This window comes from Phocoena sinus, chromosome 1 (genome assembly GCF_008692025.1).
Source record: "Phocoena sinus isolate mPhoSin1 chromosome 1, mPhoSin1.pri, whole genome shotgun sequence".
NCBI classification, from domain to species: domain Eukaryota; kingdom Metazoa; phylum Chordata; class Mammalia; order Artiodactyla; family Phocoenidae; genus Phocoena; species Phocoena sinus.
The window spans coordinates 181181826-181758541 of record NC_045763.1 but is presented as its reverse complement, the minus strand read 5'-3'; the positions used below and the strand labels follow the sequence as shown (position 1 = coordinate 181758541).

The 576716-nt window shown below is 39.5% G+C and overlaps 3 protein-coding genes and 1 non-coding gene across 5 annotated transcripts; 2 read left to right on the top strand and 2 right to left on the bottom strand.

Moving 5' to 3' along the window:
- The first annotated feature begins 30647 nt into the window (after positions 1-30647).
- LOC116745208 lies at positions 30648-30751 on the top strand. Its single transcript, XR_004347321.1, has one exon. It is a non-coding gene; the product is annotated as a U6 spliceosomal RNA (small nuclear RNA).
- Positions 30752-184291: 153540 nt separating this feature from the next.
- Positions 184292-200800, bottom strand: LHX9 (LIM homeobox 9). Its single transcript, XM_032648031.1, is given in 8 exon segments — positions 184292-184549; positions 185828-186030; positions 191871-192226; positions 193392-193597; positions 195522-195572; positions 195574-195620; positions 195623-195637; positions 200773-200800. Coding segments are annotated over 8 exon segments (1164 nt in total).
- A 5717-nt stretch (positions 200801-206517) lies between these two features.
- On the bottom strand, positions 206518-211534 carry C1H1orf53 (chromosome 1 C1orf53 homolog). The gene is given in 4 exon segments (XM_032613123.1): positions 206518-206763; positions 208053-208099; positions 208102-208153; positions 211158-211534. Coding segments are annotated over 4 exon segments (435 nt in total). The 5' UTR covers positions 211422-211534; the 3' UTR covers positions 206518-206691.
- Positions 211535-320460: 108926 nt separating this feature from the next.
- On the top strand, positions 320461-575583 carry DENND1B (DENN domain containing 1B). Of its 2 annotated transcripts, XM_032650575.1 has the most exons (23): positions 320461-320569; positions 322570-322634; positions 386123-386166; positions 415990-416039; positions 418022-418141; positions 431682-431751; positions 437538-437618; positions 441521-441580; positions 442787-442840; positions 445585-445695; positions 462201-462301; positions 468155-468200; positions 473179-473280; positions 484813-484938; positions 497426-497527; positions 521143-521233; positions 527787-527827; positions 528540-528608; positions 533529-533585; positions 534435-534542; positions 566404-566483; positions 567443-567659; positions 569253-575583. In XM_032650575.1, the coding sequence occupies exons 1-23, from the start codon at positions 320553-320555 to the stop codon at positions 569769-569771; spliced, it is 2331 nt and encodes a 776-aa protein (XP_032506466.1). In that variant the 5' UTR covers positions 320461-320552; the 3' UTR covers positions 569772-575583. The 2 variants fall into 2 exon arrangements, with proteins under 2 accessions (XP_032506466.1, XP_032506467.1); XM_032650576.1 differs by lacking the exon at positions 441521-441580.
- The last annotated feature ends 1133 nt before the right edge of the window (positions 575584-576716 follow it).

The window sequence follows — 576716 nt, the reverse complement described above, 5'->3', positions numbered from 1 at the left end:
AAGTTTGTACGTCTCACTTTCTTTAGCCATTTCTCTGTTGATGGGCACTTGGGTTGCTTCCATATCTTGGCAATTGTAAATAATGCTGCCATGAACCCTGGGATGCATGTATCTTTGAAAAGTGTTTTTGTTTTCTCCGACATAAATACCCAAAAGTGGAATTGCTGGATCATACGGTAGTTCTATTTTTTTTTTTTCGGTAGTCCTATTTTTAATTTTTTGGAGGAAACTCCATATTTTCCATACTAGCTGCACCAATTTACATTCCCACCAATAGTGTATGAGGGTTCCCTTTTCTTTACATCCTCGCCAGCACTTGTTATTTGCTGTCTTTTTTGATGATAGCCATTCTGACAGGTGTGAAATGATATCTCACTGTGCTTTCAATTGCATTATCCTGATGATTAGTGATGTTGAGCATTTTTTCATGTGTCTGCTGGATATCTGCATATCTTGAAAATATGTCTATTGAGATCCCCTGCCCATTTTTCAATCAGATTTTTTTTTCTTCGGTACGCGGGCCTCTCACTGTTGTGGTCCCTCCCGCTGCGGAGCACAGGCTCCAGACGCGCAGGCTCAGCGGCCATGGCTCATGGGCCCAGCCGCTCCGCGGCATGTGGGATCTTCCCGGACCGGGGCACGAACCCGCGTGCCGTGAATCGGCAGGTGGACTCCCAACCACTGCGCCACCAGGGAAACCCCAGATTGTTTTTTGATACTGAGTTCTGTGAGTTCTTTGTATATTTTCAATATTAACCCTTTATTGGATATATCATTTGCAAATGTCTTCTCTCATTCAGTAGGCAGATTTTTAGTTTTGTTGATGGTTTTCTTCTCTGTGCAAAACATTTTTAGTTTGAAGTAGTCTTGTTTGTTTATTTTTGCTTTTGTTTCCCTTGCCTGAGGAGAAAGATCCTGGACTTGGATGTATGTTTCCTTCACTCAGTTAGGGAAGTTTTTAGTTAAAAGCCCCCTATTTTGATTGTATTACTGTCAATTTCTCCCTTTATGTCTGTTAATATTTGCTTTATGTATTTACGTGATCCTATGTTGGGTGCATATACATTTATAAATGTTACATCCCCTTGCTGGATTGATCCCTTTATCATTATGTAATACCCTTTTGTGTCTTTTGTTACAGTCTTTGTTTTAAAGTCTATTTTGTCTGATATAAGTATTTCAAACCCAGCTTTCTTCTCATTTCCTTTTCATGGAACATCTTTTTCCATCCTATCCCTTTCAGTCTGTGTCTTTAGATCTAAAATGAGTCTCTTGTAGGCAGATTATAGACGGCTCTTGTTTTTTATCCACTCAGGCACCCATTATCTTTTGATTAGAGCATTTAGTCCACTTACATTTAAAGTTATTTTTGATAGGTATACATTTATTGCCATTTTGTTGTTTTCTGGTTGTTTTTGTAGCTCTTCTCCATTCTTCTCTGTTCCCTTCTCTTGTTCCTTTCCCTTGTGATTTGACAACTTTAGTGTTATGTTTGCTTTCCTTTCTCTTTATTTTTCGTGTATCTTATAGGTTTTTGGTCTGTGGTTACTATGAGATTCATATATGACAACCCTCATATATATGTCTACCGTAAGTTGATGATTGCTAAAAGTTCAAGCACATTCTCAAAGCACTACATTTTTGTTCCCCCCTTTCACATTTTATGTTATTGAAATCATACTTTACATCTTTTTATTTTGTGTATTGCTTAACTATTTCAGACATAGATGATTTTACTACTTTTATCTTTTAACCTTTATTCTAGCTTTATAGGTGATTCATCCACTGCCTTCACTACATTTTTGCCTTTACCAGTGAGATTTTTTTCTTTCATAATTTTCTTGTTTCTAGTTATGGTCTTTCCTTTTTCATGAAAAGAAGTCCCTTTAACATTTCTTATAAGGCCAATTTCACAGTGATGAGCTCCTTTTCATCAAGCTTTTCCTTGTCCGGGAAACCCTTTTTCTCTCTTTCAAATCTGAATGATAACCTTACCAGGTAGAATATCCTTGGTTGTAAGATTTTTTCCTTTCAGCATTTTGAAAATATCATGCCAGATCCTTCTGTCCTTTCCGTTAAAAAAATCAGTTGATAATCTTATGGGGGCTCCCTTGTATGTAACTTGTAGTTATTTTTCTCTTGCTGCTTTTAAGATTCTCTCTTTAACTTCTGACATTGTAATTATAATGTCTCTTGGTGTGGGTCTCTTTGAGTTCATCTTGTTTAGGACTCTGTGTGCTTCCTGGACACAGGTTTCAGGAAAACTGAAAACTTAAGAAAGTTTTCATCCATTATTTCTTCAAATAGGTTTCTCTATCTTTCTCTCTTTCTCTCTTTCTTCTACTTCTGGGACTCCTATAACATGAATGTAAGTATGCTTGATTTTGTCCCAGAGGACCCTTAAACTACCCTCATTTTTATTTATTTATTTATTTATTTATTTATTTATTTTAACATCTTTATTGGAGTATAATTGCTTTACAATGGTGTGTTAGTTTCTGCTTTATAACAAAGTGAATCAGTTATACATATACATATGTTCCCATATCTCTTCCCTCTTGCGTCTCCCTCCCTCCCATCCTCCCTTTCCCACCCTTCTAGCTGGTCACAAAGCACCGAGCTGATCTCCCTGTGCTATGCGGCTGCTTCCCACTAGCTATCTATTTTACATTTGGTAGTGTATATATGTCCATGCCACTCTCTCACTTCGTTCCAGCTTACCCTTCCCCCTCCCTGTGACCTCAAGTCCATTCTCTAGTAGGTCTGTGTCTTTATTCCTGTTTGCCCCTAGTTCTTCATGACCTTTTTTTTTTTTTAGATTCCATATATGTGTTAGCATACGGTATTTGTTTTTCTATCTCTGACTTACTTCACTCTGTATGACAGACTCTAGGTCCATCCACCTCACTACAAATAACTCAGCTTTGTTTCTTTTTAAGACTGAATAATATTCCATTGTATATATGTGCCACATCTTCTTTATCCATTCATCTGTCGATGGACACTTAGGTTGCTTCCATGTCTTGGCTGTTGTAAATAGAGCTGCGATGATCATTGTGGTACATGACTCTTTTGGAATTATGGTTTTCTCAGGGTATATGCCCAGTAGTGGGATTGCTGCGTCGTATGGTAGTTCTATTTTTAGTTTTCTAAGGAACCTCCATACTGTTCTCCATAGTGACTGTATCAATTTACATTCCCACCAACAGTGCAAGAGGGTTCCCTTTTCTCCACACCCTCTCCAGCCTTTATTGTTTGTAGATTTTTTGATGATGGCCATTCTGACCGGTGTGAGATGATATCTCATTGTAGTTTTGATTTGCATTTCTCTAATGATTAATGATGTTGAGCATTCTTTCATGTGTTTGTTGGCAATCTGTATATCTTCTTTGGAGAAATGTCTATTTAGGTCTTCTGCCCATTTTCAGATTGGGTTGTGGGTTTTTTTGATATTGAGCTGGATGAGCTGCTTGTAAATTTTGGAGATTAATCCTTTGTCAGTTGCTTCATTTGCAAATATTTTCTCCCATTCTGAGGGGTTGTCTTTTCGTCTTGTTTATGGTTTCCTTTGCTGTGCAAAAGCTTTTAAGTTTCACTAGGTCCCATTTGTTTCTTTTTGTTTTTATTTCCATTTCTCTAGGAGGTGGATCAAAAAGGATCTTGCTGTCTCATTTTTAAATATTTTTTTCTTTTTGCTGTTCTGATTGGGTGATTTCCACTACCATGTCTTATAGATCACTGATCTGTTCTTCTACGTCCTCTAATCTGCTGTTGATTCCCTCTAGTGTATTTTTCATTTTAGATATTGTATTCTTTAATTTTGATTTTTTAAAATATTATCTGTCTCTTTGTTGACGTTCTCACTGAGTACATCTATTCTTCTATCAGGAGTATCTTTATGACAATTACTTTGAACTGTTTATCTGATAAGTTGCTTATCTCTGTTTCATTCAGTTCTCTTCCTGAGGTTTTACTTGTTCTTTCATTTGGAAGGTATTCCTTGGTCTCCTCATTTTGCCTAATTTTCTGTGTTTGTTTCTATGTATTAGGCAGATAAACTGCATCTCCCAGTCTTGAAAGAGTGACTCATGTAGAAGGTGTCCTGTGGAGCCCAGTGTCACAATCCCTCCTGGGTCACCAGAGCCAGGTGCTCCATGGGTGTCCCCTGTGTGGGCTGCATGCACCTTCCTGTTGGGGTTGGGCCATGATATCCATGGGCACATTGGTGGGGGGCAGGGGGGACACTGGATCCTGGCCCAGCTAGCTGAGATGTCCAGCTGTGACTGTTATGGGCACAGTGATATGCACGGCTGGCCTCCAGCATGGCTGGCTGAGGCCCAGACACAACTGTTGAATGCTGGTGTGCGGGGCTGGCCCCCTGGAGTGGAAGCCACTTTGGAGGGGACCAGTGCTGGCCAAGGCCACCCACTGGGTGGGGCGGGACAAGAGCTGCTTTGGAGAGCCAGCCAGGGTGGGTGGGTCCTCACAGCAGTGTTAGGTTGACAAAGAGTGACAGATATAGCACCCACCCCACCCAACTGGCTGGGTGGAAGGAGAATAAAAAAATAAATGGTGCCCAATAGAGCGGCCATCCCCAGAGGAAGTTCCACGGTCTCCCTGCGCCTCTGGCACATGCCCTAAAACTAGTCAGTGAACCTCCTTCTCCTACAATCCAGGTGCTTTTTGAGCTGCTGCCTCTGTACTGGGACTCAGAGCAAGTGAGTCTGAGCATGAGCCCTTCAGGAGCAGAGCCTTGGTTTCCCACAGCACTCTGTCTCTCCCAGACATGAGCCCTGCTGGTTTTCAAAGCCAAACGTTATGGGAGCTCCTCTTCCAGTGCAGACCTCCAGGCTGGGGAGTCCAACGTGGGGCTCTGACCACTTACTCCTCAGGTGACCCCTGCGCTTGTGACATCCCTCCTGCTGTGAGTTGCTGCACTGGGGTGGGTTCTGACCAGACTACATCTCTGCCTCTCCTACCCCTCTCAGTGTGACCTTTTCTTTGTGTCCTCAGCTGTAGACAATCTGTTCTGGGAGGCTTCAGGTCCTTCTCAGAAATAGCTGTTCTACATACACTTGTGGTTTGGTGTGTCCATCAGAGGAGGGGAGCTCAGGGTCTTCTTACTCCACCATCTTTATCCAGAACCTCAGTCTTAAACTAGTTTTAAAAGTTGGGCTTCCCTGGTGGTGCAGTGGTTGAGAGTCTGCCTGCCGATGCAGGGGACACGGGTTCGTGCCCTGGTCACTTGCCGCGGAGCGGCTGGGCCCGTGAGCCATGGCTGCTGAGCCTGCACATCCGGAGCCTGTGCTTCGCAACGGAAGAGGCCACCACAGTGAGCACCCACGTACCGCAAAGTAACAAGTACTCTAAATACCTAAAAGAATGCGGACCCCCAATTTTTCTTGAATTGCTGAGTAATGAACCCTTCATTCATGTAGTTTCTCTCTCTGACAAAACTTTCGTTGCCAGAAGTCTCAATGGGAATTACAGGGCTCTCTCCAGTTCTCCAAAACTTTAGTTCACTGTATCTGAGATGCATATAGCTGGGCTGTACTGCAGTTGTTGAAAAGACTAAAACTCTTGCCTTTACCTCTTTATGTTTATATATTTAGTTCATATAGCTACAGTTATATAGTTTATATAACTACAGTTATAGCTTAAAAAATGTTTCACACACATTATCTCTAACTGTATCAAATATTGCTCCAAAACGATCTGAGCAATTTACTGAAAACTTATGCCAAAATTAAAACATCTGGACGAACGGTGAAAACAAGGGCACGGGTGGTTAAGGGCAAAGAGAAAAGAACACAACTAGATAAGCCGCAGGTCCTCCCTGAGTTGGAATTTGGCCCTAAGCTTCTGAGATGACAAAGCGAAATTTACCACGATCAATTATGTGGTTCTCAATGTCCAGAGGAGAAAACACACAGATTCTCCAGCGATAACAAAGCTGTTCCTAACCTCCAGGCTTTGCTTTAGAAGAAATAGGTGAGTGTAGCTGTTCTCATTGAACCAGGGCCCTTGGCAGTTCTCACTCTTGGCCACAGGACTCCTGGGGCACTGAGGGGGCAGTGGTGCCATCTGCCAGTTAGGAGCTCGGACCCTGAGTCTGGTGAGTTCATCCACCACTGGCGAGATCTGGCATCAGGCAAGCTTCTTGACCTCTCTCGGTGTTAGTTTTCACATTATAACATAAGAAGAGGCATACAACCTGTCTCTTCCTGAAAACAGTGTAGCACAGAACCTGCCACATGGTAATACCCAATAAATTTCTGTCAAATATGTGAGTAAATGAAAGAAAAAGGATACAAATGAACTTATTTACAAAACAGAAACAGGGCTTCCCTGGTGGCACAGTGGTTAAGAATCTGCCTACCAATGCAGGGGACACGGGTTCAAGCCCTGGCCCGGGAAGATCCCACATGTCGTGGAGCAACTAAGCCCGTGTGCCACAACTACTGAGCCTGTGCTCTAGAGCCCACAAGCCACAACTTCTGAGCCCATGTGCCACAACTACTGAAGCCCGTGTGCCTAGAGCCTGTGCTCTGCAACAAAAGAAGCCACGACAATGAGAAGTCTGCACACCACAACGAAGAGTAGCCCCCACTCGCTGCAACTAGAGAAAGCCCATGCACAGCAACGAAGACCCAACACAGCCAAAAATAAAAATAAATAAATTTATTTAAAAAAAACAAAACAAAACAGAAACAGACTCACAGATCTCGAAAATCAAACTTATGGATACCAGAGGGGAAATGTAGGGGGAAGTGATCAACTAGGAGACTAGGATTAACAGACACACACTACTATATATAAAATAGATAAATAAGGACCTACTGCAGAGCACAGGGAACTCTACTCAGTATTCTGTAATAACCTGTATGAAAAACAATCTGAAAAAGAATGGATATATGTATTATATATGTATAACTGAATCACTTTGCTGTACACCTGAAACTAACACAACATTGCTGTACACCTGAAACTAACACAGCATTGTAAACCAACTATACCCCAATAAATTTTTTTTTAATATAAAAGAGAACCAAAAAAAAAAAGGAAAGAAAGAAACATGAGTGCTAATGTAGATGTTTTAGTAGACTGGATGGCAAGCAGTTTTGTTTGTATTTGTCTGAGAGTTTCCATTTTGTGAAGTAGTAGTCACAGTTTTCTGCTGAAAAGAAGGGAGATTTTGAGGCGGGAGGCATGATATAGCCCACTAGAGGGGGAGAGACCATGCCAACCCCCAACACTTGGTGTTCAGGGCCCATTAGGGCAGGTGACCAAGAACTCGTACTGTCCCAGGTCTTCCTGCTGTGCTCAGCGGCCAGGAGCCAAGCACAGGAGGGTGGATCAGGGCTGGGGCACTGCTGGATGGAAGCTCAGAAGGCATATACAGGCAAGGGAATCCAAAATCTCTGGGCAAGAAAAAAATGAGGACTAAAATGAGCACTTACCTCATCAAGTTGTGAGGGTCAAATGCATTAATACGATAAAGGACTTAGTGTCTGCCATATAGTAAATGCTCAGGAAAAGTTTGCTATCATTATTATTAATAAAAATCTAAGCTAAAGAGAGAGGGAAGGGAGACCAGGAAACAGCACATAATGAGAAAAAAAGCTAAGGGGGAGGCCTCATTATATAAGGAGCAGTTGTAGTGGGAATAATTGAGAAAATTTTCTGGAAAGATAGGAGATTCTGGTTAAAGAATGTGATTTTTGAGTCATTAAATTAAACTGTGGGATAGTTTTGATGAGAACCAAGTTTAACACAGTGGATTTCAAAGTCACTTTGCCTAAGAATCACCTGGGAAGAGTGTTAAAATGCAGATTTGCTGGACTTTTCCTCCAAAAATGTGATTCTGTAGAACTGGACAGTTGGCCTATTTTATCAAGCCTCCTAAACCATCTTGGTACAGCCAGTCCCTGGACCACACTTTGAGAAGTCTGGGCTAGACCACGACATGGAGCAGAAGAGAAGGTGGTTGGAAATGAGGAGACTGAGGACCGAAAAGCCTGGGTGTGGGATGACACATTCAGATGGTTGCTGACGTCACTCAGGATGGAGACCAGACAGGGTGGAGAAAAGGACGGTGAGCCAGAGGACAGAGTCATCACTGGATGGGGGAACGTACAGTGAGAGGTGGGGAACAAAACGCTCTTGGGGATGGAGAGGAGCTGGGTGAGGACAGGGGGATTAACCTGATGGCAAGAGTCTTATAGGAGCAGGAGTGTTTTGAAAAGATGAGAAAGTCAGAGTCTGCTGTTAGCTTTCCAAAGCAAGTTAGTCACTAAGAGAATGCGTAAGGGAATATTCCTAACATAAGAGAATGAAAGGTTTCCATTGAAGAAGGCTGCTGGGAAAGCCACGTACCAGGGGAGGAATTGGTTTTGATTAAAGAGTAGGATATAGGCTGTGAAGAAATTCAGGATACGGGAGAGTCATTAAATCATGGAGAAAGTTCCAGAGGATACCACGAAAAGAGGTGGGGAGTACAAACCTAGATTAGAGAACAGGAAGCACAGAGACTGGAAATCTGGAAGAAGGAAGTTGGCCAGAGGGGTTGACATTTGGGCAAACATAGAGGAAATATCACATGAGGCACAGAGTAATATACTCCCAACAAACTCAAGGAAACAAGTGTCTTTCCTCCTGACTAAGTACCTTGGTGGCTGGGGGAGAGATTTTAAAAAGGAAAGATGGCCAATAGTATTTTAAACCTTTTTTTCTCAGATGTCTGTCTCACACCTGATGTGTGAAGTTCCCAGATTTTCTCAGTTCATGGTGTCCTCAGTGACTCAGAATTTTTCATGGCAGTCTGAGCACAAACAAAGTACTTAACAGTTCTGTTTATTAAGTAATCAGGTCCAAACCATTTACCAAGTAATTGTGTCCCAACAACTTAACAGCTGTTTGGAAAAACAATGCATGTAAATTGAAATAAAAAGTAATTTTTAGGGCTTCCCTGGTGGTGCAGTGGTTGAGAGTCCGCCTGCTGATGCAGGGGACGCGGGTTCGTGCCCCGGTCTGGGAAGATCCCACATGCCGCGGAGTGGCTGGGCCTGTGAGCCATGGTCGCTGAGCCTGCGCGTCCGGAGCCTGTGCTCCGCAACGGGAGAGGCCACAACAGTGAGAGGCCCGCGTACCGCAAAAAAAAAAAAAAAAAAGTAATCTTTATATCATTCTTTAATAATAATTTACTGATGGGATGTGCATGTCTATTGGTCACAGAGAACATCTCAGATTTTATTAACTCTCAGGTTGGACACCACCACCTTCATTTCCTGTTCCACACTGATTTTCACATAGTACTTTTTTTTTGTTAATCAGAGAAAACACCCAAAACCAAACTTTGTGTACGTAAGACGTCATCAAAAGAAAGGTAGCTCGATCCAGAAACTGGTAAAGACCTTAAGCTATGATATTGTGCAGGAGCTGATAGATGTCTCTGTGTTTGCCTTGAAAGTTTTAAATATCCCACTGTACCACTGTGAGTTTGATGTGATGTCCCAGGGTAACTTGGTGCACAGTTTGGGAACTACAGTTTTATGCTAAAGAATTGGAATTATTCATATTATGGGGAGTGATCCAGGATTTAAAGGCGGTGAGTAATGTAGTCTTAGAAATATCAGCGTGGGAGGAGACTGGAGAAAAGCACGAATAGAGGAGACAAGTTCATAGGTGGTGGCAGCAGTGCAGGAAATGTACTAAAAGCTAAAGCAAAGCCCTGGCAGAGGCTGTGGAGAGGAGGACAGTGGTGGAGTGGAGAGAAAGAGCCGCGGTGGCTTTGTAACTTGGCTTCTCCATCCTCTGACAGTCTGCCCGTCTAAAACTGTCATGGCCCCTCTCCTTGAACCCGGGTTCTGTGGCTACTTGAACAATAGAATATGGCGGCAGTGCCAGTGCCAGGTTCTGCACGCGGGCCTTCAGATCCTGTCCATGGGGTGCTTGTTCTCAGGACTCACTTCCTTTCTCATGGGTGTTCATTCCTCCTACGATGAAGAAGCTAACGGGCAGGGGGGCCCACATGGAGAACGTGGCTCTCTGGCCCCAGGCCCAGCTGAGCTCAGCCACAGCCAACACCCACTTGTCAACCACCTGAGCGGTCGAGCCATCCTGAAGTCTACCCTCCGGCCCCTGGTCCAGCCGCCCCAGCTGATGCCCTCTGAGCCCTCACTTCTCTGCAGATTCATGAGCAAAAGAAATTCATGAGTGGCTTGTTTTAAGCCACTGGGTTATGGGGTGTCCTGTTACATATCATGAGAAAACTGACATATAAGCTAATATCTATTTCAGATGTTTTATGAGCCCAATACCGTTTGAAGTGCTTTTTTTCCCCCCGTGGTTACATTTACTTTTCTTCTCTCTTCTTTTTTTTTATTGGAGTATAGTTGCTTCATGCTGCTGTCTCAGTTTCTGCTGTACAGCAAAGTGAATCAGCCACATGTATACATATATTCCCTATTTTACGGATTTCCTTCCCGTTTAGGTCACCACAGAGCACCGAGTAGAATTCCCTGTGCTGTACAGTAGATTCTCATTAGTTATCTATTTTATACATGGTATTGTATATATGTCAATCCCAATCTCCCAATTCATCCCACAAACCCCCTGCCCTGCCTTTCCCCCTTGGTATCCATATGTTTGTTCACTACATCTATGTCTCTATTTCTTCTTTGCAAATAAGATCATCTATACCATTTTTCTAGATTCCACATATATGCATTAATATGCGATATTTGTTTTTCTCTTTCTGACTTACATACGTCACTCTATATAAGTCTCTAGGTCCACCCACGTCTCTGCAAATGGCACAATTTCATTCCTTTTTACAGCTGAGTAATATTCCATTGCATATATGTACCACATCTTCCTTATCCATTCCTCTGTTGATGGACATTTAGGTTGCTTCCATGACCTGGCTATTGTAAATAGTGCTGCAGTGAACATTGGGGTGCATGGATCTTTTTGAATTATGGCTTTCTCTGGGTATATGCCCAGGAGTGGGATTGCTTATGTGAAGGTTTCACTTCATCTTCTTAATCAATATTATGGATACCTCTGTTTGATTTATGAGGAAACTGAAGCCTAGGACATTTTTCCAAGGTCATGCAACTAATTAGTGATGAATAGGAGACAGGAAGGCTGGAGGTGAGATTTCCAAAGACGGGGACTCCCTGGCAAGTGCAGGGTGTCCATGGTGTCGTTGCCTGATGTAATAAATATAAGAACACAGGAATGTGTAGGAAATATAGAAAAAGGGTAAAGCAGGTTTGGAAGGAAAATGGTATTTGTAGGTTTGGACATTTAGGTGAGGACGCCTAAGATCATTTGACTGTGTGAGTCTAGGATTCAAAGGAGAGCTCAGAGCAGGAGACAGAAACTTGCAAACTACTAAAAGATAAGTGATCATACAACCCTAACAGCTGATGAAATCACACAGGAAAAGAATGCAGATTTAGAGACTAAGAAGAGTATGACACTCTGATTGTGATAAGATTTATGATTTGAAGAAAGAAGGAGAAAAGAAAATGCAGAGAGGCAAGAGGAAAACAATAAAAAGTGGAGAAATTCAAGGGAGAAGATAGTTTCAACAAAAGGAGAGATTGGCCAATATTTTCAAGCTCTACAGGAAGGACAAGTGAACAAATGCCTGGCAAAGAAGTGAACTTTGCGACGGAGCTTTGAGTGTCACGGCGGGGCTGGAAGATGGACCCCAGCGGACGAGAGATGAATGAGAAGGGGAAAATTGCAAATGGTGAGGAATGTCTTGTGAGACATTTCTTTGCTTGAAAAGGACGGAAAATAATACAACTGAAATGACTTATGTAAAAAGCTATCTATGGGCTCATGTAACTAAAACATCCAGGAATATTTCTGGCTTCAGCCACTGCTGGACTCAGCCACACTGGTGACATCACCAGGATCCAGTTTCTTTCCATTTCCAGGCCCGTCTTCCATGTTTGCTCCCTTCTCAGCTGGCCTCTCCTTTTGTTGGCAGACAGCCTGTTGCAGCTCCAGGACTATCTGTTTCCAGGGTTCAAGCCCTTGGGGAAAAAAATCTACTTTCTCAATAACTCAAACAAAATTCCTTGGGTCTAATTTATTCTTATTGGCCCAACTTGGGTCATGTGTCCATCTCTGAATCCATCAGTATTGCCTGTGAGATTGGTTAGATAAGGTTGAGATCACAAAGAGGCAGGAGGTCCTGGTTCCTCAGAGGGCAGTCAGGTACTAGTTACCCAAAGCAGCAAGAAGGGATGCTAGCAGCAAAAACAAGTCAGTCAACACAGCAACTATGAACTGTCATTGTAGGAAGCTTGGCTGCAGAGGCAAGAAAAAAGAGAGCATGGAGGTTCCTCAGAAAACTAAAAATAGAATTACCATATGATCCAGCAATCCTACTCCTGGGCATGTACCTGGACAAAACTATAATTCAAAAAGATACACACACCCCTATGTTCATAGCAGCACTATTCACAGTATCCAAGACATGGAAACAACCTAAATGTCCATCGACAGATGGATGAAGAAGATGTGGTACATATATACAATGGAATACTACTCAGCCATAAAAAAGAATGAAATAATGCCATTTGCAACAACATGGATGCAAATAGAGATTATCATACTAAGTGAAGTAAGTCAGAAAGAGAAAGACAAACACCATATGATACCACTTATATGTGGAATCTAAAATATGACACAAATGAACCCCACCTACAAACAGAAACAGAATCAGGGACACAGAGAACAGACTGGTGGTTGCCAAGGGGGAGGGGCTTGGGGGGAGGGATGGAGTGGGAGTTTGGGATTAGCAGATGCAAACTATTACGTATAGAATGGATAAATAACAAGGTCTTACTGCACAGCACAGAGAACTATACTCAATATCCTATGATAAACCATAATGGAACAGAACATATTAAAAAAGAATGCATACATATGTATAACTGAATCACTTTGCTGTACAGCAGAAATTAACACAACATTGTAAATCAACTATACTTCAGTTAAAATAATACTGATCAGGGCTTCCCTGACAGCATAGTGTTTAAGAATCCATCTGCCGGGGCTTCCCTGGTGGCGCAGTGGTTGAGAGTCTGCCTGCCGATACAGGGGACATGGGTTCGTGGCCCAGTCCGGGAAGATCCCACATGCCGCGGAGCAGCTGGGCCCATGAGCCATGGCCGCTGAGCCTGCGCATCCAGAGCCTGTGCTCCACAAGGGGAGAGGCCACAACAGTGAGAGGCCCGCATACCGCAAAAAAAAAAAAAAAAAAAGAATCCATCTGCCAATGCAGGGGACATGGGTTCCAGCCCTGGTCCGGGAAGATCCCACATGCCGCAGAGCAACTAAGCCCATGCCCCACAACTACTGAGCCTGAGCCTGTGCTCTAGAGCCCACGGGCCACAACCACTGAGCCCACGTGCCACAACTACTGAAGCCCACGTGCCTAGAGCCTATGCTCTGCAACAAGAGAAGCCACGGCAATGAGAAGCCCGTGCACCGCAACGAAGAGTAGCCGCCTCTAGCCACAACTAGAGAAAGCCTGTGCGCAGCACCAAAGACCCAATGCAGCCAAAAATTAAAATAAACTAATTATATATGTATGACTGAATCACTTTGCTGTACAGCAGAAATTAACACAACACTGTAAATCAACTGTACTTCAGGTAAAAAAATATTGATTAAAAAAAGAGAGAACTGTAGTTAGAGTGGGGTCCAATGAGAGTTTTAGGAGGAAGAAACAGCTGAAACAGAGAGGCTGACGACATCAGGAGGGAAATGGATGAAATAAACCACTGAGGAGCGAGGGAGTTGGTGGGATCAAGAGAACAGGTGGCAGGATTCGCTTTGAGCTAGAGAAGGGATGTCTCTTCCCCTAAGACCAGACAGAGGGTGGGTACCGACAACAAAGAGGTCTTTAGATGGAGGAGAAACAAGTTTAGGAATTGATGCCTCCTGACTTCTGTCTTAGCTGTGATTTAGGAAGGAAGCATTTGTGCAGAGAATGAGAAGGAAGGGTTAGCGGGGGAGGAATGGGACAGTTTCTGTGGGACAACAGGAGAGTTTAGACATGCAGATAAGTTGCTGGATGACAGTATTACATTTTAAAACAACATCATCCCCAACTTAATTTTCTGTACTATTAATGTCACCAGGAATATCAGTGAATAAAACAGAACATAAACATCAGCTCGTAGAGTGGAAACTTGGGAAGTTATGCTAAAACGTGGAGATATTTTTATTCACTTATTGGTTAGCACAGGGATTATCATAGTGAGAAATCTTTGTTGGGAAAATTGATTACAAAATTCCCTTGGGATCCTGAGACCTCGAGTGTCCTCCATGTGGGTGGAGCTGATCTACTGAATACAAGGACAGGAGCACTTCTTTGTTTCTTGAAGAGTGAGAAGAAAATGACAAGGAAAAAAAAAAAACGCAAAGAAGACAGCAAACTAAGAAAAGACTGCATTCTTTTTTATGTGACCTTCAAACCTTTAGTGGAATTTCTAAACTTTTTAAATGATTGGTAAAAGCAGTTTTTGTTTTGTTTTCATGTATGTTCATGAAGGACTGTGTTTCCAAGCTGGGGTGATGCGAGCAGAATGGGGGCAGGGCTGTGAACGTGAAAGGAGGGATCCTGGAGATGCCCCGCTGGATCCCTGTGAGTGCCAGGAAGGCTCTGGAATTGCTTGGCCTGTTAAATTGAACTTCTCTCAGAGGGAATATTCACCAGTGAACATATGTATTTTTCTGGTCATCCTCTTACATTTATTTAAGTAATAGCAGAAAAGAGAAGTCATATGGGTAAAATAAAAGGTAAACCAGATTTTATTTACCATGACACATAACCATTTAGTTCATAGAAACTATTATTGGGACTCGACTCTATTGGCAAAATGTCTCTATAACATTCAGCTCTGTGTTTTTTCATTCAAATCTCTGTGGCTTTTTCTTTCAGGGACTGGCTGCACACTATCCAACAAGAGAATATTGGCTGTAATCGTTGAACATCAGTCTACTACATCAGGCACTCCTTTCAGATGTGCATTGCTTTGAGGTTATGTACAACAGAATAGTAAATATATTGGTGTAAGATGGGGAGATTGTGATGAGCATTCCATGAACAATTTCGTTCATTTGAGAAAAAAATAATGCTGTTTCACTGGTGCTATTTCCAGCTTTGGACTCTGGGAGGTCTAGGATATTACCATCCAAATTCACTAGTGTAATTTCGTCCTCACCTGAGAGGTAGCAGGGAAGGGTGTTGGCCTTATTCTTATACTTCCAGAGATAGAATAAGGGTCCAGGACCAGGGTCATGTGTCCAGTCATTTAGAGCTTCTCAAGCTTCTATTCTGCAAATAGAAGTGTGCCAAGAAATCTGGATCCCTGCAGCCTTCAGGCAACAGGAAATACTCACTACAACTCCACTCCTTATTACAGATGCACACGCAGACACATACACACACATGCACACAAGCAGGGAGCAGCTACTACTATGTACCCAAAATTACCATTTTTTACTGTGCTTTGACAGGAAAATATGATAGAGGGCATTAGAATCTGACTCTGAGCGTAGAACTGTTCACCCCACGCCTCTTCAAGAAAACCATGAGATTCTTTTCCTATAAGTTCATTTCTTATGAAAGGAGTGAAGCTTTATCCACATGTGTTTTCTTCATTCAATGCCTTCAGTATTTATTTAGCTATTTAGCTGTACAATGTGCTAGCCACTTTTCTGGGCCAAGGTGATACTTCAAATCTTGATGGTGACAAACCATCAGTGGTCACTGGTGGGAAGATGAGTGAATCTGTTTCCAAGTCCATTAGCATCTGTCGAGTCAAAGAAAGAGTCCCACTTATCATTCCTGACCTGACACCAAATCTTACAAATCACCTATGGCAGATGGTGGCTATAGACTGAATGTCTGTGTCCCCCCAAAAGTCGTATGTTGAAAACTTAATGCCCAGTGTGATTTTAGTAATAAGGTTTTGGGGAGATAATGGTAGGGGATGGAGCCTTTGGGGAATGACTAGGTCATTAGGGCAGAGCCCTTATCAAAGAGGCCTGAGAAAGGTCCCTTGTCCCTTCTTCCATGTGAGGTTACAGACCAAAGATGAGCATCTAGGCAGTGGGCCTTCACCAGACACTGAATCTGCTAGCACCTTGATCTTGGACTTCTCAGCCTCCAGAACTGTGAGAAATACTTTCTGTTGATTATAAGCCACCCAGTCTGTGGGGTTTTTATTAGAGCAGTCTGAGTTAGTGAACACAAATTCTTCCATTCCAGTATATCAGACCCTCACATGTGTCTTTGTCACTTCTCTTATGCAGAGATGGTGTCTGTTTCTCTACCCCCTTGAATCCGGGCTCTATTTGTGACTTGCTAAGACCAATAGAAGGTGGCAGAAGTGATGCAGCCAGATTCCAGAGCCCAGATCTTCAAAGGCCTCATCATCTCTATCTCGAGCCTCTTGGAGTGCTCCCCTAGGCTACCGTGGCATAGAGAATTAATTCCAGGACAGGAAACTACTTGGAGGAAGGGGTCCAACGGTCCTAGCTGAGAACAGAAAATGGAAGGAGTAGCGTGAAGGATCCCAGGTGAAGCCAGCTAACCCATAGAATTGTGAGAAATTATTGTCACTGCTTTAAGTCACTGTCTTTGGGGGTGTTTGTTACGCAGCAGTAGGTAACTGAGAACTCAAGGGAGATGCCGGGGTATGTGTAGAGCTGCCAATCATTTTCTCAGTCAGATACTTGGAAGACATAAATAAGACAACGACATTTTTAGATTCTTTCTACATTGCAATGGGGTCTTAGATTTACTGGTCTTTTCTGAAAGCCACTTTCAAATGTGCAATCAAATATTTTGCTTTTGGCAACAGTTCAATTATACAATTTTTTTCCAAATGGGAAAAATGTAGATGACTTAGTATTGTGCTTTTTGGCAATGAAAAAGCTATTGGAAAAATGCACATAATTTCTGAAGACCCAAGGAATGAATTCATCCCACTACCTTTTCCGTTTTTATGTTACCTTTTCCCTCCTTCCAAGGGAAAGGGTGCAAATAACGATGGATTCATTTTGCTTTAGATAAATTTGAGCTCGTTTAAGAATCATTTTACTTCACATGTCTTTAATGCAGAATAATATTTAAAGAATTTTCACGAATAGAATACAAGAAAGCACGCTTTTATGGAAATTTTTTTTCTAAGAATATAGCTGAAGGCAACCTCACTCCTGGGCTTTGTTAAGTTACGTACATTTAGTTGCCTGGAGCAGGTCTTCTAAAGTCAAGTTTACTAAAATATAGGCCTATGGGAACATATTTTTTGGAAACAAATTCTTTGCAAACATCTCATTTTATAATTTAATTGTATCCGGACTCCGCAGAATGTGAATATTTTACGAATGAAACCACTGATCTGAAAATAAATTGATATCAAATATACAATTCCTGCAAGTCCCCCAAATTAAGGTAATTTTTTGCACATTTAAATGTTATGACCATTCCTAACTCCCCCCAACCCCTACCTCATGAGCCTTTTAGCTCTTAAAACTGTCTGGAAACCGAACCATACTTTAAATATTATTCTTATGGGAGAAAAATGAAAACACATTTCCCTTTTCTTTATGTGAGATGGGGCACCTTCACATGACCCCTGCAGTTTGCCAGGGACCAGGAGTGGGCAGCTCAACTTCTGCGTGGTCCCCTACATACACGAAGTGACAACAGTCAGTCAACCTTACTTTCTAACCCCAGAACTCCTCTTCAAAATGATCAATACTCCTGCCCTGGTGGCAACTCCAGCTTAACTTTGCTCTCATCAACAGACTCTGCTGCTCTTTTTTTTTTTTTTTTTACATCCCACATGAGCTTAAGTAGCTTCATTTTAACTCTTTCAGAGCAAGCCCAGACCTGTTTCTCTCATCAAGAACAGGGTGGGAGCAGGGGCAGAGGATACTTGTCAGAATAAATTACAATTTTTGGCAAAAGCATCCATGTCTCTTACCCACTTAGGAACTAGAATATTGCCTTGTAAAAGCAGTGCAGACTTCTGTTATGACTTAATTATGAGGCCAAAATAAGGACACCGTTTTATAGGCTCTTTTAAGGTATATACGTAAGATTTCCATCTTGGAACATATCAAAAGAGATTACATTTTTCCTAGCTGCCCGTGGGCTTGTTCTGATAACACTAGCTCAGCAGATTGGTCCAGGACCCCAATCTCAAGGTCCCGGGGGGAAGTTACACTGTGCATTTTCTTTGTCTACTTTCTCCTCCCCATCAGTGAAAGGATCATACGCCTCAAGCCCGAGGTAGGAAATCACAGTTCCCACTCTTACCACACAACTGCATCAGGGTCCCAAGAGAGGGGTAACGACGATTAATCCCTGATGCTGGAGGAACTACAAGGCTGTCCAGCTATGAGAGACGCTTCTCGTACCCCATCCAAGTCATTCTCACGTGACTCACATGTAGGCTCTGTCTCACCTGGTCCCAGTGTCATTTGGAATTCCTGACCCCTACCACAGCCTCTTACCCGACCTGTGCTGTATTGAGCTGGAAAATGGAGCAGATTGTATAATCATGAAGAAGGGACATTTGGGCGAGAACATGGGCTGGTTGACACATTTCTGTAGGTCAACACTGAATTCTTCACTCCATTTTAGACCTCAGTGATTAATTTCTTTAGGATCAATAAACCCCTGGGAGAACTGGCTCATGCCGTCAAACCTTAAGTGAGAGGGTTGTGAACCAGAAAACATATTTCGTATTTTAAAATAATAAACATTAGTTGGCATGCCCATAGGTGTTCAGTACATTGTTTTCCCCTTAAAGACGTTTACTGAGGAGACAAAACACCTAAGTGGCTTTGTACGTATATGGGGTTCCTGGATGAGGGTGTATCCATAGAATAAGCCTCTTTAAACCGATCAGCTTCTCCATTTCTCAGGTCCTGCCACCAGGACCCATAGTCAGTCCTGGCAATTTACTGCCCTGGATTTTACCTAAGCTGCCTTACCAATTTTAGGATCACACCAAGAATTAATTTATTTAATATGCTCTGAACAAGAGGATGTATAGTGATCTACTACAGTTGCCAATAACATTTTTTTTTCACTTACATTTGCACTGGATCTCAAGCTATTTGGATTTTGGAGGAAGGGGCAGGGTGAAGTTAAAACTGAATCTAGGCCTTCAGGTAAGAATTTTACATTTCATTTTATAATTAATCCTATTCTTTTATCAGAGTGCTAAGAAAATCTGTGAGGAATATAGCAAACGGACAAAAACAAAATAAAATATATAACTATCATGTATTAATTACATGTTGCAGTCTAAAAATATGCTAAACAATTTATATGCATTGTTTATATACATTGCTTTACTTAATCCTTATAACAACCTGCAAAGTAGGTTTCATAAGTGTTATTTTACAGCCAAGGAAACCAAGGCTCAGTGACGTCAGTGTTTATCCAGGGCCAGTCCACTCAAAGGCATGAGGTGGTAGAAGATTCAAGCCCACATCTTCCACCACACTGTACACTTTCAAGTTTCTGTGTTGTGAAATGACATCATTATTCTCTTTCTGTCCCTCTGAAGTTTGGTCTTGGAATCACCAAGGGCATGACTTCTCATATTGATATATCACGGTCTACACACTGGAGTAGCACAGAGTCAAGTGGTTCTTGAATGCAGAGGGGACCATATGCCTGGTTTCCCAAGGCATTTCATCAAGGTCTTTGGTTAAATTAGTGTCTCTGTTGTACCAGCTGGGAAATGAGTGAGACACTGATAAGAAGCAGATATAATATTTATGTAAATGTTACTTTGTGCCAGTCACTGAGTACTTTTCTGGCATTATCTTTTATTCATTCCAAGTATCCTATCCAAGGAGGTTTACTATCCATTTTACAGATAAAAACTGGGGCTCAGAGAGGCACAGTCATTTGCCCAAGGTCACACAAAGGGGGAGCTGGTGTTAGGTAGATTGGTACCTATAGATGTGGTCTGGCCGACCGACAGTGTTCTTAAATCTTAGGTTCTACTTGGTGGACTTTTGAGTATCAAATTTTGTGACATGGGCACGGAAAGGTCAAACTTCACAGGGCAGAGGAGACTTACTGTGACCCAGACTTACCAACAGACACAGTCATTTCAATAATAGCAACAAAGAAAACAGATTCGGCAATGGAGCTGCTTCACTAGGGGTTAAACACAAATAAGAGAGATGGGAGGATGTGCAGGATGTATTAGTTTTCCACTGCTGCTCTAACAAATTCCTGCAAATTTGGTGGCTTGGAGCAATACAAATTTATCATCTTAAGTTCTGGAGGTCAAAAGTCAGAAATGGGTCTCACTGAACCAAAACAAGATGTGTGTGTTTCTCCCAGAGGCTCCAGGGAAGAATCTGTCTCCTGTCTTCTTCCAAATTTAGAGGTGGCTTTCATGCCCTGGCTCATGACCTCGGTCTTCCCTCTTCAAAGTCAGCAGTGATCAGTCGAGTCTCTCACTCCACCTCAGTCTGACACTGATATTTCTGCTTCCTTCTTCCATGTTTCAGGACTCTTGTGTTTACGTTGGGTTCATCTGCATAATCCAGGATAACCCCCCTATTTTAAGGTCAGCTGATCGGCAACACGGATTCCATCTGCAACCTTAGTTCCCCTTTGTTCTGTAACCTAACATATTCCCAGGTTCCAGGGATTAGGATCTTTGGGGCACCATCGTTCTGTCTACCACCCAGGAGCACCATAGCAACACACGGTCCAGGGGCAGGACACAAGGAGGTGTGGCATCGGGGAACTTTGTCAAGAGGCTGCAGGGCTTCAGGATCTACCGGAACTTTAGGGGCAGAGAATGTAAAACTGACAAGCACAAAGCAGGGGGTCAGGTTTAGAGGCTTGCATCAGAGATAGGCGCTCGGCTTCCAAAATACTTGATCCCAGAATTAGAGCCACACCAACAGCAAGGTTGATGATGCTGAGCTGCCTCCATTTTCAGTGGGAAGGATGTAAATGTCTCCTGAAGATGTTTTGTCCCAGGGCCTGAAGTGAAACAGATCTCACAAGTGCAGGTCAAGTAGCGAGCATTTTGTCTCCTCATTTGGGGACTTTCAACTCTGTAGTAGAGTCACAATGACAGGTTGTAGAAGATTCCAGAGGCTGATGGGGGATGACTGGAGGGTAGGCACATTTCTAAATATATACACCGCTGGTCTCTACTTCCTTAATTTCCTCCAATGCCATTCAAATTACATCATGGGTTGTTTGTCAGCTAGCTTTTATTTTTTTAATTTTAATTGAAGTATAGTTGATTTACGATGTTTCAGGTGTACAGCAAAGTGATTCAGTTAAACATATATACATATATATGTCTGTGTGTGTATACATATATATATATATATTCCTTTTCAGATTCTTTTCCATTATAGGTTATTACAAGATATTGAATATAGTTCCCAGTAGTAGACAGTAGGTCCTTGTTGTTTACCTATTTTATATATAGTAATGCACACACCTGTTAATCCCAAATCCCTAATTTATCCTCCCCTTTCCATTTTGATAACCATAAGTTTGTTTCCTATGTATGTGAGTCTATTTTTGTTTTGTAAATAAGTTCATTTATACCATTTTTTTAGATGCCACATATAAGTGATATCATATGATACTTTGTCCACTCATTGGGGTCACTTAGTATGATAATCTTTAGGTCCATCCATGTTACTGTAAATAGCATTGTTTCATTCTTTTTTATGGCTAATATTCCATTGTGTGTGTGTGTGTGTGTGTGTGTGTGTGTGTGTGTGTGTGTATACATACATCTTCTTTACCCATTCATCAGTCAATGGACATCTTTTTAAAGTTGTAGTGGGCACCAAGGACTAAAAGGGAAGTGTGGCTCACTGAAACCAAACACAGAGGTGTATCCTAATGGAAGTGAAAACCAAACCCTAGTGGAATGAATGATAATTGAGACCCGCGGGAGCGGACAGCTGTGGGATCTTCTGTGCTATGTGAGTCACTTTCTCGGGCTCTCGGAATCCCAGTCCGATGGGGTGACTGGCTGACCAAAAAGCTCTATCAGAAGTCTCCAGCAAATCTCAGCCAGAGATGATGATGGCCCCAGAACATCCAAGGAGAGACGAAGTCAAAAGAGCTACAATCTAAAAACAATTCCATAGCTTTCCCATCTCTAATATCATCTCTATCTTTGAAAAGGAAGGACAAGGAGAAAAGAAGGAGCTGAGAGTTTGGTGAGAGAAGAGATGGGAAAAAGAGGAATCATAAGAATTCAGTTCTTGGTGAATTATTCTCTTAAATTTAGTTTTACTCCTTTTGATATTTTACAAAGAGGGAAAAAAATCGTATCAAAGACCGTCTACTTACATAATATATATAACTTTCTATACTCTATAGACCCACTGGTGATTTTCCAAACCATTCAATGGGACAGCTACTTTCAATGAATGCGTACCCTCTATGGGCCTCCATTCTCATGTGACGATAACAGCAACACAAATAACAAATATTTGTGTGGTATTACATTTTACAGAGACCTATACCCTAAATTCTGTTCTAAAAATCTGTCTACCCTGAGCTAAAACCATAGTTTAATACATTAGTTTCTGACCTGGTGACCTCACAGAAGTCTTTTCCTTTTTCTCACATTTCCCAATCATAAAATGGGAAGAATTTTAACACAACACATTTACATATTTGAAGACTACCATAAAAATACCTTAGCGTGTTCTATTTGAGATTGCAAAGTAAAATACTAATATTGAATGTGAAGTGTTGTTTTGGACCTTCTTCAAGGTTTATTGTCTCTAATAATTGTATCTATAAAATTTTAGCTTTTTTTCTTTTCATTATACAAAATAAAAATAATTTCTCTTGCCTTAATGGGTACTTTGCAAACAGATTCTAACTGAAAACTGAAAGAATTATCATTACTATTTTCCTTAGTGGATAGTACATGATCTTATCCTTCAGACTTCTAAAATCCAGTCTATTTGCATGCAGTAATAAAATTATGAACTACCTTACAGTAGTTTTCATTTCAATATGCTATACAATGCAGTGTACTAGAATCGGGGTGGCGCTGTATAACAGAGTGAAAAGAGACTTGATTTTGGAGACCAAACAGACATGGTTTGAGTTCTGTCTTTACTATTAGCAAGTTACTTTACCCCTCTGTGTTTTAATTTCTTTTTTTTTAACATCTTTATTGGAGTATAATTGCTTTACAATGGTGTGTTAGTTTCTGCTTTATAACAAAGTGAATTAGCTATACATATACACATATCCCCATATCTCCTCCCTCTTGCATCTCCCTCCCTCCCACCCTCCCTATCCCACCCCTCTAGGTGGTCACAAAGCACCGAGCTGATCTCCCTGTGCTATGCGACTGCTTCCCACTAGCTATCTATTTTACATTTGGTAGTGTATATATGTCCATGCCACTCTCTCACTTTGTCCCAGCTTTCCCTTCCCCTTCCCCGTGTCCTCAAGTCCACTCCCTATGTCTGCGTCTTAATTCCTATCCTGCCCCTAGGTTCTTCATGACCTTTTTTTTTTTTTTTTTTTGAGATTCCATCTATATGTGTTAGCATATGGTACTTTCTTTACTCTTTCTGACTTACTTCACTCTGTATTACAGATTCTAGGTCCACCCACCCCACTACAAATAACTCAAGGTTGTTCCTTTGTATAGCTGAGTAATATTCCATTGTATATATATGCCACATCTTCTTTATCCACTCATCTGTCAATGTGTTTTAATTTCCGCATCAGTACAATAGATAAAATGATTCTGAACTCTAAGAATTTTTGTGAAGCTTAAATAAGAAAATAATAAAAATTTTAAATGCCTGAAAAAACTTAGTCATTCTATAAATTGTTAGACCACTTCCTCTTACCCTCCCTTTAATTAGGCTTCACTGCTTGGGGTTGTCACAGGTGGGTGTGTTTCTAGAAAAATTTTACAGGAGAAAATGAAGCACAGTAATCAAAGTCTCCTGGATATTTCTATACACACATATGTCTACATATATGTGTATGTTGTATGTATATGTATAAACATTCAGCAAAATGTCTGGAAGATACACATCAATTGATAACGGGGGTTATTCTGGAAAGGATTTGGGATTAGAACAGCAGTCAAGAAAGACTAGCTTTTTCAGAACTCTACTCAATACCTTATAATAACCTATAACGGAAAAGAATCTGAAAAAGAATATATATATATATATATATATATATATATGAATCACTTTGCTGTATACCTGAAACTAACACAACATTACAATATTGTATATCAACTCTATTTCAATAAAAAAATTTTTTAAAAGTATCTTAGAACCTCATGGCCAGAAACAGGGGCCACATTGTTTTAAAGAACCCTGCCTATTCCTGGTTTGAAACCCACTCAGAATGCCCGAGAGCCCTGGTTTTCAAAGGTACTTTAGCAAGAACATATTTGTTGCTCTACACCTTAGCCCCAGGCGAGGACTCTGATTGACAAGAAGAAACAGTATCTGATCGGGGGTGCTCACCGATAGTTTCTTCAATGTCACTGCATCTGACTCAGTCTATCCAGGCTACTCCAGTGCTGGCCTCGTGAGAAATGGCACAGCCAGGCTGGAACCCAGTAATATAACTCCATGCTCTGTGTTGCCTCTTCCATGATTGCATTTTTGTTAGAGGTTTTTATATTCACCCAGCATTTATGCCATTCTTTGGAAACCAAGGTTAGGCTTGCCTTCTCTCTTCTGAAAAATGTAATCTCATTTCTCTGTGCGTGCCAGAACCTGAGAGCACTTTGAAAGTCTCCATATTCAGCTCTCATTATTTACAGAGTAATGGTACTTAGCAATAAATGACACACAGAGGGAATTCTCCATACGGTGGCCATATAAAACCCACACTGATGTGGCACAAGAATTAAAAAAAAGCTCAAGGAGACAGCAAGGAAAGCAAGGTTGTATCTAGTTTTGCCTCTGTTACTATCTCTCTGATTCTGGGCTGGTTATTTAACTTCTCTGGATCTGTTTCGTAATCTTTACATTGTTCAGGTGGTTATCAAAAAGATACAATTTACAGCTCACACGCCAATGCCATAGACTTCTGTTTGACAGACAGCATTGCATCAAAATGCATCAGAAGCAAAAACTCTTTAACTATGGGAGAAATGGACAAAGACATAATTTTAATCGAAAAGCCACCCCTAATTGAGTGGGAGCTGCTCAACTGCAGGGTGGGGGGTTGGCTTTAGATGTTCTCCAAGGTTCCTCCCATCGGGGGAGCCGTCATTCTGGTGATGAGGTCAGCATTTCTGTGTCTTCACATGACAACCCCAGTCACCTCTGCAAGTCCAGTGCCACAGAATGCACAAGGCAGAACTTCCAGACTCCTTTTGGTTCAAGCACTACTTGTAGACAAAGCCGTGCCCTCAGCTGCAGAATTTGGAACTTCAGACCATGTCATGGATTAGATCGCTGATGAGCAGAGCTCATGGCTTTGAAGCACCGAACACATTTTTTTTTTTTATCTTTCCAGAGATGGTGTTTGTATGCTTGACTTAGCCGAAATGCATCACGGGTGTTTTCTTTATTATCTCTCTTTTAGTATCTAGTTCCTTGCCACTTTCAGGGTCCCGGATTGGCTCGTACTTCCTCGCATCCCTGAGCTTAAGCCTAGGTTGAAAGTTAGAGCAAAAGTGAAACAGTTTGGAAATGTGGTATGACTGCTTTCGGCTGAAGTGTTAAAATTGCCAGCAAATCAGAAAACAAAGAGAAGACAGAGCATTTGCCCAAAGCAGAATTTCACCAGCATGAATAATTTTCAGGGCTTAGGAGGCTATTAAACTTTTTCTTTACACATATTTCTAAGCTCCATTGAGATCGCTCCCTGAATTCCCAGATGTTTATAATATCTTGATGAGTCAAGCCATGTTCGGTTTCAGAGTCAAGTTGTAAGTCCCCTCCAGCTCAGATTGTTTTAAATTTTATTATCTTTACTAACATTTCTGGCATGCAGCTTTGAGACCATAACGTGAAACTGGGTCAGACAGATGGCTGGACTAGTGGCTTATGACCTAAGTCTCAAAATGTGGGCATGTGCTAAATATAATTACCAAAAGAATACATTCACAATTTTTTATTTAAGTTTTTAGTTAAACAGTGATTGAGTCACCACTCTCCACCAAAGCCTCAAGTGGAAAAGTCTTAAACAGTCTCCACGTATATGCTGCTTGTTTAGTTTATAGTTTTCGTATCTTAAAATTTCTTATTTCATCTTTCACGGACGAGTGCCACTGTTCTTAAACTTCAGAATCCTAGGTACAAGCAGCAGGTGATGCATTCAGGATTACTTCAATGTGGTCAGGAAACTCAAGGCTTTTCTGTTGTTCTCATCCTCATCACCTCCTCTGAAGAAGAAGAATCAGGACCAACTCCTCCCCACACCTACCCAAGGGTACAAAGAGACCCCAGCCCCCTTTGTAATCCAAAGGACCACTATTTGGATGGGTCCACCACATTTGAGAAAGAAAAGAGAGGATTGTCTCTCGCTTTGTGTAATCCTGAGTCATTTAGGTGGTTATCTTAGAAAAGATGCCAGATACTGTCTTACGACCAGAAAGGATACAGTGCAGAAAATAGAGACATTGTAGAGAGACGTGATATCACTGGTTACATTGACAAGAGCTAGAATTAGTTGGTAATGTCATTTCCAAATGGTTATTTTCAGGCACCTTTTGTTTCTTGAAGTTTTGTAGGGACCATTGGAGCAGAAATTATACCTAGTACCCATTTGACTATTTTTTTTTAACTCTGTGATTTTTTTTAAAGCCCTTTATGGAGCTTAAAAAAAGAAAGAAAGAAAGAAAGAATACAACAAAAAGCTGGCGGGTGGTCTTGAAATGATGGAATCACATCTTTATTTGAACTACGCTTAGGTTTCTTGGCACGTTTAGGGCTGAACAGGTTGGAGAAATTCAGTACAAATAATCTGGGCTGGAAGAGGATGTGAACCTCAACCAAATGCTGGGAGGGACCTGAACATTTTTTTTTTCATCAGATCCTGAACCCATTTCAGCAGCCCTAGCTATACCTCTGAGGTTACACTTCCATGCTGTATAGAGAAAACATACCAGAATTTTCTAGTATAACTACAACCAAATCTGCAGTGTCCACTGGTCCCTACCAAAGAGTTACAGCTAAACATTTCTTACTGTAAAGAGTCAGAAAACAGAGGAACATACAAAAACATCACAATCCGTTCCTTCCTTGTGCCTTATGATATAAACACAGGCCCCAGCAGTTTGTGTCCAAAATACTCAGGGCAGAAACAGTCAATGAGTCCGATTAGAATTGCTCAGCAGATTTAATACACACTTTATTCTACATGCGTCTCCATTTTATTTTCTGTCTTTTATTAATCTTTTAAATATATCAGTGGAAGAAAATTCTTGAGTAACTTTTTTTCTGGAAGCAGAAAACAGGTCAGTTTAGGTAAGATTAATGCACATGTACTGAATTTCTATGGGGGAAAAACAGAAATTAGGACATGAATGAAAAGGAAGGCACACCGTTATTACTGCTGCATGCCAGGTTGATTTGACCCACTAGTAAACGTGCTATTCAGTGTATCTATCGATGTAACGGAAAACAGCACAGCTACTTTTTACCTTAAACATTTTTAAGTGGAAAGACTACTAAAAGGTGGTAACCTGGGCTAACCCAACTGTCTTTATTTCTGCTCCCAGTGCTAAGCAGCTGAGAGTTTGGGGTCCAGCCCCAGGACCCAGCTGATTTCACTTCCATGATGGATTATACTACTCAAGTACACAGGACTCCTTGGCCAGCCCTCAGCTCATCTCCTGCATAATTCACCAGGTCACCTCTTTCAAACTGTTTCCCTTGTTAAACCCACAAACTCACGCTTTCAAGATATTACTTTGTAAACTAACACATTGATAAAGAGATTAACTACTCCCTTCCTAATATTCCCCTTTCCCTTTGGTTTTGGGGGTTGAAATGTTCTTTCCAAGCCAAAGCTTCCACCTTTGCTTTTGTATCTTTTTTTTTAGATTCCACATATAAGTGATATCATATGATATTTGTCTTTCTCTGGCTGGCTTACTTCACCCTGATATCTAAAGCAGACAAAGAATGCACACAAAAAAGAAACTTATAGGCCAATATCACTGATGAACATATATGCAAAAATGCTCAACAAAATACTAGCAAACCGAATCCAACAATATATTAAAAGGATCATACACTTCTGCTTTTAAACCAGTTTGTTAGAATCCCCATCAGGTCCTTGACTGGGCACTACTTACCTACAAATTTATGTTCAGGTCCTAAATCTTACCTAGAAATCTACTCACATCTCTCTCATCTAAAGATATCCTCCATTCTCTTTAAACCACTGCAACCAGGAGTTTGTACTTGCCGCCCACTAGGACTGACCCCTGACCTTGACAATGACAAACCCAAGTCGGTTCTCAGCCCCCATCACGCTTGCCCTGTCAGCAGCACTTCACACAATCACCCTTAGTCTGTTCAACCCAAGAGGCCAAATCCAATTAACCAATTGCCAAATCTCAACCTGTTGACCCTTACAGAGCGTTTGAAACCGTTAACTAACCTGTCATTACTGAAACCACCCGCCTCCAGTTTTTCTTGATATTTAATTCTCTTGGTTTGTCTAATAATTCTCCAAATATTTCTTTTCAGTCCTCTTGGTGGAGTCCCCTTCCTCTATCCATCCCCGAAATGTAGACTTTCGATCAAATATACAAAAAACTATATGTAGAAAAAATAGCTTGAAGTGAGTCACTAAAACGTTTTCTCAGGTTAGTTAGAGTGAGTTATTTACTTCCATTTTACTACTGTATATGTTCTATTTTTCTCTAATTATCTTAACGAACTTTCATTTTATTTCCATCAAAATAATGCATACACATGCTTAAAAATTAAATGGCATAGAAATAGTTACAAGGAAAAACAATGCTTGTCTTCGATTCAACCACCACACACTGAATCCTGCTTTCCAGAAAACAACTTTTAATCATTGCTGTTTTAAGACTTACATGCTTTATGTCTTGAAACAATTATTCATAGGAATAGGATACAAGTCAGACTGCTTTAACAAGGAACTCCAAAACACAGTGATATAAGGCACTGCTCTGGCCTCCCTGGGGAGGACATGGCCCTTTTCCACAAGCTTCATAGACATTCTGCCTCACCTGCACTCCAGCCTAGGGAAGGCAGGGAGAGAGAGGAGGGGCGGCCAGGCTCCTTCTATTTCAAGAAACTGACCTAAAGGCTGCACACTACATTCCAGCATGGCTCCTTGTTGGCCATACCTAGCTTCAGGGAAAATGTAGTTGTTAGCTGGGTGTTCATGTACCCAGATTCATTTTTATTGTATAAAAGAAAGGGAGAATGAACATTAAAAGATCCACTAGAAGCCCCTGCCACATGTATGCAGATCCTTCTGAACAATCAGCTTCAGATGTCACCTGTTGGCTTCTGCAATGTTGGATGAAGATCTAGTTCATCTATAACCCCTTCCCTTCTTCCTTCCCCTCCCTAATAGAGTTAGTTCACTAATATTGGTCCCTCTCTATGTTATCTTTATGCCCTCTTTGTAAAATGACCATGTTATCACCTGTATCCTTCCCTCCACTTCTCAATGTTGTAAACAAATCTTACTCTTATACCATCAAGGTTCATAACATTTACATTTTTTTGATGTACCCACATAAAGTCTTTGGTGTTTGTCCCTGGGTTGCTTCTACAAGATGAAAAAACAGTTAATAGCAGTGACAACATTTGATGGTGTAAACATTAATCACTTGTGCTGAGTAGTGCACTTTAACTCCACTCTCGTCTCTGAGACACCAAGATCGTGAACACTCTCTAAAGAGGATCTTCCTAGAATCAATTCAAGTTGATTCTCCCTTCTAATGTCCTCACCATTTATTCAAACTCGTGTCATAGTTTACTTTGCTCTATTTCTGAACTATGAATTTATTGCATAGTTTATCCTTCTGCTTCTGAATGGTTTTTCTTTGTCATCTTTCCTCCATCCCTAATATCTTCAGCTTCCCACTCCTTCTATCAATTGCTTGAACCTCACTTCATTCATCTTCGTTCATTCAGCCTCATTCATCATCCTGAGATGTACCCGAGCTCATTTGCTTCATATCCAGACTATGATTTTCTTTTAAAAGATTTTTTTGATATGGACCATTTTTAAAGTCTTTATTGATTTTCCTACAATATTGCTTCTGTTTTATGTTTTGGCTTTTTGGCCCCAAGGCATGTGGGATCTTAGCTTGCCGACCAGGGATCGAACCTGCACCCCCTGCATTGGAAGGCGAAGTCTTAACCACTGGACCACCAGGGAAGTCCCTTGTCAGCACTTTAAAAAATCAGTTTTCCTTCTACTTCCTCTGATATCTGCCATGCTTTCTTTTCACTGTATGTTTAAACCTTTTTTTCTTTTACTATAATTTTAATGAGGCTTCAACTGAGAGATTAAATAGAGTGTGCTCAGTCTGGCGTTTTCTACTGGAAGTACACATTTTATGTTGAAAAATTTCAGCAGTTTGGTGCTCACTTTGGCAGCACATATGGTAAAATTGGAACGATACAGAGGTTACCGTGGCCCCTGCACAAGGATGAGACACAAATTCGTGAAGTGTTCCATATTTTTTGCACCCCAATGTTCATGGCAGCACTATTTACAATAGCCAAGACATGGAAGCAAACTAAGTGTCCATCAACAGATGAGTGGGTAAAGAAGATGTGGCACATATATACAATGGAATATTACTCAGCCACAAAAAAGAATGAAATAATGCCATTTTCAGCAACATGGATGGACCTAGAGATTATACTTAGTGAAGTAAGTCAGAAAGAGAAAGACAAATATTATATGATATCACTTATACATGGAATCTAAAAAATAATACAAATGAATTTATTTATAAAACTAGAAACAGACTCACAGACAAGAAAACAAACTTATGGTTACCAAAGGGGAAAGGCTGGGGGGAGGACAAATTAGGAGTATTGTATTAGCATATACACACTATTATATTTAAAATAGATAAACAACAGGCCCCTACCATATAGCACAGGGAACCATATTCAATATCTTGTAATAACCTATAATGGAAAATAATCTGAAAAATATACATAAATACGTGTAATTGGATCACTTTGCTGTACACCTGAAACTAAAACAATATTGTAAATCAACTATATGTCAATAAAAAAAAATTTTTTAAGAAAAAAATTTTTAACAATTTGTACTCTTTAGAGGTTTCCCTGAGCCTTTTCTCCTCCATCTGCCTGCTCAGCCTGGCTCTTCACCATCACAATTGAGATTTCTTCAATTTCTCCATACATATGGTCCCTAAATTGCTGTATGTGGCCTTATTTAATACTTACCACACTCCTGTGCTATAAGTACTATTATTATCCCTACTTTATAAATGGGGAAGCTTAGGGACAGAGGAGTTAAATTACTTGCCCAATAACTCATAGCTAGGAAGCTACGGAGGCAGAATTTAAACATGCTCTTAACCATCACCCTGTACGGCTTCATCCTTTCAACTCAAACAATCTAATTGCTATGGTCAGTAAAGGTGAGTAATTCATCTTAAATACCTCAAATATAAAAATTAGTTAACATATCACCATCTCCTCTGATTATGCATTCTTCTAGGACTACCAGTAATTTTGATTTACTGACAACGTATGTTTTGTTTTCGTGACATTTAGCAGGAATATGCCATTACTCAGCCTTTTGTTTTTCCCAAATCTGAAAATTCATTCCAAAAGAGTTTCATAGAAACTCTTAATGACTGAAAATCATGGTTCTGCTACTATATAATGTTGAGAATAATAAATACTATACTTATGGGATTAATTATTAAATCCAGCTAGGAATCACAGCCTTCCTAAGGCAAATAATTATAATGACACACAATAATGTTTAACATCTACGATGGGTACTGAAGTTGGGAGTGCGTAATGCATGTCAAAACAGTAACAGAGATTCTATACATCATAAGAAAATAATTCTGAGAATTTCTCTAAGAGAAGTAACTGTTGGTCAAACTAATAAGCAGGAAATATTTACTACCAGAAATCTATGTATCCTTCCTGATCTATCTTTTAGGACCCTGCATAGAAAGTCTCTTCCAACCCTAAAATTTTATATTCCTATCCACCCATATGCTGGTGGGTATGGCCAGGATGGGATGAGATAAAACAGTAAGACTGGCTTTGAGGTCAGACGATGCTGAGCTTAAATTCCAGTTCAAGGTTCAGCTACCTATGAGCTGTGTGATCTTGGGCCAGTTATTTCCTCTCTCTTAGTTTCCTTATTGACATAATGAGGGAAATACAACCTATTTTAGGTAGGCGATTAGGAAAAGCCTCACAGGAGGTGATAATTTTTGCAGAGTCCTGCATGACATAAAGGGTTGACATTTCTAAGAGGTACACAAAATCTCAAGCTCATAAAGGGAAAAATATATATAATTTCTTTATACACTCTGGGTAACCATAATCTGTTTTGCAAGGAAAACAGCAGACCTAGAGGTAGTTTCCATAACTAATAAAGAGCTCACACAAACCAGTAAGAAAGGGAGCAATCAAATACATTTAAAATGAGGTATAGAAAAGCAAGTTAGGAAAAAATACCTATGGTCAATGAGAAGAAGAAAAAAAAAATGTCCAACTTCTCTCTTAAAATCAAATAATATCGGGGCTTCCCTGGTCGTGCAGTGGTTGAGAGTTCGCCTGCCAATGCAGGGGACGTGGTTTCGTGTCCCGGTCCAGGAGGATCGCACATGCCACGGAGCGGCTGGGCCCGTGAGCCATGGCCGCTGAGCCTGCGCGTCAGGAGCCTGTGCTCCGCAACGGGCGAGGCCACAACAATGAGAGGCCCACGTACGGCAAAAAAAAAAAAATCAAATAATATCAATTAAAAATCTAGGAGATATGATTTTTCACATATCAGAAATTGTTTAAAATAACAAAAAACTGATGCTGCCCAGTTCTAGAGAAGATGTAAAGATCACTCTCATGCAGGTTGTTACAGTCTCATCAACATTTAAAATGACATATTTTTTGACCCAGTAACCCCACTTCTGGCAATTTGGCCTGTGGATTTACTTTCACAGCTTTCCAGCATGTACGAGGATATTTATTATAGAAATTATCTGTGATAGCAAAAAAAAAAAGTAGCAACAATCAAAGCTTTATCAATAGAAATGGCTAAAGTATAGTATATACATATGATATAAAAGTCTACAAGAATTAAAAAAAATAAGAGATATTTTTTAGATCATCTAAATACTTAAAACAGGGACTCCCTTAAATCTATAATTAATTTAGGGGAATTTGACCCTTTTACAAAGCAGAGTCTTTCTATTCAAAGCAGAGTTTTATTCTCTTTCACTTGAAATTTCTTTAATGTCTTTCAGAAAATTTCTTCTCTATGTCTTGTACATTTTTTAATCAAGTGTATAATGTTTCAATCATTTTGTTGGCTATTGGGAATGAGATTTCTTCTTCCATTATAATTTCTCAATGATTTTTTTCATGACTATAGCAGGGGTCAGCAAACAACCAATGTGGGCCAAGTCTGGGCTGCTGCCTGTTTTTAAAATAAAGTTCCACTGGGACACGGCCATGCCTGTGTTTATTTTTTGTCTACAGCTGCTTTTGCCCTACAACAGCAGAGGTGTGTAGTTGCAATACAGACGGTATGACCACAAGCCTAAAATATTTACTAGCTAGGCTCTTTACAGAAAAACATTTGCCAACCCCTGATGTACAGGAAAGTTATTTGATTTTATATGTTAATTGATAAGCAACTTCCCTACTGAATTTTCTTAATGTTTTTAATGATTTTCACTTTTCTTGGGTTTTCTAGGTTAAAAAGTCACATGTGCAAGGAATGATACTACTGCCTCTTCTTTCCTTTACTTAATGTTTTTATTCTTTCTCTGTTGTAACTGCTTTGGAGTGACTTTCCAGAGAACTGCCAAATAATTCTGGTGGTAGCAGGCATCCTGGCTTTAATAGCAATGGCTTCTAATGTTTCATTGAAAACTGTCATCCTGCATTTTAGCTTGAGATAGGTATTTTTATCACGGTGAGGAAATATCAAGCCATTCTTATTTTACTAGGGTTTTATACCAATCAGGCTTGATCATTTACCTTTATGAAAGAACCTTTCAATAGTTATGATCATTTAGAAAAAGTGTAAACCATTCCTATAGCGCATTAGCAAATGTCCTAATGTGCTTGCCCCCGAGACCAGCTATCAGCTCCTTCATGTTCAGCTGTAGACAGCGGCCTCCCTGTAGCCACACCCTCCCCGGGCATCCACAGATCTGCTGATTGCACAGGACAAGGCATCAGCTCCTTGAGATTTATGAGGCCTCCTTCTGCGTTCTCCTTCCTACAGAGATATTGATCTCTAATAAATACTTTACACCAAACCCCCTCTCCACATATGCCGCCAGAGTCCCCAACCTGCCCATCTAGGGAGTTACTGAAGGGCTGAGTCTGAACTCCTTATCGTGCCCTACCTACACCCCTACCTACACACCACGTTACTTTGTCTCTGGATTCCTCTCTGCTTCCCTGAGCTCAGCCCACACGCTGGCTTCCTCCTCTCCCTGCGCCGCCGTGTCATGTCCTGCAGGCTCCCCAGGCCTGAGGACCACGCCCTCGCGTTCCCCTCTGTCTGGACGGACTCACACCCTCCGCTCGCTCACGTCCCTGCTCGGCGGCCTCCTCTTCATGCCTCTAGATGTCAAATGGTCCACACTCACGCCTCCCACCTCATCCCAGCTCACCATTCTCACCCCCTTTACCCTGCTTACTTTCTTCAGAGCGGATCACAACCTGACATGCACATATCTGTTGATTTACTTATTGTGCCTCTCCCCAACTTTAATGGAAGCAGGCCTGTTCTATTTTACTCACTAAAACAGTCCCTGGGACAGAGTAGGTGCTCAATATACATCTGTTGAAGGCACAAGCAATTACCTAAAAATAAAATGATCTTACCCTACAGGCTCAATGAGATCTTAACACAACTTATTATAAAAATTGAATGTAAAAGAGTGTTGCAAACAATCCTATTTTGCCCTTGACATAGCGTATTCGTCTGGAAGTGTTTTCTTCATACATTTTACTGACTTCAATTTTCAGAGACCTAAAGTTTGGGGTTTAAATTTTTCCACTATCACCTTTTTTCTATAACCAATGAGGAGCTAGTAAACTCCAAAGCATTCAAATATGATTGTAAAGCTCAATAATAAAAAGAATCCCCTTGTCATATAGTTATATTTTTTAATTAATTTTAATTAAATAAGTAGTATATGATTACATTCTTTTGGGAAAAAAACTAAACATCAATGATAAGGCTAAGGTCTACTTTGACTTTTACCACCAAGATCAATCCCCTTTCTCTCTCTCAAGAAATAAACATAATAGCAGTTTAGTACAGATTCATCCAGACCTTTTTCTATATACTACTTGTATATATAGTTAAGTGATATTTATGTGTATGGAAGTGTTCATTTCATAAGTGTAGTAGCTCATTTAATCCTGATGGAAGTCATATCCACGAGGCATTATTTATTAAATAATAATGATATTCTATATCTCATAGGGTTATTTTGATGATTAAGAGTTCATGTGAGTGAGAACACTTAGCGGTGTGCTTCCTACAATGTAAACACTTCTTAAGTGAGATGAACAAGTCTACATTACATATTCTGTAATATGCAGGCACTCATAATCACTGAGGTGCTAGGATCTGGGGAGACATCTAACACCCATATTCAATTCCTGAGATGAAAAGGGGTTTTTAAATATCCTAAGGAATTATCATATGTCACAGAAACTCATATACTTCTATTAGTTCTACTATTAGTGGTTTATAGTTTTATTTAACAATATAATCATCTTATCTCACTATAGTTAAAAATAGCTTTTTGGTTTCAATGCAAATGATCCTTATTAAATACAGTAAAACACTGCTAAAATTTTATGAACAGAAACCTTCATTACAGGATTAGTTACTGGAAATAACTAAATATCTAACAATAGGAATCTGTAGAATAAATTATGATATACGCATGGGATGAAATATCTTGTCACCATTACAATGATATTTACAAAGACTTTTAATGATAAGGGAAAAGGCTGAATAACTATATAGTTTAAAAAACAACATATAATGATTTTGTACTTAAAAACAGAGCAAGAAATGTGCTCCATTTGTAGATGGCAATGAGTATAGAAACCACAAGCCTTGTGCTCTGGGGAAAAGAAATTATCAGAATACAAAATCGTACATTCGGCATGATTTCAACTTTGTAAAAAATGTTATGGAATTAGAGCTAAAAAGAACTAACCCGACATGTCAACAGTGCTTATTACTCTGTGAAAAAAATTACAGATGATTTTAAATTTCTTTACCATGTATTTGTTCTGATAATCAGAAAAAAATACTCTTTTAAGATACTTCCATTAGTTTTCTAGAGATCCCTAATTCAACCATATACAATATAATTTGAATATTCTGAACTTTATACCAATGGAACTCATGGACTTAGGATGCTCAGCAAGGCAAATGCCAAGTTGTTAAATATAAATTATCACTTGAGTAAGAGGTTTAGAATTTGATATTTATAAACTGTACAATTGGAAGCATTTAATACACACTACATAGTTGAAATTATTTTTTAAACCAGCCTCATAACCAATTATGTTTCATGTTTATATTCTTCATTTTCTTAAATAAAAGTCTGCTGCTTTATTCCAAGTATCTATAAATTAGTTGCACTGATAGATTGAAGAGAACTGAGAAGATAAAAAGGTTTGCCATTCACTAAGTTCTGAGCCTGGATCTCTCTTCTTTAAAGAAATATCATTAACCGGATGGAATTCTACCGCCTGGGTTGCTGCACCCTTTTGTGAGTTGGCTCCCCAGAGAATTAGTCCGCGAACGTTACCTGTGAGAGGCATTTCCCCTCCTAGCACCCCTTGGCCTTTTCCTTCCACAGAACGGTCAAGATATCCCTGCCCCACTTCTTCAGAAGTGCTTATGATTCAAGATGAGTAGGGAAATGTAATTAACAGAAAAAGATATAATAGAAAAAAGTGTATAAATATGCACACATGCAGACTGTCTATGGTCACTGAAAATTCCAGTGAGAAATCTTGGTGTTTATTAAATGTCCCTACTCTCTCAGAAGGCTCCCGCGAAAGGATGCAACTTCCCTTTGCTTGGTGCCCCCTGAAGTCTTGGCTTCACCTGATGCTTCTAGGCTGTCTCAGCATCTGTATCCCCTAAGGTTTATTCCCATCTACATAGAAAACACTAAGTTAAGAGCCACTGAAAGAAAAAGAAACTCTCTCCAATCCTCCTGTTGGGACTGCCAGTTTTGTCAATGCCTTTTCCTACATTATCACTTCTCTTATCTCCTGAGAACGCCCAGGAAAGAAAAAGATTCTGTCCTCTCAAAGTTGGGGCAAGTTTCAAAACCTGGCTAGGTCTCCCCCTAGTGACAAAGTCAATTCATTTCTTCTGAGAGACATTATATTTGTTTTCGGATTTAGTTATTTCATAAAATGCTGGAGGTAAATATTTTCCAGAATGGGAAACCTAGACCAAATTCTTTATAAAAATGCTATGGGATGCATATGGACACTATTAATGGGAATCCTGATAACACAGCAGGTTAATGTCACAATTTTAACATTGGGATATAAGTCATAACAAATTCCAAAAATATAACTCAAAGGAGCTCCGAATTACTGGAAGGTAGTTATGTGCATGAAGTCATAAATTCCATAATAGCAAAATTCTAAAATTAGTTCTCCCAACCCCATTGTTAGGTAGATAGTATTACCCATTATTTATTTATTTTACTATGCATCATTTATTAATGACAGTTAAAAAACCTGAGGCTCAAAGAGGTTGATGTGTTGAAGACAACATAGCTAGGAAAAGGTGAACCTGGGATTTGAATTTTGTCTGACTTCCCAGCCGTTGGGCTTCACGCTGCACTGTGTTAACCTAACATTCCACATCTCCTCCTAATACCTGGCCTCCCGTCGTACCTGTACTGGCTCCAGTTTGGATGTTAGACCCAGATCTCAGGCATTTTTCTGTTCTGATTTATCCTTTAAGCTCATATCTGTCTTTGTTTCTTGGAGCCCATGTTCCCTTAGCACTAAAGTTCTCATTTTCTAGAGCACCACAGACTACCTAGGACTCCTGTCAAAATCTAATCAAGTTAAAAAGTGGTTGGGCATTGCCTGCCTCGAACCCCACCTCCTACACTCCTCACTTTAAGTTCCATACAGGGAAGGATCACGCACAGAATAGGTGATCACAGATGTCTGCTGAAGGAATGAATGAGTGAATGAGAGAATGAATAGCAAGCATCATTCAAACAAGTTAAGTTTCTAACGTCGATTTTTCTTTCGCTTCTGTCTAGCCTAAAATTCTGACCCCCATGTTTCTGATACTGATCTGATTACTTTGATCCTGATTTCTGACTACATCCTTGCTCTAGCCTTGGCACTTTGGGACCTGGGGTTTATCCTGAGTATCATATATGTCCCTCTTCCCTCTTATCTGTAAGACAAAACACTCTTTCCCAGATTATAGTCAGGACCATGAATGGGGGAAAAAAAGGATTTGAGGGGCCCCAGTCTCTGGGATTACTCCCTAGATACAACTTTCCCAAAGAAAGGTAAGAAAATACATTTACTCTGTAACCCACCTCCTTTTGAGAAATCCATCTGTTCTACAAATGCAGAGAAATGCAGCTGGAGGGAAGACAGTTCACTTAAAATCTTTCAAGTGTGGCTCTTGTCACAGGTTAACATCTAGTGGGTTACTTGACCTTAGGCCAGATGAAATTTTCTACTAAGAAGTAATATGTGGACAGATCATCCAAAATGAAAATAAATAAGGAAACACAAACTTTAAATGATACATTAAACAAGATGGACTTAATTGATATTTATAGGACATTCCAACCAAAACAAAAGAATACACATTTTTCTCAAGTGCTAATGGAACATTCTCCAGGATAGATCATATCTTGGGTCACAAATCAAGCCTTGGTAAATTTAAGAAAATTGAAATTGTATCAAGTATCTTTTCCAACCACCACGCTATGAGACTAGATATCAATTACAGGAAAAGATCTGTAAAAAATACAAACACATGGAGGCTAAACAATACACTACTTAATAACGAAGTGATCACTGAAGAAATCAAAGAGGAAATCGAAAAATAACTAGAGACAAATGACAATGGAGACATGACGACCCAAAACCTATGGGATGCAGCAAAAGCAGTTCTAAGAGGGAAGTTTATAGAAATACAATCCTACCTTAAGAAACAGGAAACATCTCGAATAAACAACCTAACCTTTCACCTAAAGCAATTAGACAAAGAAGAACAAAAAATACCCTCCAAAGTTAGCAGAAGGAGAGAAATCATAAAAATCAGATCAGAAATAAATGAAAAAGAAATGAAGGAATCGGTAGCAAAGATCTATAAAACTAAAAGCTGGATCTTTAAGAAGATAAAAGAAATTGATAAACCATTAGCCAGATTCATCAAGAGAAAAAGGGAGAAGACTCAAATCAATAGAATTAGAAATGAAAAAGGAGAAGTAACAACTGACACTGCAGAAATACAAAAGATCATGAGAGATTACTACAAGCAACTATATGCCAATAAAATGGACAACCTGGAAGAAATGGACAAATTCTTAGAAATGCACAATCTGCCAAGACTGAATCAGGAATAAATAGAAAACATGAACAGAGCAATCACAAGCACTGAAATTGAAACTGTGATTTAAAATCTTCCAACAAACAAAAGGCCAGGACCAGATGGCTTCACAGGAGAATTCTATCAAACATTTAGAGAAGAGCTAACACCTATCCTTTTCAAACTCTTCCAAAATATAGCAGAGGGAGGAACACTCCCAAACTCATTCTACAAGGCCACCGTCACCCTGATACCAAAATCAGACAAGGATGTCACAAAGAAAGAAAACTATAGGCCGATATCACTGATGAACATAGATGCAAAAATCCTTAACAAAATACTAGCAAACAGAATCCAACAGCACATTAAAAGGATCATACACCATGATCAAGTGGGGGTTATTCCAGGAATGCAAATATACGCAAATCAATCAATGTGAGAAACCATATTAACAAAGTGAAGGAGAAAACCATATGGTCATCTCAATAGACGCAGAGAAAGCTTTCAACAAAATTCAACACCCATTTATGATAAAAACCCTGCAGAAAGTAGGCATAGAGGGAACTTTCCTCAACATAATAAAGGCCATATATGACAAACCCACAGCCAACATCATCCTCACTGGTGAAAAACTGAAAGCATTTCCACTAAGATCAGGAATAAGACAAGGTTGCCCACTCTCACCACTCTCATTCAACATAGTTTTGGAAGTTTTAGCCACAGCAATCAGAGAAGAAAAGGAAATAAAAGGAATCCAAATTGGAAAAGAAGAAGTAAAGATGTCACTGTTTGCAGATGACATGGTAGTACACATAGAGAATCCTAAAGATGCTACCAGAAAACTACTAGAGCTAATCAATGAATTTGGTAAAGTAGCAGGATACAAAACGCACAGAAATCTCTTGCATTCCTATACACTAATGATGAAAAATCTGAAAGTGAAATCAAGAAAAGACTTCCATTTACCATTGCAACAAAAAGACTAAAATATCTAGGAATAAACCTACCTAAGGAAACAAAAGACCTGTATGCAAAAAATTATAAGACACTGATGAAAGAAATTAAAGATGATACAAATAGATGGAGAGATATACCATGTTCTTGGATTGGAAGAATCAACAGTGTGAAAATAACTCTACTACTCAAAGCAATCTACAGATTCAATGCAATCCCTATCAAACTACCACTGGCATTTTACACAGAATTAGAACAAAAAATTTCACAATTTGTTTGGAAACACAAAAGACCCCAAATAGCCAAAGCAATCTTGAGAACGAAAAACAGAGCTGGAGGAATCAGGCTCCCTGGCTTCAGACTATACTACAAAGCTACAGTAATCAAGACAGTATGGTACAGGCACAAAAACAGAAAGATAGATCAATGGAACAGGATAGAAAGCCCAGAGATAAACCCATGCACATATGGTCACCTTATCTTTGATAAAGGAGGCAGGAATGTACAGTGGAGAAAGGACAGCCTCTTCAATAAGTGGTGCTGGGAAAACTGGACAGGCACATTTCAAAGTATGAGATTAGATCACTCCCTAACACCATACACAAAAATAAACTCAAAATGGATTAAAGACCTAAATGTAAGGCCACAAACTATCAAACCCTTAGAGGAAAACATAGGCAGAACACTCTGTGACATAAATCACAGCAAGATCCTTTTTGACCCATCTCCTAGAGAAATGGAAACAAAAATAAACACATGGGACCTAATGAAACATCAAAGCTTTTGCACAGCGAAGCAAATCATAAACAAGACCAAAAGACAACCCTCAGAATGGGAGAAAATATTTGCAAATGAAGCAACTGACAAAGGATTAATCTCCAAAATTTATGAGCAGTTCATGCAGCTCAATATCAAAAAAACAAACAATCCAATCCAAAAATGGGCAGAAGACCTAAATAGATATTTCTCCAAAGAAGATATACAGACTGCCAACAAACACATGAAAGAATGCTCAACATCATTAATCATTAGAGAAATGCAAATCAAAACTACAATGAGATATCATCTCACACCAGTCAGAATGGCCATCATCAAAAAATCTAGAAACAATAAATGCTGGAGAGGGTGTGGAGAAAAGGCAACACTCTTGCACTGCTGGTGGGAATGGGAATTGATACAGCCACTATGGAGAACAGTATGGAGCTTCCTTAAAAAACTACAAATAGAACTGCCATATGACCCAGCAATCCCACTACTGGGCATATAACCTGAGAAAACCATAATTCAAAAAGAGTCATGTACCAAAATGTTCATTGCAGCTCTATTTACAATAGCCCGGAGATGGGAACAACCTAAGTGCCCATCATCGGATGAATGGATAAAGAAGATGTGGCACATATATACAATGGAATATTACTCAGCCATAAAAAGAAACGAAATTGAGCTATTTGTAATTTGGTGGATAGACCTAGAGTCTGTCATACAGAGTGAAGTAAGTCAGAAAGAGAAAGACAAATACCGTATGCTAACACATATATATGGAATTTAAGAAAAAAATGTCATGAAGAACCTATGGGTAAGACAGGAATAAAGACACAGACCTACTAGAGAATGGACTTGAGGATATGAGGAGGGGGAAGGGTAAGCTGTGACAAAGCGAGAGAGAGGGATGGACATATATACACTACCAAACGTAAGGTAGATAGCTAGTGGGAAGCAGCCGCATAGCACAGGGAGATCAGCTCGCTGCTTTGTGACCACCTAGAGGGGTGGGATAGGGAGGGTGGGAGGGAGGGAGACGCAAGAGGGAAGAGATATGGGAACATATGTATATATATATAACTGATTCACTTTGTTATAAAGCAGAAACTAACACACCACTGTAAAGCAATTATACTCCAATAAAAAAAAAAAGAAGTAATATGCTACCCCTTTCTTTATTTGGAGAAAAAGGGCACAAGGTGAGTCCCATCTTTCCTCCAATTTTGTTATAAAACTATTTTATAAATATTTAAAAGCTATGGAAACACTAGTATTTATTAAACATAACACAGAATGGTTACTTTGGATTCTATTAACACATGCATTATTTGAAAAGATTTCCTATATTTTCACCTGAAGCAAAATATCTTGCAAATCTTTGTTTACCTTACACATTTTACTAACTACCTTGTAGCCATAGGCTGTGATTTGCAACAATCCTTAGAATATGCTGTTTTATTAGTTCAGTGACCCAGAAAGAGTATATATGTATAAAGCATATACATGAGAATATTTGTGATGGTGATTAATTATACTGCCTGGCATCTCAGAAGCATGTAAATGAAAAGCTGAATAACATATCCTATTATTAACACTCCTCTGTGAAATGAGGGGTGTGGAGAGCGTGGAACAATGGTGTGCCGAGAAGTTGGGTCAGACAAGTGATAAATCAGTTGTGGAGAAATAGGGAAGGAATTACCATAAGCATTAAGCTACCATTCTCACGCGATGAATGCAGAATAATAATACCATCTTTGTAAGTATAATGATGTTCCTTATAAATTATAGATCAATTCAGAAAAATAGCACTTTTATATTTTAAAATAAACGTAGACAGTATATCCACAACAATAATGGAAAGGTCCTGTAGTAAGCCTCAATGAAATCTTAAATCCCAAAATAGAGCTCTCTATTCATATTAATTCAAGGTAGGAATTATTCCTACCTTTTTCTTACAACAAAGAATCATTGTGTTCAATTGCCTTAACCTGCACATAATAATTCACTTGCTCCTTTATCTCTGAATGTCAGCTAGGAAGCACTGCCAATGACACTGTACAGAGAATAAAACAACCAGGACTTGGAGAAGAACCTTGGATTTCTTGGGTGGGAACGGAACAGGGAGGGTGATGCTTTTGCCTGTAGACTTACTGTTTTCAGGTTTTTATCTCCCCTACTAGATTCTAACCTCCCTCAAAACTGGATCTTATTTGTATTTCCTATAACACTGCTCACGATATGTACATGGTAGACATTTGGTAATTAAATGACTGCTTTTAGGGGCAGCCTGTTCTGTGACACAGACAAAGGAGAGCTGGAGGAAGCAGATGGGAAAAAGGAAGATCCAGTCTCCTGGATGGATATCAGTAACACCTCTGTAGTTCTAAAAATATACAGATTCCTGTGCACAACACCAGACCTATTGACTCTATCTCTCTGGAGGAAGGCTTAGGAAGACCTAGCTTTAATGTGGATCCCAGGGGGTTTTGATTGCAGCTGAAAACGAGAGCCATCGTTCAGGTACTTAATCTCTCTTTTCCTAGCCTGGTGTGCTATACATTCATGCAGTAAATAGCACCTTCTTGCTGTATATTTCTCAAACTGTATACATATCATTTATATGTATATTAATATATATACATTTTTTTACATTACCATCTCATTTGAACAATATCTACTGAACAAATTGTATTCAACAACCATGATTTTGACAAATTGTTACATTCATAGGAAACTGACTTGGCAGCTCTCCTCACAGTGGGATTTTCCCTCCTAAGTAGGACCTTCGCCCACCCTGACCTCACATGAAGACGAGTGAACTATACCCAATAGTCATGTGCAGAAGGGCCAGTGCTTGAATCTTGGACTCTAGGACACACCCAAGCAAAGAGCAGACATTTCCTCTACTCTAAGCCACCTCTAATTTGTTCACAAATGGAAAAAAGGAAGGAAGGCGTTTCCCTCAAAACAGATTTTAAAAATTCAAACTTTGTCAGCTTAAAATGATTAAAGTAAAGCTTGTCAGCTTATGGACTTCGTGTTTCCAAAGCAGTACTGCATAGACACAACTTCCATTGCTTAACACTGCCAAGAATTCTTTTTTAGTCCTACAAAATTGTGCCACAATGAAGATGTCAAATGTATCTCACCTGTCATGAATGCTGGAAAAGCTCACGTGCTAACAGATTTGTTTTCTCCATGCGGTTGGGACAAGGATGTCAGGTATGGTTGTTCAGGTTTTGCACTGCACAAGGGCACTTATCTAAGGGGATATTAGTTACCTCATGGACTCTTTATTTCTATGATTACAGTTTTATTGACTCTAAGGATGGGCAGTTTCTATATTTATTGTGACAATTCTTTGGCAGATGGCAGTAAAGCATCTTGTTCCAATATGGTCAATGAATGTCATTTTACTTTGACTTACAAAACTGGAATTAACCATCGGAAACCTAGTTGATCTAACAACATCTAAAATTACCTGTGCTTCTGAACAAAGTGCAGCTTTTTTTTTTTTAGACTGATGTATTGCTTGGCAAATATCTCAATTTTTAAAAAAATCTCTTGCTGGAGTATGAATACACTGGGTAAATTGATTTTTCAAATTGTAGTTTATATCATCCATCTGTTGTTTACAATGTTAGAATAATATTTATGAGTTCTCAGTTTACATATCCATTTAAATTAGTCGTTATGCTCAAAATTATATAATAATAATAATCACCAATAATAACTCACAAAGTATTATTTGGACATAAGTTGGTCATTATTACATAATGATCTAATATTACAGCAGTTGTTATTTGTTATTAGAGAAAAGTCACCAATACAAAATTTAACTGCTGCTAGAATTTAACAGCTTATATATAATTATTTCAAAATATTACAAATTCTTAAATAAAATACTAATCATTACATTATTTTTCTCCAGATACCAGAAAAAGTATATTTTTTAATTTCTCAAGATCAGAACATGGAAAGCCCTTAGAGAAGCAAAACTTTGAAATATTTGGAATATTGAATATATATATGGCAAATCCATAATAAAAGGAAAAGTCTTCATAATTACTGCTTTGAACAAAATGTAGCATAGACACATGCTATCTACAGAAAGCAGAAGATATGAATTTCACTTCTGCTTCCATGTCAACCAAAACCTATGATTTAAAAAACAAAACAAAACAAAAAATTTTTAAAGCAAAAAAAATTCTTAAACAAAATATATTTTCTGCTAACCAGGTACAGGACATACAATTTGACTATTATATAATACTAAAATTCTGTTGATAATTATCAACCTCAAGTAAGAAATTTAACATCTATAAAATAACACCACATTACAAGTAGGAAGTTTAGGAGAACCTATTACACACAAAAACCATCCAAGTGGTTACAAATAATCCTATCTCTTAGTTACTTTATTCTATCTCCAAAGACTCTGCATTACATTTATGTTAAAAAAAAAAAAAAAAAAAAAACTCTTTGGGGCTTCCCTGGTGGCACAGTGGTTGAGAATCTGGCTGCTAATGCAGGGGACACGGGTTCATGCCCTGGTCTGGGAGGATCCCACATGCTGCGGAGCAACTAGGCCTGTGAGCCACAGCTACTGAGCCTGCATGTCTGGAGCCTGTGCTCCGCAACGAGAGGCCACGATAGTGAGAGGTCCGCACACTGTGATGAAGAGTGGCCCCCGCTTGCCACAACTAGAGAAAGGCCTCACACAGAAATGAAGACCCAACACAGCAAAAATAAATTAATTAATTAATAAACTCCTACCCCCAACATCTTCAAAAAAAAAAAAAAACTCTTTGGGAATAAAAACAATAATAATTTGAAGAACAAGAATGGGTGCAGTGGTGGATAGCATTTATTACAGATTTTAGTAAACATAAAGAAATGGAAATGCATGTCCATACCAACACTGCAAAGGATTCCAAACTGATGTCTGGTCTGAACAATATGTAATTAATCATGCTGCGTGTGGGCAATGAGGGAAACTGCAAACTGTCAAGTGCACAATATACAGGATTCCATTTTTGGCAAGGCAATCATGGTGTTCAGAGAACCACCCCGGAGACTTTTTTTTTTTTTTTTTTTTTTTTTTGCGGTACGTGGGCCTCTCACTGCTGTGGCCTCTCCCGTTGAGGAGCACAGGCTCCAGACGCACAGGCTCAGCGGCCATGGCTCATGGGCCCAGCCGCTCCGCGGCATATGGGATCTTCCCAGACCGGGACACGAACCTGTGTCCCCTGCATCGGCAGGCAGACTCTCAACCACTGCGCCACCAGGGAAGCCCAGCCCCCAGGAGACTTTATAAGCCTAATAATGAGAATGTTCCTCATTTGACAGAAACCATAGCAATGACTGATAATAATATTGTAGAATATTTACATAGAATACAAATATTAACATCAAATAATATACCTCTTAGGGGATGGAATACAAAACCAAATGATTAAAATTATAGTAGATGCAATGATCATGAATATTTTGTTGGATCCAAAACAATGTTAATTATTTCTCAGTTACTACAGATCCAATCTTCATGTAAACCACATAGAATTTAAACATTTATTGTTAGATCTTTGCAGATTTTCAAAATACAAATATTTAGTCCAGTAGACACATGGATCCAAAAGAGTTATATACATTTTAGTAGACTTTTCTTTTTTTTTTTTTTAAGTTTTGGCTGCATTGGGTCTTCGTTGCTATGCATGGGCTTCTAGTTGTGGCGAGCGGGAGCTACTCTTCGTTGCAGTGCACAGGCTTCTCACTGTGGTGGCTTCTATTGTTGCGGAGCATGGGCTCTAGGTGTGCAGGCTTCAGTAGTTGCAGCACGTGGGCTCAGCAGTTGCGGCATGCAGGCCCTAGAGCATGCGGGCTCAGTAGTTATGGCTCGTGTGCTCTAGAGCTCAGGCTTGGTAGTTGTGGCACATGGGCTTCGTTGCTCCGTGGCATGTGGGATCTTCCCAGACTAGGGATTGAACCAGTGTCCCCTGTATTGGCAGGAAGATTCTTTAACCACTGTGCCACCAGGGAAGCCCCAGTAGACTATTTTTAAAAACTTCATCTAGATAAAACTATTTTGAAAAGCCAAGCATAAATAATAGTGTCACAACTATGCATAGAAAACATAATGGATCGTAAAAGAGGGTCTTCAAAAAAGAATATTTAGGCATTCTTAGTTACTTAAGAGTGTGCATTATGTCAGTCTGATAATGAAAAATTCAGGTAAGTTCTTTTTTGATACCACCATATTTTATATTATCCAAGAGCTAACAACTATTTTTCAGCTTCAGTGAAACACTAAAGTGTAAACACAAGTTGACATGTTTATTAACTATGCTACACGATAGTCAACTTGACACTATCATGTCACCAGAAACACAGCTGGAGGTAGGAGGCTCTACTCTTAGAAACCATGGGTAATATCAATGAAGGCATCTATTCTAGAGACAAGTCAGAGTTGCACTTTCAAATATTTCCTATGTAGAGTCACGTACCACAATGTTCATTGCAGCTCTATTTACAACAGCCAGGACATGGAAGCAACCTAAGTGTCCATCGACAGATGAATGGATAAAGAAGATGTGGCACATATATACAATGGAATATTACTCAGCCATAAAAAGGAACGAAATTGGGTCATTTGTAGTGAGGTGGATAGACCTAGAGTCTGTCATACAGAGTGAAGTAAGTCATAAAGAGAAAGACAAATACCATATGCTAACACATATATATGGAATCTAAAAGAAAAAAAAATGGTCCTGAAGGACCTAGAGGCAGGGCAGGATAATGACGCAGACATAGAGAATGGACTTGAGGACACGGGGAGGGGGAAGGGTAAACTGAGACGAAGTGGGAGAGTGGCATGGACATATATACACTACCAAACTAAGGTAGATAGCTAGTGGGAAGCAGCCGCATAGCACAGGGAGATCAGCTCGGTGCTTTGTGACCACCTAGAGGGCTGGGATAGGGAGGGTGGGTGGGAGATGCAAGAGGGAGGAGATATGGGTTGTATGTATATGTATAGCTGATTCACTTTGTTATAAAGCAGAAACTAACACACCATTGTAAAGCAATTATACTCTAATACAGATGTTTAAAAAAATATTGCCTTTGTAAATTCATTGCTCAGAATGAATCAGGCATGATATATGAAGTAAAATTAATGTTATGAGCAAAATTATGCAAGCATCAAATTCAACGTATATAATTTTCTTGAAAATATCAAAGGGATTAATACATTTTGGAAGAAAAATTAAACAATGGTGTTTATAAAAAATTGCTGATGATAAATTGCAGCCGCTTGACATTGATACCAACTTATCCAATGTGAATACTAGTGGAAAAGAGTAAAAAGACCAATTTCGGCTACAAACTCCCTGATCAAGTGGGTCTACATTTCCAAATTAAATCTCAAAATCAATATATTTTTTCTATATTATATATAATAATATCACCATTACAAAGAAAGATTTATCATACTGAAGAAAATCATGGCTTGAACTATTGCAACTATATAAACATTTTCCCTTGAAATCAATTAATGGCCCAGTACAGACCTGACATTGAAAGAAGGACCTTAAATTGTTTTCTCACATCAGACACCAGTGGAGAATATCGTTTTTTAAGGTTAAAATATATTAAAAACTACTTAATGCCTACAACATCTCAAGAAAAAACAGATATTGGAGAAAATAAACAGCCAAAGAATTTTACTTCCAAAAGAACAAAATGTATAACTGTATTACATCTGTTCTAGTTCCTATTGCTAAGAAATGAATAATATATTAGCCATATAAAGCCTTTCTAAGAGAAAGGGTACTTTGTTCAAATCTATACAAAGGCACCTTAATAATTAGTGGCCACCCTGGAGTTAGGAAGATGGATGCACACAGGTCCAAGTTCACATTTTCTTTTTACATGATCCCCAAAGCAGGACAGTCCACCACTGTACTTTAGCTAAAAAGACCTGAGCAGAGCTCTTGTTCCAACCTGGCTCACATGCCCTTTTCTGAACAAATGGTCAGTGAGAGGAGATATTTGCTTCCCCAGATCCAACTCACATGTCCAGTCTATGGCCAGGATTGGGAAGTAGGGGTCAAGTAAGACAGTGACAGCCCTACTCGAGCTACATGGAGTTAGGAGAGGGAGGGGATTCTCAAAACGAAAGCTGAAGGTGCTGACACCGAAAGGAAGAAGGAAAATCATTCAGCAGACTAAACCACAACCACTGCTATCCACCACCACTGCTTACCACTTTGTAACGGAAGTCTGGACTGAGAAATTGCTAACATAGGCTGAGAACAGCCAGCAGTGAACATTTTCTCAGCCCTTCTCCAGAGAAATGACCAACGTGTTGTAGATCAACATAAGACAGGAGTCAATGAAGAATGCAGAATGACATCATAAATACAGAAAAGTCTCCAAATTAACCTGGGAGAGGAACAATTTTCTTAACCATATCAGGTTAAGTGCTTTGCCTGATTCACATAAATAAAAAAGACTGAAAATTTACCCTAGAATCCCATTGTCTTCATTTCTGTATATTATTTGAAATTTGTGGCATAACATTGGAATCTTTAGTGAACATTTTATCATTCATCCTATATGTGGTTTCAGTCATTCTTAATGAAAACTCTTTGTCATACTGATAAAGTCCTAGAAACTTTTTAAGTAGATTCACATGAATTTGGCAGATTCTACCAGGAATTACATTTGGATTATGGTGCCAGAACAAGGTAATCAAGACCTTTAGGAACAGAACATTTCCTAAATAATGTTCGTTCTTTTCTGGTTGTGTCATATTCCTCAGTGAGAACTAACGTGCAGTATTCTGTTGCTGTTTTGTCTCTAGCTCATTAGAAGTTCTAGCCTTGAAAATATTCTTTTGAATCTAAATTTTCAATTGTGTGACAGGTTCAGCGATAGCGTAGGAAAAGAAAATGAACTCAGATTCAAGTTTCCAGTCCAGGTTTTACCATTAACTTATGAAATCTCATGTATGTCACCACCTTCTCTATGCCTTTGGGTTTTGCCCAAATTTTAAAAAAGAATAATAGCATGATGTAGCAAATATTTATTAACTGCCCTGTATCAAATGTGCAACATACAAAATGCACTCTCTCTGCTAATAACTGGTGTTACAAGCTTGGGCAATTCTATTTCTCCTTTGGGTCTCAGTGGAACCACAAAACGTGGATTTTAAGTAGAGAGTCTCTAGGACTCTCTGATCATTACAAAGCATGGTAAAGTAGGGGTCAAAAGAAACAGACAATGGATGTGAAAATTATTTGAAAAGCAGAAAATCTTTCATAACTCTTTTTCAGTGATGATACAAGAGCACTGGAGAAACTTACATATACCATCATTTATGGCTGTCAGTTTCTTTTAATAAGCATATCTTATCAAAAGCCCACTGACATTTAGACCTAGTAGGAACTATCCAGTTCGAAGTGGTGCAAAGACAGAGTTATTTATATTAGCCAGGCTAAAATTGGACATTTTAGATAATCAACATTAGATTGGGGATTGTACTGCCTTCCACCCTTCCCTTTCAAACTACAGTCCTCCCTCAGAATCTGCAGGGTATTGGTTCCACGAGCCCCCGCAGACACCAAAGTTCACAGATGCTCAAGTCCTTTATGTGCAAAGCAGAAATAGAGTCACCGATGTAGAGAACAAACTTAAGATTACCAAGCGGGGAAGGGGGAGTGAAACGAATTGGGAGATTGGGAATGACATATATACACTACTGTGTATAAAATAGCTAACTAATGAGAACCTACTGTATAGCACAGGGAACTCTACTCAATGCTCTGTGGTGACCTAAATGGGAAGGAAATCTAAAGAAGAGGGGATATAAGTATACATAGAGCTGATTCACTTTGCTGTACAGAAGAAACTAACACAATACTGTAAAACAACTGTACTCCAATAAAAAATTAATAAAATTAAGTAAATAAAATAAATAAATAATGAGGTATTTTATAAAATGGCTTAGAACAGTGAATACACTTGGCCCTCCATATCCATGAGTTTCACATCCATGGATTCAACCAACCGCAGATTGAAATTTCAAAATTTCAGTTGGTTGGATGCGAAAGCTACAGATATGGAGGTCTGACACTCCTCAGTTACCATTATTAGCATGCACTTGCCTGAGCAAGTAGACCCTCCCATAAGGCTGTTCTCTCTTATCCCCATGAATCAATCTGAACTAACTCAAGCTAGTAGTTTATAATCAGGCCAATGTGTTTCTCTTTCAAGTTTAGAGGTTGGTTTGAAAACACTTAGAAAGAAAGAGGCAAGGTTACTGGCACTGAAAATAAGAAAACATAAAAAACAGTTTTTACACTTGTATGCATCCTCAGAACTATAAAGGGAAATTATAATTCATGGAAAGCATCTTCCTTCTGACGGGTAATAATAATAGCTAATGAGACTGACATTTACACTGTTCAACAAAAAAGTATTTTTCTAAACATTATGTATAATTAACACAACTTGCACACAAATCACACACACAAAATCATCAAATTATCAAGACTTATGATCAATAGTGTCCTCCAAAGGATTCTGTTCAACTCCCCTTGTGTCCTATGAGGAATTTAAAGGCTATTTTAACATTTCTTCTTCATTCTGCTAAGTAAAGATAAATCAGATCACATTGATGAAAACTATCAATTCTTTCATCCTGGAAGGAAGGAAAGACAGAAGGAAAAGGGAAGAAAGGAAGCAGGAAGGGAGGTAGAATAAAAAGAAAGTGTAACATGAGATTTTGGATAAAAACCATTAAAAAATGTATGTTACACTCCGTAGAGTATAAATAATGTCTCATTTATGTTTTGATCCTTTTTGGCTTTCTTTATATAAGTTGTATTTTTTGTCATTACGTGGTATTCCCTTTATTTCTAGTAACATTTATTTGTTTGTTTTTCAAATAACTTTGGATCCTTTTTATGTTAGCAGCAGAGAGAAATAATGCTAGAGTAATAATGGACTTTTATATATGGTGAAGGCTAAGGCTTTCACAAGTCCATTTGGAATTATAAACGTCAAGTGTGACTGTACACGTAAATATAGTAAAACTGTTAATTTTTTGTTCTGCTTTGAACTTTATTATTTTATAACTTTAGCAAAGCTTTTAGCAAAGACTTTAAAATGGACATTGATGCAGGGGAATAATAAGGCTGAGAAAATAAAAAGGAACCGTGATTTACATTGTTGAACGTGTTAGGGAAGGTTCTAGTCAAACCTGTGGTTGGGTTGGGTTCTGTATACTTTTTTATTCCCTCCTCACTAATTTCCCAGACTTCTCATACCAGGAGTCAGCTTTGCCATCAGCCCTGCCTTTCCTGCAGCTTATCAACCCCAAATCCGTCACAATCCTCCATCCTGACTCTCCCTTTCTAAGAACGCTACATTTTAATGAACATATTCAACATTTCAACTTAATGTGCACTTGTTAGAATACAGCCTGCTAAGAGGGGCTGTTTCTTTTTCGGAAACATTTCTTTAAGTCTTTCTTGGACCTCACCAGATTTTGAAACAAAATTATATTCTAAAAACTTCCCTGAAGTGTCATTTGTGTTCAGGAATCTGCACTCAGATCAAGTGTTTCGTCAGCTGATCCTCTACCAATTCCATCCAGCTCCAGATTTTGACTGGATCAATTCCAGCTACTCACATCAGGTTTTTTCACTGTTCCTCACATACGGGATTCTCATGCTCACCCTTGTGCCTGTGTAATTCCCCCATCCAGTCACCTCAATCTTTGTTCAACACATAATCAACCAAAATTTATATATAAATATATACACATGTATCTGCTGAAGTATAACTCTCAAGTTATAATACATCTCCTTAATGAAGCCTCATGCCCTTAATCATCTAGTTCTTGTCATATCTGCTTTACCAGCTTGTAATGGCACTTGTTCATTTGATGTTTTATTCATGATTTGCTACTGTTAAAACATTTTAATGTGAATTGCAGCTATCTGGACCCTCACCTGAAAGCATTCAAAGTTTTTGAACTAAAGGGTAATATGACGGGAGCTGCATTTTCTCCTCTCATAGGATGGATAAGAATTGGGCTGCCATGCCATTCCCCTGCTTAAAATCCTTCAGGGGTGTCCTATAGCTTTCAGTGAGTGATGATCAGGCATTGGCCTGCCTTTACAATCTTTTCTACTGGAAATTCCTGCTACCCTTCCCCTCTGCTCTATGGAAATATTTCTAAATCCATGAACTCATCAGGCCTCCAGGATAAAAGGTGGAGGAACAACAGAAAAGAAGGGAAACCCAGAGCAGGCAATTACCTTAGAAAAAGACAAAATGTTCTCTGTATAAGCCATATGCTCTGAAAGATGATAAATAACCTGAAATGAACCTGAAAGCCATTGGTAAGTCATTGATCTACTGAACAATAAAAAGGAGTTTGTGTGCATTTAGTAGTTCAACTTCTGAAGACACTTGGGGTTAGATGATAAAAGCCTGAAGAAACGTCTAGCTAACAGAATTTACCATTTCATTTGGAAATGAGACCTGAAAGAAAAATTCCCACACGTATCAGCAACTACATGTTTGCAGCTTTCTACTTAAGAGGGAATTTAAATTTTCACTGTACTACCACTCAACATACTCCTTTCTATAAAACACTAGTACATCTCTACATTTCTCAAATTTTTATTCTGGAAAGCTGAAACTACTATACCTTCTGAGCTACCTGAAAGCGAGAGTCAGACTCATTCTGGTGGCGATGGCCAGTGTAAGAACAACACACTATAAAAAACAAAAGAGCCTCCATAGGAAATAGTTAGAAAGCTCCCAGGCAAGTGTGGCTCAGTGGCTTAAGGGAAGGAATGGCCTGTGACAACCTACAGCCATGCCCAATCCTAGTCTCAATAAAACCAAAAAGTTGAGGAAGAACATCAACTTTTGGAAGTTGGACACCCCAACTGGACACTGGAAAAAGACACCCCAAATGGCCAAAGGCCAAGAAACAGCTGGGAGAGATCCTGCTCAGCTTGCATCCACTCTGATCTTTTTCGAAGACAAATTTTGTCATGTTTCTCCTTTACAAAAAATTCTTCCCGTTGTTCTTAGGATAGGACAAAATTTGTTATATGAATCCCAAAGCCCTATGTCATCTCGCCCTGAATTGTCCAATATAGTTGCTACTAACCCCATGTGATTATTATTTTAAAATAATTAAAATCAAATAAAACGTAAAATTCTGTGCTTCACTTGTATTAGCCACATTTTAAGTGATCTGTAGCTGGGAGCCTGGTAGTGCTCTGCTTCTTGATCTAGTCACATGGGTGTGTATTCACTTAGTAAAAATTCATGGAGCTGTACATTTATCTTTGTGCACTTTTATATTTGTATGCCCTACTCACATTATTATAAAAACTTAAAAATGCATTTGTTTCTTTATTTCATTTAAATGCTTGGCTTATAAACTAATGGTAAGGCTTTCCTTCTATTTTAAGATGGTAGACTAAACACATGAGTTCACCTCTCCTTTTTAAGGATGTTCCATTGAAAGGACACAAAAGGTGTTTTTTAAGGAATAAACCATAGGAGGGCTGAAAAACTAGAAATAGGGCTGGTAATGGACAAGAAGATTTCAGATTGGTAGAGAAAACAAGTCAGGAAAAGTTTTATCCCCCAAACCAGAAGTAAGACTGGCCCTTTCCAAAGAGGTCCTTAAGAGCTGGTAGGTCAAAATCAGTGACCACAAAGAGTGGACCATAGTGACAATTGAATAGATAATTGCTTTTGGCATAGTTGAATCATTTAGGCAACTTTCCCTCCCTTCCAGCCTCCTTCTATTCAAAGTTTATGAAGCAGAGTTTTTAAGTCCTCAAGGATAAAACTCAAACTTGTTTTTCTACCTGGGAGAAGATTCAATGTGTTGCTGAAGGCTATAAGAAAAGCAGAGATGAGCCAAGGCCAAAGTGAGCAAAGCCGAACTGTTACAAGTGTGGTGGTAATACTGGCCCATCACATAATCACTAAAGAAATTATAGGAAGAGAAGGCAGCTCCATCCAGTGGTGAAACACACCAAACCACTCCACCCCAGAGTAAAGCTCTCCTTGGTAAAGTAATGATGAAACTTCTAACAGGCATGGAAAATTTATAGCATCTAGAACTAGCCCTCCCATTTACAAGGGTGACATGTCAGGAAAACGGAACTACACAACTTCAGAAGAAATGCACACTAAATGCCTTCAATTTTTATTCAAAAATATGAACAAAAACAAGTCTTCCAGCTACTTAAGGGAAACTAATAGCACAGAAAGGGGAGAAAATGCCATCATAGAAAACAGAAATAATTTAAAGAAAAGAATAAACTTTAAAATATACAAATGACAAGAATTTCTGTTGGGGAAAATAGATAGCCAGTGCTAATGAGGAGCTAAAATAACTAAGAATGAAACAAAACAACAACAACAAAAGAAATTAATTCAGAATTGGACTTGGAAGAAAAGAGAGGGAAATTTCCAAGAAATGAAAATAGGAACTAAAAAACAGAACAATAAATAAAGATAGTGCTGTGGATCTAGGGGGTTATTACATCAAGAAATAGATTTTCACAAATCACTTGGGTTCTAACATCCATGCAGGAATAGAAAAAATCTTTGATGCACAAAAGTGTAGTAATTGGAACTCAGTCACCTGTATAAAACCAGGATTTTCAGAAGGCTGTTTTCTCAGAAAAAGAGAGACCAGAAAAATATTGCTCAGTAGTATGTAACAAGAAAATTTATCTTTGTCCAAAGCTTAGGGATAGGGGAAAAAAATGTGTTAGAGCCATATGGGAATTTGGAGTCAGAATTTAATCTGTATGGTGAAAGACTCTCAATGCCAAAAAATAATAAAATCTGTCCCCAGTCTGATCCCACCTCATCTGGGTGTCTGGCAGAAGAAAACCTAAAACTTTTCTGTATCACCCCTTCTATAAACAGGACCTAAGAACTGTCACAGGAAAACCAAAATCCACTGAAGATGAGCTCATGATCAAAAATTACAAAACATGCAAAAATGATTGAGCATGAGTAAGAGTCAGGAAATACAACAAACAAAAGGATTCACATCTCAAGAACTGAAGATAATACTCTTAAACAGATCAAAATAATTATTTTAAAAATAATGTTAATGACAAAAGGAGGCAGAAACTATGAGAAAGATATGACACTATAAAAGTGAATGATCAGATTCTAAAATGAACCACATGTAACAGCTAGAAATGAAAAATATAGTCATTGAAACTTAAAACTAAATGGATGGATTAAAGATTAGATTTGGTACAGTTGAAGAGGTAATTAGTAAAATGGAAGCTGGATCTGAGGAAAATACCCAAATACAGCACAGAGATACAAAAGAACAGAGGATAGTAAAGAGAGGTTATGAGGCAAGGAAGGTAAAATGTGAAGACCCAATGCATATCTAAGAAGAATTTCAGGAGAATGCAAAAAAAAATTTTTTTTAATTTTAAAACAATTTTTTAAAAAAGGAGATGCAACGTTCAAAGAGATCATGGCTGAGGATTTTTGAAAATTGATGAATATACAAATGCTAAAATCAGAACAAGTATTAAAGAAAAAATTTTAAAAAGGAAACTCACAACTTGACCAACTGTACATAAACTGCAGGACATCAAAGCAAAGAAAATCTTGAAACCAACCAAGGACATAGGACAAATTACCTCTAAAATTAGATGGGCAACAAGGAGAGCTCCCCCAAACAGTGAACTGACATCTCCAAAGTGCTAAATTGTATTTCAAGAGAAAGAGCTGAATAGGCATTTTTAGGCCTTCAAAGACTGAACTTAGCAAAATATTCTTACTGAAAGAATTTGTAAACAACAGACTTTGAGAAGAAAGAAACTGGACTCAAAAGAAATGGGTATTTACAGAAGCAATAGGAAGCAAAGAAATTAATAAACATGTGGGCAATTTAAAAATAAAACATTGTAATTTATTTTAATAGTATTACAATTATGCCTATTATTAAAGCACATTAAAGTCATCTATATCAGGTATCACAATAAATATAAATTAAATACATCTGTGTGTGGGAAGGGTGTGACCCATAGAGATTAAAGGGCTTATAAACCATTTTAATAAAAGAAGGTGCTACAAAAAAAGCAATCAAAGAATGAGGAATAGACTTGGGAATCTAAGAATGGTGATTGTTGAAATAAAAATTCCATGAATAGTGTGAATAATAGAACAGACAACTCTCAGACCCAAGCTAGTAACTGAGAAATAAAATCAAGGAAATATCCCATAACATAGATTTATTTGTAGACCTGATATATGCCACAGAGTACATATTTGCTCCTACTATGCACCAGGCACTGTTTTAAGCACTTGAAATTACCAAACAATCTAATAAGATGTTATTAGTCCCATTTTACAGATGAGAAAACTGAAACACAGAACAGCAAAGTAATTTTCCGAAAGAGTGAAGGAAAATAATAAAGAAAATTTCAGAAACATAGAACATAGATCCCCAAATTCTAATATGTAGGAATAAGAGTTCCAGAAGCCAAAATTAGAGACAACAGAAGGTAAGACATGATTAAATAATAGATATTATCCTTTTTAACTCAAAAAACTTATCTGCATTAAAAAAATTGGTGTGTATTTTGATTAAAAGAGCCTATCACATATATTCACAGTAAATGGAGAAAGTATCTATGCCAGTAAATGGTCTAAATTCTAATAACAAAGAGATAAATCAAGAAAGTTTCCAGAGTGGAAAATGTGGTATCTTACAAAGAAATGGATATCAGACTTCTCTTTAGCAGCAATGAGTGATAGAACAATATGAAATAATTTCCTCTCCCCATTCTGAGAGGACAGTATTAGAAACTATCAATTGTAAGAGAAGAAATAAAGAGAGGAAAATAAAAAGATATTTTGGGATTGGCAAAGCAAACTAAAAGAAAATTACCTTTTATGCACCCATATAAAAAAGTGCACGAGTAGATACTCCAGGAAAACATAAAAGAATACCCACTAAGGATGACTGAGATACCAGGAGAAATAACAGCAAGAAAAGCTGATAAAAATAAAGGATTCCTTTGGACTGTGAGATTGGGTTATCCACCTTAAATAGTAGAGGACTGGTAATATAAAATTGCATTCCCTTTCTTTATGTGTCCATTCACATCAGTTATTTCTCCAGTGTATAATATTTACATCATAATGTAAATGCACTTCAAATGATTTTAAGAATAAGCCTACAGAAAAAAAGCATAGAAGACACACAATACAGAATACCTATTATAAACTTTGTTAATGTAAAAATAATAACTACCAAAATAGAAGATGGGGGAGAGGAAAAGAACGTAGAGGTAAAGACACTAATAAATATTGCCTGAGGTTCATGTACCAAGAAATATCAGTCTAAATTTCAGCTTAGCCAAGTGTAGTTTATGTTGAATCATAATTATAAAAAGACCTAAAAAGCAGAAATTGTTCAAAAAGAGTTACCTTTAGGAGTGGGGCTAAGGGTAGCTGTAGGAGAAGTGAGATTTTAGTTTTCCATTTTAGATCTTATGTTTAGAATTTTTTTAACCATTTGCCAGCAAAAATACCACAATGGCAACTACTGTGCTCTCTACTGAAAATCACTATTTATTTTTATTTTTTATTTTTTTTACCGGTACACGGGCCTCTCACTGTTGTGGCCTCTCCCGTTGTGGAGCACAGGCTCTGGATGCGCAGGCTCAGTGGCCATGGCTCACGGGCCCAGCCGCTCCGCGGCATGTGGGATCTTCTCGGACCGGGGTACGAACCCGTGTCCCCTGCATCGGCAGGCGGACTCTCAACCACTGCGCCACCAGGGAAGCCCAGTCAAATGTTTTAGTGCCTTGAAATACTCAAAAAATACCTCATTCTAAAGAATAACAGAATTTGTATTATTAGGGATGGATACATATATATCTATATACACATGTTTGTATGTATTATACATATATATTTCAGGAGAAGAAATACAAATAAATTACAGAATAAGATGAGCAGAGCTTTTAAATGTTTTACATTGTCCTGTAAAAAAAGTTTATGAGTGTAGTTGGAATTGAGTTCTATGCACAATCCTGCAAATCCCTGAGCACTTTTGAAATAGGGGGAGAAAAATACCATAAGCGTTAAAAGGTGTCACTAAGGCTAATGTAACATGAGTCTCAGCTCTGGGAGGGTTCACCTTGAAGTTATTCTCGCTGAGCCAATTAAGCACCTGCAGTGCAGGGACTGAGGGCAAAGGGCTCCCACAAGCCACCCCAAAGCCTCGAGACACGTCCCCTGCCACTCGTGGCCAGAGGAGGAAGATACGTGTGATTAGGGGAGACAAAGAGGGGGCGAGTCTAACTGGGAAAGTAAGAGCAGCTTCCACAGAAGTGCTAAAAATAATGTTTTTAGTGTTTAATTTACTTTTATTTTCAGAAAATTTCCCTAGAGCTGCAAATTGTTCTCCTTTATTTGTAGTACAAAAGATTGAAAAAAGAAAAACCTATCTTTGTGGTGCTCTGAGTTTAATGGACCTCTCATTTTACCTTTTTACTCTATTTTATTTATATTAATTTTCTTTATATTAATTAAATTTCTTTATAATTTCTTATATATTTTCTTATATATATTATATATATATTTATATATTATTTATATAATTATATTATATATATTTTCTTATATAATTTCTTATACATTTCTTTATATTAATTAAAATTAATTAAAGAATAAATTCATAAATAGCAAGCTGGTTTCTGAAGGAAAAATATATATATTGCCCTTAAAGTTTATTTCCACAAACCGCTTAAAATTCAAAACTAAAACTGTATTATATTATACCTTTCAGTGTAACCAGAGAGTGTGATTCATTTCAATGAAACAAACTAAACATTTAAATGATCCACTTACTCAAAAATCACTCGTTGTTCTTTTTTTTAAAAATCTTTAAAATTTTGATTTTATAATCACCTTGAACTTAAATCCTTTCTAAAAGTCTTGCATAGCCAACAAGCTAATGCAAGAAAATTCTGGTGGATGAGCAAGAGGAATCTTTCCTGCCAAAGCCTAGCGGAAGGCATAGTGGATCCAGTAAATGCCTCACTTACGAGACAAATGTTATTGGTCTTGCTTGATATTGTATTTCTTTTGTGTGACCTTTTTTTTTCTTTTCAGAGCTTTAATATAAACTAAATTTTCCAGAAATGCTATTATTGTAATTATACTGAAGAAATATTGTATTATAGTCTTATTTTTAACTTTATAAAGATGTGATTTCCACTTTGGTAAATCATGCCATCAGTGGGTCCACCTGCTGTTTGTAGTAGACAAATTTGAACAGAACACAAGCTCATCAAGACACATTTGCTGCTGCTGTCCCATGTGTGGTGTTTCTACACACAGGTGCCAGAATCGGGCTTCTTCCTATGTCTTCCACAGAAGTTTCAGTACTGCAGTGTAGCTGTGCCTGAGAATTTATATCACTAAATGCCAATTTGTTTATTATACGTTGTTTTCTTTAGATATAGATATAGATTATACATTATTTTCTTAGATATAGATATAAATATTTAGTAATTATGGGTACAGACAGGTTATGTTACCTATGACAGTGTTCATTACAAAAATATATGTTAGGTCTTATAGAGTTAATTGAGTTTGAACATCACACAAGCACATATGTGAATTATATCCATTTAAAAATGTCAGTAAGAAACATTTGAATTCATTGCATTTCAGAGATTAGGTTATGGAGATATATATATATATGGATGTGTATATATATATATATATATATATATATATATATATATATATACATCCATATATATATATATCTCCATATATATATATATATATCTTCTTTATCCATTCATCTGTTGATGGACCCTTAGTTTGCTTCCATATCTTGGCTACTGTAAATAATGCTGCTATGAACATTGTGGGTACATATATCATTTTTAATTCATGTTTTCATTTTCTTTGGGAAAATATCAAGAAATGGAATTGCTGGATCATGTGATCATCCTATTTTTAGTTTTTTGAGGAATCTCCGTACTTTTTTCCATAGTGGTTATTCCAACTTACAATCCCACCAACAGTGCATGAGGGTTCCATTTTCTCCACATCCTCACCAACACTTGTTTTTTCTTGTCTTCTTATAATAACCATTCTAACAAGTGTGAGGTGATGTCTCATTGTAGTTTTGATTTGCATTTTCCTGATGATTAGTGATGTTGAGCATCTTTTCATGTGCCTACTGGCCATCTGTATATCTTCTTTGGAAAAATGTCTATTCAGATCCTTTGCCCTTTTTTTATATTGAGTTGTATGAATTCTTTATGTATTTTGGATATCTGTGTGTCTTTATTTTTTATGCCACTACCATACTATTATGATTACTGTAGCTTTGTAGTATAGTTTGAAATCAGGACATGTGATACTCCCTGCTTTTTTCTTTATTAAGTTTGCTTTGGCTTTCCAAGATCTTTTGCAGTTCCATATTATTTTAGGATTATTTGTTCTAGTTCTGTGAAAAATGCCATCAGTATTTTGATAGGGATCTGTGTGAGCTTTTTAATTAACTGCTTAGAGCACACTGAAGTCATAATGTGAGCACTCATTGAGCAAGACAGAGGTATAAACAGAAAAGATCCATGACCATAAATTGCACCCAAATCCTACTCAGCCATCTTGTAAAACAATATTGCTGATTATAAGAAAACCAGGTAGGAGGACACAAATGTCTCAGGGGAAACCATAATTATGAACAGAAAAGGAACTCCATTCCCAATCCTGCTATCTGTGAGTTTGCAGCATTGCTACATTACAAAGAATAGCAACCATTTTATGATAATTGGTACTATTTCCTAAATAATTTGTAATATTCTGTTCTATGCTATCCCCTTATGTTTTAATGGAAATACACCACCATAATAATTATTATTTTATTAAAAATATTTACACATATCTATCTGCAACCTATACTCTTTGATCTCAGGAGAGAAAAAAATAGGCTTTTAAAATATTCCTTGACTTTTGCTACCTTTTTGGCCCTTCAAAAATATTTCTTATTTTAATTCCCTGTGCTGATCCTGACATTCAGTGTGCACTTTCAATCAGAAGCACAGTCAGAAGCACAAGACATCTAATTGGTAGATAATGTTTGATGAATTTAGCTGTCACACTGAGACACAGGCAAGCCTTAGAAGCATGTACTCTGTTCAAATATAGGTTTAACACTACGAATAGAATTTTATATTTTTAATAAACAATTAGAGATTATATTTGGTTATAGTTTTAATGCAAATTTTCCTATATTGAAATCCTATTCTAGATCCTCTGAGAAGCAATATAAAGAGGAGATTGACAGTGCAAGAGTTTTATTAGGGGAAAAAGGAGGAGCTAAAAGAGCTGTCAGACAATGACACAAGTCTGTCCCCAGAAGCAAAGGAGAGAAGGAAGGAAGGCTGAGTGGAAGGAATCATCCAGACAGCCATGCAGTCCAATCAAGGCTTGGCAAGAACGTTTGGAAGTCTCGAGCCAAAATAGGCCATCGGGGGGCCCCATGGGTTCAGTAATAGGTCTGCCCTAACACCCCGGTCACATGCAATCACTGGCTGGAGCAGCACAAACATGGGAGTGGGTTTCAGAGGATAGCCACTGGGGCTCTTGGTCAGTTATAATCCCCATAGCTGGAGGTCAGCAAGGCCCACTCTCATTGCTATCATGGTTGTCTGCCACTGAACCTTTGGAAAACTATTTTTCCATAGTTTTGAGATACATGATTTTGACAAAACTGTCATTACATCAGCCTTTCAAAGTGACATATTTTTAAATTTTTTTGTTTTATATTGGAGTATAGTTGATTAAACAATGTTGCGTTAGTTTGAGGTGTACAGCAGAGTGATTCAGGTATACATATACATGTATCTATTCTTTTCAAATTCTTTTCCCATTTAGGTCATTAGAGAGTATTAAGCAGAGTTCCCTGTGCTATACAGTAGGTCTTTGCTGGTTATCTATTTTAAATATTGTGATGCCAGATTTTGTTAAATCTCACAAAGATTCTAACAGAAGCCATTGTTAATCCATGAAAGTTATATTGAATTAATTGTGATATCAGGTACCACAATAACAAAGTGTTTTACTTCAGATATTTTCATGGTGATTTAAATCAAGAAAACTGTCTCGATTTAAAACAAATGGTGGAGATATATAAATTTAAAGAATTATTGAATGTGGTTTTATAAAAGCAGATAAGAAAATAAATGATGCAATGGGATCAAACTTACATATTCTTTTCTTTAAAATCTATTATTTTACCCAGATACCTTCATATTTCATTTGCTTTTCCAGAAAGCACATGAATCTTGTTATATCTAAAAGCATGATAAACATTCTCAAATGCCATAGAAATTTGTGACATCCCTAGAAAACATCTTAAGAGAAAAGAAGTAATAGTACTAAAAGAACTCAACCACCTCCTTAATAATGGCTAATCTATTTTCATTTCTTCAAGTAGCTAGAGAATAATAAAAAGACTTTTTAGCAAAGGACTTTTTAGCAGGTCATCTGTATGTAACAGAAGAAAGCTTGCCATACTTTCCTGACACACTTAGTAATATACACCTACTGATTTATGTTCACCAGTCCTAACCATTACTGTCTGGGGTATTTTGCCTTCAGAAGTGCCCTTGTACTTTTCAAAATTGTAAATGATAAGTGATTTGTTGTATTTTTAAAAAATATATTAACTCGGAATTAGTTTTTCTGAGTCTCTCCCATGTACAGATGTTGTTAAACTTCTGTTTGATTTTCTACTGTTAATCTGTCCCTTGTCAATTTAATTCTTAGACCAGCCAGAAGAACCTAGAAGGGTAGAGGGCAGTTTCTTCCTACCCAACAGCGGGGATGAGAATGTTGTACAACTTTACTGGCTGGACACTACTTGCCCCAAAGCTGTTGCAGTAAGAGAAGCTGGGCAAGTGACTGAAGCCAGCAGAAGGTGAGAATTCCTACCACATAAGTCAGTCTCCTGGATCTCTGCCTGCAGGGTGTGTTGGAAACAAGAGTGGGCCTTGGTGCTCTGGCCGGGTGTCAGGTCTGAGCCGCTGAGGTGGGAGAGCCGAGCCCTGGACATTGGACCACCAGAGACCTCCTGGCCCTATGTAATATCAATTGGCGAGAGCTCTCTCAGAGATCTCCATCTCAACACTGAGGCCCAGCTCCACCCAACGGCCAGCAAGCTCCAATGCTGCATGCTCCATGCCAAACAACTAGCAAGACAGGAACACAACCCCACCCATTAGCAGAGAGGCTGCCTAAAATCATACTAACTTCACAGACACCCCAAAACACACCACCAGACGTGGCCCTGCCCGCCAGAAAGATAATATCCAGTCTCACCCACCAGAACACAGGCGCTAGTCCCCTCCACCAGGAAGCCTATACAAGCCACTGAACCAACCTCACCCACTGCGGGCAGACACCAAAAACAACGGGAACTATGAACATGCAGCCTGTGAAAAGGAGACCCCAAACACAATAAGTTAAACAAAATGAGAAGACAGAGAAATATGCAGCAGATGAAGGAGCAAGGTAAAAACCCACCAGACCAAAGAAATGAAGAGGAAATAGGCAGTCTACCTGAAAAAGAATTCAGATTAATGACAGCAAATACGATCCAAAAACTTGGAAATAGAATGGAGAAAACACAAGAAACATTTAACAAGGACCTAGAAGAACTAAAGAGCAAACAAACAGTGATGAACAACACAATAAATGAAATTTAAAATTCTCTAGAAGAAATCAATAGCAGAATAACTGAGGCAGAAGAACGGATAAGTGATGTGGAAGATAAAATAATGGAAATAAGTGCTGCAGAGCAGAATAAAGAAAAAAGAATGATGAGGACACTCTCAGAGACCTCTGGAAAAACATTAAATGCACCAACATTTGAATTATAGGGGTCTCAGAAGAAGAAGAGAAAAAGAGTGAGAAAATATTTGATGAGATTATAGTTGAAAACTTCCCTAATATGGGAAAGGAAATAGTTAATCAAGTCCAGGAAGCACACAGAGTCCCATACAGGATAAATCCAAGGAGGAACACATCAAGACACATATTAATCAAAGTATCAAAAATACAAAGAAAAATTATTAAAAGCAGCAAGGGAAAAGCAACAAATAACATACAAGGGAATACCCATAAGGTTAACAGCTGATCTTTCAGCAGAAATTCTGCAAGCCAGAGGGAGTAGAAGGACATATTTAAAGTGAGGAAAGTGAACAACCTACAACCAAGATTAATCTGCCCAGCAAGGATCTCATTCAGATTTGACTGGAGAAATTAAAACCTTTACAGACAAGTAAAAGTTAAGAGAATTCAGCACCACCAAAACAGCTTTACAACAAATGCTAAAGGAACTTCTCTAGGCAGGAAACACAAGAGAAGGAAAAGACCTATAAAAGCAAACCCAAAACAATTAAGAAAATGGGAATAGGAACATACATATTGATAATTAAATTCAATGTAAATGAATTGAATTCTCCTACAAAAAGACATAGACTGGCTGAATGGATACAAAAATAAGACCTGTATATATGCTGTCTACACAAGACAATACACACTTCAGACCTAGGGACACATACTGAAAGTTAGGGGATGGAATTCCTCACCTTCCATGCAAATGGAAATCAAAAGAAAGCTGGAGTAGCAATTCTCATATCAGACAAAATAGACTTTAAAATAAAGACTATTACAAGAGACAAAGAAGGACACTACATAATGATCAAGGGGTCAATCCAAGAAGAAGAATTGTAAATATTTAAGCACCCAACATAGGAGCACCTCAATACATAAGGCAAATGCTAACAGCCATAAAAGGGGAAATCAACAGTAACACAATAATAGTAGGGGACTTTAATACCCTACTTTCACCAATGGACAGATCACCCAAAATGAAAATAAATAAGGAAACAAAAGCTTTAACTGACACATTAGACAAGATGGACTTAATTGATAATTATAAGACATTCCATCCAAAACCAACAGAATACACTTTCTTCTCAAAGGCTCATGGAACCTTCTCCAGGATAGATCATATCTTGGGTTACAGATCAAGTCTTGGTAAATTTAAGAAAATTGAAATTGTATCAAGGGTCTTTGCTGACCACAACACTATGAGACTAGATATCAACTACAGGAAATAAAACTGTTAAAAATACAAATACATGGAGGCTAAATCATATGCTACTAAATAACCAAGAGATCACTGAAGAAATCAAAGAGGAAATCAAAAAATACCTAGAAACAAATGACAATAAAAACATGATGACCCAAAACCTATGGGATGCAGCAAAAGCATTTCTAAAAGGGAAGTTTATAGCAATACAACCCTACCTCAAGAAACAAGAAAAACCTCAAATAAACAACCTAAACTTACACCTAAAGCAATTAGAGAAAGAAAAACAAAAAAATCCCAAAGTTAGCAGAAGGAAAGAAATCATAAAGATCAGATCAGAAATAAATGAAAAAGAAATAAAGGAAACAATGATGAAGATCAGTAAAACTAAAAGCTGGTTCTTTGAGAAGATAAAAAAAATTGACAAACCATTAGCCAGACTCATCAAGAAAAAAAGGGAGAAGACTCAAATCAATAGAATTACAAATGAAAAAGGAAAAGTAACAACTGAAACTGAAGAAATATAAAGGATCCTGACAGATTACTACAAGCAACTATATGCCAATAAAATGGACAACCAGGAAGAAATGGACAAATTCTTAGAATAGCACAACCTTCCAAGACTGAACCAGGAAGAAATAGAAAATATGAACAGAGCAATCACAAGCACTGAAATTGAACCTGTGATTAAAAATCTTCCAACAAACAAAAGCCCAGGACCAGATGGCTTCACAGGCGAATTATATCAAACATTTAGGAAAGAGATAACATCTATCCTTCTCAAACTCTTCTAAAATATAGCAGAGGGAGGAACACTCCCAAACTCATTCTGCAAGGCCACCATCACCCTGATACCAAAACCAGACAAAGATGTCACAAAAAAAGAAAACTACAGGCCAATATCACTGATGAACATAGATGCAAAAATCCTCAACAAAATACTAGGAAACAGAGTCCAACAGCACATTAAAAGGATCATACACCATGATCAAATGGGGTTTATCCGAGGAATGCAATGATTCTACAATATACGCAAATCAATTAATGTGATACACCATATTAACAAATTGAAGGAGAAAAACCATATGATCATCTCAATAGATGCAGAAAAAGCTTTTGACAAAATTCAACACCCATTTATGATAAAAAAAAACTTTCCAGAAAGTAGGCATAGAGGGAACCTGTCTCAACATAATAAAGGTCATATATGACAAACCCACAGCCAACATGGTTCTCAATGGTGAAAAACTGAAACCATTTCCTCTAAGATCAGGAACAAGACAGGTTGCTCACTGTCACCACTATCACTCAGCATAGTTTTGGAAGTTTTAGCCATGGCATTCGGAGAAGAAAAAGAAATAACAGGAGTCCAAGTTGGAAAAGAAGTAAAACGGTCACTGTTTGCAGATGACATGATACTGTACATAGAGAATCCTAAAGATGCTACCAGAAAACTACTAGAGCTAATCAATGAATTTGGTAAAGTATCAGGATAGAAAATTAATGCACAGAAATCTCTTGCATTCCTATACAACAACAACAAAATTTCTGAAAGAGAAATTAAGGAAACACTCCCACTGCGACAAAAAGAATAAAATACCTAGGAATAAACCTACCTAAGGAGACAAAAGACCCGTATGCAGAAAACTATAAGACACTGATGAAAGAAATTAAAGACGATACAAACAGATGGAGACATATACCATGTTCTTGGATTGGAAGAATCAACATTGTGAAAATGACTATACTATCCAAAGCAAACTACAGATTCAGTGCAATCTTTATCAAACTACCAATGGCATTTTTCACAGAACTAGAACCAAAAATTTCACAATTTGTATGGAACACAAAAGACCCCGAAGAGCCAAAACAATCTTTAGAAAGAAAAACAGAGCTGGAGGATTCAGGCTCCCTGACTTCAGACTATACTACAAAGCTACAGTAATCAAGACAGTACTGTACTGGCACAAAAACAGAAATATAGATCAATGGAACAGGATAGAAAGTCCAGAGATAAACCCATGCACATAAGGTCACCTTATCTTTGATCAAGGAGGCAAGAATATACAATGGAGAAAAGAAAGCCCTTCAATGAGTGGTGCTGGGAAAACTGGACAGCTACATGTAAAAGAATGAAATTACAACACTCCCTAACAGCATACACAAAAATAAACTCATAATGGATTAAAGACCTAAATGTAAGGCCAGACACTATAAAACCCTTAGAAGAAAACATAGGCAGAACACTCTATGACATAGATCACAGCAAGATCCTTTTTGACCCACCTCCTAGAGAAATGGAAATAACAACAAAAATAAACACATGGGACCTAATGAAACTTCAAAGCTTTTGCACAGCAAAGGAAACCATAAACAAGACAAAAAGACAGCCCTCAGAATGGGAGAAAATATTTGCAAATGAAGCAACTGACAAAGGATTAATTTCCAAAATATAGAAGCAGCTCATGAAGCTCAATATCGAAAAAACAAATAACCAAATCCAAAAATGGGCAGAAGACCTAAGTAGACGTTTTTCCACAGAAGGTATACAGATTGGTGGGAATTTAAATTAGTACAGCTACTATAGAGAACAGTATGGAGGTTCCTTAAAAAACTAAAAATAGGGGCTTCCCTGGTGGTGCAGTGGTTGAGAGTCCACCTGCCGATGCAGGGGACGGGGTTCGTGCCCCGGTCCAGGAGGATCCCACATGCCACGGAGCAGCTGGGCCCGTGAGCCATGGCCACTGAGCCTGCACGTCCAGAGCCTGTGCTCCACAACGGGAGAGGCCACAACAGCGAGAGGACCGCGTACCGGAAAAAAAAAAAAAAAGAAAAAACTAAAAATAGAACTACCATATGACCCAGCAATCCCACTACTGGGCATATTCCCTGAGAAAAGCATAATTTAAAGAGAGTCATGTACCAAAACGTTCATTGCAGCTCTATTTACAATAGCCAGGACATAGAAGCAAGTGTCCATCAAGAGATGAATGGATAAAGAAGGTGTGGCACATATATACAATGGAATACTACTCAGTCATAAAAAGAAACGAAATTGAGTTATTTGTCATGAGGTGGATGGACTCAGAGTCTGTCATACAGAATTAAGTAAGTCAGAAAGAGAAAAGCAAGTACCATATGCTAACACATGTATATGAAATCTAAAAAAAAAAAAAAGGTTCTGATGAACTTAAGGGCAGGACAGGAATAAAGACACAGATGTAGGTAATGGACTTGAGGACACAGGGAGGGGGAAGGGTAAGCTGGGACAAAGTGAGACAGTAGCATTGACATATACACTACCAAATGTAAAATAAATAGCTAGTGGGAAGCAGCCACATAGCACAGGGAGATCAGCTCGGTGCTTTGTGACCACCTAGAGGGGTGGAATAGTGATGGAGGGAGGGAGATGCAAGAGGGAGGGGATATGGGGATATATGTATACATAGAGCTGCTTCATTTTTTTATACAGCAGAAAAAAACACGACATTGTAAAGCAATTATACTCCAATAAAGATGTTAAAAAGTTTTTAATTAAAAATAAAAATAAATAAAAATTGAAAAATAAAATTAACAACGAGGACCTACTGTGTAGAACAGGGAACTTATATTCAATATCTTGTAGTAAACCATAATGGAAAAAATCTGTAAAAGAGTATATACATATGTATGTATAATGAATCACTTTGCTATATAACAGAAAGTAACACAACATTGTAAATCAACTATATATCAATAAAATAATTTTTTTAATTAAAAAAGAATCTAGAAATAGACCCACATATATAAGGACAACTGATTTTCAACAAAGAAGCGAAGAAAATTCAGTGTGAAAATGAGTCTTTTCAACAAATGATGCTGGATATACACATGCAAAAAAAGAGAAACTTCAATCTATACCTGCACCTCATACAAAATTTAACTGAAATGGATCATATATCTAAATGTAAATTCTAAAACTACAATATTGTAGAAGATAATATAGGAGAAAACCTTTGTGACCTATGGTTCAGCAAATATTTCTTAAACTATGACAACAGAAGCACATTCCATAAAAGAAAAAAACTGATAAATTATACTTCATCAAAATTGAAACCTTTCACTGTTTTAAAGACAGTGTTAAGAGAATGAAAAGACAAGGCACAGCTTATGAAAAATATTTTCAAAATATTTATCTGATAAAGGACTTATACCCAGAATATATAAAGAGCCCTCAAAAGTTAATAGTAAGAAAGTATACACCCCAATTTCAAAAGATGCAAAAAACTTGAACACACAGTTTACCAAAGAAGATACACTGATGGCAAATAAGCACATGAAAAGTTACTCACCATCAACAGTTATTAGAGAAATTCAAATGAAAACCACAATGAAATACCATTACACACTACATCAGACTATTGAAAATTACAAAAACTGGTTACACCAAATGATGATGTGGAGAACTGGAAATTCTGTAAACTGATAATGGGAATAGAAAATGGTACAACCACTCTGGAAAACAGTTCGGCAGTTTCTTAGAAAAGTGAACATACATGGACCGTATGACCCACCCATTCCACTCCTAGGTATTTACCCAATAGAAATAAAAACAAATGTCCCGGCAAAGACTCACACGTCAAAGTTCATAGTGAACTTTGTTATAGCCCAAAACTGGAAACAACACAAAGGTCAACAGATAATGGATAGACAAATTGCAGTATGTTCATCTAATCCATACTACTGAGGCAAAAAAAATTTAAAAAGGAATGAACTAATGACACACTCAACGTGAAAGACACTCAAGATAATCGAATTGTGCAAAAGAAGCAAAACGCTGGGCCTTAAAAGTATATTTACTATATTATTTCATTTTTTTTGAAGTACCAAATAATCTCTAGTGAAGAAAGTACATCAGTGGCTGCACGGGAACAGGTTAAGGAGGGAAAAGCAGTGGCAGGAGGGAGGGACTGTGGAGGAGCCTTTTGGGAACAATGGAATGTCCGTTATACTGACTGTGAAGATGGTTCACAGATGTGCATCACAGATGTCCATCAATGGATGAATGGATAAAGATGTGGAATGTGTATACAATGGAATATTATTCAGCCATGAGAAAGAAGGAAATCCTGTCATTTACAACAACATGGATGGACCTTGAAGGCATGATGCTAAGTGAAATAAGTCAGAGAAGGACAATTACTGTATGGTATCACTTATGTGTAAAATCTAAAAGAAAAAAGCCAAACTCACGGAAGCAGAGAGTAGAAAAGTGGTTGCCAGGGGCCAGAAAGGCAGGGATGGGGGAGAATAGGGAGAGGTTGGTAAAAAGGGTATAAATTCTCAGCTATAAGATGAATAAGGTCTGAAGATCTGATGTAAAACATGGTGATCTGATGTTGTACATGGTGATGTAAAACATAGTGACACTGTATTATGTAATTGAAATTTGCTAAGAGAATGTAAATGTTCACACACACAAAAAAAGGTAAACATGTGAGGTGAGCAGTGTGTTCATTAACTAGATGGTAGGAATCCTTTCACAATGTACGTGTATATCGAATCACCACAATGTAGACTTTAAATATCTTATCATTTTATTGGTCAATTATACTTCAATAAAGCTGACCAAAACAGGGGAGCTGGAAAATGGACTCCTCCTTTTATACTTCTTTTTTTTTTTTTTTTTCTATTTTTGGCTACACCGCCGGGCAGATGCAGGATCTCCCCCACCCGGGGATCAAATCCTAGCCTCTTGCAATGGAAGTGTATTGTCTTAACCATTGGACCGCCACGAATCCTCCTCTTGATGTGGGGAGAGGCCTGGATCTAAGGAGGAATAGAAAATTAGGGCCACTTTTTAAAAAATTTATTTATTTATTTATTTATTTTTGGCTGCATTGGGTCTTCGTTGCCGTGTGTGGGCTTTCTCTCGTTGCGGCGAGCGAGGGCTACTCTTTGTTGCGGTGCGCGGGCTTCTCACGGCGGTGGCTTCTCTTGTTGCGGAGCACCGGCTCTAGGCGTGCGGGCTTCAGTAGTTGTGGCGTGTGGGCTCAGTACTCGTGGCTCGCGGGCTCTAGAGAGAACGCTCAGTAGTTGTAGGTCATGGGCTTAGTTGCTCCGCGGTATGTGGGATCTTCCCGGACCAGGGCTTGAACCTGTGTCCCCTGCACTGGCAGGAGGGTTCTTAACCACTGCAGCACCAGTAAGTCCCTAGGGCCACTTTTTGCAATCAGTCTACCGCCTCCCTCTACAACTCTGATTTTACATCCTTCCACAGCACCACTACAATCCATGAAGCCCACTCTTCCAATGTAACCTCTCCCTCTCGTGTCCTTACTCCCCTCCATGGTCAATCATTAGCATCATTTCCTTGCATTCACCCTCAACTCTGTGCTATTCTCTTAAGTTATATGATGGGCTTGTCGAAATCACAGCTCTGGTTCTGTCCATCTTTCCACTGACCCCACACCTGTATCTTTGTTGCTGAAAGTAGTGGGAGACCAACCACAAAGGGACACTGACTTGTCTGACTTTAAATCAAGACCATGAACCTCATGGAGGTCCATATGCTGCTGGCATCATTCCCACATCCCTAGTGCATTCACTTTGATTTCCCAGATAATTATTTCATACCTTCTCTCTCCTCAAACCTCCAACACCGGCTCTCTATGCTCACTCTCAGCTGGTGACTTCCTATTTCAGAGAAACAACGGAAGCAGTGAGAAGAGAATTTCCATACCTCATCTGCCACCTACCAGCATCTCTGCTTCCTCGTACTATTACCTGCCTAGGGCCGTGCAATCCACTTCCACGTTGGATTCCATTCCCTCTTTCTCCTCTCCTGCGTCATCTATTTGTCCTCCTATATTCGGTCATTCTTATCATCAATAAAGATTTTTAGAAAAAAAAAACTTCAAAGAATCCCACTTCTCTCTCCAATGACCCCATTGTGTCTCCTCTCCTCTTTATAGCAATTTCTCAAAAGTTTTGTTGGGTCTCCCCATCTCTCCAATCCTGTCCTCTTCTTCTCTTTTATAATTGTTCCATCTTAATATCACCTCTAAGAAGCATGCGGCACAGTCATCACTTTCCCCTTGAAAGCACCTGTTCACCTGTTGCCTGGACACCACTCTTTTTCTTCCAATCGCATCAGGGGCTTCTCAGTCTCACTTGCTGGTTCCCCCTCAAGCTCTCAACCACAGGATGCCCCAGGGCTCAGTTTTTGCATCACATTTCTTCACTCATCGACTTGGGAAACTCATCAGTTTCCTACTCTTTAACACCGTACACGTGCTGATAATTCCCAAATTCATATCTTTTTTTTTGCTTTGCCAGAAATATATTTTATCAGTATTTTAACCGGATTCGGCAGTTGCACTGTCTAGACAGTCTTGATTTTCCTTTGCACAATGACAAACACCTTTATTCAACTTTGGAGAAAACACGTGAGCATAAAGCATTCTATCACTGCACGAGCATCTCTCATGGGTGTTAATATCCTTGTCCAGTGATGTCGCAAAGACCATCTCTGCTACTTTATACACTTGAGATCAAAATTTTGTGGACTTAGTAACTGGGAGGCCCGAAGAAAGAGAATAGCTATGACCCCAAATTGATATCTTTAGCTTGCACTTCTCCCCTAGACTTCCTCTTAGAACTATAATAGGCCTTTCAAATGGAACTCGTCCGGAACCCAGCTCCTGGTCTCCTCCAATCTAGCTCTCCCCCCTCAGTTAATGGCAATTCCGACCTTGAAGTTTCTCAGGTCAAAAATCGATTTAAGTGATGCAGCCATAAGCCAGAGAAGGCGAGCACCACCTGAAGCTTGAAAAGGCAAGAAACAGATTCTCCCCTGGAGCCTCCTGAGGGAGCACAGCCCTGCCGATCCCTGGATTTCAGCCCATTGATACCAATTTTGGACATCAGGCCTCCAGAATGGTGAGAATACATGTCTGTTGTTTTAGCCAACAAGTTTGTGGTCCTTTGTTATCGCAGTCACAGGAAACAAGTGGGCTCATCTCTAGACCTTTGCACTGGCTGTTTCCTCTGCCTATAATGTCCTTCCACTAAGTATCAGCTCTGCTAGTTCCTCCACCTCCTTTAAGACTTCACTCAAATATAATCTCAGGGAGGCATTCCCTAACTACCCTATTTAAAGTCCACATTGCATACTCAGACACACACACACACACACACACACACACACACACACACACACACACACACACATATTCTGGACTTGCCATCTCCCTGAACATTTTTCATATCATTATTTCTCTACATCCTATGTATTTAATTTTCTCTTGTCTCCCTGTACTAAAATGTCAGCTTTGGAAGACCAGGGATGTTTTTCTACTGCATTCTCTGCGTATCATGAGCACATAGAACAGTGTCTGACGTAGAGGAAGTGCTCAGTAAATATTTATTGAGTGAACCTGAGGAACTTCAATTATTCCACACCAACTGAGGAGAAAAACAGGTCTTCCACAGTCATCATAACCATGTTCTGACTCTGAGACCTCAGTCATCACTCGTTCTGATGACACACACAAGTCTGGACTCACAGCTTGGTTTAAGACCCCATGAAGTAGCTCCAATAAAGACAGAAGACCTATGAAGCAAAGCAGAGTGAGCCAGTCCTGGGAGTGGCCCCTAAGCGGGTCATCCTGGACTTCTCTTTAGAGTTGCTGAATCACAACCTTCAGGGGGCAGTGCCAGGGAGTCAGCATTTTCTAGGAGAGCCCTTACATAATGCTGATGATTAGGTAGATTTGGGAGCCACCTCAGTTTTTCTTGGCCCACATATTTTAAAACTTGAGGGAGAATGTTATTGTACTTTTTGTGATTAACTGCAAATGTTTTCAGCACAGCACATTATACATGGATCATTTTTCCGCCCCCTAAAACAACCACAGCTGTTGTTTGCCGCACAGCACGTGTCACTAGATATGATCAATTTTTGTGCCGGCAGACCTTATGCTAGCCATCGAAATGTGTCACCATTCAACATCACCGAAGTGGGAGATTCCGCCTTCCTACACTGAAAACATCTCCAGTTTCCTCCTGAGCTTTCCCAAAAGCAATTACACTGATACATTACATTTAAGGAGAGTTCCACTTTCTTTGGTGGGGGAAGCTTGTTCTAAAAGTAGTTGAGTTTTGTGATTTACATTCATCATTTACATTCATCATTATGCATAAACTAATTCTGACCCATGACCCTAAGTGTCAGCACCACTTTTTGCCTTCACTTCACCCTTCTTACCAATAGGGAGAGTTTAGGGTCTTCCTTCCATTTTCCAAGTCATCCTCTTAATGAAGAATGGATGAGGCAGATCCTGGGTCAGATGGAGGCATCTGGCTCCTGATGTGGGCAGGTGTATGCACCTGCCGTGGGACAGCTATGCATTCTCAGGTGCAGTCTTAGCGCTGAGATACATACGACGCACATATGTGTTCTTCAGATCTCAAAAGTAGAGCTGCATCGTCTTTTGAAGTCAATATTAAAAGGCATAGTCACCAATAAACTGATACAAAATTAACCTACCTTTTTCTTCTTTGGCTTGGAAGATTTGGTCTGGGGAACAAATAGGAAGTAGTGGTCTCAGGAATAAAATAGATTCTACAATAAAAATAACAACTAATATTTACTGAGACTTACTATGTACCAAGTATAATGGCTAATGTGTTTTTTTTAATATTTATTTATTTTTGGCTGCGTCAGGTCTTCATTGCGGCGGGTGGGCTCCAGAGCACACAGGCTCTCTAGTTGTGGCTGGTGTGCTCAGTAGTTGTGGCAAGTGGGCTTAGTTGCCCAACCAGGGATCAAACCCATGTCCCTTGCATTGGAAGGCGGATTCTTAACCACTGGACCACCGGGGAAGTCCCCTAATCTTTTAAATATATAATTTAATCCTATGTGATAGGTATTACTACTACTACTACTACTATTATTATCTCCATTTTACTGTGGAAGAAACTATGGCAGAGACAGATTAAATCTCTTGCCTGAGCACTACCCATAAGTGACTGATCCAGATTCTGTTCCAGGCCTGTTTGACTCCAAGGCCATCAATCACTTGGCTGAATTTCCTTGCTGTGATGTAAATTCAGTCAAGGACTTTGTAGGTTTCAAAATACGTCTCCTGAAGAGCTGTTGTCCTGAAAATTGAGAAGACTAATTCTTCTGTATGCAGCTTGAGCTGTGCTTCAAGAGAAATGCCAAGTGTCTGGGAACACAGAGAGGAAAGGGGTGTTTCAAGGAAAAACAGACCACAGCTATAAAGAGTCAGATGGCCAACATCTCACCAGCTTGTGGTCAGGCTGCATGGGCTGTTGTGTGAATTACAAAGGTATGACAAATTTTCTACTCTGTTCTAATTTGTCTCAGTCTGACTGCTTTCAGCTTTTTTGGCAACGCTTCCCACATTTGAACTAAAATGCCCTTTCATGATACAGTATACAGCTGAGGGTTATCATGCAAACTTTCTGTTTTGTTTTCCACCTCACTTTGTTTATGTACTGCAGGGTGCGGGTCTCATAATGTTTGATGGCTCTTTACATCATATTCTCTACCCGGTGCACGGAACGCCACTTTGTAGAAACCCGCACAGTTATACGGGGATTTATGATTTGAGTCTGGTTCTGCAGGATACCTACAGCTCACCTAGCTTGCCTCTTTGGGACCCTCTAAAGGCTCGAGGACCCTCTGTGAGGTTTCTGACCCATGTTGCCTCCTCTGCAGTGGCTTAGATTCACACACAGGACAGACTTCCTTTGGCAATTTAAGATTTCAAGGCAGATTTTAAAATCTTGATCACACTTTAAAAAAATTATTACTCTTGTCTTAAATTCCTACATAAGAAATAATTCACGTAGTCACGTGGCATGAAACATAACTGCAGTGACAAGAGTGCTGAGTCACATAGTAAGGCCACGTGATGTACCGAGCATAGGTACCATAACGTGTGGCACATACAGCTGTGAGGCAACCCTATAGATGATCTACATCTTACAGATGTGGGAAGTGTAGCACAGAGAGGTAAACTGACTCAATCAGGGCCACATAACTGTGAGGAGGTATAGACAGCACTACGACTCAAGTCTGTCTTACTTGAAAACCATCATGTTTAACCACTATATTATGTAGACAACTAAAGAGATCAGTTTGGACTACGTTGGATCAGCAGTGGGTTAGCTCTTTGGAAATTTGGATGAATGTAATAAGGGAAAACAGGAAGAAAAGTAATAAATAGCACATTCCTTCCTAGATGAATAAAAAAATAATATTGAAGGCAAAACACTAATAAACAGAAGACATGGGTTCTAATCCCAACACGACCATACAAAGCTTCTCCTGACATGAACTGGGAAAACTGCTTCAGTTCTGACAGACCTGGGTGATCAAATGAGCTTTGAGTCTCCTCCACACTTAAGATCATGACAAATCTTATAGCTACGGTGATAGTGTTCTGTTTACAAAGAAGGGACCCCAAATCCATTTTATGCGAACATTCAGTTAGACACTTCTCAGATGACCTCCAGATCTCCCACTTCCTAAATATATTTGTAACATCATTTCCACGTTTGTACTTCAGACTTTCTTCTGAACAGCATACTCTGAGTCACCATCACTGCTCCATATCAGGCTGGAAATTTTGTCTCATACACACTTTGCTCTCAGAGATAGTTTGCAACTTCCTTCCCCAAAGATTACTATATTTTCTCTCGAGAAAAGAAACTCTGAAGCAAAAAGAAATGGCATATATGGTTTTGTCATCTCCCAGTATCTAAGCACCCCCTGCGCTTGAGTATCATTATTCACCAAACACCAGCCCCCAGTTAACCCACTACTGGGTATTTAACGACCAGAGTGGTTTGGAAAGGTGGCCAGATGAGGGTATGACACAGGCTGTTCTCAGTCTAACCTTGCCATGGGATCCTAGAAGCCTCTTCAGGGACCTCCAAAATCAGCCTATTTCTTAATTGTTCTTCAGCAAAGATGTATAGAAGAGAGCTGGGGAAATAGCAGGGGAAGAGGATGGAAAAGCAAGCTGGATACTCATCTGGGAAACCAACAGAAAAGATCACGGTTTCCTCACGCTGAGAGGAAGGCAAAATGTAACCTGTGGGGTGTCTAACTATTGATGTATAGGGTTATAAAGATAATGAAATCATTCTCTAAAGCAGCAGTCCCCAACCTTTTCGGCACCGGGGAACGGTTTCATGCAAGACAATTTTTCCACCACAGCGGTGGGAGGCCGGGGGGAAGGGGGGCGGGGATGGCTCAGGCGGTAATGCGAGCTATGGGGAGGGGCAGGTGAAGCCTGGCTCACTCGCCAGCCACTCACCTCCTGCTGCGCAGCCCGGTTCCCAACAGGTCCCCAGGGCTTGGGGACCCTTGCTCTAAAGATGATAGAAATTTTTAAGTAAAGTGAAATTACAGGCAGTTCTCACTTTCAAAGCTCTTCTAATATCTTAGCACCAAAAATAGAATGTGATTGTCCAAGTCATGTGGGGAAAAAGCCTATCTCAAATGTTTCAGGAGACTTTATTTTTAATGAAAAAAAAATGGTAATGAGAAAACTAAGTGAGTAAAATCAACTTACATGAAGATTTTTATTAAAAATAACAAATGACCCTAAATCTCTAAAGCCTAGGAAATCTTTCTAAAATCTAAAGGATGTTTCTTGAATGCTATATTCTTTTTTTTTTTTTTTTGGCTGCATTGGGTCTTTGTTGCGGTGTGTGGGTTTCTCATTGTGGTGGCTTCTCTTGTTGAGGAGCACAGGATCTAAGCGTGCAGGCTTCAGTAGCTGCAGCACGTGGGCTCAGTAGCTGTGGCACGTGGGCTTAGTTGCCTCACAGTATGTGGGATCTTCCTGGACCAGGGATCAAACCCGTGTCCCCTGCACTGGCAGGTGGATTCTTAACCACTGCACCACCAGGAAGTCCAAATGCTTTATTCTTAATGAAGGTATTCAACTTCACTTTACCCACTCATTTGTGGCTATTAAAAAAATTACATAAATAAGAACTTTATCTAGTCACTTAATGTATTATTAAGCAAAATCAATCTACAATGTCTCCTTACATTAAACATAGATGCACCAGAAAATTCTATGGTAACCAGTGTATGGATACATTTTTTTCTAGTTGGTTTTAACACAATGCTTGCAATTATTTATACAACAAAACAGACATCTGGCCCTTAGTCAAGAATTTAATTCCCTATTATAATAGGGAAAATTCAGGTCTGATCTCCATTATTTAGATTTAGATGCTAGTATCTAAAAGCACAGTCCACTGTAACTCAAAAAAAAGTGTTTCTTAATAATTCAAGATGCACATGTATCAACTTTTTAATGTTGGAAGCATTTTTAATGTGTGCATGAGTGCACAAAATACTGGACAAATATATTTCTATATAGCCATATATATGTGTAAATTATATATGTGTGTGTATATATATATATATATATATATATATATATATATACACACACACACATATATACATCAAGCTATTAAAGTATTACTTTTTTTAAGATAGAATTATTCTTGGAAATTTATTTTCTTCTCTGTGCATTATGCTAACTTCCCAAAATGAATAAATATTACTTTTATAATAAGAAAAGGGCTATTTTTAAAACATTTTAAATTATGTTTCATTTCTCATCTCTAAGCTATCTTGATATCTGTTACTTACATTATATTTTACTTGAATAGCTGTGTAAATACTGGTGAAAGTGATTGACATCTGCGGTGAGAATATCTAAATATCAGACACAGTAAACAGAGAAAATGTACCTGACAATTCAAAACATGAAACAAAGCAAAGAAAGTGACAATTTGGGGATATCCAAAAACTGTTATAACTCTCTCGATAGGGAATTACTGTTAATAGCTAGGCTGAATAAGATACCTGTAAACAGTGAGGCTTAAAAAAAATATGTCAAAATAAATAAATAAATAAATGGCCAAAATGGTACGCTGGCATTTTAAAACCATTTTTCCTATAAAAATAGGGCTCAGATGACTGTTAATGTCTTTTTCAACTCTAATATTCTGACTGTATGCATTTACATTCACTTTCACAGGCTGAATATTTTTCTAAGAAAGCAAGTTCTGAAAATACACAATCAAATGCCATGAATTCATTTTTGGTATTTATATTTTAACCTGTGAAATAAATACGATTAGTGTTTTTCAACATTTAAGAAGTAATATGTCAGGTAAAGATTTTGTCAAAATGCACGGAAAAGCAAAATGAAGGTATCACATTCTATCACTTTACTTTTTAAAAATCATAATTTAAATAGTCCAGGAAACTAAACAAAATGACCCAAGGGATTCAGTGGCTTCCTATGAAGATTACTGCCCCTCAGCCTGAGATGACTAATGCTGAAGCTCAAGACAAAATAAAGAAAAATGACACATATATGAAACTGGAAGGATATAATAAGAGACACAAAATAAAATGCTACTTTACCTGACAGAAAATTAAAATGTAGTTTGCTCTTCAAGGGACTGCATAAGCTACAAAATTAAATATAGTTATGCCATGTTTTGGAAAAGCAATGTCCGTGGGAATATGTTACAAATTGAATTTGGGGAAACACTGTCATATTAAATGTACTATGACAATTGGCTATTTGAAGTTAAACTGGTCTTATTTTTCTAAAGAATCTCAATCTCTTTTAAGTTACCAGTTTCCCAAGTGTTTTGTTTCATATAGTAGCATCCCATCATGAGGCATTATTGTAGATTTAAAGGCTCATATAAAGTCATGTAACGGTTGGGTCCTAATAGGTTATAAGGAAGCTGAGTGGTTTGGGATAGCTTTTTTCACTTTGGGATTTAGCTTTCTTAGAAGACTTCTGTGCTCTTCCAGAATACCCCCTTAGTTCTACTTTATTAAAGAAACCCCTGTCCAGAACCAATGTGTTGTTGAGCATTTTTACTGTCGAGTTTGAAACTAATTCTCAGCTCTATTATTTCCATGAAGGGGAAGAAGAAGAAGAAAAACAAGTGAATGGAGATGCTTACAATAAGCAGATTATCTTCTCCCCCATCTCCCAGTGAATGTTGTAACGAGGGATGCTTTTGCCTCACCACAAACACAAAAATGAAAGAACAGACGTTTGGACCTTTACTGTACACATGGGTCTGTGTGAAAGAGATCCTGCCAACTCATCCCACTTCAAATGGAGGATTATTTCAGATACATCCATATATTACCTTTACTAAAATGTTACAACTGTAAATATTTCCAAAGACACCTGTGCCTGACACCATGTGGGACACAGTGCTTTAAACTTCCTAACATCCGCGTGGTCATCCCCGTGAGGTGCGTTGATATTATTTCCCTTTGATGGAAAACTGAGGCTCTGCGTAATTAAGTCTGTGCTGCTACAAGGTGACTAAACTGGGTTTATCTGCCTCAAAAGTCATGCTGTTTCTTAAAATGTGGTCTTCAGACCCTCTGGATAAAAAGCTCCTGAATTTTCTTAAAAATGTAGAATGTGGATTCCCACTGTCTCTTCCGCCCCTTGATCCCTTCCCACATATTCTTATATGATGGGTCTGGGTTGAGGCTTGGGAATCTTTTTTCATACACTCCTGTCGACTGGAAAAAAGTGCACAATCTAAAAGTTGAGAATTATGTTTTATTTAGAGGACAACACTGAGGACTTAAGCCCAGGACACAGCATCTTAGATAGGGACTGCTCTCTGAGGGACTGCTCCAAAGGGCTAAGGGAAGAGCTAGGATACATAGGAGGTTTTGCAACAAAGACCAGGTAGTTGGAACTTCAAAAGATTACTGTTAATTAAAGAAAACCAGACATCTCAAGTTAAGGAATTTAGCACTTTTCTATATATGGGAAGATACTAGCATCTGGGCTTATTGAAATCCTTCCTTTGATGTACACCTCAGCTGTCTGGGGCCAGTATCCTGTATTTTCTCATCCTGAGTTTCCTCAGGGTGAACTGCTGGGGGGCTGATGGGGTGGGGTGGCTACAGTGGCTGATAGCTTGATGGCGGGCACCCCGTTTCCACTCTGAGTTCCCACAGGGCTCACCACAGAGGTGGCTGTAATGGGATGGCTTGATGGCTGCAAAATTTTTTGCTTATTGATACGGCAGGCAGTATTTTTTTCATTGATACTCCATAAACGATCCTTCTGTACCTCAAGTTGGAGAGCTACAGCTTGACAACGAACTCTCTCCCTTGATCTCTTGCCTTGAGAAACAAATGTATTTTGATCTCTCCTCCTCTCTGGCATCTTCTCTCCATGACACTCATACCGGCTCATGGTCATGTATCTCTCTCCCTTTGCCTTACAGGCAGTGCCGGTGGGAGCGTTCCTTTTTTGAGAAGATATGAACATTGCTCCAGAAAAAAAGCTATGGCAGTTCATTGTCCTAGTGGACAGTACCACCCTAAAAGAGGTGGCATTGACCCAGCGCCAAAAGCTCAACTACAAAAAAATGAAAAAAATGGAATTAATGTTTCCTAAGAATATTTCAAAGAAACTGCGTTTCAGTCTTCGTTTCCACTCCCATCGGCATCAAACCTCCCGGCTGTTGGCAGATTGCAGTGGAGCATGACTCATACAAAGGTGAGAATCTGTTCAGCTGCTCTGTTGATCTCAGAGGGATGACTGGGCTTTTTTTTTTTTTTTTGCTTTTGTGCTCACCTCCTGGCTCTTGGTAGACTTAAAAGGCATTCATTTCGCAAGAAAAAGATTTTTAAATGTTAAGTGCGTAGCGTGATAATAGACACAGAGGCTTTGTCGTGGGCGAGAGAGATAACAGATAGAAGTGCCAACAGCAGCAACAGAGAAATGTGAGCTGATAGTGTAGTAAATTGTAACCACGATGCTGAGGAAGACACAGTAAGGAATATCTCGGAGGTAGGAAGGAGAGGCTGAGATTTGTGCAAATAGTAGGCTTCTGCCCGTGGAAAGAAGATAGCAGAGTGGTCCAAGCAGGGGAAAACCGGCAGAAGCAGAGGCGTGGGGTGGAAAGTGAGGTGTGTGGTGCAGAGAGAGGACAGTAAGGAAATGGACGTGGCTGCAAAGAGTAATATTCAAGGTCAGATCCGTCAGCAGGCTTAGGGAAGCCTTCATCTAGATGGCGGTTCGGAGTAAGGCTCTTGACCTCTTAGTGTGGAAAAGCTACCTGTGAAGCCCTGGACATCCGGGGTCACAGCGGGAATCTATTCATGAAGTGATGGAAGAGGTGCCCCTCTCCTCCCAGGCACGAGTCCCGACAAATCCTAGGGGCTGGACGCAGGCGTGCAGATCCAGTTTTTTGTTAAGGCCTTGCAGTTGACCATGAATCATGATTGACTGGTTGGTGGCTCCCACTAAATGCTCACTCCTCCACAATGTCACAGAGCCTGTCCTGATCTCAATATGCTTGGCTTTCCTAGTACCCCTTAACTTCTGGCACTATTGAATTTTCTAGTGGAAGCCCTTTAGGCACCTTTTTTGTATATGCTTCATAAAATCTTAAAGGTCTTCTCTCTATAGTTTAATCTGTATGATCTTCTTTGTATCTTAATGATAACTAGATAGTTTTCTTTTCCCACAGGTGTTATCATTAACAAAGAATTTGGCCTGTACCTGTGATGAAATGAAGTCAATTTAGCTTTTTGAAACCTATTTCCAGCCTTCAGGGAAAAAAAAAATCCTATCCAGCTGGTAGCGTACGATGCCTTCAACAGAAATCCAACATCATTATTAGTCAATGGGCAGCTATACCGCTTAGCCGAAGGTGACCTGCTGTGAAGCTTTTATAATCAGATTCATCCAGAACCCATTTAAGTCAAGCCTGCATTGCCTGCCCCCAAACCACGCATTGTCTTTTTACAGAATTGGTGGATTCTCACCCCTCAATGGTCAGAAGACCTCATCAGCACCTCACTCATTATCTATAGTGTAATTTTTATACTCTTTGCTCAGGTTGGAACCTTTTGTCTTTCACTCAGATAACCTATTCAGTACACAAATTTGAAAGTAATGCCTTTCTTGGTGCTAGTGAAAGTGCCTATGAGCATGGTGAGGGCCAGGGAGCAGGGTGCTTGGAAGGATGGGGAAGGAAGAAGGGGGTGGGCACAGGAGCATATGGCCATCCTGGGGTGCAGTAAAATAAGAATGAGCGAGCTTCCCACAGACATAGGAAACAAACTTATTGCTACCAAAGGGGAAGAGTGGCGGGGCGGGGAGAACAAATTGGGAGTTTGGGATTGACATATGTGCACTACTATATATAAAATAGATAACCAACAAGGACCTACTGTATAGCACAGGGAACTCTGCTCAATAATCTGTAATAACCTAAATGGGAACATAATTCAGAAAAGAATAGATACATGTATATGTATAACCTGAATCACTTTGCTGTACACCTGAAACTAACACAACACTGTAAATCAACTACAGTCCTATATAAAATAAAAATTTAGAAAAAAAGAAAGAATTAGAGAGTTTCCAAAACTGATATGCCTTCTGCAAGCCAATTCTGTTGATTCTTGAAATAGCAGTGGTACAGGTCAGTTAGAGCAGGGTGAGCACACTAGGGTGTATGTGATGGACTCGAGTCTGGTGACAATTTTCCTTTAGTTTCTTATATTTCCACATGTCTTGAAAACACAGGCCCTGACTGCTTTTGTTTCAGACTGTCATTTCAACGATGCTTCCTAGCAAACATCTTTGGAAGGCAGAAACAATGCTTTCCACCAGGGCAAAGGGCAGGCATATTCACTCTGCAGTATAGAAGGTTCTGGTTCCATAAACTCCTATTCCAACCCAGTGAGTGTTCAGGTGTCATCTGACTTTCTTCACATCACCCAGTGGGAATTGGGGCTCAGGGAACTGAAGCAGGAATGTGGCTGCTGCCATGAGTAAGTAAGAAAGTCCTTTGTCTCTGACCCAGAAGTCTCGTGTCTTCTGCCAGCATCCAGTGAGTGGCAGGCTTACTTGATTTTCTGCAAGTAGGGTCAAATCTCAGCCCATTCCCAGTTCTTGACATAGAGTGTTCCTTCACTCTATGAGCAGGAGAAGCCCTTTGATGTGATAATTTTGTCATTTTCACCATAGAGAGGAGGTCTTCTGGCAGGCATCTCAAGTGATGAAGGCGAAACTCGAACATTTACAAGGGTTCTCTGTGGTCAATACTTACATGAAACTGAAAATGTGGGACCAGTCCTATCCTTGATATATAGGTCTCAGGATGCTAATTCTATAACAAGAAGCTCAGTTTTAACTCTAAGGCAGAATCTAGTTTTAGGCTCTTCTAGTAAGACATTCTGAACCTCCTCCTACTTTGCCACTATAGGGGAGGAAAAATAATTTTCCCTCTACCCTTGTATGTTCTTGGTTGAGACCCTCCTATAATAAAAAATGGATTAACAGGAGAAAAACAAAAGTTTAATAACATGGATACTTCCTGTATATGTGGGAGAGGCCCAGGAAAACTGAGTAACTCTCACAAATGGCCCAAGCCATCACCTTAAATACCATCTCCAGCTAAAGACAAAGAAGGGTGTTAGTGGCTGGGGGGTGGGGGAGGAGGCCTGTTCCTGGGAGATGACCAAGGAGAGCACAGTAAGCAAGGGTATGGTCGTTATGCAAGTTTAAGTCAGTGCCTTCTCCATTGATAAGAGTTTCCAAAGTTCTATTCTCTTCCTCTTCCTGGTACAGAGAATAAGGCACAGTTACAAATGGATATTTAACCCCTTATAAATGTAAATTTCTCTTTCAAAAGGGTAACTTCTGCTCAGTTTTCAGAGCTTCTTCTGTGTCTGCTACTTCTCAAAAATAACCAGCTCAAGATCATCCTTATGCCAAAGAGGCATATTTTGGGGTAGTAGATGCTGCTTTCCCTCACACCTGCACTATTACAAGATAAATACCAGTTTCCCTACTCTCCTTAAAACTAGGAGACATTCCGGCCATTAAGATATAACTGCAATTCTGCTGGGGACTTTAGAAAAGCATTTGTTTTCTATTCTTATACACAGAAGCAAACGTGACTAGTGTGCACTCCCTTCCTGCCTTGAACATAGATAGGATGCTGGGAGCTGTTGGGGAAATCATCTCTTGACTCTGAGGAAAATCCAAGAGAATATAAGGAATACATAACTGACATCTCAGTGATTGGCCACCAACAAAACTCTTTGTAAAAACAAGCAATTCCCATCTATTTAGGCCACTGTAAGTTGGTTTTATGTTACTTGCAGACGGGAGATTTCTAACCACTCTTCTAGTTCTTTTCACTTGCCAAAGAGCTACCGGGTTTGCTCTGTGAAGTTTATGTTTTGATTGGAAATCCGAAAGCTAATTTAGCAGGCACCATACTGCAACTAAATTTCTTTTGTTACATTTGTTCATGAAAGCCAGGAAAAGACCAATGAGATACAGATACATACATATATATGTGTATATATATTCATATGCATATGTAGTGGCAGTGATATATATATCACTGCCACTAAAATACGCCACACAATGGATATCAGTTCTTAAAACTTCAACATGGAAAGAGTTGGCAGGAGATTTAAGGTGAAAAGCAACCTTGAAAAAGAACCTGCAAATGTTTACTATTCAATAAGAATTCCAAGGAAAGAGAAAAAAAACTCACAAGAGGAGGAAAAGGGATGTAAAGAGAGCAAATCTCAGTAGCTTTAAGGAGTGTTGTAGGTCAAAGAATGGCAAATACCTAGAACCTGTGAATATTAATTTCTATTATAAAAGATATGATTAGGTTAAAGATCTTAAGAAATGTCCTCAAAAAATAAGAGGCAGGAACTCTGTCACAGACACAGAGGAGAATACTCTGAAGACAGAAGCAGACTGAAGTGATGTGGCCACAAGCCAAGGAGCACCAAGGAAAGCTGGGCAGCCACCAGGAGCTAGAAGTGGCAGAGAACAGACTCCCCCCTTGAACCTCTGAGGAATTACAGCCTCCAGACTTTTGGCCTCCAGAACTGGGAGAGACTGTCTGCTGTTTCAAGCTACCAAGTTTGTGGCCATTTGTTATGGCACCTCTGGGAAACTAATACAAGGAGTTGAAGCAATGCGTGATAAACGAATTTCCTGACAATGGATAAAACAAATTAAAAAAACCCCACAAAATTCCATTCATTTTAGCAAATGTTTATTGAGTAAGGCCTATGTGCTTCCCCAGGTCAGAAGTCTTAAGATGAATAAGAGATAATTCCTGCCTTTAGAAGATCACAGTATTGTAATAAGGAAGAGCAAATCTGACTCCACATTAGATCCGTTCTGTCAGCTGTGCTTACGTCATGCTGACTCTGCACGTTTTATAAAAGAGTGTTGGCTATAGGCTGAAATATACAGGGTAGGGAGGAGCATCAAGATGGCTGAAGAGTAGATGCGGAGATCACCTTCCTCCCCACAGATACATAAGAAATACATCTACACGTGGAACAACTCCTACAGAACACCTACTGAACGCTGGCAAAAGACCTCAGACCTCCCAAAAGGCAAGAAACTCCCCACATACCTGAGTAGGGCAAAAGAAAAAAGAATAAAGAGAGACAAAAGAATAGGGACGGGACCTGCACCAGTGGGAGGGAGCCGTGAAGGAGGAAAGGTTTCCACACACTAGGAGCCCCTTCGCGGGCGGAGACTGTGGGTGGCGGAGGTGGGGAAGTTTCGGAGCCGCGGGAGAGAGCGCAGCAACAGGGGTGCGGAGGGAAAAGCGGGGAGATTCCCGCACAGAGGATCAGGGCCGACCGGCACTCACCAGCCGAGAGGCTTGTCTGCTCACCCGCCGGGGTGGGTGGGGCTACGAGCTGAGGCTCGGGCTTTGGTCGGAGCACCGGGAGAGAACTAGGGTTGGCGGCGTGAACACAGCCTGCAGGGGGTTGGTGCGCCACGGCTGGCCAGGAAGGAGTCCGGGGAAAAGTCTGGACCTGCCGAAGAGGCAAGAGATTTTCTTCCCTTTTTGTTTCCTGGTGCGCGAGGAGGGGGGATTCAGAGCGCTGCTTAAAAGAGCTCCAGAGACGGGCGCGAACCACGGCTAACAGCGCGGACCCCAGAGACGGGCATGAGACGCTAAGGCTGCTGCTGCCGCCACCAAGGGGCCTGTGTGCGACCACAGGTCACTATCCACACCCCCCTTAAGGGGAGCCTGTGCAGCCCGCCACTGCCAGGGTTCCGGCATCCAGGGACAACTTCCCCGGGAGAACGCACAGCGCGCCTCAAGCTGCTGCAACGTCACGCTGGCCTCTGCCACTGCAAGCTCGCCCTGCATCCACACCCCTCCCTCCCCCGGGCCTGACTGAGCCAGAGCCCCCGAATCAGCGGCTCCTTTAACCCCGTCCTGTCTGAGAGAAGAACAGATGCCCTCCAGCGACCTACATGCAGAGGCGGGGCCAAATCCAAAGCTGAACCCCGGGAGCTGTGCGAACAAAGAGAAAGGGAAATCTCTCCCAGCAGCCTCAGGAGCAGTGGATTAAATCTCCACAATCAACTTGATGTACCCTGCATCTGTGGAATACCTGAATAGACAACGAACCATCCCAAAGTGAGGAGGTGGACTTTGGGAGCAACGATATATATATATTTTTCCCTTTTTCTCTTTTTGTGACTGTGTATGCGTATGCTTCTGTGTGGGTATTTGTATGTATAACTTTGCTTTTACCATTTGTCCTAGGGTTCTGTCTGTCTGGTTTCTTTTTCTTTCCTTTTTTTTTTTAGTATAGTTTTCAGCGGTTGTTATCATTGGTGGATTTGTTTTTTGGTTTTGTTGTTCGTTCTTTCTTTTTAATTTAAAAAGTTTTTTAATAATTATTTTTTGTTTTTTATATTAACAACTTTTTTATTTTATTGTATTTTATTTTATCTTTTTCTTTATTTCTTTCTCCGTTTTATTCTGAGCCATGTGGATGACAGGCTCTTGGTGCTCCAGCCAGGCATCAGGCCTGTGCCTCTGAGGTGGGAGAGCCAAGGTCAGGACATTGTTCCACTAGAGACCTCCCAGCTCCATGTAATATCAAATGGCAAAAAACTCCCAGAGATCTCCATCTCAATGCCAAGACCCAGCTTCACTCAATGACCAGCAAGCTACAGTGCTGGACACCCCAGGTGAAACAACTAGCAAAACAGGAACACCACCCCACCCATTAGCAGAGAGGCTGCCTAAAATCATAATGAGGTCACAGACACCCCAAAACACACCACCAGACGTGGACCTTCCCACCAGAAAGACAACATCCAGCCTCATCCACCAGAACACAGGCACTAGTCCCCTCCACCAGGAAGCCTACACAACCCACTGAACCAACATTAGCCACTGGGGACAGAAACCAAAAACAATGGAAACAACGAACCTGCAGCCTGCTAAAAGGAGACCCCAAACACAGTAAGTTAAGGAAAGTGAGAAGAGAGAGAAACACACAGCAGATGAAGGAGCAAGATAAAAACCCACGAGACCTAACAATGAAGAGGAAACAGGCAGCCTACCTGAAAAAGAATTCAGAATAATGATAGTAAAGATGATCCAAAATCTTGGAAATAGAATGGAGAAAATACAAGAAATGTTTCACAAGGACCTAGAAGAACTGAAGACCAAGCAAACAGTGGTGAACCACACAATAAATGAAATTAAAAATTCTCTAGAAGGGATCAATAGCAGAATAACTGAGGCAGAAGAACAGATAAGTGAACTGGAAGTTAAAATAGTGGAAATAACTACTGCAGAGCAGAATAAAGAAAAAAGAATGAAAAGAATAGAAGACAGTCTCAGAGACCTCTGGGACAATATTAAATGCACCAACATTCGAATTACAGGGTTCCCAAAAGAAGAAGAGGAAAAGGAAGAGATTGAGAAAATATCTGAAGAGACTATAGTTGAAAACTTCCCTGATATGGGAAAGGAAATAGTTAATCAAGTCCAGGAAACACAGAGAGCCCCATACAGGATAAATCCAAGGAGAAACACGCCAGGACACATATTAATCAAAGTATCAAAAATTAAATACAAAGAAAAAATATTAACAGCAGCAAGGGAAAAACAACAAATAACATACAAGGGGATCCACATAAGGTTAACAGCTGATCTTTCAGCAGAAACTCTGCAAACCAGAAGGGAGTGGAAGAACATATTCAAAGTGATGACAGGGAAAAAGCTTCAACTAAGATTACTCTATCCAGCAGGGATCTCATTCAGATTTGACGGAGAAATTAAAAACTTTACAAACAAGCAAAGCTAAAAGAATTCAGCACCACCAAAGCAGCTTTACAACAAATGCTAAAGGAACTTCTCTAGGCAGGAAACACAAGAGAAGGAAAAGACTTACAAAAACAAACCCAAAATAATTAAGAAAATGGGAATAGGAACATACATATCAATAATTACCTTCAATGTAAATGGATTAAATGCTCCAACCAAAAGACATAGACTGGCTGAATGGATACAAAAACAAGACCCATATATATGCTGTCTACAAGAGACTCATTTCAGACTTAGGGACTCATACACACTGAAAGTGAGGGGATGGAAAAAGATAATCCATGCAAATGGAAATCAAAAGAAAGCTGGAGTAGCAATTGTCATATCAGACAAAGTAGACTTGAAAACAAAGTCTATTACAAGAGACAAAGGAGGACACTACATAATGATCAAGGGATCAATCCAAGAAGAAGATAGCACAATTGTAAATATTTATGTACCCAGCATAGGACAACCTCAATACATAAGGCAAATGCTAACAGCCATAAAAAGGGAAATTGACAGTAACACAATCATACTAGGGGACTTTCACACCCCACTTTCACCAATGGACAGATCATCCAAAATGAAAATAAATAAGGAAACACAAGCTTTAAATGATACATTAAACAAGATGGATTTAATTGACATTCAGAGGACATTCCATCCAAAAACAACAGAATACACTTTCTTCTCAAGTGCTCATGGAACATTCTCCAGGATAGATCATATCTTGGGTCACAAGTCAAGCCATAGTAAATTTAAGAAAATTGAAATTGTATCAAGTATCTTTTCCAACCACAATGCTATGAGACTAGATATCAATTACAGGAAAAAACCCGTAAAAAATACAAACACACGGAGGCTAAACAATACACTATGTAATAACCATGAGATCACTGAAGAAATGAAAGAGGAAATCAAAAAATACCTAGAAACAAATGACAATGAAAACATGACGACCCAAAACCTATGGGATGCAGCAAAAGCAGTTCTAAGAGGGAAGTTTATAGCAATACAATCCTACCTTAAGAAACAAGAAACATCTCAAATAAACAACCTAAACTTACACCTAAAGCAATTGGACAAAGAAGTACAAAAAACCCACAAAGTTAGCAGATGGAAAGAAATCATAAAGATCAGATCAGAAATAAATGAAAAAGAAATGAATGAAATGATAGCAAACATCAATCAAACTAAAAGCTGGTTCTTTGAGAAGATAAACAAAATTGATAGACCATTAGCCAGACTCATCAAGAAAGAAAGGGAGAAGACTCAAATCAATAGAATTAGAAATGAAAAAGAAGGGACAACTGACACTGCAGAAATACAAAGGATCATGAGAGATTACTACAAGCAACTATATGCCAATAAAATGGACAACCTGGAAGAAATGGACAAATTCTTAGAAAGACACAGCCTTCCGAGACTGAACCAGGAAGAAATAGAAAATATGAACAGAGCAATCACAAGCACTGAAATTGAAACTGTGATTAAAAATCTTCCAACAAACAACAGCCCAGGACCAGATGGCTTCACAGGTGAATTCTATCAAACATTTAGAGAAGAGCTAACACCTATCCTTCTCAAACTCTTCCAAAATATAGCAGAGGGAGGAACTCTCCCCAACTCATTCTACGAGGCCAACGTCACCCTGATACCAAAACCAGACAAAGATATCACAAAAAAACAAAACTACAGGCCAATATCACTGATGAACACAGATACAAAAATCCCCAACAAAATACCAGCAAATAGAATCCAACAGCACATTAAAGGATCATACACCATGATCAAGTGAGGTTTATCCCAGCAATGCAAGGATTCTTCAATATATACAAATCAATCAATGTGATAAAGCATATTAACAAACTGAAGGAGAAAAACCATATGATCATCTTAATAGATGCACAGAAAGCTTTCGACAAAATTCAACACCCATTTGTGATAAAAACCCTCCAGAAAGTAGGCACAGAGAGAACTTAACTCAACATAATAAAGGACATATATGATAAACCCACAGCCAACCTCGCCATCAATGGTGAAAAACTGAAACCATTTCCACTAGGATCAGGAACAAGACAAGGTTGCCCACTCTCACCACTCATTCAACATAGTTTTGGAAGTTTTAGCCACAGCAATCAGAGAAGAAAAAGAAATGAAAGGAATCCAAATCGGAAAAGAAGAAATAAAGCTGTCAGTGTTTGCAGATGACATGATACTATACACAGAGAATCCTAAAGATGCTACCAGAAAACTACTAGAGTTAATCAATGAATTTGGTAAAGTAGCAGGACACAAAATTAATGCACAGAAATCTCTTGCATTCCTATACAATAATGATGAAAAATCTGAAAGTGAAATCAAGAAAACACACATTTACCATTGCAACAAAAAGAATAAAATACCTAGGAATAAACCTACCTAAGGAGACAAAAGACCTATATACAGAAAACTATAAGACACTGATGAAAGAAATTAAAGGTGATACCAAGAGATGGAGAGATATATCATGTTCTTGGATTGGATGAATCAACAATGTGAAAATGACTGTACTACCCAAAGCAATATACAGATTCAATGCAACCCCTATCAAACTACCACTGGCATTTTTCACAAAACTAGAACAAAAAATTTCACAATTTGTATGGAAACACAAAAGATCCAAAATAGCCAAAGCAATCTTGAGAAAGAGAAATGGAGCTGGAGGAATCAGGCTCCTGGACTTCAGACTATACTACAAATCTACAGTAGTCAAGACAGTATGGTACTGGCACAAAAACAGAAATATAGATCAATGGAACAGGATAGAAAGCCCAGAGATAAACCCATGCACATATGGTCACCTTATCTTTGATAAAGGAGGCAGGAATATACAATGGAGAAAAGACAGCCTCTTCAATAAGTGGTGCTGGGAAAACTGGACAGCTACATGTAAAAGAATGAAATTACAACACTTTCTAACACTATACACAAAAATAAACTCAAAATGGATTAAAAACCTAAATGTAAGGCCAGACACTATACAACTCTTAGAGGAAAACATAGGCAGAACACTCCATGACATAAATTACAGCAATATCTTTTTTGCCTCACCTCCTAGAGAAGTGGAAATAAAAGCAAAAATAAACAAATAGGACCTAATGAAACTTAAAAGCTTTTGCACAGCAAAGGAAACTATATACAAGACGAAAAGACAACCCTCAGAATGGGAGAAAATATTTGCAAAGGAAGCAACTGACAAAGGATAAATCTCCAAAATTTATAAGCAGCTCATGCAGCTCAATATCAAAAAAACAAACAACCCAATCCGAAAATGGGCAGAAGACCTAAATAGACATTTCTCTAAAGAAGATATACAGATTGCCAACAAACACATGAAAGAATGCTCAACATCATTAATCATTAGAGAAGTGCAAATCAAAACTACAATGCGATATCATCTCACACCAGTCAAAATGGCCATTATCAAAAAATCAACAAACAATAAATGTTGGAGAGGGTGTGGAGAAAAGGGAACCCTCTTGCACTGTTGGTGGGAATGTAAATTGATACAGTCACTATGGAGAACAGTATGGAGGTTCCTTAGAAAACTAAAAATAGGACTACCATACGACGCAGCAATCCCACTACTGGGCATATACCCTGAGAAAACCATAATTCAAAAAGAGGCATGTACCACAATGCTCACTGCAGCTCTATTTACAGTAGCCAGGACATGGAAGCTACCTAAGTGTCCATCGACAGATGAATGGATAAAGAAGATGTGGTACATATATACTGTGGAATATTTCTCAGCCATAAAAAGAAACAGAGCTGAGTTATTTGTAGTGAGGTGGATGGACCTAGAATCTGTCATAGAGAGTGAAGTAAGTCAGAGATAGAAAAATAAATACCATATACTAACACATGAATATGGAATCTACAAAAAAAAATGGTCATGAAGAACCTAGGGACAAGACAGGAATAAAGATGCAGACCTACTAGAGAATGGACTTGAGGTCACTGGGAGGGGGAAGGGTAGGGTAAGCTGGGACAAAGTGAGAGAGTGGCATGGGCATATATACACTACCAAATGTAAAATAGACAGCTAGTGGGAAGCAGTTGCATAGCACAGGGAGATCAGCTCGGTGCTTTGTGACCACCTAGAGGGGTGGGAAAGGGAGGGTGGTAGGGAGGGAGATGTAAGAGGGAAGAGATATGGGGATATATGTATATGTATAGCTGATTCACTTTGTTATAAAGCAGAAATTAACACACCATTGCAAAGCAATTATACTCCAATAAAAACGGTAAAAAAAATGTTAGCTGGATAACGTTAGGAATAACGTTGTATTCCTTTGGAGCTAATGGATGTTAACAAAAAAAAAAATATATATATATATATATATATGTATACGGGATAGCCTATTCTCAGGGCTCAGACCTTTTACAGTCCATTCATACAGAGATAAAAAGTTGCTGAACAGAATAACATTTGTTTTATTGCAGGTTTACAGGAACATCACAAGCGACCTGACCTATGTGGACAGCAACAAGAACAAAGGATTCTGACACCAAGAACTTTGCAACAGCTAACCCTCCCTCACCTTGCCTTTAAAATTGCTTTGCTGAAAACCCTTCAAGGAGATTGGGGGTTTTTTGAGCATGGCCCTGCAATAAACCTTTCTCTGCTCCACACTCTGACATTTCTGTTTGGTTGGCCTCATTGTACATGGGGCACGTGAGCTTGCGTTCGGTAACACGGTGAGTGATGGCAGAACATTTACAGAGACAATTGTAAAATTAGGCAGTTGTGACAAAGCCTTTATTAGTAGTAAAATGAAGTCCTCTAAGGACATGAGGCAATTTCTGTCCACAGCAGATCCAGGAAGTCTTACTGACCGTATTGGAAGGTAGCAGGGTTTGAACTGGAGGAGGGGACACTGGAGAGAAAGGGTGCTGATGCAAAAGACATTTCTGCAATAAAACCAAGACTGGAGCATGTAGCAAAGAGCTACAATCCTGTGGCCAGAGCGTAGACTCATGGGGAGTTCTGAACGCTGTATGAGGAAGTTAGACTTGGTTCTGTGAGCCACGGGGAGTCATGGCCAGTGTCTGAGCAGGTGTACAGAGTGACCCTTCAGCTCTCTGTTTACTGTGACAACCCGGGGGCCATGAGTGGGAGAGTTCAGGTAGAGGAGACTGAGAAACAGTAGGTAGGAAAGTGGGGAACAGGGAGATTAGTTAAGGGATTATTGCAACGATCTAGAGAAAGGTGGAAATGCTTGAACATAGCAGTGGCAGTGGGAATGAAAAGAAGAGGATAAATTCAAGGGATGTGACAAAAGTAGAATTCATGGAAAAAGAATTCTGAATGAATATGAGACAAAAGAAAAGAAAGAGTGAAACATTTTCAAACCTGAGTAGCTGGGGGTTCTGTTATCTATCACCACATAACAAACCATCCCAAACCTTAGTGGTTTAAAACAATAACCAACTAACTACGCTACTATTGTGGATATCCACTGCTGCATCACCAACCACCCCAAACTTGATGTCACAAAACAACAGTCACTCTGTTATACTACTGGATTCTGTGGGTCAGGAATTTAGAGAGAATACAGTGGGAATGGCTGGACTCCATTCCACAGTGTCTGGTGTCCCAGCTGGGAGGTCTCTGCTGTCTGGGAATGACTAGACACAGAGCCATTGGTAAGGCGATTTACCCATATATCTGCCTCCTGGGCTGGGATGACTCAAAGGCTGGATCAGCCGGGATGGTGGACCGCAGCACCCACATGTGGGCTCTCCATGTGGCTGAGGCTCCTCTCAGCATGAAGGCTGGGCTGTGAGAGGATAAAGCTGAACAGGAGCGGCTGGAGAGGGAGAGACCAATAGACCAAGGCAGAAGCTGAAAGGTGCTTTACAGCCCAGCCTCAGAAGCCACCTGGATCACTTCTGTGCTCTGGGGGTTACAGCAGTCAAAGGGCTGCCCAGGTTCAAGGGGAGAGGACACAGATCCCACCGCAGTGTAGGAGGAGACCCAGTACAGAAGCGCAACTGGAACGGGATTTTGTTGCAGTCATCTTTGGAAGACACGATCTTCCCATTCAAGAATCCTGTGGGTCAAGAATTCAGACAGGGCAGAGAAGGGAAGGCCCGGTCCTGCCCACAACATCTGGAGCTTCAGCCAAGAAGAGCTGAATGAATAACTGGGACTGACCTGATGGCTGGGAGCTGGAATCATATGGAAGCTTCTCACTCACAAGTCTTGCACCTAGGCTAGGCTGACTCGTGAATGTCTGGAGCTCACTGGGCCCCTTCTCTCCCTCCCCCTCCCCCTCCCTCTCTCTCTCCATGGCTACCTCTGTGAAGTCAGGCTTCCTACATAGTGCCTCAGGGCTCCAACAGCAAGTGTCCCAGTACAATAAGGAAGAGGTCCCAGGCTTTTTATGATCTAGCCTCAAAAGTAGCATAGCATCACCTTCATGGTACTCTCTTGGTCAAAGCAGGCATAAGCCCAGATTCAAGGGGCAGGAATATAAACCCCACCCCTCAATGGGAGGAGTGTCAAAGAATTCATGGCTATGTTTTTAAATGGCCACACTGTGAAAATGGTGACATTAGTAAACAATGTCAAGGATACCCAGGCTTAAGGGTTTCGATGATGAGATTTGTTTTGTAAATATCACATTTGCGATATCTAGCAGAATCTTGGCAACGTGAATCTGAGATTTAAGAAAGAGTCATTCCCAGAGAAATAATAAACTCATGCGTTAATTCAAACAATGAGGAAAGTAACTGGGAGTCAATTAAAATTTAGTGAGAAGGGGCCTAAGACCACGGAACCACGTACTGTGGGTTCTGTTGGTTAGTTACCCAGTGTTCATTCCCCACCCCTTCCTTTCTGACAGAATCCCCACTCCATTCATGGACCCTGACCCACATCCAGGGTTGGAGCCGGTTTGTCTAAGCCTGTCACGGAGTCCTCTTCCCATAGGCACTGAATGGGTGTGTGACAGCATTGTTAAAGTCAGGAGACAAGATGTGAAGTCTGTCAGGGCTTCTAGGAAAGACTTCCTCGCTCCTTGTAAATAGGCAGAAAGACATCATGCCTTTTTTCCCTTTGCATGTGGGACAGGCTGGGACCTGGGACACTTTGCTGGGACCTGGGACCCTTTGCCTCAAGCAACAAAATACAACGAAACTATAAGGGACTAAAAATAACTGCGTGCATACACATTTGGGGCAAATTTTGGACCAAAAAGATACAAAGAGACCAAAAACCCAACTGCCACTTTTGAAGAGCCTGGAGCAAAAACAAGGTGTCGGGAGCAAAAGGAGGGTATTGCACTTGCCCCCTGCACACAGCACCACCTAAGGGGTGGGCAAACCACCTAAGCTACCCCTCTGGCCTGACCCCTGGACACACCCCTCACCCCATATAAGAAAGAAGGTTACCCGCCCTCGGGGAGCGAGCCAGCAAGGGAAACTTGTCTGTTCTCGCCCCCCTTGCTACAGCAGGGGCCCCAGTAAAGCCTTGCCTGAACTTCTTGTCTGGCCTCTAGACAATTTCTATTGATTGGGGAAGGCCAAGAACCCTGGTCGGTAACACATGTCATCACCTCTGAGGATCTGAGGATGGGCAGAAAAAATGAATGGCAAAGAAGATCCTGGACCATCCTGCAGTAACTCTGGGCCATTTGTTTTGTAAAATAACAAATAGCTTGTTGTTTTAGTCATACTGACTTGAGAGTTTCTGATATTTTGAGCTAAAATCATCCAACCTAAATACAGTCCCAGCTGATACCCCAAAACTCCAAAATTCCCAGCACACACCTAAACTTTGGTCCTGGACCCGAGGAGTTAAAATGATACCATTAAAAAGACTTTTAAAGACATTTTGCGTTATTTATTTAGTATTATTTAATTACAGATATAACAATATCCGGCATTTGTGTAGTACTTGACACATATGTCATTTGATCCTTACATCTTTTGGAAATAAGCAATGTGGGCATTATTTCTTCCGTTTTCAAGTGACGTAAGTGAACACTCTGCTTTAAATCCTCTTGTGAATTTAGAAATGATTCAGGCAATAAATCTTATTCCACTTGTCAGGCTCCACTTTGCTTTGCAGATAGTACCTGTTCTCTGTAGATCTGCATATCTTAAATTTATAGCACTCACTAAGATAATTTTGAAGGCGGAAAATAATGATCACCTTCAAACACGAGCCAATATAAAACACTCTGGCAAGGTTTCACCCATAGACTGGCAAAGAATTGCAAGGTTTGTTTATATTAAATGCTCCGTCGGCTTGAAAAATGGTGTTAGACTTTCTGGGTGCTTAGTCACCCTTATGCTTTATGGGAAGAGGTCAAAGAAAGAGGAGGAAGTTCAAGACATTATTCTTTGAGTCTAGCATAGTACCAGGAGCACAAGTGAGCCCGATCTTATGATTTCACTGACAATAAATTTAAGTGCGGGGCCATTTCACATGAAATGAGCATTTAGGAACGTGTTCTCCATTTTAAATCATCTGTTTATGATGGCTCTTTCCTTTCCTGTTACAGAGAGTCATTGTAAAGGTAAACATTAGTTTTAATGGCTAGATCTTCCTTGACCATTTTTCTTAGTCAAACTCCATCAAATTTGACAAGCAAACTTTTATACAAATGTATTGTTTTAACATGTCTGCTAAATCACCTTGTTGCTAGGCATTAACTTAAAAGATTACTTTCACTGTTACATCAACAGTCAAAAACAGATGGGATTCCTGCAAGATGGTGCAGAGAGAGAAGCTCTTGGGACATAAGCTGATTTTGTTGTCTTAATGAGACCTATCTGGGAATAATTCTTTTTTCAAGTCCCTGCCACAAAGGAGAATCATTTTTTTCTATTTACAGAAAATGTGAAAATTCTCAAACCAAAACAATATTCTCTAGTGGAAAAGTGTTACACTCATCTAAAAAAAAAAAAAATTAATTATTCAAAGTGCATGTTCATACTACCAGAAATCTACATGGATTCTTGAAAGGAAATTTGCTCTCCTTTAAGCAATACTTTTGCAAGCATTTGCAAACACCTTTTATGTAAAAAAGGAATAAGAGGGTTGAGGAGGTGGAAAAAAGAATGCAAGTGAGAAGAACGCTGAAAAGGACAGGAATACAAAAAAGTAACACGTTTCCTCCCAACACTTAGCTGCTGTGGAGGCTTCCCTGTCTCCACGCTCTTCATAACTCATTATCCAGGCGAAGCAGAGTTTGAGACTACAGTTTTTGAGTCTACAAATCGTTTATTCATTCATCCCAGGTGTGGGCGTAGATCCTGGGTGAAATACCGTGAGCAAATACGGGCACTGCCCCAACCTCACTGAGCTTACAGTCGAGAAACCAAAAACTCTTTGTTATACAACCCCGATTGGCAAGATACTACTGTGTGACTTTTTGCTACAAATACTGTGACACTTTGGTTTTGGCTTTGGTTTTGGTCTTTCCTCACTGGGCCAGAATATCTACCATCTGGATGGTTTTAATGGGTGTCCATCCATTTCATTTTCCTTGCCTATTTTCTACCCAACATCAAGGCTCCTAAATACATTCTTGGTATTCTTCTCTTTGCGATATTCATTTCCTACCTAGATATTGTTCTAAGAGAGTTATTCCCAACTTGCAGCCAGTAAACATTAGCGTAAAGATCATTCCCAAATAAAGCCACTGAAAAACACCAGGGAGTATTTCAAGTTGGGATCCCATGCCTCCCTAGTTCACAGCTTTATCCCATCCTTCATTTTATCTTAAATGTTGAGAAGGAAAGACCAGCTATGGGTACCATCTGCTTCAATCCCTCTACCCTGTCCAGATCATTAATGAAGACAATAAAAAAAATAGTCCCCATGAGAACATAAGTCATTATTAAGGGGAAATCAGAATATACAGAAATCATTATACAGACACATTTTTGACTTTCTGTGGGTAAAATATTTTTGATGTAATAAATGTCATATTTTTGCTTTAAAATGGATATTCCATGCATACTAGACATGAAAGGCACTAGACTATGGCCGCTAATACATGCTGCTTTCAAGGACCATGGCTTTTAGTGTAGTAAAGTATGTGTAAAACTCTAACAGTAAGATGTGAGTTGACGCCTGCGTGGAGAGATATAGTTACATGTATTCATTTTTTTTAATTTTTTAAATTGAATTATAGTTGATTTATAATACTGTGTTAGTTTCAGGTATATAGCACAGTGATTCAGGTTCATATATATATGAACCTGATTCTTTTCCATTACAGGTTATTCCAAAATATTGAGTGTAGTTCCCCGGGCTATACAGTAGGTCCTTGTTGTTTATTTTATATATAGTAGTGTGTATCTGTTAACCCCAAACTCCTAATTTATCCCTCCCCCCATCCCCCTTCCCACTTTGGCAACCAAAGTGAGCTTATTCACAGACATAGAACACACATATTCCCTTATGGGGCTCTTGCGCCAGGCACTCTGCTAGGCACTAGGTATACAAAGGTGGATGAGACACTGTCCCTTCAAGGTCTAGGCTTGCTGAAGTTTATGGGAGTTCCTTTACACAAAGCTTACACATGGCGCCTGGCTGTGCAACTCTGAATTTCATTTTCTTTGATTACTCTAAATGGCTCTTGTGTCATTATTTCATTAAAGCATGAAGCATTTCCAGTGTGACGTCCTACCAGACTTCCTGTGTGGTGTGTTGGCCTGTGGGCTTCATGGGATGGTAACTCTACTTCTCACAACTCATTCAAAGGCGATTGGTGGGGGACGGGAGGGCAGACCTATCACAGACCAGGAAAAACTCCTATTTTAATTTACTGTTACAAAACGTTGACTTTAGTGTTGATAGGAAACATGAACTGTAATAGGATAGTACAAGCCCCCAGTATTTACTCCACTTGAACAACGAGAGGTGCTTAACAAATACCCGAACTCTGGCACATGCCATGTCAAAAAGCCAGCTTTTCTGTTCACTCGCTAACCAGATGAGGGATGACAACCCTGAGAGCCTAGCTAGCACTTCACATAAAACTGATGCTTTGTTAATGGGGGAGCTAATTACTATGCCACTTCTTGGCTTAAATGTCTTGAATTTTTCTACTTGCTTATGCCTGGGGCACAAAGAACAACAAAACCAAAGACAAGCCTTCCTAGGAGTTCCATTAATGAAATAACCCAGCCGTGTTTTAGTGGGATTGTTTGTCATCAAATATGTATGAAGAACCCAGTGCCCCACCTGACTAGACGCGACCATTTACCTCGGTGTTTTCCTATTGTGGCGACATGATCATAAACATATTAACAAGTCCCACAGTGTGATCAACAACAGATGTAGAATTAAAGTGTTGACAAGTTTCATCAGGTATCTGGACCTCATGCCCTTTCCACCACATCTAAATCCCATTGCTCCAAAAAACTGCCCAAGCAACTGTTCTCTCTGAAAAGCTGTTTGCTGTGAAAACATTCCCTTTTGTTTTATGCTTTGACTGGAGAAACACAGATTCCCTTGAACCAGCTTTTTTGAAAGAAAGAAATACTTTCAAAAACAAATTTATGAAATGAAATCAGTGATTTGATTAATATCTATTAAAACAGAATAAAATAGTATTTTAAATAATTTAAAGGGGGGGTTAGTAATCATCTGATGCTTTTTGTCTTCCAGCCTCTTCCCCTTTTGGGAATTTCCCAATGCCCTTCTCGGGGTTATATGCATCCTCTGGCCTCAGGATCTCAGATGCAAGGTTGAGCACATCACCCAGGCTGGCTGGTTGGAATCCTTACCTCTCCAGGCCTAGAGATTCATGCCATCAGTGAGCTGTAATTCCACGGGTAGAGGGAGCAGAATTTTCCTCTGTGCTTTTGGAAAAGCCCTTGGGAAATACATGCCTTCTGGGTTCATGAGCTGTGAGAACAATGTAAGTCTAATGGTATATTTGCTACCACTTGGGAAGAGCATCCCTGACCACAAACCTAACGTAGAAAAAAGCAGAGCTGAGGATGGAAAAAGAGAGTGCAAGAGGAAGGATGGTGAGAATAACAATGAGACCATGTTTGAGGCTCCTGGTTCCAGCCAGACCTGAAAACATGTCCACCCTTGAAATTTTCAGTCATGTTAGCCACCAACTCCTTGTTTTTCTTTTTCTTTTTTTTTTTTTTTTTTTTGCTTAATCTAATTTAGATGGTCTGGTACCGCAGGCTGCAAACTTTATTCTAAAGAGCCAGATAGTGAACAGGCTTTACTTAAGCTTTGCATGTCGCATGCTTTCTGTTGCAACTACTCTCGCTGTAACATGAAAGCAGCTACAGACAGCACGTAAACAAACAAGCATAACTTGTTACAATAACTTGTCCCCAATAACACTCTCACTGGGGACACCAAAATTTGAATTTTATATAGTTTCCATGTGTCTCAAAATATTATTTTTCTTTTTTTTTTCAACCATTTTGGCTCAAGGGCTGTGCTCAACGGGTTATAGCTTGTCTAAGATTCCATCCTTCCTTTCTGCCAACACACTCAGACTTTCCTCCAGCGAGTCACCCCTTTCTCCACCCTATGTTGTTCAGTTTGGGTGGATGGACACTACCTTAGCTCTAGGAATAGATATGATTGGTTTAAGCCAATAAGAAAATTCCATCTCCCTGGCCACAGAGTTGATTCAGGAGTGGACCCATGATGGAATTCAACCCAGGGATACTTGAAGGACTACTGGCTAGGACTTCTGAGGAAGACGTTTCCTCTCTTCTCTCCCTTCCTGCTCTGCCTCCCATGCCATCTGTCAAAGGAGATGCTCTCTTTTTAGCTGGTATTGCAAGGAATGAGGATTTGAGACTCAGAATCACTGCAGCCATGAAACTCCAGCTTCTAGGAAGCAAGGTTATGCAGACTGGGAATGAAGCTGAAGCAGAGCTGGGATCACATGATGCAGTCACTGAGCTGGATGAAGCCACATCTGAAGCCCAACTACCTATGGGCCCTTCAGTTATGAGCTGATAAATCTCTTTCTTTGCTTAGCTTCTTCAGGACAAATTTTTTGATAGATTTGTATGTCTTAAAATGAAAAGAATACTGATGAATTTTTTAAAAACCTAAGAGGGCAACTACCTGGCTGACTCAGGAAGGGTCACATCACTGAGCAGCATCACGGCCAGTTTAGTCAAGTTTAGGGTCAAGGCCTCAGCTTTTCAGGTTCAAGTGCTCAATTTTTTTTTTTAATCAAAAGTCGCCTAGACTCTTCAGGAAGTAATTCACATCAGACAAATGCACAAAAGGCAGTATATTTATTTATAAACAGAAATCCCCACCCCAACTTCACAGTTAGGAAGAACTCCAAACTCCTTACTGCTGCTGTGAGATGCCCCCCATGGCCAGTGCCCTCTGCCCTCCTCCCCCACCCCTGCTGCTCCCTCCACTCTGACCAGTAACCATATCCCTGCTCATCCCCAAACACCGTGAGTGAGGAGCATGTTACAATTGCTTTTGCCTCCATCCAAATTCCTCTTCACTCAGAGCTTATTCTGGCTCCCTCATTTTATTCAAGCCTCTGGTGGAAAATCACTCCCAGAGAGGCCTGCCCTGGCCACCTGGTCTACAGTAGCCCTTCCTCCTATGCATATATGCCTCCATCACTCTCTATGCCCTGACTCTGCTTTACTTTAACCATATAATTTTAATCCAGCTGAAATTATGTTCTCATTGTTTTTAGTCATCTGTTCCCCTCACTAGAATACAAGTTCCATGAGAACAAGAACCTTGACCACACTGTTCACCATTATATTCCCAGTGAGGTGCATGGCAATAAATAATTGCTGAATGAAATGAAATGACATGAAATCAAATCAAATCAAATCAAATCAAATGAAGGAGGGAGGGAGGAAGAATGAAAAAGAAAAAAGGAGAGAGAGACAGAAGGAGGAAGGAAGGAAGGAAGGAGGGAGAGAGAGAGAAAGAAAGAAGGAAAGAAGGAAGGAAGGAAGGAAGGAAGGAAAGAAAAAGAAAGAAAGAAGGAAGGAAAGAAAGCAGGGAGGGAAGAAAGAGAGGGAGGGAGGGAGGAAGGAAGGAAATTAGTCCATGCAGTCTTATTTCTGTAAGAAAATCTACAGAAGGAAACAACTAGTTTTTAGAAAATATCTGGAAAATGTAATTCATACTAAAATTTTCTCACCTTAAGACCACAGACAGATAATTTAAAAACAGACCATTATCATCAACATAACTGTAAACCATCTCCATGGTAAATTACTTGCCAAATAACATGATTTAACAGATTTACATGTGTATAAGAATTTATAGCTTGCAAAGCACTTTTCCCCTAGATTTGCATTTAACTCTTATAAGACCTTCCTTGAGGAGACATTGTTATTTCTCTTGTATTGAGATAAGACTGGAGCTCAAAATTTTAGTAAGGAATAACTCAAGGTTAGAGATGGTAAACGGCAAAAACAGAACTTGACGTCTGAATCCTCTGATTTTGCTTTTTTCTACTATGCTACCTCCCTCCAGCAATGACAAATCCCACCTATGATGTGGTGATTTACTTGCTTCAGTTTCCAAGTGTGGGATACTTCCCTGGTGGTCCAGTGGTTAAGACTTGGCCTTCCAATGCAGAGAATGTGGGTTCAATCCCTGGTTGGGGAGCTAAGATCCCACATGCCTCATGGCCAAAATACCAAAACATAAAACAGGAGCAATATTGTAACAAATGCAATAAAGACTTAAAAAAAAGTTTCCAAAGGTGACCTAAACGTATCCCCATTTTCTGGGACTTTCCACACAGAAATTCTAGTACAACCTGTCCCAGGAGGGCTTGACTATTTAAGTTCCTCACCTCCATTTGAAATCTACTGCTCAAACTTTAATGTGCATTTGAGTCAGCCTGGGGCTCTTGTCAAAATGCAGACTGTGATTCAGCACTTTTTGAGTACGTACTGAGTTGCTGAATTTCTAACAGGCTCCCAGGTGATCGTGGTGCTACAGTCATCCACAAACATCCATACTTTGAAGAGCAAGTCTAGAGCATACTTACGTGGAATTTTTAATTGCAAGGTAAGTGTTATGGACTGAATGCTTGTGTTCTTCCAAAATTCATATATTGAAATATAATCCTCAATGTGATGAGATTTGGAGATGGGGCCTCTGGGAGGTACTTGTGTCATCATGATGGACCCCTCATGAATGGAATTAGTGCCCTTAGAAAAGAAGCCACAGAGCTAGCTAGCCCTCTTCTTTTGCCATGTGAGGATACAAGAAGTTGGCTGCAACCTGGAACAGAACTCTCACCAGAACTTGACCGTGCTGGCACCCTGGCCTGGCCTTCCAGCCTCCTGAACTGAGAAATAAATGTTTGTCGTTTAAGACCCCTAGTTCATAGGAATTTGTTTTAGCAGCCTGGACAGAGACAATAAGTAAATAGCATTGCAATCAAGGTCAAAGATTTATTTTTAACATAATTGATGTTTGTCATCACTTCCTCGGCCCGCCCCCACCTCTAACTACGCCCACCTGTTAGATTCCTTGGTTTTCTTTGGTCCTTGGTTCTCTTTGGGTGAAGGTACATGGATGGCTCAAATTCACCATTTGTCACTCTACCTCGACAATCCCTCCTCTCGCTCAGAATCACTACGAGTTCCAACTGTTTAAAAAACTGCCTCATTCTTTAGAATGTTGGCTCCTAAATATCACAACACAACTTGCTGATAAGACAGAGCTAAGTTCATTGCCAGCCTTGGCAGCGTAGACCACCACCTCACAGAGCTTTGGAAGGATCTCAAACAAGGAAGGGCATGGTCAACTTTACTGAGAATTTGCAGTCTGTTTCAAGGTGGGTCTTTTAATACGGCTGGGGGTTTGATTAATATTGGGTAAGAGACATAATATAATACTTTAGGACTGGGGGTAGGATTAAAGTAGTTTAGCAAGACAAGGATTTTGAAGACATGCTTTCAAAGATTTTTAGGGCATAAACTGTCCTTGGTTGATGCTCTCTATTGAAGAGTTGATGGCTTTTTGGAGAACTTCTTGGTATAAACAATAAAACCATTTCCAACTTCTATTTACCCAGGAAAGAGTTTACTAAAATAGTAAATTTATGCTAATGAAGACAATGGAATGATGAAGTTGTGTCAATGTGGATAGTTAATTGTGTAGGGATAGGTAGTTCCAATTATAGGATCCCAGTATCTTCAACCTGAGCTGAAGGACAGACCATTAGCATCTCTGTGTGGGATCCATCTAGATCTTCTCTGCTATTTTAAGTGTCATGATCACTTATAAGATTTCCAGTTGCACTAATTTGCTAGGGCTAGATAACAAAGTACGACAGACTGGGTGGATTAAACAGAAACTTATTGCCCCACAGCTCTGGAGGCTAGAGGATCATGGTTTTGGCAGGACTGGTTCCTTCTGAGGGCTGTGAGGACTCTTTCATGCTTCTCCCCTAGATCCTGGTTGTTTGCTAGTGATCTTCAGCATTCCTTGGCTAGCACAAGCAACACTTCAATCTCTGCATTCATCTTCACGTGGTATTCTCCCTCTGCATGTCTGCCTCTGTGTCCAAACTTCCCCTTTTTATTTGAACACCAGTCATACTGGATATGGGCTCACCCTAAGATGTCATCTTAACTTGGTTACATCTGTAAAGACCCTATTTTAAATAAGGTCATATGCTGAGGCACTGGGAGTTAGGAGTCCAACATACCTTTTCTGTGTGATGCAACTCAACCCATAACACTAGGGGTTGTTTCACCCTCCATAAATGTCAGGCTTTCCTGATCTTTTTGCTGGGCAATTTCATTTGTTGGATCATTCATGGGATAGTGACTGTACAGCAGTGTGTTAAAATTCTGGAGGTCACACATCTAATCACCACACTACTGACAAATATCAATACTAAGAGAAAGATTCTGCTCCGTTTGAGTCCACTTCTCAGACAAGATCTGAGAGTTCCAAGATTTAATCAATAGAGAAGATTCTAGCCCCAATCTGAAGAGCCCGCAGAACCAGGTAGGGGGTTATTAACCAAATTACCTAATCTCCTAATTTCTTTGCTGTATTCCAGCTCTTTTTATTAACAGTAACCTGCAGGGGTGGGAGTACAACATTCTTCTCCTAAAGCAGCACAGGTCCACCCTTGAGAAGCCAATGCTGTGGCTACAGTGGTTCCATTCTTAACCACCACCTGCCAAGTTTATGCACCTCTCAGCTGAGCAGGTATCATCTAACTTGCCTGCTATTCTCCTAACCACAGCACATAGGTGTGTTCCCCCACTTTCTGGGCCTTTTGTAAAGCATGAATGAAGAAGCTTGAGGAGACAATAATGTTACCTGGAATTCCCCTTGAGCCATTAAGGTTTAGGTTCCAAATCAAGGTCGAGTTTTTCTCCTTGAATTATGTTTTCTAATGACGTCTTTCTCCTAAAGGAGAGACGTATGGGCCAAAGGAAGAAACTATATTGATGTCAGGAGCTACACTGAAAGGAGGTACCAGGAAATTCCCTGATGGTCCAGTGATTGGCACTCTGCACTCTCACTTCCGAGGACCCAGGTTCAATTCCTGGTTAGGGAACTAAGATCCCACAAGCCGCACGGCACGGAAGGAAGGAAGGAAGGAAGGAAGGGAGGGAGGAAGGGAGGAAGGGAGGGAGGGAGGGAGGGAGGGAGGGAGGGAGGGAGGGAGGAAGGAAAGGAAGGAAGGAAGGAAGGAAGGAGGCATCTGTTTACCAAGATAACAAGTTCCTGTCCAGATTATGGGTAGTAGCTCACAGGTACAAATCCAAAACCAGTCATTGGAGGTCACCCAATGACCTGTTTGCAGCCAAAATACCCCTACTGGATTGTCAAATAATGTTGTAATATTTTGGGATCACTTACAAAGAATAGTTTGGTACTGAGCAATAAAATCTGTAGTGTGGAGATCATTAGGTAAATCAAAAACAAATAGTGCATCTTACTTGTAAGATCTATAAAAGTGCGATATCCTCCAAACACCATCTGTTTTCTAGCCCCCTTTCAATTCTATTTCTATAAAAGTCTAGTTACAAAAGCCAGCTCCTACAAAAGTTTGTTGACTATTTTCCAGTGGAGACAGGAACTTCCTTTTCTAAGAACACCACAATAGGGAGTTTGGGCTAGGTTACTTAGTCTATTGTGCTATTTTCCATCTAAAAATCACCTAATGGTTGAGTTCCTTTACCCAGAAAACCAACTGATTAGTACAGGCAGCTGGAACCAAGGGAGGCTGGGGGGCCCTGCACTGGGTTAAGTAGTGCTCCCCCACAAAAAAAATTTTTCTCCATCTGGAACCTGAATGTGAACTTATTTGGTAACAGAGCTTTGGAAGATGTAATCAAGTGAAAATGACCTTGTACTGCATAAGGGTGGTCCAATAACCATGACTGGGTGCTATCAGGGAGAATATTTGGACAGAGACTCATGGGAAAATGCCATGGGATTGTGAGGAAGGAAAACTCTTCCCTCCTTCCCTCCTAGGTTCCTTGGCTGGTCTAATAATTAAATTGGCTTAAGACAGACTAACAGAAGAAAAACAAATTATATATATATGGGACCACAAAGAGAGTCAGGCAACTGATGCTTATGTGCCATCCCAAGTTAAGGAGAAGTGGGTAGGGGTCCGGGTTCAAAGGGGAAGAAGGCAATTCATAGGAAGATGAGCAAATATTTGGTAAACAAATGTTTGCCATGCCATGCAAATAAGTCTTCCTGATGTAAAAAGTTATCCTTGGTATTTGCTCTCTTCCTGGTACAGGCCCTCTAAATTCTTTTAGGCAATTAAGGGAGAGGCCAAATAACCTTTTCCTGTGTCAGCTGAGTCTTTCTCACCTTCAGTCCAAAACAATGCATGTGCCAAAGTGGCACATATTGGGGTCACCTATTCTGCTCCCCTCACGATGTTGGAAGCAGTGATGAGGGTGATGCATCTTCAAGCCCCACTGGCCACCACCATAAGCTGGGAGACAGGTGTGGAACAGATTTTCCCTCCTTCTCCAGAAGGATCAGACCTGGCTGGCACCTTGATTTTGCACTTCTAGCCTCCAGAGCTATGAGAAAATAAATATCTTATTTTAAGCCACCTAATTTGTGGTCATTTGTTATGGCAGACCTAGCAAGCTAATATACTCCCAAATGAAAATGTATACAAACCATCAGTTTGCTAGTCAGCTGCAACTGGGTACTGGGCTCATATAAAGCAGTGATTAAGGATGCAAAAAGCAACATTAAGAATAGTGGCTTTATAACTAACATAGATAAAGGTAGCTTTAAATCAGCAAAAGAGGAGAAAGGGTAGCTTGTTTACGTCAATTTACACTCATATTTCTCCCAGTACCTATTTTCTGACTGGAGCTGGCTGCAGGCATTCTGTAATAGCCTTTGAACCTCTCCAAAAATTTAGTTAGGCTCTCAGTGAGGTCTGCCTGCCTGGCATAATGATCAGCCAAGGCATTTTATTTAATTCTTTTTTTAACCTCCATGCTAGCTATGAGCACCTACTTTTACAAGGGCACCTACTTTTATATGAGCACTTACTTTTATAACAGCCATCTCTTTAGGAAGCTTTATAGCACTCTAAAGTTCACTAGTTTGCTGAGCATTCCTTTTAAGAAAAATATTATTTTTGTTTTTCCTGTGCTTCTTTTTAAATTTATTTTTTATCAAGGTATAGTTGATTTACAATATTATATTATTTTTCAGGTGTATAACATAGTGATTCAAAATTTTTGTAGATTATACTCCATTTAAAGTCGTAATAAAATATTCACTATACTCCCTGTCCTGTACAGTATATCCTTCTAGCTTATTTATTTTATACATAGTAGTTTGTACCTCTTAATAACCTATCCCTATCTTGCCCCTCCCCACTTCCATCACTCTATTGGTAATCACTGGTTTATTCTCTATATCTGTGAGCCTGTTTCTGTTTTGTTATATTCATTCATTTTATTTTTTAGATTCCACATATAAATGATAACATACAGTATATGTCTTTCTCTGTCTGACTTATTTCATTTAGCATAATACCCTCCAAGTCCATCCATGTTGCTGCAAATGGCAAAATTTCACTCTTCTTATGGCTGAATAATATTCCATTGTGTATATATACCACATCTTCTTTATCCATTCATCTCTTGATGGACACTTATGTTGCTTCCATATCTTGGCTCTTGTAAATAGTGATACTATGAACATTGGGATGCATATATCTTTTTAAATTACTGCTTTCATTTTTGTAACATATACACCCAGGAGTGGAATTGCTGGATCATATGGTAACTCTATTTTTAGTTTTTTAAGTAACCTCCATACTGTTTTCCATGGTGGCTGCACAGATTTACATTCCCACCAACAATGTAGGAGGGTTCACATTTATCCACATCCTCGCCAACATTTGTTATTTGTAGTCTTTTTGATGATAGCCATTCTGATGGTTGTGAGGTGTTATCTCACTGTGGTTTGATTTGCATTTCTCTGATAATTAGCAAGGTTGAGCATCTTTTCATGTACCTGTTGGTCATCTGTAAGTCTTCTTTGTAAAAAATGTCTATTCAGGTCTTCTGCTCATTTTTTTTATTGCAGTGTAGTTGATTTTCAATGTTGTGTTAGTTTCAGGTGTGCAGAAAAGTGATTCAGATATATTTTTTTTCAGAATCTTTTCCATTATAGGTTATTACAAGATATTGAATATAGTTCCCCATGCTATACAGTAGGTCCTTGCCGTATATTTTATATATAGTAGTGTATATATGTTAATCCCAATATTTTGATTTGCATTTCTCTAATAATCAGTGATATTGAGCATCTTTTCATGTGCCTGTTGGCCATCTGTATGTCTTCATTGGAGAAATGTCTACTTAGGTCTTCTGTCCATTATTTGATTGGGTTGTTTGTTTTTTTAATATTGAACTGTTTGAGCTGTTTGTATATTTTGGAAATTAATCCCTTGTCAGTCATATCATTTGCAAATATTTTCTCCCATTCCATAGATTGCCTTTTCATTTTGTTTATGGTTTCCTTTGCTTTGCAAAAGCTTTTAAGTTAAGTTAGGTCCCATTTGCTTATTTTTGCTTTCACTTCCATTACTCTAGGGGACATATCCAAAAAAATACTGCTGTAATTTATGTCAAAGGGTGTTCTGCCTATGTTTTCCTCTAGGAGTTGTATAGTATCTGGTCTTACATATAGGTCTTTAATCCATTTTGAGTTTATTTTTGTATATGGTGTTAGAGGATGTTCTAATTTCATTCTTTTACATGTAGCTGTCCAGTTTTCCCAGCACCACTTATTGAAGAGACTGTCTTTTTTCCATTGTATATTGTTGCCTCCATTGTCATAGATTAATTGACCATAAGTTCATGGGCTAATTTCTGGGCTTTCTATCCTGTTCCATTGATCTATGTTTCTATTTTAGGGCCAGTACCATACTGTTTTGATGACTGTAGCTTTGTGGTATACCCTGAAGTCAGGGAGCCTGATTTCTCCAGCTCCATCTTTCTTTCTCACGTTTGCTTTGGCTTTTTGGGGTCTTTTGTGTTTCCATATAATTTTAAAAAGTTTTTGTTCTAGTTCTGTGAAAAATACCATTGGTAATTTGATAGAGATTGCATTGACTCTGTAGATTGCCTTGGGTAGTATGAAAATTTTAACAGTATTGATTCTCCCAGTCCAAGAACACAGTATATCTTTCAATCTGTGTCATCTTTGATTTCTTTCATCAGCATCTTAGAATTTTCAGAGTACAAGTCATTTACCTCCTTAAGTAGGTTCATTCCTCGGTATTTTATTCTTTTTGATGTGATGGTAAACTGGACTGCTTTCTTAATTTCTCTTTCTGATAGTTTGTTGTTAATGTACAGAAATGCAACAGATTTCTGTATATTAATTTTGTACCCTGCAACTTTTCTAAATTCATTGATGAATTCTAATATTTTTTGGTAGTGCCTTCAGGATTTTCTATTGTTAATATCATGTCATCTGCAAATAGTGACAGTTTTACTTCTTCCTTTCTAATCTGGATTCCTTTCATTTATTTTCTTGTCTGACTACTGTGGCTAGCACTTCCAATACTATGTTGAATAAAAGTGGCAAGAGTGGACATCCTTGTCTTCTTTCTGATCTTAGAGGAAATGTTTCAGCTTTTCACCATTGAGTATAATGCTAGCTGTAGGCTTATCATATATGGCCTTTATTATGTTGAGGTATGTTCCCTTCATACACCTTCTGTGGAGAGTTTTTACCATAAATGGATGCCGAATTTTGTCAAAAGCATTTTCTGTATCTATTAAGATGGTCATATGATTTTTATTCTTCAATCTGTTAATGTGGGTTATCATGTTGATTGATTTTCATATTTTGAACAGTCTTCGCATCCCACTTGGGACAACCCCCTTTTCATAATGGTGTATGATCCTTTTAATGTACTGTTGAATTTAATTTGCTAATATTTTGTTGAGGATTTCTGCATCTAGGTACATCAGTGATATTGGCCTGTAATTTTATTTTTTTGTGTGGTATTTTTCTCTATTTTGGGTATCAGGGTGATTCTAGTCTTGTAGAATGAGTTCAGGAGCATTCCTTCCTCTGCAATTTTTTGGAATAGTTTGAAAAGGATAGGTGTTACCTCTCCTCTAAATGTTTGGTAAAATTCACCTGTGAAGATATCTGGTTCTGGACTTTTGTTTGTTGGGAGTTTTATTACTGGTTCAATGTCATTACTGGTAATTAGTCTGTTCATGTTTTCTATTTCTTCCCAGTTCAGTCTTGGGAGATTGTACATTTCTAGGAATTTGTCCATTTCTTCTGGGTTGTCCATTTTATTGGCATATAGTTGGTTGTAGTAATCTCTTCTGTGGTGACAGTTGTAAGTTCTCCTTTTTCATTTCTGATTTATTGATTTGGGCCCTCTCTCTTTTTCTTTTCATGGTCTACCTAAAGGTTTATCAATTTTGTTTATCTTTTCTAACAATCACCTCTTAATTTCATTGCTCTTTTCTATTATTAGTCTCTATTTCATTTATTTCTGCTCTGATATTTATTTCTTTCCTTTTACTATGTGCTTTGTTCTTCTTTTTCTAGTCCTTTAGGTGTAAGTTTAGGTTGTTTATTTGAGATACTTCTTGTTTCCTGAGATAGGCTTCTTGTTTCCTGAGATAGGCTTGTATCACTATAAGCTTTTTTCTTAGAACGGTTTCTGCTGGATCACATAGATTTTGGATCATTGTGTTTTCATTTTCATTTGTCTCCAAGTATTTTTTTATTTCTTCTTTGATTTCTTCAGTGATCCACTGGTTGTTTGGCAGCACATTGTTTATCTTACATGTGTTTGTGTTTTTTGAAGTTTTTTCTTTCTTCAATTGATTTCTAGTCTCATACCATTGTGGTAGGAAAAGATGCTTGATATGATTTCAATTTTCTTAAATTTACTGAGAATTGTTTTGTGGCCTAGAATGTGATCTAACCTGGAGAATGTTCCAGGTGCACTTGAAAAGAATGTATATTCTACTGCTTTTGGACGAAATGTTTTATACACATATTAAGTCCATTTGGTTTAATGTGTCATTTAAGGCCACTCTTTCCTTATTGATTTTTCTGCCTGTATGATCCATCAGTTGATGTAAGTGGGGTGTTTAAGTCCCTTACTATTATTGTGTTAGTTACTGTCAATTTTTCCCTTCATGTTTGTTAATATTTGCTTTATATATCAGGTACTTCCATGTTGGGTGCATACATATTTACAATTGTTATATCATCTTGGATTGATCCCTTGATCATTATGTAATGTCCTTCTTTGTCTCTTGCTATAGTCTTTATTTTAAAGTCTATTCTGTCTGATATAAGTATTGCTACTCCAGCTTTCTTTTTGTTTCGATTTGCATGGAATACATTTTTCCATCCCCTCACTTTTAGTCTGTGTGTGTCTTTAGAACTGAAGTAAATCTCTCATAGGCAGCATATATTTTGGTCTTTTTTTTTTTTTTAAATCCATTCAGCCACTCTATGTCTTTTGATTGGAGCCATTTAGTCCATTTACATTTAAAGTAATTGTTGATAGGTATGTATTTATTGCTATTTTGTTGTTTTGGGGTTGTTTGTGTAGGGTTTTTTTGTTCCTTTCTTCTTTTATTTTCTTCCCCTGTGATTTGATGACTATCTTTAGTGTTATGTTTGTATTCCCTTCACTTTTTTGTGTGCATATCTATTATAGGTCTTCGGCCTGTGGTTACCATGAGGTTTATATGTAGCTATTGATTATTTTACATTGCTGATCTCTTAATTTCAAATGCATTTTAACAACCCTGCATTTTTACTCTCCTCCCCCCATCATATTTTACATCTTTTTGTGTGTATTCCTTAACTACTTATTGTGGATATAGATGATTTTACTATTTTTGTCTTTTGGCCCTCCTACTAGCTTTGTACATGGTTGGTATACTACCTTTACTGTAGGCAGATATCCATGCCATGGGTAGTTTGTTAACTCCAAGGGTGAGGTTGTGTAACAGTTAAGATTTAAGATTGATAAATCTATCAGAGTGCCTATATCAGTTTAAAAATTACAGGGCTTCCCTGGTGGCGCAGTGGTTGAGAGTCCGCCTGCCGATGCAGGGGACATGGGTTCGTGCCCCGGTCCAGGAGGATCCCGCATGCCATGAAGCAGCTGGGCCCGTGAGCCATGGCCGCTGGGCCTGCGCATCTGGAGCCTGTGCTCTGCAGCGGGAGAGGCTACAGTGGTGAGAGGCCTGCGTACCGCCAAAAGAAAAAAAATTACAAGTTTATCTTTTTAATATTTATACAAATTTCACCTTGTGAATTTAAGGGCAAAATAGGAGATTAGGTGCTTTATTCCCCCTCTCCCAGCACATTTTCTGATCACTTGCTTCATTGTTTCCTTTAGTTCCTTGGCTGATGCAAGGCAACTCTTTTCCCCAGGTTTTTTTGTTTATAGTTTCTAAACGTAGCTATTGAGAGACTCTCTACTGCAGGGTTAAATGACCGGGATGGGAACCTATAATTGTTTTATGTATAAATTCATCAGTTTATTATGAGTTCTAAAGCTCTTTCAAAATGCTTAGAGAGATGCTGGCATTCTTGCAATGGGAGTTATTTCCCATTAGAGTTTATGCTCACTACTGAATTCTCCATTTTGAGCTTGATGCCATTTACAGAAAGTGGGGAGAGAACTGGAGTCACATTTGCTGTGCAGTCTACTCCTCAGTGCTGATTGAAAGTGTGTAAGAGCCTGTTCTGAAGTCGTCCACAGACTCATGCTTTCTTTGCTTGCAGGACTGGATTAGAGTCTAATCTATTTTCACAGAACAGACTTTGATGAGTGCCTCTAAGACACCTTGTCCACCATCTATAGCTTTTCTGAACCCCTCCGGTTTCCTATGCAGTTCAGGGTCTTTTTTTTTTTTTTTTTTTTTTTTTTTTTTTTTTGCGGTACGCGGGCCTCTCACTGTTGTGGCCTCTCCCGTTGCGGAGCACAGGCTCCGGACGCGCAGGCTCAGCGGCCATGGCTCACGGGCCCAGCCGCTCCGCGGCATGTGGGATCCTCCAGGACCGGGGCACGAACCCGTGTCCCCTGCATCGGCAGGCGGACCCTCAACCACTGCACCACCAGGGAAGCCCTGTTCAGGGTCTTTTAAGTCATCCTTGTGGTTTCCCGTTCTGCCTTTTCCATACAATTTTTTTTTTTTTTTTTTTTTTGGCGACATAACATGGCATGTGGGATCTTAGTTCCTAAACTAGGGATTGAACCCGTGCCCCCTGAAGTGGAAGCACGGAGTCTTAACCACTGGACTGCCAGAGAAGTCCATCCATACCATTTTTAACATGGAGGTTTCTGCTAACATATGAACTAACCTGGTTTATAGGTTCCTAAAACTATTCTAAGTCCCCCTGGTCATTTTTCTTTATCCTGTCTAAAATTTGGCAAGTCTTCACAATGTCCTTCAGCTCTGATAAGACCAGGGCTTACAGTCAACTCTAAGAAGTTTTCTCTGTCTGATGGGTGCTTAACTTCAGGAGGTAACTGAGTGTCAGGACTTTTTTTTTTTTTACTGTTTACAATTTGTTTTAATGAGAAATGTTTTAATTACTCAAGCAAAAGGCAAAAATTAAAAAGACAAAAAAGTATTTACATTTTTAAAATTTATTTATTTTTCACATCTTTATTGGAGTATAATTGCTTTAAATGGTGTGTTAGTTGCTGCTGCATAACAAAGTGAATCAGCAGGACTTCTGATGTTTGAGGAGGGATGGGGAATGGGTCAGAGGGAGAGAAGGAGGCCCAGGAAAGCAGTGGAACATAGGATGGAGGAAGAGGAATAATGCAATAACAGTATAGTAAAGGTTATCAGATCCAAGCTGTGATATAAGGGGATTTGGGAGAGAGAGAGTTTTAAGATTTGCACAATGTTCTTTTGCTTTGGCTGAGGAATATCTAAAGGACACAATTTAAAATATGAATTTCTTTTGGACACTTCCTCATACCTATGAGAAAATGCAGACCATATTGGATTTTTGAAATCATATACTATTTTTGATCTAAGGCACTTATCAAATTGACAACTTTGGTCACTTGGTATATCTTAGAAGAACACCAAGGGGCAGGGGAACTAAGTTTAGACTGAGACAAACCCTAAGAGTGGGAAAAGTTGGTCAAAAAGGCTGCAAAAGCTTGTGACTCAGACTCTACCCCACCACCCCCTACAAAATTACAAAACCCCAACAAGAGATTTGGAGAGGAACTGTATTCCAGAACCAGACTCTCATGAACAAAGCCAAGCAAGGTAGGGGAAAATTCACACAGAATTTGAGGAGCGACTATGGATAAAATTTGTCCAAAAGATGCTAGTCTGAGAAGAAATCTTTTCAACACCTCAGTTCCTGGGGTGGCTTGGGGAACAAGCTTATATCAAGGCTTACATCCATCCTTTTCCCTATGAACTTTCCTCTTACTGACAGACAACAAAAATGTCAAGGACAGGGCTTCCCTGGTGGCGCAGTGGTTGAGAATCTGCCTGCCAATGAAGGGGACATGGATTCGAGCCCTAGTCTGGGAAGGTCCTACATGCCATAGAGCAACTAGGCCCGTGAGCCACAACTACTGAGCCTGCACATCTGGAGCTTGTGCTCCGCAACAAGAGAGGCCACAACAGTGAGAGGCCCGCGCACTGCAACGAAGAGTGGCCCCTGCTCACCGCAACTAGAGAAAGCCCTCGCACAGAAACAAAGACCCAACACAACCAAAAATAAATAAATAAATAAATAAAATTTAAAAAGAAAATGCCAAGGACAGACAGACAAACAGTAATGCTGTTAGGAATAAGGTAGATTTCCACCAGGGATAATTTTTTTTTTTTCAAATCTGATCAGATAACCGAAGGATTCCTAAAGAGTATGCCCTACTCCTAGGAGAAAAAAATAAACTTAGTATTTGAGGAACTCAATGAAAGAGACCAAAATTCAACCCAACACAAACATACCTTCCTGCCCCCCGCCCCATATAAGACAGAGAGTCCCAGTAGGTTCTCAGGTGAGGGTCTTGGACCACAGAGATTAGTCTCAAATTGAGCCCAGGGGGCCTACTAGCCTGTTGAATGCCTCGTAACCAAATATCACCAGACTTCTTACCCTCAGAATCCCTGCTTGTTCCACCCCCACCCCACTGTAAAACCTGCCCCAGCCCTCAGGATTTTGCTTACTAGATTAGGAGAGCTAATTTCAAACAAATAACCATAAATATTGAGTTATGTTCTCACAGAAAATAAAATTATACCAATGTCTTTAGCTAGCAGACTGGTGGAAACATAATTTGGTCTTGGAAAGAGAAGGCAGGATTTGCATGACCTGTTAGCCACTTTCCAACTGAGGGACCTTTAATGGACATGTTATTTCATGTCTCTGAATCTTCTCTTCTCTGTGAAATAAAAATAATAAAGTATAAGCCTACATCATAACAGAGAAGATTAAATAAATGTGTCAACTATAAAGTACTAAGTAATGCAAAATTATTAATAAAGATAACTAAGGAAGAATGAAATTAATGATAGAAATTTTAGGTTCTCTAAAACTGTAATGAGAAAAAGTATTTTTGTAGATAAATAAATTGTACCACTATCCATCACAGATTTTTTGTTAATCCCCAGTGGAGTCATAGTGCCTGTAAGCTCTAAAATTGTCATTGGCTGATACTCTTGCATTCTTTGTAGCATTGCTTTCCAGGGTTGTTGCTATTTTCTCCTCTAATATGTGCAGTCTGGGTAATTTAGGTATATTAACAACCATCTTCATTAAATTGAACCTTTATAGATTTAATTACTAGTCATTAATAGATATGAGAGATTGAAAAATTCAGGGCAAGTTTTAGAAAAATAATTAAGTATCTCACCTTAAAACAGTATAAATACTCTTAAAATAACTACCTGGTATCATTGAGTGAGTTTGCAGTTGTCTTACCAAAATTCTGGGTCTTTTTCTGTCTCCCGGGTCCTTTCTTCCTCTCTCTTGCCCTGTAAGGCAGCAGAGATGGTCTGGAGGCCACCTCCCAGGAAAGCACAGTCTTGAGTTTCCTCCAGTGAGTTAAGCACTCAGCTTACCTAAGTGACCTGTTCTTTGCTGTTGACATCTCCTTCTGCTCTGCAGCAGTCCCCTGTCAAGCCTCTACACGTGCTCCCTTGCCATTCAACAGTCTATTTTCCACAGCACAGCCAGCATGATCTTTTAAAGCCATGTATCTGGTCACACCCCTCCCTTGCTTAAAGCTCTTCAGAGACTTCCTGATGCAATAAGGTAAAGCCAAGCTCCTTTTCCCAGATCTGATCTGATCCCGCCCACCTCAACCTCAACTCCTTACAACCTGAGCCCTCGCTCATCTGCTCCATCACCCCATCTCGCTGACCCCAAAGGAACAAGCACAACTGAATCCGTGTTTCCCATTTGCTTGCCCCCCTCCAGAAATATTCTCCCAGGTAACTGGGTCTTCATCAGAAGAAGTCAAATCTCTGCTCAAGCATCCTCTCTTCAGAGGGGATTCCCTGCCACCTGCTAAAGCTGCTCCCTCCCCCCACTGCCCTCTATCACACTAACCTCTTTCATGGCTTTCTTACTACTTCCCATTCTGGGTTTTTAAAATGTATTAGCTTGCTCATATGTTTACTTTCCATCTCCTTACGCCGGGACGCAAGCCTGACTGTCTGGTTCACCATTGGATCCTCAGCACCTAGGACAGCGCCTGGCACAGGGTAAGAGCTCGATAAATATTTACGAAGGGAATAAAGACAACCCATGAAGATAAAACTCTCATACTCTCCTGGGAGTCAAAAATGCAAACTCGGATATCTGGAGAGACATTCCATGTTTCCTCACTAGAGGGCTTAATATAATAAAGCTCTTGATTCTACCCAAATTTAACTATTAAATGAACTCAGTTATAGCTTCAATTCCAATCAATGTAAAGATTCTAAATTTTATCTGAAAAAAATACATATTTGGGAAAAATTAATTTACCAAGTAGTCAAAACATTTTTTAAAACAAAGCAGAACAAAAAATTCAAAGAATAGTAGGCAGAGGAGGCCTTGCCTATCAGACAATAAAACATATGTTTAAAGCACCAGGGTTGGTTAAAACAGAAATCCAAGAAACAGGCATATACATAAAACTGCTGTCTCTATCATGTTGGAAAAAATAATTGGTAAAATTTTTCTCTTAGAGCTAATAACTTCTATATAACAACAAAATCCACAAAGTTAAAATATGAAGTAGGATAACATTTACAAAATGTATTGTATTTAAAAGCTTAACTCCTCAATATGTCAAAAGCTTTTCAAGTTAATGAGAAAAATTATAAATGCTCTAGAAGAAAACAACTCTAAAAATACAAAGCTGCAATGCACTGTAGAAAAAATACAAATGTCCGATAAATGTACCAAAAAAAAAAAAAATCCCTCTATTGATTCAACAAATGTACATTAAAACACAAGATAAAATTTTCATTATCAGATTGACAAAGATTAAAAATAATACTATAATACTACCCAGGGCTTCCCTGGTGGCGCAGTGGTTGAGAGTCCACCTGCCGATGCAGGGGACACAGGTTCGTGCCCCGGTCCAGGAAGATCCCACATGCCGCGGAGCGGCTGGGCCTGTGAGCCATGGCCGCTGAGCCTGCACGTCCGGAGCCTGTGCTCCGCAATGGGAGAGGCCACAACAGGGAGAGGCCTGCGTACCGCAAAAAAATAATAATAATAATAATAATACCCAGAGTTGGTGAGCCTGAGGGGAAATAGAATCCCTTTATCCACAAGAAAGTCTAGAGGAATATTGAGGAATAACTCCATGGAGGTCAACTTTTCATTGTGATTCAAAACCCTTTAAAATTGCCACTTTTGCCAATTCTCCTTTTAGTAATTTATCACAAAAATTTAACTGGACCAGAATACACAAGAATGTATCTCACATGTACAAGAATGTTTCTGGTACAGTTTTTTATAAAATTAAAAAATTAGAATCAGTATAAATGTATATATCATGTCAGTCTAACAGCGGACTCTTACACAGCAGTAAAGAATGATTGAGTACCAGTGTGTTAACATGAAAAGATGTTCATAATATATTGCTGAGAGGAAAAAAGCATGCTAAGAATACTTTGTAGAGTTTGAATTGTTATAAAATGAATATAGAGATATACCTGATTTTTACTATTTCGTTGTATTACATTATAGCATATTAGAAAAATTCTAACCCCTTAACCAAAGATTAACAGTTGTTATCTCTGACAATTATTTTATGTGCTCACTTGTATTTTCTAATTTTTCTATAATGAATTTGTATTGCTTGCATCATAGAGAAAGTTTGGGAGGTTTTGCGGGAAAAGGAGGTAATTACTAATGTCCACTTAGCTGCACACAATGTTTTCAAGCCTATTTTTCATAAGCAAAATCTAGATTAAAACTACAAGCATCTTTTGAGTTGAAAAAATAAAAAATGAACTGTTCCCACAGATAATTTCAGCACTCCACCCAAATAAAGGACTAGATTTACAATTATAGTGGCCCTTTTGTGTTTTCTGTTACTACCAACTATTGCAGTTAATAAAGAAGTTTTGAAAGGCAAAAACTAAGCAATAAGGTGTGACAGATAATGTAGTTATTGTATGGTAATGAACTCCAGAGGCATGAAAAGTTTGAGATATCCCCGAGTACTGCTATCTCCCTTGGGTGTAATTAAAATCTGAAGAGCTTGCCCCAGAATCACTGATATAAATAGTCCTCCTTGTAGATAAATATATTTCCAACTGTTGTATGGGTGCTTTAGTTGTATTCAATTACACGGCACAGTAAAAATGTAACTAAAACTGATTCTAAATGAAGGTTTGGGAACCATCATAACAGCCCAAAAGATTAATCCTAAATCTAATAGCAAAACCACACCAAATTAGTAAAAGACTTCTGAAAAACACCTATCCTTCCAGATAACCTTCTATGTCCTTACACACCTGGAAAATAAGCCCAGTAAATATTTAACATGTAATATTTCAACAGGAATGGATTAACAAGCAGAAATTAAATCTGGAATTTCAAGCCTATTCAATCTGCCATGGATCTTAATTGGAACACAGTTAAAAAAAAAACATCATGCAATAGTCAGGGAAAAGTTGATATTAACAACATTTTAAATTTTTATAATTGGTATTGTGGTTATACTTTGTAAAAGAATTCTTACCCTTAAGAGATAACAATACATTCTGAACTATTCAGGGAGAAAATGGTATGATGCCTGGGGATGGCTTCAAAATAATCCAGTGGGGGTGGGTGGCTATCGATGAATCAAGACAGGCTTTGGGTTATTAACTGTTGAAGCAGAGGGATGGACACATGTGGGCTCATTATATTACTCTCTTCAGTTTTGTGAATTTCTGAAATATCCCATCGAAAGTGCTTAAAAGCTATTTGTTTCCAAAAGAGTTCCTATATAGTAATCATTCCACATTATTGTATATCATAAGCAGTGGGGTGAAAGAAGTCATTATAAGATTAAGTTATTTTTAAAAACTTAGCTTATTTGGTAACACATAAAATCTCATTTGGTTCAAAACAGAGTTTTCCATTATGGAAAAGGAAGCAACAACAATCATCAAAAACATAAAGTTAAATGGGTATAAACCACTGAGATGAAAGCAAATGAAAGTACAGAATTTTGAGTGAGTCTGCTTATTCAGAGTTGAGATTGTCACCAAGATGGCGGGGAGGGTTGGGGGCAGGGGGCTGTCCTGTTTGAACTGAACTGAGATACTTGCTGCAAGCAGTGATTTTTAAACAATCAAATTCCTTTAAATAAGGAGAAAGACAAATTATGTTAAATAAGGAGTCACAGCAGTTGTTTATCAACGAAGTAGACACAATTCTATTAACAATATAGAATAAATAAAGGGACAAGATGGAGAAATGAGCAAATCAATTTTGTTTCAGAGATACTTTGAAAGATTGCCAAACACTGCACTGTCTCTCCTTAAATAGCAATTACATTATATCAATATTTTGTCTCTGTTTTGCTTTTCAGGTGCCTTCTTAAGACCACTAAACAAGTCCGAACAAAAACAATGTGTCCAACTGCCCACAGTAGGTCTGCGCATAGGAGAGAACAAACAGGGTGGCACCTGGAGACAGCTCAGCTCTAAATACTTCGCACCTTCACGTATGTATTCTTGCCTTTATTCTCTCAAATAGTCCCTGCTTTTCCTCCTTTTCCTCGGGGTGGGAGGGGAGGACCTGGTACAAGGCCCTGGGAATATAATCATAAACAAAACACTGATGTTTGGCAATAACACTGCAGGTCGAGGGCCTCAGGCTCTGGGTGAAGTCACCAAAAGCCAGTTAACTAAAGAAGTCGTGCAAGACCTTATTTCTCAAATCTACCAATTCGCTACGTAACTGCATTTTTAAAAATAAAGTACTTCTAAAGGGCACAGAAATTCATACTGGACGGCCTGTGAAATATGTAGGAAGACAAGACATCAAACCCTCCTCCCTGCCTTAAACATGCATCCTCTTCTCTCTGACCTTCTCCCCACTCCTCTGACCTTCCTCTCCCGCCTCTCTGACCCTCGGTCTCCTCCTCTCTCAGAGGCTCAACGTCGCTGCCTCTGCTTCTCAGTCCTTTGGTGTCCCCAGCACAGAGTCCCCTCTGTGCCCAGGCCCTGCATATGGAACAGCAGAAGGCAGGTTAAACATTCACACACCTGCCATGGAAACCTACCAACTAGGACTTTTCAAAATTCTCCAAAACACATTCTAAAGCATTTCATTCTGCATGAATATCCCTAAAGATGATGAATCTGTTTCTCATAAGTGCTTAGAAAAGAGTACATTTAGAAAACTGGCCCTTGGGTGAATTGATTCTTGGATGAATTGGCTTTTGCAAATTTGGCTTTGGTTGAAATGTCATCAGCTCATTACATTGCATCCGTGTTGGAGAGAGACCCCCAGGAAAGCCATGCAGGTGACATAAAACACACCTCCAAGGCTGGAGTCCCTCGGCTTTCCCCATGAGCTCTGGGGCCATCTCAGACCTAAAGACGAGGGGAAATGAAGACCTGCCCATTCACAGCTAAACAGACTTGGCAAACCCTGTGCATGGGTGCGATAACCAGGTTCCTGCATTGAACTGTCTTTCTTTTCCTTAACTGGGGTATAATTGACATACGTTATTTCAGTTTCAGGTGTATGACATCATGATTTGATATTTGTGTATATTGCAAAATGATCACAATAATTGTAGTTAACATCTGTCACCAGAGTTATAATATGTTTTTCTTGTGATGAGAACTTTGAAGATCTACTCTCAGCAACTTTCAAATGTGTAATACAGTATTATTAACTATAGTCACCATGCTGTGCGTTACGTCCTCAGGACTCACTTGTCTTATAGCTAGAAGTTTGTACTGAATTTTCTTATATTAAAAGCAAGGCTCTTCACTGGATGTGAAAAGCTTTGATCAATTAATATAAGACAACACTTCTCAAAGCATGTGGTGCTAAATATTGTCTCTATTAGATGCTCTGCCAAAAATTATTTTAATCTTAAATAAGTCTGGGGAAAGTGGAACACAATATCCCTTCTTTCTTGATGCTCCATAATGCATATTAGTGTATTAAATTCCTGTGCTAAAGTATGAAAAAAGGTATCCAAATCCTGTTTTCTTGTGATGTTTTTGTTGTTACAGCTGTTATTTTATCCCTCTCTCTTTGATATATTTAAATAACTCTGTTTAGAGGTCATTCCGGATATGCTCTACCTTCTTGACACTTTGGGGGTGCGTTTTATGCTCTCTTTCACTCTCAAGTTTCTTCAAGGAGCACCTTCACTTAGTGGACCGTGGGGAAGGGAGGCGTGGAGAGAATTAGACACACAAAGCCACGGTGAATGAACACATCACCTAAAATAATCAGAGCCGAACTACGGACCAACAAGTGAAATCCCGTAAGTGATGTGATCAAAACTTCTGAAATGGGCTTCCCTGGTGGCGCAGTGGTTGAGACTCTGCCTGCCGATGCAGGGGACACAGGTTCGTGTCCCGGTCCAGGAAGATCCCACATGCCGCGGAGCGGCTGGGCCCGTGAGCCACGGCCGCTGAGCCTGCGCGTCCGGAGCCTGTGCTCCGCAACGGGAGAGGCCGCAACAGTGAGAGGCCCGCGTACCGCAAAAACAAACAAACAAAAAAACAAACAAAAAAAACTTCTGAAATTAACAAGTTATCATCGATGCTGTGATAACTGGAGGCAGCTCAGGAAAAACTGTCTGCCTAAGAAGGTGCTAATCCCATATAAGGGCTGAAAACCCCGATATTAAGACTCTCACTGCATAACTTAAGCAGAATGAAGGCCAAAAAGTCATAATAAAAAATAATGTGAGATTGTCGCTTTCTCCAGGGGCCAATGAAGACCCAGAGTAAAAATTTGTTAGGTTTGATCTCCTTGCCCTGCTTGTTTATCCAACTCAACCCAGACAGAAATCTTGCTGACAGATTCAGGGCACACCTTCCAGCAGTTCGAAGTGGCAATTGCCCCACTAGCATTGTTCCCCATTTCATTCCAAATACTTATGACTTCCACGAGCTCGCTCTGTCTACACCTTTCCAAAGAATTCCAGGACACCTATAACAGAAAGGCAATGCCCATCAAAGTTATTACTTCCCACTGCCTCCTGTATCTAATCATAAGTATTCTAGACTTTCACCAAGTTTTCTTTACTACTTCTTAATGTTTTCTACCTCTAGCCACTTTTTTCTCTCCCCTTCTCTTCTGAAAGATTTAATTCCTACGTGATACTAATTTTTATACTATATGGCTCAAAGTGATGAATAAATATATACATACAATTAAATAAGTGAATAAATAAATAATCAGGATCCCAGTCTCAGTGTTTAATTTCTGGCACTCCTATTGAGTTTAAGTTTGTCACTTTTGATTTAATGTTTCCAACTTCTCAAATCCCTATTTTGTTCATTTTTTAAAAAATACATAAAACCTTAAATAAGGAAATAAAAAGGAAGCAAATGCCTTACTCTCCCAACATGGCCCCCCACCTCTTTTTTTTTTTTTTTTTAATTCAGTCTCAAATCATATCAATGTAGAGTATATTTGAGATCTATGTCATTTTATTTCCACATTCTTTATATTTGGGGGTTCCAAATAACCTCATATAATACATAATCACCTTATTGTTTTGCAACATGGAAATTTTTTGCCGGTATGAAATCCTCTTATTTATGTACCCAAAAAGGGGGGGAAAAAAACTTCAGACATTCAATTCTGGGAGATAGAGGCCCGAGTGTACTGAAATACCTAAATAAATCTATAAGTGGCTCATAAAAAATTGAACAAACCAGCAAGCTAGCTCAATTATACCAAAAAAAAAAAATGAGTGCTCAATACCCCATATTATATCATTTGTGGTAAAAAGCACGTGAAGTTAAATATAAACTTAAACTCCCTTACCATTGCTTATGGTTTCCAAAAAGGCCTGTCTGGTAAGGTGAAATTCTCCATGCTTGGTTTCCGTCTAAAGAGGAAACACTGATGGAAAGCTGAAGAAAACTCTCAGCAAAGACTAATGATTTATGAAGGGTGAAAAAATGTTTTTAATTTTATCATAAAGAAATTATTTGGGGGATGCATAGTTAATCTAATACATTTATGTTAAAATCTCTATATGAATTTGTTACATACTAAGAAAAGTTATTTGGTCATTTAAGAAAATTTATTTCACTCAGATAAAAATCCATGTTGGCGTATACTCAGAATAAGAATACCAGCTACATTTGGTGTTGTTGAAAAAAATAACTAGGAACTAAACTATAATCGGTGGGTGGAGGGTGCATCCAACAAATTTTCAACGACATCAGTTAAGTATACTATTATTTCCACGTTGGGTGATTCCTATATTGGGTAGAAAATGTTTCCTTCATAAACTCTCTTTTCCCAATTCTAAAATTCTGTTATTCTCATACTTTGAATGGGCAACGCAACCTGCATCCAAGTAGTTGCCTCATGTGATTGATTAAATGCAGGTAGTTAATCTGCATATCTTCTCAATGGCTGTATTTTCTGACTGTATTGTTTGTACCTTAACGTTACCCTATCCATCTCATATTTCTTAAAGTTACAACTGAAATTTAGGGCTACAATTACACTTCCTTTATTATTTTAATAAATTACATTATTTTTAAAAGAATACCAACTACATTTGGAACCACCTGACAAATTCTCAAAAGCTTGTAGACACTGCCTTGTAGACACCGCCTTTGGACCTTCCCCACGGTCCACTAAGTGAAGGTGCTCCTTGAAGAAACTTGAGAACAAAAGAGAGCATAAAACTAACCCCCAAAGTGTCAAAAAGGTAGAGCATATCTTGAATGACCTCTAAACAGAGTTATTTAAATATATCAAAGAGAGAGGAATAAAATAACAGCTATAATAACAAACAAAAGTTTGCTGTCAAAGAGTGAGAAGTATTTTGGCCTAAATTTGCTTTGGTTTTATGTATCAGTCTCTGCCTTAAGCAGGTAGTAAGAAAGCCACTCCTTTAAGAGTAACTCTTGACATCTGAATTGTGATCCAGTTTGTTATAACAATGTACCTTCCGGTCTTCCAGCTCCTGAGTGTATCTCACCTCCTTCATGAAGTCTTCCCAGATTACCCCCATCTAAGAGTTAACATGCCATTCAGCCACATGTACTCTTTCATGACATAGCCCTTAGCAGTGTAAAGCCCTCCTTTAGATTTGTAGAGGTCGCAAGCCCAGAAATCAGATCTATTACGGATTTTACTTCTTCTTCCAACTCCCAGTCCAGGAGAGATCTTGGTAGATACATACTATGTACATCCACTCCAACCTGCCCCTCACTGAATTTAGAAAAAACAGCTATCTGACCGCAGAAAACATTCTCACATCTTTTGTACTAGCAATATTATAATTGAGCTAGAAAATGAAACAGAAAGGGAAACAGGATTTAATGATTCTATCTAGAGTATGATAATAGTTATCTTCAAGTATATGAAATCTATTTGCAAGAAGTTTTAAATTTATTTAGTGTGTACCATAGTCACTGGAAGTGATAAAAAGATATATATATCTTTTTTAGTTTAAGGAAGAATTTCTGAATGACTTGGGAAGTCAAGAAAAATGGAGTGAGTTTCATTAAGAGACTAAATTTCCTCAAAACTAGAAGACTTCAAACAGAGGACAGATGATCAACAACTACTGTATCACAGAAGAAACTCAAGCCTTGGATGGAGCATTAGACCATGTGTATCATCCCTAAGGTGCTTCAGGTACTGAGGTTCTTACTTGTCAGACTCACACTCTGATTTTTGAGACACCTCTGCTCATTTACTTCAGGCCTCTGCTTTTCAGGCAATTGCCAACACCTAAAATTCTTTTAAAGAAAAATTTAAATCCTCCACAGAACCATTCTTATCTGTTCTTTAAAATGCCATGTTAAAATACAGTTTAAAAAACCTTCCTCGAAACTAGCCATGAAAGCGCTTTTGGTAAAGAGCTTTTCCTAGGAAGATAAGTACTGAGAAGATAATTACAGCAGGAAATCAGAATTTTTCCTCAGCAAGGTTTCATCTTTCAAAAATCAATCTAACGGGACCAATTAATGTGCTGGAGAATAATGTGGCTTCAGAGGGAGAAAGACTGGAGCCTTCTTCTCCCTTGAAATAGATGACATCTTAATGCTCACAGAAGGTTCTCAGGAAATTTTTCTCTGACATTGAAATAAATGTATGTGATTCATCATCCTAGAGTTAGAAACGAGCACTCCGCTCCTGGCTTTACTTCTGCTACAATGTGAAGCTGATTTTGGTACCCGCAGTGAGCAGGGTTGTGAGATTGGTTGCTCTTCTCTAGAACCAGCCCTTCTATTTACCTGGTTGGAAGAGGAGGAAAAGGTCTTTCCCTTTGGTCTCAGCCCCACCATCCCTTCTCTCCATCTCTCTTCTTTGTCCTTCCCAGAGTCAAAATAAATGTGTTAGAACCAGCTAAGAGCATGTGATGGTGTAAGAGGGATACTTAGATGAGAAATACTAGTTTGAACAGGTCATTTCAGTCTGCTGGGCTCTCCTGCCGTCTCTGGGTCTTCAATGCAGTAAAATGCATCCTTATTTTAGACTACAGCTAATGATTTTTTTTTTTTTTTCTAGAAAACCTTCCCTGATAAAGGCTACTTAATCTCCAAGCTGCTGGCATGATTTTTAAGACTTTCCTTATTTCTCCCCAGGTCGTCATTCATATAATCACTTAAGTATTCCATGTATCTGGGCCAGACCTGGCCTACTTACAGTTGCAGGCCATATCTGCCAAATCTGATGTGTTTTGTGGTCATTGCTTTAAGATTTTTTTTTTTTTAATTTCAAAGTCTTCAGTTTCACCATAGGTCCCACCAAAACCAGATGCCTTACGTAGGCTAACATTCACACTTTTATATTGCCTGTCTGGCCCCTGTAGCCATTTGAATTTGCATCCCTGAATTTTATGCAAAAATATTTCCATATCGACCCTCAGATTTGTGTGTCTCTCTGTTGTATTTCAAGCTGAAGGTAGGATGGTCTCATATCTACTACATGTTTTCTAACATCTAAAACAGTGCTAGGCATTGATCATTCTATGGATTTGGCAAACACAATATTTGAGGAAAAAATGATTATCAGAAGAAGTCTGCTTCTTAGAGTTCCTTAGACATGTGTTCAGGACAGAGGGAAAATATGACGTGATTCTGCCGCCACACTAAATAAAACTCTTGTTCCTTATTACGGCCTAATAGGTGGAAACATTTTTTTTTATAAACAGGTTTAAAATTTTTACTTTATTTTTTACTGAGGGTAAGGATTGGTGGAAGAAAGAATACGACTTTGTTAAGACTAAAAGAATGCCTTTTTTTTTCTCATCTAACTGGGTCCTGGGCTTGATTATAAACTCCCTGGAGGAGAATGCAGTGGCCATTTGACATTCTCAGCACACACAGGAAGAGATATTTTAATGAGCAGAGCTACTTGGGCTCTTTTTTCTCTCTCTCTCTCTTTTTTTTTTTTTTAGTGTCCAGAGTAGTCTCATGGAAATAGAATGTCTATTTAAATAAATATGATTTCAAATCTGTCATATGAATTTGGATATGTTTCTCCTTGGGCAAGATCTACCTAGATTTGAAGCATCTTAAGTAAAATTTTGAGGACGGAAGGCTAAAGATTTAGAATGGGCCAAAGAATCCAACACAGGGAAAACTGGTAAACAGAGAGGTCTGCTGAGTCCGTGAGGATGGATTTCAAACTAAAAAGGTACCATCTGAAATTGGAGCTTTTCTTCACAAGTCTGATTAGATATTTTTGGCACCTCCCTCCAATGTCTTTCAACCTCCGTCTCAGCTTTCTGGTCCCCATTTCTTTTCTATACATGCCTCCATCTCTTCCTCACCATCCCATCGTTTCTCTGGCTCGCTGGGATGCATCGTTTTTCTAAATGAGTCAACGTTCATGCCTCTGTTCTCACAAACGCCCACCCTGCTACCTCGGCTCGAAGGACTACTTCCATTTAGAACGCACACATCTCGGCTACCAGTCTACAGAAGCTATTTCAGGTACAGTATTCAAGAAGCACATTAAAAACAACTGAAGCAAGCACATGCTTGGGAAATTTTATGGAATGGTAAAACATTTGGGCAGCTACTTCCCATAGAAAGGAGTGGGGTCTGGAAGGCCATTTTGTCTCGCACAGAAACTCAGCTGTTCTTAATTTTTTGCCACTCAGCACGTTGGAGAGCACGCCTCTCTCATTTACGTGCTCAGTTCTCAGGCAAGAGGCTAAATCAGACTTTCAGGGCCAGGCTGTCTCTGAACTTTCCTTACCTCTAGTCTTCTTCTCCATTGGCACATGGATATTTTTTTCAGTATTTCCTGCAACACTGTTTTTATTTAGCTGCCGTGTATTCTGTAAGGTTACACACCATTCCTCTTGATAAACTTCTGCATTTTTCATTGCTATAACTTAGCAGCTACAGCCTTTTCAGAGACATGGCTCACTTTTTAGAGAAATATATGGTCCATCTGTCATCACACAAAAGTGGACTTGACCACATGTCCTTTGAGAATTTTCAAACAGCTCCCAGAGCACGTATCGTGACTCTTTCTTGGCCTGATTGAATTCTGCCCATAGCCTTTCCTGGGGCCAAGGTAATAGGAAAACTGATTAAAATTATGAAAACAGTGTGTTTAATCATTCTTAAAACACCCTTAAAAGAAAAGCACTATTTAATCCACTGTGCAGATAGCTGGAGACACAAAGAGTCTAGTGGTTCAAAGGACTGTCTTTCTCAACTTTTCTACTATCTCATCAGTCAAATGTCCAAAGGGAACTGATGTAATATTCTTAAGTGGCCTAAAATACCAAAATGATCATTTTTCAAAGAATTCTATCTTCACTTAGACACACTGTCCAGGAGTCTTTCATCACAGGATCTCTCTTTACTACTAGAGCATCCTCCTTTCCAAACCACTCAGAAGGGAAAAGATTATTTATGAGTAACTTCTAACACTTTATATTGTATAAAAGTTTTCATGGGATTTTGAACAACTTTAAATCAAGAATGCTGCAAAAGAACACATTCCTGTTTACCTCTAATTAACAAGGAACAAACTGGATTGTAATGTTTGTTATTTTATCCATTTTGATGCAATAAAATTTGATGGCAATTACATGGTGTACATGTACATGAACTCAGTGTTCAGCCACCTACTGTGTGACCTGGTTCAAGTTACCTCACTTCCAGAGCCTCGGTTTCTTCATCTGTAAGTTGGGGATAATAAGCCCAGCCTTGTAGATTTGCTAAGGAGATTATATAAGATAATGCATGCAAAGCAGTGATCGGCAGGGTCTGACACACAGCATGCATTAACACGTGGGATTCACACTATAGGCTTAAACCAAAACATTGCATAATTATAATGATTTGCCTTAGACTTTCAAAATTGTGAGGGATATTTTATAGGACTCTAGGTTAGGTCTATCAATTTATTCATAGACTTCTCCATATCACCATTCTAACTTTTATATAAAAATTATAGAAAATAAAAACAAAACTATTTATGTACATTGAAACTTAATACCCAATGGTTTGGTATGAGAAGGGAGCAGGTGGAAATATCTTCAGGTATTCAAGTTAGTGTCCTTATCTTAGGTGCCCCAGAGGCAGACCCCATCCTGAGATGAGGAAGCATAAGCACGGGGTTTATTAGGGAAGCGCCCCAGTGGAAAACCAGAAAGGGGGGGCAGGGAAGCAGCGTAGGAAAGGGGACGGAGCAAAGAAGGGGCCACTTCAGGTCAAGCCCTGCCCTTCCCGGATCCTGCAGGGGAGCACTGAAGTACAAATTGTGCCCGGGGTTGGGTTAATCCTTGCTCAAGGCAAGGGAGCTAGGCGTGGCACACTTTGGTCTTTGGCTACAGGCTGTGGACTGGGGGTTAGAAGGGGAATGCAAACTCCAGGGGCTTCCGACTCTGTGTAAGTGGACAAAGCAGCTCCAGTGGCCCAAGGGCAGCCCTCCAGAAAGAATGGGGGGCTGTAAAAACCCCAGACACACTGAAGTGGGAGGGGAGTAGTAAGCGGCGTGGGGTGGGAGGACAGCGGGAGATAAGTGCTCAGCAAAAATCCAAGAATGCAGGGCTCTAAGGGCATCTGGGCAGAGCCCTGAGCAGCATCTACTCCATCACACAGCTAACCTGGTACCCATGAGCCCATACTCGTTAGGGAGCTGATTTACAACTAGAAGGGATTAATTGTTTAAAAGTCAAACAAGGAAATAAAATAGCATATCTTTCCCGGCTGCCTGCTTTGCATTCCTTCAAGAAGGCCTTCACTTAAAGAAAAGACTGAAAATTGAACAAATCCTTGTACACACTCTGGCCCCAATTTGCCCCGATTTACTCCATTTCCATTCTGGTCCAAGGATATCAGCCGAGGTAAACTCCAAAGCTCCAAGAGTGATTATAGAGCCTTTCAATGCTAATGCACTTTGCAGTTCACAAATCATTACCAAATGTGTTATCTGACTGTCCACAACCCCACGAAATAGATATAACAGGCATTATACGCTACCCTGGTCCCAATTTTACAGATGAAAACCCCAGGCGCGGAAGTTAAACGCCATGCCAAAGGTCATATGACAAATGGAAGAATTGGAACTCAATCCGGCTTTGCTAACTCCAGTGCTTTTTCTAATACATCAGTGTCTGAATGGAGACATACCAGGCAGCTGTAAGATGGCACTACAGTAGCGACCCTCTGCTGGCCTTTGGATACACTCTGGACCCTAAACAGTCCTACCAGTTAAGACTCTCAATCGAGTTCACTTGTGATGTGAAGGAGGATGAGGTATTCTTGGGTTTCAGGGTCCCCTCTGATGACTCTCTGCCCTTCACCCACTCTTTAAAGGAAAGCTTTCTGTCTTTTTATCTTTGGCTCTATATACCCTCCTTCGCTCATCTTATCTACCCTTACCCTTTCAACTCTTAACGGTCATATTTTGATGACCTGTGAATCCATTCCTCTTTAGGGGAAACTACCCTCTAGTCCTTACGACTTGTGTATCCAACAACCTACTGGCCGACCCAATGGTGCCTCAAATTTAACATGGCAAATTAGTCTTGGTTAAACCTGTTTTCCTCCTGAATCCCCCTTGTCACTGAATGCCACGCTCAGTGACTCTCAGGCACCGAAGCCACAAACCGGGGGATTGTTCTCAAGTCCTCATCCCCAAGAATAGGTCTATCAACCGCATCCCCTGGAGTCCACACTCTCAACATCTCACTCATTTATACCCTCATTCCATCTGCAGTGATATTTGTCAGAGCAGCAAAAGGCAACTCTGGTCATTTTGTTTCCATGCTTCAAATACTAGAATTCTCAGTCTCATCAGCCAACGTCCAGAGACAGCACATTCTCCAAGCCCCTCCGTGGCTGAGCTTCTGTCTACACCTCCAGCCGCATTCGCACAGCTCTCCACGTCCCGTCTCCCCACGGGACAGACTCTGGACAGTCCCTCAACATGCCTCTGATCACACTGCTCCTTCCTCGGATGACACTCTCTCCCCTCCCTCATTTACCTGAAATTCTGAATTTGTGATTTACTTTAAGGAAACGTTCTTAATGTACTTCTATTATAGGACCAATAGCACCTTTACACTTACTTACTTTACATGTCTGCTTCCTCTTTCCCTTCACCTCGCGGGTCTGTAGTTTCTTCCGAGGTGGGAAATTAGTTTTATTTATTTGTGCATTCCCAGTATCTAACATAGTGTTGGCATTTCACTGGTGCTCGATACATTTTTATTGAATTAAAAATGTCCATCGATAGAAGAATGGATAAAAAAGGTGGTACATATATACAATGGAATATTAGCCATAAAAAAGAATGAAATAGTACCATCTGCAGCAACATGGATGGACCTGGAGATTTTCATACTAAGTGAAGTGAGTCAGAAAGAGGAAGACAAATATCATGATATCACTTATATGTGAAATCTAAAAAAAAATGATACAAATGAACTTATTTACAAAACAGAAACAGACTCACAGACTTAGAACAAACTTATGGTTACCAAGGGAAAAGGATGGGGGGAGGGATAAACTGGGAGTTTGGAATTGACATATACACACTGCTATATTTAAAACAGATAACCAGGGGAGCTTCGCTGGTGGCTCAATGGTTAAGAATCTGCCTGCCAATGCAGGGGACACGGGTTCGAGCCCTGGTCCGGGAAGATCTCACATGCTGAGGAGCAACTAAGCCCGTGTGCCACAACTACTGAAGCCTGCCTGCACTAGGGCCCACATGTCGCAACTACTGAGCCCACCTGCTGCAACTACTGAAGCCCACACACCTAGAGCCCATGCTCCGCAACAAGAGAAGCCACCACAATGAGAAGCCCGCGCACTGCAACTAGAGAAAGCCCGCGTGCAGCAATGAAGACCCAACAGAGCCAAAAATAAATAAATAAGTAAATAAATAAATTAAATTAAATAGATAACCAGGGACTTCCCTGGTGGTCCTGGGTTAAAGAATGCAGGGGACGGGGGTTCAATCCCTGGTCAGGGAACTAAGATCCCACATGCCTCAGGGCAACTAAGCCCATGTGCCACAACTACTGAGCTCACACGCCCTGGAGCCTGCACACCACAACCAGAGAGAAGCCCATGCACCACAACGAAGAGCCCGCGCCACAACGAAAGATCCTGCACGCCTCAACGGAGATCCCGTGTGCTACAACTAAGACCCGACACAGCCAAAAATAAATTAAATACATAAATAATAAATAAATCTTTAAAAACAAAAAAAGAAACTTGTACTTAAAAAAAATAACCAACAAGGACCTACTGTATAGCACAGGGAACTCTGCTCCATATTGTGTAATAACCTAAATGCGAAAAGAATTTGAAAAAGAATAGATACATGTATATATATAACTGAATCACTTTGCTGTACACCTGAAACTAACACAACATTGTTAATCAACTGTATGCCAATATAAAATAAAATTTTTTAAATAAAATAAATATACATATATTTTTAAAAAGGTCATGTACATTGGATTGTCAAGATAAATATATTGAAAACTAGAATAGCATCTATGTCAACATAGTGTATGTTTCCTCATCATAATTTCAATATTAATTTTACCCATTTTCAAAATAAATGAGAATTTTAAAATTATTATTATTTAAAAAAAAAAAAAAAGAAACACCAACTTAGAAAGCTAGACTGATTACATAAACCACCTGATGAAGATGGGACAGATGTTACAGCCATTGTCTTATCAACCTATGCATTCCGTCCACTTAGAAATATCCCTGTCTTCTTTCTTAAGGGACTATGTCCATGCAGGGTACCATGCCACAAATTTGAGAAACCCTTGGCTTCTACCTCTCAGTAAGCAAATTCTTTCTCCAAGGGAGTTACTCGTGGTTTTCAGATGGCCACTCCTGACGAGAGAGCTGAGAGATTTTTAATAAACATTTCTACAGAGTGAGATAAACACATCTACATCACCCACTCCAAGCCACAGTTTCATCTCAGCAGACAACAAAGGCTAGAACCTGCCAAGTTCAAAGCATGCCATGCCTCCACATCCTTTTTCTGTTACAGACATTAGTAGACTGATGTTTCAGACACCAAATACTTAATATTATAAAATTTATGAAAGTATGATTTCTTTAAAAAATTCATACAAGCTGGGGCAACTCGTTAAGCATTAAGGTGTGTTTACATGTTTCTCAATGTGACTTAGCTCTCACTAGAGAACTGGGCTTCCAGATGGTCAGGCCCCATCTTGGTCATCTCTGTGGCCCTGGTGCCTAGCACATAGCTTTGACCCTGAGCGCTCACTGGTGGAGTCGAAGATAAATTAATGAGAGCCATAAGAGGAAAGTCAAAAATTACTAATCATAACATTTTTTTTCCATTACTTGCCTTTAGTTGAGGTATTAGAACAGATAGTATCTTTGTCATTTCTTTTAGCTAAGTGATCCTAACTTTGCTGAACATTGTAATTTCTTATGCTATACATAAAGGCCAGATCTCTAACAAGGCGAGGTGTGGGAGGGAAGAAGAGTCGATCTCATTCACACTGTGACCCAGGCCTGTTTACACGTCCCTTTACAAGGAAAGGAATGACTTTGTTTTAATTAAGTTCCCATTAGACTTAAACTCTTCTTTATCTCCCCAATGTTTTATTTTGAAAGTTCTCAAACCTACAAAGATGTTGCAGTAATATAATGAACACTCACATGTCCTTCATCTAGATTTACCGATTCTCGACAGATTAGTATTTTGCTTTATTTCTCTTCCAAATATTTGTATTTCATAATTGTATATATATATATATATATATATATATATACACACGTATATTTATTTCCATTTTTCTCCATTATTTAAAAATAAGTTGCAAATATGATAATTCACCTTAAACTCCCCACTATGTGTCTCCTAAGAGCAAAGGCATTCTCCTTCCCAACTACAACATGACAACATCACATGAAATAAATGTAATATTACACAAGAATATTAAGCCCTCATTCAAATTTCCCTATTGTCATCAAAATGTTCTTTACAGCTGTGCTCTGCGTGTGTGTGACATCCAGAATCCAACCAAGGAATCCCCCTTACTTTTGGCTGCCAGGCCTCTTTTTCGTCCCCTGTAACCTAGGATAGGCCCTAGGTCTGTCTGTTATTGTCTTTCATGACATTGATATTTTTGAAGAATCCAGCTAATTGTCTTGCAGATGTAGACCATTTCCTGATCTGGATTTTTCAGATTCTTACCTCGTGACTATATCAGGTTGAACGTTCTTTGGAAGCTTCAGTGCTATGTGGGTGACGTCAGGGTGACAGTTTATACTTTCCTTGCATCACATCAGGAGGCATGCCGTGTGCATTGATCCCATCGTCGAGCAAAAGGCTGATCTCTTCTTTAACATGATATGTGTCAGATTTATCCATTGTAAAAGTACCTTTTTCCGGTTTGTATTGAACGCATCATCTGTGGGTAACACGTGAAGACTGTGTGACTATCTTGTTCCCCCACAAACATTTACATAATGGGCTTCATATCCATTGATGATCCTTGCCTGGATTGCTAATAGAGGTGGTAGTAGAGCAGCGATTTTTAAATTCTATTATTCATTTTACGTTTGTAAGCTGGCTTTCTTCTGTGCAAAAGAGTCCCTCCCATCCCCTTTTTTTAAAATATCCCCGTGCACTCACACATTCTATTTTATTCATGGTGATAATACATTTTCATTTTTTTGGTTTGTTTTGCTAAATCTTTCCATTTTATTTAGTTATTTATTTTTAAACTTTTTATCTTATATTGGAGTATAGCCAATTAACAATGTTGTGTTAGTGTCAGGTGCACAAATTCTACCATCTGAGGTCGCCCATTCGTTAGTTGTCTGCTAACTCTCCTTGTCCAGGTGCAAGTGGCAGAAAGGCATCCATCTTTTTTATTTTTATCTTTTTTTTTTTCATCTTTCTTCTTTAACGGAAGCTGAGTTCTTTAAAATGATTCTATTTGAACAGCTAGTCTGGAGGCTTTCATGACAGACTCCACTTTGACCAAACGTTGAAAGAGTTTTAAAATAGGAATTCAGCATCTTTTCTGCTCACCCCACTTATTTTTTTCCTTAACTTACATCTAGTTCCAAGGGGGTGAATTAAATGGCTTACTAGATTTTTTCTTCTTGCAAAAAGCTACGATTTTCCAAAACGGCAGCCTGCCATTTAAACCACAGTCGTTAGGCGTCTCTGTTGTGGACTTAAACTGGCTACTGCTAAAAGCTGAAAGGGCCATTTTTAAAGCAGCCCTTAGGTTTCAGGAGCCAAGAGGGTCCTAAAATCTAAAGTGTCTCTACTTTTGCTGGGGGGAAAAACGTTAATTTTTTTAACCAGGAGAGAGTAGATATTTTCACTAGTATTTTTCCTACACAGTCATCATAATTAAGAAAACCACTCATCAAGGAGCTTTGGCTAGCATATATTCACGTATCAATATACTTTTCTGAAAAATGTCATTATTTTGTAAGCCACCTTTCATTATTCCTATCTTAAATCTGTATAGGGGACTTCCCTGGTGGTGCAGTGGTTAGGAATCCGCCTGCCAATGCAGCGGACACGGATTCAAGCCCTGGTCCGTGAAGATCCCACATACCGCGGAGCAACTAAGCCCATGCACCACAACTACTGAGCCTGCGCTCTAGAGCCCGTGAGCCACAACTACTGAGCCCACACGCCTAGAGCCCGAGCTCCGCGATGGGAGAGACCACTGCAGTGAGAAGCCCGCGCACCGCAACAAAGACCCGACGCAGACAAAAAGATAAATAATTTTATTTAAAAGAAAAAAACCTGTATAGGGATTCTTCAGAGAGGCAGCTTTTCTGATTTTGATTTTGTCAATAACATTTTACATAAATCTTCAATAAATAAATATAACGCATTTTTAGTTAAATACTTATAAGGGCCTTCATTTATAAGCCAACAGAATACACATTATTGACATTATAACAAGCATTTTTTGCTTCCATGAGGAAAGGTACAGTGTATTATGCTAAAACAACATATTTTAAATAATGCTTTTGCTATAATTTATCACCTATGACCCTGAAAGTGACCCCCTAGGACTTGAACACCTTATGAAAAGAGAAGAAAAGCCTCACCTTTTTCTAAAGAAGACACAGAAGTGACTGATTCTAGGTCAAATATTGATACCTTGGTGCCAAGGCATGCTGGTTAAATGATTTGAAGACATCATTGAACAAATGTGTAATTTATAAATAACAAAGTTCAGGAAGTCTTCCTTGACAGTTTAGCTATTGCTGGCGATGTGAATCCAGGTATTACCTAAGCAGAGATGGCTCATGGTTAGAAAGCCCGCATTCAGCTGTCAAGGAACTTCTCTCTGGGTTCAAGTGTGTCTTATCAGAAATGGTCCCTTCTAGTAGAATTTATTCTGGGACTTCTCTTTCTCGGACCCCATCTCTCCATATATGCCTTAAAAAGCTCTAATGGACCACAGTCAGCAAGAATCTATCAGTTGCTAATGGGGTGCATCCACCCACACCAGGTTGCTTCTGGTACTTCAATGCTCCTTTTTTTTTTTAATTGCGAACAATGAAACTGGCCTCTCTTTGATTTAGCCGGAAGCACTCTGCGATTGGTAGTGGTCAAATACCTCTCATTCAAGGAAAGTTTAGTCTGAGCCTTAATTATAAACATGGCAACGTTTGACTAAGGATTGAAACTTCTTATCACGATTTGTCGAGAATGAGATAATGTTTATAAATTACCCTCAGTCCATTCAGAGCTCTAAAAACCAATCTAACGCATGGTACGTTTAAACGATTTAAATAAAATTATTTAATAAAAATTGGGATTGGTTTATTTTTTGTGAGACACTGAAATTATAAGAAACAAACATTCTGGGAATTATACAAGAAATTTCTAGGGGTTACTCCAACTGAAATGCTGTCATTCATTCCCAAAGATATTTGATCAGTTACTCATTCAGTAATCTTGTCAAGAAAAAAGAATTGTTAATAATTAAAATGCCCATCCATTTACGGTTAATTGTTAATTGATAATCTATTGATAAGAGATTGATTAATGAATAATGGACCACCATACAACAATGTAAAAATAGCTCTATCTAAATTGACTGGTTCAAGATACAGTCTCTAGTGAAAAATGCAATTTATTGAATAGCATGTATCATATTATCTCACTTTTATTATACTCTATATGCATATATAATTATAATACATATTTTAAATCTGAAATCTAATCTACAGTTAGGACATATCTGTGTACAAAGACAATACATACTTTATACACACATTCACACATAATGGGTATGAATTATTTTCATGATCAGAGGAAGAAATCAATTAAGATTTTATAAATAAAGAGGATTCTCTAGTGATATGGTAAAATACTGACAATATATCAACTTAGAGAAAAAAAAGTTACAAAGCAGCATACATGGTGTGATCCTAATGTCGTAAATGTGATCCTAATGTGTGTATGCACATGTACGCAAGTAAGCATATGTAGTTGCATAGAAAAAAAACTGAAATAGTCTCCAAAATGTGGGAAGTGTCTGTTTCTGGAAGGCAGGGTATGGTTGGATTTGTTTCCCTTCTTTGATATTTTCATCATTGTCCTTTCCTTTATTTTCCAAAGCTTCTATAATAAACATCAATTATTTTGCAATCCATGTAACACTTTTTAAAGAAAAAGACTGGGTGCAAAGGAGCTTATTGCAGCCTTGTTTGTAATAGACAAAATATGGCAAGACACACATCAGATGGGTAACAGTGCTTACCTTGAATCGGGGTGGGGATGGGGACAGGAGGATAGGAATGGAGAAGGTCAGACAGACTATACAATGCACGTGTGTGTGTGTGTGTGTGTGTGGTGTATATCTATACTATATCTACACTATATATTTATATATACACACATAATGCATGATTCAGCTAGGAGTCCAACATGTCAGGATCAACATGCTTTATTCCGTTTGCCCTGCCAAGCTGAGTCTTCCACTTCCTAATTGCATGGATGGTACCAGATGAAGTGAGCTGGCTCAGTCTGATTCTGGACCATTTGTCCATAAAATTCTCTCTGATGTTGTTCAAGGTGTCAGCATCTCCAGCAAGCCTTCCTGAACAGCTCTCTCCATCCCATCTGCTGTTAGTTGCTCCTTTTCAGTGTCCCAGAATAACTGTTATCACTGCACTGGGAAAATTCTATTTTATTGTAGGTCCCAGCTTGTCTGTGTGTCTTCCCCAGCAGGCTGTATTACCTTATCTTCTTTGTACCCCTACCACCTGTACAGTGCAGCATGTAGTAGGTGCTCATTAAAGATGGGTGTGTATTGCTCGATTGAATGAATGAATAACCAGATCCATTCATGGAGAAGCCCGCCAGAAGGATGGAAAGCACCAGTCACTCCGGGGGCTGCTCCGTGACAAACTCGAATGCCAAAGTCAATCCCTAAAGTCACTCCACAACCTGATACCTTTCTAAATCAGGACACCAATTCGGATGTTACATGTCAAGGCCTGAAATACTGTAATGTATGTGACCCTAAATGGGCAAATAACATCCCAAGAACAAAAATCTGTTCCTGGGTGGCTGTGAGAAAAATATCTAGATATTGCAGTGGTTTCCAGTCCTGCAAAGCTTAATTCCACCAGACAGAGTCTTCTTCCGTAATACTTAATTCTTCTTGATAGGGGGAAATTAAATCTATTTATGTTTAAATTAATTTTTAAGTAACATTAATTAATTTTGTTAGATTCCCACAGGGATCACTGATCTAAAGTCAGTTGCACTGGGCCTGAATGAGGACCAAAACTGATGTCCATGGTAAAGGTAAAAAGTAAATTGCCTAGTTAATGAACTCCCATCTATTCAATATCTTACTCTAATCGGAAGAAGTGTGGCATCCAAGGTGCAGATTTGCATCTATAAAACGCTCCTGCATTTTTTGATGATCTCCTTGTCACACCTGCCACAACGCATTAGCAGGATAAAGACACCGACGTGGAAGAGGCAGGAGGCACGATCCTGCAGAAGCAGGAACAGGCCACCGCGATCGGTCCATGAGATCAAGAACAGAGCAGTGGGCTGAGCAGATTGTCCAATGAGAGCTCTGTGAGCTAATGAAGTAACAGGAGACAGTGATGTCCTGAGGCCAGCCCCAGGCATCGCCTTGGGTCATGTTCCAAAATATAACATTAGGAACCATGTCGCTGCCACTCTCTTGACTTCAAGTACCATCTATGCTGGGAAATTTTGTTTCTAAACATCTCTCTCCGGAGTAGGCCAAGAGGAACAGACATGCTCTTTAGGACCCAGTTTTCTGGCCTGATTGTTTCCCTTGGCCTTGATCCCTCCTGGTTTTGGCTTCTTCTTCCTCTTCCCCTGCCTGTCCCTGAGGTCTCAACAGTCCAAGTGTTGGCACTGAGGACCCTTCCACTTATGAGATGTTTATTAGGTGATACGTTCCTCGGTCGTTTCATACCACACGAACTCTGCCCTCTTATAAATTATCATGTGTTACTCATTCCACATATTTTGGATTTTAAACAAGTGAGGGCTTACATTAGTCTCCAATTCATCATTTCCCAAACTGTGTTCTACGGAGAAACCTGCAAAGTGTTCCTTTGGTACGAATGATGGACGTGTGTGCTATTTACCTAACAGAGAGTTGATGTTTCTCATCGCACAGGACTGGAGGAGAGAAAGCCGTTCTGGGATCCAATCTTCACTTTACTGTCATTTCCCAGATGGTCATGGGTGGATCCCTCTCCTCTCTGGCTCCAGCTTCCCTGTTGCAAAATAACAACTTGAACCAGAGCCTCTCTGCGGTCAAGTCCAGACAGGCGTCTACAGGCATTCAAGTGACGTCCAGGATAAGAGTCTTTAAGTTATCTTTCAGATAAAGAAATTTTTTGGAAAAGCTATGTGTGGTTCCCACAAATATGCCAGAGTCCACATCATTCCAGGGTATCTGATGCTTAAAGAGCAAGGCCTGGCACTAAAGTAACAGAAAGAAATCTGAAAGGGGAGTAACCAAAGCCCAAAAATGTGTTTTCCTTGAGATATTTAAATGAATCTATGAGTCTAGATGTAATAAATATTAACTGCTTGGTCAAACTCTTGAATATCAGGAGGTATTAAAGTCATATATCTTTCTTAAGCTCATATATTAATGTTATATCCAATTCTGTACCCTAAAAATCAGTTCAAAGAGATTGACCCAGATTTGCTCACTCATTAATTCATTTGAGAACTAGAAATATAAAGAACTGGGTTTGAGTCACAAGTTCTTATATGTGGGAAATTCATTCAGTTCTTTCCTCCTAAATTTCATCACTGAAGGAGCAACAGTAGTTGAGCGATAAATGGTACTTGTTTAAAAAAATGCTTCTTTAAAGAAATGTGAAGAGATTCAAGATGCCCATCATTGTGTAAAAGTCTCCATAAAGTTGCAGAGGGAAGAAATGTCAACCCAGTGGCTCTCAAAGTTCTTGTTTATTAGTAATAACTTTTCTTTAGTGCATCACCTCCTAACACCTATGGGACACAAGCGTGCCTTGGAACATCAGTTGGAAAACACGGTTCTAATTTTACCACATAACCATACATTAATTCCTTTCAATGAGATTTTAGTCTCTCCTGTTTATTATAGCCACCACAGTACTGAGAATATAACAGGTACTCAACAAATATTTGCTAACTTAAACTTAGAAGGACTTGTGAGGGGTATGGGCAGGCTGAAGCCTCAGCAGACACGGTACCCATGTGCCAGTGGTCAAACTGGCCTAAGAGCATCCCCAAGGAACCCAGGAAATGCTTCCAGGTCTGCCTAGGCTGCCAAGGGAGGCCAGATTGGCTGCAACCCTCTGTGTCTGCCTTTGGGTCATGAGGGACAGTATGCAGGACACGGTGACCTCTCACTCAGCAGGACCAACTACAGAATTGGCAAAATGAACATGCAGATCCTCTGCCTAAAAGTTATTAAGAATTTCAAGACAGTAACAGCAGAGGATTAAACCCTTTTCAGTAACAGGCACAGTGTAGCTATAAAGACTGCATGCCCCCGTAGTTGGCCCCTGCTGCTCAAAGCTGGAAGGAAAGCTGAAGGCAGCAATGGACACCAGGGGGCTGCTGGGTGAGAAGTTACAGTGTGCTCATGAAGAACTCAGAGAGCCCTCTGTCCAGGAATGTCTTCCTTCTGCATCCTTCCCTTGGACTAAAGCAGGTAGAAATACTTGGTGACCTCGTGGCAAAGAGAAAAGAGAAGCTGATTCAATGATTGGATTCAGCAGCCTAGACTCTGCTTATCCATAGTGTCACAAGAAGTCTGACTGATCCCATGGGTGACACTCCTGCCATGAGGTGGTGAGTCACAGTAAAGATGCAGTGAGGTGCATATTCCTTTTGGGATTCAAAAGGAATATTTGGAGGAGCAGCAATGTTATAGCAATGAGGCAGTTTCTTTTTCATATAGAAGGGAGCTTGTAAATGTACACACGAAAGAAATTAAACATGGCAATACAGTACTATTCCTAAGTAAGCCAAAGGGATTGATCTTTCGTTTTTCTAGAATAATGACAATATTTTTAAAAAATAGTCTAGGGGGGCTTCCCTGGTGGCACAGTGGTTGAGAGTCTGCCTGCCGATGCAGGGGACATGGGTTCGCGCCCCAGTCCGGGAAGATCCCACATGTTGCGGAGCGGCTGGGCCCGTGAGCCACGGCCGCTGAGCCTGTGCATCCGGAGCCTGTGCTCCGCAACGGGAGAGGCCACAACAGTGAGAGGCCCGCGTACCGCAAAAAAAAAAAAAAAAAAAAAAAAAAAAAAGTCTAGAAGGGAGTTCTATTTCCAGCATGACAGTGTGAGGACTTCCAAGTACCCTCTCCCCAGGGAAACTGGTAAAAGTTAAAAAACAAAAACAAAAAACTGTTAAAAGTCTCTGGAAATGGTCCTAAGGGCATACAGCAAATGAAGACACATTTATTCAAGAAAACATAAAAACTCTGTGAGAACAATGAGAGTCAGTGGTATTTGACCAAGACCTGTCCCCTCCCTCCCTTCCTCCCCCTCCCAGCTCAGTGATGCAAAACTCCACTCCAGACACAGCAGCCAAGAACACAGAGCTCCCTCATGCCTCAGTCCCTGGTCAAAAAGTTATATTCTCTGTTTTCTATGCTCTAGCTTTCTTCCATTCATGGAATAAGGAAGGACACTTTTTAATAAATAAGTAATGATCCTAAATTGTACCACCCAAACCTAGTCTTTTCCAGCTTCAAATCCCATGCCCAGGATCACTTGAAAGCACTGGGATATGTTTTCAACAAGATGTCTTACTCACTAAAGGCTGCCTTGTTTGGCTTCTGAATCAATACAGTCTGTTAAAAGTTTGAAAAAAAATTTTTTTAACCTTAGATTAGTGTATCTAGAAACAATGCAAAAATTAGAAAACATAGGACTAAAGGAAATGGCTTTTTCTCACTGCTAGAGTTTTCCTTTCAGGTTTCCCAATTTTTGTTATATGTTGATCCTGGTTTAAAAAAACAGGCTTACCTTAATGAATATGTGAAAAATAAACTTCTGGAGGCAAATTCTCATGTAAGATTGAAAACAAAACCTTCTGGGTAGGAAAATGATTAGTCTAAATAAGGATTAATGAGTCATGTTTAAGGAGTTGGCAGGTGGTTACCAGGGATGTCAGTTGTGAGGTCCAAGAACACAAGGGGGCGCTCTCTGTACTTGAGGGAACACAAGGAGGTAGGGCAATTCCTTCACCATCATGAGCTGACCAGAGAACCATGGAAAGCCTCAACGTGACAGCTGCCTTTGTTTCACCTTGAGACTGAATGGTTATTGTTCATCAAATATTTACATGTGTCTGCCACATAATAGATAAAAAAAATTTGATTAATTGAATTATTAGCTTCTAGAAGTATTTTGATTAAAAATATTATGTCATATTTAAAGTGATGAAGCAGCAAGGATCTCATTCAGATTTGATGGAGAAATTAAAATATTTACAGACAAGCAAAAGCTAAGAGAATTCAGCACCACCAAACCAGCTTTAAAACAAATGCTAAAGGAACTTCTCTAGGCAGAAAACACAAGAGAAGGAAAACACCTACAATAAAAAACCCAAAACAATTAAGAAAATGGTAAGAAGAACATACATATCGATAATTACCTTTAATGTAAATGGATTAAATTCTCCAACCAAAAGACATAGACTGGCTGAATGGATACAAAAACAAGACCCATATATATGCTGTCTACAAGAGACTCACTTCAGACCTAGGGACACGTATAGACTGAAAGTGAAGGGATGGAAATATTCAATGCAAACGGAAATCAAAAGAAAGCTGGAGTAACAATTCTCATATCGACAAAATAGATTTTAAAAGAAAGACTATTGCAAGAGACAAAGAAGGACACTACATAATGATCAAGGGATCAATCCAAGAAGAAGATAGAACAATTGTAAATACTTATGCACCCAACATAGGAGCACCTCAATACATAAGGCAAATACTAACAGCCATAAAAGGGGAAATCAACAGTGACACAATCATAGTAGGGGACTTTAACACCACACTTTCACCAATGGACAGATCATCCAAAATGAAAATAAATAAGGAAACACAAGCTTTAAATGATACATTAAACAAGATGGACTTAATTGATATTTAGAGCACATTCCATCTAAAAACAACAGAATAAATTTTCTTCTCAAGTCCTCATGGAAGATTCTCCAGGATAGATCATATCTTGGGTCACAAATCAAGCCTCGGTAAATTTAAGAAAATTGAAATCATATCAAGTATCTTTTCCAACTGCAATGCTATGAGACTAGATATCAATTACCGGGGAAAATCTTTAAAAAATACAAACATATGGAGGCTAAACAATACACTATTTAATAACCAAGAGATCATGGAAGAAATCAAAGAGGAAATCAAAAAATACCTAGAAAAAAATGACAATGAAAACATGATGAACCAAAACCTATGGGATGCAGCAAAAGCAGTGCTAAGAGGGAAGTTTATAGCAATACAGTCCTACCTTAAGAAACAAGAAACATCTCAAATAACAACCTAACCTTACACCTAAAGAAATTAGACAAAGAAGAGCAAAAAATCCTCAAAGTTAGCAGAAGGAAAGAAATCATAAAGATCTGATCAGAAATAAATGAAAAAGAAATGAAGGAAACAATAGCAAAGATCAATAAAACTAAAAGCTAGTTCTTTGAGAGGATAAACAAAATTGATAAACCACTAGCCAGACTCATCAAGAAAAAAAGAGAGAAGACTCAAATCAATAGAATTACAAATGAAAAATGAGAAGTAACAACTGACACTGCAGAAATACAAAGGATCATGAGAGATTACTACAGCAATTATATGCCAATAAAATGGACAACCTGGAAGAAATGGACAAATTCTTAGAAATGCACAACCTTCCGAGACTGAACCAGGAAGAAATAGAAAATATGAACAGACCAATCATAAGCACTGAAATTGAACCTGTGATTAAAATATTCCAAAAACCAAAAGCCCAGGACCAGATGGCTTCACAGGTGAAGTTTTTCAAACTTTTAGAGAAGAGCTAACACCTATCCTTCTCTAACTCTTCCAAAATATAGCAGAGGGAAGAACACTCCCAAACTCATTCTTTGAGGCCACCATCACCCTGATACCAAAACCATACAAAGATGTCACAAAGAAAGAAAACTACAGACCAATATCACTGGTGAACATAGATGCAAAGATCCTAAACAAAATACTGGCAAACAGAATCCAGTAGCACATTAAAAGGATCATACACCATGATCAAGTGGGGTTTATCCCAGGAATGCAAGGATTCTTCAGTATACGCAAATCAATCAATGTGATACACCATATTAACAAATTGAAGGAGGAAAAACATATGATCATCTCCATAGATGCAGAGAAAGCTTTCGACAAAATTCAACATCAATTTATGATAAAAATCCTCCAGAAAGTAGGCATAGAGGAACTTAGCTCAACATAATAAAAGCCACATATGACAAACTCACAGCCAATATCGTCCTCAATGGTGAAAAACTGAAACCATTTCCACTAAGATCAGGAACAAGACAAGGTTGCCCACTGTCACCACTATTATTCAACATAGTTTTGGAAGTTTTAGCCACAGCAATCAGAGAAGAAAAAGAAATAAAAGGAATCCAAATCGGAAAAGAAGAAATAAAGCTGTCACTGTTTGCAGATGACATGATGCTATACATAGAGAATCCTAAAGATGCTACCAGAAAACTACTAGAGCTAATCAATGAATTTGGTAAAGTAGCAGGATACAAAATTAATACACAGAAATCTCTTGCATTCCTATACACTAATGATGAAATATCTGAAAGTGAAATTAAGAAATCATTCCCATTTACCATTGCAACAAAACAAATAAGGTACCTTGGAATAAACCTACCTAAGGAGACAAAAGACCTGTATGCAAAAAATTATAAGACACTGATAAAAGAAATTAAAGATGATACAAATATATGGAGAGATATACCATGTTCTTGGATTGGAAGAATCAACATTGTGAAAATGACCATAGTACCCAAAGCAATATACAGATTCAATGCAATCCCTTTCAAACTACCACTGGTAGTTTTCACAGAACTAGAACAAAACATCTCACAATTTGTATGGAAACACAAAGACCCCAAATAGCCAAAGTAATCTTGAGAAAGAAAAACAGAGCTGGAGGAATCAGGCTCCCTGGCTTCAGATTATACTACAAAGCTACAGTAATCAAGACAGTATGGTACTGGCACAAAATCAGAAATATAGATCAGTGGAACAGGATAGAAAGCTTGGAGATAAACCCACGCACATATGGTCACCTTATCTTTGATAAACGTGGCAAGAATACACAGTGGAGAAAAGACAGCCTCTTCAATAAGTGGTGCTGGGAAAATTGTACAGCTACATGTAAAAGAATGAAATTACAACACTCCCTAACACCATACACAAAAATAAACTCAAAATGGATTAAAGACCTAAATGTAAGGCCAGACACTATGAAACTCTTAGAGGAAAACATAGGCAGAACACTCCATGACATAAATCACAGCAAGATTCTTTTTGACCCAGCTCCTAGAGAAATGGACACAAAAATAAACAAATGGGACCTAATGAAACTTCAAAGCTTTTGCACAGCAAAGGGAACCATAAACAAGACGAAAAGACAGCCCTCAGAATGGGAGAAAATATTTGCAAAGGAAGCAACTGACAAAGGATTAATCTCCAAAATTTACAAGCAGCTCATGCAGCTCAATATCAAGAAAACAAACAACCCAATCCAAAAATGGGCAGAAGACCTAAATAGACATTTCTCCAAAGAAGATATACAGATTGCCAACAAACACATGAAAGAATGCTCAACATCATTAGTCACTAGAGAAATGCAAATCAAAACTACAATGAGATATCATCTCACACCAGTCAGAATGGCCATCATCAAAAAATCTACAAGAAATGGGCTTCCCTGGTGGCGCAGTGGTTGAGGGTCCACCTGTCGATGCAGAGGACACGAGCTCGTGCCCCGGTCCGGGAAGATCCCACATGCCACAGAGTGGCTGGGCTCATGAGCCATGGCCGCTGACCCTGTGCGTCCTGAGCCTGTGCTTCATGGCAGGAGAGGCCGCAATGGTGAGAGGCCTGCATACTGCCAAGAAAAAAAAAAATCTACAAACAATAAATGCTGGAGAGGGTGTGGAGAAAAGGGAACCTTCTTGCACTGTTGGTGGGAATGTAAATCAATACAGCCCCTATGGAGAACAGTATGGAGGTCCCTTAAAAAACTAAAAATAGAACTACCATACAACCCAGCAATCTCACTACTGGGCATATACCCTGAGAAAACCGTAATTGAAAAAGAGTCATGTACCACAATGTTCATTGCAGCTCTATTTACAATAGCCCGGAGATGGAAACAACCTAAGTGTCTTTCAACAGATGAATGGATAAAGAAGATGTGGCACATATATACAATGGAATATTACTCAGCCATAAAAAGAAAAGAAATTGAGTTATTTGTAGTGAGGTGTATGGACCTAGAGTCTGCCATACAGAGTGAAGTAAGTCAGAAAGAGAAAAACAAATACCGTATGCTAACACATATATATGGACTCTAAGAAAAAACATATGGTCATGAAGACCCTAGGGGCAAGATGGGAATAAAGACACAGACCTACTAGAGAATGGACTTGAGGATATGGGGAGGGGGAAGGGTAAGCTGTGACAAAGTAAGAGTGTGGCATGGACATATATACACTACCAAACTTAAAACAGATAGCTAGTGGGAAGCAGCCGCATAGCACAGGGAGATCAGCTCGGTGGTTTGTGACCACGTAGAGGGGTGGGATAGGGAGGGTGGGAGGGAGGGAGATGCATGAGGGAAGAGATATGGGGATATATGTATATGTATAACTGATTCACTTTGTTATAAAGCAGAAACTAACATACCATTGTAAGGGAATTATACTCCAATAAAGATGTGAAAAAAAATTATGTCAGAGAAAAGAAAAATTAAGACCATACAAGCTAAAACTTATATTCACAGCTTAGAAATTTTCGAGACACTTGAAAGTTATGTCAAAAAAACAAACAACGGGCTTCCCTGGTGGCGCAGTGGTTGGGAGTCCGCCTGCCGATGCAGGGGACGCGGGTTCGTGCCCCGGTCTGGGAGGATCCCACATGCCGCGGAGCGGCTGGGCCCGTGAGCCATGGCCACTGAGCCTGCGCGTCCGGAGCCTGTCCTCCGCGACGGGAGAGGCCACAACAGTGAGAGGCCCGCGTAACGCATAAAAAAAAAAAAAAAAAAAAAAAAAAACAACAATAAAAACACAATTCCAAAAATTCTCAGCTTTTTAAAAAATTTTTTTCTTATTTATTTCTGGCTGCATTGGGTCTTTGTTGTGGTGCGCGGGCTTTTCATTGTGGTGGCTTCTCTTGCTGCAGAGCATGGGCTCTAGGCATGCGGGCTTCAGTAGTTGTGGCTCATGGGCTCTAGAGCGCAGGCTCAGTAGTTGTGGCGCACGGGCTTAGTTGCTCCGCGGCATGTGGGATTTTCCTGGACCAGGGCTTGAACCCATGTACCCTGCATTGGCAGGCAGACTCCCAACCACTGCACCACCAGGGAAGCCCATGCTCCTCAACTTAAATTGTTAACATTGGTTAAGAAAAGCACCATTCGACTGTATTGTTTCCCTTAGCAGAATATTTTAATATTACTTTTCAGCGTGAAGATTAACGGACAGTGCTAGTTGTATAAATTAAATTCTCTAACCCATGTGAAGCTCATGTCCCTATTTATAGAGTCTGCGTTGTTACCAATTCCAGTTTCTTGTACCCAGTGGGAAGGTTATTGATTAGCCAAGCCCCCATGGTGGGAGGCATTTGGAGGGCATAAAACCCCATAAAAATGAAAAAAAGTGGTAACCCTCATTCCAAGCAGTGGTATCATTCATAACAATGTGTTCTTGTGGGGAGCTTGGGGACTGGGAAGTTATGCCCTAGTCTAGGATATATTGTGTTATCTCCTTCTTTAAGTAAATATCTTTGTATGTTTCCGTGTCATTTTTCATTAAAGCAACTACATTCAAAAAAGAAAAAAGAAAACCACCATTCGTTCCATTGCCCAAGTTGGAAACCCCAAAGTCGTCCTTGGCTCCCTGGTTCGAACTAATCAGCCTCCAGTTCCTGCAGGTTCTACTTGAGCAACCTCCATGCCCAGTGTGGCTCTTCTACCCCAGGCACTCATCCTTTACTCTCACCTGTATTACTGAAAGCTGCTCTTCTAAAGCACCGTTATTTCCTTCACTTGATCTCCCATTCCCCGCAGGAGTCTTAGCTAATCGTGTGACTCCAATGCTGAAAAACCTCCGTGGCTCTCGGTTACTTCCAACCTCCAACCTCCACGAGTAAAAGGCTCTTCAAACTCTGGTCCCAGTCTGACTTTCTTGTCTTCTTTTCCAGTCATTCACCAGTGCCCTCTTCTGGTTTGCTACAGCACTCACTCTTCTGGGACAAGCCTTGTGTTTTCTCGCCCCCAGGCCTCTTGCCACTGCCTACGGTGATATTCCTCCGTAGCTGTCCCTCTCCCCGCCCTGCCGCCTCCTTGGACTTAAAGACTCTCCTTACTCATCACTTCTCAGTTCCTACGTGGCATGCCCTCCCCTCCCCCTCCCTCAGGCAGAATGAATTTCCTCCTCATCTGTATTCTCACGGCCCCAGCGACTCCCTTACTTATCACTTTGGGTTATAGCTATGTCACTTACATGTCAATAAAATGTTTAAAGGAAAGGACTTATTTATCATCGTATCCTGACACCACGCCTGGCATAGAGGAGGTGCAGACTTTCTTGAAGGAGACCTATAGGTAAAACTAGTTCAGGCAATATGATCTTCAGACCTGGAGTCCTCAAGTTTCTATTCACCAAAGAGGCAGTGTGATAGAACTGGTAAGAGGTCAAACCTGGTCAGACAGCATGGATTCGAGTCAGGGCATGTGTCACTCTGTGGGTTATTTAACTTCTGACTTAATCTCCCCAACTCCACAGTGGTGGTAATAGTACCACCAACCTCAAAGAACTGTCCTTAAAAATAAACAAAATTATGTGTGTCAAGCATTTCAATAATATGAGCACGTACTAAATTCTAAATAAATGCGAGCCATGTAACACTTCTGTCACGTTGATGTGCTGTAAAGACTCTGGCTTACATATTTTTGTTCTAAAATATAAGCATTCTACTATAATATACTGTTATATTATAGCAAAATAGTAATATAATAGAGTATTCCACTCTAATCAGGATTGAAAGGCAAAGTAGGGTTCTTACAAAACTTAGACATTAGTATCCCCTGAAAGTAAAAGTAGGAAGATTCAGTGTTAGAAAGAACAGGATTTGATCAGAGAGAACTGGTTCTGAATCCCAACTCAGCCAGAATCAAGCTATGAGACCCTGGGCAAATTCTTGAACCTCTTTTTTTTTTTTTTGCGGTACGCGGGCCTCTCACTGCTGTGGCCCCTCCCGTTGCGGAGCACAGGCTCCGGACGCACAGGCTCAGCGGCCATGGTTCACGGACCCAGCCACTCTGCGGCATGTGGGATCTTCTCGGACCGGGGCACGAACCCGCGTCCCCTGCATCGGCAGGCAGACTCTCAACCACTGCGCCACCAGGGAAGCCCTCTTGAACCTCTTTGAACTTCAGTTTCCTTACCTCTAAAATGAGTATCAAATACCCAGTCTGCCAACTAAAAGAGTTAACAAGACTGGTGGTACATCATAGGCTCAAAAAATTCAGTGATTACCCTGAGATCAGTCATCTGTGAACAAAGCGCACCTTGAAATATGGTCTAAAAGTGGGTGGTTGAGAGGCATCTAGAACCCCCTCCCCAAGTCCAAGCAATCTTCTGGGCACTTAGCTACAGGAAAATAGGCTTAGCCGGAAACAACAATGGCTTCATAAAAGAAGGTGTTAACAGAAGGGCTGCAATCTTCATGCAATAGAGGATACATGGAAACACAAGATTCAAGATTTTAACAGTACTTATCCAACTCTGAATCAGAAAAAAAGGAAAAGAGATACCGAATCCAGATGAGTCACAACAGAAGTGCCCTCTGTCGAGCAGCAGAGAAAATCCACGACCAGGATTTACCACCATGGCATCATTAAAATGTCATCCCAAAAAATCCATTCCCTTTGCTCTGATTCCACAATCACCAACCAAGCAATATTCTGTTTATTACTGTGTCCTTCCCAGTAACTTAATTCTAGAAACTGGAATCCCTAAATGGCTGAAACAAATACCTGGATATTGGAAGGGCATATTCTCTGGAGATCCGTAAGTTGTGGCTTTTTTGTTGTTTTTTTTTTGCGGTACGCGGGCCTCTCACTGTTGTGGCCTCTCCCGTTGTGGAGCACAGGCTCCGGACGCGCAGGCTCAGCGGCCATATAGCGCACGGGCCCAGCTGCTCCGCGGCATGTGGGATCTTCCCGGACTGGGGCACGAACCCGTGTCCCCTGCATCGGCAGGCAGACTCCCAACCACTGCGCCACCAGGGAAGCCCTAAGTTGTTGCTGTTAATAAAATCAGATGTGTAGTGTTATTACTGTTGTTAATTTAGTTCACATGAGCCAGACTTGGAGCGTCTGATCAAGTCAGGCAAAAGTGGCCCAAAAAATCAAGATGCTTTGCTTTCAAGCAAGGGGAAAAGGTTCCAGAGTGAGGAGCCAACTGTTGCCATGGGAAAACCTGTCTAGCTGGCCGGACTTCTCAACTCTGAGGATATATCTTTAACAACAGCATGAATGACTCAGCTTAATGACTTCCATATTTGGAAAGATCAACCATGAGATGCCATTCTCTTTCTCATATCTAGAATGAGAAGAATCTCAAAATAATATGAGGGGAACTTCCCTGGTGGTCCAGCGGTTAAGACTGCACTTCCACTGCAGGGGGCACGGGTTCGATCCCTGGTCGGGGAACCAAGATCCCACATGCCGCGCGGCATGGTCAAAAAATAAAAAAATAAATATTATGAGGTATCTTGCTGAAGCACACACACCAAGTGTTAACAGAGCAGGGATGAAAACCCTTAGTACCACCCTGGACTTTGACATGACCTCAGATCCATTTTCATATTTATGATCATTCTCCCCTATAAAATATGACCCACTCCTGCTAACAGGACAATAGTAAGAAAGATTATGTTAATAATGCTTATACAGATATATGAATCTCGGTTTACTAATCCGCATACTTCATCAGACTCGGTTAATAAAATAAAGGAAGGGCTACCCTTTACCTTCCCACTCTGATCCTCTTTGAGACGCTTTCTGAAACTCACCCCCACACAAGAGACGTTTTAAAGCCGTTTAAGTGAAAACGGAATCTAGCATTCTATTTTTTTAAAACATAGTCATATCAACACCTCCAAACACAAACTAAATGCCTTCCAAGTGTTTGAATTCAAAGCATTAAATTACAGAGAATTTCACGGTTTACTTCTTGGTTGAGGGTGGTATCTCAAAATACAGACCACTTAGTTTTTAAAAGCTTCTTGGCAAGACAAATATCTGAGCCAAAAGGCATGCAAAACTTGGAGAAGAAAAAAGAGCCCTAAATTTTGTTTCCAAAATCCACTAAATGAAAACACAGATTCTGTTAAGGAAAGAGAGAGACACTCCCCTCCCCATCTCACTCTCAGCAAGGAGGATGTGTGAAGGATCCCAGCCCCCAGAGAGCAATATTTGACTCACGGCAGACAGCATGGTTTCCCACATTTGTCACTAGACGAGTCCAAATAGATGCAGAAATACACAGCCACTCGTTCAGTGAAATTTCTAGGCTACTTATGAAATCCAGAAATCTTCCCTACAGATGCAAATTTTCTTTTTGTTTCTCGTGTTCATAGCCTAGAAATATGCCCCTAAATGGGCCTGTGGTCGAATTTATTGAAACTCTTTGGTGCTGCGATTCCCTCAAATATTTAAAAATGTAATGAAATTGACATATTTAAATACATGTTTCAACTCATGGTTACCAAGGGGGAAAAGCGGGGAGAGGGATAAATTGGAAGACTGGGATTGACAGATACACACTACTGTATATAAAATAGATAACTAATAAGGACCTACTGTAGAGCACAGGGAACTCTACTCAATACTCTGTAATGACCTATATGGGAAAAGAAGCTAAAAAAAGACTGGATAGGTGTATATGTACAACTGCTTCATTTTGCTGTACAGCAGAAACTAACACAACATTATAAATCAGCTAGACTCCAATAAAAATTAATTTTAAAAAATACATGTTTACTAAATTAGTGTTAGTATGTTCAGAGTAAAAATAAACTCCCCCTTAGTACCATTCACGATTCCAAGTCATCGCACTAAAGAGAGATAGGGGCGTCCAGAAGACGACTAGACCCTTGTTTACCAGCAGGGAGCTCTACGCGTTCACCCCTCGTCACCCAAAAGGCTTTGGAACGTGAACAGTGACACACCGGCAAGCTGAGCCAGGCTGAACTAGCAATTCACTATGATACACAATCAATCCTCCCCTATCCTCTCCAGTCCCAGGAGAGAGATTGCTCAACATATCAACAGGAACAGAGTCGTGCAAAAACTGAAACACTATGCAAACCATACATTTGCCCAGGTCCCGTTCACATCAACCTAGTGATACAAAGGCTTCTCTCTGCGTCACTCCTGGGGTGTTGCCCAGCCCACAGCCTTCTCAGGGAACTTTTGGTGCCCACCTACCCACAGGGAGAAACCGGCCTTCTAGTTTGCATCATATAACCCTGCCTCACTGGCGTGGCCCTGACCACAGTGGGTCCCATCCGCATCTCTCTCCAGGAGTCCTGAATTAGGAGAGAGGTGAGTCAGTCAGCCACTCTGGTCCTTAGTCCCAGCCCATACATGGACCCCCAGGAGCTGTGGTGCAGCCATGTCTGTCCGTCACATGCCAAGCAGCCAAACCCAACTGGAGAGAGAGAAGCAGAGGCAAAGGGCCATGCAGGGATGCGGGGATATGGGGCTGGGGGGAGGGGGAGGGAAAGAGAGCTAAGGACCCAATATCACTCCACTTCCAGAGCCCCTCAGACTCTGCTGTATTTCTTCCTGTTCCATTTTCCCTATGCTAGTTGGAGGGAGTTCTGTAACTTAGTCTATCTCAGCTTTTCTTCCTCTTTGAGATACCTAATCCTTTCCCACCTTCTCCCACTATGTGACGCACACCACCTTGAAATAACCGATTTCTTTCCAACCGCTTCCTTCTCTTAGTTCTCAGTTAGCAATCTTTGAATATGTTTCCATGGGTGTCTATGGGTGCAGTAAATGAGGCAAGTTTGAAATAATCTTTGTTTTCACTTCTCTCTTGCACTGGGGGCTTTTAAGACCCCTTGACTTAAAAGCATTTCCCTTTAAAATCGACTTAAGTTTAATCAGAACCAGACACATACAACCAACAGACGACAGCCACCATCCCAGCAGCACTTCGATTTCTGGTTCATCTGTGTCTGCTGTGCTTGTTTCCGGCCTTTCAAAAAGAAAAAGGAAAAGACTTTCTATCTGACTTGCCATATTTTTTAATGACTTAGCACACTGACCTGCCAAAGAGCCCAAGGCTCCAAAACCCTAACAAGGCCTTAGAATAAGAGTTTCTCCCCAGAACAAACTTCCCCTCAAGAGCACCTGAGTCAGCTGCCTCAGTCACACCTTCCCTAACACGCTGTCCTGCAGCAAAGGCCTCAAACCCAGAACGGAGGCTTGTGTTCCCGAGCCGGTGACCAGAGAATTCCAAGGATAATTCAAGCACAGAGACAGCTCCAACCTTTGACACAGCGTGGATTACTTTTTAAAATATATTAACACTAGAGTTTTAAAATTTTGAATCTTACCTTTTCTTTAGACGTGTGGGCTCGTGATTTTTCTGAGTGAGATTTCATGCTATTGTTGTAAATGCACGTGAAGGTCATGAAAGTCTTTTGTCTTTTTTTTTTTTTTAATAAAGAGGAGTGAGGCATCCCCAGGTCAGCGCGCTGTGATGAATTTTCTCATGGGCCTTTTGCCCGGAGAGATCTCGCTCTACCTCTCAGCCAGGTGAAAACCTTCTGCCAGGTGATCCTCGGTAGGCACCAAACTCTAATTTGGAAATTGCCTTCTGGTGTTTAAGGGCTATTAGGCAGATGACTCTGACCTGTTCTTAACTCCCCTAAAAGAAAAAATAAGGACATTGGCTTCGAATTCAATAAAAGTGTTTTACAAAAGCTATAACCGGAGAGAGTCCTAGAGCACGGGATGGACTGAGCTGCACGGTGGTGTCTCTTGGCCAAGGTGTTTAGAGCTTGCGGGACAGTGTGGGCTAATCCAAACTAGGACCTGTTGGAGGTACTTCCGGGCATATGGTTTTACTATTAACAACTTCTGAGAATACATCCACTTTTTTTTTTTTTTTTGCCTTCCCTCTGTTTGTGGAAATGGTCCCAATTAGAAGTCACAGCCAAGGGGCACTTTTAGACGTTATTTCAAACTCCTGTTAATTAATGAATTCTCCCCGTTGCTCAGAAGCCTTTCTGTAAATTGGATTTGGAGGATTCCCGTCGTAAAGGTCTCCGTTTTCAGAACCTCACTCTCTCACTTCCTCTGCTACCGGGACTCCAGCAATTCTTGGCCGGTGCAGGGAACCTGTGCGGATGCTGACGCCCTTCCAAGGTCCCTGGGTCCCTCCTGTCATCACTCTGCCCCCTGAAAGCATTCGGCTTCTGTGGTGCAGCGTGGCCGCCGCTCCCCGGCCTGGCCTTCCCTCCCAGGGCCCTCTCACACCCTGCCCGCCCTCGTACCTTGGCAAAGCTCCCGCTCGGGCGGAATCCACGCCTGTACCTGCTCAGCTGACGGCAGCTGGGACACGCAGGGCTCTGTTGAAATTCACCACCATGACCTTCGAGGGGGCCCTTCCGGCTGGCAGGCAATGCTGCATCCTTTCCCGGGCCGCGAGCTCTCCATTCCCAGCCCGTTTTTTCATGTCTTCTTTTTCATCAAACCTCCGACCGCTCCTTTCCAATCTTCTCTCTCGCTGATCACCTCGCTTCTTTTTCCACTGAGAAAATTGGTCAGTAAAGAATTTCCACCGGTTGCTCTCATCACAGTGACCCTCCCCCAACACCTGTACTGCCGAGGCTGCCTTTTTTCTTACCATCCTTAGGGTTAGGGTTAGGGTTACGATCGATTGTGACAATGTTTTTTTTCGGGGGGGGGGGCACTAAAGCCCAACCTCTCTCCCACCTGCAGGAGAAGATCACCTTTCCCCCTCTCTCAGCATTCCCAGAGCTCCCATCTCTGCGAGATCTTTCCCACCAGCAAACACACCAAATGTCATTCATTGCATCAGTTAAGATAATGTCAGTCAGTCCTTAATCACTGCTTACTCAGTGTCTCCGCTTGAGATCTAATAACTATCTCAAACTTAATGTGTATAAATCCAAGCCCCCAATGTCCCATTCTCCACCCCAAGCCCTCCTCCCACAGCTTTTCCCACCTCGGCTGATGGATCCCCATCCTTCTAGCTGCTGAGATGAGCGTGTTTTGAATCATTCTTAATCCCTTTCTCTCACAGCCCTTATCCAATCTGTCCACCAACCCATTCAGCCTATGGAAATGTCAGTATATCCGAATCCCATCACTTCTCGCCAGTTCCATGGCTCTAAGCCGCTTACATCCACCATAGTTTCTCACCTGGCCAATCGCTACAGTCTCCTGACACGTCTTTTGGCTCTTCTCAACGTAACAGCCCAAGTGATTGCAGTAGAACGTTAGACATTAGACGTTAGAACATTAGATATCAGACATACGGTGTCAGGCCTCTGCTGCCAACCCTCCACCGGCTTCCTATCTGCTCTTTTCTGTCATTCAATCACACTCAGGCCATCTCAGGCCGGGAACACTTTCCCCCAGCGGACACATGCCTCCCTCCCCTCTTACATGGCTCCATCCGGCTTTACGCAATTCTGACTCCTTCCAGCCCTCCCCCACCCCAGTCCTTTGCTGTTCTCTTCTCTGTGGCACTGTCACCATCCAACACCACTTGTATATGGACTTGTGTTCGTGTGGGTGCCCTCTGTTTCCACAACAGACAGTTGCAATATGCAAGCTGCCTGAAGACAGGGATGCCTGGCACTCCATCCCCTGCACCTAGGCTGGTGCCTGACTCCATGAATGCCCTCCAGAACTGTTTTCTGTGCATTAAGAGTTACGTGAGGCCACTTCCCTAGTTTGCAGCGCATCCAGGTCTTAAGTGGTGCCCTTTTTGTTGCCTTTAAAGCACGAGTAGATAAAAGTCTTATAAGCTCACCTTTGGGCTGGTGGGACTGCTGACTGATAGAAATTAGGAGCTAGGAGAGGAAAGTAAAGTTGATCGCACATGGCCTGTATTACCCTGCTCAGGCTGCCATGACAAAATACCATAAACCGGGCGGCTTAAACAACAGAAATTTATTTTCTCACCTCATGATTGAGGTTCTGGCTGACTCGATTTCAGGTGAGGACTCTCTCCTCTTGCAGGTGGCTGCCTTCTCCCCTGCATCCTCACAAGACCTGTCCCTGGTGTGGCACGTGGGAGAAAGACAGCACGAGCTTATAAGGACCCCAATCCTGTTGCATCAGGGCCCACCCTTGTGACCTCACTTGACCTTAACTACTTCCTTAGTCTCCAATCACTGCAGACTGGGGTTAGGGCTCCAACATGTGAACCTAGGGGGATAAACATTTCAATCTATGAATTGAATTGTCTTGTCTCAGCCTAGAACAGAGTAAACCAATGAGTCATGGCATATGTGGGATTCAATTTTTTTTCGTTCCCTGTCCTTGTTGTTTAACTATTTCATATATAGTAGCGTGTATCTGTTAATCCCAAATTTCCTAGGATACCCTTTTGTTTGTCCTCACATACAATATCTTTTTAATGGATGTAATTATGCTTTTCCTTCCCGACAGGACTATTACGGGTCTATTTAATACTCCAATCTGTCAGAACGTCTCATTCACAAAAACAAAATAAAAACAGAACCTGGTAATTGAGTTTCAAGGTCCTATTCATGATCTGCTTCCTTAGTAATAACTAAACAAACAGTCCAAGATGGCTTTTCTCACTCCATGAATCCATCAACTAGCATTTGCTATGCTTGGCCACAGATGCAGCCCCCAAACCACAAAAGAAACATGTAACACTCTCCCCGGGTGCAAGGAGCTTGTGATCTTAGAGAGGAGAAAAAATTTACACAGAACACAGCTGTGAAACTGATACAAGACATGATAGAGTGAAGTGACAAAGAAGGTGTCACCCACAGTACGTGCTGTGGGACCTCAGAAGTTCTCTGGGCAACTTGGACTAAATGAAGCCTGTTGGTGGCACTTCTATGTATAAAAATAGTGTTGGTTTTTTTAATATCAGTGAATTGTGATCAAATATGCCATGCAAATTTCAAAAACAAATGAAAAACTATCCTGACAGAAGAGAAACATCCTACCATACCACTTCCTGCTAACCAGTGAGGAGAAGGTAACCCCCCCTTCTGAGACATCTTATTTAAGGGAAAGGAGAAAAGGGCTGGGTTCTGGTAAGAATGAAGGTCCTTGTATACTCACTCCTTTTTAAATCAGGACACAACTCTCGGTCACCAGAGGGAATGTACATTATGCAAACTGTTATCCTGCCGAATAGATGTATAGGGGGGCAGAATTTTTCCTTAAATACTGCTTTCACACTTGAGAATGGGCACTGGAGTTTTTAAGGTCTTTTGGGGAAGAAAAAAAATTTTCCCCTACCTAACTTACTGGAGTGAATACAAAACCTTTGACAAATTTCATAGCATTATGTTTACTGTGTAACCTGTATGAACATGTGAAATAAAACATGCCTAAAATTATCTAGTCACGTAAAAGAACCCAAGACTTCTTTAATTCAATTCTATATCTATTGAGTGTTCACGACACAAAAGAAGTGACGCAAAATTTTATATTTCCTGATATTGAAAAATATCACGTTTATGAAGTGATATATTCTAAAACCGAGAGTTTTCCCTGCATAGAAGTCCAACAGCTGTGTTTCTAAAGATCTCGATGACGGCGGGACTGCTGACACTCTGTCACCTGGTCGTATGAGTGGAACTTTGTCACTTTTCAAGGCAGGGTCCTTCCTTAGGACTTCAGTTCTTGTGTCCGGACCAGGGTACCATCTGCAGTGGCCGTGAGTACTTTGCAATTCATCTCTGAAAATATCTTGATTCAGCAATAGCTGTAGAACCTATGCAGACGATAGTGGTGTTTTTAGCACCTTTAATAAAAAAGTAGAATCTTAATGGGCTATGAGAACTTGTACCAGGACCTGCTTTTATCACCTAAAAACCGAGTCTTACAAAAGTTTTGACCCTCTTGGCCCTGCCATTTCTATCAAATTCATACTAGACATTGTAGTGGCAGAAATGGAACAGATATTATTTCCCGTATCTGGTGCCTTATAGGAGGAGCCACTGGTTTTTCCGTGGACCATTGTCCCCTATAGATGAGGCAGGTAGTAAATAGCGAATGAAAAACCAAATGTAGATATAGTTTGGTCCCGCACAGAAAAGTGTTCCTGGCTGACCTTCACTTTTATATTCAGCTGCCTTCAAAGCCTTCTTCCCCTCCCTTCACTTCCTGTTTAATTTTATACTCTTCTTTTATGTGAATCTGCATTCCAGCTAAATTAGCTTATTCTCTCTCCATATTGCCCTTTCATATATTTTTTTCATCCTACTCCACCCTGAAAATTCAACCCCTCAACACTTCTGAAGTTTACTTTAAGACTCACTTTAAATCCTGTGAACTCTTTCTAAGATCATATCAGACAGATACTAACAGCAATTACCAAAATAGCAATTACTGGCCCTAAAACTGGCATAGCAACCAATTACTTGTATCAACAGTAGACAGTAGATCATGACATGTCTTTTCTAGTTCTGGCATCCACCATTTTTAAATTCTGCATTTTTTTAAATCAAATGTCTCTTATCTACTATTTGCACCTGAACAAAACTGTAAATTTCTGGAAGACAGTTGACCATGTCACAATCATGTATTTAATTCCCTAAAGCAAATGGTCCTCACATTGTGGATCCTGGGCCGGCAACATCAGCATTACCTTGGAATTTGTCAGAAATGTAACTTCTTCTGCGACACCCATGACCTACTGAGTCAGAGATTCTAGAATTGGGGCCCAGCAAACTGGGCTTTAACGAGCCTTCAGGTGATTCTGTGGCTGAAGTTTAAGAACCAGAGCCCTGGAGGATCTAACACCGTGCCCTGAACGTACTGTTATTTATTCGACCCACATTCGTTCAATAAACATTTATAGAGTGTCTACCCCATGCCAGGCATGATGCTAGGGATACAGTGCAAGAGTAGAAATGTCCCCAGCCTCCTGAATTTGTAGGTAAGTTAGGGAGATTGGAGTTAATTAAGTAATCTCACAAATAAATATACAATGGCAGCTGTCACCAGTTGTAGAAAGGAAAGGCACGTGAAGCTATGAAGGCTTATCATGGAGAATTGATCTTGTCTGAGCTGTGCTTCTAAGAAAGTGTCACTCAAGCTAAAAAGGAAGGATGAGCGTGTGTCGGAGGGACTAAGACGCATTCCAGGCTGAGGGCACAGCAGGTGCAAAGGCCCCGTGCCCAGGGAGAATGCGATCCCCGGGGCTGAAGCACAGGGATCAGGGGACAACAATGAAAGGTAGGCCTTCCATCCCAAATTAAAAACGGGTCTTTTTTCTGAAATGGTGGGTAGCAGCATAAGAAAGGTTTAGAAAGGAGGACTAGGGTGGGGTGATGGTGGGGACATGACTGGAGTTGTGTTGAGTGGATGGAAAATATATGATGGGAGCACATAGAGCCCATTCAAAGCACTGCAGCTGCCAAAGGCCAGGAGGGTGCAGGCTCAGACCACAGAGCTGGCAAAGGGGGACATGGATTTGAGAAATATTTTGGAGTAAAACCTGACAGAATGTGATGATGGATTGGATATTAGAGCTAAAACTAAGCATTTAAAAAAGTGTTGGAGAGGGTGTGGAGAAAAGGGAACACTCATGCACTGTTGGTGGGAAAGTAAATTAGTGCAGCCACTATGGAGAATGGTACGGAGGCTTCTCACACAACTAAAAATAGAACCACCATATGATCCAGCAATTCCACTCCTGGGCATATATCCAGAAAAAGAACACTAATTCAAAAAAGTACATGCACCCCAATGTTCATAGCAGCATTATTTACAATTGCCAATGTATGCAAGCAACCTAAGTTTCCATCAACAGATGAATGAATAAATGATGAGATGAGATATATATCTATATCTTCACACACACACACACACACACACACACACACAATGGAATACTACTCAGCCATGAAAATGAATGAAATTTTGCCATTCGCAACAACATGGATGGACTCGGAGGGTGTTATGCTAAGTGAAATAAATCAGAGAAAGACAAATACTGTATGAGATCACTTATATGTGGAATATAAAAAAATGCAACAAACTAGTGAATATAACAAAAAATAAGACGACTCGCAGATATAGAGAACAAACTAGTGGTTCCCAGTTGTGGAGGGACAGAATATGGGGGGGGGCAGTGGGAGGCACAAACTGTTGGGTGTAAGATGGGCTCAGGGATGTACTTTACAGCACAGGGACTATAGCCAGTATTTTGTACAACTGTAAATGGCATGTAATCTTTAAAAATTATTTTTAAAAATTTGCAAAGTTTTCTCAAAAAAGAAAATTAAGCGTTAAGTTTTAGTCCAAGGTTTCTGGCTTGTAGAACAGATAAATGATGATGCCATTCCCTAAAAAAAAAAAAAAAAATCAGATAAGTTGACAAATAAGAGAGAAGATGAATGACTTGTGAGCAGCTCCTGAAACACTAGAGAATATGGATCGACGGATGGAAGGATTTTACATGGGAAAGGAAACCCCCTTCGCTGGGACAGGAGAGAAGAGAGGTTGAATCTTGATGATTTGGTTGGTCCGTTTTAGCAGGAGTTGGTATGGTTCCCATTCTAATGGATTCCGTCTCCTGGGAAATAAGCCAGGTCATCTGCTTATAAAGAGCACAGTAGGTGGTGTCATGGAGAAGATGACGTAAGAGGTTTGACAAGAGTGGAGCAGATCTGAAGAGCTGTTGCCGAGGATGAGGGGTGAGTTCGATCAGAGGAATTCTTGGATGGCCAGGAAATATTGAGGCTCATGCTGTGAATTTATCACAGCATCCATCTGACCTATTGTGCAAATTTCTAGGGCAGAGCTCAGCTGTTTGACTGGGGTCGTGGAAAAAATACATCGTTAGGCTCATCCAAGTTTGACTTTTTGTCACTCAAACGTGATGAAAAGATGGAGTGAGAGGACTTAGATTATTGGCAAAAGTGTATAGATGAGTGAATGAATGGTAGAAGAATTCTACTCCATAAATATTTTACACTTAGTTCCTTGAAAATTCGTGTATGAAAATAACCATAGCGAGACCATGTTCCAAATGATTGTATATCATCATAACCTTACATTCCATCTTCTAACCTTGCTTGTAGGCAGCCCTCATCTAACTATTAGGATTTGGGCTGTCACCTCCCCTCTTCCTGTGTTCCATCTGATGAGCCAAAATTGCAGTGAACTTGACTTTCACATCCGGGGCTGACCCTGGGGAAAGGTTCCAGTTATCTCATGACTGGTGACCTGATTGGGAGTGAAAGGGCCTGCGTTATACTGGTGGCATTGATAAAAGCCACTGTGTCCCTTCCAATGCTGCCTGCATCCCAGCAAGTGTTGAAGCCAGCCACGGTCAGTCTGCCTCACCTAGGTGATGTGTATCTTCACCCTGAGTGGGATAAAAACAGGAATACGGCCCTGGAAAAGTTTTTGTTTGTTTGTTTGTTTGTTTAAGTGGGAGGGGTAGGGATGGGAAACTCAACAGGCCAGGGATCATCTGAAAATTCATTAGAAAGGTACATGAAAGTACACAAATACAAGTTCTTTGTATACTCAGTTCTTCTACTCGTTCCCTTTTGCGGATTCCTGCATTGTGAATACTCAAGTGGAAGGCTTATTTTTGAGAGAGAGAGAGAGAGAGAAATAGTCCAGGAATAGAGACGCAGACGTAGAGAACGAACGCGTGGACCCAAAGAGGGGAAGGGGAGCGTGGGATGAATTGGGAGATTAGGTTTGACATAGATACAATACCATGTGTAAAATAGATAGCTAGTGGGAACCTGCTGTATAGCACAGGGAGTTCAGCTCGGTGGTCTGTGATGACCTAGACGGGTGGGATGCAGGGGCTGGGAGGGAGGTCCAACGAGGGCGGGGCTATATGTATACATATAGCTGCTTCACTTCATTGTACAGCAGAAACCAGCACAACACTGTAAAGCAATCATACTCCAGTCAAAAAAGAAAAGAAAAGAAAAGAAAAATCAACCAACTAATGAGGCACTTCCGAGTAAATGCAGGGGTTTGGGGGCATTGGGCTTTCACCGTACAGCTTCTGGCCTCTGCAACAGGCATCACGCACTGGGCCCTCATTTGAGTGACGGATCATGCAGTGATCTGGACACATCCTGACTCCTTCTCAAGTTAAACACAGCACAAAGCAGGGTCATCCAGAGGAAAACTTCATTCTCCTTTCCCATGGGACCCCTCCAGCCACAGTGGCCATGGCATCTGCCCTTCCTACATCCTCTTTTGAGGAATATACAAGGGCAGTGGGTGTAACCTCTTTTCTGGAATCTTGGACCTCAGGTACTACTACCGCCCTCATCTCAGCTTCCAGTCTCTTGCTCCACCCCCGACACCCCACATCTATTCCCTAACACTTGAGACCTAACAATTAGCTACCATTTTGTTCTCCTGTAGATTTCCTAAAGAATGCCCTTAATTGAAGCAAAACCCAGACAAAAATTTCCACAAAAGGGAATCCCATCACAGCTTCAAATGAATCAAAATATATGAACTCAAAGAGCACTGCAGGTTTTACAGGATAATCACTTTTAAAATTCCTGATGGAGCTTCATGTAAACAAATGAGGACAGAAATGTTAGGAGTTCCAGAAAGTAACAGCAGCAGTTTACCTGCTTGAGGAGGAAATTTTGCTATTTTGATGACTTTTTAGGACATCTGTTCTCAAACTTTTTGTTCTCACTCTTACACTCGATATTTATGGAGGACCTCAAAGATCCTTGTTTTTTGCAGGTTTATATAATATTTATCATATTAGAAATTAAAACTGAGTCTCACAATTTCTTGTTTTCAGTCTGTTACAATGTGTTGTTTTGGTTGCAGTATATGAAGAAAATTTGGCCTCGTGAGGAAATGTAATTGGAAAAGAGAGGAATATTTTAATAGCCTTTCAGATCATTGTAAATACTTTTCTTTGATCCTACCCCAAAACTGGACAATGGTAGTTTCTTTCTTTTTTTTTTTATCTTTATTGAAGAATAATTGCTTTACAATGTTGTGTTAGTTTCTGCTGTACAACAAAGTGAATCAGCTATACGTATACATATATCCCCATATCTCCTCCTTCTTGCCTCTCCCTCCCACCCTCCCTATCTCACCCCTCTAGGTGGTCACAAAGCACCGAGCTGATCTCCCTGTGCTATGCGGCTGCTTCCCACTGACTATCTGTTTTACGTTTGGTAGTGTATATATGTCCATGCCACTCTCTCACTTCGTCCCAGCTTACCCTTCCCCAACTGTGTCCTCAAGGCTGTTCTCTACCTCTGCGTGTTTTTTCCTGCCCTGCCACTAGGTTCATCAGTACCATTTTTGGGGGGTTTCCATATATGTATGTTAGCATACACTTTCCTGTTGTTGTTCTCTTTCTGACTTACTTCACTCTGTATGACAGTCTCTAGGTCCATCCACCTCACTACAAATAACTCAATTTCATTTCTTTTTATGGCTGAGTAATATTCCATTGTATATATGTGCCACATCTTCTTTATCCATTCACCTGTCGATGGACATTTTTTTCTTTTTCTTAACAGTTTCCCAGAGTGGCTTTTATTTATTTATTTTTTAACATCTTTATTGGACTATAATTACTTTACAATGTTGTGTCAGTTTCTGCTGTACAACAAAGTGAATCAGCTATATGTATACATATATCCCCATATCTCCTCTCTCTTGCATCTCCCTCCCACCCTCCCTATCCCACCCCTCTAGGTGGTAACAAAGCACCGAGCTGATCTCCCTATGCTATGGGGCTGCTTCCCACTAGCTATCTGTTTTACATTTGGTAGTGAATATATGTCCATGCCACTCTCTCACTTCGTCTCAGCTTACCCTTCCCCCTCCCCATGTCCTCAAGTCTAGACAATGGTAGTTTCTTAAAGGTTAGTTGCAATACAGGATCTGAAAACATTACCACAAACTTATCACACTCTGTACACTCGAAAGAATGAGAGTGAAAATGGCAAATAACATCTTAGTAGTATTATACAAATAGTTTTGACCTTGTGGAAGCTCTGAAATCACCTAAGGAACCCCCAGTGTTCCCGGCACCATACTTTGAGAATGATTGCTTTAGCATCTCCCCGGGAAGGTTGCATGACTCTGAGTGGAACAGATGGATTCAATTGTAATATAATGTGTTAGGTGTCATCACCTCCATCTCTAAATGACAAGTTTTCACTGACTGGGAACTACCATAGAATTGTGAAGCATTAAAGTTGAAAATAACACTGAGATCACCCCATCCAGACCACTATTTTTAAGAGGAAACTGAGTGTGGAAGGAGGTCAGAGCTGATTTACCTGATAACCCTGAAGCCACCCTCTAATTTGGGAAAGTCAGAGTCACAATCCAGTGTGGATTGTGGAAAGAATACTGGAACCCTTAATGTATGGAATATTTTTATTGCCTCAGTTATTTTCATCCCACACCCCAACAAGGAAACAACACACCCTGGTGTTACTATAATTCTTTAAATCCTAGCAGAACAAATATCTTTTTTTTAATTCATATCATTTTACAGCCATACACTTTGGTGTATGGCTGACCTTAAAAGAAGCCAGCTTAGGGCATATACCCTGAGAAAACCATAATTCAAAAAGATACATGTTCCACAGTGTTCACTGCAGCACTATTTACAATAGCCAGGACATGGAAGCAACCTAAATATCCATCAAAAGATGAATGGATAAAGAAGATGTGTCACATATGTACAATGGAATATTACTCGGCCATAAAAAGGAACAAAACTGAGTTATTTGTAGTGAGGTGGATGGACCTAGAATCTGTCATACAGAGTGAAGTAAGTCAGAAAGAGAAAAACAAATACCGTATGCTAACACGTATATATGGAATTTTAAAAAGCAGTACTGATGAACCTAGTGGCAGGGCAGGAATAAACACGCAGACGTAGAGAACAGACTTGAGGACACAGTGGGGGAAGGGTAAGCTGGGACGAAGTGAGAGAGTGGCATGGACATATATACACTACCAAACGTAAAATAGATAGCTAGTGGGAAGTAGCTGCATAGCACAGGGAGATCAGCTCAGTGCTTTGTGACCACCTAGAGGGGAGGGATAGGGAAGGTGGGAAGGAGGGAGACGCAAGAGGGAGGGGATATGGGGATATATGAATATGTATATCTGATTCACTTTGTTGTACAGCAGAAACTAACACAACATTATAAAGGTTTATACTCCAATAAAGATGCAAAAAAAAAAAAAAAAAAACGAAACCAGCGTAAAGTTCTGAATGGCAGGAACACTAAAGGAAAAATGAGAAAAAGTTAAGAGCAACAGCCTTTTAAAATCATTATAGTCTCCGAAAATAGTGTCCTTGGACTTGCACAGTGCACAGCCTATGCAATCATATGTGACTTCCCTGGCCAAGTTTCCAACAGTGACGAAATGTTCCTAAAATAGGAAGATGCAAAATTATTGCTTCCAGATGATCACAGCCATGTAAGAACATCATGTCCCCGTATGGTTTGCCCAGAACAGACATGTTCCCTGTCTTAGTACACTCTTAGTGCATTAACCCAGCCTCAGATAAAATCACGTGTTTTCGGGAATGACCACATCACCCTGTGGTTTCCTAGTGACTATACCTTGAACTAAAACTAATCACGTTGTTTTCATAGCCGTCCCGTCCTCCCATTTTTCTCCCCTCCCTCATTCTCTCCACTACCTGAGAGCCCAAGAGCTTTCAAACCAGGTTTTACAAAACCTCCTCAGGGGGCATGGAGAGAGGTGAGGAGAAATATGGGGTCCCCAGCTCCACCACTCCCACCTCAGCCAGAACACATTTTATGTCCTCTCTGAGAACTCTGGTAAGATTTTGTGTTTTGAAAGCACTCCATGGTAAAATACATGCAGTGATCTCTATCACACCTTGAATTCGTGCAGGTGGAAGTTAGGGTCTCCATGTAGCTCTACATGTTCTCCTGCTAAATTTTATCTCTTAGGTTCAGATCAGCCTCTTGGTATCTTCTCCATTCAGATTTTGCCGTCCACTGTATTTCCTGTCCCTCCCAGCTTCGCGCCATCTGCAAGCGTGACTAGCTTGACAGGTCTGTCCTAATGCAGTAATAAAAACAGAGTCCTTGAACAAGCCCCAGGCACCTCCCTCAGGGGGTATCAATTCATTAACTGGCGCTCTCTGGGACTGAGTTTTCAAATCAGTTCCCAATCCACACATTCCATAGAGTGGTTCTCCCACCTTGAGCCCGAATTGAGATTCAAATTTGTCGAATCAGGTCTGGCAAAATGGACAGACATCGGATGAATCCATCTGCAGGAATTCATTGTCTGAGGACTTTTGTTTGGGGGCTGAAGGAGGAAGGAGCGTTGCATGCAGATGTCTGGGGGAGACGTGGGGGGGGATGCTGAAATGGTATCTCTCCCCCAGCCCAGTCCTGTGGTCTTGGCAGCAAGGTCTGGGGGCAGGGGGACCCCAAGCAGAAGTTGAGGAAGGACTCTGCCCCAGGGGACAGAGCAGGTGTGCGTCAGGAGAGGTATCCTCCTTCCTTGGGAATCTTAAGAAACAGCATCTTGGGCACAAATGTCGAATTCTCAGGAAGACACCCTTGTTCAGAAGACACCCAGGGAAACCAGAGGGGAGGGGGAAACACAAGGGCACCTCCTTTACATACCTGCCAGATGAGTGAACGAACGTGTCTGAAACACCCCCTGGGGACTTGGGAAGAGAGTGGTGTACAAGTCCTTCCGGAGCACGAAGCAGATAAACACTGAGACTGGGGTGACTGAAACCATGTGTTGCCTCTGAGCCCGCCCCCAGACAGACAAGCCTGGGGAGGTGCAGAAATATGTATTTCGTAATCAGTACACTTTTCACCCCAAATGATATCGAGAAGCACTTTAATAGCTTACTGAACTCCAAACATCCTAGTTTTTGCTACTTTCTCAAAGATTCCTGCCTGCTGTTTTGGCAAGTTTCCTGGAAGCGAAACACCTTTATATAATTGTCATTACTCCAGCAGGTTTAAATTCCTGCTTTTCAGTTGCTCCGCTCTTTCCAATCTGAAGAAACATCCCTGTCATAGAGCAACCATTGGAAGAAGCGGAGGAACTGAGTGGAACCCTAGAAAAGGTTGGTGCTGAAAGTTATGGCAGAAAAGATGGAAGCCAGTGTTTTCCCAAACTCACCCCATTACCTGGGGCACCGTTATGAAACAACAGATTTCAGAACTCTTCCATGGAGTAGGGGCGGGGCCAGAACCCCTTCTTCCAGCAAACCCTCCCGGTGAAGCGTAGGGTAAGGTAAGTGTTAGAAACAATGATTTAGGGCAGCCTCACTTTTTACAGATGATGAAACCAAGACAGACACTGTTGAAGGAATTCACCCAGGTCCCAGCTTTGTTCACCACTTTTACATTCTCCCCCATCTAACTGATGGCCACAAGAGGTTCATTTTGGGGCCTCTCTACACATTTATCAAAATCTTTAACAGGACCTCAGGACTGGTTCCAAACTCATGCTTTCCAGAATGAGCACCTGAAGCCCCCAGGCCCCACAGCAAGGCTCCATGGGACCACGGCTTACCACACGCCTTCTTTTCTCCACCAGAAAAGCCTTATTCTCACCTGTTTCATACATTCAGTTCTGTGAAAAAGTTCCGCGAGAAAGTTCCGCAAGCAAGGTTTTGTGACTTAAAAGAAGAATTTGAGAGCAACTGGCCTGAAATATCTGCAAATCTGATCATGCTTGAAAAGTTCACCTGTCTCAAAAAAAAGAAAGAAATGCTTCAGAGCCTCTTATTTCAATGTTCATTGGATGGTCATTAATCCTTGCTGCTAGGAACATCTATATGTATTTATCTAAAGGCTGTATCTATTTTATTAAGTAGAGATGGCCAATCGCTAGACATCATTTATCTCAAAAATTTCATGCTTATTAAGGACTATTAGGATGGATTTGGTGGAGAAAATTGATACCTATTTTCTAATGTGAAGGATAACAAAATCGACAACCATCCTTGGAAAATAACAGGATATATAGACACCCGTGAGTTGGGGTCTCTCAGGGAGAAAAGATCATGACCCCTTCTGTCACACAGTGACTCTCGACCAGAACACTGCTCTCTGGGGAAGCTCTGGGAAGCCTTTGCGGCTCAGCTGTGACCACCACAAAGGGTTTCATGCCAAACTCTGGTCAGTGTGCAAAATTTAGTTTTGTCCTGAGTTTATATACTGATAAGGTACTGCCATTGGCTAGAGGTCTGTGGAGCCAGATGTATTAATACTTGGTGTCCACAAGAGGAAGAAATGTAGCTTAACACGAATCTGGCACCAAAAAAAAGTATCAATGCTTATCTAAGTATGAAGTTTGCCTTGTAAATGTATAAGAAAGTCTGGTCAGGGTAGTACACAACCTTACCAAGACTGGAAGGATTGGCTGGTAAGCGGGCAACAGCTCAATGTCTTTGTCATTCGTGCTGTCATCATTGGTGACCAGTGTGGTGCTCCTTTGAGTTTTTTAATTCCTTTCCAGCGTGCCTCCAAAAACACACTGGAAAGCAGCGCTTGTAACAAAATGGAAAGAGCTACTGCAGTGACATAACAGAAAGATTTAGGGCAAAGAGATCCTGTGCTTCCCAACAGGACGCCAGGATGGGCCTCTGGAATTTTCTCTCTATGAGAAATGTACAATGATGATGGGTGTCATATGCCCTCCATTCTGGAGAGGTTAAAGCCACAAAGCATTTATTGGTCAGAGAAGGAAAGTAAGACTCGAGTAAGTCCTGCTGGATCCGTATCTGTCGCCTTTCCCCTGCCTGACATCATGGAGATTTCTAAGTGCCAGCAGTAATTCTCCACAATGAAAGCTTATCTTTCCCCCAGAGCTCAGGTCACAATGTCTTCTTCAGCCAGTTCTACCCACTAATCCATGAGAGAAGTACTGCTTCTCAACTCAGTTGTTAAAAATGCTTACTGAACAATTACTATTTTCCTAGCACCTATAGAAAGGCAATAGAGGTATAAGACACCATCCCTTTTCTCAAGAAAAATATAATGTTTGAGAAAGAGATAGGAAATAATACTCATGTCAGGACAAAAATACTCATGCTGAGGGTGTGAGACATACATACAGTGAGAGTTATGGGGGTCTCAGGAAGGAAGACTTGGCTTATCACAAACATTAATGAAGACAATTTTCATGGAGATAGAATTAGAATAACTTAAAGAAATGATCATTGTGGGGTTCAAATAAATTGCCATTTACTGAGTCCTTATCATACCCCAGGAACCACAGGATAAGCTTTAACAAGATACCAAAACTGGAAAGGAACTCAGAGAAAACATAGAGAGATGTTATATGATGGTTTGGGGATTGCAGGTGATTTTATTTCTTCTGAATTTTTTTTGGTTATTAGTATTATATGTGCTGTAAGGAAGGAATAAAAAAGGATTTCTAAGATGTAGGCAGATAAGAAGCAATGGGAAATGTTTTATACTTAGAGAAGGGACTGTGGGCAAAAATATGACAGACTATGGCCTGTGCTACAGACAGTGAAGTGTTCGTTCTGGGAAAATAAACCAAAAAAGTAAGACCAGAGTCATAGTACCAAGAACCTTGGCTGTCTCACAGAGTTTATATTTAATCATATCTACATTGGGAACTCATTAAAGTTCCTAAGAAAGAAGGTATAGCTGAAAGATAATGTTTAGAAAGATTGCTCTGGTAACGTACAGGAAAGATTTTGAGTGGAGAGAGACTGAGAGAAAAACAAACAAACAAAAGCAAAAAACCGCAAAGCTGTGATTGCAGTCTGAGGGTATGTGAGCAAATCAGGGCTCGGATGAGAACCTCATGGAAGAGACACAATGTGAACTCAGATCTATCTGCCCAAAGCCCACGATTCTGCTCTTCACACACCTGTCACGTGTGACTGGAACCAGAAAGGACCCTGGAGACCATCAACTCCACAACTTCAAATTCCTCCACCAGCGTCCTGAAGGACCTAGGGCACAGCAAGCTGCAAACCAAAATTTTCTTTGAAACAGAAGATTTTACATTTCAAGCAACCCTTACTTTCTCCTATTGTGCATCGCATTTGTTTTGATATGAAATTATTGTTTAAAATGTTTGCCAAATAGTTCATCTCTATTAAAAGCAATAAAGAAATTGTATTATTCTAAGAAAAGAAAAGAAAATGTTTGCCACGTAAAAGTAATGATAGGTATATTCTATTCCAATTATACATGGACCAAGAAAGCCCTCCTCCAGCTGTCTAAATGAGCAGCAAACCAGGATCTTTTTAAATCCCCACAGAGAAGAGTCATTATCTTGTAGATTGTAGGCTTCTACATTAATGAGAGAGTTATGTCATATAATTAGTTTAAATATAATCTTTTTTAAATTGCTGACCATTGGGTCCACTCTTATGGGGGATCAGGGTGCAGAGATGGGGAAAGCAAAACAATGTCTGGAACAACTCATAGCTTTCACAGAGAATATCTTCCCACGGGTCGGTTCTGGTCTGTCCCCTACAAGTTCCAGTGATATAGGGGTGGGGGCATGGCAAAAAAAAAAATAAAAGTGGATCAACAGGGCTGATCAAACACATAGGCTAAAGAAAGGATCAATAGGATTTGGCAACAGAATGATACAAAATGAGGTTTTTTTTGTCAAGGAGAAGGCAATGGAGAAATTGATGACTCGGTGACCCACAGTCTGGGTGATGGGAGAAGAGTCAAATCAGGAGCAGAAATAACAAAGCCCAGAGGTGAAGTTTGCTGCAGAGAAAACGATGAGTTCAACATCGTTCCTGCTGCACTTTCACTGACAAAACAGTCAGGGGAAGGTATCCCAAGAAACATATTTGGAGTCATCCCTAAAGAGATGAAACTTTAAGAAAGAATTTCCAGGGAGCACACAGAGCCAGGCAGAGAGGTCCCCAAGCTGGATGGTGACATGGTGGCCCTGAGTCAGCAGAGCAGGTGCTCTGATTGTGGAAAACCCCAGGGCTCGGGAGTCGTTTTAGAGAAGCAAGTCATAAGGGGTATAAAATCTGGCACCAAAGCAAATGTGATTAAAGATAGGGGAAATACCATGATTTTGGTAAAGAAAAAAAAAAAAATCACTGCTAACTTGAAGGAAAATGGTTTCAGTGGTGTGATGGGAATAGACATGTGATGAAAGGGAATTTTAGAGGATGGGGGTGAGTAGCTGAAGAGATGAATAGAAGCTGTGAACGGTTCTAGAAAAGTCCACGAAGTAATAACCGTCTGTGTTCTGTTATCATTGTCATCTTTCTAAATGGAACGTACATAGCACTCACAAAGCAGCAGCAATAAATAAGTGGTATTAGCAGTGGCCATACTACTGCACTGACGTGGTTCCAGCATTGGGTTTAAAAAAAAAAGTAAATCTGCAGAGGTTAAACTGGAACTCTTGATATCCTTGTTTTTCCGAGGGAAGCCCACAACTGTCTCTGAACTAAAAACAATACACATCTGTCTCAGTGCTTTCTGTTTCAATAGCAAAAGGAAGAAAAGAGGGGGCTGGGTAGGATTTGAACCAGACTATTTACTAAGGTTCTTTCCAACCTACAGAGTGATTCCATGAGTTTACCCATACCTGAGTCACAACGAAAACAAAAACAAAGCCCATGGTGATCATTTTTGTTGGTGATACGTTCCTATGCAAGGTACTGCAGAGAAACAGAAAACACCAGAGTTGATACGAAATGTTTCATAATCCAATACTTAACAGTTAGGTAATCAGGCTATGGGAGTTGCCTGTGTGGTGAAACGTCTTTTGGTAAGCCTCAGAATCTAGCCGCATCTATCATATAATATGCATGTTTAGCATACCATCCTGCATACTTATGTGTCCACAAGTATATATTTATACTCATGATCTCTTACAAATGCACTGAGCTCTAGCCACCTTAACAGACTAACACTGCTTAATTTAAACCAAAATATCTTCCTTGAATTATAAGAGAACCTTTTCTTTCTAACACGCCTCTTTTAATAGATGAAGTAAGTTAAACTGTTCACTCCGACAAAAATTGCCTTTTCTGTTTTGGTGGTGGCTGTTTGTGTTGAAATGTAAACATTAGTCAAACTTTGTTGAACAGAAAAGTCCAACCCAGGAACGTAATTCCAATAAAAAGCAAAGTCATGGCCAAGCTCAGTGAAGACAGTAACATGCACGGAACCCAGAAAGAGGGTAGATCAACAGGGAAGCTCTGGGGAATGTAGCTTCATGTTAGGTTAGCAAAAAGTAGGCCTATTACGATATCTCCAACTTAAGGAAAATTGACATTATTTTGTTTTTTTTGTTTAGCTTTTAATTAGAAGTTGAGCCTTCTTTCTTAAAAATATATGTCTTTTCATGGGTGTGAGGAAGAAAATACACAACACACACACACACACGCACACGCAGGCTCGTGGTGCTTAAGAGGAAAATTAGATAAAGAATTCTATTAGAACACTTGGAAATATAAAGATCTCCTTGTCATTAAAATATCCAAGAGGAGAACTTAGACCTGCACTGAAATAATAAAATGACTGTGTAATTGTATTTATAAAATAAACTGTCTCGATTTATATTACAGAAAAATACCATCATTTAATTATTTACATAACATTTTGGAGGTTTTTACAGCTCTTTAAAAATCCTGTAGAGCATCCAGATCAAGCTGGTAAAATGCTACAAATATTATATTTAAAATCATTTCCACTATATTTTTCTTCTGAAAACACCGCTCTGTAGAATTCAAACAGCTTCAACTGCTTGAGATGGTGAAATACCTTTGTGCTTTTCAAAAATCACATTTCATAAAGGATATTTATTCTATAGAATTAAAGTTTACTGAATAATAAATATAACTTTAAGTGAGGCAAGCTGTCAAAACCCTTGAATGTCAAAGTTAAAGCAGATAGCCCTTCATGATTTTTGCTGCTTCGGAATAAGAAAGGAAGCAGAAAGAGAATGATTAAGGAAAGGCAACCTCACCTTCGGACTTCTTCATCTTTGTATTTTCATCGTAAATAACAATTTAAATACCCTTTGAGGTTAATATTTTCTGGTTCAAAGGGAAAGTACAGAAAAAATTAATATATTCATGCATAATAGGAGGCAGCAGAGACTGGAGTATCTTATTTGTAGCAAATTTTATTTTCAAATGACCATAAAAGGTATGCAGTTACTCTTCAGATTAATTTATGAGATCATGCAAGATGTAAACATGACATTCCAAAGGAAAAAAAGTCATTCCTGACAATTCTAATAGATGAGGAAAAAGTACACAGAGATACACACCAGGAACTTTCTACATATGGCTGATACCTGGATCTTTATTCTTGCCTGCCTTTCGTCATTTCAGCACAGATAAATGTAGTGCAAAGAAGCAAAAGGTAATAATCCAAGGGAAGAAAACTCGTTGATGTGTTGCATGATACGAGGGAGTTTACTATGTTAATATTCACAAAGGAATGTTGGAAGTGGGGAGTGATGTTAGTAAAAATATCTATTTTGCAACAGAGTTAAAGAGAAATTTAGTTGTGATTATATTGCTACCTACATCATATCCATAGGCTTTCCCTTGAGTGCCACGCCCAGTTCCAAACTTTTTTTTTTTTCTTTTTGCTATGGAAACAGATAAAATGAAATGGAAATCTTTCCAGAGGGCATTCAAAATAATATATTAACTTAGAGTTATAATGTATTTTGAAAATATGGTAGATGGTAATATTATTCTGAAAAAAAATGTTACATGGGCAGAATAGGTATCATGAAAATATTTTAAAATCAATGGTGCACTAGAAAGAAAGTAACTTCCTATTTTTGACATGGACTGCAAAGCAAAGGACTGTGGCTTTACACCAGAAGGGTTTTATTTATTTGAATATTCAGAGTTGGTTCCCGATGACTAAATGTATAAAATAGATCCAAAAGTCCAATCCAGAGTGTATCTATATAGTTATATAGCTGTATGGCTTCAAAGAAAATACAATGCCATTTCTGCAATTTGGACAAAGTCCTAGTGTCCTCATTTAACCCTGGTGTCTAGAGGCCATAAAATGTAAAAGGTTTTGGATCCCCTGGAGAGTGCACGTACACAAACTCCCTACGAGTAAAGCTAGCTTTGTTTATAACGTAGTTGAAAATTAAACAGCAAAACTCCATACAAAATTAGTTCTTTACATTATTTTTATAACGATATTATCCCCAGGATTCTCCGTAAGAGCCTAGAATAACATGACTCCAAATTTCCATTCCAGAATTTCCCACTTCTTTTTTTAAAAATTTTATTGAAGTGTAGTTGATTTACAGTGTTAATTTCTGCTGTTCGGCAAAGTGATTCAGTTATACATATATATGTATATCTTTTTTCATCAGAATTTCCCACTTCTAACACTTCTCCCTGGCAGGCACACTGCAACAGAAAATGAGATGCTATTTCTACGTGGCTTATGAGATGCTGCGCGGCCAAAAAAATGTTATTGTAAAATAACGTGCGGTGGATTCTACGAGGTTTTGTTAAATAAAGCTATCTACTTTATAGGTGATGAAACATCACCAAGCTTTTAAAAGTGTTTGCTTTGGGTCCTTTGCTATGGAGTCATGTCCTTATTTGAGGTATAAAAAAAAACCCACCCACTCTGCAAGTCAGCCTTAATGTGGCAACTCACCAAAGCCGACAGATAATGACTCCCAGTGAAGCGTTTTGTGCCCAAGATCAATTTGCAAGAAGCAGACTAACCCAAGCCTTTGGGAGGCAGAAGCTACAAAAATATAGTGCCCTGCCCCCAACCAAGAAGTCCGCGTCTTTCTCTTCCACGCCAGACAATAAGGGTGCAGTTTTGCAGACTCAGAGACCGCTGTCCATCACATTTAAGCACCACGGACCTTCGGATTCAGCATCATATGCTTTTTTCTCTTCCCACTCACATAATTAATGCTCCTTTCCTTTCCTCTTTAAAAATGTGCCTGTTTCAAATGTGTATTATTTTTTTCAGATGTCTAATTTCAGTTATGTTCTTTCCCTCTGTGGTCTCTTCCCACATTTCACATTCCAGAGAAATATTTAAAGGTCTGTAAAACCAGGTGAAGTTCCAAAATATTTCTAAACGAAACTGCCGCAGGTGACAGCACCAGGGAAAGAAGGCAAAGCTACAGGACGAGGATTGGAATAAACTGGCTGGAAATGTATTGGAAAATCTATTTAAGTTACAATAGCCGTGGATGAGGTTTCAATGAGGCATAAACATTCAAGTTACTGACAAAACCAACATGTTTCATGATCACTCAAAATAGTCTACTTGTCATGGTGCATTGTTTTTTTTTTCTTTTATTAGTAAGTTGCTCTCTCTTTTTAAATTTTTTTTTCTTTTTTAGTATTCAGGAAGTGAAAGCATTTAAGAAAACATTCAAAATTCTGAGAGTACATGTGAGTGAAATATTTACACTATCATTCATAAAAGTTACATCATTTACATAGGGTTCATTTGTATATAATAAAAATTTCATCATAACGAAAATTTTTCTGGAAAGTTATATGCTAATTTGTTTAACATATGCTTTGGATATACAGCTAAATATGAATAGTTAAAAAAATTCTGTCTTCAAATATCCCTTTAACAATTAAAAAACCTCATTCCTAAACATTTGTTTTTCTTTCCACTTGCTCTTTTGTTTGTGATATCATATGTAGTTTGAACTATGCAAAGATTGGATCTTGTCATAGTTCAGAATATATTTGTATACTTTCAATAAATTTGCTCATTGCATAGCAAACATGTAAACTTACAGAGGATCTACAAATTTTACCCTAATTACCTAAAAAAGTTGCTGAAATTTTACATGACAGTATACTGAGGTTTATTTTTGTTGTAATTTGGGTTTTCTTTGTTCTTTTAAAAAATATTTTTAGTCCATGTGTCAAGTGAATACAACTTATAAAAAGTCATGAGACGTCAAAAACCAAGTAAATAATTTTATCCTAGATTACCAGAATTTAACCTCATTATATCATTTGGGCTTCTTCCTAAGTATAACAGGTTGGAAATGTATTGTGCTGTCTTTTAAGACAGTGTTCCAAATTAATTTCAAAAGTGTGTGTTTAACATAAAGTTAACTGTGTTTCCATCAAATAAAATGTTTATTAATGAAAGCTATTTATCATACAAGAAACAGCAAAGATAAGTCATCATACAGAGATGTACACTAGAAGTGACAGATGTAAAAGTGCATGCAGAGATTTCTGTTTAAAAAGGAAGTAATAAACAATAATACTAAAATCACTGGATTTTGATTCCTATACTCTTAAATGAGTGATAGCTTTTCTTTGAATTTACAATTGGAAAATGCCATTAACAGAGAAGACTAATACACATTAGCAAGCAGGTGAAATGAATGTTTTTTGGATTTTATTTTACAACTACCGTGCTTGACAAGTGTGTGGGAATTTTTATTCAATAATTTTCTTCAAATATGGGGTGGGCATATTACTGCCTGGTTGCTCTGATTTATACACGATTTATCTAATTTTGTTTAAAACCATATAATTTTAAGCCTCCATTTGTGTTAGACATCATAAAGAACAGAAGTTTTGTTAACATTCAGTAAATGACATTTAAGTCTCCCGGTCTCTCTCTCTCTCTCTTTCTTTCTCTCTCTCTCTCTCTCTCTCTCTCTGTCTCTCTTTTTTTGGCTCAATAGATTTTTAAATGTATGATTATCATAACCTAATATTGTCTTTGTCTTCACTGCAGTGGATTTCCGATCAAACTTTTCCCCTTCTTTTAATACTTTAGGGAATTTTCAAACGTCGGGATGTTTGGCTGTAATGCCCCAAGATTTGTTCTCCCTGAAAAAAATCATAGTGACAATTTATTAACTACAGAGCAACTTGGCTTTTAGGGGTCTGCAATTTCTATTTAGATTTACAAATATCCATTTGTGCTCAATAGACCTAACATTAAACTTAATCATATTTAAGGTTTCTTTTCATGCAATTACTTTATCTGCTAATTATCTTTTTTTTAATTCTAAAAATCGGGCTGAGTCAAATCAGTGGGGCATTACTTTTATTGTAGGAAAATATATTTAAAGGTAATTCTAAGTTGAATTACACTACATATGCAATGGTAATTTAAAATGAATCAGAAGTTTGGAAATCTAAAAGCTATTTGTATGTTTGCATATCTAAAATTTTTCATATTACCGTTTTAATAGCTTTTACAAATAGACAATTGAAAACACACTAGTACAGTTAAGCCTTAAGTAAAACTAATGGGAAATAAAACTCCTTAGATTCAAAATCGTTTATTCACACAAATTTAATAGGATATATCACAATTGTTTGGTCCATAAATATTTAGGGGAAATAGTTTCTATACAATGCATTTATCAATAAACAAAGAAACATGGACAATTTTGCTAGACCACTTACTGTACTATAAACACGAAGCTCAATATATAAGATTATTGAATTTATCAACTATATTGGGAAGAGTGCACAACTGCTTTCTATGACATGTTTGTCCCCTCTAACAGGATACACCATAAAAAGAGTTTCAGAAATAAGAGGTAAAACAGTACAAAACTAGTGAGGTGTCAAAAGGGCTTAAAACAGTTAATTTAACAAACAACACATATATCCTGATTTTTCACAAACTTACTTCCAAGTTATCTCATAAGGCACATAGGAGAACTGAGTTATAATTAGTCTACTTAATAAAGTAGATCTATAGTACCATATATTGTTCTGTCAAAGAACAAAATTTATAAGTATCAATATTTTACCTGTAAAAGTGTATTAATAAGATCTCAGCCTTACCAAGGTTGTTTGGTCTGGTTAGTGGTAAATGCCCAAAATGTAATAGAAATATGAAAAGTCAAGATTTAAGCTCCATATAAGATGACAACCACACTTGCTAAATATATAATGGCAATCACACCTTCTTCTGTTACAGTGTTATCTTCCATCATCTTTTTTTAAAAAATAAGCTACTTTCTGTGCTAATTTTCTAAAGACCCTGAGCAAAAGTTACAATAATGCACTTTAATGTGGGCAGTGAACTGTCAATATGTAACCACACATTTATACAGCCAGAAGGACACCTTTAAAATCTATTAAATAGCCACTTCGACCACCAGAGGAGATTTAAGGGGTCCAAAAAGTGGAGAACATGTGCAAAGTTATTCTTAACAATCCACTAAAGCAAGACATATATCTTGACTTCTTTTTTATTTTTATTTTTTTTAGGAAATCCACAATCTAATTGGTATTTAACTACAACAGAAGCATATAGATGAACATTCACCACTGCCCAGACCATTAAGATTTTAGCTTAAATTAAAAGAAAAAAAAATGCTACTGTAAACTAGGAAATATATTCAGATCAGCATCCACAAGGCTTCTGAGTTTATCTACTTTAAAACTAAGAACCTCAAATCTCTACTGTCAGAAATTTTTTTTCTGAAAAATACATCAACCTGTGTCAAAGTAAAATGAAGCAAAACAAAACCAAAGAATTCTCATTGCTAGCATGTTACTAAGTTGTTTTTTTTAAACATTATTTGTATAGAATGCCAGATACAATATCATGGTACAGCTGAAGCCAATTAAGAGCTATTGATTAAATTATACTGATTTTTTTAACTTCTTAAAAAATTATATTTTGCTTATTTCCATTTTCCCTGGGAAAAAAATAATTTAGAAAGAATGGTTTTATAACTATCATTTTTAGCTTGAGGAGGTTAAAAGTATAGAATTTCAAATTCTGTTTGGAATTTTCATGGATACACAGGAGGTTTAAGTATTTTTCAAATGTTGAAAAGCAATAACTAACTAATAAGAAAGTTTTGTTGGGATGTACACCCTAAGAGAAAAAAAGAGTCACATTCCTGGTTAGATTTCCCACCTAATTAATCCTTAATATTTAGATTTGCTATCCTTAATGCTCTTGTTTAATCATATTCCTCAATTGTAAAAAAAAAAAAAAGGAATAATCAAAACATGTTTTTTCCATTTTAAAATTTTAAAAAAGACAATATGAAATTTTCAAAATTCTGTAAGTACACGTACAATTGCAAGATTAAAAAAATAATTTTAATAATTATCTGATTCTTTATTAACCTAATTATATAACCGGGAATATGATTATTTGCCCATCATAATACCACTCTTTTTTTTTTCTTCGAGATTCTGGAAATAAGTAACATACAATTTTAAGAGGCACTTATTAGAATGATTCCCAAACTCCCCTTACCGACTGAAAGATCTAATTAATTTCTTTTAAATCCAAATACACTTTGTAGACAAAAAAAAAATACACTTTGTAAAGGAGACAATACTGTAAACTCATTTGCCAAGTGGCTGCAGAGGCTACACACCAAGCTGTTGTTTTTATTTCCCAAGTATCTTGTGGGTTAGGGAAAAAAAAAAAAAAAGTCTTGTAAATAATAAAATAATCATTAGAATAATAATAAAAAGAAGAGGAAGAATTTAAAAAAAAAAAACACCAATGTTAGAAAAGGTTCGTTAAGGTAGTTTGCGAGGGGCTTCCGGATTCGCGGCTGTCCATGTTAGAGGTCACGGCTGTCACTACAGTGATAGTGGGATTGGTCAGGTCTGTTAAAGTGGTCGCAGTGCCGGGTGGACTGAGCGCGCCGCTGTCTGCTGAGGGCGGGGCCGGAAGCGACGTGCCATCAGCTTTATCAACACCCCCATTCTCCTGCCGCAAAAGGTTCCTTCTGAATTTGGCTCGTGCGTTTTGGAACCAAACCTGCAAACCAATCCCAATGGATTTCTTTACCGATGTTTATTTTTATACTTCTTTTTTTTCTCTCTCTCTTTCCTTTTTTTCTTCTTTTTTTTTTTTTTTTTTGGATATGTTTCTCTTTTAAATATAATTGTTTATTTTTCTTGGGAAAGCGGGGCCTTTTTTTTTTTTTTTTTTTGCTTTCTTTTAAAACAGAGTAATTCCAGTACGACTATGGACACCCTCTGAGCAGCACGTGTGCCCCCGCCCCAGCATTAACAACTGCCGCTTGGGGGCTACGGATGCTTAAGTGGAGATACCGTGGGGAAATGAAGGCACAGAGATGAAGAGGGGGAAACACACCCTGATTCCTCAACTACTGTCTTTTTGAGAATGAGGGCAGGCGAGGTCAGGGAATGGTTCACAAAGTAAGAATCACTCGCATGAAATGAACATCACTGAAACAGATTTCAGCCTATTCTTGAGTCTGACACATGGCAAGTATTACTTGCATAGGAAAAACCCCGAGGGCCACAGACTTCAAGCAACCGGAAACTGGCGGGTGGAATTTTAAATGCCTGCTATTTGTCACTGAAAAGTGTAAGAGCATCACAGGTGACCCACAGCAACCCACTATCATGTCTCTAGTTACATATTCTTACCATGATGAGTTTAGGAAAGCAGTTGGACAGCAGATCTCACTCCCGGTATTTAGTTGTGAAATACGGTTGGTTAAAATGGGAAAATACTTTCTCCAAGTGGTTGCCGAGACACTAACCATACTTGTGGCTTTTCGGGAGATGACAAAAAGGGTCGTCTTGAATTTGGAAGCTCACAACAGGTAGTGAGGCTGCCAAGAGTGTGCTGAAGTAAGACAGCGCCAGCAGGTCCCCCCGCCAAGTCTGTGTGCTGACCCTAATGTGAACGTTGTCTCCAAAGCCACAGCTTGCGCAGATAACGTCACCCGCGTTTGCAGAGCAGCTAGGCAAGCTGAACTGGCTTTGGTGCACCCGTCTGTCCATCTGCAGGGAGGACGTGGCTGCATCTTAGAAGACCCTGCGTCTCTCTTTGGGCAGTCTCCGGAAAGCCCCTGCAAAATCTCAGTACACTCTCTAGGGAGTCACCTAGAGCAACTGAGGGAGCTACCTGACAGGGTACCTCTCAGTACCCTCTAGGGAGCTAACTAAGTAGACTAATGAAAAGCAGTACAGGAAATAGCCGTATCACTACAAAAACAGGGAAGAGAACTATTTTTACTGCAAGGGGAAGATGTATACACAGCCAATGATGGAGGTTTCTTACCTGCAAAACTCTTTTGGTCAGGCCTGTTTTCTGAGCAAGCTGCTTGAGGTCCTTGGCGTCCGGGTTGTGGTTGATGGCAAAGTAGGATTTCATGGTCCGGAGCTGGTGATGCTTGAAGGAGGTGCGCATGCGCTTGGTCTTCTGCGAGGGCGGGTAAGGCTGCTGATCTCGGTCCAGATGGTCGGCCTCATTCTCGTTACAACCTGTTGCAGTCACAGTGGACAAACAGGGGCTCAGTGGAAAGTCCTGCGTTAGCTGAGAAGATGGCAGGTGGCATGATAATGTCACGACAGGACAACAACGGTGGAAAAAGCTGTCGACCCAGTTATGAGTGGGAGCCAGACAAAAGAAAGAGGTTAATTGCCCACGACCTCCAAACTAGTCTGTTCACGTGGACACACCCGAAGTTTAGGTAGAAGAAAAAGATTAGATAAATCCCCTCTTCGGCTTAATGGTTGCTAGAAAACCTTGAAAAGATGAATAAGCTGTAAGTGTGGGAGGGAGAGAAATATTCTCCAAGAGGGAAAAGGAAAAAACCCTTTTCTACTATATTTATGTGTATCAGCACACCACCACTCCACACACGGTTTTTAGAGACTCCACGTTTTGTCTGTATTTGTGAGATGAGGTGTATTCCCTGAAGGCATGAAAGATACGCGAGTAATTTCAGCTCTCTCACATCTGAAGGTCTGCGAGAGCCCCCCAACGAAGGAAGAATCTGTGTTCCAATTTTTAGCCTTTTCTGCTAATCCTAGAACGTTTCCAGAAAAAGTTAAAAAGTGGCTGGACAAGGGAGAGAAGTTAGAAAATACAAATTTGCAGGATTCTTATGTAACTGTAGGAATATAATTTTTGAGGGCTTTTAGCTATAACTGCTTAGCGTAGGGCTAACCAGGATGAAAATAGTTTTCCCTTGGAGTTATTTTAGTAAATATTTCTGAAAGAGAAGGAGCGCAGACTTTTCTTCCCTCGGTTCATGCCTGCAGCGCACCCCACAGCTCCCAGTTCAGAGGCTCTGACGTCCCTCTAGGATCATGGCCCCGTCTGCTCTGGCACGTGGTATGGAGGCGGGTTGAGCTGTGTCCCCGGCTGGCAGGGCAGAAGGAGGGCGGCATCACAGCCCCCCTTGCACAGCTCCCTCAACACTGAGGGCAAAACAACCCAGCCTTTGAAATAAGCCTCAAAGTCCTTATCCTCAGGATGTAAAGATGTGCATTTAAGAGGTCATTTCCAATAACCTACTGGCTCTGCATAAGAAATATGATTACAAAATGAAAACATTTTGCTAAATATTTACTGATTCAGCCAACTTCGCAACTTAAAGGGCATGGCAGGGGTTTTTTTTTTTTTTCCCTTTAAACCTTACTTCAGATGTTTATCTCATATATATTCACATTTTTATAATAGAATATCTAAAGTCAACCTGGTCGTTTCCCTGGGGGAGATGGGGGGGAGAAGCCTGAATCTTGAAGGAAGTGAGACATCTCTTACTATTACCTCTTTCATTCTGCTTGAGAAAATAGTATTTGCCTGCTATGCTCTGGCTACAATTACTTTTTAAAAAACACTTTTAGTAAATCAGTATATATACGGAAACCCAGTAGCTTTATAGTCATCAACAAATCAGCTGCATCACAAAATCCACTTAAGAAATTCTCCCTAATGTAACAAGACTAGGCATGGACTAATGTCTCCTTTGTTCATATTTCCATGAAATCCATAAAGAGGGCACACTTGGCAAAAGAGCAATTGAGTTCATGGAGAGAAAGGCTCTATCATGTTCACCATCGGGTCCTCTAAGTCATGCACAGGGCCAGGAGCTCAACGAGCATTCGATCAAGATTTTGAATCTTTGTCCATCCATAAAATCACGAGTGACTATAAATGCAAAGTCAAATCAACTTGAAATGGAATGCAAGTTAGATATATACAGCCAAATGTTGAACAGAGGCTCCTTAAACTCCACCAGAAAGGGTAACTTGTACCCAGAAATAAGAGAGAGAATATGCTTTACATTTTATCCTATTGCATCCCCGGGGAGAGATGTCAAGTTCAAATATTCTACAGAATTGCACTTTTGTATCCTCAAATGGATGAAACAGCATCTCATGACCTACTATAAAACTATATTTATCTCCAGTAAACTGAGCTATATTTCACAACCAGATTATAAATGAAGCCACACCAAAACAGTCAAAGAGGCACACCTTAGTCACTGGAGGCTTCTTCAAGTAAGATTTCAATTCTGTCATAGGTGAGTGATGTGTAACCCTTCCTGAATAGCACATTAAATGGAATATTACACTTGAGGTAGAAGACTTAACTTGGTACGTAAGTAATGCCCTTAACCATCCACCCCCACCCAAGTTATTATTTCTTAGAAATGGGTTGGATTCCTATCCTAACTATATACTCATTAGTCTTTAAAGTGAAGTTTATGAAAAAAATTATAGACAGGTTTGATAAAATTGCTTCTCTGAATATGCATTCTATATCCATTATTGCTGATTAAGAACTCAGCAGAGAATTATAGTGTATTAAACACAATTATGGGGCTTGTTTTCACATAGAATACAATTCACTGTGCAAAAAGATTGTTAGCTCTTTATTAAACTGGTATTAATATAAACAGATAAACTGTGTGACCAGTTATATTATGTGAACTAATAGAGCAATCTATGTCATCTACAGAGTAACGCAGTGCATTGGCTTAAATCACTCGTGTTTCACTATGAATGCCTCACATAAACTTGCATTGCGTTTCCCCAGGGTCTACTTTTAAAGCGACAGGGGTTTTCTTCCCCCTGAATTATGAGATGAGATGATAAATCTCTTAAAACTGTCTTAAACATACACCTGTAAGTACACATCTGGCACTATAAAGTTAATAAGAAGATCTAAATATTTTATTCTCCGGTCATTTATGGAATGGTCCCCTATCCTGAAGTGAGTTTCTATTCTGCAGGTGTGTAACCTTCTGAAAACTGATCCCTGGGAGACCACTAGGGGTCAGTGCCAGGCAAATTTAACGACTGCAGGCAGCTTTTGAAGTTTGGAAGCCAATAAAGACCCTAAGGAGGGAGATTCCGCGAAGGGGCAAAAATTTAGTCTCTCAATTAATGTTAAATTACCCAAACAAGAGCTACCTGCCCTAGACTAAATCCTCTTCTCACCCTGGAGGGCTGCATTTCAATCCAGCATCCCAGATAAACTTTCCAGGTCTCTTTCTAAAATATCTGCCTGATATCTGCGCAAAGAGCTACAAACTACATCAGGAAGAGTGTCATAAAAAGGCGTTTGCCTTATGCCGAGCGCTCTCTGATCTTTGCCAAGCTTCCCATCTCTGGGAGTCTGAATCATAAACATATTCTGTGTACATGTGTTTGAAAATATATCAGTGTATAAATTAGATGTGTTTAGTATCAACATTAGTCTTTTCTGAGATTTACACTTAAGCAGAGATGGCTCCAAAGAAAGCTAAAATAATGAGCTAAAACCACGAGTCCATTTTACTGTCTGCCCTTTAACGTGTTTTTAATGCACTGAAGTGTTTCTTTGGCTAGTCTTATAATAACAAACTGACATTGGATTCATAAACTTTTTTTTAATGGCAGATTGATTTCTGGTCAGGCATCTTTAACCCAATTTCTCTAGACCATTTTCACCTGATCTTAACTATACGCTATTTGCTCGTATCTGGGAAAAGTCCAGAAGGGAGGAGGCGGATGTTAATTGAGAGGCACCGGCTCTGCAGTGGTGTGATCTACAAACTCCCTGGGGTCAGGGAGGCCCCTCCCTTACTTTTCCCTCCTTGATGAACGAGAGCACCAACTTTCTCCATAACCTTGTAGCAGCGCTAATTTGCAAACTAAACGCCTAAGTGGAAAGAGATTTTCGTTCTTTCTAAGAAATAAATGTGTACTCTCTAGTTCTCCTCAGAGAAGCACAATTTTCTTGACCCTAAAGCTCTGTGGATCTTTCTCACATAAAGTAAGATCAAGGCGAAATCAAACGTAGCTAATTAAGTTAAACAAACAAGCGAAAGCCCAGGCTTTTGCCACCTTTGTCTCGAAATCTCCTCCCCACACTTCTGGACCTTCTCTGGGCTGAGGGCTTCCCTGTCTCCAAAAGCCTGGCTAGTTTCTCTCTCTCTCTCTCTGTGTCAATCTCTCTCACTCTAATTAGGGCATTAGGGCCTTGGTCTGTGGCTGGAGATTCCGATGTCATCTTCTATTAACAGAGAACAGTTAGTGCCCTGCCCAGCCTGCCCCGGGGACCACGCATCAAAGGAGCCCAAGTAAGCGCGCTGGGCACCGTGGCCCCAAACCAGAGCCCCAGCCTCGGGCACAGCAAGGGCAGTGCGCAGCCCCGACCTCCGGCGGGGTGTTGGCAAAACCCGGGGGTGCGCCCGCTGCGTGACACCAACCCAGCCGGTCAGGGTCTCAGCCGGCAGCCGGCCCTCCGCCTCTGCCCAGTGACCCGGGCTTGAACCCCCTGGGACCAGTACAGTCACGCTGGGTCCCCGCTCCTTGGGATACCACCCGCTGCGCCTCTTCTGTGAAAACCTCCCTAGAACCAGGAGGAAGCCGAGGAGAGAGCTGGGCAGAGCCCACTCAGCCTGCGGGGACCCTGAAAGCTGTGGGCCCGAGCAGGACTCCAGATTCCTCTAGCACACACTGGCTGTGTGACCCTGGGCAAGTCACTTATCTGACGGGACAGTGTCCCTTTACCATTGAGCCACAGTGGCTCACACACCACACCAGGCACGTGGGAACTGGAAGAGAAAAACAGGCAAGATCCGTGCTCTGGGCGCCCACCGTTTGGCTGGTATCTGGGTGCTCGTGGTAACAGACAGGGGTTGCCACCATGAGGTCCCCAAGGTCCTTCCCAATAGAATGGACTCCCCTGGCCTGAGTCTCCTGCCTGCTGAGGTTTCCATCTGGGGCCAGGCCAGGGGACAGGGCATCAGAGCAGCTAAACCAACCCTTAGGTTGCCCCAGAGTTATCCTAGGGCTTTCTGGAACCTCTTTTCCAGTGGCTGGGACTCACCGGAAGAGCTTCCATCCCTCTTGGAGTTAGACTGTGGTCCTCAGGGCCTGTCACCATCCTCACCTGGGGGATGGCAGGTGAGGGCGGGCTACCAACAATGAGAAACCAGTGAATGAGAGAGATTGATGAATGATAACGTGTGCGCCTCCCAAAGCAAGGAGGAAAGCGTGCTCTCTGGCCTGTTGCCTGCATTTTGTTTTGAATTAAGAGAGAAAGCTGGAGGAGGACAGAAGAGCAGCCTGTGACACCACTAAGCCTCCTCAGAGGGCCTGACCTGGAGGTTCTTCCAGTCTTCAGGGCGGTCTGGGTGTCTGGATGGTTTATCCCACAGGGAAGGAGCTGGCTGGATGGGTCCCCTGACCCAGGGAAGGAGCAGGTCAGCTCAGCTGTGGAGAGTGACTCCCGCCCCTACAGCTGCTTTTCACCAAGATCAGGGATTTGGTTTTTCAACACTCTTGCCAACTGTTTCCCTGATTAACTCTGGGCTGGTGACCACAGCCTCTGCCCTTTCTAGACAGGCTGGGGTTGGGCTCTAAAGACTTCTTTTTTTTTTTTTCCTTTTTTCTTTTTTAGTATTTAGGGAAACCTCCTCCAGGATCTATAATTTGGCCTCCACTCAGGAATTGCCCTGGGGCTGTTTTGCTCCAACTGGGAGCCAGAAACTAATGGGCTCATTAACTAATGGGCAACAAGGATTTGGCTTGGCCTGTTTGGGGGAAGTCATTGCAGCCTTATGAATGTGTTTTCTGCCCCAAACTACAGAAAGGTCTCTCTCACCTGTTCTCCCTCTCCCCTCCCCCTCTTCTCTCCCTCTTTCCCTCTCTCCACCTCTCCCTTCTTTCTGAGTGAAAGGGAACTGTAGTGAGAAAAGGGTCGTGCTAAGGAAAGTACCGTCTTGCAGCCAGGTCTCGGACGGGAAGGAGCTGGATAGAATTCTCCTCTGCGCAGAGGAGGTTAGGGCTACAGGGGCACTGGGGAGGGGCTGGGCGCCCACCTGAGTTGTAACTGACGATGTCCACCCCCAGCGCGGGGCTCTTCCGCTTCCGGGGTCGCCCCTTCTGCACGGTGCCAGCGCCGTTGAAGTAAGGCAGGGCCAAGCCGCCGCTCTTGGCCGCCAGCTCGGTGTAGCTCAGCTGAGGTGGATACTCCCCTTGCAAGAGGGTCTCGAAGTGGGCGCGACAGTACACCAGGCTGTCCTTCATGCCAAAATGATCGCCCGTGGTCAGGGTCTTGTTGCAGGTGGAGCAGGTGAAACAGCTCAGGTGGTAGACGGAGTCTCGGGCGCGCATGACCATCTCGGAGGCGGAGATGCCAAGGTGGCAGCGGGCACATCTCTGCACAGAGAACCTTCTGGAAGGAAACAGTCGAGTCAGGGCGCTGGTGGAGGCAAAGGCAGGGCCACCTCCCACTGTGACACCTGGGGCATGGTCAGCAGTGGCCCAAGACTGAGACCTGGGAGGGGTCCGGGAGGGGAGGACCCACGCCCACTTGGACATTAATTTTATTTGCTCATTAACCTGCTCTGGTGAACAAGACAAAGAACCCTTGCATTAAATTCAGAAGAATCGGGTAACTGATCCTCCGTTTTCTTCTCTGTAAAGTGAAAATTTTAAAAAGCAAAAACAAAACCAAAAACAAACCCTGCACTGGCTAACTCACAACACTATGTTAAGAATATTACATTGTGATGTCAAGTGAAAACGTTTCCTCGATTACAAAACATACAAACGAAGGGTGTTACTATTTATGGAAGCGTGAGCGTGCCTGAAAGCATTCAGACACGGCCCTGGAAGAAAAAGGACAGTTTTGCAGAGGGAAGCTAATTCTTTTTTAACCACTTTTCTCGCCTCAGCCGAGAGCGGAGTCGAGTCCCTGCATAACACTCGCGTCCCCAGTCCAAAAGCAGACCTGGGAAGAATCAATAAACAAGCTGCCGGCGACTTGACTCTCCGGCGTCTCTCGAGGCTGGCGGGCAGGTTCCAACCAGCGGGAACGGCATCTCGGAACTGAGAGGCCTGGGTTTCGGCGACAGCGATCACTCCTTTTCATGGTCCTTTACGTGAGTTCCCGCCCCCCCCCCCCCCCCCGGCGAACACCTGCCACCAGTTGCTGCTGCCCCGGCCACCAGTTGAGTTCCAAGGCACGGGCCTTGCTTAGTTCGTAGTAAACGGAAAAAAAAAAAAAACCGTTCTCGTCTCGGTGGACCGAGAAACGTTCATTTACCCTTCCGAGATTTGCCCAATCCCCTCGGCCGAGCTGCCAAGCGCCCCCTGAGCGGGATAGTCGCTGATCAAGCTCTGGACCTTGGGTGCCCCGGTCCGCGCGCATCTTCCCCGCGCGTCCGGCGGGGATGGGGATGCTGCAGCTTGAAGGCGCACGCGGTGGGCTTCTCTGGTCTGGGGACTGGTAAGAGTACCCCCAAGGGACCAAGGCTGGGGACAGGGAGGGGACTCCGGGGCTCGGGCAGGTGACCCCTCCAGGTGTGTCAGGGGGTAAGGGATAGGGGTGGGAATACCTGTAGTAGTCCTCCTTGCAGTAAATGCTACCGTCCTTGGCGAAGCAGGTGAGCTCGGACTCGAGGGCCAGCTTACATTCACAGCATTTCAGGCACCTCAGGTGCCACTGCTTGTCCACGGCCAGCAGGTAGTACCTGTCGGCTATCTTGCCCCCGCAGCCGGCGCACAGGGCGGGCTTCTCAGGGCTCAACGGAGGCATCCCCTGCAAGGAAGCGCGCGCGGCGTCAGGAGGGTGCGCGGGGCCGCCCCACGCGGGTACCCTTCGCGGCGCCAGCCCTCGGCCTCGGCGAGCGCCGCAATGTCAGGGGCCCCTGCGCAAAGGCAAACGTCAGAGGAACATTTGCAGTTTTTCCCTCTGCGACTCGCACGCTTTCTACTGCGTCCGCCTGAACGCGGCGTCCGCGTCCTTCCCGGACTTAACCTAAAAACACGCGCCGGCCACCTAGAGCCTGTTTCGAAAGGGCTAGGAGCGCACGGACTATAGTGTGGTGGATGTTTCCAACTCGAATAATTAAAAGTTAAAAATTGTGGGTTCCGGTGCGCACGAAATAAAACAACGGAAATTTGTATTGGAGAATGGAAAGGCGATCTGAACAAGCACATACTGTTTTTTCAACAAATACTATTACATTGCTATTTCTCTAAGTCCTTATAAGCAACGTTGAAATTAAAAGGAAGGGAGAGGTTTTTATACTGGTGCTCATAATTTGGTCGACATTGTTTTGATCGGGATGTATTTGACAGATCTTGCTGTTCTCCAATCTTAAGGGTTATTAGTCCTTCCCCTAGTAAGGATGTACCGTGCCTGTTCCCGGGGAGGGTCCGTTATCCCCTCTGCACGGGCCCTCTTTCCCTGGCATCAACATACCCAGGAGATCTTTGTCCTGAAAATCTTTTTAATGCCCAAATTAAGCTTCCCGCCTGCGTCCCCACGACACAGCAAGGATGGGGACACCTCGCCTTAACAAGCGCAGCCCCGCTGTGAAATTCGGGTTTGGATTACTGCTTTTTGCTTTTAAACAGGGTAGCCACAAAAGGGGGAAAAATAGAAGTTAACCGCTGTACATTTTCCCTCAGGACTAGCAGAAATGGGTTGGACTTCCCCGCGAAACTCTGGCGGGCCTGGAAAAGTAAAGTTTCGCCCTTTATTCAGACAAGGGCCTGCACTGAATTCATTTTGCAAATGTAGAAACATCCACCAACGCGGCTACTTGGTGGACCCAAAATACCGCTGACCCACCCAGGGCAGTCTACCGACTTAGTTTGAGCCACAATTCCCGGTGTGATGCCTGAGGACCTACACAGCTATGTTCGGCTGAAATCATTTCCGGAGACTTTCGTAGTTTCCCTCCTCCAGCTCGTAAGTGGGAAAGGCGAGCACATAGATTATTCATTGGTTTTTTTTATTGAGCTGGCATGACTTTTATCCTACGTATGTAATCGACAGAGGTGGTCTATCACAGCGTTTAAGGGTTGGAAAGTTCTCGCTCTTGGGCTAGGTGCCCCACTCCTCCGGATTTTCTATTAGAGTCCCCTGCACACCATACCCGCCCGGCCTGAGAGCTGAGCGCATTCCTGTCTCACTCAAAGGGCCCAGATGAGCTGCTAGAGACCCCGAAACTCGCGGGGTTTGAAGGTTCCACGTTCCGAGCATCCGGAGAGCTGGAGGGAGCCCAGTCGCATTCTAGTCCGCGCCAAATGTCCGGTCACCAGACCCAGGGACTAGAGTCACCAGGCTTCAGCTCGGCCCGGACCGATCGGCCGCGCGCCGGCAGCCCGTGGCCCGCACCAGCTCGCCCTCCAGCCGCCGATCCTCGCCGGGGAGTAGGCCCGGGAATCTGAGGTCCGGAGGAGAGGAAGTCCCCATCCTCTCGCGCCCGGTTCTCCCTGCTTTCCCGGGACCAGCTGAGGCAGAGGGGAGCGAGCTCGGGGTGTCAGAAGCGTAGACAATTCAAATCGGAAAAGAGCCCTTTCTTACCCTGCAGCCAGGCGGACCAGAGATAAGCCACCCGCCAACCTGGAGCGGACCGCCCCCACGAGCCGCCATCCTCGCCGGGGAGGCTCGGCTCGGCTGCCCCGCGCGCGCACGGGCGCCCGGCTCCCGCCGGCGCCGGCCCTTCCTTACCGCGGTCGCGGCCGTTGAGCTGGGCGCCTTTGGCCAGGCGGGCCTCGGTCTTGGAATCTGCGCTCCATCTCCTCCATGATGCCTTGGATGTGGCCTCCGGAGATCCGTGGAAGAGCATGGCTGGGGGCGGAAAGGACACGAGTTGTCTTCTGCTCGGCACCCCACTATTTCCATATACACACGCCCGTGGCTCTCAGCTCATCGAGGGAAGGAGAAGCAGGACCGCAGAGGCGGCGCGATGGGGGGCTGCGGAGACGCTCGGGGACAGAGGGCGAGGGGGCGAGAGGGAAGAAGAAAGAAAGAGGCAGACGGAGTGGAAATTGGTCTGCTCGGAAAGGAAAAAAGAAGAAGGGGGGAGAAAAAGCCCCAGCGGCTCCCTGAAGGAGATGTGCGGAAAACAAACAAACACGGGCGGAGGGGAAAGGAGGCGAAGGCTAGAGAATCCTACTGCTCTGAGAGATCGAGTTACTAATGGGAAACAACTGCAGCGGGGGGAGGAAAACAAAATCTGGTGAAGAAAGAAATAGTTTTTGAACACAAAGAAAGAAAAAGAAGTGCTATTTTCAGCGGTCCCCTGGCTGCTTGCAAGTTCCCAGTGCCTGTAGGTTGGGTTGGGGACTGCTCCTGCCGCCGGAGCTGTTGTCCAATTTGTTAAGAGACTAAAGCCAGCCCATTTTTGATAATTTAGTAGGAGGAGTTCTCTCCCCGGAGCTGCCACGGATTTTTATTCAGACAACAAAGACCTGTCATACTCCTCTCAACCCCCTGGTGATGGGCAAGTGGGGACAACATGGGGGGGGTAGGGGGGAGGCAGTAGGAGGGGGCATTTTACTTCCCCCCAAACACCACACACACACACACACACACACACACACACACACACACACACACACCCTTCCAAGAGTTCCCAGCAATCACGTTTTAAAGGGAAAAAGGAGCCCTTATTGTCCCCGCCCTGGCGCAGAAGGCAGAAAGCCGGCCTGTTTGGTCCAAGTTCAAGATCAGACCCCGGCTCAAGATATGCAGAATGTCAGGTCCCACCTTTAGGCTTCCTCCTTGTGGACTTTCTGGTCCCCAGCTTATGGGAACCCCAAATAAGTAAATATTGAACAGACATTCCTGTCCTCCCCATCCCCTCTTCCTCAATTCACTTTTTAAAAGTAAGTTGCTTCACCTGCCCAGGGCTCCCGACCCCAGCAGGCACTGAAGCAACCCCCAAAGCGAAAGGAGCTAGAAGAGCCTATGTATCTGGAGTTACTTCTGGCAAAAAGATTCTTCTTTGACAAATCAGTGTAGGGGAAAGGCCGTGGGCTTGGAGACGTGATGTGCAACTGAACCGTGACCACAGGGGAATGTAGTCTCTCACCCAGTTCAGGTTTGGAGGGAAACCGATGGCGAGTCCCGTGTCCCGTATGAAACTTGTCAATGTGGGCAGCAACTCGGGGACTCTCGCGAACTTGGCGCCGCCCCCCGGGACCGGGCGCGCGTCCCACTGCCCCGGCTGGACTGGGGGCTTGTAAATCTGGACGCGCCACACATTCAGGAGGATGTGAAGGGGGCTTCTCGCCGTGGAGGAGGGGAAGGTGAGAGCCGACAAGCAGAATGGCAGCCCCGCGCCTCACAAGAGGCAGGATTGTTCTGTCTCCCTCTGTTCCCGTGAGCGGCGGCCCCTCCTCGGCCCTATTAAAAAGTGTCCACAATACTCTGATATTGTCGATTCATTCAAACCACCAGAAGCCCCCTAGGGGCCCGAAGCGGAGAGCGGGGGCGGCAGGAACCGACCCAGCTCCGTCCGAGCCGAGAGGAGGAAGCCCCGGCTGCGCTCTGCTCTGCGCCGTCCTCCCTCTGGCCGCCTGTTTCCCACCGCGTCCCGTCGGCTTTCCCGGGACCGCCCCGTTTCTCCCCGGCACGTCCCGGACACTGGAGGAGTTCCCTAGTGGCGCACTCGCTTCCCTCGGGAGGAGCCCGACATGGAACGGTGGCCAAATCTAGAAAGATAGAGGGAGAGAGGGAAAGAAGAGAGGGAGGGAGGGAGGAGGGAAGGAAAGAAGGAAGGGAGGGAGGGAAGGAGGGAGAAAGGAAGAGCATGGGGGAGGAAGGAAATGAGAGAGGGAGTAGAAAGGAAAGGAAGGAAGAGAAGAATGGTGCAGATCCTGACTTCCTGCCCCAAAGCATCACCTTCTGAAGCTGCTGAGTCACCTGTACCACTAAACCCAAGACTCCCACTGCTTCCCCCCTTACTCTTTTCTCTGGGTCAAAAATAATGTTATTTGCAGACTGGACGCTGTTACGTCCTCCGGGTGCCAGAATACAGCTCATAAAACACAATTTCACACAGAAATGAAGCCAATCAAGTGAACTAAGCTGGAGACCTCCCCTCACTTTGGCAGCCCTACTGGACAGCAGGGCTGCTATTTACTGTAAGTAATGTAATTAGCCCCTTTGGATGGAAATCAATGAGCTTTTCAAACCCACGTGCACAAACGCTGAGGCTGGGGGCAGCAGCTCTTTCAGAGACAGCAGGTCCTCTCACAAAGGGGCAGACTGCCTTCCCACAAGGCGGTGACTGGGACTGGGGAGGGGGGGGTAGGAAGAGGAGGGGTCTTTGAGAAGAACATCAGTCAATTAACCCAAGGAGGCTCCAAGGAAAAAGTAAATACGGGACCTCAATCCAGGGACCCGCTTTGTCTAGTTTCTAGGCTAACTCCCCCTGCCGCCGCCCCCCCCCCCATGTGGATGTTCAGAAGTGGGTTTGGCTATTGTTGGATTTCGGTCCTGCTCAGCAAAAACAACAAAGAACCCAAGAACACCACTGCCTCCTTGCAAGGGCTGAAACTTCGGAGACTTCATTAAGTGAGAGCTTAACAAACAACTCCAAGAAAAAGCCAGAACTTTGTGAAGTCTCCAGGGAAGCCAGGCACAGAAGTCCTGTGAGCCCACCAATCCTTCGGTCCTTCCTTCAGCCGCCTGCACACAGATTTTGTTCATTGTGAATCGGGTACAGGCAGGGCAGAGGACCTCCTGCCATCAGCTTCCAGGTTGGAGCCCAGCCTATCCCTGCTTTTTCTTATAAAACTCGGGTTGCAAGTTCCTGTGCTGGGTGGGATTTTGCTACTTCCCATAAAGATGAGAACTGCTAGGATTCTTCCTTCTCAGCCAGTGCAGGAAGATTGCAGAGAGCTAGGGGTGGGGCAGGGGGGGCTGCTGGAGTTCGGGAGGTCCTCCTTAGTTCTGGGGAGATCGGAAATCGCTCCCCGTCGTTCCAGCCCTGTCCTCCTCTCACAGTTTCCTGAAAAAGGAAGCCATGGGAGCGGAGGATATTTTCTCCAAGAATTGGGCACGTGACCTGGGACGTCCTAACCTTTTTGTCTTGCAGCCTCGGGGAGATGGCCTAAGAGTGTCCCCCAGCCCACCACTCTCAAAGCACTTTAAGAAGAGCATCTTGGTGGCTCTGCCTTCTTTCCTGTCTCCAGAAGAGCTGCTGGGGCCCGGGGCCCGCCGAATGACCCTCAAGTGCTCCGCACCCGCCAGTTCCTGGGGCTGAGTCCCCGCATCTCTCAATGGGACAGGTGCAGGGACCCCTACCCCCGCGGTCCAGAGGGGCATCTCGAGTCTCCCCTCTAAACTCAAAGCTGTATTTGGAGCAGGGCAGCAGAACCTTGGCCAGGGACTGCCCTCCATCACGACGGAGCCCACTTCGTCCGCTCTTGCCTTTCTGCTCCACCAGCCACCCAGCCGCTTACAGCGGCCGCTTTGAGGAAAGCGGGCGGCTAGGATCGGGGGCAGAGGAGTCGGGATTGAGGGTCAGGGCCTCGGAATCTCCGCTAGGGCGGCAGCCTGGTCCCGGGTTCCCACTCCCTCCCCAGAGGGGTGGAGAGGGAAGCAAAGGGAACTCGCGGCTTGATCAAGCGGCAACGGAGGTTTTAGGGTCCCAAGGGGAAACCCTGCCTCGACTGAGAGAATAAGCGACTCAAGGTCTCTTCAGACCTGAATTTTGGAGGCCAAGATCCTGTGCCCCGAGTTTGCCCTTAAAAGGGCAGAGGTCGCCTTTCCGCCTGACCCAATTAAGCTAGTTGAGGCGCCTCCTTGGTCTGAGAGGTGCAGCTCTTGGAGCGGTGTCCGTCTTTGGGCGCCGTCCTGAGCATCCCAGGGTCCGGGAGAGTCGGCGCCGTCCTGGGGCTTGGAGCCGCGCAACCAGCCCTGGATGCCTCGGGGTCTGCGCTGGGCGGGAGGCCAGAGCATAGCGCGGAGGCAAGCCGGCCCTTCTCCGTCCGTGGGCGCAGGGAAACTCTGTGTACACCGAGGGTGGACGATCCAGACTGGCGCCGCCGCCAGGGCGCCCCTCGGATTCAGTCCTACTAGGAGGGCGGCCTCCCCCCAGCCGGGATGGGAACGGGCTGAGCGGCGCCGGGGTGCGCGAGCTCCAGCGCGAGGAGAGGGAGCCCCGCGGGCGGGCCGCTGCACACCTCAGCCGGGAGCCCGTTCCGCGCGGCCGGCGCGCCGGGCCCTGCCCTCGGGTGCGCCCTGTGTCCACGCATCCCCCTAGCCACGCGAGGCCTCCGGCCCGCTGCGCGCTCCCTTCAAACCTCTGCCTCCAACGCCCCTGGGTTCTTCTCCAAGGGACGGCCGGCCGGTGGCGGAGACCGCGCTTCTGAAATCTGAAGGTCTTTTACCTGGGGTTTGCCGCGCGGCGGGCCCGCAGCAGCCGCAGGAATAAAGGGAGCCTCCCCCCGCCCCTCGCCACCCCCGCGTCCGCGGAGATCGCCCGCAGAAACGGCTACGCGCGGGTCAGGTTGAGCCAACAGTGGGGGTGAAACCAGTTTCCAGTTAAGCCCTAATGGGTGAGAAGCGACGTCTTCCTGCCCGCGTCCCCGCCCCATCCCTTCCAGTGAGGAGACGCCCCCAGCAGCTCCGCGAAGGACCCGGAGCGCATCCCTCGCGCCCGGACACCTCGCGGCTTAGTGGCACCGTGACCTCCGCCCCCAGCGCCTCGCCCTGAGTAACTCAGACCTTCGAGAGAAAGGCAAGAGGAGGGGAACGCGGATTTCAGGAATGCTGTCAGGAGACTCGGAACGAGACCATGTATCTTAGAGCCCACGGTTCGCGGTTTAATTTCTAAGACAAACACAAACCCCTCTTCTTCCCACCCGGTGAAGGCGTGCACACGCGCGTGCACACACACATTCACACACCCGCACAATATATGCTCCGGCCTAAGAGAAAAGGCAAGAGAAAGAGCCTGGCGTGTAACTCACCTGCCTCTAGAGTGGTGCCGTTCAGCATTCTGAGAGCTGGCGTGGATCACTCAGCGATGGTGTCTGCACAGCGGAGAAACGAGCGCATCAGCTCCGAGGTGCGGCCCGGGGCCCCGAGCACCTCCCACCCCCGGGGGGCGCGTCCCATCTGCTCCTCCCGCCGCGGCCTCGGGCACCGAGAGGCCTCGAGGGAAGCCGGGCAGCCTCCGGTAGGTGCCCGGGGCGCTCCCGGGAGCCGGGCGGTCGGGCTCACGCCGAGGGCGGAAAACTGCTCCGGACAGACAACCCCCATCGGGATCTTACCTTGAGGTCCAGACGTTCCCGCCCAAGAACCCGGTCCTCGGCGAGGGAGGGCGGGAGGCGGCGGCCAGAGGTGCGAGCCAGTCCCCAGATCTCGCCAAGGGGTCCTCTGTTAATCCAAATAAATAAGTCAACCGGTGGCTGGGTGGGTGGATGGTTCTCTCTCTCTCTCTCTCTCTCTCTCTCTCTTCTCTCTCTCTCTCTCTCTCTCTCTCTCTCTTTTTTCTCTCTCTCCTCTCTCTCTCTCTCTCTCTCTCTCTCTCTCTCTCTCTCTCTCTTCTCTCTCTCCCCCCCCCCCTCTCTTTCTCCCCCGCCGTCGGAATTGACCCGAATCCCTCACCTCTGACCCGCAGCTCCCTCCACCTGTCTTTTATTTTCTATTTATGCTTCCAGACCGGGAAGAGGAGGAGAAAGGGGTGGGCAGAGGACACAGACGCGGACCAGTGCAGGGAGACAAGCTCCGAGGCCGCGTTCAGCCCCCTTCCAGCCTCTCAGTAATCAGGGAAGGTGTTAATGGAGGACTCGGCCGTTTGGGAACCTCATAAAGCCGAGAGCATCTTGAGCCTTGGGCGCAGCGGGAGGGCTGGAGTCCCGCGGCGCGCCCTGGGCTCCCGGGTCTCCATCCGGCCTTGGCCTTCCAGGTGCTGCTACCTCAAAGATGCTGCTGCCAGCTGGTGCCTGCATAGACGGTGAGCGGGCGGTAGCTCCTGCAGGGAGCTGGGCTAAGCCACTGATTGCTCACCCGTCACCTCCCCGCCTTTCCCACGCCGTCCTCCCTTTCCTCTCTGCGCTCCCGGGCTTGGCTCCAGCAACCCAGCACTTTGGGGTGCGTTCTGCGCTCGAGGGTGGCGTTCTCGGCCGGGTCAGCGCGAGGGCCCGAGGTATCTCTGCAGCCCGGCTCTGGCTAGGAGGCGGGGATGGAGATCCAGCCGGGATAAAACTAACTCAAACCCTGGGAAACGAGAGTTCGCGGGGGCACAGACAGACTCCCGCACCTGGATGGGACGGGGGCCCGGTTACCTGGTCTCGGCTTCCCGAGGGGCTGCGTCGCCCCAGCAACCAGGGGCGCAGTCAGGCCGCGGGGAACGGAGAGAGAACCGGGAAGCCTGGCCTCTGGCCAATTATTTACCTACTCGCCCACCCGGTGCGCCCCTCGCGCTCAGAGATGGGGGCGGGGGGATCTCTGGGAGGCTCCAGCGCGGATGCGGAAAGGGTGTGAGCAGTGAGACTAGCCGCTCCACGGTGCGGGTCCGGGTGGGGCTGCCGCGTTCCCTTCCTGCCCCTCCACCCCTGGGCTGCAGCAGGGGCTCCTCCGCTGGGCGCGGGCCGAGCGTGCAGGGGGTTGGGGGATCCCGCACATCAGCGAGCCGCAGGAGACGACTGCCCGGGATGGGGGCCCGTGGGACTGTGCAGGGGTAGACCCACCACTTCGCCCGCCCCGCAAGCTCTGCCCACAGCTTAGGGCTGGCAAGGGATCCAGCAGGAGCCGCGAATCAAAGCCCTCAGTCTTTCTCTTTCCGTCCCACGTCCCGGAATGTAGCTCAGAGCACCACGGTAGAGTCCCTCTTTCTACCGGAACCCTTGGTTGCACTTAGCCAGTCCCACAAGCCAACTATTCCTACTAGTTTACCTTCTAAGTTCCCCTCACCCACGACGTTCCCCTTCCCAACCCGTCCTCTTTAGCTCTTTCTGTCCTCGAGAATCCCCCCTATCTCGGTTCGTGTTCCCAGCCAGGAAGCGGACAAGCCTCCCAGGTTCAGCTCATCCGCTTGGTGCCTAGGCCGTCGAATGGATGGACGGCGACACCGACCCGAAGATCTTCAGTTGCTCCCGCTCATCTGTGTCCAAAGCAGTGGGTTTAATCCTCTTTGGGGTCACGAACCGTTTTAGGTATTTGATAAAAACATGCATTCTACACACACACACACACACACACAGAGGCAGAGGTGCGCGTGCGCGCACTGAAGCGCACACAGAAGCTCACACTTCAGAATACAAATTTCGGATGGGAAGATGCTATCGCCAGAAATCTTCCAATCCTCCCAGAGCCCATGATTCTGAGTTTTTACTCTCTTTTACACCCACGGTCTCAGGAGGATGGTGGGGCGTAAGTCTGGAGGTTCTGGGCCAGGAGCCCGACCTGGAAACCGTTTGTAGGGGCGAGGATCAGCCAGTGCGGGGCTTGGGCTCTCTGCAGGGCATCCCGCGGGCCTGGGTGGACAAGAGTCAGCTGCGAGTTCTTCCACGACATTTTCTCAGAGATCGAGCTCTCCAGAGGCGCGCAAGAGGGTGCCAACACACACACCCCCGCCACACACACACACACACACACACACACACACACACACACACACTTAAACATCTGACTTTCTTTTTTTCCTGAGGGAGGGGATACTTCTGGCACCCAGAAGTACCTTTTAATTGTTGTAGGGTAGTAAAAAAGAGCACCGAGTTTTAATCCTCCTTCACGGTCAGACGTCCCGTCCACAACTCAAGCCTTTGCTCAAATGTAAAGAAAATGAAAAGGCAGGTGTTGACAGGCAGTGGGCAGGTGGGGGGTGGGGGGCTCCTTCGGGGAAAGTCGGGGATCGTGAGGCCTCAAAGTGCTCAGGGGAAGGCGACATGCCGATAGCCGTTTGCCAGGTCGTGGGCCCCCTTCCCCAGCCTTGTCTGGAGACCCCGCTGGCCTCCGGCGGTGGATCCGGGCGCGCGGGAAAGACTTGCGGTCGCCTTAGGACACGGTGCCCTGCGGGGAACAAAGACCCGCGCCGCGTCCGGGGAGCATCCCCCCTTCTCCAGGCCCTTCTGGTCCAAAGACACCCACACCGGTTGTGGGAAGCTCCAGGTTGCACTGGGGGGGGGACGCCCTTCCCTTCCTTGCTCTGCAAAATCGATGGGGTCGGTGTGGCTTTTGGAAGAGGGGGGAATGTGCACGTAATCCACCTGCTGGGAGAACGGCCCAGGGCAGGGCCTTCCCCGCGAAAGGAAGAACCACCACGGCAGGAACGTATCCCCGCCCTCCACCCCGCTAAACACCGCACAAGACCCCCCAGCTTTCCCCTTGGGTCTTTCAGTTTTAGAAACAATCTAGAAATCAATCTCCCCTTGATGTATGGTGCCTGCCTTGCGGCGGCAGGACCTCTGCAAAAACCTTAAAAGTGGAGTAGCAGCGGAGTTGATTTAATCTGGGAAGTCTATTTCTCGGTATCCACGTGTATTTGTACACACACACACCAGTAAGAAAACCTGACTTTTTACTTTACGAGGGTGCGAATACAATAGAACCTGAAGTTCTTGCAGCGAGGCCCATTTATGTGGCCGTATGTGTGTAATGTGGGAGCACCCGCCGCTGCCATCCCCGACGTGTGGTTCACGAGCATCTACCCAGAACCGCGGCCGAGAACTTCAGACCTCGGCTCCCCGGCTCCAGAGGCAGGAAAGAGTAAGAGCGCTCCCCCTCCCGCCCACACCCCAGCGGCGGCTCCTCGGCTGTTGTCGCCAGGAACGCCTAGAAGTTCTGCCAGGAAGAGTCACAAGTCCCATGCAAGGGTCCTCCCGTCTTGGGCCAGTTAGGCACTGCAGGAGCTGCACTGGGAGAAGGAAAGAGCTGCCTCTAGGAGGGAGGCATCCCTTACCTTATTCCCATCTGCCAAGGGGCTTTCTCAAACACTGCCTTAGGAGGGGGCGGGGACTGGGGGGAGCCTCAAAGTGAACTTGCAAAAAGCAAATAGAACTCTTCTCTTTGCTTTCCTCCTCCTCTTGTGTCTCCAGAAAGTTGGCCTTCTCCACTCCATTTCCTTCTGGTTTTCCTCTTGGGACTGCTGAAGAAAGCCCCATACAGCTCCCACCCAGAAGATGTCTATGGTAATCTTCAAGTCTAGTGGGAAACATGGAGCTAGCTGGCTGCTCGTTGACCTAAGAGTGGAAAGGAAAGTGGCTCCCAGGAGTCCATAAACCTTTCTGGAAAGACTGACTGCCTCCTCTGTCACAATGCTGATCCCTTCTCCTGTTCTCCTCCAAATAGTTCCTGGATAGGGCAACACCAGGCCACAGACACTGCTCTTTACATCCAAGGAGGGCCCCGGGGCAGTGTTGCTGAGGGAGCCACAGTCAGGAACATCAGAAACACTGGGGCACCAAAACCGCCAACAGTTTTGGGAAACAACTTACTATTTGACATAAAATGAACACATGGCACATTTAGAGACTTAATGGGCTTCTTTTCACTCATTTTACAGTTTAGAAGGTGTTTTGTTTTGAATCAAATATGGGAGAAGGCACCAGAGTCTTTTTGCTGCTTAAAATTTTTAGAAAGCTTTAGAAAAAACCTTCATTGAGGGCCATGGGCAGAGACAAAGGCAGACCTCTGAGATGTTGGAGAACCATTCAGATTCTGCCGGGAGAAAAAGCTGAGGGTCAGCTCTGGGTAAAGCCAGCCTTCCATTTCACTGACCAGCTTTCCCCTGCAAGGAAAAGGCTTCCTGGGGGCTGCTATCCTCAGAGGGAAATAGAAAAGGAGGCATGAGGAGGGGACCCAGAACCTGGGTTGGAGACTGAAGCCCAGGGTCTTCGTAGCAGTGAATGAAATAGGTGTAAAGTTAATAAAACATCCTAAGGCAGATGAGCCTGCAAAGTGCCATCAGAGATGGAGGAATAAAATGGGGGGAGAGAAAAAAAGAATGGTTTAATCGAAGCATCTTAAACAGCCTGACCCCCAAGTCAGAATGATTTAAAGGTTTTATTAGGAGAACAGATGGAAGATGAGAGCATTTTCTCGCCGCAGAATGGCCCCTTCTTGGATACTCATATGCTGCATGATATAGCATTATATCAATCTCCTTATAGCTCAAGATATAAATAAAAGGAAGAATGTATTCAAACTCTTCTGTTTGCCAGCAACCTCCCTTGGGTTGCTAACACTGAGGAGAAAACAGTAGAACTGAGGCTATAAAAAAAAGAAAAATCAAGAGCTACTAATGTGACCCGATTGCTGCTATTTATTTAATGGAATAGTCATTATTTTCTTTTCTTCGACATACGTCTAATAATGAAGCAAAAAGAAAGGAAAATAATTATCAGTGTGCCACTTCAGATACACACAAACAGAGACTTCCCTGGTGGTACGGTGGTTAAGAATCCTCCTGCAAATGCAGGGGACATGCGTTCGAGCCCTGCTCGGGGAAGATCCCACATCCCACATGCCACGGAGCCCGTGTGCCACAACTACTGAGCACGCGCGTTGCAACTATCGAAGCCCACGCGCCTAGAGCCCGCGCTCCACAACAAGAGAAGCCACCACAATGAGTAGCCCGGGCACCACAACGAAGAGTAGCCCCCCCTCGTCGCAACTAGAGAAAGCCCACGTACAGCAACGGAGACCCAAAGCAGCCAAACATAAATAAATAAATAAATTTATATTCAGAAAAGAAACACACAAACATCTACTAGCTTTTTCGTTTTATTGATGTTCTTTTAATACATGTTTAAGATTAATATATGCTTAAGTTTAAGATTAAACTAGTGCCCAACTACTAACAGCACACAAAGCAATTCTGGATTAAGGTTTTATTTATTTTTTAATAAGGCTCAATTAGATGGAGAACAGAAATGAAATTCTTCTCAAACATAAAAATGTGAATTGAATTGCTTCTTTTTGGATGGATCTTTAACATTGACTTGACCATATGGACACTGCAAAAGTAATAAAACAAGTTACTGTTGAATTATTTAACAATCATCTTGAAGAAGTACACTTTTCATGGTGAAAAAAAGAGACTGCTAGTAACGTTCTATAGATTATTTGTTCTACCTCCTATAGACTAAGAGGAGAACGATGGCAACATCTGGCAAATGGTTCTAATTAGGGTCCAAGAATCACTTCCTAAATGCATCCTTCCAACTTCAAGAATTTTACTGTCAAAACCTCACCCTTAAAAAATTCTCCAGTCCTCAATTCAGGCAGAGCTCTTATGGGTTTGATTAGAAACAGCTAATGGCACAGGTAGGAACATCCATAAAAGTGAAGGCTTAATTTTTCAATACTGGCTACTGTTAATACAAGCATTTAATGTCAATCCCTTGATTAGAAAGTAGGTCGCTTAGAGAAAATAACTCCTTCTTGCCCCCCAAACATACAGTCGAAGTGGTCTATAAACAGAGCTTATCTGTTTATAATCTTAACTGTGTAACAATTTACCTTACTAGTAGTATGCTTTTAAAAGGTTAGAGGGAAGAACCCATTCCCATTTATTTTTTGTTCAAAGTAGGGAAGTATTACATAGTTAGTTCATCTTAATCAGTGAGCACAGAGATATACGGCTGCTGAAATATACATTTTAGGAAACGTACAGCACTAAGTTTGGAGTAGCAAGTTTCATGGTTATTTTAAAGACACAGTAGAAAACAACCACAGAAAGAATGGGCGGGGGGTGGGGGGGAGAGAAGGAGAAGAAAGCGGAGGGGAGGGGGAGTAGTAGTCATAATAATAATAGTAATAATAATGGAGAAGGAGGAAAGGAAGGGAGGGACACGGAGGGAGGAAATCATTATCATTATAAAAAACCTACCTGTCAATGTTAGGCAAGTATCTATTTATTCAGCTAAAAATGAAAAATAAATGCTTCCTGGGATCTAGTTTGCAATATCCGGATTTCTTTTCCTGCCCTCTTTCTACTTGCCTAGTAAACACAACTTATTTGAAACCTCGTGAAAAGTTTCCTCGTAATAAAGAACTCCCATGAATTCCAAACACAGTGTTTCAAGGAACTGATGCTCACGGTGAAACGTTGCAAAATTCCGTTAACTTTAAAGGTCCTCTGTTGGTCCTAAGGACTTTATTGTCCGTGGCCAGAGCAGCTTGTGAAAAGTGCACACCAGGTTCTATTTAGCATTGTTATTCGACTTGTTTTTCAAATAATAGGTATTTACGAAGTCACAGAAGCACCGAAAACTGCTGCCATCCTGCCCAAACTGGTACTCACGTGTCTGCAGGTAGAGCCGCAGCATCTGCCTCTCTGCAAGTGGGCAGCCGGGTGAGCACCATGTAGCCGGTAGCTGGGTCCACGTAGTTCAGCCGGCCAGCCTGAAGAGCAGTGAAATCAAACGATTCATTCATCTCAATATTCATCGTATCTCCTCACCATCATTCCTACTCATCAAATACTGCAACATTTTCTTCAAACAATATTAAACTTCTTCCCAGCCATTTTCGTGGCACTTGCAATTAAGGACTGAATGCATTCCAACATTATACACAATCCAACTTTATGTGACCTGAGGAGAAAATACACAGTTTGAGAAAAATTAGAAGTTGATGGAAAAACAAGAACTCCTCTATACCCAATAACGATGTAGCCACTGCTCAGGTATTTTTCATTCAGTTTCTAGGTAACAAGTTTAATAACAGGTGATTTAATGACTTTAAGAGGCTGAAAACGAACTTTCACTCAGAAGTTGCAGTTGCAATTTCAGTACTTAAAATATGTGGATAATGATTTAAACTTACAGAAAAGGTGCTAATCAAAACCAGCAGTCCTTAGAGAAAAGTACTACCTTTACTATTATTTAACACTTTTCCTTACCTTCATCGTGTGCTACTCCACTGCATATTTTGCGCTGTTTTCTTTCTTCTTTTTTTTTTGGAGTGTTGTTAGTGCCATTTTTAAGCAAAATAAAACTATTATTTTTAACATATTAACACTCACTGCTTCACGACTTTGATCAAAAGCAGCTTTTACTACAGCACTTCAGATGTCAAGAAAGCATCCTCTATCTACATTCAAACATAGTCTTAAAAAGCTGTCCCAAGCACGTTGTGTGAAGACAAATAATGCAACCTCTTCTGTGGATTTGGGCCACATGAGTGACATTATTTAGCCTTGAGATTTTGAAGGGGAACTGTCTCCTGGGCTTTTTCTATAACCCTTTTACCACGCAGTAACTCTGCACCACTCTTGCATAGAAGCCTTTCCATTAAAATACACGTGACACTTAAATATCTTCTTACATGTATTTTTGCGTATGCGGCAAACTACTTCTTCAGAGTGTCTTCCTTAGCGGCTGAATATTTTGTTCTGGTTCAGCTTCTCATCAACTATGCGTCATGAATAAAGCGTGGAGTAAAAGGACAACTAGAGTTCAAGCCTAGGCCTCCTCTAAGGCATTCCAGCAAAGTGAGCCCAGGGCAGCAGAAATCCAGCCATCAAGTCCCAAGGCCAGCCTAAGGGGCCTCCCGAATCCTTTGGGGCCGCAGAAGCAGATTACATGAAACCAGCAGCACTGAACACTACTTTAGAACGACCGATTGTCAAGACCTTGCTTCTTTATTTACTAAGTCCGTGTTGGAAGACTTGGAAGAAAAGCAAAAGAACGCTGGGAACTCTGTTAGCAGACTTCTTTCCGCATTTCATGGCTGGGAGTCTTCTGGAACCTGGGAGCCTCACAGATTGCTCCTGGGCTTGGGCTGCTCTCCTGCTCTCCAAGTCAATGGGGAAACTCTGATGGCTGCCCACGCAAACGTAATTTGTCCTCAGTAAGTGAGCCTCAGGTCATGGTGGCAACAGACAAAGGCAGGGCAAGAGTGTTGACAGTCTGACTGGAGAACAAGATGCCCAGTGATGCAGGTCAGCACACGTGAGAGAGCTACCTGCCTGCAGGTGTGGAAGAAGGACCACTGTGAGGGGACTCTGATTTGTTGAACAACAAAAACAACAAGCTCATTATTGGGTTTGCTTATGGTCTCCTAGACAGCCATTTAACCTGCGATTCTGACACTGATGAAACTGTGTGAATTCCTTGAGTGAGAAAAAGTTTCTTTCCCTTCCCGGGCTGATTGAGCTGGTCGTTCCAGGCCACTGGTGTTTGCTCTATAGAGAACGATACTTTTTGCTTCTATTTACCACATTTATATAGTGAAGTGTGGGAACAAATTACACATTATTTTAAAAAGAGTATAAACAAGAACCATCAAAAGCTGCCAGTCATTTCCTAAAGAGTCTTTGTGCAAAAGTTTCAAGACAGAAGTGGATCTCAGGGCCTACTAACTGTGGGAAAAAAAAAGTCAACTTTAGGCAACCTCCAAGGTTTTCTTCTCTGCTCCCCTGGTTCAGGCCAGACCAAATAACACTAGTCATGTCAAGTGCTGGTCACCCACAGTGTATTCAACAGGCTACTTTTGTATCTTTTCTATATATATTTATCACAGAGCTCACTTGCTCTTTCAAGATGATACAAATATAAACATGCTACCCTTGAACGTATGTAGTCTGTGTCAGAAAGCGTTAAGGGAGGTGATAAGTTTTGATATTGGTGCTAACAAGCAATTGTCAAATCCCCAAACCAGAAGAACACACAGCTCTAGATTGTCTAGTAAAAATGTAAACGCCTATTTATACTTTCTTTTGTAACTCTGCTCCGATAGGTGGAAAGGACGAAAGGATGACAGCAAAAATTAAAATAAATTAAAAATAAGTTCATGTTTTATGTTTTCATTATTGAAATCATTGGATGGCAGTGTTTAACTGATACTGCAGATAAACACACATATTTCCCTGTGACTTCTCAGCTCCTCTACCTCCTCTATCAATGCCTTACACCACTCCCCCAACCCCAAACACACACGCACACACATGCGCGCACACACACACACACACACACACACACACACAGGACAGTGATGACAGGCCCTAGACTGCGACCGGAGTTTAGCTCGGACACTGATCGGAAAGGAGTCGCGCTCATACTCAGGATAGAGCCACGTTAACTCTTTGCCCGGAATAGGAAACTGTGGCCAGTTTTCAAGCGAAAAGTTCTGAGCGGTAAGCTTGCACGCCGTCAGAGGCCCGAGGCAAGACTGCACCGACCTCCGGCAATCTCTCTCCAGACCGGAGACGCGCAGGCGCACCTATCACCGGGCGGCCGGGGAGGGCGGGGCTGCAGGGAGCGGGGCTGCCGCGGAGGGCGGGGCGGGGTGTCTGGGGCGGAGGGGCCTCACAGCGCAAGCGCGTGGTCCCTGGGGCTGCGGTCCGGGCGGGGCGGGGAGGGGCGGAGCAACCCGGGTGCCCGTGAGGGACGGGGCGGGGCCTCACCGCGCAGGCGGCGGCGTGAAGCTCCGAGATCCTCCGCTCCGCCGCTGTTAACTCTTTGCTCGCCGGATGCGTCGCTGCTCCCTCCGGCCCGCCCTGCGAGTCGGGCCCAGAGCCGCCGCGGTCTCCCTGCGAAGCGGAGCAGAGGGTGAAGCTGAGGCGCTGTCGGAACGCTTCTCCAACCCGGGGCGGTTCTGGCGGCGGGGCGGCGGACGGCTGCCTCCCGAGCGCAGCGCCCACGGACGCCGGGACCCGCCAGGCCGCCATGGCTGCCGCCTGTGGGAGGCGGGGCGCTGGGGCCAAGGGGCGGTCCGTACTGCTCCCGCAGAGCCAGGCAGGGCCCAGACCCGCCACCCCGGACCCCGCCCTCCGACCCTCGATCCCGGACCCGCCCTCCGGTCCTGGACCCCGACCCCCACCTCCTGAACTCGGCCCTCCGGACTCTGACTCCCTCTCCAACCCAGGGCCCCGGCCTCCGGACTCGGATCCCGCCCTCAGATCCCTGCCCTCGGACCTGGACCCCGACCCAGCCCCGGCTCTCTGACTCCAGACCTTGACCCCTGACCCCGGATCCCGCCCTCTGGTCCTGGACCTGGCCCTCCGAGCCCAGACCCCCGACCACGCCCTCGCCCTCCGGACCCGGACCCCGGCCTTCCGCAGCCCCACCGGCCCTGCCCCGCAGATAAAGTGGACCTTAGGCAGCTGAGGAGGCTCCCACACGATGCGGGGACGGGGAAGAACGTGCCTTTTCCACTCTCTGGACTTTCATTCTAGGTGTTCCATTGGTCTTCTGAGGTGACACGTGAACCTTTTTTCTCGTGTCAGACTAGTCTTGGGATCTTTCAGCATAATCGCTACAACTAAGATGCCAGAAAGTGATCAAAATATCCCAGGTTTGTTTGTAACCCGCTTGGGCTCGTCCAGAAAAGGCTGAGTATCTACAGGTGATGTGTGCTTGGAGGGCAGCTGGAAGGGGAGCCCTCACGGCCTGGTTCTTTGACCCAGACTAAAATGAGGACCAAAAGGAAGAACGGGCGGTGGTTTCATGTTGCCAAGTATTTGCAAAATCCAAACTAAAATTATATTTCCCGTCCGAAAGATGAGAGAAAGTTGTTCTGCTACCCTCCACAAAATTAAATTTGAGAAAATTAGCACAAGCCCAGGAGGTAACTTCAGGCGTTAGAAGTAAATTAACACCACTCCTGACTCCCACCCTCAGCCTGTGTTTCAGGCTTGAAGAGTAGCCGTTTTGTAAGTGTTCTTCACTTTTTGAGAAAATGAGGGCAGGAATTGATCCCTGAGGACAAGAGTAGATTGTTGAGTGGTGCAGGAGAAGGATGACCCTGAATCATCACCACCCCTTTTTTGGCATCTGCATTTACCTATAATCATATCTGGATTCTCTTGGTAGGTGCTGATTGAAACGACCCTATTGGTCTGTTATAGTGAATCTTATAGTGAATTAATAAACCGGAATCCTGTTTTGCAGACCAATTTCCTTTGTGTTGGAATAATAAATTAGTTATCAGGCTCTGGAGACTGTTTAGTAATCTGAGAAGAGTTCAAAACGTGGAAGCCTGAGGAGGGACCCTCAGTAAAGCTATGGAAAGAGCAACTGTGATTAGAAAAAGGAATTCACCATAAATCAGTTGTGTGTGTTTGCTTTTTGTGGTTTTTTTTTTGTCAAACCAAATTATCAAATAAAGGAAATAAGTCTGGAAGTTCCAGTTGATTACATTGTTTTTAAAACTGAGGATGAGGATCTATTAATAGTTCATGACATTAATTCAAAGGGTGGAGACCAAATTTTATAGAAATGAAATAGACTAGACCAGGTTCAAATAGAAAATAATAGTCATCTAGGAAGAGTAAACACTAGTTTGTGCAGCTTTTGCTTTGGTGGATGAGGGGCAGGTGTGAATATAAAGGGGTAGGAGCAAGGGAGATCTTTGTGATAATAGAATAGTTCTGTGTTCTGGTCCTGTCAGAAGTCTACACATGTGTTTAGAGGTAGAACTAGAGTACTTTGTTCCAATGTCACATTCCTGGCTTTGATTTGTGTTACAGGTGTATAAGATGTAACCAGTGGGGGAAACTGGGTGAAGGGAACCTGCTGTACTATCTTTGCAACTTCTTGTGAATCTAATTATTTTAAAATTTAAAAACAGTACTTGGAAAAAGAGATGTTTAAAAAAATAGCTTTCGGATTACCCGGTAAAGCAGATCATGAATTAACCAGAACCTTTCCTTATCTCCTCCATCCCCAGGTTTAAAAATCATCCATTAGTTAGTAAGGCCTTTGGGCATTTAGGCTCAGAAAGCTGTTTTGTGGGACTTCCCTGGTGGTCCAGTGGTTAAGACTTCACGCTCCCAATGCAGGGGACCTGGGTTCAATCCCTGGTCAGGGGACTAGATCCCTAAAAATCCCACATGCTGCAACAAAGATCCTGTGTGCCGCAACTAAGACCTGGCGCAGCCAAATTAATAAAAAAAAAAAAAGAAAGCTGTTTTGTACTATTCACGTTACATGTGTGTGCATTCTTATATATCTTTAAACATAATCTGAGCTGGAAATCTGTATAGTTAAGAGTTGATAAAGTATTTTAGTACAAATCGTTTCCAAACAGATTTGATAATTAGAGTGTCATTTAGACTTTGAATAGATTATCTGCCCGTTTCAGTTTTCATCTGATCTTCACACTTGGGAGTCAGTGTCGTGGCACGTCACGTAACTTTCATTCACTGCATCTCTTGTTTGAAAGAGCCTCCTTGGATCTTGACCCTTACGTTATTCTAGCGTGTGTTCATTTCTTCTCAGACTGTCTGAGCTCACAGTAGACACACCTGTATGAAAATGGGGGCACGGTGTTCCACCTTAGAATGGTAAATGTAGTTCCCACTTTATTTATGAAGGATTTACACCCAGGTTTGCTTTAGAAAGAGTTCTGTGCCCCATCTCTGCACGTTACATGATACGGCATATATTTTATCCCCCTTCCTATCATCTGTGATGTTTGTGTTGATACTGAACATGTTTGTTATTTGGAGGAGGAGGAAGGAGGTTCAGAGAAACGTGTTTCCCTAGGCTTCCCTAGGCATTGATTTTTAAATAGGTACATTAGGCCTCTCTCTGTTGTAGGCTGTGGATCACACAGCTTTGTCTGGTTACAGTAAAAGGGATGGGCTCCCATCACCGTGAGGCAGGACTTGATCTAGGCTCAGTGCCACGGCCAGGGCTCAGGCTCCTTTCCCAGCTCTGCCTCCTTATTGCTCGTGGCCTTTTCAGGTAGGTGCTTTTCTCGTGGGTGAAGGATGGCTGCAAACAGCTTTCTCATCCTTGGCCAGCTGAAAAGAGAGCCTTTTTATGAAGCTCCTGGACGAGAAGAAGCCTTTTTGCCCCCAGAAGTTCTAACAGCCATCTCTTCATCATGTGTCCGTTCCTGAACCGATCTTCATGAGTATAGCTTGTGCCGAAGGCAGTCGGGGCCTGTCTCGGGAACTGCCTTGTGAACCCTCCCAGACCCAGGCCTGAGAACGGCCTGTATTGATGCTGGGGACACAATTAACAAATGTCCACTGCAGTGTGACTTGCAAAGGCAAAATAAATTCCTCCAACCCACCGAGTCCTCTTAGCATTTAGTATTAATTGCTTATTGTTTAAAACATTTTTCATTGTTCCTCTGGTTCCCCTCTAGATGTCCTTCCTTTGATCTCCCACAATTATTTGCTCCATTTTAGCTTTTTATATGTAGTAATTTTGGGGGCACTGTTTTCTTAACAGATTGTAAACAAGATGGTAGAGCAGCAGTACCTTTTTGGTACCAGGGACCTGTTTTGTGGAAGACAGTTTTTCCATTGACGGGGTGGGGTGCTGGTGCAGAATGGTTTAGGGATGATTCAAGCGCATTACATTTATGGTGTACTTTATTTCTATTATTATTACATTGTAATATATAATGAAATAATTATACAACTCACCGTCATGCTGACAGGAGGCGGAGCTCAGGCGGTAATTGAAGCGCTGGGGAGCGGCTGTAAATACAGATGAAGCTTCCCTCGCTGGCCCACCGCTACCTCCTGCTGTGCGGTCAGTTCCTGACAGGCTGTGGACCAGTAGCGGTCTGTGGCCCGGGGGTTGGGGACCCCTGTGGTAGGGAATATGCTGTTTTCATCTTTGTATCTCCACAACCCCACCTGTACTTTTTTATGTATTACTATGACACTTAGTGAATAGAGGCTTTTCAAATGGGCAAGTCCGTGGTTGTTCATTCTGAAATATATAATCCTTAGCTAGTGGGTAAACATTTCATATGAAATTCTAAAATTAACATTCTTTACATCATGATGCAAATTTGAAAGTATTTACTATGGATTAATAATTGCAAATAAATACTTTAAAAACTGGGTGATAAAGATACTAACTCTGAGGTCTTATTAAATTGTGTTTATTAAATAGCATTGGGCCATTTTACTGACAATCAGGACATATGTACACATTATCAAATTGTCTGATGTAAGCCCCCAAAAGCTGCCTCTGATTAATTTTAAGTGTTATTATCTGCGTTATCTTTTAACGAATTATGAATGTACTGCACTGTTAGTGGGCAAATGGGTGCTGGGGTCACAGAGCACAGACGTCTTGGTCCGGGCACTGCCTGTTTTGCGCATTTGTTTTTGGACACTGGTTTATGTATTTGATGTTTTTCAAATAGCTGGACGGTGAGTTATGACATGTCATGCTCCTACGTAGAGCACATTTCACTCTCAATTCTTATGATTGAGAGCAAATGTTACACGCCCCTAAGGTCGCCCATAGGGAATCTTCGTTTCATTTCATCCGACATCCCATAGCACACTTTGTTTCACAGAGCTGGTCTTAGAAAATTCTTCGGGGAATTATAACCGTTTCTGTTTGCCAGCCCAGCGAATCTCGGCTTTTTCACGAGGGGTGCTCGCCCACCAGCGCTGCCTGCCCGGAGCGCACCTGCACTCAGCTCCTATCTTTCCGTTTTATTTTTGTCTCCCTGGACGGACAAGCTGTGGATGGGCTGCCTGACACGAAGGAATCTAGCTATTTCAGGTCCTCCTCCACCCTCGCAATCACTCTCTACTGAGCAGTAGACCAGCTTCTTCCCCCACCGCCAAGGTGAGGCGGCAGGCTTGATTTGGTGGTTAAATTCGGGGCACTCGGACAGACAGTACTTACCCGACTGCATTGAAAGCAGCAGCCCTCAGCCCTTCTCACTGCACACTGCGCCCTCCCGTGATTTAATCTATGCTTACGTTTTTAATCTGCTACCTACATGCTCACGGCTCCCAGATCTCCGCACAGGACCCACGGTTGTGAGCTCCCAACACCTACTCTCCACCTGCCTGCTGTACAGATACACTTACAAATACCCCCAAACTCAGAATGGACTTCACCATCATTCCCTTCGAAGTCCTACTGCCCCGTTTATTTCCTCTTTTAAAAGCACAGCAAATTCAGAGATTTCTTTTCAGAGCATGACCCTTCACTCTTTCCACATCTCCCCGCCCAGGGGATCACCATGTCCTACCCGTTTTACTTATCTATGTCTCAAACCCGTCCTCCTTTGCATCTATCATTCTTCTAGTTCAGTTTGTTATCATTTCTTTCCCCACGGCTACAGCTAGAACAGAATGGCTCATTGATGTAAATAACAAATAATGAGGACTTATTCTGTATCAGGGCCCTCTCCTAAGTGCTGGAGACGGATTGTTCATACTTCGCGCGTGATTTATTCTGACAAAGATATCCATCAGCTCCTTGAAGTGGTGAAGTCATGCCTGTCCCTAAACCTCGGTTGCTATGTTCCCTCCTCTATGAAGCCCTCCCTGACTGCTCATCTTGCTTACCGCCTCCTCTGCAGGCTGGGCTGGGCACACCACTTCAGTGCTCCATAATATCCAAAACGTGTCTCTATGTTTGCACTCTCTTATTGTATGGTTTTGTATTTATGAGGGCTTTTTTACTAGCAGCTTGTGAGGTCTTTAAGGGCAAAGGATTGTCTTAATCATCTTTGTATCCCTAGCAGCACAAGTACATAGGAAATGCTAAAAAAGAAAAGCTTGTTGAAATGAATGGATGAACACATAACGGCAGCAAAACCCCACATCTGAGTCACACAGTAAAGAAATGATACAAATGCACTTTCCCCTGAAATTTTACGGTTAAGAATCAGTGTTGGGTTTTATCGACACATTGGTTGATCTCAGTCTATTGTCCTGAGAGACAATATCCTAAGATAACAACAAGGTAACCGTGATTTTATCTGGTAATCTATTTAGTAAGCTCCCCCCAAACAGCCATTGAATTAATGGTAAGTGCAGTGTATGGGCTGCATTTCAAATGAAGTCAGTGTATGTTGACAGTGAAGTGCAGGCCTTGTTAACCCTGAACAATCATTCCAATTATAAACTACATGCACACAATCACTGTCACATAAAATATCCAGACTAATTACTTCTAGCCCTTCTGTTATGTAATTATTCGAAATGAAACCTACTCTTATGGATATTCGGTATTAACAGTGTATTTCCCAGAAACAGCATTGCTAAAGAGCTAGCAAGAATGTGATTCCATTTGTACCTTATTACAATAGATGGATTAGTGTTGTGCTTTTACAATTACACGGGCAGCCACTGTTTCGTAGGATTTCCCACTTACCAACACAGCAGCAAAGAGATCTCGGTTCAGGTCGTAAATACAACATACAAATCAGAGCCTTGTTCTCTGCACTCTTGCTGCAGCCTGAGGGAGAAGAGCATGTCCACTGTTCCATGACTGCAGTGAAAGGCACTCTGAGTTTCAGGTCAAATATCCATGACATTGATGTGTCTCACTAGTCTGCCTAGTATGGTCTATGTTAATATCCTCCCTGTGGTGGGCAGGAGGGATATGCCTCAGTGATCAGCATAGCACACAAGCCTTTTAGGTTTCCTACAGGTGTAAAATTGATGCATCTGTGGAGTCCTGTGGAATGTCGATCTTCTACATGTAGCTAAACTGTACACTTGCTGTGTGAATGGTCATATTTGTACAATTCTATAAGGATGCTCTCACCACCAATTGCTCTATCTGATGGTATTTCTTTCTTTTTTCTTTCTTTTTTGCGGTACGCAGGCCTCTCACTGTTGTAGTCTCTCCCATCGCGGAGCACAAGCTCAGGACGCGCAGGCTCAGTGGCCATGGCTCACAGGCCCAGCCGCTCCGCGGCATGTGGGATCTTCCTGGACCGGGGCACGAACCCATGTCCCCTGCATCGGCAGGCAGACTCTCAACCACTGCACCACCAGGGAAGACCCTGATGGTATTTCTTGATGACACATTTCGATTGCATTGTTAAAGAAGATAGTTTTGGATTTGTCTATGCTTGTGATTTGTTCAGCTTTTCCTTCATGTACTCTGAAGCTCTGTTATCAGGTGCATAAATACACAGGATTGTGATAGCCCCTTGAATTTACCCCGTTATCATTATATAATGTCTCTTTTTACTTCTGATAGTTTCCCTTGTTCTGAAATGCGCTTTGTCTGATATTAGCATAACCACTCCAGCTCTCTCTCTTTTTTTTTAATTCATTAATTAATTTATTTTTGGCTGTGTTGGGTCTTCGTTTCTGTGCAAGGGCTTTCTCTAGTTGTGGCAAGCGGGGGCCACTTGTCATCGCGGTGCGCGGGCCTCTCACTATCGCGGCCTCTCTTGTTGCGGAGCACAAGCTCCAGACGTGCAGGCTCAGTAGTTGTGGCTCATGGGCCTAGTTGGTCTGCGGCATGTGGGATCTTCCCAGACCAGGGCTCGAACCCGTGTCCCCTGCATTGGCAGGCAGATTCTCAACCACTGCACCACCAGGGAAGCCCTCCAGCTTTCTTTTGATAAGGGTTGTCATGGTATAGCTTTTCCTACCCCTTTAATTTATTTGTGTTTTTATATTTTAAAATGAATTTCTTTTAGGCATCGTATAGTTGGGTCTTTTTTAAAATCCAATTTCACAAGCCCTGTGTTTTCATTGGTATTTAGACCTGTAATGGACTAATGGTGCACACCCCCCCCCCCAAATATATGTCTGTGTTCTGATCTCTGGAACCTATAAATGATACGTTTTCTAGAAAGAAATGGTCTTTTCAGATGTAATTAAGCTAAGGATTTTGAGATGAGGAGGTCCTCCTGGATTATCCCAGGTGGCGGTGTTGAGTCCCGTGACAAGTGTCCTTATAACTGACATACAGAGGACATGATGATATGAAAATGGAGGGAGACGCTGGAGAGATGCAGCCAGAAGCCCAGGAAGCTGGGCGAGGCAAGGAAGGGACCCCCCCACCCCACCCGGAGCCCTCAGAGGGACAGCAGCGCTGCTGGATTTTGACTTCCAGTCCTCCAAATTGTCAGAGAGTAAATTATTGTCATTTCAAGTCTGATAAAATATGCTTGCATCATTCAGCGTCCACCTAAAATGGTATTTCCTTCCTCAACCTTTTCATATACACATAAAATGTGATCTCTTGTTCTTCATGACAGCTTATTCGTAAAATTGACCTCAATAATCCACCCCCATCCATGTGCTCATATCCCCTCGTGTTGGGATTTTTGCATCTCCTCCCATCAAGCGTTGAGGTTTCTCTTTCCCACTTAAATTGGAACTTGGTTATACGACTTGCTTTGACTATTGTGACTTGAGCAAACGTGACACAAACCACAGTTTGTAAAGCTTGTGTGCCCCCCCCGCTTCTTTTAGACAGAGTTGGAATCATGAGAACATGCTGTAAACAAGCCCACGACAGTCTTCAGCAGAGCACTCGAGGAGGAAACCTGAGGCGCCCCTGCTGACTGCAGTACCCACAGCCAGATGTGTGAAGGAGGCCTCCTTAGTCCAGCCGCGGTCAATCTGTCAGATGGATATGGCCTCAGGAGTGATTTCTGGGTAGACCAGAAAAAGAACTGCTCAACTGAGCCTGCCCAATCCCCCTGTTTCAGTCAAAGCAAGGTAACTGCTTTAATGAGCAATACCAAGGTGTGAATGAATTTCTACAATGAAAGTTTATTTCTTACTTATGCAAAACCCACAGGGTATGTTTCTGGTCAGTCAGCTCTCCTTCAAGTAGTGATCCCGGAATGCAGTCTCCATTTCGCACCACTGTTTTTAACTGATAACCTCTAAATTCACCAAAAGGTACCTAACCACTTCAGCCTGGAAGTGAGTTCATCCACTAGCCATATCTCCTTATCTGGATGGAAATGTATCCAACTCTGTCCTTGCAATCTCTGATTGACCCCTCTACCCCTTTCCTCTTCATATCTTCTTAAGACATAAATAATTATGTGTCCCTTCTCCCAACACTGAGCTATAACCTTAAAGAATACAGTCATATCTGCTAGTGTCTGTTGTAATACTGAACCTAAATCCTTGTATACGGTAGAGATGCCCTAATACACATCTATCATCTTGTAGAGTTTTCAACATACTTTCAGAAACTCTATTTCATTTAAATCTCACAACATTTTAAGATAGAAAATATATAATCATATCCAGTTTTTAAAAATGATGGAACTGAGGACTAAAGATTCTAAGTGATTTGCCCAAAGTCACCACCCAGGAAACGGCAGAGCTGGAACTGGAACCCTATAATATGACTCAAGTCTTTTTCATACGGTCAAAAATATTTATTTAAGTAAACTAGCGCTTTGCCTTTTTTCCCCCTAATTTGTCCTATGTCCAATTCAGTCACCACATTTCATTCATTCTTCTCTCATAATGTGTGTCTCTCTTTCTTTAAATTCCTATTGAAATCTTACCTGGTTTGGGTCGTTGTCACTTGATGACTAAGTTACTGCAGTAGATACCTAAATTATAATTCCTGCCTCTATTCTCTTCCTCCTCTAATTCATTCTTAACACTGTTGTCAAAATAACAGTACTAACACCCCATTTTACTTGTCATTTTCTGGTTGGAAAATCCTCAATGTCAAAATTTTACATGTAGGATAGAATATGAACTAATTAGCTAGGCATTTTTGGTACTCCAACACTTTGTCCCCTGAAGTATCTTTCTAGTCTCACGGCCTGTTACTCTCTAGGTCAAACATTCTGTACTAGTCAGACTAATTTACTCACCTCCCCTAAATTATCCATGTTGCAGTCATGCTATTTTGTCTCCACAACAGTTCCCCAAATATGTTTCATTGTCCATCACTCCTCCATGGGACCCTGAGAGAAATTCTGACCAGTCTAAGTCAACCTTGGAAATCCCATTCTTCCTGCATTGATTGATTTACAAAAGCTCCTACCAATGAGACACGGGGGAAATTCTGCAGGAATGCTTCTGGGAAAGGTTTTCTTAATTGTATAACAAGACTAATGGGACTTTAGTTTCCAGGCATATGGCACAGTAGGTATCCTTAAAAATTTCCCTTACTGAAAAAACCTAGATGGAAAAACCAAACAACCATATTTTTAAATGCACAGTTAAGCCTGAAAAAGTAGGAAAAATCTAGGTACCAAAACCTGAAAACTGAGCTAAACATCAGGGTTGTAATTTGTCTCTGACACTACTGTTATCCTGGAGAATTTGTCAGTCTTGGGAGTTGAGTCTTAGTGGCTGATGGAGTCATTGGCCTGTGCCGGTTGAATGGTCTGAGACAAGATCCTCGGGTTGAGACACTCTGAGAGCTGTTCCCTTAGTGAGGGCAGCACTTGACCTTTGTCAGAGCCCTGCCCTCAGTGAACGGCTGGACTATAAAACAAATCTGCCCGCCAGGAGTGAGAGAAGGCAGGGCTCCTCTCTGACTCTGCCTGGACTCCCCGGAAAATCTGTAAAGAGAGGTCTGCACACACATGAGTTAGAGGTTAAAGTTTTATTCCCTACTATGTTAGTCTGCTAGGGCGGCCACAACAAAATACCACAGACTGGATAGCTTAACCAACAGAAATCTGTTTTCTCACAGTCTGAAGCCTGGAAATCCAAATCAAGGTCTTGTCAGGTTTGGTTCCTCCTAAGACCTCTCTCCTCAGCTTGCAGCCAACTCTTTCCCTGCTGTGTTTTCACATCGTCTTCCCTCTGTGTGCATGCAACCCTGGCGTCTCTCCCTCTTCTTACAAAACACCAGTCCTATTTGGATTAGGGCCCTGCCTTATGGCCTCATTGAACCCTAATACTTCTTTGAAGGTCCTACTACAAGTACAGTCATATTGGGGGTTAGGACTTCAACAGATGAATTTGGTGGGGAGTACAATTCAGTACTATTACTTGAAGCAGGTAGTAGGTAGTAGGTAGTAGTACTACCTACTTAGTCCTGTAAAATCTAAGTCAGGATGAGAAGAAGAATTTGTCCTAAGTTAGTAGAACCCCTGGTTGCTTGACAGGAGCAAAAAGAAACACATTCTCTCTAGTGAGATAAAGCTTCAACATTGGCCCCACAAGATTCCTCAGAAAAAGTCCTCTGGCCATGATTTCACAACCCAAAATTACAAAGCACAGGAGGAATCAAGGCATCATGGGCAACGGCAAACACAAATAACAAACAGTACACTCTGACAACCAAAAATTCCAATAATGGAATTATTGGTTAGCGAGTAAAACATAAAGGCCTAACATGTTTAAAGAAATAAAAATTAGAATTGAAAACATGAGACGGAAGCAACACAAGCAGTTTAAAAATCAAAACAGATTGGAATGACAACTAAATGGAAATTCTAAATGAAAAACAGAATAGCTAATGTTAAAAACTTAAAGAGTGGCTTAAAGGGCGGATTAAGCACCACTGAAGTGAGAATTAGTTAACTAGAATGAGAATATATAACATACATATATTAGTTAACTAAAATGAGAATGTGTGTGTGTGTATGTGTGTGTGTGTACATATATATATATATATATATATATATATATATATATATATATACATATATAATATTTATGGGGTTGGCCAAAGAGTTCGTTCAGGTTTTTCCATACACACATATGCACATACACATACATAACGTTTCTCAAATTAAAACACAGAAAGATCAAGAGATGGAAGATTTGAAATAGGGGTAAAGAGACATAGAAGACAGAAGGAAGATAGAATTAGAAGGTCTACCATATGTCTAATTGGATTCCCAGAAGTAAATAATATATTATAAATGATGGGAAAGAGCAATAAGAATTTTTTCCTGTAACTGAGAAAACACAAGTTCCAAGATTCAGAAAGTACAGTAACTTCCAAACAGCATAAATAAAAAGACACTAATGCACATCATGGTGAATGTATGGAACATGAAAACAAATAGATCTTAAAAATGGCCAGAGAGAAAAGTCAGACTATCCACTCAGGAATTAAATTAGACCAATAGCAACTTGAAATCAGCAACCTTAGAAACCTGAAGGCAACTGCTTAATTGTTTCAAAATGTTGTGATGAAATTCCTGTCAACCTAGAGTTGTACATCAAAGCAACCAGAGAATAAGTGTGAAATAAATTTTTTTTTCAGACAAAGAAACTATTTATCATCGACAGAAACGTAGTAAAGGAACTCTGTAATAACATACTGCAGAAAGAATGGAGATGTGAGAAGGGAAGTTAAGCAATGAAACTTGTAAATCTGTAAGTAAAGCTAAACAAAGACTGATTTAAAATTATGATACTAATGTCTAATTAATGGAATTTAAAAACACTATTAAATAAAGCTAACACAATGGTCAATAGTACGATGTAAGCCAGGAGAGGAATAAGCAGAATTGAAGAGTTCAATAATCTTGTATTGTTTGGGAGGAGGAAAAAGCTATGGAATAAAGTTGATCACTTAAATATGCTTACTACTTTTCAAAAATAACCACAAAGAGGATAAAATATAGCATATAATTTTGAAAACAGAAAAAAAAATGGCATAAGGAAAAAAAATCAATCAATCCAAAATAAGAGAAAGAAGCGAAAAAAATTAGATGCATAAGAATTATAAAAATAAACACAACTATATTAGTAATCATCAAATAGAAGTGAACTAACACCTCAGTTAAAGATTAAAATTATTAGAATGAATTTTTAAATCTATATGCTGCTTAAAAGAAACATATGTAAAATATTAGTGCAAAAATATTGAAAGAGAACAGATGAGAAATTATATACCAAACAAATTCTAACCAAGAGAAAGCTGCTGTAATTATATTAATAGCAGATGAAATAAACTTAAAGGCAAAAAAAGTTACAATATAAAGGGATACTACATAATGTTAAAGAGTTTTGTTCACTCGAAGCTTTAATACTTCTAAAATAGTATGCATTGGGTCTTAGAATATAACTTCCTAAAAGTGTTTAAATGTAGCTGAAGAAATCTATAGCAAACATTATACTAAATGGCTAAACTTTAGGAGAACCTCCTTTAAAACGTGAAATAAGAAAAAGATATTTGCTGTTACCACTTCTCTCAACAATATACTGAAAGCCCTTATCAGCATTAAGACAAAAAAGAAAATTAAAAATTGTAAATTTTGGAAAGACAGAAACAAAACATGGTAAAGTTGTCATAGAATAGAAAACAACAATAAGTTTAGTTTCATTGTGAGAACAAATGAGAAAATTTAACTGGTTACTGGAGATAAAAATCAATATTAAAAATCAACTTTATTATTTTTATGCATGTTACAAACAATTAGAAGATACAATTTTAAGAGATAGATTTATAATGCATCAAAAATATAAAGTACCTAGGGATGAATATAAGGAAAGCTGTGCTAGACCATACTGGGGTAAATTGTAAAACTTTGTGGAAAGAGATAAAAACCACTGAAGGACTATTATGAATAGACACTCCATATTATGGCAATGTAAATTCTTAAATTGATCCCTATATTCAATGCATTTCCCATCATACAAACCAACAGGGGTGTTCATTGAACATGACATAAAGTGGATCTTAAAATGGAATCACAGAAAAAAAAAAGAATCATTTTAAATGGAATTATTTTACATGGAAAAGAAATGAACAGACTACCCCAGAAAACTTTGAAAAGAGATGTGGGTGAGACTGTCCTATCAGATATGCAGGCAGATTGCAAAACTAATGCAGTTAAGACACTGTGGAGTCGGAGAAGTGATAGACTAATAGTATTGGAACAGAACAGAAAACTCATAAACAGCTTTATGTGTATATGGAAACTTGGTACAGTACAGAGATGGCATGGAAGATCAGCAAGGAATATGTGAACTCTTCCATACAGAGTGCTAGGACATTTTGGTAAGTACAAATAAAATAGAAATTCTATCTCACACTATGTGCAAAAGCCAGTTTCTGATGGATAAAATACTTCAAAATAAAAATCAAAAATTTCTAAGACAATATATGAGATTATTTTATGGCCTTTAAGTTAGAGAAAATTTTCTTAAACAAGATATAAAAAGCACAAAACATAAGGAAAATGATGAATACATTTGGCTACATTAAAATGAAACTTCTGTTCTTGAAAATTTACCATTAAAAAGTGAAAAGACAAGTCAGAAACTGGAAAAAAATATCTGTGATATATACAACAGACAAGAGACTCTTGTTCAGAAAATACAATAAACTTGTACATATTAATAAAAACAACAGAAAAGAACACTATGAGACTAAATATCAATTACAGGAAAAAAATCTGTAAAAAAATACAAACACATGGAGGCTAAACAATACACTACTTAATAACCAAGAGATCACTGAAGAAATCAAAGAGGAGATCAAAAATACCTAGAAACAAATGACAATGAAAACATGATGACCCAAAACCTATGGTATGCAGCAAAAGCAGTTCTAAGAGGGAAGTTTATAGCAATACAATCCTACCTTAAGAAACAAGAAACATCTCAAATAAACAAACTAACCTTACACCTAAAGCAATTAGAGAAAGAAGAACAAAAAACCCCAAAGTTAACAGAAGGAAAGAAATCATAAAGATCCGATCAGAAATAAATGAAGGAAACGATAGCAAAGATCAATAAAACTAAAAGCTGGTTCTTTGACAAGATACAAAAAATTGATAAACCATTAGCCTGGCTCATCAAGAAAAAAAGGGAGAAGACTCAAATCAATAGAATTACAAATGAAAAAGGGGAAGGAACAACTGACACTGCAGAAATACAAAGGATCATGAGACATTACTACAAGCAACTATATGCCAATAAAATGGACAACCTGGAAGAAATGGACAAATTCTTAGAAATGCACAACCTTCCAAGACTGAACCAGGAAGAAATAGAATATATGAACAGACCAATCACAAGCACTGAAATTGAAACTGTGATTAAAAATCTTCCAACAGGGGCTTCCCTGGTGGCTCAGTGGTTGAGAGTCTGCCTGCCGATGCAGGGGACACAGGTTCGTGCCCTGATCCGGGAGGATCCCGCAGGCCGTGGAGTGGCTGGGCCTGTGAGCCATGGCCGCTGGGCCTGTGTGTCTGGAGCCTGTGCTCCACAGTGGGAGGGGCCGCAACAGTGGGAAGCCCGCATACCGCCAAAAAAAAAAAAAAAAACCTTCCAACAAACAAAAGCCCAGGACCAGATGGCTTCACAGGCAAATTCTATCAAACATTTAGAGAAGAGCTAACACCTATCCTTCTCAAACTCTTCCGAATTATAGCAGAGGGAGGAACACTCCCAAACTCATTCTACGAGGCCACCATCACTCTGATACCAAAACCAGACAAAGATGTCACAAAAAAACAAAACTGCAGGCCAATATCACTGATGAACATAGATATAAAAATCCTCAACAAGATACTAGCAAACAGAATGCAACAGCACATGAAAAGGATCATACTCCATGATCAAATGGGGTTTATTCCAGGAATGCAAGGATTCTTCAATATATGCAAATCAATCAATGTGATATACCATATTAACAATTGAAGGAGAAAAACCATATGATCATCTCAATAGATGCACAGAAAGCTTTCGACAAAATTCAACACCGATTTATGATAAAAGCCCTCCAGAAAGTAGGCATAGAGGGAACTTTTCTCAACATAATAAAGGCCATATATGACAAACCCACAGCCACCATCGTCCTCAATGGTGAAAAACTGAAACCGTTCCCACTAAGATCAGGAGGAACAAGACAAGGTTGCCCATTGTCACCACTATTATTCAACATAGTTTTGGAAGCTTTAGCCATGGCACTCAGAGAAGAAAAATAAATAAAAGGAATCCAAATCGGAAAAGAAGAAGTAAAGCTGTCACTGTTTGCAGATGACATGATACTATACATAGAGAATCCTAAAGATGCTACCAGAAAGCTACTAGAGCTAATCAATGAATTTGGTAAAGTAGCAGGATACAAACTTAATGCACAGAAATCTCTGGCATTCCTATACACTAATGATGAAAAATCTGAAAGTGAAATTAAGAAAACACTCCCATTTACCATCGCGACAAAAAGAATAAAATACCTAGGAATAAACCTACCTAAGGAGACAAAAGACCTGTGTGCAGAAAATTATAAGACACTGATGAAAGAAATTAAAGATGATACCAATAGATGGAGAGATATACCATGTTCTTGGATTGGAAGAACCAACATTGTGAAAATGACTATACTACCCAAAGCAATCTACAGATTCAATGCAATCCCTATCAAAATACCACTGGCATTTTTCACAAAACTAGAACAAAAAATTTCACAATTTGTATGGAAACACAAAAGACCCTGAATAGCCAAAGCAATCTTGAGAAAGAAAAACGGAGCTGGAGGAATCAGGTTCCCTGACTTCAGACTATACTACAAAGCTACAGTAATCAAGACAGTATGGTACTGGCACAAAAAGAGAAATATATATCAGTGGAACAGGATAGAAAGCTCAGAGATAAACCCACGCACATATGGTCACCTTATCTTTGATAAACGAGACAAGGATATACAATGGAGAAAAGACAGCCTCTTCAATAAGTGGTGCTGGGAAAACTGGACAGCTACCTGTAAAAGAATGAAATTAGAACACTCCCTAACACCATACACAAAATAAACTCAAAATGGATTAAAGACCTAAATGTAAGGCCAGACACTATCAAACTCTTAGAGGAAAACATAGGCAGAACACTCTATGACATAAATCACAGCAAGATCCTTTCTGACCCACCTCCTAGAGAAATGGAAATAAAAACAAAAATATACAAATGGTACCTAATGAAACTTCAAAGCTTTTGCACGGCAAAGGAAACCATAAACAAGATGAAAAGACAACCTTCAGAATGGGAGAAAATATTTGCAAAGGAAGCAACTGACAAAGGATTAATCTCCAAAATTTACAAGCAGCTCATGCAGCTCAATATCAAAAAAACAAACAACCCAATCCAAAAATGGGCAGAAGAACTAAATAGACATTTCTCCAAAGAAGATATACAGATTGCCAACAAACATATGAAAGAATGCTCAACATCATTAATCATTAGAGAAATGCAAATCAAAACTACAATGAGATGTCATCTCACACTGGTCAGAACGGCCATCATCAAAAAATCTACAAACAATAAATGCTGGAGAGGGTGTGTAGAAAAGGGAACCCTCTTGCACTGTTGGTGGGAATGTAAATTGATACAGCCACTATGGAGAACAGTATGGAGGTTCCTTAAAAAACTAAAAATAAAACTACCATACGACCCAGCAATCCCACTACTGGGCATATACCCTGAGAAAACTATGATTCAAAAAGAGCCATGTGCCAAAATGTTCACTGCAGCTCTATTTACAATAGCCCGGAGATGGAAACAACCTAAGTGTCCATCATCGGATGAATGGATAAAGAAGATGTGACACATATATACAATGGAATATTACTCAGCCATAAAAAGAAATGAAATTGAGTTATTTGTAGTGAGGTGGATGGACCTAGAGTCTGTCATACAGAGTGAAGTAAGTCAGAAAGAGAAAAACAAATACTGTATGCTAACACAAATATATGGAATCTAAAAAAAAAAAAAAAAAGGTCATGAAGACCCTAGGGGCAAGATGGGAATAAAGACACAAACCTACTAGAGAATGGACTTGAGGGGAGGGGTAAGGGTAAGCTGGGACAAAGTGAGAGAGTGGCATGGACATATATACACTACCAAACATAAAATAGATAGATAGTGGGAAGCAGCCACATAGCACAGGGAGATCAGCTCGGTGCTTTGTGACCACCTAAAGGCGTGGGATACGGAGGGTGGGAGGGAGGGAGATGCAAGAGGGAAGAGGTATGGGGATATATGTATATATATAACTGATTCACTTTGTTATAAAGCAGAAACTAACACACCATTGTAAAGCAATTATACTCCAATAAACATGTTTATAAAACAATTAAAAATATCAAAAGACATGAATAGTTATTCCAAGAAGAGAAAATATAAATGGCTAATAAAAGTATGAAAAGGTGCTCAACCTAAATTACTCAGGACAATCCAAAGTAATACCACAATTAGATATTATTTTATACCTGACAGATTGTAAAACAAAGAAATATTGCCTGTGAAATGGAGCAAAGAAAACATTTATACTCTGTGGGTGGGAATATAAATTTGCACAAATGCTTTGGAAAGCTAGTTGGCACTCTATTAAGTTGGAAATGTGCATATCTTGCAACCAATAACTTCACTTTTGGCAGAGAATCTGGTAATGTGCATATCTTGCAACCAATAACTTCACTTTTGGCAGAGAATCTGGTATATTTGTCTGCAGACTTGTAGAAGAATTTTTCTAACAGCATAGTATGTAAGAGCAAAAACCTGTACACTATGCAAGTATGTGTTAACAAGAGAAAAAAAAAACAGTGATATGATCTAGCAATGGGATACTGCACAGCAGTGAAAACAAATGGACCTCAGCTATACAAGACAGGGAGGTGAAAAACAGTGGAATGCATACATGTAACGTCATTTAAATAAAGATCAAAAACATACAAACATCAACAATGTATTATTTAGCTATGAACACATATATTTCAAAGACTATAAAGAAGAATAGGTACATTCATGGTATGGGAATGTTTAGTTGAAAACCAGCCTTCCACAATCACTGGTGTTCAAAGAATTGGTAAGATGTGACCCAGCATGATTTTACAACTGTCTTCTTAAACATTTTTAAAGCCAGTATTTTTTTAATTTTAAAAGATGTTTATGCTTTAAAATTTTTTCTGGTTTATTTGGACCGATCATTCTTGCTCGTTGATTTTATTACGAAAAGTAGGGACAGAACCTAAGTATATAACAATAGAGAATAAGATGGAATGCCCTAATTGTCTAATAATTAGTAGATGACTGAAATTATGGCAGTTTTTTTAAGAGTATATATAGCCTGACCCCATTTTAAAATAACAGACACACATGTATATGTACACACATGAACATACATGCATAGAGAAAGACCTGAAGGTATTCACTGAGATCTCTCAAGGTGGATGGGATTGTATGAATTCATTATGTTGTTCTTTTGATTATATTTTCTGATATTGCCTTTGTGATAATAAAAATAGTCAAAGAAATTAGATGAGAATCTTATTGCTGGGCATTAAGTTGTTCTGACTAACACGTGTGCACTGCTGGCTCATACATTGACATGACATACATTCAATGAAAGTTTTTTTCCCAACCAATCCCTCTTTGGGTATTTGAATTTATTTTCCTTTTAAGTTAGGGAGACTTTGTTGGAATAATTCGAAAAGCACTGCCTTATGACGTGCCTTCAGATTGCCACATATTAATACACATTGTTAAATCTCATTTTTAGCTACATTCACCTGCATCTCTGTAAGTAAAGGATCTTGTCATTTATTATCATTGCTTTTAAATCTAACGGAGGAAAACTCTTAAGTAATCTCATTAGTTTTATATTTTTTAATTTGAAGCCTTCAGTAAGGTACATTTTGAATGTATCTTCAAAACATTTGGTAAGTACATACTTAGCTCCCTGACTGAAACAGATATTTACAGATTTATTCAAGGTCAATTGCTTAAGGTGCTGTGCTTAGTATCTCCTTATACAACATCAATCTGTTCTCCTAGGGAAAAGGGAAAAAATTAAGAGCTGTTCTTAGTTATAAAGATCTTTCACTAGTACTGTTTTTTATCTTTAAAAATTTTAAGTGCACCCTTAAATGAAGTGTTACATTTGAGTCTCCAAAAATGTATGAATTAGATATGATACTAAATTACTCCTGTTTGATAGATCAGAGAACTGAGTTATTATAGAGAACTTAAGTAAGAGTGATAGTAGTTATTTTAGCTACCATTTATTTCTATACATATCTATACAAGAACTCTCCCTGCTTACTTAATGTAGGGGCCATAAAAAAGTGCTGTTCATATCTCCAGGGAGCACAAAGTAGGGAGCTAGGTGGGATACGGAGAATCCTTACTGCAAGATGGTGGCCTGATTGCTAAAGATTTCACCAGCAGTGACCTAGGAAGACATCGCATTGGAGGGCAATGCGATGTACTGATGCAGGTATTTGAAAGGTATGGGGGAAAATACCTACAGGCAATAGAGCTAAGCTGAATTGGTGCCCCGAAGAAGGAAAATGAGAACCTGAGAGCCATTAACAGTGGGTTAAAGGCTGGGTGTGAAGATCAGAGGTTCTGTGGAGTAGCTTACAAAGAGGTCCTTATTTCCTGCAGTGGAAGAGCACCCAGCTGAGCTACAGGCTGTAGGTCTAATGGAATCCATTTAGATGCTCCTCCTAGGCAGGTCTGGTGTCCTGAAGTCAGTACTCTGGTTGGGGAAACCTGGAAGCTTGAAACATGGGGTGGTGGTGTCTACCTGGGTGCCCCTGGTGCTCTGCAGAGCAACCTGAAACCTGGGAGCTTGCAGAGGTGGCCCAACCTTCCCCAGTAAGAGCTGGCAGTTCCGTTGTGCTAAAAGATGCCTTAGGAGCCTCCCTTTCCCCCAAGAGCGGCCCCCGCCTCCTTTCCTGGCTTCCAGGTTGATAATCCAGGGTTAAATTTCAGCATAAGCCAGCTGAGGACAGCCTGGCAAGTGAGGGAGGAGACTACCCCCCAGGTGAAAGAATTATTAACAGGACGGACCAGGAGGAACCAGGTGAGTATCCCCAGGATTGGATCTTCATGGCCAGAAATAAGAGCAGGTAAGTAAGAATCTTTGACTTGAAGGATCCTTCTCGGAATTTAATACCCTGTCCAGGACACTCTGATGTGTCTAACTCACTGCTAGGGTGGCTTTTAAAAGCCTGAAAAAAAGTGAAGAACAGAATAAATGCCCAAGATGGCCTGGAAGAAGGAATAAAGATGCTAAGGGAAGTGAATGTGTTACCGACCCTGACGAGTGGGTCCCCAACAAGGTTCCTCCTGCTTGGTGTCTCTCCGGCCAGTAGAACGAGACCCACTTGGGTTCAGAAGCAAAGGAAAGCTTTCTTCTTGGGTCAGAGAGTGGAGAGGTGCGAGCTCGGGCTCTAGAGCACAGGCTCTCCGACAAGCCCAGCGAGGCTGCTTTACAAGGGCCGCTCCGCGGGGAGGGGGCGGGGCTCTAGGGGGCGGGGCAGCTGCCCTGCTCAGGCTCCAGATCTCAGTGCCGGGTGCAGCGACTCTGCCCTCGCCCCGTAGCCGCCATCTTGGATGGAGTGTCGTGCGCAGCGACTGCACTGGGCCCTGAGCTGAGGTGGGAGGCGCAGCCCTTTAGCGCCAGGAGCTCCGGTCGGAAGGGCCCGGTGTGATTCCACTGCACATGGGACCCTGTGAGCCAGTGAAACGAGACTAAGCCCAGAGGATAAAAAAAGGTTAGACCTTATTTGATTACCCATAGTCGATTTTTATTTCCTGGGGATTGTTAATGGGCTTTGCCGGTGACGAATGTGCTGGAATGGATATATTTTGTGAGGCCAGAAAACCCGAAAGTGTTCAGCGGGAATGGCCCGGAGGGCATCCTGTTCCCGGGGCCGCTAGAGCGCGCTGCTGAGCGGTTCCTACCACCGTGGGCTGGCGGTGGGGAATCTGGAGCCGCAGGAGCGAGGTCCTGAGTCCGGAGATGTCCAGCCAGGCTGGAGGGGCAAGAACTGGTAGAGATAGTTAACAGAGCATAGCACCCTGAGGGCCAGGCAGACCCAAACGACTACTTAACGCGTACAAACCATAAAAAAATGACACGAGTGAAAGAACCGGAGACTCAGGATGGGCATCCCAATAAGATGTCCAAGCTCCTACTGAGTTCCTGGACCGGAGACAGTTTGGGGTCGGGAACTCACTGACTGAAGCGGTTGCCGGGTTCCTAGGAAGAACCATGTGGCACCGTGACAAGCGTATACGGTAGTGACGCCCTGGGTCCTTCACTGTGGGACCATTTCCTTGAGTGAGAATACACTGGGCGGAGGGGAACATCTAGGGATTTTGAGGGTCTGTTGGATGCAGGGTCTACGCTGACGTTAATACTTAGGTCGGAAGTGTCGCTAGCAGCCATGACTGGAGAGAGGAACTGCCTGACAGCTCCAGCTGCTGAACTCCAAATCCATCACCATCTTCATATCCAGGCCATGCTTTCCCCGGGCTGCTTCCAGCCGATGACTAAGCCAGCCAGGGCAGGACCACTCCTGGGAGGTGCGCGATTCCTCTGAGAGGCCACTTGTGGATTGAGGATCCCCAGGCAGCCTTGCCAACTTTGCTTGGAACTGCAGGGCTGACACTTCATCCAGCCTTCCTGCCGCGTCTCTTTCACTTGGGGTCACGATGGTGTTGTGGTCTGCTGGTTCCCCCAGCCTCTTCTAGCTCCCTCTGCATTTATTCTTACAAGTTCTCTCCCAAAATTAATTGCTTGCATTTCTTAAATGTGTATTTTAATTTAAAAGATGCATAACATAAAATTTATAAACATTAATTTTTTAAATTGTGGTAAAATACATGCACATAAAATTCACCATTTTTAAACCTATTTAAAAGGGTACAGTTTTTTGGGTTTTGGGGGGGGTTTTCTGGCCACAAAGCGGCTTGTGGGATCTTAGTTCCCGAACCAGGGATCGGACTCAGGCCCTCAGCAGTGAAAGTGCAGAGTTCTAACCACTGGACTGCCAGGGAATTCCCTAAAAGGGTATAGTTCTTAAAAAGGAATTAAGTGCATTCACATTGTGCAAACATGACTGCCATCCATCCTCAGAACTTTTTTCATCTTCCCAAATTTCATATCCATTGCCCTGTCTCCCCAGCCCCTGGAGACTGCCATTATATTACTTTCTGTTTCTATGAGTTTGACTACTCTAGGTATCTCATCAAAGTGGAATCATACAGTATTTGTCCTTTTGTGATTGTCTTATTTCACTTAACCAATAATGTCTCTAAGATTCGCCTATGTTGTAGCATGTGTCAGAATTTCCCTCCTTTTGTTAAAAATAAAATTATTTATTTATTTATTTTCGGCTGCATTGGGTCTTCGTTACTGCAAGTGGGCTTTCTCTAGTTGTGGCGAGCGGGGCTACCCTTTGTTGTGGTGTGCGGGCTTCTCATTGCGGTAGCTTCTCTTGTTGTGGAGCACAGGCTCTAAGCATGCAGGCTTCAGTAATTGTGGCATGTGGGCTCAGTAGTTGTGGCTTGCAGGCTCTAAGGTGTAGGCTCAGTAGTTGTGATGCATGGGCTTAGTTGCTCCACAGCATGTGGGATCTTCCCTGAACAGGGCTCAAACCTGTGTCTTCTGCATTGGCAGATGGATTCTTAAACACTGCGCCAGCAGGGAAGTCCCTCCCTCCTTTTTAGGGCTGAATAATACTCCATTGTATGTATGTGCCACGTTTTGTTTACCCATTCATCTGTTCGATGGATATGTGGGCTGCTTTTTGGCTATTGTGAATAATGCTTCTATGAACATAGGTGTACAAATATCTCTTTGAGAACTTACTTTCAATTCTTTTGGGTTTATACCTAGAAGTGAAATTCCTGGATCATATGGTAATTCAATTTTAAATTTTTTGAGGAATCACCATACTAGTCTTCCACAGTGCCTGCACTATCTTACATTCTCACCAGCAGTGCACAAGATTTCTAATTTTTCTACATCCCCACCAACTCTTGTAATTTATTTATTATTTTTATAATATCCATGCTAATGGGTGTGAAGTGGTATGTCATTGTGGTCTTGCTTTGCATTTCCCTAACCAGTAGTGATTCTGAGCATCTTTTCATGGACTTATTGGCCACTTGTACATTTTCTTTGAAGAAATGTCTATTCAAGTCTGCCCATTTTTAAATTGGTTAGTTTGTTCTTTAATTGTGAGAACTCTTTAAATGCTGGATATTAAGTTTCCAGAAGTCCCCATGGGCCCCCCTCCAATGGCTTATAATGATAATTTATTTCTCTTTCATGTATTTTTTAAATTGAAATAAGTTAATATACAATATTATGTTTCAGGTGTACTAAATAATGCTTTGCATACATTATGAAACGATCACTACAATAAGTATAGTAAACATCTGTCCCCATACAAAGTTATTTCAGTATTATTGACCATATTCCTTATGCTGTATACCTGTATCCCTGTGACTTATTTATTATATAACTGGAGGATTTTACCTCTTAATCTCCTTCACCTTTTTCACCTCCCCCACCCCCTTCCTTCAGCACTTACCCTTTTGTTCTCTGTATCTATGAGTCTGTTTTCATTTTGCTTTGTTTTGTTTTTAGTTTCCACATATAAGTGAGATCATGTAGTATTTGTTTTTCTCTGTCTGACTTATTTTACTTAGCATAATACCCTCTAGATCTATCCATGTTGTCAAAATGGAAAGATTTCATTTTTTTATGACTAATATTCTGTTTTTATATATATATATATATATATATATAATCACATCTTCTTTATCTATTCATCTGTTGACACTTAGGTTGCTTCCATATCTTGCCTATTGTAAATAATACTGCAACGGACATAGGGGTGCATATATCTTTTCACATTAGTGTTTCTGTTTTCTTTGGGTAAATACCTAGGATTGGAATTGAAAATAATTCTATTTTTAATTTTTTGAGAAACCTCTGTACTGTTTTCCATAGTGGCTGCACCAAATTACATTCCCACCAACAGTACATGAGGGTCCCCTTTTCTCCACAGCCTCACCAACACTTGTTATTTCTTGCCTTTTTGATTATAGCCATCCTGAGAGGTCTGAGGTGATATCTTACTGTGGTTTGATTTGCGTTTCTCTGATGATTAGTGATGTTGAGCATCTTTTTATGTGTCTGTTGGCCATCCAATTTCTTACATGTGTAATACCATCTTGGTTTCTGTTTCTTGGAGGACTTGCACCAACACAATCATCATGTTTCTGTTAGAGTGAAGAATTACAGGAGCCAGGTGAAAAATGGAGTCTTGCCTAAGTCTGGCTTACAGTGGGTCTGGTCTGCTGTGGAGACAATGGGTCTGAAGATCCATCCATTGGTCCTTTCTCCAAACCCTGCCCTGAATGTATTACCAGTATTGATATACTTGGCAATTGGAGTAACACTAACATAGGGTTCTTAGCTTAGGGGGTAAGAGCTATTACAGTGATTAAAGCCAAGTGGAAAACTCTGCAAACAAACCCCTCTCCACCAAAATAGTTAAGCAAAAATATTATTGCATCGCAAGGGTCATGGTGGAGGTTAATGCTACCATTAAAGGCCTAAAGAATCGAGGTAACATTCCATATCATATTACCAATCTGGGCCCTATAGAAACTGGAGAATGACTATGGACTACTGTAGACTTAACAAACCTCAATTGTGCTGCTAGCCAGAAAAAAGCTAGGACAGTTTAATAAGGTCTCAGGTAGGTGATATGAGTCAACTGAAATGGTGAGTGCACTCCTTTTCATTTTGGATAGAAAAGAGCAGGAGTGAAAAACAACTACAGCCTGTGGATCCAATCTGGTCAGCTGTCTGTTTTGTAAATAAAGTTTTATTAGAACACAGCCCCACTTACTCATTTACATATTGTCTGCTTTCACACTACAACAGTAGAGTTGAATAGTTGCAACAGAGACCATATGGCCTGCAGAGCCTAAAACATTTGCTACCGTGCTCCCTATAAAAAATTTTGCTGACCCCTGGAAAAGAAGACCAGAATCAGTTTGAATTCACATGGGATGGATAACGATATTCATTTGCAATTTTGCATCAAGTTTCTGTTAATTCTTCCACCCTCCATCATAATATAGTCCGAAGAGATCTGAACTGCCTGAACATCCATAGAAATCATTACGATCCATTACGCTGATTATATCATGCTGATTGGACAGGATGAGCAAGAAGTGGCTAGCACTCTGGAGGCCTTGGTAAGACACATGCACTCCAAGAGGTGGAACTTAAGTCCTGTGCAGATTCAGGGACATGCCTCTTCAGCGATGTTCTCAAGAGTCCAGCAGTCAGGAGAGCATTGGGATATCCACTCCTAAATAAAACACAAATTGCCACACCTTGCATCTCCTACCACAGAGCGGGAAGCACAAAGCTGTGTTCTGGAGGCAACACACTCCACATCTAAGAACACCTGTCCGGGTGGTATGTTAGGTGACATGGAAGTCTGATAGTTCTGAATGGGGCCCAGAGAATGAAAGAGTTCCGTACCAGGTCTAGGCTTTAATGCAAACAGCCCTATCCCTTGGGCCATACAGTCCAACAAACCTTATGGCATTAGAGGTGTCAGTAGTAGGAAAAAATGCCATGTGGTGCTAATGGCAAGCCCCAGGGGGAGAATCACAGCATAGGCCTCTGGGATACTGGAACTCCAGCAGTGGAGCTGGTATGATGGGCCCATAAATGAAGTGACCTTGTTGACAGAGAGGGAGTCTATAGGACAACAGATTAGACTCCACTTAGAAGACTGATTTAGATACTGCTGCCTCCGAATGTTTAACCTGTGAGCAACAGACACCAACAGGTACTACTGGTGTGGCACTTTCCAAGGAGACCAACCAGCCACTTGGTGGCATATCAAACGCACTGGCCCCTTCCATGCTGGAAGAGTCAGTGGCTTATCCTCACAGTGATAGATACATATTCTAGGTATGAGCTTACCTTTTGGCCCTCAGAGCCTCAGCCAGCACCACAATCCAGGGACTTACAAAATGCCTGATCCATGGCCACGGAATCCCATACAACATAGCATCCAACCGAGGGACTCACTTCACAGTGAAGCAGGTGTGGGAGTGGGACCATAACCAGAGACCCACTAGGATAGAGAGTGGAAGGTGAGCTGGGAGCCACCAGCTGTGCCCAGAGACCAACCAACTATGGTATTGGGGGCTATAATTTGTCCCACTATCCCCTCTTCTCAGGAAGAGAAGGTCCCAGGAACCACAGAATAGCTGGCTGTTCCCTGAATTGCTGGGGGCAGTAGATCTGTGAGGCACGAGGGTGGTGGATTTTTGCAGTCATGGAAATGTGCTGCTTGGATCCTGCTGCAAGGAGCATCATTGACTGATGGCCCAAAATGCTGCTCCCCTGGGCCCACTCCTGTGTTTGCGCAGACACCACATTTCCCACAAGCATCTCCAAACTGATGACTGAGCACAGAGGGGATACAAAAGTCGGCTCATTCCATCAAGGCAAGGGACTCCTCCAAAAGGTGACTTTGGCTCAAGGACAACCTCTCCTCCTGGCTGAGCATCTCTTGGAACTGAGCTGCCATCTGACATCTTCCCACCCATTCCTCCTTCCTCTCTCTCTCCTTCCACTTGGGTCAAACCAGCATCTGCCCCTTCCTTCAGTAAGTCTCTTGCATGTCTAATCCTGTCTTGGCAGCTGCTTCTAGAAGCAACCTGAACTAATACATTTACATGCTTACAAAATATCTTAAGGTTTATGTTATTATCCCAAGCACAGAGGCAGATGAAGAGCTGAGTTTTAAAGAGATTAGATGACTTGCCTGATGTCACTCAAGACCAAAATGCTCCTCAGACGTCTTTCCAACATTCCTAGTTGCCATGTAAAAGAGAGGCTGTGCTATAATAGGATAGACACACTACTTAATTGGGTTGTTTCAGGAAGATGGGATTCTTCTACCCCAAATATGTCAGCAATTGAGAGTCTTTTCAAATGAGAATTTTAGAGTTGTTCCTCTCTGTGCCTTTCAGTCCCAAGAGCTTATGATTTTTCTTTATAGATAGAGTGGGTTCTTTTCTGCTTTTTTTGGGGGGGGCTGGTTTTCTTTCTTTTTTTTTTCTATTCTAACAAAGGGTCTTGTTACTATAGATTAAAACCCTAAAATGACCCAGAAAGAGGAATGCTCCATTTCTAACATATTTATATGATCTGGGGTTGTGGAACTGGCCAAGCTCTCCCATCCCCCTTCCTCTCCCTTACAGGTTAGTCATTTTGCTCTTCCTCAAGTAGGCCAAGCTTCAGGAATCTGCCTTTCTTTTTCTCTAGGCCTAAAATGCTATTACCCAGGTTCAGCCCCACAATTTAGGTCTCTACTAACCTTAGTCTCTAAAATGGACTCCTTCCCCATCACACTTTCTGTTATTTTACACTGCCTTATTTTCTTCATAGCAATTATTACTACTTGAATGGTTTTATATGTTTCTTTAATTATTGTCAGTAAGTAATCTCCTGTAGAATATAATATTTTTATAGCGGCAGTTTTTCCTGTTCACTTGTATATGTAGGTTTTTCATAAATATTTGTTGAATTAATTATTAATACAGAAAATATATACCTTGCTGCTTTAGCAGGACTCTTTTCCAAACTTTCTCCCTTCCCATTCTCTTGCCAGTCACCTTTCATGTAGGTAAAATCTGGTAAAAATAAACATACATTTTGAAGAAGTAAGTAAGTTATAAAAATTTAACTTTGTAGAATCCTCTCATTCATTTAATATATGTTTGTTGAAGGCCAACTTTTTATATGCTAGGGATTTTTCTAGATCTTGAGACTCAGCAATGAACAAGACATAAAAGGTTCCTGCTCAACTGGAACTTACTCCATAATAAGGAGGAGACAGATAATAATGACAAACAAACACCATAACTACCAAAAATCAGATAATAATATGTGTTTGTAGAAAATGTTAAAGCGGTGACAAGATGGAGTAAGTGGTCAGGTATTTGAAATTAAATGGTCAGGGATGATCCCTTTGAGAAGATGGCAGGGAAAATCATTTTAGTGATTCATTTCAAACTTCAAGAGGCCCTTAGAGTTTTTCAAAGTTGTTGTACCAATTTACACCAAGCCCCTTTCAATTTGTGAGAGTACCAGAGGGAAAATAGCTAGTTTAGATGCTTAAAGCAATATGAACTTGGGGAGCTTGAGGAAGACAGAGACCAGAGCAGTGAGTGATGGGGAGAGTGGTGATAAGTGTGATAAGAGATCCAGGCAGGCAGGATAGAGATGTTTGGGTTTTGTAAATCTGGATAAGAGGATTAGATTTTAATACTGAGATGGGAAGGCATTAAGGGGTATTAAATGGGGACTGACATGATCTTTTTTACATTTTAAAATGAATGAAAAGTAAAACAAATTGAATTTTAAAATGGTCAAAGGAGGAAGACTCTGGGAAGATGGCAGAGTGGGGAGCACTAGAAATTTCTCCCCGCAGCATCCACACAGCACAGGAAGATCAACTCGGTGCTTTGTGACCGCCTAGAGGGGTGGGATAGGGAGGGTGGGAGGGATATTCAAAAGGGAGGGGATGTGGGGATATATGTATACATATAACTGATTCACTTTGTTATACAGCAGAAACTAACACAACATTGTAAAGCAATTATACTCCAATAAAGATGTTAAAAATGAACAAACAAATAAATAAATAAATCTCTCCCCCAACCCAGACAACAATGGCACTGGTAGAATATGACTATTTTGGAACTCTGCAGTCTACTGAAGGCTTGCAAATTCCAGGGGAAGGCTTGAAGAGTAAATTGTGATTAATTTTAGTCAATTTCAGCTTTTAGCATAGCAGCAGCCACCCATCTACCCCCAGCCAGCACTGTGGCAGGCAGCTGTGCATGTGTCTTGGAAGTAGTTTGCAGGAGCCAGGGTTGGCAACAAGGACCCTGTCTTCCAAATACTGGCGATCTGTGCTCTGATCTCTGCTTCTAATCACAGAAAGGCAGGCAAAGAGGCAGTGGCCATTGTTACTGCACCTCCTCCCACTGTTGTAAAGTGATTTCCAGGGGGTTAAAGGGATGGTGCCTTTTCCCAAACACCCTTCATTTTTCTTTTTCTCCTTTTGGGAATCAGACATTGAAGATTAGAACATTCAAAAGCAACTTCACATGCAGGGGAAATTAGAAAGTCACCATGCATGCCCAGGGGAAGGTACAGGCTCAGAAAGGATTTGAGATGACCTTAAGTTTTCAATGCAGACTGATCCTCAGCACAGAGTCTACAACAATAAACACAAAAACAAAACAAAATCCAGTAAGCCTTGGGGAAGGGAGAGAATCTGATTTCTAGAGCTACCACATTATTAGATTTAAATATGCAGTTTTCAAAAAAAAATCACAAGGTATACAAAGGAACGAGATCATTCAAAAAAGAGAAGAAAAAAAAAAAACCCCAGAAAAAACAGAATCTGGCTCTGAAAAAGACCTGATGGCAGATCTACTAGATAAAGACTTTAATGTAACTGCCTTAGAGACACTCAAAGAACTAATACATTTTTATTTATCTAAAAATAAACCAAAAGAAATTATGGAGCTAAAAAATTAAATAACTGAAATGAAAAAAATCACTAATGGGATTCAAAAGCAGATTTGCACAGGCAGAAGAAAGAATCTGCAAACTTGAAGATAGGACTATGGAAATTACTGAGTCTGAGGAACAGAAAGAAAAAAGATTGAAGAAAAATGAATAGAGCCTAAGGGATCTGTGGGATACCATCAGGCAGACCAATATATGCATTGTAGGAGTCCCAGAAGGAGTAAAGAAACAATGGCAGAAAAGTTCCCAAATGTGATGTAAGACATGAATATAAATATTTAAGAAGCTTAATGAATTCCAAGTAGAATGAACTCAAAGAAACCCACCAACAAGACACATAAACTGTTGAAAGACAAAGACAAATAATTTTGAAAGCAGCAAGAGAGAAACAATTTGTCACATACAAAGGATCCTCAATGATTATCAGCAAATTTTTCACCAGAAAATTTGGAGGTTGAATAGTTGTAAGTTGGTATATTCAAAGTATTAAGAGAAAAAATAAACTGTCAACCAAGAGTCGTATATCCATAAAAACTGTCCCTCAAAAGTGAGAGAGAAATTAAGACATTCCAGATAAATAAAAGCTGAGGGTGTACATTGTACACAGAAGGAAATGAATTAAATAAATGAATTAAATCAATTCACTACCCAAAAATCAACTAAACACAAAAGAACACAGTAATGCAGGAAATGAGAGACAAAAAATCTATAAGACATAGAGAAACTAAATAGGAAAATGACAGAGTTCTCTCCTAATCCAATTACTTTAAATGTACATGGATTCAGCTACAATCAAGAGAGAAATTGGCAGAATGGATAAAAAAATTATCCAAATATATATTGTCTACAGGAAATTCACTTTAAATCCAAAGACACAAATCAGTTGAAAGTGAAAGGATAGAAAAGGATATTCCATGGAAATAGTAACCAAAGGAGAACAGGGATGGCTATACCAATATCAGACAAAATAGACTTTAATTCAAAAAGTTTATAAGAAACAAAGGGCATTGTATATTAATAATACATTAATTATATATTAATAAATGTTCAATACAAGATAAAACAATTATAAACATTTACACACCTAATAAAATACTGTTGAATTATAATTATAAGCAAAAACTGACAGAATTGAAGGGAGAAGTAGAACTACAATTGTAGATGGAGACTTAATACTCTACCCTCAATAAAAAATAGAACAACTAGACAGAAAATAAGTAAGGAAACAGAGGACTTAACTCAATAAACCACTAGATCTAACAAGTTTTACACTGTACTCAATGATAACAGAATACACATTCTTCTCAGGTGCACATGGGACATTTTTCCAGACTAGACCACAAATTAAGTCTTACGACATTTTAAAAGGGAAATATCACACAAAGTATCTTTTTTAACTACAGTGGCATGAAGTTAGAAATCAGTAACAGAAAGAAAACAGGGAAATCCACAAAATTGTGGAAACAAAACAACATAGGGCAAAATATGATCCAGCAATTACACTTCTGGGTATTTATCCAAAGAAAAAAATATCACTATCTTGAAAAGACATCTGCACCCCAATGTTCATTGCATCATTGTTTTCAATAGCCAAGACATGAAAACAACCTAAGTGTACACTGATGAATGAATGGACAAAGAAAATATGTTTTATATACATATATATACACATAAGCACAGACACACACATACATATACATACAATGGAATAATATTCAGACATAAAAAAGAAGGAGGGCTTCCCTGGTGGCACAGTGGTTGAGAGTCCGCCTGCCGATGCAGGGGACACGGGTTCGTGCCCCGGTCCGGGAGGATCCCACATGCTGTGGAGCGGCTGGGCCCGTGAGCCATGGCTGCTAAGCCTGCGCGTCTGGAGCCTGTGCTCCGCAACGGGAGAGACCACAACAGTGAGAGGCCCGCGTACCACAAAAAAAAAAAAAAAAAAGAAGGAAATCCTACCATTTGCAACAACATGGATGGACCTTGAAAGCATTATGGTAAGTAAAACATATCAGACAGAGAGAGACAAATACTGTACAATCTTACTTATGTGTGAAATTTGAAAAGCAAACAAACAAACAAACTGAACTTACAGAGAACATATTGGCGGTTGCCAGAGGAGGGGCGTAGGAGTTTGGTGAAATGGATGAAAATGGTCGGAAGGTACAAACTTCCACTTATAGGATAAATTAGTCTTGGGAATGTAATGTACATCATGGCGATTATTGTTATTAATACTGTATTGTATAGAAAGTTGCTAAGAGAGTGGATCTCAAAAGTCCTCATTACAAGAAAAAAATGTGTAACAATTTGTGGTGATGGATGTTAACTAAACTTATTGTGGTAATCATGTCGCAATATATACGTAAATTATTAAGTTGTACACCTAAAACTAATACAGTGTTATATTCAATTATGTCTCAATTTTTTAAATTCCCCCCCATTTTGGGGGAGGGAACTTCCTATGAAAAGGAATTAATATATATCACATTTTAATTAAAAAATATTTATATTGAGTCATTAGTTTCCCTTAATAATCCAACAAATTGGTCTTTGTTCCAACCTCTGGAATAAATCCATCTGTACATAACTTCCCCAGCTAGGTATGTTTGTGCATGTCAAAAACAAACAAGCAAACAAACAAAAAAAACTTTATCCCAAGCTAACTCATCCTCTGTATATATTCTATGGGAAAATTCAATAGAAACTTCAAATAAATAGTTACAGTAATGGTTATATATTAACCTGTAGTATAGTGGTTCAGAAGTTAAAAATATGTTTACTAAATTTCATCAAGGTACAGTCCACATTTTTAAATAGCCTATCCACCTCACTGAAATTTAGGGAACTGAATATTCAAAGATCTCCAAAGTCTTAGGAACAGGCTGAATCTTCCATTTATTCAATTTGTTCAATTAATAATTAATAATCTAGTTCAAAGCAAACCAATAACAGGGATATTCAGATAGATTTAACAATTATCTTGATAGTCCACTACTTTAAAAAATATAGAACCACATTTTATATAAATGTTATATAAAATCACTTATACTTTGCAAATATAAAATGGCATAAACAAAAAATATTCATAATCACCTAATGAAGCTATTTCTTCTTTACTAGTTTTTTTTTAACATCTTTATTGGGGTATAATTGCTTTATCTTTACTAGTTTTTATTTTTACTGTTTGTGTGGAGTGTTTAGTGTAGGGTTTAGAATTATTTCAATGCAAGACAACAATACATAGCTTGGTATCTTGAGTTTAAAGAAGTGATGTATAAATACACTGCAAAATGAGCAGTGAGAAAATGTGGGGAAATTGTAAGGAATAAAGCTCCATGAGCTCTTGACCTCGCATGTGTGCAAATAATTTATCAGAATAAAAGAGTGATAATGTTAATATGGCCTGGATTTCAAGAGATTAACTTTATTCCCCATTCTGAAAGTGCAAAAAATAGAGGAAAATTAAGAAAAAAGAATTCTCTGATATAAGAGATTATAAATGAAAAATACACCCTAAATCATAGGTGTTTCATCAATGAAAGAAATGTGGTTAGAGAGAGAAAGACTTTACATTAGTATATCCTTGGTTAACCTTTGATTGACATACCAGATACTCATCACGGGCATATTTTACTTCCATTGTGCTGTCTGATTTTGTTTTCTATTTGAGGTTCCACTGAGTACATTCTCTTGTGATAAATGTGGAAATTTTTGTGATTTTAATGAATGTGAATTTTATTATTGTACTTTCCATTATCTTTGAATTCCTATGATTGAAACATTATTAAACTTGTCTCTTGTGCCATAGTCTTAATTATTGTAGTCCTAGAAGACTTAATCTTAGATCTATATAGAACATTCCATCCAAAAGCATCAGAATACACATTGTTTTCAGGTGCACATGGAACTTTCTCTAGGATAGATCACATACCAGGCCACAAAACAAGTCTCAATACATTTAAGAAGACTGAAAAAAAAAGAGAGACTTAATCCTTAGGTATGTGAGGTATTCTATAAGAGTGTGCATTTCACTGATGAATTTGACTGAGACTTCAAAAATATAATGGTATTATGTTAATCTTTCCCATTAATGTTTTGTGTTTTAATGCTTTGTACTTGGTCCCTCCTCTGGAAATTTTTAGTCCCCTTTCCTATAAAGACTCATAGTTGGCTTGAATTGGGGTCTGTAATAAGTAGGAGATACAGATACTACCATTTTCTCCCTCTTGCCATTGGGTGAGTTCTGTGAGCTGATCTTTCTCAGGCTTCCATTAAAATCTCTCTGGTTCTAGAGATAAAGACTAATGGAGAGGGATTTCCCTGGCCGTCCAGTGGTAACACTCCGTGCTTCCAAGGCAGGGGGTGCAGGTTTGATCCCTGGTCGGTAAACTAAGATCCCACATGCCACGTGGCACGGCCGAAAAAAAAATATATCAGCAATGAAAAAAAAAAAGACTAATGGAGAACCTCATTAAGTATTTCAAGTATTTGTAGTATTTTCATATGTAAAAAGGTTTAGGAGAATATGTGGGATAATAGGAGTAGACTTGGAGCAGTGAAACAACTACAGGAAGGCATGTTTAGGTTTGTAAAGAAAAAGGTTGGCATTCAGAATTTTATAAACCTGCCTTTGGGAGGCAGTAAGGTGCAGAGATTGAGATGGTTTCCCATGGACTTCAGCTCAGCCATTGCTGTCCCTGTGATGTGTGCCGTGGTTTATTCTGTGAAATAGGTATAATAGTAATGCCTCCCCCAGAGGGTTTTTGTAAGGATTAAATGAGATGCTTCCTGCCAGGCACTTTTAAGTGTGTGGTACAGAATAAACGTTCAATAAAAGGTAGCTTTGTTGTTATGGAATGGCTGTCTGCTTTTGTAGGCTCGCCAGCACTAGAGGAAACTAAGCAGAGGTACAATAATAAATTGGTAGGAGTTTTATGGATCAGAGTTAAGCATTGGATAGCGTCTTTAACCCCTAAGGGTTTCTGTTTCTATCATTTTGTTTCCAGTGAATAGCAAGGTATCTTTCATATATGACAATGGTGATATTAACCTGTATATCATGCTTTTTTCCTGGCAGTACCATTCCAATGGTACAATCTCCTGTAAGCAATCTATGACCACAGAATAGGGCAGAGCACACCACTGCTTCAATCCAGTCTCCAATGCCGACCTCATAGAGCAAACCACCTACAGATGTCAGAGACCTACACAGACTGTGAGTTCAATTCAGGGAAAACACTAAGGAACAGTTCTTTTGATAATTTGAATCTCTCTTATTTGATGGCAAAAATTAAAAAGGCTCATAACATTCATTGTTAGTAAGACGTAAATGAGAAAATGGACACGGTAATATATTGTTAGTGGGAGTATAAACTGCAAACATTTTGAAAAGAAGTCTAGCAATGTCTATTATAATCTAAAACACATATTCTCTTTAACATACCCACTCCATTTTGAATAGCTTTTCTGTAGAAATAGACACATTGTTTTTTTGGTTTTTTTGCTTTTTTGCGGTACGCGGGCCTCTCACTGTTGTGGCCTCTCCCGTTGCGGAGCACAGGCTCCAGACGTGCAGGCTCAGTGGCCATGGCTCACGGGCCCAGCCGCTCTGTGGCATGTGGGATCTTCCCGGACCGGGGCACGAACCCATGTCCCCTGCATTGGCAGGCGGACTCTCAACCACTGCGCCACCAGGGAAGCCCCTAGACACATTGTTTTTTAAGGTCATGTTAAAGAATCTTTATTTTGCCATCGATTATGGTGGCCAAAAATGGATACAGTCTCACTGTCTATCAACAGGGCGATAGTTCAGCGAAGTACATTTTTACCATGGAATATTATGTGACTGTTTAAAAGGATGATTTAGTTTTCTATGGACTTGAGAGGTCCATGATATACTGAACAAAGCAAGTCCCAGCATAATAGTTACAGTATTATCTAATATTGGAAACAGCAAATAAACAAAAAATTTCCAAATACACTTTCAATGTTTTTATATATAATGGGAGAAGTGAGGATGGTCACATGCCAGACTGACGACATTGGTTACCTCAGGACTGGGGCTAGGAGGGAGTCAGCATTTTCTATATGTGTTAATGCATTGTTTTGCACACTGCTTTTGGATGAGAGAAACTAAAAAGAAAGTGGTTTAATTAATGAAGAACTTAATAATTACAAAAATATACCTACTTTTGGCACAATGCAAATTTCTTGAGAAAAATACTCCTACTCTCCCTTCCTATCCTTGTTTTTTATTCCTTTATTCCTCTTTCCCCCCCCACTTTCTTCCTTGTCCTTTTCCATACTCTACTTCTCCTAACAAAACAAAAGTATTTTTGTGAAAATGGGAACATATTACAAGTCAAATGTTCTACCAGACTGGAAGTGTACAGAAAAACAGCTTATTATTTTTTCTTTTTTATCTCAAGCACTAAATATTTATTGCAAAATTTCTTTTTAAGCAGAAGAATAGAGTACCCCCCCAATCCCTATTAGTGGAGTTCTGCCAGTGAAATGGAATCTCCAGTGAAATGGAATTTCCTAAGATCATGTTGTTCAGAGTGAATACAGAAATAACATGCCTTTAAAATATATATATATTATATATACATATATATGTGTATATATATATTATATATATAAATAAGAAACCAGCAGTTTATCTTCCTATGGTAGGCAATAATGCCAAATGCTCTAAAAGAAAAGTCAGATCTTTAGACTCTGACTTTATGTGGACAAGGGCAAAAAAAAGAATAGAATATATTAATTAGTTAAAGGGACCAAGCCAAGATTTTTCTCATGTAGTGACAATTAGCTATTATTAAACACTTGTGCAGATAAACCTTTTGAAATTTTTCTTCCTAAAATGGTATATATTTAGAGTTTTTAATGAGTTATGTGAACTATGCGGTTGAACAAATTTCTATCTTTATTTCTGAAGGGTTTGAGCCTTGGCTGACCTCTTTGTTAGGATTGCTATCATCTTACATTAATTTTCTTCCCAGAGTTCTATTTTTGTCCTTTCTTATTACCTTAAAATCTTTCTTGCAGAACATATGAAACAAATACAAAAGTATACGGAGAAAGTGTAATGAATCCCCATGTACCCATCACTCAGCTTCAACAGTCATGTACCCATGGCAACTGTTATTTCATCTACAGCACATCTGTTCCTTCAACCATATTATTTTGTAACAAATGACAAATACCACAAATATTTTAGCTCTTAAGTCTAAAGCATATGAACTCTTCCAAATATAGCCACAACAGTATTATTATATCTAAAAGAAGAGGGATGTTTTCTTAATATCAACAAATACAGAGTTATTGTTAGAATTTCTAGTTGTCTCTTAAATAGTATATTTTCTTTTCTTACAGTTTTTAATCTATAGGTTCTTCCTCGGTATTTTTTTCCCCTTTGAAATGTATTTGCTGAAGAAACTGGGTTGTTTGTACTCCTTGTAAATTGGAAGTTGGAGCTAGAGACTTCATCAGATTTAGATTAGACATTTTTTCTTGCCAAGACACCTTACAGGGACTGTTGTGTTCTATAAGGAGACACAAATGGTTGATTGTCTCATTTTTTGTGATGTTGGTAGCTGTTAATGCTTAATATCTAGCTGTATTAATTTATTAGAAGCTGCAAAATTGTGATATCCTAATTATGGCATTCCTTCTTTATTTATTCGCTGGGATATTTTTCTAAATAGAAAATTCTACCGTTCGATCGTTTTAGTTACCCAGTGTTACAATTCATAAAGAGAAAGCAGGGTAAATGTTTGAGTTTATCCTTTTACTTACCAGTTTTCACAATAATGAATTTGTTCCCTAGCATCATGCAAGAGTAACCAATTAGGTTTTGGGGTTTTCTTTGGTTAGTATCACTGCAAACACATGGGATTAAACATATTTGCTATGTTTCAAGACATTATAGCTATTATTCTTATTGATGCTGTATGTGGCTAGTGTCCTAAGTAGCCTGATTCCCACTGACATTACCTTAGTTTTTCATGGTTTCTTTGCTCTTTGGGATGACAAGATGTTCCACACTCACCTTGCACATTTCTAATTACACTTGGAATTAGCCAAGGCTCCTTTTGGTGGGTTCTTAGCTCTGTTGAGGTGGTCATTATTTCTAGACCTTATGAGTGGACAGAGTAGAAAATATTTTTTTCAATAAAATATGTCATCATATCAGAGTTCGTATTTACATATATTTTTAAGTAGATCAATCACTTTTTAAAATATATATTTATTTATTTATTTTTGGCTGCATTGTGTCTTCGTTGCTGCGCGCAGGCTTTCTCTAGTTGTGGCGAGCAGGGGCTACTCTTCGTTGCCGTGCATGGGCTTCTCGTTGTGGTGGCTTCTCTTGTTGCAGAGCATGGACTCTAGGTGCGTGGGCTTCAGTAGTTGTGGCTCACGGGCTCTAGAGTGCAGGCTCAGTAGTTGTGGCGCACGGGCTTAGTTGTTCCATGGCATGTGGGATCTTCTTGGACCAGCACTCGAACCCGTGTCCCCTGCATTGGCAGACAGATTCTTAACCACTGTGCCACCACGGAAGTCCCCCTATTTATATTTTAAAGTCAAAATCAGGGCTGTCTTATATCTGTATTGCTTGTATTTTGCATCTATATATCCTTTACATTGCTGAAACCCGCAGTTCTCAAGGTCATCACAGATGATATAATTAGAATATCACATACTTGCCTATTTGTTTTATCCACAATGTACAAGTGTCAGAATAACAGTACCAACACCCCAGCCACAGTACAATTTTTGTATTTCTGTGTTCCATTTTGCACGATTCTATTGCTATATTTTCAAGTTCAGTAATCATTCCTTCTGTTATATCTAATCTGCTGTTTATGCCATTTAGCATATTGTTCATTTCAGATATTATACTTTTTATGCCTAGAACTTCAATTTTAGTCTTTTTTAATCTTCAAATTTTCTTCTCATTAAGATGATGTTTTTCTCTATCCTCTTGGACATGCGGAGTATATTTATAGTACCTATGGAGTATATTTTATAGCTTTTTAAAAATTGAAATATAGCTGATGTACAATACTATGTTAGTTTCAAGAGTACAAAATAGTGAATCAACATTTACATAAATTACAAAATGATCAGCGGGATAAGTCTAGTAACCATTAGTCCCCATACAAAGTTACCACAGTGTTATTGACCATGTAGCTATACCCTCGTGATTTATTTGTTTGATAACTGGGGGTTTGGACCTCTTAATCTCCTTCACGTATTTTGCCCCCACCTCCACCTCTGACAACCACCTGTTTGTTCTCTGAATCTATGAATCTGTTTCTGTTTTGTTTTGCTTGTTTTGTTTTTTTAGGTTCCACATATAAGTGAGATCATACGGTATTTGTCGTTCTCTTATTTTGCTCAGCATAATGCCATGTAGATCTATCCATGTTTTCAAAAATGGCAAGATTTCTTTTTTATTGAATGGCTGAGTAATATTCCATTGTGTGTGTATATATATATGTGTATATGTGTGTGTGTGTATGTGTGTGTACATGTGTGTATATATGTGTGTATATATATGTGTATATGTGTGTGTATATGTGTGTGTGTGTATATATGCATATATATATGTATATGTATATATGTATTACATCTTCTTTATCCAGTCATCTATCAGTGGACACTTCGGTTGCTTCCATATCTTGGCTATTGTAAATTGGCTTGCTGGTATAAACATTAGGGTGTTTATATCTTTTTAAGATATAGGTATAAACATTAGGGTGTTTATATCTTTTTAAGATGCATATATCTTTTTAAGCTAGTGTTTTTGTTTTCTTTGGGTAAATACCCAGAAGTAAACTTGCTGGATTGTATGCCAGTTCTATTTTTAATTTATTGAGGAAACTCCATAATGTTTTCCATAGTGATCACACCAAGTTTCATTCCACCAACTGTGCACAAGGGCTCCCTTTTCTCCACATCCCTGCCAACACTTGTTATTTGCTGTCTTTTTGATAAAAGCCATTCTGACAGGTATGACATGATATCACATTGTGGTTTTGGTTTGCATTTCCCTGATGATTAGTGATGTTGAGCATCTTTTCATATGCCTGTTGGCCATCTGTATTTCTTCTTTGGAAAAATATCTGTTCAGGTCCTCTGCCCATCTTTTAATCAGATTGTTTGGTTTTTATGATATTGAGTTGTATGAATTTTTATGTATATTTTGGCTATAAATCCCTCATTGGATATACTGTTTTATAATAGCTTTTTAAAAATGTCTTTTCTAATGATTCTATCCTCTGTCATTTGGGGTCCATTTCTATTGATAGGCTTTTCTCCTGGTTAGGGATTACACTTTCCTGCTTCCTTCCTATGCAAATTTTTGATTGGATGCCAAACATGGTAAATTCTATGTAGTTGATGTTCTGTTTTGCTGCATTTCTTTAAATATTGATGGATTTTGTTCTAGAATGCTGCCAGATTACTGGAATCATTTTGACCCTTTTGAGTCTTTGTAAGCGTCGTCAGAGCAGGTCCAGAGCAGCCCTCCATCTAGGGGTTATCTGATTCCACTGCTGAGATTACACCCTTCTGAGGACTCTACCTAATGCCCTAATGATTCAGGGGTCTTTATACTCTGATTGCTTAGAATATGACATATTACCCACCCTGTAGATCGCCAGGGAATATTCCACTAGTCCTTTCTTAGGCTTCATGCACTGTCCTCCCATGCACGTCAAGACCACTGTTCAACCACAGACTAACAGATCCTTCTGCAGATCTTCGGAGGCATTTTTTTTTTTTTTTTGCACACCTATCTGCTTCCTGGAATTACACACTAAACTTCTAGCTGCTTTGGCCTCCCTTCACTTTGAATTCTCTCTTTTCAACTCATCAAGAACGCCAGGCTCTGTTTGGGGACCTCTTCTCACTACTGCAGCCTGGACGCTCTCCGTAAGCAAGAAGCTGGGATAATTACAGGGCTCACGCTTTTTGTTTCTCTTCTCTCTGTGGTTATTGTGTGTACTGTTCATTGTTCACTGTCTGAAAATGAGTGTTTCATGTAAACTCACCCATTTTTCTAGCTGTTGAACTTTGGAGGGTTAAATTGACCCCTATTATTCAATTATAGTCAAAACTTAAGTTTCGTCAATTTTTGACATTGAACACTGAAGACCCTCCAGGGTTTTCTCAGGCTTCTATTTATACAGCTTCATATCCCATTGTCCCCAGGATTCATTGTTCCTTTTAATAATCAGGATCATTTACCCAAGCTAATAATGAAACCTACTTTGGTCTGTTTGTTTAAAGGCATGAAAGATCTGAAATACCCAGGTGGCAGTCTTTACTTCCAATTCAGTTATCATTTTGTGTACCTAGAGGATGTATTATTTCCGTGTGTACTAAAGTTTCTAAAAGATCAGAACCCTGATTCACAAGAATAGGAAGAGTTTGTCACCTACAACTTGTAGTCCAAGCCATGGAGGCTCCAGCTAAGTTCCCAGCTTTGGCCACTAACTCCTATGCTGGGCAAAGCCCTGTCCCACCAGGGCAGCCCTGGAAGGGATAGTGATTCCTCAATGAAAGAAAAGTAGATACCTGCCTAAGGCTCTCTCTCCTTCAAGGCAAGTGAACCATTATAAACCATCAACAGGATTTGTTGCCCACCCTCCTACCCATGCTTTTTAAAGGATCAACCCTGGTTGGGGCTGTAAAGTTTCAGCTGTTAATTTCTGTCCAGTACCAGCAAATTATACAGCAATACCTATATATAAGACCTAAACTTTTCCCTTCCTGGTCAATTAATAATTAAAAAAACTCCCCCTGGGATAAAAATAGAGATTGAGGGAGGGGCAGCAGAACAAAGGACAAGTTGGGAATGACAGTCAGATGCTGATGAAATTTACCTGTGCTTTCAGGGGCTGCTTTGTCTGAACCCATATATTTTATTTCCGCTTGAATAGTGGAATGCCACCGGGTACGCCTAACTCTGTGACTTCCTAGTTAGATAACTGCCGGGCTTGCGATAGCAATGGCCTTATGTTGTTACCCGATGTTCCAAAGTCAGACTTCTCTGTCAGGGACAAATTAAGTCGAGCTATTTCTCAAAATATCAATACTATTGTTATTGCTAAATATAAGTGGCTTTGCTCAAAGATCTTGGGACCCAACCTTAGAAATTTTTGCTCCAATATTTGACAAAAGCATTGTAACTGCTCATAGACTCTTGAGTACAGTTAAAGCTTCTGGATCGTAAGGACCTTTGCATTATGTTTTTTTGTTAAGTTTTGATTTCCTCTGGGACCCATTAAAAGTATTTGGCCTTTTCTTAAATCTGATAAATTGATGGGAGCAGATGCTTAAATGTGGTATATTGCTTCCAAAATCAAAAAATATTTACCAAGCACTGTGTCTGTTTCTTTCAGGTAGACAATGAAAAGGCGTAGGAGCTTCACCTCTTTGGAGAGGGTAGATATGAAACAGGAGGGAAGGGGGCAGGGCACAATCTTTAAAAATATGACATAGCCATGGAGGATATGACAAAAGCTGGTTAGAACAAACTAAGTCCAAGATGGTGGAAGATTTGACTTCCAGTGGACCTTGAGCCTCCTTATTCGTTCATTGTAACACATTAGCTAAATGACACACCCACCAGAGCAATGACAGTTCTGAGGCTGACCATAAAAGGTCAAAAAGTGGACGGTGGCCCAGTTCCTGGAAATCCCCGCCACTTCCCCGAAATAATTGGAATAATCCTCCCATTCATTAGCCTATGAAATTACCCAGCCCATAAAAACTAACCACGCCATATTTAGGGGTCTCTTGCCTTCTGAGATGGCCCACACTGTCTATGGAGTGTGTTTCTCTCTAAATAAATGCACTTCTTACCTATCACTTCATCTGTGAAATCTTTCATGACGAGGCAAGAACGTTAAATTCATCAGGAACAGATAGACATGCTGAGTTCTACTGGATCCCCAGAAATTTTCCTGAAAATGAGATAGGAGGGAAGGGGGCATGGCACAACCTTTAAAAGAATGACATAGCCATTGAGGATACGACAAAAACTGGTTAGAACCTACCATGCCTAAGATGGAGGAAGATTCCACTTCCAGTAGACCTTGAACCTCATTATGTGCTTATTGTAATCCATTTGCTACACAGGTGCCATGACAGTTTTGAGGTCAACCATAAAAGGACAAAAAGTGGGCAGTGACCTTATTCTTGGAAATCCCTGCCCCTTCCCCAAAATAGATGGAATAATCCTACCACTCGGTAGCCTATGAAATTACCCAGCCCATAAAAACTAACAACCCCATACCCTGGGGCCCTCTCACCTTCTGAGTCAGCCCACACTCTGTCTATGGAGTGTGTATCTCCCTGAATAAATCTGCTTTCACTCTATTTCCACTTGCCCTTGAATTCCTTCCTGCACTTGGCAGCCTGTTCCAGGGACTCACTCGAGACCTGGGACATGACCTTCCTCTCAAGCCCCATTTTCCTGCAACAAAGTGGCTAACAAAAGTGGTATTTTAGTGGAACCAATATCCTACCCCTTGGCACAGAAGTATTTTATCCAGGCTTCTTGGACAGCTGCCACTATATGCTTTCTGAATCCTATCATCATATTGTCATCAATGTAGGGGACCAACATGAACTCCTACGCTCTGATGAGACAATAGATGTCAGTAGTGGCCCAGGATCCATGAGCTGTCACCTCTCTGGGGCAAGATAGTAAAGGTGTCCCACTGTCCTGCCAGGTAAAAGTAAACTACCTCTGTTTTCCCTGATTGTCAGCAGAGGAAAAATATCTACCACCTCAGTAGCTGCTTACATGTGCCAATGGTATCAGTTTGTTCCAGGAAAAAGACACATCTGTAACAGTTGCTGTAACTGGAGCCATAAATTAATGAAAACTGTTTTATATATTTTATAAAATATTTAAATGTAATAGAAATTTTAGACAACTGGATACCTAAGTTTTTATTTCTTGACTGTTTTTTTTCCTCTGATGTATGTGTTCATTAATTTGAAAGTTTTCAGAGTAAATCACACTTGATACCTATTAATAATAATTGAATTTAACATATAAAAAATAGTCATAGTCTAGGTCACTTTTATGTCATCTGGTTCATATTCCTGTGTGACTCTGAAAGACTATTATAAATGGCTATTTTTAATATCTATTTTGAAATGATAAGTCAATGTGTATAAAAAATGTAATTCTCAAAATATAAATTCTTTTTTGCTTTTATTTTCTGATTTATTTTTTCACATGTAATTAAAGAGTTAAAGTTATATCAAACAGGTAATGAACTTTAATTATCAATTTTAAGAAACACTATAGTTTTAGGGCAGATGTCATTTGTTTTTGTGTTCAATGACAAAAAAATCTGGTTGTTTTTTGTCTAGACCTTTAACACAGAGCAACTCCTTACAACAGAATGGGGTCTCCCCATGCCCCGTGAAAGATGAATATAGTCACTTACCTGTATTGTTTTTTATGGAAATACGCTTTAATCTGGTAATATTTTATGATCTAATGTTATAATTTCTTCTACTGTACTTTGTTAGGACTTCTAACTAGATAGTTGGATTATTAAATAATACATAATGTTTCCTTTTCTCTGTTTCCAATTCCCTCGTTTTCAGTTACAACCCCTGGTCGTAAAAATGCAAATTCAGTATGCAAATTATATTCATTTAAAAATGTATTCACAGCAGCTTTAAGTGAAAACACAACTGCCTTTCAGCTAAAGCCAAAATGAAAATCATGCCACTTATAAAACGAGTATTCATAATGTTTTTTAGAAAAAGCATATATGAACAAAGAGACTAACTGATCTGTCTTGAGATTGTGACATTTGTGAACGAAAAGGGTATGGGCTGAAAATCTAGATAAACACTATGTGTAGAAACTCATAGCTTCAGTGAATCTTTGGACAGACACAATACTGAGCTATTGCAAGGATCCAAGTAATGGCTACACAAACATTAGAACACAAAGTTTTTATAAAAATGTGAAAAATATGTAGGCTCTGTCAATAATAGAAGGTGCTGGCAATAATATCCATCATGGCTAAACTAACTGAACAAATATTTGTTGAACACCTTCCAGGTGCTGAACTGTGTTAATGCTGGGGATTCAAAGATGAGAAAGTCATAAACTCTGTTCCTGAACAACTTACTTATCTACTTAGAGAGAGAAGCATCTAATAAATACTTAGAATTCAATGTACAGCAATAGAGATATTAAAATGTTTATGGTTGCTAGAGGAGAGACTGACAGATTTACATGGAGAGGTGGTGAAGGCTACGTAGAGGATGTGAACTGAGCAATGGAGGATATAAGAAGAGGGTAGACATACTCCATGTTGGTATTTAGAAAGTTGTTCATGTAAGGTGTGAGAGAGAGAATATGATGATTGGGAATCTTAGGGTGCATCTGGAAAGGGGATGCAGGAAGGGGAAAGAGGTGGGATCAGGACTCCAGCAGGGTGGGCAGGAGAGCTGTAAGTTTCTGTATGTGTAGCAACCATGCTCAATCTGCCTTTGAGAGAAAACGCAATTCAGGTAAAAGCAGTGATATTGACCGTCAGTGTCCAGTGGTAACACCTTCAGGGGGCACGCCTGCAGTTGGGCTGAGGCCATGTTCTCCCTGGAGAGCCTCCAGCTGGTAGCTGAACACTAGGTGGGGATAAGGCCCTGCCATTTCTGCCAGCCGGGGGCTCCTCTAACAAGGCAATATCCCCAGCTCCCCACTGGGTTGGCCAAGGCTTTGGCAGCTCTGCCTCCTGGTGTGAGGTCCTCTCTGCCAAATTCCCTTTCCTTTCCCAGCTGTCAGATCAGCATCACGGTCTGAAGGCTTTCCCTTCAGCCTCCTCTATTTTTCACGGAGAAGCAGTAGGCGCTGTCTCTCCTAACATCACTTCAGCAGTTGCTTCCTGGAGGACCCAATAGACACAGGAAGTATCAGTTGTAAAATCAGTGTTGCTAAGACGGGTACTCCTTTTATATCTATATTTATATGTTTATATCTATATACATTAAACATTTACTAAGTAAATCTGATTCAAATCCTATAAAATGTAAGAGATTAATTGTATGCAAATGCTATGAGAATTTTTTCAGAATTAATCATATACTTCTAATGTGCTTAACATTGCTGAGTTTCTTTTAATGAGAGTTTATGCATTTTCATCTTTTGTTTTGTTTTTTTTTGTTTGTTTGTTTTGCGATATGCGGGCCTCTCACTGTTGTGGCCTCTCCCGTTGCGGAGCACAGGCTCCAGACGCGCAGGCTCAGCGGCCATGGCTCACGGGCCCAGCTGCTCCGCGGCATGTGGGATCCTCCCGGACGGGGGCACGAACCTGTGTCCCCTGCATCGGCAGGCGGACTCTCAACCACTGCGCCACCAGGGAAGCCCGCATTTTCAGCTTTTTTACTGTCATTTCAGAAAGACCACTGGCTAGTGTTTTCTTCATATTATTTTTTAACAGCATATGCTTGATACATTGATGATGTCTTAAATTGTACAGGAGACTCACATGCATCTGCTTTTGCGTGAGATTGTAATACTGAGATAAAGGTTGTGGAGATTTTAGGTTTCTGTTTTGCTATCCTTTAGAATTCATGACCTCAACATCTCCAAATTTATAATTGGATTTGAATCCTTGAGACACATGTTTACATTTTTTCCTCCTTGTTTTTATGTTTTCTATTTCTTTGAAAACCTTAGATGTATCCTATCCCTGGCTCATTGATAGGCAACTAAAGAATTGACCTGAAAACACCACAATGAAGTATCACCTCACACCTGTTAGAGTGGCTTTTATCAAAAAAATAACAAATGATGGATGTGGAGAAAAGGTAACACTTGTGCACTGTTGATAGGATTGTAAATTAGTACAGCCACTATGAAAAACAGTGTGGAGCTTCCTCAAAAAAATTAAAAATAGAACTACCATATGATCCAGCAATTCCACTTATGGGTATTTTTCCAAAGAAAATAAAATTACTGTCTCAAAAAGATTATCTGTACCCCCAATGTTCATTGCAGCATTATTTACAATAGCCAAGACTTGGAAGCAACCTAAGTATCCATAGATAGATGAAGAGATAAAGATGTGAGATATATATATATATATATATATATATATATATATATATATATATATATGTTACACTGTATATATTCCTCAACATGAAAAAGAAGGAAATCCTTCCAACTGTGACACTGTGGATGGACCTTGAAGGCATTATGCTAAGTGAAATGCCAGACAAAGACAAATACTATATGATCTCACTTGTATGTGGAATCTAAAAAAAAAGCCAAACACATAGAAAAAGAGACCAGATTTGTGGTTGCCAGAGGTGCGATATGGGGGGAGGGGGAACTGGAAGAAGATGAGCAAAAGATACAAACTTCCAGCTTTAAGTACTAGGGATGCAATGTACAGCATGATGGCTACAGTCAACACTGCTGTCTAATACACAGGGAAGTTATTTAGAGAATAAATCCTAAGGGTTCTCATCACAAAGAAAAAAATTTTTTTCTTTTTTTTCTTTTTCTTTTTATTGTACCTACATGAGATGATGGGTGCTAACTAAACTTACAGTGATAGTCATTTCACAATATATTACATGTAAGTCAAACCATTATGCTGCACACCTTAAACCTATACAGTGATGTCTGTCAATTATATCACTAAAACTGGGGGGAATAAAGGTATCCTCAAGTAATTGTATATTTTCTGTCAGCAGGCTTTTTGGTATTTTTAAAAAAATGTTGTGCCTGTGATTCTTCTCAGCATAATATTTTACTTAGTTGATAAGTGGTGCCTGTTTAATCTGCTAAATGCTGGATCATACTTTCTGTCGTTTCTTTGGTCTTTGAGTACGACTTTCATGTGTGTGTGCATCCCTGTGTTTTAAAATATTTTGACATACTTCAAGTGAGAACAGCTAATAAATAACGTTTTAAAGAGGAGTATCGTCAGCACAGAAATGTTTCTATAAAATCATTGCACATTTATTGATGTAGTTGTTGAATTAACTTATCTATGTGTACTGGTTTCCTAGGGAGGCTCTAACACAGTACCACAAGCTGAATGGCTTAAAACAACAGAAATTTATTTTCTCATGGTTCTGAAGGTTAGAAGTCCAAAATCCAGGGGTCAGCAGGGTTGGTTTCTTCTGAATGTTTTGAGGAATATTTGTCCCATGCCTCTCTCCTAGCTTCTGCCCTAAAACCTTGGCATTCCTTGGCATGTAGGTGCATCACTATAAATTCTGCCTCTGTCATCACAGGGAGTTTTCCTCTGTGTCTGAGTCTCTCCTCTTCTCAGAAGGACATTAGTCTTAGGTTGATAACATCAACAAAGATCCTATTTCCAAATAAGATCACATTCACAGGAATCCAGGATTAGGACTTCAACATCTTTTTGGATGACACAATTCAACCCATAGTAATATGTAAAACTATATTTTTGTGATTACTTTTAAGTTTATAGATGGCTTTGACATGTTTGCTCATTAAATTTCAAATATGTTACTTCTTTCACATCTTCTTCCTCATGATTTGAAAGAAATTATTATGACTCATAAGTGTTTCATATTTAATCCTAGAACCATTAATATCTATTGTTAGTATATGAGATACCACTGCTTAACTAATTAGACCAATACAAAGTGAAGTAGTTTAAATATTCTGAACATTTACATCAAAATGTTAATCATTCGATACTCTAACTCTCTTCCAAATCTCTCTCAATCTCTGGAATTTCTCAATATAGGAATTGGACAATTATATCATTTTCAATTTCCTTATTCTTAAATACCTCAAAGTCATGTAGGGCTTAGGGTAAATTTCACGTCCTTTTATAAGCATGGCTTTCTTATTAACAAAGGATCTTGGTATCTAATTAACACAGGAAAGACAGGGGGTGTGGTGGGAAGAACATAGGCTTTGGACAGAACTGGGATCCAAGCCTGTGTTCTACTACTGTAAACTTTTCAACCTTGAACAAGTCATTTAACCTCATCTGTAAGATGGTGCTAGTTGTTTGGAGGATTAAGTGACAGCAGCTAATGTAGTTTATTAGCTTCAGTGCTAATAGCTTCTTTAGCCTCTTTATATGCCAAGCATTGTTCTAGGTGCTTTACATATATTACAGTAAGTAAGTTTTACACAACATACCAATGAGTTAAGTTCCATTATCCTTATTTTAAAGAAGGGAAACTGAGACCTAAGACGGTTTAGTAGCCTTCCTGTGGTCAATTAGCTAGTTGTGATACCATTGGAATTTGAACACGAACATGTTGCTTTCAAACTCCACCGTCTCATAACACCATCCTAACTTTCCAAGTCATTTATTGGAGAGCCTGGCCTAGTGGTCTGTGTGCCTTTTGGACATTTATGTGGAGATGTATTCAGACACCTTTATGTATCTGTGGTTTAACGGTAATGCTGTTTTTACTGGAAAACTAGAGCTAGCAAGGCACTGAAGGTCCAGAAAAAGAGTTTTACATTAAAAAAAAAAATCAAGCATAATGTCTTTGGAAGAATGCGGAAACTGTTATCTGCTTCTCACCAATATTGATTTCTTTTTCATTAATTTAATTTTGACGATGCCCAACTTCTCCCATGCCATTTGTGAGTGGCCACCAGGAAAGTGTCTTACAGTCTTTAATATGTCCTAGGGATTATGAGTGTGTGTGTGTGTGTGAGCACATGTGCATACACATGCACATGTGAGCATTGGGGAGGGTGTACAATTTGCATGAGAAATGTTTGAATCACTCTCGAGACTCTCAAACTGTTCAGCAACACCTAACTGTTCAGCCGGATAACACTACAAACGCAAGAGAACATGAAATACCCTCTTCACATACACAAGAACAAGGCATGTTGTACTCTAGGGATCAAACACTGCCTTCTGTGAACTAATCTTGTAATTTCAACATTCACCAGAGAGCAAGGTGTAAATAACTGGAAAGGAAATTTAACTAGAAGTGACAGTCCAGCTACTCACAATGTGTAGCAGTAGAACTAAGGCTTGTTTGTCTAAGTGGACGTGAAGAGTTAATTTCTGGCTCTTGGCACTAGATAGTGGTCGTCCACTATCTGAGGAGGGCCCGGGGAATCTGGTAGGAGGTAAATCAAAAGTGTCTGGCACGTACGAGCAGCGGGCTGTGGGAAGCCCCAGCCTTACTGCTGATAGCTTATCTTTTTCCTTCCATGGAAGCTGGATCGTGGTATTTAAAATATTGTCAGAGTAAATTTTGTGTGTGGTACTTTGGAGGTATTCATACAGATTGAAATCTTTAAAAAATGTAAGTTATATTTCTTCTTTTATTAGCAAATAGAAATCAGCGGCATATTTTTATTTTTTAATTGAGTATAGTTGATTTACAATGTTGTGATAAGTTATACTTCAAACTTACCAAAATATACAGAAAATAAAATGACACCCAGTTAGATATAATAGATGGTAAACCACCTACTTAACATATGTTTTTTTCTTCCTCGTTCTCTTCCTCTAAACAAATATTTATATGCAATTTCAAAGACATAAAAGAAGAAACAACAATCTTGTTTCACCTAAACCTTAACCCACTTCCCCCAGCTGCCCAAGATTATTTGGAAGCAAGTCATAGCTATCATATCACTTCATCCGTGCATTTTTAAAACATTAATATCTAAAAGATAAAGATTATTTAAATATGTCCACAATATCGTTGTCTCATCTAAAATAATTAATAGTAATTCCTTAATATCCTCAAATATCCATTCAGTATTCGAATTTTCCTATTTTATTCTATAATACAAACAGTCTGCTCATTTGAATCAGAACCAAAGTAATGTCCACACATTGCAGTTGATTGACAGGTCTCCTAAATCTCTTTGAATCTGCAGATTTCTCATCCCCCTGTCTATTTACTTCCTTGCAATTTATTTTTTGAAGAAACCCACACTCCAGATTTTGTTGATCACATCCCAGTGGTTCCATTTAATATTTTCCTTTGTTTTTCCATAAATTGGGAGCTGGGTTTAGAAATTTAAGCAGATATAAGTTCTCTTTTTTAACAAGAATATTTCAGAGGTATCTTGTACTTCTATCAGGGGCACATAATGTTGGATTTTCTTTCTTTTATGATTAATGCTCAGATTATCATCTTCTCTTTAAAGAAATAAAATGTTATAGATACAGTTAAAGTTCCATCCCACCTCTCATTCCCTCCCCAGAGGTAACTACCATCCTGAATTTTGTGTGTTTCATTTTCTTACACCTTAATTATATGTGCATATTTTTATAAACAAGATTTTAAATGTATATGTGTTTTAAATTTTTACACAGTTAGTATCATACTGCGTGAATGTATTTGTGGCTTCTTTGGTGATTTATCTATGTTGAAATATGAGGATCTAATTCATTTTATTTTTAACCACAATTTAATGTTACATTATATGAATGGACCCCAGTTTATTTATCAATTTGTCTAATTTTAGACAGATATGTCATTTTCACTTTCTGCTATTATAAACAGCACTGCAACAAATACTCTTGGACCTGGGTCCTTGTGCGTATGTACTCAAGTTTCTCCAGTACTGGTACTGGAAAGGGAAATTTCTGGTTTGTAGTGATACACTGGAGCTGGCTTGGGCTGGCTTATTAGAGCCTATTGTTAAATTTTCAAAATTTTTGCAAACTGGATTTTAAACACAGACATTATTAAAAATTAAATTACATAAACTTACAAGTAACTTATATTAAAAACAAAGTAATAAATACCCAAAGTTTATCACTTACTAATTATTTTACTGTAATTTATTGATACTATGCTCTTTTTATACATCCTACCGTTATCTATGCTCTTGAGGTTATTTACATCTGTTTTATCTGTATGGAGGAAATACTATATAACAGTGTGATACTGCTTATCTCTTCCCAGCTCTGCACTGAGTGGCACCACACTGGTAGCTTGAAATCAGTCATGGTGGGAGTGTTCACATCACAGAAATTGAACCCTACTACAAATCAGGACTTAATTTAGTGTTTTGTTGATCGTCTAGACTTAAGAAAATAAGGAGGGAAATGTTAATACTGCAGACTCATCTTAAAAATGTATTGTGTCTACAGTCCTTACATTGTGAATAGCCCAAAAAGTGAGGAAATCGTCCCTCAGTGTTCAAAAACCATTATCCAGTAACACATCCAAAGTCACATTAAATGGTCACATTAAAATTCCTTGGGAAGTGGTGGGCTATCCAGTGAATGATGGCAAAATTTAGAGGCCAATTCACACCACACTCAAAAAGAAAATTCCTCGTGGATTAAAGATCTCAAAGCACAAGCAGTTTTCTTTTGAAAGGAAACGTAAGAGGATATCTTTGTGGCCAAAAGAGGAGGCACCACGCAGATCCATTTTGAAGAAAGATCTCGTTGGTGGGCTACAAGCAGTGTGGACAGCTGTTAGCCTCCGGATGTTAGCTTTGTCCAGATCCACCTCAGCTTTTGGTCCAACCTAATGCTGTTCTTAGGGAGGTTGTCAGGCAAAGACTGAGCAAAGTGGTAATTCAAGCCATTTCCACCCAATGAGGGACTCCTTGGATGGGCAGTCTTTGCTCTGGAGTTCGCATCAGGCTGGTAGAGACTTTGTCAAATCTGCACTGTGGTCTCACAGTCCCTCGCCCAATCCTGTTTTCTCTCTCTTTTTCTTTCTTAGGTGTTATGCCCCAATGAATCTTCTGCACACCTGACTTCATTTCAGGGTCTGCTTCTCCTTGGGGAACACACCTGCAACACTCTTTATGACTTTTTTAACTTAGAAAAGGATTTTTCCTTTATGAGTTAAACAGTTCTACAATGTAAGTCCATACTGATCATATTATAGTATGGCTTGTATACAGTTCCACGGAGTTTGGAATTCTAAACCCCGAATTCAGACTAGGTTCTAAACACATGTATTTGCCAAAATGTTAGGAGTCATTGCCTTTGGGTGATGAGATATGGCTGAAAACTTTCTATTTGCATATCCATATTTTTTCGTTCCAACAAGCTTATTCTACTTCTATATGAGTTATGTAATAAAGTGTATTTCTTCACTAGGAGTGTTCGTAGCAATGGCTGGGAGCTTGATTATTAATTCTACTCAATTAAAAAAAAAACATTTGTGGGCGTCCCTGGTGGCGCAGTGGTTGAGAGTCCGCCTGCTGATGCAGGGGACACGGGTTCGTGCCCTAGTCCGGGAAGATCCCACATACCGCGGAGTGGCTGGGCCCGTGAGCCATGGCCGCTGAGCCTGCGCGTCCAGAGCCTGTGCTCCGCAACGGGAGAGGCCACAACAGTGAGAGGCCCGCGTACCACAAAACAAACAAAAAAAACCCCAAACATTTGTTGAGAACCTACAAGCTGCTGAGCATTCTAAAACAGCAGGAGATTTAAACGTGAGTAAGATCGTTCTTACACCCAAGGGTCACACAAATGAGACCAAGGCAGGAGAGACTTTGTAGGGTTGTTTTGATCAGTTCATTGTATTCTATCTTAATTCATTTTGGTCAAATTCTCTTTGCTGAGAAACTTTTTGTTTCACTTTCAGGTGGTAGCTTCAGTACATCTAGAAACTTACCCTCTGTATTTACTTAAGGGAAGAAGTCGTTCTTTTTTGGTTGACATAGGGCCTTTCTCACCCTATTTCAAAATGGCACTACAATTGTGTCTGTTGTATGAGGAGGAAAATTTCTTCCTGGACTTAGTTGGCTCGCTGGCACTCCCCTATGTACATCAGCCATGTCCCTGTTAGCTGGGGACATGTAAGTGTTGCAACTCTAAATGGAAAGTCTGTGCAAAAATACAAGCAGAGGTCCTGTCCTGAGATCCCTCTCTTAATCTCTGATAAGATGAACCCCTTTCCTTCCTAGAGTGGCAGGAAGATGAGCACCATACAATTAGAAACGGGAGTAGGAATGAACATTGCAGCATTGCTTGGCAATAAAATAAGACACAATTTTAAAAAGCTGTTTAGATTCATCTTGAATGAAGAATATGGAGGAATGAAAGGGAAACAGTTGTGTCCTAAGACTGAATAAGCTGCCCCCAAATCCCTTATGGCAGAGAGAGATATGTGTGTGATGAGGCCAGTGGCATAGACTAAACTCAGTGATAGTGATGATTTAGAATCTGGCGTTGCAAAGTTTTTGTGTGTGTGTAATATTTTGTCTGTGTGTAAATTGTAACCCCCCCAACCCCCCAGATTTGAATTAGGAAAGTTACTCCAACTCATCTAAGTCAACCTTCAAAGGAAAGCTAATCAGCAGAGGGGCTGGGGGAGAGGAGAGAGGACTGGTTTTATGTGTAACCTGTCAGGGCAGGAGTCTCTGAATTTCGTCTTTCCAAACAGAAAAGATTGCTTATTGTTTTCCTTGTAGACCTATCACACAGCTGGCAACGTCCCAAAAACTCAGTTTATTCTCTAGGGTCTTAGAACCAGAAACAGACAAAGAAGAGTCTTTTCTCATGGTCACTCAGAGGACATGGAATGAATATTTTGTGCAGCTGTAGTTAAAAAGGAAACGCCTTGAAGACTAAGAAAACTGTGCAATTTCTGTGTTTGGGCTGTTTTTAAATTTAAAGTGGAGAGGCCTGAGAAAAGGCAAAAGTAAAAATATTTCATAGACAGTTTAGTTGCATTTTGTCCAAACTCTTATGGCCAGTGTCAACTGAAGAAAAACACACAACATAAAAGGTGTGAGTTGAGTTTATGCAGTGTCTTACTGAGGACACTAGCCTGGGAGACAGGCTGTCAGACAGCTCTGAGAAATTGTTCCAAGGAGGTAAGGGTAGGAGGTCAGCATATATGTGTTTTTGGCAAAGGGGAGACGTGTAACCAAGCACACATCTCGGTAGAAGTTTGCTGCTAGTCACGAGGAACAGACATCTTAGTTAAAGGTTTTAGTGCTTTTCGAAGTATGGGAACATGCAAGAATCCAGGTTCATAAAACTTTTTAATGAAAATCCTGAAAATATCTACTATCTGAAGGCCTGTTCTGCCAGTTTTCCCAGAGCACAGAGGGTCTCATTCCTGATCTCCACCCTGAACTCCTTTCAGGTGTGTTGAAGGTCAGCGACTGCAGCGGCAAGTGACTCAATCCTTGTAGAACCAGGTGGCCAGCGACATTCCTTAGTTGGCGCCAGACTTTTGGGGAAGAGGAAACTATGCAAAGCCGTAAGTTCCTAGCAGCTTTCTGTGGTGCTTATGGGGATTAAAATGATGTCCTCTCCCACACACAGGCTTGAAATCTAATTCAGGACCTGAAACTGTCTACACATTTCTTCACAGTCTCCACCTCCCAGACGTCGGAGCCTCCGTTGGAGGTTAGCTATTTCCTGATCCCTCACTTAGCAAAACTAGTGTTTTTCATCTATTTAAGATATATTGTGTTGGGCTTCCCTGGTGGTGCAGTGGTTGAGAGTCTGCCTGCCGATGCAGGAGACACGGGTTCGTGCCCCAGTCCAGGAAGATCCCACATGCCACGGAGCGGCTGGGCCCGTGAGCCATGGCTGCTGAGCCTACGCGTCCGGAGCCTGTGCTCTGTAACGGGAGAGGCCACAACAGTGAGAGGCCCGCGTACCGCAAAAAAAAAAAAAAAAAAAAAAAAAAGATATATTGTGTTCACATCTTTATTTATCTGAAAATCAAATGTATCTTGTCTTGATGACCCATTATTATGCAATTGACAGGATTTCTTTCTTTCTTGGTGGTAAATAAAATAATGGTCCACTTTATAAGAGGTTAAGTAAACAATAAAGTAATAATGATAGTAATATCAGCTCCATTTTTGAGGACCTTCTTTGTACTAGTCACTGTGCTAAGTGCTTTACAATCAGTATCTTATCTAATGTAATCCTCACAAAAATGTATGAGGATTAGCTTCATCTTACATATGTGAAAACAGACTGGGAGACCTTACCTCAAAAGAAGTAAGGGGGGGCTTCTCTGGTGGCACAGTGGTTGAGAGTCTGCCTGCTAATGCATGGGACACGGGTTCGAGCCCTGGTCTGGGAGGATCCCATATGCCGCGGAGCAACTAGGCCCGTGAGCCACAACTACTGAGCCTGCATGTCTGGAGCCTGTGCTCTGCAACAAGAGAGGCCGTGATAGTGAGAGGCCCACGCACCATGATGAAGAGTGGCCCCTGCTTGCCACAACTAGAGAAAGCCCTCGCACAGAAACGAAGACCCAACACAGCAAAAATAAATAAATAAAATTATTAAACTCCTACCACCAACATCTTCTTAAAAAAAAAAAAGAAGTAAGGGGGCTTCCCTGGTGGCACAGTGGTTAAGAATCCACTTGCCAATGCAGGGGACATGGGTTCGAGCCCTGGTCTGGGAAGATCCCACGTGTCGTGGAGCAACTAAGCCCATGTGCCGCAACTACTGAACCTGTGTGCCACAACTACTGAAGGCTGGGTGCCTAGAGCCCTTGCTCCGCAACAAGAGAAGCCACTGCAATGAGAAGCCCACGCACCACAACAAAGAGTAGCCCCCGCTCGCCGCAACTAGAGAAAGCCTGCATGCAGCGACAGAGACCCAACGCAGCCAAAAATAAATAAATAAGTAAATAAATAAACAAATAAATAGAAAACATTAAAAAAAAAAAAAAGGAAGAAGTAAGGGCTTCCAGAATCCAGGTCTACCTGAATCCAAACTCTATTCTCTTTCCACTGTGTTATGAGATAACAACAGCTGCCTCTTTTTATCCAGCTCTAATAACAGTAATAACAACAACAACATCATGGTGTAATGATGATAGCAGCACTTATATGGCTTTTATAAAATGTGTGTGTGTGTATACACACACAGTCATTTAATACAACACGCCTCTATAAAGCAAGTGCCATTTGCCATTATTATCCTCACTTCACAAAAGAGAAAACTGAAGGATGGAGACACTGCCCATTGCGCGAGGGCACACAGCTCCTCAGTGGCGGAGCCAGAGTTGATCCAGGGCCTTGACTAACCCATCTTGCTCCCACACTAGGGTTAATAACCAACACTAGGGAGCTCTCCTCTCCATAAGAGCTCATACCCAAGTGTCCACAGGCCCTGAGCATGATTCATTCGTCTGTTTTCAGGAAGAAGATAAATTTACATCCTAGTTTATTGTCTTTTTCCCTCAGGTCCCGTACACCTCAATAAAGAACAGCTTGTAGGTTGCAAAAGAAATGTATATAATGCTATTCCTTCAGGAGACTTTATTAAAGTACCAGGGCTTAGCCACATCCAACAGTAATGTAAATTCTAGGGTAAGAGAATGGAATGAACCTATTTTGTACTTAACCGGAGCTAATAATCATTTTGCTTAGGTTACACCTGTCATCCTCCTAACAAGCTATTCTTGTTCTCATGACACAGACAAAGATGCTGAATAAAGGTGAGGCATGTGAAATCATGTGAACAAAGTTACCTCAGTTGTGACAGAACAGGTCTCTCTGTGGCCACAGTCATTACATACTTGGCAGCCAAAACGGGGGTCAGTTCGGGGAAAGATAGGAAGAGAGAGAAATTTGAGGTGGAGTAGAATATGGGCCCCAGTGTGGCACTTGGCTCCGTCTAGGGCATAGAGAGAGCCTGCTAGGAAGCTGTAGAAACTGTATAAGGAAAAGCATGAGAGCAGGAGTAACTTGCCCTGTGGAAGAGGACAGTGGCCCTCCTCTTTTGCAGGAGGGGGAGGTAAGCTTGGCTAACATTTTATTTCGTAACGCTCATCTTTAAAAGACCAAATACGAAGTCTGAACCTGATTAGAAGCTATGTGAGGCCATTCCCGTAAGTCCCCAAGAAGTGCCCGAAGGCTAATATCATAATTAATGAAATGGTTTGTGAGTGAACATGAGAGAGCACATCCATTAAACTACAGCTGAGGTTAATGCAAATTTTAGAGGTAAATCTCAAAATCTGGCAAATGATACAGAAAATCTGGCCAAGCTTTTTACCACAAATCTGCTGCTTTAAAAAAAATAGCCAAAGATCTTCAAAATAATGCCTGGACAATTGAAAAAGCCAGCATGTGATTTATAATATGCCACTGAATTTGAAGAGCGTTGGAAGGAGATTTGCTTAAACCTCATGAAGACAATGATTGAGCGTATGGAAAGGAGCCACTCGTGTGGGCAGACGTGAGAAAGGTTACTGCAAAAACAGCCTGTCTTGTCTCGCAGGGAAAAAAAACCAGAAGCAGGGAGGCTCTGTAGTCAATCAGCATGTCTGAATGACTCTATCACCCTGAAAAATGCAGGTCAACACTGGACTTTTCAAAGCTGAGATGGCCTCACCCCCTACCCCTCGTTCCCCCTCCTCCACCACCCAGGACCCCGCACCACCATCCTTCCTAATCACTACAGGATAGAAGCAGCAATGAGCTGGAACTGAGACTTGGAGCAGAGCGCTGCACGGTCAATACAGCGCTGGAGCAGAAAGTCCATGAAACATAAATTTCTTGGAAAATGACCCTGGTTTTTGGCAATTATTACTGTGAATGAGAATGCTTCAGCATCTCAACCCAGAACGAAGTAGCAGGATTTTTTTTTTCCTCCAAATTCCTCTACAGTATGTTTTACTCCTGTGTTTATCCCTGACTCACAATTGCAGGGACATTTTAATCATGCCTATTCCTGAATGACTTTGAAGGCGTCTATGCTATAAAACAATATCTGGCTTTATTGTATACTATTTATTATCAAAACTTTAAACTTTTTTTTCTTAGAAGATTTTTCTTTTAAAGACAGAATATTGTAAATGTATTTCTATGGAGCGTTTTAAAAATGAAAAACACAATAAAGTTAGACTCTACTAAAGTTTACTGCTTAAACATTTCCATTTTCAAGGGTAGAACTGGTATAGCAAATCAGCCTAACCTAGAACCTTCTGTAATTAGGACCCGACAGAGCAGAAAATATAGACAATTGAGAAGTGAAATACTTCTAGCATTTTGTTGACTTATTCCTTTGGGGTCAGTGTACAGTAGGGAACCTGAATAACTCCAGCTTATTCTATAGTAAGTAGATTATGTTAAGTCCTAGAAGCTTTCTTCTGCAGAAATTAGGGTTCCTCATTAAAAGTCTAGAAGTAGGGCTTCCCTGGTGGCGCAGTGGTTGAGAGCCCACCTGCCGATGCAGGGGACACGGGTTCGTGCCCCGGTCTGGGAGGATCCCGCATGCTGCGGAGCGCCTGGGCCCGTGAGCCATGGCCACTGAGCCTGCGCGTCCGGAGCCTGTGCTCCGCAATGGGAGAGACCACAACAGTGAGAGGCCCACGTACTGCAAAAAAAAATAAAAATAAAAATAAAAAATAAAAGTCTAGAAGTAATTTGTGACCTGGAGTTTGGGCAATCAGATAGAATAAAAGACCCATGTCACATGTTTTCAATGTAGGGATTTCATTTTTTGCCTCCATGTATTCTTTGTTGTTGTTTTGTTTTTTAAAGGAAGATTTATCAACAAGTTTCACTTAGTGCAATACACCTAAAAGGAAAATCACAATGCAAAGAAAGATTTAAATCAAGGCCTCAGAATTTCATACAAACACCAAGACCAAAATCCTAAAGTATTGGTATTGCATCTCAAAATTTCCCCGTTAACTTAAAAAAAAGATTAAACTTATGTGCCATCGAGGTTATTAAATGAAGCTAGAATTAATAAACATGCCAAATGTTTCACTTTTAGTTGTAGACACAGCTCCTATATTGAGTTTTACAAAAAAGCATGTCTTTCAACATGCATCCAAACAGTGTTCAATGTAATGTGGTATAAGAGCAGCATTTAACATAATTCAACTGCTTTAACCTAAATACACCTGCTGCTTAAGTGCATCCTACAATATAACTAACTTGAGAAAACCTGAAAAGTATTTAACAGTAATAGATTACTCAACCTAGTTGTTACATCCTAAATGAATGTTTTTGTTCAAAAATACTGAACCTGGGCTTCCCTGGTGGCGCAGTGGTTGAGAGTCCGCCTGCCGATGCAGGGGACATGGGTTCGTGCCCTGGTCTGGGAAGATCCCACATGCCGCGGAGCGGCTGGGCCCGTGAACCATGGCCGCTGAGCCTGCGCATCTGGAGCCTGTGCTCCGGAATGGGAGAGGCCACAACAGTGAGAGGCCTGCATACCGCAAAAAAAAAAAAAAAAAATACAGAACCTTAAATCTTTAAAACAATCCTGATTTCCATTTAGAGTAAGCATAAATCACAAGCTTGTATTGCAAAACTGTTAAAACTTAAGTTTTGTTTTTCTTTTAAAAAATGTTGACCAAGAGTCAGTGATCAGGATCAGTTACATTCCCCATCCACCACTAATACTGGACATGCTAGATATCCCTCCCATTCTGTTCACACCTAGAAAAAAAATGACAATGAAAACACGACAACCCAAAACCTATGGGATGCAGCAAAAGCTGTTCTAAGAGGGAAGTTTATAGCATAAAATCCTACCTCAAGAAACAAGAAACATCTCAAGTAAACAAGCTAACCTTACACCTAAAGCAATTAGAGAAAGAAGAACAAAAAACCCCAAAGTTAGCAGAAGGAAAGAAATCATAAAGATCAGATCAGAAGTAAATGAAAAAGAAATGAAGGAAACAATAGCAAAGATCAATAAAACTAAAAGCTGGTTCTTTAAGAAGGTAAGCAAAATAGATAAACTGTTAGCCAGACTTATCAAGAAAAAAAGGGAGAGGACTCCATGTATTCTTGTATTCTCTCAATTGACCTCTAAAAGGCAAGTGGTGAATATTAGTGGAAATAACTCAAGAATGGGAATTCTTTTTGGAGTTAAAGACCTGAGTGCTAGTCATAGCTCTGCCCTTGAACAGTTTGGTTTTAGACAACCTAAACCTCTGAGCTTCAGTTTTGTTCAGCTTTACTTTTTTTCTTGTTTAACTTGCTTATTCAAACTCCATTTACTGTATGTCTACTCTTGTGCCAGGCGCTGGGTTAGACACTGAGGTTACAAAAATGAACACTGTCTACATAAACTCTGCCTTCATGAACCTTACAGCCCATGGAGGTAAGCAGACTTAACACAGTAAAATGGCATTAATACTTCGCTGATTATAGTTTTGGTAAGTGTTAAGAAGGAAAAGTAGGGCTTCCCTGGTGGTGCACTGGTTAAGAATCCACCTGCCAATGCAGGGGACATGGGTTCGAGCCCTGGTCCGGGAAGATCCCACATGCTGCAGAGCAGCTAAGCCCGTGAGCCACAACTACTGAGCCTGCACTCTAGAGCCCATGAGCCACAACTACCGAAGCCTGTGCGCCTAGAGTCCATGATCCACAACAAGAGAAGCCACCACAATGAGAAACCTGTGCACTGCAGTGAAGAGTAGCCCCTGCTCATTACAACTAGAGAAAGCCCACGTGCAGCAACAAAGACCCAACAAAGCCAAAAATAAATAAATAAAAGTAGGCTGCAAAATGTCATTAAAAAAAAAAAAAAGACGGAAAAGTAGAGTCTAGATTGACACCTCACAGCAAAGGTTCACCATCTTGCTTTTGTGGGTCTTAAATGACAAAATGAGCTGGCACTTAAAAGGTCAATAAGTGAAAGCTAAATCTGAAAACATGCTGTTTGGCTAATGGAGAAACTGGCCAAAAAAACCAGGATCAAATTTCTCTGATTCCTATTCCTCTTGCTTATCAGAAAACTGATCGCAGTCTTATCAGAGGGCTGGCAGAGGAAAAAGGAAGAATTTCATGAAGCATATGCCCTATCTTAAGGAGAGAAAAAAAGGACTCAAATTTAGTATGTCTCTTGGTGTGAATAAACCTTAAAGAATTCATATAATTTTTTTTTTTTTGCACATTGCTTTGTTTTTTTACTCAAAATTTAAATCCTTTGACAAACGCTTTTTTTTTTTTTTTTTTGTAATACGCGGGTGGCCTCTCCCATTGCGAAGCACCGGCTCCGGACGCGCAGGCTCAACGGCCATGGCTCACGGGCCCAGCCGCTCCGCGGCATGTGGGATCTTCCCAGACCGGGGCACGAACCCGTGTCCCATGCATCAGCAGGCGGACTCTCAACCACTGGCGCCACCAGGGAAGCCCCCCTTTTTTTTTTTAAAGAAAGAGGCTTAGAACATGAAGCAAAGATTCAAGTGCCACTGGGTAAGGGATTTAATTGAAGGGATTTCATTCAGTTCTGTGTAATTCATCACATTCTGCTGTGAAAAAAAGTGAAGGAAATCTGTCCTGGTACTAAATGAAGCCTTGTTCTGATACCATTGATCACATACAAGGACTCTTCTAAGCCAAACTAAAAATGGAATATTATAGACCCCAGAGGCAGCTTAGGAAGCTTCATACTAGCTCACCTGATGAACTCTTAATCTATGAGGGAAAGTACTGCTTTGTATGCATGGCCCTGTTTTGCATTTCATTGGCTTGAGATATTTAAGATATCTTGTGTTTTTGTGGCTGTCTTTAAGATCAAGAAAGCAAAACAAGATACGGAGGAAGTTACTTCCTCAGGGAAACATGTCAGAAGTAAAGTCAGAAATACCTTTGTCTGACCCATTCTGGCTGGACCCGGCTCTATGGGTCAGTGGTAGGATGAGGGGAACTGGCAAAATGAAGAGGGGGATGGGAAGAAAGCAGAAGCCCATATAGAAAGGGAGGGGAAAGAAGAAGTTGAAAGAGAGAAATTCTGAAAGGAATGCTTCTTCCATCAATTTAGAGTGGCTGATAATGCTTTTGTAGAAATTTCAATGAAAGAAAATCTTTGGGAAAGTTTTTCTTTGATTGTTTTTGAATGAAAAATGCAAATTCTGAGAAATCAAAGTTCAGATCAAAACCTGGAAGGGATAACTTAATAGGAAAGAAAGTAGAATCAAGATTCAAAAAGAATTTACAGGTTGGAAAATTGGGTCAAAATAAAGAATATAAAGAGATAACAAATGCTGGATGTGGAGAAAAGAGAACACTTGTTCACTGTTGGTGGGAATGTAAATTGGTGCAGCCACTATAGAAAACAGTATGGAGGATCCTCAAAAAATTTAACATAGAACTACCATATGATCTAGCAATTCCACTTCTGGGAATATATCCAAAGGTAAAAAAAAACACTAACTCAAAAAGATATCTGCACCCCCATGTCCACAGCAGCTTATTTATAATAGACGCGATGTGGAAACAACCCAAGCAAGTGTCCACTGATGGATGAATGGAGAAAGAAGTTGTGGTATATATACAATGGAATATAATTTGGCCATAAAACCTGAGAATTCTACCATCTATGACAACATGGATGGACCTTGAAGACATTATGCTAAGTGAAACAAGTCAGACAGAGAAAGACAAATACTGTATGATCTCACTTACATGTGGAATCTAAAACAGAAATCCAGATTCACAGAAAAGGAGATCAGATTTGTGACTACCAGGAGTTGGGCTTAGGGGAGGGGCTTGGGGAACAATAGGTGATTGGGTAGGATCATGTGACAAAGTAACCTAAAGCAGAATGTTTAAGGATGTACATGCAATGTCTTAAGTTAAAGGTTTGGTATAGGTGTTCCTCTATCATTTTGTTCTCTCCTGAAAATTAAATTATATTCTAATTTTTTTTTTACTTTTTTGTTGCTGTTGTTCAGCCTACAAATTTAATTCAATTCAAACCATACTTAGTTAGCCCTTATCATTGGCAAAGAGGTACCCAAAGAGATTCAAGAGGAAAATTTGAGTGAGACATGTTTTCGGCCTTTATGTAGCTTACGTGCATGAAGTGACCAACCATCCCACATTCAGTTTGGTTTTTTTAAATAAAATTTTTACTTTAGTAAGTTCTGGACTTACAGAAAACTTAACAAAGATAGTACAAAGAGTCCCCAATATAGTCCACACTTAGTTTTCCATGACTAACAACTTACTATGGTATGTTTGTTACAATTAATGAACCAATATTGATAAAGTATTAATAACTTAAATTCATACTTTATGCAAGCGTCTTTATTCTTTAGCCAAGGTCCTTTTCTGTTCTAGGATCCAATCGAGGACACCCCGTTAGTATTCATGTCTTCATAGGCTCCTCTTGTCTGAAACAGCTTCTCCAACTTTCCGTGTTTCTGATGACCTTGACAGTTATGAGATGTGCTGCTCAGATACTTTGAAGAATGCCTAATTGGGATTTGTCTGCTGCTTTTCTCGTGATTAGACTGGAGTTATGTTTTGGGGGTAAAGACAACAGATGTGAAGTGCTATTCTCATCATATCATGTGAAGGATACGTATTATCATACGTATGACTTACCACCTTTGATGTTGACTTTGATCACCTGGCTGAGACAGTATTTCTCTTCTGTACTTACTTTTTAAAATTTTTTCACATGTATTTACTTTTTTCTTCTCCTTTCCATACTGTTCTCTCTGGAAGAAAGTCACTATGCACAGTCCACACTTAAAAATGGGGAGTTTTGCTACACAAATTATTTGGAATTCTTTTGCATGGGAGATTTACCTATTCGTCCCCATTTATTTATTTATTCAATCATTTATTATACTGATAGAGACTCATGGATATTTATTTTCTACTTTGGTTGTAACTCAATACTACTTTATTTTGTTGTTTAAATTGTTTCAGCTCTGGCCATTGGGAGCTCTTTCCATTGGCTTTTGAATTCCTTTGACATTTCCCTTATCGCTGTGGGTTTGGTTTTTTGAGCACTTTCTTATTTCTGGGATGACAAGATGCTCCAGGCTTATTGTGCATCTTTCCTGACCCAGTACTAGAATCCAGCCATTTCTCCAAGGAGTCTTGCTTTCCTAGTTTGGAGAATGACATTAGAAACTAAAATCTGAGCACTAAGTGTGCTTGTTACTACTCGGGACTTCTCATCTGACAGAGCAAGGAAACACATGTGCATATGTGAACCTGTGTATGTGCACATCACTATCAATATATCTATATGTAACCACTGTACGTATACTAAGCCGACCTTGAGTTCATATTGTTCTCTCAAGCTCTATGTTATTACTGCATAGCTCATCCTAGACTCTGCCCCTCGCTTATTTGTAAACTACCATTGCAACAGGAAGAGCCGTGCACCCCGTTCACTAACTTAAATCTTCAACTGCAGTACACATGTAAGGTGGTTTCAAACTTGTTAGCCTGCACCCGTGCAGGAAACAACTTTTGTCAACCCAAGTACAGTTAACAACTCCTCTCGACTTTAATCCTGCAAAATCTACTCATTCCCAGAGTTACTTAGGTCAACACCTTTCCCCCTGCCCTGTCAGTGAGGATGTTTCACACATTGATGTTGCAGTTAGTTTCTCTCAGTCACATTCTGCATTCCATCCTGGTCCTCCTGACCTCTTAAATATTTGTTTTTTTAAATTGAAATACATTAAAGTTTGCTCTCGGTGCTGTTAAGTTCTATATTTTTGACAAATGCATAGTCATGTATTCACCTTTATAGCATCATTGTCATGGTTTCACCAGCCTGAAAAAAATCCCTGGTGCCTCACCTACTGAACCCCCGCCTGGGAACCCCTGACAACCATTGATCTTTTTATCATCTCTATAGTTGTGCCTTTTTCAGAATGTCCTGTAAATGGAACCAAACAGTTTGGAGCCTTTCAGACTGGCTTATTTCACTTAGCAAAATGCATTTAAGATTCAGGCATGTTGTTTGGTCACTTGATAGAACTTGTTATCCCTTCCCAGTTATCACTTGTTCGTTTATTTTTTGGTCTTACCTACAATACTATAAGCTTTGTCAAGACAAAGATTCATCTTTCTTGTTCTTTATTTTATCCCCACTGCCTGGTAGACTTAAAAAAAAAAAAAGATCAATAGCTATTTGCTGAATGAATAAACCCAATCAAGTCCTTTTGGAATTTGTTGTGTAAAAGCTCTTTGCTCTGTTCTACTCCATAAATACTAATATTATAATTGTTAATACCTGGATTAGAACAAGAGAAGTTACTGTCAAAATCTATTTGCTAATTCTTAACCATTTCTTAGACTTTTCATAAACTTCATATTTAAGATAGTATTCCAACTGTAGCCTTATTTGTGACAAATATGAAATTGGGATAGCTAATTTGCTTATTTCTCTTGGTATACTGCATATAATTTGAACATATAAATAACATTTAAAAAGTCTAAGTAATAACCTTTAGCATTAATTTTTACAACCTGAGAGAAGCCTCTGTTTGTATTCACTTATATTTTAAGAAAAATGAGAACCTTACTTTTTAATTATGTAAATTCTTTATTAAAGTAAAAAGCACATGCAGAATTTTGCATAAATTGTAAGTGTATATCTTGATAGATTTTCCAAAATGAACATATTCAGATAAACTTCACCCAGATCAAGAAATAGGATGTTGCCAGAACCTCAAAATTTCCTGTCATGTCTCCTTTTAATCACTACTTCCTATTAAGGTTAACACCCTTCTGACTAATTTTGCCTGTTTGTGAATTTCATATAAGTGGAATAATATATTACATTTTATTTTTGCATTTGGTTTCTTTTACTCAAATTGTATTTATGAGCTTCATCCATATCGTTGTGTGTAGATTTAGATTTTTTTTTCCGCTGTTAGATTATATTCCCGTATATGAATACACCATTAATTATTCATTCAACTATTGGAGGGCATTTAGGTAGTTCCTAGTTTTAGGCTATTATGAAGAGTGCTGCTGTAAACATCTGAGTATATGGCTTTGATGAACATAACATATATAATGTTTTAAGTACATATTTAGGAGCAGAATGGTTGGGTCATAGAGCATGTGTAATGTTATGATATAATCTATTTTTAAAACTATGTCAGGATTTTACTGATTGTCCTAGAAAGCTAGAGTTGAATGCTTTAAAATCCATAGTATTTAGTAAGCATATTCTACTGTATTTCATTTAAGAATATAATATACCTGTGGTGGGCAGAATAGTGACACCCTCCCCTAGACTTTATATCCTAACCCCTGGAATCTGTTTAGTATGTTATCTAACATAGGAAAAGGGACTTTGCAGATGTGATTAAGTTAAAAGTCCTTGAGATGGAGAAATTATCCCCGGTTATAGAGGTGGGCCTAATTTAATGACAAGGGTCTTTACGAGAGGAAGAAGCAGGAAGGTCAGAGTCAGAGAAGGAGATAGGAGGACAGGAAAAAAGAGGTCAGAGTGAAGGAGAGAGATTGAAGGTGAAGGAAGCTGGCCATGAGCCAGGGGATGCAGATGGTCTCTGGAGCTGGGAAGAAAAGGAGCAAACTCTCCCCAGAACAGTCATCAGCAAAGTAATGGACTCTCTTTCTGAGCCTCCAGGAGGGACACAGATTTGTCAACAGTGGTTTTAGCCCTGGAAGATCCGTTGTAGACTTCTGACCTCCAAGACTGTAAGAGAATAAATTTGTGTTGCTTAAGCCACCGAGTTTGTAATTTGTTACAGCCGCAATAGAAAACATACAATATTGAATGTGATCCTTTAAAAAGGAGCTATTTTAAATTCTACTTATATGTTTATTTTTAAATAAAGTCTCTATTTTGATTCGTAGTTTCATTTTAACACTAAAGATGACACGTTTTATATGTTAAATTCTACTGCATAAGAATGAATAAACACAGGTGAAATTCAACTAAGTACTCATACGAGCTACTTGTTATGTATCACATTTATTTTAGTGATACCATATTTATCGTGCAGCTTGTCTTTCTTCACATTTTAATTTTCCCATTTGCTCTATTTTCTTTATTTTATTTTGGTACCCATCATTTAAGCTCCGTATAGTTCACTCTATATTCCGAGACCGTGCTTTTCCCTTGGGGTTGGCAAAAATTTGCCACTCTCCATATCAGATAGAGAAGAGTGGCTTTTTGTGCTGAAATTCAGGAAACAAGTAATTCTTGAGTTTCTTTTACGTACATTTGAAAACTATGGTCTAGTAAGGGAGTGGGATCAAGATGACAGAGGAGGAAAACCCTGAGCTCACCTCATCCCATGAGCACACCAGAACTACAACCACATGTAGAGCAACTCTCTCTGAGAATGACCTGAAGACCAGCGGAACGGCTCTTTTACAGCTAAGGTTATGAAGAAAAAACCCACAACGAAACAGGTAGGAAGGGAAGAGAAGTGATCTAGTCAGTACCCACGCCACCACAGGTGACTAAGAAGAATAGGGGGACATCACGGGCTTGGGGATCCTCCCCAAGGAGTGAGGGGCTTGAGCCCCACACTGGGCGCCCCAACCCTGGGGTCTGGCACCAGGGGGAGGAGCGCCCTTGGCTGGGACTGACAGAACCAAGGGATGTAGGAAACAGAGACTCTGCGCTTGAAAGGCTCAGGCACAGACTTGCCTTCTCCCAGTCCCACCATGGAGGCGGCATATTGCAAAGTGATTTGTGCTCTGGCCAGCCCTCAGTGGGCTCTGGCTCCAGCCCTGCACCCACAAAGGTGACACCCTGGTGCACCCAGAAGAAGCCCAAGTGCATGACTGCTTCTGATCCAGCTCCCAAAGCAACTGGGCACACTTAAACAGCATAAAGATATTCGCACACAAGGACACACTTTCAAGACTGGGATAGGTAACTGTTTGGCCTCATTTCATAGAGACAAACAGAGAAAGTCAAACAAAATGATAAGACAGGGGAATATTCCAAATGAAAAAAATAAGATAAAACCCCAGGAAAAAATTCTAGTGAAATGAAGGTAAATAATTTACCTGATAAAGAGTTCAAAGAAATAGTCTTTAAAATGGTTGCCAAACTCAGGAAAAGAATAGAGGAACACAGTGATAGTTCGATAAAGATTTAGAATATATAAAAAAGAACCAGTCAGAACTGAAGAATATAATAAGTGAAATGAAAAATACACTGGAAGGAATTAACAGCAGATTAGGTGATACAGAAGAATGCATAAGTGACAGAGTAGTGGAAATCACCCAATCAGAATAACAAAAAGAAAACATTATTTATTTATTTATGCCACACAGCTTGTGGGATCTTAGTTCCCCAACCAGGGATCAAACCCGGGCCCCCTGCGGTGGAAGCATGGAGTCCTAACCACTGTACTACCAGGGAATTCCCTTTATTTTTATTTTTTTATTTAAATGAAGATAGTTTAAGGGACCTTTGGGACATCATCAAACACACTAACATTCACTTTATAGGGATCCCAGGACAAGAGAGAGAAAGGGACAGAAAACACATTTAATGAAAACTTCCCTAACCTGAAGAAAGAAACAGATATCCAGGCTCAGTGAGCAAAGAGAGTTCCAAATAAGATGAACCAAAAGTGATCCACACTAAGACATATCATAATTAAAATGGTAAAAGTTAAAGATAAAGAGATAATTTTAAAAACAGCAAGAGAAAAAGAGTCACGTATATGGGAAACCATATAAGTATATCAGCTGAGTTTTCAGCCAAAACTTTGCAGGTCAGAAAATAGTGGCATGATATATTTAAAGTACTGAAAGAAAAAAAGTCTACAACCAAGGATACTCTGCTCAGCAAGCTTATCATTCAGAATTGAAGGAGAGATAAAGTTTCCCAGACAAGTAAAAGCCAAAAGAGTTCATTGATACTAAGCCAGCCTTATAAGAAATGTTAAAGGATCTTCTTTAAGAGAAAAAGAAGCCATAACAAGAAATAAGAAAATATATGAAGGGAAAAATTCTCACTGGTAAAGATAAGTATACAGTAAAGGCACTGGATTAACCACTTAAAAATCTAGAATGAAGGTTAAAAGACAAAAAGTTGTAAAATCAACTATAACAACGATAAAGGATAAACATAATGATGTAAATTCTGACATCAAAAACATAAAATGTGGGAGGGAGAGTAAAAAAATGTAGAGCCTTTAGAATGTGTTTGAATTTAAATGGCCATCAGTTTAAAACAGATATATATGGAGGTTGATCTTTCTGAACCTCATGATAACCACAAACCAAAACCTACAATAGATACACAAAAACAGAGAGAAAGGAACACAAATACAGCACTGAAGAAAAGCATCAAACCACAAGGGAAAAGACCAAATGAAGAAAAGAACAGAGAAGAATTACAAAAATAACCAGAAAGCTAGTAACAAAACGGCAATAAATACATACCTATCAATAATCACTCAAATGTAAATGGAGTAAATGCTCCAATGAAAAGAATGTCTGAATGGATTAAAAAACAAGACCCACATATATGTTGCCTACAAGAAATTCACGTCAGAGCTAAAATACACACAGACTAAAAGTGAAGGGATGGAAAAGGATATTTCATGCAAAAGGAGACAAAAAGCTGAGTAGCAATACTCATATCAGACAAAATAGAATTTAAAACAAAGTTATAACAAAAGTCAAAGAAGAGAATTATATAATGATAAAGAGGTCAATCCAAGAAGAGGATATAACATTTGTAAACATATGTACCTACCATAGAAGCATCTAAATGTATAATGCAAATATTAATAGACATTAAGGGAGAAATTGACAGTAATACAATAATAGTAGGGAACTTTAACACCCCACCTACATCAATGGACAAATCGTCCAGACAGAAAATCAATAAGGAAACACTGGCACTAAATGACACATTAAACCAGATGGACTTAATAGATATTCTCAGACCATTCCATCCAAAAATGGCAGAATGCGCAATCCTCTCAAGTGCACATGGAACTTTCTTCAGGATAGTTCACCTGCTAGGCCACAAAATAAGTCTCAATAAATTTAAGATTGAAATCATATCAAGCATCTTTTTCTGACTGCAACAGTATGAAACTAGAAATCAATTATAGGAAGAAAACTGAAAAAGTCGCTAACATAAGGAGACTAAACAATATGCTACTAAAAAATCAATGGGTCAATGAAGAAATCAAAGAGGAAATGAAAAATATACATTGAGATGAATGAAAATAAAAACATAACTTTCCAAAATCTATGGAACACGGCAAAAACAGTTCTAAGAGGAAATTTATAGCAATATAGATATCAAGAAATAAGAAAAATCTCAAATAAACAGCCTAACTTTCCACCTAAAGAATTTAGAAAAAGAACAAACAAAACCCAAAGTTAGTAAAATGAAGGAAATAATAAAGATCAGAGCAGAAATAAGTAAAATTGTGACCAAAAAAGTAATAGAAAAGATCAATGAAACTAAGGGCTTGTTTTCTGAAATGATAAAAAAAATTGACAAACCTTTAGCCTAACTCATCAAGAAAAAAAGACAGAGGAGCCCAAGATAATAAAATCAGAAATGAAAGCGAACAAGTTACAACTGGTATCACAGAAATACGATCATAAGAGAATACTACAGTAATACACCAACAAATTGGACAAACAAGAAGAAGTGGGTAAGTTTTAAGAAACATACAATCTTCCAAGATTGAATCAGGAAGAAATAGAAAATCTAAACAGACTGATTACAAGTAATAAAATTAAATAGGTAGTAAAAAAAACTCCCAACAAACAAAAGTCCAGCACCAGATAGCTTCACAGGGAAATTCAACTAAACATTTAAGGAAGATTTAATACCTATACTTCTCAAACTATTTCAAAAAATTGAAGAGGAAGGAACACTTTCAAACTCTATGAGGCCAGATTTACCCTGATACCAAAATCAGACATAGACACTACAAGAAAAGAAAACTATAGGTCAGTATACCTGATAAACATAGGTGTAAAAATCCTCAACAATATATTAGCAAATTTAATCCAACAATACATTAAAAGGATCATACACCATGATCAAGTGGGATTTATCCCAAGGATGCAAGGGTTTTTCAATATCTGTAAATCAATCAGTGTGATACACCACATTAACAAATTGAAGAATAAAAATCATATAATCATCTCAATAGATGCAGAAAAAGCTTTTGACAAACTTCAGCATTCATTATGACAAAAACTCTCTAGAAAGTGGGCATAGAGGGAACCTACCTCAACATAATAGAGACCATATATAACATACTAACCCACTAACATACTCAACAGTGAAAAGCTGAAAGCATTTCCTCTAAGATCAGGAACAAGACAAGGACACCCACTCTCACCACTTTTACTCATCATATTATTGGAAGTCCTAGCCACAGCAATCAGAGAAGAAAAAGAAATATAAAGGATTCCAAATTGGAAAGAAAGAAATAAGACTGTCACTATTTGCAAATGACATCATACTGCACATAGAAAATCCTATATACACACTGGAAAACTACTAGAGCTCATCAATAAATTCAGTAAACTTGCAGAATACAAAATTAATATACAGAAATCTGTTGCATTTATATACACTAACAATGAACTATGAGAGAAATTAAGGAAACAATCCTATTTACCGCTGCATCATAAAGAATAAAATTCCCAGGAATAAATCTACCTAAGAGGTAAAAGACCTGTACTCAGAAAGCTATAAGACACTGATGAAAAAAAACTGAAGATGACACAAACAGATGGAAAGATATAATGTGTTCTTATTGGAAGGATCAATATTGTTAAAATGAACATACTCCCCAAGGCAATCTACAGATTAGATGCCATCCCTATCAAAATACCCATGGCATTTTTCACAGAACTAGAACAAATAATCCTAAAATTCACATGAAACCACAGAAGATCCCAAAGAGCCAAAGCAATCTTGAGAAAGAAATACAAAGCTGGAGGTATCAGGCTCCCTGGCTTCAGACTATAATACAAAGCTACAGTAATCAAAGCAGCATGTTACTGGCACAAAAACAGACACATATATCAATGGAACAGGATAGAAAGCCCAGAAATAAACCCATGCACATATGTTCAACGAATCTACGAAAAAAGAGGCAAGAATGTACAATGGGGAAAAATACAGTCTCTTCAATAAGTGGTGTTGGGAAAAGTGGATGGCTACACGTAAAAAAGAATGAAACTAGATGTATATCATACTATATAAAAATAAAATGGATTAAAGACTTAATGTAAGACCTGAAACTGTAAATCTCCTAGAAGAAAACTTAGGCAGTACACTCTTTGGCAATGGTCTTAGCAATATTTTTTGGATATGTCTCCTCAAGCAAGGACAACAAAAGCAAAAATAAACAAATGGGACTACAGCAAACTAAAAAGCTTTTGCACAGTGAAGAAAACCATCAACAAAACAAAAGGCAACCTACTGAATGGGAGAAGATATTTGCAAAAGATACGTCTAAAGGGGTTAATATCCAAAATATATAATGCACTCCTACAACTCAGTAGAAAAAATAATCTGATTAAAAAATGGGCAGAGGACCTGAATAGGCATTTTTCCAAAGAAGACATACAAATGGCCAACAGGGAAAAGAAAAGATGCTCAATATCACTATCAGGGAAATGCAAATCAAAATCACGAGATATCACCTCATACCTGTTAGAATGGATATCATCAGAAAGACAAGAAATGATTAAATGTTGGCAAGGATGTGGAGAAATGGGAACTCTTGTTCACTGTTGGTAAGATTGTAAGTTGGTGTAGCCACTGTGAAAAACAGTATGGAGTTTCCTTGAAAAATAGAACTGTCATACAGTCCATCAATTCTACTCCCGGGTATTTATCTGAAGAAAACAAAAAACACTAACTCTGAAAGATATATATACTCCAATAGCAGCTTTTTTTTTTTTTACAACAGCCAAGATATGGAAGCAACCTAAGTGCATATCGACAGATGAATGGATAAAGAAGATTTGGCATGTGTATATACACACACACACACACACACACACACACACACACACACACACACACAAAATGGAATATTACTCAGCCATAAAAAGAATGAAAGCTTGCCATTTGGGACAACATGGATGGACCCAAACGGTATTATGCTAAGGGAAAAAAGTCAGAGAAAGGCCAATACTGTCTGTTTTCATTTATATGTAGAATGTAAAAAACAAGACAAATCAGCAAATACAACAAAACAGAAACAGAATCACAGATACAGAGAACAGACTATTGGTTACCAGAGGGGAGAGTGGTGGGGAGAGGGACAAAATAGGTGAAGGGGATTAAGAGGTATAAACTACCAGTTATAAAATACATAGGTCACAGGGATGTAATGTACAGCACAGGAAATATACTCGCTGTTTTATAATAAGTTTGTATGGTGTGTAATCTACAAAAATATCAAATCACTATTGCACACCTGAAACTAATATAATATTGTAAGTCAACTATACTTCAATAAAAAATAAGTAAATACAATAAAATACAGTCTAGTAAAGGAATCAGTAGACATAGAACATGTAGAGAATTTTCAATGGTAAAAATGGCTATTTCATTAACCTTCTTGATCTCTATTTTAATTAAACTTGTTTTTGATCTAAATTTGGACAAGACTTACTTGACCAACTAAGTAGATAGAGGAAAAATGCAAGAATAGACAAATACAAGACACACAAATGTTCTCTGGACTCCATCTTTCCCTGATTTCCCTAAATGTTTTCATCTATATTCTGTGCCATTCCTTTCCCATTAGTATATAGCCCCTCTTCAACCCAGCAAACAAACATTAAGTACATGGATTAGGGCCAGGAATAAAGAAAAGCACGAGAATTAACTGGAAGTCCAGGAAAATTTTGATCGCCAGCAAGTATTCCCCTAAATTAGAATATGGACACAGCCCCCAGGTTAAATACCAAATCCCAGAGCAGCAGCATGGTAGCATCTGGGCGGGGATTATCTGATCCCGGGGTTTATGCTGAAATCCACTTCAGGGAAATTAGATCCTCCTCAGGGACTCTGAAGCCGCGTGTAAATTGTAACAAAGACCCAGATACCAAGATTTTAAAACTTATAAATATTGTATTAGTTTTGTACAGATTAGATAGGAAATACTTAAACTCTGCCTTAAAGTAGAAAGGGGTCTAATACTTCGGCCTTTGCAGTATTATAGTTCTAGATAGAATGTACCAGTTGTACAATGAGTCACAAAATTGGAAAATACTATATACAAAAATTTTAAAAAGAGATAAATTAGGGAGTAGTTATTTGTGTGTATATATTATATATATATTTTTTTCTCTTCTGTTTGTTTTGCTAAGGGATTCATAGAAAGTAACTGATACGTTTGAAAGGTGATACTTGCCTAATTGGTGAGCAGTATTTAACAATCCCCTTTCCCATTCCCCCCCAGCCCCCCCACCCCGGTTTACTGTCTTGACTTGCGTTGTGGGCTGGTCAGGGGTGACTGTGCACTGCACTGCTGCATACCACCTCCAAGTTCCTGCCCTGAGGTCTCAGCCTGCTGCAGATGCCTTTTGAATTGGTAGCCTTGGTCAGAACTAACAGCAGAGGACAGTGTACCAGAGTTAATGACTAGAAAGAGAATTTGTGAATACAAAGGAATATACATGAGTTACCAAGTTGGGGGAGAAAGACAAAATCAGGAGGAGAAACTCGAGGATGTTTTAGTTTCTTTGAACTCCAGAGATAAGGTGAACCAAATACCCAAGTAGATTAGGGTTTCAGTAAAGACGGAATTAAAAATCCTCCACTCCCATTTGGCTTGGCAAAGGCCTTCTCCCCATGTTGATTCTATTAAACTGACAAAAGATACAATTGCGGCACTATTAAGAGCCCAGATATGGGAAAAAACCTAAGTGTCTGTCGAGATGAATTGATAAAAAGATGTGATATATATATATACACACGCACACACACATATACAACATGGTGTATCGTTCAGTCAGGAGAAAGAAGAAAATCCTGCCATTTTCAGTCACATGGATAGACCTTGAGGGCATTATGCTTAAGTGAGGTAAGTCAGAGAAAGACAAATACTGTGTGATCTCACTTGTGTGTGGAATTCAAAAAATCCAAATTTACAGAAACAGAGAGTAAAATGATGGTAACCAGGGGCTGTGGGGTGGGGAAAGGGGGATATGTGGGTCAAAGGGTATAAGCTTCCAGTTATAAGACGAATAAGTTCTGGGGTTCTAATGTACAGGATGGTTTATCATTAATAATAGTGTATTGTTACATAATAATATTTACGTTACATAATATTTTTTTAATTTTTTATTTATTTTTTATTTTTTTTATTTTTTGCAGTACTAGGGCCTCTCACTGCTGTGGCCCCTCCCGCCGCGGAGCACAGGCTCCGGACGCGCAGGCTCAGCGGCCATGGCTCACGGGCCCAGCCACTCCGCGGCACGTGGGATCTTCCCGGACCGGGGCACGAACCCGCGTCCCCTGCATCGGCAGGCGGACTCTCAACCACCGCGCCACCCGGGAAGCCCGACGTTACATAATATTTATGTTACATATAATTGATTATCAATAACTATAGTTAATAATACTCTATTATAAACTTGAAAGTTGCTATGAGAGTAGACCTTAAATGTTCTCATCACGGAAAAGAAATGGTAATTACGTGACATAATGGGGGTGTTAGCCAGTGCTATGGTGGTAATCATTTTGTAATGTATAAGTGTATCAAATCAAACTTATACAATGTTATATGTCAATTATATATCAATAAAGCTAGGGGGAAAACAAGAAAAGATACAAATGAAGTAACTTGTAATTAGAAGCAGAGCAACACAAGGTTTAGTTAGCTACATTTTAAAAGAAAGTCTCCGCAGGGGTGTCAGTCTGTGAGACTTTCTTGCTGCAGAGGAAAGATTAAATCATGAAGGAAAAAATTCAAGTCATAGATAAAAAGGCAAAACAAAGCCCACATGCTTAAGTGCTTCTAGGGTACTGGAGATGTTGGCTAAGTGGTGTTGATGATAAACCTTTGTGTTCAATATGCATATATCTTGCATGGTTTACGTCACCTGCATTCCTGCTTAGAAGTAGTAACCTTGGGGACTTCCCTGGTGGCACAGTGGCTAAGAATCTGCCTGTGAATGCAGAGGACACGGATTCGATCCCTGGTCTGGGAAGATCCCGCATGCCGCGGAGCAACTAAGCCCTTGCGTTGTAACTACTGAAGCCCGCGCGCCTAGAGTCCGTGCTCCACAACAAGAGAAGCCACTGCAATGAGAAGCCCGCGCATAGCATTTGAAGAATAGCCCCAGCTCGCCGCAACTAGAGAAAGCCCGCGTGCAGCAGCGAAGACCCAAAGCAGCCCAAAATAAAAATAAACAAATAAAAAAAAAAAAAAAAAGTGGTGGGGCTTCCCTGGTGGCGCAGTGGTTGGGAGTCCACCTGCTGATGCAGGGGGCGCGGGTTCATGCCCTGGTCCGGGAAGATCTCACATGCGGCGGAGCGGCTGGGCCCGTGGGCCGTGGCCGCTGGGCCTGCGCGTCCGGAGCTGGTGCTTCGCCACAGGAGAGGCCACAGCAGTGAGATGCCCGCGTAACGCAAAAAAAAAAGTGGTAACGTTGGTCAGGGAAGTTGAAACGCTCTCTTGGAAACCTGCGCCCTGGGAAACTTCACTGAGGATTGCAGGAACTGTCTCAACCTATAGCTAGAATTGTCCCATCTGCCCCATAATGATCACTCCCAGAATTGTACCAACACCAGCTCCTCCCTCATGGACTGGAGTGGCCTACTCCTTAAGGTGAGAAATTTCTAAAAACGTGCCCCTTGGAACCCTGACTGTCTGCTCTGGAAGTTCTCTCTCATGCTCCCCCGTCCCCACCTCATCCTTCTGTTTCGTGGAAATAAGGAAATAAGGCCTTAGGAAATAAGGCTAAGCCTGTGAATATAAAACAAATTGTGTGTGTATTATGGACCAAGGGTTCCTCCTTACTGATTTTTGTATGTTCATACTTTCATAACCAACTATTAGGACTTTCCAACTTCAAGAGGCTGTGATACTTCTAGAACACATCTGTCACTACAAACAGAGTTCTTCTCTCATCTTAAATTGTGAACCTCTATGATAATTTGGGGATGTAGAAAACATTAATTTTGTGGCAGTTAGAAAAGAGAAAAAAGGGAATTCCCTGCTGGTCCAGTGGTTAGGACTTGGTACTTTCACTGTTGTGGGCCTGGATTTGATCCCTGGTTGGGGAACTAAGATCCCACAAGCCATGAGGCACAGCCAAAAATCATTTCTTTTTAATTAAAAAAAAAGCATGCATATGCGATAATCTTTTTTTATAATTTAGTAAACATTTATTGAGGGCATAGTATGTGCCAGGTATTGCATGTACATGAACTACTGGACAAATTGTTGCCCAAAGTCTTGCAAGAACATACTTTCAAAAATAAATAATGGTTTATAACAGCAGAGTAGTTATGAGAATGGGATTGTTTCCAAAGTATATAAAATACCTTGTACTGTATAATAGTTTAAGCTTTGTCTTCTAATTTTGTTTATAGTATTAAATGTTCATGAAACTTTTTTTTTATAGACAAAATAAAGGGACAGTTCAGCCACATCTTTCTTGGAATTACCACAACTTCTAAATTATTGAAAAAAGTCCTGGATTATTACAATGGCTTTTCTAACTGGTCGTGTTGTTTCTGTTGTTATCCATTTAAAGTGAACTGTCTACCCTGAAGCTAGATAATTTTCTTATATTGTTAATTTATGTCACTTCTCTGCTTAAGACCTTCCATTGAGGGTCTTTCCACTTGAAAAAAATTTGAATCTTTTAATATATATTATAAATATTTTAGACCAATCACATTTTGTTGGGTGCAACATATTTACAAAACAAAACAAAAAAATTACGATACATATGAATGAAATTGAATCTGATTAACAAGCAGCTCTATCACAACCAGCTACTTAAAAGGAATGCAAAAACCTGTTAGTCTGCATATATTAAGAATTTTGAGACATCGGTCCAAAATTGTATCTGGGAAAGAGATGTGGAGAAAATCCAAAAATTTTAGGACAAAATCCAAACTTGCAACCATAGTCTTCTTGGTTCTAAATTCTAGAGAAAGCAAAGTGATGACCCCACTTATTGCTTTCTATTATATATTTCTCTAGTTGATAATCTTTTTCAGGTATTACTTACGTACTATAAAGTGCATAAATATTAAGAGCACAGTTCAGTCAGTTTTCACATATGCATACTCCCAGGTAACCACCAATTAGACCTAGATCAGAACATTTCCAGCGCTCCCGCAGGTTTCCTTACATCCCCTCCCAGTCATTACTTCCTCTGTAGAGAAACCCTGTTCACACCTCTATCACCATAGATTGGATATCCCTATTCTTTATCTTCATATGAATGGAATTATATATATAATTATATATGAATGGAATTATATATATAATTATATATATAATTATATATATATATAATATATATAATTATATATTTTTTGTGTGTCTGCATTCTTTTGCTTGACACTATGCCTATAAAATTCATCTGTGTTGCTGTGTATAGCAGTGGTTTATTCGTCATATTGCTGAGTAGTATTCTATCATACGCATATACCCAGAGAGATTTATATTGGTTCCTGTGGACTGACATTTGGATTGTTTCCAGGTTTTGTCTCTGATGGATAAAGTGACTATGAACATTCCTGTACATGTGTTTTGATGGACACGTGTGCTAATTTCTCCCGGGCGTACACCCAGAGGTGGAATTTCAATGGCATAAGGTATCGTGCGTGTTATATTTTAGCAGATTCTGCCAAGGAGTTTTCCAAAGTGGTTGTACCAAGTTACATCCCCAGTAACAATGTACGGGAGTTCCAGGTGTTTCGAATTCTTTCCAACACTTGCTATTAATCTTTTCATAATTTTAGCCTCATGTTGGGTGTATTGTGAAATCTCTGTGGTGTTAATTTGCATTTCCTTGTGACTAATAATGTTGCACACTTTTTCACGTGCTGACTATCCACTGGATATCTTCTTTTAATGAAGTGCCTGTCCAAGTCTTTTGTCCATTTTTTGGGTCGTTTACTTTAAAAAAATTGATTAGTAGGAGATTTTTAAACATTTTGGGTATGAATCATTTATCAGCTATAGATATCCATGTGTCAGATATATATCCCTTAGGTTGGCCTGGAAGACAATGCTGCAGGACGATCTTGAGATGATATCCTATCATCATTTTGCTCTATTTCCAGAGTGTGGGTAAGTTTTCCTAAAACAGAAAATATTTCTACTACATTTAAAAGAATTAACATCACTAACTTATGGCTTGTAAGCTGTTCAAAGGTACCTTTCTTTTCAGCTAACGGCACATCCTAGGGATGAATGTTGAGAACAGCCGAAAAAGAAAGAATTACTCAAAAAAAAAATTACTCTTATTTAAATACAGGCAAAGGCAACGTCACAGAACGAAAATTGTCACCACTCCCACCCCCCCCTTTCATATATTTCAGTTCATAATATCCCAATATGGGCCAAAACACTGTTTCTAGCAGGCTTTGCCTTAACAGAAATACGTGTAAGAAAGGAAAAGGCAGGAAATCTCCAAGGTTTATGAGGCTTCCTCATTAAGGAATGCTCCTCCTTTATTTGGCACTGCAGAAATCTGTATATCCTTGTAAAATACCTTTTGTTAAGATTTTGGGTAGTGAGGTGTGATCCTTTCCTTTGCAAAGTGACAGGCTCATTTTCAAGCTGAACACTTTAGAAATGGGTACAATTTCAGTGGAAGTTGAAAAACTAGAAGTCGATTCTCCTACAACAGTCTGTGCCTGTATACCCTTGGGAAATGTTCACATGGAAACACACACCTCAGTTAGGGAAACTCTGTATATCACTCACAACTGAAGCTGCTTACTAACTCCGGGCAGCTCTCAGAATCCCGAGTTGTGTCAGGTGTGCTGGATGTCTTCCATTTGCCTCTTCACACCACCCATGCCCTGCTCCCTAGGAGAAGAGTTTTAGTGGGTTCAGTCAGTGAGCACCTCCACCCTCTGGCTTCCAGGAGGGTTTGGCCAGTGAGAATCCCTGACAGGAGACTGGAGAATGAGATAGGGTATGGATAACCCTGACTCTTCCCCTATGAAATTGCCTGGAGGTGACTGTATCCCTCTTCTGAAGCCATTGCTCTTCTCAGTCTTTCTCTCCTGGGTTTTGATAACCTCTGTCATTGTCCAAAAGGCCAAAATGCTCTAGAAGTGGGATAGTTCTGCTGCTGGTAGCCCAGGTTCCCACACTATTCTCTGTAGCTTCCCAACACTGTCACTCCTTTTCAATTAGCCTCTTTGTAAATGAACCCTCCTTAAACTTTATCCTCATTTGGGCGTGCCATGTGCTGCCTGTTGAGACCCTACAAGATACTCACTTTAGAGATGCTGGCTAGTCCCTGGCCCGAGATCCATCAGAGAAGGGCTCCAATATGTTTTGGAGCCGAACAGCTCCAATTGGGCATGGCTGGGATGTTCTGAGGCTGAGGGGTGCAGGGGCTCCCAGCCACTCTGTTGGTCTTCTGTTATGTGCATTGTCCCTGCACCACCAGCATGAAGCAAGCTTAAGAATTATCTAAGCCCAGAAGGCTCGGGTGTTTGGAGGCCTTGCTGGGACAGGTAGGCTGCAAAGTATTCTTGAGGGTCATAGCAGACCCTGCGGTGATAGTAGAGACCAGACCGGCCAGGCAGCCTAGGAGAACCTCCTAACAGTGAAACGCATGTGTCAAACTAGACTGCAGCTTAGAGCAAATAAAAGGCATAATGGTGTGGGAAGGAGACAACTTAAACCTATTCCTTAGATATAACTTCTTCCCATGTTCAAGAGACCAAACGGTCAAACAACATTTCCTGTGTTCAAACGCTGAAGAAGCCCATCAATTTATCCAGAGTCCCCTTGAGGAGGCGCTCAGTTTCTAACTTAAGTGTTTTCTGTCCCAGTTCCCTGCCAGAGGGTTTCTTTTTTTAAAAATTCTGTGTAAAAACTCCACCTACCTTGAGAACTCCTAACCTCATACCTATCAGAGTCTGTTATCATCCCAGGACCCAGCCTCCTTTGTCGGGCAGTTAATATCCCTAAACCTGGTTGTTCAGCTTTAGAACAACCTCAACAGGCCAGTCCGGGGTAGGCGCAGCCCTCCAAATCTCATCAAAAGCCGGAATGGAGAAGAAAACTCGAGTTACTGTTTAGCCTTCAAGAACTTCCTGAGTGTGAGTGCCAAAGGGTAATCTTTGCAGCAAAGCAAATGTTTGTTCTGATAGAGTCTAGCTTCCTAACTGTTCAAGAGAAAGAGGACTACTTTCCTAACTGCCTCTTCCTTAGCAAAGCTATCTACCCCAGGCTTCTGCCAAGTTAGCCTTTCATTTTATTATGCAAGTGTTTAAATGACTCTTGTTCAATGGTGGTAGCCTTCCCTTTTATTATGCAGAATGCTTTAAATTGCTCATTTCCTTCCTTTTCCAAACTCTACCTCTAGCCCTTTCGACACTGTTACCTCTACTACTAATAGAATTAAGGACCATGCTCTTTATAGAGTGATATACATCTTAAAGTTTACTTCCTTAGCCATACACACACACGCACACACTCACACACGCACACACACATGCACATACATGCATGCACGCATGTGCCAAAGCTCTGACCTGAAAAGCTTTTAATTTCAAAGTCCTATAGTACTTTTAGCTTTCTGATGAAAAACAGCAGTACGTGCCCCATTCCTCCCCACTCCTTACTCCCATCACCTTACGCACTTCTTTTTTAGCCATTTTCTCTTGCCTATTTACCTAATTCTAAAAATTGTGCTTAGTCTGAAATTTCTGGATTTTTCTTTTCCTGATATTCCTGATTGTGGACACTTGTGATGCTCCTCCGTTAGGAACGAAGGGCTTAGTCTCCCACCTGCCACGAGAGCTGCTGGCAGACATCCTCAGGTGTCAGTTACCTTCAGAAACTGCCTCTGCAAAGGGGCGGTGCCGCTTTGCCCCGGTCACAGCCTCTTCCCCGGGAGGCCCACATTCAAGGACAATGTTGAAGAGCTATCCAGCATCAGGGTGCCCTGAAGGGACGGCTGAGGCCCTCTTTGAGACTCCATTAGAGCCCGACTTATTCCGCCCAACCTTCTCTGCGCCTTCCCTTCTGAAGAACGTTCCCTCATAAACGTCCAGCGTGATGACCTCCATCTCAGAATTCAACGTGGGGCATCCTCACTGACTTCCTGCCATAGTAGATGAGGATTTCTCTATCTTGCACAGATATCTTCTCTGTCCTCTGTCCCCTCATTCCACCTGTCCTAGGTAGTTATCTTACCATTTTTAGATAAATCAGCGTGCAGTAAAATGACAGTGTAACTATTATTCACAGCTAAGTCACATGGTTTTCTATGACTATATTGTGTTTCATGAACTTTTTCTTTCTCCTGATGTAAATAGTTGCCTCCTATTTTTATTCCCTTGGCTTTTGTACTAAGTATCTTAAAACTAATTCCCCTCTGAACAGCATCACAGATATTAGCTCTTCAAGCAGTCTTATACTATTCTTAGAGACAGCACTCTTGGAGGCCTCTGTTCTCTCTAATCTCGTTTCTCTCTATGCCTGCTGACTGCTGTTATCTTGGTATTTCTGTCACCATCATTCTGGGAATTCCTTTTACTTTCCCTCTGTGTTGTGTCCCTTGGTCCCTGGATCCCTATCTCCCTCTTTATTGGTTACTACTTCATTTCAGTGGGGGAGCATTCCCTAGTAGCTTCCTGAAAAAGGGTGTATGGGAGGTAAACTCTTAAGACCTTGCGTTTCTGAAAATGTCTTTATTCTTTCCTCATCCTTGGCTGATAGTTTGGTGGAGTATAAAATGTTAGAGAAGGAATCATTTCCACTGCTTGTGGGATCTTAATTCTCCCAAGGGATCAAACCTGGGCACTGGCAGTGAAAGCACCAAGTCCTAACCACTGGACCACCAGGGAATTCCCTCCATGGAGTTTTGAAGGCATTTTTCCATTGTCTTCCAACCTCGGGGATGGGAGGGTCCTGTCCTTTTTATGTAATTTGGTTTTTTGTTTGTTTTTGATGTCTGAACACTTAAAATCTTCACATTAACCCTGGTGTTCTGAATCTTCATGACAATGTGAAATGAGTTTCTTTCTACTGAATGATCTGGGAGTGGCCCCTTTCAGTTTCGAACCTCACCTCCTTTAGTTCTAGGAAATGCTCTCTTACTATTTCTTTGATAACATCTTCTCTTTATGTCTTTGTTCTCTCTTTCAGATGTTGAACTTCCTGTCTTGACTGTCTAGTTTTCTTCTCTATTCTCTTTCTGACTTTTATGCTAATTAGGAATATTTTCTCAACTTTCTCTCCCAATCCTTTTGCCGAGTACTTTTTTTACTTTGTTTGTGCTATTTACTTTCAAGAGCTCTTTCTTTTTTTTTTTTAGACAGTACCTCATTTTTATTTCAGGGACTCAATAACTTGTCTGAGTGTAATAATTATATGTCTTAATTTTTTCCCCTTGTTTCCTCTTTGTTTCTTTTGTTTATATCGTGTCTGCCTCTTATGTTAGAGACTTTCTGCAAATGTTGGTGATCCTTTGCTATCCAATTATTATTATTATTATTACTAAAGAGTGAGGCACTAAAAAACTGATTAGAAGCTCTGTGTGCTCAGATGGAGCTTGTTGCCTGGTGGACTTTACCATCAGGCCATTTTGCAAGGCTCTTTTCCCCTGGGCTAGTCCACTTTCCTAGAGAAGTATCTTCTCTTTTCTGCTTGGAGGTTATACACCCTGGCTGCTGGTGTTTGGGGGAAAGGGAACAGGAGATTGCAGTATTCAGCATGTCCACTTTTCTAACCTTCCTTCTAAGTCTGGAGTCTCTCCTCCCCAGCGCATCAGCTAATGCCTGATGTACTCGAGTCTTAGAGCCCCTGTGGCTCGGTTGCTCCAGAGAGTAAAGGTATCTTCTCTTTGGGAAAGCACATTTGCTTTGTTGCGTGGGGTGAGGGAGATCAGGGTTCAAATGCCATTTTTCAAAGACTTTCAAATAGCCCTCTTCTTCTCAGCTTCACCCTGTTTTCAGAGGCACACATTGCCTCTAATTCCTTTGTCTTTCCATTAGTCTGGCCTGAGAATTGATTTGCATCTTTTGGACTTGGATGCTTAGATTTGAGCTTTCTCTGGACTGCTAAGTCAGCTCCCTTCTCCATTCCAAAATTTCTTTTTTTGTATGCTGGCATATATTTTCCTAGTTGTGTGTGTGTCTGCCATTTTTCCTCTTTGCAATCATTGCTGTGGGGCTTTGGGAGGGACTGGAGATAGACGTTTTTATTCTTTCTTCTGTGTTTACATGACAGTCTGAGGGAGCGTGCGTGGAGGAGTCTCATTCTTTCAGTACCTGCACAGGAACATTGTAGAGAGCATCATTTCCACTGGAAGGATACAGACTCTGAGACTTAGTGACCAGCCTGGTGATACAGTGTGATTCAGTGTTACTTAATTGTGTTGACCTAAAGCAAATAGACTGTCAGTTATTTCTCCAGCAAACGTGGGTTTATTTGGGATCATCAGAGAGTTGAAATTTGCAACCATAGTGAGCCACGTGCAAGTCCCTAGCAAAATTGAAGAGGACAACTCTTTTATTTATTTATTTATTTATTTTTACATCTTTATTGGAGTATAATTGCTTTACAATGGTGTGTTAGTTTCTGCTTTATAACAAAGTGAATCAGTTATACATATACATATGTTCCCATATCTCTTCCCTCTTGCGTCTCCCTCCCTCCCATCCTCCCTATCCCACCCCTCTAGGTGGTCACAAAGCACCGAGCTGATCTCCCTGTGCTATGCGGCTGCTTCCTACTAGCTATCTACCTAACTCTTTTATACAGGGGAAAAGGAAGTCGGGAGGGCTACATAAACAGAGTCCTTGGCTTTTCATTGGCTGAGTCCTTCCAGGAAAGGAGTCTTTCTTCTTCCTTTTGGGCTCTGTTATTGTTACAGGGCATGTGAGCTCTCCCTTCTGGTCTCCAGAATCTATTTAATTGAAGGTCCTGTTTATTAATTTTTTTACCATCATTACCCAAGGAGGCCCAGAGGTGAGAAAATTAGATTAGAGGATAGCATGATATTTGACATTCTTTGGGTGATTCAAATTAAGTGTGTGGGACATGAAGATACAGAAGTAGAAAGGGAAAGTCTTGGACAAACCAGTCTGAGGGCTTGAAGAAACAATATGAATCAGCATGCCAGCAAAAAGAAGCTTTTCCCTCAAGGCCTACCTTTATGCTGGGTGAAAAAGAGGATGAAGTTAAACAAGCTAGTGTGCTGTTCCTACCTTAGTATATACTTCGGTTTAGAATTTAGGACATACAGCATGTCTGCTTCAAAAGGACAAGAGGTAGTTTAGTGTGTGTACAATACAAAATGGACAATGGGCTGAATCTCTTCTGCTTGCCTCTCTAGATCACTTTTCCACCCCTCACTCTGCTTTTTGCCCTGGGGGACAGAACTGGACAGGCTACATCAACTCAGCTCGTGGGCCCCCTGCCTTTTTGTTGGATCCAACCCAAGGAAGCTTCGGTAGGAGATCCAAGGAAGAAAGGAGGGTGAACTCAGGGTGTTCCTCCCACTGGCTTCCTCCTTGTGGTATCTGCTCCAGCTTTCTTACCAAAGGTGACGGCTCTTCTCAAGGCGCCGGTTCTGCAGGACTCCACCGTACCGCCTGCCCCCTCTTTCCCTCATGGTGCAGCTGGTACCCCCTCTTGCTCTGTGATTCCGGTGGGCGGCACAGCTACGACTATACTGGAACTTCCAAACGGGGTGCATAATGATGAAACAGAATATTGTTAAACAACTGGGGCTGTCTGCCTTTGGGGCTAAAGCACTACAGGGTGTAAGGCGCTTGTTTTTTTTTCCCTTGGGCTTTTCGTTGCCTCTGGATACATGACTGAGGGCTAAGTTGCCAATATGTGAATTTAATGAGTGTCTTTTTAAAAAAATTTATTTCATTTATTTATTTTTGGCTGTGTTGGGTCTTCATTGCTGTGTGCGGGCTTTCTCTAGTTGCAACGAGTGGGGGCTAGTCTTCGTTGCAGTGCGTGGGCTTCTCATTGCGGTGGCTTCTCTTGTTGCGGAGCACGGGCTCTAGGCGCACAGGCTTCAGTAGTTGTGGCTTGTGGGCTCAGTAGTTGTGACTCATGGGCTCTAGAGCACAGGCTCAGTAGTTGTGGCACACGGGCTTAGTTGCTCTGCGGCATGTGGGATCTTTCCGGACCAGGGCTCGAACCTGTGTCCCCTGCATTGGCAGGCGGATTCTTAGCCACTGCGCCACCAAGGAAGCCCTGGACAAGGGTTTTGAATGTAGCTATGAAGCCCTGCAGGTAACAGGTGTGCTGGGAGCATGCTAACTGATGGACCTGCTTGTGTAATGCATGGTGAGGGATGGTGATTGGCGCACCCTCCATGTCCTGATACAGAGGGAACAAAGGCTTCAATGTAACTGCAAAGGGCAGAGAAGAGCCTGCCCAGTGCACTGCTAAAGGGAATGTAGTCTTCGGTACAATCGTCAGCAAGAGAAGGGTAGGGTTTTTTGTGCCTAAAGAGCAAAGCACTACCTCTGTCTGGGCAAAAGCTGCTGTTGGTCACCTTGGTCAAAGTTCTGTTGAGGAACGAGTGGGTTGCTGAAGTCCTAAACGTCAGAGTTTAGCTTCTCTATCTGTAAACTCATGCTTATCCTGAGAAGCCGTGAGGGAGAGGGGGGCCGCCAGTTCAGAAAGCCCTGGGGCAGGAGCCCACGTTTCATCAACACCACCCTGAAAGCACCAGTGAGCCACATTGCCACACCTGCTGCCAAGGGTTCCTCAGGCTGGAGGCTGCAGGTGTGGTGAGGGGAAGCCCCAGCACGACCTGGCTTCGCAGAAATACAGAGGACACGCTTTTGTAAACTGCAATAAATTGAATTGTTCTCTAAATACAAGTCCTGAGTCTATGCAGTTCAGTCTCCTAGGAGCTAGGAAAATTAGCATTCCAAATATTTGTTATTATTGAATAGATGAATGAATGAAATAGGAGTAGGTTTGGTAAATTTAGGGGAGGGGAGAAGGAGAAGAGTGTGGCAAGACAGAACCTCATATTAGATGATGCCTCCGGGGGAGAGTCTATGACCTGTTTAGGGGACCTTCTCTCCTCTCTTCCCCTTCCTCAAATTATTCAAGTAATAAAATGATTTATTAAGTACTCACATTCTAAGCCATTTGAATTTTTCACAGAAGAACTCTTATTCAGTTGATATTGATGTTAAATATTTTTTTCATTTTCTCTTTTAGCTTTTTTATTCTTTCAAGTGTAATTTTATATATTGAGCCAAATATCCTTTCTCTATCAAAATCTTACGGAGGGACTTCCCTGGTGGTGCAGTGGTTAAGAATCCTCCTGCCAATGCAGGGGACACAGGTTCGAGCCCTGGTCTGGGAAGATCCACATGCCACGGAGCAACTAAGCCTGTGCACCACAACTACTGAGCCTGCGAGCCACAACTACTGAAATCTGCATGCCTAGATCCCGGGCTCTGCAACAAGAGAAGCCACCGCAATGAGAAGCCCGTGCACCGCAACGAAGAGTAGCCCCCGCTCACCGCAACTAGAGAAAGCCCATGCGCAGCAACAAAGACCTAACACAGCCAAACATAAATAAATTAAATAAATAAATAAATAAATAAATCTTATGGAGACAATAAAGTTCGCAGAGGACCCATCTTGAAAACAGTGAAATCCTGAATGGCGATAATATGCACTTTATCATTCTTCCCTTCTTTACCTGGTGGTCATCCCATCACTGTATTAGTCAATGAGTAGTAAATACAAATGGCCCCCAAATGATGTGGGTATTACAGAGGACACACACACACACAAAGCAGAAATCATACTTCCTGCCCTTAAGGTATTTATAGTCAGAAGTGCTTAAATTATTATATGTGAAAAAAGCAAGGAGCAGTTAAATATGGAACAGTTGGAAATTGGCTAAAAGTGCCATGGAAACGCCAAGGTCCACACTATTGTGGCCCGAAACCAGTAGAAGGAGTTTCCATGACGGAGGCGAGAGCTGAGCAGGACCTTGAAGTTTGGGCAGGAGGAAGATGGAAGGTCTTCCAGGTGGGATGGCTAAGCAGGAACGCAGGCATCAGAGATGGAAGAAAGATGATGCTGATGCACCATCTGTGTTAGAAGCCAGAGTAAGGTGTGTCTCTCACAGCAAGCACCAGGCTGTAAGTGCCAGGTTAATGTTACTTGAGGAGAAATGCTACCTTGGGACAGTGACAGGTGGCACTATTGTTTGGGAATTGATTTGAGTCTTAATGGTTTGTGCCTGCAACAGGTGTGCTGTGAATACTCTAATTGGTGATGAAAGAGGCTCATGGAGAGTAGCTGAGCTGCTGGGTGTTCTGTTTAAAAAAATAGGGAAGAAATTTAGAGTGTTGGTTATGTTTTAGGAATTTAGGAACATCATTTCTTAATTTTTGGCACAATCTGACTTGTTCATTTAGTCTAACTATGCTTCACCTAGTAAAATCATGTGTTTTGATGGCTTGGGATCCAGAAAGACTTGGGTTTGTGGCCCATTTTGTGTAACTTTGGGGAAGTTAGCTTTCTGAGTCCAATCTGTGAGAGAGGGAGAAAAAATTGGCCTCACTGGATTGTGAAGATGGAAGGAAAAATATATTCAAAATATGGAGTAAATCTCTTGGTACATAATTTTCCTTTTTCCCCTCTTTTCCTTTCTCAGTTCAAGTAATAGGCAACTGTACTCAAGAATACCATGTAACTTGTACAAACTTGTGACGTTTCTTTGGTGTAAAAGGGAGCATTACTGAAAATTACCCTGGACACAGTATTAAATTGCGACTGACCCTCACTACCTTTCTTTATGAAAAGAGAAGAACAAAGACATGAGAAAAAAAATTTAAAACCCTATAAACCATTGAGTAAAAAGCCAACAAGCTTGCATCATGAGAAGTGTTCCACGTTTCTCAGAGTCAGAATCTCGTTGTGGTGTGCTTGGCAGTTGTCCCTGAAAGTAGCAATGCACACAAGTATTAAATGCAGACTGCCACTTCTCTCATGACAATCATGTCTTTCTCTATCATATTCTTTCTTCTCAAACTTTCTGGCTGATGCATTCTGGCTGTTCTGAGAAATTAGGGAGACCTGAATTGGGGCCTAAAAAGGCCAGGTTTGTGTCTGTCTAGATTCCAGAGTGATTACGTTTGGGGACTGAAATTGAATTCATGTGATGGCCTTTGCTGAGCAGGGTTGCAGGATGCCGTTGCATGTTGTGGTGTGGTAACACACGGGAATAATTAGACTTGTCATTAGAGACTTTCTGACATTTCATCGTTGTATTTTTATGCTTTGAATTCCTTCACTAAAAGGTGGGACCGGAGATACAGTGAAGTGCCACTGAAATATCACTGCCCTCTTTCATAGATGACGTAAAGCCTCATCTATGTAAGGCTTATTATTTGGTAGCACTTAATACTGTGTTTATAAACTTAATGCTTGAACTTGATTCTTCTATTCTTGCCAAACAAACTAAATGGAGAATCTCAGCCCAAGAAGCTGCAGTCCTAACACATTCATTAGCACATGCCCGAGTCTGACTGGACAGGCACGGGCACAGTGAGTCAGCAAAGGCTGTACTCTGACCTACTCTGGGCTTCAGGAAGCAATTGTTTGTAACCAGATGCATCTGTTCCACTGAGGGGACTCCTGCCATTAGGCTCACAACAGTTAAGGACTGATTTCAGGGTACATTGGGCTGATCCTACAAGTCACTACTATAGATCCTGTACTGATTCTATAGATCCTGTGATTCCACAGATCCTGGCCTGGCCCCATGAAGCTGCCAGGCCCCTCCTGCAGGGTCCCTGAATCAGCATCACAGAATGTGAGGCAGCCAGGAGACATCAACACCTTCGTGGTGAATGCCAGGATACAGCTCTCTTCTTCTCTTGCTTGAATTTATGCTGGTTTTCTTGCTATGAGTTTCAAGCTTTTTGTTGCTTACTACCAAAATAATAGTACTCTATTTTTCACTTTCGTATAGCGTTGTCTGGGGGCAAGAACCGTTAAAGAAAGCTCAGAGAACATGATGAAGCTGGTAACCTGAGGCTGAAAAGTTTAACCCATCACTGGGCTCCGAGCATGCCAGTCACCTCTATTTATAAGTGAGCCCAAAGAACACCCCCAAGACTTTAGTTGTCTGCCTACAATACCTGGATATTGTGATGGTGACAGCTCAAGTTCATAGGTGAGAAATGCAGGCTGGTTCTCCTGAGCAACAGTCACCTAGGCCACCTCCTCACTTGGATGTCATTCAGCCTTTTAATGTTCAAAGCAGAATTTGGGGTTCCTTCCTCACCCTATACCATCACATCCCTTCTGTCCCTCACCAAATTGTCAAAAAGCCCATAGCAACATGTCTTTGAAACCTGACAACTTGTCATTCTCACTGCAGCTGGAATCCAGAGCACTATCATTTCTCCAGGGTTATAGCAATGGCCTGATGGAGAGCTTCCTTAATCCCTTACTTTGCTCCTATGCTTCACTGCCAGTAGAATAAAATACATAGCCTTTGCCATGACCTGCAAAAACCCTTTGCAATGTGGACCCTGCTCAGCTCTCTGGGAGACTTTATCTCCTACTACTCTCACCAGCCACCCTGGTTTTCCTTAAATGTGCCATGCTTGTCTCTGCCTCCAGGATTCTGCATTACCTGTTCTCTTGGCCAGGAAGCCTCACCCCTGGATCTTCACACCGCTGCAGTCTGCAGCTCAGATGTCTCTTCCTTAGCGAGGCCTGCCTTGTCTATCCACCATCACTATGTCACCATTCTGTTTATTTTCTTCTTAGCACTCATTGTGATCAGAAATTTTATTATTTATGTACTTACATGTGTATTGTTGGTCTCTATTAACTAGACCATAGGCTCTATGAGGGCAGGAACTCCGTGGTCTCTAGTGATAAAAATATTAGCCTAGGCAAAAAATCTGAACTTCACCAAAGAGTAGGCTAGCCTTTATAACCAACTAGAGAATATGGATCACATACTCTAGCTAAGTCAGTTTGGGAGCCAAGATACATAGAGTCCTCTGGGAGAACGATGGTATGTGGGAAAAGTGCGAAACAGCTTAAAACAAGAGGACGGCATCTTTAAAGGCTTTGCTCATTTAGTTTTTTACTGTTGTGGTACTGTTGTACCTTCCGGTTGTTGATTCATCTATATTTTTATTTTTATATTCTTTCTAACTTATCTGTTAGTTTCCTAGTCTAATTTTATTTTTTAGTTTGTTATTCCCTTTTTTTTTTTGCCACCCCACACAGCTTGTAGGATCTTGGTTCATGAGCCGGGGGTTGGGCTGAAGCTCCTGCAGTGGGAGCTCTGAATCCGAACCACTGGACTAACAGAGAAACTCAGACCCCAGGGAATATTCATTGGAGTGAAGTCTCAAGGAGGTCCTCATCTCAGCACCAAGACCCAGCTCTACACAACAGCCTGCAAACTCCAGTGTTGGAAGTCTCAGGCCAAACAACCAGTAAGACAGAAACGCAATCCCACTCATTAAAAAAAAAAAAAAAAAAAGAATGGCAAAAAAATGTCACAGATGAAGGAGCAAGGTGAAAACCTACAAGACCAAATAAATAAAGAGGAAAGAGGCAATCTACCTGAAAAAGAATTCAGAGTAATGATAGTAAAGATGATCCAGGATCTCAGAAATGGAATGGAGGCACCAATTGAGAAAATACAAGAAATGCTTAACAAAGATCTAGAAGAACTAAAGAACAAACAGAGACAACACAATAACTGAAATGAAAAATACACTAGAAGGATCAATAACAGAATAACTGAAGCAGAAGAACGAGTAAGTGAGATGGAAGACAAAATGGTGGAAATAACTTCTGAGGAGCAGAATAAAGAAAAAAGAATGAAAAGAATTGAGGACAGTCTCAGAGACCTCTGGGGCAACACTAAATGCACCAACATTCGAATTATAGGGGTCCCAGAAGAAGAAGGGAAAAAGAAAAGGTTTGAGAAAATATTTGAAGAAATTATAGTTGAAAATTTCCCTAACATGGGAAAGGAAATAGTCCCCCAAGTCCAGGAAGCACAGAGAGTCCCATACAGGATAAACCCTAGGAAAAACCCACCAAGACACATATTAATCAAACTAACAAAAATTAAATTCAAAGAAAAAATATTAAAAGCAGCAAGGGAAAAACAAAAAAAACATACAAAGGAATCCCCATAAGGTTATCAGCTGATTTTTCAGCAGAAACTCTGCAGGCCAGAAGGGAGTGGCACGATAAAGTGAGGAAAGGGAAAAACCTACAACCAAGATTACTCTACCCAGCAAGGATCTCATTCAGATTCCAAGGAGAAATCAAAAGCTTTTCAGACAAGCAAAAGCTAAGAGAGTTCAGCACCACCCAAACAGCTTTACAACAAATGCTAAAGAAACTTCTCTCAGCAGGAAACAGGAAAAGAAAAAGACCCACAAAAACTAACACAAAACAATTAAGAATATGGTAATAGGAATATATGTATTGATAATCAAATTGAATGTAAATGGACTAAATGCCCCAACCAAAAGACACAGACTGGCTGAATGGATACAAAAACAACACCCATATATATGCTGTCTACAAGAGACCCACTTCAGACCTAGAGACACATCCAGACTGAAAGTGAGGGGATGGAAAAAGATATTCCATGCAAATGGAAGTCAAAAGAACGATGGAGTAGCAGTACTTGTATCAGATAAAATAGACTTTAAAATAAAGACTGTTACAAGAGATAAGGAGGGACACTACATAATGATCAAAGGATCAATCCAAGAAGAAGATATAACAATTATAAATGTTTATGCACCCAATATAGGAGCACCTCAATACATAAGGCAAATGCTAATGACCATGAAAGAAGAAACTGACAGTAACACAATAATAGTAGGGGCTTTAATACCCCACTTACACCAATGGACAGATCATCCAAACAGAAAATAAATAAGGAAACATAAGCTTTAAATGACAATGGACCAGATAGATTTAACTGATATTTATAGAACATTCTACCCAAAAGTGGCAGAGTACACTTTCTTCTCAAGTGCACATGGAACATTCTCCAGGTTAGATCACATCTTGGGTCACAAATCAAGCCTTGGAAAATTTAAGAAAATTGAAATCATACCAAACATCTTTTCTGACCACAATGCTGAGACTGGAAATCAATTACAGGAAAAACAAATAAAGAAAACACAAATACATGGAGGCTAAACAGTGTGCTACTAAATAACCAAGAGATCACTGAAGAAATCAAAGAAGAAATAATAAAATACATAGAAACAAATGACAACAAAAACACAACGACCCAAAAACTATGGGAAGCAGCAAAAGAAGTTCTAAGAGGGAAGTTTATAGCAGTTCAATCTCACCTCAAGAAACAAGAAAAATCTCAAATAAACAATCTAACTCTGCACTTAAAACAATTAGAGAAAGAAGAACAAAGAAAACCTGAAATCAGTAGAAGGAAAGAAGTCATAAAGATCAGAGAAGAAATAAATGAAATAGAAATGAAGAAAACAATAGCAAAGATAAATAAAACTAGAAGCTGGTTCTTTGAGAAGATAAACAAAATTGATAAACCCTTAGCTAGACTCATCAGAACAAAAGGGAGAGGACGCAAATCAATAAACTTAGAAATGAAAAAGGAGAAATCACAACTGACACCGCAGAAATACAAAGGATTATAAGAGACTACTACAAACAACTATATGCCAATAAAATGGACAACCACGAAGAAATGGACAAATTCTTGGAAAGGGACAATTTTCCAAGACTTAACCAGGAAGAATTAGAAAATATAAACAGACCTATCACAAGTAATGAAATTGAAACCATAATAAAAAATCTTCGAACAAACAAAAGTCCAGGACCAGATGGCTTCACAGGTGAATTCTATCAGACATTTAGAGAAGAGCTACCAGCAATCCTTCTCAAACTCTTCCAAAAAATTGCAGAGGGAGAAACACTCCCAAATTCATCTAAGAAGCCACCATCACCCTGATACCAAAACCAGAAAAAGATATCACAAAAAAAGAAAATTATTGACCAATATCACTAATGAACATAGATGCAAAAATCCTCAACAAAATACTAGCAAACAGAATCCACCAACACATTAAAAGGCTCGTACACCATGATTAAGTGGGATTTATCCCAGGAATGCAAGGATTCTTCCATATACACAAATCAATCAATGTGATACACCATATTAACAAATTAAGGAATAAAAACCATATGATCATCTCAATAAGCTTTTGACAAAATTCAATACCCATTTATGATAAAACTCTCCAGAAAGTGGGCATAAAGGGAACCTACCTCAACATAATAAAGGCCATATATGACAAACAAACAGCAAGCATCATACTCAATGGTGAAAAACTGAAAGCATTTCCACTAAGATCACGAACAAGACAAGATTGCCCACTCTCACCACTATTATTTAACATAGTTTTGGAAGTCTTAGCCACAGCAATCAGAGAAGAAAAAGAAATAAAAGGAATACGAATTGGAACAGAAGAAGTAAAACTGTCACTGTTTGCAGATGACATGATACTATACATAGAAAATCCTAAAGATGCCACCAGAAAACTATAGAACTAATCAATGAATTTGGTAAGGTTGCAGGATACAAAATTAATGCACAGAAATCTCTGGCATTCCTATACACCACCAACAAAAAATCGGAAAGAGACATTAAGGAAACAATCCCATTTACCATCGCAACAGAAAGAATAAAATTCCTAGGAATAAACCTGCCTAAGGAGGCGAAAGACTTGTACTCAGAAAACTATAAAACACCAATGAAAGAAATCAAAGATGGCATAAACAGATGAAGAAATATACCATGTTCTTGAATTGGAAGAATCAACATTGTGAAAATGACTGTATTACCCAAAGCAATCTACAGGCTCAATGCAATCCCTATCAAACTACCAATGGTGTTTTTCACAGAACTAGAACAAAAAAATTCACAATTTGTATGGAAACACAAAAGACCCTGAATAGCCAAAGCAATTTTGAGAAAGAAAAACGGAGCTGGAGGAATCAGGCTCCTGTACTTCAGACTATACTACAAAGCTACAGTGATCAAGACAGTATGGTATATGGTACTGGCACAAAACCAGAAATACAGATCAGTTGTACGGGGTAGAATGCCCACAGATAAACCCATGCACATATGGTCACCTAATTTATGACAAAGGAGGCAAGAACATACAATGGAGAAAACACAGTCTCTTCAATAAGTGGTGCTGGGAAAACTGGACAGCTACATGTAGAATAATGAAATTAGAACACTCCCTAACACCATACACAAAAATAAACTCCAAATGGATTAAAGACCTAAATGTAAGACCAGACACTATAAAACTCTTAGAGAAAAACATAGGAAAAACTGTCTTTGACATAAACCACAGCAAGATCTTTTTTGACCCACCTCCTAGAGTAACGGAAATAAAAACAAAATTAAACAAATGGGACTTAATTAAACTTAAAAGCTTTTGCAAAGCAAAGGAACCATAAACAAGACAAAAAGACCACCCTCAGAATGGGAGAAGATATTTTCAAATGAAACAATGAACAAAGGATTAATCTCCAAAATATACAAACAGCTCATGGAGCTCAATATTAAAAAAACAAACAATCCAATTAAAGAATGGGTGGAAGACCTAAATAGACATTTCACCAAGGAAGACATACGGATGGCCAAGAGGCACATGAAAAGATGCTCAGCATCACTAATTATTAGAGAAACACAAATCAGAACTACAGTGAAGGATCACCTCACACCAGTCAGAATGGGCATTATCACAAAATCTAGAAACATTAAATGCTGGAAAGGGTGTGGTGAAAAGGGAACCCTCCTGTACTGTTGGTGGGAATGTAAACTGATACAACCACTATGGAAAACAGTGTGGAGGTTCCTTAAAAAACTAAAAATAGAGCTACCATACGACCCAGCAATCCCACTACTGCGCATATACCCTGAGAAAACCGTAATTCAAAAAGAGCCATGTACCACAATGTTCATTGCAGCTCTATTTACAATAGGCAGGACATGGAAGCAACCTAAGTGTCCATCAACAGATGAATGGATAAAGAAGATGTGGCATATATATACAATGGAATATTACTCAGCCATAAAAATAAATGAAACTGAGTTATTTGTCATGAGGTGGATGGACTTAGAGTCTGTCATACAGAGTGAAGTAAGTCAGAAAGAGAAAAACAAATACTATATGCTAACACATATATATGGAATCTAAAAAAAAAAGGTACTGATGAACCTAGTTGCAGGGCAGGAATAAAGTTGTAGACATAGAGAATCGACTTGAGGACGTGGGGTGGGAGGGGGAAGCTTAGGCAAAGTGAGAGTGGCATGGACATATATACACTACCATATGTAAAATAGATAGCTAGTGGGAAGCAGCTGCATAGCACACGGAGATCAACTCGGTGCTTTGTGACCATCTGGAGGGGTGGGATAGGGAGGGTGGGAGAGAAGCTCAAGAGGGAGGGGATATGGGGACATATCTATGCATATGGCTGATTCACTTTGTTATACAACACAAACTAACAGTGTTGTGAAGCAATTACACTCCAATAAAGATCTATTAAAAAATATATATATATTAATACAGTGAATCTATAGGTAGACTGAGGTCCAAGTATACTCTTTCTTTTTGGAAAATAATAAAAAAGCATAGTTCCTATGATTTTTTAAACAATTTATTTTATTTATTTTTATTTTTGGCTGTGTTGGTTCTTTGTCGCTGCACGTGGGCTCTCTCCAGCTGCGGCGAGTGGGGGCCACTTCTCGTTGTGGTGCGCAGGCCCCTCGTTGCGGTGGCCCCCCTTGTTGCAGAGCATGGGCTCCATGTGCGTGGGCCTCAGCAGTCGTGGCTTGCGGGCTCTAGAGCACAGGCTCAGTAGGTGTAGTGCATGAGCTTTGTTGCTCCACGGCATGTGGGGTCCTCCAAGACCAGGGCTCGAACTCATGTCCCCTTCATTGGCAGGTGGACCCCCAACCACTGTGCCACCAGGGAGGTGCCCTATGATTTTTATAAGGTACAGAGCTTAACAACTTATAAATTTGTTCTCATTTTATTTAACCAGAGTTCTACTCTGCTGAACTTGTCGATGCAGAAAATTAACCATATTGTAGAAAAGGGTATACTGAGAAACTAAGATTGAAAAGTAATGATCACAGGAATGAAACTGGTTGGCCTTTCTTTGAGAGAATTTTCTTGTATCTACTTTCAAGTTCCCATTTTGATCCCAATCAACAAATACCACCTATGTGCCAGATGTCAAGGCAACCATAGGCCCAAGATTGGTAACTAAATCTGCAAGATACACCCTCAGGCGGCACACAGAGGGCCAGTCATGGTTGACATTTGGGATTTTGAGGGTTTTATCTAGGACACAGTCAAGCAGGGATTGTGTTTCATCTTTTGACATGTTGTAGTGCCTCAATCGTTATCCCTTCAGCTGAAACACTTAGATATTCAACATGGAAGGGACACAGGCGGGGAAAAGTATTGTTTCTCCAATATCCTGACCAAGTAGAACCTTGACAGGGGTAGACTTCAGGGTTGTATTTATTTATTATTTTAATCCCAGGCTTCAATGACACAGAGCAAAATTTTGGCTTAGTCGAGGGAAAGACAGGGGACACATGATCAGCCTAATTAGTAGGTTACATCAGAAGTCCATAAAGTGAGGGATGGGTGAAAATTTGACCAGCACAGCCAAGGGGACATAATGATCAAGTGCAGAAAGAGGCTTTGGATGACAGATCCATTACTAAAGCGATTACCTACTTTTGCCAAAATGGAGAAATCCTGGTCACCTGAGTTGTCCTCTCCAGGACAGGGAGGTTAAAAACAAAGGACTAACAAAAGAACAAATCCTTCTTATACCCCAGCAAGTGATTGAAATTGCCTTCTTAAGAGTTTGACTTGGGGTTTTCCTGGTGGCGCGGTGGTTAAGAATCCGCCTGCCAATGCAGGGCACACGGGTTCGATCCCTGGTCCAGGAAGATCCCACATGCCACGGAGAAACTAAGCCCGTGCGCCACAACTACTGAGCCTGCGCTCTTGAGCCCATGCGCCTAGAGCCCGTGCTCCGCAACAAGAGAAGCCACCGCCAATGAGAAGCCCGCACACCACAACGCAGAGTAGCCCCTACTCACCACAACTAGAGAAAGCCTGCACACAGCAACGAAGACCTGACACAGCCAAAAATAAATAAATAAATTTATTAAGGGAAAAAAAATAAATACAGGCTTTGCTTATTTAAAGGAAGAGAGCTAGAGCTGGACAGGACCGTGGCAACTACACATCAGGGGAGAGCACTGCCTGGAGCCAGAGGAGACGGTGTGGCGAAGCATAAGGCCCAGTGGGTATTCGGTAGCAGATGGATTTGAACGTTAGCTCGGGGGGCGTGTGCCTGAGCCCATCCTGAGATAACTGCCAGTTCAAGTCTACCCAGGCAGCTCTTACTAGCATCCATTTTTTGTAATACGCAGCTCAACTAGAGAGACGGGTATCTTCATTGGCTTCTTTTTTTCTAGGCCTCCACCTCACATAAAAAAATTCCTACTGCATAATTGTTTCCCAGTATGGAAGTTTAATGTAATAGGTTAAAAGCTTTGTGTTGAATGGAGGCTCACACAACAAATAATATAATATAAAATAACAAGAATCATAATAGAAGGTCTATTTTGAATTTTTATGAATGTTCATAGAGGATTATACTTAGTTTTGCTTTTTCATCTTTGAGAACCAGGAAATCCAGTTACCGGACCAAGACTTTCCCTAAAGACACAGTTCGTCTGTGGACTAATTATTCAATACATTAAGAAAGTTTCAACTTTAGCTTTCATTATCTATAAAATGAGGGGGTAATAAGTTTTTCAGCATCTTTTAGATCCATATAACAAACTTATAACAAACTCTTTTAGTTTCTTATATAGGTGCTTTTGTTTATCCTACACCTTGTACGGAGGACTTCTAAAGAAATGAATAACCTCAAAAATATTTAATACTGCTTGTAATTTGGGTATGTAAAGATGTCATGAGAGAGATGCCATATAATAATACTTTTGAATTGAAATATAGACATGCTGGAGTGTTGCTCACTTTTTTTGAGTGAGAAAGAGAGAGAGAGAGAGAGAGAGAGAGAGAAAGAGAGAGAGAGAGATAGGAAAGAAATATATGTGTTTTATAAAGAAAATGGCTTTTAAAAATGGCTCAGTGGTATTCTGCAGGCTGACTTCTATTTCCTGGTACCTCTGGCACACAGGGGAAAGAGCATTCCTCCACACAGGCTTTCTTGGAATAAAATGTCCCTGGAGCGTTTGCTTCCTGCCTCATCATGTACAGTAGTACCTGTTTTACTTACTAATCTGTACCTCACAGGACTATCGAGAGACCCAGCTAATAAAATATCATCATAAAGCACTTGGCAAAATCACAACAGCTATAAAAAGGCTACATGCAAATGTGGAGAGGCTTGTCTTTCTGGTATGTACACGAAGTCTTTGTGCATGAAATGATATAGTGACTCAAATGTTAAGATTTTTTTTTTTTCTCTCACAAATTGGAAGTAGTTTTTCCAGCTGGCTTGCTGGAGTGAGTTTCTGTTAACTTAATCATAGGCCACTTGATTGAAAACCTTCCTTCTAATTCTAATAGTAGGCCTCTCCCCATGAATTCATGCCTGCATCACTTAAGAGTTCACACCTGCTTATTTAAAGGGGAAGGGCAACATGCTTGTGTTAAAAATCAGAGAGGGAGATAAATGGGTCGTGTGGGGATCAATGGCCTTATGTCATCATGGAATAGGAATTACTAGCACCTGTTTGGTAATTTTCTTAAGTAACCGCGGTGAGAACACAGCGTAATTACCATGCACAGTACGTAGGGTAATGTCCTATGTTCCTGATCTACAATCCAACGCAGAGGGAGGTGAAGGGAAGTCCAGGGGGTGGCTGTGTGGCAACAGACAGAGCAGTCAGTCCACACGGGTACAGGGGCAGCAGACGGGGTGACTGAGTCACTGGTCCTGAGCCCCCCTGCATTCCTGCTTTGCTCAGCCATCCTGATTGGCAGCCTCAAGAAGACAGGAAAAGGCTACTGGAATTGTGCACGGTGAATGATGAAAGGCAAGGTACGGCTGAGTCCTCTTTACAAGGCAAGCGAATTCCCACCAAGCTAAGAAGACCTTGATGAGTTTCATGGAGCTGCCAGTCGGCTTCCCAGGGAAGATTACCGGCCACGGTTGTCTTGCCAGATACTTGCCTATGTCTTGGATCTGTGACATCAGAAAAAACAGCAGAGAGATAAGATGACAGCCAGGAGACCTCTCAGTCCTTGTTTATTTTTATTTTTTTTTGCGGTACGCGGGCCTCCCACTGTTGTGGCCTCTCCCGCTGCGGAGCACAGGCTCCGGACGCGCAGGCTCAGCGGCCATGGCTCACGGGCCCAGCCGCTCCGCGGCATGTGGGATCTTCCCGGACCGGGGCACGAACCCGCGTCCCCTGCATCGGCAGGCGGACTCTCAACCACTGCGCCACCAGGGAAGCCCTCCTTGTTTATTTTTATCATCTTCTTATTTGCACCAGTAAGAAAGGGGGAAGTAGTCAGACATTTTGGAGTTTTGAATCTCTGTTTATCTCCTCAAGGATATTCCGCTGTGGTATTTAACTGAGTTCTGTTTGCGGGCACACAGCATTTTCCTTTCTCTCCCTAGAATTGCTCAGACATAAGTGCGTGTAATGTTTGCCTAGTTATTGTATCTTAGGAAAGTAGAACTCGCTGTAAGGAATTGGCTGGGGATCATTTCTCTGTTTGTATCAGGATGAGGGCTGCTTATAGGGGTTACTGACTGTGTTGAACTAGTAACATCGCATTAGATGCTCTTACGCTACCTTCAAGTGAATTCTAACGTCATTGCTCATCGGATATGATTACTAGGCTCCGGAGAGTATTAGATGGGTGTGAGCAGAGTTGCCATACAATGTGGATGTCTTTATTTGTGTGGAGTATCTGGTGGGTGGGGTTGGGAGAGTCTTTCCCACACAGCGCCACAGGGTTACACACACTCCGCCCTGCTTCTTGCAATCCAGCGCGGCTCCCAAGACTTATGAGGAAAACTTGTCCTTGCTAACAGTCGGTTGCTGATACTCTGCTCCGAATATTCTTTTTTCTTAACTCGAAGGACTGTTTTAAATTTTCCAGTGTCTGGAAAAATGAGGACCAAAGGTAAAAGTGAACAAGCTGAAGGTGGTCAGAGGTAAGAGAATCTGATTTTATAATTTTGGGCAAATCACCTGAAACAGGGGGGAAGGAGAATCTCTTTTTGCTGCATTATTTTTGAGAATTCTACTGTCTTTTTAGCTAAAAGTTTAACAGCAAAAGAAACAAATATCATCATTTCCTATTTGAATTTTATAAATATTTGGATATGTTCAGACTTGGTAATAAAGATGTTAAGAATGATCTGAACCCTTTGTCTCCAAGCTGGAAGACAGCTTCTGAAGTTGGCTTTCAAATTAATATAGAATGCTAATATAGGCTCTGAGGTGTGAAGACAACTCAAGGAATAACATGTTCAGGAAACATATTGCTCCAAAGTCTTCTCATCTACCTGATCTGTATTAAAAAAAAAATTATTTATTTATTGGCTGCGTTGGGTCTTAGTTGCTGCCCACGGGCTCTTCATTGGGGTATGTGAACTTTTCTCTAGCTGTGGGGAGCGGGCTTAGTAATGGCCGGCAGCATGTGGGATCTTAGTTCCCCAACCGGGGATCAAACCGGCATCCCCTGCATTGCAAGATGGATTCTTAACCACTGGACCACCAGGTCTCCCTATTTTAAAAGTACTTCATATGTCATTTGAAAGGAGAATTTTACCTTTAGATTCAAATTCATGATACAGCTGCTAAGCATAAAAAGAAGAATATACTTAGAGAATGTTCTTTTTAACAACACTATCTCAGTTGGTATTAGAAGGCAGGTCCTACTAAAATATTTTCAAGATGTTTTCCTAAAGACTTCAAGAAATTTGACTTGTTAAATACTTTATATAAAGGATTTTTCTTCCTTAGTAAATGAGGTGATGATATTATTAATAAATTTCACCAGGGACTAATAATAGGAGGCAGTGTAGCGTTAGATTTTAGGGAATGCCTGACTTGGATCCATGCTGAGTGTTAACTCATGAGAGGGTTGTGTCTAAAAGCTCATGTCTAAGTTAATTGTTTGGAACTTAAAACCCTGATATAAATTGGTGAAGCTCACGGCCCAGATGAGTCTAGCTATGCTGTTCCAAACTTGAAGCATTATTAAAGGTATTACTTAAGAAATACCATTCTAGAGTTGACAATATTGTTTCTTTTTCCATACTCCAAAGGGGAAGGAGCTGTCGATACTCCAGGTATCAGTATCTCTTCATTTCTGTCTAAGGCATATTTCCATTGTGTGAATGGATTGAGTCTGGGGGGCCAGGGGTTACCTTTATGGTTATCACAGTATGTTGTGAAGCAGGACAGTTGTCTCACTAAAGGCCCTGAACTTAGATTTCCCCACACCATTAATATATAAGGATGTATATAAGTCAGGGACTATTTGGGTATGGCTTGAGGAAGGTAGACATTATTAGGTGGATAGTGTAGTTAAAGCCAGTCAATTATGATGTCTAGTTAAAACTTATGCTGAAAGTAGTTAAAACTTCAGAATGAAATATTTTGAAAATTATTAAAGGCACCTAAGGGCAGTCAGGGAAGTAAGGAGTACTTGGTGGGGGTGAAGTGCAAGTGAAGTGGCCACCACAGCCATCTTCCATCGAGAGGGGGTTTGTTAAACTGGATGAACTGGAGTCTCTGTTATCGTGGCCATTTGGGGCTTAAGGCCCTTCCTAATGTGGGAAGTCCAATAGGATACCCCTCAGAACCGGGCATGCCAAAGGGATTCAAGGGAAACTGATTGTCTCAAACATTGGAGCAGAGTTAATCCTCCTGGAGGATTCATAACTACAAGTCACATCTCACCTGGGTGGTCTGAAAAGTTTCAAGCTGAGAATTTAGTATCAGAGGGTTCTGAACTGGTAGCGCTCCTTAGACTTCTACCAGCAATAAATGAATATCCTCTCCAGAGAACTCAGCTTCCTTTCAGATCTCACTAAATTTCCACATATGAAGCTCCAAGGGTCAGGTAACCAAAGGAAATCACCACACGTGGAAGAAAAGAAGGGACCATAAGTTAGAGCCAGCAGAAAAAAATCAGGTAGTAGAATCAGACCCACAAAGGGTTCAGAGATTGGAATTATAAACAGAATTTAAAATAGGTATGTTAAATATATTTTAAGAAATTAAAGAGAGGCTTAAAACACAAGTTGAGAAAGCAGATTTAAAAATAACCAAAAAGAGCTTTAGAAATAAAAGTAATATAAATTGAAAACTAAATGTTTAGCTTTAACAGAAGATGAGACAAAGCCAGGGAAAGAATTAATGAAAAGGAAGATACCATATGAGGGGTGAGATAGAGGGAGGGGGTATGGGGACACGTATACTCACAGGGCTGATTCACTTTGTTGTACAACAGCAACTAACACAGTATTGTGAAGCACTTATACTCCAATAAAGATCTATTAAAAAAAGATATTTGTGAAATTATCCAGAATTCTGCCTAGAATGATAAAGAAAAAGAAATTATGAAAGAGATGTTAAGAGAAATGGAGGGTAAAAAGAGAACATGTGTATAATCAGAGTCCCAGAAGGAAAGAGGAGAAAGAATGGGGTTCAGAATTTCCCAGAACTGACGAAAATCACCAGTCCAGGGTCAAGAAATGCAAAGAAATCAAGAAGGATGGATTAAAAAAAAATCTGCATCTCAATGCTTCATAGCGAAATTAGAAGTCTAAAGACAAACAAAAAATCTTAAAAGCAGAGAGAGAAGACAGATTACACTTCAAGATTACTTTCAAAATTCACATTATAACTAGAGATGCTAGAAGACAGTATAATGGTATTGCAAATGTACAGAAAGAAATGTCAATTTAGAATTCTTTATCAGTGAAGATATTTTTCAAGAGTGAGGGTGAAATACATACATTCCTCACCCAAACAAAAAGTGAGAGAATCAGTCAGCACCTATGGCATGTATTTTAGGCAGAAGGAAGGCAATCATAGATGGGACATCTAAGATGGAAATAAGAAAGAAGAGCAAACTAGGTGGTAGATGTCTGGGTAAATCTAAACAAACATTGATATAAAACAAGAGTATAATACAACGTAAATAATGTATTGTAGTTTTGGAGGGTATTTTAAAGGTCCTTGTGTTGTCCGGGAGAAGGTTCATGTAGTGATAAACTTTGGACTTAATCAGATAAATTTGCCTGTTAAAATTTCCAGGATAATCACTAGATGAATAGGAACAGAGTACATAACTTACAACTAGAATAGGGGAGAAGTGGAAGCATTAAAAAAAAAAAATCAATCAATCCTAAAGAAGGAAAGGTGAGAGAAAAAAACCACAGATCCGGAGAAGACAAATGGAAAGTACAACATTAGATGGCAGAAATAAATTCAAATATGTCAGCTATTATAATACATGCAATGGTCTAAAAGCCCAATCTAAGAGTCAGTGATTATCAGACTAGGCTGAAAGCCAAAAGTAACATTTGTTAGCTAAATCTACACATAATGATTTAGAAGGCTTTGATGTAATAGGATGAAAAGAGAGTTACTAATACTAGGTAAACACTAATCAGAAGAAAGCTGTTTAGATACTAAGGCAAAAGCATTGCTAGAATTTAAGAAAGTCACAACATAATGATAAGTTTACCAGGCAGATATAATAATTATAAACTGGCTTGCATATTACAACACAGCCCTGAACTATATAAAGCAAAAATTGAAAGAACTTCAAATTGAGATCGACAAATCCACCGTCACATTGGGAGATTTCAAGTCATCTCGTCCATTAATTGAATTGTGTCAGGGGGATGCAAATCCAGTAAGAGGAGATGTCGACAACACAGTCATAATATTTGATCAAGGACATATTTTTATTTAGTTATATTTTGGCTGTTTTGCATCACGCGGCTTGTGGGATCTTAGTTCCATCGACCAGAGATTGAACGTGGGCCCACAGCAGTGAAAGTGCTGGGTCCTAACCACTGGACCACCAGGGAATTCCCAAGGACATATTTTTATGTATGTTCTTTACAAACACACACAGAAAACTAAAATAAGCTCAAAACATTTTAAGATTATTAGCTTATAAACTATGTTCTTTGACCACATGCAGACTATGTCCTTTGATGACTATAGTCCTGAAATACGTTAACATCAATAGTCAAGTAGGAAATATTACTGCTGAAATATGATCTTAGGAAGATCTAATACCACTTTGAAGACTTGCCTTTTTTTTTTTTTTTTTTTTTGCGGTACGCGGGCCTCTCACCGTTGTGGCCGTGGCCTCTCCCGTTGCGGAGCACAGGCTCCGGACGCGCAGGCTCAGCGGCCACGGCTCACGGGCCCAGCCGCTCCGCTGCATGTGGGATCTTCCCGGACCGGGGCACGAACCCGCGTCCCCTGCATCGGCAGGCGGACTCTCAACCACTGCGCCACCAGGGAAGCCCGAAGACTTGCCTTTTGTAGAGTTCTCTACCACTCATGTCAGAAGTTCTAAAACTGCTAAACTTATACCATGGGTTTCAATAAACATCTCACCAAGATAATTGTATACAAAATTCTCTTTTTTCAGTAACTTTAAACAAATCATGCAAATTGTGTCCATCTGTGTTTCTATCCCTTTTACCTCAGTAATATCTGAATAGATGAATAAACCTCTTCATCATGGTCAGCCTAAAAGCCAGTTTAAAAAGATTTGTGTGTGCATATGTAGTATTTCCTCTTCATATACTTAAAGTAAATTAAAAAAAATTATATTGTGCAGGGGTATGACTGTCACTTAAATCTCAACAAATGGTTGGAGAAAACAGTTGTATTAATAGTTCCTCACCACAAATTAAAAACTCCTGATGCAGGCACCCCAGGTAGGGTTCCTTTCTTTGGAGAAGAATTAAATATAATGAAAGTAGAAGTCTGAGAAATTTAGTGACACTTGGAGCAGAAGTGGTTTGTGAGTTTACAGATTTTTTTCCAAGGCTTTGGACTATGGTAACTTCTTATGTAGAAAAGAGTTTTATTTGGGAAAAAAAATATGTGGTGTATGTTGCCTCATTGTGAAACTGAAATCCACAGAATGGTTTCTCAATAGAGCACACAATTAGTAGCACTTTAAAATTTGAACATCATATTATTCATGTGATACACAAGTAGTAATTCCCATTTTACAAATGTAGGAACCAAGAAACTGAGTGTCTCACCCCAAGTCAAGCTATGACAACACATTCTGCTAAAATATAACTTTTTTGTTTCCCCATTATGTCCTGTCCTCATTTTAAACTATCGGGTCTGACTATGCAACATATCTTGTTCTGTTGACCAAGTAACAGCCTATCTTTGGTAAGAACGTTTGAGATCGGTATAATTGAGTTTAATTTTAGGTTCTTGATTCTAAATTCTTTAATTCCCAAGACTTCCTGTTTAACTTGTATGTCTCATGACTCACACTCTATACATACCACATTTGGTTTCCTCTCATCCTCTTACCTTTTACATGAATAAAGTCTGAAGCAGCCCCTATTTGGATGAAAAACACTGAAGCCGTGTGTCAAGGGTGGTAACGTGTGGGAGAAGCCTTCTTGGGAAGGTCTCTGCGTTAACAGCCCAGCCCTGGACGGCCTTTCGCACGTCCATCCTAAGACTACTGCTAGCTCTGTTCTCACCCCAGGGAGAGAGGCGGTATAGGGTAGACCTGGTCTGAAATCCAGCTTGGCCATCATCCCGGGGTTGGTTTGGCCCGTTTCTTCATCTATGAGATGCTGGTGAAAGTGTCTGTCACGTAGAGTGACCGCAAGTGCTGGGACGGTGCATACCAGCTGCTGCCACGTACCCCAGGGCTCTGAACACTGCAGCTCTTTGTACAAGCCCCTCTGCCCTCGGGCCGCCGTCCAGCCCTAAACTCCCTGGCTGCCCTTTCACGAGGCCTGTCCCTTCGTGGGTGTGTCCCCAGGTGAGTGCTTGGCCGTGCGGCGGCCTGTGGTGGGGGAGGTCTGTGTCCCCGATGTGCAAGCAAGTGGAGCACTGTTATTTGGCTGCTTGGCAGGGCTCTTGAGCAGGTGCAGGTCCTAACCTTCCCCACTCCAGAGGGGGCGGCTCTGGATTCAGAGGTAACCAGGCCCAGCTGGAGCTGAGCGGCACCTGGAGCTCCGTCCGGGTTTGCAGCCTGACAGCAATGAAACGCACCAGCCTACGCAGGGTCGAGCAAACACGGGCAATTGGTGCTCTGGGCGCACGCGGGGTGGAGCACAGGGCGAGTCCAGGTGCTTCGTCAGGTTCTTAGCTTTCCGCGGGCTGCAGCCCTGACGCCCCGAGCCTGGGCCGGCCCCGGGGAGGCAGCCGGCCGGTCCGGCGCACAGGACGCGGGACACTTGCGGTCTGGCCTAACAGCGGCCCGCGGGCCACCGGGCAGGGCCCCTAGGGGGTCCCCCAGACGCCCGCCCACGGCCCGGCCCCCCGCCCCCCCCCCCGCGGGGGCCGGCGGGCCGTGCGGCCCAGGTGAGGCGGTCCGGTTGCGGCCCCGCCCGCCGACTTCCTGGTTCGCGGAAGGTGCAGGCAGCGTGAGGCCGGCGCGAGGGGGCGGCGGGGGCGGTGGCCGCGCGGTCACTCGGACGTGGGGGCGGGGCGGGCGCAGCTCCACCGCCGGGCCGCGGCCGCCGGGCTCTGAGCGGCCGTTCCCGCGGCGGCCGGCGGGGCGGGGCGGCCCCCGCGACATGCAGCCATGGACTGCAGGACCAAGTGAGTGCGGGCGGCGGGCAGCGGCCCCTCCTCGGTCCCCCGACCCCGGGCCCCAGGACCCCCGGGTCCCCGGACGGCCTAGGCCGCGGAGCCTGCGGGCGGCGGGGGCGCGCGGCCCGGCGCGGAGGCCTGGGCGCCGGCGCGGCCGCTGCGGGTCCTGGGCCGCGGGTCGGACGTGACAGCCGGGCGCCCGCGCCGCGCCGGGCCGCGCGGTGCGGGTGTGAGGTGTCTTCCCGGCGCGGTCCCAGGTCCTTCTTTTTACGCCTCTTCTTAGGACCTTCTGAAAGGGGCCCCCGTGTGCGGTGATACGGCCACTGGTCCCTGCCAGAGGGTCTCGGAGGCTGGGTGGGCGGTGGTGGTGTTTTGATGTGTTGGCTCCGGTACCCACCAGGGGAGGCTTTTCTTTAGGAGACGAATTAGGCAGAAAGCTATTTGTGTTAAGTGTGGTGATTTTCTTTTGGGTACCTTAGAGGCATGAGTTTTATATTTTGCTACAGAAACTTAGTTTGCAAAGAATTCCATTTTTCTTCTCTTCCCCCGCCCCCCTTAACCCTCCCTTCCTCCGAGTTTAAAATCGTGAATATTGTGTATTTTTCTTTTAGCGTGAAAGGCCTTTAAAATTTCCCAGTATAATAGAATCGATATTTACTATTTACACTTGAGAGATCCTAAAGACTATTACGAAAATAGGAAAATTGTGTGATTTAGAATTGTTTTCTTCAGCGTTTGATATCTTGCGGGGGGTGGGTTGCTAGGTGCATGATGTGAAAAGTGGACCTTTTGACCTGAACCGACTTAGGAGGGAGGGTCACCTGACTGAGGGTCCAGGTTGATTATTCCCATTGAAGCAAGTGAATCGTGGGAGGGCTGAGGAAACTTCTTTTTGCAAATAAATTTATGTGGGTTGTCGCTTCCTATGTTTCTAGATTCTTGTAATAAATTTTTAAAAAATCAAATGCTTATTTAGAAGCCAAAGCTGCCATTAGTTTCTTGAAGGAAGTGCATATTACAAACAGCCAATGCACACAAAGACGCTAAGGTCTCCTTGGCAGGAATATATTGGCAGAAATATATTAACACTTTGATCACATGGACTTTGTGGTATCAGACTTTGACCTTTTATCTTCTGGCAGAAAGAGATTAAAACAGAAGTAAGTTTAAAAAAAACCCAGAACTATGTTTTTAAAACAGATGTCTCAGTAGGTTTCAGTTTGCTTTTTGAAATAAAGTAGAGACTATGTTGAATGTATGAGCAGTTAGTGAAGATGCGGATAACTTTTGAATGAAGCAAAGCCTCACTGTTTAGTGGTAAAATCCAAGTATTGAGGCAGATGTCCAATTTCCCCAAAGATAACTGACGTAAAATAAGGCTTTTTTTTGGTTGGCCTTGGAGGCTATGTATAGTTTGGCACTTTAAACATGCTTATGTGCTGTAATTATTATATCTCAAGAAAAGTATATGCGAAGTATTGCATTTAAGGAACATTATGAATGACTCATGGTGCTCTAGAACATGGCAGGTGGAACCAGGTGTTCATTTACACCTGTATTGCAAGTCCTTTGAAGAAAGCTGGAGAACCTGCTGTCAAACTCTGCTGGCAGGGAAAGGTAGAGACACTTAGGAACGTGCTGGCTTTCCGGTTTTGATTCAGTAAGATAAAGGCAATGCTTTATATTTATACAGCACTTAATACTTTATAAAGTACTTCCACTTGTATTATTTGATTTGTAATCCTCACCATTATTATTCTTTGAAGCGAACAGGGTACTTTATAGGTAAGAAAACAGGCTCAGAGGTTAAATGTTTTGCCCCAAGACTCCAGACTCCTAAGCCTCAGGGTTCTTAAGTTGCTGAACTAGGAAAACACTTTACTTCTTCTACGCTGTGGTCATGTAGTTATATGGAACATACTGAGACAAGAACGAGATTAATTTTTAGAGTTAAGAAAATATAAACTTTGTTATAGGAGATAAAAATAACAAAGTTCTTTTTCTTTTAGGGAAAATCCAGAAAGAACCTTTGACTTGGTATTGAGAGTGAAACGTCATGCCTCAGAAGATGAAGGTATGTGTGTTTGCTAATTCAAAACAAGCGCTATTGTTGTAGACGACCAGAACGTGGTGGCATCAGGATCGTACTGAATTAAATGTGTATTCTGTGTCATGTCTCAAGTTCTGGTAATAAAATAGATGCTAAGTCTTTGCCACGAGGTGGTAGCAATCCAGAATGTTATCTGTGCAGCTTAAATTTCAGGTGTATGTAAAGGCCATGTAACTTACAACTTAACTTTACCATTGGTTGATGAAGTTATTGTTAGTTTTGGTGGAAGGGCATGCCTTTTCATTTTTCATTTTTTTTTTTGAAAATTCAGCTCCTTTTTTAAATGCTAGCAAAAAATTTCTCGCCTGTACAAATGGGAGCCGCACCAGTTCCCTTCTAATGTTTCCCAAATGCAGAATGTGAACTGAGTACCCGCTCCATGGGGTTCACTCCGAGAGCCTAGGACTTTCAGGGGGAGGTAAACAGTCATGGGACATTGGTAGGAGTGTAAAATGGTTCAGGCTCGTGAAAAACAGTTTGATGGTTCCTCAAAAAGTTAAAAATAGAATTTCCATACTATCTAGCAATTCAACTCCTAGGTATGTACCCCAAAGAACTGAAAACAGGTATTCAGACAAATATATGTACACGCATGTCTACAGCAGTGCTACTGACAATAGCCAAAAGGTGGAAACAGCACAAAGGCCCGTCAGTGGATGAACAGATAAACAAATTGTGGTTTATACATGCAACGGAATATTATTCAGCCATAAAAAGGAATGAAGTGCTGATACACGCCACAATGTGGATGAACCTTGAAAACATTTATGCTAAGTGAAAGAAGCCAGATATAAAAGGTCACATATTGTTATGATTCCATTTATACGCAATATCCAAAATAGGGAAATGGGTTGCCAGGGACTGAGGGGAGAAGGAGATGTGAAGAAACGTTTAAATGGGTAGGAGGTTTTATTTTGGAGTGATGGAAATGTTTCAGAATTAGATAAAGGTGGCTGGGATTGTACCATACCGTGAATGTACTAAATGCCATTGAACTGCACACTTTAAAATGGTTAATTTAAAAAAATAAAAAAACAAAAAACAGTCACGGGACATTACTTGGAAGGGTTTCAGCTGTCAGTTTTATATAATTTCCTGAAAGGACAAGAACACTTTAGGATCATGAATTTTTGTCAGTTTCCCCCTTACTTTTATCCTGCGTGTGTGTGTGTGTGTGTGTGTGTGTGTGTGTGTGTTTGTGTGTTTGTGTTGGGTGGTGGAAAAGAGTAAGGGACATCTCTTCTTGCTCATTGCCTTCGTTTGTGCCCTCAGGCGATATGCTTCCATGGATAACTCCAGTGTATGATTTCACTGCCCGTGTACTTAGACCTCAGACAGCTTGATGATTCAGTGTGGAATTTTTGTCCAGACTAGTTGTCCACTCTCAAGGCTTGGTGGAAAGTCTCTCGACACTCTTAGCTCCTGAAACCGGCCAGCAGTTATATGCTCCTAAGCAATTTGGAGCTACACACCTTAAAATAGGGGAACCTAACCCAGCTGTGGTGAAGTGGGCCTGGCTAATTTTAGGTAGGAAGTCAGACACCTTCCTGGCTCCGCCAGCCCTGCCTGCTGCACTTAGGCCCATGTGAGTTGCAGCTGTGGTCAGGTTTTTCCCCAGGCGGGAACTGATCCTAGGTTGTACGTGAGCTTTCTCCGATTAAAAAGGTAATCTTTTGTTGTCCTATATGTATTAACATTGGTCTGTTTACGTTCTTTCCAGGCCCAAGTAAGTTCTCTTTGAAGACTCCAATAGATACATTATTATTTTTAGCTCCAATTTAAATCTGTTCTTATAGTATATTTGATATGAATAAATCTTCACGGTACCTACCATAACATCAGCTAAGGTGTGTGAAGTAGTGCTGACCTGATGTGTTTGTAAAACAGGCTAGATTCCTTTGGCAAACATGGTTTCTCTGTAATTTTAAATGCATGCTAATGTGATCTTGATGAAAGCATGGACCTACCTTATGGAACACCCGATCTGTGCGTGTGTGAGAGGGATTCGGACTTTCCATGCAGACTCCTGCGCGGTTTACTCCTTACTTCCGCCCTCTGCCTTTTTTCCATTTTTCAGGAACTGGTCATTTCAGTTGGGATCTTTTACTTCTGCCCTTCTTTTATTACCTTCTTGCTTTTTTGCTGTTGTTATTGTTAAATCGCTACTCATCAGAAACATCTTCATTTGTATTTTAACCATTTATCCAGCATGATGAAGTTGGAAATATAATACATGGTTAAAATAAGCACTTTGGCTTCTCTGTAGGTTGCAATTAATCCATTCTACCCACGTATTCCATTAAAATGGCTCATTGGCACCAAATTCAAAAGATTTTTTAAAAAGCTAAATTCAACTATGTAAAAAGCATTAACAACTGTTCTTTTTTGATTGTGAATTAAATTTATGAATATAACTAACATTTTAGGGTCTAACAAGTTACACTTTTTGTGCTCTAAAAAGCGATGCTACTGTATAACTAAAATTTTATGTCAAATTGAGAGTTTGATGTTTCTCAATTTTTTTGTTAGTTTTCTACTGTATTGATAAATATTGAAGGGCAAAATGTCCAGAAATTATTAAAATAAGTTATTGGAATATTCTTATTTAACTGTCAATGAAACCTATTTATCTAATGAGTCTCATATACATATCAGTTTGTTTAAAGTAGGATATGGTTTTTTTGGCTAACATTTACATGAACATGGATGATATTCTTATGTAGTAATGGACCGATAAAAAAAATGTGTAAATTAGGATGTTTTAGGGTACAGATATAAAACCAATTTAAATAATAAGGAAACTTGATATTTCATAGGAGAGAAAGTCTAGAAGTAGGTCACCAGAGGCACGAACCCACGTCCCGTGCATCGGCAGGTTGACTCTCAACCACTGCGCCACCAGGGAAGCCCTGGTGTATTTTTTTTTTTTTTTTTTTTTTTTTTTGCGGTACGCGGGCCTCTCACTGCTGTGGCCTCTTCCGTTGCAGAGCACAGGCTCCAGACGCGCAGGCTCAGCGGCCATGGCTCACGGGCCCAGCCGCTCCGCGGCATGTGGGATCCTTCCGGACCGGGGCACGAACCTGCATCCCCTGCATCGGCAGGCAGACTCTCAACCACTGCGCCACCAGGGAAGCCCCCCTGGTGTAGTTTTTTGACGACTATCTGTTTGATCCAGTAGAAAATATGATGCTCAGGGTAAACTTGGTTTATGCTAAGACTGGTCGTATTACATTAAGATATTTGGCATGTTTCTTGTTTACTTATTAATAGAGAAGTTTTGGTGGTGCTGAACTGTAACTTGGTACATCCGGCTCTGGTGAGGTGATGCGTTTCATCTGTTGCTGTTTGGACTTGTTTCAAAGGCAGTATATTGATTTTTTTGAAAAGGACACATTTTAGAGCACATGTGAAGCGCCCCACAGATTGAAACATTGCTGTGAGCGGGGTTGGTAGTGTTTCCTACCGCGTCCCCTTTGTGTTAGTGGACAGGGTCCTGGTGGTGTCCACCCTGGCTGGCTGGGGCATCTCCTCGTGGATGTTTTCCTGGCAGGACAACTTCCCTGGTAGCTTCTGCTCCAACTCTCCGAGAGTGAGGTGCCAACATCTAGGTCTTAACGCTCTTCCTGTTGGGTTTCCAAACATTGCTGGTGCCCCTTTTCTTCTCTTTGCTGTCTTTCTTCTTCCCAGCCATCAGGGAAGTTCAGCCAGCAGGGTGGCCTCCCTTCGATTCTAATAACAGAACTTATTGTAACCCGGCTGCCCCTGCTTTCCCCAGAGTGATTCAGGGAAGTGAAAGGTAACCCAACCCTTGCTCAGTAGAAGATGGGAGATGCGGCCTCTTGGGGTTTTCCTTCCAGGCAGTGGCCTTGGAGCTCCGCTTTCTCTTTCGTATTGTTGGCAGTGCACCCCCAGCAGCAGGAGGGCAGTAGCCCCTACTTGTGTAGCGCTTCGTGCCACACACAGTTCTGGGTACTTTACAAAAATGCTGAGGTAGGAAATGAAGAAACTGAAGCACAGAGGAATGAAGAAAACTTGCCCAAAGCAGTCTGGCTCCAGAGTCTGTATTTTAACCTATTGTCTTTTAATAGATTTGATATATGCATGTATATTTTAAATCTGCTGCCTCTGTCGCCTTTCAGTGTGCAGTAACTTCGCATCAGGAAATACTAGAGTATAAAATGTATGCGGTTCAGGTATTTTTTTTTAAAACAGGAATGCAGTGTCTTCCTGGAAATTAATGAATGAAGTAGAATTCCACATAAAATAACTAGTGAGCTTTTTCCTTGTAGTGTTGATTCTGGCACTACTCTTTTTAGGATTTCCATCTCCGTATTTGGTGACTCTCTGATCTTAACAGTTTTACTTAGTAGTAGTGTTCAGCACATCTTTTAGCAAGTCTTGTCTTCTTTATCCCTTTCTCTTTAGCTAGAATAATTTCTCTTAGGAGCAAATCCCTCCTTGCTGCTGACTTTTCACTTTTATCAGCCTGACTATCCCAGTATCAGATTATGCGTCCTTCTGAGCTCTAGCTTATGTGAACAGTTTAACTGCCTCTTTTTTTTTTTTAAATCAGAACCTTAGGCCAAAGAATCCTGCCTTGGTCTGTGTCCCCCATGCCCTGCAAGTGAAAGGTACTTCTAAACTCACTTTTGCATTTGATGAGTTTTCGTCTATAGGGATACTGTTTACACAGATTCACAGCATTTTGCTTCTTCCTGTGTTATAGCGCTTACTGTGTTCTTCTAGATATGTCTAGTATAGTAATATAGAGACATGTAGATATAGCATAGCGTCTGCTTGCCCTCCTTCAAGGAAGCCCTTCAAGGACTGGGCCACAACATAGTAACTATGTATCCTTAAGGAACAGTTTAGCGCAGTGACTGGCATGTTTAGTGCATAGTTACAGAGTGAATAACAGAAATTGGACCGAGCATAGAGCCTGACCATTGGTTGGATGAATTCACAGAGGCTGCCCTTGTGGACGTGATCCTCAGTGTGTGCTGGTGGGCAGTAGCAGGGACATTAGCGACCTGTGCCTTGGGTGGGGCTGTTTGGGGTCCCTGTGCTCACCCCCCATCCCCCATTCAGGACCCACATCTGCCCGGCTCCCTCCTCACGTCACAGGATTTACTGGCACACGTGCTGTGTTTGTGCGTTTGTGGAGGCTGACCTAAAGCCCGTTGACGCCCCTCCACACATGCCAAAACCCCGCGAAAACCTTAACAATTGGAAAGTAGAACTTCGATGAGTCATACATACGATAAAGTGGTCTAGGAGACTTTACAAATTGCCCAAGTGGAAAAAACCCTGTGAGTAAAACGCGGTTCCCGTGCTTTTGCTCTCGCTTTGTGTTCGTTAAGGAACTCTTGAGTCCCTCTCAGCCCATGTGCACTAGGATAAATTAGAGTAATCTTGAGTGAAAGTTTTAACTTTATATCCTACGTTGTAGAAGAAAGCAAAACTTATTTTCTCATAGTTGCTAACCAGGGGCAAAGTTTAATGTGGTTCTTGAGGAGCAAGTCTTGGAGATACACCGTTTTCATTTTACGTCGAAAATATTGAGAACAGCTGTACTTTTCTGTTTGGCTCTGAGCATTACCTCCTTCACGCAGCTGCCTGCAGGGGAAAAAGCAAGTCACATTTCAGGGTTCAATATTTGTTGATTGTTACTTTGATAGGGATGCTGCAGAATTTATATTTTGGTAGTTTGATTGTAACTTGTCTCATTAGGTGCTTTTATTTCTTCACATGCTCTTTAATTTTGCTGCTTTCGTCCAAGGTGCCCTTTTGATTTTCCAGGTGAGTGACCCCGCCGTTCCTTTGGAGGTGAGACAGCTCCTCCAGGCGCTGTGCTCTCAGGCTGCTGTTTGGCCACTGCTGTGTTGCACGGTGCCATGAGTGTGTCCAGGTTTTTTCTTGGAACTTCCTTGCTTTCTTGACTTTCAAGGTAATGTTTCTGGTATACTTTTGATCATATTCTCTCATTTGGAGAGAATATTGAGATTATGGTCAAATAATTTCCCTCTTTCTTTTCCTCCACATTTTACTTTTCTACTTGCAAGTTAGAGGACAGTAATTTACCTTTTAAAATATACAATTTCGCCGGGCGTGGTGGCGCGCGCCTGTAGTCCCAGCTACTCGGGAGGCTGAGGCAGGAGGATCGCTTGAGCCCAGGAGTTCTGGGCTGTAGTGCGCTATGCCGATCGGGTGTCCGCACTAAGTTCGGCATCAATATGGTGACCTCCCGGGAGCGGGGGACCACCAGGTTGCCTAAGGAGGGGTGAACCGGCCCAGGTCGGAAACGGAGCAGGTCAAAACTCCCGTGCTGATCAGTAGTGGGATCGCGCCTGTGAATAGCCACTGCACTCCAGCCTGGGCAACATAGCGAGACCCCGTCTCTTATAAAAAAAAAAAAAAAAAAAAAAAAAAAAAAAATATACAATTTCAAAGTGCATATACAGTATTAGCAGTAGACATTTTTGGAGTACTTTAAACAAGCAGCCATGGAATTATTTTAGGTAACAATGAAAATCAAAGGGATTAAGGGTGAAATATGTTGTCAATCAATTCCAAAAGAATCCTTCTTCTGTAGAAATAGGTTTTAATATTTAACATTCAAAAACTCTTCCCATTTTCAAACTCTTAGGCTTAATGCTAAAGGGATATTATGGAAACCAAGAGAGTTTTTTTTTAATTATTTTTTTTCGAGCTAGAAAGCATTCAAGACAGCTTTTTTGTGTTTTTTTTAAAAGAAGCTGTTGGGGGTAGGAGTTTATAATTAACTAATTTATTTTTGCTGTGTTGGGTCTTCGTTTCTGTGCGAGGGCTTTCTCTAGTTGTGGCGAGCGGGGACCATTCTTCATCGCGGTGCGCGGGCCTCTCACTGTCGCGGCCTCTCTTGTTGCGGAACACAGGCTCTGGACGCGCAGGCTCAGTGGCCATGGCTCACAGGCCCAGTTGCTCCACGGCATGTGGGATCCTCCCAGACCAGGGCTCGAACCCGTGTCCCCTGCATTGGCAGGCAGATTCTCAACCACTGTGCCACCAGGGAAGCCCTCAAGACAGCTTTAATAAACTCCTGAGATGCTGTGATGGTCTTATACCGTTAGGTTAAATGGTTTTCCTGCTGTATTTATTTTGGGCACAGCTAGACTCTTAGTTTACATAAATTAAGGATGTTAATTTATTCCAGGTGGTGGTTTGATTTTTATCTATGGAAAAGGATGTGTTGTTTTGCATTTCTGTGGTAGGTCAGTCCTCAGGCCTGGTTGGGGAACTTGCCAGAGACGCTCCTGAATTGATTTTCTAGAGGCATTTAGGAGGTTAGTACCGCCTGGGGTCTTAGGGCACACTGCAGAAGAGAACAGTAGAATTGTAGAACTGGAAGTTTCCTTAAAGAGCACCTGGTATAGCCCATTAGAGGGGCACCGCGTTGACACGTTTTCTGACTCCTGGAGCCCCTCTGGTCCCAGCACGCAGGTGCGTTGTCATCATGCCGCTCGGTGACCACACAGAGACTAGGACAGAGCATCACACAGGCCTCCCCCACCCCACGCACCTGGCTTTAAAATTACCCCTCCGCTCACCACTCTTCAAATCACAATTTCTTTAAGTAGGTAGTGTTGCTTAACGTATTTATCTGATTAAAGTAATTCACCGTGAGGTGTGAACAACTGGTAGACAGCCCTCAGGGGAGCATTTTAATTTTAAAGAAAGCCTTGCACACTTCAATTAATTAGAAAGATGCAACTTGCTATAGTGGAAAGATCTCTGAACTGAGGATCAAGTGCACCTCTGTCAGTTACTGGTTAGGTTACTCATTTCCCCGCATTTATATTGATACTCTGTTCGTAATTTGTGATTAACAGTTTTAATATGAGTGTAAGTATATTTAGAGTATTTGTTCAGTGAATTTCATTAAGACTTTTTTTTTGGTTTATAAGTTCTCAGTTAATGAAATAAAGTTATATAGCATCATGGTTACGGAGCCTTATTTACCAATTAATTTTCTCTGATTAGGCTTCCAGTTAGATGTATTACAGAAACAGAAATAAAAACTATGTATCTAATTTATACAATGTGTCAGTAAATGTGCCAAGAGCCTACAAATCCTATTTATCTTCACTACAACTGTATGAAGTGGGGACTGTTATCATTTTCATAAAGATGAGGAAATGGAATCTCAGGTTAAATAATGTGCCCAAGTCACACAGCTGTAAGAGGTGGGACTGTGATTTGAATCTGTTTTTCTGATTCTAGAACCAGTATGCCGTGCTGCCTTTAAAATAATCATCTTTTTCTAATAGCGATGACTTTTTTTTGCAGCAATTTTAGAAAACCATCCTTTTAGACAATCCCTAATTCTAGGCTTGACCAGAGTTGTTGTGATATTATATGAAACATTTTAACAAACGTCAATCAAAAGACGAAAATGGGAAGAAAAGTATAAACGACATAGGAAATATTCAGTCCCCTTTCATTCATTCAGTGAGTGTTTCTGAGTGGCAGTTATGTGTCAGACACAGATGCAAAGCAGTTGAGAAGGTGACATTCTCGGAGAGCGTGTGTCAGTTCCAAATCAGTGACTGTAATCATGTTGCAAGGGCTGTGGTCGGGCTGGCACAGTGCCCAGCACCGAGTGTGAAAAGGGCGGCACCTCACTCTGGGTCATGGGGGCCATGGTGGGGGGTTCCTGACGGATGTAGGGAGAGACAGATGTCTTGTCAACTCTCAGCTGGGCACCAGGCAGTTATCTCTTTCCAAAGTTAGTTGTACTTCATATTCAGAATCTTGTGTGAATAATTAAGAGTAAAGAATATATTGCTTTTGGTGTAAATATTTTGAACTAAGGAAGATGGTTAAGAAGGACTCTCTCTGCTACAGTGTGATCTGCCTTGGCAGGGGGTTGTTGGGCTTACTCAGAGCCCAAAACAGTGTCTGACCCAAAATATCTGTTCAGTGAGTATTTGCTCAGTTTGTTGAAGCGCTATTTTTAAGGTACTGAGATGGCTTTTACGGAAAAGGAATGAAAATTATGAAGGGTGTTGAGAGGTATTGCTATTAAAATCTTTTCTTTTTTAAAAATATAACAACTTTATCGAACAGGTAGAATTTGTGAAAGTGAAGCTACAGAAGTAGAAGATATAAAAAAAAGTTGCTGAGTAATAATCCTTTTGATATTTGCCTCATGGCAGTTATATTGTATATGTAACTTGGCCTTTACTGTCCTGACTATGTGAACACTGGATTTTAGGTTTCTGAGGACAAGTATCTCTTTGGATCTCTTGTAGATTTTTGGAAGGTGTCATCTGTATGGATGACGTTCAATAGTGACTTAAGTTATACTCTGTTATTAAGGTGAAATTAGTAAAAGGTTGTGCTGTATTTCCAAGCCCTATTTTAGATTTCTTAAATCTTTTAAAAAACTTTAATGTGTAGAACTTTGAAAGACTATAGATTTTTATTACCACAAGCAATAGATGCTTTATTGAACTTTTTTTTTTTTTAGTAGAACTGTTGATAAACCACAAACTCTGTAACTTAGTAGGCAGAACTGGTAAAGATCAGATAGAGCCTTTTCCTCTTTCAGTTCCGTCTTATTTATCATTTGAATCTGAAAATAAAGCATAGAACTATCAGTTTAGTACATCTGATGGCCTTCTGCAAATGTGTAAGCGTCCAGAAATTAGTCATTTCAAAAATAATTTTGTCCTGGTTTGGTAGCAGAGATGCATCAGCATAAAGATATGTTTAGATATGTTTCATTTATCATTAATGAAAATTAAGCAGTCCTTTAAAATTTTGTAACCTGAGTAATTGTAAAATTTAGACTTCTTATTCTGATAAAAGATTATTTGAAACAGCATGAATTTGTGCAGAAAACGTTGGTTGAAATGAAACACAAATAAGTTCAGAAGTGTGTTAATGTCCTCAAGGTCTGCACATTAAAGATACATGGAAGTGGTTCAGGAAAGATTCTTAAGTGGCTTTCTTTTTTGAGATTCCTGTGTATTTTGGATATGATATTTGGAAGAGGAAGTCATGTAATATTTGGGGAATTTTTTTCAAGGTCTTGGTCATTGTTAGTCTTTTATATAAATTAAAATGTTATTTTGTATTTAATAATTATAAGCAATTAATGAGTTTACTTTTAGAAAATACTGCTTTATCTATTTTTATTTTGTTCTTATTACCTCAGAGGACATGAGAACTAACTTTTGGAGTTGTCGTTTTGCTGTGTAATGTGTGATTTTGGTGATGAATATCTGCAGAATAATCATTGTGATATAAGGGGCAACACAAGATTATGTGTTGGTTGTGTTTACTGTGTACAGGTTTTGACATGGTGCAAAAGACATAGTAAGCTAAGAATTGTTATGTACAAAAATACTAGTTTCCAGTTTTCAGTGGTTACTGTTGTGTTTGTTCATCACAGTGTTTACTCTAAAAAGTGGAAATATTAAAATGGAATATGACTTGCAAGCCAGAATTTTAATTTGTAAATATTTATTTCATTCTTAGCTCGATAGTTGAAGACATAAATGAATCTCCAGTATAACGCTTTTCATGTGGCATTGTTCTGCATTTGGTTTTTGAGGCTGATGTAGCTGTCCGGAATTCCTTATGTAGCCATTATAAAATCCACTCGCTTATAGTTTACTCAGTTTGGGAATTCATATAATCTCTTGGTAATTTTTTGACTCATTTCCCTTAGGTATTATCCAGATAGGCAATGACCATTTTGTTTATAGATGGGTATGGAAAGAAGAGTGGAGATGCCCCTCATATCAAGTTTTCTACCTTAAACCTTGTATCATATACCACTATTTTCTTCCTTGTGGTACATTCAAATGGTGGCCAGAGTATTGACAATGAGGTCACTGAACCCTTCAGAACTGCCAGGCCATCTCAGTAGGACTGAGTTATATTTACCATGGTTTACAGCTTATATTTTCATGGTATTGTAGTTCTTTGAAAATGTATGATTCGTATTACGTTTAATATGTATGACAGATTTAACACATATAATTTATATTTACTTAACATAATTTTAAATTTGACTAGAATTCACCTTAGATATGGCTGAATTTAATTTGGTCATAACACAAAAATTATTTATGCATTGCTATTAAGGGACTTATCGATTCATATTCTGAGTTACAGCTCTTAATTTAAAAGCTAGGCTTGAGGAGAGTGGACGGTGGGTGCTTTTGCTTGGCTTATGGGTTGGAGGAGGTAAGTAAGCTGGAGCTCAGTGGCCCCTGAGAGATGTCTTCTTCCCGGACAGATGTTTACGGCCCATAGGGGCAGGGGTGCTGAATCTTCTACGACCAAAGGAAAGACCAGAGGCCCTGTTTCTGCTTCTGGGATCTGTAACCAGTAACTTGGCCCACTGAGGCCGGCGAGCTGTTTGCACACCTCATGCCACGGAGGTGTTAAATTCTGGAATTTGTATTTGCCTTGTTTCACTTTTACTTTTTGGTGTATGCCGTGTTTATTCTTTCATTCCTTAGACATTTAATATTCTTATATTCCTTTGGACTGTTTTAACTTTAATTCTTTAGTTTGTAATTTTAGATTTTTTTTTTTTTTTTTTTTTTTTTTTGCGGTACGCGGGCCTCTCACTGTTGTGGCCTCTCCCGCTGCGGAGCACAGGCTCCGGACGCGCAGGCTCAGCGGCCATGGCTCACGGGCCCAGCCACTCCGCGGCATGTGGGATCCTCCCGGACCGGGGCACGAACCCACGTCCCCTGCATCGGCAGGCGGACTCTCAACCACTGCGCCACCAGGGAAGCCCTAGTTTGTAATTTTACTTTTAATTGTACTTTGCTTTTGTTATTTTATATTCTTTTATTCAGTTTTTAAAAAGGTTTTATTCCTCTTATTGTTTAACAAATCATTTAATGAAATTCTTTTGTTTGAAACAAAGTTTTGTTCTTTCTTGTTCTGATACAGAGTGCCCTTTGGGCATTTTTTCTTTTTCTAATGAAGAGACAAGGAGAGCTAGTACAGGAGAGTGAATATTATTATTATATTTCCTTAACCTGATTATTTATTTATTTGCTTTCTTTGAATGAAAAATAAAAATAATATAATATAGCATAAGGTTTTCTTTTTTCTTCCAGTTTTATTGGGATATAATGGACATACAGCACTGTATAAGTTTAAGGTGCCCAGCATAATGATATGACTTACATACATCATGAAATGATTATCAAACCAAGTTTAGTGACCATTCATCATCTCGTATAGACACAAAATTAAAGAAAGAAAACAATGTTTTTCCCTTGTGATGAAAAGTCTTAGGATTTACTCTCGTACCAGCTTGGTAACATACAGCAGTGTTGTTTGTGTTTTTCATGTGGTTCCTTACATCCCTCATATACTCACATATCTTAAAACTGGAAGTTTGTGCCTTCTGACCACCTTCATCCAATTCTCCTTCCCCTACTCCCTGCCTCTGGGACCACAAATCTGATCTCTTTTTCTACGAGTTTGTTTTTGAAATATAATTGACCTACCACACTATGTTCGTTTCTGTTACACAGCATAGTGATTTGGTATTTATATACCTTTCAAAATGACCACCAGGATAAGTTTAGTTACAATATGTCACCTACAGAGATATTACATAGTTCTTGACTATGTTCCCCACACCGTACATTTCATCCCCATGACTCATTTATTTTGTAACTGGAAGTTTGCACCTCTTCATCTCCCTCCCCTAATCACCTATTTCTTACCACCCCCATCTCCTTCAACTACCTTTTGTTCTCTGTATCTGTAACTCTTTTTCTATCTCATTATGTTTGTTGATTTGTTTTTTAGGTTCCACCTATAAGTGAAATCATACAGTACTTGCCTTTCTCTGCCTGACTTATTTCACTTAGCATAATACCGTCTAGGTCTATTCATGTTGTCACAGATGATAAGATATTATTCTTTTTATATGGCTAAGTAAATATTCCATGGTGTGCATGTATATTTACATTTATATGTATATATATGCACACACACATACACACACACACACACCACATTCCTCTGTTGATGGACACCTGGGTTGCTTCCATATCATGGCTATTGTAAATAATGCTGCAGTAAACATAGGGATGCATATATCTTTTCTAATTAGTGTTTTTGTTTTCTTCGGATAAATACCCAGAAGTGGAATTACTGGATCATATGGTAGTTCTATTTTTAATTTTTTGAGGAGCCTCCATACAGTTTTCCAAAGTGGCTGCACCAATTTACATTCCCACCAGTAGTGCAGGAGGGGAGGGTGAATATTATGAAAGGTAATTGTTGTGGAAACTCTCAGAGCAGACACCCTACATAAAACTGATGCTTACTCTTTGATTGAATATGAATAGGTAGTTAAATCTCTGTTTCAAGGTGAACAGGAGTAAATGGGTCTGATGACATGATTTTCTAAAAACCTGAAGTTTGGAATCCTTTTATGAATAAAACAGAATGTCTTACCTCACAGATGTCATGGTGGAGTGGAAAGGTACTGGACTAAGGGTAGAAACATGGCTTTTGGTCCTGGCTTTGCTACTTCTTAGTTGTGTGACTTGGTAGAGTTGTTTAACTTCTTTTAATTTCACTTTTCACAGTTATAAAAAGTTTGCACTGCATATCTCAAGAATTGTTATGAGAGTCAGATACAAAATGGCATGAAAGTGCTTTGTAAACTGCTGTAAATCACTATGTAGATGGAAACTTTTATTTGGTTTCTGTATCATGGTCGTAAAGTCTTTGAAAAAAGGCATGATCACGTCAACAGAAATCAGGTGTCAGTGATGAAGTTCCCTCCTATTTTGATGTGTGTGATCAACTTGGAAGAAAAGAATGAGAAAGGAAGGTGGTAAGGAAACCTCCCAGGCCCCCATTTAGTATTGCAAGAAGGGTCAGACACTAGGAGGATGGAAGATGCCAGTGTATTTTGGGCTGATGAATTAGTTTCACTTTGACAAGGACGTTTGTCAGAGAATACAGATGTGTAGTACTGAGTCTGACAGTACTCATTGAAAGGCTGGGTGGCATCTAGAGGGACTAAGCAGACCTTGGAAATCACAATGTGACTTTTCTTTACACTCTTCCACATTTTTCACATGCACTAACTTAAACAGGGAAGTGGGGGTTCCATATATGTGTAAAATTTCAAACTTTGAAGAGTTAATATTGACAAGCTGGAAGGTTATCAGAATGGGAATAAACTAAGGGCCCACGTCTCTCAAGGAATGATAATGAGGTGAGAGTAAGGGTAACATTATGTAACTGTAGGGTTCTCAAAGGACGTGTTATCAGGTGGAGGTGCGGTGCAGTTCCTTAGGAGTTCTGTGTAAACTGATACTAAGCATTGCAATGTGTGAGTGGTTAAAGACTATAGCAAATTCAGGGTTGTCCCGGTCATGCCATCACTCTTATTTATTTGCATTCCTGTATAACTTTCTGGAATGCATGCTAAAGGAATCCTATAGCTGTGGTGAGCATTAGAAGTTGTATGCAAAGCACCGGCTAGCTTATCAATGCTACAGAATAGAATAAGCCACTGATTTGGATAAACAACTAATGATTAAAAGTTGCTCCGGTGTTAATTACTTGAAAAACCTGTTTAGGCTTTTTAACAAAAATCTGGACTATGTGCCATAAGAGTGGGTTGTGGTTATGAACATCATCTTTTATTCGAGTGATACTGGATAAAATTTGAGAACCATTGTGTTCAGATTTAAGTCCGGCAATTAACTTTGAAGCAGAATTGTTATATCATTGATATCATTCTCTTTTTATAGGCATTTTTATAAAGTTTATGAAGTTTACATTTTTTCAAACAAATTTAAGAGCATTCTGTATATTCCTGAGTTCTCAGTAGCAGTGTTCTCAACCTTATTCATGTCATGACACATAGAAGATGACAGGGCTTCCCTGGTGGCGCAGTGGTTGAGAGTCCGCCTGACGATGCAGGGGACACGGGTTCGTGCCCCGGTCCGGGAAGATCCCACATGCCACGGAGCGGCTGGGCCCGTGAGCCATGGCCGCTGAGCCTGCGCGTCCGGAGCCTGTGCTCTGCAGCGGGAGAGGCCACAACAGTGAGAGGCCCGCGTACCGCAAAAAAAAAAAAAAAAAAAAAGATGACAGTATTTGTATGGACATCTGGGCAGATGGACTTTATCAGTGGTTAGGAGGTATTTGGCCTGGGGCTCCCAGGGTTGAGGGGATCATTTTATTCTCACTCTTTTAACCATGAGAGGGACATGGGGGGGGATGTTCTCTTTATGGTTTCTTCGGTGAGAGGAGAGTCTGCTCTTTTATTCACTGCTGTCGATGCTAGCTAGTATGGTAGGACTCTAAAGTTAGATTGGATTTAGAAGAACTTGGTTGGAGTTCTAAGTTTGTAGTGTGACTCTTAACCTCTCTGAGCCTCAGTTTCTTTGTCTTTTTTATTTAATTTAATTTAATTTATTTATTTTTATTTTTGGCTGCATTGGGTCTTTGTTGCTGCGCACGGGCATTCTCTAGTTGTGGCGACCGGGGGCTGCTCTTCCTTGCGGTGCGCGGACTTCTCATTGCAGTGGCTTCTCTTTGTTGTGCAGCACGGCTTTAGGCATGTGGGCTTCAGTAGTTGTGACACTCGGGCTCAGTAGTTGTGGCTCGCAGGCTCTAGAGCACAGGCTCGGTAGTTGTGGCACACGGGCTTAGTTGCTCTGTGGCATGTGGCATCTTCCCGGACCAGGGCTTGAACCCGTGTCCCGTGCATTGGCAGGCGGGTTCTTAACCACTGCACCACCAGGGAAGTCCCTCTTTGTCTTTAAAATGACAACAATAACAACCTTCCTCTTTCCACCATAAAGCTGTGATGACCAATAGAGATAATAAAATATTACATATGAATATGCTTTTAAACAGTGGTTATTTTTATTGTAATTTGAGCAAAGTGTAGGTACATGTCTTTCATAACTCACAAGAAGTAATACTTAGATGCTTTTGTTTGATATGTATACGATGTGTGTGTGTGTGTGTATATATATATATATATATACATATTTAATATATAATGACATAGTGTCCATCTGTGAGGGCTGCTGACTCCAAAGGTAGGAGGGTGAATAGCAAGATTTCACAATGACTGTGATAATATAAGGATTAATGAGGGATGTATGCATTTCTTTGCATTTCAGACTAAGGCGTAGCATACACTTTTGATAATAATTCTAATTATGGCTTCTGATAAATATTATAAACAACTTTCATATTGATCTATTTTAATGAATTTTAAAAAATTTTATTTATTTTTGTCTGTGTTTTGTGTTCGTTGTTGTGCGTGGGCTTTCTCTAGTTGTGACGAGCGGGGGGCTACTCTTCGTTGCGGTGCGCGGGCTTCTCACTGCAGTGGCTTCTCTTGTTGTGGAGCTCGGGCTCTAGGCATGCAGGCTTCAGTAGTTGTGGCTCGTGGGCTGCAGTAGTTGTGGCTCGCGGGATCTAGAGCGCAGGCTCAGTAGCTGTGGTACACGGGCTTAGCTGCTCCACAGCATGTGAGATCTTCCCGGACCAGGGCTCGAACCCGTGTCCCCTGCATTGGCAGGCAGGTTCTTAACCACTGCGCCACCAGGGAAGCCCTTAAGGAATTTTTTAGAATAAAAGGGATAATGAATAAAATTCAGTATTTGTAACCCACACTTACTGATAGTCTGGATATTCATACCACTTTTTTCCTAAATAATAAAACTAAGCTAAATGTCCAATGGCATTATTCTAATTCCTAGGAATAAGTAGCCTCTGGCCTTGCAGACTAAGACCACGAAGTAGTGGGTAAATATGTTAATTCTGTCCATCACAATTGACTAATCAAAATGTTCTCCTCCATCATGTTAGACTCTGTGTTTAGGATAACTCTTGGCACTTTTATTGAAGAACTAGCCTGATACCATTGAAGAAATGAGGTCTCTGTTTTATCACATGTCTGTAATGTCTTTGGAACCAAAGGGAGCCTCCTGCTTGCTGGAGCAGCGCTGCTCTTTTGAGCATGTGACCAGTGTGTGGGGCAGTCTTGTCCAGCCAAGGAGCTGTCAGCCTCTGTTCTTAACCGCATTTTTTTCAAACTAGGGCCTGCAAATTCTCATGTGTAAGAGACCCTGATCTCCAGAATAAGCTCTACCTTTAAGCCTAATGTTCTAGATCCTCCGTGACCTGGGCTCAGATGACCATTTTAGACTTGACATTCCTGTTTCACATCACTCACCACTCAAACAAATCTTAGGTGATGCTAAGATACACTTCCTTTCTGTCTAGAGTTCTGTTTCCTTCCACTTCCATATACAGTCTCCCTCAGTATCCACGGGGGATTGGTTCCGGGACCTGTCGGGGATACCAAAATTCAAGGATGCTCAAGTCCATGGTTGGCCCTCCGTATCCGCGGATTCCACATCCACAGATATGGAGGGCCAGCTGTATATTCACTGAAAAAAATGGGCGTGTAAGTGGACCAGTGCGGTTCACACGTGTGTTGTTCAAGGATCAACTGTAGTCTGCTTGTACCCATTCTTAAAGCTCAGCCATGGTGATCGTATCAGTCATGTCTAAATGCATGTTAGTGTATTAAACCTAACATCAGGTTACACACTCGTTTTAATGGCAGTTCTCTAAAATTTATATTTGTTTTAATGGCAATCATTTAAAAAGGTGTTTTTAAGGTAACAGTCTTTTATATCAGAAAAAATAAACACAAATGATAAAAAAAATTTTTATTACCATTATATAAAATTTAATGCAAAAAAAGAGTCTCTCCCCACATCAGATCCAAAGTGCCTTAGCACCCCTTCCTAGAGAAGACATAGTTTTGGCCATTTCTGGTACATCCTTTCAGAAAATGTCAGTACATTTGCCAGCATATTTATATAAGTGTTCTCTTGGACACATATGGATGCATTCCATGCAAACTTATCTCTTTGCTTTATTTAGTTTAGTTTGCAGGTTCTTCTACTTCCTCACACAGGGCTCTGGCTAATTGCTCTGTAGAGGGGTCACTCAGTGGCTCTACTGTGATCTGGTTCCCCTCTACAGTTTCTTCCCTGAGATTTTCTCTGCATAGGATAGTTTTTCCATCTCTAAGTTAATTTTGTTGTAAGTGATGTGTTCAGATTCTTGAAGGCTTTTATTTTCACTTTTTCCTCATTTGTTATTAATGCCATCAATTCTGTAAAGTGGAAATATTTAAGCTTGCTTTGATGAATAAAAAATTTCACTTGCCTCTTATTTAATTTCTTTTCACCATGATATAAAGAACTTTACTCCCTAAAATTACACTTTGAAAATATTATTCTTTTATTAATAGTTTATTATAAAATGTGGAAAATCTTAGATCAAAAATCCATTTGCATCATCTACTGCCTTTGTGACTTTGGGCAAATTACTTATCCATTTTTTATGTCTCTCTTTCCTCATTTATAATAAATGAATCCATTTTGCATTATCATATGAGAAAATATATGTGGAAAAATGACAAATGTAAAATTTTTACGAATGTTATAAGAAATTAAAATCAACTTACTATCTAATATATAAGATTTTTCTCAACATCTATCCAGAAGAAGCCCAAAATAATATTTGTCATCAAATATTTTCATTGTCAGATTGTATGCAATTATTTATTTTCTACCTTAATGGCCAATGCAACTCTAATTGCTTCTCCTCTTCTTTTCCCATGTACTTTGGGAAGTCACTTGGTAAGATGGTTTGTATTACACTGTGTGAGAATCGTTGTTGAATCCCTCAAGTAAGATAAGGAAAAAGCACGTCTTCTGTCCTGAAGAGGCATGAGACTGCTGATTCTGTTTAGAGTTCTCAATGTTCTATTTGCTTTTAATGTCTCTCCTTGCTGTGCCTTTTTGGCTGTTTTCCTTCATTAGTTTATTGTCCTTGCCTTACCTTTTCCACCTGGCTTCGTGCCATCTCTCGGTGCCCCTTCCTCCCTCTGTTGGGCAGTGGAGGCTGTGTTGTAGAGATCACATCTTCTCTCTCCGTTCCAGCCAACTTCACACTCTGTACCATTTCACTTTCCCGGAACCTGTCTTTAACAGCCAGCTAGTTAGTTTCCCAAACATTCAGAGTATTCTGTTAAACTTTTAATCTCTGTGACATACATCTGTTTGTTCATGGCTTGTTTGTCCATCTATCCAGTTATCCATCTGAGTGTATAAAACGTCTTTCCTGTTGCTAAAAGGAATGCAGAGATGATACTGGCTGCAGTCATCAAGGAATTTATAGTTTAGTGAGAGAGAACATATATTGGGTTTATTGAATTTGTTAGATTTTGGACTCTTTCCAAACCCCATCCGTAACTGCTACCCTCAGTAGAAGATTGAATGCTTGAGAAGCCAATAATTACAACTGGATATGATAAAGTTTTAATTCTTTTTTTAGTTTATGGAAGTGCCTATGTTAATATACTCTCTGAATGGGATCACTTCCGATTTGAAGATGCATTTATTAATAAGGAGGCTATGAGAAAGAGCTATTCTGAATCAATCAGTGAGAAGTGCTGGATCACAACTGGTCTTTGTTTTGTCTAAGCATTATTTTAAAATTTTAATTTAATTTTTTTTTTACAATTTTTGGGAAGCTCTCCAGGCAGGCTATTAAAAAAAAAATTACCCCTTCAAACTTTTTCCCTTGTTTAATTAATGCTTGGGTGACCTCTGTGTCAGGCAGGTAGAGACAGCCATTATTTCCTGATGGCTTCCTTTTCCTCTCAGTTTTGGCAGTGTTTCAACAGGAATGCAGCATTGACCAGGTGGTGTACTGTATGACAACTTATTTAATGGTTAGTATTTTATTTCCAGTGAAGTAATATCTGGTAACTAAATAATTCCAGTTGCCTGGCCCAGTCATCTCCAGAAGCAGGAGGAACTCTGCTCCATCCCCATGGTCTGTGTTGTAGCTTCAAGTTGCTGCTGACACAACTCAGACACAGGTGTGATGACGACTCAGCCTCTCTCTTATTCCTGGGCTATAATTCCATTCTTCTACCCTTTGCCATGTGTGTCTCAGTTCTCGTAATTGGGTTTAAGTTTGTGTTGGTACTCCAGTTCCTTCTTTGAGTAAATGGTAAGTTCTTCAAAAACAAGAAATAATGTCACAGGTACCTCTGAATTCCATATGCTTAGCATAGCGCTCTGTGTTCAGTAGGCATTTAAATGAATGTATACTAGTCAGTGATGAAAATGCTTACTTATATTTTATAGAGTAGCTGTAAGTTCCTTTGATGGCTGGCACCAGGTATCACATTCATCTTATTCATTAAAAGTATAAAAGATACTTTTATAGGGAACTCATATTTCAAGTACTTTCGGTCTTAACATATGGTGGATAAAGTTCAAATTTTTATTCTCTATTTGGCCACGTTATAACTACTTCTCATTTTGTCTTTGAGGCAGTCTAATCAACTGTCAACTTTTTAAAATGCAAATTTGTTAAAGTTCATTTTCTTTTCTCAGTATATATCTATATATCTATTTATTCACATATTTCCCCTTACTAATTTTCTTCCCATTTTAAAAATTCTGTGTTTTTCTTTCCTTTCATTGTTTTGGTGTCCTGAACCATTATTCTTCTGCTTTGCGGTATACTGCAACTGCTAATATTCATTAGTTGGAAAGTATTGTAGAAAGTATTCTCCACAGGAGCTACTCGTTTGATCGTCTGTCAGCCTTGTCCTAGGACGGCAGTGGCTGGGCCACGCAGATGGTCGGCCGACTTGAACCATGACTTTAACCCTGAAATCTACTCTTTGCAGTCCACCTTGATCTTATGTCAGAAAAGTAGAGCAAATTGAGGAACTTGCCCCAAAGTACAGAATCAAGTGAATGATTTCTTTAGGTAGAATGAACTTTGTCTTTGCTAGGATAGATTGGAAGTTAGAGTAGCGAAATTGTCTATGTGTATCTGTGACTATAAATGCCCTTATGTTTTTTTTTTGCGGTACGTGGGCCTCTCACTGTGGTGGCCTCTCCTGTTGCGGAGCACAGGCTCCGGACATGCAGGCTCAGTGGCCATGGCTCACGGACCCAGCCGTAACGCGGCATGTGGGATTTTCCCAGACCGGGGCACGAACCCGTGTCCCCTGCATCGGCAGGCGGACTCTCAACCACTGCGCCACCAGGGAAGCCCTGCCCTTATGTTTTTAGAAAAGAGATCCAGGCTTATTGGAAAAAATTCAAATAAAAGAAGAAAATAATAGAGAGAAGAGACTAAAAATCACTAAATCTTATCACCCAGAGAATATGGGTGATTAAAATTTTGTTGAACAATCTGTTACACATCTCTGTATAATGTGCAGTGAATATGTGTGCATTAATATTATGTACCTTTTCATAAACTGGCTCCTCTGTCTGTAGTGTCCTGTAATCTGACGTTTACCAATTGACAGTTTATCATGAACATCTTCCTGTGTCTGAAAATAGCAGTCTACTTCATCGGATTTAATAGCTGCCTAGAATTCCATTATATGGGCCTGCTGGGCATACATCTTATTGCACTTCTATTATTATCTACTTTGAATAAATTATTAGAGGTGTCATTGTTGGACTCGATATGTATTGGCAGATTATCATACAAAAAGATATATATTATCATCAGTGCAAGAGAGCGTTTGAGTACAACAGTTCTCAACAATCCTAGGTATTACTCTTTTTAAAATATTAATATATTTTATGTGACTCAGCATATTCACATCATCATTACAATATGCAGTCAACATTAAAACATTACTGAAATAATTTACACTATTTTTTCCAACTTAGTCTATGTATATTTTTGAAAAATACAGTATTTTTAAGCACGCTTTTAAGTTCATAGCAAAATTGAGTGGGATGTACAGAGTCCCCAAACCCCCCTCCAGCCTCCCCCATTATCAGCATCCCCCCACCAGAGTGGTTCACTTGCTACCACTGATGAACTTACACTGATACATCACAGTCACCCCAAGTCCGTAGTTTACATTCGGGTTCATGCTTGGTGTTGTACATTCTGTGGGTTTCGACAAACGTGTGCTGACATGTATCTGCCATTATAGTCTCATACAGAGTGCTTCCCTGCCCTAAAATCCGTGTACTCTGCCTATTCATCCTTTCTTCTTCCCTGACCTCTGGCAACCAGTGATCTTTTTATTGTTTCCACAATTTTGCTTTTCCAGATATATCTTCCCTCTTAAATTTTTGAAAACATTTTTACCTGTCTTACTTTATATTTCTTTTGATCGATTAGAAAAGTTGGCATTATTTCATGTTGGCATTATTATTTGATACGTTTTCCATTTTTGTCTTTTGCACATTTGATCGATAAAGTCTTTCATTTTATCTATATCCACCAATTATTTATCAAATATTTTTCCAATGTAACATTTTACTCTTGTTTATGATTTTTATTCAGAAGTTAAAAATTTTTTTTCTAGTCAGATTAGTCTTTTTTTATGGTTTCTGTTTTTTGGATTTTTGCCAAGGAACTACTGAACCCAAGGAAGAAATCAGGAGGAGCAAGTGTTTTGAATATATTTCTGATACAGGTCAGCTTTATTACAATTATATTTTTATTAGTGTACAGAGAAAATAAAGCTAATTGAATTACACCGATATTATTTCCTTAAATGTTTGGTAAGAATTCACCAGCGAAGCTGCTTGCTTTTGGAGTTTTTTATGTAGGAAGGATTTTAATTATGATTTCAGATTCTTTATCACACAAATGGCTATTCAGATTTTTTGTTTCTTCTTGTGTTAGTTTTGGTAATTTACATCATTTAAGGAATTTTCCTGTTTCATCTAATTGTAAAAGGTATTTGCACAAACCTGTTCATAAGATTTCTCATTATCTTTTTAATTTCTGTGAGATCTGTAATGATAAGCCCTTGTTTTCATCCAATATTGGTAACTTGAGTATTCTCCCTTGTTTTTCTTGATCATTACAGCTCTGGGGGTTTACCAGTTTCACTGATATTTTCAGAGAACCAGTTTAGGGTTTTGTTCATTTCTCCACTATTTGTTCACTTTCTGTCTCATTGATTTCTGCTCTTTATTATTTTCTTCCTTCTTATCTTGCATTTAACTTCTTGCTGCCACTGCTGCTTCTGCGGCTTCCTCTTCTCCTCCCTCCCCTCCCCCTCCCCTCCCCTCCCCTCCCCCTCCCTCCCCCCTCTCCTCCCTCCCCCTCCCCTCCCCCTCCCCTCCCCTTCCCTCCCCCCCTCCCCTCCCCTCCCCTCCCCTCCCCTCCCCTTCCCTCCCCTCCCCTTCCCTCCCCCCTCCCCTCCCCTCCCCTCCCCTCCCCTCCCCTCCCCCTCCCCTCCCCTCCCCTCCCCCTCCCCTCCCCCTCCCCTCCCCTCCCCTCCCCTCCCCTCCCCTCCCCTCCCCTCCCCTCCCCTCCCCCTCCCCTCCCCTCCCCCTCCCCTCCCCTCCCCTCCCCTCCCCTCCCCTCCCCTCCCCCCCTCCCCTCCCCTCCCCTCCCCTCCCCTCCCCTCCCCCTCCCCTCCCCTTCCCTCCCCCCTCCCCTCCCCTCCCCTCCCCTCCCCCTCCCCTCCCCCTCCCCTCCCCTCCCCCTCCCCTCCCCCTCCCCTCCCCTCCCCTCCCCTCCCCTCCCCTCCCCTCCCCTCCCCTCCCCTCCCCTCCCCCTCCCCTCCCCTCCCCTCCCCTCCCCCTCCCCTCCCCTCCCCTCCCCCTCCCCCTCCCCTTCCCCTCCCCTCCCCCTCCCCTCCCCTCCCCTCCCCTCCCCCTCCCCTCCCCTCCCCTCCCCTCCCCCTCCCCTCCCCTCCCCTCCCCCTCCCCCTCCCCTTCCCCTCCCCTCCCCCTCCCCTCCCCTCCCCCTTCCCCTCCCCTCCCCCTCCCCTTCCCCTCCTCTCCCCCTTCCCCTCCCCTTCCCCCTCCTCTTCCCCCTCCTCTTCCCCTTCCCCCTCCTTTTGGTGTTTTATTGTTTATTGCCATTTTTTTCTTTTGCTTTTATAAAAATTGAAGTATAGTCGATGTTCAATATTATTTGAGTTACAGGTGTCTTCTGGCTTCTTAATGTGGAAAATTAGAGCATTGATTTTTAAACCTTTTTTTCTAATAGAATCATAAATGTATGAATTTACCTTTAAGCATTGTTTCAGCTGTATCCCACAAATTTTGACATGTTATATTTTCATTATTATGTAGTTGAAAATGTTTTCTAATTTCCCTTCTCATTTATTTCTTGGTCCATGGGCTATTTAGAAATGTAGTGCTTAATTTTAAATACTTGAGATTCTGTCTTGTTATTGCCTTTTAAAAAAATTTAGCACTTTTAATAATCATTGTTTTTCTCCCCAGCTACACTGTAAATTCATTCAGGATGGACTTTAGACTTCATTATATTGCTGTTGCTCTGTGTATCACTTTTGATTGATTTTTAAATGAAATCCCAGCCCCATCTTCGAGTAACACTGAAACAACCTTGTCCATTCTGTCCAGTTTTGTGTGTCAAACACCTCAAGGCCATTGTGGTGTAGCCACTGGCCCTTGCACTCGGGAGTCAGTTTTGACTTCCAGGCCAAATTCTGTAATTTAGGCTGGACTCCTTTATAAAACTAGGAAAATCCTGTCACCACCGGTTTGTGGTAAGACCAAATGAGATGCCCATGTAAGGACTGTCACAATCCCTGGTGTGTTGTGCACCCCCAGTAGAGGCTGGGTGAGTTGAGTAACTGAGGTACTGCTTTCAGACAGCACTTGGATGTGGATGGTGGACTGGGGTTCCTTGCTCTCGCACCAGTGCTCTGCGGTCCCAGCTGCACTTAGGGGCCACTGGCCAGTGCTACCTGGTCTGTTCCCCACCCCAGCCCTGTGGCCCATCCAAGCCCAGATGCTGGTGAGCACAGCGCCGTGGCTGGTGCCCAAGGACAGACCCCACTGACTTATGATGCAGTTTAATTTAGGTGAGAGAACATAACTCTGTATATGACTTCAGTACTCGAAAATGTAAGGTTTGTTTTATGGCCCATAATGTGTTCTATTCTGGTCAATATTCAATATGTGCTTAAACACAGTATACATTGTGCAGTTGTTGTATGTATTGCTGTATAAATGCCGATTAGGTAAAGTTGTTGATACTGTTTTTCAAATCGTTTATATCCTTACTGATTTTGGGGCCTATTTCTTTCAGCTACTGGGAGAGAAGTGTTAACATCTCCAACTATAATTATGTGCTTGTTGATTTTCCCCTTCCAGTTTGGGCAGTTTTTGCCTCATGTATTTTGAAGCCCTTTTATGAGATGCATACACATTTTTGATTATGTCTTTCTTATGAACTAACCCTCTTAACGTATGGAATTTCTTTCTTAGTATCTGGTAATGCTTTTTGTCTTTAAGTTTACTTTGAGGAATAAGCCGCTCTGCCTTTCTCATGATTAGTGTTTGCACGAAATTCCTTTTCCATTCTTTTTTCTAAGCTTATTTCTGTATCTGTATTTAAAATATGTAGATTTGGATTTTCCTTTTTCTAGCCACTCTCACAATTATTGCCTTTAATTAAAGTGTTTAGTACATTTACATTCAATGTAATTATTGGTATGCTTGGGTTTAAATCTACTGTCTTGTTATTTGTTTTCTAGTTGTACTATCAGGTTTTAAAAAAAATTTGTTTCCTTTTTTTCTACCTACCTTCTTCTATATCAGTGGATTTTAGAAAGTATTTTATACCTTTCTCTTCTGTTGCCTTTGTTTTTAGTGGCTCTAAGGATTACATTATACATTATTCAATTATCATAGTCTACCATAAATTAAAATTATAAGAACCTTCCAACAGTAAATTATATTTACTCCTTTGTGCCTTTGCTGTCATACATTTTACTTCTGCATAGGTTATTATCCCCACAATAAATTATTATTGTTGTTTAAACCATCAATTGCTTTTTAAAGAAATTAGAAAATATTAAAAATAGTCTTTTATATTTACTTACACATTTATCATGTCTGGCAGTCTTCCTTATGTAGATTTGAATTTCTAGCTGGTTTCATTTTCTTTCAGCTTGAAAATCTTGTTTTAGTATGAATTGTAGGTCAAGTCTGCTGGTGAGAAATTTCTCTCAGCTTTTGTTTATCTGAAAATGTATTCATTATTTTGAAGGATAATTTATTTGGAAATAGAATCCTAGTTTGACAGATTTTTCTTTCCGCATTTTAAAGATGTTGTTCCATTGTTTTCTGGCTCGCCAAATTTTTGATGAGATCTCAGCAGAAATTTTTAATCATTATTCCTTTATATGATAATATGTCTTTTTTCCACCTCTGGCTGCTTTTAAGGTTTTCTCTTTTTATTTTGGTTTTCAGAAATTTGATTATCATGCGCCTAGATTTACTTTTCTTTGCATTAATTCTGCCTGGGGCTTTGTTGAACTCCTTGGATATGTGTGTGTGTGTGTGTGTGTGTGTGTGTGTGTGTGTGTGTGTGTGTGTGTGTTCAGATTCAGAAAATTATTGACCATTATTTTTTTCAAACGTTTTTTCTGTTCACCCTCCTCTGTTTCTCCTGGGACTGCAATTCATGTATGTTAGGTGTTTCACTAATCACAGAAACTCTGCTTTATATTTCTTAGTATTTTTTCTCTCTGTGCTTTAGTTTGTATAGTTTCAATTATTCTGTATTCAGGTTCTCTTATCTTTTATTCTGTAATATCCAGTTGCTGTTAGGCCCGTAGGGTGAATTTTTTTGTTTCAAATAATGTATTTTTCAGTTCTAGATTTTTCCATATTTGGTTCTTTTTGTTAGTTTCTATTTTTCCACTTAAATTCTTTCTCTGTTCACTCATTCTGGCCTTTAGATTCTTAGACATATATTTTTTTAAACAAACAATTTATTTTTTTTAAGTTCTTTTTTTAAAAATTATTTTTTATTTTTGGCTGTGTTGGGTCTTCGTTGCTGTGCATGGGCTTTCTCTAGTTGCAGTGAGTGGGGGCTACTCTTCATTGCGGGGCGTGGGCTTCTCATTGCGGTGGCTTCTCTTGTTGCGGAGCACGGGCTCTAGGCGCGCTGGCTCAGTAGTTGTGGCACGCGGACTCAGTAGTTGTGGCTTGTGGGCTCTGGAGCGCAGGCTCAGTAGTTGTGGTGCACAGGTTTAGTTGCTCTGCGGCATGTGGGATCTTCCCGGACCAGGGCTTGAACCCGTGTCCCCTGCATTGGCATGTGGATTCTTAACCACTGCACCACCAGGGAAGTCCTCTTAGACATACTTTTAATAACTTGTATTAGTTTCTCATTGCTGCTATATTAAATTACTACCAACACAGTGACTTGAAGCATCACAGATTTATTATCTTACAGTTCTGGAGGTCAGAAATCTGAAATGAGTCTCACTAAGCTAAAATCAGGGTGTCAGCAGGGCAGTGTTTCTTTCTGGAGGCTCTAGGAGATAATCGGTTTTCTTGCATTTTTCAGGTTCTAGAAGCTGCCTGTGTTCCTTGGCTCATGGCCCCCTTTTATCTTCAAAGCTGGTGATGGCCAGTGAGTCTATCACATTGTGTCACTGACATGGACACTTTCACTTCCCCCTTTCATATTTAAGGATTCTTGTGGTTACATTGAGACCACCTTGATAATCTAGGATGCTGTTCCTATTTTAAGGTCAGCTGAGTAGCAACCTTAATTCCATCAGCAACCTTAATTCCCCTTTGCCTTGTTACCTAACATATTGACAGGTTCTAGAGATTAGGGCATAGACATATTTAAGGGTCGTCTGCCTTCCAAATCACTCTCTTAAAATTCTTGTCTGCTAATTCTAACGTCTGGTTCATTTGGGGTTTTTTTCCTACACACTACCCCTCCTGATCTGGTTATGGACTACATTTTATAGCATCTCTGCATACCTGATAACTTTTAATTGTACGTTGAACATTGTGGAGGTCATATTATTGACAGCTTAAAATTTGTTACCTTCTTTTAGTGAATGTTGTTTTGTTTTTGTGTGCAGTCAGTTCTTTGATGGATGGATCAGCTTGATTCTCTTAAGATTTCTTTTTAATCTTTGTTTGGGTGGGTCTAGAATATTTTACTCCCAAGGTATATCTCCAGAACTGTGCAAGGTCGGAGATTTTACCCTATTTCATGGATGCTGTCAGATGACAGGAGTTTCCTGACTCAGAAACAAAGGACTGATTGCTTATGGCACATCAGTCAGAGTGTGCACCATCATGCTTTCCTTGCCCCTAAGTTACATGGGGGTGGTATGAATGAGCCTAGATGGATGCCTGCAGGTGCAACTGGTTGCATTATAGGGGAGGAACCCTGAGGTTAGGGGACCCAGATTGTCTATGATGTGCAGTCAGCATGCCTGCCCTTTGCTCCTGGAGAGAGATTCTCTGTCTGCTTTAATTCCATTAGTATCACGTTAATAGTTTTGACCTGCTTTAATGATTACTTGCTTTATTAGTAAAACATCCTGGAAAAGATAGTCTGGAACAAACCTCGTTAGCGGCTCTTCTCTCAAGAAGTGAAGAAAGATAAGAGCCCTGTGGCCTTGCTTCCCACCAGTGTAACCTTTCCGGGGTAGCTTCAGTGGGATTTCCCGGTGTTCAGTGTGGCGTTATCTGTGTGCTGTGTGACCTCTAGAATCCGTTCACCTGCTCACAGCCAGGTTTTGTAGACTGTCGCCCCGCATGTGAGCAGCCTAGTGTTTGGGTAAAGACTTGTTAATATGACCCTTATGCCTGTTTCTGGAGCCCTTTGGCTTTGGTCTCCCGTCGCCTCGTACCTGCTTATTGGCCAGCTTGACTCCCTCCTCCTGCTCAGCAGGACTGCTGTTCTTTGCTCTGTGCTGAAGTTTTGAAAACGCCTCCAGATGCAAAGCCAGGGAGCTTGTAGCGCTCGTTTCATTCCGTGTGTTTTCTTTTTCTCAGGGACCATAATCCTGCTTTGCCTATTGCCCAGCATCTAAAAACATTTTTTTCAGAGACTTTGTGCAGTTTTATTTGATTTTACGTTGCTTATGGTGGGCTGGCTAGTTTTTACCTGTTACTGCCTCACGGCCAGAAGTGGAAGTCTCCTATCACTTTAATTGATTTATGCATTATGTATTATGGCATCCAGACTATGAGACTGTTAAAAGTCAGGGATCTTATCTTTCTTTTTATTCTTTGGACTGTTATATAAATAGGTGCTTAATAAATGTGTCATGTTCCACAAAACACACAGAGATGAGACTGAAGTACACAATTTGTACTGAAGTACAAAAGTGCCGTCCCTTGATATTATTGCTGTGATAGTGTTGAGAATGAGGATGCTATATGTCAGATTGGTTTGTAGCTATTTACCTCTATGTAAACAGATGTCTGAAGTTGATAACAGAAAACTTTGTATGAATTGTTGCTGAGTTTTTTGAAAGAAAAAGAAATTCCTGGAGAAATTAGTAAAAATTAGAGTGCTGTGTTTGGACTTCTTTTTACTGAAACTTGAAATAGTGCCATTGTATTATATTTGATATTTCTCTATATAATTTAAATTTGCATAGTAATTTATGGGTCAGAAAGGAATTTTACATACATTATCTTAAGTTACTTTTGAGTTTCTCAGCAGCTCTTTGTGTTAGGCGCTTCAACAGCTCTCCTCATTTTATTGATGAGGAAATGAAAGCTCAGTGAAGAGTATTCACACTTAAGGTTCCAGAGCTATGTAGTGGGAGATCTGGGGCTGCCATGGAGTCTCCACATGAAGTTTAGTGGTCTTGTTGCACACCATATGTGTGGGCCACCAAGTTAGCTTTATTTATTTTCTGAGTGTGTACAGTTTATGTCCATCTTATGTATTCTGATTTCTATTTGGGATCATAGAACTTTAAATTCTTAATCTGGTGAGATTGTGTGGGCGCTAATGTTGTAAACTTTGTGTAATTGCTAAAATTTGAAACTCCTCTTAAAGGTTTTTGTTAATAGTAAACACTTTCTTAAAGGCATGAAAAGTATGCTTTTGTGTTACCTCAGTCCATAAATATTTATGGTCCTATTTGTCAATTTGATAATTAGATTCAAACTATTATGTAAAAAACTTAAGAATTGTTTGTTGACACATCCTCATATTAGGCTTATTTTACTGTAGATATTAGTATTCTAACATTAGAATCTACTTAAATCATGTTACTAGTTTAAAACTGCTTTAATGATTATTTACATTATTAGTATGTATAAATAGGTATGACATCATTGTAATCACCCTGTGTGTATTTATTTGGATAATATATCCTTAGTTGCATTGAGTTCAAATGTTGACAATTTGGAATGCGTGCTTGAATTATATTGATTACTGTATCTTAGGGTATTTCAGAAGTACCAGTACTTTCACTGAGAGGATTATTTGGCATGAGGTGTTAGTTTTCCTCCAGCCAGTGATGTTTGTACTTGATTTGAGAGAGGCTAGCTCTATCAACACATAGGATAATGATTTACTTGCCTTATCCTCTTTCTTTGTAGCCTTTAGAAATTCCAGAAAACAGAGTCTCTTTGTTAGGAAGAAAATACAGTCTTTATATGAAAGCTTTGAATGCTTTTTTTATCAAAATACAGAAGGCTCTTTATCTTTTGATCCAGTGGATTTACTTATCAACATAGGTATCAGCTTTGCGTTTCACTCCTTCCCTCAGAATTATAGGGCAAATCTTTGGGGCTGGCCAGCAGCTGGTTTCTTTGGACATCATAACAGCAAGTGAAAGTGACAAGTGTTTATCTGTTTTTGCAAAAGTGGTTTATAAATATTGTCTTTTCTTCAGCTTATCCTTTATTCCATTGCTAAGCTGGACTTCGAACTGAAGATAGCTCATTTCTAGTTCTACCTGAGCCTGTAACTAGTTACATAACCTTGCATAAATCATTTCTCCTTTCTTTGCTCGAATTGCTTTGATTAAAGGGAAACTGTAACTATCCTAAAGCTTCTTGCGGTTTAAACATTCTGTTATTTTAAGGGTATTTGTGCTTTAGTTCTTCAACTAGATTATCAACTCAAGAAGGCAAGGATTTTACTTACTTTTGGTACTTCTCACAACATATAGTATGGTACATTAGATATAATAATAGAAACTTGTTCACAGCCTTAATCCTCAGACCTCAACTTTACAAGAATCACTTTTCCCCTACAGGAGTGTCCTTCCCTCTGCCGTTTCATATCATTCAAATAAAAACTAAAAACCTTCCAGGGACCTTCCATGGCCCTCTACAGTCTGATTTGAATCCCCTCTTTTTGTGTTTTAAACCGTATCTTCTATCCTTTTCTCCTGCTCCCTCAGCTGTAGCCAGACTGGCCTCCTTACTGTACCAGGAACACATCAGAAATGCTCCTTTGAAGCCTTTTGGTATTCACTCTGCCAAGTGCTCTTCTCCAGGATATCTCCATGACTAATTCCTTTACCTTCTTCCAACTATTTGCTCATTTGCAATGAGACGCGCTTTGACCAACTTAATGAAAGTTGCACACTTTTTTTCCTTGGCACTCATGGTTCAATTATGTGCCCAGCCCTGAATCAAACGCTAGTTAGTTCACGGCTGTAGTGATTGTCTTTGCTGATATAAAATGAAATTTGATAGCCCCTGGAGTCATGAAGTGAAACCGTTAACAATATCTTAGCACGTTACGCATTTTAATTTAGAAGTGAGGTTCTGATTTCCTAGAAGTTGATAGAAGCATTCGTAGACTCAGTTATGTTCTATTGGGATGAACTCATTCTAGGAGTTGGGAGTAACGTTAACTTCCTTGGAGCCACGTGGTTCCCTTAGTGGAAATCAGGGGCCTTTAGAAAAAGGTGTTATGGATTCTATATGTTGTATATGTCCTCATATTTCCACGTATATATGACAGTAAGGGGTGCTCTTTCAGTCATGAAGTTGGTATTAAATTGGACATGCTATTTATCTGATAAATGCCATATTGGGGTGTGTGTGTGTGTGTGTGTGTACATGCATATATCCATATATATGTATGCATATTCTTCCTTGAGTTTCTGATATAAGATGAAATTTGATAGTACAGAACTCCTTAGGGTACTTGAATTATGAACAATATCTTAGCATATTACACATTCTCATTTACAAGTAGAGGTCTGATTTCTTAGAAATTTGTGGAAACATTTTGGAGACTCAGTTATGTTCTATTAGAATGAATTTATGTGCTTATTTTCCATCTGAATATCTTTTTGGTGAAAAGTCTATTCACATCTTTTCCTTATAGTTTTTAAAATTGGGTGTTTGTTTTCTTTATTGCTAAGTTTTTAAGGATACACACACACACAGGACTTCTTCGTTGGATATGCAAAATTTTTCTCCCAGTCTGTGTCTTGTCTTTTCATTCTCAGTGTCTCCCAGAGAGGAGTTCTTAGTTTTGGTCAAGTTCAGTTTATTAGTTTTCATTTTCACTTAGTTCAATATATATCTAGTTTTCCTTTTGATTTCTTCTTTGACTCGTGGGTTATTTAGAAGTGTAGTACTTAGGTTCCCATTATTTGGGGATTTTCCAACCATCTTTCCATTATATTTTGGTATTGTAATGCCAGAGAATATATATGTGTTTGATTTGAATCCTTTTAAATCTATTGAGACTTGCTATATGACCCAGAATATGGTCTTTCCTCTTAAGTATCCTGTATGCATTTAGGTTTTTGTTTTAGGACACAGTTAAATTATTTGAAAACAGTTTGAGGGCTTCCCTGGTGGCGCAGTGGTTAAGAATCCGCCTGCCGATGCAGGGGACACGGGTTCGAGCCCTGGCCTGGGAAGATCCCACATGCCGCAGAGCAGCGAAGCCTGTGCGCCACAACTACTGAGCCTGCGCTCTAGAGCCTGCGTGCCACAACTAGTGAGCCCACGTTCCACAACTACTGAAGCCCGTGTGCCTAGAGCCCGTGCTCCGCAACAAGAGAAGCCACCGCAATGAGAAGCCCGCGCACCTCAACGAAGACCCAACGCAGCCAAAAAATTAAAAATTTAAAAAAAAAGAAGAAAAAAGAAAACAGTTTGATTGTTTGAGGCTTGCTTTGAGGCTTTGTCAGGTGACACCTTCAGTCTAGTGCTGAACTTGTTCTACTTTCAAAGCAGTACTACCCTCTGGGGACTGCACCCCATACCCTGTTTATTATTAGGTTTTTTTCACCCACTCGGATGGTGTGAACGTCAGCTACTCCTGGTCCCGGCAGTTTTCATTCTGCTTCCTTTGGGCGGTCCTTTCCCCAGCCTCAGGTAGTTTCCTCGTATGTGTATGTACCCACGGATCAGACTCCACTGAAGAGGTGGGCAAGACAGGGAGTTGGGGCGGTGGTGAGCCCTTGCGGATCTCCAGAGCTCGTTCCTGTGCAGCTTTCCCTTCCCCATGCTCTTCTGTGGGCACACTAGTTGCCTCAGCCTCCCAGGCCCACCTCCTCATCTCAGAAAAACCACAGGGTTCTGTCCTGCTTGTGCTACGTGCTGGAAGCTCTCCAGACAGTAAGCGGGGGCAGCTGCAGGGTTTGCCTTCTCTGTGTTCTCTGTCAGGGATCACTGTCCTGTGCTGACTGATGTCTGAAACATTTGTTTAGGGTCGGGGGTCAATCTAGATCCTGTTCCTTTCTCTTATGTCCTGGTCCAGGACATAAGCAGATGTCCTGTTTACAGATCGTAGAAGTGCTGCTTTAACACTCCGTACCTTGGGTTAGAGGAAAAGAGATGGCAACTAGATATATGGGATAAATACTTTTTAGAAATATAGTTCATGGTAGTTCTGAGGATCTTCTGTCATCTTTCTGCCAAGAAAGTGATTCTGCATCAGCACCTCCCACTTCGTGTATTTCTCACTTCAGAGTCGGAATTCTTCTATGAGAGAGAACGGGCCCGGATTTGGGCCTGTGTTCGGCTCATTCAGCTCTGACCTGGGGTCAGATTTACCAAGTATGGATGTGGCTTTCTGGATGCCACCTAGGGTCTAGGCTGCAGCTCCCAGGAAACAGGGAATTGTGACCTGGGCTCTCACTCCCTTTGTGGATTTAATATTGCTGTTTTTGGTTTTGGAAGGAAAAGATTTATAAGTCCAAATGAGAAAAATAGTACCTTAAATTCAAAACTCAGCATCTCTTCAAAATAATTTGTCATGAAAGCAGCTTCTCCAGTTGTAATTATATTAAATTCTCCTCTTTGTCCTAAACAGTGGTTACTCATGCTTGCTTATCCATACTGGGTTAGAGAAAAAGAGGAAATGTAATAAACAGGCATCAGAGAAATTACTAGTGTAAAAGCCGTTGAAGAGGAATGTAAGTAGAGAAGGTAAATCGTAGGAAATCAGGGAAGTAAAGAGGTCCTGCTGGAAGAGAACCAGCTAGATTAGGTGCTTTCCAGTAAGTATCCATACATCATTGCTTTCCTTTCTAATGCTGTTTCAGCGTTATACTGGGAATTTTGCCGTTGCAATAAGTAATGCCTTATTTATTTCTCTAAAGGCTAGTTAATTGGAAAACACAGTTCTGTCAAGACTAAAGAGAGATGTGTGAATGAAGGAAGGAAGCCAAGCCTTTTTTTTTTTTAAAGCTAAATTCTAAATACTTACTTTGAAATTTACCAGATTTAACATAATTGGAATCTAGAGGCTTTGTATCCTTTACTAAATTAGATTCTTATTATGTTGTGCATGTCTTTCTCGTCTAGCTAAGGAAAGGCCTAAAAACTAGTAAGGGTAATGGCCCTACTGTCATTGAAATGATTAAGTAGAATTGCCTATAATACTTGGTAGTAAATAGAGGCAAATGAGTCTAACAAGAGAATGCAGACATCTACTTATCCTGGGGGGCCTCTGGAGTTCTGTAGTGTGTCCAGGTAGAATGCTGCTAGGTGGGTGTCCACAGCTTTTTTAGACCTGCTGTTCGATGTTTGTCAGTATGTTCTGGAGCTATTGATTGTTTGCTTGACTGATTGATAAATCAGGTTCCTGGGGTGCATTTTAGATTGTTTTTACGGGAGGAAAGAGATAGAAGTGGGACCTGCATTTTTGAAAAATTTTCCCAGGTGACTGTTAAGCATATGGAAGTTCGAAGTCATTGTCCAAAGGAGGAGGGCTGTGGTGGTGCATAGGTCCAGCTGCTTGGGCACAGGGCAGAGGCTAAGGTCTGACCCCCCGCTCCGCAGGTGCGCTGCTGGTCGCTGGCTGCAGAGGCTGGACAGTGTCTCCCCTAGGGCGCTACGTGTGCAGTAGGAACACCGGATCTGGTTGGGGACGGGTGCGGGCCGGCTGAGAGTGGGCAATGGTACTTGAACAAGAAAGACTAGGGGGGATTTGGGCTCATAACAGGCCGTTGACCGTGTAATCGGGCAGTCGGGTGACTTTCAAGAGGGGGTGGCAACGGATTTTTGATGTCTTGCATAAACGCTAGTACTGAGAAATCTCATTTATGAAATCAGTCTCAAAGAGACATTCAGAAAAATAGAGGCTTGGGTGTGTACACAGAAGTTAACAAAAAAGAGGAAGCGTTTTCAGAATGAGTGATACGACAAAAGCAAGGAAAGCAGTCAGAAGCGAAGGTCATGAGAGCAGGAGAGTTGAAGCTAGTGCATAGTCATTCCACACAGTGGGCGTGGAGCACAGGCGTGTGTGTCAGATGTATCGCTCATCATCATCATTCATCTCAGGGATCATCTCCACGACAGATAGAATTTATTCCTTTAACTTAAATGGTTTGCCCAATTCTTACATTTTATCTTCTTGGGTCGCAAAATGAGTGGATTAGATTAGATATTATCTTTGGTTCCCTCTTAGTGTCTTTACTATTCAGATTCAATAAAAGTTCTCATCTCTTGCTGCTGAGCTCTAGCAAGAGGGTTGTTTTACAGTTTTTCCAACCAGCATTTTCTAATAATATCTCAAAATTGATAGGAGTCTAAATACCCATTGTTAATGGAATGTTTAATGGCTCACACAAAGGTGAGCATGGACTGTTGAGCAGAACTCCAGATCACCCAGCCAGAAAAGGACATATGCTCATGAACCCATGAGAAATAGCCTCAGAGTGAGGAGTTTTTTTTTTTTAAGTGTAACGGATGGAGATAATGCTCAGCCTGAATTGTTTTCATTTCAATTTTATCTTCCTGCCAAAAGCCAGGGTATTTTATAAAACCCTTCTTACGGAGCTGAGTAGCCTTCTGCAGCAAAGAAGACCCTTGAAGCAGGTGTGTTATGCAGAGGACATAGTAAAAGAAGAGCTACTCTCCCTCCAGCATTTGGAAGGATGCCCTTGATACTGTAATCAAGGAGAAACAAATCAGGACTCAGACCTGTGGGAACAATGTAAGATTCTACACCTTGAATTTTGAACTTTGAGCAAGTACAGAAAAGAAAGAAGAATTTTCCTTACTTATTATGTCAGCTTTGGTATAAAGAAGTGACTTGTCTATTTGGAATCAATATAGATTTTTATGCTGTTCAAAACAGAGCCATTGTACCTATTTTATTTTGCCCATTTTGTTTCCCGTTAAAAGAACTGTCCCTTTTCTTATTGAGACCAGTTCGTTTGTTCGTTCATTCATTCATTCAACAAACATTAATTGATGGCATACTTTGTTCTAAATGCAGTACCAGGTACTACGGATATGAGTTTTTGAATCAAAGTTATGCTAGATGCCAAATTAAACTTTGTGTCTCTTATTTTTTTTCTGGTCCTTTTTTCCTCCTATGAGTTCTGGCATAATCCCTAAAGCTGTTCTCCATATCAGTTATTCGTCTTTCAAAACTGTCCATTTTTTGTTAGTGCTCTATTTTAAAGAGTAAAGGCCAACCTGACGTTTTTTGCTTTGTTTTTATTTATTTATTTTTAAAGACGTCAAAATGTAGAGGCTTAAGTAACAAGTTTAGAAGCAGGTGGTCTGTCTGGAGGATGCTGTTGTGTGAAGTTATTCAGGGATTCATGTCCTGCTATTTCCTAGACTGTTGTTCTCATCTGCAGAGTCAAAGCTGGGTCACTACTGTGTCCAAGTTCAAGCCCACAGGATGGGCAAGGGAAGTAGTTCCAGCAAGACATTTCTTCTGTGGCACGGCAGGGAGAAATTTGATACATCACTTTCCTTGGTAAAAACTTGGTCCACAGTGATCCTTGGCTATAAGGGAGGTTGGAAAATGTAGTCTTTACGGTCAGGCGGCGAGGAAGGAGGACAGGAGTTAAGGGGCTCAGCTAGCAGTCGGCTGTTTGTGCCCGTATCCAGTTGGCATCTTTTGTGGTTTCAGGAGCTCACCCCAGTCCAAGGAGCTTGTGAGGAATAAACGACACATTATAGGCCCAAACCTGTTTACTGTTCTTTCTCTTGACCTTCATCCCTCACCTCCAGTGCAAACACATCTAATTTCCAAACATAAGCTGCCGTGCGTGTCACTGGGTTTAACGAAATACCAGGGAAAGAGTGGTGGGAATGATGTCACTCTTTTTACCGATTACACGGATACTAGCTCAGCTGGCCATTATAGTGGAAAAGCATTTAAAACTACGAACAAGCTTTATAGAAGTGCCAGATATTAGCTCTAATATATATATTTTTATTCTTTCTTACGATAAAAACCTTGGCTGGTCACCATCGTGTCACTGCATTGTTTTTTTGTGACCTCTGGTATTTCCTTTCCTCATCTTTCTCTTCTCCCTCTGTCCTTCATTTATTTACAGAAGGCTTTATTTTTAACATTATGCTTTCTTTAATTTTGAAAAGCTGGCATGTTAATATATTTAATCCTAAACCTGGTCAAAATTAAATTTTTAACAGAAGTATGGAGTGAATTTCTTATTTAGGATTTTCAGTTTGATTTTATGTTGGAGGAAGTGACTGAGGTATAGAAATACTTCTGAATGAAAAGGTTTTGTTGCAAAGTATTCTTCTTTGCCAAGTTAAGATACTCTATAAATTAACTTTTATATTTTAATAGTAGTCTAATACTGATATATACATATATCTATTGTATGTATATGAGTACATATATATGCATATTGATGAGAATTTGAAAAATAAAAAATGCATATATCAGAAAATATAAATCACTTATAATGCCATGTTCTAGAAATTACCATTGTTAACATTTTTAGGTGTTTCCCTTGTGTCTTTAATATATGTGATGTTGATTTTTAAGAGTCATGGTCAGTTGGTTGTCTTTTGTCTTCATTTTACTGTGGCATAATTCATAAATAAAAAAGATATTTAATGGTAGACACGATAGACCCATTCAATCTTGAGTTTTGTGTTTTTCTGTTTTATCAAATGTTGTCCTTTTTAATTTTGTTAAATTGTTGTGCATTTTTTCCTGCAGCAGTCAGAATAAAATATTTAACATTTCCTGCCAGTCATTGCCTATGTGCTTAAGCTCTAGAGTCTTCAATTTAAATGTTTTCCTTTGCCAAACTTAGATTTTTATGTAACTTTTAAAAGAGTAAGTACATACTCCTCCAAGCCAGACATCTGTTGTGTATAAGCATTGATTCCCCACACACCCCTCCCCACCGCCCCCCAAGGATAAGTGTATTCCTTTTGTTAAGCTTGTTTGTCAGGCTAATCAGCATCATAGATTAAAAAAGAATCACATTTTATTTCTCCTAAAATTTGGGAAATCAACTTTATATTGCTGTATGGGCTATGTAAAAGAAATGACTTATTCCTTAATCCTGAATACTTTATACAGTGGTTGCACGTCTCTCATTAATCACTCTCCATTTGTAGTCTTTTGAACTATTCTGATTATTTGGTAGTTTCTTCTTTTTTTAAATTATTAATGTAGTATGTTATTAACAATTTTGAAAAAAGTAAAAAGATTCTTCTTTTTCATACCAGCAACATAAAAATATTCATTTTTGTGCATTCCCTTTCAGATTTCAATGTGAGCTTACTTAATGTTGTAATTGTATAGAATAGAGTTTTTACTTAATAATTTTCAATATTGGTTGCTGCCACGGATGTGAATTACAAGATTGTATATTTAAAAAGCTGCTCTCCTCCCTACAGCCATTGTAAATATTCATGAATCACCCATAACTTAACATGCTTGAGAGAATTCTTTTGTTGCCATGATATGACCAAATATAAATTTGTCTGAGGTATTTAATACTTACAGGTTTAAAAACATTTACAAATAGTTTTCATAAGTATGGTTTGGCTCATGTACCATTATACTTCCCATTTCTAAATTTTAATCAAATACATGCTTTGTGGTTTACAGTTTCTTCTTTGTTCAACATGAAAAAACTTGTAAAATAAATAAATATTATGACATGTGAAAAGATATGGTTTTTTTTGACTTCTGCATTTTGACCAGCTCCTTCAGTGATAAATGCAGCAGTAAAATTTTTAATGAGAAATAGCTAATGTAAAAATTGCAAAAAAAAACCCTGTTGTAATTTTTTGCATGTATCCTTTAGTGAGGCAGATTTTTAAGTGCAAGAGACTAAGAATGTCATAAATAGTCCTGCGTATTATTTTAGGGGCGTGCATGTATGTCAGTAAAATACAGTTACTGACCCATGTGCGAATTGGTGACTGAGATTGTTCAAGCCTTGAGCTTTGAAAGTTTTCCTCTTATCTTTATGTTAAACAATGGAAAGTTTTACCGTATGGTCAAATGACATCTTCATCAGGTTCTCAACAGGGTACCTTAGTTAATTTTCAGCTGAGTGCCTGACAGGATTTTCTCTCGGGCGAGCCGGCTGGACGGGAGTCTAGACGCAGAGGCCGGGCCGTGGAGGGGCCTCACGATAGTGTCACTGTCCAGGCCGAGTGGGAGCAGCTTCCTCTGATGTGGGGACTCCATGCCCGAGCCCCGGAGACAAAGACGTGGCCTTTGTTCTCCAGGAGAGGGGCTAATCCGCCTGCTGCCCACTGGGAGGAACCTTTTATGAGGGAGAGAAAAAACCTTCCCTGGAAGGTGAGGGGTGAGCAGTTTAACCTCTGACCGCAGAATAAAAAACCAGTCAGGGGGAAAAAGTGCTGGGAAGGGGCGAGGCAGAAGAATAGGAGGACCGTCCACTGAGGTCTCTGCCAGGTTTATAAAAACAGGTCCAGCGGATAGGTGACTGTCAGAGATGGATCCCTGCATTCTCGTAAGGCAGGCATTTTTCCAAAACTGTCTTTTGACTCAATAGTCTTAAATGTAGGTGTTTAATATCTTTATTTGAAGATTGAATCTTGCGGACCACAATATAAATGCAGGAAACAGTAGAATTGTAATATTTTTCTTTTGCTCTCTCTGATTAAGAAGTGCCATTAACAGACTTCTGCTAAGCTCTGAATATTTATTTCCTTGCTGTACGAGGATAAGAGCCTGTTCCTCCTTTTTTCTTGATTCTTTTACCCCTCAGTTTCTTTATTTGATATGACTCTGCATCTTTACAGTAGGGAGAAGCAGGATGTGCACATCTCTACATTTTAAAACTCCCTTCCATTTGATCTGTGGCATTTTCGTAGCTACTGTGTTAATTCCAGGTCTTTGGGAGGTCAGGGTTATTATACAACTCCAGGCAGGAGCTAGTTGCAGTCCTAGTGTAAAGAAGCCTCTGAGTTTGTCTCCCAGTATTATCAATACTGCAAATTTAGTTATAATCCAATTAGAACGGATGGAAGTTAGGTTGTTAGTTAATCATTGGGTCACCTGCCCTCTTGGCTCAGCCAGTATGGACTGTTTGCTTCCCCTTCTCCTCTCAATCAGGTCGAACAATCCTGGGTGATAATTAAGGTCTTGTGCGTTTGGGCCCCTTGCTTGACCGTGCTGATGTATGTAACTTTTTCCTGAAAAAAACTGAATGTCAATACGGGGTAAACAGCCGCTTGCATCGTGTTATGTGGGACATACTCTCAAGCTCAGTCGGCCAGGGGTTATCGTTTCACTGAGTTAATATTCCTTCTGTTGTTTGGATTTCCTTTGGTAACAATAGATGCTTCTCCCTGCAGTACCCAGTTTCACCCTGAAGAAAATGGGAAAAGAGGGAGGGTTTGAAAAAGAGACGGGGGGAGAGAGAGCACGCTGGCTGGATGAGCAGAGAGACGCTGGAAAGTGGAGGTGCAGAGAGGGTTGGGGGAAGGAGATGGGGGTGGGGGCGACGTCTGGAGCGCACAAGTCAGGGAGGTGGGTTTATGTGAAGAGAAAGAAATAGCTATAGTGACCTGTCACCTAGGCTGATGGATTATCTTCCTTCACCACGGCCACACCTGTATCTCAGTGTTTCCCCTCTCGCCTTATAGTAATGAGTGTTAGTGATTTCTAACAGTGAGCGGAGGCTTCTCATGTGTCAGGTGCTTTTATAAGCTACGTGTGCGTGTGTATGTACATAATCTCCACTCATCCTAACAACATGCCACAAGGAGGTAGTAGTGATAATTCACCGCTTTACCAAGGGGGAAACTGAGGCCCAGCCTGAAGTATCTTGAGAAAGATCACACGTAGCTCATGGGTGGCGGTGAGCGGCACGTCTGCCTGAAGTCTGACTCTGGAGCTTAGCCACCTGGCCTCCTAACGCTATGCTATGCTTCTTGAAAACTTCACAGAATGTGTAATTATATACCGCCTAAAGTTTTGAACTTCAAACGATAGTCCCCCAACTTTTTTAAAAAACTGTTTTACTTTCTTAGTACTTCCTGTAGAATAACCTAAACAGGAGTCAATTGCTCACCTTTTAAGAGGAGAACCTGGTGTTGAAATACACAAATAAATATAGATACTTTTGATCTGTATATCGTGAATTTCAAATTCATTTTTTTCTTTCATTTTGTCTTTTCTTCCTAGTATAGTTTCTCATTTAATTATTTTTCTAAATGTGTAATTCTGTTCGTTGTTCCAAATGACATAGTTCTCTTTCTTATTCCTCTATTAATCTGTTTTGATTCTTTGCCCATCTGGTTTTGTCATTTCTTCCAAGCTGTGATGTGAATACTCTTGGGCAGTTACGAGAATAAAGTAGCACCCGTTGTTCCTCAGACTCTCTAGGAGCAATTGTTCTTTATGTTGAAGCATGGAGTTGTCATATGATGATATCAACATTTATGAGTTGTAGTAAGCTGCTTTTGAGAGTGATTAGCTCTCTTCTACTTTGAGATTGTATTTTCTTTGGATAGTGTGCCTGTAAAATCGAGAACTCTCAAAAACGTTAAATTTCTGTAATGTGTATATGTAACAATTATGATTAAACAACCTGTATCTGACTTTTATTTTTTTTAAGTGTGGTTCTTAACAAACCAAGGAAACTGGTTTGTTAATACTATCCATTTTCATTTTATCTTAAAATGTTACTTTAGAATCAGCAAACTGGAGGGATTCTCCTGCACTGAGTGTGAACTTAGATACACAGGAACCATCTTGATTCTAAAAGGCACCAGAACAGATTTTAAAAACTTTCAAAATAGTGGTTTACTTTGAACATATGATCAACCTTAAAGAATTATTTTCCTTTTCTAATTTAAATCCTCATACCATAGAGAAGAGGTCAAAAAATAATGGCCCCCTGAAATACATTATTTGGCTCACACAGTGTTTATGAAATGTTCGATTGTTTTTCCCAATTTAAAAATTAGGTAACTTTTTTTTTCCTGAAAATTCTGACTTCTCTTGAAAAATCAAGAGTATCTGTCAGTGCCAGGCCCACGCTCCACGTGGCTGGAGCTGAGTGGTGGCTGCCTTCCGTGGAGGGGCTTGGGAGTCTGCCTTCCACCTGTGTCTCCCTGCAACAGCCCCCAGTTCCCTGCTCACTCAGTTCCATCCCCTGTGTCTCCCCTGGAGGCATTTAACCTTGAAACATCATTATTCCTTTTCTGTCTAGAAAGAGGGAATATATTTGTGAAATGAATAAATAATTATACCTTGACTTTTCTCAGATTTTTAAGAAAATTTTATTTATTTTTTGCTCTATGCCACATTTAAACATTGGCACAGATACTTGATTCATTATATTACTTTTCAGTCAGGGTTAATCAGACTTATGGTAGAGTAGGCTGGCTACTTCTCAAAATTAAGCAAATTAAAATAAGGAAAATTCACGAAATTTACTCTGAAGAAATTGGTATGATAGGGAAGAATTTTGTGTGCATTATATATGTTCATTGAATGGAGAGAATGAAGGATTCAATAAAAACCTGAAAAAGCCCTTTAGGCAGTATACATCAAGAATATGAAACATGATTTCTGCCTTCAGGAGCTTTATTTAAATGAGGAGACACAAATAACATAGTGAAGTCATAGTGTAAGGCAGTGTACTTCAGAAGAACTGGTTCAGATGGTGTGCGTGGCCCGGGGGGCGGGCCAGTCTGCGTGGTTGCAGCGTTTCCGGAAGGCCTCAGAGCCTAGGTCCAGAGCAGTGCGTATAGAAACTTCGGAACGATGGAGAAAAGGATTTCAAGGAAGGGGTTATAGCATGAGTCAGTGCTTGGATTTGGGGATAAACTTTATTTATATGAAGGACAGAAGGCCTGGAATGAGCAGAAAACTTGAATTGGAGTGTGGTGGGAAATGCACTCAAGATTACTTAAGTAATTGGGTGCAAAATGCAGAATTTTGCTACACTGACTAGTCTCAATACATGGAGTTAGTTATTGTGTTAAAACTGAATATTTTATTTGAGGCACAAAATACCTACGAAGTTTGAAGAGCTGAGTTTTGTTAGCCTCAGCAGCGGGAAGCCACTGAACATTTTTCTGTGCAGGGAGACATAACAAGAACGATTTTCTAAGAAGATGAATTTAGTGGCAGAGGATTGAGAAGAGCGGGGGGCGGGAAGACTTAGGTAATAAGGATGTAGAACAGGATGAATGTGGAAGAGGAGGAAAGGACGAGAGCCACATTTCAAAGCAAGAACTGACATGATTAGGAAGTTGATTGGACGTAGAGGATGGAGGAGGCATATTAAGGCTGATTCTGAGCTTTTTGAAGAAGCTTTGGTGCCTGGGTTCTATTAGTAGAGATGGATAGGATTCCGTTTTAGATACCCGTGTAAGGTGTTGGTATAATGAAATCCTCGGAAAAATCAGGCACGAGATACAGAACTTTGCTTTATTGATGCTTATGGGCGACTCTGTACAGCACTTATGTTTTATATATGGCATTATATGTTCTACTTTTGAGTCCAGTGTCTGAAACTTGAAGAAGACTGAAAACTTTTAAAAGGCTTGAGAAAAAATTTCTTTACAGAAAGATTGAGGCAGTCATTCTCAGCCCAAGCTGCACATTAGAATAACCTGTGGAGTAGTTTTAAAAACTCGCAGACATCCTGTGGTCTGGGATGTAGCCAAGAGGCAGGTGTGTGTGTGTCACTTTTTTTTTTTTTTTTTGGTTGATGTTTCTTAGGTAATTTCTAATGAGCAGAAAGGGTTGAGAACCACTACCTTTACATAGTGGAAATACTTGGTGATGGGAAATAGAGTTTCAGTAACCGTTTTTGAGTTGTTTTTTTTTTTAATTATATGTGGGTATGATCCATTCCCCCTGCCCCCCCACCCCCACCAGTTTTTCAGGAAGAGAAAAAAAGATGTAAATTTCCAACCATTAGGTTTATTTGACACTTCAGGAGGGAGGCTGGGAGATTTGGAGCCGACCCTGTGTGGGCAGAATACGAACAAGTACATCTGTTTAGTGGAGCAAAAAGGAACCTGACCTTCAGGGAGAAGACAGGCCCCTTAAGACCCCTCCAGCCCGTGATCTACAGTGCATGATTACCTCCATCTGTGATAAGTAACCACATCTTCTGCACACGTTCTCTGTAATCTCATGTGACAAGTTATTCTTGTGAATTTGTGTTTGCTCCTGAAGCCTACTTAGAAGTAGAATCCAGCCCCCAGTTCGCCCCCAAACTGGATCACTGTTTTCTACTTGAAATACTCGGCAAAGTCTTCTAAATGTATCCTCAATAACTTGATAATTATATGTTCCAAGGAAAAGGGTGAAAATTACCCTAGGGCTTAATTATTTGCAAGCAAGTTCAGACTAATAGCTTTCTGCCCCTTCCAGAAAATGTTTCTTGTTGCCAATATCAGTATTATATTTACCAATCACAGTATTGGCCTCGGTTAATGGTTAATGATATATGCCCATTGTTAGTTCAAAGAAATTCTCGCTACCAACAGGGAAGACTTTAGAACTAAAACAGCATAATTCAGTTAGGAACAGGATGAAATGTCTATTCACGTATCTCTTCCTTTCAATTGTTCTTTTATAGTATATCGAGAAAGACCTAAAAGTTCCTCTCTTGTAATTGAGAACTGAGCTATAATATCTAGGTTATGTACACTTTGCTTATCGTAACGCATCTCGTTAACAAGGTTCGTAATCTTTACTGTGGACATTTTACAGGTGTTGTCCCAGTGCCTGTAGGCCTCTCTAACTTGAGGGTACGGGTGGCGTCACATTGATATTTGGACTCAGACGTTGACTGCTTGATAACCCCTAGCTGAGTACCCTCCAGGTCTCTGTCCCATTTTGGAGTGTTCCCTCTTCTTTAGGATTTCTGTGGACCCCTCAGAGGTGCCTCACAGGTGCTGAGGAGTTGCTTGTCGACCTCACCTGCCCTGCTTCCTACCTTTGCTCTCAAAGCCTCACCGCAGTCATTTCTGTAGACTTGGCAGCGCTCCCGCTACGATGCTGCTTGTGCTGCTGGCCGGTGCCAACGGCGATGACCCTTGCTCTCACCTGGGCTGCTGGGGTCACTCTTGCTGCTCCTGGCTACTGGACCGCCACGCCACTCGTGATGATGTCAGTCACAGCTCGTTGCATTTTCAGTGTCACCTTACAGCCTGGATCGCAGTTCTGCAAAGTGGGCGAGGAGGTGGCCCCTAATCATCTATGTTAAAGGAGTTCTGCAGAGCTCCTTTCGTTTTTACGAAAACACTCTTCTTTTCTCCCCAAAGTACTCACCTGCCACTGGGTCAGGTCAGATGCATAAAATGTCTACTGTAATCTGTTGGGAGAACTTCCCTTTGATTTTTAGGCCCTACTGCGTTCTGTCTCAGGAGGGTGGGTCATCTCGTAAGTTTTATCTGCCGCCTTCCCTTCTGTTTTACCACACAGATTGTCCATAAATGTCTGAATCCCAGTCCCAGAGGTTAATGATATATGCCCATTATTAGTAAGATAATGAGATCTAAGTTCTTTTCTCAGGAGGTTCCTTTTATGTTATCGGGATTGTTGCAGTAGCCTGGTAACTGGCTTTATTATTTTGTTGTCTTTCATTTTGTACTCAAGGCAGCAGCCAGGTGATCCTGTTAAATACGTCAGAGCTTGTCACTTCTCTACTCAGACTCTTGTGTGTCCCCTTCTCAGAGTGCAAGCCAAGGTCCTTTTGCTGACTCATAAGGCCCTCCTGTTCTGCTGCCTCATCCTTATCTCTCTGACCTCATCTTGCCTCCTTGTTTTCATTTAACACTGTGTTTCAGAGATTTTTTTCCTGTGAACAAATATGTTTTTCAAGGCTTTAGTCTTTTTCAAGGCCATATAGTATTTCATAGAATAGTAATGCTATAACTGTTTCCATACTAATGGACTTGTACATTATTTCCAGGACTTTATTAGTTGCAAACAATGATTCAATAAATATTGTTATGTGTATATATCTGGGTACATGAAATATATTATTTCTTGCATTTCATACTTTTCTTTTGGAGAATTAACTTTTTTCCTGATGATGCTACAATCTTTAGAAGTTCTTTAGCCAGTGTCCAGTTTTATCTTTCTAAAAATATCTTTATTTTACCCACATTCCTGTTTATACAGTTCTCAGAGGACAAGCATACTTTTTCAGGAGTTTCAGATATATTATTCCACTGTCTTCTGGATTCCATTGCTGTCTTTGGGAAGTCTGCTGTAGGTGTAAATATGTATATATATGTATATATATTTAGAGATTTAGAGTTTACCTCTTTTCCTCTAGGATGCTTTTAAAGATGTGTATGTCTTTTTGTACTCTGTAACTTCATTATAATGCCTCTGGATGTGTCTTTCTTGAGATGTTCCTTGGGTTTGTTGTGATTTCTAATTCTGAAGATTTATGTCTTTCACTGCTTTTGGAAAACTCAGTCAGTATTTCTTCTAATGTGATCTCCATCCTTCCCTTGTTTTGTACACCCCAGTCTCTTAGATCTGATCTTTTAGAACTTGAAATAGACTTATATTATCATTCTAGTCTCCATTTTTCTTAACCTTCTTTATATATTTCACATTTTGGAGGGTTTCGCTGTGCCTTATTCTGCTTAATACCTTTTGTGTCTGATTCATTTCACTGTTTCCCTCTTCACTTGTATATGATCTGTTTATTCTAGTGAGCTTTTAATTTCATAGATTATATATTTTTTCATTTCTTAAAGTTTTGGTTGTTTTCAAAATTTGCCTTTTTTTTTTTTTTTACAAAAAAAGAATTTCATTGCTCATGTTTTGAATCCTTATTTCTTTATTAAAAAAATCCTTATTATATATGCTGTTTCAGATAATTGTAATATCTTAATAAGCCTTTGAGGGAGAGGGGTTCTAATTCTGTTGTTTCTGACGGCTTATAGATTTTCTGTAGTAAATTTGAATTGCAAACCCATCTTTGGCAAGACTTGGGCTGAGTGTTTCTCCTAGAGGCAAATATGCTTGCCTCTGTCATATGCCTGATAATGCCATGTTTCTGGGGTCACAGAATCCGTTTTCAGGCTCTGGCAATACAAAGATAAATAAGGAGTTATGGCATTTACAGTAAGTCTCTTAGTGAATTTATATGTTTGAGCTTTAAACTACATTTCTTTTACATTTAATTTGATTCTAGCTTGAAAGTATTTTGAAAAAACTGAGATGCATCGTTTTATTTGGTTCTTTAATATTTTGTTTTATAGTTTTATTTTTCATCTTAAAATTAGTTTTTAAATGTTTTTAGTAGTTATACTTCATAAAGCTCACAGAGATTTTGATTTTAGTAAGCTTTGAGTCATTTTAATAGTATATTCTATTTATTAACTTTGGCTTATTCCCAAGTGATTGAAACTTGTGTTATATCCAAGAGTGCCAGGAGTCTACTGTATTTCAAGCTATATATCAAACAAGAAAAGCTTTGACCCAGTTTGCCCTTGTGCTTGAAATTATTTCTTGGTCTAATATGAACATTATTTTAAATGTTGTAAATAAAACAGAACTGTTTTATGAGGCTCAATTAATTTTACATTTCTGAGTTTTCATGTGAATGCTGTTTCTTGAAAATCTACTTTATTTCAAAGAGTTAAATATAATGAGTACTGAGAACATAAACATGTCTTCTTTTTAGTTAATCATGTACTCGTAGAAAGAATATATAAAGAACAACAGTCTCGAAATGCTAGTCTGAGAGCTAGCTTAAAGCATGGCCTCTTGCCTGCTCTTCTCTTTGAGGGAATTATAATAGAAGCTATTGCTTTAGGATGTGATGAACATCTCAGCTGACTAAAAGGTATTCCAGATTTTGTATGGAAGATCATCTTTCTATAAGCAGCCCACTAACTTTTATCCCTTGCATTCTAATAAAAACTTTTGTGTTGGCTTTTAATGACTGGTATCTGAAAAACGTCAAAACATTGATTCTCAGTTGTAAGTTCCTTGTCATAGATTAATCAAGATTGAACATCTGTGGTACAGCATTTCTTTCCCTTTTTTTTGTTGTTGATTTTTTAAAAACGCTCATGAAGGGCTCTTGGGACAGATGGCCCCTCACTGTTGATGGTTCGATTACCATGATCACCCACAGCTTCAGAGGAGTGCGAAGAAAAGAAATTGCTTTCTTTGTCAAGGTGTTTTCAATTCAATTCTCACCCATTAGCCCTGTTTGGTTAAGTTTGGAATTACTCAATCAGGTGATTGATGAGGGTTTTCATTTTATTATAATAGGTCTTGTGTAAAAGGAATAGAAGTAGCAAAATGATATATCTAAGCTGCTATGGATTATATTTTCTTAAGGTTCTTTGAAGTTCCATTTTCATTACCTTAGCTAGAATTTGCTTGTATATGAGCAAAAAGAGCTTCATTGTTTTGAGTTGTGATGCTAATTTTAGATCGTTCTGGGAAGAAACATTTATAAAGGCTAGAACTGGTCATTAAATTGCTTCTATAGTTTAAGTTTCAAAAGCACCGAAATAATTTTACAGTAGTAGTTGTTTAATTATCCAGATGATTCTTCAGAGTGAAGATGATCACTATGGGATCATTATTATATTCAGATGTTTCTACACCATTGCTTATATACATTTTTAAGAGGTTCAACAAACTGACAAATTTCCAAAATTGTGTGTTTTTAATTTTAAATGTGTATGTTATGTAAAGCAGTAAGTAGAAGCATGATCTCTGCCATTTTTGTAACTGGTTATAAAGTGAGACATCTTGAAATAATATTTTCATTTCCTTAAGGTTTCTGTATATGTAAGTCAAACTCAAATGAGTAAGTGAAGAATTATTTTAATTCTGGAATGAGAAGATACTGATTTGAATCTATTAGTAATTAATATTCTATTTTAGATTTGTTCACATATGTTTTTCCAAAGATTGTTCAGAGAAAGTCTGTAGGGTTTAGGCCATTATTTTACAAAAATGCTTAAATATTTGGTTTGCTAAAAGTATTTTCCTGTAGATAATAAGGAAAATTTCTAAACTTGTGAATATGCCTTAAACTACTGTCCACTTAATGAACAACAAAATTAAAGATCAACAAGTAGAGCAAATTGGGCTTATTTGTAGTGTGCTTTTATACGCAGCAGTTTATGTTAGAAAGGCTGTATAATAGGAACAAGGATATCTGGATTGTGGTCTTGGCTTGAATAGGTAGTACGTCCAGACATGAAATACAATATAACGTCTTAAGTATGAGTGGTTAAAAAAAAAGAATCTTTAAGGTCCTCTCCCATTCAGAAAACTCTATGATTCTATCCATACATAATGAACCTTTTTTTGAATGTTTTAAAAGAAAAAAAAATAAAACCAGGCCCTAAAATTTTACATTCACAAATATCGGCATTTATCCTTTCTGTTGTCCACATTGGAACTAATTGCTTAAATTCTACGAAAGAAAGCATTGTAGGAAAGCACAGAAAAATAATTTCTCACAGGCATATTAGATGGTATGGTACAAAAAGACTTACATCGTTTTTTTAAAATTTAATTGAAGTATAGTTGATTTACAATGTTGTGTTAATTTCTGCTGTACAGCAAAGTGACTCAGTTATACATACATATATTCTTTTTCATATTCTTGTCCATTATGGTTTATCACAGGAAATTGAATATAGTTCCCTGTGCTAGACAGTAGGACCTTGCTGTTTATCCATTCTATATGTAATAGTTTGCACCTGCTAATCCCAAACTCCCACTCCATCCCTCCCCCCACACGCCCTCCTCCTTGGCAACCACAGGTTTGTCCTCTATGTCTGTTTCTTAGATATGTTCATTTGTGGTATATTTTAGATTCCACATATCATATGGCATTTGTCTTTCTCTTTCTGACTTACTTCATTTAGTATGATAATCTCTAGGTCCATCCATGTTGCTGCAAATGGCATGATTTCATTCAAAAAGACACATCTTATTTCAACATGGACTATCTCTGTGTATGTATCTGGCATATAGAGATAGAAGAAATAACAGACAGTGTATCTTTATGTCTATGTAGCCATAGTTCCTCATCATTGTTCCTTAAATCATATAGTCCCAATGTCGTAAAACACTTAATTTTGAGATAAAATTATTTCCATTGTGGTACAGAAATAGAATTACCATTTTGATAGTAACTATTAGCATTGAAATATTTTAAAAACATTTTGGTAACATTTTTCTTGCTCGGATTACTTCCCACTATCACTGTCACGGTTGCTATTTTCTCTGGAAATATACCTGTTGCCAGATAAAATGTATATGTAATAGAGGGAATTCTGAATTATCCATTGCCACATTTTAAAGAACATTTTCAGTCAACAAATATCAAATTCTTTAACATGTGGTTCGTAATGCCCGTCAGCGTGAGAGATACGTGGTCCTTTGCTATTAGTTCTCAGCGTGTGGTCCTCAGATGAGTAGCGCAGCATCACTTGGGAACTTGTTAGAAACGCAATTCTCAGACCCACCTTTGACCTCCGGACTCAGAAGTTCTACAAGTGGGACCCTGGGCTCTGTGTTTTAACAAGCTCTCTTGGAGCTTTTGTTGCACACTAAAGTTCGGGAACTACTGAGCTGGTCTCTGAAGAAGACACTAAAATTTTAAATTAACATCTTATGTTAACTTTAATTTGTACAAACACCTGGCTATGTATGCTTTCTTAAGACGTAGCCTGAACTTAACATTATTGAGCAATGAATTTGTTTTTACTTTTACTGTTGCTAGCAGTCTTAAAGTTTGTAATGTTATGCAGTCTATGGTACTGCATTTTTTGGGTGGATTGGTAAAGATTTTTATTAATATCTTGTTGGCATGAGTGGTATCTTTCTACCAGGGCCGTAAATCTGTGTTTTACTGGGTTGCGCACCAAGGAAAAATGGGAGGATATATGTTTTCTGGATCTCTGGCTTCACCAAGGTCATCTGTGGCCCTAAATGAGGGAGTGAGTTGCTTTTTTAAATACTTTTTTTGTGATCAGGCTGGATATTAAATTACAGTAATTAATTATTTTGCAAGCTATTTTGACAGATGTAGTGAAAATTACAATTTTAGGGGTGTGATGTCAGCAAGATGGTAGAGCAGGAGACCTCCATCCCCTCCCCCCACCAAATATAAACAGACAGCTGTTCACAAACAAAAACTGCTCTCTGGGAGAGCTCTGGAGCCCACTTTAGAAACTTCAGCAACACAGTGGAACAAGAAATTTGAGAATAACCAAAGTGGGGAAGGAAGAACAGCTTCATTTTGACTGTATCATCCCATCCCCCAGGCCAGCATTGCTCGGTATCCAGAATGAACCGTACAGCTAGAAGGAGTTCCCCTTGTAGGGAAAGAATAGTGGGATGAGTGACCAGATTCCCCAGTCTTTTTGGGCACCACACAAAGGTCCTTCCTCAGTTTCACCCACCCAGAGACCGGCAAAGCCAAGAGGTATAGAGATAACTAGGAACGAGGAAGAAAAGCTGGCCACCCAGCCCATGTGGCAAGAGCAACTGCAGTTCCCCGTGACCTGCTCTGCAGGTGATCCCAGCTGGTTCGGAACCCCTGCAGATTTTACTGGCTTTCACCCCACGGATATTTGTGTTTGCTGACACCAGCCACCTGAGTCCCTCCTGTTTTGCCAACTCCTCTCCCAGCTTCCCCTACTGGAGCCTGGGAATCGCACCGGTAGCCAGCCCAGGCCTCTACAGCTATGCAGATGCAAGACACCAGTCTAGACCCTCGTGGCTGACCCCCACTGCTGTGCAAGCGCTCAGGGCTGGCTCCTCCAGCTGTGCGCGTGCATCCACCGGTCTGATGCGTGTCACCGCCCTCCACGGCTCTGTGCATGCCTGAGGGAAGACTGCAGTCTCGGGAGAGCATGCTGGCAGTCAGGGCCCCCTGCTGTTGCGGGCCTGGATCAGAGCCTGTGCTCTGTTGCTGGCTGGAACCACTATGTGGACCTGCAGCTGGTCCCTCCAGCTCTGTGCCTGCATGCCTCTGGTGGGATCCTCATTATTAGCCTTCACTGCCCTGTGAAGTGCTGAAAGAGACCACCAACCAAGAATACAGTTGGCCCCCGAATGACGGGGTTAGAGGGACTGACCCCCACACACCATGCAGTAGAAACCTTGCATATAACTTTACAGTCGGCTCCCCTGATCTGCCGTTCCACAGACTGTAGTACTGTAGCATGTATTTATTGAAGAACATCCATGCATAGGTGGATCTGCACAGTTCAACCCTGTGTTGTGCAAGGGTCAACTGTACTATACCCAGCAAAGTCATCCTTCAGAAATAAAGGTGAGATAAAGACTTTGCCAAGCAAATGAAAGCTGAGGTGGTTCATCATCACTATACCTGCCTTACAAGAAATGTTGAAAGGACTTCTTCAACCTGAAATGAAAGGATGCTAACTATGAAAACATATGAAAAGAAACAACACACTGGTAAAGGCAAATATATAGTCAAATTCAGAATGCTCTGATACTGTAATGTGGTGGTGTGTTAACCACTTAACTCTAATATAAAGGTTGAAGGACAAAAGTATTAAAATTAATAGTTATAGCAACAGTTTGTTAGGTACACAATATAAAAAGATATAAAGTGTGACATCAAAAACAAAATGTGTGTAGGAGGAATAAAAGGGTAGAGTTTTTGTATGTGATCAAAGTTAAGTTGTGATGAGGTTAAAATAACTGCTGTGTCTCTAAGATTTTTCAAGTAAGCCTCAGGATAACCACAAAACAAAAATCTATAGTAGATACACACAAGATAAAGAGAGGGGAATCAAAGTGTACCATTAAGGAAAATGATGAATTCACAAAGGAAGACAGCAAGAAAGGAACTACAAAACAGAAAACAATGAGCAAGTATTTGCTTGATTATTTAGGTGTTCTGATGTAGTATGCATATATACTTAAGATTATTATAATCTCTTGATGAATTGCCTTTTAATTACTTCAGATGTAAGCAGACTAAATTCTCCAATAGACTGAATTCTCCGATGAAAAGGCGTATAGTGACTGAATAGATAAGAAAATAAGACCCAACAATATGCTGCCTACAAATACTCTGTTAGGTCAAAGGGACCTAATAGACATATACAGGACATTCCATCCAACAGCAGCAGCAGAATATACATTCTTCTCAAGCACACATGGAACATTCTCCAGAATAGACCATATGTTAGGTTACAAAATAAGTCTCAGTAAATTTTAAAAGATTGAAAGTACCTTTTCCAACCACAGTGGTATGAAGCTATAAATCAATAACAAGAGGAAAACTGGAAAATTCACAAATAAGTGGAAATCAAACAACACACTCCTGAACAACCAATGGGTTGGAGATTAAATCAAGAGGGAATAAAACAATATATTGAAGCAAATAAAAATGCAAATATACCAAAACTGATGGGATGCAGCTAAAGTTGTGCTAAGAGGGAAGTTTATGGCAATAAATATCTACATTAAGAAAAAAGAAAGATCCCAAACAACCTAACTTTACACCTCAAGGAGCTTGAAAAAGAACAAACTAAGCCCAAAGTTAGCAGAAGGAAGGAGATGACAAAGATTACAGCAGAAATATGTTAAATAGAGAACGGAAAAACAGTAGAAAAGATAAAACAGATAATAATCTTATCTTTTGAAAAGATAAACAAAATTGACAAATCAGATTTATCAAGAGGAAAGGAGAAAGTACTCAAATAAATAAAATTATAAATGAAAAAGGAGACATGACAACTTGATACCACAGAAATACAAGGATAATAAGACACTACTAGGAACAACTATATGCCTACAGATTTGACAACCTAGAAAAACAAGAAATGTATATATTTAACCATTCAGAAAAATATAACCTACCATGTCTGAATCATGAAGAAATAGAAAATCTGAACAGACCAATAATAAGTAAGGAGATTGAAATAGTAATCAAAAACCTCCCAACTAAGAAAACCTAAGACCAGATGGCTTCATGGGTAAATTCTACCAAACATTTGAAGGAGAAGTTAGTGCCAGTTTTTATTATACTCTTCCAAGAAATTGAAGAGCAGGGAACACTCCCAAACTAAATTTATAAGACCAATATTACCTTGATATTAAGCCAGATGAGGATACTAAAAGAAAGAAACCTACAAGTGCCAATAACCCTAATGAATATAGGTGCAAAAAATCTCAACAGAATAGTAGCAAACCAAATTCAGCAACACATTAAGAGGATCATACACTATGATCAAGTAAGGTTTATCCATGGATACACAGGTGGTTCAACATACACAAATTAATATGCTACATCATATTAAAAGAATGAAAGATACAATTTTTTGGTCATCCCAGTAGATCAGAAAAAGCATTGGATAAAGTTCAGTATCCTTTCCTGAAAACTCTCAACAAATTGGATATAGAAGGAACGTACCTCAACATAATAAAAGCCACGTGACAGTCCCACAACTGGTATCATGCACTACAGTGAAAGGTTCAAAGCTTCCCCTCTAACATCAGGAAGAAGACAAGGGAGCCTACTCTTATTCAGCATAGTGCTAGAAGTCCTACCCAGAGCAGTTGGGCAAGGAGAAGAAAGTCATCTTAATGACTTAAGGAAAGAAAGAAGTAAAAATGTTTGCTGATGACATGATCTTGTATATAGAAAATCCTAAATACTCCACCAAAAAACTGTTATAACTAATAAATGCAGTAAAGTTTCAGGATACAAAATCAACATACAAAAATAAGTTACAATTCTGTACACTAACAATTACCTGAAAAATAAATAATCTTATTTACGATAGCATCAAAAGCAATAAAATACTTAAGAATAAATTTAACCAAGGAAATGAAAGATTCATACAGTGAAAACTATAAGACCAGTGATGGAAGAAATTGAAGAAGACAGAAATAAATGGGAGGATATCCCATGGTTGTGGATTGGAAGAATTAATATTGTTAAAATGTCCATACTACCCAGAGTCATCTGTATATTCAATATAATACTCATCAAAATTCCAATGGCTTTTTTCACAGAAGTAGAAGAAGAATTATAAAGTTCATATGGAACCACAAAAGATCCCAAATAGCCAAAGCAATATTGAGAAAGAACAAAGCTGGGGGCATCCCACTTCCAGATTTCAGACTATACTACAAATTACAGTAATCAAAACTGTGTGGTACTGGCAGAAAAACAGACACAGAGACAAATGGAATGGAATCCAGAGCTCAGAAGTAAACCCCACATGTATGACGGAGCAATATTTGGCAAGGGAGCCAAGAATACTCAATGTGGAAAGGATAGTCTCTTCAATAAATAGTGTTGGGAAAACTGGATATCCACATGCAAATGAATGAAAGTGGACCTCTATCTTACAGAAGTCACAAAAATTAACTTGAAATGGATGAAGAACTTCAACATAAAATGTGAAAGTATAAAAATCCTAGAAGAAAACATAAATGGTAAGTTCCTTGACATCACTGTTGGCAATTATTTTTTGGATATGATACCAAACGCACAAGCAACAAAAGCAAAAAGCAAGTGGGACTATATCAAACTAAAAAGCTCTGCACAGCAAAAGAAAATGAAAAGGCAGCCTATAGGATGGGAGAAAATATTTGCAAACCATATATCTGATAAGGGGTTAATACCCAAAATATAAAGAACTCATACAACAGCAACGAACCAAATAATCCAGTTAAAAAATTGCCAGAGGGCTTAAAGAGACATTTTTCCAAAGAAAATTTAACAGCCGCCAACAACTACATGAAAAGGTTCTCAACATCACTAATTATCCTGGAAATGCAAATCAAAGCATAATGAGATATTATCTCACACCTGTCAAAATGGCTGTTATAAAGACAAGGTAACAAATGCTGGCCAGGATGTGGAGGAGAGGAAACCCTGGTTTATTATTGGTGGGAATGTAAATTGGTGCAGCCACTACGGAAAACAGTATGGAGGTTCCTCAAAAAATTAAAAATAGAACCACCATGTGACCCAGCAATCTCACTTCTGGGTATTTATCCAGTGAAGATGAAATCACTATCTTGAAGAGAATCTGCACTCCCATGTTCACTGCAGTATTATTCTCAATAGTCAAGATATGCAAACAACCTAAATGTCCATCAGTGAATGAATGGTTAAAGAAAATGTGGTGTATACGTAGCATGGAGTGTTATTCCACCCTAGAAAAAAGGAAGGCTGCTTTGCCATTTGCAACAGCACAGGTGGACGTCCTTGAGGATGTATGCTCCGTGAAGTAAGTCAGAGAAAGACAAGTAGTATGTGATCTCACTCATATGTGAAATCTAAAAACACTGGACTCAAAGAATCAGAGTAGGATGGTGGTTGCCAGGGGCTGAGGGGTGGCAGGAGATGTTGGTTCAAGGGTACAAACTTTCAGTTATGAGTAGGTTCCAGGGGGCTAATATCCAGCATGGTGACTATAGTTCACAAATACTATATTGTGTATTTGAAAGTTGCTTTGAGAGTAGGGCTTTAGTGTTCCCACCATACCAATGATAATGAAAACAAGTTAGTAACTATGTGTGATAAAGGATGTGTTAATTAACCTTACTGTGGTAAAGATTTAACAATATGTACGTTTATCAAATCACCTTGTACACCTTAAGCTGACAGAGTGTTATATGTCATATAATTCAGTAAAGCTGGAAAAGTTGTAATTTTAACTGTAGTTATCTAATTCCATGGTTTTCCGGGTTTTTTTTCCACATAATAGTATATGTGGAAAATGAGATTTATATGGTAAGCTTGGGTAAACAGATATGACTGTTCTTTCAGATAATTCCAGAGAGAGCGGGGAGGAGTGGAAGGCAAGGAAGAGAGGAGGGAAACTGATTCTGTACTTTTCAGTACCTACCTCTGATCGCAGACAGAAAGCATTGTTATGTATAGGTATAAGACCAGAACTTCGTCTGCCTAACTTCATAATTACAAATGTTCCGTTTATTTATTTTGCTTTATTTTTCAGTCCTACAGTCTTCAGATATATGCAGTAGATTTTCTACTGAAAATACACTGTTTTAAAATGCATTAGCATGACTTGGTATAACATTTAGTACTAATGGGTTTTACAGAAAAAAATAAAACCACTTCTCTTTTTTAGCTTTAGATCAGCAGTTCACATCTGTAACCACTCTTCTGTTGAGGCTCTCTTTCCATCACACGTGACTGACAGAAACCTCAGCCCTGACTGAATCTAGCAGTTATCTCCTGCACCTTGGCCCTTGGATGATGATGGGGAGATAACCACATTGTTGCCCTTAAACACTAGGCTGAGCGCTCACCAAACTGAGTGCTCAGCAGTGCCTGAAACAGTTGTTTCACACCTCCTCAAGCCCCCCAACAACTTCCCTCCTAGGAGGGAGCTTTGCTCCTGCTACACACACAAAATAATCAGGAATTTTTGCACAAAACTCTTAACTTTGTACCCCAGATTCTAAAATCTCCTTGGATTCATACCTCCTCTCCTCTTTTCTCATCCCTATGACAATGGGAAAATATTCTTCAGCTTCTGTCCAAGGCTCATCTCACTGTCTTGATCAGGATGCCCTCTTCCGGCCTCCTTTACACACACTTACCATTTTTTGAGCCATCACCTTGCTTAATGTTCTGCCACATTTGTTTGAGAATTTCCTGGTTACCCTCTCTTCCCGTGACTTTCATAAACACACCCTCTAACTGTATTCTCCACACAGTTCAGGTGGTCCTTCTCCCATGGTTTAGTGGCTCCCTCTGATACCTTGGGTACATCTTCAACTCTGTAGTCTGTCCCCTGTCTCTCCAGCTTCATCCCGTGACATTCTCTCTCTCCTACTCTGCATTCTAGATATATTTCTTCTTTTTTAAATTTCAGTTTCCAAATGTTTTCTGCTTTCTTTTAACCTCTAAGACTTAGTGCATATTGTTTCTTCATTCCGGAATGTTCTCCTCTGCCCACTTTATAGCCCAAATCATCCTTTGCTTGTCTAACTAGTGGCTTTCTAAATTAGATTGGCTTTCCTTGTGCTGTCCGGTAGTATCCTATTCTTTTAGCATAACACTCATTAAATTTTACTGAGCTATAGGTTTAGATGCCATCCTTTTTTATGCATTGTAGAGACCTATTTTGTTTAGTTCACCATTATATCTCCGTAGGTGGAAGATTTTCTTTAATGATTCCTGCGCATTTATATTCAAGAGACATCACCATTCTTTTCTTAGGAACATTTTTTGAAATTATTAAGCCAGTGAATTTTCAAATTGCGTTCAAGTGTTCCCGCAGGATACCTTGTTTGTACAAAAACTAGGTAGCTCTGTGACATTTTTCTCCATGTATGCTATAGGGCTTTGGAGGGCAGGGACTTTTCCTGTTTCTTTAGCATTGCATAGATTTTTGAATAAAATAAATTGAACTTAAGTGGGACACAGAAATGTATTAATTTTGGAAATTATTTAAAATAGCTGCTCCTTAGATCTCAACTAAGAAAGTTCTAGCCTCTGACATTAACTAGCCTTATAATTAAGACATGCTCCCAGGGACCTCCCTGGTGGCGCAGTGGTTAGGAATCCGCCTGCCAGTGCAAGGGATACGGGTTCAAGCCCTTGTCCGGGAATATCCCTCATGCCACGGAGCAACTAAGCCCTTGCACCACAACTACTTGAGCCTGCATTCTACAGCCTGCGAGCCACAACTACTGAGCCCACGTGCCACAACTACTGAAGCTGGCACTCCTAGAGCCTGTGCTCCGCAACAGGAGAGGCCACCTCGGTGATGAGAAGCCCACGCACCACAAGGAAGAGTAGCCCCCACTCGCCGCAACTAGAGAAAACCCACGCGCAGCAACGAAGACCCAATGCAGCCAAAAATAAATAAATAGATAACTTTATTAAAAAAAATAAAGACATGCTCCTCATTGCATTGGCTTCAGTTTCCTCATTTGTAAAATTCTGATTCTACAATGTAACTGAATAAGCACTGAAGCTTTAATCAAGCAAAACACTAATACTATATATTCTGCCTTTTCAAAGGTATATAGTCTCTGAACTGTGGTTTTACAAGTGCATAATTTTAAATATATTCATCTATGAATTCCACAGAGTTAAGTAAATATTATTCATTTGTGTAAATTAAAGTTTTTCCTGCATGAAAAAGTGTAGTTGAATCACAGTAATATTTTAAGTTATTTTAATTTTTGGTTTTAGTTACAGGCCAGAAAATGTGAAAGGTCTGGTTGCAAAGGAAAATAAAATATTACTAAATTTATCTCACTTTACATTAAAAAAAAAGCCTCAGGAATTTGGAATACTTGTGATGGTGATGCACAAATAATACATTAAATACTCTCCTTCCAAATTTACTGATTTAATAAAAGTTTGTATATTTTTCTCACTACACTGTAACATTCTTTTATTAAAATAAGAGATTAACTGTATTTATGTAAAAATCAAGTTACATGTTCTTCCTTTCATGTTTATTTGGTTTCTGGATTGTTGGTGGCAAAGTTCCTCTTTAAGATGTGGAGTCTCCTCTGAGTTACGGGTGGGCACTGGACAGAAGAGAAACACAGTGTGTCCCAGTCACCGCAGGCAGCGGTGACTCCTACCAGCAGTTCCCATCCTTTCACCCATAAAATCAGCATAAAATCGACCTAGCTTTGCCAGGTCAGATCTTGTATCTGGAAAGTAATCCCCAGGGAACAGAAAGTTCCGTCATTGTGCATAAATTTGAAAATTGGACTATTATCATTTTTTTCAGAGCTCTTTTGTTTCTTCCTCTGCAGTCCTTGTGAAGAGTTGCTGCCAACATGTGTCAGATACGGGGTAAACCTAACCACACAGGCAGTAACTAAGTTAATCCATTTCAGATATGGATTGCACATGATTATAATACATTTTTGGGTGCTGAAGTGTAACACGCATTTAATGAAAAGAAAAGAAATAGGGTATTTTCCACTATGTGACTAAACCGATATTTGCTGTTTTCATGTATTCACTTGTTCATCCTCTGTGAAAGAACAGGCCAGACGGGACAGAAAAAACTGCGTAGTGTAAGGGATGAAGAAAAGTGAGGGAGGAAGACGTAATTAGGTAAATGCTGCAAACTGCAGGGCGAAGTATCAGGGCTGTCCAACAAGACAGCTATCCTGGCTTTAAGGTGTAAGTATAAGGAATCTGTCATATTTTCTCAAACGGTAACTGTAAAATTGAGGTTGTTTAAAAGGGATATTTAAAATATTCACATTGAAACTCTCTAACTCCATTATTTATAAGAAGGGACTATTCCACATTTCTGCATGATGACTTGTTTATAGGGCCATTAGTTATTGTGTTAATTTATCAAGATAATAACTTTTGTTTACTATTTCATGAAGAATCCATCATACACTTTTGTTTTATGAGATGCAAATCTTAATAACTACTGTTCTGGTAAAATTGCCACATAAATACACACACACATACATATATGTGAGCACATATATATGTTTTCCAACATAATTTCTACAGGAAATTAATGTTTCAGTATTTTTAGGTGATCTACACATGTCACAGTCATTTTAGAAATGTACACATTTTGTTTTACATGAAGGCATAATCATTTAATACTAGCTCCATAAATTAGTAATGCATTATTCTTATATAAGATGTTTTAAATGATTTTTATGTAGAAACTTTTTATTCCTTAGTAAAAAGGTTAATTGTAGAAAGTATGCTTCCTTTTTATTTAAGTTAAAATATTTGAAAAAAATATTTTTGAGCCTAATAAATAATACAGCAGGAGAAGCCGCCTCCTGCTCAAAATGTTGCTGGTAATTACTGAGTTTTGAGATTAAATACTTGAAATTATGCATCCTTGGACTGTATTTTTTAAAAAGCAATATGGTATAGTGGAAATAATGGGATTGAGCCGTAATTTTTTACTGACTGGGTACGTAAAGTGGTATTTTTGATATTTTGATCCTGTCTTGTCGGTTGTGCTTGTTACTTATATTGGGCTTTCAAAGGCTTTTTCGGAAGTATTACTATCCTTTGTACAGTACCCTTTTAAAGCACATTTGCAGTATTCAGAAGTATGTTATTGACAGAATTAAAAGATACGTATGCAACCAAAATATTTTTTAGTGTTAATTAAAAAGACTTATTTTTATTATGCTAAGTAGAAGAGAAATAGTGTGAAGAAATAACGAAAATGAAAACCAGTGCGAAAATTTATAAAACATTGATTTTTATATATGAATAACTGGATATAATATAGTAGAAAAATATCTATGAAATACCCCAAAAATGTCAGTTGTATTTTAAACAAGCTTGATGCCTTATGCCTACCAACTTATCTATTGTTTTAAAAGCTGATTTATGGTGTTGCAAATACAGGATTTCAAAAGTGAACCTTGATATAAAACAAACATTATTACTGTGTTTATACACTTTTATTGAGGATTTTATTTTCTTTTTCATTTTTTAAATTGAAGTATAGTCGATGTACAATAAATAAATTTAAGTTACAGGTATACAGCATAGTGATTCACAATTTTTAAAGGTTATATTCCATTTATAGTTACTACAAAATACTGGCTATATTCCATGTGTTGTACAATACATCCTTGTAGCTTATTTATTTTGTACATAATAGTTTGTACCTCTTAATCCCCTACCCCTATTTTGCCCCTCCCCTTCCTTCTCCCCACTGGTAACTACTCATTTGTTCTCCACATCTGTGAGTCTGTTTCTTTTTTGTTATATTCACTAGTTTGTTTTATTTTTTTAGATTCCACATATAAGTGATATCATACAGTACTTGTCTTTCTCTGACTTGTTTCGCTTAGCATAATACCCTCCAAGTCCTTCCATGTTGTTGCAAATGACAAAATTTCATTCCTTTTTTATGGCTGAGTAGTATTCCATTGTGTGTGTGTGTGTGTGTGTGTGTGTGTGTGTGTGTGTATGGGCATACACATACATACCGCATCTTCTTTATCCATTCATCTGTCAGTGGACACTTAGGTTGCTTCCATATCTTGGTAATTGTAAATAATGCTGCTGTGAACATTGGGGTTCATGTATCTTTTCGAATTGGTGTTTACATTTTTTTTCAGATATATATCCAGGAGTGGAATTGCTGGATCATATGGTAGTTCTTCTACTTTTAGTTTTTTGAGGAACCTCCATACTGTTTTCCACAGTGGCTGCACCAATTTACACTCCCATCAATAGTGTAGGAGGGCTCCCTTTTCTCCGCATCCTTGCCGACATTTGCTATTTGTGTTCTTTTTGATGATAGCCATTCTGACAGGTGTGAGGTGATATCTCATTGTGGTTTTAGTTTGCATTTCTCTGATGATAATGATGTTGAGCATCTTTTCATGGGCCTGTTCACCATATGCATGTCCTCTTTGGAAAAATGTCTTTTAGGATTTTAAATGGAAATGTAAGATGTTGTATTTTAGTCTAGTTTCTGAGGGCTGTAATATAATTGATTACATATTTACCACATTTATATTTTTCTTTTCAAATTAAAACCAGTATATTAAGTGGAGTTAAATCTGAAAATTTATATTTCAGAATCTTAAAATCTAAGGTATATAAGTAAAACATGAGTTGCTAAAAGAAATAATATATATTTTTTTCTTAACTAGTCAAAGACACGTTCCTTTCCCTAAGCAGTTATCAGAAATAATATTTTTAATAATCTGACCAAGTTATTCGTTTTATTATTCCTGTTCCAAAGGTCATTAAAACCCTTAAACTATCAAAATATTTAATTTTGAACCTCATCAACTGTAAATATTTAAAGAAAAAATTTTAAATTATTAGAAAAAGTAGCTTTGACACTTTTAAGAGTATTTGAACAAGACTGTTGCTATAAATGTGTTATTTTCTCTGTTTAATGCTCTGTGTCAATTATTTACAGATCCGGAGGTATTGTGGAAGTTCCCAGAGGACTTTGCAGACCAGGTTGGAACCACATAATTTTTCAAAAGCATTTAAAATTGGAGAATTAATGATTATTACTACTGTTACTACTACTACTATGACTACTACATATGAATTGATTTAAGTATTTTCTCTTGATCAACTCTTGAGAATAAAAAGCCATGTGTGCAGAATACATGGAAAATGTTTTGAAGTTACCAGGTAGATGCGTGATGAAGAGGCCCTTTCGTGAAGCTATTAGGAAGTGAATGTTCACAGTTTCATGATGTTTTTATACTCTTTTAATGTGTCTGTGGAATATATATTTGGAAACAAACATTTCCCCATCAGAAAACTTGATGATGTGGTACTTTGAGGGATACCCTTCTGTAAGTAAGACAGTAAGAAGTAGTAACTGCTATAACCAAGAGGTCAATTCTACCCTTGTTACAGTAATGTTCGAATCATTAACATATATAAGTTGAATTGACATTATTTTCTTATTTTAAAATAATTCTTATCTATGGCTTTTGTTTTCTTAAAATGGGAGACTTGGAAATGAATTTACTGCATTTGTATTTTAATTATAATATTCTCTAGTTCCTTAAGTATTTTGTATAGCCAAACTATGAATTATTTTGACATAATGTATGTAAAATTTTAAAATCTTTATAATGGATTTATCATTTTGAAGTGAATTATATGGTTAACCGTACAAATTTAAATTTTTATATAAACAAGTACTACTGGAAATCTGATGAGCAGGTTCCTTTTTTTGTCTACAAAGAAATGGGGTAAAACAATCTTGTCACTTAAAATTATAACACTACAAGCTTAACCATAAGTTAAGTTCACAGGTATGATTCTCATAATTTACCAAAATAAAAGCTGATAAAAGTATTCATTTTAAAGCAGTTCATTCAGAGATATACAGATACATGTGATTTTGATGTGGAAGAATAATTTTCTACATGTGAAAATCAGTATAGAGGATTAGGAAATGTCACTGAAAAAGTAAGTTAAATGAGCATGTTAAATACTAATTAGATCTAGTGCAGTCCTTGACTGTTCTTTCACATAAAAAGAGAGCATGTACTCTTAATTTGTTTTTAGCCCCTTGGAGAAAGAATAGATTTATAAGTATCTTAAGTATATAAAATAAGTCCCCACAGTGAAGACATGATTTGTACATATGAGGCTTAATTGGGTTTGTTTCCCAGTAATGGGAAGTTAGGTTAGACACTTGTTGACTAATGTTACTGTTTTGAAATACCAATACTATTCCTCTCTTGGTCTTTCTAGTTATCTCTGGTCTAACCTCCTGTCCAGATTCATTTTTCTTTTCTTTTCTAACTTCTACCTCTTAAACTGCCCCTGAGAATTCCTAGGGTATCTGAAGGCTCCTAACTTTGGGTTCACGTAAGGGTGATAGTGTACTTGTCGAGTTCAGCTACAGTAAATTTTTCAGTGAGACCAGCTATTGCTGTTCCTCTTTGTGACAGATAAACTGGTTCTAGGAATGTTTTAGCTGTTGCTTTGTCTCCCAGATTTCTGAGGTCAGTGGAACATTAATAAGCCCTCACATACTAAGTAAAACATAAAAGCATTTGACCATGTAATGGTGATGAGCATTTGTAACCCCCAGGATTCCAGGGCATAGCGGTTCTTACAGACTTTTTGAAGGTTAGAGCTGAAAGGAGCTTTAGATACCATTTTGTCTTACTACTTCAGTTTATATTTAAAGAAACAAAACTTCATATAGGAATCCAGCCAAGGGCCTTGAAGAATGGTTTTTCTATATGCTTTTTGGTGAATATTCTGCATACTACAGATGACACAAGTACTCTGTGTGTATTTCTCATCCTTCTTATCTTTTACTGCTTTCCTATACTAATTGTCTACTTCTTCCTAAACAGCCTTTTCACTGGATCTGAGACTGCTTCAGTAAGAATAATTCTTAATCTCTCCTTATTTAGCTCTTAACATGTACTAGGCACTATGCTAGGTGCTTATGTGCACAACTGATTTTATCTTCAAATTCTCCCAGTACTGCTGGGAGATAGTATCAGCCCTGAAACTGAGACTTAAGTAAGAAACTTGCCTGATAACACACTGCTTAGAAGAGGCAGAGCTAGCTGAGACTTGAGGGCAAGTTGGTCTAACTCAGAAGCATGTGTTATTAGCAAGGAAGCCGTATGATTCCTTCTGCTTGGAATGCTGACCCAAACCCTACTCACTTATTTTAGTTCTTTTAGAAAAAGTTTATTAGAAGTTTTTCCCCCAGTATCTTTATAATTTGAAAGCAGTGTGTTGTTTAATCCAAAGAAATGATACCAATCTGTTTAGTCCTTTAGTTGTACCACATACAGCTCTTGGTCCATCATAGGCATTGGCTTATTATATACTTCTTTGCATGTGTTTTCCTTCTTTTGGCAATAGAACCACCAATGGGACAACCCATATCACATTTCAGGAGTTGTAATTAATTTTTGTTGTTGTTTTTTGTACCGTGGAGAATTTTGTGTAGGAGAGTAGGAGATGAAACTATAAACATAAACTGGACTGGGTCTTGGCAACAATGAAAGGCCTTGCTGAAGAGTTGGTCCTTCAAATGAACTTAAGGAGAGTGTGATATAACAAGATAAGTCTGTTAGGAATATTGATTTGGAAGAGATTTCAGTATGGATTGGTTGTGGGAGAAACTGGAGGCAAGGAAGTGAGTTGGCTTTGCAGTAGTGCCGCTGAGGAGCAGGAAGGATCTGAAAGAGTTGGTTACATTAGGAATGAAGTAGAGGATGAGTGTGTTAACCTGAAACAAATAGACTGCCATTCGGGATCAGCAGAGAATTGCAGCTCGGGGTCTGCAACCATGGCGAGCCAGGTGCAAGTTCCTGCGTGACGAGGGAAGGAGAACCTTTTATCCAGGAGAGAGGAAGTCAGAAGAGCTGTGTAAACAAAGAGGCCGTGGCTTTTCATTGGCTGAGTCCTTGCAGGAAAGAACAGTATTTCTTCTTCCTTTTGGGTTCCACCATGGTCACAGGGTGTGAGAGCTCCCCCTTCTGGTCACCCCACTCTATTTAATTCAGGTTTTTGTTTATTAATTTTTTACAAGTGTAAAGGGGGGAAAGAGAGACTGCGTGCAAAGGTGTTTTGGGGAGCATGGGGTGGAGAAGAATAGTGACGAGAGAATGAGTTTCTTTTTGGCACTTTGAGAAATCTTGAATTATCTTCCATGCAAGTGATGGGAGGGGACTTTGGAGATTTAGGAAAAATGGAGGGTTTGCAACCTTCGGAAATAGAAAGGTGTGAATGAATTTGAGGATTTACAGACCGATTTAGTTGATGTCAGATTTATGTTTTGCAAATACATTGAGAGCTGTGGCTGAGAAGATTAATGCAGAACAAATCTTCCCATCCATGCTGCTGATAATTGCAACATCTCCTATTACCTTTGTGAGTTCACCACTTCTGTATAAAATGAGTAATTTTGTTTCTTTTGGCTGCTGTCAAGCTAAGCTCTCCATTGTTCTTATATTCCTGTTGCTCACATTTATACTTAATAGCTTGACGCTGTTTTTCACAATACTTGACTTTTCCCGGGTACTTTCTGCTTGTTATTTCATGGTCCACTTTTCTATAGGTGTGCTGCTTTCATGAACCATCGGCCTCTTAGAGCCACGGCTAGTCTGTATTTCTTGAGTGAGAGGAGTCAGGCTTTGGGAGCAAACTGTACAGAGTGGTCAGAACTAAAATCTTATAAATGCTGGGGGCAGCTTTGCGTTTGAATCACGGCTCTGTATTTACAGATTGCATGAAGTGTTGCTTTCGGCAGGGGTTTTCTCTCTCTTAGTTCCTCACCTGCAAAATAGGGCTGACGTTGCTACTCTGACAAAAGTTAGGGTAGGAATGACGTCTACGAAGCAGAGTGAGTGCCTGGCACATAGAAAGCACTCCATAAATGGGAGCCGATAGTTCTACTGTTACACTGTAATGCCACGAACGTTTATTAGTGTATGATGAGGAATAGATAAAACTGTTTTATTTAGAGTATTGTTTTTATAGTTTGATAACAAGTTTGAGAATTTCACTGCTTTATAGATCTCCAGAAAGATGTATAATTTTATAGTGTCAGGGAAGAAGAAATTTTCCTCTACCCTTCTAAGTCCTTCTGGCTGGCTTAAGAATTACATTGACATGAAACAGATTAACAGGAGAAGAATCAAACAAAAGTGTACACATGGGAGAGACCCAGGAAGACTAGTAAGCGGCCAGAATGGCTGAAACCCTCCCCTTAAATACCATCTTCAGCTAAAGACAAAAGAGGATTTTGGGGGTCATGGTTTGGAACCTCAAAGGGGAGGAAAGCAATTCACATGGAGAGGGAGAAGCAAATGTTTGGTAAACACGTGTTTACTGGGTCTGGCAGGGACAAGGGGGCACAGAGTGGACTCTGATCTCTCTAGTCTAGTTCCCCCACCACACCTGGCCCATGTTCTTTGCAGGTATCTCTGGTGATGGCTCTCTTCTGGGAACAGGCCCTCTCTCTAAATTCTTTTAGGCAGTTACCGGGGAGGGAATAAGAAAAACTTCCCGAGTCTTGGTTTCTTAACAATAATCAATCTGAATAAATCTTCTGCCAGAGACACACTTTGTGGTGACAAATATTGCTCCCCGATGGTAGCATGAGAGACGTCTTCAGGATGGCTCCCAGCAGAAGTCATAGGACCATGGAGCCATCCTCTGCTAGTAATGGCCAACACACAGAAATCATTAGGTCCATCTGCTTGGTTTCTAGATAGGAAAAATAAGGTGATGAGGCACTGACCCCAGGTCATATTTCTTGTTTACCTTTAACTCTTCACTCTTGCAGTATTTTTCCCGCTTTCACACAAACTGCAGGCCTTTCATGATTCTGGGCCATTTCTTATGTCTCAGATGCCGTTTTCCATTTCTCTGATGTGCTTCCTTTGTAATACAACTTAGATGCTTTACCTGCTGTGATATATTGAAGCGTTCCTCTTTCTGTGTTCCGTAGGCATTTTTGTGTTTGGGGGTTTACTGCGTTACCTGACGTGGAGGAGTTGTTCTTGTGCATCTTATTTCAGGGGATGCTCCGACTTAAGCTTCTTTCTCAAGCCATGGACTTTTATATATTTATTTTTGACTTCTGTGTCCCCCACTCAGCTGCTGTACTCAATCTGTCATCAAATCTTACTGCTCGTGCCTCTTTTATGTCTTGTAAATCTGTCCATTTCTCTTCACTTCTAGGGTCCTTTCCTTAATTCACATCCTCCTAACTCTCCTTTTCACCTCTATTTTTGTTCCTATTTAATGTATTCTCCACAGTGTAGCTAGAATGATCTGTAAGACGAATGATCTCACTAAAGGGCAAATACTGCTACTGACATCACTCCTGTCACTGGTTCCTTACTGCGTGCTAGGCAGTTTTCTAACTACTTTACCTGTAGTAGCCCAATTAATCCTTATAGTACCCTTATAAGCCTAAGGGGCTACTGTAATTCCCATTTTACAGATGAAGAAACAGAACTGCAGAGTACTTAATTGATATAGCAGGAGTCACACAGCAATAAGTAGCAGAGCCATTATTCCAAGCCAGTGTGACCCCAGAGCCTGCTGTACTAAATGCTTATTGAACTCAGTTCTCCCCACTGACACCTTCAAGATAAAGTCCAGCCTTCTTACCATGATCAAGCCCCTCGTTCAAGGCCTTTGTTTATCTCTTTAGCCTCGTATTTCTGTCTCCCTTTCCCGTTGTCTAATACAAAAGTGGTCTGCATTTCATAGCGAACAACAGTTTCCCTTATGTACTCACCATCCATTTACATTCTCCCTTTGAACATGGGAGTCCTTCAGCCTGAAATGGTGGTCTCCTCCTTGCTCTCCCCTTTGCTTGTCTTTCTGGTCTCAGCTCGGAGGTCATATCTTCTGAGAAGCCCTTTGTTTGTCATGGGTCTGGATTGGATGTACTTCATTGGAGTTCCCTCAGCATTTTATGTTTCCCATGTTATGGCACTGAGATCTGTCATCTCTTTACTTTCTATTTACCCCATTAGACCAACGATCTCTGAGACTAGTATTAAAGAATAATTTTTAAAAGAAAATAAAATCGTGACTCCTACACAAATAGAAGATTTTATTTTGTAGAAGTGTTTTATTTTTTTAACTCGTTAACTGGCAAGGGCATCAGTAAAATGCTATAACCTATTCAAAGGAGAGTTCAAAGTATCACGATTATATAGGTAAATCAGGAATATTGTAATATATTTTCAGTGACTTTTTTACATGGGGGGGTGAGGGAGGAGGGGGCATCAGCTTTCCCTCCATCGGACGTGTCTGTGGACAAATATCATTTGCGATGCTGTCATTTATCTACAACTTACAGGATTATAGAATAGCTTAGACAGTGAAAAATGCAGGGCCCTGAAAAGAGGGTGTCAGACGATGACTTGTTTTTCATTGAAGACAGCCAGTAACCTTCGGTCCATTTCAAGTTTTACAATTTTTCCCTGCAGTCTTCCTCTTTATCTGGCAAGCATAATAATATCAAACAAAGATTATTCTAGATAACAAGTCCCATTAGGTTTGGCCTGATTATTTACATAGGCAGGACAGGAGTGTTAATTTAGCCTATAAGCCTCCATGAATTTACATATCCAGGGCCATGCAGTGTAGAACAATTACTATATCTACAAAATCAACTTCTTTCTGGAAGTTTTTATAAGGAATTTCAGATTAGACTTTTAAAAGCGTCTGTTTCTAGATAATCCCAAAGCTAGGAAACCAAGTCCAAGAAAATATCTTTCCCAGATTTTATGTGTACTATCTGTAATATTCGTAAATTCCTCTCAAGCTTAACAAATTTGCTAAGGTTCCTGGGCCATGAGGAAGGGACCTTCTTTAACACTGTCAGGCAGGCATTAGGCCAGGTTTCCTGGGAGGGCTTTGTAGGCTCCCTAAGTATAGTTAACCTTTATTCCTTCCAAGTGCCTTGACATGGCTGATTAAACAAGCATGTTTCTCAAAAAGGACACTTTAAGTAAGGCCTTGGTTGTTAGTCAGTTTTTCCACTTATATCCTGGTAAAGTGAATGACAGATTTTTATTAAACTTATGCAAATAATAATATTGCAATGAAAAGTAAAGGGACTTAGTAAGAGTTTCTGAATTCTGGGAGGGAAGGAATCAGTGAGAACTAGATGTAATTTAAAAATTATATTTCAGTTTACAGGAGCAGGGTTTACAGAATTATTGTGGGTTACAGACAGCTTAGGAAGAGAGGAAAGGGCTTCCTTATATGTCCAGAAAATAGAGCATTAAAACAGCATCAATATTTCAGACAATAAAATTTCCATTAGTTTATCTAACACAATGCAGTAAATTATTGTTCTGCTGGATCTTGGCTTAGCAGTTTCATGAAACTTTCTGCTTCTTGACTAAAAGAGTCTTGGAAATCCTGACTCAGTCCAGTGGAATGGCCTCAACGTTGTCTCAGTGATGTCAGTTCAGAGACCTGTACCCAAGCGTCTGTTCTTTGAAGTGTCAGGAGTTTGAAGTACCTGATACAACCCCTTTCCACAAAGCTCTGAGGCTGACCTTCTTTGTTGAAAACAAACTGTGGCCTCTAGCTTATGGCAGTCCTCAGGGTATCAGAAACAAAAGTAAACTGTCTGTAGATGACAGAAACTTAATGGATATGGTTAATTTATTAATGATTATTTTCAAGTGTGAAATGTCTACTGAGGGTTCATAATAAAAATAAAATATGGAAAAGGAAATTTGTTTCCGTTGTATGAAAAATGAAGGTAATAAAGCCATTCAAAAAAAGTTTTAGACAAAACGTGTGTAAGACCAACAAGTAAGCCTGTTTTCGAAGGAGCCAGTTCAGGTTTTGCCTGATTTATGAAAATGGGTGAACAAAATTTATAGAGGAAATATCTTGAGATATAAAATACAATAATCCTGAGGCATAATATAGCAAGAGTATACCCAGAATATCAAGTGAAGAGATTCATTGTATCTGGAGTAGGGCCTAGACGAATATATTTTTGTAAAACTTCAAGGGTAAGTCTAAGGTGCATATCCAGTTCGGAACCACTGGCTTAGAAGATATAAAGAATTTAAAATAAAGAACTCATGTTGCGACCAAGTGGAATTTTAAGTAATAACTGAAATTATAACTGGCAATATTATACTATTGTTGCCTAATACTATCAGGCAAAGCACTGTCAGTAGTCTGATAGTATAGGAAAATGCAGCAGAACTATTTCGTAAGAGTTTGACTCTTGTTTTCCTGGAGAGTAAAACATATTCTGGAGACCAGGGGCATTGGCATGTCTCTGGAAACGTCCCATAAAGCATGTGATTTCTGAAATATTCATATTCATAAAATTTACATGTACAAATTTAACCTAGGGCATGTACAAATATAACCTGGGTATACCTCTTCTGATTTGCCAGCTTTTTGTGTAATAATAATAATAGTTATATCAGACAACTCTCGTGATAATAATATATCAAACAAACCAAATTACTTCTAGCATCTCATTTTATAAGGCAAGAGTATACATTGCTGTGATTTTCAGGGAATCTCTAGGAAATCTCCAAGGTAGTTTTAGTTATAAAACATATCCTGAAAGTTTTAAATTTTGTTTCTGCATTCAGAATCTGAGTTTGGGAAGGCAAAATTGAAAAAGTTGTTAGAAGATTTGGCTGTTTGATTAAGATGGGCTCCATAGGTGCCTGAGAAGCAACACTTGATTATCTGTTTAATCAAAGTGAGAGGGCTTCCCTGGTGGTGCAGTGGTTGAGAGTCCACCTGCCAATGCAGGGGACACGGGTTCGTGCCCCAGTCCAGGAGGATCCCACATGCCGCGGAGCGGCTGGGCCCGTGAGCCATGGCCGCTGAGCCTGCGCGTCCAGAACCTGTGCTCCGCAATGGGAGAGGCCGCAACAGTGAGAGGCCTGCGTACCGCAAAAAAAAAAAAAATCACAGTGACAATAAAATATTTAAAAGTAAATATAGACGGTAACACAATTGAATAGTTCTTTCATAAATGAGGAACTTTTGTACCTCCCCACTCTGCCCGAATAATAGAAGACATAGTAAAGTCAGTATCAAGGACAGAGAATTATTCTGTTAAGACACAGAGTTCTGGCTATCTCAGAGGTACACGGAGGTGAGGATAACTTTTCATGTTGCGGGCGAAAGCGTTAATCAGGAATCCAAGGAAGCAAGCCCATCAAAACTGAGTGAACTTTAAAAATTCTTACGGCTTCTTTTCAGTCAGGTATTACCAAACATTTTAAGTTTTATTCATTGTGCTCTGTCATAGTCAAGAACAAAGTGACACTTAGAGACATATCTCAGAGATCTGCAAGGTCAGACTAATTTCATTATCATCACCATCATAATTGTGTCATTTGTGTTAACATGTAGTGCATCCATGATTGCTATCTTCAAATGAATTCATGTATCTTTTAAAAATTTATCAGTTTTAATTTCTAATACACTACATTTCAATAGTTATTACATAAACACTAGCTCTTCACCATCCTCAGCAAGGCCCAAGAATATAGAGGTAAAAAACAAAAAAAGCCCAAGAATTGCTGTTTTAGGATAAAACTATTCTTTGAAAAAACAAAACAAAACACACAGTTGTATTTATCTGATACTGTTGTTCCTAGTGTAGTCTTAACCACTCATATTAATCATAACTTTTAACCTAAATAACTAACTTCTGTTTCACAGAAAAAGAAAAAACAAAAAACACTTGGGGGACAGATAACTGAGCACCTTGTGTCCTGCACAAGCATTTTACAAGACTCCCAGACATGGTACCCATCATACCACTTTCTAACACCACACACCTCCCGATTAGATCTCTGTATAGTGGCCAAAATGAACAAGTTTATTAAAATGAGCCAAAAGTGTAGGATTTTCACAGCACACAAAAATAAAAAGTATATAGACTTAAATATGCTTAGTAATCAGTGTTTTTAGTATTCTATCTTAGAAATTATCTAGGTTCATAATACATTATATATAATGTATCATATAATGTATAATACAATGAGTATACATTGACTAACTCAATATCAGTTCAATATTTTGGTTACCTAAAGGTTTTCAGAATTATGTTTTAGCAGATACATTACAAAATATAGTTACTGTTGAAATAAAGCTTACCAGAATAACGATACAGTTTGGTTGAGTAGAAATTTACACCTTTTGTAACCTTAAACAGTATGCCATTTGTTCATCAAACCTGTATACATTTAGGAAAAACAACCCCAAATAGAATGAATGTATGCTTATATTGTACTTAATATTGATACATCAGAGAAGTCCCAGCTATATTTATTAAACTAAATTGATAGAACTAGGTGTTTGCTAAGGATTTTCCTTAATTATGTGAATTTGAATTCACCCAAGAACTTTTTTGAAGTCTAGCCCATCTGAAGTATTAGAAGTTCAGTTTCCTTATTTTATAGGACTTTTAGGAATAATCAATTTATGCTCATTTCTCTCTATAAGCCAATCAGAATAGCGCTCCTTTAATTTAGTTAAAATTTTTGTAAAGGACTTTGTTTTTCAGAGCAGCTTAAGGTTCACAACAAAATTGAGAGGAAGGTACAGTGATTTCCCATTTACCCTGCCCCACGTTTGCATAGCCTCCTGCATTCTCAGCATCATTTACCAGATGGTGCGCTCTTGACCAAGGATGAACCTACACTGATACATAACGACCCAAAGTCCGTAGTTTGCCTTAGGTTCACTCTTGCCATTGTACAGTCTGTGGGTTTAGACAAATGTATAATGACATGTATCCATCACTCTAATATCATATGGGTATTTTCACCGCCCTAAAAATGCTCTGTGCCCCGCCTAGTTATTCCTCCCTGCCGTCCCCAGCCCTAGCAACCACTTATCTTTTTATTGTCTCCATAGTTTTGCCTTTTCCAGAATATCATACAGAGAAACCATACAGTATGTAGCCTTTTCAGATTGGCTTCTTTCACTTAGTAATATGCATTTAAGGTTCCTTAAAGTTCCTCCATGTCTTCTTATGGCTTCGTAGCTTATTTCTTTTTAGTGCTGACAAATATTCCATTGTCGTAAGTACCACAGTTTATCCATGTTCCTACTGAAGCACATCTTGATTGCATCCAAGTTTTGGCAATTATGAATAAAGCTGCTATAAACATCCACCTGCAGGAGTTTAATTTGTGAGACTTTATAATCTAGTTTATTGATACTCTCTGGAGATAGAGCACCATTTCACACCAACTCAGTAAGAACAAAGGCCTTTCTGAATTATAGACATAGAGACTCACAGACACCAACAATTTTGATCATATTTTTAGGTATACTTTACATAGTGAACAGATAATATAGATAGGTAGGAAGCTGAAAGATACATTGTTAAAAGCAATGCTATATTTTACAAGACCTTTTTAGTTACGTTTTTGGTTGTTACTTTTATGATATCAGAGGTGAAAATTTTGCCAAATATTGAACAAGTTTACTTAACCTAGGCAATTAGCGTGTGCCTAAAGCTGCCTTAAAAATACTCATAGAATACTTCCTTTTTTTTTTTTTTGCAAGGTACTGGTCTGGCAACATAAGGCTGTAAACAGAAAGACGTGTGGTCCTTGCCTTCCAGGAGTCTTATTATTGGGGAGGAAGATTGGTTTGGGAATCAGAAGTGAACTAATATTCTGTTTCTACTTCTAACTTGAATGTACGACTTCAAGGAAATCATTTTTACTCTCTGAGGTTCAATTTTCTCCTCTGTAAATGGGGGACACAAGTTGCTTATTGTTTTTACAATACTTGGTTCTACGTATAATTCCAACAGAAGGCCGGGTGTAATATGTGCCATGAAAGTTACGCACAATGCAGTGTAGACGTTCTGGGAAGGAAGACCTCACACATTTAAACAGGCTAAGAGGGAAGTAGTAAGTTTAGACTAATTGTGCTGGTGATGGCAGTATTTAGTGTATTTTGGTAGTTTCTAGGATTAAAAGGCTTGGGGAGGGAAGACCATGTTTATATAGAATAGCAAGAAGCCACTTTAAAAAGGAGATTGAAGACAGAAGCTAGAACTAATTTCTGTAGCAAGAAGTGACAGAGATGGCAAGATGACAAATACTACCTGAACACACACCGTGCATTATTTTTTTCTAATACTAGATAAATAAAGATAAGTATAAGAAGTTGTCAGCTCAGAAGGACCTCGTAGTCCAGTAGGGGAGACAAAATTATTCATAATATACCGTCTGTTCTGTAATACTAACGGACAGGTTGTAACGGTGGTTCCCACAAGATTGCCTCACAGCTGCAAGCGGAGGGTTTAGCTTTGGACGGCAGTGGTGAGGTGTGCCTCCCTCTTTAAGATAAGCAGAAAGAAGGAAGACTGATGGCAGGGGCTTATTGATAAAAGACAGTATTCTGGGAGGACTCAGTTTCAGGGTTGTTGAAAGTACCTTTGTTCCTTAAATCGTCTTGATTGTCATTCTTATGCTGGCGTGACTTGAGAGAAAGGGGTAATGGGATGTGAGAGGAAAGTTTATCCTGGATATTCCGCCTTGGTCCTACTACATTATTGTCTCTTGCTTCCCCAAGAATTGTTGTCAGTTGGTACATGCAGAACAAGGGCAGTGCAGTTGGTGTACTTGAAGGGTGTGAATCTTCATTCATTACTTCTGGGACTGAGAGTTATCAGAGGCCAGCAGTAGAGAAAGTGGTTTACAGGTCTCTAAGCGGGCGTTGGAACGATATTTGGGAAGAGAACGTAGTTGTGGCATTGGGTGCATGTTTACAGGTCTCTAAGTGGGCACTCGAAGGATATTTGGGAAGAGAGTGTAGTTGTGGCATTGGGTGCATGTTTACAGGTCTCTAAGTGGGCGTTCAAAGGATATTTGGGAAGAGAATGTAGTTGTGGCATTGGGTACATGTTTACAGGTATTTAAGCGGGCGTTCGAAGGATATTTGGGAAGAGAATGTAGTTGTGGCATGTTTTACTTGCATTCTGATATCCACGTGGCGATGCTGGTGTTTGGCAGGTGTGTGTGGAAGGGGATCTTTAAGCCTTGCACCACTGAGTGTATTCTTGGACTTGGTCCTCTTTTAGGGTAAGAGTGGAGGATACTGTCATATATATATTTAGGGTAACTGATGGTGACACCCTGTTGTATTAGAAGCGCAGAATGATGAAATTATTTTGTGATTTGGAATTGATGTGGAATGATAGCTAAAGACATTATAATTTTATTTCTTGCATTAAATAAAATACTTTTTTTTTTTTGGATAGTATAAATTGGAGTTTGAATTCTGTCAGTTATATGCTTGGTTCCATCAAACTACAGGGTAGGCATTCAGCAAATGAGAGGGCGTGGTCAGATTCCCTTCGTGCCCTGCCCTGGCTTTTCCTAGATCCTGTTTCTTTTTTTGGTGGCATTTCTGTTTTTACTGCCCATTTTTCTTCTTCTCCTTTTTTTTTTTTTTTTTTTTTTTTTTTTTTGGTCGAGTTCTACTTATTCTTAGACCTTAGCTTGAAAATTAATCCTTCTTTGAAGGTTTTCCTGACCTCCCAGGCAACCTGTCTGTACTTCTGTGTAGCCTCTTGCATTTACCTCTATATTTTACAGTTTTATTTTCATTCTTTCTTTTTTCAAATGTCTCTATCTCCCCTACTCTGTATGTATTCTTATTTTTCAGTCACCACATCTAGCACAGTGGCTCATACATAATAAGGTCTGAATAAATGTATTTTGAATTACTAGTTGAATAGATGAAAGGAAGTTGAGTAAACTCATTATAGATTATTTTAACCTTCTTGGAAAAATAGGAGCAAGATAACCTTCTAAGCAGAATAGATATGAGGGTGTGGAATATTAAATTTTGAAAGATTTCAGACTGGTGTTATGACACATATAATAGGGATTCATCACACTGTGAATGAAAAGATGCGGCTCAGTGGAGGGCTCAGGCAACATGAAGGTTTAGTAGGTCCACCACTGTTCGTTCATGACGAGCACCTGCCTGTGTGTACCTTCTCTCTTTCTCACATTTCTGTTGAAGGTTAAAAAAAATTAAAAATCAATATATACTGACACACTAGTATGGCTCTCATGGTAGATAACTAAAAAACACCCTTGGTAATGCATTGAGAAACGTTCACATATTACATAATTATTTTAAATTACAATAATAAAAATTCCATTAATTAAGCAAATCTTGGTAGAAACTAATTAAGAAAACTTGGTGGAATTCAACAGTTTGAATTACAGTTCTGAGCAAATAGTAGTAAGAAACTATGTAATATACAGTCATAAAAGAACATTTTAAATCTTAGCCCTCAGCTGTATCTTTGTAGGTCTTTTGTAATTGTAGGTAACTTGCTAGTTAGCTGATTCCAAAACAAATATACTCATGAGCACTGTATACAGTTTTCATGTTCAGCAGTATCTGGTAGCTGGTCTGCGTGGTTTAGGAAGAATGCCTGTTCTTTATTTAAAAAAATGTTTTACACATCCATCATTTCCAAAATGTATTTCTTTTAATAATTTTAAAGGGATTTGATCGCAATAAATAAAGTCTTTCATGATTTGAAATTGCGGTAGATTGATAGCTGGACATTTTATAATTATGCTTCTTGCATCAAGCATAAAATCTAAATTATTTGGGAATAATTTATTCAATCTGAATACTTTCAAAATAAATATTTAAACAATTACAGATACTTTTAAAAACTGGATTTCTTTCTTTGCTCGTTTGGATTTGATTCTGTCATTTTATACTACCAGTTGATTATATCAGGCACAGAAAATAAATTTAATTGCATTCTATACCAACTATTGTTTTTCCAAATGGAAAGAACAGATTGTCTTGAACCAGTTTTTTATGTGTGATGGTTAATTTTTATTTTACTACCACTATGAATATTTCCATTATATATGAACATGTATTTTTGATTTCTTAATTTTTAATGAAATTAAATCTTATAAAGAGAGATGATGGCTAATTTAAGAGAATTATAATCATATCAAGACTGTATACTTTGTTTCATATTCCATTTTATCAGTGATTTATCTTAACAACCCTAAAATATAAATTATTTCTTATAATTTGCTTTGTAGATACACATAGTGTTATCTGTTTTGCACATTCCTGTGTCAAAAAAAAGAAGAATCATAATAAAACATAAGTGGCAAGCATGTGGGAAAGTGCTTAAAATTAAGTCCAAGATCATCACCATAATTATATCTTTCTATCTTTCTTCATGTAGGCAAGATTTGTTTCCTTTGTAAATGCAGTGCTAGAAAGCTCAAGGCAAAATGTGATCATGTTCTTATTTTACCTGCATGCTTGTCTTATATTTTCTACTGTTAAAATTTTAAAGTTTTATTGCAAACAGGGAAACTAATTTGGAAAAACATAGTGAGAAATTTTGCTTTAGAGCTGAGGTATTTATTGGAATACAGAACTGTGTAATCTAGCAAACTCCTATTGAAAAGAATATTTTTGCATACATTTTAGATAGTAAAATTTGAAATCTCCTGAAAAAATGACCTTATTTTTCTGCTGAAGGGTGAACAGGTTTTACTTTAATGAGCTCTTAGAGGTGAGGGGTTTTATACTTATTTTTATAGCAGTGAAATTATTATATTCTAACTATGCAAATAATTTAGACCAATCCTGGAAGGTCTGGCATTACTCAACAACCTATAGAAATTAAGTAATAATAGATGATGCAGATTGAAAAAGATAAATGTGGTTTCACAAGAACTTACTTTGTATTGAGCATTAAACATTTGATAAAAGTCACTTTGGAATTTAGTTCTATAACGGGTTCTGAATCTTTGAGACAAAGCGTTAGGAAATAATTTTTTTCAAGATGATGTAGCATAGGCTGATGAATCAGAAGCCATTCTCCTGAAATCAGGAGAAAAAAAGTTAAATTTAATATAGTGGCATGAAAGTCTCTCTACCAGTTCAAAATGTTACATTTCACATTTTTCTTTATTTTTAGCTTAAAAAGAAGTTAAAATTAATTAACTATGAAACAAAGGATGGAAGCAAAAGTAGCATGTTTTCAGATATTACTTGGTGGAGAAATTAAAATCTTTCAAATTGACATAAAGTCAATATTAATTTACATGGAGTATGTTACTTTGAAATAATCTTAATCATTATAACTGTATAGTGCTTTAAAAAATGCCTTTCAGGCAAATTTCTTTTTTAGGAATAGGTATAAGTTGAGTGAAACTTGTGGGTTATAAGAATCAGTAGCTAACCATAAATTGCGACCTTACCTTTTCATTTTGCTATTTCCATTTTCTCTCCCCTCTCAGTACATTATTAATAGATAAGCCCTATTAAGGTAATATTGCCAGGTTGTTTACTAGTGTTTAAAATTTAAGCCTGAAATACAGTTAGGGAGAATAAGTAGATATGAAAGCAATTCACAATTAAAATTTTGAAAATTAAAAAATATCCTCTGTTAGCTGAAAATGTTGAACTTGATCAACATATGGTACCAGCTAGCCTCATCCCCACCCGTTCTTTTGTTATCTTGTTATTGTTATAAGGCTTAATGACAGTTGTAAGCCATAGTTCTGGATATGGGGGTTAGTCCACCCTGGGGAGAAGAGGAGGAAACAGCAGTGTGGATTATGGAAATATGGATTGATCTAAAAGGAGACCCCTTGTAAAAGAATGGGGCTCAAAGGAAAGCTAGGAAAAACTGAAGAAAAGATGATGGAATATGATGTGAAAATGACCATTTGAAATCTTTCCTTTCATTCCCAGCTGCTGTGTTTTGGAGAAACGGAATGCATTTGTATGTTAAGGGAGATGCCAGATGAATAGTATTATTTATTAGATATATTTTCATTTTGAGTGAGATAAATTATGTGCATTTTAATAGACTTTGCATATGTTAGACTTTTTAAATCTTAAAGACATAATGTTAGGTATGATATTTCATAGAAATATTTCAAGTAGTGTACAATGTTTGATTAATGTTTGGCCTTTAAATAGACCTAATTTCAAAAATTAACTTCATGGTTGTTATATATTAAGTATTTTAACTAAATGTGATGGTGAATATTATATTTAAAATATGAATTTTTTTTGTTACTTTTATAACTTAGCTATTCAAATATATAGTTACACGTTTATTCATATGTGTTTTTCTAGACAAGTGATAACATTGCGGCTTGTCTTGGTAAGCTAGTACTAAGAGATGACATACATCTTTATCCTTAGCCTCTTTGATCAGAAGCGACAACAATGCAGTCTAGTGGTCATTTTTGCGAATGCAGACACAGGGTCCGTGTGGTTTTAACTAGTTTGTGATGTGTTTGTATACAGTGAAAGAAAGACTGTTGCCTGATTCTGAAGCTTGGGAAAAGTTAGATTGGCAAAGAGTTAGCTTAAAAGCATAGAAATAAGGCGTTTGGGAGGAGGTTTTGAGGGAGGATGTTTCCAGTTTTGGACGTGCCAGGTAAGCTGGTAGGGATGTCTCCTAAGTAGTAGGACGCCTCTGGCTGGACGCCGCTGGCTGGGGTTCAGGAAAGGAGTACGATGTGGCTTCACACAGCTGTTGAGTAGCTGAACTGGGTTCTGACCCTCACCTTCTGGCTGGAGAATCCAGGCTTTACTCATGCTGTGTAGCAGTGAGACTAGATTCCCCATGGCGAGGTGAGGGCTGCAGATGGAACCCTGGGAACACCAATGGAGAAGGCACCATGAAATAGCCTGGGGGGCAAGGAGGAGAGCTGGATGAAGTGGGCACAGACGTCTGGGGAGGGTGCTCGGGAGCAGAAGCCTTGGCTTCCTCGGTCAAGGGGTCAGCCTTTGATCCCACATGCCTCATCCCTGGTAGGCGTGGAATAAACATGTGTTAAATGAATAAAGTGTTACACATTGCAGAAGTCAAACATGATAAAGACTGGAAAAACGGCTATTAAACGTAAAAACTAGCGATCACTGATGACTCTAAGCTGAGAAGACTCACCAGCAAGCAGTGATAGACTTACATCGTTCTTGCAGGAAAATCTTCAGTGAGAGGAAGAACTATTTTAGTCTACTTTTTAGCTGACCAAAGGTTGCCTCTACTTTATAGAATTGACCTTAGTCTGCTTTTACAAGTAAGTCACTCCTGGTTTTTATATATACTCCTTATATTCCATATATTCCAATACAGTAATATATTGTAAAGAATAAATAGAAGGTATTAGATCATTTATTCAAGAGAACTACCAATCCTTAACTGAGAAAATTTATCAAATAACTCGCTCTGTGTGTGTGTGTGTGTGTAGTTTCTGGTTTATTGAGTAAAATAAAGAGACTCTTTATTGTAAAGACAAGAGACTCAGCACATTGTGTGTTCTCTTTAAGGTCATTTATGCCGAAGTGGACTAGACTAGGAATGATCAAAACTCATTGCTATTTGGTGAGGCTTGTTTGGTGGCTTTCTCTGTGTGAAAAGAACCAGTGTTCACAGTTGAATTTCTCATAGAAAGAGTTCTGCATTACAAGAACTAAGACCAAGATTGGCACCTTTTCTTAAAAACCTCAGCAAGAGGCCAAAGATTACATCAGCAGGGAGTGTGAACTAAATTTTTATTCCAAGAGGTAGATATTCTATAATGGGTGGAGTAGAATAAGTTTGCAAAATAATAGCTCACAATATTTCTATTTAGAATCTCAAGAAGCAAATCATGCAAAAAACAAAAAGACCACTTGTGACTTCAAATTTAATTGTAATTTGACATATTAAAAATTATGGGCATGTACGTTTTTTATAAAGGAAAAATCTTGTATAGATTAAGATGACTTAAAAATACAAAAAAAGAAACAGAGTTCCTAGATTCTTGATTTTTAGTCCTGCTTGCTAGCTATATTTGAATAAGGTTTTACATTAATCACTAAGTACTTAGTTCCTGCTTTAAATTGAAGGGGTAAAAATGTCTCGCAGACTTCATGAATAGAATGACTAACGGCATCAGTGACCCGGGGTGTTTACCATCTGAGCTGCAGTTTTCCGTGTCCTCACTTGCCGCCACGTAGAGGCAGCTTTGGCCTGATCTGCAGGTTCCTACTCTTGAGCCTAAGATAATTATCAGTGCATGCTCTCTCCACCCTCAGCCCCTCTGTTGCTATTAACCTTGTTTAACCTCATCCTGCCTGTGTTACTTGAGCATTATCTACTTGTTCTGGTATGATCCTTGTTCTGATAAGTGACAGATGATTTTGTTTCAGTTTTTAAATAATAGGCTTCAGGGCTTCCCTGGTGGCGCAGTGGTTGAGAGTCCTCCTGCCGATGCAGGGGACACGGGTTCGTGCCCAGGTCCGGGAGGATCCCACATGCCGCGGAGCGGCTGGGCCCGTGAGCCATGGCCGCTGAGCCTGCGCGTCCGGAGCCTGTGCTCTGCAACAGTGAGAGGCCTGTGTACCGCAAAAAATATATATAATAATAATAATAATAATAGGCTTCAAATTTAATTCCTTGGTCTTTTGTTCCTCTGTGAGAAAGAATCTACTTAAGTTCTTATAAGTCTTACTTGAAAGAAATCAGATGTATGTTTTACTGTAAATCTAATATTTTCAGTGGTAATAAATACGCGTAGACATAAGTAGCGTTGCTTTTTTGCCTCAGGACTTAATTTCAAGGGCATAGAACAACCCAGAGCAGGTAAGACTCACATTTGTGATGACATATTATCCCATCTCTTCTCCCACGATTTCCTCACATCTCGGCCCCCTTTATTTTTCCATACACCAAGCTGAACTTTGGTTCGGAGGTATTAATTGTATACCCTTAATTCTTGATATGTATGGACAATATCTACCATATAGAGACCAAGCAGGCATCAGATTCAGGCATCTGCTGATTATATATTGGACCCTACATGAAAACAAAGTGAAAAAAAGGCATGGCATGGGGAATAATGGTTAGAAGCTTGAGCCTGTGAGTTCAAATCCCAACTCTAACATTTGTTAGCTGTGTGACTTTGGGCAAGTTACTTAGTCTCTTTCACCTCTTTTTTTCCCTCCACATAGAAAAGGGAATAAAACATGGGTTGTTGTAAGGGTTAAATGAGATAAACATGTAAGTGCTTAGGTCAGAACCTGGCACAGAGTAAGCAATTATTTTATCATATCTTTATTTGGGAAGATAATCAGAAAGAAAGCATGCAGACTCTTAAATCACATTTCCTTGAACTGTCTACTGAGGTGGGTTGATTCTGCTGGTGCTAAAACAGTGTCATTTCATATGAAGTCAACAGTTTTTTTGTTTGTTTGTTTGTTTTTGAGAGCATGAGTGATGTTCCAGGCACTGGTTAGGCATTAGGAGAACTCCAGAGTTGAATAAGCCATCAAAGATTTTGGAGATTCGTTTGTTCTGATTGATCATGTCAGTTATAACAACTAGGACTTTCTGGGTCACTACTGACTTCATTGATCTCTGGTTACTGACTGATGACATACTGTGATTATAATACCAGAAGTGGTTGAGTACTCTATAACGTATATCTTGATACAAATCACTAGAAAAATAAAGACAGGATTATGAGAAAATACAGTGATTTCATAATTTGGGAACATTATTATAAAGTTGCTTGTTGAGGCGACTATAAAAATATGAAGAATAATAGTAACTGTCCATAACAGCAGACAATAAAAGAGTCCTATCTCTTATCGCTTCCGTATCTTTTAATCGGTGCCATTCCCTTTGTTTGTCACTGTCTAGGCCAGATTCTCTCTCTGGAGCACCAGACGTTTTATCCAGCTACCTCCTGGGCGTCTCCATTTTTACTCTTGTTTATATCTCAGTTTTGTACCTTCTCTGCATTCCTGCTGCACTGTCTCACTTCAGGTCACCACTCCTCACCTCGACGATTGCAAAAGACTTCTATCTGATTTTCCAGCCTTCAGTCTTGTCCTTTTAAAACCCATTCTACAAACTGTAGTCAGAGTGATCTTTCTAAAATTCAAGTCCAGTCATGTCCCTCTCTTGCTTTAAACCTTTCAAAGCTTCCCTGTTTCTCTTAGGTTGGGTGACCATGATTTATTGTCCAAACTGAGATACTTACTTATTACTTTTTCACTGATAGTTTGTATGTGGTGCAATGCAGATCTCAAGTGTACAGTGAAATGAGTTTTGACAGATACCTATGCCTGTGTAACCCACATTCCTTTAAAGATACAGACTATCTCTGTCACTCCAGAAAGTTCCCTCTTGCTGCTTCCTGGTTACTTCCTGTGCCTGCTAACCCACTCCCACAGCCCCAGGGTACCACTGTTCTGATTTCTGTTATGATAAATTGTAACTTGGACACTTTTGAGAGTAAAAGGGGTTGCTGCTGATAACTGCGCTGAGAAGATGCATGTAAAGGGTTCTGGGCAAACCAGGAGGGGTGGTTTCCCTACTCTTTGCATCAAGTCAGAACTTCTTAATTGGCCTAAAGCCCTTTTGATAGAATCAGTCCCCTGCTTATTTCTCAAGCCACATTCTCTTATCATCCGCCTAGACTTTGTACGTGTTCTTTCTCGTCTCCAGACCTTTCTGGACCTTTCTGCAATATTCTTTCCTGTGATGGGAAAACCACCCTTAACTCCTCTCTACCTCCCTCCTGTTGTACAATAGTCGGGCCAACTTCTTGTTCTCTCTGTATTTCTCTATTTAGCAATAGATGAGATTTCTTCCCTTGGGACTTCCACCACGCTCCTCCAGAAGCACCCCTGCTGAATTTGGTGTACATGTCTGATTTCTAGACTCCCTGGTGTTTTTCACTTTTACAAGCCATGCTTTTATTACATTACATTGTGATTGTCTTTGATTGCTATTCGCACATTAAATATTTGCTAAATGAATATACATAAATTTACATAAGCATATTAATTATTCATATAAATAAGTTCATGTTGAGTTTGTAAATATGAGTTAGTACTGATTAGACTTTATACCTAAGTAAATAATCTTCATAGAACAGTCTGTATTTTATAATTGTGTAATTATAATTTAGTTCTTCCAGACAAAGCCTCCAAATGGGTAAATAGTCAGTTATGATTTTTCCGAACTTTAAAAAGACACCGTGATTCTCATTTCTACTAGGTGATCTTATAGACTCCAGGGACCTTCAAGGTATAGAGAAATAATTAGTATGTGTACTGTTGTGCCCAGAATACAATAGTCATCTAAAGTGTAGGGGCCCTGATTTATGCTCTAAAACTAAAGTTTCTGTTGTTTCTTAAAGCATCAAACAGGATTCCCATCTGGTTTATCGCAGGATTCACTATCTAGGGAAAATCAAGCAGTGCAGGCATAGTTCTGAACTGGGTTCAAGGCAGGATCAAAAAAAAAAAAAAAAAAAGGGTAATTGTAGTTTACTTCTCTGGGACATATCATACCTCGTTTGTCATCCATAACAGCAAAATACATTCTTTAATGTGTGATTTACCCAATGAATGGAGAATGTTTACATGAATACAGTGACAGAAAGATTGCACATGGTCTAGGTCTGAAGAATATGAGAAATAATATGAATCAAGGGTCTGGCAGTCCACAGGACTGGGGAAAACATAAAATCCAGACTGGAGAAAATATAAAATCCAGGTAAAGTTTAACAAAGAACAAAGAATGACTCAAAATTAAAGAAAATGGAAAACATAATTCAGCAATCAAGGGCAGTGCTACAAAGAGGATATGTTTTCTAAGGGCATCTCTATCAGTGTCTTCACCAGGACAGTTGCAGGGAAGCCCCCTTTGAGGTGAAGGGAGCAGGAAGTCCCTCCGTTCCTTGCGCTGGCCAGTGCCTTGTGCAGAGTTGGTAATTAATCCTTATTAAGTGCATTGATAAATAAGTACATGAAAAAAGAATTTTATTAGTAAACCCTCCCTTAAATGAAAAATGTCTGTTGGCATGACTCTTTGAAGATATTTTTAATTCAAAGAAGTAGCCAGGGTGGTAGCCCAAAGTAAGCTCCGGTACATACTGAAAACATCAGATATGCACAGTGTATGATTTTGCAGCATTAACCGAGTTTGCCTCTATTGTGTTTGATTAAACAGAAATAGTTGAATATATTCAAATCTATATCTGTATCCATAGGCACCTATATTAATTAAATGTGTTAACCATCTTCCAGGGAGGCAGATAAATTATTCAGTATAATACTTTGTATTTTGTATCTCAGTATGTTAATGTTTTGGCATAGGTCATTGGACACAGGACCTTAAATGTTGTAGTTATTTAGTAAATATGTGTTGAATAAGTATCTTCTTCATTTGAATTCATATGACACTTGAGTTTTTAAAATAAGTAACTAATTAATAAAAGAGTTAACAGTTGTCAGTGGGGTTATGTACCTGACACTGTCTAATCATTTTACATGGATTTTTAACTTAATCCTCATATAAATCCCAAGTAAATCCTCACTTAATCCTATGAGATAGATGATAATTTGGGCACATTTTCTAGAGGTGGTGACCGGGGCACTTAGCCGGGGGCTGGCACAGCCAGGTCTGAGTGTCACCTCCTGGCTCCAGAGCACCGTGCACTGACCACTGGGCTTTGCTGCCTCGTGGGTGTGTGCCTGCACACTGGTGCCTGTGCCTATTTCTGGGATCTCATCGTAGCTCTGAAAATTAGTAATCAGGTTTCCTTTACTCTCCACAGCATCTAGCTGTGGGTTGGGGTCACGGTAGTGGATCAGTTGACTGGCGTCAAACTTGTTTCTCTCTAAAAATTGAGGCTTTTTTCTACTTACCTTAATTCTACTTATCTTGATTTAATGGCAGTTTGATATTCATTTTTAAGTAGCTTAGTGTCTATAATGCAAATAAATATTATAGGCAATGCTCTGTTTTATTATATAGGTGTTTCCTTTGATCTAGAAAATGTTACTAGTTAAAATAGGGGTGAGTGAGGCAAAGAATAAGTATATTAGTCTGAAAGGAATGGGAGGTTACATGGTTATTAGGGAAAAAGAAAGGGAGTCTTCCTAGGTGGCTTTTTCTTAGAGTTGGATAATTGTTATTCAAAGCACTGTTTAAAAGTTGGTGTTAACGTAGGCATAAAAATTTGAAGGTGGTTGGAATAGAATTTTTGACAAAAAACCTTTGGAAGCCCATTTGCTTATATATATATATATACTTTCATGCCTTTTGAATTCTTCTCTTTATCTTAAATTAATGAGGGAAATGTATTATTCCTTTTATTTGCCAAGTAAACCACCTATCTAATCGTTAAGTACAGTATACGTATTTTTGGTAACATCATGCTGTACTGCTTTGAATCCAGGCTTTTTCATTGGCATTAGATTAAGCTAATACTGAGTACAGAGCTCTCATCACCTGACTTGATACACATAGAACCAAAATCCTCAAAATGCGTATTTCTGCAATACAGTTCTTTTTACAGTCAAATGTATTTGCTTCGTGGCAGTTATTTAAATCTTTCAACAATAAAAATTCATTCATAATTTTTGTTTTTTGGTGATATGTGGGCCTCTCACTGTTGTGGCCTCTCCCGTTGTGGAGCACAGGCTCCGGACGCGCAGGCCCAGCGGCCATGGCTCACGGGCCCAGCCGCTCCGCAGCATGTGGGATCTTCCTGGACTGGGGCACGAACCCGTGTCCCCTGCATCGGCAGGTGGACTCTCAACCACTGCGCCACCAGGGAAGCCCCGTTCTTAATTTTTGATAGTGAAAAATAACTTGATCAGAGTTAACAATCTAAACGCTGTTAGTGTCAGAATTCACAGACTTGGTGTTTTCCTTAAATTAAGGAAGAAGGATGAAAGAGAAATTCACTTCTAATTGAAATAGTACATAAAAGGAAAACCAAGAGAAAAATCCTGCAGCGGTCTCAATTATTCTGATAGTTATTCGTTGGCTGTAAGTTTAAAATAGAGTCTCCAAGCTTAAAAAACTTGAGAAAGTAAAACGATGTTTAAAGAGGCTGTATGTGTAATTTAGGGTATAATTGTAGTTCTACCTTTTAATAAAATGCATCCCAATAGTGTAGCTGTGTTTCCTTGGAAACTTAGAGCATCTCGCAGTACCCCTGTGGGTGTGCCGCGGTGCCTTGAGCAGCTCGGGTGCAGTCTGGGAATCCCCGTGGTGCGCTGTGCGACCTGCTTGTCGCTAAGTAGCTCAGTGAACATTTCTTTTGAGAAAAAAAAAGTTAATTTTTCCCCCATGTAAAGCACAAATAGATTGAGTGAATACATGGTATTAATGAATTCTCATTTGTTTTGGGAGATAATATTCAAAATTAAGTAACCATCTTTTTAGGAATCAGTGGCCATTGTGAAAAATTAGATTAAAATTGATAAGTAAAGCCCCCTTTTTACAAAAGGATTCTGAAAGTGTTATTCAAATGAATAAATTTATGCATATTTGAAAACTGTCCTTATGTAATATCGTGTATATTTTTCCTGAGAACTTTGGTAGAACTGTAATTCTTATCTAATTAAAATTGCTGTGAGGAGTCTTAAGAAAGAAAAGATGATGCTTCACTCAAGCGTCTTTGTAATTAATTACAGGTGTTGTGGCCAGTGGAAAATGGATGGGTTTGAATTCTGACTTCTCTAAGTAGTCTAAGGCTAAGCTAAGCATGGGTAACCTTTGCCCTGCCCGTGGTTAGTCTAGGAGTGGCCGCCACCTTCTGGCTGATCAGCTGCCACGGGAAAGTCAGCCAGTGGACCTGCTGGGAAAGGTTTCCCCGCCGATAGAAAGAGCCTCCCAGGAAGCTTTCACTGGATACAGTGGTATCTTCATGTGGTCAGCTGAACTCCGGCAGCTCGTTTTGTGACCACGAGTAGATGTGCCTGAGGACAAAGCCACAAACTCCGGACAGCAGAGCAGAAGGATGGAGGACTCCTGAGTCCTTGAGGAGGGTGCTGAATCAGTCCCCGAAAAAGTCCACCGTGTCACTTCTGGCAGTGAGAGGGTAACTACTGCTTGTGTACAGTAGGCGCCCTTATCTTATTCCTTAGTTATAGGTGCCAGTCAAACCAAGTTAATCACTCAAGACCCTTACTGTAGGCAATCGAGTGTGTTGTGAAAAACCCTCCCAAGTGATTATCTTTTTTTTTTTTTTTTTTTTTTTTTTTTTGCGGTATGCGGGCCTCCCGCCGCCGTGGCCTCTCCCGCTGCAGAGCACAGGCTCCGGACATGCAGGCCCAGCGGCCATGGCCCACGGGCCCAGCCGCTCCGCGGCACGTGGGACCCTCCCGGACCCGGGCACGAACCCGTGACCCCTGCATCGGCAGGCGGACTCCAAACCTCTGCGCCACCAGGGAAGCCCCCAAGTGATTATCTTATACCGTCTTATCTTCCATCTAATTCTTTCTGCCCTCCCATTGAGAACCCCTGGAGAAGGACGGTTATGAAGTTGAACAAACAGAATTTGAGGAATGATTGATTGCATATGGGGGTCAGGGAAAGGGAGAGGTCTAGGCAACTACCATGTGCTTGTTTGGGTAACGGGGTGGGCAGTGCTGCCGTTCTGGGTGATAAGGAGTATAAAACTGAAAGAGTGACTTCAGTTTTGTTCATTCTGCATTGGAGGTGTCTGGGGAATGTTCAGAGATTGATACTAGAAAGTAGTTAGAAGTATAATCCTGGAGTTCACAGAAGTATCTGAACTATAGGACTAAGAAATTTGGTAGTTGTAGTTGAATCCGTGGGTGTAGCTGAGATTGCCTAGGCAGGTATAATTTACTGAGTGTGGCGGAGAGGACTGGTTGGAACCTCAGCATTTCAGTGGAGGGCAGGGGAAGGAGCCATTGAGGACAAGGAAAACAAGTACTGATCCCAACGATGGTGCATCTCCTTGCCTCTTAGATTTTTTTCAGAGAAATTCTAAGACCTTTGTAGTTACTGAACTCTAATCAGGAGGTAAACTTTACATATTTCAGCTTTTTTTTTTTTAAAGTAGATTCTTAAATGCTCCTTTCCTCTTTTATTTGATCAATTTATAATGCTCAATGGTAACCTCATGGATAGTCAATATACCACTCTTAACATGAGCAGTTTCTTCTCTCTTACACGATCAATTTGATCATAATGCTTATTAATACAGATACAGGATATAGTACCAAAAAACCACAGTGTATAAATTTGCATTAATCCTTGTTTTCAGTCATTTATATATTTCCCAGTCAGTTTATTTATATAGTAGTAGACTTGTTTCTAGGGCATATGCAGATATATGTGTTATTGCCTCTTGTATTTTGCTATTCATAATTTTATATTCTATTAATATATCATTCTTTTAGTTATTTCTGTTTTTAACATTTGACGTTAGTCAATGTGTTCTTTCTATGAAAAAAAAAAATCTTTTAGAGAATTAAGAGGATTTTGAGAACCCAGATAATTTTTCTTGCCTGAGGAAGTTAGGTATTTCATAAAAACAAAATCCGGTAGGAATAGAGAAACATAACTTTTGAAGAGTATTGTCTTAAACCTTTCACATAATCTACGGATGCCAATCCAGAAATGTGTGTGTGTATGTGTCATATCAAGAACACAGTGTGGTGGAAATACCAGAGTTTATGAGCACTTCTAATCAATATAAAAGTACAGTTTTCAATTAACATCATTGTTAAAAGGATCCAAAAAACTATTTGCATGTATTTTATTCCTCCCTCCAACTCTCTTCCCTCCCTCCCTCTCTCTCTCTCTCTCCCTCTCATCTCTCTCTCTCTCTCTCTCTCTCTCTCTCTCTCTCTCTTTCTCTCTTTTCTTTTTCAACCTCAGTTTGAATAGCACCTGTAATTAAGGAAGAAAACCGAGCCCTGGGAGCTAGGTAGGACTTGCAGCCATTGATCTGTGTAAGCCCAGCTTATACTGTCAGGGGAGGAACAGTCAACTGCTGAGCTGCTTTGTCACTGACATAAGCTGAGAGAGGATTTTTTTGTCTATACTGTTTATACACTAGTCTATAGACCTGCTGGCTGGTTGAATTTTAAAGAGTGCGGAGGTTTAAAGACTTGTCCCCTGAGGGATGCTTCTGCCAGTTGGGGAGCGAGCCGTGGCTGTTTTGCAGAAGTGTGTGCATGTGTGTTGCTTCTGGAAGGAGGGAGGGGGAGGGTGTGAACGATTGAGCAACTAACTGGGAAACATTCTTCTTTATTTGAGTCTTAAAATCAATGTGAAATATATTATTAATTCGGGTATATTTGGAAGCAGACAATGGATTTTGAATATCTATCTTTATTGTTACAGAAATGATATGAACAGCTTTGCAGGGGGAGTATCTGAATAGCGTTCATGTGTGTTGTAAATATGGGAAATGGCTTCACTTTTTGCAGCACAAGATAAGGATTAGCAATGGTCAGATGAATTGTCCTCTTTTGTAATGTCCTGTTTTCAGTTTAAGTAATTTGAATTATTTCAAGGTTAGCAGCTCTTTTAGTTCCATTTATTGATAATAAAACATTGTCAGTAGTAAAACAGTTGGCTTTTTCTAAATACGGGGTCTGCGCTCGTACTTACAAATGTATGTTCATAAGCAAACCTGGGTACCCTGCCCTAAAGATAGAAGATAGCTTTTTTACATATGCTTTTCTTTCAGCTTCAGGGACTTAAGGCTCTTGAAGCTTTCTTAGGTTTTGGCATTGGAATTTTACAATGGTTTACTTTTACTTGATACTTTATACCAGTTTACATTTTAAAAGAAATTCTGCTTAAAACACTCAATCCTATGACTGTGTATAGGGCTTAATATTCATATACTGATGATTTCTCTGAATGTAAGTTTTATTGGTAGAGAAGTAGTGATAGGGCATTTTTTGCTGGGGAGTGGCTACTGCATGAAGATATTTGCTCTTTACTCTTTTAATATGAAGCCTCTTCATCAATCTCTGCTTTCTCTTGTAAAATCGCCTGGCTTTAAACTTGTGTGATGATGTCTTCAATTCTGACTCTATGACAGGAGTTAATTTTAAGTTGTTTTTCATATTTAACAAAATAGATCTTTTTCTATTTTTTTGCCAAATATCTGACAATTATCTGCATTTTGTTATACTTGTTAATGTATATGATTTCTAAAAGCTTTTAAAATTATTTTATAATAACTATAAAATCACTGCAGATTTCAAGTCAGTAAGATTATTTTCTATGCTTAATTAAAAGATTGATTTTCATATTAGGAAATTCTTAAATAAAAGTGCACAGAGTAGAAGCTATGTAGTTTTACATTAAAGGCTTATTTTTAGATACACATTTCTTTAAGAGTGTTATTTGGGATTAAACTTAGTGTTACTGATGTTGAATTTACCAAGAGTTCAACATATAAATGTGTTTCTTTAGCTATAGAAAATCCTTTTATTTGAACCATTTTACTCTGGGGCACGTAGAGTTGTTATACCTCTCAGTAATTCATTGCTGCCAACTTCATTCCCTTTTCTCTGCCTGCATTTTAATTGAAACAACATTTATATTTCTGAGCCAGGATCTGTCAGAAGTCCCTGTGGCTACTCTGTGGTACAAGCAGCAGCAGACGCAGCTTACCCATATGGTGCGGTGCTTCTTGTAAAATCCATATGGCCTTGTTGAAGGGAGTCCCAGCGGGGATGTGAGGGGTGTTAATACCCTTCAGGCCAGGCCTTTCCCTCCTGGGGCTTCTGTGGCATTGTCAGTGCAATCTGCCAAAGCACACACTTAATTCCTTTTTAATAATCAATTATTTTAGTCCAGGAACCTCTGTTATTTTTCTTAAGAAAAAGACAAACTTTTTTTTCCTAAAAAATGTCTCCAAAAAAGTTTTAACTGCATCTTTAAAAATATTCTAAAGCATTTTTTTTTTTTTTTTGCATTTGCAGGAAGTACTACAGACTGTGCCAAAGTTCTGTTTCCCCTTTGACGTTGAAAGGTACAGTATAAGTCATCATTTAAAATAACCATAGCCTAATCTCAGTGAGCACTTTAAAATTATTACATGTGTTTTCTTTATAAAATGAAATGTATTTTCCCCCCATTGCCTCTAACAAAAAAGACTAGAGGTTCAAAATTAAATAATATTTGAAATGGAGAAGCCTTCTAAATCATTATATCTTCTGTTTATTCCACTGTGGCCAGTTAGGATTAGTCTTAAGGTTCCATTTCTTCCTTTTGTTCTTCAGGTACTTGTAAGCACTAGGAGAAAAAAACATTAATATGTCCTTTATCAGAGCCTTAGAATTGTGTCTTTTAAAATTAGATGTATATATCCTGGTTTCTATCTCACTTCACCCTGATTGAAAAGACCATCTGTGTGATATTGTAAAACTCATGGCTGGTTGTCTCCCAAGAATAGCTTTATAGAAATCGTGCAATATTATGGAAGGCTGCAGAGAAACCCTCTTACCTAGCAGTTTTGAAAATCTCATTATGTTTGTATTTTACTGAACAAATGCTGAATGAATAGGGTATTACCTGTGTGTAACTGGAATGTCACAGAATATATAGCCCTTTGAGCATAATAACAGATCATTTATTGTTTTTCGTGTGATTTTCATACCCTATTATCAGTTTTCTTTAAGGGTATGCTGTGAGGTGGTATTAAAAGAAAATTTATTTTAGGAAAATATTTTGCTAAAAGTAAAGATTAGTAAAAATCTAAAATTTCACAGTGTTAAAGATAAAAAAGCCTTTCGAACGATGGGCTAATTGATAGTAATAAGTACTGCTGGTGAATGATGCCCCTTGTTTTACCTCTTTTCTGGGGAATCACTTGTGCCTGCTAAAGTTGCAATTTCCAAATTAATAGCAAAGATGAAATAAAGGAAGAAAAGCTATGGAAGTAAATTGTGAACATTGGGCACTAGAGGGCACAGGAGACACTAGAGGTTGTTTGTGAAGTTCGTAAAAGTTAAAAAAAACAAAAACAAACCTGTCCCCATAAAACTGTGTTTGTTAAATATTCAGCATTTGAACTGCAGTATTTCCTGACAATTGAAAATGATTTGTAGTATTGGTGCAGTAGGAGTAAGTAGCTTGTTTCCTCATACATAATTCCTGTGGCTATTTCAAAGCCAAAGTTTAGGTGTCCTGGAAACTTTATTTTGGGACAAGGAAGCAGATGTTCAGTTATTGTTGTCTGATGGCAAAGTTATGGCCAGTAACAGGAAATATATTTGTATATTTTAAATAATAGTAAAGGTTCAGCGTAATGATTTATACTGCACCCTACGTGGCAGTGTGACATGTATGATGATACTTAGTTCACGTTAGCTCAGATTCTTTGTAGTAAGCTTTTTTTTTTTTTACAGAAATTGTATTCTTATTTTGTACTTGGAAATTTATTACCAGGATACAGGTAGCTCTAGAAGAGAATGCTAAAAAAAATGCCAATAGTAATTTGTATAGTACTTTATTGGGTGAGAATGTCAACAGAAGAAGCAATTAAACAGAGTTGGTGGTGGCTGCCAGTAGGCTGTGCAGCAACACGCTTTGCTGTGTGAGAAGCCTTAGAGTCACCTGGAGGAGAGGCTGGGGAGGGGCGGACCGTCACACGACCAGCTTCTCACCTCCCTGGTTCCATTAGTAGTACGCTCAGAATTTATGAAATATCTGATAAGTACTTTCATGCATGTGAAAACTTACGGTAAGATACCTTATGATTCCCTAGTAAGGGATTAGAATATGCTGAACTGCTCAGGCCATAAGGCATTTCAACCTATTTTGGTACTTGCTTCATGATTTAGTTTACACATTTCATGCTTATTTTAGTTTCTAAAACGTCATTCTATCTTTGAGAACCAACTGATTGGAAAGGTGAAAACAATGCCACACATACATCTATTCTTGCATTTGCTTTTCTCTAAGAAAATTCTCACACAAGGCTTCAAGTGTTATAATACTACTGTATTTTAGAGTGTCTCAGAATCAAGTCGGACAGCACTTTGCCTTTGTACTGACAGACATTGAAAGTAAACAGAGATTTGGATTCTGCCGACTCACATCGGGAGGGAAAATCTGCTTATGCATCCTTAGGTAAGTATTTGTAGTAAAAAAAATAGAATTGGAGGCACGATAGATTAACGGTGTCTTTCTTTTGTACTTTGCTATGCTTGGGATGCTTAAAAATATGCTTATATATTTTTTAAATTGTTTTCTTTAAATCCAACTAAGTTGAAAAATAATTTTATTTACTCTCTATATGTGGCATCAATTTGGTTTAAAGATTTACCAGTAACAGTAGAATTTTGCTTCAAAGAATTGACTCCTTTTTTTAAAAAAAAATGATTCTATTGAAGTATAGTAGATTTACAATATTGTGTTAGAATTGGCCCTTTTAAAGATTAGTTTTTGTGGGTTTATTTTTGAAAAATTAAGATACGAGGTCAGATAATATATGCTTCACATATTAATTAGGATGCAAAAAATTCAGTTAAGTTAATATGTGTTCTATTGCTGACCCAGAACTTGGATCTTTGAAAGTGAATTGTTGGTTGAAGGTAAAGGTTGCAAACTGGTGATTTTGGGCAGAAGTGTTTAGAGGTGTTTTATTTGGCCTCATGGTGTTTAAAAAATTTTAGAAGGTGTTTCTGACCTTATAAATTTTAGTGAAATTTTGCATAAAGTTCACCTTTCTCGTTCCTTTTGCTAGCACCGGTCTTGCTGTCCCAGCAGCACTGAGCTGGTGCCGAGCAGCAGGTGTCTCCTTGTGTCAGGAGTCTGCTTGTTTCACAAGCCCTGCCTGTCCGCCTCCATCCCTTACCTGGTTGGCCTGGACTCACTCGGTAGACAGTTGAGAGCGCGTCTCTGTCTGTGGACCTTGGGTTTGAGTTGCTAGTGCTGAGGAGGATGGTCTGGAAGGTTAGCTTCCCTTTAATATGTCCTGATGACTCAGAAATGTAGGTGTGTTCTATACAAATAGGACTCTATACTGTGATTACAATACGGATATTGGTCAAGCTAGATTCTATAGAAATGTTTATAGTAAAAGAAATAACATTAAATTTAATGTTCATTTGCTTTTTAGCTACCTTCCTCTCAATCTTTGAGGGTTAAGTTATAAATTCTACTCAGAATATCTTTTCATTAAAAAGTCAAATTTACAGAAAAGTTTCGAGAATAGTACCATGAGCTCTTGTCTACACATCCCCTAGAATCACAGTTGTTAGCCTGCTTCTGTCTCTCCCCACCTCCCCCCACTCTCTCAGTGTACACACACACACACGCATGTGCACGCATGTGTGCGTGCACACACACGCACACACAAATTCTGTATGTCTCTCTGTTGTAGTATTGTTTTTGCTGACCCATTTGAGAGTAAGTTATAGACATCATTCTTATGTAATATTTGAATCTATTTTACATAAATTAATTATGATATCCATAATTAAAGAGTCTAAATCTTTCTCTTTGTTTTGAACTCTTAACATACTTTGAATACAATGAACCTATTAATAATTAGCAAGTTTTTAAATTTTCACAATAGTCCCTGTGAATGGGCTTGTAGAATAAACATTCTTAGCCATTTCTGTTTCAATTTAGGAAAGCCATTGTTAACCTCGAAATATTTACACAAAATATGAACTATAGCTATTTGTTAAATGATTGAAGGATTAGTATCGTGTCTGTATCTCCAAACCAGTTGTCATTAATTTGTAGGAAGCAGATTCTAGAGCAGTTACCATATCAGGTTACTTTTATGTAGTTCTCAAACCCGTCTGGGTGGAAGGAGACTTGAATGTTGTCGTTCTACATTAAGAACAGTCTCACCTGCAGAAAATATGGTTCACTTATATCAGTGTAATAAAAACCAAAAAAATCGTCTATGCCAATAAAGAAAACCTTTCACAGTAAGCATTATTGGTTATTTAGTCTTTTTAAAAAGTAAATGTTCCTTTTATTTTTGTTATTTGATGGTGCTTTCCAGTAGATAAGAAATAGTAGGTATCAAACTTTATGAAAAAACCGTGGAGGAGAGTGAGAATCTTAAATTGAGAAAATTCTATCCTACAGCTTATTTTTTCCTGGAAAATTAAAAGACTGCCATCTCATAGATGTTAATGGCACGTCTCAGTCACTGTCCTGGAAAGTAGTATGCAACGGTGTTCCTTGAGAATAGCAGATTTAGAGACTAGCCAGTAAATTAGAGAACAGAGAATTAAAATATAATCAAATTCAGCAATTTATTTAGAAAGTTGTGATGGGTAGGTAAATACCTATTTTAAGGTGTAATCGACGTATGTCTGTGAAAATAATTTTGGCAAGTCTCGGTGAGTGCTGCAGTGAGAGGAATAATGGTGTTTTGGGTTCTGGTTTGTCCATGGATGACACTGAGTCTTCACCACTTTCGATTGAACTTCATACATGTTGAAAGGAAGGATGGGACTCTAAACGTGCTAGAAGAGATTGTTGTTGATTTTTAAAAACTACTGTAACTGTGAGAGCCTTTGAATCCTGAAGCCAAAAACGTTGGCATCCTTTGACTACATAATGACGAAAACTTCCGTTTGGTGACAAATACAGTAAGGAAATTGAATATTCCAATAATAAGCTGGTAGGACTATATTTACAACCACTGTGACAGAGCGTTAATCACCATAGAGTATAATAAGAGAGAGAAACAACCCAATAGAAAAATACGTAAAGCATCTGAACAGCATATTCACAGAGGAAATGTGAATAGCATATATATACATATATATGTGTGTGTATACACACACACACACACACACACATCTGTGAATGATGCTCAGCCTTACTAAAGGTGAAAGAAACGAGCACATTACGACGGGCAGAAATGAAAAACTAAAAAAAAAAAAGCATGAGGGGAAATAGATATTTCATGTGCTGCTTGTAGGACTGTAAAATGATGTGACTTTTTGAAGGGGAATTTAAAAATATCTATCAGATTTTTAAAGTCTCCTTCTCCTTGACTCAGTTAATTCCAGTTCTTGAAATTTAAATCTCAGGAATATTCCCAGTGGTGAGTAGTAAAGTGTGAGCAAAGTTATTTATTATGACATGGTTTATAAGAGCAAAACCACTGGACATAGATGTCTCTCAGGAGGAACTGATTAGGTGCTTCAGGGCCCATTCCCCAGGCTCCACTCTGTGCCCCCTCCCTGCCGGAATGCTATCTGTGCTGTTCACTGATGCGTTGTATTCCCAGTGCCTACAAGAGTAAACTCTTAATAGATACTTGTTGAATAAATACATTAATGAATTAATGACTAGTACAATGGAGTATTATTTATCTGTTAGGAAAAATTATACACACAGATACTGACTTGGAGAAATGTTTATGATATATTATGAAATGATGAAAAGTTTCAAGGTAATATTTATAGTGTGTTCTTATGTTTGTAAAGAACAAGTTATATGTATATATAAATGTATATTTTAAGGAGTAGTCAATAACAGATTTATATATTAATATATGATTGTATATACTTATAAAAGGATAGATCTCTAATTCTTTGACTTTGTACACTTCAGCATTCATCTACTTTTTGCAGTGAGCAAAAGTAATTTTAATCAGTTTTTCCTGCACTAAAATTCTGAACTGTCAGGACTATATAAAGAGCATATTAAAAATGTGTGGGAATTTACCCAGATCATCTTTTGTCAGGTAAGACATCCAGGACAGGAAATGGTCCTACAAGTGTGTTTTCGTGGAGATACTCCAAAGGCAGCAGCTGGTCATTGTTGACTAGCAGAATTAAGAATGGGAAGGGAACAGGCATTTCATTCTACACGCTTGAAATTTGGAATCACAGTGCAAAAGAATGATCTTTGGAAGACAAAAAAATATTACTTGTGAGGTGACCTTCCCATCACCATCTTAGAGCCAGATATTAGTGTTTTTCTGTAATTTCAACACAGAATGTTCAACGTGATGGAAATGCTTTGTGAGAGGACAGGAGAAATGTGACTACGCCTACAATTTATTTCCTACTATTTTTTTCTCTTCCAGCAACACTCAATTTCATCATATCCTTAAGATGTAGTAGGAGAAAGTTTGTTTAGCTTCATATAAAACCAAGACTTAGAATTTAAGTAGTCATTTTTGAGGGGTTGTGGGAAGGGAAGGTAGAAGTAACAAACGAATTATTCATGGGATTGGTTGGGGCAATCAGATCTCTTCCTTTAAAGGCCAATTTCTTGAATTCCAGACTCTGCTGCTTCCAGGGGTTCTGTGAGAGAAGACCACCTCTGCTAGTGTTCTGAGTGTTCACTGGTGGTTGCCAGGGCTTTAGAGTAATGTTTGCATTCAGTGTTTTGGGAATGTCCTGGTCCTCTTAGAATTCAGCCTTAATTCTAAGTCCTAAATTCTAAGGCTTCTTAGAGTTAAGCATTAATAGGGCTAAAATTTATTGAGAAAAATGACAAAATACTTGAATAAGCAAGACACAGAAATATATGTCTTTAACCATGCTTTTCTGTTAACAAAAGTAATATATTTTACTATAGAAAAATTGGAAGAAAATAAAGAAAAAGAAAGTAAAGGCACTTATATTTGTAAAACATAACCATTGCTTAAATGTTGGTATTCATTCTAGACTTATTTCCATGTCTTGTTAAGACACATTTATAAATCTATTGGGTAGCAAACTAAATATTTAACTGTAGTGTTTATTCACAGTTGGTAAAGTGAATGAATATATACAGAAGCAGTTAATACATTGAAAAAGCTTCTATGGCTTTCATATTATCCACTGTAAGTGCTGAGAATTTTTGTACATGCTTAATCTGACAATTGGTCATTTCACTTTTTTTTCTTAAAAGTTGAGATTCGGCATAAAGATGATTTCCTTTCTGATTATAGTTTTTATAATTAGTTACTTATTTCTTTACCTGGAGTATATTACGACTTTCAAATATGAAAAAATTTTAGCATCTTTTTCTTGAAGCTGTCTTTTGTGAAAAATTAGTGCATTTATATTGAAACACACTACATTTTTAGTTATTCTTTTGTGAGATAGTACTGGATTGATTATTCAGAGGTCATTTTTAGTATCTGATTTAAGATTCTTAGATAGAAATTAATAATTTCTCCTGTTGTCTTTATATCCTGTTAAACACTAAATTTTTTTTATTGTATCAACTATATCTTCATCAAAAAACTCTTCATTTAAAAAAAACAAAACTCTTCATTTATTTTACCTTCTAATATTTGAGTTTGTGTTTTAATGATCTAAATTTTAAAAGAAAAGTATAAATATCTCTTGAGTTTTTGTTGATATCGAACAGTTTAAAATATTTTAGGTCCCTAAAGAGTAGTCATAATGAAAATGGGATACATTTAAGGATGTTTAAGATTTTTTAATACAAAGTAAAATTAAATACAAATTGGTAGTAAATTTTCATTAGAAAAGCAAAAAAATAACTCTGAGTGTTGGATTTCTTGAATAACAAAGACTTTTAGGTTAGAGATGACAATGGTAATACTAATAATAACACATAAATTAATAACATCATTTAGTGTCTGTTTACTATAAGCCAAGCATTTTGCTAAGTGATTTATATACATTATTAATAAAAACTACTCTATGCCTTAGAGTTATGAGCTAAAAAATTTTCACATAAAGCTTTAAAGCTACTTTTCATCCTGGATGATGCTGTTATATAAGACTTGAAAGTAATTTAGATTTACCTTAGAGTTCTAAGCTAGAAAATTTGCACACAATGCTCTCAAAACCATGGGTTCTCTTCTTCGACTGGATTTATTCTATTATAAGTTTTGAAAGTAAGTGTATTTAATTTGTATTTGTTTCATTCTCTCTGTAGAAGAAACATTACAATTCAGGTTTATTTAATATAAAAGTCAATATTTAATTTTGAATTTTTGTATGCTTTAGCCTTTTCTATGGCATGTTTCTCCTACTTTAACAAGATTTCAAAAATACCCTGAGGGCTTCCCTGGTGGCGCAGTGGTTGAGAGTCCGCCTGCCGATGCAGGGGACACAGGGGACACAGGGGACACGGGTTCGTGCCCCGGTCTGGGAAGATCCCACGTGCCGCAGAGCGGCTGGGCCCGGGAGCCATGGCCGCTGAGCTTGCGCGTCCAGAGCCTGTGCTCCGCAACAGGAGAGGCCACAACAGTGAGAGGCCCGCATACCGCAAAAACAAACAAACAAACCCTGAGATATTACTAATTTAAAGCATGCCATTGTTTGTATTTAGAATTGCTTTCGTATAATAGCAAAAATGCAAGAAGTAACTTTTCCCCTAATTTGATTAACATAATTTTACAACTATAAAGTTGTCGCCAAGGGTTCAAAATTAAATACTTTCATAAGGAAGACAGTTTGATGTTTGGGGCCTTTGTAGTCCTCCCTGCCCACCTCCCCTGTAACTCATACCAAACTTGAGGCTTTCACACTCTTCCTTGAAGCAAGTCCCTTAGAAGCAGAATGTTTCAATTTTACACATTTTGTGTCAATTTTCCAGGCAGAAAAACAGCCTCTAGACATTAGACATTTTTCTACGGAAAGGCAGTTTCCTTCGTTTTATTTGATTACTCTAAGTTAGGTTCCTGCTGACCACTTAGACTGTTAGTGGTTACCTGACTGTTTGACAAAAAACATTTCCTTTCCTTTATTTAACCTTTGACTTTTGGATGTAAAAGTTTTATCAGCTCGATAGTGGAAGCACAAGTGTGAGGGAAGTCTCCCATGGCTTTACATATACATCTGTCCTTTGCCTTATGTCTTTATGAAAACTTAAGGAAATAATCTTAGGAGATTCTTTGACTTTCGTTTTAAAATAATTGGCCTTCACGTATTTGTTTTATATTTATGTATGTTTACAAGACTATGAGAGTCCCAGGAATCCTTTGTTAAAGAACTACATTTTCAGTTTTATAAAATTCAAGTAAAGTATCTTATTTAGTCATTATATGTTGAATACATTTCTAAAAACTTTCTGGGGTTTTTGTGTTTGGTTGTACAAAAACAGATTGGGACTGTAAAATTTAGTGAAAACTATTTTAACTTAATGATAATCAGCTTAGGAGCTTATACATTAGTTAAAAATTAATTGCTTTGAACTTATGTTGTTTGAAAATTATCTAAGAAACCACAAAAATAAAAACATGAGAATAACATTTCTTACATGAGAAAGATAGGCTTGTATAATTTATAATATTTATTTTATATCTATGTGTGTATGTATTTTTTTGGCACACGTTTTATCTTTAAAGTGTGCAATGGAATCTTGTTAAAATCTTTGAATTATTGACTACTTTGTGTACCCTGGACCATTTTCTTGTCATATAAAAAAGTAAGCAGGACTTCCTGTTGAATAGTTGCTCCATACCAGGGATTGTGAATTCAGTTACCTGTAGGGACAAGGTAAGGGCCTAAAATGAGATAAGCAGGTTTGGCTGACAGTAGGAAATTGGGGTGATCCAAATAAATAGCACATGCCCCATCCAAAGACAGAAGCTGTTACCCAGCTTTAGGTATTTGTTGCAAAGTTAAAATAAAAAAAAGTGTAACCAGTATTGCCAGTTCTTTTGATTTTTAAGAGAAGAAATCTAGATTTTTAAGTGAATTATCTGATTTAGAAGTTGGCCACTTACTCAGTTCAACAGCAACAATGGTGCGTTGCCCAAACAGAATATGACTGTGGGCTGGATATGTCTGCATGTAGCCAGTTTGCACCCTCCGCTCTGGATGCTGTTGTTTATTTGCAACGGAAAATGTCCCTGTTTCCTTGACATCCTAAGAGCGTGACTAGGTTACAGAGTAGTGCCGCTTGGATACAAGTGATGTTTTCATTAAAAAAACATGAATGATATGTACTCTTAAAAAGGAGCTAGTTATCACCAAGAACCAGTACATGTTCACGAAGCACATTGTGTGTAACTAAACTCAGTTCTTTATGGTGATGGTACTTACTGGTGTATCAGGCAGCGCTGTTGTAGAAATTTGAAAGAGTGTCCCATTATCTCTCATGAACACATTATATAGAGAGAAAAATGTTGGCTAGACAATAGATAATGCAGTTATGGGTCTTCTTATTGATCGAAATTTACTTAGATGTTGTTTGGGCAGAGCTCTTGTACCATGTTGCAGGCCATATCCTTTTCAAAATTTTTATCCACAGTGATGAATGTATAAGCAGTACTAAAATCTATAATTGGAAGGAATTACCAGTCTGTGAAATGAAAGAGTCAAGCAGATGTTTATCTGCTGAGAAATTTGCCCATATGAATAAAATATAATTTAAGAGCCAGAAAGGAAGGTAATGCTCTGAACATTAGTTAAACAAATTTTAGAAGATAGAATTTACTTTAGTGTATAGAAATTATAAGTAGGCTGATTTAAGATTAAACTAGAATGAATGAATTTTGTTCACATTTTATGCGGCTTCCTGAAAACATCTGGTCATTGGACAATGTTTATTCAAAGGCTGGGTATTATAGAAGTACATGCCTGTATTGGGTGATTGGTAGACCACTGAGCATGTATTATTGCTCAGTCAGAGTTCTAATCTCAGGCTTGCCATTTGGTAGCTTTGTGACCCTGGATAAGTTGTTTTACCTTAGTTTAGTCAAATATACATCATAGTATTATTATAAGAATTAAATGAGAGAACACGTATAAAGTACCTAGCGTATTTTCATACGTATAGTTAGTGTCTAAGAAGTTTTATTCTCTGTACTTCCCGTTATTTTAACGTGTGGAATTTCTGATTCTTAGATTCTGCTCTCTACTCCCTAGATGGGCATAGACCTGACTAGTAAGTCTTACTATCCAAACAGAAATAACTAAGCATGATGGAGCCTTAGAGATCACTGTGAGAAATATCTCATAGGTGTAAGCCTTGTTGTAATAGTTAAAAAATTATATTAGTCTGATTTATAGCAGTGATCTATATATAATAGAGTCAAGAGTTGAATGAACATGAGAACAAAATCCAGCATCCCTGTATAAAGAACAAACATAGCCTGGTATCAGGATGCAATGCAGTTGAAAGTATTCTTGGAGATGATAAAAATTAATAGTAATTGTAAAACGATACCAAAATACCTAGCACTGTTAAATTTTGAAAAGTAAACTGACTGTTAATTATTAATTCAGTTTGTTTCATTTTCAAAAACAGGTCCATAATCTTACAAATAAATTGTGTTTTTTTGGTATAAACTAGCTTTTTAATGAAAAATTGGATTCCAGTTTGTTTTCATAATTTGAAAAGAAATTGGAAGGGGAAGATAATCGATGAAAAGTAATAATGTAAAGATGAGAAAACCAGAACATTTGGTCTAGAAAAAAGAGATTCTCTCACTTTGCAATAACTTATGAGATATTTATTACATATCTTATTTTTATAGTGAACCAGGAAGGAAGTTTAAACAAGGTTCCACATTATTTGAGTAAGGTGAAAATGACAGTATAAGGATTAACAGGTAGACATGCAAACCACCTAAAGTCAATATATCTTGCTTTATCTTAAGATTCTTGAGAGCAGGATAGAAACAGACCTGCATGTTCCTTGAATAGATTAGGTCTCATCTCATCTGAGCATATAGATCTGAATTACATAACACATTGACATTTTCTTGAAATAGCAATTTCTTCAGGCTGTTAAAAGTTGAAATGTGACTATGAAATGACTTCAAATGAAAGAAATTGTACTGTATCCAAGGAACTACAGTGTGTCTTGGCAGGACATCCTCCATGAAAATTATTTCATTGAGTTATAATGAGTATGGAAAATACGATGTGGTAATTTGCATGATATTGAGTTGATAATCTAAAAACAGTATTAGTAATGTTTAAGGGTTTTTTTTTTTGTAAGCGAAAGATATGGTAGAAAGTAGATTAGCTATCTAAGCACTAGGGTTAGAAGAGTTGAGTAACTTAAACGTGAAAATTGAGATTACCTATACTAACTTCTGATTCTCAGATTTTCCCCAAACCGTCAGAGCTCTGGCACATACTCACCCAGGTTTTTCCAGACTCCCACATGAGGCTGTCAGCTTGTTGCAACCCCCTGTCCCAGAAAATCCTACCCAATGCCCTCATTCCTGTTTCCATCTGGACTGGTTGCTTACCAGGCGTTGGCACATTTATCCTTAGACTTACCTGTTCTTCCCTGGAATTCAGTTTCTTGTCTCTATATCCCCATATTCCTCCTTTCTACTTCACTCTTGCATTTTGTCGCTTCCCAAGAATATTACGGAGAAGGTAAATTTTTGAGTTCTAGAAAGACTGAAACTGCTATGAGTCTATCCCCAAACTTGATTGATAGTTTCTCTGGACAAAGAATTCTAGGTTGCAAGGGATTTAACCTCTGCCTTTTGGAGGCATTATCTTCTGAGTTCCCAGAATTGCTGTTGAGACAGAGGTTCAGGGACATTTTGGATTTGATGCCTTCGTACGCTACCTGTTTTGTCTCTTTGGAAATTCTTAGGTGCTTTTCTGTTGCCCCTGTTCTGCAGTTTCACTGTGATACTCTGGTTTGGCTCATTTATTTTACAGTTACCCCAGTGGCACTTTCAATGTGGAAACTCATGTCTAAAGTTCCGGGATTTTTCTAGTAATTTTTTTTTTTTTTTTTTTTTGCGGTACGCGGACCTCTCACTGTTGTGGCCTCTCCCGTTGCAGAGCACAGGCTCCGGAAACGCAGGCTCAGTGGCCATGGCTCACGGGCCCAGCCACCCCGCGGCATGTGGGATCTTCCCAGACCGGGGCACGAACCCGTGTCCCCTGCATCGGCAGGCGGACTCTCAACTACTGCGCCACCAGGGAAGCCCTCTAGTAATTTTTAAAAAGAAATTTTCATTTCTTTTTTCCCCTCTTTTTTTTTTAGAACCACTATTAGTCAAGTACAAGATAGTCGAGGTTGATACACTGATATTTCAATATTTACTCTTATTTTCTATCTGTTTATCTCTCTATCCTAGTTCCTAAGAGATATTCGTCATTTAGGTTCTAATCTTTCTATGGATTTTTCTCTTTTTTTTTTTGCGGTATGTGGGCCTCTCACTGTTGTGGCCTCTCCCGTTGCGGAGCACAGGCTCCGGACGCGCAGGCTCAGCGGCCATGGCTCGCGGGCCCAGCCGCTCCACGCATGTGGGATCTTCCCGGACCGGGGCACGAACCCATGTCCCTTGCATCGGCAGGCGGACTCTCAACCACTGCGCCACCAGGGAAGCCCCCTTTCTATTGATTTTAATTTTTTTTAGCATTTGTACTTTGAATTTATAAGAACTTGTTCTTATTGTCTAAAAATTGTTCACTTCTTTCTCCTTTTTTATATTTCATTTTGTTTAAAAGCATCCTGTTCTTCCCATCTTGCCCCTTGGTTCTTCATGACCTTTTTTGTTTTCTTAGATTCCATATATATACGGTATTTGTTTTTCTCTTTCTGACTGACTTCACTCTGTATGACAGACTCTAGGTCCATCCACCTCACTACAGTAACTCAATTTCGTTTCTTTTTATGGCTAATACTCCATTGTATATATGTGCCACATCTTCTTTATCCATTCATCTGTCGATGGACACTTAGGTTGCTTCCATATATACACTACCAAACGTAAAATGGATAGCTAGTGGGAAGCAGCCGCATAGCACAGGGAGATCAGCTCAGTTCTTTGTGACCACCTAGAGGGGTGGGATAGGGAGGGTGGGAGGGAGGGAGACGCAAGAGGGAAGAGATATGGGGACATATGTATAACTGATTCACTTTGTTATAAAGCAGAAACTAACACACCATTGTAAAGTGATTATACTCCAATAAAGATGTTAAAAAATAAAATAAAATAAATACTAGATTAGAACAATGAAAAAAAAAAGCATCCTGTTCTTTATTCAGCTCCTGTGGATATTAATGATAATTTTTGAAACTTTCACCTGGTGTTTGTATTGTCTTTGTTTACTTGGAGTTCCTTTTATGTTTGTATTGATGTCTGTATTTCCTCAAATATCCGGTGGTTGGACCGTTAATTTATATTTAAGATAGAGGCAGTAAACTGAATTAGCATCATTGTATGTGCAGTGGTTAGTTTCACAAGAAAATATAGGGCCTTTGAGGTGTTTTCTTTCTTTGAGAAATTCCCAGATCAGTGTCTCAGGATCCTGTGGGGGCCAGTCTATTGGCTAATGGTCATTTTCCCTTCTCTTGACACTCAGGTTTTGGTTTTCTCTTTTCTGCAAAGTCAGTTATTCTTTGCTTGCTTACCACCTTTACAAAGCCATTCACCTTTGTTGCTTTCTATTGCATTTGCCTTGTCCTCATTAATTTATACCCTTTTTATTTATTTACAGTCATTTTAGTGGCATTTCCAAAGGGCACAGAGATAAATGGATGTACTAAATATGCTAGATTTAATGAAAAGTTGGTAGATATTTTAAAATATGATAGGCCTCTTTTATATCATTACTTACTATTTATAATGATCATTTTAAAGAACTCTATAGCATTCTGCTGAGTAAGGATGCTGTCATTTACCTGACTGTTCTTTTGTTATGACTTTAGGCAACTCCTAATTAAAAAGCATCATTCATGGTCACTAATAAATCAGACATTATATGAAAAAAATACAGAAAGAATGCTGTTTTTCTAAGCTCTAGTCATTGATTATGAAATCTGTTTTGTGTATCTGTACTCTTGTCAGTATATAATTGTGTAGTAAAAGTATCACACTTTTTTCTCTTAAAAAGTAGTCTGTTGTACTCATTCTTTGAAGAAAAAAATGAGTATTTGTTAGCTGATAATTAACTACACTGGTGTGTGTTGTGATTTACTCTTCTTATATGTGAAAAGTGTACATTTTAATAAACAATTAAAAACTTTGGATAGATTTTAAATATACACACCTTAATTTGTTGAAAAGGAGTACAGATTTTATTTTGTACAATTGATTTTTGGATTTAGTATTTTGCTTTCATAAAATTAATTATATTTGTGTCTAGCAAAATGAATCAAAATGATTTTTAAATTATACATGTTTTTGATACTTAAATGCTATTTATAATATTTACAATTTTTAAAATAGGCTTTCTTACTTGTATTGATATTTATTTTGAAATTTACCATCCTACGTAAACATCAGTTTCCAAAGAATTGATTTAATTAATAAGCACATAATTCTATTTTTTATACACTTAATTTAGTAACATTTAAAAAGAAATGATTATATCTTTGTTTTAAAAGCTTTTTAAAATTAGTTTTTATTTGATATTATCTTATTACAGTGGTTAATTTTTATTCTATGAGTGCTTTTGGTGCACTCATACCATGCTTACCACACAGTGGGATTAAGTGATTTTCGGTGCTGCTAACATAAAATAGAAGCATGTAATGAATAACCTTTATAATGGAATTTTGGATTCTGATTACTTTATGAAAACTAATAGTAGATTATATGTAAAATTTTACTGTAACAGTAAAGAGAACATGGGGTATAGTTCTTTTTTGCCCTCCAGGATCAACCTGTTTGAAATAATCTAGATTTGATGTTTATTTTGCCATCTTGTTTCTTGATTCTAAATGATACACACACACACACACACACACACACACACACATTTTTAAAGTTTCTTGTTTTTTTTTTTTTTTACAGTTACCTGCCATGGTTTGAAGTATATTACAAGCTTCTAAATACTCTGGCAGACTACTTGGCTAAGGAACTGGTAAGTCATGTTTTTTCCCCATTTTTTAAATTGTGGTAAAATACACCTAACATGATATTTACCATTTTAACTGTCTTTAAGTGTACAGTTCTGTACCATTAAATACATTCACATTGTTCTGCAGTGATCAGTACCATCATCTTTACAACCTTTTTACTTCCCAAATTGAATCTCTCTACCCATTAAACAGCAACTTCCCATTCCTCCCTGCCCTTGCCAAGTCCCTGGCAACAACCATCATACTACTTTCTGTCTGTCTGCATGGGACCATGTACCTCGTATAAGTAGAATGATACAGTATAGATCCTTCTGTGACCGGCATATTTCACTTCATGTTTCAGAGTTCATCCATGTTGTAGTATATGTCAGAATTTCCTCCCTGTTTGAGGGTGAATAATATTCTGTTATTCACACACCACATTTTGTTTATTCATTCATATTTAGATGAACACTTGTGTTGCTTCCACCTTTCGGCTGTTGTGAACAAAGCGGCTACGAACGTGGGTGTACAAATAACTGTTTGAGTCCGTGTATTCTTTTGAGTATATTCCCAGAAGTAGAACTGCTGAATAACATGGTAATTCCGTGTTTAACTTTTTGGAGAACTGCCGTAACATTTTCCACAGTGGGTGCATCAATTTACATTCCCAGGTGCAATGCACAGGGTTCCAGTTTCCCCATATCCTCCCCAGGAGTTATTTTTTGTTTTCGTTTTGTTTTGTTTTTATAATGGCCATCCTAATGGGTGTGAAGTGGTATATGATTGTGGCTTTCATGTGCGTTTCCCTAAACATTAGCGAGATAGAGTCTTTTCATGTGCTTATTGGTCATTGTATATCTTCTCTGGAGAATTATTTATTCAAGTCCTTCGCCATTTTTTAATCGTGTCTTCATGTTGTTGTTGAGGAGTGGGAGTTATTTACATATTCAGATATTAATCCTTTTCAGATTTATGATTTGCAAATATTTTCTCCCATTCTGTGGGTTGTCTTTTTACTTTGTTGATAGTGTCCTTTGATGCACAAAAGTTTTTAACTTTCATGAAGTCCAGTTTATCTGTTTTTGTCTTTTGTTGCTTTGTGCTTTTGGTGTCATATCAAGAAATAATTTTCAAATCCAATGTCATGCATGAAGCTTTCTTTTTTTCTTCTAAGAATTTTATAGCTTTAGCTCTTATATTTATCTTTACACCTTTATCCTTTTTTCTTAAAAATAAAAACAAAACAGAAACTGAAGTTTGCTTTGAATTAATGAACTTCTCTGGGATGATAGTTTGTATATTTTTCCCTTAATCATTCTTCCCTATTTTAAACAAGGACTAATTTACTAAGATATTAGCTATGCTATTTGATGCAATTTAATTCAAATAAAAGTTTTTTTTTTTTTAATCTGCAGTGATTGCCTGTTGCTTTCTAATTTTGAAATGTAGGGTATATTTTCTGGTCTCTGGCTATCTGCTTAAATTCTTACTTGATACTCCTCCACACTTGAGACTGTATTTTGTTTGGTCATCTGACATTGTGTTTTCTTTGCTTTTAGTTATAGCCTCAGTCTTTCTTTGAACTTTTTCCTTTATCTACACCTAGAATTTTGGTGTTCTTATATTCTTAGTTTTCTTTTCTCTTCTCTCTAGAAATTACTTATGGGCATCTTATACACATTCTTAGTTGTTAAGTACCACCATATTCTGATCTCTAAGAATGATCTTCCTGAAACCTGATTATATAATTTTACTGCTTGCTTATAATCCTCTCAGTGGTTCCTTTTTTTCCTTAGAATAAAATCTAAACATGTGTGCAGCTTGACATATTAGAAGCTTCATGATCTGGCATCTGATAGTCCTTCTTGGCTTATCTGCTCCCACTTTTCTACACACAATATACTACCCAATTATTTGGAGCCACTTAAAATTTCCTAGAACACTGGTAGAACACTCATCTTTTAAGATTCAGTGTAAATATCTTTAAAAACAGACCTAAACTCAATACAAATACTACTCCATATACTTTTTATTAAATAGAATTTAAATGTATTATTAATAAATTAAGACACTTCTTTTACTCTTCTAGTGAGCAATCTCCTAATTTGGCAATCAAATTTTATTATTATAACATAATAGCATGTTTTTAGTGTTTGTCAAAAGTCCAGGGTTTGTGTGCGTGTGCTGTGTGTGTAAACATTTCCATCTCTACACTTGATGTACTTCTGTGAAATATTCATTAGAAGGTCATTTTACACTTGAACAATTTTATATTTAAGCTATTCAGTCATTCATTTTCCTAAGAAAATAACTGGAAATAACAGTATTCAATTATTGCATCGAAAACTCAAAACCAGAATTCTACTTCATTATAGTTTCTTGTTCTTTGTGTTTTTGAGTAAACATGTGGAACCAGCATTAATTGTATTAGTTGTCCAACTTTTGAATATGTTACCTTCAGAAACTTAATACTTATACTTATTGTATGTCATATGCTCCCTGAGACCATACGTAGTACTGGAATATGTAAAAAAACATACCGTGGTTTCCTGAAGAGAGGAAGTGAGGGAGACTACATTTGTGTTCCTAATTAGAGGGAAAAAATATTATAAGTTCACAGTATTAATCAATAACTGGAAGTAAATCTATGAGTGTAAGAATTTTTCTTTCCATTGTTAATTCGGTGCCACAGGGTATTTAGATTGGAATTTAGATTCACAGTCAGTTATCCTTACCTGATCAGCATTAGGCAACTACAAAGGATTCTTAAAAGCTAGACGTTTAAAAAATTTGTTTCCATAAGGATTTTGTATACACAGAACGTCACTATCATCCAGAATATCCTGTGGTACATTTCACTGCTTAAATGGTCAAGTGATGAATGCTTTAGCGTCCTTCTTGTTAGGTCATTCTAAAGAGAATTTCAAATAGGCAGTTTTGTTTTTTTTTTAATAGATCTTTATTGGAGTATAATTGCTTCACAATACTGTGTTAGTTTCTGTTGTACAACAGAGTGAATCATCTATATGCATACATATGTCCCCATATCCCCTCCCTCTTGAGCCTCCCTCCCACCCTCCCTATCCCACCCCTCTAGGTGGTCACAAAGCACAGAGCTGACCTCCCTGTGCTATGCGGCTGCTTCCCATTAGCTATCTGTTTTACATTCGCAGACATAGAGAATGGACTTGAGGACACGGGGGAGAGAGGGAAGCTGGGGTGAAGTGAGAGTAGCATTGACATATATACACTAACGAAAATAGGCAGTTTTGAGTACACACTCTTGCAAGAATTTGTAGAGACCTGAATTATTAAGTTTTCATAGTCAAGTTATGAGAAATTGTGAGAAGTCATGTGTGTCTTGTATCCATATCCCTTAAAATGAATGATTAACTTCTTTGAACAACTGCCTTTACCTTTGGTTTATTCTCCCAACATAAACATTTTAAGAGAGAATAAAAATAACTATGTGTATGAGAAGCTACCTTCACGTATTTATTACTGGATTTGTATGTGTAATTCAGAAAAGTGAGCGTGCACATCAAGGTACATTATTACTGTACAAATCCCATATAGTAGATGTGTGATATATTTTACGTTATCCCATTTAGCATGGGGCAAGTAGTAACTAAGAGCTACTTAGAAAAGAAGTATTTAGAATATTTGCATCTTGCATCAAAGTTGCATCTTAGTACAATAATCTTACTTAAATTGTACCTATTTCTTAAAAACTAGGTTTGTGATTTTAAAATTAAAATGGGAAATGCAAGCGTTCCTCTGCACTAAATAGTTGGCCAAGTTGTGAATGCAAAGGAAAAGTTCTTGAAGCAAATTAAAAGTACTACTTCAGTGAACACATGAATGGTAAGAATGCAAAACAGCCTTATTGCTGATATGGAGAAAGTTTTAGTGGTCTAGATAGAAGATCAAAGCAGCCACAACATTCCTTTAAGCCAAAGCCTCATCCACAGCAAGGTCCTACCTCTCTTCAACTCTGCGAAGGCTGAGAGGGGCGAAGAGGCTGCAGAAGGAAAGACTGAAGCTGGCAGAGGTTGGTTTAATGAGGTTTAAGGAAAGAAGCCATCCCTTTAACATAAAGTGCAAGGTGAAGCAGCAAGTGCTGATGTAGAAGCTGCAGCAAGATCCAGGAGATCTCCTAAGATAATTAATGAAGGTGGCTGCACTAAACAACAGATATTCAGTGTAGAGGAAACAGCCTTCTGTTGGAAGAAGATGCAATCTAGGACTTTCATAGCTGGAGAGGAGAAGTCAGTGCCTACTTTTCAAAGCTTCAAAGGACAGGCTGACTCCTTAGGGGCTAGTGCAGCTGGTGACTTTAAGTTGAAGCCAATGCTCATTTATTATTCCAAAAATCCTAGGACCCTTAAGAATCATGCTGAATCTACTCTGCCTGTGCTCTATAAACGGAACAACAGAGCCTGGATGACAGCACATCTGTTTACAGCATGGTTTACCGAATATCTTAAACCCACTGTTGAGACCTACTGCTCAGAAAAAAATTCCTTTCAAAATATTACTGTTCATTGACAGTGCCTCTGGTCACCCAAGGGCTCTGATGGAAATGGACAACAAGATTATTTCTTCGCGCCTGCTAACACAACATCCATTCTTCAGTCTGTTGATCAAGGAGTAATTTTGACTTTTATTTATTATTATCATTATTTTAAATTTATGTTTATATTTATTGTATTTATCATTTTTAAATTTATTATTAAGTCTTATTTAAGAAATACGTTGCAGGAGACTGTAGCTGCCACGGATAGTGATTCCTCTGATGGATCTGGGCACAGTAAATTGAAAACCCTCTGGGAAAGAGTCACCATTTTAGATGCCATTAAGAACACTTTTGGTTCATGGGAAGAGGTAAAATATCAATATTCACTGGAGCTTGAATAAGTTGATTCCAACCCTATTGGATGACTTTGAGTTGGGGGGATTCAAGACTTGACTGGAGGAAGTAACTGCAGATGTGGTAGAAATAGCAAGGAAATGAGAATTAGAAGTGGAGCCTGAAGATGTGACAATTGCTACAATCTCATGATAGAACTTGAACAGAAGAAGAATCACTTCTTTATGGATGAGCAAAGAAAGTGGCTTTTTGAGATGGAATCTACTCCTGGTGAAGATGCCGTGACGATTGTTGAAATGACAACAAAGGATTCGGAATATAACATGAGCTTAGTTGACGAAGCAGCAGCAGGGTTTGAGACGATTGACTCCAATTTTGAAATAAGTTCTACTGTGAGTAAAATGCCATCAAACAGCATCGCAGACTGCCGATGAAAGGGAGAGTCAGTTGATGCAGCAAAGTTTATTGTCTTGTTTGAAGAAACTGCCACGGCGACCCCACCCTTCAGCACCCACCAGCCTCATCAGTCAGCAGCAATCAACCTCGAGGCAAACCCTCCACCAGTGAAAAGATTCTGACTTGCTGAAGGCCCAGATGATGGTTAGCATTGTTTAGTATGCTAAAACAGTATTTTAAATTAAGGTATGACGTTGTTTTTTTTAGACATAATGGTATTGCACATTTAATATACTACACTGTAGTGTAAACATAACTTTCATATGCACTAGGATACTGAAAAATGCATGAGACTCGCGTTATTGCTATATTTGCTTAATTGCGGTAGTCTGGAACTGAACCTCCCATATCTCCAGGGTCTGCCTGTATATAACACGTCTGGAGTAGGCACAGTGAATGATTTTGTCAAGTAGTTTTAATTGTATTTACTTAGTTCCTATTTCATTTATAAAATGTACTTTTTTTTTTTTTTAACTCTAGGAAGATGATTTGAATGAAACTCTCAAATCACTCTATAACCAGCCAGTACCAAAGGCAAACACTCCTGTCAATTTGAGTGTGGTAAGTATTGAGTCAGTAATTGATGTTTTGAGTCACAGCAGTTTAGAAACTCTGCTGAGTCACCCATGCTGCCTGCCATGAAGACTTTAATGCCTGTACTGACATTACTACATGGTGATATTGAGGCTTTCTGACATGCTTTAACTATCATAACATGATATGATAGATGTATACTTCGGTAGTTGTTAAATCACAGATTTTTAAATTATATGCTAAAAGTTACCAAATATCTGAGAATATTTTGATTGCAAGGAACATTGATTTTCAGGTAAAAATCTATCCATAATAAGGACATACACACCCACACCCACACAGGTGTACAATACCAAATACCCCTCATAAAATGAAAACAGTACATAATAAGTATTGAAAATGTACTATATAACCAACTATATGATAAAGATTCTGGGTTAAAAAACTCTTTCCCCATACTTCAATATATCTTTTAGTATAATCACCAAATACTGGAAATATGATTAAAGTTTCTCAAAGCAGTAAGGCTGTGGTGGTATAGATTATTTACCACTGAAACTTTTAATGAACTGTACTGTCTATAACTAAAATCACCCTAGTACTTTGGGAGGCTTTGTAAGTGTTCAAAATTAATAATCACAAAATATGAATGTTTTCGTTAATTTTCTTCATTAATTTGGCATATAATAGAATGTTAAAATTTACCTATGTTGATTTTGGTTCTTCCAAAATAACAATAAACTGTCCTAATTAAGGAAGGAAAATATATAATGATGCAAGAGAAATTGAAGGAGAAAGCAATTTGAAATGTATGTAATCGTGTTAATAGGTCTTTTGGTGGTTTTTTTATTTTTAACATCTTTATTGGAGTATAATTGCTTTACAATGTTGTGTTAGTTCCTGCTGTACAACAAAGTGAATCAGCTATACGTACACATATATCCCCATATCTCCTCCCTCTTGCGTCTCCCTCCCACTCTCCGTATCCCACCCCTCTAAGTGGTCACGAAGCACCGAGCTGATCTCCCTGTGCTATGCGGCTGCTTCCCACTAGCTATCTGTTTTACATTTGGTAGTGTATATATGTCCATGCCACTCTCTCACTTCGTCCCAGCTTACCCTTCTCCCCTCCCCGTGTCCTCAAGTCCATTCTCTACATCTGCGTCTTTATTCCTGTCCTGCCCCTAGGTCTGTCAGACTCTTTTTTTTTTTTTTAGATTCCACATATATGTGTTAGCGTATGGTATTTGCAAGATAAGGAAACTGTTAGCCTTATTTCCTTCTTTCTTTGGTAATAACTTTCTTCTTGCTTAGATTTCCCCCTGTAATTTTGTTTGATCATAATGTTCTCCTCTGTGGTTTCCTTCTTATATTTCTGGTGGCAGCAGCCTAGTCTGGGTGCTCATCACTTCAAGCAGTCCTTAGTCTACAGCCTCTCCTTCCAGTCCCTTCTAAAGGCTGTAAGATCAAACTTCCTTCAACTGTGTAAAGTCCCCTGATGAAAACCTTTAGTAGTCCCCCATTTTCGGTAGAATTTGTCCAAATTTTTGGCCTTTCAGGACCATCCACTTCTTAGCTTCAATCCAGCTTTTCACTTTTCTGTCTCAGTTTCTTTCCCCATGAATTGATTCTCTCCTCTGGTCACAGTTTTCTGTTCATCTTCTCAAGTGAACATTGTGCTTTCTTGGTTGTACAGCTTCCTCTACAACCTCTTGTGGACTATGTATCTTTAGAACTAGCTCAGTTCCCACCTTTGCGAAATGTTCCCTTGTTGTTAACAGCATAATGTTCTCTGCCCCTTTATGTCTGAATCCTCTTTTGTTGCTTAATGCCAAAGTGGAAATAAATGTTATGTAGTCATTTAGAGATTGGGGGCTGGAAAGCTAAGGATAACCTGGAATTTTTTTTTTTAGCGGTACGCGGGCCTCTCATTGTTGGGGCCTCTTCCGTTGCGGAGCACAGGCTCCAGACGCGCAGGCTCAGTGGCCGTGGCTCACGGGCCCAACCGCTCTGTGGCATGTGGGATCTTCCCAGACTGGGGCGCGAACCCGTGTCCCCTGCATTGGCAGGCGGACTCTCAACCACTGGGCCACCAGGGAAGCCCTAACCTGGAATTTTTAACCCAAATCGGGGAGTCATCTGCAGACATGGTTGTAGGAATAACTGAGCAATTTAAAGGGCAGAATGTAGAGAGGATAGAGCAGAGGGTAAGGTCTAATTGCCCGAAGAAGTTGTATGGAAGAAGAGAGTACATGGAGGGAGAGGACTGGAGGAAGGAGCAGTTAAGGAGAAACTCAGATTTGTATGACGTCATTGAAGCCGAAAGAATGCAGGTTCACAGTTAGTGGGAATGAAGTACAAAGGACAAGGAAAAATGCCCCGGAGAAGGAGGAAAAGCTCTGGATTTTCTGAAAATAAGTGTTTTTCTTTGGAAGAGTTGTATGTATGAAGTGACTCTAACACTTTGTTAAATGGTGAAGGAAACATACCGTAAGTGCTAAGATGATAGAGGCAGCTGTGGAGAGCTGAGAAATAAAAATGTATTCTCTAAATTTGACAGTATTATTTGTTCAGGAGTAACTAAATATCTTATAAAAATACATTTCAGAAATATTGGATATTGAAACACTTTACCTTTATTAATAAGAACTGTAAGTCAAAGATGTCTAGGCTTCTTAATACCCAAAGACGAGAAGATTTTGGTTTAAATCACAGTCACTAAATGTGTGATGTGAGGCAAAAAAGTTAATCTCTTTTGATGTTCCCTTTTATCCATTTGAGAAATTTAGTGAATCAGTTTTTGAGAAAGTTGTTTGGGGAATTTTGTGAAATGATATATTTAGATACACCACGAAAAGCTATTTGAATGTTAGTTGCTAGTAAGTTGACGTTTCATTTGATAAGGAGAGGATTTTTATTATATCTGAAATAATCTTGATAAAGGAATTTGAGTGACTGTGTTGTATTTCTATGTCTGATGGTTGTTTTTTTTTTTTGCGCGGTACGTGGGCCTCTCACTGCCGTGGCCTCTCCCGTTGCGGAGCACAGGCTCCGGACGCGCAGGCTCAGCGGCCATGGGTCACGGGCCCAGCCGCTCGGCGACATGTAGGATCCTTCCGGACCGGGGCACGAACCCGTGTCCCCTGCATTGGCAGGCGGACTCTCAACCACTGTGCCACCAGGGAAGGCCCACATATAAGCTTTTGAATCAGTAGTCTGTGATAGGTTTCAAATCTTGTTCACCTGTTCTCAATACAATATCTTAGGTATTGTTAAATCCAACTGGTTGATAAACCTTTATGTAAAGTCCACTTAGTAATTTCATTTGACTTCAATGATAGGTTATAAAGTCACGTGCCAGTGCTGTGCAGTTAATGACCAGCAAAACTGGGATGAAAACACTTGTCTTCACCTACTAGTACAGTTTTAGTTTTGTGATGTCAGGTTAAAATTGATGGTCATAGGCATTTTTGTTCCTCCACAAGTGGAAAAGAAATTTTTGTTTGTTTGCAGAATTTCCATTATAAAAATATGACAAGGCTTGAGAAACTGCTGTGATTTTCTTAAAATTTCGTATTTCATTAATATTCCATCACATGAGTTTTTCAAGACTTCACATTATAACCACTAGAATATCACAGAGATTTTATGAAATGTTAATATCTAATGTAAATGCTTATTTTAAAAGTACATTTCAAAGCCATTAAATATCCACAGAATTCTGTACTCTCAGTCAAGAATTAAAGTGCTTCAAGATTTTTCTAGCAAGACCTAGCAAATCAGCATTTAAAACATTTGTAATGAATGCTATTCAAATGTTTTCAGCAGATAATGTGGCTACATGGGTTTGTCTCAAATACACAGCAAATTGTTGTGTAAATTTCTCCCATGAAAGTAAAGTACTCATTTTGTCTCTTATGTATTGTAAGAACCAAGAGATATTTATTGCCAGTGAGCAAGTTCTGAAAGATCAGCCCTCCCTAGCACAGGTGAGTTCAAAGGACATTGGCTTCTGAAAATCACTGTTAAATTGGGAAGTTAATTACTTCTTTCACTATGTCTTTAAGATTCACTCTAGTCCTTTGGGAAGTGGTAAATTTGCTTCTTTTAAGAAAATTAATCATTCAGATTATATTTTCTGTTTATACTATCTTTTAAAGCATAGCTTTATGAAATACAGTGCTATTAAAAATCCATCCAAATACAAATAGCTAATAAGAGACCAAATCCATGCTTACCCTCGTGTCAGTGGTGGTGATGTCAAAGTGGGCTCACTACATGGGTGTCTGTCACATGTTTTGTCCAGGGTCTCAGGACCTTGTTCTTCCACCCTGCAAGTCACACATTGTGACGGTGCCAACTAGCCTTGCTCTGACTAGTTCAGTGGTGCTCAGTATTGGCTAGAATGGTTTTTTGCCCCCAAATCTTTAATTATAAGACAATATTAAATAGGTCCTTATGTGAGATAGTAAAATGATTTTGGAGATTAATATGAACAGAAAATAAAATGATTTTGGTGATTGACTTGTACTCTGATTCTGGGTGGTAAAATTTGGGAACATTCTGTGAAATGTGAAGGTGTGCACAGTATGCTTTTTGTGTAAATATGTGTGTGAACTGTTGTATTGCTTTGAATATTATAGAAGCTAATTAACATTTGTTTAGCGGGTGTATAAAAGTCATATTTTGGGTTAATTATCTTTTAAGAAGTTTTAAATATTAAAAAATTATTTTTTATTTCTGCTTTCTAAATAATATAGTGGCTGATATGTACCAGAGAAATTTATGGGGACTTAACTGTAGGAACTCAAAAATCTCAATAGATTTTGATATATTCTTGGGTAAACAAGCCTTATTTTTCCAGGTTCCCTAAACCAAATGTGTTAAAATTATCTATCTATCTATTTTTCAGTAATTTGCTTTTTTTGTCTTGATAAACTTTTTCTAGGATTTTTTTCGATTTTAAAATGAAATATTTTTAACCAACACTTAAACTTTTTGTATGAGGAAGTTACTGTTAAATCTCATATAAACCTGCTATCTCATTTAAGAATCTCTCAAATTCAGCAACCCCTGAGCATCAGTCCTTGGTATTTATTTAGTTGATATGTTTTAAAATTTTTAATCTCAAAGTATACGTAATGCTACCAAATTTTAATTCTCCTTTTCTTAAGTGATTTATTTCTGTTGATTAGCATTCCTACTTCATTGCCCCTGATGTAACTGGACTCCCAACAATACCGGAGAGTGTAAGTTTTCTATGTTTTTATTCTACTGATATTATGAAATTTATTTATCTTGGTCTCACTGTTTAAGGATTTATTTGTAGAGAAATAGAAAGCATTGTAACTCTCTGTGAGAAAAAATGAAAAAATAAAGAATAATGTTGTTATCTCTTTTTCTTCTTTATGTATCTGCTACTTTACCTCTTCCTTAATATCTGGTTGTAGATAAGACAAATTATATGAGAAAAACGATTTCTACCATTTGAGATAGTTCAGTAGGATAGTCTGTGTTCAGTTAGGTCCTGAGCTCCCCGGATCAGGCAGAAGAGAGGTCTCAGGAGATGACTCCTGTTGGCAGGGAATGAACACGTGCAATGGGAAATATTTTCATGCAAATAGTTACTTTAGTGAAATGACCATAGTATTTAGAGTCCTTCTTTGTATATATATATATTTTTTTTTTTTTTCAAATTTTAGATGTTCTCTACTTGATTTCCTGATTTTTAATATAAGAAATACATGTTTTGTAAGGCTTGAAGGATACTACAAGAAATTATTTAATTGCTACATTTCACATTTATTTATAGAGTCCTGATTGTAGCCTTACTAGAAATATTTTCAGTGTTTTAGTAGTTATTACAAATTAAAATTCTGTAGAAAAGCTTACATGGATAAATGGAATTGACAAGTACACTTTGGGATGCTGTGTGAAAAGGAAGTATTTCCTTTCATAATTTTTTTCAGCTTTGTTTTGGAAAGATAAAATGAATTAGTAGAAATAATTCAATCAAAGTGAAGGAAACATCAACTTAAAGAGTATGTATTATTTTCCTCAGAACTCTATTGTGCTTCCAAAAATGTTGTTGAACCTACTGAGTGTTTGGTTCCAAAAGCACGTGGGTTATAAGTGAACGAACAAAGTCCAAGAAGACAATTGTAAATTTCCTAATTTCGAACCAAGACTTCCAGTGGTGTTTTTGGTACAGATGAGTCCAGTTAACTCCTGTGAGAGACTGCGTTCAGCTGCTCTTCACGTGGGCCTGGGATAGACCATCAAATCAACAGGTCACATCCCAGGCTCTCAAGTCTTGTGCGAGTCCACCGTGGGCTGCGGGTGTCTGTTAGGTTTCCTAGAGGCTGACTCACTGCCTTGACTTACGCACGCCTGCCCCTCACATAAGGGTTGTTAATACAAGTCAGTCTCTTGCTTTAGCCTCTCCTCTTCGTACCTTTCTTAAATTTACTAATAAGCCGCTAAGAGCTTGATTTAACAAAATTCACAAACTTTGCTGTGACTTTGAAAGTTTTAAAGAACCATTCTAAGGAAAAACTGCCACTGAGAATATACATTTTTACATCTCCATTAATATATTTTATTTTTAAAATGTCCTGTTTAGGGAAGAGGAAAAAAAAAAGCAAGGACCTGTACATAAGGCAGCATTCTGCATTGAGAAATAATTCCCCATCTAGAAATCATCTTTGAGATTATAGGAAAAATATTAACGTTGAATGACATAAAAGTAATTTTGTGTTATGAAGACTTGAAATAGAAGGTGAGGTGTGCTTCAGCTAGAGAAAACAGGAAATGAATCTCTCTACCAAATTCAGCATCACTCGCTGTTTCCATTTATGTGCCCTGCTGTGATTACTGGTTTGTTCTGGGAAGGTCTGTACCTCACAGAAATAGAAGAAACATTGGATTTCTTAGTTTCCTGCTCAACTAGAAGTTTTAGCCTTCTGGGTCCTAGTGCACCTGGCACTGCAGTTTCAGTCTGTTGTCATCTCTCATTCAGCCTCTTTATCACTTGTTGCTTTCTGATGGGCTTAAGTTTGAGTACAGAAAATTAAAAATAAGTAAGAGGAGAGGATCTAAAAGTGAAAGTTAACGCAGCTTACCCCAGTTTTGTTCCTATGTGGGGAAAACAATTTGAAGTGTTAAGTCAAGGAATCAAATTAACACCAACTTTTATTTGGTTATAGTGGTATAAAGCAGGCCTGACATGGGATATAAACGAGATCTTCCTTAATAAAGAATCAAAGGTGGGCTTCCCTGGTGGCGCAGTGGTTGAGAGTCCACCTGCCGATGCAGGGGACGCGGGTTCGTGCCCCGGTCCGGGAAGATCTCACATGCCACGGAGCGGCTGGGCCCGTGAGCCATGGCTGCTGAGCCTGTGCGTCCGGAGCCTGTACTCTGCAACAGGAGAGGCCACAACAGTGAGAGGCCCGCGTACAGCAAAAAAAAAAAAAAAAAAGAATCAAGGGTCTGCCTTATAAACCCATCTCATCCTGTGGTTGCCTTCTGCATAGTCTGTAGTATCAGGCAATGATTTTGCCTGCTGGCTGATTGGCAAACAGAGGGAGACTCAAATGTATTTTCTGGAGCAGCAGTTCTCAAAGTTCAGTGTGTGTAAGAACCACTGGCAGTATTTGTTTAGAAAATGGATTCCTGGGGCTGTACTCTGAAGATTACTACTCAGCAGGTCTAGGTTGGGGCCCAGAAAACAGGCCTCTTTTTCAGGTGCCTGGGGAGGGAGGGTGGGAAAGGTGTGATGCTCTGATCACCCTCTGAGAATGTTTTCGTAGAGTAGGGCTATGTTTCAAATAATAGTAGAAGGCTACGTGCTCTGTGTGGCGGCAGAATAGAATTAAATTTAATTATTTTAATGAATACCACTTACTCTCCTAACACTGTTTGTACTTCAGACTCCGTGGCGAACGTTATCAGATACTTTCCCTGTAACTTACACAGTTGTCTCTGGCTTGTGCAGAGGAACCTCACGGAGTACTTTGTGGCTGTGGACGCGAACAACATGCTGCAACTCTACGCCAGCATGCTGCACGAGAGGCGCATCATCATCACCTCCGGCAAACTCAGCACCGTGAGTATCTCACACTCCCCTCCGCGCAGAAAGACCTGCAGCCCACGCAGAGGCAGAAATGCTCTGCGTGTGCTTACGAGACAATATCTACATACCCTTTTGATATATGGTTTTAATCTGGCTCTTGGAGTACAAAGGTCTGATTTATGGAAGGCCTTCGCGGGTGCATTAAGTCAGGTTAATTATTTTTTCTTATCAGAAGATGAGAGGTTTTTTTTTTTTCTTTTTAACTCTCCAGAGTTCATTTTAGTGCCTTCTACCATCTAACGAATTCTTAAGAGCTATTATGAGATCTTTATTATTCACTTGAGGCTTTTTCCATTGGAGCTACTTGAAAGAAATCAAGGGGCCATGATAATAGCTGCTATCCTAACCTGGTAATAGGTAGATTCATCTTTGTTGCCAAGTAGTGGTTTGGGAGTGGGTTCTATAATAGTTCTGATTTGGAGGAGCTCTTCAGACTGATAATAACTTAAAAGTCAAAATAGCGTTTTTTTTTAAATCACAGGTTTTATGCTACTCACTGAAATGTTTTTCTGGAAGGTCTTCATTACTGTGGTAAAGGCAGGGAGAATAGAGTTTTCTTGGGTCATAGAAAAACATTCAGAAGTATTTTGCTAGATTTTCTCATTTTTTTCACTTTGAGCATTAATATTTTTGACCTAAAAATTTTAATATAAATGTAAATATAGTTTTGAGTAATGTATGAGATATTTATTAAAAACATTATTTAATATTTCATGAATTAGCTTCCTTGAAATTTGGCTAACTGATAAAAATAAGATAATATCTATGTTTTGTTCTCTGATAGTAGAAATAAAAACCTTATTCTGCAAAGTTTTAGTATTTTAGAGCAGAAGGAGCTTCAGGATTTCTCTAGGGCATCTATTTAGGGTGTAACAATGAGAAAGGTGTTGATATTTTCAGAGAAAGGTTAAATGGCTACCCCAAGGCCAAATAAGATAGTTGGGGACAGGTAATGTGAAACTGTGTCTCCTGATGCTAATTTTGGGTTATTTGCATTACTCTAGAGTTGAAAAAATACAGTTTTGAGATTTTGAAATGCAATAATGATATGCCCACTTTTCAAAAAAAATTGAAAATATATTATTTTACACATTGAAAAGCACATTATATGCATTTGAAGGAGTAAGTGTGGAGAAATGATGTAGTTCAATCAGAGAATAAGTGCCAGTCAGTGATGCAGGTAATTATTTGCATTTTCTTAAAGTGATGTTAAGAAATTCAATCTGAATTATTTGGTACTTTTTATATATTTGCTTTTCTGCTGTGCTTAGCTTACCGTTGAGGTAAAATCATTCTTATTTATCCTCCCCTTCTCTTCCTCCTCATCACATTTTTTTTAACTACATTATTTTTGGTTACACTGACATTTCCTGCATTTATTTATTAATTTATTTCTTTTTTAGCTGCGCCACACAGCTTATCCTCATCACTTTTTTAAGCCAGTTTTTTCAAGATTATAAATAATATTTCTATATGGATGTTGTCCTGAAGATTAATAAGATTGTACAAGCTATCTTGGAGACCTAGGAGCTAAATTCCTATCAAGATTAATTCATGTAACATTTATTATGCACCTACTATGTGCCTGCCACCTTCTAGGCACTGAGGATTCAGCAGTAAGCAAAGCAAAGTCCAAACACTCTTGGAGCTTATATCCAACTGATAGAGAAGATGAAGACATGAATGAAGAAATAGCCGTTATGTCATATGGTGCTGAGTACCAAGAGATAAGGGAGAAAGTGAGTGTGAGTGTGGGGTGAAAGGTCAGGGGCAGATTTCAGTTTTGTGTAGGGAGGTCAGGGAAGCCTTCTCTCATGAGGTGGTGTTTGAGCAGAGGTCCGAAGGGAAGTGTGGGCGTGAGCGTGTAAGCTGGTCTGTGTAGGGAAACACACAGATTTATTTAGAAATAAATCTGATGGAAAGCAGTATGGAGGTTCCTCAAAATATTAAAAATAGAACTACCATGTGGTCCAGCAATTCCACTCCTGGGTTTTTAATCCAAAGCAAACAAAAACACCAATTCAGAAAGATATCTGCAACCCTATGTTCATTGCAGCCTTATTCACAATAACCAAGATATGGAAGCAGCTTAAGTGCCCATCATAGACGAAATGAATAAAGAAGATGTGGTGCATATATACAATGGAACATTACTCAGCCACAGAAAGGAATAAAATCTTGCCATTTGTAATAACATGGATGGACCTTGAGGGCATGATGCTAAGTGAAATAAGTCAGACTGAGAAAGACAAATACCATATGATCTCACTTATATGTGGAATCTAAGAAAATAAAGCAAACAAATGTAACAAAACAGAAACAGACTTATAGATACAGAGAACAAACAGGTGGTTGCCAGAGGTGGAGGTGGGGTGGGAGGATGGGCAAAACAGGTGAAGGGAGCTGAGGCACCGACTTCCAGTGAGAAAATAAATAAGTCACAGGAATGTAATGTACAGCAGGGGGAACATACTGAATAATATTGCCATAACTCTGGCGACAGATGGTAACTAGACTTAACAATGCTGATCGTTTCGTAATGTATAAAAATCCCAAATCACTGTATTTACACCTGAGAATAATATAATATTTCAAGTCAATTATACTTCAATTAAAAAAGGAAAGAAATCTGAATGCATGTAAATATTTTGTAAAAACATTTTTTGGTAGGTATTGTAAAATGTTGGTGTTTCTTTTTGTTGTAATTTGTAAACACCTCTTAATGGCTAGGTAACCTCTCTTCCACTCAGTTTCTTCACATTTAAACTGGGAACATGGGAGTGATACTAGTTTTAATCTCGTAGGGTTGCTTTAAAGATCAAGGATATGTGTTCATGCACACACACATATGTGTATATATGAAGTGCTTAGAATTTTATCTGCATAAGATTAAATGATTATCAGCTATAAATTTATAATAATCTAGATCTGAAGTTTAGAGTAAAAATGAACATGCCTACCCTTTAACTTTGTTTGCATTAGAAAATAAATGATTTTAATAAAGGCTTGGTATTAGTCAGGGAGTTGTTTCTTTTTTTTTTTTTTTTTTGCACGAACCTGTGTCCCCTGCATCAGCAGGCGGACTCTCAACCACTGCGCCACCAGGGAAGCCCCCAGGGAGTTGTTTCTTATATTTGAGGTCAACGTAATAGCAGTTGTTTATGAAAGTTCCTGAAAACTTGGTGGTGATGTCACCTCTCAGTTAACAGCCTTGTTTTGGTTCACCATCTGGGGCAGTAGGACTGATAAAAGAAACATAATTCAAGTTTGCTCTCATGATCTCCTCACCCTCCTTCTGTAGGGGAAGCTGCTTCACTTGAATCTAGCTTGAAAAATTCATGTATATACACACATGCGTGCTATAAATTCCACTCCCAGTAATGTTTAAGGTCAAAGACTAGTACCATAACATAAATTAGAAGTAAATATTTTTTAGAAAACGTTTAGTGGAACCTCTGAAACGACCAAGGAAGGAATAGTTAACGTATCAATGAATTGAGGTTAAGACTACTGCCAGTGAAGCTTTTTACATCCTTATAGGATTTTATGTACCACAAAGACTATAATGTACTTAAAATTAATGCAAGAAATTGTGTTTTACCCGGTTTTCACTTTTTAATCTATGGCCAAATTTTTAATTATTGGAAGAGCATGTATAAGTTCCTCGCATTTATAATTTTGTTATAGTTTTGGGAACTTTGGATTTACACTTTGATATGGTCATAATTTTATTAGAATCATATCTGTCAACTGTATAGCTAGCCGGGGGTTTTGCTGGTGATACCCTGACAGATGATGAGCTACCCGAGCGTTCCTTCCTCAGGTATTGTGTGTAGTTAAAATTATAATTTGTAATTATCTTTATAGCGATAAACTTTAAAATAAAAAAGTTTTGAGCTGTGTTAGCAAAAGTATCAAGAGTATTGTTATGTTTTAAAATTTTTCGTGGGTTTTTCCTCCTTATAGTAAAATGTATTTTGTTAGGACTCACTATTATATTTTTCCGTGTTTTGAGTTGAATGAATTGGAATGTCATCGGTTTTGTGTTTATCCTACTGATGTGTACATTATCCGGTACACATGGAAGGGTTCCTGGTAATCCTGAACAAGAATGTTGATTTTGTACATGCCGTAGGCAGGTCCTAGAGGTTTAAGCCCCAAGTGAATAGCAGACTAGCAGGACATCGGCCCAGAGTCTCATGTATTCAAAGCAAAGGAATAAATCATGATATTACAAGGGTGTATCAGTTGACTTTTTGCTGTTTTGTGACCAGAGGTAGGGAAGGATTGCTGTTTAAAGCCGTGTCATCGGCTCTCAAGTCAGTCAGGCACGAAGCCTTGTCAGGTGCTCTGTAATTGTCCCCCAGACGTTCTCTAGCTAGTCAGCTGGGGCCGTGCGTTTTGTTTCCAACACTGAGCTGGCCAGCGTCTGACAGGAGCTCTCGTCATCCTGTCAGTGATGTGTTAACTAGAGTGTATCTTTGTGGCCTGTGGAAGCAGGTACAAGAGATGCTCTCTTTAGAGCAGATGTCTGAGTGTTAGCTCCCATTTTGACCAATATTTAGTTGGTAGATATCACCCTCTTGGAGTCTGTAAGCACATTAGTTACAGAGATGTGATTGTGTAGTCCGTGTCCTGTCTGGACTGCTCAGAGCAAGCAATGTGCTGTGAGTGCAGGAATTGTGCTAATACACTGTCGTCTCTTCCTTTGTTATAGTTGCCCCCAGGCATTTAAGCATATGCTTTTCTCCCCTTCTCTCATTAATACCATCAAGGGCCTATGCAAAAAGAAATCTTGTGATCCGCGGAAAATCAGCTATTAAAATGTAGATGTTATAGGTTGAGTTAGATTGAAGGGGAATCCGCAGGATTTTAACCTCTCCATCTGGATTTTACGTATTCTTGACTTGTCTCTTAGTAGTGCCACCTATCAGCATTTAATCTGAAACTGGCAGCACAGAGAATCTTTCTGGAGATTAAGAACTGAACAGTTGGTGCGAGAACAAAGATTACCCACATCTACTCCCTGCTTCAGATTATTGCCGTGTATTTTTCCCCCTTATGATTTTAAAGCTGCAGCAGCGTGGTGCAGTTAAAAATTATTATCAAGACCTCTCAGGGAGAGAGAATCTAGGAACAATTTTTGGATTTTTAATTCTTCCCAAAGCCCATAGCAACCACTTATGTCAGCTGAAACTGCAGACAGTGACTCTCCTTACCATTGTGTTATTTGACTTAGATACTGCTCTTCAGAACACTGCATTTTCATTCACTGCTAAGTGGATGTGGCTGGAGGGTGGACATGGGACTATTGAGGTTGGTCATGGGACACTTTGTGGGACGATTTGTGTGGAGGAAACTTCTAAGATGGGAAAAGCTGCAGGTGTTTGTATCTTCTAACTCTTGAGGTGATAAGAGCTGTTTTTCATAGAAACGAGCACAGTAAAGGTTAGAACCATGGTCGATATGTGTGTGTGTATGTGGGTGCAATAAACTTAATCTTCTGAACTGTGGATATCAGAGAGAAAAGTTTTTAAAATAATAGAATTTTCACTGATTATGGTATGAAATATGAAATGTTCATCTGATGCTGCAAATGCCAAGGTAGAAACATGTCTCTTTAACAAGTAAAATTGTGTCTCTTTGATTGCCTTTTTTGACACTAGTCTCTTTAAATAATAATAATTATGACAACAGTAAAGGTTTCTTTGTAAATTCTGAAGTGGATAAATTAGAGGATAATTTCCATATAGGCCTTTGTCTTAAAAAAAGATTTGTGTTCAGCTGTTTTCTACTAGAAATTTTTAATTTTTAAAAAAGTCTATGCCAAAACTGTAATTCCTTGGGGGAAAAGTTATCAATACATCTTAAACTCTTTCAGCTTCATGAATTTCTCTTGCTATATTGACTCTTGTCCAATCTGTACAGGAACTTGGTTTGCTATCTTTTGGCCTTTACGTAGTCCTAAGGAGAAAACATACTCCTTTCTTCCCATGGCAGGTGGTTTCTTTGTTCATTCATTGAATCACTCCTCATCTCTGGCTCACCTAACTCATGCCAGACAGTGTTCTACATACACAGGCAAGGAAACGAGGTCACAGCCTCTGTATCAGTCTGGGTCCAGTCAGGAGAGAGAAACTACAGTCATCTGAACGATGCAAGTTGAATATAAAGAATTTAAGACTGTCATGTGGGATCGGGGTAACAGGGAGGGGCTGCGGGAAGTGCCGGGAGCCGTGAAGAACCTGGCATAGTAGGTATAAAGCAGCTACGAACCTGAGGGGAGCTGGGGATCTGTGCCCAGAGAGCCCACTGCTCTGGAGTCACTGGGAGAGGCCGCTCCTCCAGGCTGTCTCGCCGGAGGCCCCCCGCCCCGCCGGAAGCCAGCTGAGGGGAGGGTGGCACCAAGGGAGGCTTCCGGCTGCCGGGCGCTGCTGACGGTGGCGCTTCACCCACCAGGTGCAGGAGAAGCCTCTGTGCCACAGCCGCCGCGTGCCGCGGGGGCCACAGGCACCCTGCCCGGAGCTGCCGAGGCGAGCCGGGGGCCCCCGGCCTCTGCGGCCTGCAGGGCTGAGCTGCTGTCACACGGCAGCCTGGCAGCCACCCACCGTGCTTGGCGAGCTCCAAGGGGGACCGCCTGGTGAGTAGACTGGGGCCAGGACGTCAAACCCTGTCTTCCCGAAATGTCGCGTCATTGTCTTCTCCGGACAAAGCTTAGCATCGTGCCGGCTGCTAAAAGGAAAAGATATCGAAAGGGCACAGATTTATTTTCTCAGATCTGACAAAGAGGGGTAGACTTGAGGGTGAGAGGCAGTAAATCGGTAACGGGTACAGGCCACCCCTTTGGGTGCTCATTCTCCATTGACACCCTCTAAATCACTTGCACTTCCTGAGCAACAGCAAAACAAAGCTCTGTGTCTGCCTCATGAGATGTAGCTGCAGTACAGACATTTTCACCCTTTCCCCCAAGTGGGAAGCAGCACAGTGCCGGGAGTCATGTGTCCGTCTCTTCAATTACAATTACATTTAATCTTCTGTTAACTACTAACAACATACATGTAAGATAAAGATGAGACAGAGAAGAAAAAGTGGTCAGCAGATAAAAGTAAACATAGGAAAATTTAAAATATGGAAAGCGACTACAGCCCTTGTTTATGTAACTGCTCATGAGACCATAATTGGTATTTCTGACTTCCTTCTTTCATTACCTGTTCCATAGTCCCCTCACCTCAGCCAGAGCCTCAGCTGGTTGGATTTTTTTTTTTTTTACCTGGTTTAATGTTACAAACTTTCATTTTCAAAAGGTCTGGATCCTCGATAGTTCTGTTTTATGTTTTGTTTTTGATTGCCGTCGTTTCCCGTTAACATTTACTACCAGGCATGGAAGTACCAAGATGCATCCCAGAGAATTCCATGGTTCCAGAGATAGTCCTGCCTGCCTGTTGTGTAAAAACAGCCGGACTTACTTCTGGTTATTGAGATCAATCATTCCAGCCAGTAGATTAACCCCAATTTTTAGCCTGTTGATTCAGTGGCCAGGTGGCAGTCACATCTTCTGGTTCAAGTGGAAGCATTCCACTGTTGGGAGATCAGATCCCCAAGCCAAAAGCGCCCTACATGGCTGGGGCAGGAATTAGAATTTCTGCAAGTGGACTGTTAAGAGTGATGATGAGAGGGCCAACCCCACTCCTACCCCTTGACTCCCGGTCCCATGGATTCTGGCTTTGGGAGAAGCAGCCCCGCAAAATGGTTTCTGATTCAAAGCGTATCCTGCATCGTGTTAAACAGAGCCCCACCCTTTAAGGGTGTTCTTTCCCAACTGGCGTCATAACTGAGTCGTCCGTGAGCCATTCCACCTTTTGATTAGGCCAGCAGCTTCTAGGTTATAAGTGTAGGCCAGAGTAGCTGAGTTCATGGACATGAGCCTCTTGCTCTACTTTGCTGTTGCATGAATACCTTGATGAGATTCAGTGCTTTATGGAGTGCCGTGCTGACAGGTATGTTATTCTGAGTCTGATGGTGGTGGTGCTGGCAGAAGGATTATGGCAGAGAAGATGAGTCCTTACCCAGAATATTTATTCCAGTGAGGGTGGACCTAATCAAGCCTCCTTCTTGATGGAAGAGGTTCAGTGTAATTAACCTGCCACCAGGTAGTTTACCTGATTGCCATGGGAGATGTCTCCCTAGACACGTTCTGCTACAGAACCACCTGAAGCAGGTGCCAGGTATTACTGCTGGGTACTACTGACCAGTGTCCTACAAGAGCTGGGCCCCGGAGATGCACAGGCCCTGCAGGAGCCTGCCCCAGAGCACACGGAACCAGGAAGCCACAGTCCCATCCTCCTGCAGTGCGTCTCCTGTGTCCTCTGCGGACAGAGCTCACCCTGTCCTCCGTCTGGTAAATACTTCAAGGGCCCAGATCCATTGTCGCAGATGGGTAGCAGAGAGTGAACTTGGATCTGAGAGGCATAAATTGAAGGCACAGCTTCCATGAATCTCATATTTTGTTGTGATTCACTATGATAAAATAGTGTAATGGAAAGAGTAAACACTAGTTAACCACTTGAGAAGAAAAACATAGATCTTTATTTTGAAGGAGATATTTGACATTGGTAGAGTTTTCCAAACATAGAGTATAAGGGTATTTATTTATTTGGTATCGATAAATATTATTATTTGCCAGGTAGTGGGAATTTCAAAGTTATTAACTTATGATTCTCTAGAATCATAATAAATAATAAATTATATAGTGTCAATCAAGGCCAGTCAGTGTGACTAGAACTCTGATGTGGGAAATAGAGGAGGGAAGGTGGTAGATTAAAGAGTTGACCTCAATATTACGCCTGGTTCTTGGAAGGAATTTGTGATTTGTCTAGGAAATATATACTTGTGTGTGTGTGTATGTGTGCGCAAATAGAGTGACAGAGAGAAATCATGCTACAAGATGTAGTTGGAGAGATAGCAGTGGCCAGATTGTGAAGAACCATGTTTGTTAAATGAAGGGGTTTGGATTTTATCCAATAGATTGTGGGGAGGCAAATGAGGGACATGCTGTGACCAGTTTTGTTTTGGGGAAGAGAAGCTGGTGGCATTAGAAAAAATAAAGTAGGAAAACTCTGACAGCTGTCTTGTTAAAAGGCAGTCACAGTAAGTAGAAAAAGAGGCGACCAGCTCCTGAGCTAACAGTGACCACGAAAGGTAGATGGAGTTGGGTTTTAGAAACATGGCTAATAAGGAAATGTCTGTTGGATGTAGAGTCTGCTTGAAAGTAGGTAAATAAGAGGGAGAAGTTTACAATGACACACAAAGGACAAATATTCATCAGCTGTTTCCTTAGTGTCTGATATATAATGGGGGCAGAGCCTGATGTCATTTGCTACTAGTAAATTGTAACTCTGTAAAGTGTGTGTGTGTGTTTATGTATAGATGTATATATTTACAAGTGTTTGATATGCCTGCTAAATATACATATGTGTACGTTAAGTATATATGGGAATATTATATACAATTTTAATGATACAGCATATGATATATATGTACAGTTACTCATTCTCATTTAAATACCTGTAATTTACAAATAGTTCACTTGTAAGGATTCAGAAGTCCTTTGGGGCTGCTTGCGGTTGTCTGTCTTTCAGTTGCTGGTGGTTTGCCATTAGTTTTGTTCCTGGTGAGAGGTATTTTAAGTTACGATTTTCAGAGATGCCTACTATTTAAAACAGTACGTTCAGTCAATTAGACTTTATTTATTGGTTATTTGGAATATGTCCCCAAATATGGTAGTAGTGTGATTATATCAATAATATCTTCTGAAATTAGAGATTTGTTTTTCAGTTCCTGACTACTCACCTGAAAAATTGGATGACTTCATATAAGCCATTTTTTCCTTTTATCCTGAAGTTTATTATATAAAAAATGAAAGAATTGAACAAGAATGATTTCTAAGGTTCTTCCTAATTGTTAAATTTAGTGATTCTTTAACTGTACTGTTTATTTCTTAAATAAATGCCTTATTTTAAAATATATGGTTTTTATAGAATTCACACGAACGGTCCTCTAGAATCCAGGGTCTAGAAGTCTGTGTGGAGAGAAGATAGATACACTTGAGCTGTGTTACAGTGTCAGACGCCTGAAAGTTGTGGAAAACTAGACGGGCCTCTTCTCCAGGAAAAGCTCAACTGCTACAGAATTGGCTTGAAGATGTGAACTAGAGAGCAGTAAATTTAGTGATGGGGAAAGTCATGTCGCGGGGGGGGGGGGGGGGGGGGGGGGACGTGTTTGAAGGCGTTGACATTTATGTGCAGTGTGACAGCTACAGAAATTCAGAATTGAGGTGGGGTCAGTATGACAGGCATGGTGCATGTTGAGGCTCACTAGAGTGAAAGCTCCTTGAGGGCAGAGGCTTTGTCTCCTTGGCTGATTATTCTGTCCCCAGCACCAGCAGCGATGCCTGACACATGTTTGGTGTCCCACATCTAGTTGTGTGATCTTGGGCTGGTTGGTTCAACTTTGCCTTGGTTTCCCCATGTGTCAAATGAGTGAAAGAATGAGTACATGGAAGAAGCAAGCAAGCAAGAAAATATTAGAATTGTTTGGCTCGGAAGAGCTAATTAACCAGTGACCAACCGTGAGATGAGCAGAACTTTCCAAGGGACTTGGATGTGATGCAGAGAGGTCAGGATGAAGTTTAGTAATGAAGCAGCAGAATTTACCATCCTAAAGGGATGGAGAAAGAGAATGAAATATAAGATGATACTTTAGTATAAAAAAGTATTGAAAAAGAAAAATGTACAGCCAAATACTGTCTTTTTTTCATGATATAAAATGGCTGTTTCTCTAAACATTTCTTTACAACTATCACTTAATTTGAGTGTCAGAATTTTGCTCAAGTAAGAATATCTTATAGTGGGGATAGCTTTGTAGTTTTCAAATACTGTGCTGCTACCTTTTTTGTCCTCAACTTTTAAACGTGAATGTAAATTAAATGTGTTGAAGCATAGTTTTTTTATGCTTTCCAGTGAAATTTTTTTCATTCCACAAGGAAATTTATCACGTTCCTATCTGCAGCAGTTTATTCTGTGTATCTTTAGGTATTTATAGCGCTTACATTTCTGAAGTAAACATTGATTCAGTTAAAAATCAAATGAAGTCTCTAATCAATATTTCTTGGATTTTGCACATAAATACATTCTTAGGGGACATAAATCTGCCCCTCAGTAATTCATATAGAACTTTAGTTGAAGGCAGTGGGACTCCTACATTAAAATGAGGCAGAATCTGGCTAAGAGATACACAGAGACTAGAACAACAGGAGTGGCAGTGCGTCAGGATGAGATCTTTACTTGTAAAGAGTGTGAATTAGAATCGTGCTGTTTTCTGTCGTGGTCATCACACTCGATAGATCGTTTTCCTGTTGTCTCCTTGGAAATCTGATAATGTGGTTTTATTCTTCTCAAAATAGATGTCTACTGAATTGCTTAAAACATTGCTTAGTTGTATGAGTAGGCTGATCTCCTCAGTAAATATGTAGTTTAAGAACAAGGTATAAGTGAGATTCCATATCACAAAGGGAAAGAACTTTGGTTTGGCTTCCAACTAAATATACTCGCAGATGCAGATCGGGATGATAACTGGTAGAATTTTTATCAAGTATCTTATCTTTGTAACATTTTCCAGAGAATCTGCTCTCCTGGTTTCCTGCTGAAGGCGCAGACTGGGATGCCTGGGAAAGTTTTGTAAATTGCATCTCTATCCTAGATCCTGAATTTTTCATTTAAAGGTCGACTGTTCTTGTCCGTCTGTTCAGTCAGAGGCTCATTCTCCACTGTATAATTAGGATAAAATATTTTCAGCCAGTATATATTATTCAAAGCCTTACAATGAATGGGAATTTTGAATCTTTGTATATCAAAAGGCAGGTTAATATACTGGCTATTGTACTCTGGAGCCTGCTGGCGTTGGTCTCCTGGATTTGCCACTTGCCAGTTGTGTGATCTCAGGCAATTGGTGTAACTTTGCCACAGTGTCCTGATCTGTAAAATGGGAGTAGTGATAATACTGCCTGTTTCATAAGGTTGTTGTAGCATTAAATCTGAGTATGTCAAGTGCTGAGAATAGTGCCTGGCACAGAGCTAGCATCATATAAACGTTTGCTCTCGTAACTGTTGTCAGTGAGAGCAGCTCCCTTAGACCTGTGGCCAGAACGGGAAGCTCTAGGTGCCTTTATTCCACCACTACGCTCACTGTTGCCAACCTTTGTTGTCAGGTTTCTCCCTCTGATTTCACAGGCCCCAGTTCTTGTCTCTTTCACATGGTTTTCATATGTACTTATTTTACAGTTGTACTATATGGGAAATAAATATCCCAGTGATTTTATTTTGTGTTAGTCAACACTTTGGGTCTGAATCAGTTCAATGTATTGAGTGTGCTCTGTGAAATTATATGTGCGTTTAAATACTCCTATGCCATCTAACGAAGATTTTTTTTCTTTAACCTTTATTTGGTACATTTTTTGCTTTATTTAGTACACTTCATTTTTATTCAGTGATAGCAATGTATAAGTCCTTCAGTTTCAAGGATATTATGCCAGGAACATGTTCTAACCCAAACGCCGAATCTTCTTCTCTCCTCTCCCCTGCTTTCATGAAGAACAGCTGATGTGGTGTTAGAAAAACAGCTGACAGAATGTCAGAAGAGCGCCATGGGGTTCTAGCCCTATCATGAACCTATCATAGAATTTTGGGTAATTCTGATCCAAAGAAATACGATTAGCATTTCCCTTTAAGCTTAAAGATTCAATATTTCATAAATAACCTAAAAGTAAGAAGTTTTTCCTTCTTACTTGGCTTATAAATTGATCTCATTTCTTTTTTTTTAATTGACATGTAGTTGATTTATAATATTATACTAGTTTCAGGTGTACAACATAGTGATTCAGTATTTTTATAGACTGTACTCCATCTGATCTCATTTCTTTATAGAACTGGATTCTGCAAAACAAACTTCTAAAGTATGTTGTTTATTTTCCTTAATTTGCAAAGTTCTGGAAATGTTCTAGGTAAATGATTTGTTGTGACAGTTAGCACTGTGTTCAGAGGTGCGGACAGATCTTATCCAGAATGAAATCTGGCGTCTTTGCTGTGTCCCACGAGGCTCTTCAGTTCCGACCTTGCTTCCTCTCTGACCTCAACTCCTGCTGTTCTCCCGTTTAATCTAATCAGCCGACCCCCTACTACTCCAAGAAGGTGCCAAGCCTGCTCCCACCTCAGGACTCCTGAATGCCCTTCTCCCCAAGTGCACCATACGTGGCTCCCATATTTCAGTCATGTCTCAGTGCAGATGTGGCCACATCAGAGTTTGTCCCTATGCTCCTGTCTAGAATAGCCCTTCTGCTCTTACCCTGCTTTAGGTTTCTTCATAAAATTTACCTCTGACATAATATGTGTTTCACTTGTTTATTGTTTGCTTTCCCCACTGATATGTAACTTGTTCTGTTCTGTGTCCCTATTGCTTAGTAGAGATTTATGATGGCACATGGCAGGTACTCAAAAACTCTGTTGAATTAAGCAAGTAAATTATTATAATGTCTCCAATTTCACAGTTACCTAATGTGCTTTAAAGCTTTTAGAGATTATGTTCAGATAGATTTCGAAGGTGGATCTGAATTATAGTCTAGTTAAAATGTTCTGTTAACCACCCGTATGGGAAAAACAATTCTTAATTATTACTAAAAATACAAAATGTTAGAATTGATCTGATCCAAGAGTAGAGAATGTTAGATCTCTCAGAGACGGGGTTTATAGATCATCTAGCATATATTTCTTATTTTAAAGATAGGGAAACTGGGATCTGGTTATATTTGCAGGTGTGCCAGAGTGACAGAGCCTCTTAGTGGCCAGTCCCTAACTTTTGTCCACGATGTACTTCATTGTTCTTACCTTATACAACTTGCATATAACTGTGTTTAATTTCCTAGTAAATTTATTTTTTCTTAATTGTATTTTTTTTACTTACAACTTTACTATCTCCTCTACAAAATATATGCTGTAATAGTATCTTCTCTATTTTTTAAATCACATAGTTATTACATGATGCTAGGTGTGTAAGGGAGATCTTCTTTGGTAGGTTTCTGCCTTCTTTGGAAATCTCCTCTTGGATGTCTCATAGTTAACAGAATCAATATTTGTGAGAGCACGTTCCTTACAGTCCCACCTGAACCTGACACTTTTGTTATATTTCTTTAAATAATTCGTCCTGGTCGCTTAGGCCAGAAACTGAGGTTTGGGGCCGGGCAGGGATGTGGGATGGGTAGTATTTTTACCTCTCCCTGTCACTGATCCCCTGCATCTAAGAAGCTAACAAATCCTGTAGAGCTTCCTTCTTTCCTAGTAGATCTTGATTAACTGGCATGACCCTCTGCTGAATGCTGGCCTTTGCAGAAAGTTTGTGACTTTGCTTCTCGTTGCAGAAATCATCCTCTAAGAAACCAGTCAAATTCATCAGATGATATTGTGCCTTATTAGTGAGAAATTCATAACTTCACTTAAGGATAGCCATTAAGGGCATAGGGAAACAGCTGTAGTATTTAATAGAGTGCTTTGGACTCTGGGTGTGCCTAGTAAAATAAGTTACTATTATTATCATTCCTCATTTTGAGAATGCACTTTTTCCCTCTTGTTACACTGTTAATTATTTTCTCAACAATAAAAAAGAATACTTTCCTTTTTAAAACGGTTTTAAATGAGCTCTTTTAAAAGCCATCTATCTGCAGATGGAGAAATTGAGTAAATTAACTGCCTTTCACAGCTACATAAGTGCTTTTAGCCCATCAAGTTACACTGAAACATTTAAAGTTACCTCATTTACAACCAGCGAGCACATGCAAGCTCTCTAAGAATTGACACAACTGAGATCAACCCCATTTTCATTTCCCTCTAGTTCAAATATGTGAGAGAAATAAATCTGGTCTGTAATTGTTACATAGAAGTATCTGAATGCCTCCTAGTGGTATACTGTATGCTCTAATTAAGGAATTTTAAAAATAATATTTATTGAAGGAATAGTGTAGATAAACTGTTAAAACTTCTAAGTGCAAAGTAATAAAATCCTTTAATGATAGCGTTCTAAATGGAACAAATTTTTTGCCATATAAAATTAATTAAAAATCTTAACTGGAAAAGAAATATAATACATATGACGAAGATGAAAATACTTTTAGTCAAAATTTTTATGTTTTTGGTTCAGATTAGATTATTTTAACTGACTTTTAAAAAATCTAGTGGAACTATTTTGCACTTAAATATAGACAAATGTTGCTGTTAAGATTGAGTTACTTTGTTTACATTTATCCTTTTGAATTAATTTGATTACTATGTATAAATTTTAATTTCTTTGTATAATAAAATAGAAATAATGGTTTATAGAAATTTTGTGGTGCATTTTCAGATGGTTTTGTTTTTAAATTCTGATTTTCAAGTTAAATAAAATGACTTATTCAGTAAATGTCTTGAAAATGCAGACTATAGCAAAACTTTAAAATGAAGAATGCTGATTTAATTATTGCTTTAAATGCTAAAGAAATTACTCAACACATACAGAAATATAATTTAGAATGTAAACGAAGTCAGAGAAAGAATTCTGATGAGGGTCAGTAGGAGGGAGAAAAAAAAAGCGATATCCCTTTGTTAAGCATTAAAAAATATTTAATTAGCCGCTTGCCAAAACAAAACAATTAAAATGGCAATTACCTTTAAAATAGCATCAGTGTATTTGCAGCTGTTGTGATATAAAGCTAGGAAACACGATGTTAATCTGAAATGAACAGTTTAAATATGAAATTATGATATCCTTGGCTTCCTGTGGTACAGCTGTCAAGCTTGGGCAGCTCGCTGGTCAATAGTGACATTCTCCGTGTCAGTGAGCAGAGTCTCCTGATACCGTCACCCGCGGTTCACACGTTGCTGAAGCTCCAACTGTCGAATGTTGAGTCCCCTGGTGATACTGCAGCTTCCAGACTCTCCTGACTGGCTCATGTTTCATTCTTTGGCAATTTGCCCTAATGATATCCCCCAGGAGCTTTCAGCCTCTCCTCCTTCCCATATTGCCTCGTGGTGTATTAATCTGAGTGAGTGCAACCTGGGCGGCACACACTGTAATTTCCTACGGTTCCTTCTAAGATGCTCGCCTAATTTTTCAGGTTTCCTTTTATATGTTCTAAGTTTTGCCCCCAAACACTATATTTTCAGGAAGTTATAACCATCCACATAAGATGCCCAAGAAGCTACTTCGCTGCTTATGTGTTTTTCAGAGGGCCTTCTGAAACATGAGGCTTTTTGCAGGCAGAGTTGGTCAAGATAATGTGATTCAGGTCGTTAAGTAAATTGTTTTATGAGTGTCTTCAGTCTTTGATAACTTGAGCATGTCTCTCTGTTTGGAGGGTCAGCGGCTGCTTACTGCTGTTTTCCTTTCACAAATTCTAGTTAACCGCCTGTCTCCATGGATCGGTCGCCCTGCTCTACCCGATGTACTGGCAGCACATCTACATCCCAGCGCTCCCTCCTCATCTGCTGGACTACTGCTGGTAAGCTGGCTCTGCCGGACTCCTGGCAGCCCAGGTGTTAGGGTTAGAAAGAGTGATTCATGTGTAGATCCAGTGAGCTTGGAGTACATGTGTGTATATACATGAATGAGATCCCTGAAACGTGACGTGGAGATGAGTAACAAGTATTAAAAGGTGGTTTTATGAAGGGAAGAGTAGTTCTCTCCAAAGGTAGCAAAAATTTATACTTGGCAAACATAAAGTTCTTTAGATTTTGTGAGTTTCCTCTATAATCATCTAGGTAACTAAATGCATAAATAGAAGCCGATCCAGTCTTCGCGGTGGTTAGGAGCATTTTACAGAAGTTGTAGTGTCAGTGAGAGCACCACATCCCAGATGCCAGCATTTGTCCGCAGAGTCTTTCAGACACCAGGTTGCCTCTGTCGGAGCACACGCTCGTTACCTCCCCCTCAGGACACACTTTCCTGCACGCCTCTTCCCTCAGTAGCACATCCAGTACCAGATACCAGCAGAGGGGTTGCCTCTAATGCAGGGGTTCCCTGAGTTCCTGGTTATCGAAGCCTCAGCCTTGAGCCACTGTGAAAATCAGTGTTGACAAGTGTCGGGGGCAATTCTGGAAAGTTTCTTGGCATCACAGACACAACTGCCAGTGATCTCACCCAGTCTGACTTCAACTGTCCCCTTCTCCTGGAGGTTAGGGAAGAATTAGACTCCCAAACAGCAGCCTTGGGATCTTCCTCGGGGCTGTAGGGTAATCATCTTCTGCAGGCGTAGCTCAGTTCTTAAGAAACCAGATGACATTTTTCCTCTAAACCATGCATGTGCGCGCGTACGTACACACACACACACACACACACACACACACATACACACACAGAAAGAAGGAACTGATTTTGACCATAATGTGTTCATTTATATCACAACTAATGTTATTAAAAAGCAAAGCTCTTTTAGAATCAAAGTAGTTATTTATTTAACTTTCTGATTTCATGAAAAGCAGATCACTTAAAGTGTTTAAGGGTTAAAATGATCTAAGTTCATAACATTGACGTTTTCAAGACTAGCCTTCTTCAGGACGAATGATTTTTAACGAGAGTACGTATCTTTGGCCACATATTGATTGTACCAGTGAATTGTGTGTTTCCACAGCAGGGTAATAGGATTGATAATGCTGGGCAGCAGGTTTCCAGTGACCTCCCACTGCCATTCTGCACTTTGGGTGCTGGGAGGGAGAAACTGTGGGGCAGGAGACTGTAGGTGTGGGGTTTAATTACACTGTGAAGCACCACACACACGAATCTGAGAGTAAAGCTGGATCTAGAAATAGCTCTCTTGGTATTCACTTTAGAGTGTTCTTCTCTGACCAGTATACCTAGAATAGATTAGCATCCTTGAAAGCAGGAACCTCGATTCTTTCATGTCGACATGTGTAGTAGATCTTTCCACATAGTATTCAGTAATTAAAACTTATTTTAAATAATATTGACAAAAGTATTTGAAAATATAGTGATGTATGATTCTTTAAAATCTATATTAAAGTAGTGGTTCAAGAACCAACACTTTGTGAGGTTTAGAATTATATTTTATCATATGTAATATTAGTGCCATTTAAATTTTTCTATAAAAAATGTTCTGAAATCTTAGGAGGTAACATCCCTTTAAGTTCAGTTCTCTGTAATGATTACACACTTAGGACTTTCTAAAATATTGTTGTTTAGAAACTATTGCTACCTCTTTCCAGATATGTCTTCCTGATACTTTCTAACCCTGCTATCAAGTCATTTTTCTGCTGCTTCCACTGTGATGAAGGAAGCTTGTTTCAGTCTTACTAGTTTCTAACCTCTGAAATAGCCACTTTAGGACAAGTTCTAACAGCCGCCATGCCAGGCACTTCCCTGGCCCAGAGAGTAGAGCAGTGATAGTCAAACAAGGAGTTATCTGAGAGTTCCTGAACCTTAAGGTCACAGTGATAGGCTCAGCTTCTAACATAGGAAGTGGGCAGTATCATATACTTTTTTTTTCCCTGAAAATAGCTGTCTATGACTCCAGCTCTCTTTCATTGTCAGAAAATTCCATGGACTAAACTGTTCCCTAGGGAAAGTGGTTTTCTTCCCTTTACATCTTTGCAAATGATCCTATATGCAAAAGGGAGGAAAATATTAGAGATTATCCCTTCAATCTCATGGGGTTGTTTTAAAGAAAATTTTATATTCCACTCCAAAAATAGCACCAGGAAGATGTGATAGGGGTAGATGTGTATTTTGCCAACTCTTCAAGGTGATTGGACTTTCCCAATCCTGAGGCAGTCCTGGCTCCTGGAAAGTGTGTCTCTGGTGTGGCATAGACTTGGAGGGCCACAATGCCATCTTGTGACCGTGGATGAATAGCGCATCTCGGTCGGCTGACGAAGGCTTGCTAATTTGTCGGCTCATTCATTCATCCATTTATACGCCAGACATTTAGTAAACATGTGTTTGCCAGCCCGCGAGTATGTAATGTAATGAATAAGACGTAGCTCCTGCCCGCTTGGATCCCCAGATAGGAAGAAATTCCCACGTTTGTGCACACGTACACACGCGCACATCGTGAGCAGAGGAATACTGTGACGCTGTAGGGTTTAGGTCTGAGGCGTATAAAAGGATGCTGAGCGGGACACCTAGGAGGAAGTGCCCGCCTATCTGCTAGGGTAGGGAAGGCTACTGGGAAGAAGTGACGCCATCTTTGTTTTCCCCTTAATCTACCAGTATAAGGGGGAGATGGGGAGTTTCTATTTAACAGGTATAAAGTTTCACTTATTCAAGATGATTAAGTTTTAGAGATCTGTTTAACATTGTGCCTTTACTTAACCAATACTCTATTGTAGACCTAAACATTTGCTAAGAGGGTGGATCTCATGTTAGGTATTGATACTGTAAAAACAAAGCAAAACAAAACAACAAAGGGAAAGTAATATAGCAAGTCTAAAGTGATGTTGCCAGACACGCTTAACCTTCTGAGCCCTTAAACACCTCGGAGGTAGTATGATTCCAGTACCAGTAAAAGTATAATCATTTATTTGTTCGAGAATGGTTGTCACCTCTTTATTTAGGCTATCTGGTTCTTCACTCTATGAAAGGAGAAGATTTAGCTCCTAAGAGAATAGTGTTTTAAAAACATAAATGGAAAATTATGTTGTTTAGACTACCCTAAGTTAATATACTGCTGTTACAGTCTACCCCATGGGTGGCCTCCATGAGAAAACCTAAAAAGACAAAAAGCTATTACATAGTCATTATTTTTCAGCAAAGATTAGTTGCTACCGAAAAGAAACAGCAGTCATAATAGAGCCTTCTGTGTCTTATCTTTGCAAAATAATTCCATTGACAGAAAGATCTAGGCTAGTTTTGCACATAGCAGATAAAACATCTGTGTTGCCAAGGATCTCTTCCTGACTTATTAACACTCTGTCTCATTAGGAGATTTCAGCTAGGGTAGCAAAATTACTTTTCATGAGACTTGGCTGACTTAATATTAGGATGTATACAATCCAATTTTCATGACAATGAAATAACTATTCAGTTAAATCTATATTCTGAAAAAACATCATGTTTATTTTAGGAAAGTATGCTCTAGTTAATGTTTGCAGTCTAACATGTTTATATTTTAGATTTATGTAGAAATTAGTGAGGTAAAAACACATAGAGATACCCAGTGATCCCATAGAAAAAGTTTTGGTTTACTTTATTATTAAGTTCTGCATAGGAATTCTTTATTGGATTTTTATTCTAGTTTAACAATTTCTGTAAATTTATTGTTTATGTTTCAAGAGATAACTAGCTTTCATGAAGTTTTAAAAGTGTTACCTTAGATGTATTTCGTAGGACTTCAGTTGGTAGTTATTACTTTTGGCTCTGATTGTTTGAAATCTGATCCACTCAGTGTACCTTCAACGTATGTAAAATGGATGTAATAATTATTTTTAGAAGTCTTAAGTGTTTTGATTAACACTCATTGTATTAAAACGTGCTTTGAGGTTTGAGATATTATGAATCTTGTTGGCCGGGTAACCTAGCCTGGGGCGAATTGGGAAATTGCACAGTAACTTTAATAAATTTGTACTATTTTGGGTGTGGAGAAGGCTTGACATATTTAAGATCTTGGGAGTTGCCCACCCTGTTTTGTGAAAGTTGCCGGAACCCAGTCATGGGAGCCCAGAGGAGTTAGTGGCACATATTTCTGACTGTGGACTCACAGAAGGAATTCCAGAGATGAGAACTTGAACTGGGGAAGCAACTAGCCTCCTTTTATTTAAGCAAAAGTGGAAGAGTCCACATTTATTCCTTCTGTTTCCTTTTGAAGGCAGAAAATATGTTAGATCTTAGGGATATCAAGGCCTATAAATAGTTCTCAACTTTCAGTCAAATGAAATATCCAGAATATCAGATCAATTCCAGATGGTCTACTGCATAAAAATAAAAAAAAAAATAGGAAGGAACAAAGCTGTAGAAGACAAAGACAACTGGGAATTAGAATCTAGTACAATATGACTTAAGGAACAGGCTAATAAGGATTGGAAGAAGAACTTGAACCGTTTTTATTTTTTGTGAATCCTGGATATAGAAGTTAGTGGCTAGCCATCCTTAAATAAATTAGGAACTGTTTAAGGTTACTTTGAAAACTGTGGATCTACCAAGGTGCCTCTTTTATCTGTTACTGATTCTCAGCAGCAAAGTAGACATGCAGGAGTTTGGACAGCTCTGTTCTAATAATGACGGGGATGTTTGGAAAATTATGCAAATTCTTTGAAAAAGAAGGTTATCTGTTTTCATTAACAGAAAAGGTTTGCATTATATGTAACACAAAGATGTATATAAAAGAAATGCCAAAAATGTTTTATTTTTAAATAGCTATTTATTTGCATATCATCTATCACATTTGTAGACATTGTTCATTTTCATGTTTTCTTGTTAAATAACATTTTAATTTTGAAATGTCAAGTTGAATAATTTCCGCCCTATATTTCATGAGAAATATTTTTGAAATTGCTAGTAAGTCTTAATTTGTATATTACAAAAATTATTTAATGTCTATTCTCTGCCAGAGGATAAGCTCCAGAAGGGAATATATTCTGTCTATATTGTTCATTATTGTACCCTAACCCCTATGCCAGGTACTGGCACCTGAGTATGCTCCACATATTGTGTTGAATTAATCAATAGAATTCTTAAACTTACCTGAATATTTTAAAATTTATTAAAATTATATTATTACTACAATTAAAAGTGGGATAAATAAGGATGTACAGAGTTTAAATAATAGACAAGATACATGAGTGGAAAGATAGCACAGAAATAGAATGGTAACAGTGGGGGAGGAAATTACTTATCTTTGCACCTCTAGTTCCCAAACCGTGCCTGGCACATAGTAGGTCTCAGTAAATATATTGTGACTGACTCAAAAATTTGGGTGACTGAATAGTAGGTGTGAAACAATGAATATATATTAAGAAAATCATATAAGAATCTAACTGAATAAAAAAACTGTACAAAGAAATGTGAATAAATTTGATGATTATTTAGGATATATTTGATGGGAAGTATACAGAAAAGATTCATCTCAGACTACGGCCTAGACCCTAATACTCTTGTTTATTAAACATTATAACTTTTAATTATAAATGATTTTGTGATTTTATATAAATCAACCTTAATTTGAATATATTAATGGCCTCTAAGATTATATTTGAGTTTTCTATACTGAATAATTTTAAATATCTATGATGTACTATGTTAGAACTATACATTTAATAAAGTTATTTTTTAAAGCATTCTGAATTACTTATTGTTTCAGTTTTAATGAACTATATGAACACATACATATATATTTTTAATTTAGTGCCCCAATGCCATACCTGATCGGAATACACTCCAGCCTCATAGAGGTGAGTATCTTTCAGACACGAGATGGTGATAACTATTATTTTTATGAATTAATTTAAAACAGGTGTGTTTTGAAAGAATATCAATTGAATAGTACAAAGATGTGACTAGTTGCATATTTAGAGTGTACTTACATGATCATTTTCAAAAAGATAGTGTTAAAATAACTATTTTAATTAGTATGCAAAATGACCATCTTCAGTGGTACGAGACCCATTGAAAGTAGGTTCTATTTGGTTGAAGTCATACGGTAAGTTTTAAATACTAAAAACCTTAGTCTTTGATGAACCACTTTCTTTATGGAACTTGAGATCTTTTATATCTATTTCTCTTTCAGAAGAAATATTTCTGTATTTTTTTTTTTTTTTTTTTTTTTTTTTTTTTTTTTATGCGTTACGCGGGCCTCTCACTGTTGTGGCCTCTCCCGTTGCGGAGGACAGGCTCCGGACGCGCAGGCTCAGCGGCCATGGCTCACGGGCCCAGCCGCTCCGCGGCATGTGGGATCCTCCCAGACCGGGGCACGAACCCGTGTCCCCTGCATCGGCAGGCGGACTCTCAACCACTGCGCCACCAGGGAAGCCCTATTTCTGTATTTTGAAAGTGAAAATTTATGTAATTATGAGTCATAAAGGGAAAGTGTTTTTATTTTGCAAACTTCACTATAATTCAGTGTACCAGTGTTTTTCAAAATGTGTTTTAATACACTAATCATGAACTTTTAAATTAGAATATAACTTTGTAAGACTTTAATTTCAGTCCTGTTGGGACTTAAAATGTAGTTTGGTTTTTTTTTGCACTGTCATTCGAAAATGACTTTTGTCACTTGTTATCACTGTAGTGAAAAACCTTGAGCTTTAAACACCTTTAGCTTGAAATCAGTGAGATTTCCAGAGAGGACTTCTTATAAGATTAGCTTCTAAAAAAGTAAACAAAAGACTTGGGTAGGTTGCATGGCATCATTATGCCAGCTGATTTTTTCAAATATATTTCTTTTTTTGCTGGTTGTTCATATTGTACTTTAACCCAGTTTCTAATAAGCAACTTTAATGAGTTAGATTTGGTTTTCTGATTAGTTGTTGTCATTGTATATACCATCAGTCATCACTTTGCTGATCAAGGAAGAGCCTGGTGATTATTTTAAAATTCCTGAGCATCCTTTGTGGAGAGAGTCGTGCTTTAACCATTAATAAAGAATACATTTTAATGAATTTTTAGTAGGTTTAATTCCTTTTTAATTTTGAAGTCTGGGTTGGATAACATTACGACTCTATATTTTGTAAATTTTTAGAAAACAACTTCTTACAGCCCAAGGTACTTGCAGTGAAAGGACAAATTGTCTAAGATAAAACATGAATAAATAGGTATTTAATCTGTTATTAGAGTGTGGAATATATGACTGGCATTTTATTCATCAGTAGTTTGACCTTTTGCAAAATCTAACCATGGTTGGTTGGTATGGTTTCAAAAAACGTCATCAAATTTGATTTTGATGTTAGTGCACATATCTCTTCTTATGTAATGTACCTAATAGAATATGTCATTTTTATAATACATTTATTTATACAGATGAAAAATATTTAAAGTGGTTGATTGTACCTGTTGATGTTGTTATTATTATTTTTACATAATGATTGTAGACCAACTTTTAAAACAAATGATTCAGCTTTTCCAAAATATTGTAGAAAGGGGTACATGCTTTAAATATTCAATTCAGTTTATCACATGTTTATTGTACACTTGTAGAGAAAATCAGTCCTTTTTTAAAGGAGCAAATTTAAGAATTTTTTACTCCGTAGAGTATTGTCTTGGAGAAGCAGTCCTTTCTAACTTTAAATTGGCTTTTATTAAATGAGACTGTGTAAAGCCATGATTAGATAGGCTGAAATCTCTGTACCTTTTATACTCTGGACTTATCAAACTGTCTTAATAGTCAGTGTTATTTGGTTTAATAGTGAATGAGAAAGTATAATAGGAACTTTAAGAATGTCTTTCAACCAGTTGGGTACCATTTAGTAACTTTCTTCTTAATCTTTTACCAGGTGATACAGATCCTACGTTTCTATTTTTATGATGACATTATTACACAGATTATTTTCACTAAAATTCTGATCTTTTGTGCTTTTTTATTTTATATAAATGGTATTATAATTAAAATATATATATTTACATATTTTATATATGAGACAGAACTGAATAATTTTTCACATTTGTTTGGCTGCAAGTACAACCAGTTTTTTGTGGAGGAAGAATCAAAGTATTCTCTTCTCTCAGTCAAGACAGTTTCAACACTTTTTATCAGTTTTACAGAGACTTTTAAACAATTGTTCAAAGACATGAAATTAATGTCTTTCTAAATCTTTTTTAAAAATTATTTTTATGCGATCATAAGTAAGAGATGACTAGAAATCTCTTTTTAAAAAGTAAATTTGCTTCTAAAATAAAGGACAAGGGCATTTTGTTCTCCCTGAAAACTAGACTTTAGGGATGAAGTCAAAGCAAACTAAGGCCTGTGATTGGGAATAAGCCAGTACAGGCTACAGATGTGAGGGTTATATTATTTGTTTTAATACACAAATGATTCTAGGTAAAGTGTTGGCCCAGTTTCACAGTATCGTGTGGCTGCTTCCACCGTGTCCCTTCCCTTGCTCCGTGTGCAGAGTGTGCAGGTGTGCTGGCATCACCTGGAAGGAGGATGGCGTGTGGAGGATGCCAGGAGTCTCGCCGGTTCAGCATCTGCTTTTGTTCTCAATAAGACTTTGTCTATGTCCTAATATCATTTTCTTATTTTTGAAGAAAAAGCACATTGTTTTCTCACATTTTCTTACTCTTTCCCCATCCAAACAAGTTGATGAATTTTATGAGATGTAAAAATATGGGACAGAGAAAGTGGTGCTGTTTTATATGCCATATGACTTTCCACTCCTGTTTAGAAAAAAACGGCTAAAGCCTGATTTGGAGGGAAATAACAGACAAAATACATTAATAAGAATTTTTTTTTTTAAAGATTTAAATTACATGCTATCTTCTCCCCCTTTTTTTGCTTATGTAGAATTGTTCTCGTTTTAGGGAGGCCCAGTCTGTTGATTTATTGAAATGAATACATTTTCCATTCTTAATGAGCGGTCCCGTTAACAAATTTTAATATTCAGCTATTATCAGACTTCTTAAAACTAAGAGAAACTTTGAAAAAGGTATACGTTTCATACTAATGCTAATTTCCTTTATTCTGAGATTTTTTTTTAACTTTTTATTTTATATTGGAGTATAACCGATTAACAATGTCGTGATAGTTTCAGGTGCACAGCAAAGTGACTCAGCTATTCAGAGTTTAGTGTTAGCATCATTACAAACATTTTGGGGTCGCATAACCATTACCCTATGCTATTTAGAGGAACTCATTTCATTCCCTGAAAAATACATCAGGTTTCTGGATTATCTTTACATTTTCTGTTAAAAGGGCAACTTAGAATTGAAGATGGAAATCAAAATTATGATATACTTTTTGCATACAAATGCCATTAATATAAATATAGTTTTTGTTCATAGGTTATTTTTGTAGTTATGCTATAGTTGATTTGTAGATAACCACATATTTATATATGTAAACCTTTTTTACATATATGTATGCACATGGAAAGGAAATGAGTTTATTTATAAATGTTTTGACAATAGTATCACCGTTATAAGTTACTTTCTTAGAAATGGCCATTTTCTGAGTCTTACTTTAGAATAATTATAATGTCTTTTACAGGACAGAGTTTTAGAACCACGTGCCCCCTTGAGAATGCATATTCCACATAGACATTGTGGCTATCCTAACACATAAAAATTCCCTACTCTAAACTACCATTTTCCTAGCAAATTTAACATTCTACCTGATACGCAGAGATTTGAAATTCTAAGTGGATCGCAGAAATTCCAGTCTTGGCTAACTTAAAAAATTGGCTTGGCCAGTTTAATATTAAGCTATTTAAATAATCTGAAAAAATGGCTATGATTCTAGAATGTCACTTTTAAAACTACTGCACTGAAATTAATTGACCAATTGCTAGTTGACCTATGCAATTAGGGAATTCTGGGTTGATGGATATATTTCATTAATGCACACCTTACTTATTTTCATTAGGAAATGGTATTATTTGCTATCATCTAGATAAGACTAATAGAATTATATGATTTGTTTAAGTAGACATATTAGTTTAAATAAGAAAAATAAACTAAATATTTTCTTTCTTTAAGGATAAAAATTTAATAAATTCTAATTTACTGTCATTTGTGCATATATTGAGATAATTTGACTAAGCTTTCAAACAAATATGACAAGTCAAATAGTTAATCTGATAGGCTATTAAATTTGATCCTTTATATTAAATTCATGGGATAAACATTACTAACAGTAAATTCCATATTACTGCTCTCTGTCATTTTTTCTTACTCAATTTCACTTGTCATCATCAACTTATACCAAATTTACATGAAGATATAGAGAAAATATTTATTAATTTAAACCTTACTTTACTACTTAGTAGTCGTATTTATTGTTTTGTGTTAACCCTGCAGTATGATTTAGGCTAAAAATAGCTTTAGAACGGGCCACATGTTCCTATATCATAGGATTGAAATTCAATTGGTAAAATTTAAAGGATATAAATTTTTACAGTTTAATATAGCCCATGCCTATTTTGTATTTGTTGTAGTATCTCTTTGGTAGTTAAATTACATTCAGTGTCTCCAAACTATTAATATATTTAGGTGAGTAAACATGCTATTTGAAGCATTTTTAATCTTTCTTTTTGAATGGTTTAGACAGACTTTCTCATAAGGCAAAACTGTTTATATTCTTTTATGATGTAGAATTTTCCTTTTTTCTTTTCCTAAGGATAATGCATTAAGATAATTTTCTGTCCATATCTAAGTTCATTATAACTTTGGAAGGAAAATATACTAAGATGTTTGTTTATAATTGTGTTTTTTAAACAGAGAGTGAAAAGTAAATCATTGGAGGATGTGGTTATGTTGAATGTTGACACAAACACTTTAGAATCACCATTTAATGACTTGAGCAGCCTACCGAGTGACGTGGTAAGTCTGGAGGATATTTTGTGGTGAACAAACATATATATGTTTTCTCCTGGACCCTTGAATCACCAAGAGTTACTTTCCCATTTTTCTGTCTGAAATACAAGGGCTGAATATGAGCATGTGGTGTGAGAGGAGTCAAAGCAGAGTCTGTCTTTCGTATTTTTACCTTTTGGCAGTTGAGGAGATGTCAGATGCAATATCATATTCCTTATTGTAAAAGCAGGATCGTAATTAAAAAGCTAGATGCATTCATTAGGCAGAGTTTCTTTAAACATAAGTCTCTTCATCTCATCTTAATCATTATATTACAAAGTAGGCATTTCTGTCTGCCTAGTGGCATGTCTTGCAAAAGAATGAGAGAGTTTTTGAAGGCAAGAAGAAGAAGGGGGCCAATTATCGGCTTTTGCTTCCCTGCCACCTGCCAGCGCTTTTCCTTTTAATTAATGATCTGATGGCACTGGTCAATATAATAAGAAATGCTTGTACAGTTGGGGTCAGAAAATTCTGGCTTTGATCTCCCTCAACTTTCTGAAACATTTATTTGTTTTCTCTAAATTATTTCAGTTTTATTTTAATCCTTTCTATCCTGCTGAGGGCTGCAAGAATGAAAACCTACACTGTTTGTCATTTGCTCTGGCAGAGCAAAGACTGCTTACTTAGAATTCTATTTGTAAATTAAACTGCAAACCCAGTTTGTCATAAAAGACATCTGATCCTTTTGAAATGACGAAAACTGTCTTTTGTCTGTAAAGGCTGATAAATTAAGTGCCGGCTCTCTTCTGGTCTTTGATCTTGCAGAGGTTTGTGTGTGTGTGCATGTGTGGGTCTGCAGCTTATAATAGGATGTATTCTGTACTTTGTGTTAAATAGTCTCCAAAGTCAATTTTCTGGCCTTCGTATTCCTCAGAACAGGGTAAAAATGCAGATTGTACTGTTTCTGTATATATTCTAATGGCTATTTTAAAATATCTTTATAACATAGTTCTAAGTTAAAATAACTCCCCTTCAAAAAAAACCCATTGTTTATTCAGCTATATTAAAATTCGGGAATAAAAAACCTTTAAAATATATTTTTTTTCTGTAATACTGCAAGTACTTTGACATCACTGTTAGGGAGCTTGAAAATAAAAAAGAATAAAAAAAATCTCAAACTCAGAAAATACAGTAATACTAGCCTTGATTGCTTTTATGGCTAGTGATAGGGAAAATGTGACTTTAAAGTCAAAATCAGATTATTTATGCCCATAAATAACCTAAAATACTTGCTGACCTTGAAGCAAATTAAATCGAACTACTTTATCTAACTGTGGTAAAATTTATGCTACGTATGAACAAATCCAAACCCAGGCCAGTGAAGAATTATATTATCTTTTTAGCTCATTATAACTCGATTGCCTCATTATAAAGATTTTGCAGAAGCTGCTAGAAAGGATTAGAGTTGTTCATTTAGAAATCCATCAAAGTGTTCTTCACTGGATAGGGACATAATTATGAAAATAAAGTCCCGACTTTTAAGGATGTTTTCCTTATGTGCATGTAGTTCCTACCATTAATTCCCTAAGAAGAAAGGATTGTTTATTTTTTTTTTAAATGAGGAAGGATAAGAAAGAGGAAGAAAAAAGAAAAAGAAATCAGCTTTTTTGTGTTATATTAAAATTTTTATAGTCAGCTCCAGTGATAGCTGATTATTTCTTTGAGAAAAACAATCTTTAATAGTAATTTTTTGATGAGTGATTCTTTTTAAATTGGGAACCTCTACTTTCCTAGTAGAATTAGTTTGATATTGAAACATTTATTTAAATATGTGAGGAAGTTAAACAATATTCATGAAATGTAAAAGCCTAAATATATAAAATGACAAGAGGGACCATCTCATTGTTTATTTATAAGCAACAGTTAACTGAACATAACTGAAATAGTAAAAAAAAATTCATAAAAAGGAACTCTGCAAGGTAATGTAGATATAACTAAATATATGCTCGGAATTAAGGAGTGCAGACTTAGACAAATTTGAAGAATGAATAAACTGAAATAGTCCTGAGGTGGAGCTAGGACTATCTACAGAAAGTATGAGATGTTTTAAAGTTAGAGTGATTTTCTAAAAATGTTTCAGGTGATTGTTTGTTTAACCCAGCTGTAATAAATTTAGCTTTTTCATCAGTTTTCCAAAGCTATCTCTTATAGTAGGAAATACAATAAAGTATCACATCATACTTGCTATAATTGTAAATGTTTTCAATGAGACGTGTTAAAAATCACAAATGATCATACTGAATTTTTCTGTGACTTGAATTAATAAAATATACCCGAAGCCTGAAAAATATTACAGTTGGTATTGTTTGATAATTTAATAAATTAACTGGTATTTAAATGGGGACATTTAAAAATCATTCACCAAAACATTAAAATTATGCTTACAGGCTAGATGGCTTTCTGTGCATGTGCACTTTATTACCGTGTCAGCTTGACCAGTGGTCTTGGCTGTTCCAAGGTCAGTGGTCACAGTTGTCCTGAATTACTAGTTCTTTTTTCCTGTGGACCCTCTGCTGTGTTGCATGCTGTAATCTTCTTAATGGCTTCATTCCAATATTCACACATAATATTTTAGATTTATTGACTGTTAGAAATACTACCATGCCAGTAGCAGTTCCGCTACTCTTAAGGTATTTAAAATTGGAAAAATAAATCAGGCCAAAGCTTTCAGGAATCCTTTGTTTTCCTTAAGGGAAGGGGAAAAAACTCTCTTCCTGTCTTCTGACAAGAACAGTTGTTTTTCGATTTCATCATTTCACTTTAGATCTGGATCATTAAAAGAAAAAACACAAATTTTATTGGGAGTGATTTTAACGATATTGATTATTACATGGAATAACTTTTAAAAGCATTAAAATATATACTTTTGTAGTTTTTGTCTACGAATACATTGTGAGTTTTATTTTTTTTAATGGCTATGCCAAGTTATAGGTACCTTCAAACATATGTAGTTTGAGTGTTTTGAAATAAAAAAGTAAATTTTAGGGCTATGTAACAGTATCGATTGCAGTTAGTGTTATTGTGGTATGTTTTTAAGTGGGGGCAGAAAGAGCCAGTTGTATTAAATATAACATTTGAAATCTCAAATGGGTTCATTTTAATTTAAGAAAATGCATTATTGGGACCTCCTCCATTGCAAATATATACACAAATATAGTTTCAATTACATAATAATGTAAAATGTTGTATTTCTAAGGTATTAGTGCTCATTTAAATTTTTATCATCATTAACATTTTAAAAAGTAATTTGGAAATTGTTACTATTTCAAAAATAAATAGGATGCCTCACTAGTGGGAAAATTAAGCTAAGTAAAGTTATAATGAGATACAGGAAATCTGTCTTTATGTGAATATTAAGTTAAAACAATTATAAACTAACTCTTATAGAAGAAAGCAGGTTAGAATTGACGTCTGAAAAAGTTACATGCGTTAGAATATTCATTACTAGGAAAACAAATTTTGACCTGTACTGCTTAACTGTTTTTAAATAATTTTAACTTATTAGACTGTAAAAAATAATATACTCTGAGACAGGTCAATATACTTATACCCCTATGTTAGATAAGAGTATAAAGCCACAGAAAGTATGCTGTTAATGGTAGGTCTAGAGCTTTAGTTCATAGAAGTTGATCCTCTGACTTACGCCCCAGGCACTAGAGCATGGTCTGTCTCATATAAACGTGATACACAGTGCAATGGGTAACTCTTAAAATTTGATATAGAAGCTTACTCTCCGTTCTAATCTTGTTAAAGAAGTATCATTATGACCTATTTGATTTAAATTAGGATTGTCAACACTGTTTTAAAAACTCATTTTCATGCTATATGTAATGCTATTGGAAAACGATTGTCTATTTTCTATTATGAGCCTGTGTAGAAAATACAGTATGTACGCTGAAGAGTTATTGTACCATTCACGGTAGGCCACAGTATGTTATAGGGCAGCAACATTTAGTATAAAGCATATTTAATTATTCAAACATTGAAAATACCTTATTATAAAATAGAGTCATTTAAAATACTGTGCGTCTTGGGCTTCCCTGGTGGCGCAGTGGTTGAGAGTCCGCCTGCCGATGCAGGGGACACGGGTTTGTGCCCCGGTCCGGGAAGATCCCACATGCCGCAGAGCGGCTGGGCCCGTGAGCCATGGCCTCTGAGCCTGCGCGTCCGGAGCCTGTGCTCCGCAACAGGAGAGGCCACAGCAGTGAGAGGCCCGCGTACCGCAAAAGTAAATAAATAAAAATAAAATACTGTGTGTCTTATACTGAGGCTTTCAAGTACCACACCAAGGACTAGGTTAATGGTTTTACCATTACATGAAAAGGAAAGACACAAATTGCTCCGATTAACTAAAAATCATTACAAGCCTAAAGAACTAGAGGAAAAAAAACCCAACTCTGACTTTAAATTGAAATTTTCATATATCTGTATTCAAGTGAGTTAATTAGTTTGGGAATAAGTTTGGAAAAGAATTGGCTTTTTCAGAGAATTTTTAAAATCAGCTTAAAAAATTAAAGTATGTAAACAAATTTAACTCTTACAATCATACAAATAAGTCAATAAATATATTTAATACATTAGATATTTCCTCTAATCTAACATGAAGGTTTAATATGTTAAATTGTCATAATATATGTTATAAAGAGAAAAAAAAAAAGGCCCCAGAGAATATTTTATTAGTTCCAGGTTTGCCACAGCCATGCTGTAATCCTTATCTTGTTTAGCAGTGAATGAAGTCCCCAGCAAACTGGTAGAGTGTCCAGGTTACAACTATGTTACAATTTCACTCTGGTTCTGGAGTAATTGAGAGGACATTTTTTTGTTTAATAGAGTAGTCTCCAGGAGACAAATCCCGCTTTCAGTTTGCCCCTGAGAGTAGTGTTTGTAAGGGTATTTTCATCTGACTTTCATAGTAATGAAAGGGAGAAACCTGGAAGCCGGTTTAATATCTATCTTTGTGGCTCTGCGTGCAACTGTGTGTTTCCTGTCTCTGGAGAAGGAGAGTCGGTTGTGATGGCAGTCACCGTGCTCCTGTACTCGACTTTGGCTGTCACGGGGATTCACCCTTCTTCTAAATCGTTACTTTCAGAGATGAGATTGTTTACGAAAAGGCTTTTTGTTTGTAAGTAAACTATGAACAGATCCTGCTGTTTTTTCCTACTGTTTTCTTGGTGTGTATTTTTTAATATAAACTTTAAATACCAAAGCATAACAAAACAAAAATTAAAAACTCAAAATCTTAATTAATTGGGCCTCAACATTTAAAAGGTCTTTGTTGTTTTTCTCTTGGCTGCGTGAGAGAATCTGTGCCTCCCTCTGCAGGACCCAGCCCTGCGCGGTTCCTCCCTGCATGTCTCTGTACGTTTGCCATTTTAAAGTTGATTCAGAGTTTGCTACTTCTAGTGATTTTCAGTGCTCATGAATTTCCTTGGCTTTCTCCTGGCCTTTCATTTCCATCTAAATTAGCCAGCTTTTCTCCTAATGTCTTATTTTAAATTTATTTTTGGCTGCGTTGGGTCTTCGTTGCTGCACGCGGGCTTTCTGTACTTGCGGCGAGCGGGGGCTGCTCTTCATTGCGGTGCACGAGCTTCTCATTGTGGTGGCTTCTCGTTGCGGAGCACGGGCTCTAGAGCACAGGCTCGGTGGTTGTGGCGCACTGGCTTAGTTTCTCCGCGGCATGTGGGATCTTCCTGGACCAGGGCTCGAACCCATGTCCCCTGCATTGGCAGGCGGATTCTTAACCACTACGTCACCAGGGAAACCCCTCTCCTGATGTCTTTTTTCCTCCAGTATCATCTTAATAATGTGCTTCTCTGTCTTCTTACGGCCAGTATGTGTGTATGTATGTATATATATGTTTTGGCTTTAAAATAATTTAAAAATTTGTTCCTTGTTTTTTAAGTTCTTCTCCATATTTGAGAGACTTTTTGTGTGCGTGATGTTGTGAACACTGTCATCATAGTGGTTTCCAAATCTTGCCGATATGATGACTTGGTGGACTTCTCAATGAATTTTGTTCCCGGGCACCATCACAGATATTCTGATTCAGTTAACTAGAGAAGTTAGTGTAGCAGCATGCCTGGGACAGCTTAATTTGTTCATTCGTTCAGCAGATACTGATTGAGCACCTACTGTATGCCTGTATTGTGCTGGGAGCGGAGTGGACAGGAAGACGTAGAAGCTGTGGTCCTGGAACTCACATTCCATTATTAGCTGAACCCAACCACAGGGCCACACCAGGTCGTGGTGATCCTGGGAAATAGCTGGGTTTGCCCAGCTGGGTTAACCAAGCACCGTTCAAAACTTAAGATTTCTGTTACCAAAGAGAGGGAGAGTGTCTGTTGGTAGGCTGACAGCTGTCTCTGCCAGAAGCGAGCCCAAATGAAAATAATGGTAGCCAAGCTGAGAGGCCACTCTTACCCGCCTCCAAACTGAGATCTGCCTTTTGAGGTTCAGCTCAACATGTCAAAACACCTGAGTGCAGACCTGGCCTGAGCAATGAGTATGAGTAAGGTGGAAGGTTGAGGAATAGCATATACAAAGGCTCTGCTGTTGGCAGATTCAGGGAATGGAAGGAAGTCCTGTATAGCTGCGCTTAGAGGAACAAAAGAAGAGATTACACAGATGAGGTGGTAGAGACAGGTAGGAGTGAGAGCGTCATCTACAACTGTTTTCCCTTCAGAGGCATCTTAAAATGAGTGGAAGGTCTGTGCTTCTTGTTCAGGACCTCCAGACTTTACTGGGAATTCACTGGAGATTTGTAGCAGAGGAATAATAGTGAGATCCACTTTGACTTCTAAAAATATCATCTTGGGTTCTAGGTCCTGAAGATCACTGGGGTAACGAAGCAGAAATGAAGCAGTTCAGAGACCATTTGCAGTGGTCTAGGTGAGAGATGGGAGGCGCTTGAACTGGATAGTGGCAGGGAGTTGGAGAAAAGCGGACAGATTTGAAATCTACATCAGAGGTCGAACAGCTGGGGCTCAGTGATTACTGCTTATGGAAGATGAGAAAGGGTGCAGCGTTGAGAGGACCTGCAAGGCACCTGGATGCACGGAAGTGACACTGACATTGGACTTGAGGTAGAGTAAGAGCAGTTTGGGTTGTGATCATTTTAAGATGCCTCTGAAGGGAAAATAGTTGTAGATGACATCGTATTTTAGGCTTCGAAAGGTAATTTAAGCATTCAGAGAAACAATGTCATGATACCCTCTGGGAGTGTATCATATGTTTTTCATTTAATAAATGTTAAAGGTTACTGTTTTAATCCTTAGATAGAAGCATGTTAGAAAATTATATTAAGAAGGAAGCATTAATTTTATTGCTTACAAAACTGAACATTAGAAGGATTAAAGAAGTGTAGGGATTTAATATCTGATTCATACAATGACCATAACATGTTTCACGGAAGAATAAAAGACTTTAACCTTGTAACTTTTTCCTAAAGCAAAGAATTATTTGAAGCATTAACTTTTCTGAATGTCCGTAGTTTCTAGAGTGCAGCTTAGTTAGGAAAAAGGATACTTAAAGACATCACAGAGATGTTTCCGGTCATGTAGGTTTTATCCTAATGTTATTCCTGAACATTTATTTTTACCTTCTGTTCTTTCCCCTTATGTTTCTCATTGTGATCCTAAAAAGTAAAATTAAAATTTATGGGTTACAGCGATTGATTTATTTTTCCTGAGAAGACACATCTAAAAGTCAAGAGAAAATTTCTGTCACTTCTCTGAAAAACTCAGCTCTTTTATGTCACCTCCCTTCCTAACCCCCGGTTGGCATAATTGCTTCATTACTCAGCCCATGTGCACGTGGCTTGCACTCTTCTATTTATACCTGTTTGCTGTGTTTACTCATGTAATTCCCTTCTTTTATCCATGGTCACTTAGTGCTAAGAGGGTAAAAGTGGAGAATTGGTGGTAATATTATTCATGTTGCAGTGAACTCCCACTGGGCTCAAACCCAGGTTATAATTCCTCCTGTGATGGCTGCTTCAGAAGCCTGGATTCTCGTTGTATGAAAGGAATTTGAACATTTGATAAGAGCAGTGAAATGACGTTTATTCTGATGTTTTTTTCACTTTTTTTTTTTTCAGGGGAGGTCTAGTATGATACCTAATTAGACTTCAAAAATAATTTATATACAGACTAAAAAATGTCATAATAAAATAAAATGTCAGTTTTCAAGTCATCTTTAGCCATCGGAGATTTAAGCTTACTTCGTTAAGAATAAAAAGAGAAAACAATTGATACTTTTTCAAGATCCCATGATAGGATTTTGTCATAATAGCCATGTGACCAAGGTTCCATGAATATAACTGAATTTCTGAATTCAGTTATATGTGAGTATAAACTTTAGGATCTCATGGAAAGATGTACATTTATTTCATAACTAAACTTAGAAGTTTGGAAATTAAAGCAGAAAATGCTATTTCCCAGACCAAGTATTTTAAATAAGTGCAGAAGGTATATCACCTTATTTATAAATAAAAACTGCTAAAAGCTATTTAGCTCTGCAAAGCCTAGTGGTAACTGGTGATAATTTACTCCAGTGGTCTAAAGCACAGGAAAATAGCAAGGCTGACACAATCATTTTATGTTAGAGTAATATCCTAATAGCTGAAGCTGACTATTAAAAAACGCTTTCATTTTTACAGGCTGTTTTTGAGCGCTTATTGGTGCACACAGAAACGCTTAACTCAGCTGCCCTTCTGGTCTCTGAAAAACAGGAACCACCTCAGACCTACTGGCAGTCGAAGTCCACCTAGAGTAGGTCAAGGAAGAACTCCTTATATGCTGTTTGTAAAGGTTGAAATAATGTAGAAATAGGCAAAGGAAAAACTTAACCATATTTCTTGCTAGTCTCACATGTCTGTTTGAAATTATATAGTATGCTCATATAGAATAGCACCGTCCAATAGAAATATAATATGAGCCACATATGCAATTAAAATGTTTCTGGTAATCATGTTAAAAAGTAAAAAGGAATAGGTGAAATTAATTTTAATAATGTATTTTATTTAATCCAGTATATTCAAAATACTGTTTCATCATGTAATCAATAAAATTATTAATGAGGTATTTTGCTCTTTTTAAGTCTTCAAAATCCAGTGTATTTTTTTTTTTTTTTTTACACTAATAGCAAATGCTAATTTGGGCTACTCACATTTCAAGTGCTTGTGCGTCTAGTGGCTACCGTTTCGGACAGTTCTAGAACAGGTATTTTCTTCTTTCCTATTTTGTATAGAGCTCTTGAGGAAGTTCAGGAGCTCTTACTGACTAATTTTGGAAGTGAAGGCTACCTCCTTATCATTTGGTTAGGAAGGGCCTGAGGCAGCGTGATGAATACCCTGGATGACTTACGCAGCGATGGAGCAATCAAGGACTTGGGGTAATAAAGGGTGAGGGATGGTTTGACTTGCCTCCAGCCTCTGGGAGCATATGTGTCATGCTTGTCCTAAGGATTCTTAATTTGCGGAGAACTGAATTGTCGCTTCCAGATTTTATAGAAAAATACATCTTGAGGAATTTTCTTTTACAAAGATACAAGGCATGACATTTTAAAATGTTTTTTGTTTCCTAAAGTAAAATTTAAAATAACCCAATCATTTTCTTTTTATAATACTTTGGAAGACTAGAATCTTATTCTTTCCATCATCAGCCTTTTTAGGGGGCAATAATGAAATACATGTATTGATTTTCATCCCCACTGGTTTTTTTTCAAAGGCATTTGAAACCTAAAAAAATAACATTATTACAGACTTAAGAATAAAGGACGTTAAGTCAGAGGTTTGTTTTTGCATCCTTCAGCTGTATTTATTTTTGAATATGTGGGTTACCTAAAAATATGCATTAATTGAGGTTAGATTTTAATAATAAAAACTTCTTCTTAAATGAATCCTAATTTATGCACTTTGTGGGCTAAATGAATTAGGGTCTAAACTTTTATATGAATCTATGGAGCTTGGGTATAAATTGAAAAGATCACAGCTATGGGGAAAGACCTATACTGCAAAGGCCTTTCTGCATAGATTATGAACATCATAACTCAGTAATTTTTTCAAAACTGTGGTTATAATTGGACCCAATGGGGGTCTCTGTCTTTGATCAGATCACAGTAACTGTGACTTTACACTGGAAAATGTCACTACTGTGAAGGTTTATCACCTGTAGAGCTGGTCCTTCCTCTGATGCTGTGTTCCTTTCTCATTAGCATTATTCAAAGTTTAATTGTTAATTAGGTTGACACTTCAATTACAATCATCATCCACAAGAGTAGTCAGGGCTGCTTGTATAAAGAAATAAAAATATTCCTCCTTGCATATATATGTAAAGGAGGAATGACATTGTTTTGTTATCTGGTAGTATCGTAAGGGTAAGAACATACTCTGATAAGGGAACAATCCAACCAGAATTTGTCCCATCAGTTTTTTCTTAAGAAAACAGAATTTCTACGTGACTTCACGTTCCCATGTAGAGCATTGACAAGTAATGGATATGAGCATCAATGGTATTTTTTAAGTGTGCAGAGTGTAGTTTTTATTATCTGTGAAAGGAATTGGTCAAGTGAATTGGATGCATAGGAACAGATCAAATCACCTCCCCTTTAAAAACTAAGAGTGAGCATCAGAAGGTTGATTACTCTTAGAAAATACTCATCTAAGTAAGGGCTGTTCATAAATAGCATGCATTCTTTAAAATACACACAACCTGAAATTAAAGGATGCAACTGTATGAAAAATTATAACAAATGCAGGTGCCTTTTAAAATTTCACAGATTCCTAGATAATATATTTTTCTTTGATCTTAAAACATTATTAATGTGATTACTGGTTCATAAGGCAATAACGTTGACCTCGAATCCTGCATGTGGTGGTGGAGAAAACTGGACAGAACTGGGTTGAAATCTCAGTTTTGCCACTTAGTAGCCAGATATTGAGGGCAAGTCAATTCACATGTTTGAGCCCCTGTTTCTTCATAAATGGTAACGTGAGTACCTTTCATAGAAGACTCTGAAGATCAGATGGGACAGTGTCTAACGAGCACAACACAATTCCCCACTTGTGGTAGGTTCTCAGTAACCTTAACTTCCCTCCCCTCTTTTTATCTAATAATGGTGAAAACTATTCGACAAATGACTGGAAAATTACCCAACCGGCTTCATCTCCAAACAAGTAGACACATGTTGTAATTGCTAAAAACCTGCAGAAAAGTGGCTCACAAGCAGTTTACTGTAAAATAATTAAAGCTTATTTATGTCAAGAGGCCTTGGGAAAAAAAGAGAGCACAGACCAATTTGCATTAGCTCATTACTGTGGGCCCCTGCTTTCCTTTCAATTAACAGACCAGCAGGTGCTCCCTGACTTAGAAGATAAGCCGTCAGGCAGAGGATGAGGCTCCGGCTGACCTGCACACGCTGCGGTCCGCCTGCCCGTTGGGCTCGTGCCTCGCTGTACCACTTTCTGAGGTGTGAATTTAACGGTTCCTCTCTGTCACGCAGGTCTCGGCCCTGAAAAATAAACTGAAGAAGCAGTCTACAGCTACGGGGGACGGAGTGGCTAGGGCCTTCCTGAGGGCGCAGGCTGCTTTGTTTGGATCCTACAGAGATGCACTGAGATACAAACCTGTAAGCGTTTTATTTCATCACTGTTTTAATGTGCTCTTGTGAAAAAGAAACATTTTAATATCCCACCCGAAAAAGTATCGTAAAGGTTTTTGAAAATACAAAATAATATGCTTTAAAACATGATGTTCCGCCTCCAGTTTCTTGACTTTATGGTTTTAGTTCATTCAGTAAATAGCCCTGAGTTAATATTTCCCACATTCTCTTGCATAGCACCTTGTTTATTGTTCTAAAATTGGAATTCTTACTCGTAACTAATTAATGAGTTGTGTTACTACGTCTTAGAGTAACGACCCAATCTTGTTAGAATTACTAAGAAATCAACCGGACAGTTGGGTTTATTAGATCAGAGTTTAGAAATGACAAGTATAATGTGAAAGTTTAAAAATATTAGAACTTGAACATTTTGCAACATTTGGAAATGTATTGTCTTCCTAATTCATAACACTTTTCTAAGTGGGCTTATCTATTTAGCATATCCTAGCTCACTTTGCCATTTCTTTCTTGTTTTAATAACCCCCAAATGATTATTATGTAGAATTGTAACCCAAGTTGTTAGATGGTCCAAAAAGATATAAATTAAAATATGTCTTTTTCTCTCGGAATTATTGGTTAAGCGTGTTAGTCTGATTTTACAAAAATGATTACACTGCCCTTTCATGACCAGGTGAATAAATGGATTAAAAGTATTGAGTTAGTAATAAGTAATAAGACCTGTCATCCAGTGGATATTTCACCATTGTTAAGGCTGTGTAACCTCGACCCATTTCTTTAGTCTCACTCGACTTCCATCTTATTTGTAAAGTGAGAATTCTTATACCTTCTCTGTCTACCTTTCAGGGTTGGTGTGTAAATCCTGTCATAAACCGTGAAGCACTAAACAAATGTGAACAGGTTATATGCTTTCCGAGCTGACTTCTAAATCAGTAGTTCCCACCCAGTGGCTCTTGTACCTCTGAGGAGTTATTGAGTTAGGCAGATCAGCTACTGTCTCTGGAAAAGTGCATGTGGTCTAATTTGCATGCTAATCTTTTTGAAATACATGTGTATTTTTTAAAACACTATATAGAACTCATAGTACCATACAGAGTATACGTATCTCACACGGGGGAGCCTTCAAAAATTATTGACAGTGATAGGGTCTCATTCTTTACAAGACTGGAAACCAGTCATCCACACTACAGTAGAGCATAGTCGTTAAAATTAGTAAACATCAATTGAAACAGAAAAATGGGTTTGAAAGACAAAATTAGTGGTTGATTTTAGATATCAAATTCTTTGAAAGAGACTGCTTTCAAGTTTTACAGTACAGGAGGAAAGTTAAAAGTATCACTTTGCTTGAATTTTGCTGCATTTAAATACTTAATCTATAAGCTACATTTTTCTTTTCAAATTTGTAAAAGACTTCAGATTTGAGGAAAGCAGATTGAAGAGAAAATTTTCTTAAATGATTTAAATTATCAGTGTTGTTAGGTGACGGTTAAAATTATTAAAATATTCCGTCTTGAACATTAGTTACTTACTATAGTTTTTGTAGCTTGATTTTCTACCTCTTTGAGCTTGATTGAGCAGATAGTAGGGTTACAGGATTTCAATGACTGACTTTTTTTTTAAACATCGTGAAAGCCAGATTCTCAGCATTTGTGGGAAAATAATTTTGTCAGAGAACGTCTTTCCTGTTTATTGATCACAGCTTATAAATTTATTTGTTAACTTATCTACATTTTTCCTTTTTATGTTTGATGTTTTCTCCTTTCCTTTCTACTGCTGGTTCTTTCTGAGAGTTGGCGGATGGTATTTTCATTCTGTATGCCTTCACATTTCTTTTGACTCAGTCTTTGAATGAAAACTCACTTTTTAAAGTATACTGAATGTATTTGGACATTTTTTTCCTATATATTTTCAAAATAAATAGTTTTTAAGGAAAATTATTTATTGTATATAAAATATTTGTTGCTTTAGGTATTATCTTTACAAATAACCGTGGACTCTTTTTTTGGACATTTATATAGCAGGCATATATCTTTGATATATTTTCTGATTGACGTAAAAAAAACAAAACAAAAGAGCCAAGTTTAGAAGTTACAGTTATTTCATGGTTTTGTCTCTTTTCATCATAAATGTATTTTAGCGGTATCCTCCAGCTACTGGAGTACAATTGGAAAGGAAAATATTACAAAATAGCTTTTAATGGACATGAATTCTTTAATTAGGTATTACTTTTTGAAATTTCATGATTGTTTATACACACACAAAAATTGAACCAGTATTTCCCTTACGTTTGACAAAATTGAACCTGTTGATTGGTCTGTGACAGACCAGAGTCTCAGGGCCCTGCCTTCACCTGGTGTTCAGGGCCCTCGTGATGGGCAAGTGGTCTGTGTCTTCCTTTATTTTTTTTCTAAACTTTGACCTCAACTCAGAGAATTCTGCCTGAGGCTCTCAATGCCCCAAGCTTCTCAGGCTTCCAAACCCTTTTTTACAATGTTCTTTCTTCCTGGCAGTGCTTTTATCTTTCTAGCTTTTAATGGCCATCTAGTTCTTTCCTGATCCTTGAAGCAGTAGTTTATAGTGACACTTTCTTTCTGTGAATTGATTATATTTACTTTCCTTAACACATTTCTTTTCCCTCTTTCTTTTTTTTTTTTTTAAAACATCTACCACCTCTGTGCAAAGTTTGAGGGTCCTTAGAGTTTGGTGTGCTGCCTGACAATTTGCAAGGGTCTTGAAAATCTGCTTGTTGGTTTTTTTTTTTTTTGCGGTACACAGGCCTCTCACTGTCGTGGCCTCTCCCGTTGCGGAGCACAGGCTCCGGACGCGCAGGCTCAGCGGCCATGGCTCACGGGCCCAGCCGCTCCGCGGCACGTGGGATCTTCCTGGACCGGGGCACGAACCCGTGTCCCCTGCATCGGCAGGCGGACTCTCAACCACTGCACCACCAGGGAAGCCCTCTTTTCCCTTTTTAATTTATTATTTATTGTATAATAAATAATAATAAATAAATTATTATTTATTATAATAAAAATAAATTTAAATAAATTATTTTTTATTTATAAATAAATATTTTATTTATAAAATAAATAAATAAAAATAATAATAAATAAATATATTATTTATTGTAGTTCTTATATTATTATTTTCCCAGACATTAATAATTTATTAATTGCTATTAAAATAATAACTGTTGAGTGGATACCAGGCATTGATGGGCCCTTTGAATTAACTCTTTCATTTAATCTTTACAAGCCTCAAAATATTACCCTTTTCATTTTAAAGATAAGAAAAGTGATGCTCATAGAGTTTAAAAACCTCCACTAAGGTTCCCCAGCTGGTGACGAGTGGGGCTGCATCTGGATCTGTCCTTCCCACGGTCCCGGTCCTGCTTCAACGTGGAGTGTTTCGTTCCATTAGGCCTCCTTCTTCATATCATCTACTCCCTGAGATAAATTTTCTGAACTTACATTTCTTCTCAATGAAAATATGTGGAAGACACTCGGTATACATTTACGTAAAGACTGAACAAACAATACACAATCTCAAGAATTTTCTCGAAAGGTGCAGATGGTATAGGCGTCTCATAGAATCCATGTAAGTTTGTGAAGTAATTTGTTACTCATGTCATATATTTCCATGCATGGCTTTGTCCACCTGGGGTGACTGCTGCCACTCAAACTGCTGCTTCCTCTTCCCCCTGCACCCTCTGCAGTGGCACTGGGGAACCAGTTGGTTGTGGGTTGTGAGGGAAAGCCCTCAGGATGATCTGAGTATTCATTTTCAAATGCACATGCCAAATACTGCCAAAGAGTAACTTATTTTATAAATTAAGCACTTAGAATGTCTCAGTGACAACGCTTAATATGTTCTCACTTTTCTCCTAGTGCCTAATTTACACTCTCTGAATGACACACTGGCATGATTGACAAATAAGTGGTACCTGCTCTTCATTACAGAGAAAATTATAAAACTCCTTAAATTTTTGGAAAGTGATTTCAATAAAATAATGGATGTTTTGTCGGTTTTGGATTTTAGCCAGCAGCAAGTTAGCTCCTTTTTAAGAATTCAAAAACAGGAGATCAAGCTAATGTGCTTAAATACATGGAAGAAAAGTGCTAAGGGCACAGAGTCTAAAACAGAGCTTGAATCTTCGTTCTGTGGCTAACTAGCTGTATGACTTTGGGCAGATAACCTCTTAGTGCCTTAGTTTCCTCATGTGTTTAAAAAAAAAAAAACAGTAATACTTCTTGGGTTGTTCAGAGGGTAAAATGAGTTCATATATGTAAATTACTGGAGCAGTGCCTGGTATATATAGTTAATGCTCTGTACATTAAGCTGTGATCATTAAAAATGACATTTTAGAAGTAGTAAATTCGGTAAGGAAAATTCCCTTAACGTAACTAAAATAAAGTACCCTCTGCTGATCCCCCCAAAAGAAAAACATTGCCGTCAACATGAGAATACTTTTAAATGATTGCACTAAATAACGAATAAAGGGTCATCATTTGTACCTCTGTATCGTTTGTATCACAAGCTATTAAAAAATAAAAGTCAAATTTTTGACCAACAGCTAATGCTAAAGAAATGTTTGCCTGAGTTAAAATATTGCTTAGTATATTCAAAAGCATATACTTTATTACCCTAAGAGCATGGAGATAATGCTGAAGTCTGTTCCTTTGAATATTTAGGATGATATCATTAGTTTCAAACACTCAAGCTTTTCTGGGCTGCCGTGAGCCTTGCTAATGGATAAAAAGGAAATTCTTTTTAAAATAAAGATTAGCTAGTAATCTGGGCTCCTGTTTGACTAGTAGCAAGAGCTGTCCTTCAGACATTTTTTTGGATTATGTTCCTTTAAAACATTATCAGCGAGTTATATTTTGTGATTAAGTTCAAGCAATTTAAGTACAGGATTGACATCCATAATTTAGGTGGCCAATCACTAAATCTTTGCCTTAAAGCTTCCATTTAACACATTTGTAACTGCTAACTTGTTAGAGACTTCAAAATCCGAGTTGGACAGTTTATGTACTCACCCCTCGCAGTGGTGTGGTTCCCAAAGCATGTGAGGTACCCACTCATCTTATTACCCAACCTTGAGTACCTTTTGACCTCAAGATGGTTTCTACAAAAGAAGTATTTGGTATTTGGCTTTCAGATGGAATATGGTTGCACTCTCTTTCTGCTCTTTTTTTTTTTTTTAAACTAGTAGAGAGGGAATTTTGCTTAATTTTTTAGCAAAAATGTAAAAATATTGCCCAACTAGTATGGGGCAGGGAGAACTGGGGACTTGGCTAGTAAGGGTTCCATCTGTATATCACTGGTAATATGTGTCATGAGAACAGAGGATATTTGTCCTTAAATTGTGGGGAAGAGAAATGTATTTTATCATGGTATGTATAAAATTAATACATAAATATATTGATCTTTTAAAGTGCTCTTGTTTATCCAAAGTGCTAGAAGCAGCTGTCCCTAAAAACAAAATCAATTTCTTTTCCCATCTTAACTTGCTGAATCACAGGCCAGTGGAACATTGAGAGCTATGTTTTCTCAAGACAGATCTAATAACTTAGGGTACACTCCTGTAATAATATGTACATAAGAGAAGTTTTTGTTAATGACTAAAGTTTATGATGTGAACATGCGACTTTTCACGAACAATTCTCAGCAATTAAAGAAGCATTGTTTTCATGATCACTAAACTGAGAGTAGATATGCCATAATAATAGCATTGGGACACTTGGAAGACAGATGCTCCATAACCTGAAAAATCTCTATTACTGTTTTCTGTGAGAACCTAACTATATTTTAATATTCCCACGAGACAACTGGTAGCCAAATCTTTCAGAGAATTTAAACATGTAAATATACCGTCATTATGCAGACATTTTTGCTTAGTTTGTTTATACTCCTTATGAAACAGTGACATTACATATTACGTCCAAGTGTGCTAAGGGACTGAATAAGTACTATGTGATGCTTTGGATTTTACTTCACATTTTTGTACAGTAGCATTCTTCCTGACACCTTCCTTTTTTTTTTTTTTTTTTCAGTATGAACTTTTGCTAAGTCATACACATTCTTAAAGCATAAAGATCTAGTCTATGTTTTAAGTATTTTCTTGCTCTTGCAAAGTTTCCCACTCTGGAGAATAGTCTAGAACTTTAAACACATCTCTTCTTAAAAACAAACTAAACAAAAGTGTTATATTAATTCAATAACAATAACTTCCCTGAAGCTGAACATAGTATTAGGGTAGGACAAACAGCTCCATTTCATCCATATCTTACCTGTGCCTTAATTATCCTATAAAAGTAATTCAGATAGTAACTAGTGGGTATTTATTGAAGACGCAAGGTACTGTGTTGGGTGCTACAGGGAATGCGAAGATGTACATTTAATACAGCGCAGAAAAGGAGTGCTAAAATAAAGATACAAATGTCTCTGGCTATCCGGAGGATGGAGAATGTACTTCTAGAGGTGAATCCCGTGGTCCGTATGGGCCAGATTGAGGCCAGTGGAGGGCAGTTCTGAGTACTTTAAATGCCGTCAGGTAGGAGTGACTTGCACTTCCTGGCACCCTGCAGGGGGGGCACCCTTTTTCTTCCCAATCATTAGTCATTATACAGGTGACTGAGAGTGACATTGTTCTGTGGATAATCACGACTCTGCTCTGCTTTTTATGTTTTAAAAGGTAAATCAGTGTGAGCTTTGGTGTTTTTACTATTGTCAGTTGGTCCTCATCGTAGAGTGCCGGTGTGTTGATTCATCCTTAGAATGTGTTTGTGGACTGACATACTTACATGTGATGGTGAGCAGCGTGCCGGTGGTTCCTTTCTGGAAAGTCTGGTTCTCTTCTCTGTAATAAGAACTTCATTCCTACTCTACGATGCATCAAATTTTTCTTACATCCTTCCACGCTCCTTTGTTTGACATTGTAGTGCGGCGATTTCGGTTTTGATTCCTTTCTGTTGCCTCATGACTACTCCATGAGCAAAAGAGTCAGTTGCTTTACCGTCATGTCAGAATTTTACCGTGAAGATTTTTTCTTTTCCACCTTTTAATATTTCTACCTGATTATTCTGTGTCTCCACTGAACTATATATTTATTTACTTACTTTTCTGTCAATGAGCTATAGAATTTTAAGAAACTAATTAGATTATAGATGAGTATTTCTCAGTTGCATCAGTCTTTGTCCATCAGTAGGGTGATCTGCTTAACTTTAATACCTAGCTCTGTGCAGCTATTTCCTAAATATAGGTTAAACAGCACATGTTCCAAGCTTGACTTTCTAGCTTGTGTTACTGTACCTTCAGGTGGCCTTCACTGTCCTAGAGGCCCTCCCCAGGCTTTACCGGCTGGTGTTCTTTTCAGAGGAAAATTGCCCTTAGCTAAATGGGCAGGGCCTTCCAGGCATCTCACCTTCTCCTCCACCCCTCCCACCGAGAGGCCCAGGTTCAGTGACTGACCCACACAGGAAGTAGGAAACTGGCCTTGCCTCAAGGCTGGATGGACTCTGCCACACGATTAGTGCTTTTCCGTGGGTTCAGTCTGAAGCTGATGTCCAGATGAAACCAACATTCTTGCCTGTCCTTTTTCCCTGCCGTATCCTGTTCCCCTTAGTATCTATTTCCTGAGAATTCTCCGCCAGCAAATCACCTGAACAAGAGTCCCTGTCTCAGGCTTGGCTTAGAGCCCAAGCCGAGACACAAGCCACAATTGATTTTACCAGATTCTTATTAAACCTGGTTTTTGTTCTGTATTCCTAGTCTTTTTTATTTTTTTTTGTTCTTTTTGTTTTTGCGGTACGTGGGCCTCTCACTGCTGCATCCTCTCCCGTTGCGGAGCACAGGCTCCGGACACGCAGGCTCAGCGGCCACGGGTCACGGACCCAGCCGCTTCGCGGCATGTGGGATCTTCCCGGACCAGGGCACGAACGCGCGTCCCCTGCATCGGCAGGCGGACTCCGAACCACTGCGCCACCAGGGCAGCCCTCTGGATGTCTTTATACTCTTAAAAATTATCAAGGACATCAAAGAACTTTTGTTTATGTCGGGTCTGTCTATCACTATTTACCATATTAGAAATGAAAACTGAATATATTTTAAATAGTTATTATTAATAATTTATTTCAAAACAATACAAACCAATAAAAAAGGAAGGAGAAAAAATAAGTTTTAAAAATGGAAAGGTAAAAACACAACCCTACTAAGCTTAACATAAAACATGTTTTCATGAAAAATAAGTATTTCTAAACAAAAAATTTGGTCAGAAGAATGGCACTGTTTTACATTTTTCCAGATCTCTTTACTACCCAGCTTAAAAGAAGCTGGCTGGATTCTCACGTTTGATTCTGCTTTCATTATGTTGCAGTATTGCAAATTATGAAGCCTCTGGAAAACTCAGTCGGATCTCGTGAGAAAATGAAAGTGAAAGGGCAAATAACATCTTAGCACTATTATGAGAATAGTTTTAGTGTTGCAGACCCTATGAAAAGGTCAGAGTCCCTGGACCACTCTTTGAGAACTACTGCTGTGTATCAGTTGATAAACAAGTCCTGTTGATTTTGCCATGAAATGTTTAGTAGCGTAATTAACCGCAACTTCAAACTCTCACAACCTGGGTTAATCTCCTTAAACTTTCTAAGCCTCAGCTTCCTCATCTGTAAAATGTAATAATTATCACAGCTTATTGTACTTTTACAGATTACATGATATGGAATAAATAAAACATTTCATATAGTCTTGGATACCCAGAAATGGGATCATTTGGAGGTTGAGAGCGCAGAGTGAATCCTGCCTCTAACAATTACAGTGCTGTGCAGTCTTGAGCAAGTGACTTAAACTTTGTTTTAGTTTAGTCACGTGTAGAATATGATGATAATAAGCTTGAGGTTCATATGAGTTAATATGTGTAAAGTGCCCTACCACAGCGCCTGGCACATAATAAGTATTATGCAGTCATTAGCTGCTGTTATTACTGTTAGTGTAGTCATAGGTGCCCTATAAATGTTAGGTAATAAGAGTCATTGCTGTTTCTTCCTGTCTGCTGCCTAGTTTGTCTTTTCTTGCCTGATTTATTTTGTACCATTATTTCCTCTTGCCTATGCGCTCTCCATTCCAAAACACGTACACACGCTTCTTTGAGCTGCTTGAGGCCTTCAAGGAGATAACTAATGTCTTAGAATGTGGCTCAGGCCTTTTCCAGGATGGCTCAACCTACCCTTTCCCTCTGGTATCCTCTGTAACCCATGTCCAGTAGCCACTAGGCCTCAGCCAACCTCTTATTATCCCACTTTGGTGCTTTCTCTAATTCACACCCACCCCAAGCACACTACCCACGTTTTGTCCACGTCTGTCCTCTCTCAAGACTGTCTTTTCTGTCTGTGTTTCATAAAGCTTCCATTCGTTTTCAAAACCAGCTCAAATTTCCTCTGTGAAGCCACAGATGCCCCCAGATTAAACCTTCCATACTGCAGGCCTAAACTGGGAATTTAGCGTGCAACACTGGGTATGTAGTCACCTTACCTGGAACAAGACAGTTTTTGAGAAACTACTCAGTCCTAATCCTGATTTTTCATCAGGTCATAAATAAACCAGAAGATCCTAAGCAGAGTTCCTTCTTACCACGCCATCCAATTTGACTTGGATTGAAAAGAATCTGTTCCACAGGATACACCCCAAGGATGACAGCAATTGAGACTCTTGTGTATTAATACGTAAAACTTTACAGCATTGTTAAACAAGCCTTATTTTTCTTTCCCCTGAGAGAAAATTCTAAGATGTGTCAGGGCTTTTTTATCTTCGTAATCGTTGAGATTCTTAGTGAACAAACTGTTGATCAATTAAAGGTTCAATTGGAAGCTTTTACCGTGATGGTTGTTATCAAGGAGGGGGGCAGGCAGCACGTCTGAGCTTTCTCTGCCCCTTCTCCTGACAGATTGCAGGCAATTGCTACAAGATTAGTGACGACAGAGTTCTTCCAGGCAGTTCACATTGGCTGATGACTAGTTATGCCCAACTCTTGAGGAAGAGTCGGTAGGCTTTGCTCCCACCCCTTCTCCCCGGAGACTTTCACCCCCGCGCTCTGCACCCTCCAATCAGAAGAAATGCTTGCTTGTAACGTCAGAAGTCTAAGCTTTTCAACTGGAGATAGAACTCTATATTTGAGTTGAAGACTATTCTGCAATGTTAATGACAACTTTTAGACATATTACAGACTGTAATAAAACCTCTCTCACATGTTTGGGGATGAAAAATCCACCAAATTCAAATTATCAATAGTCCTGATTTCTTTGTTATAGCAGTGATACAGTTGGAACTGCCGTTAGAGGCAATGATTTTGTTTATTTTTAAAATTTATATTTGCTTTGGAAAAGACAATATGTCATACGGAGCAAGGCTTTAGCTTACTTGCTATTTCATTTATTCACTTATAAAACATTTATTGGGCTCCCAGTGTAACTAGATATATTAATGATATTAGGGATTCAAAAACAACAGGTCTTTACCTTTAACAGGATTCCTTGTTTGTTGTTTTTCCCCCATTAGATTGTAAGTTCTATGATAGTGGCAAATACAGTGTATTTTTTTTTTTTTTTTTTTGCGTTACGCAGGCCTCCCACTGTTGTGGCCTCTCCCGTTGCGCAGCACAGGCTCCAGACGCGCAGGCTCAGCGGCCATGGCTCACGGGCCCAGCCGCTCCGCGGCATGCGGGATCCTCCCGGACCGGGGCAGGAACCCGCATCCCCTGCATCGGCAGGCGGACTCTCAACCACTGCACCACCAGGGAAGCCCTATGGTGTATTTTTGATTATCTAAAATATATTTATGTAAATTCAGTTCTTAAAATATGTATTTAAAAATCATTCTCTAGCGCTTAAGAATGGCAACAATCTATATGAAAATGTATAATGTTAGTTTTATTATAGATCATCAGCTGATGGCTGGTCTAGGTGGCATCAACTAATAGATTATCGAATTGTCTTCTCTAATTTTTAGTTTGAATTTTATTTTCTTCCCTTTGTAGCAGTGCTGTCAAAGAAAACTTTCTGTGATAAAGGAAGTGTTCTGTATCTGTGCCGTCTGATACAGCAGCCACTTGTGGCTGCTGAGCCTTTCAAATGTGGCTGGTGCGACTGAGGAACTAAATTGTTAGTTTTAATTTTAGGAAATTTAAATAGCATTAACTGTGCATAATGGCTGCTCTGTGGAGCAGTGCATTAGCTTCCGGCAGACAGTGTAACAGCTGAGTTATACAGATTGTTAGTCCCATTATTTTATTCATTCAAGAACCAGTTTCCAGAGTTTTACTTACAGATACCTGTAATCAAGACATAATTCTTTCTTAAAATTAAATTATAATTAATATTTTTTCAAAGTTCTGTTAGAAGGTGGACAAGCTCAGTTTTTTCCCTTTTTCTGCAGTGTAAAGATTGCTACAAGGTTTCCTGTAAGGACTGAATCATTGTCGCTAATCTCTGTTTTCATTTTGATCGTTAAGTCACTTATCCTCATCTGTGTTGAATGGGCAAGAGGACCATTCAGGCCGTGGAGGGAAGCAGCAGGTGGCGGGGGTCTGCCAGTGAGGGATGATTCCTGAGGTCACGTGTGGGAGTCTGTGGAAGCTGTGTTTGGAATTAAAGTCCTCGCGATGGAGGAAGAGTGGCTAACAGCCCAAAGCTGCCAGAAGACACTTGCCAAGCTGTGATTACTTAGCAAATAGGATAAGTTCAGGCACATGCCATGTGAGGCTTATCCTAGAAAGTATCCAGTCAGAATTGTATTTGCAATTATGAGTAGAATGTGATTGAAAGCCCTTTTAATTAATTCAAAAAGAAATTAATGATCATACTATAAATGGCAAAAAGCATGCAGCAATTTTTATGTAAGAATGTTTTCTAATCGGAATGAAATATAATTGTTGGACTTGTTCAGATTGTGTGCAAATTTTTTTTTTTTTTTTTTTGCGGTACGTGGGCCTCTCACTGTGGTGGCCTCTCCCGTTGCGGAGCACAGGCTCCAGACGCGCAGGCTCAGCGGCCATGGCTCACGGGCCCAGCCGCTCCGCAGCATGTGGGATCTTCCCAGACCGGGGCACGAACCCGTGTCCCCTGCATCGGCAGGTGGACTCTTAACCACTGCGCCACCAGGGAAGCCCTGTGTGCAATTTTTAATGCTCATAATCAATCTAATGATATTAAATCTTTGTTTTTAGGGGATTTAGTCTTACTGTGAGGGAGTGAAAGTGACCATTTTTAAGAGCCCAAGGGATCCTTGATTAGAAAGCTATAGCAGAAGCTTATCGGCTCGAGGAATATTTCTACCAGCCTGACCTCCAGCCATTATGTGTAAGGGTCTCACTCCCTCTACACGCTGAGTGAGCCCCTTGAAGTTCTGTCTTACACTCCTGTGTGACCCCCCAGGTGCCTCTTCAGATAGACTGGTTTGTGCTGACTTTCTGTTGACGTCCCCGAAATTCTTTGTTTCTATCCAGGGTGAGCCCATCACGTTCTGTGAGGAGAGTTTCGTCAAGCACCGCTCAAGTCTGATGAAACATTTCTTAGAAACCGCAGTTAACCTCCAGCTTTTTAAGCAGGTAAGAGTGGACCTCCACGTTTTGTTCTGTAACAAGGTTACAGAAATGTAACAGAAATTTATAACACTTTTTTGTCACTGTAAAATTATGTCTGAACTTTGCTATTAAAAACTTCCTCACTGAAAGTTGCTCAGCTGATGGTCTCACAGAGGAGAGTATCCATGCGCAGGAGAAGAAGCAGTAAGACTGGTTATGTAAGGCATCTTACAAGGGCTTCTCGTAGTGTGCTAGATGGGTGTGGTAAACAAACTGAGGTTTTTAATAGGACCATCCCAATGCAATCCAGTTTATAAAAACGATTTATAAATACGTAACTTTTCAAGCTTTGTAAAACTTTCCATAATCACAAATTAAAATTTCAGAAAAAATTTATAGTCCTTCTGTGTGTCTTGATTTCTGGCTCAGAAAATAAAACTGTCATTTCAAAAAGCAGCAGCTTGACATCAGATTTCAGAAAGTTTAGATGCAGTGTCTCTTTCATCCCACTGTGTGATCATGGCAAGTTTCTTAATTTAGGCTTGCCGTATTTCTGTTTATGTAATTTAAATTAAGTTTTTAACACTTACTTTTCTTATTCCACATGACAATTTTAAGTGTAAAGTTAGCTGTGTGAATTCAACATTTCATGAAGACCTACAGTGTGTCATAAACTGTGCTCAGGGCCAGGGTGCAGACATGAATAAAAACTCAGTGATGGGGCTTCCCTGGTGGCGCAGTGGTTGAGAGTCCGCCTGCCGATGCAGGGGACACGGGTTTGTGCCCCGGTCCGGGAAGATCCCACATGCCGCGGAGCAGCTGGGCCCGTCAGCCATGGCCGCTGAGCCTGTGCATCCGGAGCCTGTGCTCCGCAACGGGAGAGGACGCAGCAGTGAGAGGCCTGCGTACCGCAAAAAAAAAAAAATAAAATAAACAAAAAAACTCAGTGATGCCCTTGAGAAGCAGACAAGTTAATAGAAATTCCTTTGTCTGTTAAGAGGAAAGAGACCAAATAACTCAAAATAAGCTTCAAATTAGATAAGTAAAGAAACCAGCATGGTTAAAAAATCCAGTACTATTTATCTGTATTCTGAGGAAGTTCTAAATAATGATCTGAGTTAGAAGAATGCTCTGTGGGGATATACCTGTCTTCCAATATGTGGAAGTTTACCTTAAAGAAACGATTAGATTTGTCCAGTACACAGCTTTCAGGAACAGAAAGAACCAGGTTTGGTGGGTTTCCAGATTAAAGATGTCTTGTGAATTTCCCAGGATGGAGCGGGCTCCCTTTGGAGCTCTCTGTCCCTAGAGGGCTCCGGTATAGACTGAATTATTTCCCAGGATTGGAACAGGATCAAGTGATGGTCTGTAAATGCTGAAGTGTGTAGCACAGTGCAGTCCCAGGCTAGTCGTCCAGTACATGCTTGTTGAGTTAAATATCAGTGCCCTTGCTGTGTTTTTGTCTGTCAAGAGGAGATAGTTACACCTCCCATTGTCAAAACTGAGTTATGAAGCTCAAATTATATGGCGGTCAAGGACTGAATGGTTGGGTAGAATGACGTATTACTTCCCTTTTTGAGATTCTGTAACTGGAGTCTTATCGTTTGATAAAGTTCATACATGGTCTTTTTTTTTTTTTTACATAACTACAAAAAGCATATGTATTTTAGGAGTCGGGTAGAGTTGGGTTAAACCTTGGCTTTGTCACTCAGTAGCTTTTTGTTCATAAGTATCTGTTTCTTTTTCTATAAAATAACAAGTATCGTACCCTGCCCCACAGGTTGTGATGCAATTTATGTGAATTAACACCTGTGCACTCTCAGCTCAACAGTGCATGAAACTTCGTGGAAGCTCATAAATTTTAGGGTCTGCCTCATCCTATGCAGGATGTTTTAAAAGTATAACTTGGTCAAAAAGGCTAAATGTAAAATATGAGAATGGTCAAAGTAGAACCGATTATAGGACAACTTGGATAGTTTTACATACACCAATTGACCGTGTTCTTGAACTTGATACTATTTTATGAACCTTAAGAAGGAGATAGTTGAAGGTATCCCTGAAAGGACTTGAGATTCTGTTGACAGCGTCACAAAGTTGTAAAGGTGAGTCAGGTCCAGCATCCGAGGTGCCGACAGTACAGTGTTGTGTGCTTTGGAATGTGTTAGGAGTGTGGATCTCCTGCTCATGTTCTTACCACACGCAAACAAACAGGAACATAAATGGACACAAGGAAACTTTTGGAGGTGATGGACATGTTTATTACCTGGATTGTGGTGATGGTAACAGGAGTATATACATCTGCCCAAACTCAGCAAATTGTCTGCATTAATTTTGTGCAGTTTTTTGTATACCAGTTACGCTTCACTAAAGCTTGGGGGGAAAAGGGAAAAAAAAAGGCATCGATTGATAAAAATTATTAGCATAGATGAATTCTCAAAGACACTACTGATCTTTCTGAAAGAATATAAAAATATTTATTAGGTACAAATGATTAATATTCCTGACCATGAGTTTGTGATCCATTATGGGTCAAGAACTACCCAGGTCCTCTCTTTATTAGACAATTCTTATGCATCAAAATTGAGAGAACATGAACCCAGGAGAGAAGCATATAATTTTAAGGTAGGCATTAAAGTGAACTGTAATTTCTGATAATATGGCAGGGAAGGATTCGGAGCTCACTTATGTACTGAAACAATTTAAAATGCAGAATTTGAAGAAACGTCGTGTGGTGAGGGTCACAGGAGACAAAGCCCAGTGCTTACTCTCCAAGATGAGAAGTGTGATAGGAGATTCAACTCGCATCAATCTGGGAAGACTTAGTGTAAAGGTAAACAAGAAATAAAGGTGCTCCTTCCCTTCACCCACTTCCTGGGGATTGTACATCTGAAGCTCTGGCATGAGTGGAGGGGAGGAAAGAGCACTGCTGAGAAGTTGCCACTCACCAGCATGAACAGGACTCTGAAGCCTGAATTAATAATTTCTGATTTGGTCTGACCAAACTCAAGTCAAGTGTAAAGTTATCCTGACTGTTAGTGCCCTCAGGCAGAAGCAAATATGCATCCTCCTTGAGGAATCCACCTTCATCCAGTCATCAAGGAATTCTCCCAGCTAAGATCCCAAAGAGAAATTTCACTCATTAGACCTACAGGGAAACAAACGTGAACCAGAAGCAGCAGACAGAAACTGACCTGCAGAGACTTCAAATACTGGATGTAACAGAAGTAGAATATAAAATAGCTGTGCTTAAGATGTTCAGAGAAATAAAAGACGAGCTTTAAAAATGTTCAAGGCGTAAAAACTTTAAAGAACGTAAAGACAATTTTAAGAATGTAGCAAATAAACTTCTGGTAACGAGGCATGTAATTTAAATGAAAGGAAATTGATGTATTAATAGCCAGTCAGATCTAACTAAAGAGAGATTTGCTGAACTGGAAGATGTGAAAAAGAAATTATCCAGAACATAGTACAGAGCCACGAAGAAGTAGAACACGTAAGAGGTTAATAAACATAAAGGGTGGAGTGGAAATGTCTGAAATCCATACAGTCAGTCCTGAAAGGAGCAGACATGAAGTGGAGGAGAGATGCTGGTTGGAAGGACAGGGCCAGAGCCAGTTACATGCACACTTTATAAATTCAGGAAGTCCCACATCGCCAAACTGAGGAAATAAGAAGAAATCTACACCCACACAGCAGATTCAGCTCTAAAACATTCAATAAAGAGGAAATTTTTTTAAAAGAGAAAGAACAGATTACTTTCAGAGAGCAAATACTGACAGATGACTTGACACCAGCAGCAGTGGAATCCAGAAGACACTGCCATATCTTCAGTGTGTTGAGAAAAAAATGCCTAGAATCCTACACCAACTAAAATACATTTTAATTGCAGGAGTGCCATGCAGACATTTCCCTGCTAAAGCTGAGTTTGCCGTCTGTGTTGGCTTTAATGATGTGTCCACTTGGTGAGGCTGTGGCCCCCAGTTATTTAATCAAATGCTAATCTAAGTATTGCTGTGAAGGTATTTTTACATGTGTAATTTAAACCCCTAATCATTTGGCTTTAAATAAGGAAGATAATCCTGCATAAGCTGGGTGGGCCTGTCGGAAGCAGTTGGAAGGCTTGTAAAACAGGACTGAGATTTTCCTGAAGGAGAGAAGGTACACCTGTGGGTGGCAGCATCGGCCCCTGTGGTCCCACCTGCCCATGGTCTGTCCTTCCTGACTGCCTATCCTATGAATTTCCTACCTGCTTAGCCAGCCCTCATAATCCTGTAAACCAGTTTCTTGTAATAACTCTCATATGTGTATATGTATCTGTCTATCTGTCCCTTAAATCTTATACTGGTTCTGCTTCTCTGGTTGAACCCTGACTACCCTACCAACAGGAGAAAGAAATTCTTAAGGAAGTACTTTAAGAAAGTAATTCAGAGAGAAAGTTTTCTCAGATCTAAGATGGAATGTCTGAAATGCAAGAAGGAAGGAAGAGCAAAATAAATGGTAAATATGTTAATTAAATTTAACCAATATTTACTGTGTAAGACAGGCCAGTTCTCCCACACATTCCAGAATCAAATGGTTCCACTTCAGTTTCCAAAAAATTCCTGTTTTGACTATGGCAAGAGGGAGATACACTTCAGTCTCTTTTGTAAGGCCAGGATAACCTTGGTTCTAAAACCTAAGACAGCATGAGAAGAAAACATTATAAGCCAGTTTCATTTATGCCCACAGATGCAAAAATTTAAGCAAAGTATTTTCAGGCAATTCTAACAAGGTGTAAAAAGGATATTGCTTCATGGGCAGGTTGACTTTATCCCAGAAATTAAATGGTAGTTACACATTAGGAAATCTATGAATGTAATTCACTACGTTAACTCATTATAGGAGTGAAATCATTAGATCATCTCAACAGATGCACAGATTTTTCATAATATTCATGAGAGTCATGATAAAAGCAAAAAGGCATGATTAAACATATTTTCAATAAACATCATACTTAAAACACTAATGTTTCCCTCTGAGAAAGGTTCTATCTATTACCATTGGAACCCCTCACATATATAATTTAGCCACAAAAAACATAAAGATTTAGAAAGTAAGACACCAAACTGACATTATTACTTTGAGTGTAAAGACAAGTTACTTAGGACATAAAGAAATAGCCTAATAAATTTGATTTCATGAAATTAAGAACTTTTGGCCATCAAAAGACTCCATATTTGCAATACTTTTGAACCACCCAAGAGTTTAGAAACTAGAATATAAAAAAACAAGCTCCCGCATGTTGGTAAGAAACATATATAATTGTGCAGAAGATTTGGATAAGCACATGCAAATGAAGAAACCTGAATGGCTAATAAAGATATACAAGATGTTCCACCTCATCTGTAATCAGAGAACAGCAAATAAAAAACATAATGAAATACCCCCTCACACTCACCAGACTGGCCCAGTTTTAAAAACCTGAAAATCTCAAATTTTGGCAAAGACATGAAGCACGGGACCAAGTTTCAGCTGTTAAGGGGAGTGAAAATTTGCACAACTTACTGACAAAACACTTTGGCGCTATGACTTAAACTTCAGTTTCTTTTGACCCAGCAATTTCACTCTAAATTGTGCACCAAACATCATCTACTAAAATTACTCATAACAGCAAAGTACTGCTGGTAATCTTAGACAGTCATCAGTATTAAGATGAATAAATTGTCACATTCATACAATAGAACAGCTACACAACAGGGAGATGAATGAGCTTCAGCAGAGCTAAATGTGAATGAATTAAAGGAACAAATCACTGAAGAATAGATATGATGAGTCCTTTTATGTAATAATGTTCAACAGCGAGGAAAACTAAATAATGTATTATTTAGGGAAACGTGATAAAATGATAAAGACAGACAAGGAAAGGATAAGCTGAAAGGATTATGATCCTTTCTGTAGGGAGGAAATGTTCTGGTAGTTGGCTTTGTCATTATTAATTAGGCTACTAATTACTTAAGTTATTTAAATTCCTTAAGTGTTGTATAAAAACATATTCTTTTTTTTTTTTTTTTTTTTTTTTACTATTTCTGGATTCGCCGGTAATAGGCTTTGTTTTCACTGACAGCTGACTTCTTATCCTCTTTAGACCTCGGTTACTGCATCTGTAACATGAATTAGACTAAAAGGTCACTAAGTCTGAGATACCTTTCGGCTCTAACATTCCATGATACCATGGAATAAACATGGCTTAGACAGATGATAGGAAGTTCCATTTGGATAAATTCCTCTTTAGATAATGGATTTGGAAGGAATCCCAGAAACCACTTCTTAAACCCATGGCTCTGACAGCACCTTCTTTAGCTTGCAGCTTTACAGAGATTTAAGCCGTTATTTTTAGGTCTCTTCCTTTGGTTTCCTATTACACTAACCCAGCAGAGGAAATTATTTTCTTGGGTATTGTTTGCTATTAAGGCCACGGGAACTAGAGCTGCTTCTGCTCATTTTACTATACACGCCCCATGGCCAAGGACCGTGGCTGAACTTAGTGTGGAGATCCCAGAGCCTCATGCAGACCACAGACCTGTGGGATGTCCATGAATACAGACTCTCTGTTCGCTGGCAGCCTAGGTCACTGTTGGACATCTGGAGCGCAAATATATTACAGTAGATACATTTTTTCCACAAAATAATTCTGCTTGTCCATATTCTAACTTAATCGGAGTGGAAAATGATAGGGAAATTCAACTTGGCAAAACCTCTTTTAGTGTTCATCATAAGATAATGTAAATCTGTCTTTCTCAAACTTTCCCATCCAATAATGTTCTCATTCTGCATACTGGAAGAGAACACTTTTTTTTTTTTTTTGGTTTGTAATTTTTCTTTTTTTTTTAACATCTTTATTGAAGTATAATTGCTTTACAGTGGTGTGTTAGTTTCTGCTTTATAACAAAGTGAATCAGTTATACATATGTCCCCATATCTCCTCCCTCTTGCATCTCCCTCCCACCCACCCCTCTAGGTGGTCACAAAGCACCGAGCTGATCTCCCTGTGCTATGCGGCTGCTTCCCACTAGCTATCGATTTTACATTTGGTAATATATATAACTCCATGCCACTCTCTCACTTCATCCTAGCTTACCCTTCCCCCTCCCCATGTCCTCAAGTCCATTCTGTACGTCTGCGTCTTTATTCCTGTCCTGCCCCTAGGTTCTTCATAACCATTTTTTTTTTTAGATTCCATATACATGTGTTAGCATACAGTATTTGTTTTTCTCTTTCTGACTTACTTCATTCTGTATGAAAGACTCTAGGTCCATCCACCTCACTACAAATTACTCAATTTCATTTCTTTTTATGGCTGAGTAATATTCCATTGTATATATGTGCCACATCTTCTTTATCCATTCACCTGTCGATGGACACTTAGGTTGCTTCCATGTCCTGGCTTTTGTAAATTGTTTTTATAAAGAGTGGGCGTGTGCTTTCTCCTGCGAGGGCCTTTGTTTTTACAGCTGTAGTGAATAGGGAAAGAGTCCTCACTCTGCTGTTCTTAAATACTTACTTATTGGCATATTGACTAGTAGTACTTCTTAAAATACTCTTGTTCTTTTTATGCGTGATACAACATTCTAACTTTTTCCCTTTCTCTAGGCAGTTACTCCTGGGCCCTTTATCATTACGCTTGCCTCTGTCTATACCATGAATGTCTCTGTCCTCAGACCGCTACGTCTCTAGCTCATACCAGCTCACTGGGCTTCCTTATGTAGGACCATACATGCGTTAATGACCTATTATGGTACGTCCTAAATGTATCTTTAGTCTAGACCCATGCAAATGTGTACATGCGTGTATGCATATACATACACTCCCATACAGACATGTGCATCGCCCACATACATACGTGCGTCTGCACATACACACACATACTGGCCCCTCCTGCACCCCTTCTTTTGGGAACTAATTCTACCCTGTTGCCTAAACCAGAAAATTAGGCGTCATCTTTTCTCATACCATCACCACGAACCTTTCTTGCACCCCGTTTCTATGTTCTGTTGATTCTGCTTTCTAAATATTAGATTTACCTATTTTATTCTCCCCCGTTTCAGTGTCAGTGACTTGTTGGGTAACCGGTTTGTGTTCTTTCATTTAGCCCCCCTTTCAAGCCATCCTCCAGTCTGCTTTGAGAGTATTCTTTCTGAAAAGCATATCTTACATATTTCTCATTATATCTAGGGTGATGTTCACACCCTAGCCTGGCACACAGACTCCGTCATCTTCTGGCATTTGTCTCTCTAGTTTTCTCTCTAATACTTCTCTCAGTACCCTTCCTGCAGCCATTCTGGATGTCTGCTCTTAGGTCTCTAAAAATGGTTTCCCCGCTTTATGCTTCTCACTTGAATTGTAATGGATACTTAATAAATAGTGAGAGAATGACGGATGCTCACCGTGAATAAATAAAAATAACACTTGTTGAATTATGACTTATGCAGGGTGCTGTTTGAGTGCTTTATCTAGACTAGTTTAATCTTCACAGTGACCTACTTTGTTACTGCCACTTTGCAGGTTATAAACCTAAATTACGGGGAGGTTATATAATTTGCTAAGAGTGTACACAGCAGCTAGAATGCGGTAGAGTTAGGACTTGCATCCACAGAGCCACTAAGACTTACTGTCCCTTCAGGAATAAAGGAATGAATAAATGCATGTATGCTTGTCTCCTTCCTGTCTTCTCTGGCTTGAACGCTCTCTCTCCATTTTACGTTACTCAACTCAGTCATTCTTTAAGACTTGGTTCAGATGTCCCTTTTGCAGGTTCTTGATCTCTCATCAGTCGTTTATAAATTCCTTGCCTTTTAGCGTCTTGAACTTGTACCCTATGATATTTGTTGGTTTGTTTGGCTCCTTCTTGAGCTGTAGGCTCTGTAAAGACAAGGATCATTTTTAAAGTGTTTGTATCCTAATATCTAGTATATAGTAGACAATATTGTTAAATAAAGAAATCAAATAAAAACTGCTATTCCTGTTATAAGAAATAGGCAGGAAAATGTCTTTATGATTTTGGTAGATGATGAGCTCATAAAATTGAATATAATGGATATTTTATAAGCTCTTCATCTATTTCATTTGGGAAAATCCAAACATTGTAGGAGTCAGACGTTTCAACTGAGTGGTGTCTGTAATTTCAAACCTGGGGTCACTTAATGGTATAGTGTGTAAAAGTGAAAATTCTGTGGGATCCTCAGCACTCTCTGTATTTTGTGCTACGACCCACTTTCTCTGACCTCATAAGATATTGGGTAAAAGGAGTGGGTCAGAAGCCAAATATTTTCTTTTTATGTTAGCTGGAGATTTTAGAAAGCTTTTAACATAAATAATAAATTCTTATACGTTTCTACGTTTTCCTATTGATCTTTTTTGAAAGAAGCATGATAGTTAGTTATGGTATGTCATCTATAGCTAAGATCAACACATGCATTCTAGTACTAAAAATTCAACAGTTCGGGAGTATTAGGAAATATTTGACATATGAATGGATGGGAGATGGTAATTGTATCCAGCACATATTTTAGAACGTGAAAAAAAAATAAAAATACCATGTGACATAGGGAAGACATGGACTCCTATTGGTAGCAAAAGGAATACACAAGGAGAGAGAGCTTATTAGGACAAGGGATACATTTTTTCAGCATCCTTTGTTAACGAGTTTCAAGTGGTATCCTAAACAGCGGTTTGTCTAAATGTGGGTTCAAACCACCTGCAGATTTAGCTAGAAAGTCTATTAAAGATGCATCTTCTTGAGTCTCACCTTCAAAAATTTTGGATTTAGGAGGCTTGGATTAAAACCCAGAAATTTACATTATTAATGAAATACCATAAAAATAGTCACACTAAAATTTTAGAAACACTCATCTAAGTATTCTTTATTCATTCTCTCATTCAACAGTATAATTTGAGTGTCTACTGTCTACTAGGAAGTGTTCTGGGTGCTGAGATACTTTGGAGAACAAAGCAGAAAAGAATTTCTGGCGTTGTGAATTCTGTGTTTCTAGTGGGAGGGGGACCAACAATAAGTTAACTAAATTATGTAGAATGTTCAGAGATGATAAGGACTGTGGAAAAGTAAATAGAACAAGAAGGGGGACCACCAGGGGTTGGGGTGAGATTGCGACTTAAAGTAGCATAGTCGGTGTAGATTTCATGGAGAATGTGGCATTTGGGTACCATCCTGTAGGGTGGTCACAGGGGGAAGCAGAAGGAAGATTTAGAGGCTGTGCTGTAATCTGTGTAAGAGGAGAGGGCAGTTTGGAGCTGGTCTGTGGAAGGTGAGAGAACTGGTCAGACTGTGGATCTGTTCTGAAGATAGTCAGTGGATGTTCTGAAAGATTTAACGTGCAGTGTGAGAGAAAGGAGTCAGGGATGATTCCATGATTTCTCATCCAGGAAACTGGCAGGATGTATTCGCATTTTATCGAAATGGGCAAGATTGTGGGCAGGAGGAATTTTGGTGGGTAGAGTAATTCAGGTTTGGACATGTTAAGTCTGAGGTGTCTTCTAGACATCCAAGTAAGATATTTATTAGGCAAGTGGATAGATGAGGCGGAGGCAAAAATTAGACCTGAGATATACATTTGGGAGTCATCAGTGTGTAGATAGTAGTTCAAGTCATTAGACTGGAGACCAAGTGAGACGACCAAAGGAGTGAGTATAAATAGGAATGACCAGAGGTCCAGGGACCAGGAAATAGCAGAGGGCAATGACCAAGGAGGCCGAGAAGGAGTGAGTAACCCTGGAGGTAGGAGAGAATTCAGGCTAGTGAGTACCTTTGGGACCAAGTAGAGAAAGGACACCATAGTGGAGGGACCAACTGTGTCAGATGCTTGTGACAGGTTGATTAAAGGAAGAACTTGGACTTGAGCACTGGATTTAGTAACATGGAGATAGGATGACCCCAGCAGGAGCAGCTTTACCGGAGAGGTGAGGGAGACCTTGTGATTGGGGTGCAGGCGGGGAGGGCCTGGAGACAACAGTACTGGCCGCACTTCTGATTTTTACCCTAAAGAGGAGCATCAAAGTGGACAAGGCCAGAGAAGACATGGGGTCAGGAGGAGAAGGCACGTGTTCGTGGGCTGTAGGGCAGACCTGGCAGAGATGGGTCTACTCAGGAGATAGGAGGAGGAAGCATTAGAGGAGCTGGTCCCTGCGGAGCAGACACCCTGTGACAGCAGGAAGGAGTGGGGCCGTGAGCCAGGAGCTGTGGCAGAATTTCTCTTTCAGTTGCTTTAGGTTCCTTTTTTTTTTTTTTCCCCAGTGAGATTAGGAGTCAAGGTCATGGGCTGAGAGAGGAAGGGGAGGTGGTTGGACCTTTAAGGGGAGAGAAGACCTGAAGTAGATGGAGAGTGAGCAGGCTGGAGAAAAAAGGAGGTGGTTCAGCATCCTTCAGAGCACCGTTGAGACTGCAGATTGTGAATTAAGGTGAGAACAGGCATCACCGCTGCTTGGTTTTTCTCTCAACCCCTGGACCTCGGGACAGGCCTGCTGGGTGCGTCCACACCTGCTCTGCCTTGTTGATGCCGGTGGTTCCCCTCTCCCAGGTCCTCTTCTCCCCCGGACCAGGGGCTCGCTGCCTCATTGTCCTCCAGCCTCGGCTCAGGTGTCGTCCTCATGGTGATGTCTGCCCTGGACCACACTGTTGACAACTGAAAGCTCCTTGCCCCACACTCCCCGAGCTCCCTTGTTCAGGTCTGTTTTATTTTCCAACACTCATTCCCTTCTAACACATTACAGAATTTATTACACTTCTTATTTCATGCTATCTGTTCTGTCCCCCTGTCCCCAAACGCTAGATGTTTAAATATTATGAAGGCTTGAATTTTTGTCTGTTTCATTCATTTCTGTTTTTTTAGGCATGTAGAAAAGTGCCTGGCATATAGTAAACATTCAATTCAATGTTTATTGAATGAACAGATTAATGAATTTTTTTTGTCTGGTGGTCATGAAGCTCAAAAGACTTAATTCTGTTGCAGATTATTTTGTGTCAGTTGATATATCCTGGAAGGGCTGTTGTTGTCCCACTAAGTTATTAGTTCTGATGATAAATTGCACTGAGTGGGCTTTTTACAATACCCTTCAAAGTGTTTTTCTGTTCCTTATACCATGGTGGTCTAATTTAGTATACTACAGTCATATGATTACCTAATTCTTGAAATGGAATAAAAATAACTATTTCTGTTCCTTCACGTACTTAATTTAATTCTCTTGGTTTAGCTTTAAGCTGACCTAGCTTTTCCCCACTTGTAATAGCAGTTTGTGTTTATATATAGCTACTAACTGAATGCTTAGCATTTAGCAGATGTCTGTAAGTATCTGTTGACTAATTTACTGTAGCACTTCAGTGTAGTTTTCACTAACCTGTCAAGGTGTACTGAGCCTGTTTAAGAAGAAATATTTAAATTGGACTACTTTTTTTTTTTTTTAGCCCAAGCCCAAAGCATTATATAGAAAGGAAAATTTAAAGATCCATAAGAAATTAATATATTTTAAAAGTAATTTTTTTGCAGTATTTAAATTTTCCTTTAAATTTCTAAAGATTTCTAATTCGTTAAAAAATGTCTTTTTCTCTAGCTCTCAAGACTTTAATAGTTATCTTTGTGCCCAAGAAGGGTTTCTAATATGAGGTAACTTTTTGAGACTTGGTCATTTCTCCCAGGTGGAGAAGGGGTGTGGGCGTGTGGATTTGTGTGTTGTGTGGTTCCAGTGCACCTGCTGCCTTTCTTCAGGGACAACTGTCATGTTGGCACTAAAAAACAGTGCTCCCCCTCCCCCCTCCCCAGCTTGGTAGAGAAGTGCTCCCCTGGCCCCCTCTCCCCAGAACAATCTTTTTATGAGCTCTTAATTAAAAAATCAAATATTTCTTCTAAAATGATATAAGAATCTTGAAATTTAATTATTGTCGTCCTCAGAGTTTTGATGGATCAATTGCAATTAAATATTTATAGGACATATTCCTAGACCACTGAAGTCATCAGAACACGGATTAATAGCATAACTTGTTTTGGATTTTTGGACTAAATGCCAGAAACTCGCTGACTGGTGAAGAATCAAAGAACTATGAAAAACATACACTTTGTCTCTCAGAGGAAAGATACATTCCCTCTGGCCTACTGGCCATCTATTCACATTTAACTTGTGAATCTGATCAGAACATACTTTTTATATTTTTTGTAAAGATGCTTGCCATCAAGACTGTTCTTATGTTTTATTACATTTGTAAAACATTCATTTTATATTTAATTACATGTTAAAAGCTGAAGTGGAGATGTTCATTTCCATTTAACAATAGTGCTTACTGAAGGGCATTTACAACAACAGATAATTTCTTTAGATTGACTCAGTTTCCTATTAAGATGGTTGTTTGAAGATAAAAACTCTTTGGAAAACCTTAGTGATGTCAATATCAAAAAAAAAAAGTCAGCAGGAAGCAGTTTCACTGCTTAATTACATTTATCTTGTAACCTGTTACACCACTTTAAGAGCACATTGTAAGGATTAGCAAAATCCAGACTCTTGCAACTGTTAATGACTTAGAGGGGATGATATTATTGATCTTGAGAACTAAATTTATTCTTATTAAATAAATTTTGTCTATTTATAGTTTATAAGTAAATTATGGAATCTATACTATGGAATTGTGTCTATGAATGTTTTTGAGATTTCCAGTTATGTTATTTAAGTTTTTGTGTGATTATTTAGCATGTTTAGTTCCAGGTTTTAATTTTTACTTCTGGAATAAAAAGCAAAATACTAAGATTTATGTAAAAAGCATTAACTTAAAGCATATTCATAAATTCTTTTAAAAATCTACTTGCACCTAATTTTAACTTATGTCTTAGATACATGTTTACTAAGTGATGTGGGTAAGTACTAGTCAAGCGACAGGTTACAGTACATTATATAGACATTGCTTTTCCAACAGGTAATACTTTTTAGTTCAAAATTATATCTATACAACTGTAGCTACTGTTTTCCCTTACTATGAAATGCTCCAGAGTTATTAGAGTGGTGTGACCATGAACCAATCTCACTTGGAAAAAAATAAAAGCCGTTATTGACTCAAAAATATAAAAAGGAGTTTAGAGAACTGTTAGGTTCAGCATTCCTCTCCATTTCTACCACTTCTCAGTTATTCCTGGGTGTCTGCATTGGTATGTGTGTGTATGTAATGTGTGTGTGTGTGTGTGTGTGCACGTGTGTGTGCACACAAATTAATCTTTTAGGAACAGACATTTTCATTAAGTATGTATGTTGATAAGTGTCAGTCACTGACAGGATTGTTTGCAAAGTCAGTGATAACATGGGGCATTTTACCAAGTGATGAATTTCTCTTAGCTCAAATCACTACTTTAGTAACACAGAGTAGTTACTCATCCTCAAAAACGCATCATCAGTAGTAAATAGTTTGGGGATTTATCTCTTTTTAGACTTGAACTGTTCCACTCAAACTAAAATGAATGGATTGTTTCCAGTAAACACAAAAATGAAAACCTTTTAAAAAGTCTTGTAGTCTTAATCTTTTAAGGCAAATTAAGTCCTTTAAAAGGATGTCTTAGTTTGTTCCATTTGTCAGTAATGTATTATTTTAAATTTATCATTTTGCTTCACCTTATTTTTTCAAAATCCGTCACCTTAGATCACTTTAGTTTGATTTATCGTACTGTGCTGAAAGTGTGTGGAAGTCAAATTCTGCAAGCATTTTAAACTATATTATTTTCACATTAACCATGTATTGTATGTAGCAAAGGTGCCCAAGGTTGGAAGTTACTATCTTTTATCTCGAGATGAAATGAATAATTCCACAACTTATAGTTCTTTAACTTTAAAACCATGAAAAGCGTATGCCCTTTAGTATTGTTTCAGTGTATTCAGTCCCTCGTAAACATTCATTTCCAACTATGTGTTAGGCGTTCTGCCAGGTGTGAAAGCTGCCTACCTGAGGGGCTGTGATCCCCCGCTCAGGAACCTCAGGGGTTGACAGAGAAGGAAAGGGTGGTGGCAGTAGGGAAAGTGAACTTGATTATTTAACATTTATTCTGTGTCTACAATATAGGCACTTCACGTTATTTTAGTTAACTCTTACAAAACCCCATAAGGTATTTATGTATTATTATTCCCATTTTATACAAGGGGAAACAGAGTCCCAGAGATGGCAAGTTGCCTGAGATCATAAAGCTAATAAGTGGCAGGGTGTGAGGGAGGGCTTTCAGACTCCAAACTCCACGTTCATTTTCATTTGTTCTATCAGAACCTTCTCCGTGCCAAGCATAACGTGGCTGTAAAAATGGATAATCTATGGCTTCTGCCCTCAGTTCTAATTTTTATGAGAACAACTCATACTCTAACAAAAAAGCCAGGACCAAATCCTTTTTCTTTTTTTTTTTTTTTTTTTTTTTTTTTTTTTAACATCTTTATTGGAGTATAATTGCTTTACAATGTTGTGTTAGTTTCTTCTGTATAACAAAGTGAATCAGCTATACATATACATATATCGCCATATCCCCTCCCTCTTGCGTCTCCCTCCCACCCTACCTTTCCACCCCTCTAGGGGGTAACAAAGCACCAAGCTGATCTCCCTGTGCTATGCGGCTGCTTCCCACTAGCTAGCTATTTTACATTTGGTAGTGTATGTATGTCAATGCCACTCTCTCACTTCGTCCCAGCTATCCCTTCTCCCTCCCCGTGTCCTCAAGTCCATTCTCTATGTCTGCGACTTTATTCCTGTCCTGCCCATAGGTTCTTCATAACCACTTTTTTTTTAGATGCCATATATATGTGTTAGCATACAGTATTTGTCTTTCTCTTTCTGACTTACTTCACTCTGTATGACAGACTCGAGGTCCATCCACCTCACTACAAATAACTCAAGTTCGTTTCTTTTTATGGCTGAGTAATAGTCCATTGTATATATGTGCCACATCTTCTTTATCCATTCATCTGTCGATGGACACTTAGGTTGCTTCCATGTCCTGGCTTTTGTCAATAGAGCTGTAATGAACATTGTGGTACATGACTCTTTTTTTTTTTTTTCTGGTACGCGGGCCTCTCACTGTTGTGGCCTCTCCTGTTGCGGAGCACAGGCTCTGGACGCGCAAGTTCAGCGGCCACGGCTCTCGGGCCCAGCCGCTCCGCAGCATGTGGGATCTTCCCGGACCGGGGCACGAACCCGTGTCCCCTGCATTGGCAGGCAGACTCTCAACCACTGCGCCACCAGGGAAGCTCCACATGATGACTCTTTTTGAATTATGGTTTTCTCAGGGTATATGCCCAGTAGTGGGATTGCTGAGTCATGTGGTAGTTCTGTTTGTAGTTTTTTAAGGAGCCTCCATACTGTTCTCCACAGTGGCTGTATCAATTTACATTCCCACCAACAGTGCAAGACGGTTCCCTTCTCTCCACAGCCACTCCAGCGTTTATTGTTTGTAGATTTTTTGATGATGGCCATTCTGACTGGTGTGAGATGATATCTCATTGTAGTTTTGATTTGAATTCCTCTAATGATTAATGATGTTGAGCATTCTTTCATGTGTTTCTTGGCCATGTGTATATCTTCTTTGGAGAAATGTCTATTCATGTCTTCTGCCCATTTTTGGATTGGGTGGTTTGATTTTTGATATTGAGCTGCATGAGCTGCTTGTATATTTTAGAGATTAGTCCTTTGTCAGCTGCTTCATTTGCAAATATTTTCTCCCATTCTGAGGGTTGTCTTTTCATCTTGTTTATTGTTTCCTTTGCTCTGCAAAAGTTTTTAAGTTTCATTAGGTCCCATTTGTTTATTTTTGGTTTTATTTCCATTTCTCTAGGAGGTGGGTCAACAAGGATCCTGCTGTGATTTATGTCATGGAGTGTTCTGCCTATGTTTTCCTCTAAGAGTTCTATAATGTCTGGCCTTACATTTACGTCTTTAATTCATTTTGAGTTTATTTTTGTGTATGGTGTTAGAAAGTGTTCTAATTTCATTCTTTTACATGTAGCTGTCCAGTTTTCCCAGCACCACTTATTGAAGAGGCTGTCTTTTCTCCATTATATATTCTTGCCTCCTTTATCAAAGATAAGGTTACCATAGGTGTGTGGGTTTATCTCTGGGTTTTCTTTCCTGTTCGAGTGATCTATATTTCTGTTTTTGTGCCAGTACCATACTGTCTTGATTACTGTAGCTTTGTAGTATAGTCTGAAGTCAGGGAGCCTGATTCCTCCAGCTACGTTGTTCTTTCTCAAGATTGCTCTGGCTATTCGGGATCTTTTGTGTTTTCATACAAATTGTGAAATTTTTTGTTATAGTTCTGTGACAAATGCCATTGGTAGTTTGATAGGGATTGCATTGAATCTGTAGATTGCTATGGATAATATAGTCACATTCACAATGTTGATTCTTCCAGTCCAAGAACATGGTATATCTCTCCAACTGTCTGTATCGTCTTTAATTTCTTTCATTAGCGTCTTATAGTTTTCTGCATACAAGTCTTTTGTCTTCTTAGGAAGGTTTATCCCTAGGTATTTTATTCTTTTTGTGGCAATGGTAAATGGGAGTATTTCCTTAATTTCTCTTTAGGATTTTTCATCTTTAGTGTATAGCAATACGAAGATTTCTGTGCATTAATTTTGTATCCTGCTACTTTACCAAATTCATTGATTAGCTGTAGTGTAGTTTTCTGGTAGCATCTTTAGGATTCTCGGTGTATATTATAATGTCATCTTCAAACAGTGACAGCTTTACGTCTTCTTTTCCAATTTGGATTCCTTTTATTTCTTTTTCTTCTCTAATTGCTATGGGTAAAATTTCCAAAACTATGTTGAATAATAGTGGTGAGAGTGGGCAACCTTGTTTATTTCCTGATCTTAGAGGAAATGGTTTCAGTTTTTCACCATTAGGAACGATGTTGGCTCTGGGTTTGTCGTATATGGCCTTTATTATGTTGAGGTAAGTTCTCTCTATGCCTACTTTCTGGAGAATTTTTATCATAATGGGTGTTCAATTTTGACGAAAGCTTTTTCTGCATCTTTTGAGATGATCATATGGTTTTTATCCTTCACTTTGTTAACATTGTGGATCACATTGATTGATTTGCATATACTGAAGAATCCTTGCATTCCTGGGATAAATCCCACTTGATCATGGTGTACGATCCTTTTAATGTGCTGTTGGATTCTGTTTGCTAGTATTTTGTTGAGGATTTTTGTGTCTCTTCATCAGTGATGTTGGCCTGTAGTTTTCCTTTTTTGTGACATCTTTGTCTGGTTGTGGTATCAGGGTGATGGTGGCCTCGTAGAATGAGTTTGGGAGTGTTCCTCCCTCTGCTATATTTTGGAAGAGTTTGAGAAGGATAGGTCTTAGCTCTTCTCTAAATATTTGATGGAATTCGCCAGTGAAGCCATCTGGTCCTGGGCTTCTGTTTGTTGGAAGATTTTTAATCACAGTTTCAATTTCAGTGCTTGTGATTGGTCTGTTTATATTTTCTATTTTTTCCTGTTTCAGTCTCGGAAGGTTGTGCTATTCTAAGAATTTGTCCATTTCTTCCAGGTTGTCCATTTTATTGGCATATAATTGCTTGTAGTAATCTCTCATGATCCTTTGTATTTCTGCAGTGTCAGTTGTTACTTCTCCTTTTTCATTTCTGATTCTGTTGATTTGAGTCTTCTCCTTTTTTCTTGATGAGTCTGACCAATGGTTTATCAATTTTTTTTTTTATCTTCTCAAAGAACCAGCTTTTAGTGTTATTGATCTTTGCTATCGTTTCCTTCATTTCTTTTTCATTTATTTCTGATCAGTTCTTTATGATTTCTTTTCTTCTGCTAACTTGGGGGGTTTTTTGTTCTTTCTCTAATTGCTTTAGGTGTAGGGTTAGGTTGTTTATTGAGCTTTTTCTTATTTCTTGAGGTAGGATTGTATTGCTGTGAACTTCCCTCTTAGGACTGCTTTTGCTGCATCCCATAGGTTTTGGGTCGTTGTGTTTTCATTGTCATTTGTTTCTAGGTATTTTTTGAGTTCCTCTTGATTTCTTCAGTGATCTCTTGGTTATTTAGTAGCATATAGTTTAGCCTCCATGTGTTTTGTGTTTTTTACAGTTTTTTTCCTGTAATTGATGTCTAGTCTCATAGCGTTGTGGTCGGAAAAGATGCCTGATACAATTTCAATTTACTTAAATTTACCAAGGCTTGATTTGTGACCCAAGATATGATCTATCCTGGAGAATGTTCCATGAGCACTTGAAAAGAAAGTTTTTTCTGTTATTTTTGGATGGAGTGTCCTATAAATATCAATTAAATCCATCTTGCCTAATGTGTTATTTAAAGCTTGTGTTTACAAATTTATTTTCATGTTGGATGATCTGTCCATTGGTGAAAGTGGGGTGTTAAAGTCCCCTACTATGATTGCATCACTGTCGATTTCCCCTTTTATGGCTGTTAGCATTTGCCTTATGCATTGAGGTGCTCCTTTGTTGGGTGCATAAATATTTACAATTGTTCTATCTTCTTCTTGCATGGATCCCTTGATCATTATGTAGTGTTCTTCTTTGTCTCTTGTGATAGTCTTTATTTTAAAGTCTATTTTGTCTGATATGAGAATTGCTACTCCAGCATTTTTTTAATTTCCTTTTACATGGAATATCTTTTTTTTTTTTTTTTTTTTTTTTTTTTTTTTATGCGTTACGCGGGCCTCTCACTGTTGTGGCCTCTCCCGTTGCGGAGGACAGGCTCCGGACGCGCAGGCTCAGCGGCCATGGCTCACGGGCCCAGCCGCTCCGCGGCATGTGGGATCTTCCCAGACCGGGGCACGAACCCGTGTCCCCTGCATCGGCAGGCAGACTCCCAACCACTGCGCCACCAGGGAAGCCCCCATGGAATATCTTTTTCCATCCCTCACATACACAGTCTGTATGTGTCCCTAGGTCTAAAGTGGGTCTCTTGTGGAGAGCATATATATGGGCCTTGTTTTTGTATCCATTTGGCCAGTCCATGTCTTTTGGTTGGAGCATTTAATCCATTTACATGTAACGTAATTATCGATATGTATGTTCCTGTTACCATTTTCTTAATTATTTTGGGTTTGTTATTGTAGGTCTTTTCCTTCTCTTGTGTTTCTTGTGTAGAGAAGTTCCTTTAGCTTTTGCTTTAAAGCTGGTTTGGTAGTGCTGAATTCTTTTAGCTTTAGCTTGTCTGTAAAGTTTTTAATTTCTCCATGGAACCTGAATGAGATCCTTGCTGGGTAGAGTAATCTTAGTTGTAGGTTTTTCCCCTTCATCACTTTAAATATGTCCTGCCAGTCCCTTCTGGCTTGCAGAGTTTCTGCTGAAAGATCAGCTCTTACCTTTATGGGGATTCCCTTGTACGTTATTTGTTGCTTTTCCCTTGCTGCTTTTAATATTTTTTCTTTGTATTTAATTTTTCATAGTTTGATTAATGTGTCTTGGCCTGTTTCTCCCTGGATTTATCCTGTATGGGACTCTCTGTGCTTCCTGGACTTGATTAACTATTTCCTTTCCCATGTTAGGGAAGTTTTCAATTATAATCTCTTCAAATATTTTCTCAGACCCTTTCTTTTTCTCTTCTTCTTCTGGGACCCATATAATTTGAATGTTGGTGCATTTAATGTTGTCCCAGAGGTCTCTGAGACTGTCCTCAATTCTTTTTTCTTTTTTCTTTATTCTGCTCTGCAGTAGTTATTTCCCCTATTTTATCTTCCAGGTCACTTATCCGTTCTTCTGCCTCAGTTATTCCGCTATTGATTCCTTTTAGAGAAATTTTAATTTCATTTATTGTGTTGTTCTTCATTGTTTGTTTGCTCTTTAGTTCTTCTAGGTCCTTGTTAAACATTTATTGTATTTTCTCCATTCTGTTTGCAAGATTTTGGATCATCTTTACTATCATTACTCTGAATTCTTTTTCAGGTAGGCTGCCTATTTCCTCTGCATTTGTTTGGTCTGGTGGGTTTTTATCTTGCTCCTTCATCTGCTGTGTATTTCTCTGTCTTCTCATTTTGTTTAACTTACTGTGTTTGGGGTCTCCTTTTCACAGGCTGCAGGTTTGTAGTTCCCATTGTTTTTGATGTCTGCCCCCAGTGGGTGAGGTTGGTTCAGTGGCTTGTGTAGGCTTCCTGGTGAAGGGGACAGGTGCCTGTGTTCTGGTGGGTGGGGCTGGATCTTGTCTCTCTAGTGGGCGGGGCCACGTCTGGTGGTGTGTTTGGGGGTGTCTGTGAACTCAGTATGCTTTTAGGCAGCCTCTCTGCTAATGGGTAGGGTTGTGTTCCTGTCTTGCTAGTTGTTTGGCATGGGGTGTCCAGCACTGTAGCTTGCTGGTCGTTGAGTGGAGCTGGGTCTTAGCATTGAGACGGAGATCTCTGGGAGAGGTCTCACCGATTGATATTCTGTGAGTCCAGGAGGTCTCTGGTGGTCCAGTGTCCTGATCTTGGCTCTCCCACCTCAGGGGCTCAGGCCTGATACCAGGCAGGAGCACCTAGACCCTGTCAGCCACACGGTTTAGAAGAAAAGGGAGAAAAAAGAAAGAAAAGGGAGGGAGGGAGGAAGGAAAATAAAATTATTAACATAAACAATAATAATAATTTTTAAAAAGGAAGACAGCAACCAAACCAATAAATAAATCTACCAGTGATAACAAGCACTAAAAACTAAACTAAGATAAACATAAATATCAGAAACAAGTCAGTTGCAGGCAACAAACCCCAAGTCTACAGTTGCTCTCAAAGTCCACCTTCTTAATTTGGGATGATTCGTTGTCTATTCAGGTATTCCACAAATGCAGGTACATCAAGTTGATTGTGGAGCTTTAATCCGCTGCTCCTGAGGCTGCTGGGAGAGATTTCCCTTTCTCTTTGTTCTCACAGCTCCCAGGGCTCAGCTTTGGATGTGGCCCCGACTCTGCGTGTAGGTCACCCTCAGGCATCTTTAGGGAGGTCTGAGGTCTTCTGCCAGCATTCAGTGGGTGTTCTGTAGGAGTTGTTCCACATGTAGATATATTTCTGATGTATTTGTGGGGAGGAAGGTGATCTCCATGTCTTACTCTTCCGCCATTTTGAAGGTCCCCCCAGGACCGTATCCTTTTAGAGTATGTTCGTTTAAACCCATTTTACCACATTTTTTGTTAAAACCATTCTGTGGTAATAAGGTAGTTAAACCACATTTTGAATGGGAGTCTCTTGATTTCTTTGCCATTCTTCATTAATTTGGGTCTGTAGGACATTTCTGTCTCAGCATCTTACAACTGAAGTGACTTCCTGCCGTTCCTGGCCTTCACCTTGCTGCCTGAGAACAGCACTGCCCTCACCACTCCCCTTAGTTGCTTTGTCCGCTAACCATTTAACCAGAACACTAGGGCAGACTGTGAGAATTTTTTTAAAATTCTTATTTTAACTAATATAAGCTACCTTATTTTAACTAACCTTTAAATTTCTAGGGTGAAAAAATTGTCTCCAGGATTAGTTAATTCCAGAATGAAAATGAGCATTTTATGTTAATCCCCAGATCTTCATGTCTGCTCTTCAAGCATCATTCACGTCTTTCTTGTGTTATCCTTTGCCTCTCATGCAGTGGAGCCTTAAAGATACTTCACCGTCCTTATGAGTGGAGAAACCTCAAAACATTTATAATATTTTTCATAATGTAAGTGATACGTGTCAGATGCCACAGGTTAACAATATAAAACTAACCAAGTGCCAGTAGTACGTGTGCATGTAAAATACATCACTGGTTTATGCCTGGGATTGGTCAGCAAAATAATCACCTAAGGATATTTTTCAAAACCCCGAGATTCTGCTATGCTGTGTTTGTAGGAACAGGACAGAGATGGGGCAAAGCAGGTGGTGGACGAGATACACCCCAGGTACTGTGTTTTGAAAAGGATCTCCAGGTGCTCTTGGTAGCGTCTATTTCCCACCCCAATCTCTTCTTTCAGAAGGCTGAAAAATACTGCTGAAAACAACCTCATGCAAGTCAAGTCAGCATGTGTTTACCTGAACGATATTCATGTTCATAACCGTAGTTCTGATCATTCAGTCAATACACATGCCAGGAATTGTGAAAGTTCTGTTTATTTTGTTGTTAAATGGTTAGAATTATCTGGTGCTCTGTTGTGCTTTAGAACGTAACAGTTTAGATGAGTGTTTTATTTTACTGGATGAAGTTAATATTAACCTCAAAAATAGTAACGTCTGACATTTCTTGAATGCTTACTGCGTCAGAAGCTGTGCTAATAAGTCTGTGTTAATTTAATTTAATGTTTGCAGCAATGCCATGAGGCAGATACTGAGAAAACTGAGGCCTGGGGGGAGGACACAGCCTCACGGGCCAAGGCTCGCCTGGCAGCAGCCTCAGGCAGACCCTCACAGAGGCTGTGACCTTCACCGCCACACTGTTTTGTTTCTTGTTAATGAAGTTAGTCTGTGCCGTACATTTGTCATTTAACTAATAAACTGCTATTTGCGGAGTACCTGCTATTTCAGTGGTTTGAGAATTTTCTTGTCATGTACCTGTATGTGTGTACACACATATGTGTGTAATTTATATGAGTGTCTGCTATTAATATTTTTGTTGTAAGTAAAAATTAAATATTTGAAGTAAATGAAAATTAACATATTTGACACTTTTTAATTTCAGTTTATCGATGGTCGACTGGCAAAACTAAATGCAGGAAAGGGTTTCTCTGATGTATTTGAAGAAGAGATCACTTCAGGTGGCTTTTGTGGAGGTAAAGACTAGTTCCAGTGAGATTATCCATTTTCTGAATAACAATTATCTTGATATTTGCACTTGTGTCTCATATAATCTACTTCATAAACAACTATTTTCTCCTAAATATCTAATGTCTTAGATACATTTTTTCATCTTATAAGAACTATAGTATTAAGTTACTTTGCCTGGTATGTTATTCAAGGCTGAAGGTGGTCTCATGAGTTGGTAGTGGTTTGCTTGGATAGTCTCTTAATATTACTGGAGATGAATATCATAGAAATGCAATTAGTTTGTATTTTCCAGCCTCCTGACTAGTTTTCTCCACTAGAAAACTACTAGTGATATCTACTACTAAGATTAAAGAACTGAGATTGTTGTTGGTATAGTAGATTTTAATGTAGTCCAGAAAGAAAGGTTTGAACACCACAGCTGCTTCTGTAGTAAGAGTGTCATTGTAGAAGTCTACTTTTTTTGCTTTGCAGACCCTGCAGCGTTAGGAACAGACTTTTCAGTTTACTGTCCCATGTTCTTAACACTTGTCACTGTAATAAGTGCTCACTTAAAGCAGTGGAAGGAGGCATCTTATTTTGTATGTGTGACACACAGGTGATACCCCATTTTTATTTAATATAATTAATGTAATATAATTGAGCAGTTACACTGTTTGAAATGTAAATAATTCAGACAGTGTTACAGTACTTAGGAAATTAATGACTTAGGGACTGGTACTCTGTACATAATGTTCCAGTATGTAGTCCTGATTCTGGCAGAGAATTTTGCTGGAGACCTTGAAATGTCCTCTTCATTCTTTCAGCCAGTATTTGCTGAGTGTTTCCAGTGTACCAGGTGCTGTTCTAGATTTGGGATGGGCTAAACAAATAATCCCTGGTGTGTTCACTTTTACCTGGTGTGATAGTAGTTTTTCCACTTATATGTAGGTTTAATTTAGGAAAAAAAAAAACCTTTGGTCTGTGTGTGAATAAATAGTTGCTAGCATTGAGAAATAAAATGTGAAAAGACAAAGAGTAGTAAGTCCTCATCTACAAACTTCCCCAAATTTAATTTTAATCTTGAATAAGATTTACTTTTGCACCACAAAAGTATAAAAACCATTGAGGTCATTTGTTCATTATAAGAGGTACAGATGAACTGAGCAGTTACGGACCTTCCTCTGATGTAAGCATAGCATTTCACTGAAAGCTTTCAGCTTTGAGAAAAACTTAGTTTCCTCGACTCAGCAAGTGAGCTGAATGTGGAATCGTTCAGCTCCTCGCTCTCCCCAGCTTATGGATAAAAATGTAGCTTCAGTGGAACTTTTGTGTTAAAATAAGGCTTTTTTACTTTTCAACTCAGACGAGCAAAATATTGTCAGCTCGTGGACGGATTGCTTGAGGCGCCTACTCAGCATTTACATACCTGCCGTCTCATTATCGCTATGACCCGTGGGGCTAGTATCTTATATGGGATTGAGGATGACATCGTGTGACAGTAATGGGGTGGAACTATGATCCTTTTGTGTAGTGAAATTCTGTAGTCTTCACCATTGGTCCACAGACCCTCTGTAACAGAGTAGAGGGTAGGTGGCCTTTCTGGTGGGAGGAGGGTCACCAGATTTTTTCACGGAAGGCCCTGCTGTTTAAAAAAGAACAAGAATATTTATGACCAGGTAGCATCTGATTTAGAGACCGCTGCGTTTTCAGTACAACTTAATGCCAGCCACTTTGTTGTTCCTTCTTAAAATGAAAAAGGTTTTGAACTCTTATCTTACTTAAAGGAGCCAATACTGATCCAAAAGGAAAGCATCATTTAACAAGTATTCATTTCAGTAGGTACAGCAAGAAAGTCCATTAGAAAATGATGCCTGGCTGTCAGGTGTTATTCTTTTAATTATCATATTTTAGGTTATTATCTTAGAGATACATAGAGATTCTTCTTAGAAGAAAATAAAGCAAAATCATTAGAATTTGAAATAAAAAACTAATAATCTTTTAAAAATTAGCATTGTTCTTACTAATGAGATATATGTGTATGTATAATTCCAAAAATAGTTCCTAGAAGTCTGCTGCAAACATTTGTCATCTAGACCACATTTGTGAGAGAGAATACGTCTGAGATACCGAACTGGGGTTCAGAAAGTAAACTGTTATAATTTCTCATTTCTCTCATAGTTACAGGAAAAATTATGATAAATGTTCATACTTATTGAATGTTAGTATGTGATAGAAGCTCTCGTAAGAGCTCTGCAAGCATTATCTCACTTAACCCTCACAGCACCCTGTGAGGGACTTTAAGTAGGTTTTTTGTTTTTGTTTTTTTTTGGTGTAGCCTTATTTTTATGAGGGTACCCACCTCGATAATTTGCCCAAGGTCACACGTGACGGCCTGGCTTCAGAGCTCCTGCTTTAATAACTGTGATCTATTGCCTTCTTATGATAAGAGATCTTCTCAATTAGAAGACCTTCAGTAAACAAGAGCAGTGCTCAAGCCTTCTCTGCTCTGATGGATAAAAGCAAAATTCCTGTCTCTTTTGAATATCCTTTGAAGATTTTTTTAATATATAAAACCTTCAGAAAGATCACTGTAGGAGAAATCAACATTCACTGAAGCTAAAGAAAAAATCATATGTTCCTTTAAGCAAAAATAGGAAATTTTAGACAAGCATCTCATTTCTCCTCTTTCTGTTCCATTACAGTGGCCGTTTATATGCTATTTTTGTTGCTAATATGCATGGTTATGATAAAAGGAATATGAGTATAGTGGAGCTGTGTAATTGCTGTGGCTTTTGTGCAGCACATCACATGTAGGACATCTCGATTCACATTGGGTCTAGAACTGTGGTTAACAGCTGTGAATGGGTGTGGATTTTCCAAAACGCTTCTCTGTCCTGTGAATCCCTGTGGTCAGAACTGTTAAGGAAATCCATGTTACCCCTGATCCCTTCATGGGAGACTTGTAGAACATTCAGCCTTATCTTAAGAGGAAAGTAAAAAGAATATCAGAAAATGTGTAGAGGGAAGAATATCATAGCGGTTAAAAGGTCATCAAAGAGACCACAAATAGGACAAAGGATGCAATTAGATAAACACAAATATCGGTCTGTGAAAAAGCAACTGAGGAATATTGAGTAGTTAAGATCGTGTTTTTTTTCCCCCATAATTTTTAAAAATTGAGTTACAATGTTATATCAGTTTCAGGTATATAACATAGTGATTCGGTATTTTTCTAGATTATGCTGCATTTAAAGTTATTATTAGATATTGGCTGTATATTATACTGTGCTGTACATTACATCCTAGTGTTTTATTTTACAATGTACCTAGTAGTTTGTACCTCTGTTTTTTTTTTCATTTAAAATAAGACTAGTTATTAAAAATCCACATCCAGTTTTCTGAACTTTATAAAGGAGACACATTTTCAGATTGATTTTATATAGAAGTGTGTGGTTACTCTCCATTATTAGCATTGGTTTCTTCATTAGTTTCCCAGCATAATCTGATCAGTCTTGTATTTATTTAATCCTATTTCTTTTTTTTAACTGACTGGTTACCAAAGAAATTTGAAGGGGTGGTAGGTAAGTAATCATTAGTTTCAGTGACATTTTTCTGGCCTCACTGAACAATTTAGAACAATTTACATTTTTTGATAAGTGACTGCAGGTTACTGGAATTTAAGCAAATATATTTGAAGAGAAAGTCTTTGCACAAGTGAGAAAGATATTTTGTCCTTAAATGCGAGAAAGTCACTTGTTTGATTAATAAGTACAATGTTTAGAATTTCCTCAATAATGCTTATTATTTCCATAATCCAGTTACTTTAAAAGAAAGACTGAGGGTTGTTGTTGGTGGTTTTTTTTGGCATTTAGGTTTATTTTTTGAGAAGAAAAACAGCCTTTTTTAAAAAACACACATTATCAGAGAATAATGTGCTTGTCTCATAAATTTTGTGGAAATAGGAGCCTTCAGACTTAAAAGCACTAGAGTTGAAAGAGACAATTAGCCTTTAAAATTTTTTTTACCGGGAATCTACCTAAATTGTACTACATGTTTTCCTATTAAGCTGTTACTTAGGGACTTCCTGTTTGTCCCTATACCACATGATTCCACATTATTATTACGGGTGGTTCTGACTATCAGCTGTTTCTCCTCTAGGTATCAGCTTCGAGCAGCCCCCTTTCCTTTCTAATATAATTGCTTTGAAGTCATTCAGAGAAAATCTCTATATAACTTAACTCTTCTCATATTTTATTTATCCTTCCATCTTAAAAGTTGAAGGACTAATGAACCAAAAATTAAAATACCTAGATTCTTATTCTTTCTCAGTTGCAATCTTTGCGAACTTGGGCAGGTAATCACATCAGAACCTCAGTTTCCTCATTTGGCAAGTTATTTGTCAGAATAACTAAGTTGATGGTGTGCTGTCACATGCTACACGTTGCAGCAGCCAGGTTACAGACCTAGTCCCAGTGGCATGGTTCACAAGGGCAGAGTGGCCTGACCCACAGACTCACTGGGCTGCAAAGCCCACTTCCTTCCCATCCAACTGCTCTGCCTGTGGCACCACCTGCTTGGCCTCTTTTACAGTAGAAAGATGCAACTCAAGTAATATAACGCAGACAAAAGCACTTTGCAACCTGTAAAGAGCTGAATACGTATGAGCTATTTTTATTCCTCACAACTTTCTCCAAGAGCTGACCTTTCTGTAACTGCTCTGAAGTTTTATGATAGTTACTTTCTTTGTGGTTCAGAGGTTTAAAAAATATGTTTTCTGGAATGACAAGTGTTCCAGAATGCGAAATAGTTATATCATATAGTAGTTGGTGTTTCTCTTTCCACTTTCTAACTTCATTTTGGGGAATGAATTGAAACACTTTCCAGAATACTATGAATAATAACCAAGTTTTAAATATGTGATTTCCACACAACCATTTTTAGTAGAGAAGTAAAAAGTATATGAACTGATGAGACTTTTTAATAGAGAAGTAAAAGTATATGAATAATCTGGATAAAGACATACTGTTTATTTTCTGTTAATAAAATCTCCTTGAGAAATAAATTAATAGAATAACTTGGATTTTTTCATCATTTTACAAGGGAAATAAAATTTTTTTAATTTTGTTCAGGCTGTACACTATCTGAAACTCATGCCCTTTAAGCAATGCATAGGCTATTTTAGGTAGATACATTTTGTTGTAGTCATTTCATAAGATTAGAAAAATATTGTTTTCCTCGTATTTCTTCTTCCAGAAAAGGTACAGTGTAGTGCTGAGTAATAAGAGATGTTTTTCAGAATAGGGGTTGTTTCTTGATATTTCTTTGAAATTAGGGAGAGATTTTTAAGTATAGGAGTGAATCCAGTGCTGGAAGTTTTTTGCCTGATGTTGATTAGGGATGCAAAGGTAACAGCTAGAAAGAAGTTCTTGGGCTAAGGATCATTCTGCCTCTGTGTTATAACAGCAAGGTGATGCATTTGTTAAAAAGCCACAGCTACGCACAGGAGGAGAACACAATCTACTTTAGGGATCCTTTGTACTGGGTAGTCAGTCTCTGAGTAACCTTTGTTTTTTTTTCTTGTGGGAGTATTTAAGCATTTAAACAACCAGGAAGGTAGATGAAATCTAACTAAAGTCAGCTGATATAAAACAGTACTTTAGTTGTGTGGCTTTCTTTTTTTTTTTTTTTGCCTTCTTATATCATCTTATTGATTGAATTAATTATCGTATTTGGAGCCCAATACATGATTACTGGTTTTACTAGGACTGGTTGTGTCAGCATTTGAACTTTCTGATAGCCATGAGGAGATACTACCATATTTCCCGGGGTAGTACCTTTCAGATTTGGGTTTACAACTAGAGACTATTTTCAGAACATTACTGCAGGTTAATTGCATCAAAGTAAAATTTGCTATCAGTTAATACTAATGTCTAACAACTATAGAGGAATCTTTTTGGTCCTCAAGGATCTTTGCATTTCTAAATTTCCTTCTAGTTTTTTCCTTTCCTTATACACTTTTTTTTTTAATTTTTAACATCTTTATTGGAGTATAATTGCTTTACAATGGTGTGTTAGTTTCTGCTTTATAACAAAGTGAATCAGTTATACATATACATATGTTACCGTATCTCTTCCCTCTTGCGTCTCCCTCCCTCCCACTCCTTATACACTTTAAATATTGTTTTAAATGAACCTAATTGTATAAAAGAGCCAAACTTTTACAAAACAACATAGACATAAATATTAAAAAATCACTTTAAAAGATGTAGGGATTTTGGATTTCGAAAGAGAGGTTATTTTTTCCCTCTGAAAGTAGCGTTAAAATGAAAGAAGATAGAATACCTTAACATGTTATCTTCATATATGAGTAAAGAAAAAGTAGTCTTAAAAGTGCTAGTTACTATTTTCCTAAGAATTAGAGCATTTATTAGTTCTCATGGTGAATTGCTTCTTTTACAATATTGCAGATAAATAAAATTTGCCTACTAAAATCCTGGAAATGCTAGTTCTTGATGAGTTTTGGTTTATGGATTTATTTTTGATCAGATATTCCTGACATCTTATTTTTATATATTTCAGGGAACTCGAGGTCATATCAGCAATGGGTGCATACAGTCAAGGTAATAATAAACCGTCACAGTTTCTTTTCTTTTCTTTCACTCTAACATATATGGGAAAATGTTCAGTTCAAGTATTATGTTTATGCTGTTTATTGGCAATATTCGAAATGTTTCTATGTTTTCTCACACTTTAAATATTTTTATTTTATGCTTATGGTTTGTTGCTACTTATAAAGAAAATTTTAAAATAGAAAGCTTTTGTCTTTCCGTTTTCAAAATAAATGGCTTGATTTGGAAAGCAAGATTTTACTGTCACCTTATAATATATTCCAGAAGAAGGAGTTAGGCAGAGTGGTGGGATTTGATAGGAGTTTTATTATTTCTGGTAATGTGCTTTTGTTAATATAATTATTTAAAATATAAAACTCTCTGTCACAGATTGAGACTTTACTACCAAACAGAGAAACAGATGATTGTATTTCCTTTTTATTAAACTTTAAATATATACTGGTCATATTGCCCAAGTCTGCCTAAACTGCAAAGACGAAGGGATTTTATTATGGCAATTAAAAGAACAGAGTAGCATGTTTACATTTTGTGTGAAATTACTATAGCGTATATAAAAGCTTGAAAACATCCAACATGAAATAATTTTGTAGGTCTTTCTTTAAGCTGTGAGTAAAGCTCTTTTTCTATACTATTAATAATGCTTTGTTTTCAGGACAGTCTGGCCAAAAATTTTTAGGACTGTGTTTCTGTTTTTCCTTTGCAGAAGGGAGGTGCACTACTCAACACAGCAATGACCAAAGCAACCCCCGCTGTGCGAACAGCATATAAATTTGTAAGTTCTCTTTGGTGTTTTAAAAGTTCTACTGGTAAAATTTTATAACATTCTCCTAGATGATAAACATGTAAATCCAAAAATCTTTTCTATTTTCCTTTAAATAAGCTTTTAAAAAAAATTTAGAGTTAATATTGACTGAAGCAAACTCAGTTATTAAAATTGTATCATTGTCCAGACAGGATATTTCCTTTGTATAATCTAAAAACGGCTCTTCATTTTATTTCAAAGCTATCAGCAAAATTGTGCCCTCAAATCGAAACAGTCCATGATGAAGAGCCATTTTTAAAGATTTGATTCTTTCATTTAACAACATATTTTAAATTCTCATTGTGCACTTGAGGCTTAAGTAGAAAAACATTTTTAAAAATATGGCAAGTTCTCTTCCCTCAAAGATACTTTGACTCTCCAAAATTAGAATTCTTCAGTGATACCCCATGGCTTGTAGTAAAATAATAATGATGATACCAGTAGCAACCACGATAAGTAAATAATTAACAACCTAAAAATCTCTTTGCTGTGATAACTGAGACCCTCCAGGAGCCGGCCCCTCCTGCGTCCCATCTCATCTCCCCGAACCCCCAGCCTTGGTGTTTCCAGACCCTGAGGTCTGCTCATTTCGTGAATGCAGGGCACTCTCTTCTGCCTCTTTATTCTTCACAGGCCGTTCCTGCTGCTTTGGGGACGTCCTTTTCTTGGCTTCTATCCACCTACTAAATTAATACTATAGACGTAGTTTAGACATTAGTTCCCCTCAAAAAAAAAAAAAAAGTCCCAGCGCCACACAAAAAGCGTTTATATAGCTCTTCTGTGCTTCCACAGGACCTGTGGACAGACCTCTGCTTCAACACTTGTTGTGTCTGTGCACCTGGTATCTATACAGGAGACCTGTAGGAGCTGGTGGGTTGGCACTCAGCAAGGCTTTCTTTGAAAATTCAATAGGTCGTATATATAGTCTGTATTTCTAAAAATATTCTGGGCATTAGTTCTGATTTTATAAGAATTTATCTTCACGTGCTTTCTCAGTAATGAATCGATGTGATTGAATTAATGATAGAATAATATGTTTTGATAACTTTAGAACTTACACTCTTTCCCTGACTTACAATTTTGATATATATGTAGCCACCATTTCTGTTTAAAAAAATCTGTTTCAAAGGTTATGTTTTATAGTAGCGAGGCTAATCTACAGAGTGGATTCAAAGATACGGAACCAAATCTCTGAACTGTCTGAAGCCTTATCAGGAAGTAAAAGTAAGAAGAGGTGACGTTTTGTCTTAGAAGTGTCAGCCTCTGACTTTGTTCAAAGCCTTGCTAGGAAAGCTCTCTGAGTAGATCGCCTTCTCACTCTAATTAATACTGGTGGTTTGATCTATATACAGTTTTGGAAGAGATGTTAATTTTTCACAATGAAATAGCACATAGCTGCCATGTAAAAAAAATCGAACTAATGTTGAGCCTCGTTTTCCACATTTAAGATTCTAAAAAGGTGTCACAGTCACGTACCCTTCATTTTGATTCCTGAGAGAATGCTCAACATTTTCCTTCAGGCTTGGAGAGGTTAGATTTTAGTTTTGCTAAATACGTGTTCTTCTCCTTAATTTCACTCATAGCTTCCATAAAAGCACAGAGATAGAGCACACATGTTCAAAACCCCATTTGTTATTTAAATGTGTATCCTTCTAACCAGTATTTTATTTTGAACCCTGCTCAGCAGAACAGTAAAATATTTCAAAAATTTTAAATTCTGCTCTTTGGAAGATTATTCCCTAAATTAATTTCAGGCGAATTAGAGTATTTAGAATATACTTAATCACTTTTAACATTTGTCTTGTGATCAGGTTGAACATGAATCAAGAGGTTTGGGGCAAGTAGATAAGTCAATCTGTGACCTTCATGGTTGTACCTAAAACTCTTCTTTCTAGACTGCTCATATTCTGAAATATGAACTCTGAAATTCCTCCTTTGACCACAGATTGCTGTGAACAAAATTCCCAATTTCTCTTGTATGATATAACAGGATTTATTTACCTTGAAGTTCTGTAGATAATACATTTTTAAAAACCCTGGGAACCATGTTTTTAACTGTTTTATTCATCCAGCAAATCACTGTCATGATCTAGGCTTTGTACTGGTTATTGGAGCAGGGCAGGCACTGTGAGTAAGCGAGGGGCTGTCCCTGCTTTTATATTTGTACTGCTGTGTGACTCTCGGTGCTTTGGACGCACTACAGAGGTACCGAATATGTATTCATTGAAGGAAATAATGATTTTGTCCTATACTTAGAACATTTTTCTATCTTTTGTTTTTCCATGCTAATAAGGAGCCATAAAGAAAACTCGAGTTGACATACATATCTTCTTATACATCTAAAAATAACAGCAAAGTGAATACATATTTGATTTGGCTAAAAGATTTTCTGAGTCAACTTTCTTGTTAGGTCTTTGCATTCTAAATTATTAGCCAAAGCCGTATTTGCTGGGTGCTTTTCTGCAGAGAATACTTGTTTGTTGATAAGTTTCCACTTGATAAATTGAAAAGGATAGAGAGATCCTGTATCCCACCTTCTGGATGGTCTGAAAGAGGTCAGTGAGGGGGAGGTGGACAGCAGGCATGTGAGTGAATCAGCACAAGGATAGCTGACCATGACTGACACCTCACTCAACTCTGTGCATTGGAAGCTTCTGAACGATGAGTGTGAATCAGGTGGGTTTTGAAAGGATAGAGGCTGTTTAGGCAAACTAGAATATAGTCCAAATGTGAGTAAAGATAGGTGCAAATTTGAGGAGACTAGAACAGGAACATTTTTGAGGGGGGTAATTACGCATTTTTACCTAACGGGAATGTAGGCATTAATATAGGACCCTTGAAATAGATTCAGTGGCTTTACCACTAAAATAATGCATGCGAAAATGCTCTATTGATTCTAAAGAACCATGGAAATATAATTTAGTGTTATGTGGCTTTTTAGATTATCTTTTGCTGTGTCTCATATGTTTTGGTTTTGCCTCATTTACAATAACGAAATAACTGTTTAGTTCAGTTCAGAACATTTCTTGAGCAGTTACTGTATGCCAGATGCTTGCTGAGTACTTCGGATATTAACAGGCCCCTCTTCCCCTCCGTGAACTTGGGAAGACCCTTCCTGGAAGTAACTTGGCTTCATCTGCATGACCTGAGTCTGTAGAATAAGACTCACAGTGCCATTTCTTTCGTGAGGCTTAGGTTCGGTGGATGTATTTTAAAAACCTTAGTTTCTCCTCCTTCTTGGGAAAAAGTTGGACTTGGACCTGGATTTGAATCTAGGCTGTGGAGGCTTATACCCTCTGAGTCACTTTCCTTATTTGTAAAATGTAATAATAATAGTACTAACTCCATAGCGTTGTGACGATTAAATGAGGTAAAGCATGCTCGGTACCCAGCGCACAAACGCCGAGGAAACGCAAAATAAATGTGAATTTCTTTTCACTTCTTCTGTGGGTGGGAATTTCCAGTGGGAACTGAGCTTTTCTGAAAGCCCCCCGTGGTCTTCAGTTCACTCACACTGCACGGGAACCACAGCGGGACCTCACGGCCTCCGATGCTGGAGCCAGGTTCCCCTGGAACATGAACAGAGCCTTTAAATTGTTAAATGACTTGTAATTTTTTCCAGGAAAACTGTATATGACATAGACACAACAAGACTTGTGTTTGCCTATAAAAGCACTTTGTAAAGTTGCCTGAGTTTCTTCTTTTTTTTACACCTTTATTGGAGTATAATTGCTTTACAATGGTGTGTCAGTTTCTGCTTTATAACAAAGTGAATCAGCTATATATATACATATGTTCCCATATCTCTTCCCTCTTGCGTCTCCCTCCCTCCCACCCTTCCTATCCCACCCCTCTAGGTGGTCACAAAGCACCGAGCTGATCTCCCTGTGCTATGCGGCTGCTTCCCACCAGCTATCTATTTTACGCTTGGTAGTGTATATATGTCCATGCCTCTCTCTCACTTTGTCCCAGCTTACCCTTCCCCCTCCCCGTATCCTCAAGTCCATTCTCTAGTAGGTCTGTCTTTATTCCTGTCTTACCCCTAGGTTCTTCATGACATTTTTTTTCCTTAGATTCCATATATGTGTGTTAGCATACGGTATTTGTCTTTCTCTTTCTGACTTACTTCACTCTGTATGACAGACTCTAGGTCCATCCACCTCATTACAAATAGCTCAATTTCGTTTATTTTTATGGCTGAGTAATATTCCATTGTATACATGTGCCACATCTTCTTTATCCATTCATCCGATGATGGACACTTAGGTTGCCAACAAACACCTGAAAGAATGCTCAACATTATTAATCGTTAGAGAAATGTAAATCAAAACTACAGTGAGGTATCATCTCACACCGGTCAGAATGGCCGAACTACCATATGACCCAGCAATCCCACTACGGGGCATATACCCTGAGAAAACCATAATTCAAAAAGAGTCATGTACCAAAATGTTCATTGCAGCTCTATTTACAATAGCCAGGAGACGGAAACAGCCTGAGTTTCTTAAAGTCCAGACATTTGCCCAAATAACCTGCTGCTCTGATGTGCTTTCTCTTTTCCTTGCCCATTTGTCAAAGTTTCAGATTATGGCTGGGCGGTAGTCATCTGGTGGCCTCTTGTGTTTTTTAATAGTTTAGGAGGCGGAATAGGCTAACTGCTAGCCTTTGTATGATTCCTATGCAAACAGAGACTAATCATGCTTTCACCACCTCATTCAGGTGTAATAGTGTGTGGTATGTGTCCCTGAAAATAGAGCTTTAGATTATAATTTCTTCTTTCTCTATATAATATGAAGACTTAGTAATTTTCATTAAATGGGATCTCATGTACTTATTCCTTAAATGTAATAGAAGCACACTGAGCCCGACACTGGTGTTATCATTTCCTAGGCAAAGAATCATGCAAAGCAGGGAATAAAGGAAGTGAAGAGTAAGCTGAGACACAAGGTACGTCCTGTGCTGCTTTTCATTCTACCTTGATTCTGGCGTTAGTTTGAAGCTTATGCCTTACAAATCACACGAGATTTATGTTTCTAATGACTTTTGAAATATGCTTAGCCCTTTGTTCAAGAATGTATTTTTCATAACAAGCCCTCTGGCAACTATCTGCCATTCTATATGCACCCCCTGAATAATCTCTTTATTGTCTGCATACTTTATCACAGAGCTACCAAGATCTTCAAAGGTGCTTTAACAGGATGTATGTTTTCATAAAGTTGATTGCCTTGATATCACAATTGAAATTCTTGCTTCAAGCTGCGAATTTTTTTTTTTTTTAAAAGATGATCTTTGGTGCAGAATTAAGGCAGGAATGCCATCGTTTGGCTTTATAGGATCTTTCCAAGAGTAGCTACTTTAAATTGAAGAATGTTCTTAATTTACAAAGGTGTATTTGAATCTGTGAATATTGCATATACATGAATAGTTACGTTTATGTACATGTGTGTTTGATTTGATTACATATAATATCTTTGCAGATTTTATCCGTTGTTGTGTTTTGAATTTCTGCCTCTGGAGGGAAGAGACTACTTAAAACTTTCATTGTAGTAATGGAGAGTGAGCGATCTTCGTATAAATTTTATTGAAATTGTTCAAAAGAGTCAGACTATTTTGGAATTTATTAATTCATAATATAGAAAAATGCATTTTCTTCCTAAATAGGTTTTCTTAAACTTATACCCCAAGTGTTATTTTTGTTACTTGCATCTGTATTGGATACTTTATCTATTAAGCAAAAAAATTTAGTAATAAAATGAGTATTTTAGAATAACCACTTGTATGCTTCTTCACGTGTAGGAAAATGAGGACGATTATGGGACTTGTTCTGGTTCTGTACAATATACGCCCGTCTACACACTACGCAGTGAAAAGGGAAGAAACCTAGCAAGGCGTAAGCTTGCCCAGGTGAGGTTGTTTACCCTCCCATCTCCCAGATTCTAAAGTCACGCAATTCCAATCAATTCTTCAGGAAAATTTGGAACCCATTGATTTTTTTATCACATGGTGAGAAACCCTGCGTTGACGGTCACGGAGGTGAGTAGGTGGCGTCTGGGCCACGTAAGAGGGTCCTGGGAGCCCAGGGTCCAGGTCCCAGTCTGTACACATGTCACTGGGTCATGTCCTCCTGGTGAGTGGAGAGAGACAGGGCAGTGTGTGGTGGCCCAGGACTCAGGGTAGCTTATTGATGGCTTCCTTTACTACGAAAGTAAGATGAAACTCATACGTGGGGATTTGACTGCTAAAGTCATCTGTAGAAATTAGAATATGAAGTAATGGATGTCTGTCTTTTTCTAAAGTTAGATATTTTATTTGCTATCAATAGTTAAAGCTTCTGCTTCTATCTAATGCTACTTAAAATATTGTCCTAAAGTAGGAAAGGGCCCAGGATCATAGCTGTATGTGTCTCTGATTTTGCATCATAAGTGTGTTGCTGCTTGTTTTAAGGAAGCAAAATTTGCATATGCCAAATCATACTTTAAGTGGTCTTGGAAAACTAGCTTTTAAAAGGAATTCTCAAGTGGATTATAGTTACGAAACCATGGAACTGGAAGCAGCTTGCAAAGCTTCATTTATCACAGTCACCAAAGTTTACAGTTGAGGAAGTTGGTAGCCGAACGGTCCCATCACTTACCTGAAGTCTTGTAACTAGTTAGTGGCAGGGCTGGACAAGAGCCCACCTCCGGTGCTCAGGTAGCTCCCTGGATGTGCAGACACTCAGTGCAGGGCTTTCCTGTGTCTTTAGGAATGGGGAGAGGGCCCTGGAAGCGGTGCTAAAACCTCAGCCTTTGCAAAGAAGACCCATTCGTTTGGCTGTTCAACAGCTATTACGCGCCAGGCACCTTTCTAGGTATTTTGGAAAAACATAAAAAAAATCTCTGCTTCAGGGGGCTGTTTTTATAACATACAAAGTGCCTTCTCTATGATTTATCCATTTGTTAAGCTTACGTTTTCATACATTAGTATGCTTAACTGCAGCGTTTTGGTCATGAATGCTGGTTGCGTGACCTGAATTATTTCAATGAAATCATTATTCCACAAGGGTAGGAAACTTCTCTGGCTACCACCATTAACTGGGAAACATTTATTAACTTGTAAATTAGTGATGGATTTGCAATCAATTTCTTAATTTTTCTCCTTAGATTATATTAGATTAGATTTTAGATTATCATGATAAATAGATTTTTATGTGAAAGAAATGTGGGAGTCATTGTTACCTGCAGGATGCTTTAAGATAAAAAGCAAACACTTAAATTGGAGAAATCCCTGTTCTAAATGTCAGTTTTAAATTAAGGAAATGATGTTTCTCTCCTCATATTTAAAATTTTAAATCTGCCTTTTCTTTAACGTGGCCCAATATTTTTATGATAATTTAGTTATAAAGTACATTACTGATTTCTGTTTTTGTTTGTTTTCTTTGAATTCCTAGAGACACAGTTTCTGATAGAGAAAATTATATTAGGTAATAGAAAACCTTACAGGATAATAAGTTACATTCATCACATACTTACCCTGAATCTTCATGGCTATCATTTGCTGTAATACCATTCGTGTAGTTGTCTGCATTCATTAGTTAGCATTTTATGGTTTTCAGGTGGACATGACATGACTTTAACAAGAATTAAAGGAAGTAGGGCTTATTCTTTTGAGAATTGTTATTTTCCTACTCGGTATATAGGAATTTGTTAAACCAACATATTTAGATTTATTGTGCCGATGCTGACAATGTCTGCGTAACAGTCTTTGCAAGTGATAAATACCTGAGTTTCAGGAAAGGTGTATGCCCAGAATATGTTTCTTTGTATACATCTGTCCCATTATGTAAATAGGTACATACATCTGTGTATATGTATTTTAACAGCTAAATTTTTTGAGTTTATATTTCCAACCGTTTGCAACCCAGTATTTATTGTAATTTAACTTTTTGCTTTTGCTTGTATTTCTTCTATAATTGAAATTTGATAGCTTTCGATTCACATAGACACTAACCAAAGAGGTAAATTTTGGGCCCTTTGGCAATTCTTTTCCTTGCTACTTTCCACCCTTACTTTTTTTCCCCATAGCTGCCAGAATGCATGTTTTCTTGCAATACTAATTTTACTTCTTGGAGCTGAAAGTTATAGGGCTCTGAAATGATAGCCAACTTGTGGTCAGCAGCTTATTTATAAAAGCAGACCATGGTACATTCAAATTGAAATTGTCATCTAATTCCAGATCTGAATTATTTCTTTAATTTCATAGTGTTAGCCAACACATACACGTGAAATACGACAACAGCAGGACACTTATTACGAGGATCTAGGTGTTCCTGCCTCAATGTGCTGGGGGGATTGGGACTGGAAAACGGGAAAAGCAGTCAGGGGAGAGTATCGACCCCACCATCTTCTCTGTCTGTCTCACCTGGTCTGTTCTCTCTGCGTGTTTGTTCACTGTGCATTCTGTAGATCGGCTTTCTCAGCTCCTCTGTCCCTTCGGTGAGCTTGCAGGCCCTCAGTTCAAACAGCTGCTAGAAATGGACCACATATACATATGGCCACTCTTTTCTTTGGATTCCTTTCCCATATAGGCCATTACAGAGTATTGAGTAGAGTTCCCCGTGCTACACAGTAAGTCCTTATTAGTTATCTGTTTTACGTAGAGTAGTGTGTATATGTCAATCCCACCTGAAACTAACACAACATTGTAAATCAACTATACTCCAAAAAAAAATTTTTTTAATTTAAATTTAAAGAAAAGAGAGAAATTGACCACAATTCCCAAATCCAGTTTCTTGAGGAAGGACGTAATCAGCCCATGTGGATCGGGCTTCAATCCTTGGCGCCGTCGACTCTAGCCAGAGAGGCCGGGAGAGGACCACGTTACCATAGACACTGGGATGGTGGTGGGTGCGAACAGGGAAAGCAGTTCTCAGAGTAGGGGTTTTAAGGGGTGTGACAGTATCTCAGAGGATTTCTCTGTTTCTAATTGCCTTATAATGCCATTTGCCAAGAAGTCATCTTTGCAAAAGAAAAGAAAAATCTGTATTTTTGAGTGGTTAGAGGCTGGATCTTTGTCCCACAAATCTGAAGCTTGGTAAGTTTAAGGTCAGCCTACCCTGATGGGCTGCTGTGGCCTCCGTTCTCGCGGGAGAGATGAGCCACTTGCGCCAACAAAAGGACCTCAGCAGAAATAAGCTTCAGATGCAATATTTGCACTTTGGGCAAAGAGATCAAGAGGGATCAGGCATAGTCTACTGCCTTTTCTTTGTGGTCTGGTATTGAGAAGCTTCCTTGGTTCACTTTTTGGAGATAATCCAATCTCATTGATTTAATCAAAATAAGATCCAGTGTCCTGTGGAGCAGACAAAGTTGATGCTAGAACCATGTGCGTGTTGTTCTGTGGTGATTCCCAAATCAGTATGTTCTCTCACTCCTCTCTCCACACGTTGTAATAATATGAGGATCTGAGCACATTAAGATTTTCAATTAAATATGGAAGCAATTCTGGGAGTAGTTGGATGCGGTTAAAGAAAGAACCTAGATATCAATAAATACGTCAGAGACACTGATGTTTATTTGTTTATATTCTACCTGTTTCCAAAAATAAATTGATATCTTACAAAGAATCATAGAATAAAGAATTAAAATTCATTTAATTTAGGGAAGATTCACGGCAGAGAGAAAGTAAGTGTAGTAAGAAGCTAAGGCCCCGTCCCGCGCTTAGCAGCCAAAATGAAAAAGCACAGCTACCATGATTCCTAATGCAGAGATTTAGAAAGCTGTTCAGGAAATTCATCACCATCTCAGGACAGGGGGCTGGCTGCACACGGTCCCGAGGAGGTACCTGGCAAGGATCCCTGTGTCAGGAGAGGGAAGGTCGGTTTTCTTTATTTGGTCTCCCCCATGCAGTCTCGTGATGTGAAGCGCTCAGGCTCGTCAGAACCTTCCTCAGAGCCCCCTCAGCTTCCTCACTGTGGCCTCAGCTTTCACATGAGTGTTGAACTGCTTAAAAAGATGCAAAGGTTACAAGCAGAAATAAGCCTAGAATACACTCTTTCCTTCGTTCTATAGCATCTCTCTCATGTCAGTACTGGCTTCTCCGGAAGCAACCATGTCCTGGGCCGCATCTTATATTTGATGGTTCACGTGACCAGATTCTTTTTTTTTTTTTTTTTTTTTTTTTTTTTGGGTACGCGGGCCTCTCACTGCTGTGGCCTCTCCCATTGCAGAGCACAGGCTCTGGACGCACAGGCTCAGTGGCCATGGCTCACGGGCCCAGCCGCTCTGCGGCATGTGGGATCTTCCCGGACCGGGGCACGAACCCGTGTCCCCTGCATCGGCAGGCGGACTCTCAACCACTGCCACCAGGGAAGCCCCAGATTCTCTTAAAAGACTTGCTTGGTGGTAAATTCAGTTACTTGAAAGCAAGATTCTGTAGATACCTATGGGATTTGGTGATCCAGATAATTTTGATGTTCTTACTACTATTTTCTAAACCTCAATTGTGATCGAGTTGAGATAACATTAAGGTGCACTGGGGCAGCCTTGGAAAGCGCAAGGAAAAGAGACAGTTCCTTGATTAACAGTCTGTGTGTGTTTGTGCATACTACAGGATTAATTTAAAACTCCCAACAATCCAAGCAGAGTGGGAACTGTTACCCCCATTTTTTCAGATTTAGAAATGGGGGAGCAGAGGGGTTAAGAAATGTGCCCAAAGTTCTACAGTAAAAATAGCAGAGTAGGGATTGAAAAGCAGACAGACGGACTGATTCTGGAACGTTAAGTCCCTGGCCACTGCTCTCATGCTTTGCTTTGAGAGGGGTGCTCTTGGAGGAGGGGCTGTTAGAGGCAGGGGTATGGACTTTACAGCCAGAGAGTGTTGACTTGGAGGAGGCTGCCAGCATCGAGCATGAAGCCAGACACACCATCTCTAAGCCTTAATTTCTACATTTGTGAAACGGTAGGAACAGTCCGTGTCATCTTCCGAGGATGCTGTAGGCATTATAGATCATGTATGTAAAGCACCTGCCACACAGTAGGCGCTAAGTAGTTGGCCGCTGTCCATTTATACATAAACACATATCTTGAGCTTCAGGTCTTTTATAGCAGTGGCACCATCTGACCTTCTTCTCTGTTCTCTCTTTCCAGAGTCACTAACAATCCTGTAGTCACTGAAGCATTGGGGACCCTAAAATTATCTGTCTTCATTCTAAGTAGGGATACCTTTAGATCTCAGTTTATGATTTGGAAAGAAATATACAACTTTTTGTTTTCAACCAAGAAATCTCTTGGTTTATAAGCTTATAAGACCTGAAGTATGCCATTTTATTGTCAGATTATCTAAACAGAGGATGTGGGCTTGCCTCATCCCTAACCTGTTTGCTTATCCATTTGAAAAGTCAATTTTGGCTACATAAGAAGAACTGTACATTTCCAGTTTCCCAACTAGATTTGTGTAAATGAAACACTTTATCTTCATCCATTTTTCGAAAGAGAAAAATGAGACTTTGGTCATTTAAATTCCAAGAGTGTATTTTAAAGTAAAAAAAAATAAAATTTAATAATCTGGGTACTGTAGAAAAGAACAAAAATTGAAATGTGTGGTGTTTTAAGCTTCCATGACTTAGCTTACTTTTGAAATGGATTGTGAATCTATATCTACTCGCAACAAATGGTAATTTGTGTATTGGTCTGCTAATTAGTATGGTTATTTCCCGTTTTGTTGATGAGGCTTAAATAAATGTCAGGGGTATAGCCATGAAGATCTTCCAATTAGGCTTCACATTTGTAAAACCCAACCCTTTTCCCTTTTGTGTGAAGATGACAGTTCCAGCAGCAGCCCCAGCCTAACAGGACTCCAGGGAAAGGTTCCTCCTCTGGTTTTATTGAAAATAGGGCCAGTTGGGTCCAGGGAGAATACCGCGCCACTGGCCATGGTGCAGAACCGTTTTCATCTTGACTACATACTTACCTTCTTTCATCCATTTTATTTTAGAACAAAACACTGTAGACTCAGTGAGCGATGTCTAGACTAAGTCATTTAAAATTATGTTTTAAAATATTTGCTTGTAAAAATGTATTGAAACTTTCTAAGAATGAGAAATAACTTTAATATGCAAAATTTATATGAACCTAAGATACTGCTCCATATTTAATAATAATAGCCTTTCTTAACTTACTCTGGTAATCGTGATGTGTGCCGTGTGTCTGTGTTTCTCACAGGCTCACACACACACAACTAGACTAGTGAATGGCGAGCAAGTGTGTCGCTGTATTACAAGACAGCCTTAACAGATGGATGGCCCTAAGCAAGCAAAACCACTGCAGCAAAATCGAGTGAAAGTGGAGGATTGAGGCTTTTTTGTTGTTAAGCCCCATTAAAACCCTGGCACATGTATCACCCTTAACTATTGCATGTCTGGGGCGAGTAGCAATCCACTCAGGTTTATTTTCAACCTGTCTCATTAATTATGTAAAAGCTGCATGAGAAAATATGAATGGAAGGTTATTTTTGCATTTGTACTATAATATAAAGTGTGTGACTGCTGACAAATGCCCTCACTTGGAATGTAGTCAAGACTTTAACCCAAGTACAGTGTTTACAAATAGAAATATGCTCAATAGCCATAATGCCTCCTAATAAGCTGAGGTACTATTAAACTAGTGGCCATTTATTGTTTTTCAAATTACATTCACGTGTAGACTAAGAGTCCGAGATATGAATAGTTCTTTAGAGTGAAGAAATAAGGACAAAGTTTATGCCATAAAATATGATATATGTGATTTTTCCATTTTTTACCCATAGTACCAGGTGATAATGTACACTTCAAATGAAACTGTATTTTTGAGTCCTTATGTGTTTATTGGTTTATAAATCATCCTAATGCATTTGGAATATAGCACAGTGTCAATGAGCTCATTTTATAATTGATGAGTAATGTAATTTCATCTTTAAAAAATGTGCTTAGAAGTTGTATATGCCTTTTTTGGCATGTGGAGACTTGCAGGTAAGGCATTTGAAAGCCACATTTCAGTTGAATGGGAACTTAGGTCCCAGTATGTAAGCATGTTTTAAATATGAGATGTCAGATGGTTTACATTTTACACAGAATAAATCTCATATTTTAAAATACTGCCAATGAATTTGTTTCTGTGAAATTTACCAGAAAAGTTAAACATTTAGATTCTCTAAATTGCTTAGTTCCTAAGCATCTAAGTGATGGGATATTCACACCTAGTAGGGTGTGGTTTATACTATTGTGTTTGTGACACACTTTTCTTCATTGGAATTCAGTGGAATCTGGGAATAAAATGAATGTAATTAAGGACAGTGTTTCTTTCTCAGGTGACAGAATAGATTTCAGAAAATGACATGCTTGTTGAGATCTTTGAAAAATATAGTCCATTGAATAGCTTTGCTTTATTGGTCAAGAAAGAAATGGCATAGTCGTTGGTTTACAGAGGGAAGTAGCCACTTGCTTCTTCTGACCAAGAAAAAAATGACTGTAAACCACAATGAGAAAAATAATTGTGACCTCAGGGGAAGGGGGAGAAATGAGTTTATGAAGGAGGAGAGCCAGATACTTGGAAAAAATACTTAATATATATAATATAAATCGTACAAAATAATAAAAATACATTTAACCAAATCATGGTAAGCCAAACAAAAAGAGAAACCCTGGTTTTTTATTTTTAGCACTCTGTTTACTTTGGCTCAGTATTGAGAATTCTGTTATTATGATTAAGCTAAAGTGCTGAATTAAAGTGATCAGAAAGTATAAGTATTAAAGTATGAGAGTTCCAAATGATAACATGTTTTAAAAAATAATTTAAGTAAGTGTGTTTCTATTAAAAGATGCCCACAAAAAGTACTGCCTAAATGAAAACATGGTCTATCTAGCAGTCTGTCCAAAAGCCACTCTTTGATATAGCGTCTATTTAGTCTAATTTACACTAATGCCACGAATTTATAGAATTGATCCTTTCGGTCCAGTTTGAAAATATGGGTACCATGTTGTTGTTTTAAAGAAAGTTATTTTTCTCTGTTGAAATAATATTAATTTCCAACATGTCAAATTTGATTATTGTTACATCTGTGCCCTGCCAGCCCTTCTCCCCAACACCCCAGTTATGGATGACAGGGGTGCCCTCTAGTGACCATTAGGTAATATTTTCTTTCCTTGAAAGAATGGTTACGCAAGACAAAATTCATAGTTATAAAATTTGCCTTTCTCTTTTAGAAACACAATAGAATACATATTTGAGAAATTTATATTGTCATAAAATTGTTCAAGAACACTGTTCTTTCAAAGAGATAATTCAAGACCAACTCCTTCTTTCAGCAACTGGCCGGGACTTCATTTTTAAAATGAAGAATACCTAGGGTATGATAAAGACTTATGTGAACATGTTCCCTGTATTTTATGAGATGTTTTTGGGTTGAAATGTACCTTTTTAATGTTATACTTTTACTCTTCAGATTTATTGCCACAGATGGCTATGTCATTCATCACAAAGTCTTGAAACAAAAACAAAGGTACTTAAATTTTCCACTTGGTAAATATATTGAGTATTACCATTCTAGACTTTACATCGGTAATTACATCACTAAGATCTTTCTGTTCTGTTTAATTTTGTGAGCGCTTTTTCTCGTTATATCTTTATTTTAAGGGCTTTTGGTGAAAGTAACAACAGCTCTCTATTCAAAAGTCCCCAAGTTTTCTAGACGAATTCTTATTTTCTCCCAGGCATCCTGGCATACAGAAATGATGACTTTCTTCCTGTTGTGTGTATAGGAACTGCTTTTAAGGTTGGTCAGAGGTCAGTGTTAGTGTTGATGAAAGGAAAGGCCAGTCTTGTCTTTGTAGGTGTCCCTGCTGCTGTGCGTTAGTGTCCCCGAGAGAGAGAAATTGCCAGGAGTGTCACTAGATGTGTAACCTTATTATAGAACCTTATTATTATCTGAACCGGATTTATGTCTGTTACACATGATTATATTTCCTGGTATAGAACATAAAGTAGTAGCATGATGCATAAATATCTTAACAAGTTACAAAATAGGACTACTTTGTGTGCAGCCTTCTCTGGAAGTTCTATGTGGCTTTTCTAACACTTGAGTCTAATCCTGGTCAGGTTAGTTAACACACATCCCTCACCCCCCACAACTACCACTTACTTATTATAGCGAGAACGTTGAAGACTTACTCTCTCTCTTAGCAAATTAGCAACTCTCAAGTATACGACGCAGTGTTGTTAACTGTAGTCAGCATTCTGCACAGTCCCTGAACTTATTCGTCTTGTAAGGGTAAGTTTGTACCCTTTGACCAGTGTCTCCTCATTTCCCTCACCCCCTAGCCCCTGGCAACCACCAATCTACTTGATGTTTCTCTGAGTTTAGCTTTTTTAGGCTCCACATGTAAATGAGATCATACGCTCTTTGTGTTTTCCTCTCTGGCTTATTTCACTTAGCATAGCATAATACCCTCCAGCTTCATTCATGTTGTCACAAATGGCAGGATTTCTTTCTTTCTATGGCTGAATGGTATTCCTCTGTATAAACATACACCACATTTCCTTTATCCGTTCCTGTACACAGGCTGTTTATGTATCTTGGCTGTTGTGAAAAGTGCTGCAGTGATTGTGGGATGCAGATAGCTCTACGAGACAGTGATTTCATTTCCTTCTGATAATTACCCAGAAGTGGAATTACTGATCATATGGTAGTTCTATTTTTAGAGTTTTGAGGAACCTCCGTACTGTTTTCCAGAGTAGCTGCACCAATTTGCATTCCCACCAACGGTGCACAAAGGCTCATTTTCTCTACACCCTCTCCAGTATTCCTTCCCTCTTGTCTTTTTGATGATGGCCATTCTAACAGGTGTGAGGTGTTATCTCATTGTAGTTGTGATTGGCATTTTCTTGATGATTAGTGATGTTGAGCACCTTTTCAATGTACTTGATGGTCATCTGTATGTCTTTGGAAAAGTGTCTGTTCAAGTCATTTGCCCACTTTTTAATCAGATAATTATTATTTTTGCTATTGTATGAGTTTCTTATATATTCTGTGTATTAACCCCCATCAAATATATGATTTGCAAATATTTTCTTCCATCCCATGAGAATGGGAGAAATTTTCATTTTGTTGATAATTTCTTTTGCTATGCAGAAGCTTTTTAGTTTGATGTAGCCCCATTTGTTGATTTTTGCTTTTGTTGCTTGTGCTTTTGGTGTCATATCCAAAAAAATCATTATCAAGACTGATGACGGGGAGCTTTTTCCCTATGTTTTCTAACATTCTATGAGTTTTACAGTTTCAGGTCTTAAATTTAAGTCCTTAACCCATTTTGAGTTAACTTTTATTTGTGATGTAAGGTTAAATTCATGCAATTTCATTCTTTTGCATGTGAATATCCAGTTTTCCAGCATCATTTATTGAAGAGACTACCCTTTCACCATTGAGTATTCTTGACTCCCTTGTCAAATCTTACTAGACCATAAGTGCATGGGTTTATTTCTGGGTTTGTGATTCTGTTCCGTTGATCTATGTATATTTCATACCAATAACATACTGTTTTGATTACGATAGCCTTGTAATATAATTTGAAACCAGGAAGTTCAGCTTTGCTCTTTCCAAGACTGATTTGGTTATTTGGGGTCTTCTGTGGTTCCATACAAACTTTAGGATTCCTTTTCCTATTTCTATGAAAAATGCTGTTGGAATTTTCATAGTAATTGCATTGCATCTGTAGCCGGCTTTGAGTCATATGGACATTTTAACAATATTAACTCTTCGTATCCAGGAACACAGGCTATCTTTCCATTTATTTGTGTCTTCTTCAGTTTCTTTCATCAGTGTCTTAAAAGTTTTTGTTGTATAGATCATTCACTTCCTTGGTTAAATTTATTTCTAAGTACTTTATTGTTTTTGATGCCGTTGTAAATGGGATTGTCTTTCTTTTTCAGATAGTTAGATCATTGTTAGTGTATAGGAATGCCAGTTTAAATAATTTTTATTGACCTGTTTTAAATGGCTGATGAGCCCATCAAAGGAATTCTTTATCTTTTGTATCATGTTTTTGTTTACAAGTCTATCATTCAACTTGACTCTTTTATAGATTCCATCTCTCTGCTGTCATCCCATCTGTTTATGCATATTCTCCTTTTTATTTTCTTCTTACTTTTCATGTCTGGTAGTTCTTGGGTGATGGACCCCATGTGTAAAAAAGCAGTAGAGAGTAAGTTAAATAGTACTTACACCCAGAAATGGTGTGAGGCCATTAGTACAAGAGGTTGAGTTCATCATGTGTTGGACTGGTTGGGATTTTGTTGTTGACATCATTACCTGCAGTGGCTGCTGTTATTATAGGTGTGTGTAGACGGCACTACTTCTGGAGGTACCGGAAGGTTTTTCTCGGTGTTCCGCCTTCACCCTCAGCTGTCGGCAGTCCCTCTACATAGCGGGTCTCTCTCTCGGTGTTTGCAGCCATCCCTCAGCAGTTAATTTCTGTTGCTAGTTACGTGGTCCTAGCCTTATGGGTTTTCTGTGCTCTGGTCCAGCTTTGGTCTTCATAGGCCATGTGCCCCAGTGGCTCAGGTTTGGGACCTCCTCAGCATCCCTCCCTTCCTGCTTGTGGTGGATAAACTTCCCTTTACCTGTGATTGGTTTGGGGCAGTTTTCAGGCCGCCTGCCCCTCCCTAGTGGTGGTAGACTTACGCTTGGTATCCGTGTAGGATCCTGTGCCTGTCAGGGCCTCCGGCTCCTCCCTGGGGCGTAGAGTTTGTACTTCTACACCTGCCCCCGTGGTCTTGGGGTTGAGTTTTCTGACGTCTGCCAGCAGCTCTGGCTCTTGCTGTATGTAAATGAAGGACCTTCAGGAGTCAGTGGGCTTCGTGCCTGTCTCCTGCAGGCCTGCACCCCTATGGGAGCGCTTTCAGACTCCCGTCTGTCCCCAGTCCTTCTCTGCAGCACCAGATGGTAGAGTTGCCTGATCTGGCAAATAAAATTATAGGATTTTACCTGTGGAGAAGAGCTTGCGAGTGCAAACACCCCTGTCGCTGAGTCTACCAGCTCTTCCAAACCGGCATGTTAGTCCCCACGTGGTCTTGGTTGCATTTCAGCACGTTTCTTCCTCCCTGTTTATATTCCAGCTGCTCTTCTTCTGTGTGTGTGCTTTGCCAAGGATGAAATAGATCCTGGCTGCTATCTCTCTTTGGAGGGTCTTCTGACTCTATGGAATTCATTTTACTTGGTTGCCTTACAACTCAGCATTCTGATAGGTTCAAGAAAAAATTATATTTTTCTTTAAGACCATCCAGATGTTTGTCATGGTTAGGATGGGAATCGACATTCTTTTGCTGCTTTTTGCATTCAAAGTGGAAGTGGATTTAAAAGCAAAATGAATTAAAAGATACGATTCTTGGCCTCGAGGACTTGGTAAGACAGGAATGTACTCACAGAGCACTGCTTTCATAAGAGAGGGCGTATCAGGTGACAGCCGAGTGATGGAGAATGAAGTGGCTAAAGCCGGCAGAGAAGGCGCCGTGGCTGTAGGAGGGGAGGCTGGTGAAGTGGTCACGGATGTGTCCGGACCACTTCAGAATCTTCCCGCCGGAACTAGTCTCGCGTGACACTCACCTGCTCAGAAACGGAATTCTGACGCTTCTATTCAAGCTTATTTCCTTAGCCTGGTAATAGAAGCCCTTCATAACCTGAATTCATCAGACTTCAGCAAACACGTATCTTGTTAATCCTTCGATTTAACTTTCTTGCTGTGACGGAAATATCTTTGGAAAAGTGTCTTAATCTCTTGTCTCTTCACCTACCCGGACAGTAGTACTCTTGATCATTCTGCAACTACCACCTGTTTTAAAATTGAGGTTAAGACTTGCCATTTTAAGAAGGTCTTTCTTGGGTTAATTTTCAGACATTTCTTTTTTCTGAGTCTCTGAGGGCTGACTTATCTAGTGTAATTATAATGAAGAGTTCTGTTCAGAAAGCCAGAACACCTGGGTTGCAATCTCGGCTCTGTCACTAACTGTCTAATCTTGCCCAGGAGACTTTACTTCATTAAGCTTTTGGTTCCCTAATATGTAAAACAGGGAAAATGCTCACCAGAGTGTGTGGTGAAGTAGATATTTAACGTATGACCTATAAAACACCTAATACACTGAAGCAAGTAAGTCACGGGTAAGGCACTTTGTGCTTCAGTTACCGCCTGTAAAAATGATAACACACGTTTTTAAACCTCTTTTCAGATTGCAAACTGCCATGTATTTTTAAGGTATTGGCATTATAATTCTGTATAGTAGCCTTCTTGATAACTTATTCCCGTATTATTTCACGCAGATATTTTTTGTGTTAGGCTGCAAAGTGCATAGGCCCAGGGGGTTGTCGTAGACTTTGGAAAAGCCAGGTAACGCTCTGGACCTCAGTCACTTCAACTCTGAAATGGGGACAGTAGCACAGAGAGTACCTCCTTTCAAAAAATTCATATATTGCAAGCATCTCAATCTTATGAAGTCTAAAAACTTTTATTTTCCCATTCATCTGCCTGTATCCCTTATCCTTCCCTGGCCCCTTAACCCCAACTATGAATTTCACCTTACCCAGGATTTTGCCCTAGTGTTATATTTGTCTGCCATCTAGTGACAGAAATGGTAACTGCAGGATAACAGGCTCCTTGTGCATTGGGGAAGATCCTCACCATTTTACCCTCTGATAGGCTTTGGGGAAACCATTGTAGTGAAAAGAAAGGAAACACTTATCTTGCTTGTTGTAGCTAAACCAGACTCATTTCTTGCTGCCTCATTAGACATGGGGTTTGATGGCATTGTGACCTGGACCCCCTGCCTCCGTCACTCTCCTGGTGTGTCTGCTCTTCCTTCCGGTCTTTTCCAGTCCGTTCTCTTTGCTTCACTCGGTGTCTCTCTTCTCTAATACAATATCTTCTCTAATAAATTTCATTCCACACTGATAGCTTTTTTGCATTAGTTTAGTATTTTTCACATTCTTAGTAAGCATCCCTTGCTATACAAGTGCTTTACTTCCAAAATATTGATAGTATATTAATTTTTCGCTATTTCCATGTGAGAAAATTTTTATTGCACAATTATGTGTTTAGAACCTAGTGAGTCCAATTGAAGATGTGTGACGGCCAATTCCCCATCTTTATTTTTAATTCTTTGCGTCAGAGGGATGTAAAACTCTGCTTGTTTTGTTTCCTTATGATGTCTTCTTGCATCTGAAAAATATACCCTTTTAGTGTAGTACTGGCTCCCAAGAGAGCTGCAAAGGCCAGTAGTTGCTTGCTAGTTTGCACAGCCTCCGGGGTCAGTAGTGCCTGACCATGGCTAGAGTTCCAGCTGCACTAGGCCTGTACAGTTCAGAAACTCCCAGACCTCCTTATTGATCCCAGTTTACCAGTATTTAAAGAACGTAGTTACAGTTCTATGTTAGTATTGTTAGCCTGCTGATGGAACCTACTTATTAAGGAATGTTACAATTTGACATAAATCATGATCAGTATTAATGGTCATTTACATAAGTTGCCATATGTGATCAAAAAGCTGAGTGCAGTTATATCCATAGGAAGAATTGTGTTTGTAACTGCTTTATTATATTCAGTATTTGGCATTTTCACCCTTTTCTGAAAATCTTGAGAGGAAGGGAACAACTTTTTCTTTTCTTTTGTGTGCCTCACAGCATGGAAGACAGTAGCTCACGTGTAGTAGGTGCTTAACGGATGTTTGTGGTGTGAAGAGATCCCAAGAATTTTTTTTTTTTTTTTAAGTGAGGTGTGGCTGCTACTTACCTTCAAGGAGTACAGAGAAGCTTTCAGGAGGTCCTCAAATATTTGTTGAAGGGAAAAAACAATGAATGGCTTCCTGTTACCCTCCACCATCGGGGCCTGCAAGTTGGGTCTGTCCCCGTCTCCATCCCCGCTACCACCTTCTGCCTTCCTACTCTTTCCTGCCACACCTCTGATCTCCCCCAGTTTCTGTGACCTGCTGTAAACTTACCTGCATCCAGCCTTGTGCCTTCTTAGTATACACCTGCCATCTAGTGGTCAGCCAGGCAACTGCAAGACCAGTGGGCCCTTAAATAACCCTGTGCACGGGACCCAGGCTCTGACCAACGGGGCACCGTAGGCGTCTTTGATTCCATTGTGTTTGCCCTGGTCGTCCCACCACGGGACATTTGCACGTTTTAGTTCCTCTTCTCATCATCTACTTAATTCCTACTGACCTTTCAGAGCTGAAGTCAAACATCCTTAAAAGGAAGCCTTCCCTTGACCTCCCTGACGAGGTCAGATTCCTTGTGGCAGTCATAGTTTAGTACAAGTTCCTGCTGTCGTAATTGTATGCTTATATTATTCAACTTAATTCATGTTTCATTTACTAGACCATAGTCTCCATGAGGGCAAGGGGCCCTGTTGCCGGTCATACTCCTACTAGCATGTAGGCCACTACCTGGTACATGCAGACATTTCTGGGATCTTTACTGAATGAATGAGCATAACACTCCTCTGTGCCTCGCGGGTGCTGAAAATGCCCATGTCGGCCAGTTGGCGCAGTACCGTCTTCTTTGTGTTATGTATTTTCTTATCAGTTTTAAAATTCGTTGAAGTGCTCAACAGACACTACTACCATGTATGGAGGTAGTCATTTATTCACGAAACACTAACCGCCTGCTTTAAAGAAGAATTTTTTTATTAAAGGGTAGAATTATAATGCCCTCATTTTATTTGGTTCATTAGCTAATGAGAAAGCCAGTAAGATGTAAAAAAAAAAAACTGATACAAAGGATATTTCAAAAAACAGACACCTAGACAGTCAAAAATACTGAAGTGTACATGCTAGCAGGTACTAAAACCGTTGTTGTCTGCACCATAGACCTGCAGCTCCACTGGGCAGAATTTGCTGCATCTCTGGGTACAAGAAACATTTCCGTTGCTGTCGGTCCTCCCCAAGGTACCTTTGGTCGCTGCAGGGTTATTGATAGTGCCTGTGGGGCTTCCCTGGTGGTGCAGTGGTTGAGAGTCCACCTGCCAATGCAGGGGACATGGGTTCGTGCCCCGGTCTGGGAAGATCCCACATTGCTGTGGAGCGGCTGGGCCTGTGAGCCATGGCCGCTGAGCCTGCACGTCTGGAGCCTGTGCTCCACAAGGGGAGAGGCCACAACTGTGAGAGGCCCGCGTACCGAAAAAAAAAAAAAAATAGTGCCTGTGAGCCATGCAGACCTCCAGAGTGCTGGACAATCCCCCAATCTGCCCCAGGAGGCTAGGCAGTACCTAACATTCCTTTGAGAGGACACCAGTAATTTTGGACTCATTTCAGTATCTTTTACAGTTTTCCTGACATTCTCTCCACCTGTGATCCTCATGATCTCAAAGATTATTCTTGATCAGAAAAGAAGGCTGTTTTCATCAGGTTTGACCTGATTATTTACATCACACCTTTGTGAATCTAGAGCCATGCAATATAGGCCAGCTATGGCCACAATTTACTTCTGGAAGTTTTCGTAAGAAATCCGATTGGGCTGATAAAAGTCTCTGTTGTTTGCTATCTGAAGGCTAGGAAACTAAGCCCAAGAAAGCTTTCTACCAGGTAAAAATATGTTTTACCTGAAATAGCTACAAATTGGGGTGAATCCCTCTTGAGGTTCTCTGGATTTGCTCAGGCTCCCGGCCTGCTGGGAAAGGCACCTTTGCGGCTGGACCCTGTCAGGTGGGTACCTTGCAGCTCTCCTGGGAGGGCTCTGTAGGCTTCGGCTCCATAAATCTACAACCTTTGGTCCACAGCAGAGGCTCCAGGTAAGGACTTGGTTGCACAGTTTGTCCAGTTGTATCCTGGGCAGGTCGTTAGAGACAATGAAAGATGGAGAGCCCTGTAGAATCAGGTAACCCCACAAAGTCTCCTGAACACCATCCAGATTCCGCTGACAGGACACGCCGTCATCTTTAGCTCCTTTCAAAGTCTTTTGCAGTTTTCCTGACACTAATATGTACCACACGCTGCGTGGTTCTGAGGGTACGAGAGAGAAGGGAGCAAGGCGCCTGTCCTCAGAACCGGCTGTGGAGCAGGGAGGAGGGGCTCTAACCAGGACGCGGTGCAGCGGGACAGGCCCCTGGCAGGTGTGCGTCTAGGTGCTCTAGGGATGCACGAGGCAGCAGCAAACTGACGCATGAGTGAGGAAGTGTATCCTGCAAGGCGGGAGGGGAGAGCAAAGCATGAAGGACAACTGGAGAAAGAGGGGAAAAGGCCAGGTGGGGGAGGTTCTGCTGGACCCGCACGCACGGGAGGGAAGACGGCTGGTAGAGCTGGAGCGAACAGCCCTGCGGCAGAGTCTGGGCAAAAGTGAGGAGTCGGAGATTTATCCCAAAGACAGTGGGGAGCCACTGAAGGAGTTACGGAAAGAGGAGGAGAGCATTGTTGTATTTGCCTTTAAAAGGATGTCTCTGTCAGCAGCTCAGCAACTGTAGCTTTTCTACAAGGTGGGAGGAAGGAGGCTCAGATGCGGGTGGGCAGTTACAGATTTTCCAGTGAGTACAGACGCATAGTGGCAGAGACAGTGGGGCCGGGAGGAGGGGATCAGTGTAAGAGGAGAACCTGCAAGGCAGGGGGATCGACCTGTGCAAAGGTCCTGTGGTAGAACAACTCAGGGCAGGTATCAGGCGCTGAAAGGGGCCCTGGTGATGCCTTGTGGGTCAGAGCAGAGTGAACCAGGGAGCAACTGCTAACTTTATGGACGCCCAGAAAATGTCATCACAGGCTATTAACGCTCCCTAAAGATTAGAGGCACCCAAAACAGGATTACAGTCTTCTTTCTTGTGTCAGTAAATTAAAGAAACCTGGCCATTATTTGTACCCTGATCAAGAAGGAAAGAGTCTTTTCCCCCCTTTTCAGAAAAATTCATGGAAAAAGCTACGCACATTTCAAAACACAGAAAAGAGAGAAGCTTCCATAACTGCACACGGCAGATGCACAGGCGATGGGAGGCTTACCTGTGACACTGGCTGGTTTTCCAGGGGCAAGAACCATGTTGTGTCATTTAGTGCAACTTTGAAAACTGTTTATAGGGTCTTTTAAAAATGTAAAGCAACTTAATTTTTCTTTTTCTTTTTTCTCCATGTTGACTGCTTATAGCTCTCTCAATCTATTTCATAATCACTTTTTCTTTAAAGAAAGCTCCTGTTCCCAAATATAAGCCATGTTACGACTGTCCTGGCACTTGTTTCAGGGGGTTCTAGGTAATAATTTATGACGAACATGTTCATTGGCCCTTGGGAACTTTCCCACTGTACACCTGTTACTGTGAGGTTTCTATCCAGATCTGAAATAGAATAGTGTTTTTCTCTGAAAACATACCGTATACAAAGTCCATTCCACTGGCATCTGCGACTATTAACTATCTAACGTTATAGTTAGAAAAATAACAATATGCACAGCTTTTCAAAAGCTATAGTCAGTTTATTAAAATATATATTTTTTTAATTTTCATTGTGTTGGGATTATTTTTCTGTTAGTCGTAGTTTCGTTTCTGTGTAGTTCAGTGTGCAGGTTTTCGGCAATGATGTATCTGTGAGTTATGAATCCAGATAAAGGTGCCCTCGTGTTGGCTGTGTATCACACACCCTGAAGAGTACACAGTATACTTTTTGCACTCTAAGCTTACTAGCTGCCAGTTACCCATAAAAGACTCCTGTTCATAAAATTATGACCAGGTCTTTTTGCCTGTGTCGTGTGTGCTGGGTATAGTGGAAACAATTCTTTATTTCCTCTGAAAGCACTGTGCCTGCGTCCAAACCCATCAGAAACAGTGACGTAGAGATAATCTGGGTTCATGTGAACTCAGGAGCTGATGATGCTTTTGTTAAATATGCTGCCATTTCCCTCTATCTTGAATGTTGATCAAATTGTAATTATTTTTCTTTTTTCTTTTTTGTGACCTTAACAATTATGTAATATGAGGTCATCAAGCAGTTGACACATTCACCGTGTGTTTGGACACTGTTACTTCATACTGTACATGGAGATTGCAGGTCCTAATGAATTGAATTATTGCATATACATATTCGATAACTGTTCATTAGAAGCTCATTTCAGTTAGCCAAAGCGTAACGCCCGTAGAAAGCAAAACATTAATCAGTTTTACTTCTGATTCTAATTCTCATTCTATTGTGAAAACTCACCCTAAGTTACACTTTTACACTCCTATGTATATAGAAATTGATAGAACTCTGGCCTAGATAGAAAATGTAGAACTAAATACGGAGGTACTTGTGAAGCGCTTATGACTTAAATGACTTAGACTGTGGAAAAGCAGGAGCTTCATTAAAAAAAAAAAGATATAGTTAATAAAAAAATAATTGCGAATCTATGGTATATGCAGGCAGATTGTAGAATATGAAACTAACTTGTGGAAGAAAATGAACAAGGGGCTGGCAACACATCAGGTTCCACTTTCTGGTTCTTATTCTTGATAAGGTGTGTGACCTTGAGCAATTATGGGGCCTCCCTGGTGTTCCTCCAGATGTACTGTGGGGTTCACTAGACACTGAGCTGCTTAAAGGCAGAGACTCAACCTAACACAACTCTGTATTCCCAGAACCTAGCCCAGTGTGTATGTGAGAGTGCTTTACAAAGTATGCTGTAAACATAAATATTAAGTTATGTGTTTATTATCTTCTTGTATTAGTTCTTAAATAGTCAATGATGACTTGTTAAACAGCATAAAGTCCCAGCTCCCTCACAGTTTTTGTTCATTTGGTTTTTGTTTTGATTTGTTTTGTTTTTAATTAAAAGAATTAAATGCAAGACCCATAGTTGGCATAATGGTAAGCATACACAGAAGTCAGTGTAATAATAACGACTTGTCTTTAGAATCAGAGGACTGCATTATATTTTGTGAGTTCTGGAGTGAGTGGGTAAAATATATTTTTCCCACAGAAATAACGTTGTAAGTGGTAGTTGTGTTTTTAGGCTAGTTCCCAAATTTCTAGTTTAACTCACATACCTTAAGCTTATAGTTGTAAAGTGGTATTACAGTTATAAGTCCCAATACATTGCTGATTACCAAAATTATGGAGAAACATCCTGCACATTCCCATATTTCTCTACTCATTCTTTCCTTTCTGTCACCCTGGCACATTGATTAATCTGTGGATATTGAATCACCCTTGCATCCCTAGAAGAAACCCCACTTGATCATGGTGTATGATCCTTTTAATGTATTGTTGGATTTGGTTTGCTAGTATTTTGTTGAGGATTTTTGCATCTATGTTTATCAGGAATATTAGCCTGTAATTTTCATTTTTTGTAATATCTTTGTCTGGTTTTGTTATCAGGGTAATGCTGGCCTTTTGGAACAAGTTTAGAAGCTTTTCCTCCTCTGCAGATTTTTGGAATAGTTTGAGAAGGATAGGTGTTAACTCTTCTTTAAATGTTTGGTAGAATTCACCTGTGAAGCCTTCTGATCCTGGACTTTTGTTTGTTGGGAGTTTTTAATTATTACTGATTGAATTTCATTACTAGTAATTAGTCTGTTTAGATTTTCTGTTTCTTCCCCATTTAGTCTTGGAGGATGGTACATATCTAGGAATTCATCTATTTCTTCCAGGTTGTCCAATTTGTTGGTATATGAGAGGTTGTAGTAGTAGTCTCTTAGAATTCTTTGTATTAGTTGTAACTTCTGTTTCATTTCTGATTTTGATTTGGGCCCTCTTTTTTCCTTGATGAATTTGGATAAAGGTTTATCAATTTTGTTTAGCTTTTCAAAGAACCAGCTCTTAGTTTCATTGATCTCTTCTGTTGTTTTTATAGTCTCTATTTTATTTATTTCCACTCTGATCTTTATTATTTTCTTCCTCCTACTAACTTTGGGCTTTATTTTTCTCTTTTTTAGTTCCTTTAGGTGTAAAGTTAGATTGTTTATATGTTTTTTTCCTGAGGTAGGCTATGAACTTTCCTCTTAGAACTGATTTTCCATCAACTTTGGAACAATGTTTTTCATTTTCATTTATTTCAAGGTGCTTTTTATTTTCTCTTTGATTTCTTCATTGACCCATTGGTTGTTTAGTAGCATGTTGTTTAGTCTTCATGAGTTTCGTTTCTTCCAGTTTTCCTCTTGTAATGGATTTCTAGTTTTGTACTGTTGTGTTCAGAAAGGATGCTTGATATGATTTCAGTCCTTTTAAATTTACTGAGACTTTTTTGTGGCCTAACATGTAATCTATCCCAGAGAATGTTCCATGTTCCCTGTTCCGTGTGCACTTCAATGTGTACTCTGTTTGGGGGTGGAATGTTCTTTGTGTGTGTGTGTGTGTGTGTGTGTGTGTGTGTGTGTGTGTGTGTATGTGTGTCCATCTGGTCTAATATATTGTTTAAGGCCAGTGTTTCCTTATTTTCTGTTGGATGTTCTGTCCATTGATGTAAGGTATTAAAGTCTCCTACTATTATTGTATTACTGTGAGTTTCTCCCTTTATGTCTGTTAATATTTGCTTTATATACTTAGGTGCTACTATATTGGGTGCATACTTTTTTTTTTTTTACTGTCATGCCATTTATTTACTTTTTAAAAATTTTTATTAGAGTATAGCTGATTTGCAATGTTGTGTTAGTTTCTGCTGTACACCAAAGTGAATCATATACAATACATTTACATATATCCACTCTTTTTTAGATTCTTTTTCCATATAGGCCATTACAGAGTATCGAGTTCCCTGCATTATACAGTAGGTCCTTATTAGTTATCTGTTTTATATATAGTAGTATGTATATGTCAGTCCCAATCTCCCTCCCTGCTCTTTCCCCCTTGGTAACCATAAGTTTGTTTTCTACATCTGTGACTCTATTTCTGTTTTGTAAATAAGTCCATTTGTATCATTTCTTTAGATTCCGCGTATAAGCAATATCATATGATAGTTGTCTTTCTCTGTCTGACTTACTGCACTCAGTATGACAATCTCTAGGTCCATCCATGTTGCTGCAAATGGCATTATTTCGTTCTTTTTCATGGCTAAGTAATATTCCATTGTATATATGTACCACATCTTCGTTATCCGCTCCTCTATCAATGGACATTTAGGTTGCTTCCATGTCCTGGCTATTGTAAATAGCGTTGCAGTGAACATTGGGGTGCATGTATCTTTTCAAGTTACAGTTTTCTCCTGGAAAAAAAAGTCCAGGAATGGGATTGCTGAATCATATGGTAGCTCTATTTTTAGTTTTTTAAGGAACCGCCATACTGTTCTCCGTAGTGGCTATACCAATTTACATTCCCACCAACAGTGGAAGAGGGTTCCCTTTTCTCCGTATCCTCTCCAGCATTTTACTGTTTGTAGATTTTTTGATGATGGCCGTTCTGACCAGTGTGAGATGATACCTCATTGTAGTTTGGATTTGCATTTCTCTAATAATTAGAGATGTGATGTTGAACATCTTTTCATGTACTTTTTGTGCATCTGTATGTCTTCTTTGGAGAAATGTCTATTTAGATCTTCCACCCACTTTTTGATTGGGTTGGGGTTTTTTTTTGATATTGAGCTGCCTGAGATGTTTGTATATTTTGGAAATGAATCCCTTGTCGATCACTTCATTTGCAAATGTTTTCTCCCATTCTGAGGGTTCTGTTTTCATTTTGTTTATGGTTTCCTTCGTTGTGTAAAAACTTTTAAGTTTCATTAGGTCCCATTTGTTTATTTTTGTTTCAATTTTCATTACTCTAGGAGGTGGATCAAAAAAGATCTTGCTGTGATGTATGTCAGAGTGTTCTTCCTATGTTTTCCTCTAAGAGTTTTATACTGTCTGGCCTTACATTTAGGTCTTTAATCCATTTTGATTTTATTTTTGTGTTTGGTGTTAGGGAATGTTCTAATTTCATTCTTTTTACATTTAGCTGTCTGGTTTTCCCAGAATCACTTACTGAAGAGGCTGTCTTTTCTCCACTGTATATTCTTGCCTCCTTTGTCATAGATTAGGTAACCATAAGTGCGTGGGTTTCTCTCTGGACTTCCTATCCTGATCCATTGATCTATATTTGTTTTTTTTGCCAGTACCATACTGTTTTTGTAATTTTTTTAATTTTTATCAAATTTTAGTGCCTGAAAGTATAATTCTTTTTTTTTTTATTTAACACCTTTATTGGAGTATAATTGCTTTACAGTGGTGTGTTAGTTTCTGCTTTATAACAAAGTGAATCAGCTATACATATACATATATCCCCGAATCTCTTCCCTCTTGTATCTCCCTCCCTCCCCTCCCTATCCCACCCCTTTAGGTGGTCACAAAGCACCGAGCTGATCACCCTGTGCTATGCGGCTGCTTCCCACTAGCTATTGGTTTTACATTTGGTAGTGTATATATGTCCGTGCCACTCTCTTTGTCCCAGCTTACCTTTCCCCATCCCCGTGTCCTTAAGTCCATTCTCTAGTAGGTCTGCATCTTTATTCCTGTCCTGCCCCTAGGTTCTTCATGGCTTTTTTTTTTTTTTCAGAGTCCATATATATGTGTTAGCATATGGTATTTGTTTTTCTCTTTCTGACTTACTTCTCTCTGTATGACAGACTCTAGGTCCATCCACCTCACTACAAATAACTCAATTTCGTTTCTTTTTATGGCTGAGTAATATTCCATTGTATATATGTGCCACATTTTCTTTATCCATTCATCTGTCAATGGACACTTAGGTTGCTTCCATGTCCTGGCTGGTAAATAGAGCTGCAATGAACACTGTGGTACATGACTCTTTTTGAATTATGGTTTTCTCAGGGTATATGCCCAGTAGTGGGATTGCTGTGTTGTATGGTAGTTTTATTTTTAGTTTTTTAAGGAACCTCCATACTGTTCTCCATAGTGGCTGTATCAATGTACATTCCCACCAACAGTGCAAGAGGATTCCCTTTTCACCACACCCTCTTCAGCATTTATTGTTTGTAGATTTTTGATGATGGCCATTCTGACTGTTGTGAGATGATATCTCATTGTAGTTTTGATTTGCATTTCAATAATGATTAGTGATGTTGAGCATTCTTTCATATGTTTGTTGGCAATCTGTATATCTTCTTGGGAGAAATGTCTAGTTAGGTCTTCTGCCCATTTTTGGATTGGGTTGTTTGGTTTTTTGATATTGAGCCGCATGAGCTGCTTCTATATTTTGGAGATTAATCCTTTGTCAGTTGCCTCATTTGCAAATACTTTCTCCCGTTCTGAAGGTTGTCTTTTCATCTTGTTTATGGTTTCCTTTACTGTGCAAAAGCTTTTAAGTTTCATTAGGTCCCATTTGTTTATCTTTTGTTTTTATTTCTATTTCTCTAGGAGGTGGGTCAAAAAGGATCTTGCTGTGATTTATGTCATAGAGTGTTCTGCCTATGTTTTCCTCTAAGAGTTTGATAGTGTTGGGACTTACATTTAGGTCTTTAATCCATTTTGAGTTTATTTCTGTGTACAGTCTTAGGGAGTGTTCTAATTTCATTCTTTTACATGTAGCTGTCCAGTTTTCCCAGCACCACTTATTGAAGAGGCTGTCTTTTCTCCATTGTATATCCTTGCCTCCTTTATCAAAGATAAGGTGACCATATGTGCATGGGTTTATCTCTGGGCTTTCTATCCTGTTCCATTGATATATATTTCTGTTTTTGTACCAGTACCATACTGTCTTCATTACAGTAGCTTGGTAGTATAGTCTGAAGTCAGGGAGCCTGATTCCTCCAGCTCCGTTTTTCTTTCTCAAGATTGCTTTGGCTATTCGGGGTCTTTTGTGTTTCCATACAGATTGTGAAATTTTTTGTTATAGTTCTGTGAAAAATGCCATTGGTAGTTTGATAGGGATGGCATGGAATCTGTAGATTGCTTTGGGTACTATAGTCATTTTCACAATGTTGATTCTTCCAATCCAAGAATATGGTATATCTCCATCTATTTCTATCATCTTTAATTTCTTTCATCAGTGTCATAGTTTTCTGCATAGAGGTCTTTTGTCTCCTTTGGTAGGTTTATTCCTAGGTATTTCATTCTTTTTGTTGCAATGGTAAATGGGAGTGTTTCCTTAATTTCACTTTCGAATTTTTCATTAGTGCATAGGAATGCAAGAGATTTCTGTGCATTTTGTATCCTGCTACTTTACCAAATTCATTGATTAGCTCTAGTAGTTTTCTGGTAGCATCTTTAGGATTCTCTTTGTGTAGTATTGTGTCATCTGCAAACAGTGACAGCTTTACTTCTTCTTTTCTGATTTGTATTTATTTTTCTTCTCTGACTGCTGTGGCTAAAACCTCCAAAACTATGTTGAATAATAGTGGTGAGAGTGGGCAACCTTGTCTTGTACCTGATCTTACTGGAAGTGTTTTCAGTTTTTCACTATTGAGGACAATGTTGGCTGTGGGTTTGTCATATATGGCCTTTATTATGTTGAGGTAAGTTCCCTCTATGCCTACTTTCTGGAGGGTTTTTATCATAAATGGGTGTTGAATTTTGTCGAAAGCTTTTCTGAATCTATTGAGATGATCATATGGTTTTTATTCTTCAGTTTGTTAACATGGTGTCTCACATTGATTGATTTGCATATATTGAAGAATCCTTGCATTCCTGGGATAAACCCCATTTGATCATGGTGTATGACTCCTTTAATGTGCTGTTGCATTCTGTTTGCTAGTGTTTTGTTGAGGATTTTTGCATCTATGTTCATAAGCAATATTGGCCTGTAGTTTTCTTTCTTTGTGACATCCTTGTCTGGTTTTGGTATCAGGATGATGGTGGCCTCATAGAATGAGTTTGGGAGTGTTCCTCCCTCTGCTATATTTTGGAAGAGTTTGAGAAGGATAGGTGTTAGCTCTTCTCTAAATGTTTGATGGAATTCGCCTGTGAAACCATCTGGTCCTGGGCTTTTGCTTGTTGGAAGATTTTTAATCACAGTGTCAATTTCAGTGCTTGTGATTTGGTCTGTTTATATTTTCTATTTCTTCCTGGTTCAGTCTCAGAAGGTTGTGCTTTTCTAAGAATTTGTCCATTTCTTCCAGGCTGTCCACTTTATTGGCATATAGTTGCTTGTAGTAATCTCTCATGATCCTTTGTATTTTTGCAGTGTCAGTTGTTACTTCTCCTTTTTCATTTCTAATTCTATTGATTTGAGTCTTCTCTATTTTTTGCTTGATGAGTCTGGCTGATGGTTTATCAATTTTGTTCATCTTCTCAAAGAACCAGGTTTTAGTTTTATTGATCTTTGCTATCGTTTCCTTCATTTTCATTTATTTCTGATCTGATCTTTATGATTTCTTCCCTTCTGCTAACTTTGGGGGTTTTTTGTTCTTTCTCTAATTGCTTTAGGTGTAGGGTTAGGTTGTTTATTTGAGTTGTTTCTTGTTTCTTAAGGTAGGATTGTATTGCTATAAACTTCCCTCTTAGAACTGCTTTTGCTGCATCCCATAGGTTTTAGGTCATCGTGTTTTCATTGTCATTTGTTTCTAGGTATTTTTTGATTTCCCCTTTGATTTCCTTAGTGACCTCTTGGTTATTAAGTAGTGTATTGTTTAGCCTCCATGTGTTTGTATTTTTTACAGATTTCTTCCTGTAGTTGATATCTAGTCTCATAGCATTGTGGTCGGGAAAGATACTTGATATGATTTCAGTTTTCTTAAATTTACCAAGGCTTGATTTATGACCCAGGATGATATTTATCCTGGAGAATGTTCCATGATCACTTGAGAAGAATGTGTATTCTGTTGTTTTTGGATGGAATATCCTATAAATATCAATTAAGTCTATCTTGTTTAATGTATCAGTTAAAGCTTGTGTTTCCTTAATTATTTTCATTTTGGATGATCTGTCCATTGGTGAAAGTAGGGTGTTAAAGTCCCCTACTATGATTGTGTCACTGTCAATTTCCCCTTTTATGGCTGTTAGTATTTGCCTTATGTATTGAGGTGCTCCTATGTTGGGTGCATAAATATTTACAATTGTTATATCTTCTTCTTGGATTGATCCCTTGATCATTATGTAGTGTCCTTCTTTGTCTCTTGTAATAGTCTCTGTTTTAAAGTCTGTTTTTTCTGATGTGAGAATTGCTACTCCAGTGTTCTTTTGATTTCCATTTGCATGGAATATCTTTTTCCATCCCCTCACTTTCAGTCTGTATGTGTCCCTAGGTCTGAAGTGGGTCTCTTATAGACAGCTGCCATACTGTTTTGATTACTGTAGCTTTGTAATACAGTCTGAATTCAGGGAGCCGGGGTGCACAAATATTTGCAACTGTTATATTATCTCTTTGGATTGACCCCTTTATCATTATGCAGTGTGCACTCTTTTGTTACAGTCTTTGAGTCTATTTTGTCTGATATGAGTGTTGTTACCCCAGATTTCTTTTGTTTCCACTTGCATGGAATATCTTTTTCCAGTCCTTCACTTTTAGTCTGTGTGTGTTTTCATATTTGAGTGAATCTCTTGTAGGCTGTATATAGATGGGCCTTGCTTTTTCATTAGTTCAGCCACTCTGTGTCTTTTGATTGGAACATTTAGGCCTTTACATTTTAAGTTATTATTAATAGGTATTACTTATTGCCATTTTGTTAACTGTTTTGTGGTTTGTTTTGCAGTCCTTCTGTGTTCTTTTCTTCTTCTTAGTCTCTTCTCTGTGGTTTGATGATTTTCTTTTGTGTTAATTTTGGGTCTTTTTCTCTTTTATTTTTATGTGTCTATTATAGGTTTTTGGTTTGTGGTTACCATGAAGTTCATGTATAACAACCTATGTATATAGCAGTCTGTTTTAAGTTGACGGTTACTTAAGTCCAAACATTCTTAAAACACTGTATTTTTATCTCCCAACACACCTTTTTGACATCACATTTTACATCTTTTTATTTTGTGCATCTCTTAACTACTTATTATAGTTACAACGGTTGATTTTACTACTTTTAACATTCCTACTTGCTTTGTAAGTGGTTGATACACTCACTATGTTTACTATATGTTTATGAGATTTTTTTAATATATTTTCTTATTTCTAGTTTTGGCCTTTTCTGCCTAAAGAAGTCCCTTTAACATTTTTTTGTATGGTTAGTTTACTGGTGATGAGTTTCTTTAGCTTCTGTTAGTCTAGGAAACTTTACTGCTACTTTAATTATGAATGATAACCTTACCAGGTAGAGTATTCTTGGTTTTTAAGGGGTTTTTTTGCTTTTTAGGTTTTTTTCTATCAGCACTTTGAATATATCATACCAGTTCCTTCTGTCCTATAAAAGCAGCTTATAGTCTTACGGAGATTTCCTTCTATGTAACTAGTTTTTCTTCTCTCTTGCTGCCTTTAAGATTCTCTCTTTAACTTTTATCATTTTAATTACACTGTGTCTTGGTTTGGGTCTCTTTGGGCTCATCCTGTTTGGGACTGTGTTTCCTGGACTTGGATGTCTGTTTCCTTCACCTGGTTAGGAAAGTTTTCAGCCACTATTTCTTCAAATAAGTTTTCTGTCCCTTTCTCTGCCTCTTCTCCTTCTGGGACTCCTATAATGTGAATATTGGTGTGCTTGATTTGTCCCTAGGATCCCTTAAAGTATCTCTTTTTAAAATTCGTTTTTCTTTTTTGCTGTTCCTTTTGGGTGATTTCCACCACCCTGTCTTCCAGATCACTGATCCATCCATTCTTCTGCTTCATCTAATCTGCTGTTGATACCATCTAGTGTACCTTTTTATTTCATTTATTATATTCTTCAGCTCTGCTTGGTTCTTTTTTATATTTTGTAATTCTTTATTGAAGTTCTTACTGTTTATTTTCTCATGAGTTCATTGGGCATATTTATGACCATTAGTTTGAACTCTTTATCAGATTACTTATTTCCATTTCGTTTCTTTTTCTGAGTTTTTGTCTTATTCTTTCTTTTGGAACACATTCCTCTGTCTCCGCACTTTGTTCGCTCTCTGTATAGTTTCTGTGTGTTGGGTAGATGGGCTACATCCCTCCATCTTGAAGGAGTGGCTTATGTAGGTTTCTCATGGGCCCCAGAAGAGCAATCCCTCCTGGTCACCAGAGTCAGATGCTCCAGGGATGTCCCCCTCTGTGGGCTATGTGTCCTGCTGTGGTGGCACCAAGGTTGCCCACTGGCTGGAAGGCCCACCCAGTCACAACTGCTCTGGGTCCACTGGTGGGCAAGTTGGTTCCAGGCCCAGCTGGTTGTAACTGCTGCAGGCACCCTGGCCCTTGGTGTGGCTGGCTGCAGGGCTCAGCCACTCAGTTGCAGGTGTGCCGGTGGGTAGGGCTGGCCTCTCAGGGCGGGAGCCTCTTTAGGGGATGCTGGACCCTGGCAAGTCTACCTGCCAGGTGTGGCAGGACAGGAGCCACTTTGGAGGGGCAGTGGCCAGGATGGGCAGGTTGGATGCGGCTGGAGAACGCTGGGTCAGGGCTGCGGTGCTCACAAGACAGATGGAGAATGTCAGAAATGGCAGCTGCCAGTGCCGGGCCAGCTAGGTAGAGAGAGAATAATAATTTTAAAAATGGTGTCCACCAGCACTTTGGTCCCTGAAGAAAGCTCTAACAGACCTCTGCCCCTCAGCACTTGCCCTGAAGTTAGTCAGTGAATCTTCTCCTTCACATATGACCAGGTGCTTTTCCAACCGCTGCCTCTGCATCAAGACTCAGAGCTAGTGAGTCTGTGCAGAAGCCCTTCAAGAGCAGAGTCTCGGTTTTCCAGGGTCCCGTGGCTCTCCCAGATGTAAGCCACACTGGGTGTCAGTTAAATGTTAGGGGGCTCCCCTGCCTAGTGCAGGTCCCCCGGGCTGGGGTGCCCCCATATGGGGCCCTGACCCCTCGCTCCTGAGGGAGGGCCTCTAATATTTGTGATATTTCCTCCTGCTTACAGGTCACCGCATGGAGGGTGTGGGTCCTGACTCAATGGTCTCTGTCCCTCTGACCTGTTTCAGTGTGTTTTTCTTTATATCCTTCATCGTAGAGGAGCTGCTCTGCTGGTCTTCACGTCGTTCTCAGATGGGTCACTCTGTGTAGTTACAGTTTTGGTTTGTTCATGGGGTGAGGCGTGTCCGTGGGCTGAGGCGTGTCCTTGGGGTGAGGCATGTCCGTGGGCTGAGGCATGTTCATGGCGTGGCGAATGCAGGGTCTTCCTACTCTGCCATCTTGATCCATAACAAAAACTGTAAAAGTTTTTTATTTTCTTGTGGAATGAACACTTAACATGATTCAAACATGCAAAAGTAAAGAGAAGCTTATATGAATTCCCAGGTACCTTGCATACATCTTCAACAATTATCAGCTTACGGCCAATCTTATTTCTGTGCCAGCCCGACCCATGAGCCCTCCCCACCTCTGGATTAATTTGAAGTAAATATCCAATAGCATATCATTTAACCCTGCAGATATTTTGAGATAAATCTGTAAAAGATAACTACTTAAGAAACATAATCACAGTGTAGTTCAAAAATGGGACAGATCGAACCTCAAGAAGAGTAGTAACCGTGATGGGGTGATGAGCCATATCAAATATATACAAATGATAATTTTTAAAGGCCCCTCCTGGCTCACCTTTATAGACTGTTAGATTAGCTCATTACTCTAAAAATTGTTAAATAAAAGGAAGGAATTATCCTATTTTTCTGGTACACATTGTATTTCAGGATAGCCACATGGTTAATAAGACAGTTCTTTATGGAATGCCAACAAATAAATATAAAGGAAGTGCTTTTGAAAAGCATAATTTTGAAGTGCCTACTGAAATAATGGATTTAGCCAGCGGTTACTATAGGATGCTAAAACCATCAGGTGAAAGGCTGATAAAGTTTGTAGTGGATGCACTGGCCAACCACACCTGAAGCCATTAATCAGTCTTAGTACAAAGTGAGACATCTGATCACCAGGTGCCTCCAGATGTGATGCACTGAGAAACACATCAACACCTGTGGGAATTCTTGCCAAAAACAGAGGGAAAACCCAGAACCTGAAGCTAACCAAGCTCCAGATGTAATTGCCACTTTATAGGAAACGAGGGTAAAATAACACGTTAAAGGACACAGGTGGCATGGAGGGGGGGAAGGTGGAAGGGATCGTCCTCTGAGACGAGGGACATGTCAGCCAAATCCAGTGCTACCCTGTTGAGATTCTGGTCCAGATAAACTCACTCAAATATTTTGGGGGCAGTAAGGGAATATGAGATATTAGAGAATAATTATTAATTCGTTATGTACGATCATGATATTTGGTTGTGTTAAAAAAAAATCTGTCTGTTAAAGCTACATAGTGAAGTATTTACAGGTGAAATGATGCATCGTCTAGGATTTGTTACCTTGAGACCCAAGAGCAGCCTCAACCTAAGAGCGTGTTAGAATCAGAACCTGTACCAAACTCCAAGAGATGTACATGCACTTTAATGATTGAGAAGCATTGCCTTAAAGTACTTGGTGTGAGGGAGAGTGTGGGCAAGGGATGAAAGCAACAAGACTGCAAGTACTGATTATTATTGAATAGCACTGGGGGCTAAGTGCTTGGTGAAGTGATTGACTGTAAGTCAGGGATTCCTAAATCGGGGACCGACAGACTGGGAGAGCGGGCAGAGTGTTTATGTACTCAGCCCAGTGATTTGTTTTTTGTTGACTGGTTTGAGATGTAAGCGTTGAGGTAAATGTCTGATATCCTCCCCTTCTTCCTGCCCAGCTAGTCAAGTTACTGGCTAGTATTCAAAACCCCTGAATGCATATTTCTTTAAAAAGTATTCCTTGTCAGATCAAATTGTCAGTTAAAATTTATGGAAGAGACATACCTTAACGACTTAACGCCAGTGTGTCGATCTCTCTCTGTAGCCACGCCTAAGAAGGACTCTTCAGAGCCTGGATGGTGTTCTGTGCGCTGACAATGATGAGGACGCAGAAAGAGCTAGCAAGTAAGTCGCGGGGTCTCCTGTTCTGTTACGCGATGCGGCTCAGCGGCAGAAGCTTTAGGTTACAAGAGAGATGTCAAAGAACGTGCACTCCCAGAGATCAGGTTTCACTCCCTTGTGGTATATTCTTCAGCAGGAGGAACCAGCGCTAATTGGAGTCTCACGGGGGATGAATCTTGAGATGGGAAAGCAAGATAGACCTGAAATAACTTGTTCTTGGGAAGCAGTAACGTCTGCAGCAATACCTGGGATAGTGTTAAAGGGGAAACAGAAGCCCACTCACTAATTTAGACTCCTACCCTCCTCCTGAAGAGGGCCAGGTAAATATCAGGAACAGTGAAAGTAGTCAATAGAAACAAACCAGATAGGCGAGGGGCGGGACCTAACTCCACGGTGGTATCAGAAGAGGAGAATTTAACGCAAAATGTTAAAAATTAATTTTAACATAAAACAAGGGAAACAATAATAGTATATGTTGAACTTTTAAAACAATTTTAAGATATTTTGGGATGACAGAATCAACATTCTTTTTTCTGCATTAAGTATATCTTTGTTTATATAAGACAAGTGAATAAACAAATAAAAGGAAAACCATATAAAAATAAAGTGAACTTGGAGTATAGCAAACTTCCCAGGTATTCTGGGAACCTGATATTTCTAAGGCTAATGTCCCAAATTCCCCAGAATTAGACTGAAAAGCCCCGCTTGTGCTTCCAGATTGATAAGGAGCCATAAACGTTTGTTTGCTCTCAGTGCACATACTCAAGATTTCCAGCATCTGAATCGGTGTGTACATCCCTATAAAGAATTTGGCCATGAACCAGTTATCCACTTTGCTGCTCTACAGAAATATAACATTGGTTTTAAAGCTCCCACCTTAGTTGACGGTCTTTGGTGAGAGGTTGCTTGTAAGTAGCATTCGTGGTCACGTAATCACCAGTGTGTGTTTCCTTTTTCTTCAGGTTGTCCTCTGAAGACGGAGAAGAAGCGTCTGCTTATTTCTACGAAAGTGACGACTCTCTTGAAACCAGAGCACAGGCCCCTTCCTCGGGTGAGATGGACTTGCTGGGCGAGATCCTGGACACGCTGAGCACACACAGCCAGGACCAGGGGAAGCTGGCGGCGGCCAGGAGCCTGGACTTCTTTAGATCGATGGACGACATCGATTACAAGCCCACGGTGAGTCGATTTTCCAACTGGTAAAATTAAATGAACAGTTTCTCGCACTCACTGTGATGGCTTTTGTCGTCACCTTAGGTGGTAGGAGCGTTTGACCTCAGATAAGTGTCAAAACTCCAAAAATACTGTAAGAGTTAATCATTAAGAATTATTTCTAGTAACAAAATTCCAGCATCTTCCCTTTTATTTATGCAATTCTGGTGGTTATTGTCATTAATTGAAATTATTTTGTCAAGCAGTAGTATTTTCCTACAACCTAATTTTATAGTTGTCTTTTCTGGGGAACTTTTAAACGTGAAATGTTCCCACTTTTTTTCTGTATTTTCTGGATGTTGAAAAATTTTTAATAAATGTATTAATTCAAGTAATGTTTCGTTGTATTGCTTTAGAAATAATACTTTAAACAGATTGAACTGGCTGCTTTAAGAACACAAGAGAGAGAAGTATAAGTAATTTCCACTCTGTTCTGATGGTAATAAATTCCAGAACTTGGCATTGATTATATAATATGGTTTGTCTGCTTGTTTTTTGTGTTATTTTGAAGGATTGTTTTGCAAATCCTTTTTATTTTTCAGCTTTTTTGTAGTATAATGACAAATAAAAGTTGTATACATCTAAGGTGTACAACTTGATGTTTTGAAATGCTGACCACAGATGAGCTAATTAACATATCCCTTATCTCACTTAGTTACCTTTTCTTTGCGGTGAGAGCACTTGAGATCTACCTTCTTAGCAAAGAACTGTGGTCACCGAGCTGTACATTAGGTCCCAGCACTTTTCCCACCTGCACGACTGAAACCTGCCCCTCCAGCATCTCCCCATTTCCCCACCCTCCATCCCCCTCTGGTGACCCCCATTCTACTCTCGACATCTGAGTTTGACTATTTTAGGTTCCACATATAAGTGACATCATGCGGTATTTGTGTTTCTCTGTCTGGCTTATTTCACTTAACATAATGCCCTCCAAGTTCATCCATGTTGTCACGAATGGCAGGATTTCCTTGTTTTTAAAAGCTGAGTAACATTCCATGGTGTATACGTACCACATTTTCTTTACCTGTTCATCCATCAGTGACATCTAGGTTGTTTCCATAGCTTCACTATTGTAAATAATGCTGCCGTGAACATGTGGGTACAGCTGTATTGTCAAGATACTGATTTTATCTTCTTTGGATACATACCCGGAAGTAGGTGTATTATATATTGCTGGATTGTATGGTAGTTCTGTTTTTAGTTTTTTGAGGACCCTCCACACTGATTTCCACAGTGGCTGCACCAGTTTACACTCCCACCCGCAGTGTGCGAGGGCTCCTTTTTCTCCACACCCTCGCCAACACTTAGGGTCTGGTTTGAGTTTTATAGGTGATTGAAAGGTGCAAGGGCCTGGGCACCCGTATCCATCTCACTTCATTCCTGTTGAGGGCGCCCTGGGAGGTGTTCAGAGCTAACTAACTGTCCATGCTTCATTTCCTCTGGGAGGGACTTTGAGTTCCCACCCTTGAAAGATACTGATTTCAAAATGGAAAACAGTACTGCTGAAGTAATGCTATAATTTTCTTCCATTTTTTCTAAATGCGCTGTTTCTTCTCTCAGAATAAATCCAACACGCCCAGTGAGAACAACCTGGCCCTGCTTTGCGGTGGTTCCGGTGACCAGGCCGAGTGGCACCTGGGGCAGGACGACAGTGCCCTCCACGGCAGGCAGCTCCCGCCCTCGCCCAGGAAGCGGGTGGCCTCCAGCGCGGGAACGGACTGTCTGTCCATCCTCAAGGAGGAGAACGGTGAGCGACGCCTCAGCGTGGGTGCCGCGAGCCGGCCCGCGGAGCTGGGAGGGCCGGACCCCGCTCCAGGACTGGGTTTGCCGCTGGCTTCGCCCGGAGCTTCCCAAACAGAGAAGAAAGAAACACTAAGCCAGACTCCGGGTGGTCCGCTGGCACCCAGCCTTGGGCGCCATCCGTCTTTTGTTCCTTGGGAGAAAGAAGGGAAAGGAGCCAAAGAGACTTCAGAAGGTTCTGGACTGCTTCAGGAGGTGGTGTCGTTATGCCACGTAACATCTGCCTTCCAGCAAGACTTAAACATCTCAGAAGGAAAAACAAGTGGAAACCAAGCTTAAATCAACAAATGAAGAGTCTGTCGCTTGCATCCAAGTTTCTACGGAGGCATTTTAGGAGTCCCTGTACCCTATCATAAACAAGGATTGGTAGAAAAGACAACTCTTCCTACCGTCTAAACATTGTTTTTCATTTGGGACAGTTCTCCCACTCGTCTGTCTCGCGGTATATAGATTTATCCACTGATTTTTAAATGTAAAGCTAACTCTTCTACTCTACTCTTAAATCAGGTACTAGCTTGTATGTATGTTGAAAGTATATATTGAACATATGATTTCCCAGTATTTGGTGCTTAACGCCACTTATTTTATTTAAACGAAGTATGCATCTAACCCTTGCACATAACCAGTAGCTACTGTACTAACCTGGTTGAGCATGAACTGGCCAAGGTACCAAAACCTATCAGAACTAGCCTGAAACTGTTGACCAACTAATTGCCTTAATCTTAAGCCTATATTAAGCATACTTACTTACATAATTTATGGAATTACAGGTAGATTTTGAAAGATAAGTTATAAGTGTTCTGCAGAGCAATAATGCCTTTTTCTATTCATCAAATCAAGGACAAAATTCATTTTTTCAAAGTTAAAAAGCTCTCTTCTGGACACTGCAGCCATGTTTTCCAAAAGGTATAAAGGTTCGCATTTACCTTACATGTCACTCAGCGAAATATATGAAGTGCTGGATTACAATGTGAAATTAATGACTTCTGTTTACAAATGACACTTTTTTTTCACAGTCTTTCTGTATGACTTTGCTAAAGTAGGAGTCACCCCCAGGAAGCCAAATGTGACATAAACTGTCCTGATAAAAAAGTATTCCTATCTGTTTTTCCCTTAACTAATAATTCTCTACCAGAATGCTTCATATCTCAGATGGACTTCTTAAAATAATTGACTTTATATTTTGGAAGTTTCAAATTTATAGAAACCGTGTGGAGAAAGTACAGTGTCCCCATGTCTCCCTACTCAGTTTCCGCTGTTTTTCATATCCTATGATGTCAGTGCGGTACGTCTTCACAATTCATGAACCATGCTCCGTGCACATTTCCTTAGTTTTCCCCTACCATCCTTCTTCTGTCCCAGAATCCCACCCAGGGACCACATCACACTTGGCTGCCACAGCTCCGTAGGCTCCTCTTGGCTGTGACCCTCTCTCAGACTTTGCTGGTTTTTGACGACCTTGACAGTTTTCAAGAGGACTGGGCAGATATAGATATGCTGTAGGATGCCCCTCTGCTGGAACTTGTCTGGTGTTTTTCTCATGATTGATTGATTGTAACAGGACCGTTGGGTTTGGGGGAGGGGGTTACAGAAGAAAAGTGCCGTCTTCATCATTACATCTTATCAAGGGTCCGTGCTGTGCCCGTGACTTGTGAATGTTGATGTTGGCCTTGGTCACCAGGCTGAGGTGGCGTTTGTGGGGTTCCTCCCCTGTAAAGCCGTTCCTTCCCCTGCCGCTCCTACTGCCGTCTTCAGGAGGAGGTCGCCGTGCGCGGCCCACACTGAGGCTTGGGGCTCGTGCTTCCTCTCCGTGAGGGCACGGAATCCACGTAAATTACTTGGAGTTCTTCTACATGGGACATCGTCTCCTCTCTCTCAAATTCACTGTCACGCTTTGAAGTTCACCTGAGAAGGAATCGTGCATTGACTGCTTGATGATTGGCTAGATTGACAGGAATAATCAGGAAAAAAACCCAGTGATGCTGTGGTTCATTTGTTGTTAGTATGTTCAGTATATATACTCTATACGTCCCCACTCATGATTTTTTTTTACATTATCATTTTAGGAAAGGTGTTTGAGAACCCATTCAAGAACCCTCATCAAGACTGTGCTCTAAAATATTTACTGAAATCATAATTTAATTTTCGATTAAAATCCTGGAAGGGGGTTTGTTAAAAACATTGCTTAAAATATTCATTCAGGTCAGTCTTTAAATAATTTAAAGAAAATGACCAAGTTTTACTTTTCTAAAGTGCATTTCAAAATCTCAATGGATATATTTTGGGAGGACAATTATTCATTCATGTTTATGAAGGAAAACAAGGAAGACCTTGTTTTCCATATAAGGATAGACTATGTATTAAGGAAAAGGGTGTTTAATCCTTTTTTTAATTTAATCCTTTTTTTTTTACACAAAAGATTCAAGGTTCCTGTCAAATTTTGCTTTTATATACTCATTACAAAATTCCATTTTATTTAATCGAAAGATATAAAAAAGTCCATTTGTCAGAAGAGCTATTTTAAATAAGAAGGAAAAACTGTCACTCTGGTCGTTAATCTGCTGGGCAAAATATTTTCATAATTTTTGAAAAGAATGTAAAGCAGCCCTTTAATGTGAATATTGGAATGAGGTATTTTTCCTTCAGAATTCACTGTCTGGAGAATGGGATCATTGTGAGTGTAGCATAGGCACAATTTGGGTTTTGATCCATTTGCTTGATAAGTTTCATGGCCTCAGAAACGTGAGTTTTTTTCTGTCTTTTGGTCCCCTTACCAGATGTCTGACTGCACTTCTGTGTGTGGTGAGGGTATTCATCCACTGACAAGTCACATTTGTGTCAAGATATTTTAAACTGAATTTGTGCCTTATTTTAACATACAAAATCAGCTTTTATATTCCATGTTAAAAACAAAAGCAAAGCCCCTGCATGTTATTCTTGGAAAAAATCCAAAAGACTAGTAGCAAGTATTCATATTTCAAACCGTTAACATTTTAAGTATTCACAGTCTGCTCTGAAACTAGACTTCCCAGTATCATGGTGGCTGTAGAGAGAATGAAGTGACATTGAGGTGAGTTCTGAAGTAAAAGTATTTTTCCTACTATCTTCACATTTTCTATTATAACTAAACCAAATATGTGTAAACTCTCCTGCTGTTTGAATTCTTTTTTTTTTTTTTTTTTTTTTTACCCCCAAGGAGCAACACCTGTTCTACAACAGAATTGTATGAACAAATCAGACCTTTGGCTCTGAGGCCCAGTCTTTATGTGACCTCTAGACAAAGTCACAATTCTCCGCAAATCCCACTCTAGTTTTTATCCTTTTGCCCTTGGGTATTGCATCCATGGTATTTCAGGGGGATAGAAGAGTCGTGTGTGAATTTAGGAGCTCTTGTTTTGTTAAGTGAGTCTGTGTTAAGTGGTATATTTTGGTGGCTACCTACTTTAGCATATTTTAGAAAGGCACCAAAATATAGCATGAGTACTTTTCTGATTAAAAATTAAAAGCTCATTTAGGAACTATTTATCAGCTGTTTGTACTGGTCACACACAAGGTACAGTAACTGTGGACATAGGGAAATAAAAGAATTGGCCTAGTCCCTGCTGTACAGGAACTAATTAAAAGGAAAAGGAATTGTAAATCCCTGTTAACAGTAATAACGATAATGTATTTTGCTTAGAAGTTATTCAGCCAAGATTCTATCACCAAAAAAAAAAAAGGCCTTTTAAAGCTGCTTAATATAAAACATGCTCTAAGTACAGAACCATTGTACCATTTCTAATTTGATTAACTTTCTCTACTGTTATACGAAGTACAGTAATGCTGCTACCTAGGATACCTACTTTTAAAGGCCAGATTCAGAGGCTCTTAGAAACTAAGTGTTCTTGTTTACCTGACTGTCCATCACCACTCTGCTCTCCTATCACCAGGCAGCGAGGCTCTGACGAAACCATGTCCCTTTGCACTACTTAGGGCCACGTCACTCGAATCAGGATTAACTGAGCATGCAGACGCATGTTGATGGGATCTCGTTCTGCTGTCTTCACCTTGATAATAGCATTCTCTAGAAACAGCCTCCCCTCACACACACACATACACTTTTAAGCTAAAACTGTCTGTGACAGTGCTGTTGTGAGGAGTTTGTGCTCATATCCTAATAAACAGGACCCAGGAATGCTGATGAATTCATCGTTTCTGAAGTAAGGTGAAGAAGTAGACTGCTGATAAAGAGGACAAAACTGTGACTGGTCTCATAATTAGTAGATCTTCTTTTCTAGAAAATCTGAATTTTCAGGAAAAGATTATTTTCATGAATAAATTTTCTAATCTGAATTCCATTTTGTTTAGCATACAATATCCTGATTCTGGGTAGATATTTGTATATCAGAATATAAATTGAAGAATGTAAAATGAGCACCCAAACCTAATTCCCCCAGACCACTTCTTAATATATGAAATGCTTTCTACAAACTGTGAGTATTGACGTCTTTCCTCTGTCGAGCCCAGGAATCTGTTAGTGTCTGTTTCTTAAATCTTGTTTAAGAGGCAGAGTTGTTTTGAGCAAATCAGTTAACATTGTGATTTGGTCAAGGTAGGGAATTATGTGTATTTAGGAAGAAGCATGTTTTATTTTGAAAATAATAGGATTTTGTGCAATATTTTTTCTTGCATAATTTAGTTCATATAAATACATCTGCTTTTCTAGCAGATGCCTTAAGGTCATGTTTTTCAGTATTTGTGTAAAACTGTATGTAGCAACATTCCATGTGATTTTAGAGAAAAAATATTCTTTATACCGTTGGCAGGAGAAATGTTTTTATTTAAAATAATTATGAATATTGCATTAATATATAACTAACTGCCTCAGCAACAATAAATATGCAACAAGAAAATTCTGAACCTTAGATTACTATTGACAATACTGTTACTTTAAAAGAAATGTGTGTAGTGCAAAACGCTGATTCTTCATGTGTACGTTTAACAAATAGTTCTGTACCACATAAATCTAGATGGCATTTCTATGGTGATGACAAAACATATGTCAACTGTAATATCCTTTGTGATGAATCTTTGGTAAGATTTATAAAGGGCATTGCCAATACTTTTTGACTGTGTAAATTAAGTTAATTTTTGTATAATGTACAGTTTGTTTAACCTTAGGGCTTCTGTAGATTTCTACTTTTGTTATACTTGAATGAGGCAGAAGCACTGTGGAAAATCTGTAGCTCTGGATGTGATATGCAAACATACCAAAAAAAATAAAACAAGGTACTGAACAGCAAACTTAACCAGATGCTTTCTATCCAGAAAGCTATGTTTTTTCAAACCATACTTAAGTGAAGTAATTTAAAATATACAATCTTTTATCTTAAAAGATTGCCAAGTCACAAATGATTACCTCTTGGATATGATAAATCTCTGAGTCTCTTCGTCTCTGTGTTACTTCATGTTTCGGAAGAGAGCCTTGTTGAGGTACATTGACAAATCTGCCCTTTGGTTGATTACATGACTTTTAGGACAGGACAAAATTAGACTCTGCATCCTAAATGCACCATGTGTGTTGGGTCACCATCCTTCACATAGTCTAGTTTCCATGTGGTTATTTTGAGAACCGTTAATTATCATATACCAAAAATGAGATTTCTTGAATCTGTCATGATTCAGTACTTAGAGCAATGCCTAAAACAACAAACAAGTATGAACTGCCTAAAACCTACAGTTTAAAATGCATAAAGCTTTTTTACACAAAAGGTACATGAGAGGTTAAAAACTGAACTTTCCCAAAGCTTATTTCTCTTTCTTTAAATGACTAACTATTTGGAAGGACTGAAAAACTCGAGCTTTTTGCTAGCCACGGTGACTGGTATCCATCCACACCTTCCCAGCATCAAGATGTGCGTCATTGTTCTTGCATCCTTGAGGCTACAGGATAAGAGTCATCTCTAAAGCTGACTACTATTGGGAGGACTTTGTAAAAGTATTGTTTGGGGAATTTTAAAAAATATATGCAAAAGTAAATATTGGATGAATCACACATTACCATAAAGTGCCCAATGATGCAGGTTTAAAATAAAGTTGGTCATAATCAAAACTGCCTGGTGGTGACTCTTCTTAATGATTGGCTATAGTGCTCCTGGGGAACTGTTGCAAGGACCCTGTGTCTCCATCTCGGAGTCTCGTGACTGCTGCAGTGTAAACTGAGCCCTAAACCTTTCTGGCGGGTTTGCTGGGGAGGCATCTGGTCAACTAATTTCATTGGGCTCTGAAACCACAGAAGAGGTAATCAGTGTCACTAAGGACAGCACAGCAGTTCTAGCCAAGCCAAACGACTGTTTACTGACCTTCACGTAAGAGTCGAGGACGGACGGGAGATGCTCCCAAGCCTGGGAAGATGGGCTTCTCATCCAGGGACTCTGAAGGTCCAACCTAGAGCAAAAGTCAAACTGGAAATAAGCACAAAATTTCCCTTGGGTGCAGAATTTCTGTGAATAATATGCTGAATTTTTCTTGTTTCCATAGCAGGAGCAAAGGTCTGACCCTAAGAAAGCATCCTTGGAAGCCTAAGATATAGCTGTGATTGATTTTGATTTTTAACACTTTGCCTGCCACTGTCATAGGGGTTAGTCTCAGTACCGCTTAGTGTCTGTGTCTGAGAAAGATGGTCATATCTTAATTTTATAGATGTAAATACAAAAACCCAGTTGGATTTTCCTTATATATAAATGAAAGAGAATACTCTTTTTGGAGTATTATTTTGTAGTGAGTCTGAGAATCTTCTTGCCGGGAAGTAGCAATGAATTATAGGACAAACAAAAATGTATACGTTTATGGAAAATATAGTACTAATAGCATAAAAATTAAATAGTGTACTGTGGAAGTTTCTAGGTGAATTAAAACCTTCCCCAAGTTCTGTCATTGGTATGGTCCTGTTACCTAATTTCCCTGAAGCTTTATTTCTATTTAAAATAGAAGTCTGTTCTTAGGATGAATTCGTAATATTGAGACACTTTGTGTACATTGCAGCTGCCATATACAGTCTGCCCTCTGTATCTCTGTGTCCACAACCACAAATCCAACCAGCCCAGATCGGAAATACTTTAATAATTCCAGAAAGTTCCAAAAAGCAAAACCTAAATTTATCCCCCACTGGCAACTATTTACATAGCATTTACGTTGTATTTTACAACTATTTACATAGCATTTACATTGTATTTTACAACTATT

Coding starts and splice junctions, on each gene's coding strand:
- DENND1B (XM_032650575.1), top strand. Junction 431,752..437,537: donor ACTACTTGGCTAAGGAACTG/GTAAGTCATGTT, acceptor TTTTAACTCTAG/GAAGATGATTTGAATGAAAC. Junction 497,528..521,142: donor ACCTCCAGCTTTTTAAGCAG/GTAAGAGTGGAC, acceptor TTTTAATTTCAG/TTTATCGATGGTCGACTGGC.